Consider the following 576,716-nt stretch of genomic DNA (forward strand, 5'->3'; position numbering starts at 1 on the left):
TGCTGAGGCTGTGTCCTGGATGGCGGATCATTCCCACAATGGTGAAAATGCCACCCCCACTTTCTTCTGTTTGAGTTTTCTGTGACATTTCATTATTACATACCCTGCACAAAGTAGGTATTCCTCTATATGCTTTTTAAAAGATTGTCATGTTGGAAAAGATTTGGGATAACCTGAATTTCGAAGACTCACGTAGCCTGTCTTTCATTACATCCCACCCAGACTCACACAGTTTCATAGGGAAAAAAATGACATAGTAGAGATAGTGTGTAGGATACATGTATAAGGTCAGTTATATTTATTCTATCCCGTATTCATACCCAAACTCCCATATGTGCACTCTCTTTTTATTAATACTGAGAAAAGAGTATTGACTCTGAGTTTTAAGATTAAAAACACAAAAAATCCATTAAAATATAATCCAGTTTATGGAAATTCTGCTAAGGTGGTAACATTACTGTGCACTTTGTACAGATTGTCCAGAGGGCTATACAGAGGACAGCCTCCGATCTGCTCTATGAGAACCCTAATTCCTGACATGTGCTGCGGAGGTGTTTTAAAGGAAGCACCTGAAACAAAAGTGACTGCCTGTTGAGAACCAGTGTGTCAGTGTCCTTCAAACATGGCTCCCAGAACAAAAGGCCAGTTCCTGTGTGAACTGATCGGTTCCAGGTGTGTGTCGGGGGTCATGCCATTGTCTGCCCATCTTCCTTCATGGTGGGCATGAGGATGACATCAGCGTTTTCAGCAGCTGTGAGCTGCCCATCCACCCAAGGCGCCCATCCATCCAAGCTGCCCATCCATCCAAGCTGCCTATCCACCCAAGGCACCCATCCAAGGTGCCCATCCACCTAAGGTGCCCATCCATCCAAGCTGCCTATCCACCCAAGGCACCCATCCAAGGTGCCCATCCACCTAAGGTGCCCATCCATCCAAGCTGCCCATCCACCCAAGGCACCCATCCAAGGTGCCCATCCACCTAAGGTGCCCATCCATCCAAGCTGCCCATCCACCCAAGGCACCCATCCAAGGTGCCCATCCACCTAAGGTGCCCATCCATCCAAGCTGCCCATCCACCCAAGGCACCTATCCAAGTTGCCCATCCATGTAAGATGCCCATCCACCCAAGATGCCCATCCATCCAAGCTGCCCATGCACCCAAGCTACCCATCCACCCAAGGCACCCATCCAAGTTGCCCATCCATGTAAGATGCCCAAGATGCCCATCCATCCAAGGTGCCCATCTACCCAAGGCACCCATCCAAGCTGCCCATCCTTGGCTCCTCTGCTGCAGCACCTGTCACAGAGCCTGGCCCTGGGGTTAATGCTCTACAAATATTTGTTGAATGGATCAAAAACATTTTCACCCAAATGCTCCACATGCTTCTCCCAAGAGCTACTGTTTGGGAGACTGGGCTCCCCTTGAATCTTTTTTTTTTTTTTTTTAGATTCAACTATAGTACTTTCTTCTCTAAACAGATTGTGTTAGTTTATCCCAGGGTTTTAACCTGTTAAGGGCTTTACAAACTGTTAATTCTGTATTTCAGCATATCCCACCTCCCTGTCTCTGACTTAGCCATGGTCCTCACGATGTGCCAGGCATGTCTTCATTCTTCCACCGTAAACCTGCGTTTTCCATGTGCACTTCTCCAGCTTGGTGACAGGGTGTGCTTGCAAGCGCCTCACTGAAATGAGGAACATATATGTCTACTCCCCACATCTATCGGGGCCTTTTTCATAGACAGGAAGTGCTTTTCCTTAGGGAAACGGGGCTGCCTGTGAATGCTTCCTGCTGCTTTTTTAGCGTGTGTGCACGGACTCCATTCATAACTTCGGGAGGCACCTGGATGCATGGATAAGGACAGCCTTAGAGATGGCAGGCACAGGCTCAAATCTGAAAACCCGCTTTTCCTGCTTTGCTGAGAACTTTCTCCCAGATTTCTCACCTGATGCCCACAATGAGGTTGTGAGGGGGTGGGGAACAGGGATTGCGACTTTTTCTCTTCCATATATGAGCAAAAGAGTCAAACATGGGCCGGGTGTGGTGGCTCAAGCCTGTAATCCTAACACTTTGGGAGGCTGAGATGGGCAGATCACGAGGTCAGGAAATCGAGACCATCCTGGCTAACACGGTGAAACCCCGTCTCTATTAAAAAATACAAAAAACTAGCCGGGCGAGGTGGCGGGCGTCTGTAGTCCCAGCTACTCGGGAGGCTGAGGCAGGAGAATGGTGTGAACCCGGGAGGTGGACCTTGCAGTGAGCTGAGATCTGGCCACTGCACCCCAGCCTGGGCGACAGAGCGAGACTCTGTCTCAAAAAAAAAAAAAAAAAAAAGTCAAACATGGTACATTCTTCACACGGGTTTAAACTTGCTTGTGGTCACCTCAGAAAGGATAGAGTTCTCCCAACTCCTAAGCCAACAGTCTTCCAAGCCTCGGCTCCTCTGCTTTTGACAGCCTGTGTGCTGACAACAGTATTTACAAGGCAGGTTGGAAACCTGCGGGGGTTGTGGGTGTTGGGGGAGGGGTTATGTACTCTCCACCTGTCTATCTCTTGTCCCAAACACTGAAAGGAGCAAACAGAACATGGAAATGTTCTCCATCTTGTATCTGTTTTGAAAAACCCCGCCCTAACTTTTATCTGTCTGAAAGGACAACAATCAAATGGTCCCTCCACCAGCAAGGGCAGAGCAGGATTCATGGTTGTACATTTATGAGAGGCTATCAGAGGAGCTGAACATCAGTTCCCATGAACTATGGGCCCGGAGGGGTAAACTAGCTTTCCGGCTGACTGCCGGGATTCCTCTGGCACTGCTGTGATACGCGGGGAGTCCTGGAGGAAGAAACAGTCAAGAAACACATGAAAATAGGCTGAGAATGCAAACAGCAGGTCCTGGGCAGTATCAGTGACTGGACGATTGTTAGAAGGCATTTGCTGACTGGTGTCTCATATTCAAACACACAGAGTTCAACTAAACACTGAAAGTAAGATTTGGAGAAACTTGTTTATATGCTGAGAATGTTTTATTTTCTTCTGTAGTGAAATTCATTTAGTTAGATATTTTATCCTTTGATAACTAAAATGTTCTTGGAATTCACTGAAATTCAGACCATAAAATGAGAAAAATAAAGTTCACGTGAGTCATTTAAAAATATGATTCCTAATGTTCAAAACCACTTGCTGTCTCATTCTCAATAAAACTGGACCTCACTGTAACTGTCTTCTGTCACAACCCACCACTAGGTTAATTTCTTTTTTTTTTTTTTTTGAGACGGAGTCTCGCTCTGTTGCCCGGGCTGGAGTGCAGTGGCCGGATCGATCTCAGCTCACTGCAAGCTCCGCCTCCTGGGTTTACGCCATTCTCCTGCCTCAGCCTCCCGAGTAGCTGGGACTACAGGCGCCGCCACCTCGCCCAGCTAGTTTTTTGTATTTTTTAGTAGAGACGGGGTTTCACCGTGTTAGCCAGGATGGTCTCGATCTCCTGACCTCGTGATCCGCCCGTCTCGGCCTCCCAAAGCACTAGGTTAATTTCTATCTCTTTTTTCCACGGAGCCTATCCTTCTGCAGAATAATCTCTGGGCTTTGCAAATCCAGTTCCGCTCTTGAAAAATCTGTTTGCACCCAGTGGCTGGAGACTCTAACTTTGAGCTGTAATTGTGTCTCACCTGATCTTTTCTAAAGGTTTCTCTGCTTTTCGTCCTGCCAGAGTTCACTCATTTCTCCTGGCTCAGCGTTGTGAAAACCCCGTGTGCTCTGTATGAGCAAAGCCTGCATTCAAGACACACATCTGAGTGAAAGACATACTTGGTGCATGGTTCTCCATAAAAAAAAAAAAAAAAAGACATGATGTTTGTAATTTCATTTCCTTGCCTTTTGGGATTCTGAGCATTTTCCAGTCCTCCTTCTAAAAGACGTAAAGAAAACTTCCGGATGAATATTCATAGAGCAACATCACCAATGAGAATTATCTGCTCAGAATAATATCCTGTCAAATGCCCACATATTGGGAATTAAATCAGATTCACAAACGTTTTCTGTTTTTGGTGTTCACACGGGATATGGAAAGCACAGACGTGGAGCAGAAGGAAAACGGATCCACGTTTGCAAGATAACGGCTACTGTTTTCCAAGGAGGGGCAAAGACAAAATCGGCCCCCCAGGAGCACTTCCCAGGCGGGTGTGGCTGCTGTGGGTTCGGAGGGTCCCCTGCTTAGTGAGGGAGGTGGGCCCTGTGGTGTGAGGACTCCCGGGTGGGTGGCAGGAGGCCTGGGCTCCTGGCCAGCTCCAGGGCTACAGACACCTTGCTGGGCCCCTTGACTCTCTGCTTCTGTACCTGGAAATGGGAGCCGAAGGCTGGAGCCTGCACCCTAGGAGTGGCGGTGAGCTGGTGACTTCTCAGTAGATGTTAGCTGTGGAGATCTACAGGTGACCCCATTACCTTTTGATTAAAACCCAAAGCTAAGGAGATCTTAGAATAAACTACGTGTCTCAAATAAAAATAAAACAATTTCCGGCCCCGGGCCCCACTTTGTAAGGGCCTGGTGGGAGGAGATACTGAGGGTCTCGGTTTCAAAGGGGTGTGATCATGAACGGATTCCTCCCCTATGGGCCAGGTGCCCTCAATCATGAGGGGGCCACTGCCCCCATGGGCCAGGTGCCGTCAATCATGAGGGGCCACCGCCCCCATGGGCCAGGTGCCGTCAATCATGGGGGCCACCTCCCCCATGGGCCAGGTGCCCTCAATCATGAGGGGGCCACTGCCCCCATGGGCCAGGTGCCGTCAATCATGAGGGGCCACCGCCCCCATGGGCCAGGTGCCGTCCATCATGAGGAGCCACCTCCCCCATGGGCCAGGTGCCGTCAATGATGAAGGACTGTCTGCCCCATGGACCAGGTGCCATCATGACGGGCTGCTGCCCTGACACACTGCCAGGATGAAGGAGGCTGGTGCCCGGCCTGTGGCCTCACTGCCCAGCCTGGGCATCTCTACAGCCTTGTACGTGGCCACCCACAGGGATCCAGTTGATGTGAAGAGGAAGGCCTGTGGGAATGGGGTCATTTGTCTCATTTTTACAAAAAAAATACTTTTACTGTTTTTAAATTTTAAAAAATAGTGCATTTTTGCGAAAGAATTGTATATCTATACAAATATAAAAATAAACTTTAGTATCAAATCTTCCTGGGAAAATCTTAGTTTTTTCATTATTATATAGTAAAGGTTAATTTTTAGAATTATTTTTTACAAAAACAAAAATCTTCCCAGCTTCTTCCCTCCGTGGTGCAGAAGAACACGTTCTATTTTTGGGTGGGTTTAGGCTTTTTGGCGAAAGGGAAGAAAATGAGCATCTGTTCATTTTGCAGATCAAAATATCCACATGGAAGGGAAACTGGTGAAAGGAAAATTTCTACCTTTACCTTTTTGGGTTTTATATATTTTGTAAAATTCTGACTCCTATTGCTATTAACAGGAAGTTTGAGTTAAAGCCAGAGAATGAACACTGAGACCGAAAAATACTGTCTGATGCCCCATGAATCACATTCACGGGGCAGAATATTACTTTAAATTCATTTGAAATACTCTGCTCCTTGCTGGAGTCTTCCACAGAAGCCATCAAAATGTCCATAGTACACGCAATATTTATTATATAGAGATGTACATCTTCTAAAAAGAATATACTTTCAAGCACATAAAACTATTGGTTGTAAATATTTGGTATATTAAAATATTTCCCTCTTCCTAATGTCAGACAGACAAGGGGTGGGTGTAATGTGGGGAGCTGTGGATTTTTGCTGAGATCTTCATCACCTCATGAAATGGAAATATGGAATCTTTCTTTAGCATCTGTACTCTCTCTCTCTCTCTCTTTTTTTTTTTTTTTTTTTGTGAGACGGAGTCTTGTTCTGTTGCCCAGGCTGGAGTGCAGTGACACAGTCTCGGCTCAGTGCAACATCCACCCCTCAGGTACAAGCGATTCTTCTGCCTCAGCCTCCTGAGTAGCTGGGATTACAGGCGTCTGCCACCGTGCCCAGTTAATATTTGTATTCTTAGTACAGACAGGGTTTTGCCATATTGGCCAGGCTAGTCTTGAACTCCTGACCTCAAGTGATCTACCCACTTCAACTTCCCAAAGTGCTAGGATTACATGCATGAGCCACCACACCTGGCCCACATTTTCTTTTCAACAGAACTGCAGAAGCAGGCATCTATTTATTTTCTTACTTTCCTATACTTTGTAGATTGATGGTTTTATGTTCGTCCTTTATTTGAAGGCTGACAAGCAAGTGCCTAATCCTTATTTTTCCACCTAGAGTCCTATCTCTAAAAAAAAAATTCAAGTAACTCTAGTCAATTGCCATTAATAACAAAAATACAAAGTATCCCTACTTAGAAGTCATAAACAAATGAGAAACACGGAAACTAAACTGCATGCTATATTTGATGAATTAGGGAAACAATTAAAATTCCCATTTATATATGTTATTCAATGTATGATACATTTATAAGCATGAAGATTGATATGTAATAAGATTATAATATTAAGGAATTAAAGTTGATTTCCTTTCCCCACATATTTTGACCAATGCCTGTTTCTCAAATAATCCTGTCACTCTGATCCCCACTGGAGGAGAAGGGAAGTGACAGCCCCACTGCAAAGAAGGCCCTTTCCTTCCTGAGGAGAAACGTGGTACCTGCTCAGAATTTGTGATGACATATTTTATGAAAATAAATCTGGGTTTTGCCAACTTGGGAAGTGGCGTGTGCAATGCCCACACGGTTCTCATGCTGCTGGGACACGGGCTAGGGGTGTGAACTGCATCAGGTGGACTGGAGTTTGAGCCACAGACTTGTGTGGGGGATGCTGGGGCTCCTCGTTGAGGGGAGACTCGTGGGAAGAGGGGACCAGGCATCCCCCATGTCAGATTTAACAAGGAGGACCCATCTTTGGAAACTAGTGACATGTTTTATTGGTATCACAACTATAGGCTCATTATAAAACAACACAAAGTTGCAATATTATGCAGGAAAGAATCATTTCTTACGAAAATAATTTAATTTTTCAGCACTCAACAGAAACAACCTTTAGCTGCTGTACATGTATTTGGTGGCAAGACTCTGACAGTCCATGAAGCCGGGGTCCACGGAGGCCACCTTGGCTGCTATGAAGGAGTGGATGCAGTGCAGGACAGCCGTCAGGTCCTGGAACTCGAGTTCCTGGAGGAGAACATCAGATCAAGTGTTTATTACAATTGTTGGAAGAACACGTTACAAAAATATTTAACAAAGTTTGGACCTTGTGAACTCCAAGAAAGTCCCTCCAAGAGAGTAACAATACACAGGAAATACATATGGTTTAAAGTAAAAGGCAGAGTAATATGATCCAAATTGGTTACAAACATGAATATACGGTATTTTTTATTACAACGCTGAGATTGTAACTTACTTGTTTTCTTGCACCTAATGGGAGCTAATACTCACTTCCTTTATTTTGCATCCTCATTGATCAGTGATGGGTCTTGATTAAGTCACACCTGGTAATCCGGGCCAGGACTCAGTCTTCCCCACCTGCCCAGCGCCTCTGGTGATTTTGTGATGTGGATCCCGTCGCGGCAGACCCCTGTGCTGTGTGAGTTGGCGGAACTAGCCATTGTGTCCCAGGCCTGCGCGCCTTCCGTATGGGTGCGTGTGGGCTTCATGCCAAGGCCGCGCTTGGGAGGAACAGCGCCTGCTGTGTGGTGCAGAATAGGCGGTGGGCACAGCATGGCGGGGAGCGAGGAGGGGCCTTGTTCACCCACCCTGTCCCCATGGCTTCGGGAGAGCAGGCAAGGGTGCCCCAGGGAGAGTTTCCCAGAGAGACGGTTATGCCCGTTTCCCCGCCCCATACCCAATAAAAAAACTAAAACAAACTGCTGGATCCTCACCTCGGCACGTTAAACACACCAAATGTCATGTAAAAGCAAAAATGACCCAGAAAAGCTTCCTCTTCTCTCCACAAACTGCCCCACATAACGTCCTCGTGTCAAATAAACAGAAAGGTCCACGCTGAACCCCAAAGCTGACACAGAAGTTAAAGAAACTGTTTTTAGAAGTTATTCAGTTACTGGGGAAAAAATCATCTTCCTGTTTTTGATGGTAAAATATGAATCTCGCCGTCCCGCCACCCCATTCCATCGGTAGAAAAGAAGGTCTAAGTGCATTCTTCTAATGTTGTCTCTCTTCTTTGTTCACATAACAAAATTCAATAAGATGAAGAACAACAAAATTTCTTTTAAGGTGACTGCTAATTGATTGACATCCTATTTGCTAAATCTCACCAAAATTCTAGCATATTTTAAACTGCCTAGATGACACCAGAAAGAAAGGGAAATCATTTTCAAGAACAGCAACACAAACTAAGGTCCGTCAGTCCCACAGAGGTGCTCCCTTAAGCTCTCAAAAGGCAGGATCTCGGTCATTTTCATTCCATGGCAGAATGAGCGGGTGGAGAATGGGGCCCCAGGCAGGGGTGGAGGTCACACATCACCGGGTAAAGCCCTCCCTCCCCAGTAATATCCATCTCAGCTTTTCTGAACTGCTTTTCTTTATAACTCAATGACGTGACATCTCAAAAATGACTTCGAACTTCCCTGACAGCATGAAGTCCCCTCGGCCTCTTGCTGGTCCTCTCTGCACGCCTTTCTTTTAGAAACCGCTCCTCTCTTGCGACAGGTATAGGACCCAGGGGGACCAGGCAGAGCCCAGGGGCAGCTTGGTATAGACGACAGGGAGAGGGAGGCCAAGATGCCTACTTTGGTGTGACCAGCTGTGAGAAGTGAATACCTGAAGCTTGTTCTAACACCACTATCGCCAAGTGGAGGGCCAGCGAGCCGGCCTGTCGGAAGAGGAATTCAGCACAGAGGAACACCCCACGCAGGGACACACAAAGACATGGGGGGACACTGGGTACCAACACGCTGGGAGCTGCCCCCAACCTCCTACTGACTGCAACCGAAGACTTCGCCTTTCCTTCATTCCAATTTGAATTAAGTTCCTTCCTTTGCATGTGAAGGAATCTTAACACTGACAGCTACAACACTAATTATTTTGATCATTTCAAGTAGTGATGAGCAAAATGTTCAAGATGTTGAGGAATACTCTCCTGCCACAGCTTCATAGTCTTTAGGTAGTTTCATAAAGGGTCATTACACTTGGAAACCAGCATCCCTCACTCTGGTCGTGAGTGGAACCCAGGGCCTGCCTAGCCCTTGTGTTAAACTTTAACTCAAGCTGGATTCACCAGTCATACCCAAAGCGTGAGACTGTACTTAAAATCTTTTATTCATTTTAACTTATCCCTGTTAGAGGAAAAAAACCAAGTAGCTTTCTAGAAGAAACACAAGGTTCTTGCAAACTTAGCGCATATTGTAATTTAATGTATGTATGTGTTTCCAAATAGTAATTACTGAACTTTTGAAGGGACTTTTGGAGAAAAAGAGCCATAATGACCATATCACTCATGCTTCAGGGTTTTGGGTTTATTTTATTTTTTTCGAGACAGAATCTCTGTTGCCCAGGCTGGAGTACAGTGGCACAATGTGGGCTCACTGCAAGCTCCACCTCCCGGGTTCACTCCATTCTCCCGTCTCAGCCTCCTGAGTAGCTGGGACTACAGGCGCCTGCCACCATGCCTGGCTAATTTTTTTTTTTGTATTTTTAGTAGAGATGGGGTTTCACCGTGTTAGCCAGGATGGTCTCGGCCTCCTAAAGTGCTGGGATTACAGGCGTGAGCCACCGCGCCCGGCCAGGGTTTTGGTTTTATACATACAAATTAAAAATTGCTTTACAAGTTCCCAAGATGTATCCAGTAATAGCACAATGCACAGAAATAAGAAGCCAAACAGCTACCAGTAATAATGCAGGCATTCAAAACAACATCAATAATTTTTGGTATCATAAGTTGAAGTTACACTCCATAATCTTTGAAAGTACTAGCAGTGGCCAGGCATGGTGGAATGGTGGATCACGCCCGTAATCCCAGCACTTTGGGAGGCCGAGGTGGATGGATCACTTGAGGTCAGGAGTTTGACACCAGCCTGGCCAACATGGTGAAATGCTGTCCCTACCAAAAAAAAAACCAAAACATTAGCCAGCCATGGTGGCAGGTGCCTGGTGCCTGTAATCACAGCTACTCAGGAGGCTGAGGCACAAGAATCACTTGAACCCAGGAGGTGGAGGTTACAGTGAGCCGAGATTGTAACACCGCACTCCAGCCTGGGCAACAAGAGTGAAAGTCTGTCTCAAAAGAAAAGAAAAGAAAGTACTAGCTAGCAGTGAAATCAGTCATGCCACTAAATTCCACACTAAAACTCAATGAGTAGTATTGAAAGCCAGGAATGAAATTAAAGCTTCTGAAACAATACTCAGTCCATTCTGTCGTGATCCAGATACTGAATAAACAGGCATCCTGTGGGCATTTCACTGAACATCTTCAATTCAATGATATCTCTGGTCTGGTTAATTTTCTAACCAAGTATTACCAGCAAGGCTATCTTGAATTATAGATTTGTGGCCGGTCGCAGTGGCTCAAGCCTGTAATCCCAGCACTTTGGGAGGCCGAGACGGGCGGATCACGAGGTCAGGAGATCGAGACCATCCTGGCTAACACAGTGAAACCCCGTCTCTACTAAAAAATACAAAAAACTAGCCGGGCGAGGTGGCGGGCGCCTGTAGTCCCAGCTACTCGGGAGGCTGAGGCAGGAGAATGGCGTAAACCCGGGAGGTGGAGCTTGCAGTGAGCTGAGATCCGGCCACAGCACTCCAGCCTGGGCGACAGAGCGAGACTCCGTCTCAAAAAAAAAAAAAAAAAAAAAAAGAATTATAGATTTGTAACTAGAGCTGATCAAAATCACATTTTGATATTTTGTTTGAATAAAATACCTGTGTTGAGTTTCTAAGCCTGAGACGCCCTGTATGGATCCCTCCGTGTGCTCCTCACCCGTGTTCCTGCGTAGGTCATGGGCTGACGCGTTTCCGCCTGCAGAGGAGGGGGTGTCTGCTGGCTCTCTGTGCTGGAAACAGTGTGGAACGAACAGTCTGATACGTTGGGTGAGGGAGTGTCAGCCTCATACAATGGCAGAGACAGGCTCTCCCAAAGTTTATCTGGGACTCTGTAGGCGATTGCAAGCTGGGACATAGGTGCTATAAGAAATGACAGGGCTATCCAGAGAGGCTGGGATTCAGGGAAGCTTAAAGGCAAAGTGAGGAGGGTCACAGAAGTTGTTTCAAAACCGTTACCCTTGGTTACAGGGATCAGTAGCAAGGGGGGCTTGTGTCCTCGTAGAGGACATGAAGAAATCGAGGCCACAGAAGCCTGAAGTCAAACCGATGTTGTGTGACACAGGAAGAACTTCCGCCCAGCTCTTAGACCCCGTTGCCTGTGAAACGTCTACCCAGAGATATTTGCCAACCCTGAAAAAAATAAGATTTTAATCTGCTGTAAAGTCCCAAAGTATTCTCTTCTCACGTGTCACCCCAGCCCATCACATTCGCAATGTGTGACATCCTTCAGGTGGAAACGTATCCACTTTACAGATGAGAAAGCAGAGGCTCGGGGAACTCGGGCAGCCGGCTCTGCCACGGAACACCCAGTCCCTGAGCTCCAGCCCGACGTTCTTCCACTTCCCCCACACCCAACTCCTACAGCCCCATCATTTTCCTCTGCAATGTATCTGTCCTAACGCCCTAGATTTTTATAAAGTCTTTTAATATTTAATGGTGGCTGAAACAATGATTTTAAATATGACCCACATCTTGGCACAGTTTTCAACAGTTGAGTGCTTTAACACCCTGAATTTTTCCTTAATTAGGTAAAACTTTTAGGACGCCATGAGGCTCTATCCTGTGCTTGTCAAAATGTGAACGATGAGGTCACCCATCATTGGAGAAAATGCTTTTTCTTTCCCTCTTTATGCGCAGGCATGCCCCATCTATCACCAGAGTGACACTTTCAATCAACATATAAATGCTAATATTACCCCATGTCCTCAATCAATCTCCTCCAGTGGAAATCACGCCTCCTCACTGCACGGTCCATTTATCCGTCTCAGTGCACAAACTGTTGGACATTTGTCACAAAGTGCCTGTGAGATGACTGGCCCTCCGATGAGCAGCCATCCTGGGTTCTTAGTTTTCCCAATCGTTACCTAATGGCCCTATGGGAAAGGGGGCAAAGGTGAAGTCAATCAGCACTGAAGAAAACCATTTCCACTGGGCCACAGCAATCCAAACACAGGCTGCCATTCACCGCAGGCCACTCCTCTGCCACCGACGGACCCATGAATTCAAGGAGGTGGTTATGGGGACTTGGCTCTCAAAGCAAGACTTGAAAGAGATGGTTGTTCAATGCATGAATGAATACCTGGAATAAGTGAGAATGCTTTGTAGTTTGCCTTAGAAAAAGCCCAAGAAGTATAGGATGAAACACAACAATAACGAGGAACAGTCACACCCCGGCACTCAATGCCACACTTGCAGTGCTGCAGAGAGCCCAAGCCAGGGCCCCAGGCACTTCCTTACGTTTACACCATGAGGCTGGAGCCCTCACATGTGAACACACTCTGGAGCTCAGGTCGTGCTCCTTCTCCCCACTGATTCTGTGGGCGGAGGTGGTGTGCAGGCGACCTGGCTGTCCCGGGGCTGGAGGGGGCCTGATGTGCAGCCTCTCTCACTGCTGAAGTGTATGTGCTCCCGCCACAGCCAGTTTCAAGCTCCCAGGGGTTTTGTATATGGCTGGAAATTTTCTGAAAAGGCACCATGTGGATTTTTGGGTGGTCATGAGCCAGACGCAGCACAGGAGCACTGGGTGGTTGTGAGCCAGATGCAGCACAGGAGCACGCTGGGCAACTGTGCAGCTCGGAGGTGACGTCTTTGTGAGGCAGGACCCCACTGCGCCCCCAGAACTGCTGTGGTGACTGAATGAGGTGGCTGATGAGAAGGGTAAGGTTTCCGGTACAGCATCAATGCTCAACAGACATTGCCATTTTCATCAAACCATCTTTGTCAAATGAATAAGGCATCTTTAGCCTCAAAGCTAAGGTAAAATAAAACAAAATGTAGGTGACACAGTCCTCATTTTTCAAATGAGAAAACAGAGATTTAAATAACCCGTGCAAGGTGACAAGGCCAATGTGTTGCAAGATTGGCACCTGAAGTAGAATCTGATTCTTAGCCCAATGGGACCTGATGTTTCACTCATGGAAGATTTCAGAACCTTGACACTACGAGGTCGCCGTATTACAAAACGCCCAAGAATAAACTCATAAGCTTTACGGGGAGTGGTCCTGCAGAGACAGCATTTCCTGGGAGTCTGTTGGACAGGCAGAATCTCAGGCTCCACCCTGACCTACTGAGTTTACACTCGCAGGGTTGCTGGACTGTGTGCTCAACCCTGACTAGGAGGGGTTGCTAGGAGGAGGCCTGCACAGGCCCAGCCTCACCATGCCCAGGAGCTCAGCGGGCAGAGGGGCCTGCATCCCAGTCCAAAGGAGCTCAGGGGGCAGAGGGGCCTGCAGCCCAGTCCAAAGGAGCTCAGGAGGCAAAAGGGTCCACATCCCAGCCCAGGAGCTCAGCGGGCAGAGGGGCCTGCATCCCAGTCCAAAGGAGCTCAGGGGGCAGAGGGGCCCACATCCCAGTCCAAAGAAGCTCAGGAGGCAGAGGGGCCTGCATCCCAGCACAGGAGCTCAGGGGGCAAAGGGGCCCGCATCCCAGACCAAAGGAGCTCAGGGGGCAGAGGGGCTGGCATCCCAGTTGAAAGGAGGAGAGGGGAGGAGAGGAGAGGCTGGCACCCCAAACACAGTCGGGAAGCTAAAGGTGCCAGGAGGATTGAACAGAAGACGGCTTTGGTTGTAACTTGTCATTTTCATTGTACCCTGGGGGAATGAATGATTTTTACAGCTGGGCATGGTGTGGGTGGATGAGGTTCCAGAAGAAGGCAGGAACCGAGGCACGAGTGTGGTGAATTAGAAAGTGATGGTTGCCCTGTGGGGCTGTGCAGGGACTGTCAGAGAGGGGACTCTGCCGGTACTCCTCTGCAGGGCCAGGGACCTCCCAGTCGACTGGGAGACACCGAATCATGTCTGTGGGGTGAGGACAGCTGTCCATCATGAGACAGGAGGGAAAGACTGAGGACAGGACTTTCCCTCAGGAGGGGCTGCAGGTGTCCAGGAAGGGTGAGGGCATGTCAGAGGGCAGGTCAGTGAGGAGGAAAGCGCCTCGTGGACTGGCAGAGAGGGTGGGGCGAGCATTCCACCATGGGAGCTGGCGTTCCTAGAACAACCATGTCAGAGACACTTCAGAGCAGTGGGATGAAGGCTTCAACAGTAAATGAGGCAGGTGCTTTTCCCCAGAATGGCAGAAACAGCTGGTGAGAGAGAAACAAATCCAGGCTGTTGAGCCCGGCTGGATGTGGCCGAGTCGGCGGATGAGCACAGAGGGCTCCATTCACACCCCGTGCGCCTCCAATCTTGTTTGGAAGTTGTTGTGTCAAGTGCCCTCTTTCTTCTACCCGTTCAGATTCATCGGGTTAGATTCAAAGATCTACCTTCCTTGGCAGTGTTCCCTGTCATCGTGACAGGGTACCCCGTGATTTGCCTCCTGGGATGCTTTCCTTGGTGTTTCTTTGATTCAGGTTTTTAAACCACCTTTTCCCCTTCAGCAAATAATGGAATCACATCTTCATAAATGCTATTTATACCCTCAGTATTATTATCTTGCCAGAAGGCTAAAAAACATCTGACTTCTGCAAACAACTCTGAATCTATCACTCATGCCTCTTTCCTGTGCCTACAGAGACATATTTTAAAGATGAATCCCTGGCTCTTTGGAAAGCTGTTTTCACAAAGCGTAGTCCTTGCAATTTACTGTAGCTCCGGAGTCAGGCAGACAGAGGGAAAGCAAGGAAATTAAGAGAACGGTGGGGCTGCTTTCTTCTGCTTGTGTAAATATTTTATTTGGAAATTTCCAAGTTCTGACAAAGATAAAGAGCTCTTACACTTACTGGCCGAACAAGGTCAATTTTGTGAGGAGATAGTATAGAATTTTACCCATTCCAAACTTGATATTGAGAGTAAAAGTAGTAATAAACATATTAAGGAATTGGGAAGACATTTTCTGATAATTTTGTCTTACAAATAATGAATAAAAACATGAAAATCAGGCACCAATTCAAGTCAATCATGTCCCTATTCACTCAAAATATCATTTGCTTTCGTAAGGCTAGTCATTAGAGCCCGATTGGCTTTTCTTTCTTTTTCTTTTCCAATAATGACAGCTAAAAAAACTTCATGTATCTTTTTTGGAAGCACGTTGGCATTTATACTTCTATTTTCTCATTCAATAAAATACAGTTGTTACAATCACTGTTCCCTTTCCATCACCAACATTCATCATGTTTCTCTGAGCCAAAACCTTAGCCTTCACTCAAGTCATCAGTGCCAGCAAATGACAGCGTGCTTATATTTCTAGGCATATGTGCAGAAACAGCATCTGGCTGTCCTTGCTGGAAAAATCTGTGATTTATAAATTGCCAAACTCCTGCAAGAAGCACCACACAGATCACTACAATGGATAATCATAAATAAATGGGCAATCTGGTAGCTTTTCTAAGAGGCAGAGAACACATTTGCACGTGTATTGGGGCCAGCTGTGTTGCAGGGCGACCTCCTTCCAGACCTCCATTCACACTGTAACACTTTCCCTCCTCTTTCAAAGGCTTGAAATTAATTCAGCCAAAGCCCAGCAGGAACTAATGTGGTTACATCCAAGTTCCGCCTTCCAGGAAGAACCACCTTCTCCCTCTGCAGAGTCTGCTCCCCTGACCGTTTTCTGAGGAATCGCCACATATTAAAAACCGTAATTATCCTAATAGGCATTGTGGGGAGGGCAATGCAATGTCTGAAATGTAGAAGGCACTGGGGGGTGACAGCAAGGCCAGGAGACTGAGGTCATCCCATTTCCTAAATGGGCACACTTCTTTTGTTGTTGTTGTTTATAAAATTTTAATTTAAAAACATTAAATTTTTAAACAGACATTATAAGTTGTTATCCCCTCCAAAAGGCTTATAATTCATTATTTTAGAAATAATCATTTCCAAATATTGACAAGACCAGAGTCTGGGCAGGCTGTGAATCTTAGATGACTTAAGCTTAACTTTGATTCTATGTTTAATAATTCTTTTACCCTAAGCAAGATATTTACACTCATCCCCAGGTTCACGATGAACAAACCAAGGATAATTACACTGTGTCCCGGGGCTTGGTGGTGATTAATGCAATCATGCATAAACACTACCCAGTACAGTCCCTGGCATCTGGATGGCACTTAATATACAAGAGAGATTGAAACTGCCTTTGTGAAACTTATGAAGGCGAGAAAAGTAGCGTAAGTGACCCCACCTTGCTTCTAACCTCACAAGCTGATGGCCTTGTTCATGGCTGGACACAGGCCCAGTTCAGAACACAGGAATTTAGCTTCTAGTTTAACCTTAAAGCAAGGATGATAACAGCCCCTTCCCAAAGCTACCCCGTTCTTGTTCGAGGACCAAAACTGCCTTTGTATAGCTAATGAAGGGCCACAAGTTTAGAATTATGGCAGGAACCTGAATTCTGCTAAAAGCTCTGCATAGGTCAATCATAACTAGTTATTGTTTCTTAACTTGTTTACTGCTTAAGTGTCATGTAGCTGGTGTTCACAAGACTTGTAACTTCCCTAATTGCCTCCGTAGATAACATCACTATTGTAAAGACTAAGACTGGTGTCTGAGATATTTTTTCAGACCTTATATTTTAGTGGAACAACTGATGCTGCCTAGACCAGTGACGCCAACCAGGAAGCGATGCAGTGCACAAAGACAGTTTGGACATCCCGTCATTTCATCCCCAACCCAGCCAGTCAGCGTTTCCCATTGTCTAGCCCTTTGCTGGAAGACTATCCTATAAAATCCTAGCCTTTGAATTCTTCATAAGGAAGATTTGAGAAGTACCTCCTGTCTCCTCTCGCTCAGCTGCCTTGCAATAATTAAACTCTTTCTCTGCTGTAACACGTGCTGTCTCATTGTATTGGGTTTTTTGTGCATCAGGCAAGAAGAACCCATTAGGCTGTAACAAGATTATTTTTAAAGAAAATAATTTGTTAGAAATGCACCAAGTAAGAAAGCTAGATGCACAAGTATTAGTTTAAGCTGATTTCTGTTCAACTGCACAACAATTTGTTAATGAAAAGAGTCAAACTCTGTAAAATATTTGAAGAGATTTATTCTCAAATATGAGTGGCCACGGCCTGTGACATCACCCTCAGGAGGTCCTGGGAACATGTTCCCAAGGTGGTTAGGGCACAGCTTGATTTTATACATTTTAGGAAGACATGAGACTTCAATCAAATACATTTAAGAAATACATTGTTTTGGTTCAGAAAGGTGGGACAACTACAAGTAGGGACTTCCAGCTTAGAGGTAGATTGAAAAATTTTCTGATTGACAATTGATTGAGTGTATGTAAAGACCTGGGATCAATGGAAAGGAATGTCTGGGTTAAGATAAAGGATTGTGGAGACCACAGTTCTTATTTGCAGAGGAAGCTTTAAGGTAGTAGGCTTTACAGAAAGAATAGGTTGTAAAATATTTCTTTTCAGACTTAAAGAATATGTTGATATTCATGCCGGAGAGGCATCATGAGGCACACCCAACCGTTATTTCCCGTCATGGCCTGAACCAGTCTTTCAGGTTAAATTTTAAGAAATCCCTGGCTGAGAAGGAAGTCCATTCAGATGGCTGGGGGGCCTTAGAATTTTATTTTTGGTTTACAAATTATTCATGCACCCTTGCGTTTAGCATAAAACATATAAAGGGCATGCTGTGCTCCAGGCAGGGTCCGGTGGCTGTTGCCATAGGGATGTCAACCTAAAGCAAGAAGCTGAGGCTAAATTAATACATGTGGAGACTTTCTTTGAGCTAAGCTTGAGAGCTGCAACCTGGGTACACAGATTTAAATTGCCCTGAATATACACTCCAAAAAGCTGCAGTTATAAATGGACCTTTAAAAAAAAGTGGCAGTTTCTGAGTTGTTTGCCCAAAATCTAAATTAAATACCATAAGCTACTGATTGATTGGCCATGCTTTGTTCTTTGTATCACAAATTCCAGGAACATGAAGACGATAGGTGAGGCAGCAGGGCAGGGCCCAATGCCTTTAAACAGCTGCCCCAGGCAAGGATGCACGTGTGGGACTGCAGGACTGCAGGACTGCAGCCCCAAACTCACGTCTCCCTGGGACTGATAAATTCCGCAAACCTCATGTAGCTGACTCCTCTGAGCTAATTTTCTCTTCCCAGGGATGGGTGAGATCCAGCCATTCAGACCCCTTAATGCTGAACTCACAAGGCCTTGGCCAAGGAGCGAAAGGAGTGAAAGACGGGTTCACACATACAGTGATGGGAGCCAGACAGGGGCCTGACAGGACGGAGACGGGGACTTCAGAGTGACAGAGAGGAACAGGCAGTGAGAGATGATGTTGTGGTCTTTAAGAAGAGCCCGTGGTTATAAACCAGTGCTTTCAAAACCAATTCTGTCCTGGTTTGATGATGGTCTGAGTCTCTGGGTAGGGCTGGTGAGGGTCAGCTGGGGTGTGGCTTGCCTGAGGGCTCCTTGGTTTTCATGGGCTGAGCCTTAACACCAGGAAGACCCACAGGCTGGTCAGGAGGCTACTGGACCCTGCCCTACAGGAGTCCTGGCTGGAGCTCTAAGCCCTCTCAAGTCCTGACCTTCTTACTCAAGGGCCCAAAGCCCCTGCCTGTTATGGTGGTGCCTGGTAGGGTTAGCACTGGGACCAGAAGGGCTTTACCTTCCTGTTCCCTGATGACTGAGCTCTGACTATTTTTTTCCTCTTTACCAAATTCCTTTCTAAAGGGCCCGGGGAGTTGTGCCCTATAAACCATAAAATCCCCTGGAACAGATTCTTTTTTTTCTTATTAATCCATGTGATATGGTTGACTTTCCAGCCTGACTTTGGTACAGCATGACATGGTGGATGCAGATGCCCTCATCTTAACTTCAGTGTTACTTCACACTGAACTTGAGACAAAGCTTAGCTCTTTCAACCAACTGCCAGCTAAAGAATCCCCAAAACCCACCTATGACTTGTAAGCCCCCACTTGGAGATGCCCACCTTTCCAGGCTGAACCAGTGCACACCCTCCATGCACTGACTTCTGATTTCACCTGAGATTCCGTCACCCTGAAATGTATGAAAGCAAATTGCAACCCGGCTGCTCAGGTGCACCTGCACCTTCTTGGGACCTCAGGAGGCTGTGTGTCCCCAGGTCACAGTCACTCTGTTGGCTCAGAATAAACCTTTAAGTATTTTGGCAGCATTCGATTTTCTGTTGCCATCCTCTTTATCTTCCTCTAGTTGTGAATGCTGAAGCCCGCATTGCAGGGAGCTTGCCCCTCTGGTTCATGTCCTGGCTGCCCCTGGAACTTGGCACTGGAGAGGCTGGGTGAGATGTGTGGAGCAAACAGGACTTCCTGCTCAAGCAAGTCTGGACATCAGAGCTGGACATGGGGACTGAGACCACAATCAGCTGTGGTCGGGGCAAGCCTGCCCTCTGCCCTCCCTGGGACGGGGGCTTCCTGCCTCCAGAGACATCCTTGGATGTGGGCGGCTCTCAGGAGTCCCAGTGCCGGGCAGGGTGGAGGGGTGGTCCTATCGGCAGGGCTGCTGGGCCAGGTGTGCCCAGAACAGGGCGAAGAGTGAGACTCCACTCTTCCTATGCACGTCCTGCTTCCCAAATTCACAATCCCAGTAAGAGGAAGCTGCTGCTGTCCTAGAGAGCAGGTGCTGTTTGAAATGCAGGACACTCAAGAGACAAATGTAATTTATAACACAACTCACAACAAGCCGGGAGCAAGAAACCGGCCTCGTCTAAGGAGTGAGCTCCCTGCCCCGAGGTCTTCACAGAGGACTTGCTAGGGAGGCTCTGATTTGCATTGATTAGGTCCTCAAGAAGGTTTTAAATATTAAAGGAAAATATCTTTTCCAGACTCTGAACTACCTAAGTCCCAGGCTACAGCATGTTGTTCATTAAAATAAAACAGGCTGGGTGAGGTGGTGCACGGCTGTAATCCCAGTGCTTTGGGAGGCTGAGGCAGGCGGACGGCCTGAGCCCAGGAGTCTGAGCCTGCAGGGAGCTATGACTGTGCCACTGCACTCCAGCCTGGGCAACAGAGTAAGACCCTATCTCCAAAAAAACACAAACACAAACAAAAAGCAAAAAACAAGATAAAAACTAGAAAACAGAGCATTGTTGGGTCTCAGCAGGTGGCGCCCTGAAGCCTGGCACATGGATGTGCTGAGGGCCCCAGAAGCTGCCTCGGAATCAAGGTCCCTCCAGCCTTGTCTTGTTTCTCTCCCAAGGGCGGGGAGAAGCTCTCTGGAGTCTCCTTACTTGACTGAGAAAGCTTCTTTCAAAGGAATGCAACTGTCTTAAGACCGCCTCTCCAGAGATCTCATTAAACAGCCGGGAAAGATCCACCACCAGAGAAGAGAAGAGACTGGAGGCGGCCACCAGGCCCAGACTTTCCCCCTCTTCTGAGGGCAGCTCCCAGAGGTGACCTGGGAGACTTGGTCTGCAGCCGAGACAACCTTCACTCCTACGCACCCTCCCTGGAGCACGGGCCTGAGCATCTCCACTCCTCTCTGTAAGGAGGGCATTTGGGCCTCAGCCACCTGGACCCTCTGAGTTCACATGTCCCATGACCTCCATGAACACATGTGAGTGTAATAACTGTTCTCTGCTTCTCTCTCGTTAACGTGTGTCTCTGCTGTAAGGGTGGCAGCTGTGGCCCTTTTTGATGGGGAACAAAGGGATCGTCCTGAGCTTCCTGATGGACACAGAAAGCACAGCGTTCAAGTGGGGGAAGATCTGGACGATCACAGGTGAATCCGGTCACCTGGAAACTCCTGTGAGCATCTCCAATAGCAGAGACACGCGGACTCCTGCAAACCCAGCTCAGCTGCCGTCCTCCCGTGGCAGCCAAAGGTCTCAGAAAGGCATGTCTCTAAAACTTGGTTTTCTCACCTATAAATTGGGGCAAACCCCAGTCTGTGTGTATTGGGAGAATTAAGTGAGATACTGAATGTAAACTTTGGCACAATTTAACCATCAAAAATGGCAGCTATAACTTAGGCTAATAACTTCTTTCTTTGAGCCAGGTGTCTTGCCTGTAAAATGGGGATCTTTTGTTATAAAAAAATTAGGAAGAAAATAAACTGTAATTGGCGAAACATCCCAAATTAATTCAAGGATTATTAATAACAAAAGATGGAAAAATTATTTTCCCATTTAGGAAAAAATGTGAAGTAATAGCAAAACTAGGATGCTTTTATAATTAATGCAAGTAATAATAAAATGTCACTATTTTACCATTCAATTTTAGAAAGACAAATCACACTATGTCAAATATTTTATTTTTGTACTGGATCACTTTTATGAATATATGCACTTACATTAGAGATATTTCATGTTAGAATCTTTTTTGGTTGAAAGAATAGAGGTGATCATCTCTTTTTGAAGAGATGCCATTTCAACAATATTTTGTTATTTGGTATTTATTAATTCCTAGCAGGAGCCAGCTCTATAGAACCTGGAAAAGAAAAATGACCCACTTTGCAAAAGAATTTCTCCTTCGATTAGTATGAAATGTTTGCCCTTTCTATCCTGGAAAGGATAAATAACGGTGTATTATAAACGGGCTGTTGCATGATGATCTCATTTATTCAAATGCCAAGTCCACCCTCTGTCTGCATAGACTCCTCTTCCCACCCCTTCTTCCAGGGTAATAACAACCGGCATCTCGGTTCTTTAAGTAACTTCTCCAAATTCACAATCTCTGAGGTCTGCAGGTTTTGTTACCTAAATCAGTAAATTTAGACAGAGGTGAGGATTTGCTTTAGTTGTTAGCTCCGGTTTTTTTTTTTTTTTTTTTTTTTTTTTTTTTTTTTTTTTTTTGTGGGGAGGAGAAAGAAGACCTTGGGAACACACAGAAAATTGACAGAGGCCATGGAGAGGGAGGCGAGTGCCTCGGTGCCTCTTCTGTGCCTCCAGAGCCTCCACCCTCTGGGAGCTCCCGGAAGCAGCCTGTGCTGCATCCCAGCTTGATTCCGGTTCGATGTGGCCGGTGTACGGATGGTGCAAAGCCTTAAGCAGTTTCTAGTCTGCAGATCAGGGAGTGATGCAGCAGCCAATACTCTCATTTGGCCATTAGCATGGGGGCAGGGGGTGCTGCCCTTTCCCCCACCTGACCATCTTGTCTCCAGCCTGTATGCAGGTGCCAGCGCATAGCTCTTGGGCTGCAGTGGAATGTGTTTGTTTCTGTGGGTTAAGCAGTTACGGCTTCCTCTACTGTGGTGTGGCAGAAGGGTTTACATTTTCCTCTTGATATTCATCAGCTTAAGATTCACACATCAGAGAAATAACCAGCCCTCACAATGAGCAAATCTTTTTACTGATGAGGTGTGACAAGCCTTCCACTCAACTTGAGGGAAAACTGGCAGGAAGCCCTCCTCCTGGAGTCTGGAAAAATATAAAAACAGCTACAAACCATTCCTTATATCAATGTGAGAACTGAAGTGGGAATTCAAGGTGGCTCCAGCCCCAACTAGCACATGTTAGATAACTCTGGTAAGTGACTGTCTTGTATCACGCATTAGGGAGTTTAAAACACTGCTGCCAAACAGCAAAAGAGAAAAGAGATGAAAGTGGACTTGATCAAAATAAAAAACTTTTGTGCATCGAAGGACATTTTCAAGAGAGTGAGAAAAGATGAACTATAGAATGGAAGAAAATATTTATACATCATGTATCTTAGAAGAATTTAATATCCATAATATGTCAAGAACTCCTACACATCAACAACAACAAAAAAACCAAATAATCCACTTTAAAAATGGGCAGAGGACTTAAGTTTCTCCAAAGGAGACACACAGATGACCCCTTAACACAGGGTAAGATGCATCACATCATCAATCACTGGGGAAATGCAAACAAACAAACAAAACCCTCAAAATGAGATACCACTTCACACCTACTACAATGGCTGTAATATTTGAAAAAGGAGAAAAGAAAAACATTGGTGAGGATGTGGAGAAACTGGAACCTTCATTGATGGTTGGAATGTAAACAAGTATAGGTGCTGTGGAAAACAGATGAGCAATTCCTTAAGAAAGTTAAACAGAGTTATGATATGGCCTAGCACATTCACTCCTAATGGGTATTCCAAAAAATAAAAAAGGGACTCGAACAGATATGTGCATGTAAATGTGCATTGCATCATTATTCACAATAGCCAAAAGGTGAAATAACCAGAGTGCTCATCAACAAATATTGAATAAAATATGATGTATCCATAAAATGGAATATAACTCAGCTCTAAAAAAGAATGTTCTGATACTTATTCCAACATGGATGGACCTTGAAGACATTAAGCTCTAAGCAAAAGAAGCCAGACAGAAAAGGTCGTCTATTCTATGATTGCACTTCTATGAGACACCTAGAAAAAGCAAGTTCATAGAGACAGACAATAGAATAGAGGTTACCCAGAGCTAGAGGTTGGGAGAAGGGGAAAATAAATTTTGCTCCTATCCCCTTATAATGAATAATCTGAAAAAGAAATCATAGAAACAATCCCATTTACAATAGGATGAAAAAATAAAATGCTAAGGAATGAACTTAACCATGGATGCAAAGGTCTTGTAGAATGAAAACTAAAATAAATTGTTAAAAGAAAGTAATGAAGACACCAATAAATGGAAAGGCATCCCATATTTATGGGTTGGAAGGCATAATATTATTAAGATGTTAATATTACCAGAAGTGAACCTCAGATTCAACACATTCTCCATCCAAATTCCAAAGTTATTTTTTAATAGAAAAATGCATCTGTAATCTTAAAGGATCCTGACTAGCCAAAACAATCTTGAAAACAAATAAACAAAGTCTGAGGTCTCATAGTTCCTGATTTTAAAGCTTATGGCAAAGCCACAGTAATCAAAACACTGTTACTGGTATAAAGAGAGACACACAGATGAATGAATGAATAATGAATGATGAATGAATACACCAGAGAGCACAGAAGTAAAACCTGGCCTATGTGGTGCCATATAAGTCTGCCACTCAATCGGAAATGTCCGTGCTACGGGCAATAGGCAGTTTTTAAATTAACTGGTGCTGGGAAAATTAGATATCCACTTGCAACACAATGAATTTAGGCTCTTACCTTATACCATATATAAAAATTAACCCCAAATGAATCAAGGACCTAAACATAAGAGCTAAAACTTTAAAAAGTTTAGACAAAAACATAGAGAAACACTTCATGACATTGGGTTTGGCAATAATTTCTTGGATATGACACAAATAGCAAAGGCAATCAAATAAAGCATAGATAAATTAAAAGAGATAATTAGATTGCACCAATATTAATAACTTTTGTGCATCAAAGGACACTGTAAACAAAGAATAAAGAGAAACTCCCAGAATGAGAGAAGACATCTGCAAATCACACACTTGATAAGGAGCTAATATCTAGAATATTTAAGAACTCTTACAAACAAGCAACAACAACAACAAAAAAAACTTGATTAGAAAATGGGCAAAAAATCTGAATATTTATCTAGAGAAGATATACAAGTGTCCAACAAGCACATGAAAAGATGTTCAACATCAATAATCATTAGAAGATAATAAAACCCCAGTGAGATAACATTTAACATCCATTAGGATAGCCAGTACTCTCCTAGGAAAATCAGAAGTGTTGTTGAGGATGTGGAGAAACTGGAACCCTTGTGCATTCCAATTTCCTTTGTTGGTGGAAATAAAACAGTGCAGCTGCTACAGGAAAGAGTACAGGAGTTCCTCAAAAAATTAAAAATAGAATTACCACATGATCCAGCAATTCTACTTTTGTTCAATACCCAAATAATTTAAAACAGGGACTCAAGCAGATATTTGAACACCTGTGTTCACAGTAGCAATATTCACAAGAGCCAAAGGATGGAAGCAGCCTAACTGTTTTCCCATGAATGAAAGGATTAAAAATTGGGTATATGCATATAATGGAATATTATTCAACCTAAAATAGAAAAGAAACAGTAGCCAAAGCAATCTACAGATTCAATTGCAATCCCTATCAAAATTCCAATGACATGTTTGACTGAAACAGAAAAAAATTCTAAAATTCATATTGAACTACAAAAGACCTTGAATAGCAAAAGCATTGTTGGGCAAATAGAACAAAGCTAGGGGCATTGCACTACCCAGCTTCAAAATATACTACAAAGCTGTAACAACCAAAACAGCATGGTACTAGTGCTAAAACAGAAATATAGACAAAAACAGAATTGAGACCCCAAAGATAAATCCATGCTTTTACCATCAATTGCTCCTTTACAAGGGTGGCAAGAACACATAATGGGGAAAAGATAGTCTCTTCAATAAATGATGTGGGGAAAACTGGATATTCACATGCAGAAGAATGAAATCAGATCTTTAGCTCACACCATATACAAAAATCAATTCAAAATGGATTAAAGATTTAAATGTAAGACCAAAAACTATAAAACTACTAGGATAAAACATAGGACAAAATATTTTTGGCATTGGTCTGGGCAATGATGTTTTGGATATCACTCCAAAGGCACAAGCGATGAAAGCAAACAGACAAATTAAAGTCCATTGAACTAAAGAGTGTCTGCACAGCAATAAAAACAATAAACCAAATGAAGTAACTACCTAAAGAATGGAGGAAATATTTACAAGCCATGCATCTGATAAGGAGTTAATATCCAAAATATATAAGGAAGTCAAAGAACTCAAAAGCAAGAAAACAACCTGATTTTAAAATGGGCAAAAAACTTGGACAGTCTTTTCTCAAAAGAAGACAGACGGATGGCCAACAAGTCTATGAAACAAATGTTCAGCATCACTAAGCACAGAGAGAGTGGGGAGAATGGGAAACTGATGCCTCCAAACTGGTAGGTATTATTGTGTCTAGTACTTTTCTCTTTGAAAATCTGCATCAAAAGAGGCATAATTTGGATTTCTCTCTTTACCAATGCCTTTGAGTTGAAATATTATAGCATTTTAATTTCAAGACTAATATTATTTTGACTTCCAAAATATAGACCCTAATGGGGATGGTCCCTTCCAAATAAAAAAGATAGGAAAACAAAGCAATGAGAATATGATTTGTCTGATCTGGTGACGTAAACCATGACTGTGATGTACCTGAAAGAAAAGTAAAACACACCAGCCTCTCTCTAAGGTCACCCAGCGGACGGGTTTGAAGGCTGCATTTCTATCTTAGAAGCTGGAGTGTTTACCAGGGACAGTTCTCCCAGTGTGAACATCCATCTTATATTTTGTCAAACCCAATCACAAGCGAGTTATTTAAGCTCATTGGACAGAACCTGAGTGTGCGTCATGTGGTTTCTCGGTGTTCAATCCAGACCCACACGGGCTGAAGCACATGTCTAGATTTAGTGTAATGATACTTGGAAAACGGAATTCACCTGTAGGACTCCAGTCTAACATAAATTTATCTTAGAAGCCCTGATGGTTGAAAATAAAATGATTAGAAATTTTCTTGGTTTTCCCTGGGCCCAGACTGGCTTTACTTACCTACGTGGCCATTGTTTTAATGCTCTAACTTCCTCACCCACCTGTGAATCCCCAAAGCCAAGGTCAGAGAGGAGCATGAGTCCTTCCCTCTCAAACAGAAGCTATAGCCCCGGTTCACCTTTCCTGGACCAGCAGGCAGCGTGGTTGGCTGCTGACGGCTCAGGTCTCTGCTGGGCTTCTCTCAACACTGAGAGAGCCAGGAAGTACGTTAGGACCCATTCTGTCACGTCTCCCAAAAATTAGCTTATATGTTGATAAAGTTTCTCAAAGCATGGTTACTTGCAGGAAACATTTATGAAGCATCTGTCACATGGAAAGCCAGCAGCTGATGCAGTGCAGGCACGGGGATACATTCAGAGTCCTCTACGCAAGGAGCACAGGCTCAGTGCGCTTTAGTGTCAACAGTGGCTGGGCCCCAAGTTGAGAGACAAAACACATGAATCTCTCCATGAAAAAGGGAATTACTGGGATAGGGTTATAATCAGGAAGAAAGAACATAGCTATTTAAGAAACAATTCACTTTTCTGTATTCTTTGAGTACTTTGTCCATGCACGTTTTGAATATTCATTTTCATTTTTATTTCAATAGTTTTTGGGGAATGGGGGTTTTTGTTTACATGGTTAAGTTATTTAGTAGTGATTTCTGACATTTTGGTGCACCTGTCATCCGTGCAGTGTACACTATACCCGGTGTGAAGTCTTTTATTCCTCAGTCCCCTCCCATCCTTCCCCCACCAATTCCCCAAAGTCCACTGTATCATTTGTATGCCTTTGCGTCCTCATCGCTTAGCTCCCATTTATGAATGAAAACATATGATACTTGGTTTTCCATTCCTGAGTTACTTCACTTAGAATAATGGCTTCCAGCTCCATCCAAGTTGCTGCAAAAGACATTATTTTGTTCCTTTTTATGGTTGAGTAACATTCCATGGAGTATATGTACCATGCTTTCTTTATCTACTCATTGGTTGATGGGCACTTAGGTTGGTTCCATGTCTCTGAAATTGCTAATTGTGCTGCTATAAACATTTGTGTGCATGGTGTCTTTTTCATATGACTTTTTTTTTTTCCTTTGGGTAGATATCCAATAGTGGGATTGCTGGATCAAATGGCAGTCCTACTTTTAGTTCTTCAAGGAATCTCCACACTGTTTTCCATAGTGGTTGTGCTAGTTTACTTTCCCACCAGCAGTGTAAAAGTGTTCCCTTTTTACCACATTCACACCAACATCTATTGTTTTTTTAACTTTTTGATTATGGCCATTCTTGCAGGAGTAAGGTAGCTTATATGTTGTGGTTTTAATTTGCATTTCCCTGCAAATTAGTGATGTTGAACATTTTTTCATAGGTTTGTTGGCTGTTTGTATATTTTCTTTTGAGAACTGCCTATTCATGTCCTTTGCCCACTTTTTGATGAGATTATTTGTTTTTTTCTTTCCGGTTTGTTTGAGTTCCTTGCAGAGTCTGGATATTAGTCCTGTATCGAATATATAGATTGCAAAGATTTTCTTCCTTTCTGTGGGTTGTCTGTTCACTCTGCTGATCATTTCTTTTGCTGTGCAGAAGCTTTTTAGTTTAATTAGGTCCCATTTATTTGTTTTTGCTTTTTGTTACATTTGCTTTTGGGTTCTTCGTCATGAACTCTCATTGGCCTAAGACAATGTCTAGAAGAGTTTTTCTGATGTTATCTTCCAGAATTTTTATAGTTTCAGGTCTTAGATTTAAGTCTTTGATCCATCCTCAGTTGATTTTTGTATAAGGTGAGAGATGAGGATCCAGTTTCATTCTTCTGCATGTGGCTTGTCAATTATCCCAGCCCCATATATTGAATAGAGTGCCCTTTCCCCAATTTATGTTTTGGTATGCTTTGCCAAGATCAGTTGGCTGTAAGTATTTGGCTTTATTTCTGGGTTCTCTATTCTGTTCCATTGGTCTATGTCTGTTTTTGTACTAGTACCATGCTGGTTTGGTGACTATAGCCTTCTATTATGGTTTGAAGTTGGGTAATATGATACCTCCAAATTTGTTTTTTCTTAGTTTTGCTTTGGCTATGTGGGCTCCTTTTTGGTTCCATATAAATTTTAGGTTTGTCTTTTCTAGTTCTGTGAAGAATGATGATATTTTGACGGGGACTGAATTTGTAGATTGCGTTCAGCAGTATAGTCATTTTCACAATATTGATCCTACCCATTCATAAGCATGGGATGTGTTTCCATTTGTTTGTGTCATCTATGAGTTCTTTCAGCAGTGTTTCGTAGTTTCCCTTGTAGGAATTTTTCACCTCCTTGGTTAGGTATATTTTTAAGTATTTTATTTATTTTTTGCAGCTGTTGTAAAAGGGATTGAGTTCTTGATTTAATTCTAAGCTTGGTAATTATTGGTGTATAGCAGTGCTACTCATTTGTGTACATTGCTTTTGTATTCTGAGACTTTACATAATTCATTTATCAGATCTAGGAGCTTTTTGAACGAGTCCTTACAGTTTCTAAGTACAATCATATCAGCAAACAGCAATAGTTTGACCTCCTCTTTAAAATGTTGGATGTCATTGATTTCTTTTTCTTGTCTGATTGCTCTGGCTAGGACTTCAGCACTATGGTGAATAGAAGTGGTGAGAGTGGGCGTCCTTGTCTTCTTCCAGTTCTCAGGAGAAATGCTTTCAACTTTTTCCCATGCAGTATGATGTTGGTTGTGGGTCTGTCATACATGGCTTTTATGACCTAAAGTCATGTCCCTTCTATGCTGATTTTGTTGAGGGTTTTAATCATAAAGAGATGCTATATTTTGTCAAATGCTTTACCTGCATCTATTGAGATGATAATATGGTTTTTGTTTTTAATTTTATGTGATGTACCATGTTTACTGACTTGCGTATGTTAAACCATGTGGATTTTCCCTCCGAGGGCCCTAAATATTCCCATGTCTCTGGCTTTGGGGGAGTTAGCTGCTGACACTCCAGGTTTGCTTCGGGAGAACCGTCTTCACTCCGACTTGGCCCTGCTGCAGGGGGAATTTTGTGACTGAATGTTGTAACTTCAATTCACCATTCTGAACACGTTAGTTACTGAATGATAATATACTTGCTTGTTGCCACTGCTTAGAAAAGAGATTTGATTCAACTATATTTTTGTGTTCATTTGAATATTGTGTTTCTGGACTCAGCCATTGAGAGACTTACAACCAAAACAAAGATGTTGTGTTCAAACATCCTAAAAGTAGCCAATTCATTTTTCTGGAATGAATAAATTGTCCAGCCTTCTATCAAAGGTTATTATTTAAGAAATGGAAAGAGAAGAGAAGGAAGGGAGGGAAAGAAGGAAGGAAGGAAGGAGAGAAGGAAGGAAGGAAGGAGAGAAGGAAGGAAGGAAGGAGGGAGGGAGTGAGGGAGGGAGGGAAGGAAGGAGGAAAGAAGGAAGAAGGAAGGCTTTGCTTTTGTTTTCATTTTCTTGAGACGAGATTTTAAAAAATAATTTCGGATCTGTATTTGGGAAGGGGGCGTTGCGCTTCACGAGTATCATATTAATTGTTTATGCTCTTCCTTTTGATATCCATCTGCATGAGAACATTTAGAAGCCCCTGATTTACAGACAGGGAGATGGGAAATTCTCTGTTGGGTGACATTTTGCTGGGGCTGGCCCTCCCTCCTGGCACCATCTGGCTTCCTGAAATAGTTTTCTCAGCACCCTCGATTCAGTCTTTTCAGTGATAAATGCTGTGGGCATCAATCGGCGCTCCTGCCGAGAAAACTCAGCAGCCAGGCCTCAGTTTCAGAAACACCCCAAATTCCTTCTGGTCTGCCAACCCCTCAGTGGTCCTAAACACGGAGGGCTTGGCTGTGGCTGGCACACTCAGCTGACTCACTGATGGCAGAGGCATAATTTTCAGTGGGGTTTACTCTCACAGATCATTATAGAGTGAAAAATACACAGTAGTGTTTCTCCCAGAGACATGATTCTGCAGTAAATTGTGCCTTGCTTTCAAGGCACAGCCTCTGCTTCATGGATATATATGTGGGAACATCAGAAACTTCTGTAGGTATCTGTATGGAGTCATTAAAATGTATCTCATTTTAATGATAGTAGGAACAGTTTTCTCCTTAGAACTGATGAAACTCCTGTGAGTACATTTGGCAGTTTCTTTAATACTAATTTGCTCCTTCTTCGTTAATTTATTCATTTAAAACATTTATCAAGTGTACATATGTGCTGAACCTCATGATGAATATAAAAAAGCTAAATTAAAGTTGCCCTTTGGAAGCTCAGCCTAGAGGCAGAAATGGACTTATAAAGAAATATGCAAAATACAAGCAATATGCACAGAAACATGGCAGGGTCTCACTGGGTCTCTTTTGTGGGAATTAGGAAAGGGCAGCTTCCCCTGTGCAGTGCGTGTCAAGCTATGTCTGAATAATCTGACATAATTTGCATGAATAACACAATTAAACAGCACAAGATGGAAATTCTTCATTCAATAACATTTGCTTCCTCTCCACTCTTCTTTTTTTTAAAGGAAAAAACAGTCAAAGAGGAAGAAAAATATTTTATTTAAAAACTACTGCAACCTCAAATTTCCAGCCATTGGAATCCTTGTGAAATCATCCCACAGTCTTGAATTCTACGTGATTTTTAAATTTCTTCTATTACTTTTTTTTTTGAGATGGAGCCTGATTCTGTCACCCAGGCTGGAGTGCAGTGGTGTGATCTCGGCTCACTGCAAGCTCCGCCTCCTGGGTTCACACCATTCTCCTGCCTCAGCCTCCCGAGTAGCTGGGACTACGGGTGTCCATCACCACGCCTGGCTAATTTTTTTGTATTTTTAGTAGAGACGGGGTTTCACCGTGTTAGCCAGGATGGTCTCCTGACCTCGTGATTCACCTGCCTCGGCCTCCCAAAGTGCTGAGATTACAGGCGTGAGCCACCATGCCCAGCCAATTCTATGTAACTTTTGCAAATAATGGATGGTAGGAATTAACATTTCACTCTGCTCCCCAAGCCCCACAACTCCTCCTTCAGATTTCAGGAGAAACTCAAGTGTTCTCATCATGCACTAATTACTAAGGCAGTGTCCTGGTAGAATATTCCAGAAATATTTTCAACAACTACTAAAAGGAAACTTGTTTCATTGTTACCACTCATTTTACTAGAAAATCAACTTACTAGGAATACTGTTTTCTCTGACACTCCTGGTTAATTGATGTAATGAGGTAATAAAAGGTTCCTATTTCTTAAGACGACATATTGCTAACATCCAAGATTTGCAAGAGCTTTGAGTCTCACTCAGAATTCATTCCCGTGGACTCCTTATGTCCTGCATTAGCTTCTATAGTTTTCATTTCCCAGCCGCCGTGTTCTAACTTTCCATATATCTCATATATTGACAACTGCAGAACCTCAGTGTGTGGAGGTGACTTCTGAAAATGCCCACGGCCACCCACGCACTAAGTCTTTGCAGTCATCCACATGTCTGTTTCCTATTCTGTGGGATAAGGTGGGAAATGCTGTCATCCTCGTCTGTGTCCCCTCTTCTTCCTGTGTAAGCTGTGAGGCCCTCGACTGCACAGAGCCCAGGGAGCTGGGGGGCGCGAGCGACATGCCCAGGGCCTTTGGGTCACTGCTCTTGTGAGGTCCCTGCCTCTCTCTACCCAAGTTCCTCCCTCTCGCCCCAGGGGTGCCACGGAGGGGCCTTGGGTGGCTCTGAGATCCGGTGTGGGGAAATGGAGGTGGAGGGTTTTTTAGTTTGGGTTTGTAGGGACATATTAATGTGCCCCACACTCATTTCTAAGTGTAGCTAGGTTGCTGTATTTGCAGTTTTACTTTTTTTTTCCATAAAAAATTCCCATGAATTATTTAAGCTTCAAGCCCTACGAATCTGGCATCTATCCCTGTGGCCTCTGGAACTCCCTGGGGCGTTCTCCTTTCCACCCACCCACGATGGAAATACGTAGGATCCAAACACAGCAGCACAAGGCAGCCATGCCTGTCACAAAGCCTCTGTCCCACGCGAATCTAACATATTTCAAGCCCCTCTGTCTTAGGTGACCTGATACTGATGCTCCTTTTATTAACAGATAATCAAGAGCTGACTGATCATTAACAAATAAAACACAAATGCATTTAACCTTAACAGACACTGTTAAAAGGGTGTTTCAGATGCCATGGAAGCTGCTGGAGGTCCTGAAGCCTGTGCCCCGGGGATGAGAGGGGCTCAGAAAGCCACAGGGACACCGCGGGCATGAAACCCTCATGGCCACCGGAGACCTCGCGCCCTCACAGTACGAGACTCAGAGCTCCACAAGATTAAAGCAGCAAAAGGTTATGGTGCTCCTCCCCCGCCAGGGGGCCCAAGGCAAACAGCTGCATAAATAAACAAACCAGAGGAAGAACGTTCTATTTTCATCCCTGATCCATTCACATCCATGCCAGTGAAATACCAGATGGAAATTGATGTCAAGCCTCTCTCTCCACATTCCCAGCTTGCTGGCGGCTGACGACCCCGGGATGCGGCTCAGGGCAGCCTGCTGAGAGGTCAGCTCAGGGCCCTGCGGTCAGCACGAGTGCTGCTGCCTCATCACTGTCCCCCACCCCAGGAGCCACAGCCTCTGTACCATCTGCAATCAGGTTTTACTTTTGTCAATTTCCAAAACATAAAAATGTCAAACAATCACATACAATTTCCGTTGTACTTTAAGTACAGCTATAAATTGTCATTTCATTGAGATCAATGAAGAGAGGTTCAAAGTTGACCTAAACTTTCATATATAAAAATGCCACATGTGACGTGTTGCTCAGATTAATTCCATCAGAGAAAAAAATGTCTGCAAAGTATTGACAATCTGTTTCCACACAATATGTGTTCATGAGTCTCGTATTTTTTAAAATTTATTTTTCAGTTTAGTAAATTTAATCTTGTCTTACTAAGTTTATATAAAAACTGGCTTGTAGGCAACACATTTATACATAAAATATGGTAAAAGCCAACACCTGTCAATAGTACAATGTCACCTCCAGGCAATGAATTTAAAAGGTCTAAGGTCTTTTAATTAACAAAGAAGTTTGTTCTCAATATTATGGTCAATTCATCACATACAGGGTGCAAACAAAATACAGTTTTAAAACCCTTCCTTTAAATTTTGACTTCTGGTATATTTTAAAATATTGATTTCCTGCTAATATTTACTAAGATGCTTGTACATTTTAGTCAAACCAAATACTTTGTTTCAACAGTCACTATTTTAGGATATAAACGTCTCTCTAATAGGAAACATCCTGTACAGCTTGAGCCTCCCAAATCTGAAAATCCAAACACTGAAATGCCCCAGAATCCCAACCTTGAGTGCTGACCTGATGCTAAATGCCCCAGAATCCCAACCTTCTTGAATGCTGGCCTGACACTAAATGTTCCAGAATCCCAACCTTCTTGAATGCTGCCATGATGCTCAAAGGAAATGTTTATTTGAACATTTTGTATTCTGGATTTTTGGATTTCAGATGCTCAATCAGTACCTAATCCACAAACATTCCAAAATCTGAAATCCCAAACACTTTTGGTCCCAAGCATTTCAGATAAGGGACATTTGACCTGGACAGGCTCTTTCGATGTATCTATTGTCTAATTTTTAAGAAGGACTCGTGCTTCGGGACCTATTGGTTTATGTATGTGTGCATGGGAAGGATGGAGGCTTTTACCAGCGGACCATCTGAGCTGTACTTTATGTGTGGGTGGGTGGCAGAATAACCCATACCCCATACCTTCGTCTCAATCTGTTTGGTGTCCAGATTCTGAAACAGCAGCTTTACTCGAGTTTTCCCATCATCTGAAGATCCCTTAAGCTGAGAGAATTTAAATCTCCAGAGCACATTCTGTAAAGGAATAAAATTAATTAGTGATTTATAAACAAGAGTTCATTTATTTAATTAGCATCTCTTACTACATTAAACAGCCTTGTTACATCAACAGACATTCACATAATGTTTAAATCGATATTTAGCATGTAATGATTTGTCAGTCTCTACTTTCTCACTCTTCAATCTTTGCAAACTGGCTTCCTCCAGCCCACCCAGCTCTCCTGCCCCACGGTCCAGCCTCCAGCCCACCCAGCTCTCCTGCCCCACGGTCCAGCCTCCAGCCCACCCAGCTCTCCTGCCCCACGGTCCAGCCTCCAGCCCACCCAGCTCTCCTGCCCCACGGTCCAGCCTCCAGCCCACCCAGCTCTCCTGCCCCACGGTCCAGCCTCCAGCCCACCCAGCTCTCCTGCCCCACGGTCCAGCCTCCAGTAGCTGCTCCGCATGTCTTGAGGATGCATCAGCATCCACCGTCCTCAGTCCCTTGTCGCCCGCAGTGGCCCCCTCTGGACTTCCCTTGCGTTTTCCTGTACACAGCCTTAAAACATCTTATGAGCATTGCTCCTTTTTCTGCTTGGAGAACTTCAGAAAAATTCACTAAAAGTTCCAGTTCTTCCTATATTATATAAGACATAGTCAAGAGTGCAGAAAAAATGAAAACCTTTAATCCTGACTGATACCACCCCATCTATGGCTATATGTGAACCACTAAACCTTAGTTTTTCATGAACCAATTTGAGAAATGTAAAATTAAAAATTAAAAATATTGCCTTTTAATACTACTGCAAAAATTACTCAATGTTTGCTAAGGTACTTTAAAGATGAAATGTACTCTACACACTCTTACTCCCATAAATAAAAAAGGCTGCAGCAAAGAAAGACTTAATGGATGTCTTCTATAAAAGGTAGTTTTTAATTATACATACTTCATTATAATAAATCTTTATCTTCCCAGAAAAATTCCACCAGGGAACAGTAATTTTTTTTTAGCAAGCCATAGGTCGAATTTCCATTAAAAGCTTTTATTTTTAAACAAAGAACATATTTTCCTCTAAGTGTCAGGAGAGGGAAAGGGGCTGCAGAAAACAGGGAAAAACTTTCAAGAACACTTTTATCCCATCTGACCATTGACGGGTTTATTTCCTGCCCACATGCTAACCTCAAGATTCTTGGCCACATCTTTTCTTTTATATTAAATCAAGGAGCTAAATAGAATCTCCGCATTTTATGCCAAAGTGTCAAAGCACACGTTTCCCGTAGGTTTTGGGAAAATTAGAACTTCATAAGATCTTAGGGAACAGTTTCTCTGTCTCTTCCATGTTCACAGTGAGGAAACTGAGCCCATATCCACCTGGACAGACTTGAGCATCAGGATCCTTTTAGAATTGGAATTGCCAGACACTGTGCAGAAACAGAATATTCCAAAGTCATGCCTCAGTCACTGCTTCCCATGTGATATGGTTTGCCTGTGTCCCCACCCAAATCTCATCTTGAATTTTAGCTCCCATAATTCTCACGTGTCGTGGGAGGGACACAGTGGGACGTAACTGAATCACGGGGGCAGATCTTTCCCATGCTGTTCTTGTGACAGTGACTAAGTCTCACATGATCTGATGGTTTTATAAAGGGCAGTTCCCCTGCACAATCTCCCTTGCCTGCCGCCATGTAAGACATGCCTTTGCTCTTCCTTTGCTTTCTGCCGTGATTGTGAGATCTCCCCAGCCATGTGGAACTGTGAGTCCATTAAACCTCTTTTTCTTTATAAATTACCCAGTCTTGGGTATTTCTTCTTAGCAGTATGAGAATGGACTAATACCCTATGGTCATCAATTCCAGAAGTGAAACATGTGTATCCATTCTTGTCGTGAGCAGAAGAGAGTGTGATGTGAGCAACGGGGCACTGACGCAAGCCCCGGAAGCAGATGGCAGCCACAGCCGGCCTGGAGGACCTGTCCCAGTGAGCGAGCTGCCCGAGCCACTCCTGCCCTGCTCCACCCACTGCACCTGCCTCCGGAGAGCCTCTTCCCACACTCCACACCCATTCCACCTCTCTGCAAGCTGTTAAGTGAAGGCTGTGACTTCAGCCTCTTACATTGAGGTAAGTCTCATCTGCCTTTAAAAGAACCTATTATCCATCATTTGTAGGAGGGACCTGATCATAGGTATGTGCTCATCCATCAGGAAAAGCCGGGCAGTCTTGGCTATTGAGGTTTTGCCTAATTTCTCACAAAATAAGCAATACTCAAACGACTCAGTGAGCAGCAGTAAGAGGCTTTGGCTCAAATTTGATTTTGAAGAAAGAAAGCTCAGTAGTGGTCTACCCCTATTAGGATAGGGTCTTGGAAATAACCTAAATTAATATTTTGCATGGTATCATAAACTGCTATTAAAACATTATATACAAAAAGTGCAAAAATATCTATATAAAAGTCCTGTTTATTGTTTAAAGGCTTCGAAATGGTCCTCACAGTGAAGTGACTTAGGTATATGATTATTGTCTTTTTGGTCCATTGATATTGCACCGTAACTGTACTCAACACTGGCAGATTTGAGAATAACGTTTCCTCACGAGGCATACACATCCAGTATATATGCTTAAAATTGTGTCCCAATTTTACCATCTAGCTCTTGTTGGGGTAATGGAGGACAAGGATCTCGTCAGCTTCTCTGGTTTGGGACAGGCTGCAACGTGGTCCAGGCACAAGTCGGGGCTCTGTGGGTGCAGGTGTGGCTCTCTTTCTGCCCTTCTCAGAGCGTGTGGTGGGGACGTGGTGGCTCCTCTCGTAATCATCCCTTCCAAATCACCCCGGTGGCCTCTTTTAACTCTTTCACAGCTTTTCTCTTATGCATCTCATAATAGCAATGTTTCTGTAAAAATGGAACTCGTTTTTCCATTATGGATGGCATTTCTGCACACTTTATTTAAAAGTGGTCTGGGTAACAGTTTAATTTCACAACTCTAAGCCCTTCTCCAAAGCGCGATCGGACCTTCTAGATCGGAATGTGGCATGTGCTCCACTCACAGCTCCAGAGACGCTGTTGGCAGCCAGTCACAACAGAGCCATTTTTATTTGTTCCACAGCCTGGGGGATAAACTCGGGTGGACCCATCCTCCCGTGGCACAGATAAAAGCTTGAGGGAAGCCAGATTTCTAGTTCTCCCTCTTGGAAGACAGAAAATATTTTTCCGTAGTTTTAGTAATTAAAGAGCAGCTTTGCAGTTGAGTGCACGTTACATGAAACATGCTAATGTTTACATATTACTGTGATGGTTTCAGGTTGTTAAAGATGATAATCACATCTCACTTCCTTTGTAACATGGTCTGATTGTTAACATAACTGACAGTGGAAGGTAAAACTTCCCCTGTAATGCAGTCCGATTGTTAACACACCGACAATGGAAGGTAATCCTTGAATCCTTCATGGTGGAGGTGCCATGGATAGTACCAGGCAACTCCATGACACCAGGGACTTTGAGATACTCTCAGTTCAAACTTGATTCATTTCTTGGTGTTTTCCAGAGAGTTGTAGAGACACTTGCTGCTCCTCCTCATCAGGCCAAAGCCAAGTCTGCACTTTGTCTCCCACAACAAACAATTCCTTTTCAGCTTTTAAAAACAGATCTTTTTGTTCCTCTCCATCAACCTTAACTCAGCCCCACAGGTATCCTGTTCCTAACTAAGGACCAGGCCCCATGGGGGCCAGGGCAGCCCCAGGACACTCTTGTGAGGGTCTGCACTGATCACCCTGAATACAGAATCATAATTTGCTGCGGTGTGGGGAGTGACCTGGTGGTACAGTTAGAATAGAAGTTGCCATTTAGAGACAAGTATAGCTTTTCATTGTGCCCCCAAGAGCAAGTAAATCCTGTGATGGTTCTACCTCTCTAGCAGCTCTCAGTCCTACATGTGCAACTGGGCCCCATCCTGAGCCCTGTGGAGGCTGAGGGCTCAGGCAGGACCCCTCCCGGACCCAGGTTGTTGCCAGGTTGGTGCCTGGTGCGCACCCGGGGTCAGTCTCCGCTTCTCTCACACCACTGCGGGTTCTATTCTTGTTGATATTCTCTCCCACTTCTGATTAGTTACATGGAACAGGAGGGAAGTCAGTGCTAATCCAGAGAGCAAGAGGATGTGGACGTCACCCAGAGGCCCCACTGGCCTGGAGTGCGCTTGGACAGGGCAGGTGACCTGCCTGCACGGGGCAGGGACGCCCTCCATCTCTAGCAGCTAGGAGGGTGTTCTAGTTTATCCTCTTTAATTAAAAAAAATACTTTCCATCTAGAGATTTAGGCCATATAGATTAGATAATGGTCTTCTCATTTATTTTGTAAGTGCAGAAAATATTTTCATGGTCAAACACATTTTTTGTTTTCCTGCTTAACTCTTTTCTCAACGTTGAAAATAGATAGTTGATGGTTAATGGATTCAGGCTTGGAAATAATTGCTTGTCTTTCTCTGGCAAGCAGAGGTGGGCAATCAAGAAATTTGACTATACACAGGCTTCGAACCAGGATGTCCCAGCAGATGACTTGGGTTGGCCTCCCAAGTCCAGAACCTCTTTCCTTGCAAGAGTTTGGTGAATAGGCATTGCTGCCATGTCATGGTCTAGTTTTGACCCAGAAAAAATACACAAATGTCCTGAGTTAACAGTATAGTGTGGCGTAAAAGTGCTAATTGTCTTGTGAATATAAGCATGGTAACTCCCAAACAAAATATTTGTAGCCACATAATCTAGTTGATTTTTTTTCTAATAACTAATACAGAGGGCACATGGGCACTGGAGAAAACATTTTAAATAATTATTTAGAAGCATTTCATATTCAATGATATTTATTTTCATAATTGTTTCATATCATTCATCATATTGATGCTCTTATCAATATACAAATAATTGGAAGCCTATTGATGCCAGACTTACAAATGTCCTCCAACATTGACATGAGTGACAAGATGCCAAATAAAGCAAAATTATCAACATTTTATGAATTTACAACTCATTGGTTTATCCTTCATAGTTAAGGTGGGAAAGCTTTCCTTCAAAAAATATTAATTCAAATATTGTAAATTCTATAATAAACCCAAGTAAACTACAAGGAACGATTGTTTATGTTGTCATGCACTATTTTCATGTTGAGTTGCTGTCTGAGTGGACTCAGCAAACCAGTGTTAGGCCAGAACTCCTTGAAATAAAGAAATAATCCCAAGAAAAATGTGAGGTCAAGTGCTCTCCTTCAAAGGAAAACAGGTCAACAGGTCAGGGCCTCTGAGCCTCAGATTCAGACCACAAAAACACATCGTCATTGAATCTTTACACAAAGCTGACCTAGAGTGGAGAGGACAGCGAGCAGAAGAGACCCACAGCTGAGGAGGGGAAAAGTTCCTCGCTGGAAGGTGAGCGGGAGGAGGGCTGGAGCCGGCCAGGCCACCTGCCCAGCACGCGGCAAAGAGGCCCCCGGACCGCCTGCATGCTTACTCTAGCATTGCCCAGGTCATTTTGGGTGAGGGATACCCACGCTGTCAAACAGAAAGAGGCACGAAAGGCTGTAGACAAATGGGCTTTGATTATAGGAGCTCAGCTGAGTTGGACGGTCTGGTTACCAGGAGTTTAAAACACTGCTGCTTTACCAAAGGGCTCACAACTGCATTTTGCACAGCATTAAGAAACAAATTACAGCTATTTTAAAAGTTGACTGCATTAATTTTAGGGCTGACTCTGGAGATAGTTCTGTCTGAAACGATAGGAAGTGCCCTGTGAGGCCCCAAGCCCAGCTCTGCCTGACTGTGCCTGGCATCATTGATCACACCAGGGAAATGGAAGAGGCTCCAGGAAAGGCCCTTGAGGAGGAAAGGCACAGGGCAGCCCAGGAAGAAAGGAAACTCACTGGGGAAATGAAGGTAGGAAATGTGTCAACACGTTGAGCAATGGCCTGGAAACTCACAAACATCGCTCCCACCCAGAGAGCCCCGTGGCCACTCCAGGTGAAAATCAGCCCCTGCAGGTACGAGGCTCAGGGCTTGGCTAAACGTGGTGATGGATGTTCTTTTCATTTTTGCAGACTCAGTTGGATCTTCCTATGGTGAGACCTTCTGGCAGAATCACGACAGGGAGACTCATGACCTCTGGACACTGTGCTGAGCCCCGGGCATGGGTGAGAGGTGCTGGCTGGGAAGGGCCTGTAAGTACATTACCCACAGCAACACAGGCACAGATAGACGCCCCTGGTGAATGCTGACCCAGGCAATGGGGACGGTGGGCCAGTGTTTCTCTCCTGGAAAGGAGGAGCTCACAGGCTCCTTCCAGAAGAGAGACACACAGGACCCCAGGGGCTGCAGTGAGGGGGCTATGCAAACCTGCTCTAAAGCAGACTTTGGAGTCTCCCTTCAGATCACCTGGAATACTTCATTACTTCAAACACAGAGCAAGAAGTAGAAGTTACAAATCAGGTGTCCTATTTAAGAAGCTGTATGGAGAGTTTGTCCTTACGCTTGAATAGTTGCTTCATGACCTCCCTTATCTCAGAAGGACATGCACGGTGAAGTTATACAGATCTGGCTTCCAAATAATATTCAGAGCAAGTCACTTAGCCTGGAACCGGCAGGTCCATACGGCAGACCAGGGACAGTGGGAAAAACACCTAAGCGGAACCGGGAAGCTACTTCCCACTCTGTGACTTTAGGGTCCACAGAATTATGGACCTGGATACTGGACGGCAGATGTGAAATCCCTTCTTCTTATTCAGCGCTTATGCAAATATGTGCTATTGTCCTTACAAACATGGTATGTGCCCTTGGAGGGGAACAATGACCCCATTAAATTTTCTGGCCCTGGAATTCCGTAAAGGAAATAGCCTATGGCCCTAGCCGGGGTTTCTCAACTTCCACACTATTGCCCAGTAGGCCCTGAAGATGCCCTGTGCAGGGCCCTGTGCCCTGAGCAGCATCCCTGGGCTCCACCCTCCAGGTGCCCTGGATATCAGCAGAAACCCCCACCAAGTCCTGACAATAGAAAATGTCTCCAGGCATGTCCAAGTGTCCCTCGGGGGCAAAACCACCAGTTTGAGAGACCCAGCCCAGGAAGGGGTTTTTGTCTTGCTTTTTGTGGAGAGGCCACGCAGTGAGGGTGGCTTCTCAGAAAGAAGGCGCAGTTCCCAGTGCTCATTAACCTACAGATTCAATGACCAATTCACTGCAGAGAGCACCCAAAGGTTCCTGAACACAGAAGTCAGGAAATGACGATGAGAAAACGAACGGGGCTCTATTTTGTAAAGGGGATGCTGCCTGATTTGAGATTGCTAATAAAAGACAACTAGGTCTTTCAACTCGATTTGTTGAAAAAAATTTTTAACCACCATATTTATCCTACCAACGCTTTCCATTTCATTCATTCTTAATTAACACAGAGAGTAGGTTTTGAAAAATATTACATGACAAAACAGTGGATTGTCCTCGCAAAGCATTTCCTTAACACTTATGTAGTTAGGAGAATACTCAGATGCGGGTGGAAATGGGTCTCGCTCCCTTCCTAACAGCAGTTGTATATTCCTGGCATGCGCCCTCCATAAATTCCCCCAGGCACAGGTGCTGTTCACGGTTACCACGAATGTTCAGGTAGAAGGCAGGCAATGAGGAGTGTTTTTTTCAAAGCATTTACTCAAGTGTTGTGGGTCCCTCCTTAGCAGCGGCATCTTCAACTTCCCTGTCCACCCAACTGACCCTGCTGTGAATCCTACTGGCCAGACACACTCAGGGCTTGTGGAAATCCTGGGTCCCTGAGCTATCAGAAAAAAAGGAGACAGTCTATGAAAGCATGGCCTCTGCACAACACACAATCCAGCAGGGGTGGTGGCTTCTGTCAGACAGGCCTGAGTGTTAAAGTCCATGGAATGTAACCAAGCACATGGCAACGGGGGGCATGGATGCCTGCTCGGCCTCTTACCTTTGTCTTACTCTCAAAACAGGTAAATCCCATCGCGAAATCCACCGTGAAACACAGCATCTCTCCTTGCCAGCTGCACATGTATGTTCTGGACTAGAAAAAAGTATTAATTTTGAGAAAACATTCTTTAATAAAGCTGTTTAACTTTAATTATGTAGGTGCAATATCAACCCGTCTTTGGTCAAAAATTATAAAATGCTCTAACATGAAAGTTACAGGGAACAAAACAGGAGGAAGCAGGGTCCCGGGATACCCGCAGGAACAACTGCGTCCAGGGAGTTCTTTCTTGCTTTTCGTCGAGAGGCCACTATTTCCAGCTCTGTGAGGGGGGAGTGTTTGCCGGCACTGCTCTAACTCCGAACAAATGCACAGAGCCCAGCCAATCTCTATTCTCCAACGCGTGTTTGAAAACACAGTAAACCACTGAATTTTCCTCCTGCTAGCTCATTATACCTAGTGGGTAATACGCTCACTTTTCTTTGCACGAGGCGCACGGCATGTTACGGCAGGAGCTAGACGTGGCATTTCATGAGAAAATTCTGAAGAGCAGTACAATTTACAACATCATCAAGTAGCAGAGCAGGACAGCAGGGATACCGCCAAAACCACACAAAAATGACATCGGTCACACAGTGCGAGAAGTCCCGCAGTCTGCAGCACATCCCACGGCCATGGATGGTTTGTGTGGAGGGCGGCCTGGACCAGCACGTGACGCTTCTGAGGGGAAACCCGGGCTCTGCTCACCCCGGGGCGGGTGGTTTGTGTGGAGGGCGGCCTGGACCAGCACGTGGTGCTTCTGAGGGGAAACTCGGGCTCTCTGCTCACCCCGGGGCGGGTGGTTTGTGTGGAGGGCGGCCTGGACCAGCACGTGGTGCTTCTGAGGGGAAACCCGGGCTCTCGGCCCCGGTCTCTGCCCCGAAGGTCTCTGGGCTTCAGGCTGCGGAGCCCGTGAACACCTGCCAATGCACTCGCAGCCATGTTGGGTGAAAGCGAGGTTTGTGCTTTAAATGTTTTCATGCGACTCAAGACAAAAGAAGCAGGAACCCTAATAACTTGGTAAAAGTTATTTTTAACAATCTCTGTAATAAATCTGCAGGTAAAATGTTCCCATTTAGAAGAGAATTGGAGCCATCGATTTGAGTTGGATAAATAGAGCCGTGGGTTCTGGGCCTGTCTCTGAGCCAGGGTGTGCACGGCCCTTTGGCATCCAAACACGTTACTCTTATGGGAAAGGGGTGCTTGATGCCTACACTCTCTCTCTTTCCCTCCTTTTCTCTCTCTTTTGCATACACGCATACACACACACACAAAATACATGGCACATACACCACACACGCAGTCACAGTGCACGGCTAATACCATATATACACACATACACACAGAGTGCAAGGTTTATACACCACACACAATACATGGCTTGCACACCACAAACACACATACACACACAATGCATGGCTCGCACACACACAGTGCACAGTTCACATACCACACACATACACAATGCACGGCTCACCCACCACAGACACAGACACACACACAGACACACAATGCATGGCTCACATCCCCCCCACACCCAGAGCACATGGCTCACACACCACACGCACAGAGTGCATGGTTCACACACACACAAACACCACCCCCCCCACAGAGGCCATGGCTCACACACCACACACACACAGCACATGACATGCACCACACAGTGCACGACTCTCACACCACACACACACACCCACAATGTGTGGCTCACACCCACACAGCCTACAGGTCTCACACAGCATGTGGCTTACACACGCACACAGTTCAGGGCACACACACAGCACACAGCTCTCTGACACATGGTGCATGGCATACACACGTGCACACACACAGTTTGGCTCACAGTGCACTGCTCTGACACACACAGCATGTGGCTCACACACACACAGCGCATGACTCACAGCACATGGCTGACACACACAGTGTGGCTCTCACACACAGTGCACGGCTGACAGTGCATGGCTTACACACTCACACATACCCTGACCGAGGCGGGCTGGAGTCAGTCAGGTCTCAGATCTCAGGTCTCATTCCTGCCACAGCTCCACTCCATGGGCTGCCCACGCTGCCTGACAAGACCACACTGCCCCCCGCGCCCGCCGTGCTCGGCCTTGTGGCTGTATAGCTTGGGAGGTTCTTCCTCACTTCTCTCTTGTTCTGCTATTGTCCTCTTCCTGAATAGCTGACTGCGTGCCTTCAATATCTTCACGCCTGTCAACCTTTCCTTAGAGATTGTCACAGAGTAGCTCAAGTCCCTGCCCCTCCCCTCGTAGGGGAGAGCAGGTGGTGGGGGTGGGGTGGCAGGGATGGGGGGAGGGGGGCAAAAGGCTGGAAGGACCCATCTGTCTTGGGCTTCACACAGCTCCTGACCCTTCCAGGATAACTGGGGGTCCAGCCAACACCACACACACAGCCGGCGGTCACGAATACTCTACACACCGTTGGCTTTGCGATGAGAATACGAGAGCAGATCGCAATGAGTGGTGGCTGAAAAGCACAGTCCCAGCCAGCTCCCCCTGCTCACCTTCCATGAATCTGACCCAGAGTGTGAGGAGGATTGAGGTTCTACGTGAAAGTTCACAGGAGGTGACATTCTCACAGCTCAGATTTGAAAGCTACTCAAGCTCTAGAATTTAAATCTAGTGATTATAAAATAGGAAATGAAAGTATTCCAATATTTTATGTAGACTAAGTAGCTATCATCATAGGATCTGTAGAAATTGCTATATTTTATGTAGACTAAGTAGCTATCATCATAGGATCTGTAGAAATTGTAAACATCAGTGGCTACCGCTGAATGGCAATGCACACACATTCAGTAATTATAGCCCATCTTTACGGCACAGGCCAAAGTTACTCCAGATGGCTACATAAGCACACAACACATTTGCATAATCTCCAAAGGGGCTTAGGATGGAGGAAGAAAAGAAAGCTTTCGTCTAAGGAACCTCTGGCTACACAAAATCTCATTTTCAGAATTAATCAATCAATATCCTCCCAGACACATAGAGTGTCTCATCATTTGCATTTTTAGAACTTGAAGGAATTTTTAAAAAAATCTGTTTCCTCACTACTGCTGTACATACAACTCCCACAAAACAGTCTTATCATAGAACTTTGCAAACACAATTCTTTCAACCTAGTGAATGAATGACATGTGGGATTATTTCCAGGCTTCCTCTATGTTTGCAATTTTCCCTTGACGCCTTGGAAGAAACTCTAATTGGCACACATGCCCCAAATCCTGAATGAAGGGTTGCCTCATGGCCCACTTCCCACATCAGAGGGAGTCTGGGAATGTTTATTTTTGTGTACCGGCTTCTTGAAAGACATCCTCATAGACTGCCCAGCGCATTTTGATAAAATTAGTAATTTAAACATTTTCATGTAACTCAGGGAGAGAATGTCCACATAATGCATTTGGTGTAGTCATTTGGAATTCTCCAAGATGTCGAGGCCAAGGAAAAACTTACTAGGATAACATTTGATCTACTGATGAAATTACGGAGAAAAGGTATATGCATAACACTTCATGGTTTGGCTGAAGATGGGACTGAACTTTATCTCCAGCACATTATATGGTGACCCATAGAAAAATGGCCAACTGTAGACCACAGCTCTGGGCTTACAGCAAAGCTTCTGAATCAATTAATGAGTTCAAGAAAAAAAAAAAAAAGTTCTAAGTACCTCCTTCCACAACTGACCGAAATGTAAAATAGATAGTTTCAGAACTTTTTATATGAAAATATCAAAAGTGGTCTTATTAATGAAAGCTTAAAGTAAATGGTTTTGTAGTTCAGCTTTTGGAATAAAATAAATCAAGAGCAATAGCACAGAGCAATCAATATTTACAGAAACTATCAAAAATATAAAGCACAGAATTACCTGAAGAGTTAAAAAAAGAAAAAACACTAATACCAGAGATAAAACCATATATATATTTATATATGTATACATATATATTTATATGTGTGTGTGTGCATATATATATATATATATTTTTTTTTTTTTTTTTTTGAGACAGAGTTTCACTCTTATTGCCCAGACTGGAGTGCAGTGGCGTGATCTCGGCTCACTGCAACCTCCACCTCCCAGGTTCAAGTGATTCTCCTGCCTCAGCCTCCCGAGTAGCTGGGATTACAGGCATCCCCTACCACGCTCGCCTAATTTTTGTATTTTTAGTAGAGATGGGATTTTACCATTCTGACCAGGCTGCTCTCAAACTTCTGAACTCAGTGATACACCTGCCTAGGCCTCCCAAAGTGCTGGGATTACAGGCGTGAACCACCACACCTGGCCAAGACAAGAAAGTGCTGGGATTACAGGAGTGAGCCACCGTGCTGGCCAAGACAAGAAAGTGCTGGGATTACAGGAGTGAGCCACCGCGCCCGGCCACACCCGGCTAATTTTTTGTATTTTTAGTATAGATGAGGTTTTGCTATGTTGGCTAGGCTGGTCTTGAACCCCTGAGCTCAAGCGACCAAAGTGCTGGGATTACAGGCGTGAACCACCACACCTGGCCAAGACAAGAAAGTGCTGGGATTACAGGAGTGAGCCACCGTGCTGGCCAAGACAAGATTTCTTTTCTGTGTTCTGAACACCAAGAACAAGATGCCACAGTTGGGCTGCTCAGGTGAGATGCTGTAACTTCAGGAGATGACAGGCAACTTGCCCCCTTTGATTTGCTCGTTTCCATTAAGGAAAATGCTCTCCCAATAGTGGGCAGTAAAGCAAGCAGCCTGGAAAAGGAACTGGAGTCAGACAGAAGAGAGATAACAGCAGGTGTGCATCTGCCAAGCGTAGGTCATCTAGTGTTTTCTTGAAGACTTCGTGTCTGTATTCATGGAGAATATTGGTCTGCAGTTTATTTCCTGGAGTGTTTTTGACTGCTTTTGGTATAAGGGTAATGCTTGCTTCAAAAACTTGTGTTTCCTCCTTTTTTCTTCTAGAAGATATTATAGAGAAGATATTGGTGTTCGCTTTGACATTTGATAGAATTCTCCAGTGAAGTCATCTGAACTAAACATTTCATTTTGAAAGTTTTTAAGCCACAAATACAGTTTTCCTAGTAATGATAAGGCTCCCAAGACTATAGTGATGGAATTGTGGCTGTTCGTGGTTTACGAGGAAACAGTCTTTTCGGTTTAAGTTGCAAGATTTACATGTGTAGAGTTATTCATTGTATTTTCATTATCCTGTCGAAGCTTACAGTCTGTAGTGATACCCCATTCCATTTATTATATTCTCAATTTTTGTCTTCTCTTTTTCTCCTCTTTTTTTGTCTGTCTTCTAAACATTTGCCAAATTTAATGATATCTTCAAAGAAACAGCTCTTTGTTTCACTGTTTCACTGGTTTCCTCTGTTTTTTTGTTTTCGATTTTACTGATACCTGCTCTTCCCTGGGGTTTATTTTGCTCTTCTGTTTCTAGTTTATTGAGGCAGAAGCCTACGGTTTTTAGACATTTCCTCTTCTCTAATGAATGCATGCTGTTAATGCTGTAAATTTCCTGCGCAGCCCTGATTCAGCTGTGTCTCACAAACTTTGATATATTACAGGGTTCTCATTTTCATATCCTCATTATTTCTTTATTTGCCTTGAAACTGCATGTTTGACACATTGCTTATTTATAAGTGTGCAGTATCTAAGTGTTTGGAGAATTTCCTATTATCTTTCTGTTGTTGATTTCAAATTTGTTTCCATTTTAATTAGATAACATTCTTTGTATGTTTTCAGTTCTTACAAATTGGTTGATGCTTGTTTATGCCCCCAGATATGGCTGATCCTGCTAAAAGTTGCATGGACACTTGAAAATAATGTTTATTATCCTATAGTATGTAGTGGGGGGATTCCATAAATATTTACTAGATTCTTTTAGTTGATGGTACTGTTGAATTCTTCTATATATTTGCTGATATTTTACTTAGTTGTCTGTCAACTGTTGAGAAGGAGCGTTGAGGCCTTTCACCGTAATTGTAGATTTTTCTGTTATTTTTCAATTCTCAGTTTTTGCTTCCCATATTTTGCAGCCCCGTTGTTTTGTGAATACTCACTCAGGATGGCTGGGTCTTCTCGGTGGACTGAGCCTTTTATCATTCTATAACGCCACTCTCTCTGCATCTAGTAATTTTATTTTCTCTGAAGTCTCCTTTATCTGATAATAGGGCTACTCCTGCTTTCCTTTGATCAAAGTTACATGATTTATCTCTTTTTACTCATTTACTTTCAAACCATCTACATGGTTATCTTTGAAGTAAGTTTCTTCATTAGAGCTTGGTCATCTTGTTAATCTACTCTGCCAATCTCTGTTTCTTACTTGGTGCATTTACACCATTTTCACTTCATGTAATTATTGATATCTTAGGGCTTAAAACTGATATTTTATTTTTTGTTTCCTGTCTTTGATTTCTCTGCTTTTTTTTCCTGCCTAACTGTAAGTTACTTAAACTTCTTCTTTTTTATTTTTTTTTCTGCATTCCAATTTATCTGTATTTTTTGAGTGTCTCTTTGGATGGCCTTTTTAGAGGTTGCTCTGGTTCTCTATACACAGTTGTATACACATTCTATATACACAATGGTCACCCCTACATCAGTTTCATTGAAGTACAGAAAACTCACTCCCCTTCAACTTCATTTTCCCTCCCCTATTTATAGTATATATATTTCAAATAGTTTCTTCATATACATTTATAATCACATCAGACAGTGGTATTATTTTTGACCATAAAACATAATTTAGTAAACTCAGCCGGGTGAAGTGGCTCACGCCTGTAATCCCAGCACTTTGGAAGGCTGAGGTGGGAGGATCACGAGGTCAGGAGATCGAGACCAGCCTGGCTAACATGATGAAACCCTGTCTCTACTAAATACAAAATATTAGCTGGGCATGGTGGCGCATGCCTGCAGTCTCAGCCACTCGGGAGGCTGAGGCAGGAGAATCTCTTGAACCCGGGAGGCGGAGGCTGCAGTGAGCTGAGATCACACCACTGCACTCCAGCCTGGGCGACAGAGTGAGACTCTGCCTAAAAAAAAAAAAAAAATAAGAAAACTCAGTAAGACAAGAAATGTCTGTGGTGTCACCTGCACTCTTGCTCACCATGGCCTTTCTTCCCTCCTGATGTTCCCAGATTCCTTCTTTCATCTTTTGATTTCTGTTTAGAGAACTTCCTTTATTCTTTTTGAGTAGATCTGCTGATACTAAACTCTCTTAATCTTTTCTTTTTTATCAGAAAATGTTTACATTCTTTTTAATTCCTGAAATATATTTTCAAGCGAATAAAGGTTTCTGGTGCCAATTCTTTTCTTTCAGCACTTAAAACAATATTGGGACATTTCTTCTGGCCTCTGTAGTTTCTGATGAGAAAGACACTGTAGTTTGAATCATTTTTCCTCCCTAAGTGCTGTATTATTTTTCTCAGGCTGCTTTCAAGATTAGTTTTCTTTTTCTTTAGTTTTCATGAGCTTAATTGTAAAGATCTGGGTATAGAATTCTCTGGTCTTATTCTGTTTAGTTTGTTCAACTTTTGGAATATGTAGGTTTATGTCTCTAGCCAATTTGGGGAAGTTTGAGGCTGTAATATTTTTTGAATACTTCTCAGTACTTCTTTTCTCCTGGACTCCAGTGATACAGGTGTTATGCCTTAGTTACATCCTGCAGGTCCCCCTGGAGGACAGCACGGCACAGCTGTAGACAGCAGCCAGGCCTCAGCAGGGCACAGGGTGGGCAGCGGGAACCACAGTAAGTATGTGGACTCTGTGTGACTCTCCCTCAAACTGAGTAAGGTGCCATCCACTAACTCCATGCATGTCACCTCTGGGGGATGCTGAGGCTTGAGCTGAGTGCTGTGAGCGCCCAGTGGGTCTAAAGTCATCCCGTCTTGGCTTCAGGCTGTTGGTGGAGAATTTCCTCTCACACACAGTCAGCTTAATGACTCATCAAATTTTCTAGGGCTCTTGAGAAGCACAATCAGAGTTCCCTTAAATACCTTTGACTTAATTTTTGGACACCACTACAGAAAATGACATGTGCTGCAGGGGCGAAAAATCCAGATAATAAATATTAAAATAGCTTTTTATAGGACAATAGCTAGTAAACTTCATTAGGATGTGATAAAACAAAACATGGTATTAAATAGCACATTCAAGTTCATTTTCAAATATGTTAAAAATTCATGCTCTCAACAAAAGCATTAAGATTAGCCTTTTAAGTATCATAGACAACAGGCACAAATGAAGGACTGGAATTAATGAAGAAGTTAAAGAAGCGATTCTGTTCATTAACAAAACCGGACACATGGAGCTGTCGGAAGCAACATCAGGATGGGGTGTGGGAAGGGAGAGAAATCACATGGGCACAGGCAGCTCTGCTGGGATAGACCGAGAGCCACCTTACAAGCAGGGGCTGGCACGGCCCAGGTGAGTTTCTGGTCAATGTGCACACTGGGGCCACAGCTTGTGTCCGGGGGAAACGCTGACCCACCCTGGGGTGTTGAGGGATCTTTCTGTTTCTATCGTGGGGTCAGTGAGCCCTGGGAGACCAATGCTTTCTTCAATCTAAAGCAGACTGGATTGTGGAAGGAGACCTGCAGAAAACGCTTTAGCTAACGAAGAGCATCAGCCATGAGTGAACGGACTTTGAAAGGATTTTCGACAGCACTTCAGAGCGGTGATGGTAACAGTGCCCTCATTTAAGGCACCCTTCTTGCATACCTGGAACTAGGCTAAATGCCTTACATTGAGTTCTCATGGTAAACTCACGAGATGGTGCTTCCATCCTCATTTTACAGATGACAGTGGGGTTTGGGCAGGCACACAGCTTGCCATATGCACAGAGGATGGGCCAGTCTCTCTGTCCCTGAGTCCTGGCTCCTCATTTATCGCTTCCAACACCACAGCTCAGCATTGCAGTTTGCTCCACATTTCCTGTGGGTTGGTGCACAGGGATGACTTGTGTCCCCCCAAAAGTCATGCTGGAGTCTTAGCCCCAGTATCTTATTTGGAAGTAGGCTCTTTGCAGAAGAGACCAAGGTGAGGCTGTGCTGGAGCACATGGGGCTCGAATCCCATGACCAGTGATCTTCTGGGAAAAGGAGACAGAGACCCAGGGAGGAGAGCCAGGTGTGGAGACAAGGGTGGAAGCGGGGGTGAGGAGCTGCAGATCGAGGAATGCCAGGGACTGCAGGAGCCACCCAAAGCGGGAAGAGGTGGGAAGGAGCCACCCAAAGCGGGAAGAGGTGGGAAGGAGCCACCCAAAGCGGGAAGAGGCGGGAAGGAGCCACCCAAAGCGGGAAGAGGTGGGAAGGATTCTCCTGAACCTGAGAGAGTTCAGCCCTGCCAACCCTTTGATCTCGGAAATGAGAGGACAAATTTCTGTTGTTTTAAGCCACTCAGTTTGCGGATGTTCCTTAGGGCAGTCCTGGGAAACGTGCGCAGGGCTAGGCCAGCAGGGCCAGGACTGGTGATGGATATGGGTATCTCCACCGCTCAGAAAGCAGCAGTGCGGGGCGTGTTCCTGCCTCCGACTCTTGGCTCCCGGTGTTGTGCCTTACTGGATAAAAGTATCTTATATTAGTCAGGGTTCTATAGAGAGGCAGAAGTAATGGGATAGATATATATCAAGGGGAGTTTATTAAATATTAACTTATACAATCACAGGGTCCCACAATAGGCCGTCTGCAAGTTTGAGGAGCAACAAGAGCCAGTCTAAATCTGGAAACTGAAGAACTTGGAGTCCGATGTTCGAGGGCAGGAAGAATGTGGAGTCTGAAGTGTCTGGCACGGGAGAAAGATGTAGGCTGGGAGGCTAGGCCCATCTCCCTTTTCACATTTTTCTGCCTGCTTTATGTTCACTGGCAGCTGCTTAGATGGTGCCCACCCAATTAAGGGTGCATTTGCCTACCCCAGTCCACTGATTCAAATGTTAATCTCTGTTGGCAACCCCACACAGACACACTCAGGATCAATACTTTGTATCCCTCAAACCAATCAAGTTGACACTCAGTACTAACCATCATTTCTGGAGTGGCACAGGATGGTAACAAGGAATTTAGAGAGGTGGAGGAGGCAGAGGCAGAGGAAGAAGGGACGCAGGGAAGGCGAGTGGGGAAAGCAGACCTGGTGTTCACCCAGGGGAACCGTCCAGGACCGGGGGAGGGCAGGGTCTCTACCAATGCTTACTGGTGTAATTCTGCTTCTCTGTTTAAGAATGTTTGCCACTTCAGCCTGCCTTCTGTTTACATATTTCTTATTTTAAATTAAATGTGTAGGCCGGGTGTGGTGGCTCTCACCTACAATCCCAGCACTTTGGGAGGCCAAGGTGGGTAGGTTGCTTTAGCCCAGGAGTGAGACCAGCCTGGGCAACATAGCAAAACCCCACCTCTACCAAAAATACAAAAAATTATCTGGGTTTGGTGGTGGGCATCTGTAATTCCAGCTACTCGGGAGGCTGAGACATGAGAATCTCTTGAGCCTGGGAGGCAGAGGTTGCAGTGAGCCGAGATCATGCCGTTGCACTCCAGCCTGGGTGACAGAGGTAGACTCCGTCTCTAAAAAACGAAACTACAAATAAATAAATGAATGAAATAAAATACACTATGCTGACATGCTAATAGATTGAAATGCCCTCTGCCCCTGCTCACCATCAGAGAAATGCAAATCAAAACCACAATGAGATACCATCTCACACCAGTTAGAATGGCAATCAATAAAAAATCAGGAAACAACAGGTGCTGGAGAGGATGTGGAGAAATAGGAACGCTTTAACACTGTTGGTGGGATTGTAAACTAGTTCAACCATTGTGGAAAACAGTGTGGCGATTCCTCAAGGATCTAGAACTAGAAATACCATATGACCCAGCCATCCCATTACTGGGGATATACCCAAAGGATTATAAGTCATGCTGGTATAAAGACACATGCACACATATGTTTATTGCGGCCTGCCTTCCTTCCTTCCTTCCCTCCCTCCCTCTCATCATCTTCTCTCTCCTCCCTCCCTCCCTCCCTCTCTCTCTCTCTCTCTCTCTCTCTCTCTTTCTTTCTTTCCTTCAGAGTCTAACACTGTTGCCCAGGCTGAAGTGCAGTGGTGCGATCTTGGCTCACTGCAAGCTCCACCTCCCGGGTTCACGCCATTCTCCTGCCTCAGCCTCCCGAGTAGCTGGGACTACAGGCGCCGCCACCATGCCTAGCTAATTTTTTGTATTTTTAGTAGTGACAGGGTTTCACCATATTAGCCAGGATGGTCTTGATCTCCTGACCTTGTGATCCGCCTGCCTCGGCCTCCCAAAGTGCTGGGATTACAGGCTTGAGCCACTGCACCCGGCCCAGTCTTTTCAATAAATGGTGCTGGGAAAACTCGATATCCATTTGCAAAAATGAAGTGGAACCCTTATCTTACATCATATCCCAAAATTAAATGAAAATAGATTAAAACGCTAAATGTTACAGCTAAAAATAGGGGGAATACTGCATGACACTGGACTTGGCAATGATTTTTTAGACATGACACCAAAAACACAGGCAACCAAAAAAGCAGACAAATGGAATAATACCAAAATTAAAACTTTTGTGTATCAGAGGACACCACCAAAGAATGGAAATCCAACCCAGAGAATGTGCAAGTTTGTAAATCATATATCTATTAAGGGGTTGATGTCTAGAATACATAAGAACTCCTACAACCGAACCAGAAGTAAACAAGCAAACAACCCAATTAAGAGATGGGCAAAAGACTTGAACAGACATTACTCCAAGAAGATATATCAATGATCCCTCGGCATGTGGAAAGATGCCAACATCACCAGTGATTAGGGAAACAAAAATCAAACCTCAGTGAGATGCCACCTCACACCCGCTAGGATGGCTATGATAAAATACAGACAAGCAAATAAAACAGAAAATAACAAGTGGTGATGAGGCTATGAAGAAATTAGAACCCTTGTGTACTATTGCTAGGAATGTAAAATTTTGCAATGTTATGGAAAACAGCACAGTAACTCCTTATAATTTAAAAACTGAACTGCCACATGATCCAACAATCCTACTTCTGTGTATACACCCAAGGTAACTGATAGCAGAGACATTACAAGATAATTTGTATGCCCATTGATATGGTTTGGCTCTGTGCCCACACCAGAATCTCATGCATTGCAATTCCCAGTGTTGGAGTTGGGGCCTGGTGGGTGACTGGATCATGGGGGTGGTTTCCAGTGGTTTAGCACCATCCTCCCAGTGCTGTCTTGTGAGAGAGTTCTCACGAGATCTGGTTGTTTAAAGGTGTGCAGTACTCGGCCAGGTGCGGTGGCTCACACCTGTAATCCCAGCACTTTGGGAGGCCAAGGTGGGTGGACTCCTTGAGGTCAGGAGCTCGAGATCAGTCTGGACAACATGGCAAAAACCCCGTCTCTACTAAAACTACATAAATTAGCTGTGTGTGGTGGTGCGTGTCTGTAATCCCAGCTACTCAGGAGGCTGAGGTGGAAGAATTGCTGGAACCTGGGAGGCGGAGGTTGCAGTAAGCCAAGATCATGCCACTGCAGTCCAGCTTGGGTGACAGAGTGAAAGTCCATCTAAAAAAAAAGGGTGTAGAACTTCCCCTTCACGCTCTCTCTGTCCCTCTCCACCATGTGAAGACAACTTGCTTCCCTTTCGCCTTCTGCCACGATTGTAAGTTTCCCGAGGCCTCCCCAGCCGTGCCTCCTGTACAGCCTGCGGAACTGTGAGTCAATTAAACCACTTTTCTTCATAAATAACCCAGCCTCAGGTAGTTCTTTATATCAGCGTGAGACGGACTAATACACCGTTTTTATAGCAGCATTATTCCCAACAGCCAAAAGGCAGAAACCACTCAAGTGTCCATCAATGGATGAACGGACAAACCAAATGTTACATCCATGCAATGGAATATTACTCACCTCTGAAAGGAAGGAAATTCTGACATGCTACAACAGGGATGACCTTGAGAACATTATGCTAAGTTAAATAAGTCAGACACAAACAGACCGACACTGCACGAGTCTGCTCATATGAAATATCTGCAGTCCTCAGATTCATAGAGACGGGAAGTGGAATAGTGGGTGCCATGGGCTGGGGTTGGAGCATGGGGAGCTGGTGTTTAATGGCAATGGAGCTCCGGCTTTGCAAGATGACAGGGTTCTGCTGCTGGTGGTGACAGCTGGACACCACTGTGAATGCCCTCAATGACTGTGCACCGTATACTTTAAAGTGTTACATTTTATGTGATGTATATTTTACCACATTTTTAAAACAAGGGCCCTACTCCAAAGACGGCTACAGGTTTGACTATGGCCCACGCTGATTTTCTGTGCAAATAGGCACGAGTTCACGCAAAGTCAACACGGACGTCAGTGTTTGCTAAGTGCTGCCCACAGTGCACAAAGTGTGTCATGGGCTTCCAGGGTACGATCTGCCAAGCGATCGACACAAAGCAGGTGGCAGGAGTAAGGCGGGGGGAAGGGGCAGTCAGAGAAATTGTTGGGGAGAAACATGCCGGCAGTGAGTGGACTGAGCAGGCTCCACTTGAGTGCACGTGGCACCCAGTGCCCCAGGAAAGATGAGGGAAGGACGGCAGCAGAAGAAGCCATTTTGAAGGTGAGAACAGGACCCCAGTCACCTGGGGATGTGGACCTGAGGTTCCAGAATGAGCTGCAGATAAGTAAAGATTGGCATCATTGCTAGTTTGGAATATCTAAGGGTGTGAGATTGATTAGGATCTCTGAAGATAATGCTAGTGGCAGGGAGTGAAGATGCTGGGGGTGATGCCAACACTTGGGCTTTCAAGCCAAGTAGAGATGATGGCGGAGAGCAGAAGACAGCCATGAGAAAGTCAGAAAATGATCAAGATGATCATGGAAAAGAAGCTAATGAAGGAGATGTAATCAACAACGTCAAAGGCCAAGGCTGAAAGGAATCATGCGTAAGAGTAGACCAGGAGTCTGAAGTCAGATCTGTGTGGCTAGGGATGACCTGCAAATGCAGGGGCTGGGGGAGATGGAAGAGTAGGCTGGGGAAAGGCTGCATGTGTATGCGTAGGTGTAAGTGTGTACACAGAAGTGGTTGTGGCCTGAGCATGTGTGAATACATGCATGCATGCATGAATGTGCATGAGTGTGCATGTGTGCAAGTGTGTGAGGTTGTCATGTTTACACACATTTTTATGGGTGTGCATGTGTGTGGGCATGCATGTAAGTGCATATGCATAACTGTGAATGTGCACAAAAATGTATGTATGTCTCTTCATGTGTGTGCTGTACCCATGTGCATGTATACTTGTGTGTGTGGTATGTGGGTGTGTGCGTGTGTGTGCAGTATGGTACACATGCATGCATGGGCCTGTGTGCACATGTGAATGCATATGTATGTCGTGTGTGCACATGTCCATGTATGTGCCTGTGTGTGTGAATGCGTGGGTGTGGGGTGTTTGTAGCCTGTTGGTGAGCTTGGGAAGGGGGTCATCTTGGAGCATAGCTGAGCACCATTAACTTAGTTAAATTTATGTTCTTGGTGACACAAATTTCTTCCTCGGACCTTCAGAGATTTACATGGTGTTTGCTGGGTCTCAGACCTTGTGCCTGATGACAAGTAGCAGAAATGAGACAACCAGGAACACATTGCCCTATGTGAGCTCTGCTCTGAGTGGTCTAGATATGACGTCAGGTCTCCACACAGAGATTAGTCTGTTTTGTTCACTGCAGGTTCTCCAAGGCCTAGAACATAAGTGCCACCCAGAAAACACTTGCTGAGTAAGCAAAACTAGCCAACTTGGATAGCATTTGCCATGTGCCAGGCACCACTGTAAGCCGTATAAATACCAATCACTCATAAATATCAAAACAACTGTAGGGGATTAATTCTATTATCCTGGTTTCTACAGAAGAAAACTGAGGCAAAGGCCTTTTAAAAAACTTGCCCAAGGTTCCAGGTGGTCAGGGTGGAAGCTGGGCTCACCCCAGGTGCTCTGCCCCGGGGCCAGGCTGTCCATCACGATGCTGTGCGGAATGCATGAGTGAGGTGGTCAGTCTCAGGTCTTAAAGTCAACACCTGGGAAGGCTTCTCTTTCCATTAATGTATCCACAAAACCATGGATGGAAAAGGACGCACCTTATTTTTCATGTGGAAATGCCGCTTGGGCCCTTTTTATGATGGCAGACTCTTCAGTGGTGGCCAGAGGGTGAAAACAACAGGTCACGCTGTTAGCGGGTGAAGCTGCTCCGTGGCCCCGGCCCTCCGATGAGAACGGTGAGTGCTCACTGTCTGGCACGTGCTACTCAGGGTTTGCTCGTTCAGCGTCACCATCAGGAGCATGTTCCACCGTCACTCTGCCACCTGCACTGAGCACTCTGGACCCTTCCTGCTGCTGTTCTCCACCCCTGCTCAACCAGATGCAGCACCAAGCAATGTGTGGGCTGGGGCTCATTCCTCGAATAAAGGGGCATGTTCATAGTTCAGCTTCTCTATGAACAAGACACGTGGTGAACATGTTTAGAAACCGTCTGTCTGGTCAGAGCAGCACAGAGGTGAGGTGAGAAGGAAAAGCTGCCGGACTCGCCTCACCTCCAACTTCACTCAAGGTCGGCTCAGACAAAGGAGCATCTGCTGCATCCACAGAGGCCCTGGTGCCTCCTGCTGGACTATTTCTATTTCCAGTTATCAGCCTTTCTCTAAAGAAATTAAATTGTTCAAAAGTTTTTAAGTCTTTCCAACATTCCTTAAATGTGGATAACAATTACTCATTGTTTAGACAGAAGGAAGGAATGAGGAACAAGGGGCAGGTGACTCAGCTGTGACTCCTCGGCGGGAAAAGCACAGAGTGAGCAAAGATGTTCTCCTCCCCAACCCAGAGCTCCTTCCAAACACGCCTGCCCTTCTGGGAGCTTTGTCTGTGAGCTGTGTCCACCTGGAGGACACACCTTCACCAGCCCCCTCGTTCTGAAAGAGTGAAGAGGCCACCGGGGAAGTGCCCGGGAATGTGCCTGCCTCCTTCAGTGAGCAAGTCATGACAATCACAGCGACACTCAGGTAACCTGTTGATGTTCTTCAGAGCAGGTGTGATGGTTAACAGAGTGTGAATTCAACCAGATTGAAGGGTGCAAAGTGTGGATCCTGGGTGTGTCTGTACAATTTGCCAGCAGCAGAGACCAACACTGAGCCCTCGATATGGCACCATTCCTCGGAGTGACCAGCCAGCTCCCCGGTGGCAGGCTGATTATATTGAACCTCTTCCATCATGGAAAGGGCAGAGGTTTGTCTTCACTGGAATAGACACTTACTCTAAACATGGGTTTGCCTATCCTGCACGCAATGCATCTGCCAAGACTACCATCCGTGGACTTGCGGAATGTCTTATCCACCGTCAGGTATGCCACACAGCGTTGCCTCTGACCAAGGCACTCACTTTATGGCTGACAAAGTGCGGCAGTGGGATCATGCTCATGGAATTCACTGGTCTTACCATGTTCCCCATCATCCTGAATCAGCTGGATTGACAGAACGGTGGAATGGTCTTTTGAAGTCACAGTTACAACACCAACTAGGTGACAATACTTTGCAGGGCTGGGGCAAAGTTCTCCAGAAGGCCATGTATGCTCTGAATCAGCGTCCGATATATGGTCCTGTTTCTCCCATAGCCAGGATTCACAGGTCCAAGAGTCAAGGGGTAGAAGAGGAAGTGGCACCACTCACCATCACCCCTAGTGATCCACTAGCAAAATTTCTGTTTCCAGTTCCCTCGACATTATGTTCTGCTGTCCTAGAGGTCTTAGTTACAGGGGGAGGAATGCTGCCACCAGGACACACAAGGGCAATTCCCTTAAACTGGAAGTTAAGATTGCCACCTGGACGCTTTGGGCTCCTCCTACCTTTAAGTCAACAGGCTAAGAAGGGAGTTACAGTGTTGGCTGGGATGATTGACCCAGACTAGGATGAAATCAGTCTACTACTCCACAACGGAGGTGAGGAAGAGTATGCAAGGATTACAGGAGCTCCATTAGGGCATTTCTTAGTATTAGCACGCCCTGTGATTAAGATCAATGGGAAACTACAACAGCCCAATCCAGGCAGGACTACAAATGGGCCAGACCCTTCAGCGATGAAGGCTTGGGTCACTCTACCAGGAAAAAAAAAAAAAAACACGACCTGCTGAGGTGCTTGCTGAAGGCAAAGGGAATACAGAATGGGTAGTAGAAGAAGGAAGTCATCAATACCAGCTACCACCATGGGACCAGCTGCAGAAATGGGGATGGTAATTGTCATGAGCATTTCTTCCTTCTTTTGTTAAAAACACGCTTGTGCATGTATACACTTGTACTAAGAAAGTATCTTCATTTCTTTTTTCCTTTATCATGTGACATAAGATTTATTGACTTCATATAAGCATTTAAGTATTGTTAACTTTGTGTAATAGTATTTGGGTTGGGGATTGGTGCGTTTCCAGTCGTACCAAGGATAGTTGTATTATATTAGGTGTAATTATGAAATGATTGTCTGTATTTGAAGATTATATATAATCTCAGGAGATGTGTATGCGTTCAAGTCGACAAGGGTGGACTTATGATGGTTAATACTGAGTGTTAACTTGGTTGGATTGAAGGATGCAAAATATTGATCCTGAATGTTGCTATGAGGGTGTTGGTAAAGCAGATGAACATCTGAGTCAGTGGGCTGGGAAAGGCAGACCCGCCCTTATTCTGGGTGAGCCCCATCTCATCAGCTGCCAGAATATAAAGCAGGCAGAAAAACGTGAAAAGTCTAGATTGGCCCAGCCTCCCAGCCCACATCTTTCTCCTGTGCTGGATGCTTCCTGCCCTCAAACGTCGGACTTCATGCTCCTCAGCTTTGGGACTCGGACTGGCTTCCTTGCTCCTCAGCGTGCAGATGGCCTGCTGTGGGATCTTGTGATCGTGTGAGTTAGTAATACTTAATAAACTCCCATATATACATATACATATCATATTTATATATTTATATTTATAGAGAGAGTTATAAAACTAATATGAGATATATATATATAATCTCCTATTAATTCTGTCTCTGTAGAGAACCCTGACTAATACAGTAAGTATAAGGTTTCCTACAACCTGACACACAGTCAATGTGCAATAAATGTTTGAGTTTATGATTAATAAGCAAAACTGAATATTTTAGTTACAAACACAAATGTCTATTTTAGAAATGTAATATGGTTCCAGTATTTAGAATTGGTGATTTAGTTGACATCAGCTTCAATTTTCTACTTGTTTTGTATAAACATATGTTTAAGTGAAATTTTAAAAGGTAAGGCCAATTTAATCTTGCCTTACTCAGAGAAAACATGACACGCTTTTCCAGGGCCCCATACGCCAACTGAGAACACAGCTGGTTTGGAGTCTACATCGAAGGGAAATAGATGGTGAGAAATGTATTCTCTTTTTAGGTGGTTTTGTAAGTTTTTTGAGGGGTGCCTGACTGTGATAACGTTGGAGACTCTGGGGTTCCAAAGAAAAACAAGAGAGATTCTCCGTGCCATCACTGAGCTCACATCCCAGAAAAATGCTGGGCTTAGGGTTCTCACACTTTGCCAGGTTCAGTTGGCTGCTGCCTTCCTATCAGCACCCGTCAGAATCAGAACAGCTAAAAGTTGGAGAGAGAGGGAACGTTACAATGTGAACAATTAACAAAAGCTAATTTGCTCTTCCCAGGATGGGAGTGTTAACTGAAGGATTAGATTAGCCCTGAAATAAATGACAGAGCAGAAATAGAAACATTACCACCAGCGCTCTTAGTTCCCATCTAATTAAATTAAGCCATAACGGCTTTTAGAGAAATAAACTGCCAGCTGCAGCCCGCTCCCTACTCCAGCATCTTTCTGGGGGAGATTCACAGGAGCTGACAGGCACCAAGAGCAATACTCAGCATCATTCTTCACGACGGCAGGTCGGTGGCTCACTGCAGAGGCTTTCAAATATGTACCATGAGGTCCTCCGTTTAAAGCTGTCAAACAAAATTCCCAGCCAGAGCACAGCGCCAATGTTCTAGCCCTGTTTCTCTCAGCAGCTCTATTTTATATTCCGATGGGAAAAGAAGACAGACGGCTCTTTAACTGTGTATTCCCCTAATAGTTATCCATGCCCAAGACTCGCTTTAATTCAGGAAACGCCGCCTCCACAGTCGCTGAGCTTCTGCAGGCACAGGATACGAATGATCGGGCACGCCTGCTGTGTGATGGTCCTGACGACGCCCCATGCGAGAGGGAGGTCCACAGAGAACTGTGGAAGACACAGAGAAGCCAGGGCCACACACAGGCTGTGGCGAGGAGAGGGCATCCAGGCTGGGGCACAGGGTGTGGGACAGAAAGCCCCAGAGACAGACAGGGTGAACGGTGTCCTGGGCACAGTCGGTCCTCAGACAAGCCTGGCAGGTCTGGGAAGGAGGGTCGGTGGGCCCTGTCCAGGCAGCTCTGGATGCCCTGCAGGTGCACAGCAGCTCTGAAGACTAATTTGTAACTGGACAGTGGACAAGAGACACCTTACAGCCGAGGGACTGTCAATGCCGATGAGCGCAAGGGCCATGGGGCTGAGGAGCCTCCATGTTGGCCAAAGGGAGGCAAAGGGGTGGGCACCCCGGCCCCAAGGAGCCCCATCAGCAGGGGTCTGGGTGTGCACAGGCCCAGCAGGGTCAGGCCCGGAAGATTAGTGAGCGGAGACTTTGGAGCGTGACCACCAGCCCGGTGCAGGGATGCGGCTGAGGAGTTAGGGTGTGGGCGGCAGCAGTGAGCAGGAGACCACCGACCACCCGCCTTTCCCAGAAGGAGCAGGCCACGGTGGCTTTGTCCATGGCTGCAGCCAGGCTCTGCGAGCCCTGGAGAAGGGATTTTTCCTTCTGGGTGTGGGCGGTGCCTGGAAGACTGAAAATCCAGAGACTGGGATCCTCTGAGTTTAGCTACCGACCTTCTGTGGCCACTTCTGTCTTGATATCTGTATTTTGTGCCTTTTGACTATTTTTAACCTTAATTTAGAAAACAGATGTGCAGGATCTCTGTAGTAAACGGCATCTGTGTGAGCAAAGGGAGCTCATCTGTCTTTCACAGGCCGATGTGTTGGGACCATCAGGAAATGCCGGCGCTCTACTTTGAAGTGGTCGATTGTATCAGTCATGAAAGAAAGTCATGAGGCAGGGACTGAACCTGGTCTTGGAGAGCACCCAGCTCACTGACGCGGGGGCGGGGGAGTTCCTGGAGGGACGCGCTAGTGGGGGAGGCAGCGTTATTGTGAGTGATGCTTGGCAGGACTTTGCAGGTACAGCCTCTGGATTCCTGTTTGGTGGAATTTTGGGGATTATGATTAAAAAGCATCCAGCACAGATGCCATTCAGCCCAGCTTGAAGCTGGGCCTTCTAAATGTGTTGGGTGCATTTCTGACTTCCAAAGCATGCAGTCGCATTTCTTTGATCAACAATGTTTTCAGCTGAAAGAGTTTAGGTACGTGTATGAGTAATAAATGCAAAATAAATTCCAAAAGGAAGACATTAACTTCATCTAAAGGGCTCACAAGACAATGGTAGATATAGAATTTATATTGTGCTCCTAGTATCGAATGAAAATGGGCTTTTTTCTTTGGAGTAACTTGGCGGTGCACGTAAACTACTCCCCAACTAGTGCCATTCACTTCGCCGCAGAAGAGAATCCCACACTCATTCCAGGTGTCTGGAAAAAGAGCCACGGGAAGGACGTTATTATAGTCATACCAAAGCCAATAAGTAAGGCGGGCACACATTTAAAAACACATCCATATGATATTAGTATTTATTCTGGTTTTGATAATGCAAGACTGACAGCTCCAGGCAGGCTGTGAGGCTGGATGTCTACGTGCAAGCCAGATTCCCAGAGTCAGGAGATTTTCCTATAGAAACAATGCTAGAATGGCAGCAAGGTCACAAGGCTCAGCCGTGAGCCCACCCACCTCTTCACAGGCTTGAGGAGACACGGATGGGGGTGCAGTGGCAACTTTACCTCACTACATGTCCACAGGCACAGCAGCAGAGCGTAACGCTACCTCGCTACGTGTCCACAGGCACAGCAGCAGAGCGTAACGCTACCTCTCTACGCATCCATGTGCACAGCAGCAGAGTATAACTTCACTTGTGAATATCTGAGTTTGAATATGCAAACTAGTAGTTATCAGATTTGACAAACTTTATACAAAGTTTCTATAATGACACAACACACTTAACAAAAGCAAAGCACTAGCAGTAGAAAAATTGGCCTCAGATAGCTACTTTCAGAAAGTTTGTAAATGAATGCATGGAATAACTTTAATATGAGGTCACTTGTGAATTTGTTGAAATTCGTAATTTGCTTCAGTGGTTAAGAATACACTACAGAGAGGATTTAAGCAAATGAATAACAATTTTAAGGAAAAGCTGAATTTTAACATAGATGTGGATGAGGCTCCAGAATGGTGAGGAGTCCCAGGAGCCTCTGACCTTGGCGCTTCCCCTGAGAGGGGCTGGAGAAGCTCAAGAGGAATCAAGGTCCCACCAAGGCCAGTCCCTTTCCAGACCATTTGTGCAACTGCTGTGTATTTAAGGAAAACAAAACATTTAAGAGTCATTGACAGAAGCCACACAATTATATTGGCAGTTTTAACTTAAAATAAAGCTGGCTGCCAAACCAGCTCTGAAAGTGATGAGGTAAATTAGAACTGCAATAAGGTTCATGTACATAATGAAGATAATCTAAAACTTAATTGAGTAATTAAACTGGAGGTTCTGGTAACAAATAATTATCTTTTAATGACCCCATAAATCTATTCTAATCCAATGTTATTCAGTATTTCATCTGACTTTCTCTTAGGTTCTCTTGATTTATTTTTTTCAGGAGAAACAAAAATACATTTGTAGTATTATTCTATATCATATTTCAAAATCTCATTAATAATAGTGGTTTGTTAAATAATTCAAGAAAGAGTTTTTGAAAATTTATCTAGAAAATTAATTTAAGCATATAAGAAAATTATGTTTTGCATATTTCCATGTGAAGTACTTTATAAACCTCAATTAATTAAATTTTATAATATTATGCAAAGATAAAATAATCTTGTTAGGAATAAGTACACGAATTCTTAGGAAGGTTCAGTGACTTATTCAAAACTATCTTCCAGCCACTTATGAATTTAAAAAAGGCAGCATGTGCATCTGTCTGTCTCATATACAATGAATCTAGCCATGGTGCTCAGAAAAGGTTTTGCATCACTGCTGGATGTTATCTGCAATGCCCAGAAATAGCGGCCCTGGAACCCTGTACTCCAGCTGCCAGTGCAGTGAGAGGGTCACCCTGGGCTAGGTGGACGCCTGACTGACCGCTGGAGAAAAGCACGTACCCCGACCAGCTTCCCATCTGAAAACATCGCAAAAAGCACGGAGCACATCAGAGATGCTGTGCAGACACAATGAAAGAAAACTTTTCTGGTTACAAAAAACAGCACAAACCACATGAGAAATGATATAAGCAAAAGGCTTCAGAAGGACCAAACAGCTCACACACGAACACACGAAAGCTTAATTCCTGTACAGGAGCCCCTGCTCCTCCAGGACGGTTACATTCCGAGACCCTTAAGGAATGGCTGAAAGCATGGCGGTAAGGAACCCTATCTACGCTGTATACTGTGTTTCCTCCTACATACATACATACATACCTGCAACAAAGTTTAACTTGTGAATTAGGTGCAGTAAGAGATTAGTAACAAAAACTAATAATAAAGCAATTATTACTGTATACCAGCATCTCTACTCTTGCACCTCAGTCACCCTTATGTGACATGACTACATCTGATAAGAGTGACCTGAATACAAGCACTGTGATGCTGTAAGAGTCGATCTGATCACCGAGATGGACGCTAAGTGACTAATGGGTGGTGTTCAGCCTGGATGCATGGACAGAGGGGTGATCCGCGCACGGACAGAGGGGTGATCCGCTCACCGATAGAGGGGTGATCCGCGCACGGACAGAGGGGTGATCCGCGCACGGACAGAGGGGTGATTTGAGCACTGGGGGGATGCAGCACGGTGGCATGAGATTCATTACAGTACTCAGAAGATGTGCAATTTAAAACTTAGGAATTATTCATTTATGGAACTTTTCATTTAATGTCTTTGGAACACATTTGACCACGGGTCACTGAAGCCTCAGAAAGCAAAACGGAATCGAAGGGAGACTACTGTGTGTCACACTTACATAAAGGGGCTGACATCTTCACTTGGGTTTTCTTTGCTCTTGGTTTTGAAAGAAGAGAAAGAAGCATTAGTATTTGTTTTCTTGGCTACCACTGCACTAGAAATGGCCATGAAGTTTGGAGGGAGGCCTACTACAGGAAGCAGCAAGAAAAACAGAATTAATGCTTGTAGGACAAGTAAGGAATCTAAAACTGAACCTAGCAGATGGCCAGGTAACAACATACCTCACCAGCACCTGGTGCCCTCCATAAACAGCAACATTGTACAGTAACTGACATGGTAAGGTAACAACATACCTCATTAGTACTCCCTACCCTCCATAAACAGCAACCTGGTACAATAACTGACATGGTCAGATAACAACATATCTCACTAGTGCCTCGGACCATCCATGAACAGCAACGCAGTGCAGTAACTGACATGGTCAGGTAACAACATACCTCACTAGCACCTGGTGCCCTCTGTAAACAACAATACATTGCATTAACTGACATGGCTGCTTACTTAGGTGAGTTGCCCCAAAATGAGGTTACTTGTGCACTGTGATTAAGCAGGTGAAGTGCATATGATATTGTGAAACTTAGTCACTAAAAAGTCGTTCCAGATTTGCTTGGAACCGAAAGAGATGTCCCAGTTATCTGAAAATTTTGCAGATTGACTGATGACATTTGATAAATGAAATAATCACCATTTTAGTAATGTGGTGAAGTTAACACTCAGCACTAAGTATCAGAGAGAATGTTACTCATTGGAAAACCAGAGAAGCATGATCTTCCCCTCCTTTCCAGTGGGGATGGAAACCCCACTGACATGGAGACCCTGGAGCGGTGCCGGACACTTCCGGCGGGATCTCCGTGGAGCTTGCGTGAGGCCGTGCCCTTGCCGCCCTCTGAGAAGCCACCGGGCTGCCTTCCCTCCCCCCCTGCATCGCCCTGCACGAAAACCTCTTGGAGGTGCCTGGTTTGCGTGTCCCCAGCTGCCTCTTCCCTGGCGTCACGTGGAAAAGCCTGACTCCCTGCTATGGTTTGGATGTGGGGTTTGTCCCAACCAAAACTCATGTTGAAATTCACAGGCTGACTTCAGAGATATCCAGGTTTGGTTCTAGACCACTGCAATACAGCAAATGTCACAATAAAGCAAGTCCTACTAATTTTTTGGCTTCTGGGTGCATATAAAAGTTACACTTATATTATACTGTAAAGTGTGCAAAGCGTTATGTCTACAAAGCAATACACAAACCTTAATTTAAACACACTTTATTGTTAAAATAACCTAGTGGTCATCTGAGCCTTCAGTGAGTCTTCCTTTGTTAGCAGAGAGAGGACCTTGCCTGGATGTTGGCTGCTGACTGATGCGGATGGTGGTTGCTGAAGCTTGGAGTGGCTGTGGCAATTTCTTAAAATAAGACAACAATGAAGTTTGCCTCATCGATTTACTCTTTTCATGAAAGGTTTCTCTGTAGCATGTGATGCTGTTTGATAGAATTTTACCCATGGTAGAACTTCTTTCAAAATTGAAGCCAATTCTCTCAAACCTTGCTGCTACTTTAGCAGCTAAGTTTATGGAATATTCTAAATGTTTTGTTGTCATTTCAGCAATGTTAATATCATCTTTACCAGGAGTAGATTCCATCTCAAGAAACCATTTTCTTTGCTTATCTGTAAGAGTAATGCCTCATCTGTCCTAAGTTTATCCTGAGATTGCAGCAATTCAGTCATCTTCAGGCTTCACTTTTATTCTTGTCCTGTTGCTATTCCCATCGCATTTGCAGTGACTTCCTCCACTGAAGTCTTGAATCCCTCGGTCATCCATGACGTTTGGAATCAACTTCTTCCAAACTCCTGCTAATGCTGATACTCTGACGTCCTCCGATGAGTCACAAGTGTTTCTAATGAGATCTAGGGTGGTGAATCTTTTCCAGAAGGTTTTCAATTTACTTGTTCATCGGAGGGTTCACTGTCCATGGCAGCTATAACCTTATGAGACATATTTCTTAAACAATAAAACTCCAAAGTCAAAATTACTCCTTGACTTGTGACCTGTAGAGTGGATGTTGTGTTATCAGGCATGAAAACAACATTAATCTTGGATATCTCCACAAGAGCTCCTGAGTGACCAACTGCATTGTCAATGAGTAGCAATATTTTGAAAGGAATCTTTTTTTCTGAGCAGTAGGTCTCAACAGTGGGCTTAAAATATTTACTAAACCATGCTGTCAACAAATGTGCTGCCATCCAGGCTTCGTGGTTTTGTTTCTAGAGCACAGGTGGAGTAGATTTAGCATCATTCTTTAGGGCCCTAGGCTTTTCAGAATAGTGAATGAACCTTGGTTCAACTTAAAGTCTCCATATCCATTGACCCCTAATAAGAGAGTCAGCCAGTCAGCCTGTCCTTTGGTGCTTTGAAGTCAGGCAATGACGTTTGTCCAGCTCTGAAAGTCCTGGATGGCATCTTCTTCCAATAGAATGCTGTTTCATCTACATGGAAAATCTATTGTTTAGTGTCGCTTCCTTTATCAGTGCTGTTAGCTGGATCTTCTGGAGAAATTGCTGCAGCTTCTTCGTCAGCACTTTCTGCTTCACTTTGCACTTTCAGGTTCTGGAGACAGATTCTTTCCTTTAACTTCATGAACCCACCTCTGCTAGCTTCCAATTTTTCTTCTGCAGCTTCCTCCCTTCTCTAAGCCTTCATAGGATTGAAGAGAGCTAGGGTCTTGTTCTGGATTAGGCTTTGGCTTAAAGGAGTATTGTGGCTGGTTTGTTGTTGTTCAGCACGTTGATCTTGTTCAGAACTTCCTTCACAGCAGCAGTATGGCTGTTTTGCTTTCTTATTATTCATGAGTTCACTGGAGTAGCACTTTTAATTTCCTTCAAGAGCTTTTCCTTTACATTCACAATTTGGCTCTTTGGCACAAGAAGGTTTTGACCTGTCCTGGCTTTTGACATGCGTTCCTCACAAAGCTTAATCATTTCTAGCTTTTGATTTAAAGTGAGAGACATGTGACTCTTCCTTTCACTTGAATACTTCCAGGCCATTCCAGGGTTGTTAACTGGCCTAATTTCAATATTGTTGTGCCTCGTGGAATGAGGAGGCCCAAGGAGAAGAAGAGAGATGGGGAAATGACTGGTCAGTGGAGCAATCAGAACACACATAGCAGTGACTGATTAAGTTTGTCATGTTATATGAGCAAGATTGGTGGTGCCCGAAACCAATTACAACAGTAACAACAAAAACTGATCACAGATCACAGTGACAGATGTAGTAATAAGGAAAACATTGGAAATACTGCAAGAATTCCCACAATGTGACAGAAGCATGGAGACATAACAGAGCACATGCTCCTGGAAAAATGGCAGTGAGATTTGCTTACTGCAGGGTTGCCTTAAATCTCCAATTAAAAATAAATAATAAAAAGAGTATCTGCAGAGCTTAACAAAGCAAAGCACAATAAACCAAGTGGAGTTTGTAGTTGCCAAGGTAAGGATGTTGGGAGGTGGAGCCTTTCACAGGTGGGGACTAATGCTGGGCGTTCAGGTCACGATGGCTCCGCCCTGGTGGGTGGTTTGATGCCATTCTCCAGGTGGTGAGAGAGTTCTCCCTCTCAGGAGACTGGATGAGTTTTTTCAGGAGTGAATTAGTTTTTACAAGGATAGGCTGTCGTAAAGCCAGGGCACACTTCCTATTTGGCCCCTTTGCACATGTCGGCTTCCTCTTTGATCTACTGCATGTGAAGACTCAGCAGAAAAGCCCTGGTCAGAAGCCAGTGCCTTGCCCTTGAACTTCCCAGCCTGCAGAACTATGAGCAAAATAAGCCCCTTTTCCTTTATAAATTACCTAGCCTCAGCTATTCTGTTACAGCAACACTAAATAAACTAAGACTCTCCCACTGAGCCTTTGTGCAGGGGTCCACCAGCCAGGCGGATCCCCCTTCCATCTACCTTGGCACACACACCAGTGACAAATGTGAATGTGCAATGGTCATGCTCCTAGATCAAAATCCAGGCAGAATCATCTGATCGAGGGCAGAATGGTGAGTTCTCAGAACAAAATCCAGGCAGAATCATCCTGATCGAGGGCAGAATGGTGAGTTCTCAGAACAAAATCCAGGCAGAATCATCCTGATCGAGGGCAGAATGGTGAGTCCTTAGATGTGACACCAAAAACACAATCCATAAAAGAAAAACTCAATGAAGCGGACCTCATTAAAATGAAACTATTGCTCTGGAAATTAGACAAAATGTACTCTTGTTGCTTTGGGAGTCTTCCATATCATTGCCTGTGCCAGTAGCTCATTCTTTCTGTTGATGAATTCCATTCCTTTATATAGATACACACGTTTTTGATTGATTCCTACGTCAGTGACCATTTGGGTTGTTTTTAATTATTGGTGTTTACAAATGAAGCTGTTATGAGCATTTTTTGCTACACCAGGGAAACTTTCTGGATCTTATGGTGAGTTTGTCTTTACATTTAAGACACTGTCAAGTTGGGTATGTCATTTTCCACAGCTGCCAACAGTGAATGAGACTTCCAGTTCCTTCCTTTCTCCATCAACACTTGGCATCATCAGTCTTTTAAAATTTACTCATTTGAGTATGTGTGCTGTGAGATTTCACTGTTTTAGTTTGCACTTCCCTACATGCTAATGATTTTGAGCATATTTTAACATACCTATTTCCCATCTAGAAATCTTTTTTGAAGTGTTTATTCAGCCTTTTCCCAAATTTCTTATTTTCTTGTCATTGAGCTTTGAGATCTTTTTATACATTATAGATAGAAGTCCTTTATCAGTTACATGCCTTGCAAATATTTTCTCCCAGTTTTCATATCTTCTCTTCGTTATCTTAGCAGTGTTTTTCAAATAATAGATGCTTTTAATTTCAAGTCTAAATTATCAATTTTCTTTCATGATTTGTGCTTCTGGTTTTGTATCTGAGAAATATTTGCATAACTGGAGGTCACACAGACTTTACTCTGTTTACTCTTCTAAAAGTTTCATAGTTTTGCACTTAGTTCTATATTCATTGAGTTTATACTTTATATATAATATTTATGTATATAACAAATCAAAGTTTTTTTTGTATATGGGCATCCAATTATTCCAGCACAATTTGTTCAGAAGCCTTTCCCTTCTCCACTGAGTTACCTTTGCACGTCTGCCATACACAGAAGCTGTTTTTGGCTGTGCTTGTCTTTAAGGTACAGTAGGGGTGGTAAAGGCATCAGTGAATCACGGAGCCATCTTGATTTGCTTAAAATTCTGTTGCACATCACACCAAGCAGCAACTAATGCCAGAATATTAACCTGTGTGTGAACAAGAACAGTCTCCAGAGAATCTTTATACACAAAAAGGAGAAATTATGAGAAAAACTTCCAAAACTTGGAAACAGGCAGAAGAGAAGATTGGTGTTCAGTGAGAGCAGCTCAGACCCTGAGTTTCTGTTGACTGGGTAAGTTTCAGCTCAACAGAGGCAAACATCAACTGGTAGTTAATGCTTGTAGTTTCTATCTGGTGGCATAAACTCAGAGACGCCAGTTTACGAGCCTGCTGGATTTTAAGGAGTGAGTTTTCTATCTAAGCTAGCGATCATACACTAATAGATCTTCATTCAGTTGCACATGGACAGTGAGTTTCTCACATGCTCTTTGGACTCCTTAAACGCCCCACTGCTTTCTTCATTAATAAAGAAGCAAAATAAAAACTCTGAGCACGTGTTCATTTTGCATTTTCCTGAGAGCTATGACGTCATCTTTTGAAGTTCTTTTTAAAATCTAGAGTCGTAGCTATTCCAGGTTAAGAAACTGGTGAAACCAGCAGCTAGAAGGCACGTTCATCGGTCTGTTCTGAGGGTGTTTTGCGGACGGCAGGTGGGATTGCTGCGTGTTGCTGCTTAATCTGGTCAAATTGAGTTCAGCGCGTGTCCTGGCCAAATAACTAGCTCCATTATCCCAGCTTTAGTGGCTACATTTCTGAACCTCAGTTTACCTAAAAATTATGACTAAAATATCAAAATTCCCCACAGTACCATGTAGCATGTATTGATGGGACATAAAAAAGAAAAGAAAGAAAAAAATGGAAAACTTAGAATGAAAATACTTATGTCCAAGACCCATCACCACACTTGGGGGCTGCGTGGCCCAGGGCACAGGACCAGAGCCCCGGCATCTTCCTGTGGACCTCAGGCCGGGGCTGCAGGGCTTGAGTCTCAGTGTCTTCCTGTGGACCTCAGGCCGGGGCTGCAGGACTCGAGTCCCGGCATCTTCCTGTGGACCTCAGGCCCGGCCCGCAGGACCCCAGTCCCGGCTCGGGTAACAGGGATGCTGCTCAGGAACCAGGCTCCTGCCACCCCGACATTGTGAACACACGCGAAGACGGTTTGCTAACTGTAGCAGAACACACTCATATGTGTTACTACCATGTAACTGAAGACATTTTGTGAAGTTAAAATGCTTAAACATGAAGGTCGCACCCTTGATGTAATATCTGGTATGATAACAGTTTACAACCTTGTAAGTTTCCTCAGTCCATTCAGAATATCTACCACAGACCACTACGTTTACATCTTTCTTTCTTTCTTTTGTATTCTTTCTTCATTACAATGGATAAGGCTTAGAAAGTACCTGAATAATTAATTTGCATCTTTGAAAAATGAAAATGCATATTATTCAAATGATCTGAATCCATTCAGGGAGGCAATGAGGCAAAAACTGGATGAGATTCGGGCAACAGAAAAGACCTGGGTTAAAGAGACCCCATCTCAGTCCCAACACCAACATTCCCAAGTATCCATACAGATCCGCTGTCCCAGGCCCGGCAAGCAGGTGGACGTGGGAAAGGAAAGACAGCTGCAGGGGAGGGCAGTGTAGTAGGAATCTCATCACCCAGACTGATCCCGAAGACTCAGGCAAGGATGCGACACCTGGGAACCAGGGCAGGCCTCAGACACAAAATCCCAGCTGCTGCCTGGTTAAACCACTGTGGGACCCTCCTGCGTGTGCCTGACATTTTATGACAATGCCAAGAGGCACTGAGAGAGCATCCTTCCTAATTTTTTGTTTCTTGTCAGGAAATCCTTGCTCATAATAAAGTCACAGAAGCAGCAGGCCAACTTCTAAGACTGGTGTAGGTCACCTGCCTAATGAAGGCCTTCCTTATTTTATCATTATTAAATTACAGGGCTGGTGGGGACAGCAGAGTTTAAGGCAGGTGGTGCAGTAAATGGAAAACCAAAGGGCAGTTAGGAAGGCAGATGGTGAGGAAATGCAGGCTCCCGTCCCGGCACTGCGTCCAAGCGGCTGTGTGGTCTTGGGAAGTCCCCTTCGCCTCTCTGGGTTTCAGGGTGGATGAACCAGGCTCCCGGTTTCCATGTTTGCCATCAGTCCATGGAGAAGCAGGAGGGAGCCCATCCACCCAGACAGTGGGGAATAAAGCCACACACAGGCCAAGGCCCTGCGGCTGGTGCTGTGCCCGTGTCTGGTGAAGACGGCCCCACACACACGTGCTGACGGGCTCGTTATGGAGAGGCTCTCTGTGGGGCTCACGTTACAGAAACAGGTGAAACACGGAGCTGGTGTGAAGAAACCAATACCTGAAGCGGGAAGACGGACACAAAGCTGGGTGTGCTCAGAGGGGCGGGTTTCGTGCAGGGCAGGCGGTCCTGGGCCAGCAGGAGCCAGCCGGGCACCGGGCACAGGGAGGGGGTCAGCGGTATGGACAGCCGGACTGAGGCCAGCAGTGCACACAGGGGAGCCGGGGTGGCGAGGCTGGGAGGGGACCCACTGCTGGACCCAGTGCCCATCCCACTGGTTTATCAGAAGCAACACTTTTTAATACACACTGAGTGTGTGCTGTGTTTAATTTTCCTTCAAACTTGGAAGCCCGTGATTTCTATTCCTCAGGTTGAATTCTGAAGTGCTTCATCTAAGGAAAGCGCTGATTCCATGAATAAAGATGGTAAACGTTACCACCAAATTCAGCTTTCTACTTTGCGAGACAGTTTCATGAGATCACGTTTCTGAAGTTTCCCTAGGTCTGTGTGTGCTATATGGATGCGCACTGTCACCAGCACTGCGCAGCGGCTCTCCTGTTAGCGGGGTCGGTCGGGCACAGTGCTCCGTGGATTTTCCTCTGCAGAGTCCTGACCAGCACGCCCCTGCCTGTCCACCTCGGGGGACGGGACCTCACGGCTGCACACCAGGCCATCCTCCTTCCACACATGCTACTGTGCTGGGGGGAGGAAGGTGAACCTTCACAGACAACGGTTGCCCTCCCTGTACATGATGCTGGCTACAGAGATTTATCCCATTTCTATTTCATGTGGGACCAGTGAAAATGGCCCTATAGGCACTGTGCCATCGGGATGGTGATGCCTCTGAGCGTACTATAAACCAACCCTAATCCACAGTAATAATCAGGAGACATGATGGAGGTGGGTGGAAGTGGACAGGTGCTTGGTTTCTTTCCTAGTTAATTCCCTTTGAATCCAGTTATGTCATCAAATCAGCACTTAAAAGCATGAGAGGGCCTTCCTGATGAGACATGAGGACAATGGTTTAAAAAGACTGCCTTGCTGAGCCTCCAGCCTCATTCTCAGCCTCATTTCTTCCCACTTAGGGCTAAAGTCTCAATAGTCTAGTAGGTCCTAGTTTACCTCTGAACACTCAGCAATCAAAAAGAAACATGTACTAGGCCTGAGTCCTTTCTTATCCTCTCAGAAAATAAAGCATGGAGGAAAACTTATCTAGCCGTGAGAAGGTTCTGAGGCTGTGATGTTTTGTCCAGCCATGAGTCCTTGGGAAGGTTCTACACTGCTTTAAAGCAGGGCTCCCAAGCCCGGCTACACACCGGCATCCACAGGCCTTAGGCTGATGCCTGACCCAGCCAGCATGCTTGGGAGTGGGTTCCCCTGATTCAAACGTGCAGCCAGGCACGAGCACCGCTGTCAGACCAGCCTTTCCTGTCTGAGTCTCTGCCGTGTGCTGGTCCATGTTCAACAGGGTCACTGAGCAGTGCATCTAAGCATTTTCTTAATGAAACACTGAAGGAACAAGAGAAACACCTGGGAGCTCTGTCGAAATTGAAACATAAAACTATATTTTAGTCATTGGATCCAATGATGACACGTTTTACTAGTTTATGGGAACACAGCAAATCTCCATTTATTCAGGTCATCTTCTGCATCCTTCTGGCAGTTTCCTATTGATTACTTTTTGTTCACCCACCGCAGGAGACACTGTTGTCCACAAGTTCTGCACCTGCTGCCTGGGATGTCCTTTCTACACCTGCTTCCTGGGGTGTCCTTTCTACACCTGCTGCCTGGGGTGTCCTTTCTACACCTGCTGCCTGGGGTGTCCTTTCTACCCGTTCCCTGGGGTGTCCTTTCTGCACCCGTTCCCTGGGGTGTCCTTTCTGCACCTGCTCCCTGGGATGTCCTTTCTGCACCTGCTCCCTGGGATGTCCTTTCTACACCTCTTCCCTGGAGTGTCCTTTCTACACCTGCTTCCTGGGGTGTCCTTTCTACACCTGTTTCCTGGGGTGTCCTTTCTACACCTGTTCTCTGGGGTGTCCTTTCTACACCTGCTCCCTGGGATGTCCTTTCTACACCTCTTCCCTGGGGTGTCCTTTCTACACCTGCTCCCTGGGGTGTCCTTTCTAATAGAATACCTTTTTTTTTTTTTTTTTTTTTTTTTTAGCCAGTACCAGTCTATGGCCTGTTAGGAACTGGGCCTCACAGCAGCAGGTGTGTTAGTGAGCATTTTACCACCTGACCTCTGCCTCCTGTCAGATGAGCAGAAGTATTAGATTCTCCTAGGAGCAGGAACCCTATTGTGAACTGCACTTGTGAGGGATCTGGGTTGCACACTCCTTATGAGAACCTAATGCCTGAGGATCTCTCACTGTCTCCCATCCCCCCAGACGGGACCGTCTAGCTGCAGGAAAACAAACTCAGGGACCTCACTGATTCTGCTTGGTGGGTTGTATAATTATTTCATTATAGATTGCAATGTAATAATAATAGAAATAAAGTGCACAATAAATGTAACGTGCTTGAACCATCCCCAAACCATCCCCCTGACCCTGTCCGTGGAAAAACTGTCATCCACAAAATCCAGTCCCTGGTACCACAAAGGTTGGGACCGTTGCCGTAGGGGATGCTGACCTCATTTCCAGTCCTCAGAGTGGGTGCTGGTTTGCAAAAGCCAATCAGCCAATGGCGTTCCCTTGACGAGCAGCCAATCAGCCAATGGCGTTCCCTTGACGAGGAGCCAATCAGCCAATGGCGTTCCCTTGATGAGAAGCCAATCAGCCAATGGCGTTCCCTTGATGAGGAGCCAATCAGCCAATGACGTTCCCTTGATGAGTATTTTGCTCTGATGGGCTCATGACCTAGACTGGCACAGCCAGGCTGACGGGGACATCCTCAGTGGGTTATGGAGGCCATTTTCTGCCTCCCCTGAACACCAACATGAAGGCTTGTTGCTTCCGCAGGCATCTTATGACCGGGAGGGGAGCCACGCCAAGGCACAATCTAGACCTCAAAGCTCAGCAAGGTGGAGTATGGAAATCTTGTTATGGAAAATAATAGCAAAATTCGGTATTGTTTATGGTTGGGTGAGTCAAGAACTTTCTCTTACTTGTAGCCAAAGGCATCCTATCTGATAGATATTTTATACTTTGTGTTTTTGTGTTGCTATTAGGAAAGATATACATTTTTTATTTTAAATTCTAACAGGACATTGCTGGTATAAACACAAATTTAGATAAATCGACATAAAATGTACAAAAGTCTTGTAAACTGCAGAACAACATGCATATGTGATGACTTTCGAATAAAAAGGAAAAAAATACTCGAATATGTGTGAAAACAGTTTGAAGATTATATAACATAATATTGGCATTTGTACCTCAGCTTGGGAGGCAGGGATGGGGAGGTTGGAACATGGAAGGGCTGTTATTCTCTTACACATGTGTGTGACACTGAATTCTGGAAAACTTGGAACAATATTTGTAATGTAGATATTATTTAAGAGAGTAACAATGTTGTTACGGCAGTCAAGGACATGCACCAAGCTACTACCCTGATGATGGAGAACTTTTCTGTAAAATGTACTGACCTCACATAGGCACATTCAGAAACGACTGTGAAGAAATGTCATGAGTTTAGATTCAGAGCCTGTGAAGGGTGCAGGGCTTTCCTTTCAGAAATCCTTTTAGGGAAGGAATGAACACGCAGACCGATGCGGGAAAAGTGTTACAATTAGTAAAGAAAAATCAACGCAATCAACACTGTACATATGTAATTCTTCTGGGGATTTAAAATTGAGAGCTGGGTTGGAATACAATCAAAGTCAGGAAATAGTAGAAAAAACTAGCAAAGCAAGGGACACAGAGATAGAAGGTGGAGAAAAGAAATCCATCAGTGCTACTGAATCAAGAAGAACACATTTACAGAGTCTGAAATATGCCAGGTACTGTTCTAGGCACCTTCACACTATTTCGTCTCTGTCACACGCAAGGCTGAGTGTTTCAGCAGAAAGAACGCGACTCTCAAGACAGCAGTTCTTGAAATCTTGCATAGATTCTGCCACTGTGGTTTAGTCTCTAGGTGACTGTGAAAAAGTCACATAGCCCTTCTGAACTTTCATTTACCATTTGTAAAATAAAAGGGAAAAGAAAAGAACTGCATCTTAGACAAGTTGAAAAAGTTAAATGATGTACACGCAATGCATCCAGCCTAGTATAGAGTATTAGGCATTTGACTTAATTCATTCACAGATATTACTAAATGTAATATAATTTTATAAGTACTCCACGATGAGTTATAATACTTAATTTACAGTTTATGTAATGGAGTTTGGGAGAACTATTTTCTCTAATTCACGAAGAGTGAGCAGGTCCATCTGACTAATTTCGAAATGCTTTGTCCTTCCTCTGCAGGACACCATGGGCAGATGTGATAGGAGTCAGGTCACTATGTGGGGTGGAGCCCAAGAAATGCCTGCAGGGGGAATTCCTAAAACAGGGGTCCTGAGTGAGGGGTAAACTGGGAATCCAATGCCCTCAGAGGTCCTGCATGACCTTGCCACCCTACACAAGGAAGCATCCCCCCCGGGTTTCTTTGGGGGCATCCACTTTGCTGAGCTGTGAAGATCCAGCAAGTCAGTCATAGGCAGCATGGCACGGCCCCAGCAGTGCTTCCCAGCAGTGGTCATCACAGTCCCCACAGCCCCCCGTACCCAGTCCTGCAGAAACGTGGATGGATGTCCATGCCCACTTACAGTCTCTGCAGGTGTGCCTGCTTGTTAACACCCTCATGGCCTCCATCCCCCACAAAAAGTCTTCATTATCTCAATCCTGATGATTGAAAATGTTTCCTCTAAAATCCACCTGGGCACACTGCTGCCTGCTGAGTCCTAGCCCGAATCTTAGATTTTTCATTCTGCCAAATTGAGCATTAGCCTAATTTTTCAATGCTCCCCATTGGGAATGCCTTCTCTTCTCCACCTGTCCAAGATACCAATGATTTTTAAAAGACACTAACCACTTCCTCTAGGAAAGATGTCCTGACTATTAAAGTCCAACCCCAGCTCTGACCTCACTCCCACCCTATACCACACCTTTTTTTTTTGAGACAGGGTCTCACTCCATGGCCCAGGCTGGAGTGCAGTGGTGCCATCATAGCTCACTGCAGCCTCGAACTCTTGGACTCAAGAGATCCTCCCCACTCAGCCTCCTGAGTAGCTGGAACTGCAGGCACGAGCTACCATGCCTGGCTAATATTTTATTATTATTTTTTTAAGAGACAGGGCTTCTAGGTTTCTTGGGCTTGGTTGCCCAGACTGGTCTCTAATTCTGAGGCTCAAGGGATCCTCTTGCCTTAGCCTCCTGAAGGACTAGGATTACAGGCATGAACCACCGTGCCCAGCCTTCACCCCCTTTAGTGGAATAAGGACAGTACTGAACATAAGGAAGGACTATTCATAAAGAAGTTCTATTTTTTAGGAATCCTAAGTAAACTTTCACCTTCTAGAATGCTTCAGACATTCATTTCACAACATCTAGGTACTAGATGAAATTACTAACCTTTCACCCTTCCTCCAACACTGTAATTCTATGATTGTTCTTATTCAGGATATCTTCTCCTGTAACCTGTCACCTTCCCATAGATGAGTCTGAATGGCCACCATGACTCTGCTCGGCCAGGTACAGGCCCTGGGGCACTAGAGGGCGTGGGGCAGTCCCTGCACACACATGCGAATGGAGAATTCTCTCTATTTCTCTGGTATTTACGTTGAAAGCAAAATGATTACTGCTATCATCTAAAGAAAACAAGCAGAAAGTTCACCTTGTCCCAGAAATGCTCTTTCACTTTGCCTTTTAATGACTTGAACCTTCAATACTGATGGTTTCTAAGTGGTTAAATGCCACTATACATTTGAGTAAGTCCCTGAGATGAGGGATCCTATGGTTAGTAATTTTCTTTCCAGTATATAATGTTCTATAATGGTTAATGAATTGGATGCTTCAAATATAAAGGTTATTTTAAGCATCAGGAATCAACCATAATTCCAATTTAGGATGCCCAATTTGAGGGGAAAATCACAGTGGCCTGGGATAAATGAGAATAAATGTTGGTATCGGTTTCTGTGAACATCTGGGTGTGACTTCATTCTGTGAACGAACAGATCTCAGTGTGCATTAGTACAGGGATGCTTTGTGCTCTGTGATGGCACGCCAAGGAGCCTTGATACATTTTGACACCCTGAATGAAAGATAAATAACACAGAATATTTTCACGTTCAAAGTATATATATATATATATATATATATGTGTATGTATATTTAAATGAAGTAGCCATCTTTAGTTACTAAGTTCACACTCAGCATTCTCCGCGCTCAGCCAGGCGGGAGCCCTGGACCTTGGAGTGAAGTCAGAGCTCCTCTGTGATGCATTGCCTCATTTATCTCCTGTTCCTGTCACTCTTCATTCCTGCAGCTTGCATCCTCCCTGAAGGTTCATCCCACTACTTAGGATAATGAGGATCATAATGCATTCTTCCTTATCCCTTCACATGATATACATTCAAATTTGTGATTGATGTATTTGCTGTTGTCAGGAAGAGAAAAGCAATTCAGACACACAACCTATTTTATATGCACCTTTGGACCATTAAGTTTGAGAGGAAGAACCATTAAAGTGCCTTAAAATATTACAAACATCCAAGTAACAGCACGACATATTACACTCATTTGTAAGGTAGGTGTTGTCTCCTGGAGCACAGGCTAAAGTGTCATCACTCATCAGGAATTTGGGCACCATGTCAGTGAGTCCCTGCCTGGAAAGGAATGCACCACCTTTCCTCACATTCAATGTAGACACACAGACACAAAATCCTCTCCTTCCCGTCCCTTTCACCTTCCACTACCACTCATGTTATCCACGGAGCGCATGACTCCGTGTGAACGATCATTTCCACACAGTGGCTCAGGTGAAAAATTCCCACCTTCTGAAGATTCCTCTTTTCCCCCAATAAATTACTACGTATACCGCAATGCTATGTCTCAGACATCTGAGCAGGTGTAGGTGAGAAGACTGTGAGTTGCTCACTTACCCCGCTTCTCTGAACTTCCATGAATGTGGCTCTTTGGAAGGACTTCTCCCACACGGCCAGCTCGCTGCCAAGCTCCACGTTGAAAACATGGCTCTTCCCGTGGCCGGCCATGACGCTGAAGCAATAGGGCCTCTGGTCCTCAAAGTCAAAATCTTGAAGACCCAGATACAAGTTTGCTTGCAACCAGCAGTCCTCTGCGAGCCAGAACTGAAAAACAGAGCATGGATTGGAAACGTGCGGCGCTGGAAGGCCATTCCCGGGCTGAGGGCCCTGGCGAGGGGAGAAGGCAGCGTCTGCTGGGAAACGGTCTCCTGGGTGCAGACAAGGAGGCAAATTTGGAGCAACGAGCCTCTCATGCACAGCTGGTCCACAGACAAGCATCTGTAAATAAATTATGTCAAACGCCTGATTCTCTGTAAATGCCTTTCCCTTAAAATACTGGTCACCACACACTTCCCTGTTTTACTGTGAAGAGAAAGATGAGGCTGGGTGTGGCGGCTCACGCCTGTAATCGCAGCACTTTGGGAGACTGAGGTGGGTGCATTGCTTGAGCCCAGGAGTCTGAGACCAGCCTGGGCAACATGGCAAGACCTTGTCTTTACAAAAATAAATGAATCAATAAAATACAACAGATTAGCCAGGTGTGGCAGCACACGCTTGTAGTTCTAGCTATTTGGGAGGCTGAGGTGGTGGGACTGCTTGAGCCCAGAAGCCTGAGGTTACAGAAAGCCAATATCACGCCACTGAACTCCAGCCTGGGTGACAGAGGGAAACTCTGTCTCAAAAAAAAAAAAAAGATAAAGATGAAAGTCTTGAGACATTGATGCTTGTATTTGTCATAAAACCAAAAAACACTGGAACCACCACCACCACTCTAACTAAGCGCGTCTCCTGCGCCTCCGAGTCTCTACAGAATTACTGGCTCCTCCTCTCCCCGCGGGTTCATTGTCCTGAAATTAAGGACCGAGTGCCCAGAACGCCCCTGAAGCACAACCAGGCACCCGACCACCCAGGAGCTCATTCCGCCAACCCAAAGGCCTGACAAAGGGAATGATGTTGTTCCATTTCTGGTCAATCATTTAACTGGAGATGTAAGTTACTTACAGCACGTCTATTAATCACAGGTTTGACTCTGTGGCCACCAAGGCGACTCCGAGGCTGCCAGCCTGTGCTGCACGGAGCCGCCTGGAGCGCTCCCCACTTCTTTCCCCCATCTGCACGGTTGTACTCCACTTCGAGATTCATTTTCTCAAGGGCAGGAGAGAAAGACTGGGGGTCCCAGTTGTCACAGTTACTAGGTCAACAGCATGGAGGTGCGTGGTGAACGCATACTCAATACTTGGTTGGCACCTCTCTGTCTCTGTCTGTCTGTCTCTCTTTCTGTCTCCATTTCTCTCTGTGTCTCTCTTTGGTCTTTCTCTCTCTCCATTTCTGTCTTTCTGTTATCTCTTTCTATTTTATGTCTGTTTCTCTGTCTCTCTCTATCCCTCTCTCTGTCTCTGTCTGTCTATCTTTGGACCCATCTCAGTCTCAGCTCACCCATTCATTTACTGGCCATCAGATCCACCCTGAAGAACCCCCATCAGAGACCTTCCTGGGACGCTGCACCCCAACATCAACTTCGCTGCACCAGTCTCTCCCCAGTGAAGGGAACAAGGGGAGACACCTGGGCTGGGGTTTCCAAAGTCCTGAATGAGAATGTGGTGTTTACCCACAGCCCTGCATATGGCAGCAGAAAGGAAGGGGAGCTGCCCACCTGCTGGGTCTTCCCATCATGATTCTGAGATATCTCCATTCACTTGTGCCAACCAGCTAAGCTGGACACTCCCCACTCACACTTATGCTCAAGGTCCAGTCCCAAAATCCACATGAACTCAGCAGTTGGCCAAATAGCTTTACTTCAGATATGCTGACACATGCACTCCAGGCACAGGTTTGAGGTAAAAGCTATAACTGGTGTGTCTCAGGTGGGCCTCCTGTCCTCTCCGGGGGGATGCCCTGGCTCTCCTGGCCCCTCAGACAGCTCTGCAGGATGACCCGGTGGTCATGGAGAGCATTGCACATTTATCCCTGTGCATCATCCAGACACCAAATGCCTGTGGTACATGCATGTGAGAACATGTGTGCATGTATGTGTGCACATGAGAATGTGTGTATGCAAACACAAACGTGTAGTGTGGAAATGTATGTGCACATGAATGTGTGTGTACGTGAATGGGTGTGGTATGCATACGTTGCTAACCCTAAATGAGCCTTGAGTACAGAAACTGCACTTTAATTCCGGGGCCCCCTGGATCCTCTCCTTCAGCTGGGATACCTGGAACCTATAGGGTTACACGTCACAAACCAAGAACACCATGTTCATCATTGACCTTATGGTGCAGAACGTATCTCTTTATCCACTGAACTTAAATGTCAAAAAACTGATAAAGAAAAACTGTTGGAAGATATTTATGTGGGAACGCACATTCCCCACTGAATGGCTCATGACAGTTGGGCCTTGAACAATCCAGGAGTTAGGGGCGCCAACTCTCACGCAGTTGAAGATTCACACATAACTTTTGACTCCTCTAAAACTTAGCTACTAGTAGTCTATTGTTGATCAGGAGCTTTACTAGTAACATGAACAGTCAATTAACACATATTCTGCATGTTATACGTATAATACACTATGTTCTTAGAATAAAATATATTGTTGATCAGGAGCTTCACTACTAACATGAACAGTCAATTAACACATATTCTGCATGTTATATGAATAATATACTCTGTTCTTAGAATAAAATATATTGTTGATCAGGAGCTTTACTAGTAACATGAACAGTCTATTAACACATAGTCTGCATGTTATACGAATAATATACTATGTTCTTAGAATAAAATAAGTGAAGCCAGGCACAGAGGCTTACACCTGTAATCACAACTGATTGGGAGGCTGAGGCGGGGGCGTCACGGGAGCCCAGGAATTTGAGACCAGCCTGGATGACATAGCAAGATCCTATCTCTAAATAAATAAATGAATTAAGCAAGTCAGCTAGAGAATAGAGGATGTTATTGAGAAAATCACAGGGAAGAGAAGATATACTTAGAGCACTGCACTGTATTTATTGACACCGTAAGTTTACATCATCTGTTTATAAGATGAATGGTCTGAAATGGTGGCAACCACAGCTGCAGACCTCAATCTGTGGTGCACAGCAAAAATCTGGTAATGCTGTGACATTCCTGCTTCTTGGAGGCACTTGCACCATCCCTCGTGGCACTTGTGTGGGTCCTGGGGTGTTATTCAAGGTTTACGTTACTGGACTCAACACGAAGGAGGGAAGGTACACAAGAACCCTGAGAGATCACTCGTTACCATGCTCTGCAATTTACTGGAGAGAGAAATTGCTTCCACAGGGATGATTAAGACATTTTACTCAGAAACCCAACACTTGAGCTCACTGCAACAGCAGCAGGAGGTGGCTACAAAAATTATCATCACAGTACGCTATGTGCTACAGTTAACCACGGGCAGGAAAGATTTAACGCTGCATCTTTACCTTTGTCTACGTTCCTCTCCACTCAGATGGTGCCAAATAGATCGCTTTATATTTTACAGGAGTAAATGATAAAACAGACTAGTATCTACATATATTGTATGAATTCACGACATCTCTAACTTTTTCTTAATGTTTTGATATTTCTAAGCTGCATAGTTTGTCTTAAGAGGTTTTAAAAATTGTTAAATTGTTTTCAAAAAATTTTCCAGCATACTTATAGAAAACAATTGGCATCTAAGTGAGCCCATGCAGTTGAAGCTCATGTTGTTCAAAGGTCACTTGTGTTTCTTTCCTATCACTTGCTATATTTGGGCAGCTGTGTATCATAATAGAAGAACATCAGGTTTTGGAGTCAGATAAGATTTGAGGCCTTTCTTTGCCCAGTATTAGCTGTTTGACCTTGAGCGGTTCACTCTCTCAGAGCCTCCACTTTTGAGCTGTGAAATGGAATCATGATAAAAATGTTGTCATAACTTCACATGACAGAGCGGCCGGCATGCAGGCTCACATCCCGGATTCACATGAGTTCACTATCTGTTTTCATAAAGAAACACGTCCTAAGGCAATGCCAAGCCAGGCCATACATGTCGATTTGATGTCTGCTTTCCAGCTACCTGGCCTCCTGGCAGGGTCAGCTCGGGCGATATACAGAACAGCATTTCCAGCCACCCCCACGACTGAAGAAAGCCCACCCCCCACCTAGGACTGCATGACATCATCTTATTATGTTCCCTTTCCTGAAGAAACAAAAAGGGTTGTATTTTAAAATTACATATTTTTTTCTATTTATATTTATTATGAAACAATTATAGCAACAATAAAGGGAATTTAAAACAAATTTATTACTGTGTTTTGTCATCTGATTTTTAAAAATATGTCAATAATTACTAATATGCCCTTAATAATAGGACAATAATTATTAATATTCTTTCATACAATGTGAATTTGTATATATAATTGTATAAATTTATAATACAATTACTTAAAATATGTTATAAGATTTTAAAATATTTTTCAATGGCCTTTTGATGATTATTCAAATATCATTAATTTAAGGAATATCCTTAAATGTTCTCATGCATACAGCTCTTTGATTCCTCTGAACTCAGTATGGTAATGGACTCTTCTTTAGATTCAATTCTGAGGAGTAAGACTGCTTGATCAAGCAAGGGATTGTTTTTCCACTGTTCAGCCTCACAAAGAATGTGTTGTAAGTTCTACATAAGGAAAATTAATGACTCATATATAGCTCATTTCCCCAGATAGTTCCTGTAGCTCCTTTAAAAACAATCACTCAGCCCTTGTGGATTGCAGTGTGTTGATATGACTGGAAACCCTGAGCACTGAAGTCCAAGGTCAGCGGCTTGCCGTCAACAGTCAGTCAGCGACTGGCCAGGCCATCAGGTTTCCTCGCCTGGACTGAGCCTCCGGGTTTCCTCGCCTGGACTGAGCCTCCGGGTTTCCTCGCCTGGACTGAGCCTCCGGGTTTCCTCGCCTGGACTGAGCCTTTGGGTTACCTCGTCTAGACTGACACTTCCAGTTACCTATTCTGGACTGAGCCTTTGGGTTACCTCATCTGGACTGAGCCTTCTGGTTACCTTGTCTGGACGGAACCTTTGGGTTTCCTCGTCTGGACTGAGCCTTGGCCAGGCTTCTTCCTGCCTCTGGGACCTGGAACTCCCTATCCTTAGAGCATTTGCTTTAGAAAATGTATTATTGTATGTTCTTTCTCTGCCATTTGATACCTAAATCTTTCTAAAAGTCTCTTGCTGGCTGTACAACCCAGGACTGTCTTTCTCAAGGAGCTGAGAGCTGTCCCTTCAAAATGTGATCACTGGGAAGATGGCGTCATCTCCCGTCCCTGTGGAAGGATGGAGCCCGGCCTTGGTGGGTGCCTGGCTCTAAGCTGTGCAACCATCTCCTATCATGAAGATGGGAGCAGCTCTCTGTTTCTTTGCAGGAAGCCAATTAACAGACACTGATGGCCCCGATCTCCTTTCTAGCCCAACTTGTAGAAACCCTCTCATCCTTTGTTTCAGTGGAGTTGGGTTTAATCTCTCTCTCCTAGCATAATATACTTGAATAAGGCCTTCTTGCCTTCTTCGCCTTTAACTTCGGTGCAATTTTGTCCTGACATGGCTTTAGGAATTCTTCCTTTCAGTGTTGATATTATCCAAACAGGACTACCCTGAAGATCCCTGGAGAACACGTTCTAGAACTCTTAATGCCCACTCGCGACAGACTCCCGGAACACCACTGCTTCTAGCACGTGGAATAGAGAGGGATTCAGGATGAGCTTTGTAGCCAGGTGAGTCTGGTCCCCATCCCTGCCTCTGCTTGGCTTCTGGAAGATCCTCGTCCACTTCCTGCTTCTGAGTTCTTAGCTACAAAACAGAGTTCTCCTTAGGTGGGGAGAGAATTAACTCAGGGACATAGCCAAGTGCTTAGCAAGGCTACTAGGGAAGCACTCAATAAAGACAGCTGTCATTACTAAGATCCTCTGCCAAGCAGATGACAACATGGACTTTTCCTGAAAATTTTAATGGGGTATCTTTAGGTTGAGAGGACGGACCCATGCATTTCACACAGGACGCTCCATAGCGTGCACAGTGCTTTTCTGCCATGCTGCACGAAAGCTGTTTATCATTTCGCTCACGACTGCAATCAAGGCTGATTGGTGCAATTTTCTCATCTATTTCATGATGAGTGTTGAAATATAGAATATATAATTTTAAGAGCTGGGAAAAGTAATTTTTAGAGTGGAGAAGGTATCAGAGAAAAAACACAATCACAACTTCAGAATTTGATTTCTGGTCTAAATATTAATGAGTATACTTTGAAATGGTAATTATATTTAAAGAATCTACATGAAAAAGTATTAGTTCTTATGATACTCACATATTTATTTACATTTCTGAAAATGAATTGAATGCGTTTACTTTTAAATTTATGTATGCTAAACGATAAACATCCGCAATTGAATGTGTGTAAAAGCAGGCAATACGATTTTGTAAGATTGCTATTTTAACACTTCCAAATAGGACATTCAATTCATATAATTTAATCTCTTTTTTAAAAATATTGAATGCTATAGATTATTATTATTTACCCCATTTTTAGTTTAATACCTTTGCTATAGCCATTCTACTGGCTAATTTTCATGATTTCATAAACACTTCATATAATATTTATTGGTTAATTTTTTTTACAATCTTCCTGGGAAAATGAGATGGCTCTATAGCTTACTAATGAACCACATATATAAGATACAATAATCTCTCAAAGACACCCCAGGACCTAAAGAACATCTCAGGTGCACGGAAGGGGAATCCTCTGAAACAAGAGGGGGAGGAAGTGAAAACGTGTCCATGCAAAGGAAACAAAAAGGCCAAGAATCCTTCTACGAATTCCTCTGTGGAACTCTGATCAATAAACGACCTGCGTGTCATCTACGACCAAGAGGCTCACGTTAACACAAGGCTTCCTTTTTATCATTTTCAAAATGATGCATTCCTGTCACAGATAACTTAGAAAACAAAATAATTTTTAAAATGAAAGCAACAATAGCTAGAAAAGCCATCACTGAGAGAAAACCACAGTTAATATTTTATTCTATTTTCTTCCATTTTTTAATGAATATGCCTAGCACAGAAACGTTCACTTTCTGATCAGTGATTGTTTATTACAACCTGCAATTAGGAGTCTTAATTTAAATACATCCAGCCCTTTCCTTCATCTCCTTCATTACCATATTCAACAAAAATAGGAACAATGCAGAAAAATGTTGCCCAAATAAATTTTTCAAAAATGGGAAATAAATGTATTTATCATTTGATAATATTATTATGGAAATGTATTTCCCTTTTACATGTTTCCATTAAAGGCAGTCTGAAATTCCAGATTTAAATTTAAAAAAAGCAACTACAGATAGAGAATATTATTTTTGAGGACATTTTCAATTTAAGAAAACAAATCAAACTTTGAAAGACAAATCTTTATTCAAAGCTTCTAACTTTAGACTGATAACTCTTTAAGGCCAAATTCTCACTGAGTCACATACTAGGACACGGTGGCACCCGGCCACGGTGAGCACATCGCCGCCTGGCTGTGGAGACACCTCTGCGGTCAGGTGGGTGGGGCCCGGGTAGGGCCCTGCTGCACCTCCAGGCTCCGGGCAGCACCACCAGTGAGGTGTGTCTCCCGGAGGACGGTTCAGTCCCTACCTACCCTAGGAACCATGAGCAGCAAACTGGCCAGACCCTGGGGCAAATTTGTATCTGACTTGTTGAAAACAATTTCAATAGCAGCAGCAGCAACAGAATCTAAAGTTCTTGGAACAAATTATTGTAAGTGGACGTCCTAAAACACATCTCTCCCCCACAACACACACAAACACCACATACCACATACACACAGACACACCGTCACCCATTCATCCTGCCTGGATGAGCAACAGGGTGACAGCTAGAACCCACGTACCGGGTGGGAATGGGGGATGGGTCCCGACCGTCCATTCCAATTTTGCTATTTCAATGGACCATGCGGAACAAACAGTCCTCTCATTCTGCAAGCTCAAAGGGCATCTTACTGTATGAAAGCATCTAAAGTGCAAAAGATCCCTACCTTGTGAACTTTAAACAGCACCTCACAGAGGTGGTAGGTCCTTTCTGCTCGCACCCAGTCGAATGTGCTCACCTGCAAGAAACAGAAAACGTTCCATGAAAAGCAGCATGCTACTTTTAGTTGAAAATTTTAAAAATTTACAATAGTGTGACTGCATGTGTGTCTACCTCAATTAAATCCTAAGTCCCCATTAGTATAAATTGGTCACAATAAACTTTATGTACTGCTGAGTTTTGATGAGTCGCCACGTCCTCATCTCTGTCAGTTTGTGGCAAATATAATAGCTCCATTACTGACAGGAAAATGTCTATCTCCTTTATCTTATCTTAGATAGATAAGATTGATATCTATGATATCTTGTCTATCACACACAATTGGGCATAATTTTTGAAAATCATTTTGGATTCCTTTTAAATTAGGAATTTCAGGTAACATTTAATGCACGTGAAAGTGAATGAGTTTATATATTTACTGGCGCAGAAAAACGGACAGAAAATATTGGGTAGATGGTCTTTTGCTTTTTAGAAATAAACTTAGTTCTATTTCAGAAGTGAATGAAAAACTTACTAACCAATTTAATCAAATACATTTTTCATTGGTCTGACCTGTTGTAGTTCACAACTATTTTAATAATAATGACTAAACTAATCTCACTTTTGAATAATGCCCTACAGTTTACAATTCAAGTTCAGATATATAATCTCGAAGTTAAATTATTTCATGCAGAAAAATTTAAGATATTCAAGAGTGAGTGTAACAAATTTGATGTTTTTTATTGTTGACCCTGCACTTTTTCCTTCAGCCAGCAAAAATAATCCAAAGTGCACTGAATTATGTCTTTGAAACTCTGAAATTGTCTTGGCTTCAATTAATTGGTGACTTTCTGGTAATCCTTGCACCAAACAAAATTCTCAAGACATTTTTAAAGTCATCACAAGTGAAATGTGAAAAATTACACAAATAGTTTGCCATTTAATATTTAATTGCCCTAGAGTCAGCTCATTGCAATTGTGATTTCGGCAATAAAACGGTAAGTAAAGGGAACAATTTGAAAGTGAGAATGGCCAATTAGAATACGAACTTTAAAGTTCCTTTTGGATCTAGTATTCAGGTCATAAGAGCTACATCTTGAATTTGCTAGAGAGAGTTTCAGGTGCTTATTTCAGAGTTTAAAAGCCAGAAACTCCAGCACCTCTTCTCTTGAGAGCTGGGGAGCCATGCTGATGGATGCCTGAAATAAAACATCACCCTGAATTCCACAGCAGTGCCCACTGGTTCCTCAACACTGCACCTGCCTCTCCCTTCCCTCTCCTGTTCCCACCCTGGCCAGTGTTTTATGCTACTGCCTAATGTCACAGCTCAGGTGCTGGTTCTATAACTGGAAAATACAGAATTATGGATCCACCATTTTTAACTTTCCCAGCTAGGACAATGCTGCTTATTTTTGGAGGCTGTAAATATAAAGAGGAAAAAAACCCACTAAACACCCTATTCAGAGACATCTTCCCAAGCTTACTTGTTGCTGTAAATATACCTTATACATATTCATGGTTCTATACTTTTCAAAATATACTTTGTAATATCAGCATTTTCCCATGTCATTAAATGTTATTCAGAAATACAACTGTAACTACTGCTTAGAATTTCCGCTTGGAGTTACGGTTTTCATAAGCTTTATCTTTGTGACGGACATTGTAGATTGCTTTTAGGTTTCACCATTGTCACAGTGCTGTGATTAATATATGTGGTCACTGTATTAGATTATGTCACATTGAATATATTTTCCATACTAGTCTGTTATCAACATGTGGCAGAACAGCAGGGATCTGAGTCCTGTTCTAAGACAAAGCTTGGAGGAGGCTGTGCTCTTTGCTGTCCGCAGAAGGCAGGTCTAGTCTCTCCCTCCTTCTGCCGCATCCATCATCCATTTATTAAGCCCCTTTCTGTTCCTCCCTGTGGCGTCTGCTGTTCTTGCCGTAGTCCTGCCTTCCTCCTACTCTTTTACTCCTCCTGCCAGTGGCCGTGTCTCCCCCGGGGAACCCTTCTCCGCTCCCAGAGCTATGACCTTGCCCCAGCCCAGGGAGGCGAGGCGCAGTCCACACACAGTTCAGGCCAGAATTCTCACCGTCTTCGCCATCATGATTGATTCGGGGAAGAGAATGTGCCTTGATTGGAGACACAGGTAAGAAGGTGTTTGGGCTTCCGATGGAACCATTTCTATTGTGGACTTGAAGAAAATGCTGCCACCCTGAGAGCCGTGGGAAGTCCCCTTGAGCCACGTGGATGTTATGCGTGTGGAAGTATCTACACTAGCTCCTGGCTGTGATAACGCACCACAGGACAAAAGTGTTAGGAACAGGGGAGGTGGGGGAGGTGAGGGGCACAGGCTACTCTTCACCTTCCACTCAGTTTTCTGTAAATCTAAAATCGTCCACAAAACAAGTCTATTGATTAAAAAAAAAAAAAAAAAAAAGCAGGTCTTTCTCATCATTGTTCCTTCCCTGCCTACCTGAACCTCATGGCTTCTCGAGGACTCAGCTCAGACCCAGCCCTGAGGCTTTCCTGACAGCCCTGGCAGGTCTCCCTCCCCTCTTCCAAGTCCCAGCGGCCCTGCCATCCGCTCCGCCCTGCTGACCCGCAGCCGAGGTGACTTCACGTGTGGGATCCTTTCTGCAGGGCACCCTCAGCCCGGCTCCAGCCTGCCACAGATATCCTTCCTCTCCCTACGTGGCTGTGACGTGAACACTTCCCTAATTCAGTGAAAGTGCAGGCATCAGGTTCCTCTGAGTTTCCGCCAGAAAAAAATTATCACCAAAAAATTCATCATGTCCTTTAGGGCTCTTCTCACTTTTTATTTCACTAGTTATAGCTCTAGAAAATATCTAGGCTACAACAATTCAATGCTGAACATGACCATGTAACAGAAGGGGATTATTTAAGATAAAACTATTTCTAAGGTATCCAGAAGAGCATCTCGTGCGTTGGTTAAGGTTCTGCGCAGCTTGTAGTTCAGATAGGAGGTAGGCTGCTGCAACAGACGTGAAAAAACTTGGCTAAATTGAGCTTAATGTTAGGAAAGCTAGTAAAAGCCCTCTCTGTACACGTATACAAATGTGTGTGTGTGCGTGTGTATACAGTCATGCACACATCACAACACTTCAGTCAACAATGGACTGCATAGACCACAGTGGCCCCATAGGTTCTAATGGAGCATATACAGAAACCCGGTGGATGGAACTTGATACTGGCCTTGCAGATCGACTAGAGGAAGGGAGTCATAGTCAGTAATGGTGCTGGAGCATTTGGTTTTCTATATGTAAATACACATAAATAAAAATATACAGATCATCCAGGTTTCTGTAAGTACACCCTATGATGTTTGCACAATGACAAAATTGCCTAACTCTGCATTTTCTGGAATATATACCTGTCCTTAAGCAATGCGTGGCTATACACACATATGTGTATTAATACATGTGTGTGTATATATATAGCTTTGTGTGTGTATATACACACACACACATATAATTAGAAGATTAATGTAAAGCTCAAAATTCAAGGTGTGCATAGCCCACGATGCAGTGACGATATTGGAAGCCTGGAGTACTGTTCTGAAGCAGGGCATGCCTAGTGTGTTTGTGCCATGCCTGAGTGTGGCCAGGCGTCACCTGCCGATGCAGATTCCTGCACCCCATCTGAGCGGTTCAGATTTAGCAAGTTTGGAGTGAGGCTCAGAGACCCTGACTTTTTATTTTTAAGCAATTTACTGTTGATGTATTCATCATGACTCCCAAAGTGCAGCATGGCCAGCAACAGCCTCGGCATCTCTGGGTCCCTGTTGGTGATGTCAAGTCTCAGGTCCGCACCAGACCTGCCATATCAGAGCCTGTGGTTTTAGGAAGCATTCCCAGGTGATTCGTAGGAACATTGGTGTTCTTGATGTTTTATTGGGGGAGTCTGACGTGGTGGTCTTGTGGGAAAACAACCTGAGGATAAGAAGCCTGACACCTTTTAAAAGGGAAGGAGGCCGAGGGTGGGATGGAAGCAGCTGCTGTGAATTGCAAAGCAGAGGCATGTTCAATCACCGCTCATCGGAAAAACGAATTCCTGACTTGGTGAACGACTGGCTGGCTCCACGCCACGGCTTCCTGAAGTCCAGGGCTCCCTACCGCAGTCACCGCGGCTTATTTTACACAGTTTTCCGGGACCGCGCCTCTTCTGTTGGAAGAGGGGAACCCTCTGCTGAGAGGAACCCTGGCAGCGTGGGCGTCTCTGAGGCTGTTTATCAGCCGATTTTCTCTGGGGAGTGAGTTTGCATGTCGGGGGAGAGATCCACTGGCTCTACCATCGCGCTTCTTGCTCAGAGCAGGGACTTAACACTGGGGCGAGGAAACACGAGGTATGCGGATGCCTGGATTTCTCCAGACTCGCACGGAACAAGAGACATAACCAAGCTTTGTGAGACAGTAGACAAGGTGGCTGGTTTTGTAACTGCATATCATCACTACGTTTTTCCAAATAATGGCAATTGATAGTTTTCTAAGTATCTGGCCACATTTGGCTTCAAATGGAGCAGAAATTGTAGATTACACAATGCTATATCTTGGTACCTTTGACTATTATTGTAGAACAATGAATATGTGTCCCCAGAACAATAGTTTGCTCCATTTACAAATCTTCATTTGAATTATTTTTTCCAAGTAATATTTTTAATGATAGAATATACCTATGTAATATTCTTAAAATTGTGAATATTTCTTGCATATGGATAGGCAGTTGCTATATCATTGATATATTAATTCCATACAATTCTGTAAAATTGACTTTAAACTTAATTTAACGCATTTTAATGTTTGAAAACAGGAATAACTGAAACATCTTTCAGATTCCAATGTACAAATCAGAAATAAATACTCTGGCTAACAAAGGACAGTAGGGTGTGTGAGAAAGAGTCGAGAGTCCCGGCTTTAATCCTAGCTCTTCCAGCATCTCCTGGTGCATGGGAAAGACAGAGATTAGGGACCCACCAGAGTGGGCTGGGCCCTCCTTACGGAACAACTGAGCTCTGAAACATGGATCTGCTTTTTCCACTCCAATTCCTCCTTTCCATTCTTCTATCCCGTTTCCCTTCTGCTACGGTTGGAGTCTGTGACTCCGCCCAAATCTCATATCAAATTATCATCCTCACTGTTGGAGGTGGAGCCTGGTGGGAGATGATTGGATCATGGGGGTGGATTTGGTCTTTGGTGCTGTTCTCATAATAGAGTTCTCATGAGATCTGACTGTTGAAAAGTGTGTGGTGGCATCTTCTCCCTTCCTCTCTTCCTCCTCCTCTGGCTATGGTGCTGTTCTCGTGACAGAGTTCTCATGAGATCTGATTGTTTAAAAGTGTGGCATCTCCTCCTGCTCCCTTCCTCCTTCTCTGGCCATGTAAGACATACCTACTTCCCCTGTGCCTTCTGCCACGATTGTAAGTTTCCTGAGGCCTCCCCAGACATGCTTCCTGTACAGCCTGTGGAACTGTGGGTCAGTTAAACCTCTTTTCTTTATAAACTACCCAGTGTCAGGCATTTCTTTAGAGCAATGTGAATGCAGACTAATACACTTTCTTTTCTCTTTTCTCCTTCAATGTTCTTCCTCTTCCTCATCTTGAACGAGCTCAAAAGCCATCGTTTAAAGAAGGACTTTATCTTTTAGTTTTCCCCAAGTTGTCATGATAGTCTTTGGGTCCTTGTAAGATTCACTGAAATTTTCTGACGTAGACTGCTAAGATTTGAGGCTCCGTGAATATTTCTACATTATTGCATAGCTCGTGAGGGCCTTGGAATGAAGGGATGGTGCAGTGACCTGGTCATGGGAGTTGGCAATAGTGAGTCATTCAGGGACGTTTCACACGGATGGCCCCTGAAGCCTTTGATTTATATTCCAAAGTGTGACAGAAGAGAGATGGCGTTAGTAAGCAGGAGTCTCTCCTTCTGTGGGGAGGAGGGTGGGTGGGTGGTGAGCATCCTATCCAGGCTCTGAGAGTCACAGCCCTGGGTGCTTCTCCCGTGGCTGACACCTCTGCACGCACAGAACTCAGGCGGGGACAGGGAACCAGCATTGAGACGTTCTGTGAGTAATTAACAACCTGTCTCTGATCCAAAAACCTCATGTTTCATGTCAGGATAAAATAAATTCATAATATTGATATTAAAACCTTAACATAAGGTTGTTTTAGATTTGGCCAAAGTAAGACTGCTACTGGCAAACTGCCACCAGTGCCAGGATATAAAGTGTCAGGCCAGAAAAAATATTAATACATTATAAATATTTAGATGTAAATTCATTCACCATATTGTGTGTATTGATTTTGCAATGAGAAGTTGCTGAATATTAATAGATAATTTTGTCTGTTAGATTCAAATGCTTTTAGAGCTTTTTTTTTTTTTGAAATGGAGTTTCATTCTTGTTCCCCAGGCTGGAGTGCAAATATGAAGGGTTGATTTCTCCTTGATAGTCGCATTAGAGAGGATTTGATGACCTCTGCAAAACACTCAGCCCACCACCAAGCATTAACAGGCCCCAGTACTTATTTTATAGATTATTCAACCAGTAACCAGGCAGCATCTTCTCTATGTCAGAGGCGATGCTGGACATGGTGCAGGCAGCAGGAGCCCAGCACGGGCAGCTCCCAGGCCCATGGAAGCCAAATCGCGTTCCCAGTGTTTTGTCAAGAGAGAAAACTTCCACACCAGCCATCCTTTGTATGATATTTATAATGTATTAATCATCCTTTCTTAATCTCCCTAAAACCCTCTCAGGCAGGCATTTACAGTCCTCATTCTCATCTTACAGGTGACATTTAGTACTGACAGTTGGAGGCCACCGGAAATTTGTAAACTATAGGAAGTCATCAGGAAGTATACAGATGAAACAAGTCACGTCGATCTAACTTTGGATGGAATATTCATAAAAACCTGCACCTTTTTCTCTCTCCAGTGCATTACTGGTAGTAACTACCACTGAAAAAACACAACTTATCCAGATCCGGAAGAAATGAGTGGTTTCTTTAGCGTGGATCATCAAGGATCCAGTTGGATGAACTCAAGGGTCCTGCGGCCTCACAGCATCGGGAGCTCTCTGCGTCCTGGGTGCCTCCAAAGTTTCTATGGCTACCCAGTTCTTGTCTCTGAACTCAAGACTGGTGGGTCTAACTCTACTCAAAAACCTCCCTTTGGAAATCTTTAAATGTTTCAAACTTACAAAGATCCAGCACTGGCCAATGAGTGCATCCCACAGCTCCCATCTCAGCGAACGGCAGCATCACTGCCGGCTGGAGTCCCTCCTCTCACATCCACACGCCATGGTCTGGGGGTGTGTGCATGGTGTGCATGTGTGGTGTGTGCATGAGTGGTGTGCAGATGTGGTGCGTGCGTGTGTGGTATGTGCGTATGTGGTGTGCACATGTGGTGTGTGGTGTGTGCCTATGGGGTGTGTGTCTATTTGTGTGGTGTGTGCATGTGGTGTGTGTGTGGTATGTGCATGTGTGTGGTATGTGCATGTGTGGTGTGTGTGGTGTGTGCATGTGTGTGTGGGGGGTTTGTGTGGTGTGTGTGCAGTGTGTGCATGTGGTGTGCATGTGGTGTGTGCATGAGTGGTGTCTGTGGTGTGTGTGTGGTGTGTGATGTGTGTGTGTGGTCTGCATGTGTGTGGTGTGTGCATGTGTGTGGGGGTTTGTGTGGTGTGTGTGCGGTGTGTGCATGTGGTGTGTTTGTGGTGTGTGCATGTGGTGTGCGTGTGGTGTGTGCATGAGTGGTGTGTGTGTGTGGTACGTGTGGTGTGTGTGTGTGTGGTGTGTGTGTGTGGTGTGTGTGTGTGTGTGTGGTATGTGTGGTGTGTGCATGGGGTGTGCGTGTGGTGTGTCTATGGTGTGTGCATGAGTGGTGTCTGTGGTGTGTGTGGTGTGTCTGTGTGTGGTGTGCACGTGTGTGTGTCTATGTGCACTTCCTAAGCACTACTAGACTCAAAAGCTTCCCAGACTGTGCAGTCTATCTTGGTGTAATTAACAGTTACATATTTACACTTAAAAATTTAAATTATGAAACTATGCTTACTTGAGGATAACAAAATTTATATATTTCAGAGATCTGGGCAGCTAACCTGCCAATGACCAGTTTGGATGGATGCATACAGTTTAGAGTAATATCTGGCTTCCTTAAATTGCAGCCTAATGGTAAATCTGTCTGGGGCTAATTCAACTTCACAGGTTTACTGAATCTTGAGAAGGACTCTCTAGGCTCATCTGGGTCCTCGCTGACCCTTGATAAGGAACAGTGAGGCCTTCAGAACCACAATGATGGAAAGAAGCCCTGCTGATGGCTCTGAAGAGAGAATGGAGATGGTGCCAAGTCATCTTCTGTAGAAATTATTAGAAATTTGCTGTGCAGAAGCTCTTTAGTTTAATGAGATCCCATTTGTCAATTTTGGCTTTTGCTGCCGTTGCTTTTGGTGTTTTAGACATGAAGTCTTTGCCCATGCCTATGTCCTGAATGGTACTACCTAGGTTTTCCTCTAGGATTTTTATGGTATTAGGTCTAACATTTAAGTCTCTAATCCATCTTGAATTAATTTTCACACGTATGTTTATTGCGGCACTATTCACAATAGCAAAGACTTGGAATCAACCCAAATGTCCATCAGTGACAGATTGGATTAAGAAAATGTGGCACATATACACCATGGAATACTATGCAGCCATCAAAAAGGATGAGTTTGTGTCCTTTGTAGGAACATGGATGCAGCTGGAAACCATCATTCTTAGCAAACTATCACAAGAACAGAAAACCAAACACCGTATGTTCTCACTATAGGTGGGAACTGAACAATGAGATCACTTGGACTCAGGAAGGGGAACATCACACACCGGGGCCTATCATGGGGAGGGGGGAGGGGGGAGGGATTGCATTGGGAGTTATACCTGATGTAAAGGACGAGTTGATGGTTGCAGCACACCAACATGGCACAAGTATACATATGTAACAAACCTGCACGTTATGCACATGTACCCTACAACTTAAAGTATAATAATAATAATAAATAAATTTAAAAAAAAAGAAATTATTAGAAATTAGAAGTTAATGAAAAGAATCGAGTTCTAGGAATGTTCAGGAGTGTATGCAGAAGGAGAAAGATATGACATATAACTTTTACAGGAAAAGACAAGAAAGGGGTCATGAATACAAGATAAGGTACAGGTTCCCACACCAAAGATAAAACTGTCTCTGAGGGACTGGAAAGCAAATAAAGGAAGAGACCTCGAGAAGAGCAAAGAGTGGGCAGAGGAGAGACAGAGAGAAAGACAGAGATAGATGATTCAGACAGAGGGAGAGACACAGATAGAGAGAGACAGATGGAGAAAGAGAGAGGGAGAGATAGAAAGAGATAGTGACAGAGACAGGGAGAGACAGAGACAGGGAGAGATATGGAGGGAGGAGCCGCAGCATCTGGAATGGAAAAAGCGATGTTGCCCGTGGAAACAGGGTTTGTCTGTTAGTTTTTTATTGTTTTCAAATAGTTTAAATGCCCAAGAAAGAAACCCTAACAAACCACGGCAAAGCCAGGTGGCGGAGAGCACAGTCTCTGTGGGCCAGAGGAAGGGCAGGAGGCGGGCAGCCCTGGGGAAGGGAAGCCCCAACCCAGCAGGCTAAGGTGTGGGCACTTCCTCTACGTGGATGAGGAGTTTGCGATTTCCACTTCCTTCCTGGACACATGGAAACGTGACTTTGGCTTCCCGGCACACATAGCTGCTCCTGTGGCTTTGGGCAAGGCAGATTCCTGCCCCTCACCCCAGTGCCATGCGCCCTCCTCAGCCCTCACTCCCCACAACCATATTCTGGTTTCAGATCCCCAGGAAATGATTCTCTGCCCCTTGCAAATGCACTGCCCAGCCAGTGTGAGCGGCAGCGACCTCAGGACCCTGAGGGAAGACTCACCTACATTTTAACAAAACGAAACTGCATTTAAAATAAGAAACGAACTCTCTAACCACAGCAGGTATGAAGAAAAAGAAGCACAGCTTAAAATTTAGATACATTAGGATTTCTTTAAAAGAATTATTTCAAAATCAAACGTAGTTAAGGACTCATAATTTATAGCTAAGCAGAATACAAATGAATACTGAAGGGAAGCTGCTTATTTGTATTTATTACTTTTTTTCAGGCTAAGTAAACCAGTTTAAAACCAATTATGACAGCAAGTATCAAGAAGAATAATGACAGGCCAAATACTTTAAGGCATAACTTCTGAGTTCCGGAAGATGGAGCTGCAGGTGCCTGCAGGGCAGCAAGCGTGTGGATCGGGGTCTAGATGTGGATCGGGGTCTAGATGTGGGTCTACATGTCAATGGCCCAAAGGCTCTTGGTCTGCGAGGGAGGTTCCATCATTTCACAAATGTCAATGACTTCAGAGACAACCTGCAACGCTCACAGAGCCATGTGAGAACAGAGACTCTGGGAAACTGGGTTTCTAGCTCGAGTCAGCCTTGTTCAAGACGAGATCTGCCAATGGCATCTGTCCTGGCCTCTCCAGTCACTGTTCCCACCAGAATGAAAGGGCTGGAGGTTCCCACTGGGGAAGAAGACCAGAGAGGATACTGCCTGCACTCTGGATTTTCAGTACATTGTAAGACTATTCTGGCATTAAATGCAGTTAATACAACCCACAGTCTCTTAAGAGAGGATTTTAAATAAATTATCCAAAGCAATCCTCAGTCAAATACATTTGTTTACTATTTTATTTACACATGACCTTCATCTGTAAAAGCAAGACTCAAATGAGAAAACAAAAGCAAGTGAATGTGGCTGTTCAATGTGTTGCTGAAATGAAAATACCTATTTTTAGTTATCAGTTATGTTATAACAGGTCTCCATGATAAAACAGTTACGATGTATCAAGACGGAGCTCTGACACTGTGTGCTCTTGGCACTCATCAATAAAATGAGGAGCCTTCAGTTGTCTCAAGAATCAAATTATATAATGGACAGACGTGCACTAGAAGCTACAAAGGAGTTTACCCACGTTAGCGATTCCAGGGACACTTTGTGACGCTGCAATCAATTTACCAGCCAGGCCTTGCTGAGATGAGTTGGATGCTACGAGCACCTTGGAGTGTCCCAAGGCGGGACATAACTTCCGTGAAGACATATGGCAAAGAAACTTCTCTAACTGTTTTAAACCCTTGTTATTCAATGATTATTGAATTAGGGTCTGCCTATTAGGGTTCGAAGAATCCCTAAGTTCCATAAAAGGCCAACTGGTAAACAGGCTGCGCTGGCAACACGTGCAGTGATATGGGTCCATGGCAGGCCTCCGACACCTCAGCCCGTTCCTGTGTCTCCAGTGTCAGTGGTAAGTGGTCCAGGCTGGCACATGCCGTGCCAGCCACCTCCTCCGAGTCAGCACCTCTGAGATGAGCTGGCATGAATATCTCAGCTCTGCTCAAAACCAAAATCAGCCCAGTCAATCAGATGTTTAACTCTGGGACTTGAATTTGAAAATATGGAGCAAATTAGCAGCAAATGTTAAAGGACATGGTTACACTTGTTTTGAGGAGAATTCAATCATTATTCATGCAAACATTTAGATGAAGTAAGCACAAAGTGCTGGTTTATTTTAAAACCTTGCAACTAAAGACAATGCAGAAAAAGTGCATTAGTAGAAAAACTGCAGTTCGGCTGGAGGGCGAAGTGTGGTTAGTATTGCTGCACCGTCGTCAAATGGTTTGCCAGATGCTCCATGGCCACGTTAGTCAGGTGCATCAGGGGAGTTGAGTGGAGGTAGATGGGGCTCTCTGCACTGAATGTGCAGCTTTTCCATAAATCTAAAATTATTCTCAGGTAAAACATTTACTTAAAAAGCCATCCTTATCAATGAAAAGACAGGCAGGGTAATACTGTCTTGATGTCTGGAGGTGAACTTGGTTTTATCTTTTCATTTCCTTTTAATGGAAGAAAGTCCCGTCAACACTGCACGTGACATGCATCCAACATGTGTAGGTACCTGAAGCCATCAGGTTTTTAGTTTGCTTGCAGTTCTGATGGTCAGACTCTCAAAAGTAAAGCTGTTTAAATCGATAAACTTCTAGACATTACACATTACATTTGGTCAGTTTGGGGAGAATGGTACTGGTGGGAATTGGAAAATGAAATTGCAGAACTATAGCATTCAGCCATAAATTTATATTATGGACCCCACTAAAGCAGGCTGCTTATTTTTAAAATAAAACTTGGGAGACATCAGGGAAAAAAAAGCTTTTAAAATTTAGAAATTAGAAACGTCTAAAAAGAAGGTTATATTTTGTTTGCTTCTTGGCTTCTTCAACTACATAATTTATCCTCTAAGACACAGAGCCTCTGCATCCCACCTCCAAACCAGCTGGCATTTGAGGAAGAAATAAGCTCTACAATATCTTAATGGCTATTTGAACTAAACAAAGAAGTGGGTTAATGTATAAATTTGGAGCAATAAATAAGCAATCTACAAGCAGAATCCTTTCCAACCATGTAGAAACAGCAAACGGCAGGACCAAGCACTGTCTTTGTCCTCCTCCAAACACGAGATGAAGCTTCCCCCTCCTACAGGAACAGCCCTCCCGGCAGCCCCCTCTTCCAAACACCAGATGTAGCGTCCCCCTCCTACAGGAACAGCCTTCCCAGCAGCCCCCTCTTCCAAACACCAGATGTAGCTTCCCCCTCCTACAGGATCAACCCTCCCGGCAGCCCCCTCTTCCAAACACCAGATGTAGCTTCCCCCACCTACAGCAACAGCCCTCCCAGCAGCCCCCTCTTCCAAACACCAGATGTAGCTTTCCCCTCCTACAGGATCAACCCTCCCGGCAGCCCCCTCTTCCAAACACCAGATGTAGCTTCCCCCTCCTACAGGAACAGCCTTCCCAGCAGCCCCCTCTTCCAAACACCAGACGCAGCTTTCCCCCACCCGGCAGCCCCTCCCTGCGGAGTGTCAAAGGCATCCTTACCGGAGGAGTGCTGAAAACATAGAAGGACGGGCCCTTCAGCGCTAGGAACTTGGGTCTGAAGGTTTGAGAGGAGTCGGCTCCTTGGAGTTTCTCATTTACCCACCCCATATGCACCACCTGCAAAGGGAAACCTTTGAAAATTACAAACCAAGCCTTAATGAGGGCATAATGTCACAGGAGCAGAGTTAAGCACATGAGCAAGCCGTGCTCCCACCAGGTCAACACACCCAGAATCAGGAGATGGGAGAAACGTGGAGATGTCCAATTTTCCAAATCAAGTTCACACAATAGGAATGAATCACATCTTGAATTAAAAATTCAGTTTTGCATTGAACCAGGTTTTACATATGAGCACTTTCAGTTTTGGCAAATGGGTTTCTCAGCTGCCTTAGAGTTGTTGGTTTCATTTATCTTTTAAAAAGGCTGTATTGAATTATATTCTATTAGAAGGTAGTATTTCAGATTTTTCTATGAGGTAGTAAAAACAGCTAATTATATTTTTCATTCCTAGAGTGAACATAGTAGTTGGCATATATGGAAAAATAACCGTTTCCCTTTATGGTTCAACTTCTTAACAACAATGAAATAACGCAAAAATACTAGATTCTTACAATGAGCAGTGAATATTTTTAGCCATATAAAATCCAAACTATAAAAATCAGAATATGATTCAAAAACATTTAAATAGTAATCCAATTTAATAATTCAGTGCATGAATTCAAACTATTATTGAAGAAAAATTCATGTTATCTAAAATTTTAATGTGACACATATTTTGTAGTGAGTACTAGGAGCAATTTCATTATAATTCTTTCATTTTCTCACTCTGCTATTTCAAGGAAAACCAATGAACATATGCTTAGCAGTAAACACTTAGAAAAATAAAAATAAGTTATCACAGAGATCCCGACCACTTTACCAAACGACACTGACCGATGAGCTATGACAAGCTGAGAACCAGCTGGGACCTGACACCCGTCCAGCGTGCAAGCCCCACACACCACGAAGCGCCCTCTGCTGGACCGCCTGGGTAAGTCCCGTCACAGCCAGCACGGGATCCACCGAGGGCAAGTCCTGCTTCTGTTATTTGCTTGATAAACCGCTGACGGTCTTCACTCTTAAGCTGGATGAGACTTCCCGGGACGTCGAGAGGCTGGACGACAGAATCAGAGTTCTACGAACGGTATTTCTAGCAATGGGAAAGAAAATTACCAGCACTGTTCTGCAGGGCGGGGCGCGTAGCCGAACAGCTAACATCATCGTGGTTTTTCAGTGTTGAATACGAATCACCGAATGCGTTAAACGTTTTAATGTTGTCTTTCTTGACTGTTCTGGATTTACAAGGCTTTTAAAAGTAACCCAAATATTTCACTGGATCATGAACTTCCAAGTTCCTAATGGGTTATCCTTACGTCCCATGGAGGCTCAGGAACCACATCGATGTGGTGTTAATATGATGATAACAGAGGACGACTTTATCTCCCCAGAGACCCTCCCCAGCAAAGCACATTTAACATTGCCAAGGCTCTCTTTTTCCATCATGAAATGGGATAGAATTATAGATCTCACGTGAGAACTGTGGGAATTTCACAGGGTACCACAGGAAGCCCCTCGTAAGGCACTAGCTGGGGGCAAAGGCCGAGGACATTCATACCTGGAAAAGCCACTAATGTGTAATTTACTCCTCCAGTGTCTGAATTTGAAGCCAAATACACAGATTATTTAAAAATATCTAATAGATTTTTTTTTCCTTTTTTGTCTGGTTGGGTCACATATTTTTGTTGGTTATAACACTTGCATTTATACTCTGTAAATCACAAAAAGCTCCATTTAAAAATGCATTTTTTCTAGCAAATTTAGCAGATGCTCGATGTTTCCATAATTAATGTGAATTCAATGAGTGATTAATTCCAACTCGCTACTGCACGAGTGCAGGGATTTGTACAGTTTAAGATAGGATTCATTGAAGCACAGTTACTATAAAAACAATTATAGGATTCATTGAAGCACAGTTACCAAAAACAACTAATTGCAAACACGGAGGCTTCCACACGGTCATGAAAAGAATATTACGTGGGCAGTTTGTTCAGCAAGAAAAGAGTTCACATTCCAGGAGGACCAGGCACACGGCCCTGAGCAGCTGCCTGGGTCATCTTACGTGCACTTGAGTGCATTGCTGAAGCCTTGAGGAGACCGTATTAGGCCAGGTTTCACAAGCAATGATGACCATATCTTCAAATCCAAATCTTCAGGAGCCTCTGGCCACCGGATAATTGCAGCAGGCAAAAACAAGTTCACCGTATTTGTCAGGATGGCTGAGTGGAAGACCTTTCTCTTATTGATTAGCATTGAAGTGTGGAACCAGAATTTCTAGAAAATGTAGGAAGTTGCTTGAGTCCTAAATTATTGCAAACTTTTAAGAATCAGCAACAAGCACAAAAAGTCTGGTTTGACCCCATATTTATTACGAGGAGTCACACCAAGATCCTCGTCAAATCACAGAGTTAGTATGAAGGAGGGGTAGAGAATAATCACATCCAGAAAAATCAGCAAAATAAAAAACGAGGGAATGGTGAACACATTCCCTCTGCAGGTCCCTGGCAACGTGGTCTGAGATTCTTTAACATTCATAAAACAAATATTTCCTCTGATGAGAAATTCTAAGGGTCAAAGCCTGATTAGATTCATACGGGGTAGAGAGATTTAAAGTGATATTTTGCTTTTGCCTGTAGGGCAGACAAACTCTGATGGTTTTACTTCCTTCATTTCCCCAGCCCTCCCCATCACCACCCTGGCCCCAGGCCGGAGTCTTGCTCTGTCGCCCAGGCTGGAGTGCAGTGGCACGCTCTCGGCTCACTGCAACCTCTGCCTCCAGGGTTGAAGCAATTCTCCTGCCTCAGCCTCCCAGGTAGCTGGGATTATAGGCGTGTGCCACCACGCCCGGCTAATTTTTGTATTTTTGGTAGAGATGGGGTTTCACCATGTTGGCCACTCTGGTCTTGAACTCCTGGCCTCGTGATCTGCCCGCCTCAGCTCCCTCATTTTTTAAGTCATGTGTTCACATACTGTTGAGTTTCCCTGATCTTACTCTTTCTGTTCACGAAACACTTAATCATACACTGCAATTTAGATTTCACAAGGGATGAACTGTGAACAGGAAACTGAAGTGCAGGAACTTAATCTATGACAGGGCTGTAACACTCAGGAATATCTAAATACAGAGGACAGATGGGTGAGAGATTGATTTACATTACAGGTAGATCAAGGGAGAGTAAGTTGGAAGTATGCATTCTTGAATTCTTGGCGAAAATAGAGAACTTGGGATTGTTTTTCTAGCATGGCAGCAGCAAGCCTTCTTTTAGGAGGACTGCTTGATCACGCGGTGGAATTACCATCTAATTCAGATTCAGTAGAGTTACTCTCTTTCTGAGGAGCTCCAGGTACCAGCTGGAATCTGAGCACCCAGACCTGGGAGGCCCCATGAGCTGCACACCCACCTCCCTGCCCCAGGGCTGCTCTTTCTTCCCCCTGGGCTGGGACAGTGTTGGGCTCTTCTTCTTTTCTGTATCTGGTTGACACAGTGTTTGGCACAAAGTTCAAGGAGAGTTATGTATCAAGGAGTGAATAAAGAGCTACTGTAAGCCCAAAATGGCAATAACAGACTGCCAGTAATCTGAAATATGTTAGTTGGATGTGAGCTTAATTAAATCACATATGTAATTGAATTATGCTAGATTTAGTGAAGAAATACGTTATAGCTTTGCTATTGTTGGAAACATCGGATGCTTTCTGAATCTTTCTTGGGTATATGCAGTTCATAAATAATTTTAAGCAAAGCTAATTTTATCTTCTACATTATGAATTTTGTAATTACACGTTCCAAGAAGTGTGTATTACACTTTTAGACACATGTCCCTGATTGTACCACCTTAATAAAATTAAGATGTCATAACCATTATAATAAATATATTTTTTAACTTTTCTGATACCATTTCTATAAGAAAGTCATTTTCTTTTCACCTGATCAGTCAAGATAATCAAACGTCCACCAGATGATAACATGCAGCTGGTCTTTTCCTTTAGCTAGAAAAAGCCAGAATTACTTGTGTTATTCAGGGTTTTCTGCAGGGGGTCGGGGTGATTTGGCGATTAAAGCATCAATATCTACGTAAATTAAATTTCAGGTTATTCAAAAATAAGTTTAATTTGGAAAGAAATAGGGCTGCTTGCTGTTTGGTGGGGTGGGCATATGTGTGTCTGCAGTGTTTGGTGGGTGGGCATGTGTGTGCTGTGTTTGGTGGGGTGGGCATGTGTGTGTCTGCTGTGTTTGGTGGGGTGGGCATGTGTGTGTCTGCAGTGTTTGGTGGGTGGGCATGTGTGTGTCTGCAGTGTTTGGTGGGGTGGGCATGTGTGTGCTGTGTTTGGTGGGGTGGGCATGTGTGTGTCTGCAGTGTTTGGTGGGTGGGCATGTGTGTGTCTGCAGTGTTTGGTGGGTGGGCATGTGTGTGTCTGCTGTGTTTGGTGGGGTGGGCATGTGTGTGTCTGCAGTGTTTGGTGGGGTGGGCATGTGTGTGTCTGCAGTGTTTGGTGGGTGGGCATGTGTGTGTCTGCAGTGTTTGGTGGGTGGGCATGTGTGTGTCTGCAGTGTTTGGTGGGTGGGCATGTGTGTGTCTGCAGTGTTTGGTGGGGTGGGCATGTGTGTGTCTGCAGTGTTTGGTGGGGTGGGCATGTGTGTGTCTGCTGTGTTTGGTGGGGTGGGCATGTGTGTGTCTGCAGTGTTTGGTGGGGTGGGCATGTGTGTGTCTGCAGTGTTTGGTGGGGTGGGCATATGTGTGTCTGTAGTTATGTTGGTGTTGTTTGGTGGTGGTGTTTGGTGGTGTTGTTTGGTGGTGGTGTTTGGTGGGTGGTCATGTGTGTGTCTGCAGTGTTTGGTGGGTGGGTGTGTGTGTGTCTGCTGTGTTTGGTGGTGTTGTTTGGTGGTGGTGTTTGGTGGTGGTGTTTGGTGGGTGGGCGTGTGTGTGTCTGCAGTTATCTTGGTATTGTTTTCAGGTTAGTCTTTGTCCCAGACAAAAGTGCTCTGGTTTGTGTGATAAATTATTTGGTTATTTTTTATACCAGATACGAGAGTCTAAAAATGCATACATTATGCTTTTTGTAGATTCTCCTAATTCTGTTTTTCATGTGTTTTTGTTTGCCAATTTCACTGGTTGTTAAATACTTTTATTTATCTTTTCACAAAAATTTTTTTCACATAAAATTCACATTTTTCACATTAACAATTATCTCACAATTATTTATTAAATACCAAAATCAAGAATGAATTGTTCAGAGTGAGAAGAAATTTTCTTTCTGTTTTAAAGGGCCTAACGTCTTAAATGCAAACTCCTAACATTTGTACAACACACACCACTTTTGGAGAAAACGTGAAACCATCCTCCACCAAAAGCGCATCCGGATCTAGCAGGGCTAGTTCTTCATCATCCTACATAGTGAAGCTCAGTTCTAAGATTAATTTCCAAATAAGCTACTCCAAGCCGCTAAGTAAATTCAAAGTTGTATAGAACATTTAAGGTTGTAAAAAGGACCTTAAATTACCCAGTACAACTTTCTTGTATTACAGATAAAGAAATTAAACCTCTGGAGTGAATTTGTTAAAATTACACCACCAGATAAGGGTCTGGTCAGGGTTATTAGGTCCACGGTTTGCCTTTGGCTTTTTGCTTTGTCAAACAAGGCCACCCAGATGGATGTGAAACACACAACGTTTAACATGTGGTAGAATTTCACCAAGATGAAGCAAAAACAAGGCCACCCACTGCCTCTGAGGTCTCCGGAAGACAGACGGTCCTTCAACGTGCTCCGTACCAGGAGATGTGCTCCCTACAGGTTTTTATGTTTCTCTGAACTATTATTTCATCATCTCTTGTGAGTCGATGATAAGGAGGATTAAATTCCAAAGTAAAAAGAAAATGCCTTCCTCTCCGGAGCAGTGCTCTTTCCAACATGAGAAGTAATTCCAGAACAGCTACGAAAGTCAGCATGTTCTCTGAAGCACATAAAGGCCAAGTCCGTAAACGCTGCCCATTCCCACGCACGCTCTCCACCTGTGGGCATCGCCGTTTAGCATCAAGGATCTGTCTGCAAGGTGACAAGCCCTCTGGGGGCCGGGAGAGGATGGCTGTCCTCGTGGCAAACAAACTGAGAAACAGAGAAGCAGCAGCCAACACTGAGAAACACCAGAAGCTGCGGCTCCTCCCAAGATCTCGGAAGAGTCTCAGGTTTGCCATAACGAGGATCTCAGGAGACATTCTGCTAATTTGAGTGTGTGAATAAGACACAATATCAAATGGTGAATAAGACACAATATCAAATGGTGAATTATTCATAGAGACTATGGCAAAACTTTGGCCCACCGTCCCACCAGCCTTGATAAAAAGGTGGAGATAAAGTGTTTCCTGTGTGAACCATAGAGAGATATGCACTTTGTGGAAAAGCTTCAGAACTTCTGTTACAAAAACACATAGTAGGGAAATTATGCATAAGAATATGAAACGAATCCTATATTAATTTGAAGAATTTATAGAAATAATCATTAAATAGCTATGCAAACAAAAATAGTTGATGGTAAATTTAGAATACTATTAAGAGATAAAAGATTTAGAAGAACTATTTATTCTGTTTCTTTTCTAATGTAGAAATGTTGACTAGAGAGGTTTAATTTAAAACACAGCCCTATTTTCCCATTCTTTTAGTAAATATTTGATAGGCAGGAGACCTCTTCTAAAGTCCTCCATCGTGAATTCAAATATTCTTGCTAAGCACTATTTTGTGCGCTATTTAAAGCAAATTGAACACGTTTTTCTCAGTTTTCTTGAGGCTATGATGCATGTTTCTTTAAGCCCATAAGAGATATAACCAAAAATGAATGAACTGTAAGTAACATACTCCCTTACATTACAAGTTAAACCGTAAGTTTATTATAAAGGAAACAGAAGAATAACACAGTGGCTTAAAAGCTGATTTGCCTGATATTCAAACAGCTTGATTACAATAGAGTTTTCCTAAGTACTCACAGACCTGGGAAGTGAGCAGAAAATCAGGCCTGAGGGTGGCTACAAAGGTAGCCATCGTGAATCCAGGACAACGTTAAGGGCATTGGGCTCCAGGTGAACAAACTGCCTGGATCTGGGGATGGCAGGATCCTATCCACCGGCAATAACACCCATTGGGTCAAAGCCCTCCTGAGAGTGAAGCTTTCCTAGTAAGGATTTTATTTAAGAAAATAATATAATGCTTAAAATTTCAAATTGCACAGGTGTGTCATTACAAAGCCCTTCTCAGTTTAAACAAACATATCTAAATCATCATTTAAATCATGATTTCTTACAAAAAAACATAACTGCCAATGGAGAAATCATCCATACACAGGAGATCAGAATGACCTATGCTATTCCCATAGACAGAGCATTTTTACAGAATTAACAGGGAGGGCAGAGACCACAAAATGCAGTCTGAAATGTGCTAACGTTTTCCTATCAACATTTCCAAATTAAATTTCAAACAACCAAAGAGACTGCTTTTTGAGATGTGTTTCATCATGAAGCAGAAAATACAAACCCTACCTGGTCGGAAGGAGAGCAGCATTTGTTCGCCATCTTCATCTGTGGAGAAAAGGCAGAGAGTCAGCGCCACAGCCACCAACACCAGGACGGCTCACCTGAGTGACAGCTGGAAGTCATCAGCCACACTCTGTCCTGGGAAACAGGCTTCTTTAATGACACATTTCCTATCTGAAAACCTAGCCAGAGTCAATACAAGCATGGCAGCAGTAGAAAAAACTTTACTAGCAGACTTCAATTCCTCTTTTTCAAATATCAGCATTTATGTAGGTGAAGTTACGGGAGAGCAGGTGCTTAAATTCCAATATCTGAGAAAAGTGAGGAAATGATTTCTGCTCTACATAACCTTCTGACAGTCAGTATTACTGTGATGGTAATTACGGTTATCACAGTTGATAATCTTTCTTTTATTTAGTTCACCCAATGACCTATGGAGGTAGATGTTGTTTTCCAAAATTTCATTAACGAGGAAGTGGAGGTGCAGAATCATAACACTCCCACAGCCCACAGCCACACAGCCCACAGCCCACAGCCCACAGCCACAGAGCCCACAGCCACACACACAGCCACACAGCCCACAGTCACACAGCCACACAGCCCACAGCCCACAGCCACAGAGCCCACAGCCACACAGCCACACAGCCACACAGCCCACAGCCCACAGCCACACAGCCCACAGCCCACAGCCACACAGCCCACAGCCCACAGCCCACAGCCACAGAGCCCACAGCCACACACACAGCCACACAGCCCACAGCCCACAGCCCACAGCCACAGAGCCCACAGCCACACAGCAGCGAGGTGGCTCGGAGTCCACATTTCCATTCTGAAGTGTTGGGGTGTCTGACTTCTCTGCCCTGCTTATGAGGGGTGATGTGTGAAATGATACAGAACTGAAGGGCGTTCCTTGTCACAAGCATTTCTGCAAATATGAGTCAAGCACCATCCTTTCTTCCCTTTCTATTTGTTCAGATAACTTTGGAATTTAAAGTGTCACATCTGAAAATTACGATGTTAGGAAGGTCCTGGTACTTCCTTCTATGGTTGCAGAAAGGAAGCCCCTGAGGTCTTTACAGGAGAAATCTCACACATTGCTGCTTCCCCCAGTGACAGGTTAACTTCTGTTTAGCAGCCACAGGAAGCAGCAAGGTTGCAAAGGAGATGTGGGGTGCTGGGCAGGGAAAGGCAGGGCAGGGGCAGGGCGGGTGCCTCTGCAGGGCTGCAGGGTGGGCCGTGCCTGGCCGGTCTGCAAGCTGGACCCAGTCTCTGCAGCCTCCAGGCTACGCCGGAACAGAGCAGGGATCGAAGTGCAATTACAAGGCAAGTCAGCTGGGAGGGAGCAAGGACAGTAAGGTCAGTCCAGGGCCCCCTCCAGGCAGGGCCAGTCCTGCCACAGTCTCCAGGCCTGCGGCCACGGCTCCATGTCCGTATCCAGACACCCACTACTCCAGGCAACTCCCACATCATCAAGTCTTTGCTCCCACCCCATCTCTTTTCATTTATCTTTAAAATGTCCTGCTGACTTTTATTATCAAACACATCACTGAAAGATACAATGTTTTTTCTTTTCTGGGGGACTGCAGCACAAATTTGAGAAGTAATGTTTTTGCTCAGTTATGCCTTTTTCTAAATCTTCATAACGTTTGGGGGAATTATACTTTTAACCCAATTGGGTTTCCCCAACTCAAAATGTCACATTGTATCAATGCATTTGGGTAAAATATAAAATTATGACGCATAACTATTTCTGTAAATGTATGTGGAGAGAAAGAGAGAGGAAGGGAGGGAGAGAGACAGAGGCAGACAGAGGGGAGGAGGAAGATAAAACCAGGTGGGAAATTCCCGGCTGTCAGACGTAGTCACACTCTTTGATTTGGAAACATTCTGATGGCTTGATTTTTAATGGTTATAGTCAGAGATTTGACACATTGAAACAAGTACATGATTTTGTTTAGGGTTAATCATCAATCATCAAAAATCTGATGTCTCAATTATTTTTCATGCACAAACGAACATCAGCAGAGACTCAGAAACAACGTGTGCTCACGTTCTGAAGGGTCAGCTCCCTGATGTTGGCTGAGACCGCCCGCAGCCAGTCGGCGCCATCCTGGGCCGTGTAAAACCGGAGGATCCCAGAGCTGACTCCATCCAGGGCGAGCACCTCGAACGCATTCCACCTGGAGGAGGGGAGAGAGCTGTCCAGGAGGCCCCGCAGCGAGGGGCGCACGCCTGCCTCCGTGAGCTTCAAGGCTGATGCAGGGCTCTACCCTGGACCCAGGACATGGGGCAAGTGCACCCCTTCCTCAGGCACCTCAGTACGGTCAGCAGGCTCGCTGAGACCAAGGCCAAACCCCGAATTCCCCTGGTAACAGGAGCTACTTCTAATTCGATGAAACATGAAAAGCAACTGCCAGGGGAAGAACAGTGCTCCGGAAATTTTGGAGTTACTGTCTGCAAGATTCTTACTGGTTATTCTTTCAAAGACCCTTTGGATGGAGCACTTAAAGCTCCTGATGGGGTGAGGCTGGAGCAGCCCAGGCACCCTCCGCACTCAGCATCCACCCTTCTCTAGAACCACGTGTGCGCTTCTGATTGACAGGGGAGCTTTGGGAGAAGCTGGGTCCCCTTCCATTGCTCCATGACACTCCACTTGCTGAGAACCCAATCATGGCCAAGTATTAACAACAACAAACCAACTGTCTCAAATTCAGTAGTTCATCCCTGTCATGCAACATCTTTTAAAAACATACATTACATATACCTATTTGCAAAAGAGAAATGTCATGTACACTTTTGTAGACTTTTTCTTAAGAAAATAGTGCATATTGGCTGGGCGCAGTGGCTCACGCCTATAATCATAGGACTTTGGAAGACTGAGGTGGGAGGATCCCTTGAGGTCAGGAGTTCGAGATCAGCCTGGCCAAGATGGTGAAATCCCATCTTTACCAAAAATACAAAAATTAGCCGGGCATGGTGGCACACACCTGTCGTCCCAGCTACTTGGGAGGCTGAGGCAGGAGAATCTCCTGAACCCGGGAGGCAGAGCTTGCAGTGAGCCGAGATCATGCCACTGCACCCCAGCATGGGCAACAGAGTGAGACCCTATCTTAAAAAAAGAAAGAAAAAGAAGAAAACAATGCATATTAATTTATATGACCCATAACACCTCCATGGTCTCAAGCCACTAACTGAAGATAAAATACAGAACAAAACAAACATATTTTGTTAAAAAAACAAGTCTTCACTGAGTTATGCTTTAATAATCTTTCAGATGTGAGTGTCATTGCTGCTTTCTTAGGCAGGGAGGGGTAGGAAACAGAGATGGTATAACACAGTTCTGCATATTTTTGAGCCAAATCTATCAGACCAGAGTTTGCTATTTTAAAAATCATTCTTTTTAAAAGCAGACATCCCTGTCTAGGGGACATTCTCATCTTAATTAGTGTTTCTTGAATCAGAATGTGAGGTTTATCTACTTGTAGCTGATATTCTGCCTGATGGCGATGAACAAGATACTCCTGACTTTGCAGGAGGACAGAGGTGAAGGTGGAGGTGACTGAGTGGAGCTGGAGAGGGGAAGAAGCCGGAGAAAGCAGGTCCCCTGCGTGGGGAGGGCAGGCAGCTCCGCCTCCACCTTTGCTCAGCCCTTTCTGATCTCCTTTCCTGGTCTTCCTGGTGAGCACCCGTCCCTCAGGGTCCATCGCTTCCCGTGGGGCCTTTGATCCTGGGTGTCTGCTATAACAAATTAATCTTTACACTTTAAAATGCTGGGAGACTATTTTAGGCACATCATGTAATATTCCACATGAATTAGGTGCTTATTAAATATTGAGAGACTTATATCCATACTTTTGTCCAAGTGTCCATTAATTCTTATTAAATAAGTGCTGACTAAAAATGGGCTCATCGCCATCATTTCTCATTTGTTCACGTTAACCGGTGTGATATACACAAAGCAAGGCTGACCTTCATCTAGTGGTAAACAAACAGCTGGGTCAAGCAGATTACTGAGGACAACAGCCAAGTTCCCTGGCTCCCCACATGAAGAGGGCAGAGACTGCTATTTTTAGGCACATTTTACATCGAGCTACAGCACGCACACACACACACACACACACACACACGCACACACAACTCACCAGTGAACACCTCCATAAACAGTCACGTATTCAATACTCTTGGCCAACCAACCCTCAGACCAAAAACAGACTTTAGAAGAATCTTCAAAAGTTCTCTGTGTCCCACCCTCCAATTATCCCCATCTCAGAGCTCTACGCTTTTATTCTTTCAGGAGAGCCTGTTTTTCTCCAAAGGCCTGAGGAGGAACAGGAGGTGGTGCCAGTGTGGGCCAGGGGCAGCTTTGCCTGGAGCTAGCTGGACTGGGGTGGGGCCTGCAGGGATCCCGGGGCAGCGTGGGGGTAGGGGCGCCCCCCTCTCATGAATCAGGGACGCCTGGTGGAGCGTGTGAAGGACACTCGTGGTCACCGCTTGGCTCCAGCTCACATGTGCTAACAACAGTGTCTTCTCGGGGAGTTGGCATTTCCTGATTCTCAGGGTTGGTGACGTATGCACCAAATGCATGGAGGACTGAACACCGAGCGCTCTCAACAGGGTCAGTACTGTGGTCATCCCCGTAAAGTCAGTGGTGAGAAGGAATCTGAGTCCTGAGTCCTAATTCGGCCTTCGGATGTTTACACCATCATTCATGTAGCGGGAATAAGACGTGAGGTAGAGACGGTGGGCCCAGGCTCCATGAAGGACCCTTTATCGATGCTGTGGTCTTGAGAAAGATCATCAGCTTTGCCCCCTGAGGCACTGAACACACGTAGAGCCCCAGAGGCTCACAGCCTCGCACGAGGGGCAGACGGCTGTGACCTGCAATGAAAAGGGAGGCGTCTGCACCCAGGCACGTTTATGCCGTAGCTACATGAGGCAGGCTGGACATCTCACTCTGAGCTGGGCTTTCCTTGTCCTTACGATGGGCTTCAAATGCCAACTCTACCATAAAATAGAAATACTGAGAGAAACAAATGGAATAACCTAAACAAAGTTATTTGTAAGCCCATGAGTACCACATAAGCATTATTAGTCTGTAATTTGTCAAAGAAAGCAATAAAAATTACATATCAAATGAACAGAAGCTGTGAAAGTTGTTAACAATAATGCTGATGGCAGATACTAACATGTTAACAAAACAGGGAAAGGAAGGTCACAGCTTGGCTTATCACTGGTTCACTGTTTGGTTTATTGTTATAGAAGCCGGGTAACTAGTGTAAGTTACACAATCTGCTTTCAGGCAAGTCTGGATGCGAGATCAGCAGCCGCTTCTTCCAGGGCATTTCTGGGCCTTTGCTTCCTCCGAGTTTCATAGTTTCCTCCAAGTTTTCTCCGTGGCTCACGGATGGAACCTGGCTTCTCTACCCACCTTGCAGTGGCCGCTCAGGCCTTTCAGGATGGTGTTCGTGTGGTCAAGGTCATTGTCAGAGCTGAAATCCACAGAGCGTCTGCTCAGGAGCTAACATGCTCCTTGACGGCCATGCGTGAGATTGTAGGAAGCTGCCGTAAGCAAAGCCACACCAAGCAAAGGCAGAGTGCTTGGTGCCCCGGGGTTCCCCAAGAAGAAACCAAGACAGCTCCGACATTCACTGACCGCGTTGGCACTTTTGAAAAGTCTACCCTCGTCCCAGGGTTTCCTCATGCCCTTAGAGAATTTCTGAATTCCAAAGAGAAAACTGAAAATAGAGTTTTATGCTCTAGGAAGTGAACTGAATCACAGTTTTTGGCTAAGAGAAATAAATTTATTCCAATAAAGTTCAAAGCACACGTCTTCATGTATTAGGGCATTACGGAACTGAAGTTACGTGCTCGGGTCTGCACCTCCCGTGGAGGACATCCAGTGTCTTTGGGCCACTCTTCCTGCGTTCCTGACTGTGGGCTCGGTGCCAGCCTCAACGCCAACCCTGCGGCTCCTGCCGGGAAAAGCCCCACAGCCCAGCTCTCACGCGTCCGGCCACACTGCCCGCCTTCGCTGTAGTCTTCAGGTCCACATCCAGAAAGGCCTCTGAATCCTGCCCAACCGCTGGGAATCTTCCTGTCACAAAACACACCTCAACAGATTCGACCCTTTTCCAAATCATCTGCTTCAGCGGAAACCAATCATAGAGCATTATCAGTTATTATTAAAGCCCCGAACCGAGACCCCTGCTACGTCTGCTACCAACGACCACTCTTCCAACCTCCTGCTCCACTTGTGCTGTGGGATTCCAGTAACTATAAAATTTGACCCTAAAAACTGAGAATTCTTAATTGCCTGTCAAAGCTTCAGTGTTGGAGAAAGGAAGTCAAAATGTGTAAATCACCTTTTTAACAAGCTGTCCGGTTTTTAAAGAATAAATATGTTGGACTTTACAAAATGTAACCAAGGACACTTTCATCCATAAATGATGGCTGGTGGCCCTCATTACCACCACAGCCTGTCACTCCCCATCGACTCTGGCCACCACCTCCCTCTGTGCCTGCGGTAACAGGGAGGAAAGGTGTGTATCGCACACACGCCTGTTTACTTAACTTTAAGCCTTCATGCTTTGGAAAATAAGGAGAGTGTGCATGTGTGTGTGTGTATTTTAGCTCATGACTGAAAATTATGAGTATTCATGAGACAGAAAGATAACGTGTATGTTTCAGAATTTGAAAAATCTTGAAATTTCATTCACATATTTTATTTGAAAACTGTCTCTGTAATATATTATTTTTTAGTACAATTTAGAAAAATATATTTTTTCTACTTCCCTGTCATGTAGTGGCGTTTCTAAATATTCCATATTAAATATTAATAAAGAGGGCTAATTTAAGTTCAGGAACGTCTGAACTTAATGGAGTAACTTGTTCATTAAAAAGTCATTGTGGGCTGAGCGCGGTGGCTTATGTCTGTAATCCCAGCACTTTGAGAGGCCGAGGCAGAGGATCACCTGAGGTCAGGAGTTGGAGACCAGCCAGGCCAATGTGGTGAAACCCCATCTCTATTAAAAATACAAAAAAAAAAAAAATAGCTGGGCGTTGTGGTGCATGCCTGTAATCCCAGCTACTTGGGAGACTGAGGCAGGAGAATCCCTTGAACCCAGGAGGCGGAGGCTGGAGTGAGCGGAGATCACATCATTGCACTCCGGCCTGGGCAACTAAGACTCTGTCTCAGGGCGGGGGAAAAAAAAGGCATTGTTACCAGAAATTCAGGCCACAAATAAAGTGTTCACTCGAGACAAAGAAAAGGTCAATAGGTCCAAGAAAGAGAATTTCCCCCGTGTGGTGTCTCACAGGGCACCTCCTCACCCTTCTCTGTCACTTCCCATTGCCTCGTGAGAACAGGGCTTGGGTCTTCTGAGCCCCTCACTTCCCCGGGCAGTGCTGCTGAAGCAGGAGAGGCAGGAGGCCCCATCCATGCAGGCCATGCCCAGGTCAGTGAGTGGGGCACTGGAGTGCAATGTCCAGGGACTCCCTGAAGGCCTCCCTGTGGATGGGAAGGACAGGAGGCGGCCTGCAGGGATGTCGCGCATGTCCACGCGTCTTGCTGTGGGGCCATCACAAGCCTGTGCGTTTGCTGCAGGCCTCAGCAGAGTGGGCGTCCTGCGCTTTGTTCTTTCCACCAGGGCCAGCACTAAGAGCCCTGGCACTCAGTAGGCACACATGCGTGTTTGCTTTGTGAGTAAATGTTTGAGAAGACCCAGCAGGATTCCAGCACCTGGCTTTGTCACGGGAAGGTGGTGTCTACACTCTCCTCTGCCTGCTGCCTCCCCTCTGCCTGCTGCCTGCTGGTAGGACTGACTCCACCCGATCTCAGCCACGTTGTGGGGGGTCCCTCATCTGACAATGGGCTCACACCACTGGGCTGTGAGAAGGAAATGGAGGAGGGAGGTGAAGGGAGGAGCTCATGCCTGGCATATGCACATTTAGCGCGTCCTCATGATCACTTTCCTCTCCACCGGGGACCATCTGGAGCGAGGCACGGTGCTGCACTGAATGGCTTGTGCTTCTTTTCACACCCGCACTGCCGGGCATGTCACCTGATTGTAAGAACTGGTCGTATACGATAGTGGCAGCAGTAGCTGTAACAACAACAGAGAACTAAATAAAGGCCATCACTCATTACGAGCTGGCTTTACCCTCGCAGTGACCCTATGGAAGAGCCACTGTCATTTCAACTGCCCAGGGTGCAGGACGGAGGCGGGGGCTTGTGACACAGGCTGGGCTGAACGGCTGAGTGTGGGGCCTGGGCCCAAGCTTGGGAACCTCTGGCCCCCACGCTGTCGACCAGGGCACTGTGCTCTCCGTAAGGAGGGATCCGTGGACACGGGCGCTGCGCTGCCCACAAGGTGGAATCGTTATCTGCGTTTACTCCAGGGAAGCTCAACCAGCATCCCGGGGCTCAGTGCTGCTTCTCGGTTATCTGAGATCCAACGAGACCAACTAATTGGCCTCGACCACCCAGGTGGGCACCCCCAGCAGCGGGCAGGACAGAGGGTGACCTGTGATCACAACGGGACTTCGCTTTTCATCCAGGTGAAGGTGTCACTCACAGAACTGTCCCCTAATCCTCTCAGCTTCAGCGTTGGCCTTTTCTTCTCTGTAAACTGCTCCTGAGTCCCGGCCCCCAGACATCCAAGTTTCCAGTGCCCGTCCCTCTGAGCCTGGCTGCCCTGCTGTCTGTTTATAAAACTGTGTCTGATACACCGGGCAGGTCATCCTAGCACTACAGCCTGCCTGAGTTTACTCACTCATCTTCGTTTTCTTTTTCCATTTCAAAGGATAAAACCTCATCATTAAACAGAATGCCTGTATCCTGGTAGCCTGCATGAACCCAGAGTGAAGATTATCTGGACTATCGAATGGAACACGGGTGGAGGCTGCACACCTGCCAATGAATGGAGCAGCAGAAGCCGCGGCCGCGTGCTTTTACCCAACACCAAAGTGGGCTCCTGTCCCCTTAGGCCACAGCTTCCTAAAACCAGGTGGCTCAGGGCCCGGGACACAGCAGCAATTCCTGGGTAACGTGAGAAAATGCAGAGATTTGTTGATAAAAGGAAGCCCAGAGCAGGCCCCCAGGTGGGCAAGAGCCTGGGCATGCAGGCATGGACCATGGGAGTGGAGGTGAGGGTCTCCCAGGGGCTGCACAGCTGGGCTGAAGCAGGCCTGGGTGAGAGAGAGGCGCTCCCCACACAGCAGGGACCCGCAGCCGGGGACTGGAAGGATCAGGGCCAGAGCAGGCCTTGCAGTCCATGTTCTCTAATCCTAAGAGAACCATATTTTATAAATGTCAAGGCCACATTTTAAGCACACATGTGAACATGGGTAACTCAGTCCATGACCACGAGGACCCCCCATCATCTCTAAAGTGTAGACGTGAGTGGAGCTTCGTCCCATGCTGGGAGGTCACAGGGCTGAGTGTGCACAGGAATGACAGAAGCCCTAGCTCAGATGTGAGACACGGTACAGCACTCAGCCCACACAGCGCAGCACTCAGACCCCAGCCATGAGACGCAGAAATGCCTGGACGCTGCAGGCGCTGTGTCATCCCCTGCACGGGGCGGGAGGCTGCCAGCCTCTCAGGCTGTCTTCCTCGTTTTTAGAACGGAGATCGACCTGCCCAGCAGAGCTGTGTTTGGAGCCACAGAATGCAGCAAAGTGACCTCACTTAGACCCAGCAGAACTTTAAGAGCGGCACCAGTACGAGCAGAATAATCACCAGAGAACTTGTTTATATTTTACACAAGTTTACTGTGAAATGAAATCATGTCTCAGAGGAATTAATTAATTCCACCAGATGGCAGACACAAGGCTGATTGCAACATGCCAGTGCCACCTTCCAGCCCAAACTTCAGTGGAGACCGAAGCTCAGCTTCCCCAGCTGTGGCTGCACAGACCCACACTCAAACAGGCCTGAGGAGCTGCTGTGGAAGCTGCAGGACTCCAGGGTGGATAAGGCAGGGAAACGGATTCGCACTTGAGCGGAGGCGCTCGAAGGCTGTCTGCCGTGACTCTCCTTCCCACACCAACGTGCTGCGGATTAGAGTCACACGGGCGGCTCCTCCGCTTCAGGAGAGAACACCCACCTGCAGCAGCAGACGCTGGACACCAGCGAGGGGCCGACTGTCCTCCACCCATCCGTGGCCTCAGCACAGCAGCCATCAGCTGGACAGGCTGTTACTCCTGTGAGAATCCTTCCTACCTTGGAAAGTGCACACAGTAGGTGCTCAATTCCTGCTTGGAAATAAATGCATTTTTTTGTTTGCTTTTGTTCAAGAGCTATTTCATCATCACTAGAAGAGATTTTGTATGTTTTGTTTGGTTTTGTTGTTAAGGGCAAACGCAGAATTAACTTAGGAAAAAACAAAGAACCTCTTTCAGTGATGATAAAATAACTCTTTATAAAAATGTACACACTGATTTAAAATACATAGTTGGGGGTGCTGAATGTACAAGGACATTTACACATCGCGCCCCTCTCTTCGGGCAGACGGGAGGCAGGACACCCGCTTTCCGTCCAGGGAAGGAACGCAGCTGCCTGTTACAGGTGCTGTAACGTGTGTTAATGAGCTTGATTATGGGCTCGAATTCCTCATGTTTGAAAAAACAAACACATTTTAAAAGTTCACTTTACATAATGAGTGAAGTTACTGTGAAAAATTCAAAATACAATCAATTTGAAACAGAGATAGATTTATTGTCTATAAAAGCAGAACAGTCTAAAAGATTCTTAGAGGCTAAATTTACTGGGACTAAGTCCTAACCTGAGACTTCTACCTCTCAAAATTTAGTTTTCTATAACTATTTTGCATAAGAGAACTTGCGGTTTTGCCTGTGGCTGAGGAAAATGAACATAAGAAGCCGGCTCGGTCTCCACCTTTTGTGTCAGTTCAGTCTAAGAGCGCCCTCTACACGCTGGGTCCCAGGTTTCTCTCGGTGTGAGCCTCGATGTATCACAGGCTTCCGTGCCCAGGAGGTCACTGCTATGGCCTCGAAGCCCTCCACCTCCATCTAGCAGAGCTTTAGTCCCTGGGCCTCTGCGTGTCTTTCCACACTGATGGGGTGACTCCAGTGGAAATGCCGCCTGTGTTCCCAGTTGGTGCTGGGGACGGAGCGTGGCGCGGCCCCACCCACTGCTGCCTACGCTTCTGATTTAACCTCTGCGAAGCTGGGTGACTGGCAGAAAGGGCGCCGTGTACATAAAGAACATTCTGAGTGATCATCCCGTTTTTGAGAAGCACACATTGTGTTCAGCAGTCCTCCAGGTCCTCTTCCAGGGATCAACCTTCATTTTAACATCCAAATCCAACTTTCTAATGACATAGCCACTCAGGTTTCCTCTGAATTGACAATAACCTAATAGGCTCTCTCAAAGCCCGTGCAGTCAAAATCAATGGTTACAAACCAGTAGAGTTTGGTGTTGGTCAACAGAATGCCTTAGTTTCAAACTTTAATACACTTTTGAAAGTTATCATTTAATCACATGTTCCATAGCAAGATTTTTTTTTTGTCTTCTTTCCACTGTAGCAAGTGGTATTAAATGGTGGTCAAGAAATGTTTCCTGCAAAAAATCTGATCACCGAATACACGGCTGGTGTTAATGGGCCTCCGTGTGCCCACAAACTGTGCCCTGCCCGGGTGTGCTAACCGGCACGCACCGTGGGGCTGCACTCCTGAGCCAAAGACGAGAAAGACCTGGTGTCACTCGAGAGCGAGCAGGACGAACCGTCTCCGAGTGTCTGCACTTTTCTACTTCATTCACATCCTTGGCAGTGAACGTATCTGCAATGATTTCTTAGTCCAGACGGTGCTTACGTTCCACCCCAAAGCGCAGATGTGAGTGGAGCTTCGTCCCACACTGGGAGGTCACAGGACTGAGTGTGCACAGGAGTGACGGAAGCGCTGGCTCAGGGAGCCACTCGTCAATGTTTCCTGCCGACCATAAGTGACGGACTTCATGGAAGCCCAAAAGCAGTAAAAACCGACTCTCAAGAGAGCAGCGGACACAACGATGCACGATTCCCCACCCGTCTCCTCCTGTCTCTGCTTTTCTGCTGCTTATTTTACAACCAGTCAATGATGTGCAAAGAATTCTTAGGCTCCTTTCACAAAAGCATCCTGATTCTTTTCATACTCCGACATATGTCTTTAAAGTTAAATATTTAATACTTTTGGGAGAAATGAAGAAGGAAAATAGATAGATTACTAACAATTGCATTTATATGGAGGATAAAAAGAACCAGCTGGCATTTATTCACACCTTGTAATAAACACTGTGTAAATACTTTATATGCTGCAGTGGTTTTAGCCCTCACAATCATCCTATGAAGAAAGTCCTGTGGTTATCATGTTAAAGATGATGAAATCGAGGCTGATGTAGATAAACCAATTTTCCCAAGGTGACTCATAAGGCCAGAAGTGGTAAAGGCAGGGACACACACACACACACAAGTGAGCTTTATAAGGAACTCAGTCTCCGATTCACAACCTCAGTTCTTAACTAACAAACAGCCTCTTCTGTACCTTAAAGCCACGTGAATGGCCGTGGCTTACACAGCTCAATGTTTTCCTGCCTAACACTGCACTTTTCCTATATATTTGTTGAGGTGTTAAACACAACTGCACCTGCTGGAGGGGATCCGTGAACTCCAGGAACGTAACCATTCCTGCCACCTGAGTTATCACGGCTTCCATTCTTTTTCCTGGGATAGAAACGTTGCATCTGAAATGAGCCGTGGAGCGAGGGGAGCTGCTCACTCGGAACACCCGGCCAGGGCTTGGAGACTGGACCCAGTCTAGGTAAACATAAAGATCTCTATGCCAGGAAACTCTTCAGCCAGGAGAATATTTTTGCTTTCCCAGATAAGGCTGAGTATGAGGTGAGGGGAACATGGAATGCGTTCTGCACATGCCGCTGAGGGTTCCGTCTGTACCTCCTCCTCCCACGCTGGGCACGTAGCATCACAGGGGCCCTGGAACACTCCAGGTGAGGGGTCTGGGAGGCAGAGCATAGGCAAGTTTGGTCTCTGAGGTAAGCACAGAGCAGGTAACAGGAGGGGAGAGGAGCAAAGGAGGTGAGAGGGGGATGAGGAGGCTGGGAAGCCAGGTCAAAGGTCAAGGGTCAGGTGGAATCCCCAGGACTGTGCTCCAGGCAGAGGCACAGATAGAAGAAAAACTGAAATTAAATCCAGTTTTTGAAGAGTGTGACTTCCATAGTAACGGAAAAGTTTGGCCTAATTCCTAAAAGTGGGGTATCCCTAGCAACTCCCATCCCCAAGTCTGGGTCAAATTCCCAGTGGATTGAATGTGGCTCCCCAAGTGTTCAGTGTTGAAATCCTAGCCCCCAAGGCCACCCATCTGTGGAACTGGGCTATGGCCTCCAGAGCTCGAGGGACGCATGCCTGCTGCGTAAGGCCACCCACCTGCGTGCTGCGTAAGGCCACCGATCTGTGGAACTGGGCTACGGCCGCCCACACTGACTAAAACGAGGCCTTCAGAGCAAGGTTAGTGTGCTGAGGTCACGGACACCCTGAAGATCTCGTGCCTCTAAAACCTCCATCCACTCTGCCAGACACAGCTGGTTCCTCCTGCTTGGGGATTAATACGAATGATGCCACTGACAGTTCTCCCCTTTCAGCAGCAGGAAAACTCAGGGACTTCGGCTCATGTTTAGTTGTAATGGGGAGGGTGCTGGGAAATCGAGGTGAGGGGTTCATGGTAAAACGACTGGCCACAGCTGTGGTGTGGTCGTGGGGCTAGGAGCACAGGCATCCCAGGAGGCGCCGAGGAACCGGACACAGTTGGCAGAGACAAAAGATCGGCGCCGGGGCAGCAGGCAGGGCAGGCAGACGCCCTCCGTCACCGCACTGCTTTCATCTGCGGCGACTCAGCACCTCCAGCTTAAAAAGCCCTTCCTGTTCATTTTCATCACAGACCCTGAGAGCCTATTAAATCTCCACACACAAAGGAAAGAAAAATCAAATTAATGTTTAAAGCGGACAACTTGTTATGAATTTATCCTGCTTAGATACGAAGAAAAGATCTTAACGTCCCCAAGCGGAGACTTCGCAGCATCTTTTCATAGACAGGGCACTAATCCCTTACAGTCAAAATGAAAATAAAACGGATAATCCTCGGAAATGAAAAGATACTCGACTGAGAGACTGCAGAGGGAGAAAAAGAGAGACAGAAAGACAGAGACAGGCAAAGACAGAGAAAGACAGAGACAGGCAAAGACAGAGAAAGAGACAGCGAGAAACAGAGACAGAGACAGAGAGAGACAGAGAGACAGAGACAGAGAGAGACAGAGACAAAAACAGAGACCAAGAGGGACAGACAGAGGTAGAGACAGAGACAGACAGAGACAGAGAGAGGGACAAAGAGAGGCAGAGACAAAAAAGGCAGAGACAGAGAGGGACAGAGGGAGGGGCAGAGAGACAGAGAGAGGCACAGACAGAGACAGGCAGTGACAGAGAGACAGAGACAGGGAGAGACAGAGACAGGGAGAGACAGAGACAGGGAGAGACAGAGACAGGGAGAGACAGAGACAGGGAGAGACAGAGAGAGAGACAGAAACAGAGAGGGACAAAGAGAGACAGAGATGGAGAGAGGCGGAGGCAGAGAGAGGGGCAGAGACAGAGACACAGAGACAGAGGAGCACCCAGGGCATCTCGGAAGCAGCGTCACACAGTGCGGTGGGGACCACCCCCCCCGAGGAAGCGTAACGGAGCCTTGAAAAGTGAGCCGGGATAATGACGCAGATGCAGAATGATTTCTCAAGAATGATTCTGAATTCCCAGGAAAGAAGGAGCGGATGCAGTTCCACCCAGAGAAGGCAGCTCAGAGCTGCTCCAGCATCTGTTGGATGGGGAGGGGTGTCAGGGCGCCTCCGTAAATCAGCAGCCCTTGTTCTCTATCAGAGCAAACTCAGGAAAGCTCTATTATGTAGTCATTGATCCGCTCAGCAGCGGGTTCACGGGTGCCTTGGAGCAGCTCTCCGTGATGCTCACAGGACACCCTGATTCACCTGTGTGCCCATGGAGGGGGCGGCCCAGGGCTGGGCACCACGGAAGACACCCCCGCCAGAACTGCCAGGTGTTGAAGGCAGCACTGGCTTCTGAGAAGACTTAGAGACCTCCAGATCTTAAACATGAGGCCTGTGCCCTTATCACATGCCAGAGAGTAGGACACATGCCAGAGAACTGGGCGTCTGTAGAGATGTAAGTAGAATGGGATTATTCTCTTTCCATCAACATGAACACTCTAACCTTCTGTCGTCAAAAGAAAGTTTTCAGAAAATTTAAAGATGGCGTAATGAGAAACAAACAGCAGCTCTGGCACCTGCTAGCAGTCAGCAGGGCTGTGGGGCTCCTCTGAAAAACAGGGTCCCACACGTCATCAACCTCAGACCGGGGCTCTCCAGGGACATGAGGGAGCAAGGCAGAGCAGGAGCAGGGGACACGTGAGATGCCGTCCAGTCACAAAGGCCCCACAGGTCCCTGGCGGGCTGCTGGTCTGAGGGAGCGGCTGCTGCCCCCACAAGCCTGGCCTGGCTCTGGCCCCTTCCTGTCTCATGCTCCTGGATAGAAATTAAGCCAGACGCTGCTGACACAGCCCACACTCTGATGGCACCCAGTGCAGGGCCAGCCCTCATCTCCTGGCCCTTCCCAGAACCTCCCAACACATTCCCAAATCCCATCACAAGCCCCCCTTTCCTGAGGTGCCACAGCCACCAGGATGCTGTCTCCCTGGAAGCCCAGGTAAGGAGCCCCGTGTGTGTGGGACATGTGAGCTCAGAGCATCTAGTGCTGTGCTCTCGGGATGGATGAACTCCAGAAAATTCACCAAAGGATTCTTTTTGGTGTGACTATTTAAACATGATAATCTCCTTTGCAAAACAAATTACAGTATTTAACAGTATAATTCTGACTTGTAGTATCACTTTTCAAAATCTGCTTATCTGCAGTAGGTCTGTTTCCATTATGACTACTACAGAGCCCATCTGCCTTCTTCTTCTGAAATAAGGTGAGTGGCCTACAAAGCACATGAAATTTTATTGAACTCACAAAACATAATTTAATTCTGTTTTTTAAAAAACATGGTAGATGTGGGGCAAAAAGATCCCTAAGTTGTGGGTTTTCCCTCTTCCTACCTTACTACTTAACTCCCTCCCTTTCCCTCTCCCTCTCCACCTCCCCTCCCCTCCCCTCCCATCCCCTCTCTTCCCTTTCTTTCCTTTTATGTTTTAGAAAAAAAAAAAAAAGTCAATTACTTTTAATCAATTTGAGGCCTACCTAAAATGAGAGGCATGGACAGGGCTCCTGTGAGCAGGTAAATAAAAAGTAGTTCCTCCTGTAAAGAGTTGCAAAGTGATACACAGTAATTCTGTGGGACAGAGATTCTGGAGCTGTTTAATTGCTCTTATTTGGGGATAATCACTCAAATCTGAATTTCCTTCCTTCTGTTCAGTCCTTCCCTATTCCACAAACAATTTGTATTAGTCCATTCTCACACGGCCATAGAGAAATATGCAAGACTGGATAATTTATAAGGAAAAGAGGCTTCCTTGGCTCATGGTGGCACAGGCTGTACGGGAAATATGGCGGCATCTGCTAGGATTCTGGGGAGGCCTCAGGAAACTTACAATCATGGCGGCAGGCAAAGGGGGAGCCAGCACTCGACATGGGCGTGGCAGGAGTTGGAAGGAAAGAGGGCAGGTGCCACACACTTTTAAACAGCTGGTGCTCATGAGAACTCGCTTACTATCATGAAAACAGTACCGAGGGGGTGGTGCTAAACCACTCATGAGAAATCTGCCCCGTGATCCAGTCACCTCCCACCAGGACCCACCTCCAGCACTGGGGATTATATTTCAACATGAGATCTGGGTGGAAACGCAGACCCCAACTGCATCACAATTAAAAATCACTGAACTCCTGCTGCTTCAAAGCTCCTTTAAACGTACAGTTTTATTTTTTGTTACCTTCATAAACTATCTTAGAAAGCGGTAAAGTATTAATATCATCTCCCACCCTACTTGGTTAAACGGGCAAAGAAGCCATCACAAGAGCCCGCATGAGTTATCCAGGTCATGGCCCCAAGAGGGTGAAGCGGGATTAGAAATCTCTTAGTTCTGAACCCTGTACTATTCCTTCATACCACCTGCTTCCTCAGGGGCACATGCCAGAGACACCACAGCTTTCTCTCTTTTCTGAGCCTCTCGTAAAGCTTCCTCACTGGTAAAATGATTGTGGATATTTTTCAAGCATAGACATTTCTCTTGTTCTTAAGTATTTCTTCTCTCTCTATTTTCTGAAACACACAGGCTATGGGCAGCAGCCTGGCTCAAATCCAGCTTTGTCCAATGGCACCATGTGGAAGAACAGCCAACCGTCATCCAAGGCCACTTTTGTTTTAAAAGGATGAATTTCTAAAAAGCGTGGACATGCTATGGGCTTTCCAGAGTGAAACAGAGGTTGAGACACTAGAGCAGGCAGAGTTCTAAGGCAGCCCCCAGTTCTCAGCCCTTGGTGGAAACATCTGCTCCAGTTATTCAATCAACAGAAACTAGGTGTTTGTGTGAAGGGATTCTGCAAATGCAATCAACGTCTCAACTCAGCAGACCTTCAGTTAGGGAGATTTATGCAGGGGCACAGCCTGAACACATGGCCATTTATGTCCGGGTCTAGAGGTCAGAATGAAGGAAGTCATAGATTTTAGGCTCATGGAGTTACCTGTTACCTGCTGTTGGCTTGAGGGCAGAGGCTGACCATGTCAATGAACATGGTGGTCTCTGGTGGTGGAGAGCAGCCCTTGGCTGAAAAAGGTGGGGAACTGAGTCCTATAAAGTCAAGGGACTGAATTCTGCCAGAAACCCTGAGTGAGCCTTGAAGATGGGAACACAGCCTATCCGACACCTTGATTTTAGCCTGGTGAGATCCCAAGCAGAGGACTGGCCGGGCACTGCTGGACTCCTGACCCATGAGAACTGTGAGATAATAAACAGTCCTGTGTTACCTGCTAAGTTTGCACTGATTTGTTACATGGCAATAGAAAATTGATATGGTAAAGACAGGCAAAACTCTAGCATCTCCACCACCACGGCCACCCCATCAATAATGCTTTTCTGCACCTGATGTCAGAGAAATGTCTAGATAACTAAGCCAGTAGTCAGGATCGCATGGTTATGCTAAGTCATCTGTGATGGAGTGAAATTGAAAGAGCCCCTTATAAAACCATCAGATCTCATGATAATTCACTCACTATCATGAGAACAGCATGGGGGAGCTACCCCCATGATTCAATCATCTCCCATCAGTTATCTCCCTAGGCACGTGGGATCATGAAGATTACAATTCAAGATGAAATTTGGGTGGAGACACAAATGATGAAATTTGTGCTGATGACACAAAGCCTAATCACATTACTACTGTTCACATAAGGACCCAGAGGGACTCGCCTGTCTGTGCCTCCAACAGGCTTGCGGGTTCCTATGCCACTGCAGATGCTGAATGGGACCTGGACAATTATATGTCAACAGATTAGATAACCTGAGGAAATGAATAAATTCCTAGAAACATACAATCATCATGATGGAATTAAGAGGAAATAGATCATCTAAATAAACTAATAACAGGTAAAGAGATGGAATCAGTAATAATTAACAATAATAATAAATCTTTCATCAAAGAAAAGCTGAAGACCAGATGTCTTCACTGCTAAATTCTACCAAATAAACAGTGAAAAACTTACACCAATTCTTCTCAAATTATTCACAAAAAATTGAAGAGTAGGGAACACTTCCAAACTCACCTTTATGAGACCAGCATTATCCTAATACCAAAGCCAGATAAGAACCTTATAAGAAACAAAAATTACAGGCCAATATCCTTGATGAACATATGTGCAAAAATCCTCATCAAAATACTAGTTACCTGAATTCAATAGCACATTAAAAAGATCAGTCACTGTGATCAAGTTGGATTCATTCCGTGGATGCAAGGATGGTTCAACACATGCAAATCAATAAATATAATTCACCATATTAACAAAATGAAAGACAAAAACCATAACATTGTCTCAATAAATGCAGAAAAACATTTGACAAAATTCAATATCCTTTCATGATAAAGCTCTCAACAAATTAGGTATGAAAGGAATGTACTTTGACACAATAAAGACCATGTGTGACAAGCCCACATCTAAAATTGTACTCAATGATGAAAAGCTGAAAGGTTTTCCTTTAAAATCCAGAACAAGATAAATATGTGCACTCTCACTACTTCTATACAACATAGAACTGGAAGTGCTAACAAGAACAATTAGGAAAAAGAAATAATAAGGCATCTAAATAGAAAAGGAAGAAGTGAAATTGTCTCTGTCTGCTGATGACATAAGCTTATATATAGAAAACTCTAAAGACTCAAAAATACTGTTAGACTTAATAAAGGAATTTAGAAAATTTGCAGGATACAAAACAACATTCCGAAATCAGTAGTATTTTGTACACTAACAATGAACTACACAAAAAAAGAAATTAAGAAAACAATTCCATTTATAGTAGTATAAAAATACAAAATACCTAGGAGTAAATTTAATGAAAAAGATGAAAGATCTGTACAATGAAAAATATACAACATTGATAAAGGAAATTATAGATGACACACAAAAAATGGAAAGATATCCTGCATTCATGGATTGGAAGAGTTAATGTTGTTATGATACCATACTAATTAAAGTGATATACAAGTTCTATGATGTCTCTATCAAATCCCAATGATATTTTTTCACAGAAATAGAAAACACAATCCTCAAATGTATATGGAACCATAAAAGACTCTGAATATCCAATCTATCTTGAGCATAAAAAGCAAAGATGGAGGCATTACACTACCTAATTTCAAAACATACTACAAAGCTATAATAATCAAAACAGCAAGGTACAAGCATAAACACAGATACATTGGCCAATGGAATAGAATATAAAGCCAGAAATAAACCCACAGATCTATGGTCAACTGATTTCAACAAAAGTGCCAGGAACATATTATGGGGAAATGACAGTCTCTTCCACATATGGTGTTCAGAGAATTGAATATCCACGTGTGGAAGAATGAAACTAGACCCTTATCTCACACCATATGCAAAAATCAACTCAAAATGGATTAAGAACTTAAATGTAAGACCGGAAACTATAAAACCACTAAAAGAAAATATAGGGAAAAGCTCCACGACTTTGATTTGGTTAATGATTTCTAGAATGTGACCCAAAAGCACAGGTGACAGAAGAAACAATAATATCTTCGTGAGGTTTGCATATTTGCTCTGTGTCTGCATGGGTTTTTCTAAGCACTGTGGTTTCCTCCCCACAAAGACGTGCAGGTAAGGTTAATTGCTGTGTCCAAATGGTCCCAGGCTAAGTGACTGTGGGCATGTGTGAGCTGTCCTGCAGTGGGATGGCATTCTGTCCAGGGTTGTTGCCCAGCTTGAGCCCTGAGCTTCGAGCACAGACTCCAGTCTCCCCAACCCTGAATGAAATAATTGGGCAAATACTTATCTTACTTGTTTTTATTAATCTTTCTTAAATGTATGCATAGCTTATATTTATTTAACTATTTAATAGTTGAAGTGTTTTGGTCTTTATTTATAAGTTTGGTGATGTTTTGTGACCAGAAATATGCTGTAGGAATCTAACTCTTATTTATAGCTATTAGCCTATGGGAAAATTGGTTTCTTTATACATCTTTTCACTCAAGTTGCAGTTTCTGAGGACCAATCAATGATGTTAAGTGAGTATGTACTGTATTGTATATTTCAAAATTGCTAAAAGAGTAAATTTTAAATATTTTCACCACAAAAATGCTGCTAAGGATGTGATGTTATTGATATGCCAAGTAGCTTGATTTAATTATTCCATGATGTAAACATGTATTGAAACATAACTTTGTACCTTAATTATATATGATTTTATTTGTCAATTTTTAGAAAGCACCCAGAAGGTGGTGGTTATAGATTGAGGTCCTATACCTGGACAAGCACAGAGTCAGAGGGGACACACAAGATGCTGGCTTCCAACCTCTTCATCCTATTTATGTTTCTATTATATGATATCTAAAGGTTCCTCCTGGGCTACAGCTTACAGCTTTTGTTTTAAGGTTCTAAAACCTGTTTGATTTAGAATTGACAATTTCTAAACTTGTTCCTTACCCTCAATAGACTGAGGAGCCCTTAGGAGAAGATACACAGAAATTTTAGAATTCCATCTACTGGGATCAGCACATCCAAGTCTCTTCTCTTTTTCATCCATTTTAAAATGAGACCTGAGGAGCTTACAGGTAAGATGGAGCTAAGAACAGCATCTCAGCCTCTAAATGGGACTTTAACACAAATACGTTTCAGAACAAACAGGTTTTATAAAATTCATAGCTTGAGCCCTTACGTATTTTATGATTTGCCCTTTCCTGCCCATACTAAGTCTTGCTTAAAATCATAAAAAAGTCAACAAAGCTAGTAAGATATATTTGCCTTTATAAAACAAAATAATCTTGTCTTATGAAAAATTATAAACCTTTCAGTTTGCTGTTACAGTGTGTATTAGTCCGTTCTTGCACTGCTATAAAGAAGTACCTGAGACTGGCTAATTTATAAAGAAAAGAGGCTTAACTGTCTCACAGTTCTGCAGGCTACACAGGAAGCATGGCGGCTTCTGCTTCTAGGGAAGCCTCAGGAAACTTCCAATCATGGTGGAAGGCAGAGGGTGAGCGAGACACCTTACAAGGCAGGAACAGGAGCAAGAGAGAGAGTGAGGAGGTGCCACACAGCTTTAAATGACCAGATCTCAGGAGAACCCGCTCACTGTCAGAAGCACAGCACCAAGGGGGATTTTGCTAACCCATTCATGAGAATCCACTCCACGACTGAATCCCACCAGGCCCCACCTCCAACATGGGGGAATACGTTTCCACATGAGGTTTGGGTGGAGACACAGATCCAAACCAAATCAGTGTGTGATAGCTTTTATAACAGAAAAAGAATCTGAGGCTCAGGCAGTCAGTTGATTTCTTGAGTTCCTTTTCATTCTCCTGGATGTCATGTATTTATCCCAATGATTATGGTATGAACGGCTTAGTGGGTCAAAGTATTTTGTCACCAAGAAAAACACATGTGTTTCTACATGTTCTCAAGCTGCGGGAATGGGTGGTCAAGTCTGCATTTAGTTAAGAATTACTAGTGATATGGTTTGGCTGTATCCCTGCCCAAATCTCATCTTGAATTGTAGCTCCCATAATTCCTACATGTCATGGGAGGGACCTGGTGGGAGGTAATTGAATCATGGGGGTAGGTTTTTTTCCATGCTGTTCTCATGACAGTGAATAAGAATCACAAGATCTGATGGTTTATAAAGGGTAGTTTCCCGGCACACACGCTCTTCCCTGCCACCATGTAAGACATGCCTTTGCTCCTCCTTCACCTTCCAACATGATTGTGAGGCCTCCCCAGTCATGTAGAACTGAGTCCATTAAACCTCTTTTCCTTTATAAATTACCCAGTCTTGGGTTTTTCTTCATAACAGTATGAAAATGGACTAATACAACTAGAGAACCTATCCTGTCCTCAGAGTAGGAGACATTTCATCTTACGACCTGAATTCATCCTTAAACCAAAGCTAGAATGGCTAATCTTCATCACATTCAATGGTAGATGGGCTAGGAAGTGTTTATGAAGTTGAGTGGCTCTATTTTTCTAAAAACCCATTTAATTCAAATTCGTTAATAGACAAAGGTCATTTCATGCACTATTTCCCTCTTTGTCAAGACAGATACATGCCCAGATCTCTACTTGGTTCCCAAACTAACCCCAAACCAAAGAAACATGTTGTAAGAAAGCCACATGCACACATTTTAAAAGGAATTCACAGTGACAGCACGAACTGTTAAAACATTTTGCTATATTGTACAAATGACTATTTACCTATCCATCTATTTGTATCTCTGTAATCTATCTATATTTCAGCCCCTGTATCACTGCAATAATTCATCTATATATCTACAGTCATATTTAATGACAGGGATACATTCTGAGACATGTGTCATTAGGCGATTTTGTCATTGTGTTTACACCGTAGGGTGCACTTACAGAAACCTAGATGATACAGGCTACTACACACCTAGGCTATATGATATAGCTTATTGGTCCTAGGCTACAAACCTGTACAGCATGTGACCGTGCTGAATACTTACACAACTGTTACACAATCATATTTGTGTATCTAAATACACAAAAGCAAGTATCTGTGTATGTAAGCACATCTAAACTTAGAAAAGTGAAAGTAAAAATAGGGTATAAAAGTTAAAAAATGACACACCTGTGCAGGACACTCACCATGAATAGAGCCTTCAGGGCTGGAAGTTGTTTGGGGTGAAGCCATGAGTGAGGAGTGAGTGAATGTGAAGGTCCAGGACATTACTGCTTCCTTTTATATGATTGGCAGTGCAGTAGGTTTGTCTATGTCAGCATCACCATAAACATGTGCATCATGTCTTTCACTGTGAGGTTATGATGTTTGATGTCACCAGGCAATAGGGATTTTCAGCTCCATTACAATATAATGGGACCACCATGGCATATGTGGTCTGTCCTTGACCAAAACATTATTATGCAGAACACTATCTATCTATCTATCTATCTATCTATCTATCTATCTATCTATCTATCTGTCTGTCTGTCTGTCTGTCTGTCTGTCTGTCTGTCTGTCTGTCTATCTATCCACCCATCCACTTTATCTATCATCTCTATCTATCCACCTATATTTACCTACCTGTCTTTCTACTTCTCTAGGAATACACACATCTACTAGGTTTGTCTCCCTTTACCAAAGGTGGGCACAAATCTGAAAATCAAGCTTACTATCCCTGTTCCTGCAATGGGATCATAGACATCCTTCCACAAACATGAACATCCTTTGTGAGAGGCTGTACAGTTAATACCAATTCATAGAGAAAACCTAATTTTAACCCTTCATGAAAAGCAACATTTGCTGGACTTTTACCTTCCATTTCAGGACCAGTAAAGGGAATTTCAGGTTGTACTGTCTGCCCACCACAGACCCTATAGCCACAAACATTCACACAGATGCACACACATTTTGGGAAGTACAGTGCTCAATTAAAAAAAAAATTCCTTTGCTGACAGAAAGTTTGCTATTTCTACACATCTGTCTTAAGAATAGAAAGAGGAAATTCACCAACTCATTACTTGTGGGCCTTTCCACAGTGATTAAACAGCACAATTAGCCAACCATACATTTTTCTACTCAAAAAGCTATGGAAACATAAACTTTTATAGTTACATCTTTGAAATTATTTAATTAACCAAGCTCACAAACTAGTTAGCATTTATTTAACATAGCTGCTGGTCTAACCTTCTCATTTTATTACTGAAGAAAAAGAGGCCCACAGAGTTTAACTGGCATTTCTAGAAATATCTGAGACTTGGACAAGAAGTCAGTCTTTACTTCCAGTCTAATTCTGTTAGCATTTAAAACTAAAAATAGAATTTATTTTACTAATGACTGTTTCACGAGAAGCAACCATGCCACCTTGCCCTAGGTAGAACTAGTCTTAGTAATAAATTCACCGTTCTGATACCTGACTTCTCATTTTCTCGTGATCTTTAACTTGTTTATTCCAAATGCTAAATCTACCAGAAGACAGCACGCCCACTTGCTGATGTCACAGTCAAGCGCTTTGGAGTAACCAGTGGCCTGTAGGAACTGGCAAAAGTGCACGGGGTTCATCAACTTTTCCCATCTCAGGCAACGGTCACACACCTTAATTTTTCCGCTCCGGCTTTGTACCTTGAGATGCGAGCCATGGACAGAGGCACGGACAAGGTGTCCAGCCAGCGCTTCTCATACCTCGGGTCCTTAGCTATGGGCGAGGAAGGTGACGATGGAGCCTGTGCAGAAGAAAGGAGAACGAAGCGTCACAGAGGCAGAGGAGGCTGCATGCAGGGAGAGGTGTCTGTGTGCCTGGAACACAGAACTCAAGTCCAACACATTTTAACTGATAAAAAGCAAGTGAGATCGTTTCTGAAAGATCGGGAAAGAAAGAAGCGCTCTTCTACCCGGATTTAAGACATCTTCTCCCTCTATTTTCTAACTGCAAATTGCATGAGAGGAAGGAAGCTGAAAGGAAGGAGAAGGAGAACAGGGGCCTAAATTTGGAGGGAAAGTTGCAGACACAGTACTGGGCTCGGTGCATAGAGACCATGAGAAAGACGCAAAACCAAAACAACCTGAAATGTCCACTCAGCGAGTTTCGGTCGAGAGACACATAATAGAATGGCTGATGACATTCTGTCCAGGTCATGGGTCTGCTTTATTATTAGTGGCAACGACCCTGCCTGTGCAGTAGTAGGAGCTGGGCCCAGATGGAAAAGTGAGGAGGCCTCGGAGCCATGCAACCACCGCAGCACCACGCAACAGCCCCACGAGTGTCCAACAACAAAAGGGTCAGAACACGTAACAGCCCCGCGAGCGTCCAACAACGAAAGGGTCAGAGGTGGGTTCTAGCCACAGGATACAATCGTATAATATTCCACATTCTCAAAGAGGAGCCTGAGCTGCCTGAGCCATCTTGACCTCAGAGCCCGGCTCGCTATGAATGAACCAGGCGCTGCCGCCCCAGTCACCGGCATGGACACACCTCACGGGTGTGCCCCACACTAACAAGTGTGCCCCACACTCACAGGCGTGCCTCACACTGACAGGTGTGCCCCACACTCACAAGACATTTCTGTTGATTTAATTTAATTCAGTGTCCACCGGAAACACCAGCCCTGAGCTCTGGGCTCTGTGGACCTTGGGGTTCAGGGACTGCTGCACCTGGAATCTGAGCATCTGTCTGCAAGAAGACTTTCTGTAAGAAGGGGGGCCACGAGAAAACAGACCTGGGCTTTCCGGAGGCTCAGAGGGTGGCATGAAGTGTCTTTCATACTTGCTTGTTCATAAGTATTAATCGGCTACATGTCCACTATGTATCAGAATGTTATTTGAGACCACATACCTCATTCCTTATAAATGTACAACCTTATACATTGGTTAATCCGCCACTTAAACAGCAAACCCTGTCCACCTCAAGTCTCCTCTGCAGTCAGCTTTACCTGCCAAAAAATAACATCCCTAACAGTTCTGTGCCGCTGAACTGGCTCTGGTTGGTTTGTGGTGAGAGGAGATGGGGGGCCGTTCCCCAGGGCTTCACATGAGATCCCTGGAATCTTGGAGGCTTCGCTTCCATGTGGATGAGGTTTCCATACGACACTCTACACACTGCTCACACTTAACAGAAAGAGTGTGATGATTTATTTTCATCTTTGCTGATATACAAGCCCCTTTCTCATTCTCCTCCACCTCAAATCATCTTTGCATCCCTGCCCTAGGATTCTAGATGAAAGGCCTCTCACCCAGTGCAGGTGGGACGGGGAATGGACGCTGAGGGAGGGTTGGAGCGTCATACAGAACAGGCGGCCTCGCCATCTACAGATGTATCAGCAGAACAAAAGCTCACACCGCCAGAGGCTGGGTTTGGGTTATCATCCTAACATTGTTTCTCTATATTTATTAATTCCATGGCCAATAGCTCAATAGCAAAAGTGGCAATATTGGAACATTTGAACTCTGAGCTGAATTTTACAGATATTCATTCATTGTTACCCTTTTCTGTTGGGCTCTAACATCTGGTAAGAGATTCACCTTTGGTGCATGCATGAGAACGGCACTGAAATACCTTCAGATCACCTGCTATGTATTTCATATTCGCTTTGCTGAAATACCATTTGTCTACACAGACTGCTGCAAGCTGTGTAGGAACTCATTATAAATGATTGCATACTGTGGCACGGTTTTAGTTATCACTGTTCATTGAATTTTAACTGTGGTATTTGCATGCACAATAATCCATCTGTGCCATGGGAGTTCATCCTAGTAATGGTGCTGTGTGTTTAGCCACATAATCTATACCTCTTGTTGCTGATTCAAAGGTTTGCTACAGTGTGCTGTTTTCAGAGTAACTAGAATCATATTGCAAAACCACTACTTAAAATTGCATAGAGGATTCTACTATACAATACACAATATTAAAATAAACAAAATAGTATGCATCCTTTCACAAAATCAGTTGAAGATTACTTTTCAAAGGTGTAGGATCAAAAGCAATTCCCCACTAAGAAAACCCATTTTTTCTTTATAAAATCAGGCTGCATGCAGAGTTTGTCGGCGCAGCTTTGCCTCCAGACTGTGGACTTTTATAGGATGCTTTTCACTCGGAGGCCCCTGATAAACCCTGAATTTCATGTCCCATTGAATGTACTTTCCTCTGGAAAAGTATTTTGCACAATCTGGAGAAAATATTTTCTATAACTAGCAGCTAGGGGAGAAGTCAGATCTCTGTGAGCTAATGCTTAGCTCAGCAGGGTCAAATGCTCCCATTTACTGAGGGCAAAGGAGAAGGAACATGCCAGCGTTACCTGCTCCACAGCTCCTTTCTCTCCAGCTGCCCCAGTGCACCCAGCTCTTTGCTCTCTGCAGTCACAAGCTGGGCACTGATGGAGGAAATGCCTCCAGCTTCCTCTCCTTAGGAGAAGAGCATGTGCAGGGTACCCAGAAAGGCCTTCTGGTCCTGTGCCCGCCTCCCACACTGGCATGTCCAAAGTTGGCTCAAGGAAGGTGCTGCTCATTTGAGCAAACCCCACTGTGAGGGAGTTCATGTCCTGCAGAAAGCAGAGCCTCGTGATCCTCATCGTGGTCCCAAATCTTACATCAACTCAATAGCTTGCAGATATCATGAGGCATGTTCCTACCAGTTGATCACAAATCCTATAGCTTGTACCTGTCAGCTTTTTGTAATCTTGCTGCCTACGACAGGAATGCAGAGCTCAGCATCTCCAGGGCTGCGAAAGCATCTACATCTATCCATGGCAGTGGAAACCAATTTCAGATGAGGAACAAAACAGAACATGTTTTCCTCTATTTAATCGACGATGCAGTCAAAAGTTGCAGTCGAAAGGACTGACCCCCAAAAGCCATCCTGTAGCATTTACATGTGACTGACCAACCAACTCACAGGGCATTTACTACGAGATGCCACAGTTATTGCAAGATTGTCAATCATACATCACATACCGGGGCCTGTTGTGGGGTGGAGGGATGGGGGAGAGATAGCATTAGGAGATATACCTAACGTAAATGATAAGTTAATGGGTGCAGCACACCAACATGGCACATGTATACATATGTAACAAACCTGCACATTGTGCACATGTACCCTAGAACTTAAAGTATATAAAAATAAAAAGATTGTCAATCAAAAAAATTAGAGAAAAATATCTCCCAATACATTGAATGTACACAAGAATCAGCAGAAAGGATTGTAACCAAAGACGCAAGCCACACGTGTTTCGAAGAGTGGAGGGTGAGGGGAGCCTCTACTGGTGGAGATGTTCATGTGAACTGCCTGGAGACAGAGGCCATCAGGTTCAGAGATCAAAGCAAGAACTGGTATCAGGTCACTGGGCAGGTGCTCTTTCTAAAGCATTGTATTCAAACTGCTGCAGTCCCCAAGAAGGAACTTGTGCGGTTTAGTTTTCAACGCAGTCTTCATCTCAGACATGCAAGCACGAGCTCCCCCACTCTGCATTCTCCCAGCTCTGATTCTTTGGGGCTGACAAAAAGTGATGTCATCCTGGCATCTGCCACACGCACAGGATGAACATTCTGAATGGAGGCGGATCTCTAGAGGGCACTGTGCCTAGATGGATGCATTTTGAAAAGTCAAGTAAAATGGAGTACTTTTAACATACTCTTTATAAAGTTACTGGAAATGAATAAAAATAGATGAAAGCAAAAGCCTCCAAATATTTCAACTACTTTCACGGTTCCCAATTTCAACTACTTACACGGTTCCCAGTTTAACATAAACTGCATATCATCCCAGCATTTTTGCCTCCTCAAGGCATGTATGTATGGACACAAAGTAGTGTTAAGAGCATACTCTTAAGTCTACATTCTCTGATTATCATAGAAATACAACTACATTCTAGAAAAGATGGGAAATATAAAAAGGTTAAAAAAAACCTTATCACCCATTTTGTATATTTCTCATGATCTTTTTCTATTTGGTTTTTAAAAGTTAAGATCATACTGTCCAAGATGGCCAAATACGAACAGCTCCAATCTATAGCTCCCAGCGTGAGCGACACAGAAGATGGGTGATTTCTGCATTTCCAACTGAGGTACCAGGTTCATTTCACTGTGGCTTGTCGGACAGTGGGGGCAGGAGAGTGGATGCAGCCCACTGAGCGTGAGCCGAAGCAAGGCAAGCCATCGCCTTACCTGGGAAGTGCAAGGGGTCAGGGAATTCCCTTTCCTAGCCAAGGGAAGCTGTGACAGACAGTATCTGGAAAATCGGGTCACTCTCACCCTAATACTGCACTTTTCCAACAGTCTTAGCAAACGGCACACCAGGAGATTATATCCTGTGCCTGGCTTGGAGGGTCCCACGCCCATGGAGCCTTGCTCATTGCTAGCACAGCAGTCTGAGATAGAACTGCAAGGCGGCAGCAAGGCTGGGGGAGGGGCACCCGCCATTGCTGAGACTTGAGTAGGTAAACTAAGTGGCCAGGAAGCTCGAACTGGGTGGAGCCCACCACAGCTCAAGGAGGCCTACCTGCCTCTGTACACTCCACCTCTGGGGGCAGGGCACAGCCAAACAAAAGGCAGCAGAAACCTCTGCAGACTTAAATGTCCCTGTCTGACAGCTTTGAAGAGATCAGTGGTTCTCCAAGCACAGAGTTTGAAATCTGAGAACGGACAGACTGACTCCTCAAGTGGGTCCCTGACCCCTGAGTAGCCTAACTGGGAGGCATCCCCCAGTAGGGGCAGACTAACACCTCACATGGCTGGGTACCCCTCTGAGACAAAGCTTCCAGAGGAAGGATCAGGCAGCAACATTTGCTGCTCAGCAATATTCGCTGTTCTGCAGCCTCTGCTGCTGATACCCAGGCAAACAGGGTCTGGAGTGGACCTCCAGCAAACTCCAACAGACCTTTAGCTGAGGGTCCTGACTGTTAGAACGAAAACTAACAAACAGAAAGGACATCCACACCAAAACCCCATCTGTAGGTCACCATCATCAAAGACCAAAGGTAGATAAAACCACAAAGATGGGGGAAAAAACAGAGCAGAAAAGCTGAAAATTCTAAAAATCAGAGCGCTTCTCCCCCTCCAAAGGAATGCAGCTCCTCACCAGCAACGGAACAAAGCTGGATGGAGAATGACTTTGACAAGTTGAGAGAAGCAGCCTTCAGATGATCAAACTTCTCCGAGCTAAAGGAGGAAGTTCGAACCCATTGCAAAGAAGCTAAAATCCTTGAAAAAAGATTAGACGAATGGCTAACTAGAATAACCAGTGTAGAGGAGTCCTTAAATGACCTGATGGAGCTGAAAACCATGGCACGAGAACTACATACATAACAAATGCTTCAGTAGCCGATTTGATCAACTGGAAGAAAGGGTATCAGTGATTGAAGATCAAATGAATGAAATGAAGCGAGAAGTTTAGAGAATAAACAGTAAAAAGAAACGAACAAAGCCTCCAAGAAATATGGGACTATGTGAAAAGACATCTAATTGGTGTACGTGAAAGTGACAGGGAGAATGGAACCAAGCTGGAAAACACTCTGCAGGATATTATCCAGGAGAACTTCCCCAACCTAGCAAGGCAGGCCAACATTCAAACTCAGGAAATACAGAGAACGCCACACAGATACTCCTCGAGAAGAGCAACTCCAAGACATAATTGTCAGATTCACCAAAGTTGAAATGAAGGAAAAAATGTTAAGTGCAGCCAGAGAGAAACGTCGGGTTACCCACAAAGGGAAGCCCACCAGACTAACAGCGGAACTCTTGGCGGAAACCACAAGCCAGAAGAGAGTGGGGGCCAATATTCGACATTCTTAAAGAAAAGAATTTTCAACCCAGAATTTCATATCCAGCCAAACTAAGCTTCATAAGTGAAGGAGAAAAAAAATCCTTTACATACAAGCAACTGCTGAGAGATTTTGTCACCACCAGGCCTGCCCTACAAGAGATCCTGAAGGAAGCACTAAACATGGAAAGGAACAACCGGTACCAGCCACTGCAAAAACATGCCGAATTGTAAAGACTATCAATGCTAGGAAGAAACTGCATCAACTAACGAGCAAAATAACCAGCTAACATCATAATGACAGAATCAAATTCACGCATAACAATATTAACCTTAAATGTAAATGGACTAAATGGTCCAATTAAAATACACAGACTGGCAAATTGGACAAAGAGTCAACACACATCAGTGTGCTGTATTCAGGAGACCCATCTCACACGCAGAGACACACACAGGCTCAAAATAAAGGGATGGAGGAAGATCTACCAAGCAAATGGAAAACAAAAAAATGCAGGATTTGCAATCCTAGTCTCTGATAAAACAGACTTTAAAACAACAAAGATCAAAAGAGACAAAGAAGGCCGTTACATAATGGTAAAGGGATCAATTCAACAAGAAGAGCTAACTATCCTAAATATTTATGCACCCAATACAGGAGCACCCAGATTCATAAAGCAAGTCCTTAGAGACCTACAAAGCGACTTAGATTCCCACACATTAATAATGTGAGACTTTAATACCCCACTGTCAATATTAGACAGATCAACGAGATAGAAAGTTAACAAGGATATCCAGGAATTGAACTCAGCTCTGCACCAAGTGAACTTAATAGACATCTACAGAACTCTCCACCCCAAATCAACAGAATATACATTCTTCTCAGCACTACATCGCACTCCAAAATTGACCACATAGTTGGAAGTAAAGCACTCCCCAGCAAATGTAAAAGAACAGAAATTGTAACAAACTGTCTCTGAGACCACAGTGCAATCAAACTAGAACTCAGGATTAAGAGGCTCACTCAAAACCACTCAACTACATGGAAACTGAATAACCTGCTCCTGAATGACTACTCAGTACATAGCGAAATAAAGGCAGAAATAAAGATGTTCTTTGAAACCAATGAGAACAAAGGCACAACATAGCAGAATCTCTGGGACACATTTAAAGTAGTATGTAGAGGGAAATTTATAGCACTAAATGCCCATGAGAGAAAGCAGGAAAGAGCTAAAATTGACACCCTAACATCACAATTAAAAGAACTAGAGAAGCAACAGCAACCACATTTAAAAATTAGCAGAAGGCAAGAAATAACTAAGATCAGAGCAGAACTGAAGGAGACAGAGACACAAAAAACCCTTCAAAAAAATCAATGAATCCAGAAGCTGGTTTTCTGAAAAGATCAACAAAATTGATAGACCACTAGCAAGACTAGTAAAGAAGGAAAGAGAGAAGAATCAAATAGATGCAGTAAAAAATGATAAAGGGGATATCACCACCGATCCCACAGAAATACAAACTACCATTGGAGAATACTACAAACACCTCTACGCAAATAAACTAGAAAATCTAGAAGAAACAGATAAATTCCTGGACACATACACCCTCCCAAGACTAAACCAGGAAGAAGTTGAATCCCTGAAAAGACCAATAACAGGCTCTGAAATTGAGGCAATAATTAATAGTTTACCAACCAAAAAAAGGCCAGGACAAGTCAGATTCACAGCCGAATTCTACCAGAGGTACAATGAGGAGCTGGTACCATTATTTCAGTCAACAGAAAAAGAGAGAATCCTCCCTAACTCATTTTATGAGGCCAACATCATCCTGATACCAAAGCCTGGCAGAGACACAACAAAAAAAGAGAATTTTAGACTAATATCCCTGATGAACATCCATGCAAAAATCCTCAGTAAAATACTGGCAAACAGAATCCAACAGCACATAAAAAAGTTTATCCACCATGATCAAGTGGACTTCATCCCTGGGATGCAAGGCTGGTTCAACATACACAAATCAATAAACGTAATCCAGCATATAAACAGAACCAAAGATGAAAACCACATGATTATCTCAATAGATGCAGAAAAGGCCTTTGACAAAATTCAACAGCCCTTCATGCTAAAAACTCTCAATAAACTAGGTATTGATGGGACATATCTATCTCAAAATAATAACTATCTATGACAAACCCACAGCCAATATCATACTGAACGGGCAAAAACTGGAAGCATTCCCTTTGAAAACTGGCACAAGACAGGGATGCCCTCTCTTACCACTCCTATTCAACATAGTGTTGGAAGTTCTGGCCAGGGCAATCAGGCAGGAGAAAGAAACAAAGGCTATTCAATTAGGAAAAGAGGAAGTCAAATTGTCCCTGTTTGCAGATGACATGATTGTATATTTAGAAAACCCCATCATCTCAGCCCAAAATCTCCTTAAGCTGCTAAGCAACTTCAGCAAAGTCTCAGGATACAAAATCAATGTGCAAAAATCACAAGCACATTCCTATACACCAATAAAAGACAAACAGCCAAATCATGAGTGAACTCCCATTCACAACTGCTTCAAAGAGAATAAAATACCTAGGAATCCAACTTACAAGGGATGTAAAGGACCTCTTCAAGGAGAACTATAAACCACTGCTCAATGAAATAAAAGAGGACACAAACAAATGGAAGAACATTCCATGCTTATGGATAGGAGGAATCAATATCGTGAAAATGGCCATACTGCCTAAGGTAATTTATAGATTCAATGCCATCCACCAAGCTACCAATGACTTTCTTCACAGAACTGGAAAAAAACTACTTTAAAGTTCATATGGAACCAAAAAAGAGCCCACATTGCCAAGACAATCCTAAGCAAAAAGAACAAAGCGGGAGGCATCACGCTACCTGACTTCAAACTATACTACAAGGCTACAGTAACCAAAACAGCATGGTACTGGTACCAAAACAGATATATAGACAAATGGAACAAAACAGAGCCCTCAGAAATAATACCACACATCTACAACCATCTGATCTTTCACAAACCTGACAAAAACAAATGGGAAAAGGATTCCCTATTTAATAAATTGTGCTGGGAAAACAGGCTAGCCATATGTAGAAAGCTGAAACTGGATCCCTTCCTTACACCTTATCCAAAAATTAATTCAAGATGGATTAAAGACTTAAACGTTAGATCCAAAACCATAAAAGCCCTAGAAGAAAACCTAGGCAATACCATTCAGGACACAGGCATGGGCAAGGACTTCATGTCTGAAACACCAAAAGCAATGGCAACAAAAACCAAAATTGACAAATGGGATCTAATTAAACTAAAGAGCTTCTGCACAGCAAAAGAAACTACCATCAGAGTGAACAGGCAACCTACAGAATGGGAGAAAATTTTTGCAATCTACTTATCTGACAAAGGGCTAATATCCAGAACCTACAAAGAACTCAAACAAATTTACAAGAAAAAAAAACCACCATAAAAATGTGGGAGAAGGACATGAACAGAGACTTCTCAAGGAAGACATTTATGCAGCCAACAAACACATGAAAAAATGCTCATCATCACTGGCCATCAGACAAATGCAAATCAAAACCACAATGAGATACCATCTCACACCAGTTAGAATGGTGATCATCAAAAAGTCAGGAAACAGCAGGTGCTGGAGAGGATATGGAGAAATAGGAAGGCTTTTACACTGTTGGTGGGACTGTAAACTAGTTCAACCATTGTGGAAGACAGTGTGGTGATTCCTCAAGGATCTAGAACTAGAAATACCATTTGACCCAGCCATTCCCTTACTGGGTATATACCCAAAGAATTATAAATCATGCTGCAATAAAGACACATGCACATGTATATTTATTGCGGCACTATTCACAATAGCAAAGACTTGGAACCAACCCAAATGTCCATCAATGATAGACTGGATTAAGAAAATGTGGCACATATACACCATGGAATACTATACAGCCATAAAAAAGGATGAGTTCATGTCCTTTGTAGGGACATGGATGCAGCTGGAAACCATCATTCTCAGCAAACTATCGCAAGAACAGAAAACCAAACACCACATGTTCTCACTCATAGGTGGGAATTGAACAATGAGATCACCTGGACACAAGAAGGGGAACATCACACACCGGGGTCTGTCATGGGGTGGGGGGAAGGGGGAGGGATAGCATTAGGAGATATAGCTACTATAAATGACGGGTTAATGGGTGCAGCACACCAACATGGCACATGTATACATATGTAACAAACCCGCACATTGTGTACATGTACCCTAGAACTTAAAGTATAAAAAAAAGAACGTAGTGCACATAATTTTTAAAGACACACAAGAAAATAATATTTTTAGATTGTAGACAATAAAAAGTGGAATCTCAAGATAAATCTTTGCTCTCAGGAGGGTTCTGAGCCTTTCTGCTTTAATAATAACCATTTCTTGAATTTAAAAAAGACTCCCAGTGAATGCCTGAAAACTGTGGATAGTACCAAACCATATAGATACATACTATGCCTTTTTCCTAAACAAACATAATAAAGTTTAATTTATAAATTAAGCCCAGTAAGAGATTAACAACAACTGCTAATACGATAGAGGAATTATATCACTATTCTGTAAAGAACATGATGAGAATGTGATCTCTCTATAAACATCTTATTTACTGTACTCCTCCCCTCCTCCTCCTTATGATGAGGGGATGGAGCAGTGTGTGCACAAGGTTTCATCAACTACTCAGAATGTGCACAATTTAAAACTTATGATTGTTTATCTCTGGAATTTTCCATGTAATATTTCAGAATGTGGTTGATTGTAGGTAACTGAAACTGAAGAAAGCAAAACTACAGATAAGAGAGGCATCACCATACACTTGGTGTTTTAATACTTTGTGTTTAAAACACAAATACTATTTAATACTTTGTGTTTAAATACTTTGTGTTTAAATAAGAGGTCTGAAGCCAAATTTTTAGGTGTTGCTATATTTTCTACAGTGAATCACTGAAAATCTTTGCACTTTTTAAATTTGTAACTGAACTATATTGAGGCATAAAAGGCATACAATAACATGTGCAGATTTTAAGTGCACAGTTTGATGAGTTTTGTCAAATATATACAGTCTATGCAGCCCGAATCCAAATTATGAAACAGAGTATTTCTATCTTATCCGCACAACACCCACAGATACTTCCTCTGTGCCTGTTTGCAGGCAATCCCCTCCAGCCCAAGGTAGTCACTGATCTGGTTTCTGCTGTTATAGACTAGTTTTGCTGCTTTAGAACTTGATATTAATCAAATGATGCACTATCACTTGTGTGTAAGCCTTTCTTCTCTCAGAATAAAGCCTGTGAGATGCATCCATGTTAATGTGTGTGTCAGCAGATTGTTCATTTTTATCAATTCATTTTTATCATTTTTATCAATTTTTATCAAGCACTGTATTACTTGCATATACCAACATTTATTCATCCATTCAGCTGTCGAAAGAGATCTGAGTTGGTTCTTGTTTCAGAATATTATAAATAACGTTGCTATGCTGTCGTCTAAATTTGGATTTTGAATGTTGTATGAAGCTTGCATTCCTGAAATAAACCCCATTTTTTCATGATACATGATCCGTCTTTTGATTTGTTAATATGTTTTTGAAGAATTTCTGCATCTACATTCATAAGGGCTATTGGTCTTTTTTTTTTTTTTTTTTTTTTTGAGACAGGGTCTCACTCTATTGCACAGACTGGAGTGCAACGGTGTGATATTGGCTCGCTGCAACCCCCGCAAACAATTCTCATGCCCCAGCCTCCTGAGAAGCTGGGATTACAGATACGCACCACCACACCTGGCTTTTTTTTTTTTTTTTTTTTTAAGTAGAGATGGATTTTCATCATGTTGGCCAGTCTGGTCTCGAACTCCTGGCCTCAAGTGACCCTCCCTCCCCTGCCTCCCAAAGTGCTGGGATTACAGGTGTGAGCCACTGTGCCTGGCCTGTGTAACATTTGTCACTCTCAATCTCAGTGGAAGGTTTTGGTATCAGTGTTACCCCAGTTTCATAGTTATCTGGGATTCATTTCAAACTTCTCTATTTTCTGAAAGAGTTAGAAAAGTATACATATTACTCCTTTGAAAGAATTCACCAATTGCAGGATACTTGAGTTTTGTATAAACCTTTTTAGTCCTAAGTAGGCGATCATGACCCAGCATTTGATCTACCTTGTTGAATGTTCCATGCTCAACTGAAAAGAAAGTGCACTCTGCAGACTTTGGATCCAGGACTCTATAAATGTCAGTGAGGTCCCAGTTGATTCATAAGGTAGTGTAGTTCTTCTACATCTTTACTAATGTTTTCTTCTATTTGTCCTATCAACACTGAGCATAAAATATTTAAATCTCCCATTTTGATTGTGGATTTCTCTGTATTTTTCCCATCTCTATCAGTTTTTGGTTTGTATTCAGAAGCTCTTTTATAAGGTATATACCATATTTACAATTATTATGTTTTCCTGATGAACAGATTTTTAAATCATAATAAAATGTTCCTCTTGGGAACATAGCTTATTTTGAAGAGCACTCATCAAATATTAATAGACTCATATTTTTATGGTTATTGTTTATGAAATACGTGCTCTCCATTCTTCTAATTCCCACCTGTGGGTATCTTTATATTTAAATTATATTTTCTATATACACCATACAATTGGATGTTGCTTTTTTAAAAATCCAGTCTGACAACTTCTACCTTTTAATTAAAATGGTTAGTCCATTTATATTTAATGTGATTCTCATACTGCTGGGCTTAAATAAACATTGCTATTGGTCTTTTTGTTCCCCAGGATTTCTTCTACTCTGCTGAACAAATTCTTCTTTTTAGAGGGTAAATCATTTTTTTTTCATGATCCTCTTTTATCTCCTCATTGACTGTATGGTTCATAATATGCATTCTTAATATATCACTGTTTCTTTAGAGTCAATATTGTATCACTTGAAACTTCATATTGACACAACAATCTTCCTATACCTCACTTTACAAATATAAAAATCTCAAAATAGAACAATTTAACTGCGTCCTTGGTTCTATTTTTGCTGTATCTCTTACTTCTACATACATTATCAAGTCCACTTTACTATGTCATAATCTTGTCCTTTATTATTTATCTGAAAGAAAACTGAGAAAAGAAACAGTGGATATTTTATATACATACCCACCTATTTGCCATTCATAGTGCTCATCACGTCTTCCTATGTATCCAAGTTTCCACGTGGTTTAATGTCCTTCCAGCTTGAAAAGCATGTATTATTATTTCTTGTAGTGTAGGTCTACTGGCAACATTTTCTCTCAACTTGAATTTATTTTTTAAAAGAGTTCTATATCTCATCATTTTTGAAGGATGTTTTTCTCTGGATAGAGAACTTTGAATAAATATTTGTTTGTATCATTGTTCCTAAGATGCCCTTTTATCATCTGTCTGCTTCCTAAACCTTCTCTTACTCCTTGGTTTTCAACAGTTTGTGTTATGCCTACATAGTTTTCTTTGTGTCCATCTTGCTTCATGTTCACTCCTATTCTTTGCATTCTTATTCTCATTCTGGGACTCCATGACATGTAACTCAGACCACTGGAGGTGTCTTACAAGTCTCTGATTCTCAGTTCATTTACTTTTATTTTTTGCCCATTTTTATTAACACATAATATTTTCACACATTTTTGGGGTGTATGTGATATTCTGATACATGCATACGATGCATAATGAGCAAAACAAGGTATTAAAAATCCATCGCCTCAAACATTTATCATTTCATTGTGTTGGGAACATTCCAGATATTTTCTTCTAGGTATTTTGAAATACACATTTCAAATGCATATTCCTCCCTAAGTCATATAGCATTTGAAGTGTGCATTTCAAAATACCTAGAAGAAAATATTTGAAATATCCCCAACACAATAGATTTATATTAACTATGTTAACAATAGAACTTATCCCTTCTAATTGTATGTTTTTACCCATTAACCAACCTCTCTTCACCAACCCCCACACCCTTTCCAGCCTCTGATAACCATCCTTCTACCCTCTACTTCATGAAATCAACTTTTTTAGCTCTTACTATATGAGTGAGAACATGTGATATTTGTCTTTCGGTGCCTGGATTATTTCACTTAGTATAATGACCTCCAGTTCCACCCATGTTGCTGCGGATGACAGGAGTTTATTATTTTATGGCTGAATAGCATTCCATTGTGTATATATACCATATTTTTCTTATCTATTCATCTAATAATGGACACTTAGGTTGACACCATATCTTACTCTTGTGGATAATGCTGCAATAAACATGGCGACACAGGTATCCCTTTGATATACTGATTTCCTTTCCTTTGAATAAATACCCACTAGTGGGACTGCTGAATCATATGGTAGCTCTATTTTTAGTTTTTTGAGGTGCTTCCATACTGCTTTCCAGAGTGGCTGTACTAATGTACATTTCTAAAAACAGTGTATAAGACTTCTATTTTCTCCTCATCCTTCCAGAAGCTGTAATTTTTAAATCTTTTTTATAATAACCATTCTAACTGGGGTAAGATAATATTTCATCATGATTTTGATTTTCATTTCTCTGATGATTAGTAATACTAAGCATTTTTTTCACATGTCTGTTCATTGGCCATTTGTTGGCCTATAGGCCATATGTCTTCTTTTGAGAATTTTCTATTCAGATACTTTGCCCAGTTTTAATAGGATTAGTTTGTTTTTCTTATCGTTTTTGCTGTTGAGTCTCTTGTATATTCTGGATATTAGTCTCTTGTCGAATGAATAATTTGCAAATATTTTTCTCATTAAATACATTGTTGCTTCACTCTGTTGATTACTCCTTTGTTGTGTAGAAGCCTTTTAGTTTAATACAATTCAATTTGCCTATTGTTTTTTTAAAAATTGTTGTCTGTGCTTTAGAGGTCTTAGTCATAAAATCTTTGCTTAAACCAGTGTCCTGAAGTGTTTCTACTATGTTTACTTCTAGTAGTTCTATAATTTTGGATCTCAGGTTTAAGCTTTTAATCCACTTTGAGTTGATTTTTTAATGTTGTGAGAAATAGGGGTCCAGCTTTATTTTTCCACAGATGAATATCTGGTTTTCCCAGAAGCATATATTGAAAAGAGTATCCTTTCACCAATGTATGTTCTTGGTACCTTTGTCAAAAATTAGTTGGCTGCCAATATATGTATTTATTTCTAGATTTTCTGTTATATTTTATTGGTCTCTGTGTCTGTTTTTATACCAGTATCAGGCTATTGTCATTACTATAGCTCTGTAGTATATTTCAAAGTCGCTCTGCTCTTTTTGCTTAAGTTCTGTTCTTTTTGCTTAAGATTGCTTTGGCTATTCATGCGCTTTTGTGGTTCGATACAAATTAATACAATTCTATCTTGTATTTCTGTAAAGAATTGTATTGGTATTTTTATAGGGATTGCATTAAATCTGTAAAATGCTTTAGGAAATATGGTCATTTTAACTATATTAATTCTTTTGATCCATGAGTATGAGATGTCTTTCCATTAGTTCATGTTCTCTTCAATTTCTTTCAACAATGTTTTGTAGTTTTTCTTGTAGAGGTCATTGACCTCTTTGGTTAAACTTATTCCTAAGTATTTTTTCATAGCTATTGTGAAAGGGATTGGTGTCTTGATTTCTTTTTCAGCTGGTTTGTTATTGGTATTCAGAAATGCTACTGGTTTTTGTGCATTGATTCTTTATCCTGCAACTTTCCTGAATTATTTTATTAGTATTAAGAGTTTTTTGGTGAAGTCTTTAGGTTTTACTCTATATAAGATCACGTCATCTGCAAAGAGGGACAATTTAACTTCCTATTTTTCAATGTGAATGCCTTTTGTTTCTTTTTCCTGCTTCATTGTTCTGTCTAGGACTTCCAGTACTACGCTGAATAGGAGTGATAAAAGTGGGCATCTCTGTCTTGTTACAATTTTTGGAGGAAAGCCTTTCAGTTTTTCCCCATTCACTACAATACTAGTCATGGGCCTGTCATATGTGACCTTATGTTGAAGTTTATCCCTTCTCTGACTAATTTTAGTACTTTTGTCATAAAGCATTGTTGAATTCTATCAAATGCTTTTTCTGCTTCTACTGAGATGGTCAAATGGTTTTTGCTCTTTATGTTGATGTGATGTGTCACATTTATTGATTTGCATATATTTAACTATCCTCGCATCTCTGGGATGAATCTTGCTTGATCTTGGTGTGTTACCTTTTTGATGTGTTGTTGGATTAGGTTTGCTAGTTTTTTTATGGAGGGCTTTTGTGTCCACATTCATCAGAAATATTGGCCTGTAGTTTCCTTTCTTTGTTGTGTCCTTTTCAGGTTTTTGCATTAGGTAATTCTGGCATTGTAGAATTAGTTATGAAAAAAAAAAATCCCTCCTCTTCAATTTTTGAAGTGGTTTAAGAAGTATGCCTGTTAGTTCTTCTTTGTAAGTTTGAAAGAATTCAGAAGTAAAACCATCCAGTCCTGGGCTTTCTGTTTTGGGAGATTTTACCGATCCAACCTTGTTACTTGTTATTGGTCTGTTCAGGTTTTAGACTTTTTTTTTTCATGGTTCAATCTTGGTAGGTTGTGTATTTCTAGGAATTTATCTATTTTCTCTGTTTTCAAATTTGTTGGTATACAGTGGTTAATAATAGTCTCTAATCCTCCTTTGTATATCTTTGGAATCTGCTTCAAAATCTTCTTTTTTGTTTCTAATTTTATTTATTTGGACCTTCTTTTTTTTGTTAGTCCAGCTAGCAGTTTATCAATTTTATCTTACTAAAAAACTTTATTAATCTTTGTACTTTTTTAGTCTCTATTTAATTCTGCTCTGATCTTTGTATTATTTTTCCTTTCTGCTAATTTTGGCTTTAGTTTGTTCATGTTTTCTCCTTCTTTAGGCTAACCATAAGGTTTCTTATTCGATTTTTTTTTTTTTTTACGTTTTTCAATGTATGTCTCTTATTTGTCATATACTTTCCACTTAGTCCTGTGTTTGCTATGTCCTATAGGTTTTGGTATATTGTATGTCAGATATACTTTCTGCTTAGTATTGTTTTTGCTATATCCTACAGATTTTGGAATATTGTGTTTCACTTTTCATTTGCTTCAATAATGCTTTTTACTTCCTTCTTAAATTCTTTATTGACCCAATGGTTGTGCAGGGGCATGTAGTTTAATTTTCATGTATTTATATAGGTATAGTTTCTAAGGCTCTTCTTATTTTTTCTAGTTTATTCCATTGTGTTCTGAGAAGATATTTGATATAGTTTTCATTCTCATAAATTTGTTGCCACTTTTTTTTGTGGCCTAATGTATGATCTATCCCAGCAAATGTTCTATGTGCCGATGAGAACAATGTGTATTCTGCAGCAATTTAAAAAAGTTCTGTAAATATCTGTTAGATTTATTTAGTCTAAAGTACAAGTTAAACTCAGTGTTTCCCTATTGATTTTCTGTCTAGATAATCTGCCTAATGCTGAGAAAGCAGTGTTGAAATCTCCAATTATTTTCACATTGGAGTTTATTTCATTATTTAGAACTAATAGATAGTTGCTTTATATTTCTGGGTGCTCTGGGTCAGGCATGTTGGCTCATGCCTGTAATCCAGCACTTTGGGAGGCTGAGACAGGTGGATCACTTGAGCCCAGGAGTTTGACACCATCCTGGGCAACATGGCAACACTTCATCTCTACCAAAGTACAAAAATTAGCTGGGCATTATGGTGCATGCCTGTAATTCCAGATACTTGGGAGGAGGTGGGAGGATCACCGAGCCCAGGAAGGTTGAAGCTGCAGTAAGCCATGATTGTGCCACTGCACCCCAGACTGACGGTGAGACCCTGTATCAAATATATATATATATACATACACACACACACATACATACACACACACACATACACACACACACATACACACACACACACACATACATACTCTGGATATTGGGTACATGTGTATTTAGAATTGTTATAGACTTTTGATGAATTGATCCTTTTATCATTTTATAATGATCTTTGTGATTTTTTTTTGTTTTTGAGTTAAAGTCTACTTTATCTGATACAATTATAGTTGATTCTGTTCATTTTTGGTTTCCATTTGTATAGAATAGCTTTTTCTATTCCTTCACTTTCAGGTAATAAACGTATTTACAAGTGGAGTGAGTTTCTGGTGGGCAACATATAATTGGGGCATTTCATTGTTGTTGTTGTACCTATTAATCCAGTCTATATATTTTAAGTGGGAAATTTAATTCATTTACATTTAAGGTAGTTATTGATAGGTGAGGACTTATTCCTGTCATTTTGTTAATTGTTTTCTGGTTGTTGGGTATATCATTTTTTCCTTTCTTTCTCTCTCATTGTTTATCATTGCAGTTTGGTGGTTTTCTGTAATGGTTAACACTTGAGTCTTTTCTCTTTTTCATTTACGTGTCTGCTATACCAATGAGTTTTAAACTTTCATGTGTTTTCATGATGGTAGATGTGGTCTTTCACTTCCAGATGTAGGGCTCCCTTAATCATTTTTTGTAGAACCAGTCTAATGGTGATTAATTTTAAGTTTCTGCTTGTATGAGAAGACTTCATTTCTCTTTCATTTTTGAAGAACAGATTTTCTAGGTACACTATTCTTGGCTACAAGTTTTTTTTCTTTCATTACTTTGAATGTATCATCTCATTTTCTCCCAGCCTGTATGGTTTTTGCTGATAAATCAACTCATGCCTTGATGGAGGTTCTCCCTTATATGTGACTTGCTACTTTTCTCTTGCTGTTTTTAGAATTCTCTTTTTATCTTTTACTTTTGACAATTTGACCAAACTGTACCACGGAGAAGACCTTTTGGGTTGATTCTATTTGGTGATTGTTAAGGTTTCTATATCGAAATGTCTAAATCTTTTGCCAGACTTGAGAAGCTTTCAGCTCTTATTTTATTAAATAGGTTTTCTATGCCTTTGCTCATGTCTTCTACGTCTGGAACACATGAAATTCAAATATTTAATCATTTTATTATGTTCCATATGTCATATAGGCTTTCTTCATTCTTTTTTATTTTTTCTTTTGTTTGTCTGACTGGGTTATTTCAGAAGACCTGTCTTCAAGTTCAGAAATTCATTATTTTGCTTGATCTACTTCATTGCTGAAGTTCTCGTCTGTATTTTTATATCATCCATTGAGTTATTGAGTTCTAAGATTTCTGTTTGTTTCCTTGTTTTTATAATATCTATCTCTTTGGTAAATTTGGGGGTATTATCAAAAGTCTTTGATATTGAATATTCTGACCTAACATGGAGTCTGAAACTATAAAGCAGTTACTTACTGGAGATTAAGAAGAAGGTGATATGCAAAGTTTGAGTTATGCATGACACACAAAAGAAGATTCCAAACCCAAACTTTTATTATATACTGTAGGCCTTTAGAGTTAACTTCTTCATGGTATGCTGTAATATCATGATGTTATTTTTAGATTATCCCAAAAATGTGAGTTTAATTTTTTTCCTGATCAATAAAGATAATCACTAAACCCAGGAAAAGAGTTAATCTTTAATAACATAATATCCACAACTTCATGTACAATTAAAAATAATTATGCCGTGGGCAAAGACTTCATGACTAAAACACCAAAAGCAATGGCAACAAAAGCCAAAATAGACAAATGGGATCTGATTAAACTAAAGAGCTTCTGCACAGCAAAAGAAACTATCATCAGAGTGAACAGGCAGCCTACAGAATGGGAGAAAATTTTTGCAATCTATTCATCTGACAAAGGGCTAATATCCAGAATCTACAAATAACTTAAACAGATTTACAAGAAAAAAAAAATAACCCCATCAAACAGTGGGCGACAGATATGAACAGACACTTCTCAAAAGAAGACATTTATGCAGCCAACAGCCATATGAAAAAAAGCTTATCATCACCAGTAATTAGAGAAATGCAAATCAAAACCACAATGTGATACCATCTCACGTCAGTTGGAATGGCAATCATTAAAAAGGAAACAACAGATGCTGGAGAGGATGTGGAGAAATAGGGACGCTTTTACACTGTTGGTCAGAGTGTAGATTAGTTCAACCATTGTGGAAGACAGTGTGGCAACTCCTCAAGGATCTAGAACTAGAAATACCATTTGACCCAGCAATCCCATTACTGGGTATATGCCCAAAGGATTATAAATCATTCTACTATAAAGACATATGCACACATATGTTTACTTTGGCACTGTTCACAATAGCAAAGACTTGGAACCAACTCAAATGCCCATCAAAGACAGACGGGATAAAGAAAATGTGGCACATATATACCATGGAATACTATAAATACTATACAGCCATGAAAAAGGATGAGTTCATGTCTTTTGCAGGGACATGGATGATGCTGGAAACCAATCATTCTCTGCAAATTAACGCAAGAACAGAAAACAAAACACCACGTGTTCTCACTCGTAAGTGGGAGTTGAACAATGAGAACACATGGACATAGGGAGGGGAACATCATACACTGGGGCCTGTTGTGGGGTGGGAGGTTAGGGGAGGGATAGCATTAGGAGAAATACCTAACGTAGATGGCGGGTTGACAGTGTAGCAAACCACTACGGCAAGTGTATACCTATGTAACAAAACTGCACGTTCTGCACATTTACCCCCGAACTTAAAGTATGATAAATAAATAAGCCTGATCAGCGGACAAAATATGCCTCTGGGTCACACGTTCATAATTTTCACCTTTATAAAACCTACCGGAGGCCAGTTTTAGTATAATTTTAGAGTATAATCATCACAAACATAATGGGGAAAGAATTTAACTATTGTAGGCAGCAACACAATATCACTAAGAAATCTTAGCTGAAAGTGGCCAAAACTGTAAAATATTGGCCAGGATGAATCAACCAATGTGGTACCTACAGGGCCTTTAGTCCTTTGAGGAAATTTGAAATCTTTAAGTGCCTAAGAAGTTCTAAGAAAGAAGGATTCCTACACTCCTATACTTTAAATTTGTAAAATATGTGTGATTTTCACAGCTGTACGTGGTCACAAGGTGAAACTGCCTGAGGCCTTTGCTGGGAGTTTGTAAACACCTGGAAAACCCGGCATCCAGCAGGATACAGAGAAAGACAACACTCCGGACTGCATCACCAGTGCTTCTCCCCGATCCTGACCATGCTTCTTTCCTTGTGCAGGGCTCACCCTGCTTCCTCCTACTTCTAACTCTCTGGGAGATGCAGCTTCTTGTAAAGAGAGGATCATGGGTGGTATAAAATGAGAAGTGGAAACAACGCTCTTGCTACTTCCAACAATAACCACTAATGTGGCAGAGGAAAGGCTGCCAGGACTCCTGCCCTGCGCACACGTGGTCCAGTGCATATCTCATCTGCACACTCTGGGCCTGGGGATGGGAGACAGACTGGCTGGAGGGAGATGAGGGTCCGACAGAGCTAAGTGTGCCCACACTGTGGCCTGCAGCCAAAGCTCCCCTCAGAAAGTCAGAATAGACCAACTACAAATCAAGGTCTTAATAACAGTGAGAAGTTGTTTTGTTTGGTTTTCATGTGTTCAGAGTTATTCAGGTGGGTGTAAAGTGTGGTCAGGAATCTAAAGTGTAAACCATGTTCACCTAGAAACATGCAGTAGATGGTGAATTCTTGCAGTCTTTATAAAAATAAATTTACTTCTACCCTTTGCTGTCAGGCGAGAGTCTAACAAAGCCTAGAAATGCTCAGGACTATCTTCTTTATGGCTGAAAAGAAACTGGAAACCCATGTCCAAAATGTAACACATACAAATGTTTCTTTTTTCTTCTTTATGCAGGGGAGATATATTCTGCAATCCTGAGGCAGGTCCATCACTGTGGCCATTAGCAATGAGTGTTTTAAATGATTTACTTTTCAATACAGCAATGGACTTCTAAAATATGTGTTGCTTATTTAGTATCTCAGAAAAATAGACAAGCGAAGAATCAAACAAAAGCAGGTCCTCGGGTATCAGTGATGAAGCCTGGGCGACGCCTTCCAGTCCTTTTCATCAGGGGTGAGCAGTTGTCTGCAGAGCCTCCAGGAGGGACGGCTTTCCCCAGTTGTGCCAAGAACCTCCCCAGTTGTCCACCTGCCACCTGAGAAAATTCAGGAGGTTCTGGGAGTTCCCCTCAGCTTGGCAGGAGTCACCCATTCCAGTTTCAGAGCCACCTATATTAAACAGCAACTTTGAAACAGAACAAAGAGTTCTGAATTTGGGATAGAATGGTGAAGCTATTACAACAAGGAGGAATTTGGGGGGTCTGCTGTAGACTGTGTAATGGGGCCCTAGCCCCTGCCCTGTCTCCCTGCCATGCGGCAGGCATCCTCTGCAGCCCCTTCCTCCCTGAGTCCCTCGTAGAGGGGTCTCCAGTATGGCCTCTGAGCCTTTCACATGGACCAGCTGAACACGGAGGCTGACCTGCAGGTGTCTGGCTGCTCTCTTCCGCCCACTACCCACAGAGGACAGGGCACCTTCTGATTAACAGGACAAATTGTGTGGAAACATTCCTTTATCTGCCATAAATCTGACAGTGAATGTACACATTTTATCATCACAAAACCTCTAGAACAGGACGCCCAAATTCTGCTCCATGAAATGCAACTTTTGCTGGTCTATTCCACTAGGGGAGGGTGTAGGAGGGAGGGTGTGGTCAGAGGAGTCTGAGAAGTCCCCTTAGCACATTTTCCCTTGGAGCAACACGACTGATTAACGCAGGCTCGAGATGTCCTGCATGAAGGAAGCCAGTCTCACATTGTTCCAACCAGATGATGATGATTATTGAGACAGAGCCTTGCTTTAATTCTAGAAAACATCCATGTGTTTGCTAAATTTAAAAAATTAGTTTACCAAGAATTTTTAATTTTAATTCTTGGTAATTAAAAATTCTTGGTAAATTCCACTTGAAAATACTGACAAATTTCATCACACGACAGTGTCACCACATAGTTATTTTCATATTCTTGGAAATTAGATTAAATCCACTTTTCTTATCACAGCACTGGCTGGGGAACACCCCTTGTAATAAATCCCAGGGTGTGGATTCTATGGTGAAGACACAAGCATCCATAATGATCTTCGCACCGGCTGCAGAGAACTCTCCAGAAACGCTGCTTCCTGAACTCAGACATTTCTAAGTCACCTAAATAGAAAACACAGCCGTAAACCAGAACCTTGTGTGGAAACCACGTTCCCAACTCCCTCTGCCCCACATCATCTGGCTCTGACTCCTGGGATTTCCATGCCTCCCGAGCCCAAATCTTCTATCTCCTCAGAGTCCATGTGTGGTTCTTAACAGAACTGCTGTTTATATACAACCACTTCGTTTTTATCTAAAAAATACGTTAATGTATAGGGAAGGAAACAATTTACTCTCTTCTGCCAAGCAACCCTTTCCGATTTGAAGATCCTAAGTTATTTATTTAAATGTCTATAATCTTTTCTATCAGCTACGTTTTAAATGCGAATGTTTGAAACTTCCTAGAGACTTGTTAAGTTGTTGTGACCAAAATGCTGATAGTGAACGAAGTCCGGGCTTAGGTGGTCTCAGATGGAAATGAGCAACTTATTAGAAACTACAGTAAAGGTAATCACTTTTGTTACACTTTAGCAAAGAGGTTGGAGGCATTGTGCTCCTGCTCTAGGGATCTGTGGAACGTTGAACTTGAGAGTTATGATACGGGGTATCTGGTGGAAGAAATTTCTGAGCAGCAAAGAATTCAAGATGGGGCCTGGCTGCTTCCAGCAACCTATGTTCATATTTGTTTGCAAAAAAAAGATGTAAAAGTAGAACTTATGTAAGAGGAAAGCAGAATGTAAAAGTTTGGAAAATGTGCAGCCTGTCGATGTTGTAGAAAAGAAAAACCCATTTTCAGGGGATGAATTCCAGCCGGTTGCAGAAATTTACATAAGTAAAGAGGAGCCAAATGTTAATAGCCAAAACAACAAGGAAAATGCCTTGAAGACATTTCAGAGACCTTCTTGGCAGTCCATCCCATCATAGACCTAGAGGCCTTGGAGGGAAGAATTATTCCCAGGGCCCTGCTGCCCTGTGCAATCTTGGGACACTGCCCCCTGCCTCCCAGTCACTCCAGCTCCCACCATGGTTATAAGGGTCCCAGATATGTCTCAGGCCTCTGCTCCAGAGAGTGCAAGTTGTAAGCCTTGGTGGTTTCCACGTGGTGTTAAGCCTGTAGGTGCACAGAGGGCAAGAATCAAGGTTTGGAAGCCTCTGCCTAGATTTCAGAGGATGTATGTAAATTCCTGCATGTCCCAGCAGAAGTCTGCTGCAGGGGAGAAGCCCTCATGGAGAACCTCTGCTAGGGCAGTGCAGAGGGGAAATGTGGGGTTGGAGCTCCCACACAGAGTCTCCACTAGGACACTGACTACTGGAACTGTGAGAAGAAGGCTACCATCCTCCAGACCCCAGAATGGTACATCTACTGATAGTTTGCACCATGTTCCTGGAAGACCCGCAGGCACTCAATGCCAGTCTTTGAGAGCAGTCATGAGAGCTGAGCCTTGAAGAGCCACAGCAGTGGGACTGCCCAAGGCCTTGAGAACCCACCCCTTGCATCAGAGTGGCCTGGATGTGAGACATGGAGTCAAAATAGATTATTTTGGAGCTTTAAGATTTAATGACTGCCTTTTTGGATTTCAGACTTGCATGGGGCCTGCAGCTCTTTCGTTTGGGCTGATTTCTCCCATTTAAAATGGGCGTATTTACCCAATGCCTGTATCCCCATTGTATCTTGGAAGTAACTAACTTTTTTTTTTATTATTTTACATGCTCATAGGTGGAAGGGACTTGCTTTGTCTTAGGTGAGACTTTGAACAATGGACTTTTGAGTTAATGCTGAAATGAGTTAAAACTTGGGGGACTGTTGAGAAGGAATGATTGCAATCGGCAATGTGAGAAGGACATGAGACTTGGCAGGGGTCAAGGGTGGAATGATATATTTTGAATTTGTGTCTCTGCCCAAATCTCATGTTGAATTGTAATCCCCAATGTTGGAAGAAGGGCCTGATGGGAGGTGAGTGAATCATGGGGGTAGATTTTCCCTTGCTATTCTTATAATAGTGAATGAGTTCGCATGAGATCTGGTTGTTTAAAACTATGTAGCACTTCCCGCTCCTTGCTCTTCCTCCTGCTCTGGCCATGTGAAGGCATGCCTGCTCCTGCTTCACTTTCCACCATGATTGTAAGTTTCCTGAGGCCTCCCCAGCCATATTTCCTGCACAGCCTATGGAAACATGAGCCAATTAAACCTCTTTTCTTTATGAATTTCCCAGTTTCGGGTATTTCTTTATAGCAGTGTGATAATTGGCTAAGACAGTAATCATAGTTATTTTATATTCAATGTCTGAAAATCTATATGTTTTAGTTGCCTGAGTCTATTGTTTTTATTTTTTTATTTTTTGCTCACTCATCTATGTAGTATTTTCCCTTATATGTTTGATAAAATGTGTTGATGTTCCCATATTTGGTTGAACTTAATTTATGGATAACTTTGGGGCCTAAATTAAATGCGTTTTCAGTTACTTGTACTGTGGGCTGGAATCAACTTAGCCATGTTCCTGAATTCCTGGATTAATGTAGAATTCTCCAATTCTGACCCCTTCCTTCTACTGCTGACCCAGGCTTAGTCTCCTAATGGACTGGGGGTCTATAGAAGTATTAGGACCCAGGGTGGCCCCCACAATCCTTGAGGGCTTGTAACTCAACACTCCACATTCAGTTCATCTCCATTCAACTCTCTGAAATTCTGCAAGTCAAGCAATAACTATTTTATATTTTTTGTAGGAAATAGGGTTTTGTCATGGGACAGTCCCTTTCTAACAGCTATTCTAAGACACTACCAGAAGTAGAAAGCACCTTTCCTTATATTTGTTTGAGAAAAAAATGGAAATACATGGAAAAACTCGTTTTTTAATGCTAACTTCTTTCCTCTTTTGAATAACTATATGTTCTAGGTTTCCTTAATTTTTCCTTCAGCAAGAATAAATTCCTTTTGCATTTGAGCTTTTTGAAAAAGAAAAACTTCATGAACTGAGAGTGTGTAAATAGCTTTTGAAAATATTTTAAGTTGTTTTATATGTGTATACACATACATAAATATATACAATAAAAATAAAATGCCCTGATTGAATCATAAAGTTGCTAATTCCCATCAATTTTTTGAACTTGCTGTTGTGCCATTTTGTTGATGATGTTAAAGAAATACTATTCTCTATCTGTCCAGTCTTACTGGTGAAGGTATATGACACGACATGATGCAAGAATGTGCAACTGGAATTCTCACACTTCACCCTGCTGGTGGTCAGTTGGTACAACCCGTTTGAAAAAACTGCCAAGCAGGATCTGCTAAAGGTAAGTACATACACATATCATATCACCCTGCAACTGCACTCCTGAGTATACACCCAAAAGAAAATGAATACTATGTCCCCTAAAAGACATGTCCACAAATGATCATAACAGTTTTATATGTAATAGGCCCCAATCAGAAAACTCCAATGCCTACCATCATTAGATTAGATGGAAATATGTTATGAGCATACAGTGGAACACTGGATAGCAATGAAAAATAAAAAAGTATACTGCTGCATATAATGTCATAATATTGAGCAAACAAATGTCACAATATTGAGCAAACAAAGTCAAACACAAGAGTATGACTCTCATTCATGTGAAATTCAAAAACAGGCAAAAGGAATCTATGGTTATAGAGGTCAAAACAGTGATTAGGCTAGGTGCCATGGCACATGCCTGTAATTCCAGCACTTTAGGGGGCTGAGGAGGGAGGATTGCTTGACCCCAGGAGTTCAAGACCAGCCTGGGCACCATGGTGAAACTCCATGAAAAAAGATACAAAAATCATCTAGGCATGGTGGCACACATCTATTGTCCCAGCTACTGGGGAGGCTGAGTTGGGGGGATTACTTGAGACCAGGAACTTGAGGTTGCAGTGAGCCCAGATCCCATCATTGCACTCCAGCCTGGGAAACAGTGGGAGACCCTGTCTCAAACAAGCAAACAAACAAACAAAAATAGTGATTACTTCTGGGAGGAATACTTCTAGATTCTGGAGACATGCTATATCTTGACAAAGATGCTGTGAAGTAAGTTGTCATTTCAGAGACACCTACTTCACTGCAGACACCTTGTACATCAATTAAATGTACAAGGCCATTCGCTATCTCTGCCTGGGAGGCAATCTTTCCTCTCAGATTGCAGATTCAATACTTTATTATTTTTATTATTATAGCTGCCTTTTCTTTTTTGTGACTACTAATAACAAGTTTCTCATCTGTTCTCTTATACCTTCTGTAATTTTTGTTTTGAGGCTTTTTTCCTATACCCTTCTTGATTCATTCATTTAATTACAATGACCAGAGTCTTTTTGATTAGTCTTTTTTTTTTTTTTGAAATTTTTAAGTTAGAAAAGCAGGGATTTACTATCAGAAATATTTTGTTCTCTGTAACTCCTTATTCATTTTTGGTAAAGGTTTCTTACAAAGGAAAATTAGTGAGTCCCACGTTAGACTTGCACAGGCACAGCTAAAGCAGAAGCCATAGGTGAGCATTTTAAGTCCTCTCAAAGGATCTGGTCGGCAATCCAAGAACCCAGAACACTGAGTGAAAGCACCAACTCCCAAGGCGAGGAAAAGCATTTTTGCACATGCACGCAATCAGGGAGGCAGCCCTCTGTGCACCCTTTGAAGGAAAGCTGCACACCAACCAATTAACAAGCCAGTCAGGACAGAATTTGCAGAAGATGGAAAGAAGCAGCAATGGATTCAGCAATGGGTGAGAGAGCAATGGATTCTGTACTTTCAAATCTAAACGCATGACATTAATGTGAGTGGGAGTTTTCCTTCATTATAAATGTTTAGTAAGGATTCTTGAGACAAAAATGGCATAGTATAAATCAGGAACTTAGAATCTTAAACTATGTGAGCCATACTCAGGTGCTGGGAGAGGATATGTGGCAACTAGAAGCAAAGGCTCTCCGCAAGCTTCAACTTTTAGAAGGCAGAAGAGAAAGAAATGAGAAATGTGACTTCTGGGAAAGCAGGTAGTTAGTAATTTAGCTTCAAATAATAACATGGAAAAATTGCCAAATATATAAGGTAGCTCAGGGAATTACTTCGGCTGTCAGGACAGAGAGGGAACGTGACACACCACCTATCCCGCCTCCAGAGGAAGAGGTTGCTAATGCAGCAGGGGTCAGAGGTTTCCAATTGTAAAGATGGAAACCATTCCTCCAGGTTTCTTGTGATTACAAGGTTTCTCTGAACATGACAAACTTTGCTTTTTGCTCCATCAGGCCTGTTCCTGGGAGGATGAAAGTGAAGCTGGTAAGTCTGAAAATGCAGCCATCAAAGCAGCTTAAATCCTTTGAGTCTAGAAAGTTTCCAACTCACCTCTTTCAAGAAAGAAATTGTGCCGTCTGTTTTATTCTCCAGTCCATAGACACTATCAGTGCTAGTATTACCACTTTGCTATGTACTATAAAACATACTCTTGAGTGTGAAGAATAATCACAATGCTTTAAATCATCTCCACAAGAGAGGGCCCAATGGTCAACTAACTACACAGAAAATTGGCTTTCAGATTATTAAAGTACCATCCAGAAAACCAATTAGAATGTCTCTAAAATTCTCACAGGATTTTGAGACTTTTAAAACATTTTCATTTATGTTTTTTTCCTTGATATTATACCAGGAGTGTTTATCATATAATTAAATATTTTAATGAACAACAACAAAATAAGTGTTTATCGTCCCAAATTCCAACAATATAGTAGTATGGTTAATATAAAAATTATCTCATATTTAACAATACATGCAATCACTGCTAAGCTTTTGTGACAAATTTACATAAATGAAATTATTTAAATGTTGTTTTCATTCAGCAGTGTGCCAATAACCTTTTATCCCATCAGGAAGTGCATGTCAACTTGAAGGGCTATGTGGGTATGCTTAGTTTCCTTTTCAAAAAAAATACAATAAAATGAAAGTGCTGATCTACTGGAAACAATTATCTCTTTTTTGTCAGAAAATATTGTATTTGTTTCTTCACTTTTGAAGCATGTTTGCTGGGTATAGAATTTTAAACAGGAATTAATTTCTTTTTCATACTTTAAAGCTGTCATTTCATTTTCTCTAGCTTCTCTTGTTTTTGTTGAGAAAGAAGTTGTCAATTTTACTATTATTTTCTTTTTAACTTCTGGCTCCTTCTAAAGTTTTTTTTTTTTTTTTAATTTTTAAGTTCCAGGGTACATGTGCAGGATGTGCACGTTTGTTACATTGGTAAACGTGTGCCATGATGGTTTGCTGCACCTATCAACCCATCTCCTAGGTATTAAGCCCATCATCCATTAGCTACTTTCTCCTGATGCTCTCCCTCCCGCTGTGGGCCCCCACCTCTTGCCAGGCCCCAGTGTGTGTTGTTCCTCTCCCTGTGTCCATGTGTTCTCATAGTTCAGTTCCCACTTATAAGTGAGGACATGTAGTGTTTGCTTTTCGGTTCCTGCCTTATTCTGATGAGGATAATGGCTTCAGCTCCATCCATGTCCCTGCAAAGGACATATTCTTGTTCTTCTTTATGGCTGCATAGTATTCCATGGTGTATCTCTATGACATTTTCTTTATCCAGTCTATCATTGATGGGCATTTGGGTTGATTCCATGTGTTTACAATTGTGATTAGTTCTGCAATTAACATACACATGCATGTATTGTTGCAACAGAATAATTTACATTCCTTTTGGTATATACCCAGTAATGGGACTGCTGAGTCAAATGCTATTTCTGGTTCTAGACCTTTGAGGATCACCACACCATCTTCCACAATGGTTGAATGAATTTACATTCCCACCAACAGTGAAAAAATGTTCCTATTTCTCTGCAACCTCGACATCATCTGACTTTTTAATGATCACCATCCTGACTGGCCTGAGATGGTATCTCATTGTGGTTTTGATTTGCATTTCTCTGAGGATAAGTAATGATGAGCCTTTTTCCTCTGTTTGTTGGCCACATGAATGTCTTCTTTTGCGATGTATCTGTTCATGTCCTTTGCCTACATTTAATGTCTTTTTTTTCTTGTAAATTTGTTTAAGTCTCTTGTAGATTCTGGATATTAGACCTTTGTCAGACAGATAGATTGCAAAAATTTTCTCCCACTTTGTAACTTGCCTGTTCAATCTGATGATAGTTGCTTTTGCTGTGCAGAAGCTCTTTAGTTTAATTAGATTCCATTTGCCAATTTTTAAGTTTTTCTTTAAAAAAAAAACTTTATTTTAGGTTCAGGGGTGCATGTACAGGTTTGTTATATAGGTAAATTTGTGTCATGGGGGCTTGTTACACAGGTTATTTCTTTACCCAGGTATTAATCCTAATACCAAATAGTTATTTTTTCTGATCCTCTTCCTCCTCCCACCCTTCACCCTCAGATAGGTCTCAATATCGAGTCTTGATAGCCTTCTAAAAAGAACATATTAAAACTATTTTAAAACTCTGCAATTCACATTCTCTGTAATGAGTTTAAATAACCTGACGATGCTTTATTCTGGAGCTGAGATAACCATATGAATAACTACAAAGACTTTTAAGTTCAGCACTTTTCTCTTTCTCTTGCTGATAAGGAGGAGGAGGATGTCTGAAGATGACATATTCTAAGCATTAGGCTGGTCACTTTACCCATGTCCCTTCCATAATTCCTCAATTACTCGTTGACAGGAGGATCATATCCACCAAAGCCTGAAGAACTAGGAGAGTCGGGAGAACTGGGAGAACTGGGAGAACCAGGCTAAACCAGGCAGCCTCCCTTCAATGTTGCTCTCATGTTACTTTTCCATTGCGCTTACCAGAGCCACACACTGTCTGACCTTTCCTGGAATGACACCGAATCATGCCTCATGCTCTGTGTCTCCTTCCAGGAAGAGTTTAGAGTCCACTCAAAAAGTTACAGCCACACAGTGGGAGAGAAACGCTGAGGACACTGCACAGAAAGGGTAGGAGGACAGTTTCCCCCTGCTGGATGGTGCTGGCTTGGGGGACGGGGTGTTGCAGACAAATGGAATTGTATAATCCTCTTGTAAAATTAATTTTAAAAAGACTCTGTAGGAAAATATTAAAGAATATGGAAAGAAATGAAGCAGTATTAATTCAAAGATAGCACAAATAAATATGCTTTCCATAAGCAGGAAAGGTGAATCAGAAAGGTTTGATTCTTCCCAGTAAATCTGGTGATTACAGTCAAAATCCCAACACTGTTTTTTTGTAGAATTGGATCAAGAGCTATTGAAATTCACAAGAAAAAACAAAGAAAGAGAGAAGACGGAAAAAATAGAGTGAGTTAGGAGGTGGCAAGAGGGCAAGGCCTACAGATGACACAAATTGATTATAAATACCTAGTAATTACATAGTGTGATATTGCCGTTGATATTGACCATCAGAATACAACAGAGGTCTCAGCAGCACACGCCTGTGCTCACGGCGCTGGTTACATGTGAGCCATGGCATTGCAGATCACCCAGAAACAGTGTTGAGACAACTGGTTATCCACAGAAACGCACCTGGAACTCTACCTTGCATAGGTTTCACAAAAATAGATCTCATGGAATTTAGAGACCTAATGTGAAAAGCAAACATTAACAATATTTAGAGGAAAATATAAGGAAATATATTTATGAACTTAGGATAGGAAAGATTTCTTGAACAAGATCCTAAAACCACAAGACCACAAAAGATAGCACAAACAAAATGAAAAAGACAAGTTATCAGCTGTAGGAAGAGATTTTTAACCCATTACCACCAAAATATTATTACCAAGTATATATTAAACATTTCAACGGATTTGTAAGAAAAAAGATCACCTTCATGGTAAATGTGCCAAAGAGATGAATAGCATTTCACAGAAGGGGAAAAGCCAAAGGAAAATACAAATAGGAAAAGTAAATAAAACTCATTAGTAATGATGGAAATGAAATAGAGTCCCAGAGAGAGAACAATTTTACAGCTACTGTACTTTGAATATTAAGTCAAAAATTACCTAGCACTGGAGAGGCTGTGGCTCAACTGGAATTCCCTAGAGCTGTAGGAATATAAACTGCACAGCCACTTTTGTAGAAAACTTGCTGTTATTTTGAAAATAGAACATCCTAGCATAATCTAGCACTCAGAAATTCTACCTTATAGAATAGCCAAGAGACATTTATAAGTATCTTTATGGCTGTGCTGGTTTTAATGATGATAAACTAGGAAAACAAACATAAAACAAAAGCCAAGTGTCCATGGGCAACTGACAATGGATAAATAAACTGTAGTGAAATATCATACAGCAAAAAACCTCATAGAAACAAACAGTAAGTAAACATGCAAATCTCAGAAGACTATGGCAGAATAATATTTTATAAGCCTTGCAATAAAATGAAATTATATATTTACAGATAAAACATTTTTTAATCAAGAGAATGATAAACACAAAATTCAGGATGCCTTATATCTCTGGGCAGGCCAGAAAATGGGGTATGGAAGAGTACACAGATGAAAAGCTAGGGACAATACTCTAATTATTGATGAGAACTGCAATTTCATGGGCATTTGCTTTATTTTGCTTCATAACTGACACAGAGTCTAAATGCAATTTTTAATTATCAAAAGCTCAATTAATTGGTTAGAAATGGAGTAGTCAGACATCTTAAACACAGATTGTACAAACATGAATATTTTTCTCTCTGTTCTCCCTGTGTATGAAGTATCTGGTCATTTTGATGATGTGACTGGAATGATTTACAATAAAACATTTTTTCAAACTGCTTACAGGATTCTACATTTCTCGTGCACTAATGCCTCTGTGGATGATGAATTCCCCAAGGGGTGCAGCTCACAGGTCACCCTGTGGGAGTCAGAGTTCAGGCTTCTGAGGGAGGAGGGCATGAGCCCTGTGCCCCAGGGAGCTGCAGGTTCTCTGACAGCCCAGGCTTCTGAGGGAGGAGGGTGGGAGTCCCATGCCCCGGGGAGCTGCAGGTTCTCCTTTTGCTTGAGTCTGGTTTCCTTGGGAGGGTGGATATTTGGAATGTGATTAAAACTCACTGCATTATACAGTGTTCATGCCTCCTTAGGTATTTTCTGTTCAGAAATTAATGGGAGTCTCACAGAAGTTTCCTAAAAATAACCTGAATCCTTCCTACAGTCACAGTGATATGTAAATCAGAGGCAGGACTCAAAGTATTCTTGCCTGCTCACTGAGATGCTGTGAATTATGAGCTTAAAATATCCTATAATGCAATCATGAGGTGTCCCACGTGGGAGTAAATGTCAACAGAACAGCACCTTGAATCTGTGTTCTAAGTATTTCCTCTCAAACCATCACAATTATCTTCACTGGGCAGTACAGCATCTTTTTAATTCTGTCTAGAGATTATCTCTGGGCTACTGATACTTCTGTTAAAATAAAATTTAATGAGAATCTATATGCTTACTGTGTTACTGGAGTTTCCATTCAGATGCAAACCGCTGTCAAAGAGGGGAGAGGAGGCCCCACTGCTGTGGTCGCTGGATGGCCCTGGGGACCCTGCAGCAAAACAAGAGAAATTCCTTCCAATTGGTGCCTCGACAAAGCACACTGTGACCATGGAGTGACTTCAGTTCTACCTCTGCATGGGAAGTCACCAGCGCCAAAATGCCTGGTCACCCTCAGAGAAGCTGATGCCCAGTTATGAGCTGGGTCATCCCCAATGGCCTCTCACCTTCCTGCCGTGATACAGTTTCCTCACCAAGATCTGACCTCTGAAGGGAGGGACCACTGCCGGCTCCTGTGAGGGCTCCCCAGGGTGGAGGGACAGCATCGGGAAGGTGTGCCCCTGGCAGCCCAGGCCCTCCCTGTCAACATGCCCCCCTGGAGTGGTCAGCACAAGGCGCCTTCTGTGATCTTGGTGTTCTCTTTTGAAAGGAGATGATCGTACCAGGCCACTCAAAGGGTTTTTTTTTTTTTTTTCCAGAGACAATATTGAAAAGCTCACACTCAAAGCACTTAGCACATTACAGGTAAAACAGGTGCTCATAACATAATTTCCCTGGAAATAAGGCTCGTGCAACCAGAGTTTACATCTGCTAAACAGAAGCAAGCCAGTTCATAGATCTTCACGTTGCATGGATTACCCAGGGGACGCAGAGCGCTTTCATGCCATTTCCAAGGTCCTGGGAACAGCTCAGGGAGAAAGGCTGTATTTGTTCCTTTATTGTCCCTTCCCACCAATATCTTCAGGCTGGACTATAAGAGTGGGCTGCTCCCATGTGGCTTAGTGTTTCACCCAGCATTTCTGTGGTATTGCCACGTAAAGAGAGATCCGTGAACACAGTAGCCTGACCGTGCTAGATTCCCAGCCAGGTGGAACAGAGGCCTCCCAACACTGAGAAAGGAGCCTTTGATGCATCCATGAGTGGAGACCAGGCCCTGTTGTTAGATCACCTGAGTGCCTGGAAAGAGGAAAGAAGCACTGAGAACAGCACTAGCAGGAGGACCTGTCACCAGCCAGCCATCAGTCATCACAACCATGTGGTGCTGTTGCAGAATGGAGGCTTGAACTGGCACACTGGCCTCTTGCAGGAAAGACCCCTGTGAAGCTGAAGAAAGCCTGGTGGACACAGCTCTGTGCATTTGTATTTGGAATGCCCTGTTGTGCCGTCTGTTTCCTGGGATTAAAGTGAAGATCAATCGGCATCACATATGGAAAGTCATAATGTGACCACCAGCCTCGCTTGGTGCAGACAGGAACGCGATACGGCTCGGAGGCTCAAGACCCTCTAACCTCCAATCTGCCTCTGCAAATGTGACGTGCAATGTTCAGCGAGTTAACATGGCTCGCTGTTACCCTTTGTCCAGCTGTATGATATCTACAAAGACTCATGTTTTCAGAAAACACTTCATACCATATTCCTTCGTGAAAATTAAGATATTGAGAAACCTGGAGTACTCTGGGGGAAATAAGAGCTGCTTAACTTTGTGTAAAGGGTAGTTGTCAATTTTACTAGATGAGGAACTTTCCTTTTTCACTGGCCACTGTTTACTGTCTGGTGAAGACTCTGCTGTGGACCAGCCTTCGGCTCCACACAGCACCCAGGGCGTTTCACGGGGTCGTTGCTGAGACAGCGCCTGAATCTGCCCTTTAGCGTTCAGAAGCACATTTCACTGTTATTTATTTGAAACTCTTTCCCAATGCCTGTTATTTTATATCCATAATCACTGTATCAGTAATTTGAGAGGAAAATCAAAATATTTTTAATGACTGCAATCTTCTAAAATCCCAAAGTCCATGCTGTAGACCAAGGAGACACATGGCTAATGGCAGCAGATCCAAGCTGCCATTGACTGAATGAGCAAACAGGTAAATAGTCAATAAATTTACATTTGACAGTCACACTTACAATCTAAATTTCTATAAATTTATTTCTGATGAATGGGTATCTTGTCATCCATATCCCAGAACAGAAATGTGAATAGTTATATCTTTCTTCTATCACAAATAAAAGTCCATTATTTTTTAAAAACCCAATATCAGGAATTCTCAATAAAAATTGACTTAGTTGGTGTTAAAAATAAATAATCATATTAGAAAACATATAGTATATAATCAATGTTTATTAAAGCACCTAATCTTAGAAAAAACTAACCCCAACCTATCAAAACTGCTTCGGTTACCCTCAGGCAATGCTGGTTGGAATGTAAAATGGTGTGGCTGCTGTGGAAAATACTTTGGCAGCCATTCAAAAAGTTGAGCCTAGAATCACCAGAGGACTCAGCAATTCCAGTCCGCGGCATCCACTCGGTGGCAAGGAAAGCATCTCCGAAGAAAAACGCATTCACAGATGCTCATGGCGCTATAATTCACAATATCCCCCAAACAGAAGCAAGACAAACGCCCACCAGCTGATGAAAGGGTATGCACGTGGGTCCATAAACACAGATAAAGTCCCTGTGAGAGATGCTGTTCAGCTGGAAGAAGGCAGCACCGATGCCGGGACACTGGGGGCTGACTCCGAAACTACACTGAGGGAGGACGTCAGACACAAAGGCTCCCCAGAGCGGGATTCCATTCACAGAAAACGTCCAGAGCAGGCACATCCACAGACAGGAAGGAGATGCCCGGCCGCCGCGGGCTGGGGTGGGGAGAATCGGGACTGACTGCTAATTGGGACACGGTTTATTTTTGGGATGATGGAAATGTTTTGGAATTAGATAGCAGCAAGGCCTCTACAACGTAGTGAAATACTTAAAATTGCTGACGTGTTACTTTAAAACGGTGAATTTTGTGTCTTTATAAAAAGACCAAGAGCCTGACTTGTGAAAAATAAAAGCCTACTTTGACTCAGTCTCAAACAGCTATTTGTTTTCTCTTTGATAAACGTTTTACAATGTGGAAGCTGGACATTTTCCGCACAGATCTGCTGTGGTACTCCCTTTCCCCACTCACTGGGGCTGCTCTGCAGTCAGAAAGTGAAGCCTGCTCGGGCACCGCAATTTTTTTTTTTTTTTTTTTATTTTGAGACGGAGTCTCGCTCTGCCGCCCAGGCTGGGGTGCAGTGGCCGGATCTCAGCTCACTGCAAGCTCCGCCTCCCGGGTTCCCGCCATTCTCCGGCCTCAGCCTCCCGAGTAGCTGGGACCACAGGCGCCGCCACCACGCCCGGCTAGTTTTTTGTATTTTTTTTAGTAGAGACGGGGTTTCACCGTGTTAGGATGGTCTCGATCTCCTGACCTCGTGATCCACCCGTCTCGGCCTCCCAAAGTGCTGGGATTACAGGCTTGAGCCACCGCGCCCGGCCTGGGCACCGCAATTTTACCTTCACGGTGTGAATTCAGCAGAGGACGTTTCACCTGAATTTATGGAGAGATTACGGCTGCCGTGCTTAAATTGTTATGGATACTAAGATGTTAACATTTTTTATTGTAAAGAATGAAATAAAAAGGAGAATAGACACTTACTGAATTAACGGGGACGCAGCACCCCTGGCCTCCGTGATCTGCGCCCCAGGCTGCCCTTTCCTGCATGTGCCTGGTGACCTGTGGGGTGGTCGGTGCAGCTGGGCCCGTTCAGGCAGAGCAGTTAGAGTCAGCACAGCCCTGCTCAGGGCGCGGGCAGCAACGCTCACAGAAGTCACTAGGTCACCGGCAACTGACCCCGGAGCCTGCGGGTTTCAGCGGAGCCCACAGACAGAAGTCAGGATGTGAATCTCAACAGAGACAGCCTCTGCCCCGCGGGCTCAGGCACCAGAATTGCAAGAGCTGCCCATCCTCAGAGTGAAACACAGGCTCCGTACTATCTCTAGGCAGGAGCGCTCGGTGGAAACCTCTGCCTGGGGCACTTCCTCTGTGATCTGCTGTTGCAATGTTGCTGCTGCTGTTGCTTAAATTCTGCTGTTTCAACAGCAGCTGGGGAAGCTGGCTCAGACGCAGCACCCATCTCACTCTGCCTGTGAAGTCACCTTGCCCAAGAGAGAAGTCAGGAACGGCCCCAGAGTGAGTGTCCTCTGGCTCCCACTCCCACTCCCACTTCGCAACACCAGAAAGCAACCCCTGCTTTCCATCTGTCTCCTCCTTTATCTGTGCCACCTCCGCCTGTCCAAGTCACTATCTTCTTTTTTTTTCTTTCTGGCAAAAATCTACGAAATGTCTTAGTTTCTTCCTTGGTGAGCCTGTATGGTCACAGCTGCTGCAGAATCCTCAGACACTCAGGCTGCCCCCTCGCAAGTGAGTCCTCCTCCCCCATCTGAGCCCACTGCTGGGCCTCGTGATGTGTCTGACACCTGAGCCTCCCTGCTGGCTCCAAGAACTTCTGTGCAGCTCTCATCACGTCCACCCCCTTCCTGACTCACAGCAAAGTTTCTCAAAACCCCAGGGGGTGCACCACTGTGCCGCGTGTGACATTTCACTCCCTCGAACTTTTGTCCGATTGCTAACATGTTCTGCCTCTACCGCCCTGGGAATATTCGCCTTTCTCATGCACGGCCTCTCAGCACCCCTTACTCTTTTCCTCAAGAACCCTCCAGGTCCTCATCCATGCTCCTGTGGCTCCATCTAGCAGAGGGAGTGGTCTCTGTGGATGGCAGGGCATGCAGTGAATCTTACTGATCCATGTTTAGTACAACGGCAGTAAGATCGATTTTCCTAAGATTGTGAATAGCACAGTTATCCTGCTGTGATCGATGGGAAACATGGAGTTGCTGAAATTGATTTGTTCCTGGTTGCTGAGGAAGATGAAAGCAGAAGTCACACTATGAGTCTAATGATGCTTTTGATCAAACGCTGACACAGGAAAAGTTCACGTGTCCCCCTTGCAGGGCTTGTGATGGCAGAGTGCTCGCTTCTTCCGTGCCCTGCTGCTCACACCTGTGGCGGGGGTGCCATAGAGATGGGCAGGCTTTGGGGCTCGGACCCCAGGGCAGCACGTACGGGTGGATGTTTCCAGCTCCTGAAGCCCCACTGGGAGTGTGTGTTCCAGGGTGTTCTTTCAGTTCTGCCGTCTGCAGGCGGCTTCCAGGCTTTACTTCTGCTGTCTATAGGCGGCTTGTGGGCTTCACTTCCGCCGTCTGCAGGTGGCTTCCAGGCTTTACTTCTGCTGTCTATAGGTGGCTTGTGGGCTTCACTTCTGCCGTCTGCAGGCGGCTTCCAGGCTTTACTTCTGCCGTCTGGAGGCGGCTTGTGTTAATAAGCTCAATTAGACCCTCTGCCTTATCACGAGGGCAGAGGGCTTTCTATATCCCGGGGTTCTTGCCTTAGCGTACCTGAAGAATCGGATCCCACGTGGGCTTGGAGGGTTGGCACAAGGTTTTATGGAGTGGTGGTAGCTCTCAGAAAGTGGATGGAGAGCCAGAAGGGGCATGGAGTGGCAAGGTGGTTTTCTCCTAGAGTCTCTTCCAACCACCCCAGCCAAACTCCACATCATTCTGCCAGTCGATAGCCTGCCAGTGTCTGCTGGTGCCTGTCAGCATGCTCTTCCACTCCTCCGTTCTTCTCAACATCCAGCCAGTTGTGTCTCTGCCCACTAGAGTCTTGGGGTTGTTTTAGGCACAGGATGGGGGTGTGGTGGGCCAGGGTGGTATTGGAAAATGCAACATTTGGGTGCAAGAACAGGAGTGCCTGTCCTTACTTAGGTCCATGGGCCCAGGCCTGGGGGTGGAGCCCTCACCGAGGACCTGCCCTTCTCCTCCCAGCACTTCCCTGCCCCTCTCCTGTATCAGTGAAAAACCCAATGCATGATCAGAACTCAACAACTCACGTGCCTGAGAGCTGCAGCCGGGCCACTCGGGGCAGGAGAAAGGAAGGCATTGACAAAGGGGACATCAATGGAAGAGGGAGAGAAAGTAAAACAGCCAATACGAACCCCCAGGGAGGGACGCCGTTCCTTCCCATGAGACAGTGGCAGGAAGGACAGGCCATCAGCCCCCATGAGAAGGAACCCGACTGTCAGCTCGTCGGGAGGTCCTCATTCCGTGTTGGATGCCATGGGGTTTGAGCCACCAGCAGATGTTGACTTCAGGGGAGCCTGGGCCTTGCCTTTAAGGCCTTTCCTGATTACCCACAAAGAGAGGGCAGCGACGCCCTCTGCTAAACCAAAGGAACGGTGGTGACTCCAACCTTTATAAAGCCACAACAGATGAATGACATTAGAAAAAGTTACAACTATCTTCACTAAAACATTTTTCTAGATTTGGGGTTCATCACTTTCATACTGGGTCACAATTCAAGTATAATAGAGGATTACAAACTTTGTGCCAAAATATGTCAGGGACTTCAGAGCATAAATTTACCATTATTTCCATTTTTTGCACTGAAAATTTCTCAGGTCAACATAGGTATTTCAAATGTAAACTTTGCTTGTATGTTAACATATAGATAAATACAATCATGGTGAGTTTGCACGAAGGAAGAACCATGTAGTTACGTGACGAGAAGCATATGGTCTGATAACACTTCCTTTAAAAAAGCCCATGGATGTGTTAAAACATATGTCATGGGAATATGTAACGCCACGGTGCCTGCCTATACTTTTCTTCTCTCTGAATGTATACTCAGGAAATGATAAATATCCCAGTCCACGCGGTAGCATTTAGATAAATAATGTGGCCAAAAAGGAATTTCTCCAGCACCCTGCAATTTCTCCTCTTCCCACTTACCTAACGGGAGCTTCAGAAACGCCGGCGCTTCCCTGAGATACTCAACGGTGATGGTAACTTCATTGCCAGCATTTCTCAGAAGATGCACCTGTCAATATGACAAAAATAGCCACTTTACCACCACAAAAGAACCAGACACAGAATTAAAAAATAAAATCTCTCTGCCTCCTGTTTCCCAAGAATTCAAAGTTCATAGCTACCTCGGAAACACGGAAAACTTTGTGGGCTTCAGCTGGAGTAAAGAAAGAGCGGCTATCACCTCTGAGGCCACCTGCCTCCCACATTCTATCTGCGTAAACAAGTGCATGAGTGAACAGGGGTCTGCCCATATCATCCACAACACCAGGCTCTCTGCATCCCTATGAACGCAATCTACCAGAAAATAATACCCTTGGAGAAATCAGTGTGTTACTACAAACACCCAGTGTTCAGTCACTGGCAAAACACGGATTAACTGTGGCACAACAAACCACAAATACGAATTTAAAGATTTAAATGACGCTTTAGTTGTCAGGAAATTAGTGGCTATCATTTCAAAAGGATGGAACTTAGTTCTGTGATGAAACTTCAAATTATACTCACTGTTTTAGTCACCTCACATACAATCCTGTATGTTTCAACACAGCATCTAAAATCAGCTTTTTGTGCACAATGTATTTGCCATTGTTTAAATCTGACTGAGACACTAAAAGTCTAGATGCTGCAAAGCTGTGTGTGTCAGAATTCACTGCACCTGCACCTGCACCTGTGTCTTCCCATAATGCATAACCCTGCTCTGCCATGTCCTTCTCCTCTGAGGCCAGGCATAGCCCACCCTGCCCTCTCCTCTACACAGGGCCTGTCAACAGTTTGGGCAGATTCCTAACACACTTCATCCTCCTAGGCCAGGTGTATCCCACCTCATCCTTTCCTCTACATGGAGCCTGTCCACAGTTTGAGCAGGTTCCTGCCCTACTTCATCCTCCTAGGCCAGGCATAGCCCACCCCGCCCTCTCCTCTACACAGAGCCTGCCAACAATTTGGGCAGGTTCCTACCTCACTTTGTCCTCCTAGGCCAGGCATATCCCACCTCACCCTCTCCTCTACATGGAGCCTGTCCAAAGTTTGAGCAGGTTCCTGCCCTACTTCATCCTCCTAGGGCAGGCGTATCCCACTTCGCCCTCTCCTCCACACAGAGCCTGCCCACAGTGGGCAGGTTCCTACCTCACTTCATCCTCGTAGGCCAGGCGTAACCCACCTTGCTCTCTCCTCTACATAAAGCCTATCCACAGTTTGGGCAGGTTCCTGCCCTACTTCATCACTCCCTCTGACCATTCCTCCTCATTTCTTCAGTCACTTTCCATGCCCGTCACTGTCTACCTGGAGGACTACAGTTCTGCATAGCTCCCTAAGACCCTTGGTGCAGCTTGGGTGGGTTTTGAAGACTGGATTTAGAAAGTTTGAAAGTTCCCATGGCCTGAGATCCAACATAAACGTCTTCCTATTTCACCCGAGGACATTTCCATCCGGCATGGCTGGTCCACCTCTTCCACCAGTGCTCCCTCCTGGCCCTCCAAGCCACCCCACCTCAGCCATGCCTGTGGACAACCTTACATATGTCGGTGCTTTCACATAGATCTTGACCTCATAGGACAGCCTCGTCCCTTTTACCTCATGAAATCCCACTGAAAACTCCAGACTGGAAACAGCAGAACTGCAGAAACGCTCCCCTAATGCCACTGAGCATTTTCAACATCCTTTCTTCTCCCTCCCCTCATCCACTCCCATGTGGCTGGTGACCCTGTGCTGACGGCTTCCAGGTCGCAGGTGCTGTTGGCAGGCTTCACACGCCGCCCACTGCCTGTTGGGAGGCCTCACACGCCCACTTCCTGTTGGGAGACCTCACACACTCACTTCCAGTTGGGAGGCTTCCCATGCCCACTTACTGTTGGGAGGCTTCACAGGCCCACTTCCTGTTGGGAGGCTTCACACACCCACTTCCTGTTGGGAGGCCTCATATGCCCACCTCCTGTTGGGAGGCTTCACACACTCACTTCCTGTTGGGAGGCTTCACAGGCCTGCTTCCTGTTGGGATGCTTCCCACACCCACTTCCTGTTGGGTCCCTCACAAGCCCACTTCCAGTTGGGAGGCTTCACATGCCCACTTCCTGTGATCCTGCATCACTGCCTTCCTGTCATGCTCCACAGGCTGGGCCCCCCATAGGGCTAAGCCAGGCCTCTCCCGCCGGCTGTCTCCAAGGCGTCTTTCCTCCCCTGCTGTTCAGTACAGGTGCACCCTTGTGAGATGCCTGTCTCCAGCGTCCACACCCTGTCTTCATACAGGCTGCTGCAGTGCAAAGTGACTGTGAAATAGAAGCTCTCCTCTGACCAACTCCCAGAAAGTATCAAAGCTTAACCACTAGCATATTTGTCTGACTCTATCCTTCCTCCTGCACGAGATCCTGGAGAAAACTACCAAATCTGAATTTTCTTCTCCTCTTTGGTGAAAAGAAGTAGAACCGAGGCTCTCCTTTGACTAACGGGGTTCATGATGGCGACGACACCCTTCCTTTCTACATGGAAGGGCTGGAATCTCGCAAGGCCCCGGAAGTCCTCATCCCTGGAGGTGCAGAGTGTGCAGCGTGGGAGGGGAGATCACACAGACCTCCGCTGTCCACTGTCCAGCCACTTCCCAGCAAGTGACGGCCACTGTAATACCATAGTTGTCCCGGGAGCTCAGTGCAGTGTAATTTTAAAAGAGTAAAATGTCACCAGGACAAGAACAGTTTGAGATTCATAAAACTCACCGTGCCCCATCCTTAAACAGGCTGCCCTCCTCCCAAAGGACCAGGCCATGCATAGCTCCCCTATGTGAGTCTGTCCCCCAGCCAGTGTGCCTGAAGTCCTTATTGGAAATCATCGAGGTGTGCGTGGACACCTCCCTGCCCACCTCCATACCTGAGGTAAGTGAGTCTATTCAGTGACTTTCACCAGTTTTTCTGGAGAATGACTGTGGACTGAAGCAGGAAAATCTGCCATCCCTTGCTTACAGGAATCTATACTTATCACAATGGACAATTTTGTCAGAAGTAACAGAACCAATCAATAGAGAGAGGCAGAGTAGCCTGAAAACGTTGAGCACTTTTAATTAAAGATTGGACTTAGCTTCAATTTATTATTAATTTTTAATCCCAAATGTTTACCTTGCCTTGATCTTTTTGTGACTTTAAAATACCCGAACAAGACTAAGGCATTCAATTTGTTATCAGTCTTATCTTTTATTTAGTTTGAAGCATATTTGTGGTGTATGAACAAAATAATTGAATGTTGACCATTGATGCTACTAAATTCAACCAATGCCTTCAAAGATTTCTCCCTCCTGGAATCACAGCCCTAAGCCTGATGGCACCAGGAGAGACCCTGGCCCACACCCGCCCAGAGAGCAGCCTCCTTCTGCCCACAGCAGCAGTCACTGCTTTTTGCAGCAAATTAACACCAGTAGCCATGGCCTGGAGGCTTTCCCCTTTTCTCTCTCTCTCTCTTTCTCTTTCTCTCTCTCTTTCAACACAGCATCTAAACTCAGCTTTTTGTGCACAATGTATTTGCCATTGTTTAAATTTGATTGACACACTAAAAGTCTAGATGCTCTCCCTTTTTTTTTTTTTTTTTTGTTTTTTTTGACTGGGTCTTGCCCTGTCACTCAGGCTGGAAGGCAGTGGTGCAGTCATAGCTCACTGCAGCCTCGACCTTCTGGACTCAGGTGATCCTCCCACCTTGGCCCCGTAGGATTACAAGTGTGAGCCATCATGCCTGGCCTCCTCCCACCTCCACCTGCAGCCCCCATTCCAGTGCACACCTGCTTCACGCTGACAAAGTCAGGGTAGGAGGATGCGTTCCAACCTCCAATTCACCAGCATGTCAAGTTCTGACAGGTAAGCCAAGTCCATTTCTTCCTTAGAAAGGAGGCAGCTATGAAATGAAATCTCCCCACCCTTGTGAAATGACTCTGAAGCCATTGGATTCCCTGCGGTGTTTGAGTCAGCTCAGCCATGCCTGGTGGCTTCCCAGGAGCAGAGGTTCCTTCCTCGGAATTCCGGAGGCTCAGAGTCCGTGATCAGGGCCAGCATAGGGTTCCTGGTGAGGGCCTGGCCCTCTGGCTGTGTCCTTGTGTGGTGGAGAGGGGAAGTGCGCTCCAGAGGGCCTCTTCTTACAGGGCACTGATCCCGTCACCAGGATGCCATCTTCATCACCTTGTCTCACCCTAGTCACTTCCAGAGGCCCTGTCTCTGTCTCCTGACACCCTCATTTAGGGGTTAGGGCTTCAACATGTGAATCTGGGGGGACACAAAGTCCAGTCCGAAACAGGGGCTGGTGAGTAGCCCAGGACACAAAGTTGGTGACATCAGTGCAGTTTCTCTGTGGAGTCACAAACTCGACCTGTTGATGGAGGCTTCCAGGTCAGCAGATAAGAGCATGCCACATGGTTCTACACACAGCAGCCTCAGGTTAACGCAGTTTGAATTTTAATTAGAAATATAACACATTTGATAGTTTAGATATGAAATAATACAACATATGCAATGAAAGAGTCTGATTTTTATACACATGAGATCCCTAGTTTGACCCCTCAGAGACAACTGATGCTGGGATATTGTGGGTGTTCTGGAAATTCTATGCCTTTGTAAGAATGTTTTCTCGTTTGAGGGCAGTTTGATCATATTGATCAGATATACAATGTATGTGCATTTTAATCCAGCAACCACATGTGTAGATGCATGAGTATGTGGGAATAAAGAGGTCAGTACAAGAATTTTCATATACAATGTGCACTATATATCCCATTTATTTGCCCCATTTTCACTTAAACAGGCCCTGAACTCTGTTAGACATGATTCTTTATCTAACACATCTTGCAGCTTACCCCGTACTATTCATGTACTTCTAGGCTTTCCCATGGATGCAGTGTTCCATTTTACGAATGTTCTGTAACTTCTTCAATGAATCCTCAATCCTCAAATTCCTGTTTAGTTTCTTAGTCCCTCCCCTTTCATCCCTAATCTTACTTTAATTAATATTTCTTCATCAGTCTTTTCAGAGGCCTCTGCATCTTGCGTTATTACAAACCCATCTTGGGAGACACAGTTTTGTTATTATTTTCTCTGACTTGTCCTCTATGTTTTCTCTTCTACAAATTTGCATCTTCATTTTTATTATTTCTTTCTCCTTTGCTCCTGCAGGCTTCTCTGCTGCTCTTGCTTCAGATTCTTAGGTGACAACATGGCTCTTTTTTTCTTTGCTTTCTTGTTTTCTAATAAACGTATTTACAAATTACCAGTCTTCCCTTAAGCCCTACTTAATTGTGTTCCACAAATTTTGATACAAAGTTCTTCAATATTTTTCATGTTAGTATTGTGTATTTTTTCCTTTATGTTTTCTTTTTACACCAGTATAGCTATTTTTGAAGTTTCCAGAAGTGTCGATATTTTTAAAAGCATTTGTCATTTTGTTTACTAGATATCATCTGTGTTGCATTTCTTCTTGGGTTCCTTGTGGCCTAAATAACTGTGAATGCCCCACATGCTCTGGGAAAAAATGTAAGTTTATGTTGAACAAAGACCCATGAGAACAAACACAGTCACACACATACACACCTTCCCCACATACACACACCTGCACACACACCTGCACACACACACATACACACACCACACTCCCACATGAACACTCATGCACTCACATTCAGATGTAATTCCACACACACACTCATGCACTCATACACATTCAGACGTAATTCCACACACACACTCACACACACACATGCACACCCATGCATACACACGGACACACATGAACACAGGCACACACATGCACATACACACACACGTGCACACACAGGTACACCTGTGGACACATACATGCACACATAGGCACACACGGGGACATACACACACGGACACACCCACATGCTGACGTCCTCTCCTCTGTGACCTGCCATCCACCCCACTTTAGTAACACACTCCAAGGCCTTGTATTAGATCTTGCTGTTATCAACATCTGCAAGGGTTCTTACTTTAAACCAAGCACCCAACTACCATGTCTGTCTTCCGGTGTGCTCCCTAGAGCCCTCCTGCACACACGACACTGCAGTCCTTCGGAGACTTAGCATGATTGGCAACAGCAGCTCTCTCTCTTGTTCTTACTATGCCACAGCCTTACGTTCCCCTTTATTTAGGCTAAATTCCAAGATCCACCCCTGTAGCCTTTCCCTGCACACACCTTTAATTCCCTCACCCCTCTGGCCATACTGTGCCTGTCTGCCCCAAATCCCAACCATGGTGAAATGCAACTCCCCAGAAAATACACTTTGGCATGCTTACACATAGGTCACTTGAAATATGATTAGGAAATGTGCACTGATGTGTTACTCAATTGTCATGAATACTCTTCTTTCTTTCTCACTTCTTCTCTTTTATAGAAGCTAAGCACAGGGGCAAGGCACCTGGTGCCACGCTAAACACATGAGTCTCCTCTGCATTCTTCCCCCACCAGAAATGGAGTGTGGTCCGTGTGGACAGTCACATCCCATTAAATCATCCTCTTTCCTTGAACCACTTACCATAGTGTACTCAGATGCAGATAAATTTTAGAAAATAATAATTTTCCACTTTTCTATGTACACTTTTAAATCCTTCCTTCACATGAACTTGGGCGAGTAAAGGGAAGGTTTAGTTCATTAATAAGTCCCCTAAATTAGTTTTAAAACCAGGACACTTTTATTATATTTTATTAGAAATGATTCAAGTATCCCTACATACTGCCATAGTCAGCAGCACATCATTTAACACAAAAAAAACAGCAGTTTATGCAACTGGGCCCTTTGAGCATGACGCTGACTCTACTGATCGCCATGAGCCCCTACCTGAGTGTGCGCTGCCAGGAATGTCTACACGATGGGCCATACCAAACCTGCTGCCGGCCAAGGTAACTTTGAAACGCTAACGTTTGCGCCTAGAGCAATTAGACTTTTAAAGAAAACTGCCTAAGGCAAACTCCTTCTCCCTTATTAACTGATGCATAAAATATCTATCTATAGCTTTAGCATCCTTCAAAAACCTCCCAGAGCATTGCAGGGCTGGGCTCATGTCACCCGCGGGGCAGGCTGAGCACATGCATACAGCACATCTCTAGTCTGCGCACACCAGAAGCCGAGTTATTTCCAGAGTCTGAAAAAATCTCTGTGACCTCAACAGAGAAAAACTCCACTGTAGTTCTCCATGGACAATGACTTAACTCATTTCTGCTTAAATACACTGTGTTAATAAGGAAACAGATCTCAGCCTATGAAACTCTTCATTTTTTTTTTTTTTTTTTTTTTTTTTTGAGACAGAGTCTCGCTCTGTCGCCCAGGCTGGAGTGCAGTGGCCGGATCTCAGCTCACTGCAAGCTCCGCCTCCCAGGTTTACGCCATTCTCCTGCCTCAGCCTCCCGAGTAGGTGGGACTACAGGCACCCGCCACCTCACCCGGCTAGTTTTTTGTATTTTTTTAGTAGAGAAGGGGTTTCACCGTGCTAGCCAGGATGGTCTCGATCTCCTGACCTCGTGATCCGCCCGTCTCGGCCTCCCGAAACTCTTCATTCTTAATGAGTTTGCATTCTCGTTGCCAGTATCCTTTCAACATTTAAACCCAGTCTGTTACACATAAGGAACCTACTTACGGATGTGAGGGGCATGCATAGCCCTGGACTTTTTCTAAGTGTGAAGGCTTCTTCGTGGACACTTCCCCTCCCGTCTGGCTTCCTTGTGCACATGGGAGTGTCTGGGCCGGTTTTACTGAGTATGCAGGAGCCGCAGTGCCCGGTGCATTTCAGCTGCACCTCTGGGTCCTGCAGGGGTCAGGGGTAGAGCCAGGGCAGGACTCAACGTTTCCTGCCAAACTTACCAAGTCACCAGTGACACATCCAGTGGATCAGCACTGTGGCCACTGCAGGGTGCTGGGAGCGAAGGGATGGAGGGGAAAGGAAGGTGAGGAAAGGAAGGAGCTGAGTCAGGAAGAAGCCAAGTTTGACTATTTCTGCCAAATCGTAGTGTGTGGGATTGAACTGCGCATGGGGTATGCTGAGTGTATCCACGCAGGGACCTGCAGCTTCCCGGAGCCAACGACTTTTCCTGTCTGCGTTCCCCACGGACTCACGTTTCTATGGATAACCAGGGAAGGAGTTTAAGATGCCCAGATTGGCCCCCAAGGGTCTCACTATCCACGTTCCTCAGCCACACTCCCAATCACCGTGAAAACATCTGTTTCGCCAGGAGCTGCCACCCTGCGCTGGAATCTTTATTCTGAGCATCTTGGGTCCTCTTTCACTGCAGGCCCGTTCATTTCCTACCGCCATGAAGGCAGGGCTCAGCCACCCATGTCTCAGATGACTGTCTCTAGCCTGGGCCTCATTGCCTCCTCCTCAAACCAAACCCCATGGCCCCTTGTCCTTCTGCCCTCACCTGTCATGGTCACTGGTTCAGAAACAAGGGACTCAACTCCAGGTCTCCTTCTGCTCTGCGGCTGGAGAAAAACGTAACTGCTGGCTGGTTAATCTCTAAATTCATGACTCTTCACTCAGGGGACTCGAGTCAGGGCAGGACACGTCCCGACCTGTTCTCCCTCCCTATCCCAAGATGGATGTTTCCTTCCTTCTCTTCACTGAAGCCTCCACCTGTTCAGCTGCTGATCACAGCTCTCAGTTCAACGTGCAGATAAAGTGAACATCTCCGTGTGCTCCTGCTCTGCCGACCCGAGGCCTGTTCTGCCTCCACATCCCCCTGCAACAAAAGAGCTGGCCTCGATCTATCTAGAGCCGCAGGAATCTCTCCCTTCGAGCCTCTGTCCCGTGCATTCGCCTTGTCCTACATCACAATGTTTCCTTTATCCGGCTTCCTTCCCTTCAGAGCAGTCCCTGCCATGGAACATGTTTCCTTTATCTGGCTTCCTTCCCTTCAGAGCAGTCCCTGCCATGGAACATGTTTCCTTTATCCAGCTTCCTTCCCTTCAGAGCAGTCCCTGTCTTGGAACCTTCTACCATGAAACCCTTCCTTAGTGCAACACTCATGTGTGGCCCTGTGCCATTTCTCCATTCCTTCCCACAGCAAAATGCTTTTAAAAACTTGTTTGTGCTCCATCTACCCCTTGGTCTCCTGCTGTTGGCTCCTCAGTGGGGTTTCTTTGTCTGCAGTGTCCTGTCCTGGCTGTCCTTCTGGGCGTCCCCTGTCTGTTGGCCCTGCTCTGCTTCCTGAGCTCTGAACGCTGGGGTCCTTGAGGAGCAGTGCTTGCACTCCTGCCACTCTGGGTGGCCATCACCCCTACACTCACTTCCAGCCCAGGGCTCCCAAGTCCACGTGTGCCTGCACCCCCTCCCACGTTGGATCTTCAGCCTGTGCCGCCCATCTCAAAAGCTGGCACCTCTGTGAAGCTCTTTTCTCAGTCCCAAGCTTGGGGGTGACTGGGAAACCTTCTCAGAGCCCTGCTTGGCCCAGCAGCAGGTCCCCCAAGCAATGGGAGAGGCACCTGCAGGTGGCCATCTCTCTGTCACCCACCACAGCCGGAGCTGACATCCAGATTCTTGCACACAGGGCCCCAGGGGCTCTGAGCTCAGCCCTGAAATTTGGACTTGCACTGAAACTGTTGCCTCTCCTTTCTGTATTAACCTTCTGAATTTACTGGTTGAAGTATTTCTCTGGTAGACAGAATATGCTTGTGTCTGTGTGTGTGTACACGTGTGATGCAGGGCATGTATGTGTGGTGTGTACACGTGTGATGTGGGGCATGTCTGTGTGGTGTGCATATGTGTATATGCATGTGGTGTGAATGTGTGTGTACATGTGGGTATGTGTGTGTGGTGTGGGTATGTCCATATATATTTGCATGCTGTTTGTGTGTGTGGTGTGTGTGTGGTCTATGTGTGTGTGTGTGTGTGTATGAGGTGTGTCTATGTGTGCGTGTTTGTATGTATAAGTGGGTGTTAGGTGTGTATGTTTAGTGTGTGTGTTATGTGTGTGATTTGTGTTTGTGTGTGGTGTGTATGTATGGTATGTGTGGCATATGTCTATATGTTGTTTGTGTGTGTATATATGTGTGGTGTATGTGGTGTCTTTGTGTGTGGTGTGTGTTTATGTGTGTGGTGTGTATGTTTTTGTGTTGTGTGTATGTGGTGTGTTTGTGTGTGGTGTGTGCATGTCTATGTGTTGTGTGCATGTCTGTGTTGTGTGCATGTATATGTGTGGTGTATGTGGTGTGTGTGGGATGTGTGTGTTGGAGGTAGAAGGAAGGTGGGCTCTGAGTTTCAAAGCCATTAGGAGAGTCCATTTTCCTTAAATAGGGAGAATTAATCTCGTTTACACTTACTGCTACAATATTTTAATTTATGGAGCTTGCTGATCCATTAGACATGCAGTGGTATTTGATGAGAATTTCAGTAAACTTCCAGAATAATTCAATGATAAGTTGTCACTGTCACGATGCTGGAGGTGCTCCGTCCCTCACTTTTTCTCTTCTTATGCCCTTTTGCTGTTCATTTTATCCGACCTACATTGTCTCTGTCACACTTGCTCCTTAACCCAACATTCTCATCATTTTTCAACATATATGTAGAACTTTCTATTTTATAAATTGTTAACTTTTAAGTTTTCATTCATAAGCTCAATCTTATTAAACATAATTCGATAGAAAGCCGTGTGTTCTGCGGTCCTGTCCCGCTTACCTTAAAATTGGAAGGACAGGTGGTACAACTGGACCCCACGGGAAGACGCCATCTCCAGGCCCGTGCCAGCGCCTCAGCCGCAAGTGAGGGCAGCTGCAGCCAATGTCTCTGGTGGTCCCCAGTATCAGCCTCTGTGGGGCTGGGCCCTCCCCCCACACGCCCATGCTCCTCCTGCCTCTCCCCGCGCCCTTTCCCTATGCCCCCATCAAGCCCCCTGTTGGCTCCCTGCCCTCTTCCTCATTGGCTCAAGACACTTTGCATCTGCTAAGGTTTTCTGCAACTTTTAAGATTTCCTGTTTTTTGCTTACATAAGTAGAATTCCGTTTTTAAAAAAATCATTGCAAGAGATTTCTGTTCGACTTTTGTATTTCATAGATGGTTCCTGGAAATCCTCTTGTTGGATCTTAAATACACACCTCCACCCAGAAGCCACATCTGCCCTCTGGCACAGCGAAGTCCCTATTTTAGCAGTTGCCAACCTCAGGCCAGCTCTCATGGGCATTGTGCCCAAGCTGATGCACTTTGATTTTTGTTCAAAGTTAGGAAAACGTATTTAGTCTTCAATCACCCGCACTGAGAAATAGCTAACATTTTCAGCATCAATAATGTTTTATTTTCTTAAATAACTTGCATTTTACTGCTCTGTGAAATTAGTTATTATCCACTTGTCTTTGGAGAGATTATTTGTAAAACATGAACAAGTTATTGCCAGGGAATAATTAAATTCACAGAATTTAAGTCACTCTATGCACTTGGACAAGTGCATTTAAGCTTTTCTGTGAGGCTTTCCCTTTGTGGAGCCACCATCCCTGGGCGTGAGATGACTGTGTATGCACTTTTTAGACATTTCACTGATATTCCTAATTGTATACTATTTTCTTTATAATTCAGAGGCAGATCCTTTTGATGTGTCATTCAAACAGCGATAATGCAATCTTTTAAAATGTGGGTCTTTTCCTGCACATATTTTTAAATAACCGTCATGTAACAAGATGTCACGGTTTCTTACTGGCTATAACTGTTAGTTTCCTGTGGTCAACTTGGCTGGGCAGTGCCCAGTTATCCAACCAAACACCAGTCGAGGTGCTGTTGTGAAGGCATTTTTTTTTTTTTTTGAGACGGAGTTCAGCTCTTGTCGCCCAGGCTGGAGTGTAGTGGTGCGATCTCGACTCACTGCAACCTCCGCCTCCCGGGTTCAAGCAATTCTCCCACCTCAGCCTCCTGAGTAGCTGGAATTACAGGCGTCCGCCACCACACTTGGCTAATTTTTGTATTTTTAGTAGAGACGGGGTTTCACCATGTAGGCGAGGCTGGTCTCGAACTCCTGACCTCAGGTGATCCGCCTGCTTCGGCCTCCCAAAGTGCTGGGATTACAGGAATAAGTCACCATGCCTGGCCTTGTGAAGGTATTTTATAGATGTGGTTAACATCTATGATCAGTTAACTTTAAATGAAATTATCCTCAATAATGTAAGTTGGGTCCTTAAGATCAAAACATGAGATTTCTCTGAGGAAGAAGAAAATCCACCTGCTGGATAAAGGCTCAGATCCTCTCGGGAGTTTGCAGACTGAGGTGCTGAACTACAAATGTTACACATAGACACACACAGATGCATACACGTGCACACACACTACACACATATGTGTGCACACATGAATACTACACATGCACACACACGGAATATACACATCCACACACATGCAGACATAAACACATACTGCACATGCCCCTGGATATGCACACATATATGCAGTACACACATGTACACGTGTATATGCACTCCAGCATGCAGCCTCACACGTACATGCGTGTGCACAAACATGTATACACATGTTTATCCAATATCTTTCCTACTCGCTCTGCTTCTCTGGTAGAGCCCTAACGAATCCTCTATCAGCTATCATCAAATAACACTTGAAATAAGAGTGGTAGATTGTCCATAATTTGAACTGAAGGTTAATTGCTCTACCCTACATCTTCACACAATTCGAAAGTGGATGCCATGATTGACTGATTGCCTGGCCTGTAACCATCTAATTAGGAGTCAACACACTGATGATCTCTAATATAAGCCCTTTATAAATTCAGATACATAATGTCAAAATTATACATGATGTGTAAAACAAAACAAACCAAAATTCTATTATGTGGTTAGCAAATGAAGGACAGTAAATGTTTACATACTTAGTATTTGAATAATTGTTCTCTAGATATGTTTGAGAATTTAGTAAATTGAGTATATTATAGTAGAAATGACTTAGAATTGAGCAAATCTGTTTTCAGTTCTGAGTTCTGATGCTTAGTGCTCTTGAAAACCCGAATTACACCCCTTATACATGAGGGCTGGTCACCCATTTTCTCCAGCCGCTATGAGGATTAGGTAAAATCGTGTAAGTAGGTGCCCCGCAGCGTGTGAGCAGGTGCCCTGCAGCGTGTGAGCAGCTGTGCTCATCTGCATCATCACCAGGTTCATGAAAGTGACAAAGTGATGAGAAGTGCGGCACGAACGGGTAAAGGGCGAGCAGCAAATCCAGGACACAAAGGCGCTCAGAGCAGCCTAAAGAATAATACGAGTCATAAAAATCTAAATATAAGCAGGAAAGCATTGAGGATGCCTAGAACGGAAGAAACACGCAGAGGTCACAGGGAAGGGGCGCACGTGGGCATCGCGCTTCAGTCTAGAGGGAAAGCTGCGGTCTGGTGTCTGGTGTTCCTGCAGAAAGAGCGAGGCGGGGTGTGGAAACAGGTGGAAGGGTCTCAACATTTGTTATCAGAAGGTAGCACCCGGAAAACGAAACATTAGGAAAAGTTTGAGCCAAACAAGCAGCAAACAACAAAGCAACAACAAACGGCAAAGCCCTCTGCTGCGCAGAGGTGTGGGGCACCCGCAGCCCTCAGGTGTGCACAGGTGTGGGGCACCCCCAGCCCTCAGGTGTGCACAGGTGTGGGGCACCCCCAGCCCTCAGGTGTGCACAGGTGTGGGGCACCCCCAGCCCTCAGGTGTGCACAGGTGTGGGGCACCCCCAGCCCTCAGGTGTGGGACACCCCTGGAGACAGCCTGCAGCACCAGGGTCCTGTGCACACCTTGACCCCAGAGCTGGTACAGACGGGACCACAGCCTGATTGCAGCCTGCACATGCCTTCCATTGGGGCTGAAGACAGCTCATTTCCACAGCATGAGAACAACTGAAGGAACAGTAACTGTGCCGTTAAGGCTGGTTTCTTCCAAAATCATGCACTTTCACCGATATTTTCCACTGTATGTTGTAGCACATATTCTATACTTTTCTACCTCAGAGGTAACTGGAGGTTTTGACAAAACCACTCCCAAATTTGACAAATGAAATGCATCACCCAGAGAGTGGCAGTCACTGAGTCCAAACCACAACCCGCCAGGGATAGCACAGGTGAGAATGAGGCTCTGTGGGGTTCAGGCTCGGGGCTCGGTTCAGCAGCCATGGGGCTGTGCTGGGCACACGGAGGGAGCCCAGCTCCAGGCAGTCCCTGGGACAGAGCCGACCCCGGCCACCTCCACACAGGGCTATTCATGAGAGGTCTGGTCTTCCCTCGACAATTTCTGTTCCACAACTAGAAAAGGCTGAGGCCTCTCAGGCATAGATACTGACCCTCCAAATTCTGACCTTTACACGCTAACACGACATTTGCCGCTGAGTGGATCATACTTAAAAAGCATGACATCCATCTCTCCATGTCCTTAAGTAAACTTCACAGGATGTCCCTTTACTTTTATCAGCTGAATTCCATAAGCACATTTTGCTCCCTCGCAACAGAAAAATATCTCCTCCCCGTTCATCTTGGCCCTGACCCACCCTGCTGTGTCCTCCCGGTCACACATCAGGAGGCGCACACCAAGCCCCCAGGGAAGACCCTCTGGGCTGCACGTCACCCACCAATTAGAGCCAATGAAATGTCTTATGGAGATGTGTGCCCAGGCCTGACCACTGGTGCTGTGGCAGGGAAAACCAGCGACGCGGGCTGCAAATGGCAAATTTGCTTTTATACACGTCACTCACTGTGAGTGACAGACAGCCTTTTTGCTCCCCAATAGATACAAAGTAAGATGCTTGTTAGCACTGCCCGCAGATCTCTAGGAGGCAAGTGGAGATGACAGATACATTTGCTTGTTAGAACACTAGAACCATGAGAATGGGAGATTTCACACAGACCTCTACCAGGGGTTTCCTTCCCTGAGATCCCTGCATTTAAAAACATCCTCTCAAAATAGTTCCCTAAACCTTCAAATGCTTGCTGTTACATTAAGTCACTATTCACTAAGAGATTTGTGATTGTGAAATATTTAAAGAACATTATTTCATCCGTGAATGCAATTTTAATAATGGAGAAGTGTCAAATAAAAAGCTAACCAGCTTCATCGATCTGTTGAGGGTGGGCAGGGGTAATGTCGCCACCTGAACCTAGAAAAGACATGGTGGATAGGTTTTTCCAAACCACTGCTGCTCATAGATTCTTGCCGGGAAAAGCACATTAGGACTTGACTTTACAGATTAACCCACAGAGGTCTTGGTAATTGTGTAATGTGCTCATGGACAAAAATCAGTGGCAAAGCCCTGAGTAGAGTTTTAATCTTCTGATGCTGTTGCTTCCTTTCTCCTGTGTGTATTCACAACTGTCCTTTTTTCTAATCCTATTCACAATCCTTGGCCACTTCCAACATCTCTTCCTTCGTACAACGAAAAGACAAACTTAGCTCAGCTACGGGGCAATTCCCAGAACTGCAACGTCCACACAACCTCATTGACAAACTCTCACCCTCCTCACCCAGCTAAGCCTCACTGCTCCCCATCACTCACACTCACACACACACACAAACCACACATGTCCGACAAGAAGAACATGTATGTTTTAATTTCAATCTAACTGTCAACTTGCCCAGTGACCCCTGGTGTATGAACCATGGAACCCATAATAATAATTTACTTTGCTTTCCAAATTCATGTTCGTTTTAAATACCTTCCAGGGAATGGCACCATGAAATACCTTCATGGTGTACCCCCCTCCATGGTGCCTGACAACAGTCACTGTTTGTTATTTGTAGGGAAAGGGGCAATGCCCAGAAGCCTCGAGCAGCCGTGAGACCTCGAGACGCCTGTCCCTTTCATCTGCAGAGGGTGCACCTGCCAGGCTGTGACACCAGGGCAGGAGGCACCTGCAGAGGGTGGGCTCAGCAGGAAGGCCCCTTCCTCCCTTCCCTCCACCTTCACCTTCTCCCCCCACTTCCTTGTTTCCACTCCTTCACTCCTGAAAGCCCCTCTGTGTGGGCCCGGCTCGGAAAAACATCCAAAGGGTCTCAAGAGAGCAGCCCCTCCACGTGTTCACTCTCATCTCATGCTGGCTTCATCATCTGGGTGATCACGCAAGGAACGGGGGGAACCCTCTCCAAACCACAGGTGCATCTCGCCCTGGGAGCTCAGGCTTAGTGTCAGGTAACATACAGGTCAGTAGTGAGGGCCGTAGCAAGCTGGCATCTTCAGCATGAAGAGCTCATAGGCAGGTCCTTAGCTGACTCCTGCTCAGCCTGGTGCTGGGCCTAACACAAAACACACACAGCAGCCCCGCAGCCTCCCCAGCTCCGGGTTCCCACTTCTGTGAAGCACGCACCTGGGCTGCCCCAGGAACACAAGGTGATGTTGCCTTCACGTCCTTGCAAACATGAAGGGCTGTCAGGCCCTCTCTTCCCCATGTGGGAACCAAGGAGTTGGACCAACCAGGAAATCACTAAGGTCATTCCATATTTTGCAATTGTCCAACACTTTCATTTTGAATGGCACCGCCTCACAATGTTTCTGCTCTCACTCATCTGACCCTCCTGCAGGGCCCCCTGTAATTGCACCACCTCCTGGGATTGGTTTTCCAGCAGCGAGCAGTGCTCCATCTAGAGGAAGCTGACAAGGAGCCAGAAAAATGCAACCACCAGCTCATTCATTCCAGCACCCTTTTTTCTAGATGAGGTTACTACTTCGGTCCTTACAATGCAAAAACAGATGAATTCTTCAAGTGATTGGTTCTCTTCTTTTAAAATCACATTCAGACCTCTATTGCTTCAATTGCCTCTGAAAATTTCACATACTTAAAATTAATGGTTATTAGCAGCAATGTTTTCAGAATAATATTTGTGAAGATAATTACTTTCACATGGAACAATCATGTCTGGGCAATACCGCATTTCATGCCATGCAATTGCAGTTAATCATTATTTTTGTGTTAGCCTCACTCTGTTGACCATCAAAGATTTCCTTCCCTGTGTGGAACAATTTACATCATTATCTGCAGGTTTTCTTGGTGACTCTTACCCCTCATACTTGGGTATTCGTCAGGGTTCTCTAGAGAGACAGAACTAATAGGACAGATGTACATAGTAAGGGGAGTATATTAAGGAGTATTAACTCACACCATCACAAGGACCCACAATAGGCTGTCCGCACGCCGAGGAGCAAGGAAGCCAGTCTGAGTTTCAAAGCTGAAGAACCTGAAGTCTGATGTTCGAGGGCAGGAAGCATCTAGTGTGGGAGAAAGACGTAAGCTGGGAGGCTGGGCCAATCTAGCCTTTTCACATTTTTCTGCCTGCTTTATATTCTGGCCGTGCTGGCTGCTGATGAAATGGTGCTCACCCAGATTAAGGGTGGGTCTGCCTTTCCCAGCCCACTGACTCAAATGTTCATCTCCTTTGGCAACACTCACACAGATACAATGAGGATCAACAATTTGCATCCTTCAGTCCAATCAGGTTGACACTCAGTATTAACCATCACGAGCCCACCCCTTGTCAACCTGAATCCATATACATCTCCTGAGATAAAAAATAATCCTCCAATATAGGCAATAATGAGATTATAATTACACCTAACATAATACAACTATCCTTGGTACAACTGGAAATGCACCAATCCCCAACCCAAATGCTGTTATATAAAGTTAACAATACTTAAATGCTGGTACGAAGTCAATAAATCTTATGTCACATGATAAAGGAGAAAGGAAATACAGTGAAGATATTTTCTTAGTACAAGTGCATACATGCACAAACATGTTTTTAACAAAAGGAGGAGAAAATACTCATGACAATTACAGTCCTCATTTCTGCAGCTGGTCCCGTGGTGGTAGCTGGTGTTGATGACTAACTTCTTCTCCTGCCCATTCTGTATTCCCTTTGCCTTCAGCAAGCACCTCAGCAGGTCGTGTTTCTTTTTTTCCTGGTGGAGTGACCAAAGCCTTCATTGCTGAAGGGTCTGGCCCATTTGTAGTCCTGCCTGGATTGGGCTGTTGCAGTTTCCCATTGATCTGAATCACAGGGCGTGGTAATACTAAGAAATGCCCTAATGGAGCTCCTGTATTCCATGCCTACTCTTTCTTACCTCCGTTGTGGAGTAGTAGACTGATTTCATCTTGACAGTCCAGGTCAATCATCCCAGCCAACACTGTGACTCCCTTCTTAGCCTGTTGATTTAAAGGTAGGAGGAGCCCAAAGTGTCCAGGTGGCAATCTTAACTTCCAGTTTAATGCAATTGTCCTTGTGTTTTCTGGTGGCAGCATTCCTCCTCCTGGAAATCAGACCTCTAGGCCAGCAGAATGTAATGTCCTGGAAACTGAAAGCAAAAATTTTGCTAGAGGATCATGAGGGGTGATGGTGAGTGGTGCCACTTCCACTTCCACCCCTTGATTCCTCGACCCGTGAATCCTGGCTATGGGAGAAACAGGATATATTGGACACTGATTTAGAGCATACACAGCCTTCTGGAGAACTTGGCCAGCCCCAGCCCTGCACAGTATTGTCATCCAGTTGGTGCTGTAATTGTGACTTCAAAAGGCCATTCCACCATTCTATCAATCAGCTGATTCAGGATGATGGGGAACACGGTAAGACCAGTGAATTCCATGAGCATGATCCCTCTGCCGCACTTTGTCAGCCATTAAGTGCGTGCCTTGGTCAGAGGCAATGCTGTGTGGAATACTTGACGGTGGATAAGACATTCTGCGAGTTCACGGATGGTAGTCTTGGCAGCAGCACTGCAAGCAGGGTAGGCAAACCCGTATCTGAGGTAAGTGTCCATTCCAGTGAGGACAAACCTCTGCCCATTCCACGATGGAAGAGATTCAATATAATCAACCTGCCACCAGGGAGCTGGCTGATCACCCCCAGGAATGGTGCCATATTGAGGGCTCAGTGTTGGTCTCTGATGCTGGCAAATTGGGCACTCAGCAGTGGCCATAGCCAGGTCAGCCGTGGTAAGTGGAAGTCCATGTTGCTGAGCCCATGTGTACCCTCTATCCCAGCCACCAGGCCCACTTTGTTCATGGGCCCATTGGGTGATGACAGGGGTAGCTGGGGAAAGAGGCTGAGTGGTGTCCACAGAATAGGTCATCCTATCCACTTGATTATTAAAATCCTCCTCTGCTGAGGTTACCTGTTGGTGAGCACTCACACGAGATGCAAATATCTTCACAGTTTTTATCACTCAGAGAGGTCCATCCACATCCCTCTTCCCCAACTTTCTTTGTCAACAATTTCCCAATCATGCTTCTTCCAAGTCCTTGACCATCCAGCCAAACCATTGACTACAGCCCATGAGCCAGTATATAAACCGGCATCTGGCCATTTCTCCTTCCAGGCAAAGTGCACAACCAGGTGCCCTGCTCGAAGTTCTGCCCACTGGGAAGATTTCCCTTCACTGCTGTCCTTGAGGGATGTCCTAGAAAGGGGCTCTAGTGCTGCAGCTGTCCACTTTTGGGTGGTGCCTGCATATCGTGCAGAACCATCTGTGAACCAGGCCCTAGTCTTCTCTTCCTCTGTCAGCTGCTCATAGGGAACCCCCCATGAGGCCATCAGTGTGGGCTGGGGAGAGATGGCAGGTGGCAGGAGTGGAGACCATGGGTATTTGAGCCACTTCCTCATGTAACTTACTTGTGCCTTCAGGACCTGCTTAAGCCCAATCACGTATATACAACTTCCGTTTGATGATGGAATGCTGCTGTACATGACCCACTTTATGGCAAGATGGGTCACAAAGCACCCAGTTAATGATAGTTCAGATTGCATGGTGACTTGATGACCCAGAGTCAAATGTTCAGCTTCCACCAAAGCCCAGTAACAGGCCAAGAGCTGTCTCTCAAATGGAGAGTAGTTATCTGCAGAAGATGGCATGGACTTGCTCCAAAATCCTAGAAGTCTCTGCTGTGATTCACCTATGGGGGTCTGCCAGAGGCTCCAAACAGCATCCCGATCTGCTACTGAGACCTCAAGCACCATTGGATCTGCTGGGTCATATGGCCCTAGTGGCAAAGCAGCTAGCAGAGCAGCCTGGACCTGTTGCAGAGCCTTCTCCTGTTCTGGACCCCACTCAAAACTGGCAGCCTTTTGGGTCACTCCATAAATGGGCCAGAGTAGCACACTCAATTGAGGAATGTGTTGCCTCCAAAATCCAAATAGGCACACTAGGCATTGTTCCTCTTTCTTGGTTGTAGGAGGTGCCAAATGCAGCAACTTATCCTTCACCTTAGAAAGAATATTTTGACAGACCCCACACCACTGAACCTCAATAAATTTTACTGCGGTAGAAAGTTTCTGAATTTTAGCTGGAATTATCTTCTGGCAGGTGAATATCTCACCAATAAGTCCAGTGTTTGCTACTTCTTGCTCACTAGATACATAATGTCATCAATGTAATGGACAAATGTGCTATCTTGTGGAAGTGATCAAGGTCTCTCTGAATAAGATTCTGACACAAAGCCGGGGAGTTGATACACCCCTGAGGTAGGACAGTAAAGGTATATTGCTTGCCTTGCCAGCTGAAGGAAAATTGCCTCTGGTGGGCCTCATGGACAGGAATGGAGAGAAAGACATTTGCCAAGTCAATGGCTGCACACCAGGTCCCAGGAGATGAGTTAATTTGCTCAAGCAATGAAACCACATCTGGTGCAGCAGCTACAGTTGGAGTCACCACTCTGTTAAGCTTACGATAATCTACTGTCCTTCTCCAAGATCCATCTGTCTTCTGCCAGGCCAAATAGGAGAGTTAAATGGAGATGAGGTGGGGATCACCCCCTACATCTTTCAAGTCCTTGATGGTGGCACCAATCTCCACAATCCCTCCAGAGATGCGATATTGTTTTTGATTTACTATTTTTCTAAGTAGAGGCAGCTCTAATGGCTTCCACTTGGCCTTTCCCACCATAACATCCCTCACCCTGCCAGTCAGGGAGCCAATTTGGGGTTTCCGCCAGCTGCCAAGGATGTTTTTGCCAATTATGGATTCTGGCTCTGAAGGAATGACTGCAGGATGAGTCCAGGGACCCACTGGACCCACTGTAAGTCAGATCTGAGCTATAACTCCATTAATTACCTGACCTCCATAAGCCCCTACTTTAACTGGAGGACCAAATGACATTTTGGGTCCCCTGGAATCAACGTCAGCTCAGAGCCAGTGTCCAGTGGTTCCCAAAATGTCTGATCATTTCCCTTTCCCCAGTGCACAGTTACTCTGGTAAAAGGCCGGAGGTCTCCTTGGGGAAGGGTGGGAGAAAGATTCACTGCATAAATTGTCAGTAGTGTGATGGGTCCTTCCTCAAGGGGATGGAGCCTCCCTTCTTTCAAGGGGTCCTGGGTCTGTAAACTGGCTCAGGTCTGGAAATTGATTGAGGGGCCATGATTCTCTGTTGTTATAATTGAAATTAGTCCTTTGTCCCTTCGACCTGGAAGTTTTCTGCTTACATAAATTAAATAGAAATGTAGTAGGCTTCCTATAAATTTCATTTCTAGGAAAACCGTGATTAGCCAAGGCCAGAGCTCTCAGACTATTCTGATTACTCCTTTGCCTCTACTGTCCATTACGATAGCTATGCCCACCTTGCCTTTGATGCGTTGAGTGCCGCTACTTGGCTCCTGCCACCTCAGGATCCAATTATTTCTATTGTATTTAAAGTTTGTAGTTGAGTGACTGCAGCTCCCACTGTTAGATGTGGCATACAGAGAAGAGCAGTTACAGGGCTCTTCAAAGATGCAGGTGCTGCCCTCACAAATCTATTTTGTAAGGCATTAGTCAAGGGTATAAATTCTGGACCCTCCCAGCTGGGATGAGTTGGTCTAAAGTGCCTAAGCCACTTCACCATCCCAATCTCCCTAAGCCTTTGCATCCCTTCCTCTATATTAAACCAAGGGAGATCAGGCATTTCCAGCTTATTCACGGTGGGCCATCTTTTAATCCATGTTTCAGCTAACAAAGCAAATAAACTATTACAACCTTTTTTAACATCCTGAGCTACAACATTAAATGCAGAATCCCACTTGGTGGGTCCAAATCAATAAATTCATCTTCATCCCACTCTATGTTCCTTCCACCATCGTCCCACACCCTTAATATCCATTATGAATAGGCCTGTTCTCCATATTTCTACTTATATAAATTAGAAAAGCAGTCCTTTACGAGTGTAGCACACCTCCCCATGGCTCACACCCTGAACCTCACCTTTAGGGGCCTGCCAGGACTTTAGTCTAGTGATAGGTCTAGAAGCAAACCGGGGTGTTGGGGGTGGCTTCTGAGGAGAATCAACATGATCTTGCCTGGCAACTGCCTCGGGGGAGGCCATCACTGTTGCCTCAGGCAGCACAGGGTTTATCTCCTTCGGCAAAAGTGGAAAGGCTGATGGCAGCGTGGGTCAGGGAGTGGGGATGTTGCCACTATTGGGGATGGGGAAGCTGTTTCTTCTGGCAAGAAAGGCTCATCAGAGTTTATAAGCTCAGTGTCCTCAGCTTCATCAGGGTCCTCCCACATGTCCCCATTCCAAGTTACAGGGCCCCCTTCTTTTCCAATCAGTGCTCTCACTTTTAACATGAGACACCTGGAGAGGCTGTGCATGCACCTTTCATTGCAGGTCAGCCACTCACATGATAAGACCTTGTGTCTAATTTTCCAAAATTTCAGCTCTCTTTCTACAGGAGATAAGACTGTCACTCAGGGCACAAAGCTGGGGAGTTGATATCTTAGCAGATTTGAGGCTCAGTATCTGCTTCTGAAGAGGGGAGTTAGAATCCCTGAATTCATCATTTGCTTTTATCACTTTGTCCAGTGAACTTAGGAGCAAGACCAGCTTCATTATGTTCCTTGGTTCTCCACATATGGTCAAAGGTATTATGTATAGAGTCACTAAACTCCTTACCTCTCACGAGCAGTGAATCAGGAGTGTCAAATGCATTTATTTTGCATAAATCTCTAAACAGTTCAAGCCAAGGGCTATGAGTGTTCTCCAAACTATTAGAAGTATAGTTCTTAACATTTTGGGCTCTAATCATTTTAAGCATCCAACTCCAGAAACCCTAACACCAGTGAAAAAAACGCCAACCTCAATATTCTGTTTCTCTAGAATCACTCCCAGTACCAAAATCTGTATTAGTCAGGGTTCTCTAGAGGGAGAGAACTAATAGGATACATATATCCTATTTAATACTCCTTAATAAACTCCTTTTCATATATATGTATATAAAGGGTGTGTGTGTATCTATGTGTGTGTTTGTGTGTTTTCTCTTGCAAAGGCCTTTTTGATAAGGACTTATCTTAGGGGGAATCAAGAACTTACTGAAAAGAACAGAATTCAAGGAAATAAATTTCTAAGAAACAAAAAGAAAGCACCTTCTTTTCTGTTCAGCATCTCTGCCAGCAAAGCTGAGGAGGCAGAAGCAAAGTATGGGGAGGTCCAGGGTCCTCACAGCTGGGTCTGTGGTTTGCTGGGGGGTGTGGGAAGATCTGGGGTCCTCACAGCTAAGTTTGGGGTTTGATTCCATGGTATGATAACTTCACAGCCTGCTGTGAGTCATTCACTATTCCTGAGACTTGATTTTCTGATTTTTAAGAAAAGGCTGATGACAAATAAAGCCTCCATCAGAGGAAGGCAGAGCCACACAGGACGATCCACTGAAAGGTCCTCTTTAGGATAAAACACATTAGAGGTGTTTGCAAAATGTCTGGGAGCCAAACTGAGCATTAACACATAGATAATGAAAACCCTAGTCCAGAAAGGCCGGTGGCACAGACAGGAACTCACAGGCTCAGCCCCAGGGCTGACTCTGGACCTCCTGACATCTCCTTGTCCCTTTACCAACATATTTTCATTTCTTCCCCTTCTCAGATGACTTAGGTCTGGGGATTACCAACCACAGAGCCTGCCAGTTCCTTCCAGAGCACAGATGCAAACACACACAAACACACCCATGGACACAAAGTGATACATACACAAGCATACATAAACATGCCATACACTCATGAGTACACACGTGTTCACATAAACACATACATCTGACAACCATTTAATTAAATATCTTAAGTCACCACATTCTCCATTTTTCCCTAATGGCTTACTCAATTGTCCTTTTTTTTTTTTTTAACAACAAAAAAAAGGACTTTATATGTTTACAGCAGTTTTAGGTTCACCACAAAATTGAGCAGAAGGTACAGAGATTTCCCACAAACCCTTCCCACACACACACATAGCCCCATCCACTACCAGTATCTCCACCAGAGGGAACATTTCTTACAATCCGTGAACTACATTGACACATTATTGTCACCCAAAGTCCGTAGTTGACATTAGGGTTTGCTCTTGATGTTGTACATTCTATGGATTTGGACAAATTTTTAATGAGACATGTTCACCACTGAATTATCATACAGAATAGTTTCACTGCTCTAGAAATTCTTTCTATTCTGCCCAGTCATGCCTCCCTCCTCCCAATCCCTGGCAACCACTAACCTCTTTCTTGTCTCCATAGTTGTTTTTTTTTTTTTTTTAGGATGTCATCTATGTGTAATAATACATCATGTACGCTTTTTGGCTTCTTTCACTTGGGAATAATGTTCATTTAAGGTACCTCTAAGCCTTTGCATAGCTTCATAGCTCATTTCTTTTTAGTGCAGATCATATGCCTTTGTCTGGGTGAATCACAATTTACTTATCCATTGACCTACTGAAGGACATCTTGGTTGCTTCCAAGTTTTGGAAACTGTGAATAAAGCTGCTATAATCATCTGCATGCATGTTTTTGTGTGAAATTAAGTTTTCAACTCATTTAGGTAAATATAAAAGAGCATAATTGCTGGATCATATGGTAAAAGTATATTTAACTTTCTCAGAAACTGCCAAACTGTCTTCCAAAGTGGCCAAACCATTTTGCACTCTCACCAGCAATGAGTGAGAGTTCCTGTTGCTCCACATCCTCACCTACAACAGTTGTCCTACTGTTGTGATAATTTACATTCCCTGATGACAGATGATGTGAAGTATCTTTTCCTATACTTCACATCTGCCTATCTTCTTAGGTGAGGTATCTGTTAAGGTCTTTGTACAATTTTTATAATTGGTTTGTTTCTTTTCTTATTGTTGAGTTTTAATAGTTCTTTCTATAACTTGGATAACAGTATTTTATCAGACATATATTTTGCAAATATTTTATCCCAGTCTGTGACTTGTCTTTTCATTCGCCTGGCAGTATCTTTTGCAGAGAAAAACATATTTAATTTAATTTTTTTTTTTTTTTCGAGACGGAGTCTCGCTCTGTCACCCAGGCTGGAATGCAGTGGCTGGATCTCAGCTCACTGCAAGCTCCGCCTCCCGGGTTTACGCCATTCTCCTGCCTCAGCCTCCTGAGTAGCTGGGACTACAGGTGCCCGCCACCTCGTCTGGCTAGTTTTTTGTAATTTTTAGTAGAGACGGGGTTTCACCGGGTTAGCCAGGATGGTCTCGATCTCCTGACCTCGTGATCCACCCATCTCGGCCTCCCAAAGTGCTGGGATTACAGGCTTGAGCCACCGCGCCTGGCCCATATCTAATTTTAATGAAGTCCATCTTATAAATTATTTCTTTCATGGACTGCGGCTTTGGTGTTTTATCTAGAAAGTCATTGCCCAACCCAAGGTTATACAGATTTTCCTCTGTTATCTTCCAGGAGTTTTATTGTTTTGCATTTTACATTTAAATCTATGATTCACTTTGAGTTATTTTTATGGCGGGTGTAAGGTCTATGTCTAGATTCATTTTTGTACACGCAGATGTCCATTTGTTGAAGACTGCCTTTTCCCCATTATAATGTTTTTGCACTTCCATGAAGGAGAAGTTGACTATATTTATGTGGTTCTATTTCTGGGCTATTACATTCCATTAATCTATTTGTCTATTCTTGCAGCAATACCACATTGTCTTGATTAAATTAGCTTTATAGTTAAGTCTTAAAATCAGGAAGTGTCAAGCCTCCAACTTTGTTCTACTTCAATATTGCATTGGCTATTCTAGCCTTTCCATCTCCATATAAACTTTAGAATCAATTTGTCAATATCCACAAAACTGTTTGCTAGAATTTTGGTTGATATTGTATTGAATCTATAGATCAAGTTGGAGAGAACTAAAATCTTAACAATATTGAGTCTCCCTATTCATGAACATAGACTATCTTCTTCATTTATTTTTTTCTATGATTTCTTTCATCTGAGTTTTGCAGTTCACCTCATTTAGACATTATACACATTTTGTTATATTTACATCTAAGTATTTTATTTCTTTTAGTGCTAATGTAAATGGTATTGTGCTTTTTAAATTTCAAAGCCCACTTTTACTTTTTCATTTCTGGTACATAGGAAGGCAATTAAATTGTGTATAATAAATAACCTTGCATTCCACAGCCAAGAGCTTTCAGTATGATGTTGAAAAGAAATGATGAGAAGGGACATCCTTATATTGTTCCTGATCTTGGTGGGAAATCATCTAGTTTCTCTCCATTATCTATGTTGTTAGCTGTGGGATTTTTTTGTAGCTAATCTTTATCAAGTTAAGGACGTCCTTCTCTACTGTTAGCTTACTAAGAGTTTATATCACAAAATGAATGTTGGGTTTTGTGGAATGCTTTTCCTGCATCCATTTTTATGATCATTAGGGTTTTCTTCTTTAGTTTGTTAATGTGATGAATTACATTAATTTCCAAATGCTGAACTAGCCTTGCATAGCTGCAAAAAACTCCACTTGGTTGTGGTGTGTAATTCTTTTTATACATTGTTGAATTCCATTTGCTAATATTTTGTTGAGGATTTTTTGCATCTATGTTCATGAGAGATACTGGTCTATAATTTTCTTTTCTCATAATGTCTTCATCTGGTTTTGGTATCGTGATAAATCTGGCCTCATAGAATGCACTAGGAAGTATTCCTTCTGTTTCTGTTCTCTGAAAGTGATTGTAGACAATTGGTATAATTTCTGCTGTACTGTTTGGTAGAACCAGGGAACCTGTCTGGCCTGGCATTTTCTGTTTGAAAAAGTTATTAACTATTGATTTAATTCATTTAATAGACGTAGGCCAATCTAGACTGTCTGTATTTTATTGCGTAAGTTTTGGCAGATTGTGCTTTTTAAGGAATTGGTGCATTTCATCTAGGTTATCAAATTCGTCAGCACAGAGGTGTACGCAATCTCGATAGAATCTATAGTAATATCCTCTCTTTGATTTCTAATAATATTAACTTGTGTTCTCTTTCTGCGTATGTAGCCTGGCTATTGGCTTATAAGTTTGTTTATATTTTCAAAGAAATAGTTTTTTTTTCTATCTTGATTTCCTGTCTTCAGTCCCTGATTTCTTCTGTAATTTTCATCATTTATTGTCCTCTGTTTACATTGGGTTTAAATTACTTCTCTTTTTCTAGTTTCCTAAGGTGAAAGCTTAGATGATTAATTTTTGACATTTCTTCTAATATGTGCTTTCAATTCTATATATTTCTCTCTAAGCACTGCTTTTACTGCATGCCACAAATTTTGATAAGTTGTATGATTATTTTGTTTTAGTTGAAAATATTTTTAAGATTTCTATTGAGATTCATTCTTTGACCAGTGTGTTATTTATAAGTGTACTGTTTACTCTCCAAACATTTTGTGACTTCCCAGCAATCTGTTATTGAACCCTAGTTTAATTCCATTGTAGTTTAAGAGCAGACACTGTACAATATCTGATACGGATTGGCTGTGTCCCCACCCAAATCTCATCTTGGATTATAGCTCCCATAATTCCCATGTGTTACGGGAGGGATCTAGTGGGAGGTAATTGAATCACGGGGGCAGTTTTTTCCATATTGTTCTCGTGGTAGTGAATAAGTCTCATGAGATCTGATAGTTTTATAAGGGGAAACCCCTTTTTCTTGTTTCTCATTCTTTTTTGTCTGCCACCATGTAAGATGTGCCTTTCACCTTCCACCATGATTCTAAGGCCTCCCCAGCCACATAGAACTGTGAGTCTATTAAGCCTCTTTTTCTTTATAAATTACCTAGTCTCAGGTCTGTCTTCATCAGCAGTGTGAGAACAAACTAATACAATATCTGTTCTTTTAAATTTGTAAAAGTGTGTTTTTATGGCCCAGCATGTGGTCTGTCTTGGTGAATTCTTCATGTAATCTTCAAAAGAATGCTATTCTGCTGTTGTTGGGTGAAGTAGTCTGTAGATGTCCATTACATGCAGTGGATTGATGATGCTGCTGAAATTTGCTATGTCCTTTCTTATTTCTGCCAGGCGGGTCTATCCATTTCTGACCAGTTGCACTCTTATGGCTGCTTGGGTTATCTGTTGTCAACTCAGCAACCCTCCATTTCCCTTCTCAAAGCAGAAAGAGAAACCAGGTTCCATGTTTCTCCAGATCCTTTCCCATATGTCTCAGGCTGAGAGTTTGCTGAAAGAAACTCATTAAAGACCTGGGAGGGTAAAGAGGAGATGCCAACCGTTTTTGAAGTCAGATAAGCACACCCTTGGGCAGATGCATCCGTGGGGCTACCCATTGTGTCCTGAAAGCCACAGCTTCAACACTGTCGACTGTGGGAGATGTTCCAGAGTTTTCATGAGAATCGCAATTTTTATTTTTCTTAAGAACTGACAATTTTATGGTTTTTGAATATATTATTTTATTTTTTCTGGGGGGAGGTGTTTGTTGTTTGAGACAGAGTCTCGCTCTGTCGCCCAGGCTGGAGTGCAGTGGCACGATCTCTGCTCACTGCAGCCTCTGCCTCCTGGTTTCAAACGATTCTCCTGCCTCAGATTCCCGAGTAGCTGGGATTACAGGCACCCGCCACCATGCCCAGCTAATTATTATTATTATTATTATTATTATTATTATTATTATCTTTTTTTTAGTAGAGACAGTGTTTCACCATGTTAACCAGGCTGGCCTCGAACTCCTGACCTTAAGTAATCCAAAGTTGCTGGGATTACAGGAGTGAGCCACTGACACCGGCCAAATATCACATTTTCGACGGCAGATTCTCTGCCCTTTGCATTCCAGCAATTCCAACTTGGTGAGAACCCGTTTCTCCCTATCTTCAAACTGTTACAGCTGGAATTCCTGGAGCTGCTCCCATTTTCCTGACCAAATCCTAGTGGGTAGAGTTCAGGTGTTGGGTTGTTGGGTAAGGGCAGCGGTTGCTTAAAGCTGCAGTGGAGAACATGGAGAAAGACAATGACAAGGCTCAGTGACTCATATTTCCATTTTAAGCCATGAGTGCAGTGCTACAGAGCTTTGGGATTCCCCTGAAATTATTCCTTATTTCTTGTAACTACAGAATTAAGACTTCTGAAAACTCAGGCCAATTTGCAGGTGGCTGACTAATTCTATCAGGCAGTGAGTCTCTCTACAGTTAGGGCATTGATGGGTAAAGAGTGGGAATGAGAACAGATCTCAGCATGTCTGTGTCCCTTTTGCACGTTCATATCCTACTGACTTTCCTTCACCTTCCTCCCCTACTGGCAGTCACTTTTGCCCAAAGATCCTCAAATTATGTTTTCTGAGGCAACAATCTGGCAGGACAATGCTGATTTTCCTCAATATGCAGCTGGTCACTCCCCATATTTCTAGTCTCATAGCTAGCCCCAAATCTTATTATGAAGCCTAATTTCAGAAGAGCTAGCCCATGATGCAATGGTCATGACAATGGCAGAAATGTGCGTGGAAATATGTGTTTAAGGCTGTAGAATCCTCTGTTGGATTAGACCAACTGTATTGATATGGGTGCAATGACTAGAGATTCTGGATTGAATGACTAGAGATTCTGGATTGAATTTGTTTAATTACTTGAGAGAGACTCTATTGGTTTCTTTGGTTAGTTGACTCACAGTGGCCATACTAAGTGAGGTTGAGTTGCCATAGCTTCCTTGGTGTGCGGTCCCAGAAGAAATTCAAAGGTTTATGGAAGTAGGGTGCCTACTCCCATACCTGTTCTCTTGCTGCATCTACATTCACTTCTTTGCCAAAAGACTGAAAAACTCCTAAGTGAGGAAGGCACCAGCATCCCAGAAACTCTGCTGAGGCACTTTCCTGCTGAGCAGGCATGGTACTGGGTTATGCCACCATTGAAGGTGGCTCCTGGAATCCAAAGAGATGGTGGACCCTGGACGGGATGGCAGAGCCCAGCAGCAGCACTGAACCTTCAGACCAGGTGGGTTGGTTCCTTTCATGGGCAGCAGGGCTGATGGTGTGACCTGCAGATCTATCTAGCTATGGCTAACTGATCACGGAGTTCTTAGGACTGAAATAGAGGGGGAATACATTGCAGTTGTAATTGATTTGCGTAGGTGAAAAATCTCCAAGTGGATAGAGACTGGACTTACCACAGTAAAGAGACCTGAGCTCTCAATCCATTTCAGGGAGTCAGTTCCCAGAACCTGCAGCCCTGAATGAAGGGAAGTCCAAGTCCGTTTGAGGAAAGACTGCCAAGCCGTCGTACTGCAGATCTCCCTTTTAGCCTCTGTAAAGCACTTGCAGAGACTGGCAGCTATGAGTGGTGGACAAAGGGCTCCCGGACCCTGGCTCTGGGCCGATGCCAAGTCGTTGGAGTCCCAGTGCCCGCCACGGCCCCTGTCACAATGTGTGGATAATGTGGGTCGGGGGACAGCTGCCTTTGTCTTGGACTCATCCCACACTTGTCTCAGGGCCCCAAACACACCTTGGGGCTCTTTATCTCCCCTCTGAGTACAGAGCTGAACAGATACGTGTCCTACTGGTGGAACCTCCATGTTGGTGTCTGGACCCCTGCATTCAGGCCCATTATGGTTGGGTGACTGGACATCCTAGAATGGCTTTTCCTTTGGAAAATGGAAAACCAAAAGCCACACTGTAGAAAAGACTTGAAAGATGTGGAGGAGGAAATTTTTATTACATTTCTTTCGATTGCCTCTTGGCTCAGGCAGAAAGCAAATAAATTATTAGCAATGGGAGTGCTCTACTATAAATATCAACAGATGGAACTCCAGTTCCAGCTCTTGTCCCAGATGTGCCCTGTATCCCAGAGCAAATCAAAAACATCCCTGATACCTGGCAAACAGCTACGAAACTGGCCAGTGGTTATTTCTCCTGCAGTTTCTAGCTGTCAGCACACATCGCCAGAAGTAGACTGCCTCCAAATGGAAATAGTATACCTTTGTGTTCCGGCACCGAGGCCAGAACATACTCATTCTTGAGGAAAAAGGCCTTGCTTACACAGGATGGAACGTCCTGTTTCAGTATTAAGCATAACACATGTTGGTAAATGGACAACCTGGCGTAACAGGAAAGAAAGCTTCAGCTCTGTGTTAGGAATCCCTTATTCTGCTAACATGGAATGAAGTCCCCATGGTCTGCTGAGTAAATGGTCAGAGCCAATTTCTGTGAATGGGACTTCCCGCCCTGAGCTGCTGTTCAAAGTAGATGATCTGGAAGGTTCCTTTCTACTCAGAGTGTCCACACCAGTTTTCTCAACATAAGATGTCAACTTTATTTCTAACAGTTAAGTTCAAAATCACCTCCAGGCAGGATCTGCCATGAGTTCTTAATCATAGTAAAAGCTACTATAGGTGACTGAAACATGTAAAAGGACTAATTTAAATTTAAAAAGGAAGCTCTGTGAAAGGTGTTAGTGACTTTTTTTCCAATTAGGGCAATTTTCATCAATGGTTTTCATAGCACTTAAGAACTTAAGACTGTAACTTAGACTAGAAGTAATTTTCTATTACAACATCTTACTTTCACCTTTGAGACGTCTTTTTAAAATTTCCCAATGAACAGTAGAAAAATGACATTCTGTAAAGCTTCTTGTTCTGAGATGCCCTGGGGTGATTAAAGGCGGAACACACCAGCCTTGCTGCGGCCCTGCCAGGCTGTTGTTCTGTGCCCTGCCTGTGGGGGCGCTGGAGAGCAGCCCACCTCCCCGAGCTCCTCACTCTGGATCAGTGGTGGCATCACAGACCAGGCAGAGGGACAGAGGAACCTGCAGCTCCTGCTGCCCGCCCCCCAGACATCCCAATCTGTGTCTGCGCAGGGATGTCACACTGAGTGACAGCCGTCGCCGATCTCCCTTTTCTCCTGAGAGAGACATGTCTCAGAATTTGCCCAGTGAACATACGGGCAGCTTACTCTGCTGTAGCCGCTACAGTATTACGTGCCAATGTGGATGAAAATGCACCGATGTATTAAAAAGGGGAAACTATATGTTACTGTATATGCATTTATGTGTATTAAGATGTTTTAACAACCTAGAGTAGTAAAATTTTCCAAAGCAGTAGAGTGAGTAAGATTCACTTTGTGGAGGTAAATCTAATTTTTAGATTAAAAAGGATTCTTTGCATTGAGTAGAACTGACATTTTTTTTTTACAATTAATCGAAGCCAGAATTTACTCTGAAAAATGAGGAAGTGAAACCATATGATTTATAAGTCTTGTAGAATTTTAACATTTTAATGAACTTCATGCATCTGAAAAATTGAGATTATACGTCTCATTAGCATTTCTCTAATAATTTATTTTGCATCACATAAGAATGTAGACATATGATATGATCAGTTTGGTTCAAAAAGTATATTTGTATAAGTCCAATATTGTAATAGCTCCATTTATAAGATTTACATATAATTTACTAGATTTTTTTTTGAGATGAAGTCTCATTCTATTGCCCAGACCGCAGTGTAGGGGCCATAATAGCCCATTGCAGCCTCAAACTCCTTGGTTCAAGTGGTCCTCCCACCTCAGCCTCCTGAGTAGCTGGGACTACAGGTATGCACCACCACGCCTGACTAGATTTTATTTTTATTTTTTGTAGAGACAGGTCTTGCTATGTTGCCCAGGCTGGACTTGAACCTCTGGCCTCAAGTGATCCTCCTGTCTAGGCCTCCCAAAGTGCTTGGATTATAGTTGTGAGCAATTAGTGCAAAAAATTGTTGTGGCCGAGCGTGATGGCTCACACCTGTAACCCCAGCACTTTGAGAGGTCAGGGTGGGCAGATCACCTGAGGTCAGGAGTTCAAGACCAGCCTGGCCAACATGGTGAAACCCCATCTCTACTTAAAAAAAAAAATACAAAAATTAACCAGGCATGGTGGTGAGCGTCTATAATCCCAGCTCCTCGGGAGGCTGAGGCAGGGAGAATTGCTTGAACCCGGGAGGTGGAGGTCACAGTGAGCTGAGATCTCACCACTGCACTCCAGACTGGGCAACAGAGTGCGACTCTGTCTCAAAAACAAAACAACAACAACAACAACCACAAAAAAAAAACTGTTGCTCACAAGCATTTTACTCTCTCTGGGCTAGGATAGAAGTCATGAAGGCATGTCTTGCCTCTCTTTCAATTGTGATGTGTTTTCCCATAATAAGCAAAAGGGTAACAGCACTTCATCTACTCGAGACTTTCAGGTCTTGGAGGCCAAGAATATGCTGATCCTTGTTGCTGTGACTCTTTCCTCTGCCCAGCGCATAGTAGAGGTCGATAACTACACATCTTGAAGAAGACACAGATGAATTTGGAGTGAGCGTGTAGGAAGCGATTCCCTGTTTAGTTACAGACGGCTGCATGTGCCTGCCTTGGGTTCACGGAAATTTACTGCTATGCAGATGGGGTGACTTTCGGGTACTAGGGCTGTTGGCCCTTCCTTGGAACTAAAATTTGGCTAATTGAAAAGATAAACACTGAAGAAGAAATGAGCGCATGCCTGTTACTCTTCATGGGACAAGTTAAATTACCAGCCTGCTTGCCTTTTGCTGCAACTCACAGAATTAACCTCCCGTGAGGGCTCTGCTGGCTGCCTGGGGCCCCAGACGTGCGTCCTGGACTCAGCTTCGCTACCTCTCTCCTTGACCCTGTGTCCCCCAGCTCACTTATCGGCAGAGGGATGCTCTGCCAGGCATCTCACCCGCTTTGTCCTCCACCTCATCTCTCAGCTGTAATACCGTCTCCACCTCTGCCCCCACCCTGCAGGCACCGGACTGACCATGTGTCCCTACCACATGCTTCCTGGCATCAGCCCCATGGTGAGGCTGCACTTGGCTTCTCTCTTCCCAACAGCCAGAATGAGTACCTCGGGGACAGACGTCTGTTTCATCCGCCTTTTAAGCTGACGTGACACTGGAGAAAGCTCATCTCCATGGAAGGCATCCTGCACTGAATGCGCCCTGACCCCCACCATCTTATGTGATCCTCAGAGGTCTCACCTGACATCCTCCACGGCACACATTCTAATGCATGCGTGCTGCTGCCAGCCAATGGGGAGCAAAGGTGTGAAGGCCCTGCAGGTTCCAGTGCCCGGGCGGTACGGGGAGACCCTGCAAAGCCCTGACACCTCCTGTGCTCTGCACGATGACGACCCTTCAGGAATCCTGGGTGAGTCACCTCCTCCCTGAGTTCCAGTGCCCTTGTGATCAACATGGGCTTCATCAAGTGTACTTTACAGCATTTGTGAGGATCCCTGACGGGAACGCTTGTGAAGTGACCCAGTCAGCATGCAACGGTCGACAGTGGGCACTTTGTTAAGGTCCTTTCGTAACACAAGTTACTAAACCTTTTAAGCTTCCTTTCCAATTCTAAGACTGCATCTATGGATAGACTCAGTTAAACACAAATTACAGAGACAAATAATTCAAATACAAGAATAATAAACAGAACAAATATAAAATGTAATTCACTTACCACTTCTTCATGAGTTGCATTTTCTACATTTATGCCATTAACCTGAACAGATGACAAAGTAAGAATGTTGAGAATAATAATTAATACAAGTTAAAAATAAAAATGCAATCAAGTTAAGGATTAACGTGTACAATACTGACCTGGAGAACAGCATCGCCTACGAACAACATCCCTGTCTGGTCCGCTGCAGGGTGGCAAAAGTGGCAACAGTGTTAAGAGAAATCTCAGCGACATTATGCTTTGTTATGACAGTCATTTAAGCACAGTGCTTGCAGCAGCTGAAGTGGCCACGTGTGTGTGTGTGTGTGTGTGTGCGCGCGCACCCGTGTCCACGTGAGTAGATGTGTGTTTGTGTGTGCAGGTGCAGATGGGTGTGCATGCGTGGGTGTGGGTGGCATGCATGGGTACTTGTGAGTCTGAGTCTGTGAATCTGTTATGTGTGTGCCTGTGTGTACACATGGATGTGTGTGTGCATGTGTCCATAGGGGTGTGGGAAATGTCAACACATAGCAACAGGCGGCCGCTTCATAAGGAAAGCTAGATTGATTCACGTGCATTAAAAGAGTTGCTTTCCAGTCACAGAAGACTTGTTTAATGTGGAAAACAAATGTCACTTCCTCCTAATAAAGGGTTTCATTACAGGATATGGAAAGTCTGATGCACATTTTTCATTAAATGTGCAACAAACAAGAAATTCCCAAAGTCACTTAGCATTTTCCCTCATTCCCACAAACAAACATACACAGACGGCTCTAATCAAAATGACTATACCTAGAATATTAAACGCAACAAATTGAAAAACTTTGTATGAGAAAGTTTGGCTATAATCTATGCAGCATGTTTTCACTTAACCTTTCCATCGTCAGAGAGGCAGAGAGAGCCCCATTAAATAAGATCGAACAAATCTGCACAAAAGCTAAGGCTTTTTGCCCCAGTTTTTGCCTTCATATAGGTTTGTTTCAATTTTAAGTCTTTGTTTAAATAGTGGAAAACAAGCAGTAACCTGTTCTTCGAAAGTGGGAACGCTCTTGACAAACTATATACAGATTAAATGTCAATTCTAAATATTACTTCTAGTGTTTAGCAAATATCAAATCGTGTGGAAACTATAGTTTTCAGATCACTGTACGTAATGGTACCGATTCTGTACAGCAATGGTACTGATGCTAAGTGATCCAAATAAAGTTCTCATTTGCACCAAAACTGTCCAAGGCAAAGCTGCCGTGGACCATGCAGTGGTGGCCGCTCTTCTCCCCTGCGCCGTCTCCCTGTGTTCAAACTGCCCCTCTCTGTCTCTCACTGTCTCTGTGTCTCTGTCTCTGTCTCTCCGCCTTCGCATGCTGCTCTTCCCCTCTCTAGCCACACCAGGGTGGGTTGCATCCTGAAAACATTTATTGATTATCTGAAATAACGGACTCTGGGCTGGGGCCTCAGAAGCATTACAACCCTAAAATTTAAGGGAATCAAAGATTAACATAAAAAAGTACACACAGAATATGTGGATTCCATGTGAAATTACACATGTGGTAGTGATTATATAGATCATATAATATGGATGCTATAAAAGTGCAGAAAATTGCATATGATAAAAAACAAGGTCCAAATCAATTAATCATCATAATTCTCAATGTTTAGTTTAAGAAGCACCAACTTTATTAAACACCTGCCTGGCGCATCAGAAACTTAGCTTCAGCTTGTCTAACAGGATAGAGATAAGGTTGTTCTTATCAGAGTATTTTACCCCATGGTCTGAATGGACCTACAGAAAATAAAAATCTCTGTGCATTTAGATGCATTGATTTTTCAAAACAAACTTTAGCTACTTATGGAAAGTGTCGTCATCGAACAAGTCCAGTGCAGGAGATAATGTGTTTTTTTGTTTTGTTTTGTTTTGTTTTGTTTTGAGATGGAGTCTCGCTCTTGTCGCCCAGTCTGGAGTGCAATGGCACGATCCTGGCTCACTGCGACCTCTGCCTCCTGGGTTCGAGTGATTCTTTTGCCTCAGCCTCCCGAGTAGCTGGGATTACAGATGTGCACCACCACACCCTGCTAATTTTTTTGTATTTTTAGTAGAGACAGGGTTTTGCCATGTTGGCCAGGCTGGTCTTGAATTCCTAACCTCAGGTGATCTGCCCACCTCGGCCTCCCAGAGTGCTGGGATTACAGGTGTGAGCCACCGCGTCCGGCCGAGGTAATGTGTTTTTAAAATGATATGCATGGTAATCCCTCACAGTAAATGACTTAATCTCTTTGTTTGATGAAGGTCAGTGAAGACGCATCTGACTCTTCTAAACTAAAGCAGAGAGCAGCATTTTGTTTTGTCAACAAGCCACATGTGTGTCTGAGATCCCACAGAACAGCAGACAAAAATGACTGTCCAGATCCAGGCACCAAAATGCATAACCAAATTCCCTGAAAATAGTGGTATCTAGAGTTTTCAGAATGGAACTGCCATTTCCTGTCTGGAACGAATGCAGTGAGGTCTATTTTGCTCTAGAATTGGTCAGAAGCCGCCTCCAGATGGCAGAAAAACTCACATGGGACAGTGCTGAGCCCGTGGGTCAGCAGCCTCCCTGGACTCGGGCTTTTCTGCAGGACCTGGGGTTTAATGAGATGACGATGAATTGCAGCCCAGCGTCTGTCTGCGTGCCAGGCCTCCTCACCCAGCACGCCCACGGGGAGCATAGCAGTGCTTACTTGGAGGGAAGTCCGCCTCATTAAAACATTTCACAGACCCCGAAGAGCATCCTGGACACCTGAGTCAATACGTCTTCCGTTTTGATTTGAGCTCTGAAGCCACCCAGGGACCTCCATCTGGGAAAAGCAGGGATCCCAGGGCTCGCTGCTTCTTACTTGCCTCTGACTGGGAGAGCTCCAGGCTCTGCAGGTCCCCGCAAGTTTGGAGGCCTGTGGGCACTGAGGCAGTGGAGACAGTGAGGCCCTAAGGAACTGGCACATAATTTTTGTGTGTGCAAACATATAATGTTATAAATTCTCAAGTAATGAAATTAAAATGCCAGCAGCAGTCTAGATAAATAGCAAACATCGGCATACACTTTCTGCAGTTTTTGCTGAAAATTAAAGGATCAAATTAAAATCCTTAAAGGAGATACGGAAATCCTTCCTTAACTAAAACTTAGGAGTTTAAACAGCAGGAAAACAATAATTTTAATGTGGTGAGACATGCTTGTTGGTTTATTCTTCATTTTCTTGCCTCCACTTTCTCCCTCCTCTTGCTGTGGGTAACAATTAGGTTCCCTCAGTTCTGGAGCCAACACTTGGGTTAAGCATTTGATGGCCAGACAAAGGGAAGTCCAGCCTTTCCTCACGCCCCACCAGAGTCCTTCAGGTAGAAAAACATTGTGTGAAATCGCTGTTTCTTTGTTCATTGGTTTCCTAGATTTTGTTTCCTCTTTCCTCTGTTTGTGGCAATAACCTGGGTCATTAAAACTACTGATAACTGAATTTATAGTAAACCATAATTTCATTATTTCCAGAATGCTCAAGGTTCTTAAATATACTGACTTGAAATGGCTTTAAGCTAACTTAGTTCAAGCGTTATCAAAACTTTCACGGAATTTTAAGTCATCATTGTGCTTCGGTCCTAAATGTAGCTTAAGAAACAAAGAGAGCAGAGAAAGAGCACATCATGGAGCTCCGTGTAGTTATTAACAGCTAAAGTTTACAAACAACATTACAAAAGCGTGAACCCTGTGAAATGTTGGCTTAAAACCAACCTTCTTAAGCAATTTTGGTTCAGTGAAAGGGAGGAGGAAGGAGAGTCATTCCCAGTTATTAAATGAAAGGTAATTACAAATACTTTCCAGCTAAATCTGTGAAATGTTTTTCACCTGACGGACACTTTTAGCCTTAAAAAAATTAAAAAGTGGTAAAATAGGTGATAAAATAAAATCATGAAAGTTCGATTTTAATTCAAAAATTTAACGCCCCTAAATAAAATGAATTTGGTCAGATTAGGCAAGGTTTGTTGATTTTAGCTGAAAAGTGATTCTAGTTAATCCCTATGGTAATACAGCCACTGCCTCATGTTTTATGAGTGTCTAATACAGACACTCATAAAATTCATATGCTAAATGAAATATAGCATAATGCATTTTAATCCATATAAATATTCAAACTCCTACAAAATGTTATAATGAGGTGATATTTTGTTTCATTATATTTGCTTTTTCAAGATAAAGTAATTATAGGGTTATCTGAGGTCATGTAAAGGTAATGTAATCAAGGTTTGGAACACAACTGTGTTATCATGAACATAATTGTGTTTTCTTGAAAATTAATTAGAATTTGTAAAGTTAAGATATTTGTTAAATATTTATTCACATATGCATGTGGATAGTGTTATATAATGATAATATATGTTACCAAGTCTTAATATTGAGTTAGATTTTATTATTTATTTGAATTAATAATGACTAAAATTACTGAGCATTTCTTACAGGTCAGACAACCTTCATAGTCCTTATGGACTTATTTAAACCACATCACAACCCCATGTGTAAGGCATAATCATCACCCCACAGGTGAAAATTCTGGACCTCAGGGTCAAAATTCAGACCACGTGCCACGTCAACACCTGTGCATGTCTGACTAGACACTGAGCAGAGAATGTAAGGCAAAGAAGACATATGGTATGATTTTAATTACTGTGAAGTTCAAAACCAAGCAAAACTAAACAATGTGATGTTTGGGGACACATATGTGGCTGAACTGTAGAGAAAAGCAAAAGCATGGTTCTCACTGAACTCAGGAGAGAAGGGGCAGGCACGGGGCATGGGGCTCTGGGCGGTATTTAGCTCTGAAACTGGAGGGAAGGTGAGTGGGCGTTTGCTCTAGTGTGGTTTAGAGGATGGTATCATGTACACTCAGCCAACACACGTCTCAGCTTCTTCCACAGCTTACACTCGGCTTCCACAGTGGAGGATGGCTAACCCGCCTAACAGTGCAGACCCGCAGCCGACCCCACAACTCTGCTCAGTCACTCCCTCAGTCCCCACTCACTGCCTCACTGCCTCCGGAACAGGCAACCTAGAAACAGAATCGAGGTTTGCTTACCACCACGATGACACATGATCTTTTGACACATGATCAAAAGATAACGGGACAAAACTTAAGGGAAAAATTGCCTACATCAAGAGAGAATTTTTTCTTTTCAGGTAGTTTGCATGGTGTCGAAACAACAGCAGCTGGGTGATCTGAAATCATGCCTTCCGCAAACTCAATTCCAGGCATCCGGAAAGGAGTGCTGCTTTTACTCAACTTCCCCGTGGCTCTGACTGTATTTGTGTACTTGGTGTTACAGATTAAATGCATGCTGTCAAACCTATCAACTTGTGTATGTATGTATGTTGTGTATATTTATCTATATATACACACACACACACACACACATACATATACAGGTTATATATATATAGAGAGAGAGAGATTATCTGATTAAATAAGCTCTAATTTTATTTTATTTTTAAAACAAAAGGTTTCTGAAACTTTAAGTTTACAGTTCAACTTACTGTTTTGTAAAACAATGTAGCAGAGACTATATTAAAATCTATACGAGAATGTGTATTTGATAGTTTAGAGAAAAGCTGTTAGCCTAGGACATGGGTGAAAGTAAATGTAAACATTTTCCCATTAGGTGAAGAGCTCAAAAGGAAAAGGATCTGCCAGTGGGTTAAACGGGCCCCTCATAAAGGTGTGAACTAGAAGAACAGGAGAGTTTCTGCATTTTCTCTGGAACTTTAAACTGAGGGAAATGAATAGTGTGTCCCACGTTTGTGCTCATTTTCAAAAAGAGCTCACTTTAACGATCCGTGGACTCCAACGGTATCACTAAAATACATAATCTGAGAGATGTAAGTCAAATGGATTCGCCAAAACAACTCGAAGCTTGCGCACCGCAGGCCAGGGTGTAGCTGAATCCATCCCGAGTGTGACTCTGGAACTTAAATGGCCTTTTTACATCCTGATAAGCAAGAGCAGCGCTCCAGCACCTAAACGCTTTTACCAAGAGCAGCGCTCCGGCACCTAAACGTCTCTACCAAGAGCAGCGCTCCGGCACCTAAACGTTTCTACCAAGAAAGAAATGCCAGCCGAACATAGACACCAAGAACTGCCAGTCAAAACACATCTTCTGATTAAAACTAACGTCAGCAAATTAACTCAGGAATAAATCAGACAGCGCTTATATAATCTTAACAGACCAGAATGTCTTACAATTGGAAACCTGCATCAATCCCACAGAGAGCTGACTGCATCTCAGTAGCAAAGCACATTACGGTTTGGCCCGAGGCTGTGTCTTGTCTGGGGCTCCTGTTGACTGTATAAATCCTATAATCATTGTTTGAATTTACATTGTGTTACCTGATAAAAACAAAGGTCATTAAATTTGTTTTTATTACCATTTAGTCAAAACTATAGAAAAACTACTATAGTATTGATGACAGGCTGCAGGATTTAGCTATCTGTGGCAAATAAAACTCTAAATTGGCAGTGTCAATGTAAACGCCTAAGTTTTCAATAGACTTTCTTCACCTCTGCAGAGTACCCAGTGATGATAGACTCATGAAGGGCTATGAAAAATGCTTCTCTACACAGAGATTTTAATCTCCAACACTGTACTCCAGCAAATGAATCAAGCTTCTTGTCAAGAAACACATGCTTTATGACTTGGGCACAAGACTTTCTCAGGTTACTCCAAAAATATGGGCCTGGAACATTCTTTTAAATTGTTTCCAGGAGTTTTTGGGGAGGGGCAACAAATGTTGAAAGGATGGACAAGCCATCTAGATGGAGTTTTCACCAGCCTAACTGTGATGATGTATCAAAAAGAAAACTTTAATTGTCATTTCTTAAAATAATTTCAGCAGTGTTACAGTTCTTTTTGAACTTTTCTAGCTGGAAAAATTGTAATGCAAAAAAAGATCTTATTATGTAAAATATTATTAATCTGAAAGGAAAAATGAAAATTTATCTTCTTTATCATATATAAGAGTTAGTTTTATTCAACTGAGAAAACCATATTGCTATTTTTAAACTCTGAGTTTATTCTCAGAGTTTGCTAGAAAAAATTATGCAAAAAATTATGTTGTCACTTCACCAAATGGCTCCAAAGAATGTCATCCATGAATTTGGGATGTCCATGTCCATGATAAGTGACAGCCTATTTACTCAGGGGAAGCAGTCAAGGAAGCCGGAGATTCACAGACTCAGAAGTACTTTCATTGCTCATATTCTGTAAAATAAGCACGAAAAATAAGACAGGCACATATGGCTTTTAAGTTTTTTGGCCAAGAATTTAAGATGAATGAGTTCTTTTGCCTGTAACTCTTATTATCAGGAACTCTACAATCAATAAGAAGTAGACTTGCTCCCTACAAATGTTAAGTGGATGTATGGCCTGCAAGAATTTTTATTACAACCTTGTGAACACCACCTTCAAATATTTTATATGTTAAATTACATGAAGATAACGTTATAAAATATTAAAGAGGTATTTAAAGGCATTCTCTTGATGATAATGAGAGGTCACATTAACTTGGCAATGATGTATTATTGACTGCAGAGTCTACTGCACAGCTCATCAGAAATCCTCCAAGCCCTACTCAACACCAGGACAACCAGAAGTGGTTGAGGTTTCCAGTTTCACCTCAAAAGAACTAAAGGTGAAATGTCATAAGTTATATGCATATTATAATTGCTAAATTTAACACATGGAACATTAAGGACTACTTAGAATGACAAATATTACATACAAAGTTAAATTAAGGCAGTCACAAACTTGACCTTCATATTTGGCTTTACGGTTTGGCGCTACAGTTTGCCTCAGATGACAGATGACCATGATGAAATTATTAATTTCCAATGCCAAATTTATCCAAAATTGTATATTTGTGTCTATTTACCAGAAGAGACACATTTCCGTGGGAAGGAATTCTCAAATCATGATGTAGACCTTTATACAAAAGAAACAAGGTACCATAATGGACACTGAGTTCAAAAGCACGTTTGCAGGACATGCAGATACAAACTTCACCTTGTCATTTATCATAAAGGCTTCTGGTAAAGGCCAATGACTTTCAAAATCAGCGTAGAGAAGGATGCTCTGAGAACCTACAAAGAACTCAAACAAATTTACAAGAAAAAACAAACAACCCCATCAAAAAGTGGGCAAAGGATATGAACAGACATTTCTCAAAAGAAGACATGCATACAGCCAACAGACACATGAAAAAATGCTCGTCATCACTGGCCATCAGAGAAATGCAGATCAAAACCACAATGAGATACCATCTCACACCAGTTAGAATGGCGATCATTAAAAAGTCAGGAAACAACAAGTGCTGGAAAGGATGTGGAGAAACAGGAACACTTTTACACTGTTGGTGGGACTGTAAACTAGTTCAACCATTGTGGAAAACAGTATGGCGATTCCTCAAGGATCTAGAACAAGAAGCACCATATGACCCAGCCATCCCATTACTGGGTATATACCCAAAGGATTATAAATCATGCTGCTATAAGGACACATGCACACGTATGTTCATTGTGGCACTATTCACAATAGCAAAGACTTGGAATCAACCCAAATGTCCATCAGTGACAGACTGGATTAAGAAAATGTGGCACATATACACCATGGAATACTATGCAGTCATAAAAAAGGATGAGTTTGTGTCCTTTGTAGGGACATGGATGCAGCTGGAAACCATCATTCTCAGCAAACTATCACAAGAACAGAAAACCAAACACCGCATGTTTTCACTCATAGGTGGGAACTGAACAATGAGATCACTTGGACTCGGGAAGGGGAACATCACACACGGGGGCCTATTATGGGGAGCGGGGAGGGGGGAGGGATGGCATTGGGAGTTATACCTGATGTAAATGACGAGTTGATGGGTGCAGCATAATTATCATATTATTTTATAATAATAATAATAAAAGAAGGATGCTCTGCAGAGGAACTAAGTAGTGAGAACCACACAGAGTTTTCTTGGGAAATCATTCGTTAGAAGATTTAGAAAAATGAATGAACGAATAGCAAATCCTTTAGCTTATCTCAAGAATCAACTGTCTCATCTCACTTTTGGTACTTTCTGAAAATGTCCTGCATAAAAGGTATATGTCGTTTATTCAAGGCTGATTCCCTGCTGTATAGCATTTGCTCTGACGATGGAAAGGCTAGACACTTCTCCTAGGTGTATGTCGTTTATTCAAGGCCGATTCCCTGCTGTATAGCATTTGCTCTGAAGATGGAAAGGCTAGACACTTCTCCTAGGTGTATGTCGTTTATTCAAGGCCGATTCCCTGCTGTATAGCATTTGCTCTGATGATGGAAAGGCTAGACACTTCTCCTAGGTGTATGTCGTTTATTCAAGGCCGATTCCCTGCTGTATAGCATTTGCTCTGACGATGGAAAGGCTAGACACTTCTCCTAGGTGTATGTCGTTTATTCAAGGCCGATTCCCTGCTGTATAGCATTTGCTCTGAAGATGGAAAGGCTAGACACTTCTCCTAGGTGTATGTCGTTTATTCAAGGCCGATTCCCTGCTGTATAGCATTTGCTCTGATGATGGAAAGGCTAGACACTTCTCCTAGGTGTATGTCGTTTATTCAAGGCCGATTCCCTGCTGTATAGCATTTGCTCTGACGATGGAAAGGCTAGACACTTCTCCTAGGTGTATGTCGTTTATTCAAGGCCGATTCCCTGCTGTATAGCATTTGCTCTGAAGATGGAAAGGCTAGACACTTCTCCTAGGTGTATGTCGTTTATTCAAGGCCGATTCCCTGCTGTATAGCATTTGCTCTGACGATGGAAAGGCTAGACACTTCTCCTAGGTGTATGTCGTTTATTCGAGGCCGATTCCCTGCTGTATAGCATTTGCTCTGACGATGGAAAGGCTAGACACTTCTCCTAGGTGTATGGATCTCCCCTTCAGCACTGGAAGTAGATGAGTAATCGTTTCCTAAAATCATAAACCGAATCGTTTTCCAACAGTTTCCAAGTCGAAAATGCAGATTTCATTTTTAAAAAAAGTCAACTGGAATATCAGAAAGTCACATTAAGTGGCTGTGAAAAGACAAACTGAGCATTTCCTGTGCACTCTCATCCTGGCTGATGGCTATCAGCCTTGGACAAGAAGATTTCCAATGTCTATTAGTCCAGTGCAGAAGTAAAACCCCAAGCAGAAGTCCTAGTTTCTAACACAGTTTTCACCCTCCACCATATCATGGCAATATATAAACAATATTGAAAGTTGGCACGGGAAACTCAGATTACACTGTGAGGGTCTGAGAGAAGCAGGGAGACCAGAGCTTGTATTCATTTATCAAACACTATTTCTGTACTGTACATTTTGTGTTGATGGAGGCATCACTTAAATGAAAGAGAAAAAATGAAACGGTTATGAATAAATCTCTAAAGCAGATATTCATTATGTTACAAAGCCTGTTGAAAGACGAAAACTTCCATAACAACACAAAAATAAATTCAAATCCATGGAATCCATTTTTCAGATTATTGTATGTATTCATATGCATAATAAAAATGTATACAATTATTTTGCTCATTTTAAAAAAGCAATTTTTTTCATACAGCCCCAAATGGTGAAATGAGTAGACTCTAGATATAATCACGATTCCATTATTCACAGTATGCAAAAATAAATAAATTACATTCCTTACAGAATGGCAAATTAAAAACCATATGATCATCTAAATAGATTCAGAAAAAAAGCATTTAATAAAATTTAACACTTCTTCACGACAAAAACTCTCAGTGAATAGGTATAGAAGAAAAGTACTTCAAAACAATAAAGGCCACATATAACAAACCTGCAGCTAACACTATGCTGAATGGAAAAGCTGAAAACCGGAACAAAACAAGGATGCCCACTCTCACCACTCTTAATCAACATGGTCCTGGAAGTCCTAGCTAGAGCACTCAGGCAAGAGAAATAAGGGACATCCAAATTGAAAAAGAGGAAGTCAAATTGTCCCTTTTTGCAGATGACATGATCTTGCATAGAAAAACCTAAAGGCTTTACCAAAAAACTCTTAGAACTGATAAATGAATTCAGTAAAGTTACCGAATACAAAATCAACATACAGAAATCAATAGTGTTTCTAAATACGAACAATGAACTTGCTGAAAAAAATCAGTACACCAATTCCATTTACAACAGCCACACACATACACACACACATACACACCTTAGAATAAATTTAACCAAGGATATGAAAGATCCCTACACGGAAAACCATAAAAAATTGGTAGAAAAAATTGACGATGACACAATGGAATGACATAACATGTTCATGGACTGGAAAAATCAAAACCGTTCATATGACCATACTCCCCAAAGTGATTTAAAAATTAAATGCAAACCCTATCAAAATACCAATGACATTCTTCACAGAAATAAAAAAGAAAATCCTAAAATTTGCACAGAACCACATGAGGCCCGCACAGAACCACATGAGGCCCCAAGTAGCCAAAGCAATCCTGAGAAACAAGAATAAACTTGAAGGTATTACACTTCCTGATTTAAAATTATATTACAAAGTTATAGTAACCAAAATGACATGGTACAGGCAAAAAATAGATAGACTAATCAAACAAGATAAGTATCCCAGAAATTAATCCATGTATCTATAGACAACATACTTTTTTTTTTTTTTTTTTTTTACAAAGGGCACCAAGAACATATATTGAGAACATTTTCTCTTCAATAAATGGTGCTGGGAGAACTGGCTATTCACTTGCAGAAGAAGGAAACTGGACCCATCTCTCACTTTGTATAAAAATTCAACTCAAAATGGATCAAAGATCTAAATGTAAGACCCAAAACTATAAAACTACTAGATGATAAAAATAGAGGAAATGGTTCTGGACACTGGTCTGAGAAAAAATTGTAAAAATAAGACCTCAAAAACACAGATAACAAAAGCAAAAATAAACAAATGGGATATATCAAACTAAAAAGGTTCTGCACAGCAAAGGAAACAACAGAGTGAAGAGACAAGCCACAGAATGGGAGAAAATATTTTCAAAGTATTCATTTGACAAAGGATTAATATCAGTATATACAAGGAACTCAAATCTCTCAACAGCAAAAAAAAAAAAAAAAAAAAAAATCGTACTGAAAAATAGGCATATGATCTGAACAGACATTTCTCAAAAGACAAACGACTAAAGATATGAAAAAATGCTTAAAATCACTAATCATGAGGCAATGCAAATAAAACCCACAGTAAGATGTTATCTTATCCCAGTGAGAATGGTTATTACCAAATAGACCAAAACTGACAAATGTTGGTGAAGGTGGAGAGGAAAGGAAACTCACACTGTTGGTGGTAATGTAACCTGGTACAGCCACCATGGAAAACAGTATGGAGTTTTCTCAAAAAACTAAAAATAGAACTACCATATGATTCTGGCAAACCCGCCACTAGCATTTCTCCAAAGGAGAGAAAATCAGTTATGTCAAAGATATATCTGCACCCCATGTTAATTGTAGCAATATTTGCAATAGCCAAGATACGGAACAAAGCTAAGTGTCCCACAACAGGTGAATGAATAAAGACAATGTGGTGTATACACACAGTGGAGCACTATTCAGCCACACACAGAATGAAACACTCCCATTTGTGGCAGAGTGGTGAACCTGTAGGACATTACTTTAAGTGAAGTCAGCCAGGCCCAGGAAGTTAAACACTGCATGTTCTCACTCATGTGGAAGCTGATCTCATGGAACTAAGGAGTAGAATAGTGGTTACTAGAGGCTGGGAAGGGGAAAGGGTAAAAGAGATGTGGAGAGACTTTTTTAAGGATACAAAATTACAGCTACATAGGAGGAATACTTCTAGTGTTCTATAGCACTGTAGAACGATGATAGTTAGCAATAATATATTGCATATTTTCAAATAGCTAGAAGAGAGTATATTGAATGTTCCTAACACAAAGAAATAATAAATGTTGGAGATGATGAATATAATTACCCTGATCTGAGCACTATATATTGTATGCATTGAAGCATCATCATGTACCCCATAAATACGCACAATTATGTGTTAAGTAAAAAAAAACACAGCTTCACCCTATCCCTGTACACCACACCCTACTGTCTACTTCTGTCATTTATTCTATCATCATATCCTGTTCCGAAATTTACTATCTGATCTAATGTGTTACTTTTTGCCACAAGAGAAAAAGTTTCTCCATTGAGATTAAGCAAAACACACATTAATATTAAAACAGCTGACATTTATTTACTGTAAATCTGCAAGAAAAGAAAGGTAGCATGTCCATCTCAAGTATGCCAGATGAGTCTTTCCTTCTGTGATTTGTATTTACAATAACTCACCTTAGAAAACAATTCTGGTTTGGAGGTATGGTAGGTTATTAAGGGTTTTGAATGACTAACACCAAGATATTAGAGGAAAGCAGCAAACTTCAAACCTAAGGATACAAATAAAAATATGCGCAAATGCATGGGTGCTTTGAAGGTGAAGGGAGGGAGAGGGAAGAAGCAAGAGGAGGACAGGAGGAAGGGAGAGAGGAGAGGAAAGCTCAGCTTCCTATCACACACTCTTGACTTAAAAAAGGACAAAAACTCTACTTTGATAATAAAGTTCATGAATGAAGAAATGAAGTTTTAATATTATGAAATAAATATGCTATGCAAGAAATCTCTCGAGTAGTCAGACTTTAGTAACTTAATATTTAGCATATTAAAATGAAGACTTTTAAATAAAAAGTTTTATTTAACATAATTTGAAGGTTAATGCTGCTGTTGATTCAAATTGTGAATGTCCTGTGGATGTCCAGTAGATTTTTGTTACTATTTTTTAATAATAATAGTATGTTTAAGGCATACAAAAGGATGTTATACATAGCAAAATGGTTACTATAGTGAAGCAAATTAACATATCCATCATTTCACCTGATTACCCATATTTTTGTTTTGTTTGTTGTGTGTGTGTGTGTGTGTGTGTGTGTGTGTGTGTGTCAAGAGCAACTAAAACGTAGCAGGAATCTCCAACATAGTATGATTGTGTGACCTTTAGTCCTCATGAGGGGCACTGGACCTCTAGACTCACTCATCCACTTGTGCACTGCTTTGCATCCTCTAACCTACAGCTCCTCATTCCTCCCCACCGCCATCTCCTCACTTCTGGTGGCCACTGTTTGATTCTCCTTCTCTGTATGTTTGACCTTTTCCTCAGGTTCCACCCATAAGTGAGGTTATGTGGTATTTCCCTTTAATGTCTGGCTTCTTTCCCCTGGCATAGCATCCTCCAGGTTCAACCCTGTTGTGACAAAGGGCAGGACCTCCTCCTTCTTCAAGACTGAGTAATATTCCATCCTATATATTTTCAAATGGTAATTGACAATTTACAATTATATAAACTTATAGGGCAAAAATAATGTTACGATTTATGAATGCAATATGAGATAATGAAACCAAGCTGGTTAACATATCTATGACCTCAAATACTTCATGGTTTTATAACGAAAACATTTAAGATAATATTCTTAGCAATTCTGAAATGTACAATAATCTATTAAAAAGCTATCTTTGCCACACTGTGCAAGAGAACTTAAAAAAAAATCCCACTGCATAACTGAGAGTCTGTGCCCTCTGACCATCATCTCCCCATTCTCCAATCCCCAGCCTCTGTAAGCACCACCCTACTCTCTGCTTCCATGAGTTCAATTGCTTTAGATACCACATATAAGTGAGAGCATGTGGCACTTGTCTTTCTGTATCTGCCTTGCCAGTTTTTAATTGGGTTACTTGTTCTTCTCCGATTAACTTGAATGAATTCTTCATAAATTTTGAATATTAGCCTCTTATCAGATACATGTTTTGCAAATATACTTTCCCCATCCACAGGCTGCTGCTGCTGGTCTTGTTTTCTCTGCTGTGCAGAAACTTTTCAGTTTGATGTAGTCCAATTTATCCATTTTGCTTTTGTAGTCTGAGCTTGTGGTGTGACAGCCAAGAAATTATCGCCAAGGCCAATATCGAGGAGCTCGTCTCCTACGTTCTCTTCTAGGAGTTTTATGGCTTCTGATCTTACAGTTAAGACTTTCATCCATTTTTGGTAGATTTCCTAAATGGTTAAGCTAAAGGCCCAATTTCACTCTATCACATGTGGAAGTCCAGTTTTCCCAGTAACATTTATTGAAAAGAATATACATTCTCCATTGTATCCTCTTGATGCCCTTGTCCAAAATTAGTTGAATACATTTGCTTAGACTTATTTCCGGGCTCTGTATTCTGCTCCACTGGTGTATGTGTCTGCTTTTTATATCAACATCATACTGTTTTGATTACTACAGTAATATAATCTTAAATCAGAAATTGTGATGCCTTCAACCTTCTTTTTCTTAGAACTGTTTGGCCATTCAAGGTCTTTTGTGATTCCATATGAACATTTGAATTTTTTTCTGTTTCTGTGAAAAATGTCATTGAGATTTTGATAGGGATTACGTGGACTCCTATATATCACTTTGGCTCATAGATGTTTTAGCAATGTTAATAACCATGAGCCCAGACACGAGCCCAAAATGACTTTCCATTTATTTCTATCTTCTTCAATGTTTTGAATTGTCTTCATCAATGTTTTATAGTTTTCATTGTATAGGTCTTTTATCTCCTTGGTTATACTTATTGCTAAATATTTTATTTTTTTCTGGTGCTTGCATTAATAAATGGGATTTTCTTGATTTTTCAGCTAAGTTATTATTTGTGTATAACAATGCTATTAATTTTTGCATATTAACTTCATATCCTGACACTTTACTGAATTTAATTATGGGTTCTAACAGTTTTTCTGTGAAATCTTTGGGGTTTTTACATAGAGAATCATGCCATCTGCAAACAGATAACTTCTTCCTTTGTGATTCGGATAACTTTTATTTATTTATTTTTTGTCTGATTGCTCATGCAAGTACTTCCAGTGTCATGTGGAATAAAAGTGATGAGACTGGCCATCCTTGCCTCGTGGAGGATCTCAATGTTAAAGCGTTTGTTTTTTCATATTGATCATAATGCTAGCTAGGAATTTTTCACAAATGGCTTTATTGTGAACATGCTTTCTATACCTGAACTGCTGAGATTTTTTATCATAGATACTGGGCTTTGTCAAATGATTTTTCTGCATCAGTCTGTTAATGTGATGTGTCACATTGGTGAATCTGAAAACGTTAAACTGGCCTCACATGCCATGGAAGACTCCTACTTGGTCATTGCATGTAATCTTTCTGATGTGCTGTTGGACTTGGCTTGCTAAAGTCATTACGAGAATGTCTGCATAATTTGTTTATCAGAAAAATTGGCCTGTAGTTTTCATTGTTAGTGACATCTTTGTTCAGCTTAGGTGCCACGGTGATGGTGGCTTTTAAAAATGCGTATGTAATTATTCCCTCTAGATTTATTTGTTGAAAGAGTTGGAGAAGTATTGATATTATTTCTTCTCTGAATATTTGGTATAATTCAACCATGAAGCCATCTCGCCCTATGCTTTCTTTTGTTGAAAGGATTTGATTACTTCTTCTATGTCCCAATTTGGTTTTGGTCAGTTCAGTCTTTCTATTTTTTCCTGACTCAAACTTGGCAGGTTGTATTTTTCCACAAATTTATCTATTTCCTCTAGGTAGTCCAATTTTCTGGCATATAATCGTTCATAATAGTCCCTTATGATCCTTTCATTTCTGAGGTATCCATGGTAATGCCTTCACTTCTTTTTCTATTTGAAACTTCTTTTTCTTAGATTATAATATGGTTTGGCTTTGTATCCCCACCCAAATCTCATCCTGAATTATAATCCCCACAATCACCATGATCCCCACGTGTCAAGGGAGAGAACAAGTGGAGGTGATTGGATCATGGGGGCAGTTTCCCCCATGCTGTTCTCATGATACTGAGTGGGTTCTCACAAGGTCTGATGGTTCTACAAGTGGTAGGTAGTTCCTCCTGCCTTAATTCTGTTCCCTGCCACCTTATGAAGAAGGTGCCTTGCTTCCCCTTCACCTTCCACTATGATTGTAAGTCTCCTGAGGCCTCCCCAGCCATGCGGAACTGTGAGTCAAACTCTTTCCTTTATGTAAATTACCCAGTCTCGACAGTTCTTCATAGCAGTGTTAGAATGGACTAGTACAGACAAAGAGTTTGCCAATTTTATTATATTTTAAAAAACAACTCTTAGTTTTACTAATTCTTTTTCTTGTTTACTGTTGTCTGTTTGACTTATTTCTGTTCTGATCTTCTTTCCTTCCTTCTGTAAACTTTTGGTTTACTTTGCTGTTCTTTATCTCATTTCTTGAGGCTTAATGTTAGACTATTCATTTGGGATCTTTCTTTTGTTTTAATGTAGGTATTTATCACTATCAATTTCCTTCTCACAACTGTTTTTGCTGCATCCCAGAAGTTCTGGTATGTTGTATTTCCATTGTTGTTTGTCTCAAGACAGATAGTTTTCAAACTTCACTTTTGACTCCGTAACCCATTGATTGTTCAGGACAATACTGTTTAATTTCTACCTATTTATGAATTTTCCAAGATTCCTCCTGTTATTGATTTTTAGTTTCCTTCCATGTGGTCAGAGATGATACTAGATAGAATTGCAATACAAAATTTGTTAAGACTTGTTTTATGGCCTAACATATGGTCTATCCATGTGTATGTTCCATGTGTGCTAGAGAAAAATGTGTATTTTGCTGCTGTTGCATGGAAAGTTCTTTATATATCTAATAAGTCATTTTGGCCCAAAGTACAATTCAAGTCCTGTATTTTCTTATTGATTTTCTGTGTAGTTGATCTATCTATTGTTGAAAGTGGAGTGCTTAAGTCCCATATTATTATTGTATTGCTATGTATTTATCCCTTTACGTTCATTCATATTTGCTTTATGTATTTAAGTACTCCAATGTTGGATGCATATATGTTTATGATTGTCATGTCCTCCTGATAAATTAGCACCTTTTCACTAGATAATGGCCTTTTGTCTCTTGTGACCGGTTTGGTTTAAAGTCTGTTTTATCAGATGTAAGTTTAACCACCCCTTCTCTCTTTTGGCTACCATTTGCATGGAATATTGTTTCCCTATCTTCAGTTTCAATATATGTGTGTCCTTAAAGATAAAGTGGGCCTCTTATAGCCAGTATATAGTTGAGATCATCTCTTTTTCGGTCCACTTCACCACTATATGTCTTTTGATGGGAGAATGTAGTCAATTTATATTTAAGGTGATTACTGATACATAAGGAATGACTAATGTAGTTCTTTCATTTTCTTGTTGTTGGTAAGGTGATTGATAGATAAGGAATGACCAATGCCGTTCTCTTATTTTCTTGTTTGTAATATTCAAGGTGAGTATTGATAAATAAGGAAGGACCAATATCATTTTCTTTTCTTGTTGTTTTGTAATATTCAAGGCGATTATTGATGATAAGGAATGACCAATGCCATTTCCTTATTTTCTTGTTGTTTGGAATATCCAAGGTAACTACTGATAGAGAAGGAATGATCAATGCTATTTTCTCATTTTCTTGTTGTTTGTAATATTCAAGGTGATCATTGATAGATAAGGAATTACCAATGCCATTCTCTTATTTTCTTGTTTGTAATATTCAAGGAGATTATTGACGCGTAAGAAATGAGCAATGCCATTCTCTTTTTTTGTTGTTGTTTGTAGATCCTCTGTTCCTTTCCTCCCCTCGTCTGCCTTTATAATGTGATAATTTTCTGTCGTGCTCAGCTTTGATTCCTTTATTTTTACCCTTTGTATATCTGCTATCATTTTGTTGCTGTTGTTGTTTTGTGGATATTATGAAGCTTATGTAAAATATCTTATAATCTACAATTTTAAGTTGCTGACAACTTACTTTTTTTGTATACAAAAAAATCGAGCCTTTAACTTCTTCTCCACAGTTTATGTTTTTGATGTCACAATTTGCATCTTTTGACATTGTGAATACCTTAAAAAGTTATTGTGGCCTTAATTTTACTGTTTTGACTTTTTACCTTCATACTGGAGATATGTATGGGTTACACACCACCATGATGACACTGGAGTATGCTGAATTTGACTATGCACTTACTTCTACCAGTGAGTTTGGTAACTTCAGGTGTATTTGTGATAATGATTACCCTTTTCTAGCTGCTTGAAGTACTCCCGTAAGCATTTTAGATACAGCAAGTATACTGATAATGAAATCCTTTTTTTTTTTTTTTTTTTAAATCTAGGAAAGACTGACTTTCTCCATTTCTGAAGGGCAGCTTTGCTGAGCACAGAATTCTTGGCTAACGGTTTTTGTGTGTTTGTTTGTTTTCCTTGTAGGTATCATACTATTCTTTCCTGGCTTTCAAGTTTTCTGCTGAGAAATCCATTGACAAACTAATGGAGGTTCCCTTACATGCGACTTAATACTTTTGCTTCATTTAAAAGTATCCTGTTTTGCCTTTGACTTTTGACACTTTGATTAAAACGTTCCTTGGTGAAGAACTCTTTGGGTTGAATATGTTTGGGGATCTTTGAGCTTCAAGAAATCGGATGTCCATATCTCTCCCAAGACTGAAAACTTCCAAGTTTACAATAATTATTTTATTAAATAAGCTTTCTGTCCTTTTTTTCTGTTTTTGCTCCTTCTGAGTCCCATAATGCAGAACTTTTTTCATCTGATTGCTTCCTGTGAGTGCCTTAGGCTTTCTTCACTATTTTTATTGTTTTCTATTCAACTCTCCGAATGAGTCATTCCAAAAGACCTATCTTCAAGTTCACAGATTTTTTTTTTTCTGCTGCTTAATCTAGGTCTGCTATTGAAGTCCTCTATTTTTTTTTTATTATTATTTCATTGAGTTATTCAGCTTTGAGATTTCCGTCTGGTTCCTTTTTATGCTACCTGATTCTTATCTCTTCTAATCTTTAAGTAGTGCCTTTTGTAGGGGAAGATTTTCACATATAGATGGGCCTGAGGGTGCCAGCTGGGCAGGGTGCAGGGGTATAGTCTCTGTGCAGGTTCTTCAGTTGTAATGAATGTCAGTAATGACTGTGTGTCTAAGTGGTATAGGCTGCAGGAATTCAGGACAATGATGGTGGCAGCATAAGTCCAGGATCCCTGGTGGCAATGGCTTTACATATCCTACTGCTTTTGTCTTCTCTGTAGAGGGGAGTCTCAGCTGAGAGAATCTTTCTTAGCACAGGGTCTGACACAGCCCACAGGCAGCTGCAGTGGCACTGAGATCCAGGGCACAGGTGCACAGGGCAGCTGTGGAGCCAGGGCCCTGGGCTCTGGGTGATGTGAAGCCATTGTGGCACCCATTGCTCAAGGTGCAGATTCACTCTCTGGGGCTCAGGTGGCTTCAGATTGTCCACGAAGCTGGGATCTGTTGTTCTGAGGCAGACTCTGGCAGCTCAGACCTGGGGGGCCAGGTTTTAGCTCTAGTTCTGACCCGGGGGAGCTGGACACAGCACTGTCATGGCCCTGGGAGATAAGAGGTTCTCCAGAAGCTCAGCTCTTGGGACACAGGGCACAGCTGCAATCCTGGACCCAAAACCAACAGGGCACAGCAGCAACTAGAGCCAGGAGATGAGGTGCCACACAGTGGTAGCTCGGGGATGGTGGGACATGGCAGTGGCCCAGGCCCTGTGAGGCCAGTGCAGCAGCAGTAAGGACCCAGGAATGGCAAGACGCCAGTGCAGCCTGGGACCCACAAGGTGTGGAGCAGTGCAGTGGGGACTCCATGCCCTGGGGAGGCAGGAACCTCTGCAGCTTGAACTCTGGGGAGCTCGTCCAGTTTCAGGGAGGCACGGAGCTGCTGCTGTTCACCCTGGAGGCTGGGGTGGCACAACTCTGCCTGGGGTCTGATTCCTGAGGAACTGAGCTACCTCATCTGCTCAGCCTCAGAAAGCACAGCCACACACAGGACTCTGTGAGGGCTCCAGCTCCCCAGGGGCAGAAGGCTGTGCCTGCCCTGCATGATGCCACCTTATATTTTAATTGATTTCATCTGTTTTGCTGAATTTGATGTTAAGTCTTCATTTCAAGGAGAAGGAGAAAGAAAAAAAGGAAAGATCATAGTAAAAGTTGTTTCTATTAAAATTAAATGATACACTGCAGTGTATTAATATCAGGAACTTGTTTAAAATTACAGTCACCTCAGACACCTTCTGTGGTTTATATTCTGCAATGACTTCTCTATATTAAACAATCCAAGGCTCTCTGAAACCTTAAAGTGCCTTTGGAATTATTAGAAAAAGACTCAATCATCTTGAGTGATGCTCTTACCTAACTTTCTTAAAATAAACCTGCACATCAGAGCATCCACACGTCAGAGCACCCACATACCAGGGCACCCACATACCAGGGCACCCACACATCAGAGCATCCATACAGCAGGGCATCCATACACCACGGCACCCGCACACCAGGGCACACGCACACCAGGGCACCCGCACACCAGGGCACCCGCACACCAGGGCACACGCACACCAGGGCACCTGTATACCAGAGCACCCCAAATTCTGGAGAGTTCTGCATGAACCAGGGCCACGTGTGAGCAGCTACAGCCTTGCCTGTGTAACTGGAGCTATTTTCACACCTGCTTCCCTGGCAGCTTTTGTTTCCTTTCCATTCCAATGTTGTCAGGCTGATAGTGTTCCAGTGAATAACAGAAAACTATTACAGACTCACACAATCTTTTAAATTAGGTAGCACTCACTAGCTCTGCTTCTCAGAAAGAAAGCCCTAAAACCCGTGACCACCAAGCTCACTTAACTCACAAGCATCCTAAGCTCTGAAGATGCCACATCCAGCCACCTACGATTCCATCCCCGTTGTCTATGTGAACTGCATAAACATAAGATGCTTCCGTCATAAATTCAATCATGATCTTCACTCACTAGTGTGTCGGTCATAAGGAAACTGATACTGTTCCCACCAGAGTCTATTAGAAGAGGGACCCGTTGGCCCCACCCTCTGCCAAGGTCCTGGAGGCCAGGCCCTGGACTGTCTCAGAGCGACTCAAAAGGGCACCATGGGGTTTGAACATTGACCTGAATTCATTTCCAAAATCCTGCTCTTTTAAAATTTCTAGACTTCCCCAAACTTCAGTGACTGTCCCTGCACAAGGGACACTCTTCTTATCCTCCTCAAAGGACTCTAAGAGTTAAACTTCAGTACATGCGATTCTTCTCACAGAGTCTCTCTAAGTGGCCCTGAGAGATTATTTATCATTGATAACAGGGAAGTCTAAATTCTTGAAGTAATTGGAAGGACACTAGACATTTTGAAATATTATGTATATTTAAATTAAAAAGTACTTTTGATCTTCCAGGAAGGTCCCCAGTGGTAGACACTGACACTTGCCATAGTACTGGCTGAACTTGAGGAGCAATGGCAAAGCAGGTCTCACAACAGCATCTTTGGGGCCAGAAGGATTTGTATCTCAGGCAATTTCTAAAGCAAAAACAACTGGATTATTTGCCGCACCCCCACACACCAGAGCACCTAAAGAAAGCTTTAGGGTTTTCTTTCTGAGAAGCAGAGCTAGTGAGTGCTACCTAATTTAAAAGATTGTGTGAGTCTGTAACAGTTTTCTCTTATTCACTAGAACACTATCAGCCTGACAACATTGGAATGGAAAGGAAACAAAAGCTGCCAGGGAAGCAGGTGTGAAAATAGCTCTAGTTACACAGGCAAGGCTGTAGCTGCTCACACGTGGCCCTGGTTCACAGAGAACTCTCCAGAATTGGGGGTGCTCTGGTATACAGGTGCTCTGATGTGGGTGCCCTGGTGTGTGTCCTGGTATGTGGGTGCCCTGGTATGTGGGTGCCCTGGTATGTGGGTGCCCTGGTATGTGGGTGTCCTGATGTACAGGTGCTCTGGCATGAGGGTGCCCCGGGGTGCGGGTACCCTGGTGTGTGGGTGCTCTTACCTGCAAAGGTAAGAGTGGCCCGGCAGCATGCTGACTCCCCTTCCTGCTTCCAGCCGCTCCTCAGGACGAAGGCTCTTCCTACTCAGAATTTAAATTCGACCTGCAGTGCACAGCACACGCACCTCAGGGCTTCTGATGTATCTTGCGATTCTTTTTGAGGTTTCAACATTTCTCATTTAGCTACAAAGTCCATTTTATATTATCCTTGTCAAGTTCTATTTACTTTGATAGCTTTAAAAGCATGTCTTTCATTGATTCATTAGCAATAAAGCAGTAACACTGGAATACTCTTCATTCAATCTGCTGTACTTCTGTCTAGATCTTGGGATTGGAAAATGGGACTCCCTTCATTCTTACGGAAAGCTAACTTGAGACAAAAAGCAGATTTCAGCTTGTGATAGAAAGCCTGGTAAGGAAAGTTAGACTTGAAAGTTCCAAACTGAATTCCACATCCACCCACCCCAAGGTGACAAAAGGTTTCTGACGATCCATTTCTATACACATTTAGCCAGATCCAGGTTCAACCATCTAAAATAGAAGGACTCTATCAAATATTCACAGACCTCCAGAAGAAAAAACAGATCGTAGCTGACTTATTTATTAGTGCAGCCACATTGGCCTGAGTAGTTGTATCACATTTTCAATTTCAAAAGCCATTTTTTACAGCCTAGAAAGGAAGATATGGCAGCACAGCAGACACGATGAACGTCAAAGGCAAAGGCCCAGCGGTGTGAGGAGTGGATGCCAGAGAGGCAGTGCTGTGGATTCCAGTTCTGGGAAGAGGCATCCCAGCTGCTCCAGTCTCTGCTTTCTGAGGAACACTGGGGACATTCATCATGGGTTTTTTTAGAGTGTGTGAAGGGCAGGACCTTACTTTAACATAAAGACATCTAAGTCAATATTTACATGGGAAGGGAGGGAAGCAGAGGAGAAATATAAGTATTAGGGGAGAAAGGCTTCACAGCACATTCAGCAGAACAGGTGAAATAAATTAAACACAGAAAGAAATCAATCACAGATCTGGCATAATGAAGGCATGTGCATGGCAGTAAGACACCAACAACAGGTGAAAATTCTAGAGAACAATAAAATACAGGTGGAGGCCCATGTCATGGTGATCCTATCACACAAAGCTCAAAAGTCTCTGTGACTCTGGTATGAAAAGGGTGATTCTTCCTGTGTTCACAGGTGTCCAGGCTGTGACTTTAGACAATGATAGGATCCAGACAAAACCCCGCCACAGCCGCTGTGCCACAGAGACCTGAATGGGGAGCTTTGGGACCTGGGTTTTATGTTCCCTTTCCTTCCCCACCAAGTGTAGTATATATATTTGGTTATAGAAATAGTCGTTCTGTGTAAGTGTGTCAATATCTTTATGAGTAATGGTGAGCCTCGTGTCCAACCTGACATTCCCACTATAGTGCAGGTGGCCTCTGTGTAAGAGCCCACCCTTCAGCTGAGGATACCTCCTGGCACTGAACAATGAATGTTCCACATAAGAATGACTGAAGGGTTCTCGTTCGTCTTGCCTTTCTTTCTGAGACAAAACACCCCTTCCTTTCTGTGCAATTTTCTGAGTATTTTCTAATTGTCCCATCTGTCTCCCGAATATACACATCAAATTAGCTACAGGGCCCAGGCCTATCCAAAGTCTTACAGAAACATTATTATTTATCAAATTATTTATTACCGTTTAAGTGGAATTAAATTGTGGTTGTGAATGAATTTTATTTGTACTTAATGAGATGATATGCTATAGTAGGAAGAAGCGGATTTTGAGGGAAAAATCTAAGTGTATAAGTATATGACTCTTCACCAGCCCTTGTGAGCTGAGTAAAACTGGGCAACTCAGGATTCCTCTGTTTATCTGCTGCCCTATGAAATGTGAATGATCATGCATCCCTTGTCTATTTCATACTTTTTATGAAGATCCAATGAAAATAGAAGTTATTTTCCTATGACAAAATATTAGTGTCAGGAAATCCTATGCAGATGGAACCCTCTAACTTTCATGTCCTTTTTCACGTGGTTTTCATCATCCATTCTCTGTGTGTTATATGCAGTCTGACTTGGGTTTCGAAGGTTTTGCCATGCTGGAAATACCACATGTAAATTCCATCCAATCATAGAGGCGTACTTCATTCTTCTTCATTGCATTAAGTATGAACAGGGTGATCACCGAGAACAAGCCTCTGTGAGCGGGAATAAAAGCAGCTTAGGGGACTTTGCAAGCCACTTTTGATTTCCAAAAGCATGACATGTTATGATGCAGACGTGCATCCAGCTCTCCGTACCACGCACCCGAAAGACAGCGTGCGTCCACTACTACCAAGGAGCTCTCCATACCTTGCACCCCAATGACAGCGTACATCCACTATTACCAAGGAGCATGGTGAGAAGCCTCAGGGTCGGGAACCAGGTGAGCATCCTGACGCCGCTGTGACATGCGGGGGAGGCCAAGCTTCCAGGTGAGGGTGGAGACTTGGGGTGGAAGGAGCATGGTGAGAAGCCTCAGGGTCGGGCACCAGGTGAGCATCCTGACCCCACTGTGACACGCAGGGGAGGCCAAGCTTCCAGGTGAGGGTGGAGACTTGGGGTGGGCATCGTGTGCCACACATCGGAGCAGGGAGGAGACGAACATGGCTGCGGGACCCAGGATGCAGAGGTGAGCTGGAAAGCCCAGCCTGCACATTGGCTCTTCTGTAAGCAATGGAGTCATGGATGATTTCTGGGCCAGGGGCAGCAGGGTCCTGAGGAAGAACCTCATTGGAGGGAGGGTGAGCAGGAGCTCAGCATCCTCACTACTGAACCACGCTCAGAGCAATTCAATCCTCATAAAATCTATGTATAGAACAGTGTCAAATCCAATTGCCCATGGTGATTTTAGGTATTAAAACAGATTTTTTTGGTGACCGGCTGCTGAGTAGGCTGGCAGGCCGCCTTAAGGAGCACGCATGTGGTTCCTGATTTGTGAGCCTTGGCGGGTGTACACACCTCTCTGAAGCAGTGAATGAAAGTGTGAAGGACACCATATCTAAGAATTTAAATGTCTAAGCAGCTAAGGTGGACCTCATGCAGAACCTCATATGGCAACCACCCTTATCTAAGTTGTAAGCCCTGCAGCAGATGCCTGAAACCATGGACATGGACAGAAACAAATCCCAGGCAAGGCCTCTGCGTGGCACAGCTGGCAGTGACAATATGTAAGTGGGGCCACCCCACACTCACCCCGCCCCCACCAAACCCTCCCAGCCTCGTGGCAGAGCCCGGCCTGCTCCCACGGTTCAGCAGAGGGCAGAGTGTGTTGCTCTCAGGGAAAGGAACCCCTAAATTCCCCTAACTCAGGGGGTGGCAAAAAGTTGTCAAACAACTCATGAAGAACTGGCTCCCTCAGCATTTCTGAGGGCGAACTTCAAACAACTCACCAAGAACTGGCTCCCTCAGCCTTTCTGAGGGTGAACTTCAAACAGCTCGCGAAGAATTGGCTCCCTCAGCCTTTCTGAGGGCGAACTTCAAACAGCTCGCGAAGAATTGGCTCCCTCAGCCTTTCCGAGGGCGAACTTCAAACAGCTTGCGAAGAATTGGCTCCCTCAGCCTTTCCGAGGGCAAACTTCAAACAACTCATGAAGAACTGGCTCCCTCAGCCTTTCTGAGGGCGAACTTCAAACAACTCATGAAGAACTGGCTCCCTCAGCCTTTCTGAGGGCGAACTTCAAACAGCTCACCAAGAACTGGCTCCCTCAGCCTTTCTGAGGGCGAACTTCAAACAGCTCACGAAGAATTGGCTCCCTCAGCCTTTCTGAGGGCGAACTTCAAACAGCTCACGAAGAACTGGCTCCCTCAGCCTTTCTGAGGGTGAACTTCAAACAACTCACCAAGAACTGGCTCCCTCAGCCTTTCTGAGGGCGAACTTCAAACAGCTCACGAAGAACTGGCTCCCTCAGCCTTTCTGAGGGTGAACTTCAAACAGCTCGCGAAGAACTGGCTCCCTCAGGCTTTCGGAGGATGAACTTCAAACAGCTCACGAAGAACTAGCTCCCTCAGCCTTTCCGAGGGCGAACTTCAAACAACTCACCAAGAACTGGCTCCCTCAGCCTTTCGGAGGGTGAACTTCAAACAGCTCACCAAGAACTGGCTCCCTCAGCCTTTCCAAGGGCGAACTTCAAATAGCTCGCGAAGAATTGGCTCCCTCAGCCTTTCTGAGGGCGAACTTCAAACAGCTCACCAAGAACTGCCTCCCTCAGCCTTTCCGAGGGCAAACTTCAAACAGCTCACGAAGAATTGGTTCCCTCAGCCTTTCTGAGGGCGAACTTCAAACAGCTCACCAAGAACTGGCTCCCTCAGCCTTTCTGAGGGCAAACTTCAAACAGCTCACCAAGAACTGGCTCCCTCAGCCTTTCTGAGGGCAAACTTCAAACAGCTCATCAAGAACTGGCTCCCTCAGCCTTTCCGAGGGCAAACTTCAAACAGCTCATCAAGAACTGGCTCCCTCAGCCTTTCTGAGGGTGAACTTCAAGCAACTCATCAAGAACTGGCTCCCTCAGCCTTTCTGAAGGCAAACTTCAAACAGCTCACCAAGAACTGGCTCCCTCAGCCTTTCGGAGGATGAACTTCAAACAGCTCGCGAAGAACTGGCTCCCTCAGCCTTTCTGAGGGCGAACTTCAAGCAACTCACCAAGAACTAGCTCCTTCAGCCTTTCTGAGGGCGAACTTCAAACAGCTCATGAAGAATTGGCTCCCTCAGCCTTTCTGAGGGCGAACTTCAAACAGCTCACCAAGAACTGGCTCCCTCAGCCTTTCGGAGGATGAACTTCAAACAGCTCGCGAAGAACTGGCTCCCTCAGCCTTTCTGAGGGCGAACTTCAAGCAACTCACCAAGAACTAGCTCCTTCAGCCTTTCTGAGGGCGAACTTAAAACAGCTCGCGAATAATTGGCTCCCTCAGCCTTTCTGAGGGCGAACTTCAAACAGCTCACCAAGAACTGGCTCCCTCAGCCTTTCTGAGGGCGAACTTCAAACAGCTCACGAAGAATTGGCTCCCTCAGCCTTTTTGAGGGTGAACTTCAAACAGCTCACGAAGAACTGGCTCCTTCAGCCTTTCTGAGGGTGAACTTCAAACAACTCACCAAGAACTGGCTCCCTCAGGCTTTCGGAGGATGAACCTCAAACAGCTCACGAAGAACTGGCTCCCTCAGCCTTTCCGAGGGCGAACTTCAAACAGCTCACCAAGAACTGGCTCCCTCAGCCTTTCGGAGGGCGAACTTCAAACAGCTCACCAAGAACTGGCTCCCTCAGCTTTTCCGAGGGCGAATTTCAAACAGCTCACGAAGAATTGGCTCCCTCAGCCTTTCTGAGGGCGAACTTCAAACAGCTCACCAAGAACTGGCTCCCTCAGGCTTTCTGAGGGCGAACTTCAAACAGCTCGCGAAGAACTGGCTCCCTCAGCCTTTCCGAGGGCGAACTTCAAACAGCTCATCAAGAACTGGCTCCCTCAGCCTTTCTGAGGGCGAACTTCAAGCAACTCATCAAGAACTGGCTCCCTCAGCCTTTCTGAAGGCGAACTTCAAACAGCTCACCAAGAACTGGCTCCCTAAGTCTTTCTGAGGGCGAACTTCAAACAGCTCGTGAAGAACTGGCTCCCTCAGCCTTTCTGAGGGCGAACTTCAAGCAACTCACCAAGAACTAGCTCCTTCAGCCTTTCTGAGGGCGAACTTCAAACAGCTCGCGAAGAACTCGCTCCCTCAGCCTTTCCGAGGGCGAACTTTAAACAGCTCATCAAGAACTGGCTCCCTCAGCCTTTCTGAGGGCGAACTTCAAACAGCTCACGAAGAATTGGCTCCCTCAGCCTTTCTGAGGGCGAACTTTAAACAGCTCATCAAGAACTGGCTCCCTCAGCCTTTCTGAAGACGAACTTCAAACAGCTCACCAAGAACTGCCTCCCTCAACCTTTCCGAGGGCAAACTTCAAACAGCTCATCAAGAACTGGCTCTCTCAGCCTTTCTGAGGGTGAACTTCAGTCCCGTTCCAGTGGGTGGGATGGAAATGAAGGAACACCGTGGAGGCTTTTTCCTTCCTGGAGATGGATGCACGGCACAAGCCAAGGATGGTGCCGTGGGAGGACAGAAAGATACTGGGAGGAAACCACAGCACACAACCAGATTTCTTGTTCAGTGAAAAGAGCAAGCCATATTCACTCAAACCACCATAAGCTGAGAGGATTTCACAGCACACACGGCCCTTCCTGGGTGGAGTCCCCAGGTTTTCACAATGCCAACACCCTAGGGCCACACACACTGACAAAATGACACACGGCAAGTCTCAGGCCAGGTCGACAAGTGAGTTTTTCCTTTCTCCATTTGTCTTTTCCCTGAGGTACATACATGCAGAAACCTAAAACTTAGATAAATATGTGCACATTAGAAGTCTATTGACTTAACAAAAGAAGTTCAACTACAAAAAGAAAGCTCAATACAAAGTGTTTATTTTTAAATTATCTTGAGAGAATTAATCAAATCTCATATCAATAATCAATAAACCATGCATCAAACAGCAGACCGTGTCACTCAGCTGGTCCGAAAAGGCACTGCTTTTTCCTTTTCTGGTTTAATAATTTCACCATTACTACACTAGGAAGTTATCAAAATAACATTACTCAACCCTAGGCAACACCAACATAGAGCAATAACCCAAGGAATGTACAAAAATAAAGAATAAATGAAGAAATGTCGTAACCACATTGCACTGGTTCTTTCCAAATGTTTGAAAGACAGACAGCACCGGATGATGACCCAGAAATGGGTCTTGGGGGTCACTCCCCGGCTCTGCTATTTACACGTGTGTCCTTGTGCAAACTCTTTAACATATCTTTGCCTCAGTGTCCTCATCTATAAAATGGGAATGAAAATCCCAGTCATCATCTCATAGGGTAGTTAAAGGTCATACCATGAATGCCTGAAAGTATTAGCAAAAATGTAGCTATATTTTTCTTAGTCTTATCCATACATGACATAATTTCATTTATATTTTTGCTTATTATCTTCTCCCGCTATAATGCACACTCTCTGAAAGCAAGAACTCAGTCTATTTTTCGCTTCTCTCAGCACAGAGGGCAGTGCTTAGCACTCAGGAGTCTACAACATTTGTTAACCGAACGACGGAATCGATGAGTGTGCGCCTGCAATCACAGCATGCGCAGAGGCTTTGTCTAGTGTTTATGAAGTTTAATATCATCAAATGGATCATTTGTAGAAATTTATAATCATGGTCAGGCACAGTGGCTCACGCCTGTAATCCCAGCACTTTGAGAGGCCAAAGCAGGCGGATCACGATGTCAAGGGTTGAGACCATCCTGGAAAACATGGTGAAACCCCATCTCTACTAAAAATACAAAAATTAGCTGGGCATAATGGCTGGCGCCTGTAATCCCAGCTACTCAGGAGGCTGAGGGAAGAGAATTGCTTGAACCCGGGAGGCGGAGCTTGTAGTGAGCCGAGATCGCGCCACGGCACTCCAGCCTAGGTGACAGAGCAAGACTCTATCTCAAAAAAAAAAGAAAAAAAGAAAAAGAAATTTATATTCATTATTTGAAAGGTTAATGAATTGAAGGAATTAAAATTGGTGATTGACATTTAATGCTGAAGAAAAATTATACTTAAGTTTTCAGATGTAATATTAACAAATTTCCCATTAAACACAATGAAAATAATTATATATCTCCCTGAAAATATACAATCTCACCAGGTATTCAACAATGTCTAGACATATGTGCTTAACCCTATATCTGCACTGAGGAGAGTCTCAGACCTATCTCCACCTCTCAGCCTCTCCATACCCATGACGTGGACCTGTGGATCCCAAGTCCCCTGTGATGAGTGTGAGGTCTGAAGGTCTCCACATCAGAGGGACCAGGGGGCAGGGGCTCCAGGGCGTGGAATCCTGCACGCAGGCCGCACCTCAACGGTACAATCAGAGCCTCTCTCTGTCAGGCTCTGCACAGCTGCTCAGGCAATTCAGATGCTCAAGAGTCACTTCGCGAAGAATTCAAGGCACAAGTGAACTGAGCCGGGCTGCCTGGCTCCACTCTGACATCAGGCAACCGTCCAACCTCGGGATGTCCACACTCCTAACTCAGGCCTCAGGAGCCTTCTCCACTCCACCTACAGTAAGTCTCTGGGGAACCACCTCAGTGCCATTCATTTAATTTAAATGCCTCTCTTTAAAAAGTGTCTTACCCTGATATTGTCCTCTGAGCCTCACAGGTACACTCCGCTGGCCAGCAAATCAGCCCTGAAACGCAGCACGGATCCCCAGCTGTCCACGCTCTGCTTCCGACATTCACTCAACACCCCAGGACCTGTGCGGGCCATTTCACTAAACGCACCATCGGCCCACCTGGTGCTGAGGCTAAAAGGAAACCTCAACCTGGCCTGAGTCCTCCTTGCTCTCAGACACACAGCCCACCCTTCAGCAGCATGTGGCATGGAGCCTCCGAGGACATCCAGCTTCTGGCCACTTATCTACAGATTCACCAAAATCCCAGAAGGGCAGGGATGGCGGCCCCTCCTACACCCTGCACTGGCTCTCCACCTTCCTCCCTGCTTCCTGGAGCAGCTTCCTCACAACAGCCAGGGGGACTTTTCTTAAATGAGAAGCTACCCTAATCACTCTATTTTAAACAAACTTCAGCTGACTCTCTCTTACTCACAGGATAAAATCATTAACCACATTACAAAAAACAGCGCCCTCTACCCGTCTCCTCCGTACCACTCCACAGGAGTTTCGCTCACTCCACAGGAGCCGTCATTTCTGCAAATGTATCGCACATGTGTTCACTGCCAGCCTTCTCCAGTTGTCTACAAGCTCTGCAACGGCGAGAATTCTGCCTTGGTCTCTGCTGATGGCCCGAGAAGTGTCTTATCAAACAACTTATCCATAGAAGTTGTTTATTAAATAGGATTGGATAAATTCATGGATAAACAAGCAAACTAATAATTTTATATTTTGTGCTGATCTAACATCTCACAACTGCCTCATTCTTAAAAATGAGCGAGGTGAAGCCTCGGGCTACCTGGCTGCTCTGGCGTCCCTGGAGAATGAGAGCTGGAGAGCCTTCCCACCTGTCCTGGCCTTTCATCACCTGGGGATAACTGCATACCTGCTCATCCAGAAGAGGATCTAAAACGTGGAGGAATGCAGACAGTTTCTCTTAGCATCCGTAGGGATTCCTAGTTCTAACTAATCACCCCGTGTTTGGTCTGTCTGCCTCCCGACCTATCTGGCGACTCCATGCTCTGTGGGGTAGAGGGTATGTGCTCCTGGGCTCTGCTCTGTGGGGTAGAGGGTATGTGCTCCTGGGCTCTGCTCTGTGGGGTAGAGGGTATGTGCTCCTGGGCTCTGCTCTGTGGGGTAGAGGGTATGTGCTCCTGGGCTCTGCTCTGTGGGGTAGAGGGTATGTGCTCCTGGGCTCTGCTCTGTGGGGTAGAAGTATGCGCTCCTGGGCTCAGCTCTGTGGGGTAGAGGTATGCACTCCTGGGCTCTGCTCTGTGGGATAGAGGTATGCGCTCCTGGGCTCTGCTCTGTGGGGTAGAGGTATGTGCTCCTGGGCTCTGGGCTCAGCTCTGTGGGGTAGAGGGTATGCGCTCCTGGGCTCTGGGCTCTGCTCTGTGGGGTAGAGGTATGTGCTCCTGGGCTCTGCTCTGTGGGGTAGAGGGTATGCGCTCCTGGGCTCCAGCACCAAAGTCCACAGAGCCTCCTGCACTCCCTTCATCCTGAGGCCAGACTCCTGTGTCAGTTTAATACAAGATATTCAGGACAACCCAGGGGCTCTGCTCGCCTGTAAAACACTCGTTCTGTGGTTTACACGGAAGACATAAAATGAGACAAAGCCCCTGATCCCTTAAACTCACAATTCATTGCCAGGACTTTCTGTTACTGACTGCATACAATGAGGATATAAATGTGTCTCCAAAACATGAACTCTGGCACAGCGGATGAAATGGATCCTGGTGGGGAGAGGCAGGTGCAGCCTGGAGGAACCATGTAAGTTCATCTCCAAGTGCTGCTGAGGTCGCGGGCCTGGGCCTGGAGGGGTGGTGAGGATGGAGACAGGCGAGCTGGCAGGACGAGGGGGCAGCAGGGATGGGCAGGCAAGGCTCTGGGTGAGAAATCTGCAGCGGGTACGGAACACAAGCCTGGAAGCAGGCCCGGGAGAAGCGTGGGGACCTCCCACTGGGGCTTCCCACTGGAGTTACTTGTGAAGCTTCCAATGTCAGAAGAGAAGTGCATCAGCATGGTCTGCGGACTGGTAACATGGGATCTCCCGGGTCCCAGTTTCTCCTGACCACACCCACAAGCCTTGGTTGCTTGAGGCAGGGATGCTGGCTTGGGAGGGCACACGGGCTACAACCCCAGGGTCGCACGCACACTCTAGGGAGTGTGGCCTTCTTGACCTGTTTCTCCCCCTACAGGAAAAATAGATTTTCTTTCTGAATTAACCATAAACATCCTTTACTGAATGCTACCTGTTGACCAACCTTACTGTCTTATTCTCTTTTCTGGGATTTTCATCATATCCACCAATTAAAAAGTAAAACCCCACTAATGAAAATAACTAAAAATGTTCACAAAGATGAGAGGAACAGAGCTGCATCAGGCCATGCCTTCTTTCCACTATCCACCAGTCAGCCAGATGGCTTCAGGGGTGCAGCAGGAACCAACCACACCCGACACAGCAACGGTGGACCCACGGCTCCGTGTGGAATCACACTTCATACGCGCCAAAGCACTGAGCTCTGCAAAGCTGGTCAACACAATGATAACACTTGATGTAATACATGCAACAAAATACTACAGTTCAAATGAATCATCATGTTTCTTTTGAAATGCTCTGAAAACCTCAAAAAGAGGCCAGGTGCAGTGACTCATGCCTGTAATCCCAGCACTTTGGGAGGCCGAGGCGGGCAGATCACCTGAGGTCAGGAGTTCGAGACCAGCTTGGCCAACATGGTGAGACCCCACTTCTACTAAAAATACAAAAATTAGCCAGGCGTGGTGGCGGACACCTGTAATCCCAGCTACTTGGGAGGCTGGGGCAGGAGAATCGCTTGAACCTGGGAGGTGGAGGTTGCAGTGAGCCGAGATCACGCCATTGCATTCCAGCCTGGGCATCTCAGTGAGATGCCATCTAGGGGTGGGGAGGGTGGGGGAACAAACCAAAAAAAAAAAAAAAAATCCTCAAAAAGAATTATCCTTTCATTCAGAGGTCTGCAAAGCCTTCTCACTTTTCCTGCCATCTTGGTTATAACTAACACTGTATTTTTTATAACACTGAAATTCCTAGGTTTCTTTCCGAACAGCCCCTGCTGCCTCTGAGGCCAAGGCTGCCGCTGGGTTTTGGGGGTTGCTGGCCCCTAATTCCGGATTAAATGGAAAGCCATCTGCTGCGAGTTTGAAGGCAGGTTTGTAAGCTTTTGCTCCGAAGGAGAAAACTGTGCTGCTGACCTGACTCCTACATGTCCTTCTGGTGAAAAAGAATCTTTACCCGGATGCAGACTTCATGGCGAATCATTCTGTGGAAACCTCTCTTCCCTGAGAACAGGTTCAGAGCTGCCGTGGGGAATTCACATCCCACTGAGACAATCTCCGCAGCAGAACATGATCTCCTGCACCACACATCGCTGTCCTGACCATCGTGCCCTCACCACACCACCTTCAGAGGACCTGACCATCGCTGCCCTCACCGCACCCACCTTCAGAGGACCTGACCATCGCTGCGCTCACCGCACCACCTTCAGAGGACCTGACCATCGCTGTCCTGACCATCGTGCCCTCACCGCGCCACCTTCAGAGGACCTGACCATCGCTGCCCTCACCGCACCCACCTTCAGAGGACCTGACCATCGCTGTCCTGACCATCGTGCCCTCACCGCGCCACCTTCAGAGGACCTGACCATCGCTGCCCTCACCGCGCCACCTTCAGAGGACCTGACCATCGCTGCCCTCACCGAACCCACCTTCAGAGGACCTGACCATCGCTGCCCTCACCGAACCCACCTTCAGAGGACCTGACCATCGCTGCCCTCACCGAACCCACCTTCAGAGGACCTGACCATCGCTGCCCTCACCGAACCCACCTTCAGAGGACCTGACCATCACTGCCACACCCACCTTCAGACGACCTGACCATCACTGCCACACCCACCTTCAGATGACCTGACTCTCGCTGCCCTCACCGCACCCACCTTCAGAGGGCTGGTGGTTAAGGCTTCCCCAGCCTGGGACCTCCATCCTCTTCAGGGCACTCTACCTGCATACTGGGCTTACGGTTTGGGTAAAATTGGATGAAATGAGTAAGAATGTTTTGAGAAAAAGTATGAGCTTATTCTGCGCTTTTCACCCAAAACCTCCACATTTCTGGTAGAGCGTGGAGAGAAGCATGTCCCCTCCAGGGACACAGCCAGCGGTCCCCTGCAGTGGCTGTGCTTTCCGGTGTGAGGCACATGAGGTCATAAGGCCACCTCGCCTCACCCACTCTGTCTTACTTCCTGTTCCCCTGCAGGCCTCAAGGACTTAAGCTAATCTCCCCCCACACAGCCCATGTCCAAGTGCCCCTTGCTCTGGAGAACAGGGGAGGAGCAGCCTGAGGCTGCACACCCAGGAGCTGCTGGACCAGGTGGGAGGAGGCCAGCTGTGGGGATGCAAAATCCTCCTGACAAGGAGACAGATGCATGCAGTTTAATGTAGGGGGGTCATTATGTCCAAAATCGAATTGTATGAGAAACAATCTGCACAATAGCGGAATGTGTGGCCGGAAGTCCCACCCTCACTTTTCGATTGCATACAGGGTGATCTCTCCCTATGAATGTCAGTGATTCTTGTGATTATTCCCATAGCCAGTGCTTCATTTCATGGACTGAGGTAGCAGTTAGTGCAGTGCCGCCAGCTGCCAAGTGCAGAATGGACGGGTTTCAGCCCCACCTGGTGCGGTCAGCTAGTCCTGCAACAGGCAAGTTATGTTCTTACGCTTGGAGACTTGTGTCAGATACTTCAATGACCACCATGGACTTCTCCATCTGTATTTAATTCTCCTCAATTTTTAACATACCTTAAACTCCATGTTCAAACCCCTGCATCATCAGTATCTTTAGAGGATAACCTGATACATCAGAGAATTACTGTCTGTCTTAAGGGCCAGAGGGATCAGCAGAGGTTAAAAAGGGCAGCCTCAGATCAGGGCATAAGAAGCATCCTTTGAGAAAGACACAGCTACGAAAATAAAACGGAAGTTTAGGTAATCGAGCAAAATACACATCTGCTAATTTTTATCATTTTCAGTACTTTGTTATCTTACAAATGGCTGCGATGCATACACAGGTCATTTTTGACTGTTTTTACCTGCTTGGTCTTTGAATATTTTTGATATGACGACGGGGACGTTGTGCTCAGAACCTCCCTGAAAGACAAAGCCATCAGAAAGAAGCACAGTTATCATGATTCACACTAAAAAGTTCTTCAAAAATAAAAAGCAGGAATAAAGAAAACCATTTCCCATACCTTTATACTCAGGCCCAAGCCGCCAACTGCCTGTCTGCGAAGTGTAACAGTTCTGTGCTTTAAAAAAGTTTAGAAAACAAACCAAGTTTAGGTTAAAATGCACCATCGGAAAGTAAATTCAAAAGAAATTCTTCATTTAAACTCAAATACTTGTTAAATTACATTTCCAAAGCAACCTTGGCTAAATATGACAGTAATGACACTATTTCAAACCTTTAATGTGTGGTATTGCACGTATGAAAACAAAGACGGTGATAAAGAATAGGCCCCGTGAAATGCAGGGAGAGTCTCTGCACAGCTGCCATCCCATCTGCAATCTGCTTGTGAGGAACGGAGCTCCGTGAAGAAATGAGGGGCCCACCTTCTCCAAGGTGGTGAAAGGGAAGTGGGGCGGGGCACTCAGTCCTGTTTTAAATCTGGACTCTTCCCGCCAACCCCAGGACGGGCTCCCTCTTCACTGTGCATCTCTGCTGAAGTCAGCCGTGTTTAGGACAATCTTCAACCAATATTAATTTAAGAATGATCAATTTTTTCATGTCCTCTGACCACAGGTGCCTGGGATGTTTAAGGGTAGGTTGTGATAAAAAGCTAAAAGCACAATAGGCCCTTAACTGGCTAGTGAAATGGTAAAAATCTCCAAATCTCTTGCGCATTAAGCCATGCACCTGTGTTTGCTAATCTGATGAATGCGACTGTTGCCAACTTCAGGTGGACACGGGTGACTGGTGCGCTCTGAGGGGTGCACGAGGTGGCCTGGAGCAGATGGACAGTGGCCAAAGGGTGCCTTTACCTCAAAAAGACACTACAGGAAAAACAGAAGTGACAGACATTCTTTGAGTTCTAGGTGGAAACATGAGCATGTTCAGGCTGAATGGCTCTGAAAGGAATCTGTTGTGCAAAGCAAGGACGAAGAAGTAAGACGGTGGCAGAGCTCATGCCGAAGGGGGGACCTGGGAGCTCCCGCCCTGGACAGCGGTGCAGGTGCAGATGCAGGAAGGCTGCTGTGAGGACTTCCACAGCCTGAGACATCCCAGGAATGTCCTTCTTAGGGGGAATACTTTATAAACTCAAAGGAAAGAAACCACAAATTAGAGCAAATATACCTGCGTTAAAATTTTTTGTGCATATATTTTTAACTGACAAAAATAATTTTACACACAGAAAAAGAGCTATATTTCAGGGATCTTGCTACAGAGTGATCATGTTGACTTTTTCTTGGTCTTAGGCTGCGTTCCAGATGCTGTGAACAGCAAAGTCAGAGCCACCCTGGGATGTCCATACCGTGGGCTCTTATCACATCCGCATTCTCAGTATTTACCTGAAACGCCACAGATGCTTCCCAGCCACACTGCACCCATGGACAGAGTAACAGACGGGCTCTTAAATCCCATCAGAGCATTACTGACAACAGCCAAGATACGGATACAACCCAAGTGTCCACCAGCAGATGCGAGAACAAAGAAAACGCAGTGGATCCACCGAATGGAGCATCCTTCAGCCATAAAGAGGGAAGTCCTGCCATCTGGAACAACGCTGATGAGCCTGGAGGTCACTGGGCTGAGTGGAATCAGCCAGGCACAGAAAGACACATAACACACGGTCTCTCCTGCACATGGAATCTAAGAATGTTGAACGCAGAGGCAGAGAGTAGAGCCGTGGTTACCAGGGGTTTCGGGGTGGGGGGGCGGCGCGGAGATGCAGGCCAAAGGGTGCAACGTTTCAGCTGTAAGGTGAACAAGTTCTGCGGCTCCAATGGAAAGCATGGTGACTATGGTTAGTAATACCGTATTTCCTTGAAATCTGCTAAGAGAATAAACCTTATGTGTCCTCACCACAAAAAACAAAGGTAACCGTAAGAGGTGATATATGTGTTAATTAGCTTGCTTGTAGTGTGCATTTCATTATATGCCCATGAGAACATACCCTGCACACCTTAAGCATGTATAATTTTTATTAGTTACAGCTCAATAAAGCTGAATAAATAAATGCCATTGTGTGGACAGTGCGTTTCCAAGGGTATCCTCTACAGAGGAGGGACAGGGAGTTACTCCTGCATGTGGGAAGCACACGGTTTTCCTCTTCAACACGAGGACCGTTGACTTTGCAGGCCAGAATGCATCTCACGGTGAGTGTGAACTGCAGAACACAGCAGGGGTTCATTCCCTCCCTCAGTAGACGGTAAATTCTGCAGTGTTCATGGTCCAGTGAGGGAGTGGGGAGAAAGGCGTCTGTCCACCTACTAGCTGTTCCTCTGTGTGACACAGCAAATAGCCTCATGCTTCTAAGAACTTTTCTGTGCTACGGAAGATGAGCACATTGAATTATCTATGTCATAGTAACTGGAGGCCTCTCTGTATGGAATTTCTGAAAATGCTCTACAACATTTTAAAATTTTAGCTGTTAATGTAAGCATTTGAAACTCATGCAAGCAAGCAAGTACAAAATGAGAGAAAACACATTTTGAGAAGAAACAAGTTAGTTTCTGCCTCGATAGACTGCCAAAGAATGACATTTTAAAGCTGTCATTTGACTCACTTATACATGTCAGGAAGATATCCTGAAATATCCTAAAATATCCTTGATATTTCAAAGGAAACATCAAGAAACTGATCACCTGTGGTAAAATCTGGACTAATAACAAGATAGGCAAGAAAAAATTACAACTTGAACAACCAACATAAACATTTGTTTACTAGAACTTGAGGAGCTTGTTCTTTATGATTTTAGCTAAGCCGAAATAATATTCATTTCATATCAGCTTTGTGCAGTCTCCTGAAATGTTCCTTTCTGTGTACGTTTGAACCAGCCATTTAGGTATTTAGGTCTCTAAATCTCTCTAAAATCAAGTTTCTGCATCTGGAAAGTGAGAGCTGTACTGTGAGCCCTAACAGGAAGTGCTGGGAATGGGACCATGTCCCCCTAAAATCCATGTTGAAGTCCTGACCCCCAGTGTGACTGCACTGGAGGTAGAGCCTGTAGGAAGTAACTAAGGTCAGATGAGGTCATTCCAGGGGGCCCTATCTGATAGGGTTGGTGTCCTTAAAGGAACAGGAAAAGACAGCAGATACAGCGCTCTCTCTCTCTTTTTCCTCTTTTTCTCTCTCTCTCTTGTTCTTTCTCTCCCCACCCCCACCTCACTGTCTCTACCACGTGAGGACACACCTATAAGGCTGCCACCTGCAAACCAGGAAGCCGGCCCTTGCCAGTAACTGTACCATGTGAGGACACACACATAAGGCCTTTGCCTGCAGTCTAGGAAGCCGGCCCTTGCCAGTAACTCTGTCATGTGAAGACACGCATATAAGGCCTTCACCTGCAGTCCAGGAAGCCAGCCCTTGCCAGTAACCAAACCCACAGCACCTTGGTGTTGGACTTCCACCTCCCAGAACAGTGAGAAGGGAGTCCCTGCTGCCCAAGTCAGCCCACCTGTGGTTCCTTGTTACCGTGGAGTCCAAGCTGCCTCGACAGCAGTCAAGGACGATCACTGTGGAAAGCACCTTATAGACCATCAGGTTTAGCAAAACTACCAAGGTGGTTAGTTCTCTCCATGAAAAATTGTTGTTTTAAAACCACCTCATGGCCAGGCGCGGTGGCTCAAGCCTGTAATCCCAGCACTTTGGGAGGCCGAGACGGGAGGATCACGAGGTCAGGAGATCGAGACCATCCTGGCTAACACGGTGAAAGCCCGTCTCTACTAAAAAATACAAAAAAACTAGCCAGGCGAGGTGGTGGGCGCCTGTAGTCCCAGCTACTCGGGAGGCTGAGGCAGGAGAATGGCGTAAACCCAGGAGGCGGAGCTTGCAGTGAGCTGAGATCTGGCCCCTGCACTCCAGCCTGGGTGACAGAGCGAGACTCCGTCTCAAAACAAAACAAAACAAAACAAACAAACAAAAAAAACACCTCATTCAAACACCAAGGACTTCAGTGTGCTAAAGTTGAGAGAAAAGGCTCAGCCAATTTGTGCTTCCACACTTTTATAAATGACCATTATATAATTATGAAGCCCCTAACATCTTAACATTAGCATATATAGGAACTTTAATTTTCAAACCAAGATTTATAAAACTTACTGGATGATAAAAAGTAAATGGGAAAACTTCTGCAGCTTCTAATGGAACTTTTCACACAGCAGCCTGGCTGAACTTATTCTGCCTCCTGCGTCCTAATTATTTTATGACCCCAGAGTCAATCCAGAGCTGATCACTTTAATTTAAGGTTCTGGGTAGCATTTTCATAGTGCTCTGTTAACTGATATCTAGACAAACTAATGCCATCAAAAAGCATTTCTAATGCAACCAAAACAGTCCGCTGTTTCATTCCTCTCCTAATACATACCCCTTAAAGTCAAGGACCCACAAGCAGGTATGGATCGTAAGCTGCCCCAAGGCTCATTATAAATATAATTTATGGCCTGACTCCCCTATTCCATGCATTCGCCCATAATCACGGCCTCCTCACTTCCCACATTCAGGGACTGCAGGGACTCACCAAAGGAACAAATTCTGAATAGAATCAAATGTATCATAAAACCTCTACAGAACTGAGGTTGAAATCTAAGGTAATTGTTCAATAAATTATTTTCCAATTCAATCCTGCTTTTCTTTTCACAAACATATCAGATAAAAGCTTTCATAAAATACTATTCTTCATTTTCTCATTTAATCTCAAACTATGTTATGACATTTAATTTATGTTCACATCTTGGTAGCAGCATCATTATATCAATAATAGGACATAGCTATCTCCACATTATCTTCTGACCACATATTTTAAGAAGGAGCAGTTTTCTATGATACAGATTAACTTATCAATTATACATTTCTCATCAAAAAAATGGTTTGGGGGTATGTAAGATCAGATTTCTCATTCTGGTCTTCTAAAACATTGTTCTTCAAGTTATTACTGAATTACATGTATGAATGGGCCTCACAATTCTACTACAGATATTTAAACTGTGGACTTAACACTAAATTTAAATTTGTTATGGCTGCAAACTCATGTTCAGATGTGAATACTGCAATTTCCAGAAATATTTCAATCATTTCTACAAGTAAAACGCTGTATTGTGGTCACCAGCCAGGGTCCTACCCCCAGGTTTGTTCAGCTCAAAACCCTTTTGTGGCGAGGACAGGATGACCTGGGGCGTTAATCCCCCTGCTCTCTCCCCAGGTCCTCGTCAATCCCCTTCCCTTCCCTGGTGGTCTTACTCCTCACACAGGCCTGGCCTCACTCTTGTAAGAAGAGAATGGAGATGTGGGAAAGGCCACGGACCTAGAAAATAAGTTTTTTTTTTTTTTTTTTCTCTATAATTGAAGGGTTTGAAAGTTAAACTTTAAAAATTAGAAATTTACAGAAAAACAATTCTGAAGTATTCTATTTCACACCCACACATGAAAGATACTTTCAAAAATACTCAGTTTTCAGAAAACAATGTGCTAACAGACTTCACCCTGAGGCTATGTGATAGGGTGTTGAGTCACGAGGCATTGTTTCTTCCACAGAGTTGGACATTCCCTTTGCTTTAGGAAACGCTCTGTAAGGCATCCTTCAGAATGGGGTATTGAATCTCTCTCTACTTTTTAAAAATAATTCACTCAAATAAAATTTCCTAAATAGACTGCGGGAGCCTGCATTTGCCATCTGAAGTAAGTAAACTATTTCTCAGTGTCTGGATGCAATGATTTCAAACTAAGAAGAGTTATTTGAAAACTCTTGTGCATATTTGCCTAATTTGGATGTTAAATCCTTATTAGAAGGATTTCAATATCCTGGGATTAGAGTTTTGAAAAGTGCATGATAACTCCTAAATTTTAAAAATCCAGTGATTCCATAGTAATCCACCTTCTTGAGGAGTTGGATCTGGCTTCTCACACCTAAAGCTCTGAGTATGAGTTTCATCAGGTCTGAGCACAGGCCAGGAATGACAAAGGCTGTCCTTGGCGGGCGTCATGGGGGAGCAGCCCCCCCAGCCCCGACCTGATGCCAGGACAATACACTGGGGTCTCTGGGAGCCACAGACAGGAACCAGGCTCCCGGCCACCATGACCTTATGACGTTTGCATACTGGCCTTGGAGTCTCTGGTCCATCCGGAGCCTCTGCCTCAATCCCTGACGGGGTACAGGAGGAACCTGAAGACGCTCTTCTCCTCTGAATTAGCTTCCAGGGCTTTTCCATCCTTAGCTCTCCTCCCCCAGCCCCTGTGCTGATGGGCCTGGCCCTCCAGGGGAGCTCTCCCAAGTGGTCCAGGGAACTGGGGCTGGCAGCTTTCCTGGTCAGCCTGGCCTGCACTATCAGGGCAGGTGATGAGGAGCAGGGGTGTCCGTCCATGTCAGCTGCCTCTCACCCGCCAGCTTCACACCTGGCAGCACTGCTCCTGCCAGTCAACTGGGCACCCACCACGATTAGTCATGGATGCAGATGGGCCTGTCATTGCCCTTCGACTTCGCTCTTCACAACCATAACACAGAGCAGACACGAGCAGGGCTCTTCACAACCTCACAACCGTAACACAGAGCAGACACGAGCAGGGCAGGAGACGGGCCCCAGCCCCAGGACATCAGGCGACCAGCAGGTGGTGGTCGGGTGGTTGTTATACTTTCTCTCTAAAATGATAACTGGGCACAGCCAGTACCAGGAAAAGGCAGTCTCCAGGTAGATAGAAAATACCGAAAGCTGGTGATCAGCAGCTTCCCAATAAGATCTCAGGAGCTGGGCAGTGGCCTCAAGCACAAGCGCTTCAAGACAAAAGGGTGGTATTTAACTGGTCTATGACTTTCCTCTGGGTGGACTCAATTGGTGAGGGAAAAACACCTCAAGTGAACATGTGCACAGCCCCAGGAAACACACGGTGCATGCAGCCCCCTCAAATGCTGGCCGGCCCTGCACATGCAGACAGCCCACCCCCAAGGAAGAACAGGGGAAGGGGGCTGCAAACCTTGGAACCATGTCAATGGAGAAAACCCAAGTCAAGGGCTGGACGGGGCTCTTGGTCTCTCAAGTCACCCACTGGCTGTCTTACAAGTGTCCTTCACTTCCTTTCATTCCTGCTCTAAAACTTTTTAATAAACGTTCACCCCTGCTCTAAAACTGGCCTCAGTCTGCCTTAAACCTCTTTCTGCCTTAAACCTCCCTCTGCCTTAAACCTCTTTCTGCCCCTCAACCCAATTCTTTCCTCCAAGGAAGCAAGAATCGAGTTTGCTGCAGACCCTTGTGGATTCACAGCTGGTAACAAGAACTCACCACATATGAGCCCCAAATAACTTCTAGAGAATGTACACATCATTGCAAAGTTAGGCTTATTAAAATAAATATGTTGGCAATATTGAAAATCTAAATTTTTCTTGCAGGGACTTACACCCAACTAAGAATGTGCAGAAAACTTATCAATCAACTTTGGACAGTTCATGCAACAACTCACAGTCCTTAGAGGGATGGACTAAGCAGATCTACATGCAGCAGGTTTTATCTTCATGCATTGTAGATCCGTTTAAAAAGCATGTTTGCAAAATGAGCACCTAATGGCATTCCATTTATCTACAATTGAAAAACACACAAAAAATATGTTGTCTGTGGAAAAATGCGTATGAAGGAAGAATTTAAAAATGTAAATGGAACAGTCGGTAGGAGCATCAGTAGCGAAGGGCCGGTGAAGAGGCAGTCAGGCTCCAGCTGTGGAGGAGTACTTCACTCTTTAAAACATAGACAGAGCCAAAGCAATCTAGTGCTATGTCGGCATATAATAAATATTAATAATAATTGCACGGGGTTCTGTTTGCTCACTTCAAATTTTTTAGGTTTAAAAAATTATATACTTAAAAAAATGTTTGGCAGATTATACAACTGTCTTTGCTGTTAGATTTTAGTTATATTGAAAGTTCTATTTGAGTGACGCACTTTCTATTTGATTTCTTTATAAAGTGTGCTGCTGCATGCACACACCCTCATACACAAACATATGTAAACTATTTTTTTTTTTTGAGACAGAGTTTGACTCTGTCGCCCAGGCTGGAGTGCAATGGTGCAATCTTGGCTCATGGCAACCTCTACCTCTTGGGTTCAAGCGATTCTCCTGCCTCAGCCTCTTGAGTAGCTGAGACTACAGGGACCTGCCACCACGTCCAACTAATTTTTGTATTTTTAGTAGAGATGGGGTTTCACCATGTTGGTCAAGCTAGTCTCAAACTCCTGACCTCGTGATCTTCCCACCTCAGCCTCCCAAAGTGTAAACTATTATTTTTAACTAAACCTTGGTGTAAACTTTTATAATGAATATGGCCAAACTGTTCATTATTTTAAGGTTTTCATATTCTTTAAACCAGAACTTTCCTTATTGAAGTGAACTGTATTCTGGGTACCATTAAATAACATTTTAACGAGCTAACTCAATAGTTTTGAAAACTAAGGTGAATATTGCAAGAGTCAGCCACTATCCAAGTGATGACAGATAAATTCTAGATGTTTTGCTGACGACTGCATTTTGTTAATTGTTTCGGAAGCCTTTTCAGCAAGACTGTCCACTTTTCTCCTGAAGGTATGAATTTCAAAGTCCTGGTTCATCCTTGCAGCCTTCGGCCCCGTACCTGTGAAATTTCACAAATCGCTTGCTTCCAAATTTACCTGCACTTTTCCCGGCACTTTGTGTCTTACAGTTTGTTTATGTTCCAGTCATACTGCCTCGCCATGCCATCCTCCTCTGTGGAGACAAATCTTTTGGAAATAAATTCATCGAAGAAAAAGGCCGGGGCCATTTTAAACACAAGAGAAATCAATTTCAAACAAGAATGGATGCCTTGTAGAAGTTAGTGATTTTCGTAAGAAGGATATCCTCCCACTTAAAGCCAGCCAGGCAATCAGCAAGGACATCTGATTTACCCTGGGATAGAACATAATGAGAGAATAATTCATATTGCAGTTTGACTATGGACACACTCTAATGAGCTTATACGATTCTTCCACCGGTGGGCAAGTCACCGACAAATGAAAGCTCCGAATGCAGTTGTTTTACTTTCTGTTTTCCAGTTTCTAGGAACAGTAGCCAATTCTTCTTATGCAGTATTCCATTTGTAAACATGCATGTTTGCCCTACGCTGATGAGCTCTGTGGAGGACAGGCCGAGGCGTCCAGCAGACCTTCCCCTAATGGACTAATGAGAGCTCACAGGCCCTGAGCAGGACCTGGTGCCAGGCGGAGTGGGATCTGAGCCAACCAAGAGGACCGGTGAGGCGATGCACACAGGCGTCAGAGCTGACTCAGAATGAAGCAGCTCACAGAGACTGGTTTTCAGAAACTGTAAAGAAACACATTTTGTGTTGGGATCTGAGAAAAATGGAAGAGTTAACAAACTAATAAATGTTTGTCAATAAAGTTATCAACAGAAAAAATATATAATGCTGATAAAGTGTCAGATTAGCTTAAAAGGATTGATACTAAATTACTTGTATTTTGGCTGAATTATAAAATATTGTAAGGGGAATTGGTCATTTGTCTAAATTTAAGGACATAAAATAATAAAGATTAAGGTTAGAATAAAAAAAAAGTAAAACGGAAGTGATGTCTACTCCTGATTTTGCACCCAAAGAGTAAGAAGCAACTTGGGAAATACAGATATAAATTTAGATAAATTAAAGTAGTCATGAAATATTGACTTTATGAGAAACAAGTGTAGAATTTTCTATATTGTATATAGAATTTATCATAAAGTCCTACATGTTTGCAAGTGTCACGATCCATTCAACAATCTGAGAGACTTTAAATTCTTCATTCCAAATTAAAATCACAGTTCTAAAATCACAGTTGAGAACTGTGATTTTAAATGTCACCCAACACTGTTTGTGTTGGCGCTGCTTGTGGTTGCTGGTTTCTTGTGCAGTCTTCACTAATTTATCAGAGCGCATCCCTTAGATTGTAAATGAGCAGAGTTGTGCCCAGTGCTGTCTTAACTCTGTGGGTAACTTTGTAATATTAGAACCACACCTCCTTCTTCCTGAATCTTAATTTCCTGCATAGTAAAATGAAGAAGTAAAATTTTCTAAAATACTTTCCAACTGTGAATCTACCATGACCTAACGTACCAAGTTTAATATACAGCGTCCCACCACATTAATTAAAAGTACCACCATAGACGTATCAATTAAAAGAACATCTAATGCACAATGACAATTATAGAAAAATAAAGCAATCTAAATGGGAATTCTGAAAGGGAAGAGGAAGCCGGCTCTCCCCTCCTGAAAGCCCACACTGTCTCTGGGAGACGGAATCCTGAGACTCTTGGGCATCCACACTTCACGTCAATATAAAGGAACAGGAAGTAAAATAATACAGCGATTCAGATTCCGTGCTGCAGGATACATGGGCAGAGCTGTTGGCTTTGTTAAAGGTGAAGCTAGTTTTGCTCTTTTCCTTCTATGGTAATCTATCACTAATGGATAATGTGGTTCTATTTTCAGCAGGATCAAGAAAACAAAACACACATCTACCCATTAATTTTGTCTTCTCCAATGTTCAGGTGGGAACACAAATGTAACCAGAGGTTTGGAGTTCAGTGGGAATGTTGGGGTAGGCTTCAGGAGACCCAAACTCCTTCCAAGCCCGTCTGCAGAGCAGGTGCTGGAGTGAGAGTGAACCTCCCACTGAAGACGGGGCTCAGAGCGTATAAATTAACTATTAGTATTAGTTGCTATAAAGAAAAAAACAATCTGAAAATTAAAATGCCAGTCGGAACTGTACGTGCGACTTCAGTGAGGACATTCAAAGTAACATGCAGACTCAGCAGGCGTCTTCTCCAGGACGCGGAGTCAGTGGCAGACACACCAGCAATCCTAGGGGCCGAATGAGCAAGGTACCAACCTCAGGGTCCCTTCAGGGTAAGAGCCTCAGCCTTAGGCTAAGTCATTGTACCAGGGGGCCTGTAGGGGTGTCTACTGCATCAGGATGTGGAGGTTTTAAGTGAATTATAATATGAAATATGCTTAGAAAAGTAATGGCATGTGGTAATAAAATAATTCATATTTGTAACTATTTTTACTAGTAATATTATCTAGGGTTTCGGATACGCTTGACTTTAATACCTATCTTGTGTACTCAATAAATCTATGCTGAGCTGAATCTGATGATGAATTTTTCATCTCCTGGGTTCCACGCAGGGACTCCATAGTCCATGAGATAAAAATCCCCCACTTAGGTTTTTCTGTGAATCAATTGTGCAATGATTAGGTCTTCCAGTTCTGCTCTTCAAAATTTTTTTAAACAGAAAACAACCGTTCTCAGTCAGGTTCGCTGGGGGCCAACGCGGGAAACCCTCCCTGATGTGGACGAAAGGGTTGTCACCGGGCTCTGAGGCCCCCCGGGGTGCTCTGCTTCTAATTCTAGAAACAGCTGTGACCTTTGTTAAAAGCAGGCCTTCCCAATCTCCAAACACCTGATAACTTCTCATGGTAAAATGGCTTTATTTTCATAATCAACGGAAGGTGCAGGATTTCAGTTATCCCTCAAACTAACGGGGTTGATCCCAATATGATTTTCTGCCTGGGACCTGAAACCCTGAAATTTTGTACCTAAAAGAAATCTGAGAGTCGCCTGAGCCCGGGAGGCAGACGTTACGGTGAGCCAAGGTCGAGCCACTGCACTCCAGCCTGGGTGACAGAGCGAGACCCCATCTCAAAAAGCAAGAAGAAAAAAAATCTGACCTCAATTTCTGGGGTTATACTTTTCCCATAAACCCTTTCCCCTCAATTTTCCAGCCCAGGTATTTCCCCTCAATTATCCAGCCCAGGTGCGCATGTGTTTTCACAAACGTGTTCGCTTCATCTCTAAGGAGGAGGGTGTCATGTGGAAGCAGCAAAGATCACTGAGAAATGGACCAGGCACCTGAGTGTTCTGATGGCCCCACTTCTCATAGAGCAGGGATCTTAACATTAGATCAACGGGCTTTTTAGGTGTCAAGAATTCACCTAAAATTGTATAAAACTGTATGCGTAAGTCTACATGTACGAGCATACGCCTGTTTTTCTTAAGCAGTCTTTCATGTTCACCAATAACCTAACTTTTGGTAGAGAATCTGATGCTATAGACTTTTAAAATGTAATTTATTTTTTTCTAGCCAATACAGCATAAACACATTTAGTGTTTTTACTTTGAGATTTTCTATAAAAATATCTACTAATCAGGGTAAGTTTAAAATGATTACAAAACCTTCCTACCTTCCTTGATTTTTTTCTTTGCTCAAGCCCACTCTTATTAGGTATTTAGAACAAGTGGAGGAAAACACATAATGGTTAGTGATTAGACTACATAAAGGCAGACAGGAGATTTATCTACACTTTGGGAAGAAAAAAGCCTCATAATTGTGGGAATCTTGCATGAGCCTGTGAAGACCGACCATGGCTTCTGGAACGCAGAGGCCAGGGTTAGAATGTCTGTCTCCTCCAAAGCTCACGTGGAAACTTACTACCCAGTGCAGTGGTGCTGGGGTGTGGGCTGTGGGAGGTGACCGAGCCATGAGGGCTGTGAGCTCATGAATGGGGTCAGGTGCCTTCACACAAAAGCTTGGCTGAAAAATCTCACCCCTTCCGCCTCCTGCCACACAAGGACACAGTGATTGTCCTCTCTGGAAGATGCAGCGTTCAAGGCGCTGTCTGGAAAGAGAGCAGACCCTCACCAGACCGCCCAATCTGCGGGCACCTTGATCCTGTGCTCTGAGCCTCCAGAACTGTGAGCAATGCATTTCTGTTCTTTGTAAATTACCCAGCTCAGGTATTTTGTTACAGTAACTCAAACGGACAAAGACAGATGCAGTCCTGGAGGCAGTATGAAGAGGGTATATGTTGGGATGTGCTGCTGGGGCTGGGGTTCCAGGGAAGAGCAACCGAAAGGGGGACCCTGCCCCCCATCCCAGAACCTTCGCCTCCTTGAGCCACAGGGGACATGTGGGGGAGTGGGAGGGTGGACTGGGTGCCAGCCACAGAAGGAGGGGCTCCAAACAGAAGGTGTGGGCCAGGATGCTCACAGGAGCACTTGTACACGATACACATCTACACCAGAACGGTTTACGGTGGGATCTTTGTGGACCTTCTTGGGAAACCCGTCACACTTTGCTAACATCTGCACCTCTTCAGAAACGCTGATCACAGGATTGTGAGTCGGGGGGGACATGCCCGCCTCATTTTATTTCCAAGGTAAAGGACAGGAGGACTGAGAAAACCAAATAAACACAGGGTCTCCTAAGCCTGTGCCCCCAGAAAGGGCCAGCCTAGAACATAGGAATGGAAATGGTTTGGGGAATATTTTCAAGAACACACTGAAAAGAACCTCTTTTCAACTACATGATTCTTGAACATCAGTTTTTGCAGCTAATGGATGTATTTAAAGGAGAGCAACGAAAGGTTTCTGACTAAAGATGACACTACATATATCTAAAATTATTTACCCCTACTAGAAGGAAAATTAGGAACTGACAAAATGATTGCAGTTTCAATGCAGTATGTTTGATTTGCAGTAGTCCTCTTTCAAATAAAAGTTGCAAAAACAAAACAAAACAAAATCCCCAATAGTCACTATTCTGCCGCATCTGATAAATACATTTCTTACCCTTAAGGAAATTTCATCTGTCAGTTGGGAATATAATTGCAGCCAAGAAGGACCTTGTTTTAGCATCAAAATTCACATTTCCATCCACAGATGCACGGCGACCAAGGTGGCCCCAAATGCCGGAACACCCACCGCCTTGCCTTTCACGGCCATTGCAGACGGAAACCCTGGGGCTTCTGTGCTTTCAGCAAGCACACCAGTCACCCTGTGGCTCCCTTCCGGTTTCCAGGGAGAACATTCCACATCTCACATGGGGGCATTCGGGGCTTTTTTTTTTTTAGACGGAGTCTCGCTCTGTCACCCAGGCTGAAGTGCCGTGGCAGGATCTCGGCTCACGGAAACCTCCGCCTCCCGGATTCAAGCAATTCTGCCTCAGCCTTCTGAAGAGCTGGGATTACAGGTACGCGCCAGGATTGGGGATATTTTTTACATAAGCTTTACATGGAAAATGTATTAGCAAATAAGAAAGTCAGGGAGAGAGTAAGTAATACAACCTTAAAAACTGTATTTTATTTTGTGACACAGTCAAAGCCAGTAGTTGTGGATATTTAAATAACAGGCAACAGCTTTTGCTCAGCAATCATTCCTGAACCACACTTTTCAAAGACCCTTCATGGGGCTCCTCTGAAACACTCCGAGACTTCCCTGAAGTGGCGGCACTTACATTCCTGCCCTGGTGGCTTCCACCCACACAGATGACGTCTTGCTTCTGAATTGTCAGCACCTCTTTCGTCAGCTTCAGCCGGACGTCATAGGCATTTTCGGACTCTTCATCGTACAACAGAGCAACAGCGGTTTTCGTCTGTAGGGACAAAGTGGAAACACAAAGAATGGTGTGAGGGCAGGAGCCAGGGGTGGGGACGGGTGACGCAAGCCTCCTGCTCAAGACTCTTCCTAAAACGCACGTGTAGCGCTCACGTGTGCACAGGAGATCTGTGCTCGACCGATAAGGATTTGATTCATTTATGCAAAAAATAATAAAGTGTTGAATAACTGTTCCTAGGCAGTTTTTGTGGGATTTATATAAGGCGTGTTTTTAAAAGAAAATTAGCCCGGCATTTTTTTTTTTTTTAACTTGAAAGGTTTTATAGTATTTTAATCAATTTTTCCCACTTCCAAAAATATACATATTTTTTAGTTTAACTAAAGTTATTTGAATAAAAATGATAGTTTTTAAGATTCACAAAATATCTGTATGAAGGTTTGTTGGCCGGGAGTAGGAAAGGAACACACTGGGAATAACCACAGCCCAGGAGGAAGCAGCCTTCTGAGAAGTGGGCAGGTGGGCGTGGCCCAAGCTCCTGCAGGGGCTGCCGCTGTGTTCTGGGAGCTGGTGAATGGGCCAGGCCTGTTGTTCCCGGACAGCAAGCAACACAGTGTGGAATTGCTGGGAAGTATTGATCAGGAGGGACGTGTAATTAGTCATAGAAGATAATAAACCTATCAGCTCTGTTAGCAGATGAAGGAGGCACAGTTCAGAAAGACACCTTTGGGTCATTAGAAACGTTGCCTCCTCCTCAGGGAGAGTCAGGGAAAGCTACCCTGGGGAATCCAGAGCAGACCACTGGCCAGGTACAGGGCTTGGGCATCCCACAGGATAGCAGTTATGCCCAGCCGCATGCCCAGTGCCTTGTCAGGACCCAGCCTCCGGAGTGCAGGAGCAGGGGCGAGAGCCAGGGCACTTAGTCCTCACGCCACGTGGCAGGGGAGCGGGACAGGCACATCTGGAGGCCAGTGGCCCAGCAAGGAGGGCTGAGACCCCACCATCCTCACTGCCTAGAGCCCCGGTGCTGATCAACCCTCATATTCAGAGCCACACACGAGGGCAGAGCCTGGCCCATGGACAGGGAGGTCCCCGCGGGTGAAGGATGAGGCCGTGGCCACATAGAACCCTGCAGCTCCACAACTCAGCTGCCGTGAGAACCAAACAGGGGGTCCAAGGAGCCCCAGCGCCTGCGTCTGCCCCAGAGATCTGGAGTTCACCAGGTGAGACCCAGGTTGAGCAAAAGGATTTTTAAAAACGAACTCATCAAACGCCTCTATTAAGTAGCACGGATGGGTAGGAAGGGTTTGCTGGGCTTGTTTCCACAGTGGAGGCCTCCTCAGGACTCACAGGAAACACAGACCCTCGCCAAGGGAAGCTGCCAACCAAGCCAGAATCTGCTCCTCCCAACATCCTCAGCTGATCCCCACGCGCAGGAGAGTTTCAGGAGGGTTCCGAGTGGTTTCCTCTTGCTTTCAATCAACACAGCACAAAAAAGAGTGTGTGCCCCACTGCATTGCATCTGTTAATTTAACAACCACACATGCAGGACTGTGCTCGCACACACTGTCACACGTGACCATCCGGCCGGCAGCCCAGGGACCGGCCACTACAATCCACACCTCACCCAGCATAAGTAAAACTGCAACCAGTGGAAACTCTAATGGTTTCTTCCCATCCCTGTGGGCGCTGTGTGGCTCCCACCCACTTCGCCAACCCCAGGGGGCTGTACATGGATGAGACTGCCAGACCAGGTGGGCGCTGGAACTAGGAGTGCTGCTGTGGCTCTGGGAGCTCACGGGCCATCTGGGGATCCACTAGGTCTCTGTAAGGGGCAGTGCCTGTGGAGGCACCAAGGGCAGCTGGGAAGGAAGCCCAGTTATGGTTGGACCCAGGCCCCCTGGCCCTTTGCAGCTTGACCCCTAGGCTTGCCTGACCGCAGGCTGAGCTCACTGGAGAGATGAAGAAATGCAGACGTGTCCCTAAGGGCAGGAAGACCCTCCTCAGTATTTTCCCCATGAGCGTGTGTAACGTGTAACTCTTATAAGTGAACACCGATTGGGAAAACAGAATTCTAGCTAACCAGCGTGAAACAGGATGAAATGTAAGTGCCTGCAGCTCCCTGCCTGACTTTGATGTGTGTTCTCACCACACCTGCGAGGATATCTCACCATTGCCTCCTGCACTTACTCTCACACATGGGTGCCTGATGACAGGTGGGCATCCCCCACTCCGCTGCACACAGAGGGAAGCAGGGCCAGCTCTGCCACAGGGCAGCAAGCACTGAGCCCCGAGCCCAGGCGTGTGGGCTTGACAATGGGAGGAGCTGAGCGATGAGGCTTCCTCAGGACATCGCAGCCCGTGGAAGCCAGAAAGTGGTCCTGCTTGCCTGGCTTGGGAGAGGCCCCAGGTCCCAGCCTCTCTCCTTGCTTCTCCTGGGGCCATGGTTCTCACCCTCCCTGCCAGTCACTATGACTGACAGCTCTCAGGCTCAAAGATAAGGAAGGGCCACCAGGGTTCTCGGTAATGATTCCTGCAGGATGGAGCTCAGAGGCATTTCTTTAATTGTTGACCGAGGCCACCCCAAAACACAAATGCCTACTGCTCTTATAGGGTCCAGACCTTTCTCATGCCACCCAGGAAGCAGCCGTGCCTCTTCCGCCTTCCCTTCTCTCTGTGTGAGAGTAAATGCAGGAGGCAATGGTGAGATATCCTCACAGGTGTGGTAAGAACACACATCAAAGTCAGGCAGGGAGCTGCCAGCACTTACGTTCCCTTCCCACATCCTAGAAACCACCTGCACACACACCCCCATGCAACACACCTGGCCCGCATGCATGCCTCCACACACGCACACAAAAAGTCATGCACACACACACAGGGATGCATGTACACACACACACAGACACAAACACACACACTCCCATGCCACGCACATGGCCCACATGCATGCCTCCACACCTGCACACAAAAACTCCTGAAAACTCATGCACACACATACAGGGATGCATGCATACACACAGACACAAACACAGGCATACAGACACACACACACCCATACAACACACATGGCTCATATGCATGCCTCCACACATGTGCACAAAAACTCATGCACACATGCATGCTTCCACACATGTGCACAAAAACTCATGCACACACATACAGGGATGCATGCACACACACACAAACACAGACACACACAGACACACACAAATGCATGCACACACAGACACATAGGCACATACACACCACGGCAGAGCACATGTATCAATATGCTGAGGTCAGGACAGGAATAAAAGTTTTAGCTGATATAGACCAAGCCTGGAGTTGTAAAGTTGGAACCCAAAACTCAAAGTAAAAGTCAAATTCCTATAAAAATAAGTCACAGGCAGTGTTTGGAAGGAGGCTCTCACTCTGAGTCACAGGCAGTGTTTGGAAGGAGGCTCTCACTCTGAGTCACAGGCAGTGTTTGGAAGGAGGCTCTCACTCCGAGTCACAGGCAGTGTTTGGAAGGAGGCTCTCACTCCGAGTCACAGGCAGTGTTTGGAAGGAGGCTCTCACTCCGAGTCACAGGCAGTGTTTGGAAGGAGGCTCTCACTCCGAGTCACAGGCAGTGTTTGGAAGGAGGCTCTCACTCCGAGTCACAGGCAGTGTTTGGAAGGAGGCTCTCACTCCGAGTCACAGGCAGTGTTTGGAAGGAGGCTCTCACTCCGAGTCACAGGCAGTGTTTGGAAGGAGGCTCTCACTCCGAGTCACAGGCAGTGTTTGGAAGGAGGCTCTCACTCCGAGTCACAGGCAGTGTTTGGAAGGAGGCTCTCACTCTGAGTCACAGGCAGTGTTTGGAAGGAGGCTCTCACTCCGAGTCACAGGCAGTGTTTGGAAGGAGGCTCTCACTCCGAGTCACAGGCAGTGTTTGGAAGGAGGCTCTCACTCCGAGTCACAGGCAGTGTTTGGAAGGAGACTCTCACTCCGAGTGCAGAAAAAGGCCGTATCATCCTGCTAAACAGGCTTTCTCCACGATGGCCTAGGAATCTCCCTGGCAACGGGAGCTCTGGCTAGCCTGGCTTCTCCAGATCCCCCAGCGACCGACGTATCTGAGCACATTCTTGCTGCAGACTTTCACTGAGCCATCGCGTGTCCCCCAGCCACACCATTGCCCAGGACAGGCCCCCTCGCCACCGCCAGGGGGGACCTGCGGGGCTCTTGGGGAGGACCTCAGGGGCGGCACTAATAAGCAGCAGGACCCGGAACGGGGTGCAGAGACCCCGAGCGGCAGATGCGTGGTAAGGAGCGGCCACAGTGAGCAGTGGGCCATCCCCAGAGAAGCTGAGGCAGTGCAGCCGCCTTTGGAGGAAGGGCTTGCTCTGCTCGTTATTCAGGACGAGAACAGTTTTTAGTTTGTATCAAAACGATGCGATGTTGGTCGATGTTATATCTGGATGTAAAGTCCACACTCACATAGAATATTAATTTCCAACTAATCATCACGCTGACCGCTCACCATTGCTACTGGTTAACTGTCCTGGTGAGGACACTGCCTGCAACCCAGGGACTCTAGTAATGGAAAACACTGAACTTAGTGTCCACAGAGAACAGTTTCCACAACAGAGGCCAAGTGAAGGGTGTGCCGAGCTTTAACAAACAAAACAGAATATTTTAAATACATAAAATTTTAAATGCTAGCTAAGGAAAGCAAATAAGATTCAACAAAGACCTCTAATGAATCATCTGTTGCTCTGTGACGCCGTCTGAACCAGATGATGCTATCTGAAATAAACCTAACTTCTGCTCAAAATGTTAAAGTCAGGAACACAACCAAATTAGAGGTAATTAGGCATTCCAAATCACAGTTGCAATTTATGCTAATCACTTTCTTCTATAACAACACACGTTCTGTCAAATTGGCCTTAGTTTGCCAGAGAGAATTATTTGCAGTAATGTGCGGTAATATGCCCTCCAAGCACTGCTTTCTGTGCCCCTTCCTGTGCCCTAGAGACATGACCTGTAGCCCTCCAGGGAAACCTCTGTGAACAGCTGAGCACGGAGTTGCTGAGATAAGGGCAGGTCACTCAGCAGGAGGAATAAAGGCAGAGGGAGGGGACGCGGGTTCCACTGGGTCCTGCCCTCTCCAAGGCCCACATTTCCCATTGCTTAAGGAATTCTGGGTATTTAATGAGCTAATTGAATGCATCTCCGTGACACATTTCTTGGAAATAAAATAGTTATTCCAACTCAACTTCTTCAAAAGTAAACTTTCAGTCTTTCCCATTCAAAACAAATAAAAATATTTAAAAACTAACAAAAGTAAAACCCCTTCTCATCCAATGATCCCCCCACCCCAGTGGGTGGCAATGGCATCACCCCGGTGTCTCAGTTGAAGCCCCTCAGTTCCGTGACCTTCCTCCCTCCTGACCCTCGGTGTCCAACTCGCCAGCAAATCCCCTGAAATGTCTCCCCTTCTGCCCGGGGTCACAGGGTTCAGCCACCTTCAAAGCTGCTTCACTGACATCATAAAATACCTATCTGTTTCCAGCCTTGCCCCAGTTCAGTGTATTCTTAAAGTTACAGCCGGGCGGCCCTGATAAAATATCGTTCAGGTAACATCATTTCTCTGAACAAAATCTCCCCAAAGTTTGCCATTTCTCAAAGGAAAAGCCAGTGTCCAGCGATGCCCTGTGAGGCCGGCATCTGCAGTCTCTCCCTGTCCCTGGCCCAGCTATCCTGCAACCCCGTTGTGTCTGCCCGGGATCCGTCCACCTGCCCTGCCCAGCTATCCTGCAACCCCGTTGTGTCTGCCCGGGATCCGTCCACCTGCCCTGCCCAGCTGTCCTGCAACTCCATTGTGTCTGCCCGGGATCCGTCCACCTGCCCTGCCCAGCTGTCCTGCAACCCCGTTGTGTCTGCCCGGGATCCGTCCACCTGCCCTGCCCAGCTGTCCTGCAACTCCATTGTGTCTGCCCGGGATCCGTCCACCTGCCCTGCCCAGCTATCCTGCAACCCCATTGTGTCTGCCCGGGATCCGTCCACCTGCCCTGCCCAGCTGTCCTGCAACTCCATTGTGTCTGCCCGGGATCCGTCCACCTGACCTGCCCAGCTATCCTGCAACTCCGCCATGCCTGCCTGGGGTCCATCCGCCTGCCCTGCCCAGCTGTCCTGCAACCCCGTCATGCCTGCCTGGGGTCCATCCGCCTGCCCTGCCCAGCTGTCCTGCAACCCCGTCATGCCTGCCTGGGATTTGTCCACCCACCCCACCCACTCCTCTCCCCAGCATCCTCATCTCCTGGGGTCTGGGCTGAGAGCCCCCACCTCGGCAGCTTCCCTAACCGGCCAGTTAAAATCAGAACTCCGCCATCCCCCATTGCTCTTCATACCTCTTCCCAGCTTTATCTTTCTCCCTAGCACTTTTCAGAACCTGTGTGCTGCTTGACAACAGAACATGAGTTCCATGATGGAAGGGTCGTCTCTACCTTCTCCACTTCAGGAGGACCAGTTCCTACAGTGCAGCCTGGCATATCCTAGGGGCACAAGACAGTTCTCAAACGGAATGCAACAGGAAGCCTGCTTTCACCTTATAACTTTATCCATGCAATTCCAATAAAAACCCAATCCAGACAACTTTGAAATGTAGCCTTACAATTCTAACAATATGTTTAATGAAATAAAGACAGCTGTAGAGAAGAGGACCCGCTACACAGAAACATGAAAACATAAAATCCACTGTGATGTCACAGCAGCCACCAAACAGTGAGGGCCGTGAACCCGCGTCAGCACCGGGAGGTCTCAGGTACATGTGGGGTGTATGACATCCCTGGAGAGAAAAAAAAAAAAGTTCCTGCAAAGAAAGATCTTTATTGCTTAACGTAGTAATGCTTCCATAATTGTAAATATGGGTCTCATATGCCTCATTTCACAAAGTAGTTCCAGAGAGATCAACAGTCATAAGGATGTAGAAAAACAAAATAAAAACCTGTGAAGGAAATATCAGTATGTGTGTTTGTGTGCGGGGATGTGTGCAAGCATATTGGGTTAGAGTGACTCAAAAGCCAGAACTTCTTGAGTAAAGGATTCATTATATAGACATAAAAAACCTTTCTATAACAAAAATACCATATTCAAAAATAAATGCATGCTGTAGACACTAGTTTCATAGAGCCTCACAAATAAAGATGGAAACATGAGCATCCTGTTAAAATTGAGCAAGGAATATAAAAATAATTCCCAAAAGAAGGAATAAAAGAAACTGAATTATAAATGTGAAAATACATGCAACCTCACTAGTCATAAAAAAATCACAGTCACTACAACATTGATTTCAGATTTTTAAACTACCAGGCAGGTAAATGTGTAAAAGGGATAGCAACACCTCGCATCAGTGAAGATGTGCAGACATGGACGTCCGTATGGTGTTGGCAGGTGTGTGAGTGCACAGCATGTTCCCAGAAAATGCTCAGAAACAGATGTAAACATTGACTAGGACTAGGTTTTAATGTAGCATTTTTACTTCTAAGAATTCATCCTAAAATAAACAATCAGACTTGGCGCTGAGAGTGGTGGGCACGGTGTTCATTTCACACCTTTCACTTTTAAAGTGCATTATGATTTATAGGTGACACTGAGAAGCTGCTAAAAATAATTTATTTCAGCATCTGTTGATAAGCAAGAGTTCAGAAATAACAAGCATGTGTGAAAAGCAGAAGAGTATGATAGTAACTCTTAAGAATTATGCACATACATAGATGTAAATATAGCATGGAGAAGACTTAGAAGAACAGGGTTTCAAAACATTAATATTTTATGCAAATGCTTATAATTTTAAAATTATGAAAATGCATCATTTATTATTGATTACTTAAATCTATGAAGGTCAATTTTTTATTAAGTCCTGACTTTTGTTGCTAAAGTTGATTTACCTCCATAAAATTCAAGGTGAGTCTCTTAATAATTTAGAAAAACCATAAATACTAAATTTAGCTATTTTACTGCTTTTTAATTTATTTATGCAGCCGAGTGCATCTCTGCTGAGATCATTCATGAATGTCTTTGTTGGAAGCACAGCACACTGACACCTTCTCGCAGATTAAAACAGAGAAGGCTATTCTAAAATAGAACATACTTGATATAAAGTACCACACAGCATAACACTCATCAAATAATTATTGCTATCTATAGATTCAAAGTGTGATAAAAACGTATACAAGTTGTTGTAAAGCATTGCCCCTTGGTTATCCAGAAGTATATTTCCTTCCCTGAGTTGTTGACATTAAGATAATTAGCAAATGCATATCAGCTGCTGAAAAAAGCGTAAAAAGCCATGAAGAGTCACAGGGGAAGAGACACTAACCACATAAGTTACTGGGCCATACGGGGCGGCAGGAAGCAACAGACTTCCAATTTAGCCCAGTTTTTAGAAGCTGACAGCTAAGGGAGCTGTCAGAAGTGCTTGGTTATCAAGAATTCTAAAGTTCTAATACTGTGCCTTTTGACTTGGTCAACTGGGTCTACCAAAGATTAAAGATTATGTGGATATACATCCATATACTGGTGGTATAACTGGCATTGAAGATGTTTGTGTCACCAATGACTTTGGTCATATGTAGAACATGAGCCCCTGGAGGAGGTGGAGCGAGCCACAGACGTGTCCGACGACGTCTGCCACATGCTCCCTACACACAGGTGCACAATCTGCCTCACTGCTCTGAGCCTCTGCTTCGTGATCTTTAATGAAATAAAGACAGCTGCAGAGAAGAGGACCTGCTACACAGAAACATGAAAACATAAAATCCACTGTGATGTCACAGCAGCCACCAAACAGTGAGGGCTGTGAACCCGCGTCACTGTAAAAGCAGATAATTGCAGCTTTACTCAGACACATGAATGGGGAAATGAGACGGTATTTGTGAACGCTCCTAACAGAGAATCTGTCAGAGAACAGCAGTGGTCCACTATAATTCAGTCTTTTTCTGGAAGGTTATCTTTATGGATATTTTCATGTCAGTAAAAATGAAACCATTTTTGGCACAAGAAAGAAAAATAAACTCTGTCAATCCAGCAGCATATCAAACAAACCGAAAAAATGAAGACATCAGCGAGTAATCTATCACAAACATTATTTGAATAAGGAAAATCCACACTCCTAGTTTTAGATATAAACCAAAACAATTCAGATAAGAAGAAAAACGAACACCAATCAGCCAGTGTCCCACTAAAATCTACACGGAAACAACTACTGCTGCCCTTGGAAGGTTAAATGAAAGCAGAAACCTAAACACTCATTTTCTACCAATGAACGATGACACTTTCCATTGGAAAAATGGATAATATTCTGCCCATCAAAGTTAGAGTTTGAAGTTTAGGACATGAAATGAAGTCCCCATAAAAGCAGGGTCTTTGGCTGAGACTTGCTGGTGGCCACAGCTCAGTTCTGCAATGTGTGGCAGCTGCAAAGGACATAGGAGCTGCCACTTAGGTTATCCCCACTCACTTTGCACCCCAAGAGAACAACAGTGCCTAGGACAGGCTGGGGACTCAGTGAACACTTCTCAACTTACAAACATGCACACATGCGTCTAATTATGCTCCAACGCTCATCTGATCCATCCTTCTTAGTTATGTGACTTTGGCTAGGTTATTACTCTTTTATGTGCATTATTCTTGGCACCTATAACGATGAGAATATTGGATCTCTATGGTCCATTCTGTATAGTCATATATGATTCCATGATTATTTTATTGATTTTTTTTTTACTTAAAATGATAAAATCTGATTCTTGGACCAACATAGCAATGAAATAATAATTAAATTAGATTACACACACAAAACTGATCCAAAAACTTCACAGTGCCATATGAATCAAATGGATACATTTCTAAAAACTACGGTTTCTCTTAGGATAGTGTTACTCAACATAGACTTGTCTAAAAAATAACTCGAGTCTATCATAATCATTACATTTTTTTAGGTTCTGCTAATTCAACATTTGATAATTTCCCTTGAGTTGCTTTGTAATTTAATACTTTACTCCTAGGGAACCAGTTCCTGAGAAAGTTATAAGGTGTATAAATTGTAAGAGGTATGTTTAATGTCAGATACAGAGTAAGCTTTGAATCTTAGGGTTGAATGAATTAAATTCATCAGGTAAAATGCAACAAATTACAAAATAGTCTTATCTTTTCATTTTATAGAATTGAAATGCTGATTACTTAACAATACCTTTATCAAATTTCTTAAAACTTAGGAAAATTCTCCCTCAATGTAAAGACCACTGTTTATTCTACCTGTTTTAATTAAGATTTTGTATTCCTGAAAACTGTGCACTCAACCACATCACTTCCTTCCTTCCAGTTTTCCAGGAGTGTGCTCCCTTTAGCAGGCGTACCTTAGTATATTTAGGTCAAAAAAAATGTCAGGGGAGAAACGCATCATGTCAGCTAAGAGTGAGTGAAAGACAGAGTCAGGTGGGGTCTCCGGTGGGCTCAGGGCAATTCCCGCCCCGCTCTCCCGTCCTCTTGGCCCCCCACCCCTCAGACCGACTGGCAGAAATTGCCAACATCGCTTCACTGGCACTGATGGTCTCGCAAAAAGCTCCAAGGTGGCGACTGGCTTTACTCCACCCCTCTGCACACTGACGTCACTGCAGACACACGCGGGGGCCGGGAGCTCTGAAATGACCTGGAGGGAGAGACAGTGGCTGTGGGAATGAGTGTCCAGGGAACCAGGGCGGTGAGGAGCGGGCGTCCCGAGACCCCTGGGTGAGGTGCTGAAGGGGCCGGGCTTCCCAGGGACATCTTTTGAGCTGAGTTATCAATTAGACAGCTCTCTAGGGTTGTTTGTGGTGTTTTTTGTTTGTTTTTTTTTTTTTGAGACGGAGTCTCGCTGTGTCCCCCAGGCTGGAGTGAGCGGCGCCATCTTGGCTCCCTGCAAGCTCCGCCCCCCGGGTTCCCGCCGTTCTCCTGCCTCAGCCTCCCGAGTAGCTGGGACCACAGGCGCCGCCACCACGCCCGGCTAGTTTTTTGTATTTTTTAGTAGAGACGAGGTTTCACCGTGTTAGCCAGGATGGTCTCAATCTCCGGATCTCGATCCGCCTGCCTCGGTCTCCCAAAGTGCTGAGATTACAGGCGTGAGCCACTGCACCCGGCTTGTTTTTTTTGTTTTTTTCCCCTAGCCTCAGTGGATATTTTCTTTCCCTGCTCCATAATCCACGTGCATTGCTTTAGACCAGAATTTTAATGAGAATATTGCTCAGTTTCACGTACAGGTTACACTAGTTTCAGAACGTAAATCAGAAGACGAGGTTTTTTGTGTTTTTTTTTTCCATGTATATAAGAATTTTCTTCATTTATGTAAGAGAGGCCTGGGCTATTTTAATGCCCCATTTCATATATTTTGGCATATTTGCCTGAGTTCAGCTTAGAACAAAGCAGCACAGCACATCCTACAAGGATGAATCTTTAAGACATTACTTTTGTGTTAAGGTGCTTAGCATCTTATAAAATATCAGAGATAAGTTCAAAAAATAGACTTGTGGTTTATGACTCGGGATAATAAACACCTTCCATCATAAACCATGTACAGCACATTCCTCACTGTGACTGGAAACAGATACAATGACACTGACATGTGTTTGAGAGATGTTATTACAAATTCCGTCTTTCAAATGCACATTTTTACTCAGCCTTTTAACTAGAAGCTTTGTTCTAAGCAGCATCGAGGCAAAAACTGCCATTTCCAGTGGATGAGTATGGTTCTGCCATGGCAAAGACACAGTGACAAACTGCTGGCACATAAGTGACATTTATCTGAATGATTAGAAAGTAAGCTGAATGTCCTTTTTAATTACTGTAAACATAGTACGTCACAAGCCAATTAGAGAAGACTGATCATTGCTATCCTTATGCCATTCTGAATATATAAAACAAAATCATGAAAGTTCTGTGCTGTGTGTTCCATCAGTGCTTTCAGCATACGAATTTAAGATGAAATGTAATGGATTTTTAAGCAACTGTGAAAAGAGCTTTTGTTATTAATATTGAAGCTAAAATCCAACAATAGATGACAGTACAAAATATCAAATGGCTATAAAAATGAGAACATCTGTCTAATTGCATTTTAATGTATTTCTGATTTTCTTAAGCATTTTATCACTCATATTTTTAAGAATATGCCTGTAGGGAAAAATCATGCCGTGAAGGATGCAAGGCCAGCAGCAGCAATAACAGATCATAGCCCCTGGTTACTGGGCTCTGCCATTCCAGTTACCATCTCGACTGTGGAAACCGTGTTAATTTGCTTCATGTTTCTACAACCTATTGAATGCCTGATATTTGGAGAAAACGCAAGGGAACCGAGGAATATTTTATTCCATCTATATCTACCTGAACCTCAACTTTCAGGAAAATTTTTAAAAATAAGGCCTGCCGACACAGCTACGGGTGCCCTGCTATGTGAGGATCTGTGGGAAAGTGACTCTCCCTTCCTGTTTTATTGGGTTACCCACTAGCTACTGCATACCTGGTGCCTGACCACTCTTGAAAAAGATACGGGCAAAATAATTTTTAGTTGAAAGCAAGGCAATAGGACCTCTTAGCAGAAATGAGGATGAGCTCAGGTTGACACAGCAGACTGAACCTGGGGAATGCCTGCTGATTCCTGAAGGACCGACTCAATCAGAGGCTACTTCTGTCCTCACCATGCAGAGGATCGGAGGGTCACCCCAAAGCTCCAGCTGCACTCCCGAGGTCTGGGAGTCCAAGGACTACGGGACCCATAAGCCTGCACTTCCTCCCGGGAAAGTGAAGAACTGTCCCTGGGGTTTGCGTAGAGAAGCCTGTGTTGCACCCAGGCGTGATTTACGGGTGGGGTAATTTGATCTGCTATATAACCTCACTCGAATTTCCTTAGCCTCGGTTTCTGCATCTGAAAAATAAACAGGTGCCCTTCCATAGTTGGATAACTTAGTTCCAGTGCTAAAATTTTACCTCTTTGATTCTATACTGAGATGGGTGCTGCTCCAAGAAAAGAGAATGTTGACAGACTACGTCATGCGTCATCTTGCTCTCTTTGAGCCCAACCTTCACAAACTCATTCTCTGACTCCCTTTAGAAACATCAAGGAGATTAAAAAACAGGCTTCAGAACATCGAAGGAAAAAGATATTAGGTTTCCCTAAAATGTTAACTGATTTTAGAAAAAATTTGTATTTTATCCTTTCCATGATTGTGAATGCTTAGTTCCACAGAACCATAAGTGATCCATGAAAACCAGCTCCTCCCAAATAAAAAGTATAAACATATTATTTTTGCAATGTATGGTGTATAGAATATGTCAAGTATTAATTATGGCACAGTGATAAACTGGTGATGTTATAAACATTAAACAGAAGCAATTTTATCTCATTATCCATTATTGCAAAAGTAATAACAGTTTTTGCATTGTTGGAATTTGCCATTTGATATTGGAATACATTCTTAAGTAAATGTGGTTACATTACACATCATTTTCATGCACATTCCTCGCAATTTTTTTGCTAGTGACTTACTACTTGCTGTTTGTTTTATATTTATTTTAGACTATGGAAATGATGTGAGACAAAAAGCAAATTCGAGCGATTTTCTTGGGTTCAAAATGGGTCATAAAGGAGAGTAGACAACTTGCAACATCAACAATGCATTTGGCCCAGGAACAGTTAGCAAACATACAGCGCAGTGCTGGGTCAAGAAGTTTTGCAGAGGAGATGAGAGCTTTGAAGATGAGAAGCGTAGCGACTGGCCACTGGAAGTTGACAACGACAAACAGAGAGCAATCATGGAAGCCAATCCTCTTACAACCACACGAGAAGCTGCCGAAGAACTCAAAGATGACCATTCTACGGTCGTTCAGCATTTGAAGCAAACTGGAAAGGTGAGAAAGCTAGATAAGTGGGTGTCCCAGGAGCTGAGTGAAAATCAAAAACATCATCGTTTTGAAGCATCATCTTCTCTATTCTACGCAACAATGAAGCACTTCTCAATCAGATTGTGATGTGCGACAAAAAGTGGATTTTATATGACAACCAGTGATGACCAGCTCAGTGGGTGGATCAAGAAGAAGCTCCAAAGCGCTTCCCAAAGCCAAACTTGCACCGAGAAAAGGTCCTGGTCGCTGTCTGGGGGTCCGTGCCGGTCTGATCCACTACAGCTTTCTGAATCCCTGCAAAATCATCCCATCTCAGAAGTGGGCTTGGCAAGTCGATGAGACGCACCGAGGACCCAACGCCGGCAGCCAGCACTGATCAACAGGAAGGGTCCAGTTCTTCTTCACAACAACACGTGACTGCACACTGCACAACCAATGCTTCAAAAGTTGAATGAACTGGGCTGTGAAGTTTTGCCTCATTTGCCATATTCACCTGACCTCTCGCCAACCAACTCCTTCTTCAAGCATCTTGACAACGTTTTGCAGGGAAAACACTTCCACACCCAGCAGGATGCAGAAAATGCTTTTTCCGAGAGTTCATCGAATCCTGAAGCGTGGATTTTTATGCCACAGGAATAAACAAACTTATTTCTCATTGGCAAAAATGTGTTGCTTGTAATAGTTCCTATTTTGATCAATAAAAATATGTGTGAGCCTAGTTATGACTTGAATTTCACGGTCTGAAACCACAATTTCTTTTGCACCAACCTAATAATGAAATCATTATGGCTACAGTTTTATAAGTGACTGCTATACAAAGCCTTTCAGATAATCTCATTTGATTATTTTTGTAACCTGTAAGTTATCTTCATTTGGAAATGAAAGCCACCAAAGTCAAAAGAAGGTGAGCTTCTCACCAAAATCCAAACATCTTGTCAGTGGCTCTGCAGAGGCCAAAATCTACATGGAATTCAAAGCCACCAATCCCACAACACAAGACTCTTTCCAGAACATCTATTTAATATGGCCATTTAGCTGAAAGACATATAAAAAAATAACTGCAAATTTCAAATATATAAAGCTGAGCAGAGTATCATAAAACAGTATTAGGAATAAAGTTCATGATTTGCAACGCATTGCTAAATACAATTTTTTAACAAAAACAAAAATGCCTCCTTTGAAAATAATCTGAACATTTAAACTGTAAACATATATAACAAACATTATCTCGTAATACAATGTGTGCTACGTAAGATAAGCAGTAAGCAAACATCTAGTTGGTAATATTTGGGAAATTTACTCGTTTGACCACATTCAAAACACTCTCAGAGGGTGTGCTGGGGTAGGTGAGGGGGATGCCACCTTTCAGTTGCCAGGGGCGATTCCAATTATGCCCCTTATCTCAATGTAATCATAAATATGCTCCTTGTGCTATTCATGGTTTAGACAATTAACTATATGGCCACCCAGCTAGAACAGAGGGCAGTCACTATGTCAGATGCCTTGTGGTGGAGGGTCTGAATACAGGCATTCTGGGAAAGAGGTGGCCACAGAGCACAGTGCCCGGTAAGTCAGTGGGCAGGGGCCTCAGATCTCCATGAAGACTGCCTGTTCCTCAAGCTCATGCTGGACTGACACCCCCACATCCCACATGGCTGTGTGCCTCCAGCTACGCAGTTCCAGGTGATGTGTAACCAATGGACTGAGTGAAAACAAGCTGGCGATTTTCACATTTTTCTCATAAAATCTCCTTCCCACAATCCACCATGTCTGATACGAAACTGCCCCACAATGTTGCTGATGCTTAGTATTGACACAGAATATCTTCCCCAAACCCTTTCACTCTGTCTTTTTGTTAAACGTGTTTCTTGCAAACAGCATGAAGTTGGGTCTTGTCATTGACGGCCACTTTTTAATTGAAGTCCTTGTTCCTTTAACCTGTGAGGTAAGTTTTGATGTGGTTTCATTTGATTTCACCATGTTTGCCGTTTGTGTTCTGTTTGGATACTGTATTCTTTGTTCTTCTTTTCTGTCTTCTTTGAATGAATCAAATATTTCTTAGTATCCCATTGCATCACTTTTAATGCTTTTTTTTTTAACATGTAGATTCTTAAAATTTCCTAACAGTTTCTCTAGCTGAGAATAAAAATTTTTCCATATCACCAACTACCATCAAATATAGTATCACTTCATGAACAATGTAAGAATCTTCAAAGAATTTAATTTTAGAAACTCCTCCCATCCTCTATAGTCACGCTGTCATGATTTCCATAGCTATAAGCCCCCAAATGTAGTACTTTATTTATATATATAAACTTAAATTTATATTTCAGTATATATACATATATATAATTAAGTATAAATGCATTAAAACATACATAAATTACATATGTGGATATGTGCTTTTTATATTTAATTTCAGGTGCTTTATATTTCACCCTGCAGTTCACATTTCTATCTGCTTTCATTTCCTTTCAGTCTGAAGTACATCTTTTAACATTTTTTGCAGTGTAAGGCTGTTGAAGGGTTTAATCTTTTTATTTTACTTCTGATTGAATGAGTCTTTAATACATGCTCATTGTTGAAGAATACTTTCACAGATACAGAATTCTAGGTTCATTATTTTTTCATTTTAGCACTGTGAAGATATGGTTCTATTTTATTCTGGCCCCTGTTGTTTCTAAGAAGTTGGCTGTCTTTTAAAATTATTTCTACGTAAGTATTTTATCTTTTTAATCTTCTGTTTTTAAGATTTTTCTATTTACTCTCACTTTCAGCAGTTTGATTATTGTACGCTTTTAAAAATGATTTTCTTTTAATTTTATGCTGTTTGGGGTCCAGTGAACTTTTCAGGACATGTATTGATAACTCTCACTGATTTCATAAATTCTTGGTCATTGTATGTTCAAATATCCCTTCTGTTCCATTCTTCTGGGAATCTACTTAAGTTAGACTCTGCTATTCTCTCATAAATGTGGATGATTTTTGTTTAATACACCTTTAATTCAATGCCTTTTCCCCCATGTGTTTCAGTTGAATTATGTGATTGATCTTCAATTTCAGTATTTTGTTATGTCCACTCTTCAGTTAAGCCCAATGATATAATTATTCATTTCTGACATGTTTTTCATTAATAACCTTTCTGCTTGAATTGTTTGTACTTTCTGTTTGCGAAATCACACATGTGATTCATAGTTATTTTCCACTCCCTTCAGGAGCACTCCGACATCAGGGTCATCCCTGGGTCTCCTACTCTCACATCGCATTTTGCTGTCCTGCTGAAAGCTTTCCTTTCTGGTGCTTTTAGGGAGAGTCAGCTGTGCCTGAGAGGGAACTCTTCTCTCGGCCCTGCTGCCCCACTCCCAGGCTTCCGCAAATGCCTCCTGCTTCTTTGAAGGGCTGGTGGGCAAATGCTCCTTGGTTGCAACTCCTGGGAAGTCTGTGCACCCCACCCAGCTAAATGCAGCTTTTCAAAGTTTTGTGGAACGTCCAGTTGGTTTCTCCTTAGCTCATCTGTGAGGAGGCCGGCAGCATCACCGGTGGGTATCTGCTCCTCTGGAAGGGCTTATACTTTACGAATTTTAAAAAAATGTATGTTTCTTTTTTAGAAAGCTCTTGCATAGATTGTCAGGTGTCAATGATCAGTTTTCTGAACTTCGTCCTTGGAATGGAGCAATACAAAAATATTCCATTATTCTTGGGTATTACTTGGTAGTATTTAAGAGCAGAGATAAAAAAAACAATTACCAAAGAAAAAAATGAATGTATACTATAAATCTATAACAAATATGTATCACAATAAAAACGCAAGTGATACATCAGAAAAATGGAATCAGACATAAGAGGCCTTTCACAGAAGTAACTGAGAGATTTTAAAGATATGAGAGTTTATCTATGTGTAGTCATGGTTTACAGTGGATACTACAGTCTCCTGCTACTTTCCACATCTAAACACAAAGTGTGAGGACAACTAAGATTTTTACAGTTATTTCATATCAACTAACAGTAGAAATATCTATTTGGTATGTACAATGTGGTAGATCTTTTGCTAAGCAAAGAAACAAAAATATGCATTGTCACCAAGCTGTGTATGTATGTATATGTGTGTATATATGTGTATGTATATGTGTTTGTGAGTGTGTATGCACACATTTTTTTCCATTTTATATAATAAATCACTTACTAATACACCATGAAGTGTAGGTTGACATTTATTAAGCCTAATTTTCAAGCTCAATGTCATCACATTTCCTTTTAAGGGGAAGTATTCTATAACTCACAAAAATCAAGGGAAAATTTGTACATGCAAAAATCAACTTAAAATCATGCTTAACTCAACATTTTATGTACCACAGAAGAGTCATAAGGTAGAGCTGGTGCCCAATATGTTTTCTTATTTGAAGAATGACCATTAATTTTGTTATACTTTGGAGATACAATATTACATCTCTTATTTTTCTTTTCTTTTTCTGCTGGATTAACCATGCCCTTCATTTTTGGCACTTTCTGATCATTAATCCATGTGTAGCTTTTTATTTAGTCAGTTATTTGACTACATTTCTTTATTATTGTCATACCCAAAACCATGAGAAAAAATCTAATTCTAATAATATAGCCCCCACTTCATTCCTCTGCTCCCATCCACCCAAGGTTGCCAGGATTCTGAATCCTATCTTTTATCATTTCTTGCTTTTATTTCTATGTCTCCATCTAGACAACCACAAAAGTATATCCTTGGTGCATGGCTGAGAGTGGGCTTGATCATGGTCAAATTCAGGAGATAATGACAAACATGGCCATCGGAGTTATTGCAGAGCCGTTTATATTCCTACCAGCAACTTACAATAATTCCAGTGAATGCACACTCCTTCTAATAAAGCTTTTTATTTTCAGTCAAATGGTTTTGCCTTTATTACACTCATGTTTGTGATTAACAAGTTACTTCTGTGAAACGCCTCTTATGTCTGATTCCATTTTTCTGATGTATCACTTGCATTTTTATTGATACATATTTGTTATAGATTTATAGTATACATTCATTTTTTTCTTTAGTAATTGTTTTCTTTATCTCTGCTCTTAAATACTACCAAGTAATACCCAAGAATAATGGAATATTTTTGTATTGCTCCATTCCAAGGATGAAGTTCAGAAAACTGATCATTGACACCTGACAAGAACTATGAGGGTTTTAAGATTTTACCTAAGTTCAAGCTAACCCGTTATCCAGCAACAGCGCATGGATGCTGGCAGAAGACATGAGACGCCTGGCTTGGAGACAAAGGACTAAAGGGCTTTGTTACTCAGAAACAAGTAGGACACAGAACACTCACAATTTCCTTTATGATTTCTTGAGCCTGATATCCCATGAAGCACCAAGAGGGCCAGATGATTGGCAGTTGTATACCCAGTGGGTTGCGTTACCGAAGAGAAGCCCTGAACATAGGAAACTGAAACTTTAACTATGTTCAATAAGCATGCCTGCCCTTTTATCAGAGGCAAAACACTACCTCAACCTCGGAAAGCTATTTACTGTACAAACATCCTTGAAAAGGTTGTCTGGAACAAAGGCAATCAGCACTTCTGCACACAAGTTGTGCAGAAATGTGACCCCATTGATCATGATCTCACAATACCTTTCTAATATCTGATACACATACTCCATTTTTGTTAATTGCCTTAACAATGTCTATTATCATTCTTTCCACTCCAGCATCCAACCCAGGACCACACAGCTCTATGTTGTCACGTCTCTTTTACCTTTTCACCCTTTGTTTACCTTTCTTGATCTTGACTTTTTTTTCTTTTTTTGGAAACATGGGTCAGTTATTTTGTGGAATGTTCCTCAACTGAAGTTTGTGTGATTGTGTGAGGGTTAAACAGGTTCAGGATGCGCCTTTTTTGCAGGAATACCACAAGTTTACATTTCTATCACTGTTGTCCTTCTCATTTGTGGTGTTAATTTTGATCACTTGGTTAAGTTGTGGACCCACAAGTTTCTCCACTCTACTGTTACCATTTTTTCCTTTGTAATTTCTAAGTAATTCATGGGAGGACACATCAGGACAGTGAACATATCTTGCTCCTGGTCTGACTTCACCCACTGGGTTTAAATCCATTGACAGCTTTTATTATAACTTCAGCATTTGTTCTTGATTTATTAGTTGGCATCTAACTACAAGTATACCTTTTTCTTCTTTTCCATTTATTTACTCATTTATTTCAGTATAAACCCACTATTTCTTATTTCATTCAAATACTTGTAATTTGTTAGTATCATTTTTAGGTTCATATTTGAATTATTCCAGGCTTGGCCCATGGGACACTTTCAAGCTGACTTTTCTGCCCTTCACACCTGTCACTCTTTCAGATGAACCTTATACTTAACCCAGTGCTGGAGCCAGACTGTCCTCAGGGGCCCTGGTTCCCTTTAGTGAAGAAGAAGGGCATTTAGAATCTTAAGCCAGGAGCTGGGATTCTCATGCTAGAGGGTGTCTTTGGTTTCAGGACTGCTCAGTGCTCCACGGCAGGACACTTCTATCTCCGTATCTATGCAACTCTCTCTCTCCAAACACACACACAGTACACACATACACAAGTGTATTAATACCTACATATCCATTAGATAGTTATCAATATTAAACAACTGAGTTCACACTGGTATCTTTCATTTCTTGAAAATGAACCTTTGGTTTCTTCTGTGTAATTTTCAGTTTGTAACTTTTTACTTACTTTAATTCAAATGTTTTATTTTACTGTAATTACATTTATCAAATATTTCATTTATCCCTAAAGTATTTTAGTCTTGGCATTAAACATCTTTCCTACACTAAGGCCTGCAGATAAGAGTACATTCCAGTCTGTATTATTTTTTGACATGATGTAAAGTAGGGATAAAATGTAATCCTACTTCATGTGGCTAACCATTCTTTCCATCTCTTTATATAAAATATTTTATTTCCACAGTGATCAGCCATGCCACTTTTGTTATGTATCTCCTATTTCTGAGCCCTATATTTGATTCAATTGAACTTTTGTACCCCTGAACCAGTATGACTCTGTCTTAGTTTATATAGATTCATGGTATGTTTGTAGTAATTAAATGGAAAAATCTAGCTTCCCAGCACTATTTCAGAAATGTCTCAGCTTGTTTTGCATCTTTAAGCTTTAGCATATTTTAGATTGTTTTTTAAAATGGTCTCTAAGCAAATAAAATTTTAACAACTTTTGTCTAAGATTATTCATGTTATGCCCTCTGAGAAAGAGGGTTGAGGGAGTTTTACATTTCCATTGTCACGGTTTTCCTTACACTTCAAAATTCTACAAAAGAGAAATTTATAAAATAAAAAAGTTATTTAAATGAAATAGTAAAGATTACAAATTATATATCCAAAAGATTAAAGTTCCAAAAAATATTCAAATCCAATTGTGACTCCAAGTTTCCATTAGAATCTCAGAACACACTTGTATTTATAAAACCTGCAGAATCCTTCTAGTAAACTTCACATTGTATAAGCTTCATCATCTTCCAAATGTTTACATAGATATCTTGACTGATTCTTCTTATTATTATTTTTGCCCTTTTGCAGCTGAAAACTCTTAGTCCAGGAGAAGAAGGACTTGTGTTATTTGGCTTTCCCAGGAAACTCCTACATTCCTACTCAAGATTAAATCTAAAAACAGGTTTGTAGAATATTCACTCTAAGAGATGGCAGAAGGCGCCAGGAGTCCATTGCCAGGAACGCACTTTCCTCAGTCTCGCAGATGAACTTGCAGACGGCAAAGCTAAGCAAAGGGCAGTGCAAGAGGTAAGGCAGTTCAAAGACGAAGGGGAAAGATGCATTTGTTTTCTGGTTTTTCTGAAAGCAACTGAGACAAGGAAGGAAATGCTGCCCAAAAGTGAGCCCAGCTAGAAGACAAACAGCGACATTTAAAGACGGAACGCAGGTGTGGTCCCATGGCTGCCATCCTGCTCTCCCTCCTGGGGAGACAGTTGTACAGTAGCCCATCTCGGAGAGGGCACCGGACCAGTGACAGTGATAAGAGCCTTCAAGAAGGGCTGTGGCACATGGAAGCTCAGTTCATCTGACTTTCATTAGGGACCACAGGCTTGTGTGGCACAAACAGGTGCCATTAGTTAGGTACAACCAGATGCTTTTGATGGTGCTTGAGATGAACCACGAGCATCTACAGAGACAAGTTGGTAACTTCTGACAAAAACTCCACCCATAGCCAAGGATGATGCTATTCCCATGCAGGTCCCCAATGCAGGGGACACTGTAAATAGCAACCAGGGTTCACCCTGTGCTCAACCAAACTTTAATCAGACAAAAGCATCAGTGTGAACAGCAGCTGAGGAGACATGAGGATTTTTGCATCTATGAGGTAACAGGTATTGTGGAATTATATGGAAAGCAATGTATTTATCCATAATCCAACATGGAGCAAATTAAAATACTGCCAATAAACCCACTAAAACCAACATTATGTAAAATGAAAACAGGGAGAATTTCAAAGAAATAATGTCACATAACTTCCAGTGTCCTTTATTCATTTAACACTACTGGTGTGTTGCTTGCTTTTTTTAAAAAAATATCCAATGCCTACTCTGCCTGTACTTTCACCACATGCTGTGGACACAAAGTCAGAGACAAGACAGAAACACTACCCTATTGAGAAGACATTCATCTCCCCATTCATTCTTTTTTTTTTTTTTAATCCTGTACTCTAAATTTACATGTTAGTAGAAGAATATTAATTTTTGACACATAATCCTATCTCTCAGTCAGCAACAATAGATGATGAACAAGGAAAATAACAGCAGAAAAGAATGCCGATACAAATGTAAGTTATTTATATTGATTCAAATATAATTTTTCAAAGTTTTTAAATTTTTGTCTTTTTGAGATAGTGTCTCCCTCTGTCACCCAAGCTGGAGTGCAGTGGTGCCATCCCAGCTCACTGCAGCCTCGACCCCCAGGGCTTAAACGATTCTCCTGTCCCAATCTCCTGAATAGCTGGGACTACAGGTGTGCGCCAATTTTATTTTTTTTAATTTTTTGTAGAGATGGGGTCTCACCATGTTGTCCAGCTGGAAGATTTTTTTGATAATGCAAATTTATGGTAATTGTTTAAATATAGAAAGATCCTGTGCACATTCAGAGGTATTTATATTTTGCCACTTGCGATGGTTAATACTGAGTGTCAACTTGACTGAACTGAAGGATGCAAAGTATTGATCCTGGGCGTGTCTGTGAGGGTGTTGCCAAAGGAGACTAACATTTGAGTCAGTGGACTGGGAAAAACAGACCCACCCTTAATCTCAGTGGGCACCATCTAATCAGCTGCCAGCATAGCCAGAATATAACGGCTAGAATGGCTTAGTATCTTCCTCCCGCGCTGGATGCTTCCTGCCCTCGCACAGTTCTAGCCCCAAAGACTCCAGCTTGGGGCTAGAACTGGCTTCCTTGCCCCTCAGCTTGCAGACGGCCTATTGTGAGAATCTGCGATCGTGTGAGTTACTGCTACTTAATATGCTCCCCTTTACATTTACGTATCTATCCTATTAATTCTGTCCCTCTAGAGAACCCTGACTAATACACCAACTCTCCTTTCAGGCACACAGAAGAGAATCAGGAAGATGAAACACAGCCAGAATAGAGATCAAAAAGAAGTTGATGAGGTATAATTACAGACAGTACAGTGCAAATATTAACACAGTCTTTTATGAATAGTGCCAGGTTAGTCCTCAGAATAAATAAATTACAGCTGTAATTCACAGCTTCCAGCAGAAATAGGCCAGCTGCTTGCAGGACAGGCCTGGCCCCAGCTCGCATGCTCAGAAGGCCCCGTCCAACCCTGCACTCCCAGGTCCTGGAGGAAGCGGCACGTATCGCTCCCGCAGCACAGCGCTCTCCCTCCCTCCCCACAGCGAGGCGTCGTGCACTCCCTCCCTCCCTCCCTCCCCGCAGCGCGGCGCTCTCCCCTGCTCCCTACAGCCCTGGGCGGTGCCCTCCCTCCCTCCCCACAGCACGGCACAGCGCTCTCCCTCCCTCCCTCCCCACAGCCCTGCGCGGTGCCCTCCCTCCCTCCCCACAGCGCGGCGCTCTCCCCCGCTCCCTCCACACAGCCCTGCGCGGTGCCCTCCCTCCCTCCCCACAGCGCGGCGCTCTCCCTCCCTCCCTACAGCCCTGCGCGGTGCCCTCCCTCCCTCCCCACAGCACGGCACAGCGCACTCCCTCCCTCCCTCCCCACAGCCCTGCGCGGTGCCCTCCCTCCCTCCCCACAGCGCGGCGCTCTCCCCCGCTCCCTCCCCACAGCCCTGCGCGGTGCCCTCCCTCCCTCCCCACAGCGCGGCGCTCTCCCCCGCTCCCTACAGCCCTGCGCGGTGCCCTCCTCCCTCCCCACAGCACGGCACAGCGCACTCCCTCTCTCCCTCCCTACAGCCCTGCGCGGTGCCCTCCCTCCCTCCCCACAGCACGGCACAGCGCTCTCCCTCCCTCCCCCATGCACTCTCCCTCTTAACCACTTCGCTTAACTTATTCAACTCCTTCCTTCAGAAGCAAGCTGGAGTCCATCCTCAGGGAGTCCTCCCTGTGTTCATGGTGGTGTGCACCAGCTTCCCACCAACGTGGGAGCCAGCGCAGCCCTGGGTCCCAGCTGCCTCGCCCCTCCTCCCTGTGTCCACCAGGAAACAGTGGGGACAGGGAGCTGTCTGAGAGATGAAGCTGCAGCCCCCGGGACCCACTGCGTGTCCGGGACAGATCAGACCCTCTAGGAAATACCTCTGATGAGATGAGACTGTCTCCTGTCTAGGCAAGGGTTAATTTGCATTCAGCAGGTAACACGGAGCATGGAGGACTCCTGCTGACCCCACCCAGCTCTGTGGCGTCCTGCCCCAGCCTCACTCCTAAAGACACCTGGTCATTCCGCACAGCAACGGAGGGCTGGTGCTGCAACCGAATGGAAATTACAATTCAGAGCCGTCTAAATAAAGGCACCGTCACCTTAGAAAACGGAAGTGTTCGCACTGTTAAATCAAATCCTTCATGGTAACCCGAGGAGAATGGATAAGATCAATTATTGTTCCGGGTTTCCTCCAAATCTGAATTTCTGCAACATGGTTTGATCTCTATGAATGACTAACATTTTCATATTAAAACTGGTCAATAGTTGTACCTGCTACTTGATAAAAACATTTCTGGCATTGAAAATCTGAAGATCACACTGACTCAAAATTAGTATTTTTGTCTCTGACGGGCATTTCAGCACACTGATCTAGTGACATCCATGAAAAATCCTGACCCACACAAGGCAGGTCGTGAGCCTCCACAGTGGGTGGAAATGCATTCTTTCCGTGTGGGCTCATCTAGGCAACAGCACTGGAAAGAGTCACCTACGCAAAATGAAAAACTTACAGAAAGAAGCTCCAAGTGGAACGGCCCCAAGCCATGAAGTGCACAGCCAGGCACACATGCAGGCAGACGGCCGGGGCCGTGGCAGAGCTCACATTCACACTCCTCTCGCACAGCCCGTCTCCTGCCAACATGAAGCCACACTCTTCTGTCTTGGCTCCCTGCGGTCAGGGCCATGTCTACAATGTAAGTGCAGAGTGACAGCATTTATAGCATCACACAACATACCTGACGTGGGCTGCACAGAGGAGGTAACAGCATTTACAGCACCACACGGCAGTACCTGACGCAGGCTGGATAGAGGAGGTGAGAACATTTATATTATCACACGACAGTACCTGATGCAGGCTGGACCAAGGAGGTGAGAGGCAATTGTTTTCTGAATGAAATAAAGACCAAAGGAATCAGTAGGGGAAAGAAAAAACAAAAACAAACAAACAAAAAATCACCCTGGCAATATTTTTAACTTCTAACATGGCCAATTTTCATCTCATATATTACAAGTGTAATGGTAGACCCTAATTACAATTACATCATTCTGTTTTACTTTTTTCATTTTCCTAATTTAGATTTTTCGTTTGAAAATGTACCTCTTTGAAAATCCAAAAATACATCAACATAACTTCAGATAATATAAAAAGTGATATTCTGATCTACGGTCTGGGGAAAAGACTTAATTAGCATGGGGCTTAATTATGCTATTGCTGTGTACCCTGGGGTGTCTCAGGAATGTGTTACCTCCAGGGGCTCCCAGAATCACCAGGGCGGCTCTGTGGGGTTCACAGGGATATTACTGAGACCTTCTCTAACATCTCTAGCCATGTAGGACTGCGTCCTAAACCTGCTAGGAAGAGTGACAAAACCACTGTAGGAGCCTGGGATTTCCTTTCAGGAATCCTTCAAACTCAGTCAAAATGAGAGCCATACTGAAAATCTGCGAAGTCCTCTAAGTAAACCCCTTATTAGAGTTAGATAATTAAAAATGCTGGACCATAGAAGAATTAACCAATTCCTTGGCATGAAGAAGAATGAACTCCTAGTCCCCTGAAGATGCTCCAGCCACAGCCCAGGTGTGGGCAGCCTCTCTCCTTGGGTGGGAACAACTGAGGCCTGATGCTTAGGGATGCAGGAGAAAGGGCCAATTTCCACCACCTGACAAGGTGGCAGGGCACCCCCGAGCCGCACCACAGGAAACAACCAAAGGTTCAGGCTCATCTGAATCAGGGTGGCAAGGGCACAGGTCTGCAGTGCCCCAGCAGACATGTGCAGGTGGCAGGTGCAGTGCCTCTCATGCTGGTGCAGCACTTAGAGGGCTGTACAAACAAGAAGGGCAAGACATGCAGGTTAAATCCCTGTAATCCTGCACCTCACAGGGCCTGCAGAGGGAGAAGGGAACACGAGGTCTCCCACTCCCACTCATATGGAAGCAAGAGGGGGCAGGAGGAAGGAGGGAGGGAGGAGAGGAGGAGACAAAGGGAGGGAGGAAGGGAGAAGAGGAGGTGAGAAGGAGGGACCATGGAAACAGAATTACCTGAAAGGAAGTCATCAGCTCAGAAAAGAATGGAGAAAAAGGCTAAGGAAGGTGAATGCGGGTTAAAGTAATCAGAACCAAAGCCACAACAAAATGCAATACAATCAAATGAAAACAATCAAGAACCAGAGTCACCACATGCAGGCCTAAGTGCATCACACAAATGAGGTGGGAAATGGTGATATGGAGAGGACAGAGGACGACAGAGATGTACGCCAAGTGAACACGACCTGGACACCTAGCATGTAACTCATGTTTCCAAAGTGGAAAAAAATAAAAAGGCATAGAAATAATACTCCTGTAAACAACTGCATTTCCGTGAAACTGACATCTGCCATCAGGGGGACACAACTTAGCTGCAAAGGGCTGGGGGGTGGCGGGGATGGAGTGATACTGATCAACAGTCAACACCAGAACACATCTTCCTGGAGTAGCTGGATCTTAAGAATAAAGGAACAATAAAATTATATGATTTTAAAGTTTACAGTAATTATGTAAAATTGATATTTCTGCCAAAATAATTTTCATCTTCAATAAAAACAACTTTTAATGCATTTCTAGAATCATAGCATATAATGAAAAATTCGGGAATCTAGGTAAGCCTGCTTACCTAGATTTCAGAAGCATGAACAGATCAACACTGATCTGAACAGCACAGCGAAGGGACGGAAGCTGACTGATGTCTGTTGAACCCTGTGCTCACCAACAGCAGAGCACTTTCCTTCCTACGTGGACAAAACGCAGGGTCATAAAGAAAACCTCAAAAATCTCAAAGGACTGAAGTCAGAGTATGTTATTTTCACATATGTGGCAATGGAAAACTACCAGAAAAAGATCACAGAAAATCTCCTCTCCTGAAAAGTTCAGCAACATACTCACAAATCACCATAGATCCAGGAGGGGACTCGCAGTGGAAATTGGAACATGTTTTGAACAGATGATGAACTTACGACTTTCAAAACATGTGAAGTGCAGCTGCAACTGAATAATTTGCAGCTGGAATGCATGCAGAAACTAAGGGTGAAAATCAGTGACCTCATCCCAGAGTAGGCCGCCCAGCATTCAGGTCCACCACCTGTGTCTGTCAATAAAGTTTTATTGGAACGCAGCCACAGCCCTTCACCTGCTTCCATGCAAGGATGGCAGAGTTGAGTGTCTGTCTGTAAAGGACGACATGGCCAGTGAGCCTAAGACACCATGTGGCTTTCAAAACACTTTGGAGACCTCTGATTTCAGTTTCCAAAAACAAAGCAAGAAAAAGGAAAGAGAATAAAGGAAATAAGAGCAGAAATACCTGAAACAGAAGACAAATCAACTAATTGAACAAAGCCAAAGAACAGTTCTCTGGAAGAAATGAGAAACAAGGAGAGAACACACAGTAGCAGCAAGATGAGGAAAGGAAGGGGGAAGCCACTATGAGTCTCGCAGATATGAAAAGTACACAAGAAAATAGCAAGAATGTTTTACCATACAGTTTGTGATTTGTGTACAAAGGATGAACTCTTTAAAACACGCAATTTACTAAAACAGATATATTAAATAAAAATATAAAATATTCCTGTATGTAACTTAAAAGTTGAATTTAGTATTAAAATTATTTCACAAAGTAAACTCTGGGTCCAGTGAATTCCTCTAAATATTTCATAAGTAACATGGATACTATACAAACTTTTCCAAAGAATAGAAAAACAATGACTCCCAGTAAACTCATTTATACAACCAACCTAAGCTGCAGACCAGAACCTAACAAGAAGGTTATAATAAAGTAAAATTACATATCAATTACCCTCATGAATATAAATGAAAAAATCCTAAATAAAATATTCTGAAATCTAATCCAAAAATACAAAAAGCAAAATACTTCTAAAGCAACTACAATAAAAAATGTAAGGGTAGTTTACCATTTGAAAATCGGTGTAATTCATAACATGGAACAGTTCTCTAATGTTGTATAATAAAATATCCAACAACCAACAGCCTCTGACTGCCAGGATTCTGGGAGAGCCCAGCTGAGTGCTTCTGGCTCCAGGTCCTGCAGAGGCTGCAGCCCAGTTGCTGGGGGTGCTGCCGTCTTTGAAGGCTCAAGTGTGGCCGGCAGATCTGCTTCCAGATCTCGCCTGTGGTGGCTCCTGGAGGCCTTAGTGTTTTGCCACATGGGCCTCTCCAATGGGTAGTTCACAACATGGCATATACTAGAAAGAATGATCCAGGAGGAAAAATGCTTGCCCCCAGCACAGAAGCTGCTGACTTTATAGCCCACTATCAGGAATGGCACATCATCAGATATGTGATACACCATGACACAGAGGCCACCCCGAGTACAACAGATGGGTTACACAGGGGCGTGAATACCAGGTGCCTTCCTCCAGGCTGGCAACCATACCATATGAACAAATAACTTATATGATCATTGATTAATCTCAAAAACAGTGTTGACAAATGTTGTCACCTAAAGCCTTTTAATAAGAGAACTTCCACAGCTGGTTAGAGACGTCTACAAAAGACTTACAGCACATGTCACACTCAGGGTGAAGCCTTGAAAATTCCTAAGAAAAGGAATGAGGAAAGGGTGCTCAACAGCACCACTTCAATATGGCATGGTACTGCAGCTCCCAGTCAATACAATAATAAAGCAAACAGGAAGGAAGGAAGGAAGGAAGGAAGGAAGGGAGGAAGGGAGGAAGGGAGGAAGGGAGGAAGGGAGGAAGGCAGGAAGGCAGGAAGGGATGGAGGGAAGCAGGGAGGTAGGGAGGTAGGGAGGTAGGGAGGAAGGAAGGGGGAGAGCGAGGGGGGAAGGAAATGTGTAAACATTGGAAAGAAAAAATTAAACTAGCATTTTTCATAGATGATATTATTGAGCATGGAGATAATCTGAAAGTATCTACGCATATGGTATGAAAATAGATAAGCAATTAACCTTTGAAATTAATAAAAATATCAGTTTATTATGTCAATATTTTTAAAGTATGTCTCAACATATCAGCAACAAATAATAGTTGAAATAAAAACATGCAATTTGCAGTAGCATTAAACATACCTAGAAATAAATCTAATGAAAGATGTGCAAAATTTCTATGATAAAAACTATAAAACATTATTGGGAGGAATTTAAGAAGACCTAAATGAATTACAGACTAGATCCTGTTTATGGATTTGATGAATTATTTTCAAGTTGTCACTTCTCCCCTAAGTAATCTACATATTCAAAACAATAATTGTTATTGAAAGCTGTTTAATAATAATCCTAGAATGAGTCATAGAAATTGATAAAGGGGCTCTAAATTTTAGACAGAAATGCAAAGGGCCAACTATAATCAAGGAAATCCTGGAAGAAAACAAGTTTAAGATTCATATTGCCAAATATCAGGAACTATTATAAACTTAGAGCAATTCAATCAATAGAAAATTTGCTCAAGGAAACTAGCCCAATGGAGTACAGAGAATACAAAGTCCAAAAAAAAAAAAAAAAAAAAAAAAAATCCACACACACAACTCCACATTTGTGATAAATGTGGTACTACAGTCAAGTTTGGAAAGAATAATCTCTACAATAAATAGGAAGAAAACTAAACTTTGAACCCTAATTCAGAGCATACAGAAGAAAAACTCTAGCTGGAATTTTGATCTAAATTTAAAAGGTAAATCAATAAAGTGTTTAAAAGAAAACAAATGAAACTAATTTCATGACTCTGGAGTAAAGATTTCTTGAAAAGAAGGGGAAAAGTTGTCACTGTAAATTAGCAACTGATAAACTAAGTGTACATTAAAAGGAAAAAAATTCTTTTCAATGAGTATTACCAAGAGAGTAAAAGGGAATCCATAGAGTGAAAGATGTTTGTGTCTCATACGTTTGATAAAGACTCATAACATGTAAAGAACTCCTAAATCAGTAAAAATAAAAACAAAAAACAACCCAGAAGAAACACTGGCAAGGACCCAAGTATGCAATTGAAAAAAAGAGAATAACACAATCCAGTTTCAAAGTGTGCAAAGATCTGAATAGATTTCTCATCAAATGATTCGTAAAGATGGCAGATAGGCATATGAGAAGATACTCAATAACATATGTCACTGGGGAACTGCCAATTAAAACAGCAATGGGATTCTAGCACACACCAATTAGAAGGGCTGGAATTCAAAACACTGACAACACCAAATGCTGGTGAAGATGAAGAGCAACAGGAACTCTCATTCATTGCTGGTGAGAATGCAAAATGGTGCGGCCATGTTGGAAGACAGTGTGGCAGCCTCTCACAAACCTAAACACAGTTTCACCATATCATCCAGCAGCCATGCTTTTTGCTATTTACCCAAAGGAGCTGAAAACATGTCCACACAAAAGCCTGCACAGGAATGTTTATAGCAGCTTTATTCACAATTGCAAAAACTTGGAATCAACCAATATGAAGGTGAATGAAGAAACAATCAGTGATTTATCCAGACAATATGATTTAGCATTAAAACAGAAGGAGAGCAAGCCACATAAAGACACGAACAAAGCTTAAATTCACGTTAGTAAGTGAAAGAGCCAGTCTGTAAAGGCTCCATATTGTGTGAGTCCAACTGTCTGACCTGGAAAAGGCACACTATGGAGATAGTTAAGAGATCAGTGGCTGTCGGGGCAGGTGGAGCACAGAAATTTTAGGGCAGTGAAGTGACTCTGTATGAAACTATAATGGTGGATACCCGCTTGTCATTACAGGTTTGTCCAGACTCACAGATTGTACAATACCAAGAGTGCACCCTCGTTTGAACTCCAGACTTGGGTGACAATGACTTGTCAATGGAGGTTCATTGATTATAACAAAAGAAGCTTCTGGTGTGAGATGCTGATAGTGTGGGAGGCTGTGTGGGGAAGGCGAACTGGGAGTACATAGGAAATCTCTATATTTTATGTCCCATTTTGCTGTAAACCTAAAACTCTATAAAAAATAAAGTGTATTAAAATGTATAATACTCGAAATAAAAAGGCTACGTGAATGACTGATGACAAATGGAAAGGTGCTCAGCATGATTTAATCAGCAGAGAATGCAAACCAGATCCACAATAAAACATTACCTCACAAAAGAATGAACAAAATCAAAGAGGGTGAATGAATATCAAAGTTTACAGAAGGTGTGGTACAGTCACAATTCTCATTTACAGTTTCTGGGTTTATGATGGTGCAACCACTTTGGAAAACTGCTTGTCAGTTTCTACAAAAGCTGAACATGTGCATACTCAAGCTGCAATTCCACTCTCAGGTTTTCACCCAACAGAGCTGCACAAACACGTCCATCTAAAGACATGTGAAAGGATGCTTAAAATGTCATCTACTAGAACTGAGACCACATAACAGCACCAGTATCCAGCAACAAGTAGAACAGACCAGTGTTGGCATCCTCACACAGTGAATACAATATACAAAGTGCAACTACAAGCAAAGTGTGGATAAACACCATGAAATATTATGTGATATATATATGTGTGTGTGTGTATCTATCTATCTACGGAGAGAGTTTGGAATCAGGGAAAATTATCATAGTGAAGTTAGAAGTCATTCACTAATTCACTCTTGACTGGTAGTGACTGACCAGACATTGGGGTGTGAGTGCTGGACGTCAGGGTATGAGTGCTGGCCACATGAGGTCTTAGTGAAAATTCATTGAGCTATTCATACGATTTGGACACTTTTCCCTTTGCATATTGTGTATCAGTAAAACATTGATTAAATAATGCATGTGTATACAAAAAGTAGGCATTTTGTAGAAATATATCAATAGAAAGAGACAAAGTGAATGATTATGAGGTGAAGGAAATAATCGAAGTAGGGATGAAGATTATAAGGAATAAATTTATACACTAAAATAAAGAACATTAAAATGTTCAGAAGTAAAAAAAATTAAAAATCTAAATATATGGAGAAATAATTATGATAAAAATTTCCTTGCAAAGTAGGGATAGGAATTTCCTATATATGTCGAAGAGCACCTGGTTAAAACCCCTGCAATAAACATTACTCTAAGTGGTGACACTTTAAAATCTCTGCTTTTATGCTGGCATTCAGCATTTTTTGTGTGTGTACCTTAGTCTACCATAAGATTTAAAAAAAAAGTGTCAAGCTGAGATACGCAGCCAGCACGTGAATGGGAGAGGAGCCCCTGCACTCAGATCACTGAAAGGGAGAGGGCTGCAAACCTGAGGGAATGAAGAGGAACCACCAAGCGGCTGAGCAAGAACCCACCAATCAGCAACGACACTTAATCGCCACCTACTGGACTGAAGCCCAAACTGCAACACCAAAATACTTGGTGAATTTACTCCCATGTGAAACAAAAGGCAAGAGGTCAGCTACAAATGAAGACCCTGCACTAAGCCTTGGCCCTCTGAAAACATCCAGAAACGAAGCCAACTGACTATACTCAAATTACACCACACAGTTGTAGTCAGCACACATCTCACCACATGGATGAGAAAGAACCAGCACAAGAACTCTGGCAACTCTAAAAGCCAAAGTGTATTCTTGCCTCTAAAGCCCCACACGAGATTTCTCAGCAATGGTTCTTAACCAGAATGAAATGGCTGAAATGACAGAAGTAGAATTCAGAATCTGGATGGCAAGGAAGATCATCAGGATTCAGGAGAAAGTTGAAGCCCAAGCCAAAGAATTTATGGAATCCAGTAAAACTATCCAAGAGATTAGAGGTGAAATACCCATTTTAAAAAAGAACCAAACTGATCTGATCGAGCTGAAAAACTCACTACAAGAATTTCACAACACAATCCGGGGTATTAACAGCAGAATATACCAAGCTGGGGAACAAATCCCAGACCTTGAAGACCAATTCTTTGAATTAACACAGTGAGACCAAAATAAAGAAAAAAACTGAAGAACATCTCCAAGGAATATGAGACTATGTAAAGAGACAAAACCTATGAATGGCTGGCATTCCTGAAAGAGAAGAAAAGACAACAAGCAACTCTGAAAACATATTGAAGGAAAATAACAACAAAAATTTCCCCATTCTTGCTGGAAGGGTCAACATTCAAATTTAGGAAATTCAGACAACCCCTGAGAGATACTATAAAAGATCACTAACTCCAAAGACATATAGTCATCAGATTCTCCAAGGTCAATACAAAAGAAAAAATGTTAAATGCAGAGAGAGAGAAGGGGAAGATCCCCTACGAAGGGAATCTCATCAGGCTAACAGCAGACCTTTCAGCAGAAACCCTACAAGTAAGAAGACATTGGGGACCTATATTCAACATCATTAGAAAAAATAAATTACAACTAAAAATTTCATATCCAGCAAAACTAAGCTTCATAAGTGAAGGGGAAATAAAATCCTTTTCAGAAAAGCAAATGCTAAGGGAATTTGTTACCACCAGACCTACTTTACAAGAGGTCCTTAAAAAAGTACAAAACATGGAAACAAAAGCTTGTTACTGGCCACCACAAAAACACACTGAAATACATAGACCACTGAACTATAAAGCAACTATTCAATAAAATCTACATAACAACTACCTAATAACACGATGACAGGATCAAACCAGCACATATCAATATCAAACCTCAATGTAAACAGGCTAATGTCCCATTAAAAATGCACAGAGTGGCAAGTTGGATAAAAGCAACACCCAAACAAATGCAGTCTTCAAGAAACCCATCTCACATTCAAGGACATCCAGAGGCTCAGAGTAAATGAATATAGAAAGATCTATGAAGCAAGCAGAAAACTTCAGGGTTTTCTATTCTTATTTCAGACAAAGCAGACTTTAAAATAACAATGATCGAAAAGTTATAAGAAGGGCATTACATAATAATGAATGGTTCAATTCAGTAAGATGACTTAACTACCTAAAAAAATATATATATATGTACCCAATATTCAAGGACCCAGATTCATAAAATAAGTTCTTAGAGTCTCACAGAGAGGCTCAGATAACTACAGAGTAATAGTGGGATATTTTCAACACCCCACTGACAGTATTAGATCAATGAGGCAGAATACTAACAAATATATTCAGGATTAAACTCAACACTTGACCAAATAGACATCTACAAAACACTTCACACAACAAAAATACACTCTCCTCATATGGACATGGCACAGACTCTAAAATTAACCACATGCTCAGCCTTAAGGCAATTCTCAACAAATTCAAAAAACCTGAATCATACCATCCACACTCTCATACTACAGCACAATAAAAGTAGAAATCAATATAAACAAGATGTCTCAAAATCATACACTTACACTGAAATTAAAAAATCTGCCCCGAATGGCTTTTGGGCAAATAATGAAATTAAGTCAGAAATCAAGAAATTCCTTGAAACTAATGAAAACTAAGATATAACATACTAGAATCAGGCACAAACCTAAAGCAGTGTGAAGACAAAAGCTTATGGTGCTAAACACCCAAATCAAAAAGTTAGAAAGATCTCACAGTAAGAACATACCTAGAAAAACAAAAAAAAGAAAGAGCAAACAAGCCCCAAAGCTAGCAGGAAGAAAGAAGCAAAATCAGAGCTGAACTGAATGAAACTGAGATGTGAAAATCCATAGGAGATCAATGGAACCAAAAGTTGTTTTTATAAATAAATAAAGTTGTTAGACCACTAGATAGACTAATAAAGAAGTAAGAGAGAAGACCCAAACAAACACAATCAGAAATGACTAAGGGGACATTACCACTATCTCCACAGAAATACAAAAAACCCTTCAAAACTGCTACGAACACCTCTATGCACACAAACTAGAAAACCCTGAAGAAATTAATACATTCCTGGAAACATGCAACCTATCAAGACTGAACCAGGAAGAAACTGAAACCCTGAACAGACCAATATTAGGTTCCAAAATTGGATTCGTATTAATAATTAAGAAAAAAAAAAAAACACTGACCAGAAAAAGCACTGGATAAGAAATATTCACAGCCTACTTGTAACAGATGTATAAATAAGAGCTGGTACCAATCCTATGGAAACTATTCCAAAAAATTGAGGAGGAGGGATTCCTAACTCATATTGTGAAGCCAACATCATACCAAAACCTCTCAGTGACACAACGACAAAAAAAAGAAAACGTCATGCCAATATCCCTGATGAACACAGATGAAAAAATCCCCAACAAAATACTAGCAAACTAAATCCAGCAGCACATTAAAAAAGTAATACACCACTATCAAGTAGTCTTTATCCCTGGGATGCAAGGCTGGTTCAACATGTGCAAATAAATCGACATAATTCATCACATGAAGATAACTGAAAACAAAAGGCATATAATCATCTCAATAAACAAATAAAAAGCTTTCAATAAAATTCAACATCTTTGCATGTTAAAAACCCTCAACAAACTAGGCATTGAAGGAAATTGTCCCAGAATATAAGAACCATCTATGACAAAACCACAGCCAACAACACACTGAATGAGCAAAAGCCAGAAGCATTTCCCTTGAGAAGTAGAACAAGTCAAGGACGCCCCTCTCACCACTCCTTTCAACACGGTACTAGAAGTCCTAGCCAAAGCAAACAGGCAAGAGAAAGAAATAGAAGGCTTCCAAGAGTCAACCTATTTTCACAGATGATATGATTTTATATCTAGAAAATCTCATTGTGTCTGCCCAAAGGCTCCTAGATCTGAGAAACAACTTCAGCCAAGTTTCAGAATACAAAATCAATGCGCAAAATTAGTAGCATTTCTATACAGCATTGTATGTCCAAGCTGAGAACCAAATTCACACCAACCACAAAAACAATAAAATACCTAGGAATACAGCTAACCAGGGGGATGAAAGCTCCCTACAATAAGAATTACAAAACACTGCTGAAGGAAATGAGAGATGACACAAACAAATAAAAAAGGATTCCATACTCATGGATAAGAAGGATCAATATTGTTAAAATGTGCATACTGCCCAAAGCAATCTACAGATTCAGTGTTATTCTCATCAAACTACCAATGATATTTTTCACAGAATTAGAAAAACCAATTATAAAATTCATAGGAAACCAAATACAGCCTAAATAGCCAAAGCAATTGTAAGCAAGAAGAACAAACCTGGGGGCATCACATGACCTGACTTCTAACTATCCTACAAGGTGATAGTAACTAAAATAGCAAAGTACTGTTACAAAAACAGACACACAGACCAATGGGACAAATTAGAGAACCCAGAAATAAAGCCATCAACCTATAAGCATCTGATCTTCAACAAAGTCAACAATAACAAGCAATGGGGAAAGAACTTCCTATTCAGTAAATGGTGCTGGGATAACTGACTAGCCATATGCAGAAGATTGAAACTGGACCTCTTCCTTTCACCACATACAAAAATCAACTCAAGATGGATTAAAGACTTAAATGTAAAACCTAAAACTATAAAAATCCTAGAAGAAACATGGAAACAGTATTCTGGACATAGGGCCTAGCAAAGGCTTCACTACAAAAACTCCAAATGCAATTGCAACAGAAACAAAATTTGACACATGGGACCTAATTAAGCTAAAGAGTGTCTGCAGGGCAAAAGAAACTGTCAACAGAGTAAACAGACAACCTATAGAATGGGATAAAATATTTGCAAACTATGTATCCAATGAGGGTAGAATATCCAGAATCCACAGGAAACTTCGACAAACCTAACAAAAGAAACAACCCCATTAAAAATGGGCAAAGGACATGAACAGACACTTCTCAATAAAAGATGTATATGTGGCCAACAAGCATGTGAAACAATGGGCAGCATCACTAATCATTAGAGAAATGCAAATCAAAACCACAGCAAGATACCATCTCACAGCTGTCAGAATGGCTATTATGAAAAAGGTACAAAACAATAGATGCTAGCAAAGTTGCAGAGCAAAGGGTACAGGTACACACTGCTGGTGGGAATCCAAATTAGTTCAGTAACTGTGGAAAGTAGTCTGTAGATTTCTCAAGTAACCAAAATCACATTGCCATTCAACCCAGCAATCCCATTATCAGGTATATACACAAGGGAAGGGAAATCATTCCACCATAAAGACACATGCATGTCTATACTTAGCCCAGCACTATACACAATGGCAAAGACGTGAAATTAGCCTAGGTGCCCATCAACAGTGGAGCAGATAATGTGGTCCATATACACCATGGAATACTATGCAGTCATGAAAATGATGAAATCCTGTGATGAAGCCACATGGATGGAGCTGGAGGCCATTATCCTAAGTGAATTAACACAGGAACAGAAAATCAAACACTGGATATTCTCATTTGCAAGTGGGAGCTAATTACTGAGTACATATGGACACAAAGAAGGGAACAATAGGCATGGGTCTTACTTGAGGGTGGAGTGCGAGAAAGGTAAGAATCAAAGCCTACCTACCGAGTACTATTATTACCTGGGTGACACAACAAACTGCACACCAAACCCCCATGACACAAAACCTACCCCTCCAACACACCTGCACACGTAGCCCCGAACCTAAAATAAAAGTTGGGAAGAAAAGAAAGAAGATCATTAAAGAAATACTAGTTAAACTGAGAAATATTTGTGAATAAGACGATGCAATAAAATGATGGCAAATGTCCCAAAACTGATCGATACAATGTAATTACAATCAAAGTATGAATTAATTTGAAACTTGACAAAAAAGGTGCTAAAATTTAAGGAAATATAAAGTCCCATGAGGAGCTAATCCACCATTTTAAAAAAGAAAATTTGATATCTGTCATTAGTTCTAATATGTATTCATAATTCAGCATCTGTGAAATCAAGTTCTATCTTATAACAGATGTTTCAAATTTCATTTGTAGCCTTAGTTCTTTGTAGTGTTACATAAAATAATGGTGTATGAAAATGTAAATGGCATCTTAGAACTGAAGAAATATGGTATTATTAAGTCATAATAACTGGAACTCTGGAAAAAAGATGGTGCAGGCTTAGAAAATCAACCAAAAGAACAGAACAGAGGGCCCCGAATCAGCCCCACAATTCCAGGGAGACTCGACCTTGACAGGTACTGCTGACGGCTAGTGTGTTAGGCTGTTCTTGCCTTGCTATAAAGAAATACCTGAGAGTGGGTAGTTTATGAGGAAAAGAAGTTAACCGGCCCACAGCTCTGCAGGCTGTGCTTGGTGCCGGGCTTCTGGGGAGGCCTCAGGGAGCTCTGACTCACAGCAGAAGGTGAAGGCAGAGCAGGAGCAAGAGAGAGGCAGTGGGAGGGGAGGTGCTGCTCACGTTTACCCAACCAGATCTCGCGAGAACTCACTCACTCCCAGGAGGACAGCACCAAGCCACGAAGAATCTGTGCCCTGTGCCCGTGACCCAAACACCTGTCACCGGGCTCCTCCTCCAACACTGCGGATCACAATTCAACTTGAGATGCGGCGGGGACCAATATCCAACTATATCGGCTAGGAATAACAATGATCTGTACTGGGGTACTTGATTATACACATGAAACAACAACAACAACAAAAACCAGTAAATTGGATCCTTACTGAAGTCTAGACATATTAAAGACTTTAAGTTGAAAGTTTTTAAAATAAATATCTTCCTGACTGTTGGGGCTTAGCAAAGTTTCCTTGCAGGCAGAAAAAGCAAACACCATGTGGTAAAGGCTGACAAATCCAACTACGGTTAACTGTACTTTACACTAAGCACCGCGCTGAGAGCAACACAAACGAAACTGCAGTGCAGTTTAAAATCACACTGTCTGCAGCGCACACAGTCAGCGAGAATTCGCCTTAGAAAGTACAGGACACGTAACATGCTGCGGGACGGATGCAGAGAGGCCACTTCCCTCCGAAGAGGAATCACACCGTAGCATGTGCCTGACAAAAGGTATTCCCTTTTCTCTGCCAGTCCCGGAATTTAACATTAGCCTCCACCGAAAAGCCGTCGGATTCACTGGACTGAGGGCTTCACTGCTTTCACTGGACAGAAAAAGCAAACTGAACACAAAGCAAACTCAGAAATCAAACGGCTGCTCTGATGGCACAGCCGGGCTCCGTCACACAGGCATATTTTTGAAGCATAATTAACATCAAACCTCAAGGGTGGCAGGACAAGGAGGATTTAGTTATTCTGCTACCTACGCTGTCAGTGTGCGTTTTAGCCTCTTCAGAAATGATGTTTCTTCATCACGTCTTTTGAAATGCTTCATACCATCAGGTATGTTAAGGATGTTAAGGAAAAATATCTAAATTGGTTTTTGTTTGAGGCATGAAAAAGAGAAATTCCTATTCCAGGAAGCAAAGTTATTCTGTTATCAACAGGTTAATGTGTTTGGTAGATCAATGTGGATTTCAGCAATGGCTGGCAGGAACTCCACCCAGAAGGACCCCTGAACCTTACTGACTTTCCCTGGAGGCCAGGAACACAGAGCCTTAGAGCCAGTCAGTGCAAAGGTGGGGCTGGGGAGGGCAAAGTGCTGAAAGCAATGGGGGCGGGAAGGGGAAAGCTGGGGAAAGACAGGAGGAGAGAGGGCCATGGGAGCTGGAATCCAAGGAGAGGTTTAGGCCACAGGGAGGCGAGCAGGTGAGGACCAGAGAAGGGTTCTCAAACTGGGGTCCCCAGTGGAATGGCCTGGGAAGCTTCAAAACGCCCCATGCCTGGGTCCCGCCCACAGGGACTCTGGTGTCACTGGAGTGGGGTGCAGGAATGTACACTGCCTGCAGGTGGTTCTGCGGGACAGGGAAATTGACAACAATTGATGGTAAGAGAATGATGCAGGCGTAAGTGGCAGCCACCACGAGGGTGCCTGGAAAGGAGCTACAGGTGAGAACAGAGGCCTGAATGCTCATGTGACCTGTACGGGCCAACCCTGCAACGCAGATCTGGGGTAAGAATAAGGAATGCCTGACCCCAAAGACCTTCTCTTTCAACTACTGAAGCCCTCTAACAGCCAACTCAATCCCAGAGTGTCCCATCGGCTCAGGGCCAAAAGGAGCCCAGAGGTTCACAGAGTGTGCCCAGGACAGCCGCCAGCCTCCTGTCTGCAGAAAGATGAAGAAGGTTAAACAGGTCCCCCGCAACCCTCCAGAGCAGAGCTGACAGCCCTGAAGTGAGGCTGTGCACACAGCTTCCCAGGGTGTTATTAGGAGCAGCACTTATATTTTTCCATAATCCAGAAAAAAAGTCAATAAATAGGTCTTTTATGATGTGGCTTTAAAATTTGTAGAGAGCCAAACATCAGTCATGACCACACAGTACCATATCAGTGTCTGATAAAAAGAGATTGATTCTGCCATCCCCCCAAAATTGATGGCCCGAAACAAGGAAGACCAGTCAATAATGACCTACTTAGGGAGCATTTTCAAAGCAAAATAACGGTAGCACTTCATGCCGTTGAACGATTTCCATTTTTGTAAAAATGGAATGCTGAAATAAGTCACAAAGATCAAAAGACTTTTCAACAAAATAGCATAACATTTGAATAACTTGAATCTGACACACAGAAAGCATTTCGATGTTATTTAAAATAGACATCTACCTGCTTAAACTGTATTTAAAATGCAGTCTAACTGTGAGAAAAAATGGGAGGGAAGGCTTGTACACATATTTCAGAGTCACAAAATGCATTCAAACTATCACAACAAAATAAATGAATTGCTATTTATCATTTTACTAAAAATCAACTGTCAGTAACTCAGACAACTCCTGTTGAAGTTGTCAAAACATTTCTTTATATACCTTAACTGGCAATTTTTATCATTGATTTCAAAACGCAGAATTAAAGACAAACCCTAATTACTGTATAATAGATACCATCACCTTCAGAAATGAGTCTGTGGGAGCTTTATGCACACTCTGCATGAACTTACAGGTTTGCAAAGTGGAATATATGGCAAGATGCATGTTTCTGAATAAAGATCTTGTTCTTATAAAAAAGGTAGGAGCAGAAGAATATGAGCTCATTTGGGAAGAATAAACTGCAGGTGGAAAAGGATGAAAAACAGTCAATGTATCTAAATCTTCCAAATGTGCCACATATTTCATTAGATGCCACGTTTGACTGTGAAATTAAATTAGGACTAGGCTTCTAACTTTCCTTTAAATAATAAAAACTTTGGTTACTTGATTTACCAGGTTTTTCACACTCACTCGAACCATCTGCAAAACTGTTACAAAGGTGAACCTGAACTTGAGTTCCACGAGTCAAAACAATCATACAGTTAATATTCTACAAGCAAGTTCTTTAGAAGATAAATCCTCTCGAATAATAGCTAAGATCAATCTTATCCATGTTGAATTTCTTTGAATTTTAACTTACTTAAAAGGAAAATGGCAGAAGAGGTTAATCTGGATGCTGCCAAACATGAACAAAAGGCAAAGAGAACTGTGGGAGGGGCTATGACTTCAAGGAAGACAGAGCTTCCTCGGGTCCATGACACAATACTTTGAGAAGTCGCTGTTTATTTCATATACAAGTTTAGATATTCCAGGATGACATTTTCCCTCACAATTAGCTGTGGGCTTTATTTTTGCCAATCTGAAAGTAGAAACTCCCAGGTTCATTCTAAGAGAATGTGGTTACAGAAAATGAATCTTGCCCAAAATGTATTATGGGAATAAAGAATACACAGATATCTTCCCTATTGAATACTGACGGCAGTTCAGCTTTAAAAGAAAACCAAGTATGAAATTGGTCATGACGCCGTGAATTTTATTTGTAAAGATGGATCAAGTGGAACTAAAGCAAACACCTCTGACCAAAAACAGGGCCAGGTTTTGACAACTGATACATAATTGCTGTGACATGTGAGAACCTTCATACACCACTGGGATGTACCACAGTTGTTCTGGAAAACAGTCTGAAAACTCTTCCACAGATGAGAAGCAGAGTGACCATGCGACATAGCAAGCCCACCTGAGTCCATACCCAAGAGAAGCAAAAACTCATGTCCACACCAAAGCTTGAACACCACCGTCCACTGCCTCAGGATTCACAATGGCCACGCTTAAAGATGACCAGAAAGTCCATCCCTGATGAGTGGATAAATAACATGTTGTAGCCATAAAATGGAATATTATTCAGCAATCAAAGGAAATGAAGAACTGATTCATGCAAACAACAAAAATGAACCCCAAAAACGATACAAAGTAGAAGAACCCAAACACAAAAGACCAGACGTCTTATGATTCTGTGTACATAAAGCACCAGACGTCCTTGGATTCTGTGTATATAAAGCATCAGAAGTCGCAAATCCAGAGAGGCAAAAAGCAGGTCCCTGGTGGCCAGGGACTGGGGCAGGGAGCATGCAAAATGGGTGTAAATGGCTTCTTTCTGGGGTGATGAAAATGATCTAAAACCTATTGTGCCAAAGGCTGCACAACTCTGTGAATATAATAAAAACACTGAATCACACCTTTTAAATCCATGTCTGGCTCAGAACTGGGGGCCAGGGCTATGGCAGCATAGCCTGGGGATGTGGACTCCTCCTTCAGAGGATGGGCAGGGAGGCGTGGGGCGAGGAGTAGCCTCGGGTGTTAGCCCTCACTGCCTTGCTGTCCCAAAGGACCCAGATATGGTTCAGCTGACTCTGGGTCAGGTTTTGACCTGTCATGGGTTCCACGTCACAGAGAGAAGCAGAATGCAGATGGAGAGACCTGAGTGCTGGTGGAACGTCCCCACCTGGCCACAGAAATGGCAGTGTGCAGCTGCGAGCCACTCTGACTTGGCGGGTTTCTATTTTGCTTGTGCTCCATGGACCAGGGAACTTCAGGCAGGCACCTGCAAGGCATGGGTGCCCCTGGGAGCTGAGTCCACCCACACTGCCCTCACCTCCAGGTCTGGTAGTACATGATGTGGGCACAACCCAGGCTCCTGAGTCTCTCACATGGTGACAGACACTATAAGATGAATGCCCTGTTCTCACCAAGCTAATAAGACGCAGAGAGAGAAACACGGTATCTCTGAAAGAACTAAGCCCAAGACAAACGCTAGGCAAGGTCTCGTTTACCTCTGATAAGCGGAATACTGCAGACAGTGAGATTTACATCAGTGCATATTTTAACAGCATAATTAGCACAACTGGGGGATCAGCTGGAAAAATCACACAACAGTTATAACAAATAAAAACCATTATTAAAAATACTTTATTACATTTCTAATTTAATGTTGTAACACCACGTAAGGAAATGTCACTTCTATACACCCAGGCAGAAAGGAATATGGGTAAAATAATCTGCCACAGAAACATAGAGTCAAATTAAAAACCACAGTGGGGAGTGTGACTAGCTATGTACAATTTTAATTAAAGTGTCAATTTTCTTTGAAAAATTAAATTATCAAAACTTAAGTAGGTTTTGAAACAATATGAGATCTTAGAAATTTATCAGAGTCATTTTTAGACTCAAGGCGAAGACTGATTATAGATGAGTTATTTGAAACATTTGAGAAAAAAATACTATGCCTTGTAAAGAATATCAGAGTACAGATAAGAGGAAGGGATTCCTGCTACATTTGAAAAAATAATAAAGAAAAATGTGACAAATATGGAAAATAAATAAATGAAGAACAAATCTCCCTTTTTAATATAAGTAGAATATCTCTTTCTCTCCAAGAAAATATAATTTAGAAGTACAATGAAAGAATAACACCAAATATATGAGGAGTTGTCAGCAGAAGCTGATGCTAATAAACCGTAAGTTAAAAATCACATAGGAAAACCAAGAGACAAAAATCTTATGAGCCTATTAACAATAGCAAAAAGTTTAAACATATTTCCACCATCATCACTACCATTTAACATGGTTACGGAAAAATCCCAGTCAAACTAATAAGGTAGGAAATAGAATTATGATGTTTAATGATTTGTAAAGAAGGGAAAATAATTATCATTATTGGCAGACAATGTAATTGTTTATTGTGGAAAAAAACAGATTTCCCATGTGGACAAATACTCATGTTCTACCTCCATCCCCTTCAGATAAGATGTGCAGACAAAATAAAGACAAAAACACACTAAAGATAAATGCAAATATACAACAGTTGAAAATAAAAGACTTTAGATATATAAAGTAGGCAAATATGAACCCCAAAAGGAGGATCGTGCCCATTTAAAACTGTTTAAATAGATTTTCCAGCAACAAGAACAAAACCCATGAGAACAACTAAACACGTTAAATGAACAATAAATCAAGATGATATGGCAATCGACACCATATGCAAACCCAGCAAGTATTTCAAATAAAAAACCGGCCGCTGAAGTACACAATGAGCATCTTTAGAATTGCAGTGGAGAGTTGGTTCCAGTCCCTTTTCATCCATCTCTTGACAGAACAAATGGAGGGAAGTAAGTAGAGGTGCTGAAGATTCAGATAACAAGATGAAGGATCTTGAAAGTAACCCTCAATACATTTTATGATACTCATTCTAGAGCACCACAGAGCACTGCCAGGATCAGTTACAGACTCTGCCTGCCTGTCACGGGGCAACAGAATTCCACTCCTTGATGAGAGAATAGCCTTAGACACTCAGCAAATACAATACTGAATGTTCCTTGACTTGGAGGAACAATAAGAAGGAAGCTATGCACTGAATGAAAATAAAGGATTGTTGTATCTTTGTTCTCATTAGTTTCAAAGAACTTCTTCTTTTCTGTCTTAATTTCATTATTTACCCAAAAGTCATTCAGGATTAGTTTGTTTAATTTCCACGTAATTGCCTGGCTTTGAGTGATGTTTTAAGTCTTGGCTCCCGTTTTTATTGCATTGTGGTTGAGAAAGCGATTGGTGTGATTTCAGTTGTTTAGCATTTGCTGAGGATTGTTTTATGTCCGATTGTGTGGTCAGTTTTAGAGTATGTACCATGTGGTGATGAGAAGAATATTCTGCTGTGGTTGGGTGGAAAGTTGTTTAGAGGTCCATCAGATCCATTTGGTCCAGTACTAAATTCAGGTCCTTCATGTCTTTGTTAATTTTCTGCCTCAATGATCTAATACTGTCAGTGGAGTAATAAAGTCTCCTATTATTATTGTGTGGGAATCTAACTCTCTTTGCACGTTTCTAATGAAAAAATGCTCAAGATTGCTGATCATCAGAGAAATGCAAATCAAAATCACAATGAGTATCATCTCACACCAGTCAGAATGGCTACTATTAAAAACTCACAAAATAACAGATGCTGGTGAGGTTGCAGAGAAAAGGGAACACTTATACCCTGTTAGTGGAAGTGTAAATTAGTTCAACCATTGTGGAAGGCAGTGTGGTGATTCCTCAAAGATCGAAAAACAGAACTACCATTTGACCCAGCCATTGCATTACTGGATATATACCCAAAGAAATATAAATCATTCTATTATAAAGACCCTTGCATGCATATGTTCAACGCAGCACTATTCACAATGGCAAAGACATGGAATCAACCAAATACCCATCAATGGTAGACTGGATAAAGAAAATGTTGTACATATACATCATGGAATACTATGCAGCCATAAAAAAGAATGAGATCAAGTTTTTTTGTAGGAATATGGATGGAGCTAGAGGCCATTATTCCAAGCAAACTAACCCAAGAACAGAAGGCCACTTATAAGTGGGAGCTAAATGATGAGAACACATGAACACAAAGACATTGGGCTCACTTGAAGGTGGAGGGTAAGAGAAGGGAGAATATCAGAAAAAAAATAGCTATTGGGTACTGGGTTTAATACCTGGGTGACAAAAATCTGTACAACAAACTCCTGTGACACGAGTTTACCTATATACAATCCTACATGTGTACCTCTAAACATAAAAGTTAAAAATATATTTTTTATAAAGAAAGAGAAATAAAAAACAAGAAAGAAGAAAATAATATTTCAAGTTTTATAAAATCACTATACTTAGCATATTCATTAAAAAAAAATCAATTTCTGGTGGGGTTAGGAAGAAACTGGAAACACTCATGTGTTACTGCAGGGAGCACAGGCCGGACCAGTAACTAAGCCGAACAATCTTGAGTTCATTTGTGAAAATGCCTGAGCGTTTCCTACAACACAGGAATCTCAGTCTTGGGTATGAGAAGCCTGTCCACAGGTCCACAGGAACTTCTACTCCAAAGTCAATCCAGACCTCCACAAAAGCAAGACAGCAGATTGGCAAAAATTGTTAACCACAACTTTTTCAGGACTCCAAAAGTTGATCAAAGGCTAGCAGTGATCAGAAGAGATTTTATCAAGCAACATATCTGAACGCTGGGAAGAAGAGTAAGCTCTGTGGTATTTTAACATACCCTGTTTCTATCCCAGTCTCCACAGCTCTGTAGCAGCCTTCAACACCAGCAGCCTCACAGCTGTCCTAACTGCCACAGGCAACGTAGCAGCCCTTAAAGAAGGGACAGGCATTTGTGGAGTTTCTCCAAAAGTCCCATCTCCAAAAAACTGTCAGAACTGGATCTGTCCAGCAGCTCCCTGGAAGGCTCCACTCTCTGGACTTGTCTTTGTTGACCTGACTCAGAGCTTCCCCCGCAGGACAACACCGGCCCAGGGCATCTGTCAGAAGCAGTCAGTGGCCACTGTTCAGCATCACAACTGTCTGAGGCTACAGTACCAACTGGGATGCTGTTTGCTCCAAATCTCATGTTGAGGTGTAAGCTCCAGTGTTGGAGATGGAACCTGGCCGAGGCAATTGGATCATGGGTGTATATTTCTCGTAAATGGTTTAGTGCCATCCTCTTGGTGCTGTTGTTGCAATAGTGAGTGAGTCTTCTCAAGATCTGACTGTTTAAAAGTGTGTGAGGTCTCTCCGCCCCCCATTCCCATTCCCACCATGTGATATCGCTCCCCTCTCACTCCCATTCCCACCACGTGTGACATCACTCCCCTCTCACTCCCATTCCTACCATGTGACATCATTCCCCTCTCACTCCCACTCCCACCATGTGTGACATCTCTCCCCTCTCACTCCCATTCCCACCATGTGACATCGCTCCCCTGTCACTCCCATTCCCACCATGTGACATCTCTCCCCTCTCACTCCCATTCCCACCATGTGACATCGCTCCCCTCTCACTCCCATTCCCACCACGTGTGACATCTCTCCCCTCCCACTCCCATTCCCACCATGTGACATCGCTCCCCTCTCACTCCCATTCCCACCATGTGACATCGCTCCCCTCTCACTCCCATTCCCACCATGTGACATCTCTCCCCTCTCACTCCCATTCCCACCACGTGTGACATCGCTCCCCTCTCACTCCCATTCCCACCATGTGACATCTCTCCCCTCCCACTCCCATTCCCACCATGTGACATCGCTCCCCTCTCACTCCCATTCCCACCATGTGACATCGCTCCCCTCTCACTCCCATTCCCACCATGTGTGACATCTCTCCCCTCTCACTCCCATTCCCACCATGTGACATCTCTCCCCTCCCATTCCCATTCCCACCATGTGACATCTCTCCCCTCCCACTCCCATTCCCACCATGTGACATCTCTCCCCTCTCACTCCCATTCCCACCATGTGACATCGCTCCCCTCTCACTCCCATTCCCACCATGTGTGACATCTCTCCCCTCCCACTCCCATTCCCACCATGTGACATCTCTCCCCTCCCATTCCCATTCCCACCATGTGACATCTCTCCCCTCTCACTCCCATTCCCACCATGTGACATCGCTCCCCTCTCACTCCCATTCCCACCATGTGACATCGCTCCCCTCTCACTCCCATTCCCACCATGTGACATCGCTCCCCTCTCACTCCCATTCCCACCATGTGACATCGCTCCCCTCTCACTCCCATTCCCACCATGTGACATCTCTCCCCTCCCACTCCCATTCCCACCATGTGACATCGCTTCCCTCTCACTCCCATTCCCACCATGTGACATCTCTCCCCTCTCACTCCCATTCCCACCATGTGACATCTCTCCCCTCCCACTCCCATTCCCACCATGTGACATCGCTCCCCTCTCACTCCCATTCCCACCATGTGACATCGCTCCCCTCTCACTCCCATTCCCACCACGTGTGACATCTCTCCCCTCTCACTCCCATTCCCACCATGTGACATCGCTCCCCTCTCACTCCCATTCCCACCATGTGACATCGCTCCCCTCACTCCCATTCCCACCATGTGTGACATCTCTCCCCTCCCACTCCCATTCCCACCATGTGACATCGCTCCCCTCTCACTCCCATTCCCACCATGTGACATCGCTCCCCTCTCACTCCCATTCCCACCATGTGACATCGCTCCCCTCTCACTCCCATTCCCACCACGTGTGACATCTCTCCCCTCTCACTCCCATTCCCACCACGTGTGACATCTCTCCCCTCTCACTCCCATTCCCACCACGTGTGACATCTCTCCCCTCCCACTCCCATTCCCATCATGTGACATCGCTCCCCTCTCACTTCCATTCCCACCACGTGACATCTCTCCCCTCCCACTCCCATTCCCACCACGTGTGACATCTCTCCCCTCCCACTCCCATTCCCACCACGTGTGACATCTCTCCCCTCTCACTTCCATTCCCATCATGTGACATCTCTCCCCTCTCACTTCCATTCCCACCACGTGACATCTCTCCCCTCCCACTCCCATTCCCACCACGTGTGACATCTCTCCCCTCCCACTCCCACTCCCACCACGTGTGACATCTCTCCCCTCTCACTCCCATTCCCACCACGTGTGACATCGCTCCCCTCTCACTCCCATTCCCACCATGTGACATCTCTCCCCTCTCACTCCCATTCCCACCACGTGACATCTCTCCCCTCCCACTCCCATTCCCACCACGTGTGACATCTCTCCCCTCCCACTCCCATTCCCACCACGTGTGACATCTCTCCCCTCTCACTTCCATTCCCATCATGTGACATCTCTCCCCTCTCACTTCCATTCCCACCACGTGACATCTCTCCCCTCCCACTCCCATTCCCACCACGTGTGACATCTCTCCCCTCCCACTCCCACTCCCACCACGTGTGACATCTCTCCCCTCTCACTCCCATTCCCACCACGTGTGACATCTCTCCCCTCTCACTTCCATTCCCATCATGTGACATCTCTCCCCTCTCACTTCCATTCCCACCACGTGACATCTCTCCCCTCCCACTCCCATTCCCACCACGTGTGACATCTCTCCCCTCCCACTCCCACTCCCACCACGTGTGACATCTCTCCCCTCTCACTCCCATTCCCACCACGTGTGACATCGCTCCCCTCTCACTCCCATTCCCACCATGTGACGTCTCTCCCCTCTCACTCCCATTCCCACCATGTGACATCTCTCCCCTCCCACTCCCATTCCCACCACGTGTGACATCTCTCCCCTCCCACTCCCATTCCCACCACGTGACGTCTCTCCCCTCTCACTCCCATTCCCACCATGTGACGTCTCTCCCCTCTCACTTCCATTCCCACCACGTGACATCTCTCCCCCTCTCACTTCCATTCCCACCACGTGTGACATCTCTCCCCTCCCACTCCCATTCCCACCACGTGTGACATCTCTCCCCTCCCACTCCCATTCCCACCACGTGACGTCTCTCCCCTCTCACTCCCATTCCCACCATGTGACGTCTCTCCCCTCTCACTTCCATTCCCACCACGTGTGACATCTCTCCCCTCCCACTCCCATTCCCACCACGTGTGACATCTCTCCCCTCCCACTCCCATTCCCACCATGTGACATCTCTCCCCTCACTCCCATTCCCACCATGTGACGTCTCTCCCCTCTCACTCCCATTCCCACCACGTGTGACATCGCTCCCCTCTCACTCCCATTCCCACCATGTGACATCTCTCCCCTCCCACTCCCATTCCCACCACGTGTGACATCTCTCCCCTCCCACTCCCATTCCCACCATGTGACGTCTCTCCCCTCTCACTCCCATTCCCACCACGTGTGACATCTCTCCCCTCTCACTTCCATTCCCACCACGTGTGACATCTCTCCCCTCTCACTTCCATTCCCACCATGTGACATCGCTCCCCTCTCACTTCCATTCCCACCACGTGTGACATCTCTCCCCCTCTCACTCCCATTCCCACCACGTGTGACGTCTCTCCCCTCTCTTCCATTCCCACCACGTGACGACTGCCCCCGTTTTGCATTCCACCATGAATGGAAGATTCCTGAGCCTTCCCCAGAATCTAGGCAGATGTCAGTGCCATGTTCGCACAACCTGTAGAACTGTGAGCCAAATAAACCTCTTTTCTCAGATGTTTCTTTATAGCAACACATGAATGACCTAATACAATGACCAAGGGTAGATATACCAAGGATGTATCTACCAATGAGGTAGATACAAAGTAACTACCTCAAACTGTTTAAGAGCATTTGCAAACAACCCACAGATAATATACTTTATGGTGAAAACTACATGTTGTCCTTCTTAATTCAGAAACATGAGGAAACTGGCCAATTCTTGGCATGATTCTTATGTGACTTTTGCAGACATCTTGGGCATAAAGGATATCTTATCATTATGTGAATTTAAATGTATCAAATAAGTTAGGGAAGAATTGAAAGTGTCCTAATTACCCATTACCTGAGTTCCCTTGCCTATACCTGTTTATATTTTTGGACCATCTAAAATTTGGGCTTATTCATTTATCTTGTAGATTTGCTACAGATTCCTGGGGGGGGGGGGTGTGTGTGATTTCATTATTTTTAGACTTTAGGAACATCTTGTAATCTGTCATTTCTCTGTTACATTTATTCATTGTGTGTTTCACTGTACAGTATAACCTGGCCTACTTGTCTTTTGCTGTTTTGCTTAAGAAGTTCTTAGTCATATCAAAATCACGAGATGCTGTGCTCCTGTGTCCCAGCCCGTGGTCCTGCTGCAGCGTCATTAGGACCCTGCCTGCCCTTGTTTCACTTTGGTGTTGATGGCGCTTCATTTCAGATAACCCTTTCACCCATCACAAGCAATGCTGTCAGTGGCTACTTCTACTAACAATGACTTTAATTATATATAATTCATGTACTATGCAGCCCACCATTTTTAAATTTAAAATACAGATTTTTACTATATTCACAGTGTTATGCAACCATCACTGCTAATTTTAGAACATTTCCATTACCCCAGAAAGAAACCCTGTGTGCATTGGCAGTCAGTCCCAATTTCCCATCGCTAGGAAATGCAAATCTACTTTCAGTCTCTGTGGATTGGCCTATGCGGGATATTCCACATGAATGGGATCACACAACATGAGGTCTTTCCATCTGGCTTCTCTCTCTTGAATATTTTCAAGGTTCATCTGTATCGTAGCTTGTATCAGTACTTCATTACTATATAGAAATGTAAAACAAATTAGCTGGGTGTGGTGGCGGGCACCTTTAGTCCCCTCCCCATTACTCAGGAGGCTGAGGAGGCAGGAGAATCGCTTGAACCTGGGAGGCGGACATGACGCCACTGCACTCCAGCCTGGGCACCGGAGTGAGACTTTGTCTCAAAAAAAAAGAAAGAAAGAAATATAAAGCATTGAACTATATATACAAAGAGCCAAACACATAAAATTTCAAAACTGCGGAGTGAAAACCATGAGAAAACACATGAGACTATAAGACAAGTCTACTCATGTCAATTAAAATAAAGCACATCGTACAGCAATGGGTTACTGGAAGGAAGCTACAATTAGAGAGTGCCCATCAGACACTCTGAGGACTGTTCCCTGAGAGGGGAGGAAATAGGAGTAGGAATAGAAAACACCAGAGAGGAACCCTGCACAGGCCAGCAACAGACCTGTCTCCAACCGTGTAACTCAACAACTCAACCCTCTGCATGTAAAGTCCACTCAACAAAAACAAAACCAAGGATCTCCAGAAGTCAGGTGGCCGCCTTTACATTTGTTACCTAACGTACACATGTCAAAATTTATTAAATTTCACAGTTTCAAGCAATATTGGAGGCTGCAAATTCACTAATTTGGGATTCCTCTCAGAACCTCTTTGCTTTCATAGACTCTGCCATACAAGACTGGAACAGAAGTAGTTACTGGTGTTTTGACTTAAGAACCTGTCTAAACTAACTAGCTAACTACCACTTGCTCAAAGAATAACCTTTACAACACGTTGGTGTCTTTGAATTTCACAACTGCAGCTTAAAAGAGTTCATAAAAGTGGAAATCAGTGAATCTGGGGTCACACGAATAGTCAGCGGTGCATGTGGCTCTTCTGCAGCAGAACCATGGATTTCTTCCTTTGTCAACGGGGAAAAAAGGAAATCAATATGTGCACAATTTATGGCACACTTGAGAACGTTCCAGAAGGTGCCTACAATGTAATACACATAACATGTTGCCAACATATTTGTACTTATTTTGAAATAATTGTAGATTTTTTAGAAGTTGGAAAAGCAGTGTACAGCAGTGCTCAGCAGCCTTCACCAGGCCCCTGACAGGTACACCTGACCTATTATAGGTGTGTGACTGAGAAAAGGCCATGACTGACATGGCCAAAGTATAATGCTGACCATCAATGCTCACTGGTGCACGTGTGGACAGCTCGGTGTAACGCTGACCATCAGTGCTCACTGGTGCACGTGTGGACAGCTTGGTTTCGTTTTGTCACAGCTACACGTGTGAGCAGCCTCCACTAAGTATATCTTGTTGTGCGTTTGTACCATCCATGCATCACAGGCAAAGTGTCTGTGTGTGTCCCTGGCCCTTTTTTTAACTGAATTGTGTCTGAGCAAAGCAACATTTGAAATTAAGATCATGTGGCCCAGGGATCAAGTGGCTCCCACAGTTTCCTCTGAAACCCTCCTTTCTAAGCATGAGGCACATCTCCACCACACGCACTGCACCGGGCACAGCGGAAGGCAGCATGACTGCACTGCTCAAGAAGTTCAGCATCGAATACAGCCAGTGACAAGAAAAACACAAACAGCTAAAGCAACAATCAGTGCATGCGATGAGAGCTACAAATTATTTATTATCAATGTACAAAAGAAGGAGAGGTCACTTCCAAAGCGGCAAGGAAGCATCCCTAAGCCAACCTGCAGCCACTCAACGTTTAGATAGACGAGATGAAGCAGCAGCATGCCGGGGAAAGGGAACGGCTGCTGAGTCACTCTGCATCCACAGCTTCTATTTTGCGAGAGTGTAAAACCCTGGAAATGATACAGGAACATAAGATGTGAAAGGTAAGATGAAGCCTAACAGGGGAAAGTCCAAGTACTTCACTAGAAAGAGGTCAGGTGTGAGTCACTTAGGAGGCTATTGTAGGTTTATGACTGAGAAAAGGTCATCACTGAGGGTTCTGGAAAGGCGACTCTTGCCAGCGACTTGCATCAAGGCCTCAGAAGACTCAGGGCTGACTTAGCAGAGGATGAGATGGCACAGGGGCACTGAGGGGGCACCGGAATGAGTGCACCTCGGCAGTGACAGCAGCTTAAGTCTGGAAGGAATGAGACGGGACCAGAACGTGTAAGGTCATGCTGTCACGCACGGTCTCAGGGTGAAACGCCAGAACTATGAAGGTCTCACGTGTCAACTGATCAGGACGACACTGCTGACTAGTGGAAACATCTACAATGACCAAATTCCGTTTCTTAATTTCTTTAAAAAAGGAATTATTCAAGCGTAACCAAGCAGCATAACCAAGGGGGTCTTATTATTCTTAGATACTATTATTCAATAATGCAATAAATCAAAACCTGACACTGAGAATTTATTCAGACATGTTATAGCTTGTTTAATCAAGTGTCAAGTATATTTCTTGTACCATTGCAATATATTTTCCTGACCTCCCTCCCCTGCAAAGAAAATCAGTCTATTTTGTGTTAATTGCCAGCTCCTCTTAGTCATTTAAAAATTGTAAATCAAACTAGCCTCCTATAGTTGGCTGAGACTTTTGGTAATGTACCAATTCTAAGTTGAAACACAAAAGTAGAAATAAATTGATTTCTATAAACTGGGGTTTTTGATATGTGCTTTGGGGAGATAAAGGTAAGTAGGCTGGGGTGGCTGGAAAGCCCAGAAACGTGGCGGCCTGCTGTCCAGGCCACCTGAGCCCCTCCTGATCCTGCCTGAAGCCACACTCCAGCCTGGACAGAAGGTGCTTCCCTCCACATTTCCCAAGAGCCTGGGGCAGGGCCTTTGCTCTTAGAGATGAACATGGACACCATATTACTAAAAACTCCAGACTCTAGAACTGGTCTGGTCCTATTAAAAAGTAGATACGAATTCATCATAAAAGCGTGTAATATGGCACAAAAATGCACACAAAGGGAACAGTACACATCCTGCTTAGAAGCTCAGGGTGAGAAGAATCCCTGGCTTTTATGCAAATGTGATTATTTAAAAACAAAACAAAACAAAACAAAAAAACAAAAAGGAGGTTGCCTAGAAAAGAGACGCAGAGGTGGAGAGGACCAGGAACAGGGTGGAGTTCTAACTCCTCAGTGTTGTAAGACCCAGAGTCTCTTTGAGTAAGGCATGAGGAAAGACAGATCCACATGAAGGGACAACAGAGGGTTTCTGGACCTTTCAAGGAAGAGGAAGCTGAGAAGGTTTGGACATTTTATGTGACTGACACCAGGTCTCATGTCTAGATGGAAATGAGGCCGACCTGAGGAAGGAAGCTTCTCAGCCAGCATTCGGAACCAGCTGTGGGGATTTTAAACACCATATATGTCCATTCAGGCTCTACCCTATCAGGGTATCTGCAGTCAGTGAATACCCAAGTATTTTTAAAGGTTCAGTAAGCGTCTGATGTGCAGCCAGAGCTTAGTGTCTGTGGGTCAGACGTACCTTCAATAATTCACCTGCTTATCTCTTCACTCAACGGAGATGCATGAGGAAGTTGCTGGGACTAGAAAGCACTGTGGGCCCAGGAGCATCACCAGGAAACAAGCAGATGAGATCCCTGGTCTCTCCAGGGTACAGGCAATGAGCAGATGGAGGGGAGAGCTGTTTCTAGGGTGTGCAAGAAGCACATGGAAGACAGTCATGGGACGCAGGAGAACTAAGTGCAGCAGCAAGAGGGGTCAGGATGCAGGGAGGGGCTCCCAGCATCACACAAGGGAGCCAGGATAGCATGATGGAGGCTAAGCCAAGTTACTGTAGAAGAACCACTCTGTCTGCTGTGCAGTCACTAAGCTAAGGAGTGTAGACAGTAAATCAGCAAGGCTGCTGTGCAGACACTAAGTCAGGAGAGAAGGAGGCCACGGGCAGGGGGAGGCCACAGGTAAAAGGAGGAGGCCACGAGCAGGAGGAGGAAGGGCAGGCCAAAAGGCAGGAGGGGGCTCCTGCATTCACCCAGTGAGAGAGGATGGCACTCGGACCATTTGCCATGGGAGACAGGTGGAATCGGGGTGTTTTTAAAAGGCAGAGCAAGTAGGTTATTCCAAGGGTTGTTTCCCGAGCTCCATTCTATGCACAAGGTTACTCGGGAGAATGAGACCGCCGGGTGAGTGCAGGGTTGTCAACAATTTCATGCCTAGGAAAACACGAAGAGCCACCCTTGAATACTTAATCTCAAAATTCTGGCCCATACAATGATACCTCCCTCCCTGTTTCTCCTGGCAGTTTTATTTATTTGTGTTTTTGGATGTTGGCAAAAGACATCTTATAATTTCCTAAAAGTATTGTCAGAGGGCTAAGTCCCTGTACTGATAACTCTAATGATTTCTTCGTGCATTGAATAGCAGATTTTGAATTAATGCCAAAAACTGCATAAAATTTGGAAGGAGGTGAACAAGTCCTCTCCGCTGCGTGTTCTTCAGTGTTCACGCTAAGTGCTGGAGAGGAACACCAACTGGGAGTCTGATTAATAATCCTGAATTACCACAAAACAATGCTAGAGTCGGGTTCAATTAAAAGCCATGTGTCTGCATCTGGTGTTGAAGCACTGGGAAAAACAACCACAAAAAAAACTTTTCAAAATTAACTATCCAGTAATGAACAAGGCTGCTTGCTTTTCCAGAAACTGATTAACAGTTCATATTCAAATTACTCATTACATTTGGACTGGTTTTAAAGAATACATTTTAACTTCTATAAACATGTAACAAAACAAAATGCCAAATTAGTTTGTAATGCTGACTTAAAAGCCAAAACTCCTGGGCTTAACAACTAGTTTTAGCAAGTCAATTATACCTGCAGAGTCCAAATTTTCAAATCCCTCAAATGCGGTTGACAAGTCTCAGGGTCGAATGAATGAATGAATGATGCTGTCTATGTTAGGCAAAGGTCCCCACAAAAATATCCACATCTGCAGAGCCTGTGAATGTCACACAGCAGGGGGACTTTGTAGATGCGACTCAGGCTTGTGAGATGGGGGTCGTCCCGGATGACCCAGAGGACCCCATATCATCACAGGGGCCTCCATAAGGCAGAGGGGGGGCAGGAGGACCAGGGTCACAGTGAGATTTGGAGATGCTGCACTGCTGGCTGTGAAGACGGTGTGAAGACGGAGGACTTAGCCAGGAGCCAAGGCGCGCAGGCAGTCTCTAGAATCCAGAGGAAACAGATCGTCCTTCAGAATTTCCAGAAAGAACGCAGTCCTGCTGATACCTTGATTTTAGCCTAGTGCAACCCATTTTAGACTTTCTACCTCCAGAACTATAAAATATTAAACTTGTGCTCTGCAGTAAAAACCAGCAGCCATGGGAAGCGAATTCCCCATGCTCTTCTCATCATGGGAATTCTAGAAGAGCCACACAGTTCCACAGCCACCTCCTGCATGCCAAAGTGCCCGTGTGGCTGCCCTGCCTGGATTCCACGCACTCATATCCCCTGCCACCCTCACCCCGTCGTGGGCTAACTGGGCCCTTGTTCTATTCCATGAGTCTCTTCGAGTTGCTCCCAGCTGGGATGGCTGCTTCTTCCTGCTCAAGCACTGCTTAGACCCCACATTACTCCTCATCCCTAGGGGAAAACACTGAGCCGAGAACTTGGATCTACTCTATTAAGCTCTGCAACACCCCTTCAGTGTTCTGGGGGGGACATAGTTTGATTTTGGCAGGGTGAGTGGGGGCGTTTCATATTTTGATCATTTAGATAAGTTCTCTAATCCATGTAGAGTGTATGTAGCAGACCTTGACAATATTTCAAAATAACTAACATTATATCCTGCCATGTATTTCATTATCCCATAGATTGCACTAACAAGTAATCATATTGTATTAGTTTCTGCTTTCTTTTTATTTCTTGGTAGAGTACACAATGTGGACCTGTATTACCTATTTCACCTCAGTGCCACCTTGCTTGACAATGTTTTGACATTTGCTAGCGCAAGTCACTGCTTTATTACTTTATTCTTCAAAGACGCCTTGGGTATTAATTCTCATCTTTTCATTACTGCAGCTAAATTTCAGAATCAATATTTTCATTAAAAACATTCTTGGGTAGGCATGGTGGCTCATGCCTCTAATCCCAGCATTGTGGAGGATGAGAATCGCTTGAGCCCAGGAGTTGAAGAACAACCTGAGCAACATAATGAGACCACATCTCTATAAACAATTTTAAAAAATAATTGTCCAAGTGTGGTGGCATGAGCCTATGGTCCCAGCTACTCAGGAAGCTGAAGCGGGAGGACCACTTGAGCCCAGACGGTCAAGGCTGCAGTGAGCCATGATCATGCCACTGCACTCCAGTCTGAGCAACAGATGGAGACCCTTTCTAAAAAAACTTAGTCTTCATGTTTTTATTAGAATATATTTAAAGTGTAACTTCACTTATAGAAAAGATAAGTACATAATAACCTTCTATCACATCATGTTATGATATGACTTAGTCAAGGTTTTATATTTATTTAAATATTTGTTTTCTTCATATTGGTCCCTCACTTTACAATTGTAAAAATTGTATTACAATTTTTCAAGTAAACATCTTCTGCTTTGTTTTCAATCTGTGGCCCATGGACTGAATCTAGGAGGCCCCTGTGGTGTCAGGAAGTTTCCCTGGCAGGCACCACCCACTCCATACCCATGTCTACCGCAGCCACTTCCCCCACACAAGAGCAGGACTGTTGTTGCCACAGAATCACAAATAAATATTCACCATCTCACACTGCACAGAAAAGTTTGCCAACCCCTGTTCCAGATAAGTTATTATTGGTGTGAAGCACACACTAGTTTTTCCACACTGTCAATGGATACTCCATGTAACGTTCCTCATCCGTGGAAAGCTTTCGGTTGTGCTGCCTTCAGTCCCAGTCAAGGGCAAGGAGGTCCAAGAGCAGCCTGCAGCCTGACCTAGTGGAAGTGGACGTCAGTGGCACACACGCAGCTCTCCTTGCAGACTGCCAAGGTTCTGGATCCACTTGTCCCTGCTGCAGATGAGCCTAAAGCTGCCTAAATGTTCCCAGGCTACGCAGGTTGCAGATGTGCTGAGAGAGGCACAGGGACGGAGCCAGGGCTGGCAACGCGAGTGCCCTTGCAAGGGCTGACCAGGCAGGTCTGAGTGGGCCCACAAGGGCAAGAATTGACACTGTCCACAATATAAAAATGTCCGATGATGAAACCGTCAATAAAAATAACAACCTATTACCCATTTAAGTGTAAAACTTACGTTCTTCCACTTTAACAAAATAAGTCAGGCCTTTTATCTCTGTGATGGAAAATAAAGACAACATCAACTATCTGCACATTCTGACTGCAGAAAATTTCTTTAAAAATAGATTTACCACCATCCAGTCTCCAACAGAGCATCAATTCAGCCCAATGTGATGGCCACTCACCTCACACTACAGGAGAAAATACAATCTTGGAGCCACATCCTTCTACTGCTGCCAAGAGAAGGAGAAGGCCCAAGAGTATAGTGACAAGTGACCGTCCAGGCCAGGCTGGGGGGTGATTACTCAAATCTCTCATTTCAAACAGGATAAATAACATGGACCCAGACTAATTCTCTCCTCAAGACACGGGCCAGAAAATAAAATTTAAAAACAAACAAACAAATAAACAACTTATGTGAATATCTACTGATAGTGGGTTAAATGTAAAGTCAAAACGGAATTATTTTTGAACCACATTAAAAAATCCTCTTTTCTGGTTTCTCCCACTTGTAGCAGCTCCGAGGCTTGTGTGCCTGGGAGGCTCATTTGCTGCCAGTCTCACATCCTCCTACCCTGGCCAACTGACTGAAGCCATTATCTCCTTTATCTTTTCTTGTCTTCTTAAAGCAAATCTTAACTCGCCAGATGACAATCCCTAGGCCTTGTTTCTCAAGGTCCATGGATTTATATTCGCTATCAAGATGCTACAATGTTAGCTGCAGTTTCTCAGCTACACAAGGGAGATTCTCATAGAAAGAGGGAAAGAAGAAATGACAAAGGGAAAATTCACTATTTAGCACTGACCCATTTTGATTATCACCAATCCCAGTGCAATACCTTATTAATAAAAAATGTACCTGAGCACTTGCCATGTACTAGGCAAGTATGCACAAAAACTCGGGGATTCACAAGGATGCAGGAATACTCGAGGATACAGGGATTCAGAGGAACACAGGGAATCAGAAACTCAGGGAATCACAGGAACTCAGGGACTCGCGGGAGCTCAGGGACTCACGGGAACTCAGGGACTCACGGGAACTCAGGGACTCACGGGAACGCAAGACTCACAGGAACTCAGGCAATCATGGGAACTCGGGGATTCACGGCAATGCAGGGGCTCACGAGAACGCAGAGGCTCCTGAGAACACAGGGCCTCACGGGAATGCAGGGATTCACAGGAACGCAGGGGTTCATGGGAATACAGGGGGTTCACGTGAGCACAAGGATTCATGGGAACACAGGGGCTCACAAAAACAAAGGAATTTATAGAAACAAAGGGATTCATGGGAACGCAGGGACTAACAGGAAATCAGGGACTTGCAGGAACCTAGGGATTCACCAGAATGCAAGATTTCCTTTTCTTCGGATAAATGCCCCGTGATGGGAATGCTGGGTCAATTCATAGTTTTCAGTTCACCTCTGTGTTCTATTCATAATTTTATGAGGAACCTCCATATTCTTCTCCACAGTGGCTACACTAGTTCACATGTAACTAGTATATTAAAATTTTGAAAATGTATCATGTACACATAGAATAATTTAGCATGATAGGGTTATTACTACCTTGTGTTTTCACTAAATTAAAAAAAAGCACATAAAACAAAATTCAAGCCAGGTATGATGGCTCACACTTTTAATCCCTGCACTTTGGGAGGCCAAGGCAGGAGGATGACTTGAGGCCAGGAGTTTGAGACCAGCCTGAGCATCAGAGTGAGACCCCCATCTTTACAAATAATAATAATAATAATAATAAATCCGGCCATGGTGGTGCATTCCTATAGTCCCAGCTACTCAGGAGGCTGGCGTGGGAGGATTGCTTGAGCCAGGAGGTGTCAGGAGGTGGAGGCTGCAGTGAATTATGATCATGCCACTGCACTTAAGTCTGGATGACACAGACAGACTCTGGCCCTAAAGCAAAAGGAAAAAAAAAAAAAAGAAAGAAAATTCCTAGATGTCAAGGCAAAAAATAAGTTATATCAAATTTGAGTAAAATATTAAAAAATATATTTAAACAAAATTTTAAAATATATTTGCTTGATGTGTCCAGAAAATGTACCTGCAAGCTTTTGGTTTCCAAATATCCTATTAAAACGATGGATTTTAAAAAGCAATTCTATCTCCTTGGAAAATGGGGCATGTCATTCCTGAATTCAGCAAAGTTATTATGAGAGTGTGCCTGAGATATTTTTTATTATCAAACAAAAGGAGCTACTGATCAACAGACTTTTATGGGTGCAGGTCAACAAGATACAGAAACCAGCTTGAACTTCCTACTATTTGGGTCTATTTAACTGTCAAAGATAGTAGTTACTGTAACTGACTGTAGTGCACGTGTATATGTAATAATACTCAAAAAATTATAGAGAAAGCACGTGAGAGGAAGAGACAAACATGCCTTGATTGCCCCACTGGAAGAGATCAAAACACGATTCCTTACTGTGAAAATTGGCAATTCAAGAGAGAATTAATCATTGACCTTTCATTTTAAGAGGAACTGCAGTGTCTCTATAGTTGATGAGGAAAAGCTATTCTTATTAGGAGAAAGGTCATTAAAAATGTAATAGAAAAATCACCATTTTTCCAGGTTCAATGAAATAATTGACTCAGAAGGATTATCATTAAATGCTAAAGCTATTAAGTAAAAATTGTTGGTAGTGTATTTTCATGCTGTCCAACAGTTAACTATTGGCAAAAATATATGTATACATATGGTTAAAAACAGGGAAGTCTGTGAGTTACTCTCTTAAGTGAAAAACTCAGCTCATGAATAATGGGACTGCCCGATGTGGCAGACAGTTTGACATGTTTGAGATTAAAATTCATGAATTTTGCAAATGATTTTTAATGATCAGCAAAAACAAAAAGAAAATTTATTAAAACATTAGTAATTGAATATGGATGAGGAGTATATTATTAGACTATTCTTCCAACTTTTCTGTGTTTTAAAAAATATTCATTGCTACAAATTTGGAGAAGTGCAGGAATTAGTACACAGACCCAGCACAATCAGATCCCATTTGGACAGTGCAAATGATGAGTGGGTTTTCGGAACAGCTCTTTGGTAAAAATAAGTCCTTCTGCAGATGTCCCTCTGAGGCTCCACCGTGGCCTGCCTGCTGATGGTTATAAGTGGTTCCCTCACTCACCATCTGGCCAGTCCAGGGGCCAGAAGTGGGAGGAAAAGCACTCACGCTGGAGCCAGGGGAGCTGGGCCCAAGCCCAGATGCCTGGGCCCTTGGGAAGTGGCCCTGCCATTCACCCACTGGGCATCACCCTGGAGTCCTCCACCATCCACTCCACATCTATGAAAGCTGGAAGAGCACACACGTGTATGTAAAATGGGACTTTATTCATCACCAGCTCGTGTATTTGAAATGCACCATTGTTAATATTAGAAGATTCACGCCTGAATGGCTATTGGGAATAACTGTCAGTGGCCTGTGGTGTTTCTGTTGTTGTTTTTCTTTGAGATGGAGTCTCACTCTGTCCCCCAAGTTGGAGTGCAGTGGTGCGATCTCAGCTCACTGCAACCTCTGCCTCCCGAGTTCAAGTGATTTTCCTACCTCAGCCTCCCAAGTAGCTGGGATTACAGACCTCTGTGTTGATGTTAACACCAAGTCGCCCACCTCCCATGAGCCTCCTAGCACTGTGGTTAAACCTCAGCTAAAACGGCCTAATCCTGCAGCATAATTACCAGTGGAACTATCATTAACTTAGAGAATGCCTGAACAGTTTCAGCAGCCTGTTGTGACATTATAGTTTTTCAGTGAATTTCCATTTCCTTTCTTTCCAGAAGAGTGCAATCTCCAAAGCTTGGAGCCACTTTGACCCCACCCTCCTTGCCATTTCTTCCCTTGGATACCACACCTGGTCACCCCCTCCACATTTCCAGCACACTGTGGCCTGTTCCCACAACACTCACTCAGACTCACAAAGCCATCTTCTAAACAGCTCCAGTTTGTCCCCTTCCCACTCAACCCTGCACAACATTGCCACGCAAATCAGGAAACACCAGTTTAGAATCACTAGTCCCTCCCTTGCTCCAAACACACTCATTGATGGATTAAAATGAAAACTTCATAGCACGTTCTCCAAGACCCTCCAAGACTCACAGACATGATGTCTGGCCTGTCTGATTTCAACTTCATCACCCATCACATGAAATTGAGCCAAAGGGGGTTGTTTGATGCACAATACACACCACGACGTCCCTCCATCAGTGCTCTGCAGCCCAGCTCAGAATGCCTGTCCACAACTCACACCCTCCACAGCTGCAACCCTAACAGCACCTGCTTGAAGAGCTGATGCCAGGTCCTTCTAGTAAAACATGCAGCGCTGTCAGCACTGTAGAGCTCTGCATGCTGTATTCTCCTCAAGTGGGAAACCTGTCAGGACAGGAGGAGGACGATGGGCGTCTCTTCACACCCTGGAAACTACCAGCATCCCACGCCCGGCAGCGCTCAGCAAACACCTCTAAGAGCAAACGGGGGCTGTAACGTGATGGCCCATTAAGTGAAAGCATGTTGTGCTCAGGCCTTTGCCAACATTTTACAAAACATCATGCAATATTTTAATTTAATTTAATTTTATTATTATTATTTTTTGCCAGCCACTTGAGCATGCATTGGCTCTGTTCATCATTCATGCTGTGAATACTTCCCTGCAGAGCACACGCTGACCCAGGTGAGAAGTTCACGCCCTGGGTCTAAACAGCTCTCATTTCTGCTCCTTCCTCCTCTTCCAAGCTTTCTCACTGATGCTTCTCCAGGTCTGATGGTTGCCCCAACCCTGCCCACCACGCACTCTCCCCTCCCTGACTGCACAGCCTCCGCCTACCCAGTCAGCTCTGGGCACCAAGGCCCAATCTTTGGCCATAAGTGAACATTAAAGCAGGGATTCCTGGGGAGTCCACTATGGTCTCAGGAGTGGGGACCAGATTTCGAGGGCACCTTTCAGAAGCAGTAGCTCATGCGGATTGTGGCCAGTAAATGAAGACATGCTCCGACCACCAGCAACGCGCCTTCAGCTCCTCGGGGCTGCTTGTCTCCTCACTACTTTCTGCAAGACAGCGTTTCCCTTGCTTTGATGCACCGAACAGAACGTAAGAGCTACTTCAGAAATCAGCCAGCCTTAATGGGATTTTTAAAAGAACTGTGAATTAATCATTTTCAAATTTTATCCCTACCAGTAAGAAGTGGGAGTCAACAGAAGCTCGTTAGCATACTGCAACATAGATATTTTGCTAACTAACTCCATGACCAACAAGTATCTTTGCATTTCTTATGTATGGATGCCAGATACATGCACAAAATTATGAAAGGGCCTGGAGGAAAAGGGATGGACAAAACCCAACTGGAGTTGGTGTGAGGCACTTTCTGAAGCGGAAGAGCCTAAAGAAAAATATGGAAGTATGAGCTGACCAGACACGACACGTCACCTCCTCACACCATCCCCATTTGTAGAACGCCCACTGTGTGCTCTGAACCTGACAGTTATTGATGCATACCACATCTAATACTGCCCTCACGACAACCCTTTAACATTCACCTGACAGAGTCACAGAACTGTCTAGCAATGCTTATCTGTGATCAGAAACCAAGTAAATTATATAAGATATTGTAACTCTTCTTTTAAAAACTTATTTTATGTACACGTGAGCTCTTAAGCAAAATTTAACACTATGGTGTGCATCTGTATATTCAATGCCAGCTTTATCCAATTTTAACCTACACCATAAATACATGTACATACATGTATGTGTGCATGTGTGTATATGTGTGTGTATCCATGCATGTGTGGATATGCACATATTCTGGGTGTACATGTGCATATATGTGTCTCTGCATGTGTGCATGTGCATTTGTTTGCATGTTTGTATATGCACATTGCACGTGTCTGCATGCCTGCATGTGTATGTGTATATACATGTGTCTGCATGTGTGTATATAATTTTAAAAAGATATACTTGATACCTTTTATTACATACCTTTTGCTTTACTGAGTCAATTTCATTTTCTAATGAAGTTTTTCGACTTATGACACATTTACAGAATAATACTAGATGGTACAGCAGTAAAATAGAGATCATAAGACTGACAGAGTGGATTCTTTGAGGCAATAAGGCACCAATTTACAAACAGGACCTAAGGCCGTGCCAGGCAAGTGAATGTGTCCCCGTGTGGGAGGCCAGTGGTGAGCAGAACGCGGCACAGTCTCTGCCCCCTTAGAACCTACAGCTGGGTGGGTGGGCAGCGAAACCTGCAGGCTTAATCAACAGTCACACTGAAAAGGGACAGCAGTGCCTGGGGGGTCTGGAGAGGGATTTATTTATAAGGGCAGAGAGAAGCGTGATCTGGAAAGGGATTTGTAAGGACGGAGAGAAGTGTGGTCTGGAAAGGGATTTATAGGGGCAGAGAGAGAAGGGGGGTCTGGAAAGGGATATATAAGGGCAGAGAAGTTGGCTCTAGCAGCTGAGAAAGTGCTCAGATGCAAGTGTGCTGCCTGCTGAGGCCCCGCCCTGCTCCCACCTGGCCCTCAGCCACCCCACGCCACATTAGAGATTAGATCAGAATGAGGGTTTCTTAGGACTTCAGACACTGTGAGGCAGACTGAGCTCACACTTGCTGATTATGTTTTTATAACTAAATCTGTCTCCCCTTCAATAAACCAAAAGAAAACCTATCAGAGCACTGAGAAAGGCCTCCAAGATGGAACATTTCCACGAACACACCATTGCATCTTGCTGTAAAGTTAACTCAGTTCCGCTTTTCCATTTTCTGTCCAGAGTCGAAAGACTCTAGGCCGGGACAGTAAGTGCTTCCCTTTCTGCGTTCTAGCCTGAAGTGCTCTGGACTCAGCCTGGGAGGGAGCCCCTCCCCTGGGCCCTGCCTGGGGTCACGGCATTGAGCACAGCTGTCATTCATAGCCCTGTCAGCAAGGGCTCCGGGAGCAGCAGAGACAGAGGTGAAGAGCCCTGCGAATAGGGAGTTGGCCAGGCTTTTAGTCATGTTCTAACAATCCTTTCTTCCACAACCAAGCACTATCGGAAAAAAAGTGTGACTGTTCACTCTTCCAACGAAGAGACTTTGTCTCTTGCAACGTGTGTTTTGCAAGCATTCAATTTTTCCTGTGGCATCCTGTTGGCCATATTTCAACTTCTCTAATTATAGTCTGGCTCGGATGCCTACAAGCAAAATGCTCAGATAAATGCTTGAGTGATTTTGACCAGAGGGACAGATTCATTCACAATCCCACACACCACGCTCATGAGGCTGATTGTCAGGGTGTCCTCTCCCTTTATTTATAACAGCCACTCCTCTGCATGTGTGGTTCACACCAGCTAGACCAGGTCCAGTCTTGGCATATACAACTGATTTATGTTATCTATTCCTTCAGGACATGCAAGTAGGTTGACTTCCACTGTATAAGCTTCACTCTCTATCCTTCACCTTTGCAGCCTGAGTTCTGGGTCCCATCTTTAGTGAGCCCCTGAGTGCTCACGCCTCATTCTACTCACTCCATGGACGTCCCATTACCTCTCCTTCTGACATCTCATAAGCTCCATTTAGTGTGTTCATACCACTTGGAACCACATATTACAAAGATCTCATTATCAGAGGTGAATAGAGCATGTTCTGATAATGTCTCACCTGTTAACACAAATGTAAATGATACCAGCAAAAGTACTGCTCCTTCCCCCAGTGACTGAAATTGATCAGGCACATCAGGAGCACACGCAGAGAATCCTGTGTAGGGCATCTCTTCCACAAGTCAGGACTTCTGATTTGTTTAAAAATGAAAGGATGACAAGAGAGATGGGGGCGATAGGAACGTAGGGGAGGGAAGATCTCATTCCCTATCATAAAGCTGAGATCAGGCGAGGGAAAATGAGGAGAGAATTCACGTGGTTCCACATGGTTGGGAGATGCATTAGTATCAGAACCAGCCTGTCTTCCTGGGGGCACAGGTGTGGCTGCCACACACACGACCCAGGACCAGACGTGACTGCCTTTAGAGCCAGCTGCCCACTTAGCTTTAGAGAGTTTGACACCAGGAGTTTCTCTGTAAAAAATGTTTTCCCAGGTACTCTAAAAAAAGGCATATTTTCTTTCTAATGGGCTGTAATTTGAAAGGCAATTATGTTCATGCAATTTCAGGTTGCCATACAGTTCTTTCTTGCCATACCAAAGTTCAGTAATTTGAAAGAGCACTTGCTGTCAAATGCAAAATTAGGTAACCTAGGGCCTGTCAGAAAAAAATGAAATGAAAATTGAGTACACAACTTGGAAAACCTGAATTCAATAACAATTGAAAATATATGTAACTTATAAACTTGTATTTATTTTTACAGAAATGCAAAAATACTAATTACTATCCAAATCTACACCAAACCAGATGCCCTTTTACATTACTGTATTTTTTTCCAAAATCAAAACTATAACTAGAACATCAAATAAAGATTTATATCATCTATCACCAGTTCTATGACATTCCAAGTTTCCGTAGTGTTAATAAATATAAATAAATAAAAACTGATGATGTAGATAAACAGGCATTTAGTCTGAAATTCATGCATTTTTTAATGCAGTAGACTTGGTTTTTTAAGTGGAAAATGTTCACAGTAGGAGGGCCAAATACTGTATGTGATGATCGTTATGTGATGGTTACCTGAACATCCATTTCTTGCATATCTCAAAAAAAAGTGATAAAGCAATTATAGAAATGACTATAATTTTTGTGAAGCACTAAAAATAATCAAGAATGGAGACAAATAATACTGGTTTGCTCATGTGAAACAAAATAGATGTAAAATTACTGGAATCTGCTTATAAATGGTGAGTGTTATAAACACACATTCTAAATGTTCCCTAACTAAAGAGAACTGTTTGTTTACAAAAACACAGATCAGTCAACTGTTTTCAGAGAAAGATATAGAACAGAAAAGTAGAAAACAAGCACTATTTGTGTGTAAAACAGTGTCTTCAATATAAGTTATTATCAAGCCTTTTACATAAATACAAAGATCAGTAAGGCCAAGAAATAACATGCTCCCCACTCAACAAAATAAAAAATAAAAAAAGTAACCTGGCCTGGTGTAGTGGCTCAGGTCTGTAATTCCAGCACTTTGGGAGGCCAAGGCAGGTGGATCATGAGGTCAGGAGTTCAATACCAGCCTGGTCAAGATAGTGAAACCCTATCTCTACTAAAAATAAAATTAGCCAGGTGCAGTGGCAGGTGCCTGTAATTCCAACTACTCGGGAAGCTGAGGCAGGAGAATCACTTGAACCCACGGGGTGGAGGATGCAGCGAGCCGAGATCGCACCACTGCACTCCAGCCTGGGTGACAGAGTGAGACTCTGTCTCAAACAAAAACAAAAACAAACAAACAAACAAAAAATCTTCTAAGGTATATTGTCTATTGAGTTTATAACTCAATACTAGGGATGCGCATCTTTTTCTATAGAGGTGAATGCTTACTGAGTGCTTTCACACATAGTACATCATTTTATGATGATTTTTAGGAAATCATTTAAAAGAAGCAGCCTTAGAAGGTAATGCTGCGTTTACTCAGAAAAGTCATTGCCCACCTTGTCTACTATGCCTTGTGGTGGGTGATTTGAAGACATCATCTTCAATCTTCACAACAATGTGTAACACATATGATTAATGCCATTTTTGCTGTAGAAACTGAGGCTCGGAGAAGTTTTGTTTCCTGCCCAACATCCTCAGCTGGAAAGGACAAGTCAGGTCTAAATGCGAGTCCATCTAACACCAAAACCTTTGCTACTTCTCTTGGCAACACTCAGGTGTCTCCATTGATGAGGTAACAAGTTTAGAGATGTGATTTATGATGACCTAAGATCGTGTAGGTCAGGAATTGGCCAAAACACAGAACACAGGTCTCCTGTCTAATGTCCTTCTCATCAGGGTGTGTGTGAGAGTCATGTAGCATCCTTTGGGATCTGTAGATTCCAGGACCTCCTCAGATACCCAAACCCACACATGCTCAAGCCCCTGTTATAAAATGGTGCAGTCTTTGCAAAAAACCCAGGTACCTCCTCTGCCATACTTTCTTTCTTTTCTTTTCTTTCTTTCTTTCTCTCTCTCTCTCTCTCTGTCTCTATCTCTCTCTTTCTTTCTTTGAGACGGAGACTCACTCTGTCGCCAAGGCTGGGGTGCAGTGGCACAATCTCGGCTCACTGAAACTTTCCCCTCCCAGGTTCAAGTGATTCTTCTGCCTCAGCCTCCCTAGTAGCAGCTGGGATTACAGGCACGCATCACCATGCCCGGCTAATTTTGTACTTTTAGTAGAAAGGGTGTTTCACCATGATGGTCAGGCTGTCTCGAACTCCTGACCTCAGGTGATCCACCCGTCTCAGCCTCCCAAACTGCTGACATTACAGGTGTGAGCCACCGCACCTGGGCCTCCCTCATACTTTTTTTTTTTTTTTTTTTTTTTTGAGACGGAGTCTCGCTCTGTCGCCCAGGCTGGAGTGCAGTGGCCTGATCTCAGCTCACTGCAAGCTCCGCCTCCCGGGTTCCCGCCATTCTCCTGCCTCAGCCTCCCAAGTAGCTGGGACTACAGGCGCCCGCCACCTCGCCCGGCTAGTTTTTTGTAGTTTTTTAGTAGAGACGGGGTTTCACTGTGTTAACCAGGATGGTCTCGATCTCCTGACCTCGTGATCCACCCGTCTCGGCCTCCCAAAGTGCTGGGATTACAGGCTTGAGCCACCGCGCCCGGCCCTCCCTCATACTTTAAATCATCTCCAGATTACTTCTATCTAACACAATGTAAATGCCATAACAACACTGTTACAATATATTATTTAGGGAATAATGACAAGGAAAAGGTCTATACATAAGTACAGACACATTTTTTATTCAAATGTATTCCATCCACAGTTGGTTGCACCCATGGATGTGGAGGGCCAAGTCTATACAGAAAAGTATAACTAAAAGTAGACAACAGTAAATTCTCTAAGTAAATAACAATATTGAGGTCCGCTCAAAAAAGAAAGAATTTTTCACCAAAACACAAGATTAGCCATCCAAATATGTTTTAACAGAATTTTCTTCCAGAGTTTTCAAATATTCTGCTCATATGTTCCTGAAGAATATATTGCTAATTATTTATCTTGGCTTCCTCCACATAATTCAGTTGGCATGTAAAATTTTTCATCCAATGTTTAAATAATATAAAAATAAAGTCTCAAGAGCAATGTCAATGTTAATATATGTATTTTTGAGATGGAGTCTTGCTCTGTTGCCCAGGCTGGAGTGCAGAGGTGCAATCTCAGCTCACTGCAACCTCCACCTCCCAGCTTCAAGCGATTCCCCTGCCTCAGCCTCCTGAGTAGCTGGCACTACAGGCATGTGTCACCACACCTGGCTAATTTTTCTACTGTTAGTAGAGACGAGGTTTCTCCATGTTGGTCAGGCTGCTCTTGAACTCCTGACCTCAGGCAATCCACCCGCCTCAGCCTCCCAAAGTGCTGGGATTACAGGCGTGAGCCACCACGCCTGGCTCCAACGTTAATATTTTAAAATAGATTTCATTCTTAGAGGGGTTTTAGATTCACAGAGAAACTGAGAGGGCAGTACAGAGAATTCACGTATGCCCACTGCCCCCACATGTGCACAGTCCCTTCATTATCAACACGCCCCAGGCGGCACATCTATTATCACTGGTGAACCCACGCGGACGTGTCCTCGTCACCCAGAGTCGTGGTTTACAACAAGGTTCACTCCGGGTGTTGTACCTGCTGTGGAGTTGGACAGACAGACAACGACACCTGTCCACCGCTACAGGATCACACAACTCAGTTTCACCGCCCTGACATCCTCGTCTGTGGGGTTGGACAGACAGACAACGACACCTGTCCACCGCTACAGGATCACACAACTCAAGTTTCACCGCCCTGACATCCTCGTCTGTGGGGTTGGACAGACAGACAACGACACCTGTCCACCACTACAGGATCATACAACTCCGTTTCACCACCCTGACATCCTCGTCTCTGGAGTTGGACAGACAATGAACCTGTCCACCACTACAGGATCATATAACTCAGTTCCACCGCCCTGACATCCTCAGCACTCCACCTGTTCACCCTTCCCGCCCCACAGTCCATGATCTCTTTACTGTCTCCAGAGTTCTGCCTTTTCCAGCGTGACATACAGTCTGCAGCCTTTTCAGATTGACTTTTTACTTAGTAATTTGCATGTAAATTTCCTCCATGTTTTCGTGGCTTGATGGTTCATTTCTTTTTACTGCTGAATAACATTACAGTGACTGGATGAACCACAGTTTATTTCTCCACGTTCTGAAGGACATCTTGGTTGCTTCCAGTTTTTGGCAATTATATATAATTATAAAATAAACAAATAAATAATGCTTTCGTAAACATCTCTGCATGTTTTTTGTGTGGGTACATAAGTTTTCGAACCATTTGGGTAAAGTCCAGAGAGCACAACTGCTAGACTGTGTGTTAAGAATATGTTTAGCGTCGTAAGAAACGAGCAAACTGTCTTCCAAAGTGACTTCACCGTATTTGCATTTGCACCCACAATGATGGACAGTCCCCATCGCTCTAATCCTTGCCAGCATCTGGTGCTGTCAGCGTTTTGGATTTTAGCCATCTAACAGCAGTGTAGGGTTGTCTCATTGTTGCTTTAGTTTGCGATTCCCTGACATCTGACATTAAGCATCCTCATATGCTTATCTGCCATCTGCAGATCTACACGGGTGAGGTGTCTGTTCAAGTGTTTTGCCCAAGTTTTAATGGTTTCTTCAAGGCTTTGTAGTTGACTTTTATTTCTTTGTATATCCTGTATACAAGCCATTTATCAGAGATTATTTTTTAAATACTTTCTACAAGTCTTTGGCTTGTCTTTTCATTATCTTAACAATGTCTTTTGCAGAGCAGAACTTTTCAATTTTAAGTTAGCAGTTATTTCTTTCATGGATTGTACTTTTGATGTCATATCAAAAGTCATCATCATATCCAACATAATCTAGGCTTTTCCTGTGTTATCTTGTAAGAGTTTTATGAATATAGACTTCCTGTTACAGGGACTAATGATTTAGTTTTTGTCACAGGACAGTCATGTCAGGCACTATCATTAAGAATAAAATATGGTATAACTTTTTTATAGAATTAAAACTAAGTAGGTCACACAGTTTAGGGGATTCTGCATAGGTATAAATATTCGGCAAATTCTCTTTTCTAACACAGCTGCTTTGTAATAGCTCTCTTCCCAAACGAAGCAATTCAAGTTACGACAGGTATAAATTAAGCATTCAGTTTGCATTGGGATTTCAGAAGCCCCAGAATGCAGTCCATATTAAGGAATAAATAAAGGGGAGAAGCCTAGCAAATTACAATTACTTCTTTGAGAAATAATAAAAAGTTTATGTACAAAAAAAATATGTTTCGACAATGTTACATAAGTGTAATCTGAAGTAATAAAGATTTCAAAATGAAATAATAGCAAGTAGCTATAGAGTGATGCTTCAAAGTGCATTTACATTAGGGAACATCTATTAATAGATCGTCACAGCAGCTCCTTTCAAAACTCACAGCTGCTTAGGACATCATTGGAACAGCTTCTGACAGAAACACTTGGCCTAATCACTGTCACCTGCCAGGCAAATGCGCCCAAGGTAAGACAGAAGGAAGGAAGCCTGTCCAAATGTGTACAGAAATCCTGGGCCTCTCTCTAGACTCCAACACAACAGAATACAATAGAAATCATAATGGCATATGTAATGAAGTCTAAACATGACGAATGCTTGGTTAATATGTTTGATGTTCCTTCTTAATTATAGAAGCCTCCAACTGGGTCCAGAGTTTGGGGGCTGACACCACTGATGCCTGAGCTGATGCCACCGGCTTGTGTCACCCAGACTTGCACTCCGCAAACCTCCATCCCTCACCTCACCCAACTCCAGGCCACACTCTTGACTATCCACTGTCATCCTCCCATAATCGATTCACATACTCATGCAAATCCATTATTTTTTTCTTTTTGAATTATAGATTTAGGGGGTACATGTGTAGTTTTGCTACATGGATATACCATGTAGTGGTGCATGCAGGCTTTTAGTGTAACCATCAGCCAGATAGTTTCCATTGTGCCCATGAGGTAATTTCTCATCTCTTGCCACCCTCCCCACTTTCTGAGTCTCCAGGTCTATTATTCTACAGTTATGTGTACACTTTATTCAGCTCTCACTTGGAAGTGGAAACATGCAGGGACACGCAGGATTTGGTTGTTTTTGAATTAATTCATTTAAGATAATGACCTCCACTTCCATCCATGTTGCTGAAAAAGACAAGACTGTATTCTTTTTTATGGGTGACTATATAAATATATATATATATATATAAAAACATTTTCTTTATCTAGTCATTCATTCGTTGAAGAACACATTGATTCCAGATATTTGCTATTGTGAATAGTGCCACAGTAAATTGATATAACTTTTTTCCCTGTGGGTATATATCCTTTATTGGGATTGCTGGATTGAATGGGAGTTTTATTTTTTAGTTTTTTTCTAGAAATATCCATACCCTTTTTCATAGAGGTTGTACTATTTATATTTCAACCAACGAGGTGTTTTCTTTTCTTCACATCTTCACACACATCTGCTTTTTAAAATGTTTAATAATAGCCATTCTGACTGGTACAAGGCAGTATCTCATTGTGGTTTTAAGTTGCATTTCTTTGATGATCAGTGTTGTTCAGCATTAATTCATACGCTTGTAAACATTTGTTTGTCTTTTGGAAAATGTCTGTTCATGTCTTTTGCCTACTTTTAAGTGTGGTTGTTTTTGCTGTTATTGAGTTTTTTGCATTCCTTGTGTAGATTCTGGGTATTAGTTATTCACTAAATGCAGTTTGCAAATATCTTCCCCCATTCTATAAGTTACCTGTTCACTGTCGATTTTGTCTTTCACTGTGCAGAAGCATTTTAGTTCAATTTGTCTATTTTTGGGATGTTTTCCATTTGCTTTTGAGGACTTAGTAATACATTATTGGATCATGGCAATATCCAGAAGAGATTTTCCCAGATTTTCTTCTGGATTTTTTATAGTTTCAGGTGTTATATTTATGTTTTTAACTTATTTTAACTTTTTTATATGGTGAGAGCTATGGGTCCAGTTGAATTCTTCTGCATATGGCTATCCAATTTTCCCAGCACCATTTTTGGATAGGGTATCCTTACATTAGTGTGTGTTTTCATCGACTTTGTAAAAGATCAGTTGCCTGTAGGTATGTGGATTTATTTCTGGGTTCTCTATTTCTGTTCCTATTTTTATATCAGGACCATGCTCTTTTTGTTACTATAGTCTTGTAGTACAATTTGAAGTCAGGTAACGTGATACCTCCAGTTTTGTTCTTTTTACATAGAACCGCTTGGCCCTTCAGCCTCTTTTTTTAGTTCCATATGGATTTTAGAACTTTTTTCTAATATTTTAAAAAATGATATTAATGTTTGGTGAGAATTGAACTGAATCTCTAGATTGCTTTGGGTAGTATGGTTATTTTAATAATACTGATTTTTTTCAATCCATGAGCAAGGGAAGTTTTTCCATTTGTTTGTTTCATCTAAGACTTCTTTCATTAGTGCTTCATAGTTTTCCTTATAGAATTCTTTTACCTCCTTGGTTAAATATAATCCTAGGTATTTTACTTTTTGCAGCTATTGTACATGAAATTGACTTCCCGATTTGGTTCTCAGCTTGATCGTTATTGTTGTATAAAAATGCTGATTGTTGTACATTGATTTCTATCTTGCAACTTTATTGACTGAATTCATTTCTCAAATATAGAAGTCTTTTGAAAGAGTCTTAAGGATTTTCTAGGTATAAGATCATATCACCAGCAAAGAGAGATAATTTGACATCCTCTTTTCCAATTTGGATGCCTTTTATATCTTTCTCTTGCCTGACTGACCTGGCTAAAACTTTCAATACTATGTTGAATAGGAGAGGTGAGGTGAGACTGAACATCCTTCAGTATGATGTTGACTGTGCATTTCTCATATATGGCTATTATTTTTATGTATGTGCCTTCAATACCTAGTTTGTTGAGGGTTTTATTATAAAGGGATGTTGGAATTTACTGAATGCTTTTTCTGCATCTATTGAGATGATTATATGGTTTTGGTTCTTGCTTTTTGTTTACGTGGTGAATCACATTTATTGACTTGCATATCTTGAACTATCATTGTATTTCTGGAGTTAAAACTCATCTGATCATGATAAATTTTTTATCACATTTTTGACATGCTGCTGGACTTTATTTGCTAGTACTTTCTTGAGGATTTTGCACTTATGTTCATCTAGGATATTTGCCCGTAGCTTTCTTTGTTGTGTTCTTGCCAGGTTTTGTTATCATGTTGATACTGGTTTCATAGAATGAGTGAGAAATGAATCCTTCCTCCTCATTTTTTAAAATCATTTCAGTAAGATTGGTACCAGTTCTTCTTTGTACATCTGGTATAATTTATCTGTGAAGCCGTCTGATCCTGGGCTTGTTTTGGTTACAATTTTAAATCATTTATTCAATTTAATAAGTTGTTATTTGGTTGTTCAGGATTTCTATTTCTTCCTGGTTCAGTATTGACAGGTTGCATATTTCCAGGAATTTATATTTTTCCTCTAGGTTTCCTAGTCTGTGTGAACAGAAATGTTCACAGTAGTCTTTGAGGATCTTTTGTATTTCTGTGGTATCAGTTGTAGTGTCATATTTATCATTTCTGATTGTTTAAATCTTCTCCTTTTTTTCTTGGTCAATATAGCTAGTGGTCTATCAATTTCGTTTATCCTTTCAAAGAAACAACTTTTTGTTTTGTTGATCCTTTGTATGATTTTTTTTGGTCTCAATTTTATTTGGTTCTGCTTTTATCTTTATTTTCTTCTGTTAGCTTTGGGTTGTTCTTCTTTTTCTGGTTCTTTAACGTGCAATGTTAGGTTGTTAATTTGTAATATTTCTATTTTTTCATGCAGGAATTTAATGCTATAAAGTTTCATTTCAGCACTTATTTTTCTGTATCCCAGATGTTTTGGTATGCCATAGCTCCACTTTCATTCAGGTAAAGAAAATTTTAAAATTTTCCATCTTAGTATCATTTTTCACCCCAAGATCATTTCAGGACCAGATTGTTTTATTTCCATACGTGTTATAGTCTGGGGAGTTTCTCTTGGAATTGTTTTCTAGTTTTATTCCACTATGGTTTGAGAAAGTAAAGTACTTTATATAATTTTGATTTTTGAAAATTTACTGAGATTTGTTTTGTGTCCTTACATGTTGTCTGTCTTGGAGAATGTTCTAGGCACTGAAGAGAAGAGTATATAATCTGCAGTTGTTGAGTAGAATGCAATGTGTTTGTTAGGTCCATCTGGTCCACAGTCAAATTTTAGTCCACTAATTTTTAGTTGATTTTCGATCTCAGTGATTTGTCTAGTTCTCTCAGTAGGGTATTGAAGTCCCCCAATATTACTGTATTGCTATTTTCTTAGTGCTAGTACTATTTGTTTTATGAATCTAGGTGCTCCAATGTTAGATGCATATATATTTATGATTGTTACAGCTTCTTGTGGAATTGATACCTTTAACATTATATAATGAACTTCCTTGGCATTTTATGTTTCTATATTTAAAGCCTGTTTTATCTGATATTAGTGTAACTACTCATGATTGCTTTTGGTGTCCTTTGCATGGAACATCTTTTTCTACATTTTTACCTTGAGCCTACTAATGCCTTACCAGTCAGGTGGGTTTCTTGTAAGCAGCATATGGTTAAACAATGTTGTTGTTTTAAATTAATTTAGCCAATCTGTATCATTTAAGTGAAACATTTAATCCATTTATATTCAAAGTTAATATTGATATGTGAGGTGTTGTTTCTGTCATGTTAATTGTTCCCTAGTTGCTTTGTGGTCTCATTTGGGTAATTGTTTTATGAGACCTGTGAATTTTCTGCTTTGTATGCTTTTATTATGGTGAGCATCAACATTTTGTTTCCACGTTTAGAACTCCTGGCAGCATTTGTTGCAGGGCCAGTCTCTTGGTGAAAATTAGTGTTTTCTTGTCTGGGAAATACTATACTTCTCCCTCATTTATGAAGCTTAGTTTAGCAAGATATAAAATTTGTGGTTGACAGTTTTTATCATTAAGAAGTCTGAAAGTAGAACTTGAGTCTCTTCTGGTTTGTGAAGTTTCTCTTTGTAAGTCCACTGATGGGCTTAGAAATTTGATGGACTTTCCTTTACAGGTAATCAGATGCTTCTGTCTTGATGATTCAAAGTTTTTTCTTCACAGTCTTTGGATAGTGTGATAATTATAGGTCTTGTTGAAGCCTATTTTGCATTGTATCTTTCTAGAGTTCTCTGAGCCTCTTATATCTGGAGGTCTAAATCTCTAGCAAAACTAAGGAATTTTTTTTTCAATTATTTCCTCAGATATGTTTTCCAAACTTTTTTACTTTTTCTTCTTCCTCAGGAATACCTATGACTTGTAGGTATGGATATTTTACATAACCCCATACTCTTTAAAGGCTTTGTTTAAAATTTTTTTTTCTTTTATGTTTGTCTGAGTTAATTTGAAAGACAGGTCTTCAAACTCTTGAGATTCTTTTTTATGCTTGATCTAGTCTATCGTTAATGCCTTCAACAGTATTTTGTAATTCCTTCAATGAAGTTTTCATTCTTAGAAGTTCCGTTTATTTGTTTAATATCTATCTCTTTGGTAAACTTTTCCTTAATGTCCTAATTCGATTTCTTTCTGATTTCCTTCTGTTTTCCATTTTCTCTTGAATCTCAACAAGCTTCTCTAAAATCAGTATTTTGTATTCTCTATCTGTATTTCCATGTTTTCATTTTGGTTAGGATATACTGCTAGAGAATTAGTGTGATATTTGGGGGCTGTTGTAATACTCTGTTCATACTTTCAGAATTTCTGGTTCCGTCTCATCTAGATAAACTATGTCTCCTTATTTTTGAATTTACTTTCATTTGGATGAATTTTTTCACCCTTGAGGATATGACTATAATGTGTGTTGTGTAGGGTCATTTGGCTTTTGTTTTAGGTGCTTTCAATGGCAAAGATTCTGTATGAATTCCTTAGCTATAGATAGCCTTTGTATGATGGCTTTCTCAAGTGCTGGGTGTAGGAGTGATGTACTGGTTAGGTGAGTAGGCTAACAGCCTCTTGCAGAGACAGAGTGGCGGAGGTCTCAAGAATCTCATCATGTTTCTTTGTGCTGTTCACTTGTGTCAACAGGTTTTGTAATGGGTTGTGTAGTTCCATCTCCAGGGTAGTGGGTGGTATATGCAGGTAAGAGCCGGTTGTGGTGGTAGCACAAGGGTTTATGTTTAACCTTTGTTTACCAAGAGAAGCTCTCTGGTGCTTCAGGCAATGGGCTGGTCTCTGGAATGCCTGGTGGCCTGGGCTCCCCACTCAGCCCCAGAGGGGGGTCTGTTTGGCTAGAAAGGGTAGGCCTGCCAGACCCCACTAAGTAGAAATGCAAGAACTGCTGAGGTGAGTGATGGAAGAGGTCTCAATCCAGTCATGGCCACCTCATCTGCGCTCCTGCCACAGATCCCATCCTCACATTCTGTGGCCCACGGCACAGTCAGACTGAAGTCTTTAATGAAGATCAGATCATGCTACTTTCCTGCTGAAAACCTGGTTGCTCTCACCACAGACAGAATGAAATTCAAATCCATTGCCAATATCTGCATGATCCTACATCTCTCACTTCATTTCCTGCATCTCGAGTCACTGTCAACAGGCTGGAAATCATGGTCCATTCTCAGCCCTGATACGTGTTCACCATGTCCTTCCCTACAGGTCCTCACGGATGGCTCATGGCTGACATCCAGGCTTCCGTTAAGAAGCCACGTGCTTAGAGAAGGTGCCCAGCTTAACCTAGTGCTTGTCACACCCCCAGTACACGTTCTCAAATCCTTCTGCTCTATATCCTACATACCCCTTAACATTTTAATAAAATTATTCTGTTTATTTGTGTAATTGCTTATTTCTTTGCCTTCTTCCGATTCCACCAAAAAAGTAAGGTACAGTGAGTATGAGACCTTGTGTACCCGTAGAGTGGTATCCAGAACAGTGCCTGCTACAAGGCGGACACAAAACAAAGTGCTGCTGAGTTGATGGCCAGACACACATAGAGTATTGGTACTGGCAAAACAGAAAAAAAAAAAAGTCTCACTTGACAACCTTAGGCATCTTATCCAGTAGTTTTGGCTTTGTTGACATTTTACATTATTAATATAATATTAAATAAACGATGAAACAGAAGGAATCAGACATTTTCAAACTTTGTTCCTTTTGTTCATTCACTGCTACAGAGCAACCCTCATGTTAATAGAAGAAAATTTTAGGTACTGCAGCATCTCCAAAATGTCTTTCTTGTGTTGCTTTCATCAATACCTAGTGGTAGTAAAAAAAAAAAAAAAACTGGGTAACTCAAATACAAGCAATATAAATCAGCAAAGATAACTAGTTTCCACCAACATATACACACACACACATATATGTAGATACAGATACACATATATGTATGTTTATATGTAGATATATAGATACACACAATGTTTGTGGCAGCATAAGCCTATATATACATTTTACTTTCCCACTTTTGATTTAGATGAAGTCACAAGAAATGTTTATATTTATTCCTCAACCCATTTTTCTACAAGGTCTATGCAACACAACAGTAAACAGTAGGCTCAGGAATAAGCACAATCAGAAATCCTGGGAATTCTGTTGAATTAGAAATTGAAGGTATAATCTAAGAGGAAAGAAGCTGCTCACTTCTGAGCTGATTTCTGGCAGTCGAAGCTGCCAGAAAGGCAAGTACTTGAAAAGTTCTCTTGGTTTTTAAGTGAAAACTACCTAATTGTCAAATATTTAAATTAATCTATTTTAACCCAGTATGGACCAGAAAACTACAATCAAAACACCTCCATGACACTCAGGCCACCTGTGTGCAATCACAAGTTGAGAGTATGTTTGCTTATGGTCAGTCACACCTATCTAGCCATAACTAGAGGTTAAGAAAGACAATAAAAATGTTTCCTCATAACAAGGCAAACAACAAAAAATAACTTCCACTAAATAATGACTTTTGGGACCTGCTCAGGTCATATGTTAAAATTTTAAAACCAGAAACTCTATTTTTCCATGTCTTTTTGGAGCAAAAGTTGGAGCTGTTTGCCAACTAATTCTATCTCTCCTCCTGATTGTGTTCCTTTTCTACATACTATGGGGAGGTTGTGCTGCTCTTCAAAGAGAGGAAGGAAGTAATATAAGTCAAAGAAAGTGTGGTGTGAAAGAGTTTTGGGAAAATTACATAACTTAAATGAAACTGACACATTCCTAGAAAAGCATAAACAAAGTTGAATGAAAAAATACATAATCTGAATGCATATCCAGCAAACACGGGCAACGAAATAGTAGTTTCTAGTGAATTCTGCCAAATATTTAAATAATAATGAATACAAATTATTCACAAACTCTTCTAAAAACATCAAGAGGATATAATTTCCAACTTATTCTATGGGACAAGTATTACCCTAACACAGACCAGACATCAACTACAAGATAACAATCCTCACGAACATAGATGCAAAATGCTAAACAGAATACAAGCCAATCAAATCCATCAACATTTCTAAAAGATTATACATCATGTCTATGTGGGATTTATACCAGAAATGCAAGGTTGGTTTAACATCTAAAAGGAATTTATCCAATACCCCATATGAAGTAAATAAAAGACAAAATCATATGATCACCTCAAGAGATGCAGAAAAAGCATTAGATAAAATCCAACAGCCTTTCATGGTAAAAATGTCCATCAAACTAGGTATAAAACAGAACTTCCTCAATCTGATAAAGTTATCTGTGGAAAATCCATAGTAAATAATATACACAGGAAGAAAGTCTGAGTGTCTTTCTGCTAAAATAAAGAATGGGACAAATATGTTTATTCTTGCCACTTCAATTTAACATTTTACTGGGTGTGCCTATCAAAGGAGTATGAGGAAGAAAAAAGAACTAAAACTCATCTAGATAGGAAATTAAGAAGCAAAATTACTCTATTTGCAGATAACATGATCCTGTACTTAGAAAATTTTAAGAAATCTGTTCGAAATTATTTGAACTAATAAATGAGTTTAGCAATGTGTCAGGATACAAGATCAATAAGCAAAAGTCAATTGTATTTATATATGTTTGCAATTAACATTCTAAAAAATAAAATTAAGGAAATAATTCTATTTATAGGAGTTAAACTGAAGAATAAAAACCCTAAGAATAATTTCATTAAGAGAAATGCAAAACTCTGAAACCTATATATCATTATTAATGAAAATGAAAGAACTAAATAAATGGAAGAACTAAATAAATAGAAAGACATTCCATGTTAATGGATTGAAGACAATATGGTTAACATTTAATAAAGTCTTAATATTGTGAAGATGGATAATTCTGATTGATGTACAGATTCAATACAATGTCTATCAAAATCCCAGCTGACTTATTTGCAGAAATTGACAAGGTAATTCTAAAATTTTATGGAAGTTCCAGGAACCCAGGATTGTCAGAAACAATCCTAACAAAGAAGAACAAAGTTGGAGGGTTCACATTTCCTAATTTCAAAACTAACTACCAAGGAACAATAATCAAGGTAGTATGGTGCTGGCATAAGCATGAAAATATTAATATAGCTTTATAAAAATAAAGATTTAGATCAATGGAATGGGAACGAGTATCCAGAAACAAACCCTCACATGTATTATATAATTTGATTTTCAACAGGATTTCCAGGACAATTCAAAGGGGAGAAGAAAAGACTTCTGAAAATATGCTGGGATCTCTGGGTATCCGCATTTTAAAAATAAATACGTTTATATTTGTTCTTCACACAATACACAAAAATATAAAAATATGCTCAGAACAGACCCTTTACCTAATAGTAAGAAATAAAATTATAAAAGTCCAAAGGAAAACACAGGCGTATATCTTTATCATCCTGGGTCAGACAATTGTTTGCTAGATAAAATAATAAAACAAACATATGGCAAAAGTAAAAATAGATCAACTGAATTTCATCAAAATATAAAACTTTCCATGATAAATGATACTTTGAAGAAAATGAAAAGGTAACCCACAAAATGAGAGTAAATATTTGTAAATCATATGCCTACATGTATCCAGAACATAAAGTTATTTTTTAAAACACTCACAACTGAAAAAGATAACTAATCCAATTAAAAATGGAAACACTGGAAAATATACAAATGGCAAATAATCATACGTGAAGATACTTAACATTACTAATCATTAGGGAAATGCAAATCAAAGCCACCAGCTCACACTCACTAGAGTGATTTTAATAAAAAAACAGACACAAAGTTTTAGCAGTAATATGCAGAAACTGGAATCTTCATACACGGCTGGTGGGGATGTCAAGTGGTACAATTTTCTTCATCCAGTATTATCACATCAGAGACACCACTGATTTCAGGAGTTTCGAAAATAATGAAATAGAATTGGAAACAGTGTGGCCAGTAATTCCACTCATAGTTTTATACTTAAGAGAACTGAAAACCAGGTCCATTCAAAATCTCATAAATATTTACAGCATCATTATTTATATTAGTCAAATAGCAGAACAACCCAAAGTCTATCAACTGATGAATGGATAAACAAAATGTGCTACAATGGAATATATCTGGTAGTAACAAGAAAACAGTCTGATACTATAATGTGGATGGAACTTGAAATCATTATGCTAAGCAAAAGAAGTCGCAAAAGACCAACTGTATGACCAACACTATGTAAAATGTCCACAGAAGGCAAATCTTTAGAGACATAAAGTAGATTTTGGTGTTGCCAGGTTTTGGGGAGGGGGTAATGGGGTTCTATATTAAGGGTGCTCAAGAGTTCTTAAATTGGACTATAGGGATGGCTGCACAGCTCTGTGAATACACTACAAATCACCCAACTGTAGACTTTGGGTGAACAGTATGGTGTGTGAACTGTATCTTAATACATCTATAAAAGAATAAGACAGCTTTGGGAATAAAGATTTGGACAGGCCACTGTGTGATGGCCTCAGAGACAATATGTTGGCAGCCGCTTTTCAACATGAACTTAATTAAGTGTCATAAAACGACCCCCTGCACCACCACGTATGAAATGCAACGTGGAAGGGGAGCGAATTCCTGGTCCTAATCTCATTCTTGTAAATTGGGAAGATATTCCAAAGTTATTCAGAAATGAAGTCTGAGAGAAGGTAGACTTGCGTCAGCCGATGGTAATCTATTCCATTCATTCATTCATTCATTCACTCATTCATCTTGTATTGCAAAGATTCTTGAAGTCTTTTATTAAATATTTATTTTTGAAATTCTTGGCAATAGTGTATCCCTGAGGGTGCCAAAAATAAATACTAAATACTGTATCAAGAAAGTTTTGTAGTTGTAATTTGATTATCATGTCTGTTTCATTTAATTTCTTCAGTAGGAATATTTATCATGTGTTTTGTCCTCTGTATCTATTATCCACTTTCTCATATTTTTACTTTTATTTTGTTTTCTTAGCGTAATTTTCTCCACATCACTAACTCAATTTCCCCAATATCTCTTTTCTGCTTCCTATTCTGTGAATGTACTTTTGCTTTACAAAATAATCAAATGTGTGCTTTTCAGTTCCATAGTCAGTATTGATAATTTATATAAAATGTTTCTTTCAAAAGAAAATCCTATTTGAGGTTATTTCCTTCATCTGCTTCGCATGCCTGATGCTGCAGGTGCATGCTGGCTCACGGTGTGTTATTTCCTTTATCTGCATCACATGCCTGATACTATAGGAGCATGCTGGGTCGTGGTGGAGTCAGCGTTTCTGTCACTTTTGTTTCTTGACTTGGGTAACAGGTGAGCACGGCGTCACTTACAAGTGCTCCCTGCCAGTCTGCTTCAGAACAAAATTAATTTCTCTCCTAGATATAGACTTAAGGGCAACAATCTCTCATGAAATTTCTTATCATTTATTGACAAATATAATGAACTGAGAATGAATTTGCTGTCACCACTGCTGCCTGGTCTCAGGATGACGTGCAGGGAACTCACTCCTGGGAAACCTGAACCAGCTGTGCCTTCCCTGTGCCGGGAAAATGCTTGTCCGGCGATCAACCCTAGATGCTATCCCTGCGGACAGTGTTGTCTTCGCCATTTTCCAAGCAGCCACATGCCCCCATCTAGGGCCGATGCCCTGAGTGCTACCTGGAGTGAAAAACATGCCTCACATTCCAACTCATGAGTATTACGGCAAAACGATAACAGGATTATGGAAAACAGAATAAGCCAGGATAATTAGTCAGGTATTAACTATAAATATTCTAACTGATAAGGTTTGTGTGTATAAATCATTATAGCCTGCCTTGTCATTCTAGAATTAAAGTCACAATTGTGTGTGTGTGTGTAATATTACATAACTTATAAGCTCCTTCTCTATAACTTCAATTTAATGTACTGACTATTTTAACAATGAGGCAAGACTTAGGAAATTGAATCATTCTTTGAGGTCGTGGCATTCATCCTTGAAATCCATTAGACATTAATACATAGACTTTCAGGAAGAGCTAGCTATAATCCCTACAGTTATGGAACAACACAACTGCCATCTGGTTTTCTCTGTCTCTGGTACTAAATCCTCTCATTACCAGCAGAAACAGGCAAATTAAGAGAAAGTTTTCTCTGTAGCGTGACCAGACATATACCATGAGCATATCTTAAGGTTTTTACTGGTCTCAGGATGGTAAGTACTTAATGAGTAAATGGGAGATTGAAAGAAAGGTCAGTAAATCATGACTAAAAAAAGAAAAGCATATAGATTTCCCTTTTAAAATAATACAATATACTCCTTCCAACCTGCAAAAATAAAGAGTTAATGACTTCATTTTAAAAGGTAAATTTTCTAATTCTTTTTTTTTTCTAAAAAAAGGGTGCCAACTTTTCCCTGTGACTTAGGATGGCATTTCCAGAATTAGGAATGATATAAAAAGAGTTACTATATACCAATTTTATTGGATTTATTTTAATAATGTGCTTTTTCTCCAAGTTCAATAAAAATGTGCACATCAAAATTGACAATGCATAGAACTGACCAAAAAATTACGTTCACAATTTATAATTGAGATAAGTGTTGTTATGGACTGAATATCTGTGTCCTCCCAAAATTCCTAGGTGATGTTGAAGCTCTAATCTGCAAAGTGATGGTGTCAGGAGGTGGGGCCTTTGAGAGATTATTAGGTCATGGGGGTAGATCCCACTCATGTGATCTGTGCCCCCGTAATAGGAGAAAGAGGCAGGAGAGCTCCCCCACTACGTGAGGACACAGTGAGAAGGGGCCGTCCGTGAACCCAGAAGCAGGCCCTCATCAGACACTGAAGCTACCAACTCCCAACACCTTCATCTTGAATTTCTAGCCTCCAGAATCTGTTGAAGCCACCAGGTCTGTGGGATTTGGTCGCAGAGGCTTGAGCTGACTGAGACGCCTCTGGTGGAGCCCCTCCTCCGATTCGCACCTGCAAAGTACAGAGCAAGGCCTCTCTGAGCCAGCTCCAGAGCAGAGGCTCCAGGCAAACAGAGGAACTGAATGGCCATGGATGTCCAGCCCCTCTGAGGGCAGTGAGAACCCATGAGCTATATGCCTTTAGTAAAGAATAGAAGGAAAATATGGCAGCAATAAAAGTAGATTTTTAAAAGAAAGGTGAAAGGCTAGCAAAGGCATAAAGCTGTGTGTTGAGTCAGAATAACCACAAAGGGGTCAGCAGCTGCTCCCTAGCTCCCGGAGGTGCTCAGGGCAGGACACAGAGTGGAGCCGTGATTGGATGCCACCCCTGTCCTGGACCATGCAGCAGGGTCCCCTTGGCTTCCTGTATGCAATAAACTACATAACTTAGATTAAAACAACAAGGGCATTGACAGAGTCCAATAGCCAAAGTTCACTTGAGAAGATACAGATAACCTGAATTGCCCTAAATCTAATAGAAGAATTGCATTATTTCCACAAAGAAGGGTCTAGTCTTAAGTTGCTTTACTGCTAGGTTATTTCAAAATGTTCTAAAATATAGTAGGAAAGGGAACAAGTCCCAACTCATTTTATAATGCCAGAATTACCCTACTATCAAAAGTAAATATATTATGAGAGAAAATTGGGGATTATATGCCTCATAAAGTTAACTGCAAGTATCTAACAAAATGAAGTCAATCATTTTCAGCAGTGGATTAAAAGAAAAATACATAATCCCTATTGATAGTTATACCAGTATTGCAAGTTTGCATAAACATTTGAAAATCAATGTGATACACCATATCAGACTACAAAACTAAAACCATATGAACATCACAATAGATGCAAAGCAAGTTTTCCACTAAATTCAACACATTTAGGATAAAAACTCTCAGCAAACTAGGAATGGAAAGGGGGACCTTCTCAAACCGACAATCTACTGAGTGTAACAATTAATGGAGAAAAAGGGACTATTTATCCCTGAAATCAGGACCACCACTAGGATACTTCCCTAATAAAATGTCTTTTTAACATTTCATTAGAGATCCTAGCCAATGCAAGATGGAAGGAAAAAATAAAAAAAGAAGTCTTATGTCAGGGAGAAAGAAGTAAAACTGTCTTTATCCCAGATAACATGATTGCCTACATAGAAAATGTTGAATAATCTAAAAATAAAGCCACCAAAACTAGTAAACAAGTTTGACAGTCACAAGACACAAAGAAAGTAAACAAAAAGTTGAATTTACGTATGGTAACAGGAAATATTTGAAAACTGAACTTAAAAAAATACAATAAAATAAAGTATATGACCATTTAGTCATAAACTTAACAAAATATGTGCAAGACATATACAATGAAAATTGTAAAACGTGGCTGGCAGATTTTGACAGAGATCTAAATAAGAAATATATTACGTTCATAGATTGAAAAATTCAGTATTTTTAACATGTTTCACAAATTGAGCTATATACACATAAAATCACAATTAAAACAGCACCAGGTGTTTTTGTAGAAATGGAGAAAGTGATTTTACATTTACATAAAAATGCAAAAAAAATTCCTATAAAACTGCAAATATACTTCTTATAAGGACCAGCAGGCACACTCCCAGGAGCTTAACCCAAGAGCAATGGAAATCCGTGTCTATAGAGTCCACATATGAACGTCCACAGCCACTTTATTCATAACTGCCTAAACCTGGAAGCAATCAAAGTGCTGTCCACAGCAGAAGGCTGAGCAGACTGTGGCACCTCAACCCAGTATAACACCCTATTGACCCCGCATCCTCACAGGTGAGTTTCGGAAGCACTGTGATAAACCAAAGAAGCCTGAAAAAAGAAGCCAAAAAAATCAAAACTCCATATAGTAAGATTCTACTTATTTGACATCTGGAAAAGGCACAACTCTAGGGACACAGAACAGGCCAGTATGGCCAGGAGGGGTGGGATGGGATTAACTGCAATGGACTCACAGCTTCTGGGGTCATGAGTGTCTAATCTTGATCATAGTTGTGGCTCCATGATTACATCTGAGCATGGGCCTCAGGTGGCCCAGGGTCTCCCCACCTGGGTGTCCACGCCTCCGTCTCCCATGTCTTTGCTGTGACCTCTTGATGATGTCCCAAGAAAGCCTTGTTTCCTCTCAATGTTACAGGCTGGGAAAGATGCATAGATGCGTATTTCTTTTTTTGTTTCTTTTTCTTTTTTTTGGGGGGGGGGGACGGAGTCTTGCTCAGTCGCCCAGGCTGGAGTACAGTGGCGCGATCTACTGGCGCGATCTCGGCTCACTACAAGCTCCGCCCCCCGGGTTCACGCCATTCTCCTGCCTCAGCCTCCCGAGTAGCTGGGACTACAGGCGCCCGCCACCTCGCCCAATTTTTTGTATTTTTAGTAGAGACGGGGCTTCACCGTGTTAGCCAGAGTGGTCTCGATCTTCTGACCTCGTGATCCACCCACCTCGGCCTCCCGAAGTGCTGGGATTACAGGCATGGCCCATGACCCACCGCGCCCGGCCAAGATGCGTACTTCTCAAAGGAACTGATAGTCAGTATGTGCCTGCGTTCTGCCAAAGGGGCGGGAGGCTCCGCATGAGGTGATGAGGGGGAAGGTGCGGGCTGTGGCGGGCAGGGCAGGGCGAGGCTGAGCGCGGGAAGAAGCTGCATCTGGGCGGCCGAGAGGCCTGGAGAGGCCCAGTCGGGCGTCATCCTGAGTGCAGACCTGAGGCAGGAACTGGTGGGCGGAAACGGAGCGGAGAGCGCTGGTGACGGGCAAGGCTGCGCCCTTCCACATCTCCAGAACCTTCTCCTCAGTCTTCTCAGTACCCCTGTCCTTGCCTAGGAGGCCTCCCTTCATCTCCGGAGGTCCCATCCACCCGCCCGTCCTCCAGGCCTCTCTCCACAGCCTCCCCATGGTTTCCCAGAGCTGCTGTGACAAAGGACCACACACGCAGTGGCTGAAAGACGCAGACACATCCTCTCTCTGGAACTCAGAATCCTGGAATCGACGCGCCAGAGGGGCTGCTCGCCTTTGAGAGTTCGCGGGACAATCCTCCGTTGCTTCCTCCAGCCGCTAGAGGCGCTCGAGTCCCCTGGCTCCGGGCACTTAGCGCGAACCTCTCCTTCCACCCTCATCTCTCCTCGGACGCTGACAAAACCTGCCCCTACTGTAAAGGCCCCCGTGACACACTGGGCCACCGGATCATCCCAGGTCTCCACCCCAGGAGCCTTCACTGAGCCACCTCTGCAGAAGCTCTTGCTGCCTAAGGTCCAGTGTCCACAGTTCAGGATCGGGAGGCGGACATCCTTGGGGACCATCTCTGCCCACCACACCTGCAGTGTGCCATTCTCTGGCTGGCTTTAACCCAGCACAGTCTAGCCTCTCCTCCCCTTCTCAGTCATGGCACAACCATCCCAGGCTCCAAAAGCGCCATCTCCTCTCAGCCCCTACAGCGCTTCCGGGACCTAACTGCATTCCGCCTTTTATCACCTCCTGCCACTTCAGGGATGTTTTCCTGCCCAGGCAGATGACAACCACCTGGAGGACAGAGGTTGTGTGTTCTAGAACTTCTGCATTTTCCAAAGCACCCAGCACATGGTAAGGACATGATCAACACTTCAAAAACACGTGTCTAAAAAGTATTTGTAAAAACATATATAACAATAATCGAATGTGTTACTCATTTATAAAACAGCTGCAAGTATTCCGATTTTAATCTGAAAAGCACTGAGAATACTCAATAAAATTTAGTCCCTAGTTATATACTCAAAATTGCTAAGTGTTCACTGGTTTTTCTAATATGTTCTATTTTTCTGTATTGCCAAGGACATTTTCTTTAAACAACACAATCTGTGCTTTAATTAGAACACTGCTACATTTTGTCTTTTCCACTAAAAGAACAAATCCTCTACTTAAGGAAGAAAAAAAAAATGTTCCACTTGCTAAGAAAGCAATTTTGCCTGGACATTTCACAGAACCTCTGATAGTCTTTAAGGAGGCAGAGGCTATTAAACATGATGTGAGCATCAGGCTCTGCCCCTGGTATGCCAATCCTTATTAGGGGATCCTGAGCTGTCCAGAAGGTTCCAAATGTGTCTTATCTGAAATCTTCCCCTTTTAACTAACCATGACAACCTCATTCACAACGTCTGTCCATTCCTACATGGGAAGTCCTATTTATGTAAATCCGCATTATCTGTTAGTCTAGTTCAACTCATGTCAAGGGGCATTTTTTGATATGTTAAAAATGAAAACAGAAACCTGATTCCAGGTGAGATTCTCTCTTCTCTAAAGGGTAAAGTTACCCTTGTCATTCCATCCCAAACAACCCTGGTAGAGTATGTGAGAAGGTCTGGGAGCCACCCCTCCCCCACCCAGGGACCACAACTGTACTCAGGCCATGAGGGTACAGAGGTCATCCCGGCCATGTTCCCAAATGAGCTGCCTGTCCTCAGTGCTTCCCCAGCACCCCATGCAAGACTGTGTGAAGGGAAAATTGATACTCAGCACATGGGAAATCCTCTGATTTTCTCTCGCTCTCTGTATTATTTGCAGGGAATGTATTTTTCGCTGTAAATAATAAAAATAAATAAATAAAATATAAATCCCTCTCCCCTCTTTTCTGAGCTTTGCTTCTCAGAAAAATAAAATAAAAATAGGTTGGGTCTCCAGACACAGTACTTTCTTCCACATATTGTCTCTTTCTTGTCTATGAAACTGTGATAACACGTGACTGTCTCAATATTAATCATTGTTGCAAGAAAATTATGAGGATTCACGATATAGGAGAAACATTTATGCCAGTTGAAAGAGTAGCTCGGATAAAAAGCCAAGCAGCGTGGGCTTCCTTTAGGTGAAACTGCTCTCAGATGGTCCTATCAGAAGACAGGTTAATTACCAACTTGTGTAGGCAGAATTACCAAAAATCAACCACAGAGAATGCTAGATTTCTGACTGAAGGTCTGAGATATCAGTTTACCAGCATCTGTTTCTCTCTGAAAATTATCCTGTGCCTATCCCCCGAAGTTAAAAAGCAAAATGGCCTTAGTTTGAGGATTGGATCCTCCCAGGGTGTCTCTGCCTGGCCCAGCACAGGGGGAGCTGGGGAGCTGGGAAGCTGCAGGCCCTCTTATTCCTAGCAGGTCCTACAGCTCAAGTTGAGGTTCTGGTTTTTCCACTTCCTAGAAAAGAAGAGACACATCCTTGAACTCACACAAACCCTTCTATTTTAGAGGAAGAAAATACCTTAATTACAGAAGTTGCTCTAGCATGAAATGTTTCCTCACCAGTTTCTAAATTTGCCAAAAAAAAAACAAAACTTGTCTTTCTGTTTAATGGCTGCAGGCACCTGCGTTTCCATTGCTTTTCTTTGATGGATCCTGATATAAATTCAGCAGGAAAAGCTCTTCCTGGAGGGGAGTCCGTGCTGTTTTCTTTAGAAGGGAGTGGTGTGTGGTCTGCAGAAGCCACATTATGTCTAAGAATGAGAGTGATATATATTTGCTTTTCAGGCAACACTTGATGATTGGATTTTCTGTCTTCACAAATTGAGGTGATTGTTTTTGGGGAAAAAAATGGACATATAATATGCTTCTGCACAGAAAAACTCCCCCAGCAAATTGTGTAGCCTAGAACATCTCTTTTCTAGTGTTATTGAAGAAAACTGTGTAAAAGAAACAAATAGGTTCATGTCAAACCTTGTTAAATTCTGATTGATAATAAAACTTCTACTGTGTTCCAATAAAATAAGCATTAGACTTGAAGACCTAAGGTCTGGGTTCAGGAACTGAGAAGTGGGTGCTTCCTTCCCTGTGGAGCTGACGCAGCACCTGGACATGTTACCCTTGCCTTCCCCTCTGAGAATACACTGACTTCTTCAGCACTGTCCTGAGTCATGGGGCTCAGGCAGTGCCCTCATGGAGGCAGTTTATGATGGCAGGATACGCCAAGTGAAGGAGCAATTTGAGGACGGCAGGGCCACAGCTGACCTCATGGTGCTGTGGGGCCTCAGAATGGGGAACCAGGACCAGTCAAAGTGGACCAAAGGGACCGGAGAGGTCAAGAGCGGATGGGAGAGGGTGGATGACATTTATCAGAGAGCAAAGAAGCACCGAGTATCTTCTACCCAGCAAATGGCACAACGCTCCTGCTTGGACTGTGGAGAAATTAGTGAAATGAAAAAGCCTCATGCTGGAAGATTTGAGCCTCCCTTCCCTTAGTAGAAGAAACACGCACTTCCCATTTCCATCAACAATCAGAGAGGAGGTTTTGCCCTTTGTTTTTATTTTATCTGAATTAACTGCATGAACGTGTGCTATTAAAAAAAAAAAAAAAGCTTCGTTTCTTTTGGGTAAAAGTGGGAAGACTGTTAGAAATAAGTGAGGCTTCTTACTTTTCTTCTCCAAAAGTGCATCTGGTTTGTACAAGAATCCCAGGATAAAGTATGATTCAATAGCTTCACCTCTCCAATGTCAAGGAGCCGAGGGAGGTGTGGCTCACAGAGCTCCTGCCACCTGGCCACTCAGCAATGGAGCAGCTTGGTGCCACAGCCCCTCCATGAAGCCCTCCAACAAGGGAGTGTGCCCACAGCTCTTCCAGACACAGTCTGGCTGCCTCCTGACACTGACCCTCAGGGACACAGGGACACAAGACACCTCAGAGGCCATGCTGTGTGGAGCCCGACTTCTCCCAAGTGGCAACGGCCAGGTGACTTCTGTACTCACCCCTGCTCTCTGAACACCCTCATCCCTCCTCCCCTTCCTCCGTGATTCTCCAGGCTCCACGGTGGAGGGTGCCCACAAGTGAGAAGTATGTCTTGATCTTTTAATCTCCCTCTACTCAATATATTCTGGACCAATTTCTAAGAAAACTGGTACCTATGACACTTTAAATCCAACTAGGGACATGAATCAGGACTGCAGGTCAGCGCACACTTAGGAGCTCAGAGTTCATCCTGGGGCAACGGGAGCCACTGAGTGCAGTGCAGAAGGGCAGGTGGGGTGGAGGCTGCAAACACGATTCCGGCCCCGGGGCGGGGTGGCGAGTGACTGTTTCAGAGGGTGAGATCAGGGACACAGGGATGCCTGCTTTGCGGCCCCACTGAAAATCACGCAAGAGGCACCAAGTTGGGCAGGAAGGGTGGGAGGCAGCACCTGATTAAACCATAGTGTGGTGATGGATGGGGCAGCCGGACCACCACCTCTGCAGCTTCTCCTTCCTGACGCCACCTCTGCAACCTCTGCTAAAGACAGCCTCTGCTTCATTCTGACCACCCCCTCCACAGCTTCTGCAGAAGAGAGCCTCTGCAACTTCTTCATCTGACCACCACCTCCGCAGCTTCTGCTAAAGACACCTTCTGTTTCATCCTGACACCACCTCTGCAACTTCTTCATCTGACCACCACCTCCGCAGCTTCTGCTAAAGACACCTTCTGTTTCATCCTGACACCACCTCTGCAACTTCTTCATCTGACCACCACCTCCGCAGCTTCTGCTAAAGACACCTTCTGTTTCATCCTGACACCACCTCTGCAACTTCTTCATCCTGACCACCACCTCCGCAGCTTCTGCAGAAGAAAGCCTCTGCTTCATCCCAGTCTCCACCTCTGCAACTTCTTCATCTGACCACCACCTCTGCAGCTTCTGCTTCATCCTGACCACCACCTCCGCAGCTTCTATGGAAGAGAGCTCTGCTTCATCCTGACCATTTGTTGCAGAGATTCCCTCTCCTTAGGATGGGGTTTTAGTGTCTCACAGCTTCCTCCAGGCACAGTCTCTGCACCTTAGGACTTCCATTCTAGGCGAGGCTCAGTTACAAAGTGACCAAGTCCACAATCAGTGTTGAATCAGGGCCATGGTCAATGCTAACCCAAGGTGCTGAGTGAGCACAAGAGAAGAGAAAGCTGCCCAGGCACAGTGGCAGGGGCCCTGCCCACAGGAGTCCTCTCCACGCTGCTTCTTTCAGAAACCCACTGCATGCACACTGACTTTAATGTGAACGGTGTTCAGGGTATGAAGATGTTTTTGATTGGAATCACATTTCATATTTTACATTAGTGCATTACTAGCTACTCAACTTTACTCACAACCAGGAGGGAACAGGCACAGAAAAAACCTAGAAAAGGAAGCTGCAGAGTCTCTGGTGTTTTCACCCCTGCAGTGGGGCTAGAGGAGATGAGGCTGGGACACCCCTGTGTCCTCTGTGTACCAACGGGGTGTGCAGGGAGCATCCAGATTAATAGGGCACATCTTTGAAACACCAATTATTCTCAAAGAATAAGTGGGGAAGGTGAATTCCTCTAACTGCTAACTGTAAGGCTTATTTTATATTAAAACAATGCATACACTGTGAAGGAGACTACAAGTTTTTGCATCATTAAAAAAAATAAAACTCAAGAAAACAAGGAGAGCAGGATTCTAATTAGGGCTTTGCCAATACAGGTGAGTGACTTTAAAGTTATGGAAAGACCAAGATTCAGGTTGAAGATGGTTGTTAAATGAGGAGATTAGCAGCCAAAGAAAAAGCCTGGAGATGCATGTGTGTGGGTGTGGGCATGTGTGTGCACAAGTGCATGTGAGTGTGCACCTGTGTGCCTCTGTGTGGACATGTGTGTTCACGTGCATGTGAGTGTGCACCTGTATGCATCTGTGTGGGCATGTGTGTGCACAAGTGCATGTGAGTGTGCATCTGTGTGGGTGTGTGGACATGCGTGTTCACATCCATGCATCGGCATTTGTGTGTGCACAGTTTCATGTGCATGATATACATGTCTGCTTGCAAGTGTGGGGGCATGTGTGTACTCATGTTCCTGTAGGGACACATTAATGTGCATGTGTGTATGACTTGTTTGCACGTGCATGTGTATATGTGTGCACTTGCATGTATGCAGGTCTGTGTGTTCGTGTGCATGTATGATCACACGTGTGCACCTGTATGTGCATATGTGTGGGCCCAGGCATGTCCTTGAATGTGTATGATATGGATGTGTGTGCTCATGAGTTTGGAACGTGTGTGCTTGCATGTGTAGGACACGTGTGCATTCATGCACATGTGTAAGCATGTATACATATGCATGTGTATGTTATGCATGTGTGTGCACATGTGCTTTGTGTGTATGCACATGTGTTTGTATACCTTTGTGTGTACATGCATGTGTGTGCATGCCTGGAAATAGCAACATTATAGACTACAACAATGGAAAGCATATTTCATGTGAATCAACATGGTCCAGCCTGGAAATCACCCAAACGATCGTCATTTGCTTCATGAAGCTGCTGAGCCTTGAGAACAGGCAGCTACTTGTTCACATATTTTGTCCCTTGCTCAAAGTCACACTCCCCAGTTAGACACAAACACCTGGATCATGAAAAACAAAGCTACAGTAGAATGAGTCTGAACAGCAGTAAAAATGGTACCTGAGAAGCATTCTGGAGGGTGACTGATATTTCAAATTCAGGACACAGTCTGCCAGGATTCAAATTTCAGTCCTGAACACTGCCAGCTCTAACCTTGGGCTACTCATTTAACTTCTTATTGACTAACTTTCCCCACAAGTAAAATAAGAAAAATAACAGGGCTAGGAAGTTGGGCTGTCATGATGATTAAGAAGTCAGTATTTATGATGTCCTGGGTATCTAGAACGTAATACAGACAGCATGGATGGGGAAAAGAAGCTACTATCGTTTATTATGTAATCCATTAATGTCTTTCAAGGAAAATGAAAAATATTTCTTTTTTGTTATGTCAAATATTAAAACAAGGTTTCATTACATCCCTTTTTAAAAGAACTTATATAAATGTGTGTGTGTGCACATGTGTCTAAAAACACTAGGCCTATCCACTTATAATAATATACTTACACATACTGGATGGCTCATATGAAGCTAAAATTTCAGATAAGCATCAGGTAGTAAAATATGAGCTTTGTAGAAATCACTATATTCTTGGTAAAATAAGTGATAAACCAAAAGTTCACTTTCCCTTAAATTTAAAATGTAACAGGATGAAAATGTGAGTATCGTTATCCAAAATGTATTGTTTTCTGAATTCCTGGCAGAGTCCCAATGACTTAGAAACACCATATTTCCTTATAGTACTACCTTCCACACAGATCCATAGGAAACAGAATCGTTGCATGAATTATTCATCATCAGCTGTCTTTAGTTTACTCAAGAAGGCTTATTCTTTCTGGTATTTACTAGGAAACTCTCTTCTCCCACCTGCTCACCTTTAAAGAGGAGGCCCAGGACCGAGTTGTAACTGAGCACTGGATCCTAACACGTAACTGTAACATGCAGCTGTACCTGGACCCTAACATGAATACACAGCCGTTGTTTAGATGGCTGTGTGATGAAGAATTAACTATAAGGAGGATGCTGATTTGGAATTCCGTATTTGAGATCAGTTTGAATTCAAACAAAGAAGTCACATGGAAGTCACAGATGCTCTTTGGCATAAGATTTTATATAAAATAACCTATCTTCTAAAAGATTTCATGCATTAAAAATTATGAATAAAACTTTACTTCTTTTTTGTGTTTGTTTTTATAAATTATTAGCAAAATGTGGCACAATTATTTCATAATGTATTTAACAAAATTTAAATCAAATTATAATCTCTAAATTTTGCCAATAACTTTGCTACAAGGTGTTAGTTCTCTGTGGACATTCAATGTATTAGAAAGTTGCAAATATACCATTAAGAGTTAAAAGATCTTAAAATGGAAAATCACTCCACTGTAGCAGCTGTTTGAAAGAACCCACACATTTGCATAAGTAGGACTGATTTGTTCCCTATCTTGAGAAAAGCAAATGTCTTTTTAAAGGAGAGAAGAAGAAGACCAGAGACAATGAAGCAACTTTCCTAAAACCACTTTTGGGGAGCATATTCCTTAGCAACAAAGCCACAGGGTGAGTTTAGGACACCTCCCAGCTTCCCAAAAGGCAAGAGGACAGGTCACCGAGAGGATCTGTCTGGTAAAAACCACAAAGATATATGGCAACCAACACAGCCAGCAAAGCTGGGCACAGCCCAGCGGGCAAGCTCCTGTTCATCCCTCAAACCCCACCCTGCCTCCCGGGGATGCCTATGAGGCCGTTTGTGCAGCATTTGTACCTTCTTACTGAATCAGTTATCCCACTGAATTCTTCATTGCACCAGCATGGGAGAGCAGACTGTTAAATACTGGGGAATGCTGCAAACTGGTAATGAAACCATTGATACCTTAAACAGCCACTACGGACGTATTTATACCACAGAAATCAGCTGTCACCACAAACCAGGTCAATACCCGCCCCCAACCCAAAAGCCAGTGTACCAGCTGTCCACTGAGGTCATGGTAATATTTTCATTTCAATTTCCATTCAATTTTCCTTTGATTTCTAGTTCAATTTGATTTCCATTTTCCTTTCATTGAAGTTGAATTTAATATCACTTCAATGTTCCCTAGGAGATTATGATTAAGAAGAGCAGGGCCTTGGTTTACACACATCCAATCCTCAATGCAGAGAGCCTACAACACACCAAGTGCTCATTTTTTAAAATACATAATATTCAGCAATCTGACTTAAAATTATCATCAGGTTCATCCTTATAAATGACTTTATGGATGAGGACATTCTAGCCCAAATAAGCTAAGGGACTTTCCCAGGTTCATACACTTGATTAATGAGAGCATGAGACTAAGACGCGACCACCTTCCCACTGCGAGACTTATCTGTACTTGGAATTTCAGAACTCCCTTTGTGCACAAGACATCCACTTATTGCACACATTAAAATATCCTCATAGGTCAGAAAATACATATTTTAAAAGTCATTTCTAACAGCTTTCAGCCCTGGCTAGCAAACTGTACAGGCGGCTACCGTGAATCACAGGGCAGAAGGCTTCAGGAAACGAGGGGGAAAATGCCACCTGAAAGGTTGAATCTTATTACTTGGTAAGTGGAAAATTAAACAAACGACGGGGAAAATGTATACCTCCTTAAGTTTATGGCATCCCCCCAAATTCCTCTTTTTATTTAATTTTTGAGACATGTTCCTTATTGGATAATAATTAAAGTTTTGGATTTGGTCTCTGAAAAATATCAGATGACATTTACCAACTAAATTTGAATGAAAAGTAATAATTTCAAATTCTGGTAAAAAGAACTTTGAATAATGCCTGAATCACTTTTACTAATGTACTTTTCTCCACTATTTTCCACGTATTCTTAGCATGATAAAGAGTGGGAATAGACACCCCAACTCCCTGTCACCCCCACATCATCCTAAACCACGAGCTGCATCTCACAGCTCAGTAAGGGCCCTCCAGGCCCCTCACTGTGACCTCTGTCCCCTCTCACCTTCACTGGCCATGGGCAATCACTCATCAAGTTGGGTGGATTTGCCCCTGTTGGGTATGTCTCCATCCCATGCTTCAGTGGGGTCACACACAATAAACAAGGAAACAAGTATGAATAAATACACAAGAGAAGTACTGATGTTGATAACCTTCATGAAATCAATACATAGGCTGATGTTATAGATAATAACAGCGATTTTACATGAGGTCTTCCAAGAAGGCCATTCTCAGAAACCAGTGAGCTGAGATGAAAGAGTTGGGAAGATCAGTTGCTTGAAGAGGGATCAGTGGCACAAGGCAGGAAGGCTCTGCCATCCTCAGAAAACAGAGCAGAGATTGTGGAGGGTGGAAATGAGGTTGAGGAAGAACCACATGGCCATGACATTGGGAACGCAGGCAGGTCCTGATCTCAGTAAGGTCTAAAGTGAGGCACGGTGAGGCTCTGATCCCATCCTAGAAGCAATGGGTAGCTTTCGACGAGTTTAAACCACCAAGGGTATGAGACCTGACTTAACGACTCACAGGCAAGATGGACCATTGAGTGGCAGAGATGGCAAAGGTTCCTGAGTAGGAGGGAAGCTGTCGGTTATTTTATTAAACAGTGTAAGTGCAGGGTACTGGTGCCTTAAAACAGGCTGGAGGCGGCGGGACAGGGGAAGGTGAGGCAGAGGATTGGGTGGTAAAGACGGAGCTTAAGAGAGAAGGGGCAATCAGTTAAATCCAGCGAACCATCCCACAGCAGACTCTGAGCAGGCTGTGGGCACAGGGGTCTCCTGGCACCATTTGCGCTGCTCTCTGGACCACCTTCATGGACATTACCAGGCAGGCACCTTTACTAAACGTGCTACGAAAATCTTCCAACACAGGGCAGATAAGCCACAACAAGAAAAGTACAATGGTTTCTTACATAATATTGCACATAAAATAAAACCAGGACAATCCGTTGTCTCTGGATTATATATAATTACAGCATGTATTGCCTGTCAGTGATAGGAACAGGCTCTCCCACAACTGCTCTTTTCTTCAGAGAAGAGAAACCTGTGGCTTCCTGGATCACCTACATTAGCAGTGAATGGTGGCAGGAAGAAGCTAGGAAGGCTGTGCAGACAGCAGGCGTCTATGATGGTGTCTGCCAGGCAGGGCTGCCACCTCCAATCCTTGAGAAATCCCACAAGACGCTCGGCCTTCCCCACCAGCAGACCAGCAGCCTGGTGCTCCCCAGGGCCCCCACTCGCCTTGGCTGAGGCTGCCTCTGGAGAGCTACTGGGTAAACTGAGCAAATCTGGAAGATGGGTGGGGCAGGAGAGAAAGGAGTCAGGCAGGGAGGGAGATGGATGGGGGTTCTTGAGTGGGGGTTGCACAGACCTGCTCATCTGCTCAGAAGAGGAGCTCAGAGGGGCAGAGGACAGGGCTGGGGAGTGGACAGCAGGTGCCACCATGATTTCAGGGATGACATTACTGAACAATGCTCATCACTGATGTGTTCTGAAATGGGTGATAGGAGACCGGTTCAGGCTGATGAAGGAGGAAAGAAGAAACGAGGACAGCGAGGTGGGGACAGAGCAGGGGAAGCAAGAACAATCGCTGGCTTCCGCATTTACTAACAAGGCCTTGGACTCCACCTCCCAACCATTCCAAACACGATGTGCACATAGAGAACCGCTTAAAAGCTCACACAACATCGATATGTCACAGCATGCAAGCTCATGTTTCTCTTCCTCCCCCAGCTTCAAACCTTCATAACTCAAAACACCACTCAAAAACAAATGTTATTTCATGATAAATATTTTACAGAATTGATAGAACTTTCCACTTCAAAAGGTCCATACTTTTCCTATTTACCCTGAATATGAATTGCTTCTAATTATTCTGTTGATAAGCACACCACAAACACCAGATTCATCGCCTTGTATCCTTCAAATACATTTCATCCAACTCTTCAAATACATTCTCAGCCACAGGTTCCTTTTGTCTGAAGAAAAGAGCAGTTGTGGGAGAGCCTGTTCCTATCACTGGCAGACAGTACTCACCAGAGTATGTAACCCAGAGACAACAGATTGTCCTGATTTTGTTTTATGCACAATGTTATCTAAGAAGCCACTGTACTTTTCTTGTTACGGCTTATTTGTCTGGTATCAGAAGATTTTCGTAACACGTTAATAAAGGTTACTGCCTGGTAAAGTAACATCTTGAAGAAGATCTTGGGGGAATAAACACAATAATAATAGCTATATGGACATATACCAACAGCTTTTGTTATCAACACATTTATTTTAAAAGTTATACAGCTAAACTCACGATTTACTACATATATTCAGGATGAACACACAATTAATTCCAGTCTTTGATTATGCTTAGATTTTTTTTTTTTGTTTAAAACACAGTAGGACCGGGCACGGTGGCTCACGCCTGTAATCCCAGCACTTTGGGAGGCTGAGGCGGGCGGATCACGAGGTCAGAAGATCGAGACCATCCTGGCTAACACAGTGAAACCCCGTCTCTATTAAAAATACAAAAAATCAGCCGGGCGTGGTGGCTGGCGCCTGTAGTCCCAGCTACTCGGGAGGCTGAGGCAGGAGAATGGCGTGAACCCGGGAGGCGGAGCTTGCAGTGAGCCGAGTTCGCGCCACTCACTCCAGCCTGGGCAACAGAGCAAGACTCCGTCTAAAAAACAAACAAACAACAAAAAAACCACAGTAGGAATTTTTTGTCAAATGTTAAGATGTATGTGGTGTAGACAGATGGGGGGGCAGGTGTGCAGAGGGTTCTGTTTTGGGTTTGTATTTTCTTGGCTTGTTCCTTAATTGATTAATCTTTAGGGCTTATTGTATATTAAACATCAATGTATTCAATACTCCTAGCCCCAGAGACTTTTTCCTGCAAATTTCCTAAGGGTCACAGGGCAACTGGTGCTGTTTGCTCACAAGTGTGAGTGCAAGTACGTGGTGTTTGCTCACAAGTGTGAGTGCAAGTACGTGGTGTTTGCTTGCAAGTGTGCATGGAAGGGTGTGGTGTTATCTGCTCACAGGTGTGAGTGCAAGCATGTGCTGTGGTTTGTTCACGGGTGTGAGTGGGTGCAAGCACGTGTGTTTGCTCACAGGTGTGAGTGCAAATGTGTGGTGCTTGCTCACAGGTGAGTGCAAGCGTGTGGTGTGTTTTGTTCATGGGTGTGAGTTTGTGCAAGCGTGTGGTGTGTTTTGTTCACGGGTGTTTGTGCAAGCGTGTGGTGTGGTTTGTTCATGGGTGTGAGTGGGTGCAAGCACGGGGTGTTTGCTCCTCGGTGTGAGTGAGAGCAAGTGCATGTTTGATGTGCATGTGTATGTTTCACCTTCTTCACGCACTCTCTGTTTCAAATGACCTAACGTGCAGAATTAATAAAATACAAGGGCAGAAAATTAGGATAAATGAGATTTTATTTTTTGTTTAGTTTGGGATATGTATGTAGAATACACAAAGCCATGACAAGGCACAGCGTCCACCCTAACCACACAGAAGGTCAGAGAGTGTAAAAGCACAAATTAACTTGAGCCCACCAGAACTATGGCTTCAAGGCAACAAAGTGAACTACATTCCAGAGAGCAAAAAGCCCCTCTGAACGGAGACAGGACTGAAAGACTTCACGATTGGCAGAGCTCCAGAGAAGGAAATGCTGCCAAAAAACAGGTTGGGAGGAAGCCAGCAACATTTTAGAAACTTCAGCTGACAAGACACCTTTGAAAACCTAGAGCTTCACGAATGATTCTGAAAATCTCCCTCCCTCACCAGCAGCCTTGACAGGTCCAGCAAAGACTGAGGCAGGGAGGACACCCAAGGGAGCCAGTGTCCAGCTCTTGCATGCAGGGGCTGCTGATGCATTGATGCCCTAAAGCTCACCCCAGGGTCAAACTGAGGGCTGCCTGGAAAAGAGGTAGGATCAGGAAAACCAAGCAGTGCCTTACCATGGCCAGGTAACGGGTGCAGCTCCCTGTGGAGGAACACTCGTGGGGAGCCCCTGTCCTTCTGCCCCCAGGCTTGGGGTCCTGCTACATCATGTGGAACATGAACATGGGGCAAAGCTCTCTGGCACCACAGCCCATGAGCCCACAGGACAAGCAGCCCACCTCAGAGGATGTGAGGCTTGTGGTCTCTGAAGGTAACTTCTAAGGGGATGATAGCAACAAAGATCAACCACCCAGCTCAACTCAACACTCTCAGTAACATCCAGCCAAAGAAGAGGCCACCACTTCCTTCTTTCTTAGTTTTATGAGCTTTAAAAAAAAAAAAAAAAAGCATAAATAAATAAATAAATCCATTTTCAGGAAATGAAGCCACCACAGAGACAGGCCCAGGGATAACGCTGGTCCTGAGATACCAGACAGAAACTTCAAAATGACTGAGATTTGGATGTTCGAGTGTGTGAGAGACGAGATTAATGAAACACATGGACGGATGGAAAATCTGAGCAAAAAAAGCTGAAACCCTAGACATTTAAAAGACAAAACTAAATGAATGAGAGCAATACAGAAAGTCAGCATGAATCCCTTCCATGGGGCTTGTTAGACAACTGGACACAGGGGAGGAAAGAATAAAGATACCTGAGGACAAATCAAAATGAGGTACAAAAACTGAAACACAACAAAAATGAAAAAGAACGGAAAGAACATACCAGAGTTGTGGGAAAATAGGAAACTCAGTAACAGGCAGTTACAGTTCTAAAAAGAGAGGAAAAAATAAAAAGGCAGAGGCATGTTCAAAGAGTTAATAATAAAGAGTTCCAAAATTAGTAAAAAACAACAATATCCAAGTAAAAACAATATCCAAGAAGCCCAGAGAATCCCAAACAGGTTAATATGTCCATCCCTCAATGGCAAAACTCAACAAAACAAAACAAAACAAAGCCTCAACCTTTTAAAATCAACTCCAGAAAGCCAAAGGTAAAGAAAACTCCCTGAAAGTAGTTAAAACAAAAAACACTGAAAAAACTTTCAATCCAGAAATCCATACTCAGCAAAAATATCTTTTATAAATGTAGGGAAATTTACCTGAATATGCCTTCAGAACAACAAAAGCTGGGAGAATTCATTGGCAACAGACCAGCATCACAAGAAATGCTAAAGGATGTTCTCCAGGAAAAACTGTGACGTCAGACAGAATTGCGGATTACATAAAGGGATAAAGGACAGCATGTTGAAAAGAGGATTGTTTTTAATTTGCTATAAGAATTACTGCTCGCTGAAATCAAACAAAGAAACAATGTACTAGAGGTTCCTAAAAATATGGAAGCAAAATATATGCTAACTAGAGTAAAATATGAGAGGTAAGAAATATATGTAAATGTTACAAGACACTAAAATGGTATACTGTCACATAGTAGTAGATACTTGTATTAGGCTGTTCTCACATTGCTATAAAGAAATACCTGAGACTGAGTAATTTATAAAGAAAAGAGGTTTAATTGGCTCACAGTTCTGCAGGCTGTACAGGAAGCATAGCGGCTTCTGCTTCTGGGGAGGCCTCATGGAGCTTCCAATCACGGTAGAAGACAAAGCGGGAGCAAGAGGTCATATATGATGGGAGTAGGAGCAAAGAGGTGGGGGTGCTACACACTTTTACACAACCAGATCTCATGAGAACTCACTCACTATCAAGAGGACGGTACTAAGAGGATGGTGCTAAATCATCCATGAGAAATCCACCCCCACAATCCAATCACTTACCACCAGGCTCCACCTACAATATTATGATGATGATTCAACATAAGATTTCGGTGGGGACATAGATCCAAACCATATCAATAGTGTCAAGTGGAAGATGTATATCATAACACGTCATCTGTAACTCCTGCTTTTTTTTTCTGTTTGCTTGTTAGATGCGCAAAAAAAAAAAAAAAAAAAAAAAAAAAAAAAAAAAAAAAAGCAGGAGTTACTACTCTAATTTCGGATAAAATAGAATTTAAATCAATGACAATCAAAGAAGACAAAGAAGGGCCTCACATAACGGTAAAGGGTTCACAACAAAGAGACCTGATAATGCTAAATGTGTATGGACTCAACACAGGAGCACCCAGATTCATAAAGCATGTACTTAGAAACCTGTGAGGATACTTAGATACGGTAAGGGTGGGAGACTTTAACACCACACTGGTAGTATTAGGAAGAGCATGGAGACAGAAAACTAGAAAGACATTTGGGACCAGAACTCAGTATTTGACCAAATGGACCTAATAGATATCTCCAGAGCTCTACACCCCAAAACAACAGAATATACATTATTCTCATCTGTACATGTTAGAAACTCTAAAATCAACCACACAATAGACCATAAAACAATTCTCAGCAAATCAAAAAAGAATATCAACCACATTCTTTGACCACAATAAAAATAGATATCAATAACAAGAAAATCACTCAAAACTATACATAGAAATTAAACAACCTGCTCCTGAATGTCTTCTGGGTAAACAAAGAAAGTAAGGCAGAAATAAAAAATTATTTAAAACTAATAAGAACAAAGATACAACATATCAGAATCTCTGGAACACACCTAAAGAAGTGTTAAGATGAAAGTTTATAGTGCTGAACCCCCATATCAAAAAGTTTAAAAGATCTCCAATTAACAACCTAACATCATATCTTAAGGAATAAGGAAAAAAAAGGAGCAAACTAACAGAGGCTAGCAGAAGAAAAGAAATAAAATTAGAGTTGAGTTGCAACGGAAACACACATGAAAAAACATACAAAAGATTAGCAAAACCAGAATTTTGTTCTTTAAAAAAAAAAAATAAGATGGATATACTGCTAGCCAGCCTAATAAAAAAAGAGAAAAGATCTAAATAAAAACAATCAGAAATTACAAAAAAGACATTACCACTGACCCCACAGAAATACAAAAAAAAACTATTATGAACACCTCTATGCACACAAACTAAGAAACCTAAAAGAAATGAATGAATTCATAAAAACATACAACTTTCTAAGGCAGAACTAGTAAGAAATTAAAATGCTGAACAGACCAGTAACATAACAAGTTCCAAAAGTAAATTAGTGATTTAAAAAAAAAAAAAAAAAAAAAAAAGCCTATCAACCAGAAAAACCCCAGGACCAGACAGATTCACAACCAAATTCCCAAACAAGTCAAGAAAAGCTGGTATCATTCCTAATGAAACTATTCCAAAATACTGAAGGGGAAGGATTCCTCCACAACTCATTCTAGGAAGCCAGCATCATTCTGATACCAAAACCTGGCAGAGATATAACCAAAAAAAGGATATCCTCAACCAAATATTAACCAACTGAATCCAGCAGCATATCAAAAAGCTTATCCACACAATTATGTAGGCTTTATCCCTGGGATGAAAGGTTGGTTCAACATACAAAACAAAAAAATGTAATTCATCACATAACTAAAAACCAAAACCACATGATCATCTCAATAGATGCAGAAAAGGCTTTTGATAAAATTCCACATCCCTTCATGTTAAAAACCCTCCACAAACTAGGTAATGAAGGTATATTCCTCAAAATAGTAAGAGCCGTCTATGACAAACACACAGTCAATATCATACTGAATGGACAAAATCTGGAAGCATTACCCTGGAGAACCACAAGCAGACAGGGATGCCCACTCTCACCACTCCTATTCAACATAGTATTGGAAATTCCTAGCCAGAGCAATTAGGCAAGAGACAGAATTAAAAGGCATACAAATAGGAAGAGCGAAAGTCGAATTATCTCTGTTTGCAGACAATATTATTCTACACCTAGAAAACCTCACAGTCTCTGCCCAAAAGCTCCCAGATCTGATAAACAACTTCAGCAAAGTTTCAGGATATAAAATGAATATACAAAACTCAGTAGCATTTCTAAACACCAATAACTTCCAAGGCAAGTGCCAAATCAAGAATGCAACCCCATTCACCATAATCACACACAAAAATAAAATACCTAGGAGCACAGCTAAGCAGGGAGGTGAAATATCTCTATAACAAGAACTATATAACAAGATAACAAGAACTAGATAACACTGTTGGAAGAAATCAGAGATGACACAAACAAACAGAAAAACATTCCATGTTCATGGATAAGAAGAATCAATAGTGTTGAAATGGCCATAGTGTCCAAAGTAATTTACAGATTCAATGCTATTTCTTTTAAACAACCAAATATATTCTTCAAAGAATTAGAAAAAAAAAACTATTATAAAATTCATATGGGACAAAAAAAGAGCTTGAATAGCCAAGGCAATCTTCAGCAAAAGGGACAAAGCTGGAGGCACAACATTACCCAACTTCAAACTATACCACAAAGCTACAGTGATCAAAACAGCATGGTATAGTTACAAAAACAGACACAGGCCAATGGAACAGAGTAGCGAGCCCAGAAATAAAGCCACACACCTAAAATTATCTAATCTTCAACAAAGTCAACAAAAACCATCAATGTAGGAAGGACCCCCAATTCAATAAACGGAGCTGGTGATAACTGACTTGCCATATGGAGAAGATTGAAACTGGACCCTTCCTTTCACCATTCACTAAAATCAACTCAAAATGCATTAAAGACTTAGATGTAAAACCTAAAACTACAAAAACTCTAGAAGGAAACCTAAGACATTCTGGACACAGGAACTGGCAAAGACTTCATAACAAAGACTCCAAAAGCAATTGGAACAAAACCAAACACAGACAAATAGGATTGAATTACAATAAAGAGTATCTGCACAGCAAAATAAACCTATCAACAGAGTAAAAAGACAACATACAGAATGTCTAATATCTAATACCAGAATCCATAAGTAACTTCAATAATCAAAAAAGATCAATAATCAAAAAAGAAATAATCCCATTAAAAAATGGGTAAAGGACATGAACAGACACTTCTAAAAAGAAGACATAAGAACTTATGGGAAGGGGTTAAAGCACCACTCCATAGGTAATACATGGTGGTAAACACTGGCAACAGAAGGCAAGAAATACCCCAGATCAGAAACTTAAGACTGCACCTTAAGAATCAGGAAAAACATAACCAAAATAAGTCCAAAAGCAAGCACTGAGAAAATAATAAGCACAAAAATCAATGAACTTCAAAACCAAAATAAAAAAATGAGATTTAAAACGTATCCTTTGAAAAGAACACTAAAATTGATAATTAAGTAGGGAGACTGATTTATTTTTAAAAAACAGAAAAGACCTAAATTAACAGTATTACAAATGGAAAAGGGGGGCATCACCACAGAACCCATGGACTTTAAACACATGAGAAATATTGCAAACAACTTTTTATCAATGGATTTCATTACTTAGATAAAAAGGACAAAGTTCCTGAAAGACAGAAACTATCAAAATTCATTCAAGAATGAATAATATGAATAACCCATTATCACAGAAGCTGAATTTATAGTTTAAAAAACCCTCAAAATAAAATTCCAGGCTCAAATGCATTATGCATGAATTTACCAAAAAAATAATGCAAATACTACAGGAAATCTGTGGAACTATAAAAAGACACTTTTTCTTTCTTTTTTTTTTTTTTTAATTTTGCGACAGACTCTCACTCTGTTGCCCAAGCTGGATTGCAGTGGCACAATCTCAGTTCACTGCAACCTCCAACTCCTGGGTTCCAGCAATTCTCCTGCCTCTCCTGAGTAACTGCGATTACAGGTGCCTGTCACTATGCCTGGCTAATTTTCGTATTTTTAGTAGAGATAGGGTTTCACCATGTTGGCCAGGCTGGTCTCAATCTCCTGACCTCAGGTTATCTGTCTGCTTTGGCCTCCCAAAGTGCTGGGATTACAAGCGTGAGTCACCGTGCCTGGCACAAAAAGACACTTTCTAATTCATATTGACAGGCCAGGATTATACCAATACCCTGATGCCAAAACAGGCAAAGGCACAACATGAACAGAAACAAACCAATATCCAACGTGAACGTAGAAGCAAATGTCCACAGATGAAATACAGCAAACTGAATCTAGTAATACATAAAAAGATGATACACTGTGACCAAAGAGGATTTATCTCTAGAATGTAAGGTTATTTCAAATTACAGAATCAATGTGTAATTTACCATAAAAACAGACTAAAAATAAAACACTATTACCACAATAGATGAGAAACAAGTTTCGCCATATTCAACATCTACTCCCAATAAAAATCTCATTAAACTAAGAGAAGGGAACTTCATCAAACCAAAAAAAGCATCTCTAAAGCACATACAGTGACATTTTACTTAATGATGAACGCTGAATGTTTTCCCTTTAAAATAGTAAATAAGGCAAGGTGTCCATTCTTCCCATTTCTACTAAATAGCATATTTGTGGTTTTACCCATTACGATACGTCAACAGAAAAAAAGAAAAAGAGTACAAGCTGCTAAAAGAGAAGTAAGAGAAACACACACACAGTCTGTACTCCCGTCCCTGTTATGCCTGAACAGGGTGCACATTTTCTCATATATATTTTTGACTAGTGACAATTCTTTCTGTTTTAAGGTAAATTTATATTCTTTGTCCATTTTCCTTTTGGACTTTTTAAGTTTCTCATTTCAGAAGCTTTTCAACATTAAAAATATAGCCATTCAACTATTATTTGTTTTGGAAATAATTTTCTATTTCATTGTTTTGCATTCATTTTACAACTTATCTACATTTTGTTTTGTCCTACATGATTTTGAAAAAATTCCTTATAGTCAGAATTATTGTTCTCTTATGAATTATGCATTATAAAAGCCTTTACAAATCTCAAAAATCTTACAGATAAAGATGAAAGGAACATATTCCTTAAAGAATTCTCACCATCAGAGTTCAAATGAACACAATGAGAAATTATCCAAAACACAATAAGCAATTTCCCCCAAGGTTAAAAAAGACAAAAGTAACAAATTGCAGAATGAGGCAAAGATTGCAGATATTTAAATTTTTAAGAAAAAAAAAGTAAAATAAGTACTCTTAATAAATATAAATACCCAGAAGAAGTTATTGTAAGCATAACAACAAACATTTTTAAAATATCAAAACTGTTTTGATGACCCTGAAGTAACTGAAGACCCCACACAGAATGCACAGAGAAGGGAGGTGGGACAAGGTGGGTTCTGGTCCAGGCCCCACAAATGTGGCACAGAGAAGGGAGGTGGGACAAAGTGGTTCTGGTCCAGGCCCCGCAAGAGCAGATGCCAGGGCAGGCCTCGCTGCGCAGCAGGTTCCACGAGGAATCCTGGGCATGCATGGGGGCGAGAGAAACAGCAAGGCCATGGTAGGGAGGGGTCCGACACTCACAGGACGAAAGAAGCAGGGACTAAGTGGGAGCAGCCGGGAGGAGCTGGGCCCAGCTCTTTAGCCAATTTTTACCGGGCAGCTAGTATGTGCCAGGCACTATTTCAGCCCATCAAAAACTATGGAAAAGAAAAAATCAAGGCTCAAATTTTAGTGAAGTTAAAAACTGGCATATTAAATATATTTCTATTGTTAAAGGTGTAAATATTAGGAGTTGGTCCCAAGGCATACCGTATTTCAATAATAACATTATTATTTCGTGTACACGAATACCAAATATAGATGGTAACCCTGGTCACGCCATTTACTACGTAAAGGTGTGCAAAGCATGAAAACGGACTTGCTCACCTTCCTAATACTTTTCCCAGAGGAACTAATGTTTAGAGAATTGTATATCATATAAAGAGTTAACTTTTTTGAGCATGCTGCCTTTCTTATCTGTTTGAAGCACATTTTTCTATTTAATGCAATTTTGAATTTTTGGGGTCATTCCATTTCAATTTTTACATAGCATATTTTCATTTTCAAAAGTGCTTATTTTGTGATGCTGCTGGAAAAATAGGTTTTAAATTCATTATGTTAATGTTAATGTTAATCATTTTCAAATAATGAAGTATTTTTTTTAAAAAAAGTTCAAACCATAGTCTGATGATTAATGAAGGATAAATTAAGAAAAACTGCAGTTAGTTTTTGAATAGTATCACACAAAGCAGGCACTCAAACCAGCTTTAGAATACAGGAGCAGCATGAGAAATCATGTTACCACGCCAAAAACCATCCATATTCACCTTTTTTGGTTTGAACTATTTGCAGTACCTCCAAATCCCCCATTAGTGGAAGGATCTGTGAACGTGGGATTAGCACAACATTTTATCTTGCTGAATGGGCACACTCATTCTCTGATTGAAGGGATGACACTTATCTTTTGTTTTAACGAACTGTTTGTTTTGTTTCATTTTTTCGATTTATGTGCCTCTCCTCAGTCAAATTAGAAGCCAGGACACAGCTCACCACATCTCCTTTGCAAAGGTATTTGTAATTTTCTTTATTTGGCTTCATTACTTAACATCACGAGGTTGAATAAAGCATATTTGATTTATTATTTTTTCTATTTAATTCAAAGATACAGTGAAAACTCAGCATAACCTACTTATTCAAAGACAGGCATAATCAAGAAATATGTTGATTCTATTTGTACCATGGATAAATGTCTTACTTCATCTAATTATTTTTCTGCATTGCAGAGGCTAGTATGGTTTCAAACAACGCAGCTACTCCAGTAGCTGGATACAGCCAAGGACACAAATGAAGAAGCTGAGAGTGATGTGGTTAAAGAGAAGACACAAGGCAGATCAGGGTCCAGAACCTTCACCACGAAACTCATGCTTTCTTGCATGGTAAGAAACTTGTCTTGGGGGCGGGCATGATGGCTCACACCTAAAATCTCAGCGCTTTGGGAGGCCAAGGCAGGAGGGTCGCTTAAGACCAGGAGTTCAAGATCAGCCTGGGCAACATAGTGAGACCCCATCTGTACAAAAAGTTAAAACGTTAGCCGGGGTAGTGGCATGTGCCTGTGGTTCCAGCTACTCGGGAGGCTGGGCAGGGGCATTGCTTGAGCTGGGCTGTTTGGGGAGCTCAAGGCTGCAGTGAGCTACGATCATGCCACTGCACTCCAGCCAAAAAACTAAAACTAAAATAAGAAATGTATCTTAAGTTACCAGTATTTTCACATTTCACTGAAGAACCAAGGAATCTAGGTTGAATGGTACAACTCCATCCTTCTCAATGGAAATTGTAAAATGTGATTTTTCCATCTGCTCACCTGGGAAGAAGTACTGCTGTTCTAAAAAGTAAATTACCCTCAGCAGCTTCACATGGAAGCAGCTTCACATGGAAGTGTGTGTTTTCTATAAACCCAGCCTGGCTAAAAGCGCTTCCTTTCTCTGAGCAAGCTCCGCTGCCATGATCGGTTCAACACAGAGCCAAACAGGCTGTCACTCTCTTAGACCCACTCACTGGGAACGTACTCACATGTCAGAATAGGGGGAAAAATGAACTCAAAATGACATGAGAGATCTCAGGAAACAAAACAACAGACACAACATATGCCTAAAAATTAAGAAAAAGAATAAAATGCTCAATTAAAAGACATTGCAGAAAACCCAATAATTGAGAAATTTGACTGGCTAATCCTACCACTCTGAGAAAGAAAATGAAAATGTAACATTTCCTGGGCACACAGTGGTGTGTTAACTCCCAGCGCGGTACTAACGCAGACGCTACGTGACAGAAAAGTTCACAGACGTGGTTCATCTCCACGGGTGCGGTGGCTCACGCCTATAATCCTACCACTTTGGGAGCCTGGCCAACATGGTGAAACCCCAGCTCTACTAAAAATACAAAAAAAAAAAGTTAGCCGGAAATCGCTTGAACCCCAGAGGCAGAGGTTGCAGCGAGCCAATATTGTGCCACTGCACTCCAGCCTGGGCAACAGAGCAAGACACCATCTCAAAAATAAAAAATAAAATAAAATCTAACAGTAGTTTCAAACCAACAGCCTCCCGGGGTGATAGCTTAACATATAAAACAAAATAAAGTTGGCTTTATTTACCATGATCATTTCTCATTTACTAGAAACTCTGGCAATATCAGTGAGATAAAGTTTTATATCAACAGAAAATGGCGATAAAATCAGAAATCATAAATTATTGTGATCAGCACTATCTACAGTAGCTGGCAGCATTCGTGGGAGCTGCCCATCTGGGCGGGAAGTGACGGGAACAGACAAACCAGGGGCTGTGCCCTGGAGTGGCAGGGAGCAGGCGGGCAGGTGAGCGGTTCCAGGACCATGAGCAGGCAGTACGAGCAGCCCTCTTCAGAACCAACAGCCGTGCCCGGGAACCCTCAGAGCTCTCCATGCTCCCAGCTCCTCCATGAGGCCAGAGTCCTGTCTGCATCCAGCTGAACCCTGAGTTCCAGGGCTCACCTGGGAGACAACAGGAATCCAATCTCACCAACGAGAAAATAAGGCACACATGACCCTACCCTGAAAAGCCCCGTGCACTGAAGCATTCCCAAGAAAGGAGAGCAGGCAGCCTGAGCTCTCAGAACTGCGGGGCCCAGAAGCCCAGCATTCCCCGCTGTGGGACTCTACCAGGGAGCAGGTGTAGCTATCAGCTGGGATTCCCAAGCAATGCTGTCACCCTAGTCACAGATGCCAGCGGAGCAAGGACGTGTGCTAGGACAGGTGCTGCTTTCCAGACAGAAGAGCAAAGGACCAAAGGACTGTGTCATTAACAGAGGCTCCTCCTGTGGGAACACCTGCCCAAGGCCTCTCCACTGATACAGAAGAACCTAAAGCAGGGGGTTGACAGTAATTCATGGATATTTCTTAGCAAATTATGAAAATTATCATTTTATAATGAGAATTCTAAAAAGCAGGATAGAAAATTCTATCTCAAGGATGAGTTTGATTTACAGAATAAACACTAGAAAAAGCCAGAAGGAGATCTATGAGCTGCTAGTCAGGTATAGACCAGGTCACAGGAACTTTCCTTCCTTGTACTTTTCCATCTCATATGCACTTTCAGTACGGATACCATGCCACTATTCATACAAACATCAAAGGAATAAAGGAAATATATTTACTCCAAAGAAGGTGACAGATTCGAATCGTATCCCTGAACGTTCCCTCCAGCTGCACAGCGGCACCCGAAACGCAAACTCCAGCCCCGGGTCAGCAAGGTAGGGCCTGCAGGATGCAATTCTGTGACCCTGGCCTGCTCCGTTCACTTTCTCCATTTGGCCCGAGGCCAGTAAAGCAAAAGCCGCCCTGAGACTTTGCACAGCCCACTGTGGTAACACCACACCCCAGGCAGCGCCCTGCACCAGGTGACCCTAGCGCAGCTAAACCCTGGACCTCCCTCCGACTCCAGGCCTGTGTGTGCGGACCCCTCCCCATCCCATTCTCCCTTCCTCCTGCCAACATGGAAATTACAAATCTAAAAGCATTCCGATTCCACCCTGATAAAAACAAGAATCTGTAGGTCACGACAAAATTTGTTAAAGCTTTGGAAGAAAATAATTGTGATACATAAAGCTCATAGCATTTTCATAGATCTGTGCTGCTCCTCTCCTCAATTCAATAAAGAAGAGTTACATAGGAGAATGTTTACATCCCATCACTTACAAAGCTCGTAATTCACATATGCAGCTGTTTCCTAGTGGGTTTGTATCTTGCTCTGATAGGAAAGCTTTCAGTTTACCTCCTTTTTTTCAGCTACTAGCTTTTCCTCTTTATTCGATTATTAAATTTACAATATTATTCAACATAGAAATTAATTTTTTTAATATAACTAAATCTTATATACGGGTTATACATTACAAAGTATATTATGATTTGATCTATTTAATTTTTGTTGCTACAAAGAACAAATGTTTTTTACATACAGAGAAAGAGTGGTCTTATCTGTGTGTGTCATTATCCTTTATTATCTTTTGTTATTAGCAGTTTCAGAGTTTGGTTCTAATTTCTTAACTCTTAGCCAAGCATCATTGTTTTAGATACCGTACTATTCCAAAATTTCGACTGTCATAAGGCATGTTTGATACTACAACTCCTAACATCAAAATATTAAAACACGTAAGAAATAGTACATTTTACTGCACTACATCTAGAAACCTAAAACAGAAAATAATTTGGAAGTCCACATGATTTTTTTCATCTCTCTCTGGATTTCAAATGAACCACTTTTTAAAAAAAGATGCCATTTATTTAGATTATAATGTATTTTAGTTACAAATTCATGTTCTCAATACCTTTCAAATTCTTAACACCAATTTAGATAATGGTGACTTCAGAGGTTTTCTTTGTTTTCCTTTTTAAAGCAATTACAGTATAGGTAATTGACAAAACTTCTGCTAGTTCAGCTTCAATAAATTTAATGTCATATCTTTGCAGAGTTTTTGTTTACAAAAAATCCATCTTGAAGCACCAAATCTGGAGAATATCACATAGTACTCTGCACGATCTCAACATCGTTTTACTGCTGTCTGTGGGGAGGGGCTGCATCAGCCGTTGCCATCTACTCGACTTATGAACCTGTTCCCATTTTGAACTACAACCTCAATTACAATAAAACAGTTGTATATTCCTCCTGATTCTGATTTCCTAATTCCTGTTATCTTTTTGTCTCACAAGAAATGACCACTTAAAGGAAATGCGTTTGGGGCCATTTCTCAGCCTTTGCACGTGGGATAGAGACGTCTCTCTCAAAATCACACCCTCAGGGGCTGCAGCCACCAGGGGGACCACCGCTCACCTGCCTTCTCTACAGTCTTCTGTGTAAGTGGGGAGCATCAGCAGTACCCCGGGGTGTTAAAGGAATGAAGCCCTCCAAAGAGCTCTTAGTACCTAGTAGAGGTTAGCAATTAGGTAAGTACTTCTAGGGGTTCTGGGCTCAAATTCCCTATGTTTCTAAGAAGACATTCCGTAAAAGCTGTATTATTTACCTAAAAAGACCGATTAGCTTCCCACGGCTGCTATGACAACATTTCCTCAAACTTAGTGGCTTAAAACAATGCACATTTATCTTCTCACAGTTCTGGAAGCCAGAAGTCCAGTATCAAATTCCTCCAGAGGCTCCAGGGAGCCTCCTTCCTGCCTCCTCTGGCTCTGGTGGCTGCAGGTGCCCCTGGCCTGTGAAAGCGTCTCCCCCGTCTCAGTCTCAGTACCAGCCTCGCCTTCCGTGTGCGGGTCTCCAAACTCCATCTCCTCTCGCTTATAAGGACACGTGGACTTGTATTTAGGGGTCACTCAAATAATGTAAGGATCCTTCACCTAAGATCCTTAACTTAAAGACACACGTTGCACGACCTCATCTATAGAAGAGGGAACCCACGTTTTAGCTGCCCTATGCTGTTTCGTGGCTGCTTCTCTAGAATTTGCCTCTCAGGTAGTCAGGGCCCCACCGGCCTGGTCTGAGAGGTGTTCTACTCTATTTTTATCTTTAGCTTCCAGCTCAGTGTGTGGCAATTAATAGGTGCTTAATCATTCTTCTCTAAAATCTGGGTGCCTGCGTCTGCACGCACGCAAGGTGCATCATCATAAAGCACTTCTCCAAACAGCACTTAATCGTCGCCATCTTTCGAAAGGAGGCCTGAGACGCAGAGCTACTTCCCACCACCGTTCCCCATCCCTCACTCCCCCTCAAGCACGGAGATCGTAAAATCTCTAGTGTTTCCGAGGAGGTAATACAAAGGCTGGAATTTCTCTACCTGGCTACAGACCATGATCATTTTAGGAATAAAACCAGACTTGGATTTCTTTCAAGACCATATGACCTATGCTAACTACGACCAAGTCAGCACATGTTTCTAAAAACACTGCAACTACCTCATCGTGTCTAAAAACACTGCATCTAACTCATCGGGTTCTGGATGTCCCCAGGTTTAAGGTATAAGAAGTAATTCCATATTCCTCAGTACATAATGAAAACTTAATAATGTAAAAAGGCAAACTGATAGAGCCATTTGGTAAAATACAATTATCTGCAGAGAAATCATTAAGGATAATCTTGAGCAGGATACAGCTAAGAAACAGAATAAATTATATTTACCATTAAACTTATGCTGATGTGAAAAATTAAAATCAAAACACAGCTATTCGAAAAATACGAAAGCACAATTTTACTTAAATCCAAATAAACTGATCATAAATACAAAATACATTCTCAGTTCAAAAACCAGAAACGGAACTTTCTCTCTTGTTCATAGAAACACATACATCCAATTCAGATATATAGTTATTGACTCAACTGACTCATGGGTCAGCACCACGCAGCTGGGCAGAACCGAGTTCCCCGGGCTATGTCCTTCCAAAAGCGGCCCCTTCCACCGGCTCACAGCAGCATGGACCCCGGTCCCACTTCCCTTCTAGACGCCCGACCGAGATGGACCTGGGGGAGCGGGTCCTCTACAGGAAGGGGTGTAGGTCGGGGGGCAGGTGCTGCGCCAGGTGAGATGCAGCCTCCAGGAGAGGCAGCTGAGCAAAGGCCCTGGGCCGAGGCAGGCAGCGCTCCACACGCCCAACCGAAGTGTGCGAAGGCCCCAAGGGAGGAAGGATGCACCCGCGGGGCCCGTGGTTATGCTCCGGCGTGGGAAGGACAGAACGCAACCCTGTTCCAGCCTGAGCTGCAGAGAGGAGTTTTGGAAAGGAGCACGCAGAATACCCAGCAGGGGCAGGGTAGGGGCAGGGCAGTGGCAAGGGCAGGGGTAGGTGCAGGGCAGGGGTAGGTTCAGGGCAGGGGCGGGGGGTGGTGGGTGCAGGGCATGGACAGGGTAGGGGCAGGTGCAGAGTGTTTGGCGCAGGTCAGGGGCAGGAGTAGGGGTGGGGGCAGGGCAGGGGTAGGTGCAGGGACAGGGATAGGCATGGGGCAGGGGTAGGGGCAGGGGCTGGCATAGTTGCAGGCCCAGGGGGTGGGGCCAGGGCAGATGCAGGGGCAGGCGCAGGGAAGGCTCTGAGGCAGGGCTGGGGACAGTGGCAGATGCGGGGCCCTTGGCCTCCCGGGCACCAGATTCTTAAAAGGAGGGTAGCTGGGACCCCAGACTACTAGAGGCCTCCCTGTTCGGAGTGAGAGGACTACTGGAGGCCTCCCCATTCGGAGTGAGAGGACTTGCTGCCAAATCCAGAATAAGTGATGATTTTGCTCAGAATAACTGGCAGCTGTATCCCACTTCACAAATGCACAAACACAGATTATTTTCTAAACACCAGCTCAACCAACAGAAATGTTCTCCCATGGAATCTGAGTGTGTCCCCGTGGCTGTGCCCTTACCTATAATAATTATTAACTACACAATAAGACATCTGCAACTATAAGCATTCTTTACAGAAGTGGAATGTAATTCTTGCACAGGATTTGTCATTTAAACTATTTTGATGAAGGTAGGCGTAATCACAGCGATTTCCTGGTCAGTCCATACCTAGAGGCCACTGCCACTGGCTGGATACAAGAAGAAAGTTTGCCTTCTGGAGCTGGGGTCCAAATAAAAACAAGAGGAAAAGTAAATTTATAAAATGGAGGCTAAAAAGCACATGATATTGAGGACACTTGATTCTAATGTTCTATGTGATTGTTTTTATAATAACTCAATTCGGTGCTGTCATCAAATGATGTTCACCCAAATGTCGAGTGAATGCTGGTGCCTCCCAAAGTTGACACTCAGAATCTTGACAGTGGGGGGGCACCTCTTTCATTAACAGTAATGCGGGTTGTTGCAAAATAACAGGCCACGCAGTGATCTAGGTTTCAAGTCAAGAGAAGTGAATGACATACGGTTTCTTTACAAAGGGTAACAGATAAAACAGGTTTAAAACTCACCAGTTTAGGAGTTAGCAGCCTCTGAAGTTTAATACTTTATGCACTAAAAATATAACTTTACATTTTATAAATGTTTAGAACACTATCCCCTAAATAAGAAGCATATTCACTTTCTTAAATCCAAAGTCTTTGCTAACTTAAAATGTTAGTTTATAATAATATTTATAAGATGTAAAAATGTAGACTCCTTAAAAAGCAAACTATTTTACCATGTAATTCTAATTGCAAAATCGCATCCTCATATTCACAGCACTGTTAATAGTATTTATTAAAATGTGCAAGGGGGGAAAACAGGAAGGTTCAGGCTGATGGGGTGAAGAAGCAACATGGTCCCTGGAAGGCAGTCAGAAATGGGTGAGCTTTTGGGGGGCCTTCTTGTTTAGAGGGGCAGAGGATGAAGAGCCAGAGGCTGGGGTCAGTCCTTAGGTGAGGGATTATGCCCACATAGGGGAGCTTAGCATTTAATACAGAAATAGAAAAGATAACCTCGGCTTCCTGAGTTTTACATCGAACTTTAGTATGGACTGGGGGAAAGTGACATCTAGTGTTAGCTGAAAATAATCCAAAGTCGACTATTCAAAACTACAATCATGACAACATGCAGTAACCAGTTGGACAACAGTAACAAGTACACACCAGTTCAAGGTACATTTTCCATGAAATCCTGAGTGCATTTTTCCTCCAAAAGCATGTTTTTAACCTTCCTTGTTGTGTCTCACTCAACAAAAATACCTCTAGAATCTAATTGAAGAGCGAGTTTCTGAGGGATCTGGAATCAGATGCAAAGTGACCTTCAGAACCCAAGCACATAGTCCACAGGTGAGAAGCCAGAGCCAGAGAGGATGGCCGTTCCCGAGGTGGGGGTTATCTGAGCTCCCTGGAACCCTGATCTCCCTCCTTCCCTCTCCATTTCCACAAGCACCTGCCTGTGCCTGCCCCTTGCCCAGCACTGCAGGAGCTAGGGGTGTGCAGCAGAACCTGAGAGCAGCTCCTCTTTGGGGTCCCTCGTGCGCCTGTTGTCACATGCTACATGAGCTAACAGGAAAGCCAGAAAATCACACTGCTAAGTAAGTCTATCCTGAATGTACCCATTTAGTAAATAGAGGGCCTGCGGTGCAAACACATCCTCTCTCACTGAGAATTGCAATGCCAGCCCCTCCGCCAACTCGCTCAGAGCCTCATGGGGTATCTTGAGAAGGAGATCTAAATTAAAACTGAAGCTTAAATGCCTTGTCTACAGTCATCAGCCATAAAGATATCCAGAGACAAGAAGTTGCTGCTCTACATACACCATTCAGAAAACAAGGCAATTTTAACATCCCATTGGGGAGAGGGGGAGGCACACTTTTCTTAATTGCCTCGTTTAAATATTTATTGGGGAACATGTCTCCATGTCTCCTGGTAAAATCAGGTAATTGCCTGCTTTATAATGCATGAGTTTTGCTTATGATGTCATAGACATCAACAGAAATTCTACAATTGAAATTAAAGATGAGTCAGCAAGGATGAGAAACATACCCAAAGCATAGAAGGAATGGGTAACCTTCTTAGGAGGTCAGAGGCTTCATTCATCTCATGCAGCAATTCCTATCTGTAAACAGATGATTAAGTGGTGCCCTTAGCAAATGCACTTTTAAAATGACCTAATGTGCCCCTTTCAGTGGGCAAGCTCATCGTATAAACGGGCACGTTCCTAGCTCATGTCAAGGATTCTTCCCGTGCCCCAGACAGAAGTAGTGCTGTCATTTAAAAGCAGCAAATATGCTGTAAACATCAACCAATAGTAGTCTTTGAAGCTACAAGCAAGACACACTTAGCACATTGTACTGAGGGTTGTCTGTCCGTGGGATTTTATCACGGACAGACAAAATCCAGGTATGGTCAGAGACAGAGCTCCATGAACTGACTTAACTTAGAAAAAGACATCGAGAACAGGCACGAGAAAGGGGACACAAGACAGTTTTGCTACTGAACAGGAGACCTTCAAATGTGGCCAAATTCCATGATTCAGACAAGGAGTCATGATAAAGAATGTGTACGGTTTCAACTCCAGATAGAAAAAAAAATGACTAGAAAGGTAAGATTTAGAAAAGACTTTCACCTTTTTCCAGTTAAAAGCACCAAGTTCTCTTCACTGAAATGATGAAATAATTACACAAGTTGAATAATATTATGCAGTTATGGTAAGAAAATAATTCTGCGCAGTTGTCTCTGCCATTAAGCAAGGATGACATTGTATGCTAAGAACATTCAAGACAAACCTGCCAACACCGATACTTAACAGATTCGTTTTAAATAAATAAGAATCTGAGCTAACACGACCGTGTCTAATGTCTAAGGTAGGCTAAGGTGTCTAAGGTAGGCTCAGCACCTACCTAATTACTTATGACTGCAAAGTTAGGAGTCGTGGTCTTAAAACGCTCCGTCTTATTGTAATAATTGGCTTCCAACGCTGAAAAAAAAGTTTCTTTCAACACAATTCAGATAGGCTGTTTCAAATAATCAAGGTCCTTATTACAAAGAAAGCACCAATCACATCTTGTAGCAAACAGGTGAGCAGAGGCCACCCTTGACTGGAAAACATCAAATTCAGCCCCTTAATTAACACTGAGCACAAATGAGAACATTTACTAGAATACGCGCAGTTGCTGTATTTGTTGACGTTATTGCCAATAACTCATCAAGTGGGTCAATTATGAAGTATGATGAATCCACTTCAAAGCTTCTGCTATAATTACAATGATTAAAAGCAAGACTTGCTGCAAGAATGTCTCGAGAAAAACGCACAATTCCTAACCATGGGAGGGCATCATTTTAAAGCTGAAGGCGGTGACCAGAGGGAAAGCTGTGATTCCAGAGCGCCTGCAGTTTTTACTGCAGTTTATTTCCAGGTAATCCCCGCGTACTTTCTCGGGTTTGATTACCATGGGCAACAGCGGGATGGCTATTCATGTTACAAATACGTCAAGAAATAAACACCCACATTTTACATGAAATTTAATTTTCATATTTTGTAGTAAAAGCCCAGAAAGGTACGACTTGAATGAAGATGCATCTATCTCCATAATTTTTAACATCACACAGTAGCTACAACCACTGTCCTAGTTTAGAATCGTTATTATGACAATAGGAATGTGTAGCAGCCCTCAGCCTGTGGCCTTCTGAACCGTCTCTCAGCTGTCCTATTCCTGGTGGCTCCGGGGACTGGGAGCTCCTGGGGAAGGAATCCTAAAGGAGTGGTTGTCAATGCATTTTCCTGAACAGCCGCGCTCCCAGGCAGCTTCCTAGGGCTGGGGTGGCCACGTGCTCCCTTAAACTGCTTTCACAACTTGGGGCTGTGCTGTGGGTGGCAACTTGAAGGTTTCCAAGAACTTTTCGTTTTTCTTTGAACTAATACTTGTTTTCTGTCAATCAATAGTTTAGTTATTTAAAAGTAAGAAGGTAGAGAGGGAGTTATTTCGGGTAAGAACTAGAATAGACTTCAAAAAAGAAACCGTATTACCCAGTTGGCGTCCCAGCGGCTCCCCGAATGGCCAAGAGCCCCCAGCACCTGCCGAGGCCGCGCCACGCACCTGGCCAGGCTCACTCCAGCCAGCTCAGACCCGGCCTGGGCGCCAGAAGGCTGCAGGGGGGACGCTCCGGTCCGCACCACCGCCTGGACCCAAAGGAGCCGCTCCTGGGAAGGAATGTGGGGCCGATCTCAAATTCCAAATTCTGGAAAGCGTTACCTCCCACGCAGTTTAGGGAAGCCCGTGCACCCCAAAACCAAGCCTTGCAAGACACTCGAAGAGCAAAGCCTGCAAGTTTCCAGTAAGACACCGCGCTGGAGGGAGCAGAGCGGCCAGGGGGCGGGTGCCCATTGCGTCCCGGGGCTCCGGCGTCCACCCTCCGACCAGCCGCCCGCGGAGACAGGGAAGGGGTCGCGGGGAACGAGGTGGGCGTGGAGGGAGACGGGCGCGAAGGAGAAGGAAGCGGGCCGGGGGTGCAGGGGCGCAGAGGGGCCGCACTCACCCGCGCAGGCACCAGCAGGCAGCCCGGACGTCCGCGGGGGGCGGCCGGGGGCGGGGGTCCCTCGGTGCTCATCGCTACCCCTGCGGCTGGGTCCGCGCTCCGGGCCGGCCGAGCTCAACGCCAGGACCCCGCCCTGGAGCCAGGAGCCTGGCGTCCGCGCCCCTCGGCCGGCTCCGGCTCCGGCTCCAGCTCAGGCTACAGCGGGGCGCGGAGCTGGGGAACCCGAGCTCCGCCCGCCGCCCGGGAGCGCCGCCCACGCAGACCCGCCCCGGGTGAAGGAGGGGCCGGGCGCGCACCCGCGGGGAGGGCGGCGAGCGCGGATCCGCGGGAGTCGGGAGAGGGGCGCTCCCACGGGTCGGGAAACCGGCGCGCGACTCCGGGGAAAGTGCCAGGATTGGGGGACAGGGGCGCTCCCGCGGGGGTGGAGGGGGCACCATCGCGGGGCCGGCGGGGCAGGGGCCGGCGCACGAGGCTGGAGGCGGGGAGCGCGCGCTTCTACCCGGGCTGGGTCGCCGAGGTCCGCGGCGCGCGGCGGCGGCGGGTGGGTGGATGGGAGGGGGGCACCCCCGCTCCTTTGGGGCGCAGACGGGCGCGCTGTGGACCGGCTTGACGACCTCTCCCGGCCGCCCCACCTCCCTGGCCAAAGGTTCTCAGCTTCTCATCAGGGGCATTTCCAGTCCACAGCCTCGAGGCCCATGGGTCCTCCCGGGCCCTCTGAAGCCCCCACACCTGTGCGCGCCGGCCGCATCCTCAGACCTTTCCCCACGGCGTCTCCCCAGCCCTTGGAGAAACAGCGCAGGGCCCGAGGATGTCCTGACCCAGAGAAAAGATACAGAAGCCCCAACTTCCCCCAACCCCGCTCCCCTCCTCCTCCTCCCACCCTCCCTTCCCGCCCCCAAAGCTCGGGCCCCCCATCCCGCCTCCGGTCCGCGGAGTCTCCCGGACCCTGCGAGGACCCGGCGCTCGGCGGTGCCTTCCTGGGGCTCATGGGGCGGGGGCTGGAGCGGGGAGACCGGGTGGGGAGGGGACCCCAGATCTCAGGCGCCCGCGGAGGCGGCGGTTCCCGCTGTTCATTCAGGTTTGTGCCAAAAGGAGCCTCACAGATGCGGTATTGGGTTTGGTAGACTCAAACCGTCCCGTTTTAATGTAAATGAAAGTAAGTTTAGGATAGATTCCAGTGCGGCGGGGGAGTGAGGGGGCATACAAGGCTACCCACTTTTTTTTTTTTTTTTTTTTTTTTTTTTTTTTAAGACGGAGTCTCGCTCTGTCGCCCGGGCTGGAGTGCAGTGGCCGGACCTCAGCTCACTGCAAGCTCCGCCTCCCGGGTTCCCGCCATTCTCCTGCCTCAGCCTCCCGAGTAGCTGGGACCACAGGTGCCGCCACCTCGCCCGGCTAGTTTTTTGTATTTTTAGTAGAGACGGGGTTTCACCGTGTTAGCCAGGATGGTCTCGATCTCCTGACCTCGTGATCCACCCGTCTCGGCCTCCCAAAGTGCTGGGATTACAGGCGTGAGCCAAGGGCTACCCACTTTTTTAAAAATGTGGATATTTTCCTCCCTTTCCAAATCCTCCGGCCCAGGAACGAGCGCGCATCGCCGAGGCCGGGATGCCGATTTCATTCCCGCTCCATGGCGAGGAAAAGCAGCGAAATCGGAGGTCTTCAGAGGTTAACCCTATCTAGGAACAGAATGTGACGCATTGTAAACAAATAAATATTGAAAAATCGATGTTAAACACTTTACTTTTTCTGACTCCGACTTGCTTGACCGCTGAGCTGACCTGGGTTTCGAACACAGACGCCTTCCCCATTTCTCTGTTCTCTGTATTCCTGTTGAGCCTGCAGGGCAGTCGGCCAGCACTTCTTAGCACTCGGTTTACCAGAGGACGAGCTCTTGAATCGCAAAAATCAGGTCTTTCTATACCTGGTTCAGTGCCTCTTACAAAGTATGCTTCTTGGGTGAATTGGTAAGAAATATTGTACTACATTTTATTTGTAGAAAAAACTTAGAATAAGAAAGGAAAAGCACAAGAGATTATTGTTTGCCTTCAAGTTGCATTTTTAAAAGAGCGTGCATATAATCTCTGAGAAATTAAATGTCTCCAAATACACAAAGATATTGTCTCATTAACTCGAAAAGGGACATTCTATTCCAGGACCTGAAGAAGGAAAAACAGCATGTTGCATGCATGAATGTTGACTTTGAGAGACAAGTGTTTGTTAAAATTTTATCATTAATGAATAAACACATATATTTTTGTTTTCAGACCAAAGGTATTGTTAATTCATTTATAAAATAATGTAGTTTTGGCTGACAATCCCTGGAATCCTTTCTATAATAAAATGTTGTGATTCCAGGACATCTTAGGCGCTCTGGGGCTACTTTTGAAAGGCTGATTAATGCAAGTTTTAACTGCATATCTGCTTTTATGCATCTGTGTTAGGACTGCACATAAGAGTTATTTTGCTTTATCTTAAATACTAGGGTTCTACTGCAATAACAATAACAATAAAAAGTAAAACACTGACTATCCTGAAACTCGGCGAGGGAATGTCCCCCATGAGGTTACCAAAATTCAACTTTCTGGTTTTTGTGATGAGTATAGCTTTGATTCTGAGATGTGTCTAAAATGAGTTGCAGTTAGTGTCTCTTTATTAACTTTTAACTTTGAAATAATTCTGAATTTACAGAAACTTTGTAAATGTAGTACAAAAAACTACAGTAACCCCTCATCCTCAGGGATATGTTCCAAGACCCCCAATGGCTGCCTGTTACCGTGGATAGTACTGTGTGTATATATATGTGTATATATAATATGTATATACATAATATATGTGTATGTTATATATGTAGATATATATGTATATATGTGTATATATTATATATGTATATTATATGTGTACATGTGTATATATTATATGTGCATATATGTGCATATATATGTATATAGTATATATGTATATATTGTATATGTTATATATTATATGCATATATAACATATAATATATACCATATATAGTATTTATTATATATTGTATATATTATATACACATAATATATAATATATACTATACATGTAATATATCATATACACATATATGTATATATTATATATTTATATATTATGTTTATTCCTTGCATACATACTGGTAATACAGTTCAATTTATAAATTAGGCACAGTAAGAGATTAAAGCAATAAATAAGTAGAACAATTATAACAATACACTGTGAGAAGAGCTATGTGAATGCCTAATCTCTCTCTCTCAAATACCTTACACTGCACTGTACTCACCCTTTTTTGGATGATGTGAAATGATAGGATGCCTCCTGCGGGCTGAGAGAAAGTGAGGTGCGTGGCGCAGACATTGTGAAGGCATTAGGATGCTACCGAATGTCCAAAGAGCTCAAAAGGAGATCATCTGCTCCCTGTGATCCTAGATCATCCAACCAGGATGATATTGATGTTTGGGGATCGTGGATAGTTGAAAATTTTTCCAAAATCTTGGGAAAGAACAGTGTAATTAGGAGGTGTCTCTCATTTTAACTCATGAGAGGAGAGACCCTCTCATGTTGTTTTATATTGTTTTATACGCAGAAAAGGAAAGAGAAGCGAAACCAAAGGCAGGTAGCCCGGCACCTAGGAACCAGATCCGAAACCAAGGCCTGGGCCTGCCTGACCTAAGCTTAGTAGTTAAAATTTGACCCCTGACCTAGCAACTGATGTTATCTGTAGATTCCGGGCATTGTATGGAAGGACATTGTGAAACCTCCCGTTCCGTTCTGTTTCACTCTGACCACTGGTGCTTGCAGCCCATGTCAGGTACCCCCTGCTTGCTCAATCGATCACGACCCTCTCACACAGAACCCCTTAGAGTTGTGAGCCCTTAAAAGGGACAGAAGTTGAGCACCTGAAGAGCTTGGATTTTAAGACGCTAGCCTGTGGATCCTCCCTGCTGATTAAAGCCACTTCCTTCACTGTCTCAGTGTCTGAGGGGTTTTGTCCGCTACATTCCTTGGTTCCCTGACTGGGAAGTGAGGTGATTAACAAATGGTGGAGGCAGCTCCTTAGGCGGCTTTAGACTGCCCTGTGGAACATCCCTGCGAGGGACTCTAACCAGCCAGAGTGACACGGATCCTGAGAGCGCTCCCGGGTAGGCATTTGCTCCAGTGGGATGCCTCGCCAGAGCAGCGTGTGGCAGGCCCCCTTGGAGGATCAACGCAGTGGCTGAACTTCGGGAAGGAACTGGCACTTGGAGTCTGGACATCTAAAACTTGGTAAGACTAGTCTTTGGAACTTGCCCACTCCATTTGAGTGGAATCGTGGCCTGATCACCCACGGTGTGCCTTTATCAGCACTTTGGTTTTGGTTTTGACTTGGTTTGAATTGCTTGACGGGATTGGTCTTGGGTATTTACCTACTCCATTTGAGTGGAAGTATGGCCTGATCACCCACAGCGTGCCTTTATCGGCACTTTGGTTTTGGTTTTGGTTTTGACTTTGACTTTGACTTGGTTTGAATTGCTTGACAGGATTGGTCTTGGGTATTTGCCTACTTCATTTGAGTGGAAGTGTGGCCTGATCACCCATGACGTGCCTGTACTGGCACTTTGGTTTTTGTTTTTGACTTGGCTTGGATTTCTTGATACTTTGGTTTTGGTTTTGACCTGGCTTGGATTTCTTGATTCTCTGATTTTGATATTGATTCTGGTTTGGCATAAACTGTAAACGTGTGTGTGTGTGCCCTTTTCACCCGTTCTTTGTTTTGTGGTATGCATGTGGTGTGAGTGTGGTGTTTTGTCTCGAGGAGACATGGGTCAGGCACAAAGTAAGCCCACCCCACTAGGAACTATGTTGAAAATTTTCAAGAAAGGATTTAAGGGAGATTACGGTGTAACTATGACACCAGGAAAACTTAGAACTTTGTGTGAAATAGACTGGCCAGCATTAGAGGTGGGTTGGCCATCAGAAGGAAGCCTAGACAGGTCCCTTGTTTCAGAGGCATGGCCCAAGGTATCCTGTAAGCCAGGGTACCCAGACCAGTTCCCGTACAACAGCTGGTTTTAGACCTCCTTCCCCACAACAGTAGTTAAGAGAACAGCAGCATAAGTGGCTGGCAGAGGCAAGGAAAGACCAGCAGAGAGAAAGAGAGGAAAGAGACAGAGAGAAAAAGAGGCAAAGAATGAGAGGAAAAGACAGAGAGGAAGAGGCAAAGAGACAAAGGAGGAGTCAAGAAAAGAGAGAGAGAGAAAGAGAGAGGCAGAAAGAGAGTAAGAGACAGAGGCAAAAGAAAAGTCAGAGAGAGAGACAGAAAGTCAAAGAGAAAAAGAAAAAGAGAAAGAGAAATATTCAAGTAGTTAAGAATAAAACAGTATACCCTATTCCTTTAAAAGCCAAGGTAAATTTAAAACCTGTAATTGATAATTAAAGGTATTCTCAGTAACCCTGTAACACTCTAATATCACTTTGTTGTCAGTGTAAACAAGGGCGTATCCCGAAAGCACTGAGGCCTTCCTATCAAAAATCCTTAACCCAGTAACCCGCAAATGGCCCAGATGCATTCAATCTGTAGTGGTAGCTGGTTTGCTAACAGAAAAAAGGAAAAAAAAAGGCGGGGGGGGGCGTGGGGAGGCAGAATGTATGTAAAAAGAGTGTTATATGCTAAATTCTTGTCCTGAAATAAATTAAGTGGTTGTTTAAAGAAAGAAATGTTTGTAATAAGTCAGAAAGTTGAGACATGTCAAAGAATTGTCTGCAAAATTCGTGAAAGAAAAAATGTTATAAAAAAATTTATGCAAAAAATGTTATATAGTTTAAAAGTAATAAGGCCTCCTGAGTACTACTGAAGAAACAGTTTATGTGTAAGGTGTGTAAGGAAAGTAAAATATACCTTTGGTAAAAGGCTTATGAGGAGGCATAAGAGTGTGGATTTTTACCTACATTAAAAGGTTAAAAAAATTATTGTTTTGAAAGCTTAAGCAAGTTTTAAAGCGTTAATTATAAAGAAAATTCTGTGTGTAAACATATTAGCTAAAGTTAAAAAGGTATCATCCAGTTTTTCTATGAACTGGACATTGAAGTAAAAATGCAACAGTTTTTTCTTAAAGCACCAACCTGCTCTTTAACAAAAATTATAAAAGGTTAAAGAGAGTGTATAAAATCTTACCTTATGGTCAAATATTAAAAATTAGATAAATAGGTCTACAAGATTTTATTAAAATTAACATTAATAACACACTAATATAAAGGTAAAATTTATCTTCTCTAGTATAAAAATGATACAAAAAGCATTGTTAAATGTAAAATGGTATTTGGCTGTCTTTGGTTTAAAAACCAATAAAAACAGGTGCTAAAAAAACATTCATTTTACTAGAAGATCATAAAAGTTAAAAACTTAAAACAAATTTTGGCAACTAAGACAGCATACCAAGATGCAAATGCCTGGTTGGAATGGATCAAATATTCTATCTGCACGTTAAACAAAAGCAATTGTTATGCTTGTGCATATGGCAGGCCAGAGGCCCTGACTGTCCCCCTTCCACTAAGGTGGTCCTCCAGTCGACCAGGCATGGGCTGCATGGTAGCTCTTTTCCAGGATTCTACAGGCTGGAGTAACAAGTCTCGCCGAGCTCTCTCTCTGCTATATCTCGAAGTCCAGCACCCTGTGGGTCAGCCCCGGAGAGTCATCCAGCCTCCGTCTCCCAACACTAAGTTCACTTTGTGTCTCTCACAACAGGGAAGACATTTAGCATTCCTTGGAGACCCGAAGGAATGCGATGAACTTGAGCATTTTCAAGAGCCTATCTATCAGTCAGCCCTTGTTCATCCCCGAGCGGATGTGTGGTGGCGTTTTGGTGGACCTTACTAGTCACTCTGCCGAATAACTGGAGTGGCACTTGTACTTTAGTCCAGTTGACTATCCCTTTCACCCTGGCATTTCATCAACCAGAGGGAGGAAAAATAAGACATCGTAAAGTGAGAGAAGCCCCTTATAGGTCTTTCGACTCTCACGTCCATTTAGAAGCAATTGGAGTCCTGCGAGGAATACCGGATCAATTGAAAGCTTGAAATCAAATAGCTGCAGGATTTAAGTCAGTATTTTAGTAAGTGACAGTTAATAAAAATGTAAATTAGATAAACTACATCTATTACAACCAACAGCAACAAGGTTTTCATGAGTTAAAGAAAAATTCAGGTCAGCCCCAGCCCTGGGACTACCTGACCTGACAAAACTCTTTACACTCTATGTGTCAAAAAGAAAAAAAAAATGGCAGTTGAAGTTTTAACCCAGATTGTAGGGCCCTGGCCAAGGCCAGTGGCCTATCTCTCAAAACAACTAGACAGGGTTTCCAAAGGCTGGCCCCCATGTCTAAGGGCCCTGGCAGCAACAGCCCTGTTAGCACAAGAAGCAGATAAGCTAACTCTTGGGCAAAACCTAAACATAAAGTCCCCCCATGCTGTGGTGACTTTAATAAATACCAAAGGACATCATTAGCTAATGAATGCTAGACTAACTAGATACCAAAGCTTGCTCCGTGAAAATCCCCACATAACCATTGAAGTTTACAACACCCTAAACCCCGCCACCTTACTCCTGGTATCAGAGAGCCCAGTTAAACCTAACTGTGTAGAGGTATTGGACTCAGTTTATTCTCCAAGACCTCCGAGACCTCCTTAAACATCAGTAGACTGGGAGCTGTACGTGGATGGGAGCAGCCTCACCAACCCCTGCAAAGTGACTCTGAAGAAGACGACGAGCCCTGCTCCACTGGTCCACGCACGGCCGAAGCGTGAGGAAACTCATCGTGGGACTCATTTTCCTTAAAATTTGGACTTGTACAATGAGGGCTTCAACTGACCTTCCTCAGACTGAGGACTGTTCCCAGTATATACATCAAGTCACTGAGGTAGGACAAAAGATTGCTACAGTCCTGTTATTTTATGGTTATTATACATGTACTGGGACTCTAAAAGAAACTTGTTTGTATAATGCTATTCTATCCAAGGTATGTAGCCCAGTCTCTAAATGTTATATTTGTGGAAAAACTGTAATAGATCAATGGCCATAAGAAGCCCAAGAATTAGTGCCTACAGACCCAGTTCCTGATGAATTCCCAGCCCTAAAGAATCACCCTGATCATTTCTAGGTTCCAAACGTCTCAATTATTGGACAATATTGCATAGCTAGAAAAAGGAAAGAATTCACTCATTCTGTAGGATGACTTAGTTGCCTAAGACAAAAACCGTATAATAGTACCACAAAAACAGTTACATGGTGGAGTTCAAACCACACAGATAAAAATCCATTCAGTCAATTTCCGAAGTTTCAGACCATTTAAGCCCACCCAGAATCCCACCGGGACTGGATGGCCCCCACTGGACTATACTGGATATGTGGACATAGAGCCTACGCTAAGCTGCCTGACCAGTGTGCAGGTAGTTGTGTTATTGGCACTATTAAACCATCTTTCTTCCTACTGCCCATAAAAACAGGCGAACTCCTGGGCTTCCCTGTCTATGCTTCCTGCAGAAAGAATAGCTATAAAAAAATTGAAAAATAATGAATAGCCCCCTAAGAGAATCATACAATATTATAGGCCTGCTACTTAGGCACAAGACGGCTCATGGGGATACCAGACCCCCATTTACATGCTCAAACCGAATCATATGGTTGCAAGCTGTTTTAGAAATCATCACTAATAAAATCGGTCAAACCTTGACTGTTCTAGTCCGCCAAGAAACTTAGGTGAGGAATGCTATCTATCAAAATAGACTGGCTCTCGACTACTTGCTAACAACTGAAGGAAGGGTTCGTAGAAAATTTAACCTTACTAATTGTTGTCTACACATAGATGATCAGGGGCAAGTAGTTGAAGACATAAAGATGTAGCAAAACTGGCACGTGTGCCCATGCAAGTGTGGCATGGGTTTGATCCTAAGGCCATGTTTAGAAATTGGTTCCCAGCACTAGGAAGATTTAAAACTCTTATAAGTTGTAATGTAATAGGAACCTGCTTACTGCTCCCTTGTTTGCTGCCTGTACTCCTTCAAATGATAAAAAGCCTTATTGCTTCCTTAGTTCACCAGAATGCTTCAGCACCAGTGTACTATATGAATCACTATCAACCTATTGCACAAGAAGACATAAATAGTGAAAATAAGAGTGAGAACTCCCACTAATAAAAAGTGAGAGTCTCAAAGGCAGGGAAATGAGAGAAGAGAGAGACCCTCTCATATTGTTTTATACTCAGAAAAGGAAAGAGAAGCGAAACTAAAGGCAGGTAGCCTGGCACCTAGGAACCAGACCCCAAACCAGGCCTGGGTCTGCCTGACCTAAGCCTGGTAGTTAAAATTTGACCCCTGACCTAGCAACTGATGTTATCTATATATTCCACACATTGTATGGAAGGACACTGTGAAACCTCCCGTTCTGTTCTGTTTCACTCTGACCACTAGTGCTCGCAGCCCCTGTCACGAACCCCCTGGCTTGCTCAATCAATCACGACACTCTCACGCGGACCCCCTTAGAGTTGTGAGCCCTTAAAAGGGACAGAAGTTAAGCACCTGAAGAGCTCAGATTTTAAGACTCTAGCCTGTGGATGCTCCCTGCTGATTCAAGCCACTCCCTTCACTACCTCAGTGTCTGAGGGGTTTTGTCCATGGCTCGTCCTGCTACAATCAAAGTGGTACTGCATAGGTTCTAATCCTTTGGTGACTATAAGGGTGACTTTAATGCTGCGTGCAATTCAAGGATTGTATTCCATAATTTTGCCCTCTACCCTTTGTGCAATTGGAAACACTTGAGCAAATGTCAGTCATGTCCACATTGCTGGTTCTGCTTCAGTTTCTTCTTCTTCACTTTCATCTTCTTCTGTAGGTGACTCAGCGAGTTCTTTCAGCTCCTCATTTGTTACCATTTCTCGGTGGCCTTCATTTCTCAATGGTTCTAACATTTCTTCGTCAAGCATGTTGGCAAATCTTTCAACAACTTGTCTTGCTGTGTAAAGGATTTTCCCAAATTCTTCATCATCCTCTGGTTATTCTTTAAAATCATTCATGACTTCATTCCATAAGTTCTTCCAGCTGGCATTCAGTGTTTCTGGTTTTATTTCATTTATTACGGTTTTGATTAATGTTATTGTGTCACCAGCAGTGACTGATTTTCAGCGCTGCATGATGTCTAGATTAGGGTCTGCATCAATTGCTGACCAAATTGATGTATGCAGCCTACACAAACTGGACGATGCCCTGGTCAAAAGGCGGGAGCAATGAGGTTGTACTTGAAGGTAAAAATACAACCCTGGGGCCGGGCGCGGTGCTTCACACCTGTAAACTCAGCATTTGGGAGGCTGAGGTAGGTAGATTGCTTTGAGCTCAGGCATTTGAGACCAGCCTGGGCAACATGGCAAAACCCCATCTCCACAAAAAAATATAAAAATTAGCCGGGCATGGTGGCATGCATCTGTGGTCCCAGCTACTAGGGAGGCTGAGGCTGGAGAATCCCTTGAACCCTGGAGGCAGAGGTTGCATTGAGCCAAGATCATGCCACTGCACTCCAGCCTGGGTGACAGAGTGAGACCCTGTCTCAAAAAAAAAAAAAAAAAAAAAAAAAAATACAACATTGGCCTTGTCATTTGTATAGTAAACACATTCAGCATGGCCAGGTACATGGTCTGGTATTAATGAGACTTTATATTCCAACCTTTCCCGTACCAAGGCTTTGGGAGGAAGTACTGGTGGAACCCCTCCATAAACATGGTGGTTACCACCTGTGCTTGCTGGTTGTGTTGCCCGGACACAAGCAGGTAATGTTTGTTTTTTGAGCCTAAGGTTTCCTCTCTCTGTGCACCACACCTGGCTTGGCCACACGTCCTACAGCAGCACACGGCACGGGGTAAATCAGCCCTTCAGTGTTTTACGCCCTGGGGCTTCTTTGTACTTTGAAGAACATAGGTCTGGTGGGGATCTTCTTCCAGAAAACCCTGGTCTCACTGCAGTTGAAGACTTGTTTTGGATGGCATCCTTCCTCCTTTATCACCTTCAACTCTGCCGGAAATATGGCAGCAGCTTCTTCACTGGCAAACACAGCCTCTCCAGTTTTTGTTTGTTTGTTTGTTTCACGACAAGCCCACTCCTAAATCAGCGTAGCTATGCCTCCCTTGCCATGAATGGCCCAGTGTCACTCACTTCAGGGGACTCACTGCTGAAGTCTTCCCATGGGATTGTGCTTTCTGTGCTGGCGTGCCCTCGGTGGGAACACCTTTCCGCTCATGTCTGCCACCTACAAGTTCAGCGTCTTTTTCATCTTAACTAAGCGCTTATCACTCACTGCGGCCATAACGTTTGCAGTTTGAAATGTGACAGCAAAACTAGCGTGAATTTCCTTTTTATTTTTATTTATTATTTATTTATTTATTTTGAGACAGAGTCTCACTCTTGTCGCCCAGGGAGGAGTGCAGTGGCACGATCTCGGCTCACTGCAAGCTCCGCTTCGCTGGTTGAAACAATTCTCCTGCCTCAGCCTTCTGAGTGGCTGTGATTACAGGTGCCCACTACCACATCAGGCTGATTTTTTTGTATTTTTAGTAGAGATGGGGTTTCATCATGTTGGCCAGGCTGGTCTCAAACTCCAGACCTCAGGTGATCCACCTGCCTCGGCCTCCCAAAGTGCTGGGATTACAGGCGTGTGCCACCGCGCCTCGCTGGGTTTCATTTTCTACTTAGCTTAAAATACCTTCTGGACTGACAGCCTTATGGGGACATCCTTTATATTGCTTGATTTGCTAACTGACCCTATTCTCCCTCCAGGCGTAGTGTTAGTTCTGCAACAAGACCTATTACCTTCCTGTTTCACACTTGGTTACCATTTTATAACTAGTTTTTCTGCCCGGAGAGGTTTCATTCTTACCACACTGGGAATCTTAGCAATTTCAGCATACATTTTTTTCCTTTCCTTATTAAAGTGAGAACTTTCACTTTTTCACTTAAGGAAGCACTTTACGGCTTCTCTTTGGGATTTCTCTATGGCCAGCATCCTTAGTCTTGTGTTTGGGGCCAATATTGAATAAAATAAGCAAGACTTGAACAGAAGCACTGTGCTTCCTGGACAGTCAATTTATAACCCCGACAGCTACTAAGTGTCAGGATGTGTGGCACACAGTGAATTCACGGGACAGAGAAGGCGTGAGGATTCTCCATGCTTCTCAGAACAGGGCACAACTTCACTCTTATGACCTGAGATGGGCCATTTACATCCTGAGAGGGACAGAGGTGTCAGCGTTAGGATTTGCCATGCTTGTCAGACACGGTACAACTTCGCTCTTATGAACTGTTTATTTCAGGAAATTTTTATTTAATATTTTCAGACTGCAGTTGACCACAGGCACCTGGGACCACAGAAAGTGAAACCGCACAGAGCTAGGGCTGCTGTGCCCTTGATCTTTCACTCAATCCCAAGTAATACTCTGCTTCTCTCTATTTATATGCAGATAACTTTCCATGAAACCTGTTCAGAGTAATTTGCAGAAATAATGTGCCATTTCCATTAAGTACTTAACAAATGTTTCCTAAAAAATCAAAAGCACTGTCACGCATGCATAGAGTATACTCATCACTTCTCTTCTGTACTGGAAGTCCTAGCCTAGCAATTAGGCAAAAGAAGGAAAAAAAGGGCAACCACATTGCAAAGGAAGAATTCAGATTGTCCTTGCTTGCAGAGGAGTTGGTATTACATATAGAAAACCCTAAAGACTCCTTCAAAAAGCTGTTAGAACTAATTAATAAGCACATTCAGTGAAGTTGCAGAACACAAAGTCAACACACAAGTATCTGTGGAGTTTCTATACATGAATAGTGACTAATCTGAAAAAGAAATCAAGAAAACAAGCCCATTTATAGTAACTCCAAAAAAAGATACTTAGGCATAAATTTAACCAAGGAAGTGAAAGATCTCTGTGCTGAAAACTATAAAATGTTGATGAAAGAAATTGAAGAGGACACAAATAAACGAAAAGATATCTTGTATTTGTGGATTGGAAGAATTAATATTGTTAAAAAGTCCATATGACCCAAAGTGATCTACAGACTCAATGCAATTCCTGTCAAAATACCAATGACATTCTTCCCAGAAATAGAAAAAAAAATCTAAAATTCCTATGGAACAAAAAAAGCCTAATAGCCAAAGCAATCTTGAGGAAAACAAAAGCCCACACTGAAATAAGAATTCAGCGGGACTTGTTTCCCAAGACAACAGGTCACATGACTCCACTGATAAGACCAGAAGAAACTAGCTAAAGCCAGCTAGAACCAAGATGGCAACAGAAATGACCTTTGGTCGTACTCACTGCTTATTATTTCTCTGCATTAGCATGTGATAGACATGCCCACCAGCACCATGGCAGTTTACAGATGCCATGGCAATGCCCGGAAGTTACCCTGTAAGAGGGAGGGAGAGAAACCCCAGTTCCAGGAGCTCCCCACACCTTTCCCTGAAAACTCATGAATAACTCACCACTTGTCTAACATATAATCAAGAAATCACACTAAGACAGCCAGCTAGCAGCAACCCTGGAACTACTCTTCCTATAGGGTTGCCTGCTCTGCCTGTGGAGTGGCTCCTTTTGTTCCTTTGTTTCCTTAATGAACTTGCTCTTGCTTTTCTCTGCCACCTCACTCTTGAGTTCTTTCCTGTGCTAAAGCAAGAACCCACTTGGCCTCCTAGGCTGAGCCCCAGTTTTGGAGATCACCCTGTGACACCACCACTTGACTTCAAAATATACCACAAAACTCTAATAACTAAAACAGCATAGTATTGGTATAAAAACAAACACGCAGACCAAAGAAACAGAATAGAAAGCCCAGAAATAAATCCACACATCTACAATCAAGTGATTTTTGACACCAAGAACACACAGTGGGGAAAGGACCGCCTTTATAAATGGTGCTGAGGAAACTGGATAGCCACATGCAAAAGAATAAAACTGGACCCTTATCTATCACCACTTAAAAGCAACTCAAAATGGATTAAATACTTGAATGTGAGATGCTCAAACTATGAAACTACTGGATTAAATATTTGAATGTGATACCCCCAAACTATGAAAATACTAGAAGAAAACATAGGGTGAACACTTCATGACCTTGGAGTGAGCAAGGACTTTTGGATTAGTCCTCGAAAGCATAATCAACAAAAACAGTACACACAGATGATATTCCAAAAGCTAAGAAGCTCTTGCACAGCAAAAGAAACAATCAACGAAATGAAGGAAAAACTGCCTGAATGGAAGAAAATATGTGCAAATTCTACATCTGGCAAAGGTATATTATCCAGGATATATAAGGAACTCAAACAATAGCAAAAATCTAAGTAATCTGATTAAAAAACAAGACAAAAACCTTCTTAGACATGTCTCAAGAGAAGACATACAATTGGCCAACGGGTATATAAAATTGTGGTCAATATCAGTATCACTAATGATCAGGGAAATGTGAATCAAATCATGATGATATATCACCTCACACCTGTTAGAATGGCTTTTATCAAAGAGACGAAAGATAAGTGCTGGAGTGGCTGTGGTGAGAAGAGAACACTTGTCCGCTGTTGGCAAGGATGTAAAGCACTACTACCGCTACAGAAAACAGTATCGAATTTTCCCAAAAATTTTAAAAATAGAACCACCATATTACCCTGCAATCCTATTACTGGATCTATATCCAAATGATAGGAAATGATAGGAAATGTGTATGTTGAAGAAATATCTGAACTCCCATAATTATTGCAGTACTATTCACAATAGCTGAGATGTAGAGCTACGTAACTGTCCAACAGTAGATGAATGAATAAAGAAAATGGGGGTTGTATATGTGAACTCCAAAAATCCAAGGCAGGTCTCAGTTAAATTAGAAGGTAATATTTTGCAAAGGTTGAGGATGCACACCCATGACACAGCCTCAGGAGGTCCTCACAACATGTGCCCGAGGTGGTCAGAGCACAGTTTGATTTTATACATTTTAGGGAGAAATGAGACATCAGTCAACATATGTAAGATGAACATTGGTTCGACCTGAAAACAAGGGACAACTCCAAGCAAAAGCAGGAAGCCTCGAAGCAGGGGAGGGGCTTCCGGATCACAGATGGATAAGAAGCAGATGGTTGCATTCTTCTGAGTTTCTGAGTAGCCTCTCCAAAGGAGGATATCAGATATGCATTTATCTCAGTGAGCAGAGGGGTGACTTTGAATAGAACGGGAGGCAAGTTGGCCCTAGGCAGTTCCCAGCTTGACTTTTCCCTTTAGCCTCGTGACTCTGGGGCCCCAAGATTTATTTTCCTTTCATATATACACAATGAGATCCTATTTAGCCATAAAAAAAAAGAAGTCCAATCATTCGCAACATGGATGAACCTGGAGGACATTATGTTAAGTGAAATAGGCCAGGCACAGAAAGACAATTATCACAGGCTCTTACTCATGCATGGAAGCTTAAAAAGTTAATTCGATGGAGGTAGCAAGTAGAACAGTGGTTACCAGAGACTGGGGCAGGGAGGAAAAAGCAGGGAATGGGGAGAGCTTGGTTAACAGGTACAAAGTTACAATCACAAAGGAAGAAAGTTCTGCTGGCCTATTGCATAGTAGGGTGACTACAGTCAACAATAAGGTATTGTGTCTCTCAAAATAGCTAGAAGAGAATGTTTTGAGTCTTCCCACCATTAAGAAATGATACCGTTCGAGGTGATAGATATGCTGTGTATGCTGATCACATTATGCAATGTGTACATGTACTGAAACATCACATCCTGCACAATAAATATTTACAATTGTGTGTCAAACATAAAAACAATTTTAAAATCAGGAAATTATCATTAATACAGTAAAGACAAACTGCCTTCAAGCTACACCAATTTTTCTAATAATATCTTTTTGTAGCAATAATAAACACATACAATTAACTAGCTTTTCCTTTTCTCTACTTTCTCTTCGGGTTCAAGATCCAATTCGGGATCACGTTCTGCCTGTGGTTGTCTGTTCCTTTGATCTTCTTCAGTCTCAATCTTGATACTTTTGAAGAGTATAGGATTTCTTTCCATTTGGTTTGTTTAAACTTTCCTCATGACTGTATTCATTTGTACATTTTTTGACAGGAATATTACAGACGTGTCCTGGTATTCACAGTGCATCACTCCAGAAGGCCCATTGTTAACCTGTCCCGATTCTGGTGATATTAACGTGATCATCTGGTTTAGTGAGTATCTGCCAGACTTCTTTACTATAAAATCATAAATATTTGAACTTATGGATTAGTAAATAACTGGCTGATAAATACATTAAGTGATTACTGCAAATATGTTTCGGGTTGTTTAATCCTGTACAACAAATCACCCTAAAAGGCAATGGCTTAAAGCCGTATCATGATTTACTGTCTCACACAGTTTCTGTGGATCAGAAACTCAAGGTTGGCTATCCGATGTGGTTCTGGCTTGGGGGTCTGCGGAGATTACCACTGGGTGTCAGCTGGTACTGAAGTCATAGGAAGGCTGGACAGAGCCTCCAACACTGGGATTCGCAGCAGCCTCACCAGGCTGGAAAGTGAGCATGGGCACCATTCTTGGGTCTCAGTGCTTCACCCCATGGTCCTCTCCACGGGGCTACCGAGCATCCTTACAGAAAGGCCGCAGCTTCCCTTAGAGCAAGGAGTTAAAGAGGTGGGGCTTCTGTGCCTTGGCCTGGCCTCAGAAGGCACCTACTATTACTGCCACCCATGGACACTGTGGGTCATGCTGGCCACCCAAGTCCCTGGGAGACACAAGTACATGGACACCAGGAGGCACAGGTCTTCCCAGGTCCTATGAGGGGCCGGCCTGCTGTGCAAGTCGCAAGTGGGCACTCAAGTAATCCTTTGGTGGTTCTTCCTTGTATCAGTTACTGTAATGATGGTTGTCAAATGATGACTTTATAATCTTGTCTTTCAACATTCATTCTTTGGCATTCTATACCAATGTTCATTCATTCACTGACATCAACATGGACATGTGGATTTCTTTTCTTCAATGGGGTATACTCCATTATTATATTCAGGCTCCAATTGTGCCAGATTTGGCCAATAAGATCCTCTTGGAGCCGAGGCCTGTGTCCTCTGACAAATTCTCTTCATTCTATGAGGACTTTCTCACTTTCTCTTCCAGGCTCATCTCATCCTTTTCTACCCAATTCCCAGTCTTCTTTCCAAGGAATCTTCTACCCAGCCCTCTTTCCAAGGAGCTCTGATTCTTTTTGTGAAGATTGGCATTTAGAAGTTGAAAGCTAGATGCTGTATGGCCCATTGCTACTGAGCCACCTGACTTCTAGCTCCTCCTAGCAGATAGGGCAGTGAATATATATGTATATTATATATATTACATATATTATATATATATAAATGTATTAGGGTTCTATAGAGGGACAGAACTAATAGGATAGATACATATAAAGGGGAGTTTATTAAGTAGTAACTCACATGATCACAAGGTCCAACAATAGGCCGTCTGCAAGCTGAGGAGCAGGGGACACAGTCCGAGTTCCAAAACTGAAGAACTTGGAGTCTGATGTCCAAGGGCAGGAAGCGTCCAGCATGGGAGAAAGATGTAGGCTGGGAGGCTAGGTCAGTCCCTCTTTTCACATCTTTCTGCCTGCTTGATATTCTAATCAAGCTGGCATCTGATTAGATTGTGCCCACCCAGATTAAGGTGGGCCTTTGCCTTTCCCAGTCCACTGACTCAAATATTAACCTCCTTGGCCACGCCCTCACAGACACACCCAGGATCAATACTTTGCATCCTTCAAGTTGACCCCTGGTATTAACCATCACTATATATATATACACATATATATGTAATTATTTATATTAATATATACTTTTATTACATCTAATTTTGTATGTAACCTATATTATTAAATAAATATATTTATATTTATATATTATGTATAATATGTTATATTTATATTAATATACTACATAAGATATATATAAACAGGCATTTGTGTGTGTATGTGTTTATATATGAAAGATGGATATGTGTGTGTATCAAGAGTTCATACTTATTTCTTCATTTCCAGACCATGACTGCAGTTTGTTCCAGCCATCCCTTCCCCGTAGCTTGATCTCTTTTCTCTTGAAGGCTCCGATTATCCTCAAGTTTATTTACTTCTTTACTCCAGCCTCCATATCTAACCAAGCCCTCAGAATGGTGAGTCCTCTGCAGGCCTCAGGTCTGCTGGCTCCAGACACAGAAGTCCCTCTCATTCCCAGCTCACCATACACAGTCAGCTCCAGCCAGGTCTGGCCTGGCCTCCCCTCTGTGCTGGCCATGCCTTCCCAGCCACACCACCCAACTGGTGGTTTGCAGACAAGGTGTGGATGCTGCACCAGACTTTATCACCTCTGTCTTTGCTCTTCTGCAGGCTCAACATCTCCTTTCCAGCTTCATCAGAATGAGGGAGTGCTCCAGGCATGGCTTCCTTCCACTGTCCCTTCTGCATGGCTGCACCTGACCAGCTGAGCCCAGTGTTACCCCTCAGCCCTCCCTCGCTGGCTCCAGCATCTGTGTGACCTGCGGTGGTGCTCCCTGCACTGGGGAACTGTGTCTGCTCTCCTACCTTTGTCTTGAGCAGATCCGTTGGTGGTGTTTAAATTGTGTGGGTTTTATCAGAACTCCAACTTGTGGCTTAATTGATAATCTCAAAAATGCTTTTGTTTTCTGTTTATTAATGTTATTATTTCCTTCCACTTTTTACAGGTTTGTAATTTTTTCAATTATTGGAAGTGGTACTCAGAGCATTCATTCTAACCCGTTTACTTTTCTAAGAGATCCTTTCAATGCTATAATTTTCCTTTCAAGCTCAGTTTTTATAGGTTTTATAATGTTAACATTTTAATGGTTTTATATTTTTAGGTGACAAAACTCATATTAACATTTTTTATTCTTTTAACATTTTCAATTCGAAAGGTATTATAATTTTCATTTTGATATGACAATTAAGTCAAATATGCCAGTCACATTTTTCCTATTAGCCTAAAGACTAGCGATTTTTACCTGCTTATCATATCATTCACTGAATTAGAGAAAAAACAATCCTAAGAAATACAGTTGTCAATTTTTATCGTTATGACGTGATAAAAGACATGCCATGTTTTTGAAAACCCTAAATTAAAAGATCTAGTGACGGGTCTCATCACTAACTTCACGTCGGAACTCATGAGCGTGAAGGACATTCCCAGGCACAGACCCTCTGCCGTGTGGCCCGATAGTCCCTCTAATTTCCACTGGAGACAATGTTATGCTAAGGTGCATGTTACTGTGGTTTGCTGCCCACATTTCCAACTGAAAGAAATGCTAAATTTCAATTCGAATTTAACGACTAAAAGATATTTTATTTTTTTCACGTAAGTTGACAGATACCCTGCATGCTTAACTGGACATTCAAAACTGCTAATTTATTTGGTTAAGTATTTGCATTTCATTTTACGTTAGAGAAGAATTTCTGTTTTGTCTAAAAACATCTTTACTCTGTCTTCATATTTGAAGGGTTTTTTCTGGGATTAGAATCTAGGTAGGTAGTGGGTTCCCTGGTTTTCCTGTAGCACTTTAAAGCCGTATCCGCTTCGCCTTCTGGTTCCCGTGTCTGTTGGGAAGGCAGCTCACAGTCGCACTGGGCTTCCTGGAGATGCCAGCCTCATTTTGCACAGGGGCTTTCTATTAGGACGTGCTGAGGTGAGGTTTCCTTTGCCTTTATGCTTCTTGTGGATTGCTGGCCTTCCTGAGCCTGCGCCCTGCTAGTGTTAGTTCTGAAAAAATCTGATGAGTTATTTCTTCCAACACTGTTTCGGTCCCTCAGTCTCTCCTCCTCTCCTGGAATTTCATGTGTGTGTCTGTGGACTTCTCACCATGGGGTGAGTCCCTTTTGCTTTCTTCTGTTTTTGCAGTTTTCTTCTCTGTGCTTGGGTCTGGATATTAGATTCTGGCTCGCCAATCCTTCCCTCTCATGTTCAGTCTGGAATTAAATCGTTTGCGTTAGAATTCTCCGGAGGGACAGAACTAGCAGGGTAGATGTAAATGTGAAAGAGAGTTTATTAAGGAGAAGTGACTCACACGATCACAAGGAGAAGCCCCACGATAGCCGTCTGCGCGTTGAGGTGTGAGGAAGCCAGTGGTGGATCAGTCTGAGTCCCAAAGCCTCAAAAGTAGGGAAGCCCCTTCTGTGGCCTTCAGTCTGTGGCCAAAGGCCCAGGAGCCCCTGGCAGGTCACCAGTGTAAGTCCCAGAGTCCAAAAGCTGAAGAACGTGGAGTCTGATGTTGGAGGGCAGGAAGCATCCAGCATGGGAGAAAGATGAGACCGGAGGGCTCAGCCAGTCGTCTCCTCCCACCTTCTTCTGCCTGTTTTATATCCTAGCCGCACTGGCAGCCGATTAGATGGTGCCCACCCAGACTGGGGGTGGGTCTGCCTCTCCCCGTGCCCTGACTCAAATGTTCATCCCCTTCGGCAACACCCTCACAGACACACCAGGAACAACGCTTTACCAGCTAGCTAGGTGTCCTTCAGTCCAATCAAGTTGACACTCAATATTACCCGTCACACCTTTACACCGAATTCTTTATTTTTATTACACAATTCTCAGATCTTCAAACTCCTTTTAGTTCCTAAAATTTCTATCTTGTCATCTATTTTCAAAAGTTTAATTCAGCTATTTTAAAGTTGATTTCTGACAACGCCTGTATCTAGGTCTGTTTCTTTTGTCTTTTTATTTTATTGCACTTGGTTCTGTCTCCTGTCAGCCTTGGTATATATATTTTTTTTCTTTCAATTGAATGTTAAGCTTTGCTAAGAAAATTAAGACTCAGGCAGTGACTTTCTCCTAAGAACCTTCCTTTCCTCCTGGCAGGAGTTAGTGCAGAGCCAGGCCACCTCCATTCCAGCAAATGCCAGAGTGATTTGAGGTCAGATTTCATTCTTTGAGAGTCACTTCCCCTGCTGCCTGCTCTGAGGCTTGGGGCATAGCCCGGGACAGGGGGTTGCACCCCGTCTTGGTCCCCACGGCAAGACTGCGCTGCGTCCTGCTCACCTGTACACGGCCCCGCTGACACCCGCTCACCTCCGCCACGGCCCCGCTGACACCTTCTGCTTCACTTCAGGGGTCCTTGCCTGGAGCCTGGAAGGAATCGGAAAATGCCTTGAGGACAAAAGTGCTCTGAAAGTCACAGGGACTCCCGTGTGGCCTCACTTCCCTGGGGCATCCGTCCCTCGAGTCCTGGCTGCCTTGGCAGCTCTGAGCACCTGTTGTTTTTCCCCAGGTCTGTGGGTAGAAAGCTCAGTTCTGGCTCCACATTGCTGGTCGATGAGCGGATCCGCTGATCAGAGAGGCAGAGAGCAGAAGGTGCGTCTCCGAATTCCTCCCTTCTCCCCAGGGCGTGTACCCTGCAAAACATCTCCTGATGTTGGTTTCTTTCCCATGCTTTCACAACACAGAGTGTGTTGTGTTCTATAAGCTGTGCTAGTATTAAATGGCTTTGAGGCCTCAGGGAACTGCACCACAGCCCAGTGCAAAGGCTTTAACTCAGGGCCCAAGGGTGGGTTTTAGGGGGCTCATCAGTGAATTTCTAAGACGATAGGTAAAGATTTACATCATTTACTGCTTTGCACTTTTCCATAGTTTTTTTCCAATCATCTGATTTACACCTGCAGCATCTATTGACTGGTTTCTGGCCATGTTCCAGAAGCTTCGGTAGGCTCCAGGGCTGCAACGATCAATAGAAGTGTGGCCTGGCCCTTGTGGGGCATGAAGCCTGGTGAATTACTCACACAAAATCACTGCCTCCTCTATTATACAGATTGCAGACATCTCATTACCCAGGCAATAAAAAGGGGTCATACGTTTGTGTATTAACCTATATAGGTTAAATATTCTTGATAAGAAATTAATGAATGAACTCTTGACTGATAGTGACTATATTCTTAACTGCATGAGAATATGTTGGGAAGATATCCAGCAGGCAACAGAATATTCAAATATGCACCTGAATTTTTAGAATGGACTTCAAATAGAAATAAACCATGAATACATTTGGGCTGGACTCTTCATCAAGTCCCCAAAGCTTGTTTTCTTTTCTTTTTTTTCCTTTTTTTTTTTTTGAGATGGAGTCTCACTTTGTTGCCCAGGCTGGAGTGCAGTGGCACAATCTCGGCTCACTGCAAGCTCTGCCTCCCGGGTTCACACCATTCTCCTGCCTCAGCCTCCCAAGTAGCTGGTATTACAGGCACCCACCACCACACCAAGCTAATCTTTTGTACTTTTAGTAGAGACGGGGTTTCACCATGTTAGCCAGGATGGTCTCAATCTCCTGACCTCGTGATCCACCCACCTGGGCCTCCCGAAGTGCTGGAATACAGGCGCGAGCCACCACACCCGGCCAAAGCTTGTTTTCTTAGTTGAGAAATGTACAGAGACTCTGAGTTGAGAATTAGTTTCTGAGTACAAAGTTACTTAGACTTCCATAGGCTTAAGAAGGATGAATAGAAATGTTTGAGCAATATTATATGATTCTCCCCAACTTGAGCTGTAATAAAAATAGAAGATTATCCTTTCATTGGATTATTTCCTTGTCTTGTTAAGTACATTAAAAATGTGTAAGTATATGAATTTTGAGATGTTTGAGTTTCAGATTTTTTCTTATTGAATATTATGTGTATTTCAGACTTTGTTTTTGGCCCAGACGCTTACTGATGGGAAAGTGCTTTCGTAGAAAACCCCACTGCATCCGAGGCACAGGGAGGTTCCTTTGCTTCATAAGTTAATCAGGCAGCCATTCATGAATCCCTTTAATTAATTATTTATTCAACAACATGTGCTAACCTCAGGATACCCTTCAGGCTCTGTGCGGCCACGTTCCGGCCTGACAGCTGCCTGGCCTTCAGCTCTGCCCGTCCTCACTCTGGCCTCTGTCTCCCCAGACAAGTGGGCCAGGCACCATTTCACCTCCAACACACGCCTCCTTCCAGCCCCTTCCTTCCAGAGCTGCCAGGCGGGCCCTGGGGCATCCCACTCTGCGCTCTGGTGTTTTCACCACCGGCCATCGACCGCACCCTCAAAAGGCCTCCATTTCCTTCCTGATTCTGCTTGAGTATAAGGTGCATGACTAATCATTCTCTTGCAAACATTAACTGCCTGCTGCACTTTGCCTCTGCCATACTTATCTAGGAAGACGGTAGCCTTGGTTAAGCTCAACCATCCATCATCTCCATCATCTTCGCAAGCACCTGAACCCTGTGAGAGGGAAAGAAAAGCTTTGCTGACCTGGCTCAGTTTCCACTTAGGATCACATTGCAAACAAGCACTCAGACCCTCCTGCTGCTCTGACTGTCAGAGGCACTGGAACCGGGGTAACCCCGTCTTGAGTAGGGGATGGGTAAAATGAGGCTGAATCCTACAGGGCTGCATTCCCAGGTGGTTAGGCATGCTAATTTATGGGATGAGATAGGAGGTCAGCACAAGATAAGGTCATAAAGACCTTGCTGATAAAACCGGTTACAGTAAAGCAGCTGGTCGAATCCCATCAAAACCAAGGTGGCCACAAGAGTGACCTCTGGTCGTCCTCACTGCTACACTCCCACCAGCACCATGACAGTTTTCAAATGCCATGGCAACGTCAGGAAGTTACCTTATATGGTCTAAAAAGGGGAGGCATGAATAATCCGCTCCTTATTTAGCATATCATCAAGAAATAACTATAAAAATGGCCAGTCAACAGCCCTCAGGGCTGCTCTGTCTTTATTTCTCTACTTTAATAAACTTGCTTTCACTTTATGGACTGGCCCTGATTTCTTTCTTGTGAGAGATCCAACAACCCTCTCTTGGCGTCTGGATTTGGACCCGTTTCCTGCAACACACCCTACGTGTTTGAGTCTCCAGCCTCAAAAACTACTACCCTCCCTCCCTGCTTTCCTTCCTCCCTCCCTCCCTTCCTTCCTTTCTTCCTTCCTTCCTTCTTTCCTTCCTTCCTTCTTTCCTTCCTTCCTTTCTTCCTTCCTTCCTTCTTACCATCCTTCCTTCCTTCCTTCTTTCCTTCCTTCTTTCCTTCCTTCCTTCTTTCCTTCCTTCCTTTCTTCCTTCCTTCCTTCTTTCCTTCCGTCCTTCTTTCCTTCCTCCCTCCTTCCTTCCCTCCTCTTTCTTCTCCTCCTCTCTCTCTCCCACTCCCTCTATCTTCCCCGACTCCCGTTTAATCTGCTGCAGATCTTTCTCCCTAAATAAAATACAAATTAGGAACAATTGCATGGGGCTTTCCTCACCTGTCTGTCGCCGAATCTGCCTCCTCATCTGTTTCTCGCTGGACATTCCCCGCTCCCCTTCTTCTTGAGGAATCCTCCCCAGTGACTATGGAACGCACCACATTTCCCTTTTCCTGCAATGATCCCCTTTTCTCCCTGTTCGGCATTTTTATACAATACTAGATTACTCTCGGTCCCTTGTGGATATAGCCTATTACCTCCTGTATTGAAAGGAATAAACCATCTCTTCCTTTCATCCTCGGGAGCATCACCCCGTTTCCCTATCAGAATCAGGGTTTTGGAAGACCAGGCCCCGACTGTTACCTCCACCTGTTCTTTATCTCACATTCTCTCTGTCATCTGTTCCAGCTAAGCATTTATCTCGCTGCCCCACGAGGAAGCTCATTTAGGCCTTAAATAAAACCCCTGTTACCGGATATTAAAATCCTCACAGCAGAGTCCTCCACATACAAGGCCAATGCTAAGTGATTATGAAGCAGAATAATTAATGAAAAATAAGTAAGGCCTTTGTCCTTTGTGGGAGGCCCAGTTGGAAACTCATCTTCAGAAAATTACAACCCTAATTATTTTTCCTGTAACATTCAAGAAAGGGCCCAATGTCCACTTAGTAGTAACCCAGACAGAAGTAAAAATCTCGATTCAGTTCTGTGGATCTTAAACCCCGAGCTGTGGCTCCCTGTTCCTTCTTGAAGATAAAAACGTGCCCTTTGAGTCTTCAGAAAGGAGCAGTTGAGAGAAGGTGACCTGTCAGGGTTCTCCAGAGAAATGAAACAGGTGGGATGGGCTCAAATATGCAGCTCCATCAGTAAGGAGGTGGCTTGCGAGGAATTCGCTCATGAGATGGACACGTCCACTGTCCTCATGTGGGTCAGCAGGCTCCAGACCCAGGAGGAGCAGATGTTTCAGCCACGGTCCGAAGGCAGGAGAGAGCCAGTTTCTTAGTTCCAAGTCAGCCAACCAGAAGGAATTCCCTCTTATTCTGAGGGAGGGTCTGCCTTTTCATTCTCTTCGGGTTCCAACTGAAGAGAATGGACGAGGGTCACTGACCCTGGGGACAGCGATCTGTTTGACTCATTCTACCCGTTAATCTCATCCACAAACACCCTCCCAGAAACACCCCCAATGACGTTTTGTCAAACATCTGTCCATCTGGTGGCTCAGCCAGGGGGGCACAGAATCCATACTCCACGCAGCCTCAACATCTGCCCTCACAAGACGGCTCCAGAGGACAGTGAGCTGTTCCCTTATTCAGTCAGCTCAGCAGCTTTTTAACACTGACGTCAGATTCTCAATGGGAAAAAAAGGAAAATAGATCCTAAGAGGCTAATCTGTAAATTTTTTTGATTCAGCAATACCACATATAAGAATTTACCATAAATGATTAAAATAATAGTGCAACTTTATTAAAAACATATTCAAGGATGCTCATTACAGCCTTATTAATAACAGCAAAAATATTGGAAACATCATCTACCTATAGAGAAAGGGATTAAGTAAAATGCTTATGCAGATGTAACCAAGAATGAGGTAAATTTACATTTATACATATGAGACAAGGTCTATAATACATGGAGAGAAAACAATACAGGTGTGAACTGTGCATATTAAATGGTATCTTTTCTGAACACGTGAAATGTGTGTAGAAGTGAGGTGTGTTCTCAGACAGGCTTGTGAGGGCCATTCATTCACATCTGTTTCCAGCTTGACAGTGAGGTAATGTAACATTGGGAGCTTGATATGGCCATGATCAGAATATTTACACACGAGAAATTGTCAAACAGTAAAAATTGGAACTTTAGAAAAAAAAAAAAACAGAGGAATTTGATAAGATCCCAAAACATACACTGTATATGTATACATGTTTGCCTTTCTGTATCATAAAATGTCAATTATGGTTATCTTAGAAGTAGATGTAACTATGAAAAGTACTTTTATTTCACTTTAATAAAATTTGTAATTTTATTTTTTAAAGAAATAATATCTATATTATCAATATGGTTTTATATATTATCAATACCCTAAAATATATACACTGTGAGGGCCTATGTATACAATATATTTATTGTCAATACTATTTATGTATTTTTTCTTCAAAAAGGCATATACCCTACTTATATTTAACTGAACGCTACTGCAAATTTCAAAAACTGATCTAGTCCATGGAATTGTTTCACCAGGAAATACTACTTACAATTCCCTGTGAAGTTTTATGTAAAATACAGATTTTTACTTCAATTATTTTCCTTTAATTTTTACTAAAATATCATTATTTGGTAAGTTATTATAAGGGATATCTATATATAGTATATGAAACACATTTTAAGCTTGTAACAAATTATGATGTTTTTGCATGGAGAGTGTTTGAATATCAAGTGGATTTTTTTTCAAAAATGAAGATTTTGGAGCCTGCCAGGGACACTTCAAACTGCTGATCTGCAGAGACTGCACTCAGTGTCTACATCTGTTCATCTCCTGCGACTCTCTGGAGGCTACGTGACCCTGAAATCCATCCAACTGAATAAATATGTGTGAGACTCTTGTAGACAAAATATCGTATTAATTATCACAGAAGTAAAATAGTCCCCCAACCTCAACGTGGATGGAAAATACTTCCATGGTATTGACCCACCGATGCCTGTGGCCCTGTGGGTGGTGACTGAGGCCTGTGGGTGGTGACTGAAGCCTGTGGGTGGTGACTGAGGCCTGTGGCCCTGTGGGAGGTCACTGAGGCCTGTGGGTGGTGACTGAGGCCTGTGGGTGGTGACTGAGGCCTGGGGCCCTGTGGGAGGTCACTGAGGCCTGTGGGTGGTGACTGAAGCCTGTGGGTGGTGACTGAGGCCTGGGGCCCTGTGGGAGGTCACTGAGGCCTGTGGGTGGTGACTGAGGCCTGTGGGAGGTGACTGAAGCCTGTGGGTGGTGACTGAGGCCTGGGGCCCTGTGGGAGGTCACTGAGGCCTGTGGGTGGTGACTGAGGCCTGTGGGTGGTGACTGAGGCCTGGGGCCCTGTGGGAGGTCACTGAGGCCTGTGGGTGGTGACTGAGGCCTGTGGGAGGTGACTGAGGCCTGGGGCCCTGTGGGAGGTCACTGAGGCCTGTGGGTGGTGACTGAGGCCTGTGGGTGGTGACTGAGGCCTGGGGCCCTGTGGGAGGTCACTGAGGCCTGTGGGTGGTGACTGAGGCCTGTGGGTGGTGACTGAGGCCTGTGGGTGGTGACTGAGGCCTGTGGGAGGTCACTGCCACTGTCCCCACCTCACTACTAAAGGGACTGAGAGACAGGAGTGAGGGGGTGGCTCCAGGCCCCCTGTCACCAGTCCCCTTGGTGTGCCCAATCCAGGCCAGGGACTTCAAACACTGTATTGAGAGGTTCAAGAGAGGTAAGTCCTGCCCCTCATCCTTTTTTTGTTAACAATGATGATATTTATTTTTCTTTTAAGTGCCCTGTTTGATAAAAATAAAATGATACTGATTTTAATTTACTATCATAAAATGTCTGTCCAAAGCACACCAAATGCAAGTGCTCAGTGATTTTGCTCTCCCATAAAACCCTCATGCGAGCGGCTTCTTCTCCACTTGAAACCCTTTAATTCTCATCAGCATTTTCCAGCAGGATCTCACCGTTTTGTGAGATAAGAATTTGAACTTTCGGCCGGGCGCGGTGGCTCAAGCCTGTAATCCCAGCACTTTGGGAGGCCGAGATGGGTGGATCACGAGGTCAGGAGATCGAGACTATCCTGGCTAACACGGTGAAACCCCGTCTCTACTAAAAAATACAAAAAACTAGCCGGGCGAGGTGGCGGGCGCCTGTAGTCCCAGCTACTCGGGAGGCTGAGGCAGGAGAATGGCGTGAACCCGGGAGGCGGAGCTTGCAGTGAGCTGAGATCCGGCCACTGCACTCCAGCCTGGGTGACAGAGCGAGACTCCATCTCAAAAAAAAAAAAAAAAAAAAAAGAATTTGAACTTTCTTTAAGTTCTAGGGTACATGTGCATAACGTGCAGGTTTGTTACATATGTATACTTGTGCCATGTTGCTGTGCTGCACCCATCAACTCGTCAGCACCCATCAACTCGTCATTTACATCAGGTATAACTCCCAATGCAATCCCTCCCCCCTCCCCCCTCCCCCCTCCCCATGATAGGCCCCGGTGTGTGATGTTCCCCTTTCTGAGTCCAAGTGATCTCATTGTTCAGTTCCCACCTATGAGTGAGAACATGCAGTGTTTGGTTTTCTGTTCTTGTGATAGTTTGCTAAGAATGATGGTTTCCAGCTGCATCCATGTCCCTACAAAGGACACAAACTCTTAAAGTATAATAATAATAAAAAAAGAAAAAAGAAAAAAAAAAAAGAGTAGTAACAAGTAGTGTCCATAGTAGTAACTATACTGGTATGAAAGTCAAAAAACTTAAAGCTCCATTTCTTCAGGACTTGTAAGACTTCTAAGGAGAATAATTATAGAGTAAGTTATCATATAACTAATTGATATTTTAACTAATGTAAATAAATAGGTTTTTAAATACCAATATATTTGCTCTTGTTCACATTATTCACAGGATATTTATAACTTTCATTAGTATATTAAATTTCCAGAAAGTTCTGTTTAATCATGTTATTTTATTTTTGTCATCCATATTAAACGAATAAATTTGTGTCGTCTTCAAAAAAAAAAAAAAAGAATTTGAACTTTCCCATGCTTTACTCCTCTCTACCCACCTTCCTCTTACCTTGCAACTCCAATCAGCTATTTGTTTTGTTTTGTTTTTATTTTTACATAGTTAAGGTTGGTGACACAATCCGATGAGTCTTTAATGCTTTCTCCATATGTTAATTTCAAATCACAACTTGAAACCAGCGTTGACCACCCTCTGGTTAATTCTGTAACGGCTTCTGTTCCTGGGGGTTGCTGGCATCATCACAGTCCCCGCTCTGATTCATGCCACGATCAGCCACTGAGGGGCTTCCATCTCCAGCAGCAGCCATGATGGAATCTGGGCATTATTTTGCAACAATGACTCTTCCATAAGTTTTCTTCCCTGGAATGTATTGTTACTGTTCATTTTTTTCCTGCTTTTATTCACCTGTATCTAGTTCCTATAATTGCTTCGCCAGGGAATTATATTTTCCTCTGAACTTGTCTTCCTTTGACTTGGAGTCCTCTTCCTTCACGCACTTTCTGAATCCAAAGTATTTTAATATCTCTTCCTTCTGTCTTATTCCTACATGCTAATTTAGATGACTATGGAAGTCTCAGAAAAATCTTTTTTCCTCAAAAGTTTAAACATACCAGTGGTTGTCTCTGAGCCTGATGTGCCAAGGAGGAATCTGTTGTCCAGAGGTTTTCATTTCTTTGCAGGCGCCTGTGTTCCACTGTCCTGGAGCCCTTGGAGTTTTTGTTTCACCTTTGAGCTCTGCGAGATCTGAATTACACATCAGGCTCTGAGTTTCTCTGATTAGTTGTGCTGGACATACCATCTGGACTTCTGTGAGCGTGCAAGCGCAAGTCCCCTACCTTTAGAAGTAAGATTTTTTTTTTTCCATTATCTACTGTTTATGTTACAAACTTTTTCTTCCTGAAAATCTTGTTACTTAGATCAGATAGTGTTCCTTTCATATTTTTCTTCTTTGTCTGTTTTGCATTCTGGGAGGTTTACTGGCCTTAGTTTATTGATATGGGTGTCATTATATTTTCATTATTTATACAATAATATTTTTCCTCTATTCTACTTATGATTTTATTTCAATGGGGTTTCCAAAGGGATGGAAAATTAGAGTGAGTGATTAGACTGGCATATTTTCTAGCATTCTTTTTATTCTTTAAAAGTCTTGTTTGACAAGATTGAGCTGGTAATGTTCAATTCACGTTGCATAATCATCATTAGTTTCTTTATTTTATTTTACAGTAATCCCCTTCTTCTCCCAACTTCATACCCATCCACTATCCTATATCCATATTTAATTATACACCTGCATCCTTGGACATATATGGAGTCATTTTTGTTCTGCATGGATGGAATTTTGCGGCAGAGGTCATTCTATTTCTAACATTCCCCACCTTACTATGCTTTTGAGATCTATTGTAATATGACACATAAACGTAATGCATTACTTCAGCTGCTTCATAGACTTTCATCATTTTACTCATCTATTTTCCAAAGGATAAATCTGTAACTTATCTCCAGCTTTTTGCTGCTGTGAGCAATAGAACAATGAAAATCCTTTTTAGTCCATCTCCTGTGAATGTAGGTGAGAGTGTCTTTGAAATACATTAATAACCTAATGTTACAAGGCACACAATAAGTCCTGGATACAATTCATGATTATTGTTTATCCTTCCTGGTTATTGTGACCATTTTAAAAACTGCTGCCATTCTTCCAAATTACCACACTTCAGAATTTCACTTCATGGAAATTTTGATCATTCAGTGAGTTGGCTCAACGTATAAAAAACAATGAAAAAATCTTTGCAAATAAATTTCTGGAAGGAGGATGTGGATATTGAATTTGGAGAGTTAGCTCCAGCTTTTTGGCAAAAGCCTTCAGAAAGTTGATTTGGATGAAAAAAAGAATCGGATGTTGCACTGTTCCTATAGAACTTTGTAGCGTGTGACATGAGGGTTTGGTCTGATGGCTGATCAGTGCCTGGTAGAGAGGCCGAAACAAGAGACGCATAGACCGGACCTCGCCCCTGCCGGGGCCAGCTCTGCTTACAGCAGCAGCAGGGCAGCAGCCTTGCCCGAGGCTGCAGGGCGAGGCCAGGAGCCTGGGGCGCTGCACGGGTCATCCCATTCTCTCCGCTCCCTGACCTGTGAGCCCAGGGTTCACATCCCATCCTACAGATGCAGAAACGGAGGTCTGGTCTGAGCTCAGTCGCCGAGCTCCTGAGGGTGGATCTGAGTGAAGTTCAAGTTCTGCTCCCTGTGTGGGTAACTGAGGCACAGCAAGTTACTTCATTCACTGAGTTTCGATTTCAAAGTCAAAATAAGAATGCCTTCCTTGAAAAGTCCTCATCATGACTCAATCGTAAAATGCCTGAGGTTTTCCAACATACGAAAGAAAATCAACACAAGTCGTTATTAACTATAAGTAACTAAAAATGGTATCAGTTACTCCCACAATTAGTTAGATTATAGATTTGACATTCTAGATGAACTTAAACACTTCTGACATGACTCAGAGACATTATAACTTTCACACTCCTCCCCCCCACAGAAATAACTGCTTCTTCCATTAAAACTGTGCTGTCGATTTAAAAAGAAATAAATCTACAGTGTTGCTCATGATTCTACTTCGCCTTTTATGCCTATTCATTCCATTCTATAATATGATAACCATGCTAATTTGCACTTTGGTAAAATATAATATAAAAACTCAATAGAAAAGATGTATTTTGCTTCAGTACAAGTTAGCCTCTGGCACACAACTAGACATAAGAAAACATCCATTTGGCCTGAGATTCACAAGCAGCTTTTCTAATTGGAAATTCTAGGACTCCAGCAGCGCCACCTCCACGTGCCCAGCGCAGTCCTGACTCCCAGCAGGGGTCATTCTCCTGCCTCTTGTGCTACGACTGTCCTTCCCAAATGCAGCCTGTTCATAGACTTCATAACTGTAAACAGAATATCCCCATAAGACCTCGACAGTTGGGAGGTCTTTAATGGTTTCTGACTGCCTGATACTAATTTTGACCCTGTTAGATGTATATCCTTTTATAAAATCATTTTTTCCCAGTTTCCTCGGTTTTGATTGTGGAAACATAGAATAAACTGAGCTTTGTATTTCTTGTATCAGGCTTGCCAAACAGCTTGATTTCTCTGAAGCTGGGTTCTCCGAAGCACAATGATTTCTGAACACGATCTGCACGTGTGGAGTTGGAGAGGGATCAGGGAAGCGAGTTCGGCTTTCCTGAATTTTCGTTTGTTTCATTTTATTTGTTTGTTTTGTTTCATTTTGTTTGTTTTGTTTGTTTCATTTTGAGTTTTCTTTTTTTTAAAAAAATAGTGGCCTGAGCCTAGCTGAAAGAGTACAAAATATGTATTGCAAATTAAACGATTTCCTATAGGCAAGCACTGCCCAAACTACAAATAAGTGAGAAAAAGAGAACTTTTACCTGGAAAAAAAATACATAAACATAAGATGTCCCATCCATTACTTGTGTAAATTGAGAATAGAAAGTGTAAGATAAATTGACGCTACTTTCAAGAAATTTTCCTTCCCAGATAATTGCAGTTCTCATTCTCCTTTAGTTTTTAGTCTCCTGTCAACACTTTAACCAAGTGCTTTCTATTTTTTTGGAGGATTGGGACGGGGTGTAGTCTCGCTCTGTCGCCCAGGTGGTATTTGGAGCTCTTACTCCTGAGGGGTCCAGGGACTGTGGACTCGGCTGAGTACAGATCCCAGCGGTGCCTGTGGCCCTGGCAGAGCTGGCACAGGCTCAGATCCCAGGCTCAGTTCCCAAGCTCTCAGGGCAGAGGCTGTGCTGGAGAAGCATGTTGCTAGACCCACAGACCAGTGCTCCCAGAGTGCCTGGGACCTTTCTTAGGATATCTGAGGTTTCTGAAGCCTGTAGATGACTGGTGAGCCACCCGAAAAAGCCAACTTCCCTGGAGGAATTGCTCTCTTTCCCAGTGATTTCACCTCTGCTCACTGTGACACTGATGTGTGCCAGGTTCCCTGATGCAGAGTTACAAGCAGTCAGTAGCCAGTGTGCAATTCAGACCCGAGAAGACAGGCGGCAGAGCCCACCTTTGTTTTCTTAGAAAAGTGTAGACGTCAGTCTGGGCAGGAGCCCTGTGGTTCCTGTGTCTGCGTGTGCCTATGAAGGTGTGAGGCAGAAACACTGTGCCTACTGTCCAGGCAAAGCAAACCACTGCCAAAATCCTGCTCCAGCCTGGGCAACATGGCAAGACCCCATCTCTACAAAAAATAAATTTTAAAAAATTAGCCAGGCACATTGGTGCACACTTGTAGTCTCAGCTACTGGGGAGGCTGAGGGGGGAGGTTTGCTCGAGCCTAGAAAGTCAAGGCTGCCATGGGCTATGGTTGTACAAACACCGCCCTCCAGCTTGGGTTCCCAGTGAGCACCTCCTGCAGGAGTCAGGAGAGAGGGGCCACTTGGCAGTGATGCCAGGAAGCCTCCTGAAATTCTGTTGGGATTCCTGTGGGCGCTGCCCTGGGTGAGGCGGAGCCTCCGTTGCCCAGAGGTATTCCCTGGCAGATGCTCCTTTTTGGCTGTTCCCTGTGACCATCGGCTCTGGGAGATTCTGTGTTTCTGGTGGAGAGCTGCCCTCCTGGGGCTCTGCTGGACACTGGGGGCCCAGGGCCTTGGGCGTTCTTCAGCATCCACGACGTCCTGTTTCCAGGCTCCCAGTTTCCCTTGAGTGTAATGATTTTCAGCATCTGGTAGGCTCCTTATTTGTTGGGCTCTCTGCTGGAGTCCGTCCATGCTCCTGCGTCCTTCTGAGGTGTTTTTCCTTCTCTCCAGTTAATTCCAGATGCCTTCAGCCCATTGGACAGACAAGCAAGAACGCCATTTAAAGCTTGCTCTATCACCAGGCCTGTGCAGTGGAGAGGGCGTCCTGGGTACTCTCTGAACCCAGGGGGTTTCACGCCCACCCTCTACCATGGCTGCGAATGCCAGACGCAGCACTCAGCCCTGGCCGCAGTGATGCGCTGTTGCTGCTAATAACAGGACGTCCACGTGTGTGCGTTACCTGAGGGCAGCTGCCTCTTCTCCAAATGTCCCTGCTCCTCTGGGCTGCGCGTCCCTTCATTCCCGAGTGTAGACGTGACTTTCTCCAGGCTCACTTCTCTCTCGTGCCGTCTTATGAAACTGGGCATGGAGTTTCCTGCTTTAGCTGCTGACCGGGTGCTTTTGTTTCAGTTGCTGGTGGCACCTCCCATTTTCTACGTCACAGGCGTTGGTCAGTGATGGTTTCATCACGTTTTGGCCACCGTGTGACACAGGTCGCCATAGGGGTTCCTCCTGCCGCTGTCACCAATTACCGCAAACCCGGTGGCTTTCAAACAACACAAATTGTCTTTCAGTTCTGGAGGGCGGGTGTGCGAGTGGGTTTTACTGGGCTAGAGTCAAGCTGTGAGTGGGGCCGCTTCCCCTGGAGGCTCCAGGACAGTCCGTTTTCCTGCCTGCTCCAGGCCGTAGACGCACGGTCCTTCCTCCACCAGGGCCAGCGGCCCTCACTGCCTGGTCCGTGCTGAGCAGTGGGGGCCCCACCTGCAGCCTCAACTCCCTTTCGCCGTGTTTCCTGAGGCATCCACAGACTTTGGTGAGTAGGATATGGCCATGTTTGGGGTCCCTAATTCGGCCTAATTCAGCCTTTTAATCCTTCATGGTTTTGTTTGTTTGTTTGTTTGTTTAATGTATTTCCTTGTAACCTCTGCCTCCTGGTTTCAGGTGAGTCTCCTGTCTCAACTTCAGATTCAAGTGATTCTGCTGCCTCAGCCTCCTGAGTAGCTGGGACTAACAGCGCCCACTACCATGCCCAGCTTTTTTTTTTTTTTTTTTTTTTTTTTTGTATTTTTAGTAGTGATGGGGTTTCACCATGTTGGCCAGGCTGGTCTCGAACTCCTGACCTCAGGTGATCCACCCACCTCAACCTCCCAAACTGCTGGGATTATAGGTATGAGCCACCGCGCCCAGCCCAACCTCCCCTGTTACATACCATTTTGCATTCCATTCAGGAAAAGCCTACTGTATTGAGGACAGCACCGAAAGCTCCGTGACTTACAGAAGTTCCAATTCCTGGTCTCACTACACCTGCATTCCTGAGTGAGAGGGGGTCCTGCAGACAGAAGCCACTCCAGAGGATACAGAGCATCTCCACTGCCTTCCACAGCGATGGGCACTCAGCGAGAGAGACCGTTAATCTGCCTGTGGCCAGAGCTGGTCATGAGGCCTCCGTCCCACGGGGGCTGGGGAGACCAGGACGGTGGTGTTGGCAGTAACAACAACATACCTGAAACTTGTTTTCACCATGAAAATATCTGGCATTCTGAAAGTCACCTTTAAAACTGTCATTCTGTTCTTGTTACAGATTATATTGCCACTTTAGGCAATCTTAATTCTTTCTTTTTCATAATATTTTTGTTAATATATCTATCTCACTAATCCTTAAATTTCTTTTTCTGTTTTCTTTCAGATTTTGTCCTTCTCAATTTAAAATTTCTCAATCCATGTTTTTTGTGTCTAATTCTGTTCACTCTTCTCATTTTAATTTTATGTTGCTTATTAATACTTTATTTAATTATGATATTGTAAATTTTACATATTGGATTTCTAGATTTTTTCCTTGGACTACATTTGTTTTTGGTCTCATTAGTCTGAACTATTAGCCTTTATTGAGCTCTTAATTCTCTTATTTTAAAATTATAGTAATTTTTCTCTTGAGATTTTGTTAAATTACTCTTTGTTTTAGTGTTCTCTAGATAATAGACCTTCTTGTTGGTATTTTTTTTAATTTTCCATTTTAATTTATACATCTTTTTCATTTTATAATTTGGTGCTAATAATTGACCAGCAAGAAGCTCACATTGAGTGCCTAGGCTGAAAAGAGCGAAGCCTTGAGTACCAAGGGGTACCTGTGTGTGTAGGAATTCCACATAGTCCCACATAGATACACCAAGGGGTGCCTGTGTGTAGGAATTCCACATAGTCCCACATAGATACACCAAGGGGTGCCTGTGTGTAGGAATTCCAACACAGTCCCACATAGATACACCAAGGGGTGCCTGTGTGTGAAGGAATTCCAACATAGTCCCACATAGATACACCAAGGGGTGCCTGTGTGTGCATAGGAATTCCTATATAGTCCCACATAGATACACCAAGGGGTGCCTGTTTGAAGAAATTCCAGCATAGTCCCACATAGATATACCCAAGGGTGTCTGTGTGTGTGTAGGAATTCCAACATAGTCCAACATAGATATATGTTGGCCTGAAGTTCCCTGCCCGCCACAGGGGCCCTCGGTTTCCTCACACGGAAAATGTGGAACCATTTCTCTTCCTCCGAAGTCTGTTTTGAAGATTCAGTGAGATGACATGAAAAGTGCTTAGTCCATGCTGTGCTTCTGGTAAGTATTTGATAAATAGCAGCTAGCGATATTAAAATAGACGCTGCAGTTAGACACCATGCACATCCGGTGACGTGATTTACTTGCATTAAGTTCCCCACGGGAGCAAATGAAGGAGTCATGAGAGCTGTTAACTGGGTGGATATAGTTTCCAAATATTAAAATGTTAATCATGTATGTTAAAGATACAATATTAAACAGAACAACTTGTCTTAAATTATGTAATGTGCAAGCAGAGATATTTAAACAGAAATTAGGCTGCAATGATGGAAAGCAGTTTATTAGTCTTCTCATTTAGTTTAAATTTATTTTAATTCTCTGAAATATACTTTTATCTTGTGATTAGGGTTGAATTTAAACACCCTACATTTAAGAGGTTTAAGTACTAGTTATGTGTGCATTCATAACTAAAAATATTTCAGTAGTATTTTACAAAAGTTTTTGAAGTTAACAATTTTTATAAGAAATGCCATTTCAAACCTAACATTTTCTCAAGAGTCAATTGACGAAAGCTGTGTGTGCCTACGACAGCCCGCACCCCGTCCTGATTAATTATAATATGTGGGGTTATTGGGAGGGAATGCATACGGACAGTCGTCAGCCCGACAGCAGGATGCCTTTCATCACCCCACGGTGTTCTGTGGGTGTTTCCAAAGCAGGAGACTTCAGGGAAAGTACCGATAAGAGAATACACCTGAAACCCGTGAAATAATGAGAACGAAGCCTGTGTTCTGAGTGCGTCCCAGGGGAGACGCGTTAGTGTGTGTGTGCTGTCAGAAGCAGACACTGAGATAAGAATCGGGGTGCTTTGCTTTACTAAAGAGGTGACCTGAGGAACCCCTGCTGTGGGGAGAGCCCAGGCTGGATGCCCCTGTTGTGGGCAGCTGTAGACAGCAGACTTCCCGGGAACTCCGATTCCAGAGAACCGCATCTCAGAGGGTGCAGCCGTCAGCTCTGGCTGCCACAACAGAAGACCACAGCCTGGGGGATAAACAGCAGATGCTTCTTCTCTCACAAGTCTGGATGCTACAAACCCGGGGTTCAGGTGCCAGCAGCGTGGTTTCTTCTGAGGCCTCTGTCCGTGGCTGTGGACGTGGTGGACGGTGCCTTCTCCATATGTCCACACATGGCTTCTTCACTGTGCTCCGTGGCTGTGGACGTGGTGGACGGTGCCTTCTCCATATGTCCACACATGGCTTCTTCACTGTGCTCCGTGGCTGTGGACATGGTGGACGGCGCCTTCTCCGTATGTCCACACATGGCTTCTTCACTGTGCTCTCATGGGGAGGCAGACAGAGAGAGACAGAGAGAGAGACAGAGAGAGAGAGAGATGGGGGGAAAGAGAGGGCAGGGGAGAGAGAGACAGAGACCGAGAGAGATGGGGAGAGAGACACAGAGAGAAAGATAAAGAGAGAGGAGAAAAGAGAGAGACAGAGAGAGATGGGAGAAAGGGAAGGCAAGGGAGAGAGAGGCAGAGACTGAGAGAGATGAGAGAGACACAGAGAGACAGAGAGAGATGGGGGAGAGAGGAGAAAAGAGAGAGGCAGAGAGAGACAGGGAGACAGAGACAGAGAGACAGGGAGACAGAGACAGAGAGACAGGGAGACAGAGACAGAGAGACAGGGAGACAGAGACAGAGAGACGGGGAGACAGAGACAGAGAGAGAGGGAGACAGAGACAGAGAGACGGGGAGACAGAGACAGAGAGAGAGGGAGACAGAGACAGAGAGAGATGGGAGAAAGAGAGAAGTAGGGGAGAGAGAGACAGGGAGAGACAGAGAGAAGGGGGAATGGGGGTCTTGGCGTTGCCTCCTCTCCTTGGGAGCCCATGACTCCTGTCAGATCAAGGCCCGTGGTTCTGACCTTATCTAACCTTAGTTACCTCCTAAAAGCCCAATCTCCACGCGCAGTCACATTGGAGGTTATGCCTTCAACTTATGCATTTGGGGGACACAGTTCAGCCCACAGCACTGTGTCAGACACACAGACACCAGGGCTTACACCGCTCCCCAGTCCTCAGCCTGTGGAGATCTGCATTTGGGAAACCTGACTTCAGGGCACTTCTGGCTTGCCCTGGGCAGGGCTGAGCCTTTCCAGGGGCAGAAGATTGAGTCTCAGTGAGGCGGAGAGCATCCTCCCCGAGGCTTCGGTGTGTGAGATGAGACACGGGACCGGGGACGCTGAGGATGAAGCTGCCCTGGTCACCAGTGTGCGTCCCGGGACCGGAGGTCACCTGTGCCCCTGCGTGCTCACAGGAAAGGGGGCTGGTCCGCAGAGCAGGGGCGGGAGCTTAACTCCGACACAGATCGCTGTGCACACAGCCTTCCCGGATCTGGGCTGGCAGGCCCAGGCTGTCCCTTTCTGGGTCTGGAATCTGCTCTTGGCTGAGCTTCTGAGACCCTCCACACCCACAGGTCCTGCTGTCCACACGGTCCTGAGTGCAGATCGTTCACTCTGGGTCCTCACAGCCCAGCAGCCCGACACCCGGGTGGGAGAGGCTGCACTCGATTCCTGCCTGAAAAACTGGCTGTGGGATCTCATACTTAGAGTACAAAATTTAAATACATCAAAATAATCATTTAAATATGTCAAAGAAGGAGGTGGGATTGCCTTGTCGCTCTCATTTATTTGTGAATGTGACGTAGAGAAGACAAGCATTGCTTCACCTGTATTCACAGTTACACGCGAGTGCTCTTCGAGATCCTGAAACCTCAGGATGCCACGTTGTGCAAAAAGGCACATTCGAGAAGCTGGAGAGTGGACACTTTCACTCCAGAGAGGACGCTGGCTTCGGCCACGTGCCCACACTCATGCACATCACAGGGAGGGCCCAGGGGCATGGCTGTGCCTGCAGAAGAGGACGGACAGGGAGGTCCAGGGACATGGCTGTGCCCGCAGAGGAGGATGGCTGCAGGGACCAGTGGAGTGAGCAGCCTGCCGAGTGTGGATGAGCAAGTGGCCGTCTGGTCAGGGCCACACCCCACCATGCCAGCTGTGTTCTTACCGTGTGATGTGGTTTGAATGTGTGTCCCTCCACGTTTCATGTTGAAATGTGAATCCCAGTGTCAGAGTTGTTGGTGGGAGGTGTTAGAGTCATGGGGGTGGATTGTTGGTGGGAGGTCGAGTTGTTGGCGGGAGGAGGAGTTGTGGGTGGGAGGTGGAGTTGGTCTTCTGGGCTCGGAGGGTGATGGAAGTGGTGGGGCCATCTGATGTGGCTGCTGCCATCATGCTGGCCATTGCAGGGAGGGCCTGGGGAGGAGGTGAACAGCCCCCCACTGCAGCCTGCCCCTGTGGAGGCCACCATGATGGGGCCGAGTCAGGCCACTGGGAGAGGGAGGACTCCGGGTCAGCCCCGGGTGCTGGGGCCACAGAGGGAGTTCTCTGCAAAGTTGCCCCTGCCCCGATGCCAGCCCAAGCCCAGCGAGGACCTGGAGTCCCCACCCCAGGCTGCAAGGGGGCATGGCTAGGTGCCATTCTCTGTCGTGCCAGTGGTAACTGGGGACAAGCGGGTAGTGTCCCTTTCCAAATTGGCAAGGCAGGAGCTTCTCAACCTGTAGCTGCAACCTGGTACCTCTGTGCTCCTGGGGGCAGGAGCAGGCAGGAGCCCCACTCTCCAGGCACAGCTGCAGCTGCCCAAGCCAGGCCTGCAGACCCAGGCGTCCGTGCACTCTTGGGAGCCTGGGAAGGGTCCCTTTGCCCTTGCAGGCTCTAATGTGCCTGCTCTCACTGCCTGGCCTCTCCCTGCTCTCAGCGCCCGTATGTTCTCAGAGCAGAGTTGGGGCCAAGTCTGGTGCTGTTACAGCGTGGCCAGCTGTGCGCATGCTCGGGGCAGTGCTGCTAACCCCCTACATCCTCGGCCCGCTGTGGACTGTGGTCACAGAGGAGTGTGGGAGGGGAAGCTGGGGGGATGGCTGAGGGCGGCTGGGCACTGGCCTTCAGGTGCCTCTGGGTGCCAGCAGTCTAGGTACCATGAACAGCCACAGGAAGCAGACTGGCTCATGGGCAGAAAGGGGTGGGTCCCCAGTGAAGCCCCACCTTCAGGCCTGGGCAGGCCTAAAGTCCGGGGGGCCTGGGCTGCCATTCCTGCAGACTAGAGGGGGAACTCATGGAGCTTTTTCCTGGGCTGCCCATGGCTGTCCACAGTCCAATCAGCATGCAACCCTCCACCAAGGCCCATAACAGCCCCAGACTCAGCCAGAGCAGGGCAGAGGACAGAGAGATGGCAGGGTGACCAGCTGCAGAGAAGAGCCACCCTCTCTGCTGAGAGCTTCAGAGAGACGACAGGATGAACCACTGCAGAGAGGAGTCACCCTCCAGGGCCTTCTCTCTGCTGAGAGCTGAACACTCCATGAGACGACCTTCCTGCAGAGAGGGGCTGCCCCCTGTGGGTCTCCTCTGAGCTGTTCTAACACTCAGTAAAGCTCCTCTTCATCTTGCTCACCTTCCACTTGTCCGTGTGCCTCATTCTTCTGTACAGAGGACGAGAACTTAGGCAAAGGCACCACCAGCCACAGAGGTTTCCAGCCAGAAAATCAACACCCCAGAGATCCCATAACAACAGCAGGAGGAGCACGGTGAGCCTGTACCCAACTTTATGACTCCTAATGGTCTCACTGGTACTACAAACACAGGGACATTTGGGACACAGAAAGGCCGTATGGCCCACAGGGGAGAGAGTCCCTCAACCGTGACGTCATCTTCTCAAGCCCTCAAGCCAGGAGTGAGGGGAGTCCTAAAATGCTGGTAGCGTGGCCTTGCCCACTAAGGTGCGTGAAGTTTCTTCCTCTACCTCATAGATGAGGACAGTCAACATCCTGGAGAAGAAATGCGTGTCCTTCCCTGGCAACAATCCCAAGTCCAGGTGACAACAGCCATGCACCTCACCCTGGTGTTAGGTTCTGTTTAAAATCAGCGTTACTCAGTGGTTCCACGGAAATCTCCGCCTGTCCATCCTCCGAGTAGAAGCTCATCTCTGAAATTCTGAGACGTTCCACTGGGGCCGTGGGCTCAGCCTGCGCTGCCCTTGAACAGCTTTATTGATTAGGACGTGCAATGAGCACAGATTGCCAAACGCAGGGATGGCTTTTCCAGTTCAGCGCTCACAGTTTTCCAAATGGTTGAATTTGGAGTTGAATTGACTCAGAACTGACAACAACCTTAAGGCCTTTTGATTAACAGTTGACCTTCCCAATTTGGAAACATGTTTTCTGTTTTTGGAAGGAATAATTGAGTGCTGATTTACTTTATGATGCTTGGCAGGAACAGAACACGCTGAAGTGCTGTGCTTTTCTGTTTGTTATTCCTCAAATCAGCATTTCAGACGTGTGGAACAGGTTTTCATTTTCCTTGTTTGTGGGAAGACCATGTTCTGCTTCCTTTGTTCACCTGGAGCGAGTTAAAGAAAAGTCTTCACTTTGCTCTTAAAACCTTTGTGTGATGTCACTGAAGTTAATTCCACGCAGTGGAAAATGTCCCCAACCCCTTGTTTATTTGCCTGTTAGTCTAATACACGTTCATTGTTTGTATCATGACGACAATTTTGGCTTCATCATGTTTCGACATCACCTGTTTTATTTTAACAGAACATTCCCAAGCCTTTGGTGTCAGCAGTTATAGCCAGATTCTTCATGGTCCTTCCCATGGTAACAAGGAAAGTGTTTCAGAGAAATTATTTTGTTTATGTTTTACTGCTCTAGAATGTGGAGTCAAATTTTAGAAAAATATTCCCAAAACCAAAAGGTGTTTTGCAAGTTGTAGCCAACTGATGTTAAATGTATTTGGCTTTATTGAAATCTAAACAATCTTCCATTCGGAAAATCTTATGAAACAAGGTTTAGCTCACTACTAGGTGTGACTTTACTACAAATAATTTGTACAGTTTTATTTGAAAATCACCAACATAGAGGAATCTGTGTGAATTTTTCACTTCAACTTAATGCAACGACAAATAAAAAATACAAATATTAAATTTGGACTATTTGAAACTGTTGACCTTATAAACATGCACATCCAAACCATGTCCTATGCATGACCTCATCACGTATTTTCAACAGCTTTTGAGAAAGGTAGAAGAAGCAAACAGAAAGCACGTAACATGTTGAAAACACAAAAGCCCTCAGGGACGAGCAAGAAACGCGATGCTGACGACTTTCTGGAGTTCCGCCTCCCGCCCTGCCGCCCTTTCCTTCCCTGGTGTCTCCTGCTTTGCTGGGAGCAGGTGCTTGGGAAGATGCCGGGGAGAGGGCATATCTGGTAGCAGCAGCTGAGGGCAGTGGCGGTTCTGCAGGGAAGGGGGAGGACCCACGGAGACACCACGTGCCAGGCTTTCTGCGGGCAGGAGTCTGCTCCATGCCAGGCGTGCCAGTGCTTCCCTCCAGGGCCTTGGGTGCAGGCAGGGAGCCATTTTGGCTCCGTACGTGCACAATTTCTTAAGGAACTTGAGGACCGAGTAGCAGATTTCGGATTTCGTTTGTGCTGTAACTGTTCATTTGCACATTGATTTCCTCAGGAAACCCCGTCTGTGGGGTCCTATGACCCATGTACTCATCTTTCTGGCCTTATTAATCAGCACACGATGAGCACAGAAAAAAATTCACAGTGAATGTTTGCTAAGTAAACACATGGGGTTTCTTTCCATGCTTTTAAAGGCTGATGGCTAAGTATTGTTAAACTACAAGAATTGAAATAAGAGTAGAAGAACAATTTTAGAAAAATTCAGAACTTAAATGGCAATATTAAAAATACATTAATTCAAAAATTACCTGGACATGTTGACATGCACCTGTAGTCCCAGCTACTTGGGAGGCTGAGGCAGGAGAATCACTTGAACTCAGAAGGCAGAGGTTGCAGTGAGCTGAGATCACACAACTGCACTCCAGCCTGGCGACAGAGTGAGACGCTGTCTCAAAAAATTCATCAGATACTTTTGAAGAAACCACGGTGTGCTGGCAGCTGTGTTAGACGGTACGGATCCGGTGGGAGCAGGATTGATGTGTCTTCCTGTGCTTAGGGAGACTCCGTGAGGCTGCGGGGCTGTGTCAGTGGCATGTTTTATCTTTACCAGATGGAGGGGACATCAGCACTGTGAAATGGACAATACATTATCTGCACCCTCTTAGTGCCTTGAAGATTCTGCAAATCTCCACTAAGATATCTTTGTAAAACATCTGGATGCTCAATAGGTGTTTGGGATGCATTTTCTCAAAAATAACACAGGAAAAGTTACTAGGGTTGCATAGAGACGTAAACACAGAAAACATATGAAGACCTGTTTGGGGAAGATGCCTCCAGGACACAGCTGACCTTCGCGTCTGGACAAAGCTCTTCTAGGCTCTGCATTCATTCCAGCTTTCTCACCAACTGCAGCATTTCAGAATTCCAGGCCCTCCTCATTGTTATCTGTACTCTCAGATTTTCATGGAGTCTGATGCCAGTGGGTTATTCTGAAAATGTCCTGTCCCTTCACACCCATGGATGGGGTTGGCCTGCCTTTAATCACAGTGCTATGGGCTGAATAGGGGTCCCCCAGATTTCATATGTTGAAGCCCCTCTCCCCAGTGTAATGGTATTTGGAGATGGGGCCTTTGGGTGGTGATGAGGTTAGATGAGGTCGTGGAAGTGGGGCCCTCGTGATGGGATCGGTGCCCTACAAGAAGAGACCCCGGGAAGCATGCTTCCTCTGACCACCACGTGCGGACACAGTGAGAAGGTGGCCGGGAAGCGGTCCTCACCAGGACACAGCCACGCAGGCACCCTGACCTCATGCTGCAGCCTCCAGGCCTGTGGGGTCATCATTTTTGTTTGAGCCACAAGCCCATGCTGTTTTTTATTCCAGCCTGGGTTAAGTTACATCATTATCCAAAGTTGGGTAACTTCTTCACTTTTTGATTTATTAAACAGCCCTTACTGAGAGAATACATTTGGATTCATTTGTAAGTTATGTCAGTCTTCACACAAAGCTTGCTGCTATTGATGACAAATTCATCTTACATTTTTTTTTTCTTTCTAGATAATATATTGGAAGAAAAATGAGAAAATGCAGATACTCAAAAACACAGAGAAACATTACCCAAAATTCTATTACATAGCTCTGGACATTGGTTGTGTAAATTATCTTAAACATTGCTCCTTTAGTGTGTGTGAGTATATTACTTTGTGTAAATATGGTGTCTCTTGTTACATTACAGGAGTGGTATGACACACTGTTGTCTGCTTTCCATTATCCCTCCTCAGTCAAAGTATATGTCAACGTTTATTTACACAATTGTATCTCTATGCCATTTTAATTGCTACTATAAGGTCCCGTTTTGGGGATATTACATATTTAACTGATTTTATATTGTTTGTAGTGTCATAACTAATTTTATATGTTGGCCTGACAGGGCCATGAGGTTCCCAGATATTTGGCTGAACACTATTCTGTGTGTCTGTGAGGGTGTTTGAATTTGACCCCTGAGTAAAGCTGAAGGAGCTCCCCGGTGTGCGTGGGCCCTGTCCAATCTGTTGAATCCTGAGTAGAACACAAAGGCCAGCTCTCCCCAGGTCAGAGAGAATTCTTTCTGCCTGCTGCCGCTGGCTGCTGCCTTCAGACAAGAACTGACCACTGAGCCATCGGCTCCCTGGGTCCCTCGCTTGCAGACCCCCTCACAGGGGAGTTTGGGACTCATCAGCCTCTAGAATCATGTGGGCCAAACGCTTAAAATCTCTCTCTGTTTTTCTCTAGATAGAGAGAGTGTGGGGAATTCCTAAAATAGATTCCTAAAATCTATCTATCTATCTGTCTATCTCCCTATCTATCTATCTATCTATCTATCTATCTATCTATCTAGACAGAGAGTAGATAGATAGATAGGTTCTGTTTCTCTGGAAACCTTGACTAATACAGATACTTAAGATACTCTCAGCTTTTTCCAATTAAAAAAATTATAAAGAGAATCTCCATGCCTCCAGTTTTGAACATTACTGGTTTATGGTTTTAGGTGAAGTTTCCAACAGCAGCTCTGCTGGGAGAATGGGGGAGTGCTTTTCCAGGGCTGTGATGGAGGGTCCAGGCCTGGGTGAGGAAGGCTGTGTGACGGCCGCTCCAGCTGAGTCTGGATGTGTGATTCCTGACAACCTTGACTTTGGGCTTTGGGAGTCACCTTAATGTGTCCAACTAACAGGAACATGTTGCATTTCATTTTTATTTAATTTAAAATGTCTTAATTTCTAGTGAAGTTGAAAATATTTCCATTTGTTAATTGTTCCTTACCTCTGTTCACATATAGAGACATAATCTGTGCACACATCTACCTTTTAGGTATGGGGTACCATGTTCATGATGTTTAATAAGCCCATTCCCATTGGAATGTCCTTCCTGAATTTCTCCACGCATGTCAAGAAGCTGCTCATACTTCAGATCGCTCTTCAGGACATTTTATCCAGAGAGAGATTTTATCAGCCTTTATTCAAGTTGATCCCTTTTTCTCCGAATTCATTTATCTATTTGTGTCTGGTCTGATCATTATTTACATATGTATAACTATATTGCACAAACCTGAAAAAACATTCCCCAAACTTTCATCAATGACAGCATTAAATAGGATGACCTGCACACAGTAGGTGCTTAATTAATGAATGTTGGATGGATGAGCAAGTCCTCTAAATTCAAGGAAGGTGACTGTATCCATACTACTGGAGATAATCAAAAAGTTACTTATTTTTGAAAAGATAACTCTAGAGGTATGACTGCATTTTGAAATGGATTATTTAAGTCACATTGAATACATTCACCCTTGACAGAACCGTGGCTTATTTGCTACTCATTTGAGGTAACTTGTGAACCAAAAATATAGCTCCCAAGAGGCTTATATACAAAATATCAATTGTAGGCACCAGGGAGAAATTTCCAATATCTCTTTCCTGCTGTGACTTCTACATTGCTGCGGTAAAGCTAAAATAGCAAAGTTTTATTTATCATGAATTTCGTTCGTTTGTTTCTTGTTATAATTTGTTTTCCCTTAGATAATAGCTGCTATGACACATGAACGATGTTTATTTGCCAAATTGGTGTTTCTCAATCAATGCTACCTTAATCTAGGGGTCTTTTACTCTAAGAACTCTGAGCATTACATTACCAGATGAATTTTGAAAAGGACCAGAACGGCAGGCAGAATTGGATGAACCCCACCACAGAAGCTAAAACATAGTCTTATTATTGTACGTGAATTTCAGAAACATTTCCTTTCTTTGTGACTCCGGGTAGATCCGTCCCAAGGATCACTAGGCACCAAGTCTCAGGGAAGAATCACTTCCTGGGAGGAGTTTTTCCGTGTTCTTCGTTTGTCTTCCTATTGACTTTTTGTGGGGTCACCGCTAATTTTGCCTTTGGCTGCGTCTTGACCCTGTCACTTTGCTCTTCTCACGAAAGCTTCTGCTGTTCACCCTCTCTGCTGATTGAAACCAGTGAGTACACCTGAGTCTTGCTGCAGAATTGAAAGCCATAGAATTGTTGTGCATAGTGAATGAAGTTTTAGTCATTGGAAAATAGGCCATATATATGTGTGTGGGGTGTGTGTGTGTGTGTGTGTGTGTGTGTGTTTAAAACATCCCCACCCCATATATATATATATTTCAGGGAGTTGGGGTTATAGGGAGATTTTTCCAGAATTCTGGGTGGTCCTTCACCAGGGCTCTGACTAGATGATTGGAAATCTCAGTGTGAATAAGAGAAAAGCCTCCCCCAGGAATTTCCTCCTTCCACAGAAGGCACAAGTATTAGTCAGAGTTCTCCAGACAGACAGAACCAACTGCATGAAAGGGATTGATGAGGGGCAATCAGCTCACAGAGTCACAGGGCCAGAGAAGTTCCAGGATAGGCTGTTGCAAGCAGCAGAACCAGAGATGCTGGAGAACCAGAGAAAATGGAGAACCTGAGATGCTGGAGAACCAGAGGAGCTAGAGAACCAGAGACACAGCAGGGCCAGAGACACAGCAGGACCAGAGACACAGCAGGACCAGAGACACAGCAGGACCAGAGACACAGCAGAACCAGAGGTGCAGCAAAACCAGAGACATAGCAGGACCAGAGACACAGCAGGACCAGAGACACAGCAGGACCAGAGGTGCAGCAGAACCAGAGACACAGCAGGACCAGAGACACAGCAGGGCCAGAGACACAGCAGGGCCAGAGACACAGCAGGACCAGAGACACAGCAGGACCAGAGACACAGCAGAGCCAGAGACACAGCAGGACCAGAGACACAGCAGAACCAGAGACACAGCAGGACCAGAGACACAGCAGAACCAGAGGTGCAGCAAAACCAGAGACACAGCAGGACCAGAGACACAGCAGGACCAGAGACACAGCAGGACCAGAGGTGCAGCAGAACCAGAGACATAGCAGGACCAGAGACACAGCAGGACCAGAGACACAGCAGAACCAGAGACACAGCAGGACCAGAGGTGCAGCAGAACCAGAGACACAGCAGGACCAGAGACACAGCAGAACCAGAGACACAGCAGGACCAGAGACACAGCAGGACCAGAGGTGCAGCAGAACCAGAGACATAGCAGGACCAGAGACACAGCAGGACCAGAGACACAGCAGAACCAGAGACACAGCAGGACCAGAGGTGCAGCAGAACCAGAGACACAGCAGGACCAGAGACACAGCAGAACCAGAGACACAGCAGGACCAGAAACACAGCAGAGCCAGAGACACAGCAGGACCAGGGGTGCAGCAAAACCAGAGACATAGCAGGACCAGAGACACAGCAGAACCAGAGACACAGCAGGACCAGGGGTGCAGCAAAACCAGAGACATAGCAGGACCAGAGACACAGCAGGACCAGAGGTGCAGCAGAACCAGAGACACAGCAGGACCAGGGGAACTGAAGAACTGGAGGAGCTGGAGAAGCAGGAGAGCCAGCAGCCTGGCTCAGTCCAAGTCTGGAAGTTTCAGAACTGGGGAAATGGACAGTACAGCCCCCAGTCTGAGGCCAAAGCCAGAGAGCCTTAGAGAGTCCAAAAGCTGAAGAACCTGGAGTCTGATGTCTAAGGACAAGAGGAAGAAGGAGGCCTTGCCCTGGAAGGAGAGAGAGAGAGCAGAGAGAGAGAGAGAGAGAGAGAGAGAGAGTGCAAATTCTTCTTCTTCTCTCTGTTTTGTCCAACTGGGCCCCCAGGTGCCACACACATGGAGGGCTGGTCTTCCTGTCTCAGACCACTGAATTTCAGCCAGTTTCTTCTGGAATCACCTCACAGATACACTCAAAAGCAACACATGGCCAACCACCTGGCCTCCACAATCCAGTCGGGCCGACGGCTCCTATTAATCACCACAGCTATTGTCCCTTGGACTTAGCCCGTCTGGGGCTTGGGACCAAGGAGCAGATCAGGTATTTCAGACAAAACAGATGCAACTCTGTGAGGCCCTGTTGTTCAATCCAAAGAGCATTTGGTTGATTCAGTGTACACATGAGCACACATATGCACACAGGTACACACAGGCATATGTACATACACATGCATGTGCTCACACATGCACACACATAGGAACACATGCTAACCACCACAGCAATATACCCATGCACGCATGTACATATGGACACACGTGCTCACACATATGCATATTGACATGCGCATGCACACACAACACACACATCTGCACATGCACATGTGCACACATATGCACACAGGTACCCACATGTACATGTATGTGAACACAGGCACACGTGCACATATACACACATTCACAAATGGATATATTTACTTTTTCTATGTGACTGTGCTAGAAATTGCAGACACAGCAATAAACATTGCAGGCAGAGCCCTGCCCTTTACTGGTGTTTTTTAACTAGAAAGGGAGAGAGAGAGAGAGAAATAGAAATAAAGACACATCACACAACCATGCCACACGTAGGAAAAGCCAAGGACCTGCAGGGTATCTTAGGAAACTCCTGGCACCCAGGCTTTGGGAATGTGGGGGAAGTTTCCAGAAGGAAGTAAATTTCAGTGGTTTGCAATTTCAGGGGGGTTAATGTGGGGAAAAGAAACAGAGATCACACTGTTACTGTGTCTATATAGAAAGAAGTAGACATAAGAGACTCCATTTTGTTTTGTATTTGAGATGCTGTTAATCTGTGACCCTACCCCCAACCTTGTCCTTGCAAGAGACATGTGCTGTGGTGACTCAAGGTTTAACGGATTTTGGGTTGTGCAGGGTGTGCTTTGTTAAACAAGTGCCTGAAGGCAGTATGCTTGTGAAAGGTCATCACCATTCTCTTAATCTCAAGTATCCAGGGACACTGCCAAAGGTCGCAGGGACCTCTGCCTAGGAAAGCTAGGTATTGTCTAAGGTTTCTCCCCATGTGATAGTCTGAAATATGGCCTCGTGGGAAGGAAAAGACCTGATGGTCCCCCAGCCTGACACCCGTGAAGGGTCTGTGCTGAGGAGGACTAGTATAGAGGAAAGAAGGCCTCTTGGCAGTTGAGATAGAGAAAAGCATGTCTCCTGCCCGTCCCTGGGCAATGGAACATCTTGGTGTAAAACCCGATTGTATGTTCTGTTTACTGAGAAAGGAGAAAATCGCCTTAGGGCTGAAGGTGGGCCGTGCTAGGGCAATGCTGCTCTTTATGCACTAAAAAGGTTTATGGAGATGTTTGCATATGCACATCAAGGCACAGCACATTTCCTTAAACTTATTCATGTCACAGAGATCTTTATTCCTATGTCTTGCTGCTGACCTTCTCCCTATGATGATCCTATTATCCTGCCACTTCCCTTTTTCTAAGATGGTAAAGATAATGATCAATAAATACTGAGGGAACTCAGAGACAGGTGCCGGCGCCGGTCCTCTGTATGCTGAGCGCCGGTCCCCTGGGCCCCCTTTTTATTTCTCTATACTTTGTCTCTGTGTCTGATTTCTTTTCTCAAGTCTCTCATTCCACCTAACGAGAAACGCCCACAGGTGTGGAGGGGCAAGCCACCCCTTCACTGACTATGGAAGGGCGTGGGTGTGTGGGTGGCATGATGTGCTGTGGTATCTGGGGACGGGGTTGTACCCTGTATCTGCATCCAAATCAAGCCCAGCAGGAGGAGAGCTCAGAGTCCGAGGGAGGCAGGAGAGGAGCTCAAGTTTCACACAGGCAGCCCTGCCCTCAGCTGCAAGTGTGGACACTGGAGAGCTCCATCTCTTGGCCTCTTGGGGTCTGCGCTGCCACAAGGCCTCATGAGGCCGCCTCCTGCCCTGTGAAGCAGGAGTTTGGCCTGAGCTGGCGGGGTTCTTGTTCTGTCCTCCAGATTCTGCTGGGTCCTGGTTCGCACAGGGTGGCGTGAGTCCTGCCCGCACACCTTGCTTCTTCATACTCTCTTATACTCTCTTCACACCTGTTCTCTTCACTCTGGGTAAGGGAGAGAGTGGGAATCAGTTCTTAAAGGGACCTCACCCTCAAAGTCCACTCTGATAACTAGGAGGCTGTGAAAGGAACAATGTTTCCTAGGAATAAAAGGACACCTTTTCGCTAGTGAACCTGTGTTCCTTTTCACAGACAACAGTACAGGTTTCTCCCTGAAGTCCGAGGGGCGTTTACGTGCAGGGTCTCTGTCACATATAATTCTCTTTAATTTTAAATGCCGTTTTCACTGCCGTTTAAAAATGTAAAATTCCGGCCGGGCGCGGTGGCTCAAGCCTGTAATCCCAGCACTTTGGGAGGCCGAGACGGGCGGATCACGAGGTCGGGAGATCGAGACCATCCTGGCGAACACAGTGAAACCCCGTCTCTACTAAAAAAATACAAAAAATCAGCCGGGTGTGGTGGCGGCGCCTGTAGTCCCAGCTACTCGGGAGGCTGAGGCAGGAGAATGGCGGGAACCCGGGAGGCGGAGCTTGCAGTGAGCCGAAATCCGGTCACAGCACTCTAGCCCGGGCGACAGAGGGAGACTCCGTCTCAAAAAAAAAAAAAAAAAAAAAGTAAAATTCTGTGGCTCAGAGACTCCAAGGCAACCCCTAATGACCCCGACCTCCCAGAGCTCGTGCCCCTGCAGAATCCTCTCCCTGATCGGGGTGGCTCCTGTGACTCTCGCCTGACTCAGAGAAGATGCCAGGGTGACGGCGGCAGGGATGCGGGTCTCCTGAAGCCCACTCGGTCCTGCCGGCTGTGAAGACGTCGCGGCTGCGATGTGGCTCCGCTGTGGGGCTGTGGGCAGGACTGACGGCTCAGGGCCAGCGGGGACAGCAAGCGGCCAGCACTGAGGCCGAGCTGTGTAGCACGGAGGGAGTAGGCTCTGCGAGCAGCCAGGCCTCGGGGAGGCCGGCCCTTCCCTGTGGAGCCTGCTGATGAAATCAGCCCCATGGACCCCTCAAGGGCCTCTACGACCATGAGCAGAGGACCCGGCTGAGCCAGGCCTGGACTCCTGACCCCCAGAAACTGTGAGGTAATAAATGGGTGCTGTTCTAAGCCTCAGTGTGGCATAGCAATGGATTATGCATTGATAGGGCTTGGCTATGTCCCCACCCAAATCTCATCTCGTCACCCGTAATTCCCGCGTGTTTTGGGAGGGACCCTGTGGTAGACATATGAATCACGGGGCGGTTTCCCCGATACTGTTCTCGTGATGGTGAATAAATCTCACGAGATCTGATGGTTTTGTGAGGGGCTTCCACCTCTCATGCTAGTGAATAAGTCTCGCGAGATCTGATGGTTTTATAAGCGGTTTCCAGCTTCACTTGGCTTTCATTCTCTCTTGCTGCCACCACGGAAGACGGGTTCCGCCTTCACCTTCCACCGTAATTGTGAGGCCTCTCAAGCCACGTGGATCTGTGAGTCCATTAAACCTCTTTTATATTTATAGATTACCCAGTCGTGGGTATGGCTTTATCAGCAGCATGAAAAAAGATGCATACGTACATCAAAGATTACTAATATCAAACGTTCTTAACTGAGAATCACACAGGAAAGTCCACAGGCCTGATTTAGCCTCTGGTTGTATTTATAGATCCCAACCTAGGAGAAAGTGGGTGTTGAGTAAATATTTGATAATAAATATCCAAAATATAATGAAATATTTCTACCATACAATCCCAGCACTTTAGGAGGCCGAGGCGGGTGGATCACCCGAGGTCAGGATTTCAAGATCATCCTGGCCAACATGGCGGAACCCCGTCTCTACTAAAAATACAAAAATTAGCCGGGCGTGTTGGCAGGCGCCTGAGGTAGGAGAATTGGCTGGAACCCATGCGGCGGAGGTTGCAGTGAGCCAAGATAGCGCCACTGCACTCCAGGCCAGGCAGCAACAGCAAGACTCTGTCTCAAAAAAAAAAAAAAAAAGAAAAAAAAAAGGAGCTAACTTATTATTATTAATGTTCTGGTATCAAATCAATTGAACCATATGCTTGTCTTATTTATGAAGAAGAAATTGTGTCCTCAGCTGTGGTCTTCCTCCCTAAATCTGGTAAAAGATACCGTCAGTCCTTTAAAACCGCATACATGGGTTAATTAATCTAAAAAGTAAAGCCTTTCTGAGACTCTTTCGATCTTGAGCATGGTGTGTTTGGCAACAAATCTAATTTACAAACTAAAATATTGGCTGCGCGTCACCCCCAGGGACTGCTCTCCTTCCTGCCACACAGATTGTGAAACCGTGGATTAGAGCAAGCAGAGAGTGGAATTTTAGGACCTTGTGGACAGTCTTATTTGCTAAGATAAAAGTGTTAGTTTTAATAAAAGACAAATAGAATTTAAGGACATTTGTTACAGTGAGATTGTGTCAGGGTTACGTGCAGGGGACACACCCCACTATTTGACGTGGGTGTGTTGACGTGCATAGAAGCTAAAGCATTTATCTTAGGAAGCGCTGGGAATATGGACCTCTGGGGAACACTAGAGGAAGGGTCCACAGCCAGGTTGCAGGATCAGAACAAGGGCCAGCCTGGGAAGCATCGGTAATTGCCAGGGGTTTCTGAGTGTGGCTGGTGGCCCAGGCAACAGGGCCCCTGAGCCAGCAGCTTCAGGGAGCAGCAAAGCTGCCTCTTCAAGCTGTGAATGGCCAAGAACCAGGCCCTGCCAGGGTTGGGGATGCCCCTCTCCACTCTGCAAAGTCCTGGAGGTGCATAGCAGATGGAGACCCTTTAATGAGAGCTGAGACGGAGCCCGTGGGCTGTATCCCCTGAGCAGGCGATCCCTGAGCCAGTAGGTGTTGTTCCTAATTTTAATGTGATTCTAACGGAACTTTCTCATTCCTGAATTCTTGGGAGTAGACACTGAATACGCAGAGTAAACCCTGATTTTTTTTTTTTTCTTTGAGACGGAGTCTCACTCTGTCCCCAGGCTGGAGTGCAGTGGTGTGATCTTGGCTCACTGCAACCTCCGCCTCCCAGGTTCAAGTGATTCTCCTGCCTCAGCCTCTGGAGTAGCTGGAATTACAGGCATTTGCCACCACGCCCAGATAATTTTTTGTATTTTTAGTAGAGATGGGGTTTCACCATATTGCCAGGCTGATCTCAAACTGTTGACCTCAAGTGATTCACCTGCCTTGGCCTCCCAAAGTGCTGGGATTACAGGCGTGAGCCACCGCACCTGCCCCTTTTTAAATTTTTTAATGAAAGGACTCACCTGAAGCACCACTTTGCTGAGCAGACCTTGTCCTCTTTATATTTGGTCTGTGCTAGTTGCTTTTCGTGTTTCTGCCCGTAGCATCTGTCGGGCAGTGCACAGGGAATTTATTTATCAATTAGCGCCGTGTGGCACATGGGAGGGATATGAAACACAGAAATCAGAAGGAAACCCCTTCCCTGGGTCAGCATTTTCTCTAGGTGAGGGTGATTTGAAGAAACCGAGCTTTTACAATGCGGAAAATTCCAGATAGAAGCATGCTTGGGCCCCTCCCAAGTCCCAGAGCCCCGCAGCACTGCCTGGGAATTGTCTGCGGAGGCCCATGCAGGTCTGCACTGAAGGCACTTCTCACAGCTGAGACTGTAAATGTGGCTGCTTTGAGCCGGAGCCTGCGGCTTCATTAAGACACTTTAGCATCCTGTCAAATGGCCTAAAGAACCTTAATGAAGACAAGGCATTGCTAAGCGTGAAATTAAGTCCTTGTAAAAATTTGTTCAGAAAAGTAGTTTTCCCTGCTTCAGAGAAAGAGGGGAAATATCTCTTTGAGTGTTGCCGGCAACATTTGAATAGATAATGTAACCAGATTTGCACAACAAAGATCACATTTACAAGTCTTCATGTTTTCCTGTAATTTCTAAGAGCCATGATTTGGTGATCCTATTCTGAGGATATGATTGTCTGCAGTGTGGAGGCTGTGTGGAGGCTGTGTGGAGTCTCTGGCAATGTGATCGATGTGGTCAGGGAGGGCTTCCTTCAGAAGGAGGGGGCACTCTTCCCTCACTGCCAGCATTCATGCCCAGGCCTCTGCCTCCACAATGGCCCGCAGGGGCTGCCTTCAGCATCCCTGCCCAGGCCTCTGCCTCCACAGTGCCTCCCAGGGGCGGCCTTCAGCATCGGTGCCCAGGCCTCTGTCTCCACAATTGCCCTCAGGGGCGGCCCTTCAGACACTTCTCGATAGAGTGCTCAGAACCGTCACCTGACTCCAAATATCATCATAACTGATACTTAAACTCACATAGGACTTGAGAATTCCAAAACTATTATAGGTTATCCAGCTTTAAGCTTTACTTTATTTGATCTTTGTGACTCTACAAAGCAGAGAGGAACAATTATCACTTTCAGAAAGATAAGAAAGCTGAGATTCAGACATCCTAGGTCATTTGTCCCAGTTGACTCACCTTAACGATTGGACTGGGACAAAAACCTGTGTCCCCATTAGTATACCCTGGTCTTCCTCCTAAACCCAAACAGGTCTGGCACATCGTTTGAGAGTAGAGATAGCGGTCCACTTCCAAATGCTTGACTTTTCTCCTGGTGAGCTTTCATGGATAATTTCCAACTTGAAGAAAGAGCTGAACAGTCCATGTTCAATGCTTTTGAATTTCCATTTTTGTATTTAACTTTTCTTAATCTCTGTTAGTCAAGATGATATATAAGTTGAATCCACTGAACTTTGGACTTTTGGACAATTCTTAGCATAGGGTCACATTAAAATGCTTATTGCTTCGTGGATGGATGGGTGAAGGAAATGATCCTTGTTTTCACTTCTTTGTGTGCCTGTCTGGCTTACATGAGAACTAAGAAATCATAAAATGTATATTCAGTCTGCAGCTATGAATTTTTTTATCAGTTTGATACAGCGTATGGTAGAAGAAGGAATTACTTGCTTGATTCTCAGAAAGGGCAGTGTTTACTTGATGTCTCAAAGGTGGAGAGTTTTATGTCGTGATATAAAGTGGCATTTGACCGGAGAACCTGGGATGGCCTGTCCCCACCCCACGAAAATGCTGCCTCTTTTCTAAGCGAAACGAACAGATAACACACCAGGAGGAGAAACCAGAGTTCCTCTTGGGACAGCTGAATCCATGCGCAGGGTCTGATGTGGCCAGAGCTGAGGTGGTGCAGGGCCTGTGGCTCATGGTCCCAGCCTGCCTGTGGCCCTCCATGGACAGCTGCAAGTCAATGGCTCTGCACATGCCTGAAATTCAACTTAGGCGAACTTTACCCTGCTTTTAAATTCCAATACAGGCATGAAGATCTAGAATAAAGTATTCTGCTTGGATAAATTAGGGTCCTAAATATTCAGTGCCCACATCTTTCTCCTTATTTCTCTCACTCTGCTGGGCCAGCCGGAGGATACTGACCTCGGGTAGTGTCCGGTTCCTGTCTGGCTCCCTCCCGCCAGGCTGAGGTGGCGCCCTGTTTAGTGCTGTCTCCAAAGAGAAGGATGGACACACTGTTCTCCCCTTCACTCCCGGGGTCCTGTCTGACTCCCTCCTGCCGGGTTGAGGTGGCACCTTGTTTAGTGCTCTCTCCAAAGAGAAGGATGGATGCAACATTCTCCTCCCGTTCACTCCCGGGGTCCTGCATGGGGATAAGTCTTACAGGGGGAATTGTTCAGCTGTGTGCACTTCCTGACGCTCAGAGGTGGGGGTGGTGTAGGATGGCACGAGCAGCGGGACATACAGCGAGCTCATCACAGTGTGTGTGTGGCAGCCATGGGGTGTGGGCCATCTGCCACCAGCTTGGGACCCAGGAAAGACCAACACCCTGCAACTCAAGCCTTCGGCATCCAGACGCTTAGCTTCCATGAGGCCGAAGTTCCTCGTTTCTTGTCTGTAGGGGCATCTACCTTTGCCTTTTCACTAAGGAGGCATAAATGTCGATCAACCGCAGACTTCAAATTGTTCTCATTGTGCTTAGGTCAAAGAGAAAACTCCACGGCACTGGCTGTTTCATCATCTGAAAAGGAACATTTTTCCAAAAGGAATCTCAGCATCCTGGAGAATTCAACTCCTGTCTTGTACGGAAATAAAATAACTACTTCCAAAGAAGTCCACATGATTTTTCAGGACTGATTTCTAAGCCAAGTGAGGACAGGAACGAGCATCAGAGCCCCAGGCTTATACCACGGGACGGAGAAACAAGGAGACTCTTCACTTGCCCCAGCACACGGTTCAAGCACGGTGCTCTCATTTGAGTGCAGCTGTTTCAACTGAAAACCACCTTGCTTTTGTCAATAATTTGTGTAAAATTTGGGCAAATCAGGTCAAAAATAATAGGAGAGAGCAGATAACATTACAGCCTCAGCCTAGATGGTTCTCAGCAGACCCTTCCCAGAGTCGGGGAGAAGGCAGCTGGCTTCCCCATGCCCATCAGGCAAATCCCAGAGCCAGGGAACAGGCAGCCGGCTTCCAGGAGCCCATCAGACATCACAGAGTGGGGGAACAGGCAGCCGGTTTCCAGGAGCCCATCAGGCATAGCCCAGAGTCGGGGAGCAGGCAGCCGGCTTCCGGGAGCCCATCAGACATCACAGAGCGGGGGAACAGGCAGCCGGCTTCCTGGAGCCCATCACGCATATCTGTGGTGGGGTTTACATCTCTTTGCTGGGGCTTGCTTTTCCCAGGATGGAGAGAATATGCTCATCCTGTCCCTGAATGCTGCCACCATGGTCTCTGGGCAGCCGGCTGCTCTGGAGGCAGAGACTTTACTACCTTCTGTGGAGAGAGAGCCATGTGGCAAGTTATCAGCAAGAAACCCGTAGAACCTTTATTTTCCTGCAGCTGCGCTCTCTTTCTTCTGTTCTATGAGAAGGTGGAGAGAGGAAGTCTGCTGTGGACAGCAGACCCCAGGCCACCTCCCTCACCTGTGGATCCCGAGACCTGACCCACTTGACATCAGCAGAGGGGAATCCTGTACCCAGGTCACCCCCTGTTGTGACGACATGGGTTTCTCTTGCATGAGCTTTTTCTTATTTTTAGAATTATCCTGTTCTGCTCTCATAGATACTGATATTTGCTCTATCAGTCTACCTTCTTTCATTTTGTTTCTTGTTATGTTCAGGCCTGTGGATCTGTTTTCCTCATGTATTTTCATACATAGGTTTCTCCAGAACATTGCACCTCAGACCTTACCTTGCATTGGAATCACAGGGGTGCTTGTTGCCACAGATCCCGGGTCCTGCCCGCATTGGAATCACGGGGGTGCTTGTTGCTCACAGATCCTGGGTCCTACCTGCATTGGAATCACAGGGGTGCTTGTTGCCCACAGATCCTGGGGTCCTGCCTGCAATGGAATCACAGGGGTGCTTGTTGCCCACAGATCCTGGGGTCCTGCCCGCATTGGAATCACAGGGGTGCTTATTGCCCATAGATCCCGGGTCCTGCCTGCATTGGAATCACGGGGGCGCTTGTTACCCACAGATCCTGGGGTCCTGCCTGCAGAGTTTTGGATCCCATGGGTCTGGGTGGGATTTTCAAAGAAGGCCTCAAGGCCTCAGCTGCCTCTGCTGCTGCTGCTGTTTCAGTGACTTCACTTTGCAAAGCTCTGCTTTAGAAGGAAAGAACCAAGGGACCCCCGTGGGAGATAGCCCGTCCTTGTGAGGGTGTGGGCAGTAGGTTCATAGCTCCAAGGAATTTCTCACAGGCTCCTTTACATGTCTTACTGCTCAACCTTACACTAAAATAAGTAATTTACTTCAAAGAAGTTCTTAAAATGAACATTTCCAGACTTTTACAATTTGTACTTTCAGAAAATTTGACTTTATGAGTCATCTAAATCCTCCTTGCCTTTACGTTCTGAAATCTAAATTATTAGCAAAATTGATTTTGAATGTGGGTATAAAACTTTTATAGGTCAACAACCTATGTGAGATTAGGTAGGCTGAACAATAATTAATCTCAAAACTAAGTAGGATCTGAGCAGTGCAGCCCTAGGTCCACGTGCGGGACTCTCAGACATGCCAGCTCTCAGAACCGACCTTGATCAGGCCCCCTACTCCGGCCTCCCTGCTGAGGTCCCTCCTTTTGACGTTGTCTCTGCAACACAGCCGTGCTCCTACGAGGCTGACGTGACTCCTTCCCGGTTCTGTGGCCCTGTACCCGGGCACTCTCAGGATGATGCATCTAGGTTCTTTTTCTTAGACTGACCTTGTAGCTTGGCATTGACTTACACTGGATATTTTTGGCATTCTTTTCTATCCTGCTGTGCTACTGAGATGGGGACCAGACAGATACCACTGCAGAGAAGGTGGTAGAAATAAGGTCTTCTGAGTAGCAGTGAGGAGGTATCTGCAGCAATTGATCACGTCATAAAATCATGCCAGGAAGGGACGGAGAGCTTGGGAAAATGTGTTCTAGTTTTCATTAAATTGATTAGAGGTGACCTGCATGCAGAGGCATTGGGAGGCCAGGATGTTCTGGGTAGAGACTGTGAAAGCTGACCTCAATATTCCAGACATAGGCCAGGTTCAGTGACAAGAGATGTGGGGAGGAGCCTGAGAATGAATAACTGCCACTTTGGCTGAAGGAGGAGAGCCCCTTGTCCAAGTCCCGATGTCCTGGGAGACGCTGAGAGACACCAAGCCCTGAGAGGAAGAGCCGGGCGTCCTCATTCCTGTTCGTGCTCCTGACCTCCAGGCTGCGGTCCAGCCCCCACTTCACCAAAACTCCCCTTCTGTCCTTTTCACACTGAACTGGATCCCAGGACACCAACCCCAGGAGGTACTCTCGGATTCATCTGTCTCTTCCCAAGGCCATCCAATACCTTTGGCCTGGCTGTCCTTTTTGAAACACATTTTCCCTGATTTCCAAGAGAACAGTAGGTTGTCCCCCTGGCTTCTGAGCAGCCCCGGTGTCCCTCCTCAGATGGAAGATTTCTACCCAGCCCTAAACAGGAGAAACCCAGAGAGTCCAGCCACTCTCCCTCCCAGGCTTCTCATGACATCTTCCATCCCCCAGGCATCACCTGCTGTAGCTTCCCTGAAAGGTCAGGTTCACACCTGGTGCTCGCATTTCTCTTCTGAGCCCAGGCTGCCTGCCTGACCCCAGCCCTTGGCTGTCCCAAAGATGAGTCTGTTCCAATCTGGACTCTACCTGCCCACACCCCTCTCTTCCCAGCTCAACCAGCGGCAGCACCTCTCAAGGTGCCATGCAGCCAGGACAGAGGCCTCATCACAGAGGAATGTGAAATGCAGAAATGTTAAAATTTCAAGTTATACCTGTAATGAGTGCCTGATGCCTTGTGCTTTGTGAAGTGCTTTATGCAGTGTTTTCACCCATTCCTCTCTTTAATTGTTTTGCCAAAAATTCCCCTGACCAGTGCTGACTATTACTGCCTTGTGGACTCTTCTCTCTTATTTGCCACTGTTATGGCCTAAGACGGGTGAATTGTCCGATCCTTTTCAAGCCACAGCATTGTTTATTCCTGTTAATCCCAATCACATGGAAAAAAATAAAACCCACAAATACCTTTCAGTGAAAAGACAATTTAACCAATTTTCCTCATTCTGTTATTCTGGATTTTTTTTTTAATGTAAATGTGGGAGTTTGCATTTGCCCTTCTGTTATTTCATTCCCTTCCCTCTGCCTCGTGGCTCTGATCTGCCACCTGCTCATGACGGATGACTGCCATTTAATGTCTTAACTAGGATTCTTGGCTTCGTGTGTACTGAAAACTGATAAATGTGCTGTCCACGTCTTAAAATGAAATTATTCACAGAAGTGAGGGAACAAGCTTTATGGAACTCTCCAAAGGAACTTCAGAAGTTATTTTAATTCCAAACAAGAATCTCTGGGGAAGTTGCTGAGACAAATATAAATTAACCAAATTGTATTATTACTAAACTGAAATGAAAAAAACAAAACACAGATATGTTAGTACAGGGATATGTCAAAAAGAGTAAATCAGTTCTTAGAGTTCTGTGACTTGAAACCATTTATGGATGTGAGATTATGTAGGTAAATATGTAACTAAGCAAATAGAGCAGAAACATGTCAAAACTCCAAACACAAATTTCATCCTCACTGGTTCTGCAGCTACTTAATGCAATAACATTAGAATGTCACGTGGAAGGACAGGAGCTGAGGTCACCTGGTTTTCTGGTATCTGGGAAGAAAACAGTGATACTGACCACTGGGCAGACAGGGACTGGAGAAGAAAGCTGTGGGGAGAGGGGGGTTTCCAGCAGGAAAACCTCAAACAGAGGCGAACTGGAATCGCTGATTTGCAGACAATTGGTAGGGCAGAATATTTTTAAAGATCATGGAGTTGAACCCTTCATTTCACAAACATAGAAACTGAATTATGAAGATTTGGGGTGACAGAGACCCAGTCTCTTAAAAAAAAAAAAAAAAAAAAGCCAGCACGGTGCCTCACACCTGTAATCCCAACACTTTGGGAGGCTGAAGTCAGAGGGTCACGTGAGGCCAGGAGTTCAAGGCCTGCCCTGGCAACATAGTGATATCTGGTCTCTACAAAATTAAAAACAATAAAAAAAGATGGGCATGGTGGTGCACACCTATAGTCCCAGCTACTCAGGAGGCTGAGGCACAAGAATCACTTGAACCCAGGAGGCAGAGGCTGCAGTGAGCCGAGATCATGCCACTGCACTCCAGCCTGGGCCACAGAGTGAGATCGTATGTACAAAAAAAAAAAAAAGCTTAATAATGAGGTCCCCAAATTGAGACTTTTGTAGTGTGGAGAATAAGACATGCATCAAATAACTACAAGCAGAGTGTGACAAATATTGTAAACATTATGTAAAAGTAAAGAAATAACTAAAGGATGCAGCTGTGACTTCTAGTTTGAGACATGGGGTTGAAGAGGGTGTTGGGCTGATGTGCGGGTCGCTGAACAGAAAGGAGGAGGAAGGAGCATTGCCTGTGGAAGGAAGAGCCCTGGTCGACACTCAGGAGCCCTCGTCAAGGGTCCTTGGGGACTCTCAGGACATACAGGGGAACAGTTTGCAGCCTGTGAGCTCAATACTGAGACTTTATTCTCTTGCTAGTGGGGTGCACTGACCTAGAAATCTAGGCTTCCTTCTCTGGATCGCGGGGAGGCTTTGGGAATCCCTGAGCAGGGTGTTGGGCCGGCTGTCTTCAGCATTCCCACACTGCAGGCACTAACTTTTGACTAACATGAACTGTCTGAATTTTGGAGATTATGGACTTGCTATGAACTTGATCAATGATCTAAGCTACAGCAGGAATTTCTGAGTGACCCATATTTTTTCCCTTTTGAAAGTAAAAGGAAGCATTATGTCTAACTCATCCTCACTAAAGATCCAGACATCGTCTATTAAAAGAGGTGCATGTTCTCCTTTTTTCCAGGTCACATGTGAGGGTTTGCTCCTAATGAGATTTCCTCTCACAGAGCTCAGGGTTGGAAGGCCCTTCTCCCGGCCGAAATTCCTCCCTGCTTTGAGCCCAGCAATCTCTGTGGGGCAGGGGAGGCTTCCCCAAAGGGACAGGGAGAGAGACGGCCTGTCCAGAGGCTCCCAGTCCAGGCCCACTAGCTCCCAAGGGCAGCCCATTGGGGCAGGGACAGCTCTAGCAGTGGAATCAGCAGCCGTGCAGGCAGGTGGCTGAGCACTTGAGCACCACGCCCTGCAATGCATCTCAGGGTGTCTGCGGGGACCCTGGGCACTCACTCCTCTGCCGGCCCACCTCCATTCTCCACCCTGAGTCCAGGCCAGCTAGATCCCATGGTTTTCCTCCACACCAGCCCGGAAGCACCTTCTGGAGGCCAGCCCTGTCCCTCCCCTCACTGGACGCTAGCGGCCTTTCCCTGTGCCTGCAGGCCTGTGCTCTGCTCACACCCACCTTTTCCTTTGGGACGCTCTGTCTCTGCTCTCACCTGAGAAGCCCAGCTGGTGTCCTCCCCAAAGGCCTCCTTGTGTCAAAATCCTCTCAACACCCTGCTAAGCACAGCCATGGGCCAGGTTGTGCAGTGCCTCAGGATGGAGATACTGACTATCACTAGGTTAAGGTGAGGGCATTTAGGGTGGGCTCTAATCCAAGATCACTGGTGTCCTTATGACAAGGGGAATTTCAACACAGAGACAGACAGAGGGAAGACACAGGAGGAGGCCCATAGACAAGCCAACAGCCAGTCTCAAAGCCTTGCAGTGAACCCACTCTGTAGGCCCCTGGGTCCGGGACTTCTGGCCTCAAGAACTATGAGACAATTTGTTTTTAAATCCTGTTGTTTAAACCCAAGAATGGAACTTTGTTTCATCTGCCATGGGAAGCTTGCTCACCCCCTTTCCTACATTCCCTGCCCCAAATGTCAGCCTTGAGGTCTATGCATATGACTTTACATAAGGAACTCTTCTCTGCCCACAAGACAACAAGAAATACAATATTGGGGGCAGCAGGTGGTCCCATGTGCTCCTCCCATGAGCCCCACAGCAGAGAGGCAGTGGTGGGAGGGCACAGATACAGGGAAGGGGTCCGAGGGCCAAGGTCCCTGCTGCAATTCCTGCCCTCCTCCCACACCCAGCGTCCTTCAAAGACAAATGAGCAAGTGGCGTGGCGAGGTCTCCTCTGAGGAGACTCGGGGAGAGTTGGGGGCTGGGTGGTACCTCCCTTTTCTCGTCCCCATCGAACCCACACTCAGCATTTCTAGACTAAAGCCCAACACAAGGAAAGGAGCCAATAATTAGCGGGAAATTCGGATCCAGGCCTGCATTTGGCCCCCTGTAGATGTTTTATCCTGGTGGATGAGATAGCGTCAATGGGGAAAACAGCCCAGGATCTATCCGGTGGTCACCAGTATCAGAAGCGTAGCATACAGGAGCGGATTGTGTGCATGGCCGTGATGACGGAGTGGGAGGGAGGCTTCGCCCTGGGATCCCGGCTCAGTTCCGCATTGGGTAGCATGTTCACCTTCCACACAAATGCAGGATTCTCTTCCTCAGGGCAGAGTCTAAACAGAGCATCCTTATTTGGGTCAGCATAGACAGAAGATGAACTGAACCACACACTGACTTCTGGCCCAAAATACTATGCAAGTATCTGTGGGTTGGTCATAAAAAAGCTATGGCTCTGAGTCCAGGTTCTTGGAACAACTGAGGTTGATGGAAATAGAAGAGAAGTGATCCAGTGGCCCCAGGCAGATGACGCCTGCTCCTCCCAGGACTCCCAGTGCCACCCCAGAGGCCAGACACACATGTGTGTGAAGGCAGATGGGCCACCGGCCTCAGGCACAGCAATTTAACAAATGCAGAAAAGATGGCTGACGGCCTGGGATGCACTTGCATGCGGGGACCCTGTGGCTCACTTTGCCTGGAGGTCCCTGCTGTCCCTCACCCATGGGTGTCCTTGCTTGTTGAATTGAAGAGAATGAGAATATACTGATGGGGTTACCTTGCATAATTAAAAAAAATAGCATTGCATAAGCAACTTCAGCAAGGTCTCAGGATACAAAATCATGTGCAGAAATCACAGGCATTCCTATACACCAATAACAGACAAACAGAGAGCCAAATCATGAGTGAAGTCCCATTCACAATTACTTCAAAGAGAATAAAATACCCAGGAATCCAACTTACAAGAGATGTGAAGGACCTCTTCAAGGAGAACTACAAACCACTGCTCAGCGAAATAAAAGAGGACACAAACAAATGGAAGAACATTCCATGCTCATGGATAGGAAGAATCAATATTGTGAAAATGGCCATACTGTCCAAGGTAATTTAAAGATTCAATGCCATCTCCCTCAAGCTACCAATGACTTTCTTCACAGAATTGGAAAAAACTACTTTAAAGTTCATATGGAACCAAGAAAGAGCCCTCATTGCCAAGACAATCCTAAGCAAAAAGAACAAAGCTGGAGGCATCATGCTACCTGACTTCAAACTATATTACAAGGCTACAGTAACCAAAACAGCATGGTACTGGTACCAAAACAGAGCTATAGACCAATGGAACAGAATAGAGCCCTCGGAAATAATACCATACATCTACAACCATCTGATCTTTGACAAACCTGACACAAACAAGAAATGAAATGGGGAAAGGATTCCCTATTTAATAAATGGTGCTGGGAAAACTGGCTAGCCATATGTAGAAAGCTGAAACTGGATCCCTTCCTTACACCTCATACAAAAATCAGTACAAGATGGAGTAAAGACTTAAATGTTAGACCTAAAACCATAAAAACCCTAGAAGAAAACCTAGGCAATACCATTCAGGCCATAGGCATGGGCCAGGACTTCATGACTAAAACACCAAAAGCAATGGCAACAAAAGCCAAAATTGACAAATGGATCTAATTAAACTGAAGAGCTTCTGCACAGCAAAATAAACTACCATCAGAGTGAACAGGCAAACTACAGAATGGGAGAACATTTTTACAATCTACTCATCTGACAAAGGGCTAATATCCAGAATCTACAAAGAACTTAAACAAATTTACAAGAAAAGATCAAAGAACCCCATCAAAAAGTGGATAAAGGACATGAACAGACACTTCTCAAGAGAAGACATTTATGTAGCCAACAGGCACATGAAAAAATGCTCATCATCACTGGCCATCAGAGAAATGCAAATTAAAACCACAATGAGATGCCATCTCACACCAGTTAGAATGGTGATTATTGAAAAGTCAGGAAACAACAGGTGCTGGAGAGGATATGGAGAAATAGGAAGGCTTTTACACTGTTGATGGGACTGTAAACTAGTTCAACCATTGTGGAAGACAGTGTGGAGATTCCTCAAGGATCTAGAACTAGAAATACCATTTGACCCAGCCCATTACTGGGCATATGCCCAAAGGATTATAAATCATGCTACTATAAAGACATATGCACACGTATGTTTACTGTGGCACTATTCACAATAGCAAAGACTTGGAACCAACCCAAATGTCCACCAGTGATAGACTGGATTAAGAAAATGAGGCACATATACACCATGGAATACTATGCAGCCATAAAAAAGATGAGTTCATGTCCTTTGTAGGGACATGGATGAAGCTGGAAACCATCATTCTGAGAAAACTATTGCAAGAACAGAAAACCAAACACCACATGTTCTCACTCATAGGTGGGAATTGAACAATAAGAACACTTGGACACAGGGCAGGGAACATCACACAACGGGATCTGTCATAGGGTGGAGGGAGAGGGGAGGGATAGCATTAGGAGATATACCTAATGTAAATGACGAGTTAACAGGTGCAGCACACCAACATGGCACACATATACATATGTGACAAACCTGCACATTGTGCACATGTACCCTAGAACTTAATTAAAAAAAAAAAGAGCCTGACATCCCCCCCTCAAAAAAAAAATATAGCATTGCAAGAAAGGGAGATAGGAGGGAGAAAAATGGGTAAGAAGGAGGAAAAAGGAAGGGGAAGAGGAGAGTGAGTAAGGAAGAGGGAGAGGTGGCAGGAGGAACAGGGGAGCCAGAGGGAGGGTGTTGAATCCCAGGAAATGAAGATTGAGACGGAGTGGAAACAGGAGGGCGGGGAGGATGAGAGGATCCTGCCCGAGCCCCAGAACCCTGCACAGCAGTTTTTAGACTGGGAATGGAATTCAGAGTTGGGAGGCCTGAGCTTCCATCTCAGTGAGATATGAGAATGCTGACCAGCGCACAGAACTGTTTATACTTCAGACACAACATCTCTAGGGTGGCAGTATGTCCCAGTCCACGTCTGCTCTAGGTGTGGCATGTCCCAGTCCACGTCTGCTCATGCCTATGCACCTGCCTCTGTTTGCCTGTCTCCATCTATCATTGATCTATCTACCCATCTCTGATTCTTTAGGGTGGCAGCATGTCCCAGTCCACTTCTGCTCATGCCTATGCACCTGCCTCTGTTTGCCTGTCTCCATCTATCATTGATCTATCTACCCATCTCTGATTATCTATCTATCTATCTCTCTCTCTCTCTCTCTCTGTCTCTCTATTATCTATCTGTTTATCGTCTATCACCTATCTATCGATCTATAATCCATCTGTCTATCAACCAATCATCTCTCTCTCCGTCTATCTGTCATTTATCATCTAGATATCTATCTATCATCTATCATTATCTATCATCTATTGATCTCTCATCTCTCATCTATCATTATATATCATCTATCTGTCTATGATCTATCTACCTACCTACCTATCATTTATCTATTATCTATCATCTATTTATTGATCTGTCATCTATGATCTAACATCTATCTACTATCTATCATTATCTATAACCTGTCACCTATAGCTATCTACCTACCTATCATCTATCATTATCTATCATCTAATATCTATCATTTATTATCTATTGTCTATCATCTATCTATCATCTAGATATCATCTATCATCTATCATCTATGTATCATCTATCACCTATCATCTATCTATCCTCTATCATCTGTCTGTCATCTATCTATGTATCATGTATCTATTATCTGTCTATCATCTGATTGTCTTATCCCTCTAATTCTATGATCTCTCATCTGTTTGTCTACCATCTATCTATATGACTATCCATTATCTATCTACGTATCTATCTGAAAGTGCTTTGCAATCAGCATAGCATATACGTGTGTTTAGACAGATGGTCTTTCGGGGATCTGACAGATCTGAATGGTGATACAGACAGTGTGATTCAGACACTTGAGTTTCCCTCTGTCAGGAGCCACGATATCTCCTTGGCCAGTGACAACTTCAGCGGAAACTCTAGACGACTCCAGATTGTGGAGGACAAAGGCTGCTTACCCATCACACCTTGTCCTGCAACCATTGCGCATGAATGTTTGGCCTCCCTGCAGGGACTGTGTGTCAATCCTCCCACAGGGATGGAGGCAGGCTGCATCCTCACGCCTCTGACAGGCCTGCTGCACACATAGAACACTTTTGATTAGTGACTCGTGTAAAATGCACCAAGCAGTCCAACTGTAGGAAAAGCGTTCACAACCACAGAGCCTCAAATAATGTTGCATCTCTACCAAGACTATCTTTTTAATATCAGAAAATATTTTCCTTCACGGGTGGAAAAAGCATTACATTTCGTGGTCATTTTTGCACGAGTCTAACAAATCTCACCCCAGTGCCATGAAGGACATGTCCCAGGTTTTGTCCTGACAGAGGTAGATTAGGTAACTATGAGCAACCGGCATGGGGCGCTTCCCAGATCCTCTGCCGTGGGAAGAGGACGCAAGTTCAGTCTCGTCTCATTGGCTGATGATGCAGTTTGTTTTTGTCCACATTAGAAGGAGCTTTTCACTTTAGCAGTGGCTCTTCTGAAGACACTTGGAAGCACTGTTTAGGTCAAAAGGGGAGATGTCTTTAGGTTCTTTCTGCCACAAGGGTACCTTTTTTTTTTTTTTTTTGGTGAAAGCCCTTCCAAAATTAAGATTCCAGCTACCGGCATTCTCTACTAAAGTGGCTGTAATCTTGCCATCTGAGGCATATGTTGCCAACTGATTCACTTGTTTAATCTCCAAAGATAAATGCCATGCCACACTAATGGAGAAAGAGATTATTCATATTCACAAGGCATTTTCCAGAGAGAAAGAACTTTTAAAAGGCTTTCAAGAGCCATACTGAATTTACTATATGTTTCTGTGGGTAGAAATTATAGCCAGAAATAGACATTCACTGATTGATTGCCTGTTTTCCATGAAATATGGCTGGTTCATAGGACAAAAGAAGCTCAAGAGTCTATTTAGAAATGTGCATCTTCCACAGTTAGAAATAAATTTCAAGGTTAATCATATTGATTTTTCATGAGAAATTGATAGAATAAAGCATCTTCTGGGTGGTTTCAGGGAAGGTTAATCTCGTGATTGCCAAACTCTATGCATTTCAGCATAGTGTGAGCATTATTTAGAATAACTTAAAGGCCACTTCCAGCCAGATCAACAGAAGTTTCAGCAATTTAATTCCTAAGCTCCTGCAATCCTGCTTGTGTTTCATAATCAGATGACACACTCCAGTGACTGTGAGGAATTCCTTTTTTTTTTTGTGAAAGTCCTTCCACAATTAAATAAGCTCATCACAAGTTGGATTAAGAAAGAAAGCCACTCAGCAGTGCTCACTGAAGAATCGATGATCTCTTATATGCTTTTCCTTCCATAAGGATGTCATAGAATCTTCTTGTGAGATAATTTTTTGAGTAATATTTCTTTATGCATAAATCCTTTGTGGCCCAACACACTTGCCTACAAATAAGGGAATCAACTCCTGGAGCCTTGTGAAGGGGCGTATGTGATCAGTAATGCACACTGTGAAGTGGAAAGACTTTAGTATTCATGTATGTGAAGAGGAAGGACCTTAGTATTCTTGTATGTGAAGGGGAAGGGCCTTAGTATTCATGTATGTGAAGGGGAAGGACCTTAGTATTCATGTATGTGAAGGGGAAGGGCCTCAGTATTCATGTATGTGAGGTGCAAGGACCTTAGTATTCATGTATGTGAGGGGAAGGACCTTACTATTCATGTATGTGAAGAGGAAGGACCTTAATATTCATGTATGTGAAGGGGAAGGGCCTCAGTATTCATTTATGTGAGGGGAAGAACCTTAGTATTCATGTATGTGAAGGGGAAGGACCTTAGTATTCATGTATGTGAAGTGGAAGGACCTTAGTATTCTTGTATGTGAAGGGGAAAGACCTTAGTATTCATGTATGTGAGGGGAAGGACCTTAGTATTCATGTATGTGAGGGGAAGGACCTTAGTATTCCTGTATGTGAGGGGAAGGACCTTAGTATTCATGTATGTGAGGGGAAGGACCTTAGTATTCTTGTATGTGAAGAGGAAGGACCTTAGTATTCTTGAATGTGAAGGGGAAGGGCCTCAGGATTCATGTATGTGAGGTGGAAGGACCTTAGTATTCATGTATGTGAAGAGGAAGGACCTTAGTATTCTTGTATGTGAAGGGGAAGGGCCTCAGTATTCATATATGTGAGGTGGAAGGACCTCAGTATTCATGTATGTGAGGTGGAAGGACCTTAGATTTCATGAATGTGAGGGTAAGGACCTTAGTATTCATGTATTGGTTATGGTTTCACAACTAAATTACATTGGACAAGTTATTCGAATGCTCTAAAACTCAGTATGCTAAATTCATAACACAGGAGTAATATCAATATCTACGTCATAAGTTAGCATTAAGAGGAAATATAGGTAAAGTGCCTAGAATATGGGAAGCTTGCAGAAAATGTTGGCTAATTCAGTGATCACTGTCATTCTCTTCCTCGTCATCACCGTCATCATTTGATGTGTATTTTGGAGACAACATTAGTAATCAAATCCCATAAATGTCAGCACTTAGATTCCACAAGAAACACTGGAAACATTACAAAAGGCATTGAAGAGCTGGGTGTTCCTCTCATTCTACAAGTTAACAAACTTCAACGCTGTGTGTGGAATGGCAAACCAGATGCATGTGTGTGATCCTTCAGAGGGAAAATAAAGCTGTTCATGGCAGACTTACATACACATGTATTCAAAACACAGTATGTGTGTTTCCACACTCAAAAATCTTTTATGTGGAAATTATTTCGAGTAAAAGTGTGACGGAGACTAACTGTCAGTTCCCCAAATCACCTTCCTTCTTCTCCCGATCACAGCGATAATCTCCATCTAACCTCCACCCAATCTTCAAAGTCAGGTATGGCCATGAGTTGAGTCCCAGTCGATGGAATCATCGACTCATCCATTCCACGGATGAGTGGAAATCATCCGTGCGACTCCCAGACCTGGCTTCTGAATGCCCCTGCACAGTGTGGTACCTGCAGGGATGCTGGTGCTGACCGTGTTTTCTAAGGATCTTTTCCTTTTCATCCTATTTCCCCACAGGCTGCCAGAGTTACATTTCTAAAGCACAGACCTCCCTCTTATGTTCCTCTGCCAGCCTTCCTATTGCATATGAGACACATCCCTAAATTCACATGGTGATAGCCAAGGCCCTTCACCATCTGGACAGCACCTGGCAGCCCCCACCTGACCACCGTGCTTAGTAGTCCCGGCTTCACCAGAGCCTCTGAACATTTGCAGAGCTCTGTCCTCGCTCCACAGCGTCTCCTGCAGGGTGTCCTTTCAGGGTCCTGCACCCACAGACGCTTAATCATTCTTCAAGACACAGGTCCGATGTTGAAGTTGTGTTTCCTAAGTTGCCTACACTGCTGTCTCTTCTTGGAGCACTGTCACCCCCTCTGCTAATATTTCACTCCTTAGTGCATATTTTGTGCAGTTTTCACAACACTATCACTTTCCAGTAGAACGTGAGCTCTGGGGTGCAGAGGCTGTGGGGTCATCCTCATCTCCCTAGTGCTGAACTTGGTTTCTGACTTGCTGGGGGCCCTCAGGAATGTCTGTGGAAGTAAACTGACTTGAATTCACTAAATAAACCAACTCAGCTTATGAGAAGGCAGAGTGTCAAGATGTGGGGTCACAGCACACAAAGGGCATGGCAGAGGCACAGCAACTCCCCTGGTGACCCAGTGCAGGCGAGGACGCCGGGAGGAAATGAAACCCCAGCGAAATTTCTGGATTTGGTGAGAAGCCTCTGGTGTCTGGTTAGTCCTTAAACAAGTGCTGACTTTGGGTTTGCCTGCATTGGTCAGTTAGACTTTCTTGGTTCTGTGGCTTGGAACTGGGAAGCGGCCTGGGGTTTCTTGACGTCAACTCATATGTATGGCAAATTCAATAATCTATTTTCTGGAATTAAATGTCTGTCCAGTTTAGACTCAATTTAAGGAAAGGAATAAATTTAGCAATACACGTAGGTACGTTGATCATATGCAACGTGAACTGGGGGATTAGCTTACTGCTTAGAGATTTCCTTAGTGATTCCTCATCAATAAAATGAAATGCTACTTTTAAGATGCTGATGGAAGTAAATACTTTTTGAACAAGGCAGATACAGATGCAATTACACAGAAACTTTGCCATAAATGTGCATGATCGAAGGGGTTAGAGGAGATATCTATATGGGAGAAGGCAATCTGGATGCCAAAAGCCCCAGCAGGCTGTGGAAGAAGGAGCGAAACTCATGGAGAGTTAGCAAGGGAAGCCTCAGAGGCTAAGAGTTGTTTGAAGTTGGCCATAAAGAACAGATAGCAATTTGACTACAATGAAATAAGAAACTGTAGTTACTATTTTAGCACTTGCTTTCATGGGCACATGACAGCTTTTTATTTTTTCTGATAAATGTGCAGGTTTCCTATATATTTTTAATGTCTCCAGTTCTTTTACTTCCTTTAGCAAATGACGTTTTACCTTGTGTCTTAGTCCACTAAGCCTGCTACAGCAGAATCACACAGGCTGGGTGGATTCTAAACCACAGAGACTTGTCTCACAGCTCCGGAGGTTGGAAGTCTAAGACCACGGTGCTGTCCCATGCGGTGTCTGCAGGGTCCTGTTCCCTCCCAGACAACACCCTCTGGCTCTGTCCTCACGTGGGCGAAGGGGCAGGGCAGTTCTTGGGGCCTCTTCTGTGGGAGAACTCATCCTACTCAGGAGGGTTTCACCCTCATGCCTTCCCAAAGACCCCACCTCCCAACACCGTCACCCTGGGGTTAGCATTTCAACATTTCAGATCTGAGGGGACACACATTCAGTCCACTGCACCTTGCATTTGGGGACTCTGTGTCCATAAAGACTCCAAATTGTCCAAACTGAATTTAACGTTCAAGTCATGATCATCAGAATAACTCCAGCTAGTTCTGACCCTGAAGGGAAGAGATATTATTTGTTCAAAGTCACACTTCTTTACTATCCTTTTCTAACGTAATCTACTGTTTAAATAGAATTATAAAATTATGTATTAAGTTTATCCTAGTGGAAGGATAATGATGCTTATTGAGGTGTGGCAATCACATTTTAAAATACTTATCACTTTATAAGCTTACATTGAAAAGACAAGTAAGTATTTTCTTTTCAGGTGTACTGATGAATAAAAAAATAACAGTGAAAATGATCTAATATCTATGTGCATCAACCATGGGCCATTGTTTTAGGGCGCTAGAGAGGACAGGGGTGCAAACAGGATCAGGGCATTGTCCTGGCCAGGCAAAGAGCTCAGCATTAATGGGGCAAATATCTACAAGAGTTCTTGCGATCTACAGAAAACAGCAGTAAGGATATGATTAGCAAAACCAAAGTATCAAGGAAGAAGAATAAAGGGAGGAACTCAGTGTAAGCAGATATGCTGCGTGGAGTAAATGCCACCTGACCTGACATTTCAGGAGGTGACGTCACCAGGTGGAAAAGAAAGATGTATGTCCCTGGATGCAAAAGCTTGAGAGAGCCTTGCTGGTGACCAAGAGCCTGGGCGCCAAGGCTTGAGGGGAGCAGTGGCTGGATCTGGTCCGAGAATTGCAAGCGGTGTGCTGTGGCCTACAGATGAGTCCAGAAGCTTTGACCTCTGTGAACTCTTTTTTATCCCATTCTACTTGGAACAACAATACAGTATCAGTCTTCCTCCGCTGTCCCGGGTGTGCTTCTCCCAGCCAGCAACCTTCCAGAGATTGCCACCAATTACAGGAAAAAAATCTGTACTCCTCCAGCAGGAGTTTAAAGCCTCCTCCTTTCTCTGTCCCGCACCTCTGTGGTCTGACTTCCACTCCTCTCCAGCAGACATGCGCTCGATCCACGCATGCCTCCCTTATGCCGCTTACAACATTGTTCCTGCCAGGAAACGTTTCCCAAATTCACCCCGATTAAAGGGAGGGGAGGCAGGAGGCCAAGGGTTCTGCATTCATCCAACAAAGAGAAAATGAATCTCTTAATTAGACAGTGACAGTTGGCAAGGATCGGCATCTGTATATTTTTGACAAAGAACCAATCATAGGCTTTAGAGTAGCAAGAGGCTTCAGAGGTGATCTCATTGAGGGACTGTGGCATTTGAGTCTTCCTCATGAAAAAGTAAGCAGACCTCTGCTCTACTGTAATTTTAACCCCCTTCTAGGGAATTTGTTGCCTTGCACGGCAGTGTGTCTACTTGCTACATAGTTTTCAAATCAATAAAGGACTCCACTATAAACATTTGCAAAGTTTGTACAGTCTCATAATAGTAAAATAAAATAGTAAAATTTATGTGATTTATTTATTTCTGAATTTCTGATCACATAACTGTATCTTAAAACAGGGCCAGCTTACCACTATCATACATCAATGAATTTCAATGTAGGCAAATTGCTGTAAATAGACCTGACGTATTTGAAGTGGACAGATTAAGGTTGGAGCAGGGCTATGACATTTTCTGTCTTATGAGGTAGTCAGCTCTTTTGACTGTTGTTTGAATCAGTGATTTAGAAAGGATTTCACCATTTCCTGTGACTTACTTTAATAATGTGCACTATGTGCATTTGTTCTAATTAACATAGATCATTAATAATTTTACTAATTACTAATTAATAATTCTTTCTTATTCAGAAGTTCATTTCCAGAAGGACCTAGTGGGCATTGAAAGTGGGCCAGATGAGTATTAAACTTGACCTGCTTTGGAGACTTTGATAAGTCTGTGCTTTAATTAACTGGTAAATTTGAGGTTATGAAGCTCAGGTAATTAAAAATGTATTTTTACTTAAATTGGAATATATGGGACTTTACTTAATGATCTATTCAGGAAATTATGAAGTATATATAATATTTGGAACGTGATTCAAGATGCTTTAGCTTGTAAAGTACTAATAAGATTTCATGGTAATCTCAAATATAGACTAGATAAATTCCTGTTTTAGATAAGATACAGAAGAGTGCATTCTTAAGCAGGTCCACACTAGTTAGAAAGAATGTGGCTGAAAAAAACATTTTCTGTATGGCTGTTATAGGAAAGATTCTCCTGTTCCCACTAAGAACATAGCAAAATTAACTCCAGATACATGGGCTCTGTTAATAAAAATTGATGAGTTATGGAAATGCAGCTTAACCAACACTGTTTAGTTAAAATCCGCTCCTGGAAACATTCCTGCGATTCTTATCTCTTGCTCTTGGAGCCCCTCAGACCTCTGGGCCGATCTCCTCTGCACCAGCCCTGCCCTGAGAGTAGGAGAAGCAAAGGACCCCCAGCTCCCAGATCCACGCACCCTGCACTTAGAGGGCTCCACCGATCATTTTATCTGATTAGAACATGTTTTTGTCTTGCCCTCCATCCAGAGGCTACTTCAGCTCCTGAGAGGGGGATCCTGGCTAACAGCTAAGAGGGAAGGAGCTCTGCTGGCCTGGGTCCCCTGACGGCTTCTTCACAATGTCAGTGACATGCAGAGGTCACCTGCACCAGATACACGCCAGGTAACTCCTCAGGTTACTCCCCAGGAGCGACAGCTTGTGCCAGCACAGAAGCGAGCAGAGCCTGTGGCATCACACCCAGATGGTGAGTGTAGATGAGACAGACCAGTCACCCCAGCCCACAGATGTAGAGAGACAGACCAGTCAGACCCCAAGCCGGCATATGTGGACTGGACAGTCATCACCTCCGGCTGACAGGTGCAGAAGAGACAGGTCGTAACCCTCAGCCAGCAGGTGCAGAAGGGACAGGTCATAATCCCCAGCCAGCAGGTGCAGAAGGGACAGGCATCACCCCCGGCCTGGCAGGTACAGAAAGCACAGGTCATAATCCATGGCTGGCAGGTGCAGAAGGGACAGGCATCACCTCCGCCAGCAGGTGCAGAGGTGCCCTTGCAGTAGTTGGATGTGAGACCAAGAAGCAGAAGCTAAGGGAGGGGGGCTGGGACATTCCTGGAGATCAGAAACCAAGGCCCCAGGGCTGACGCTGCACATATCCCAGGCATTGGGGACTGAGGGCAGCCGATGGGGCCCTTAGCAGGACTTGCCTCTTCCAGACTTGACCAGAGAACCCAAGCATGCTAAGTGTGACTTACGGACGCCATCAGGTTGCGGCAATTCCACAGGAAATGGACCATCAGCTCTTCTTCGGCCCTTGGACTCTCCCCCCCGCCCCCACTGTGGGTGAACACTGCCTGTTTCCTGTGCTCTTGGGGGAAGGGTCTGGCCTCGGGGGTCACCCCTGCTCGTGTCAGACTGCGGTGTGCTCCCTTAGTGCTCCCTCTGTGCTCCCCTCTGGGCTACCATGCCTCGTGCTTCCCCTGTTCTTCTCATGCTCTCCTCAGTCCTCCCTTTGTGTTTCCTCCATGCCCCTTTCTATGCTCCCTCTCATGCTCCCCTCCATCCTCCCCTCTTGTACTCCCTCTTGTGCTCCCCTCCCCTTCTCCCTCCATGTTCCCCGCCCTCCACACGTGGCTCCCTCTCTGCTCTGCAGTCTGAGCTGTGAGGGCCCAGGTGCTGCTCAGCTGCCAGGCCCCTGCCCCCCCCATCCTTTTCCTAACCCTCCTCTACTCCTTCCTGGGAGCCCCCACACCAGGGCTGCCAGGGAGGCCTAGACAGCCATGCCTGCCGTCGCACATTCATACTGGCCCAGAAACACAAAAATTTATGCTTCCACCTTTCTGCGCTTCCTTGTTTTTATGAGAATGATGCACCATCATTCCAGGTTTAGGAAGCAGCGAAATACGTCTCAGCTGTGCGAGGCTCATGTAAATCACCTTTAAGAAGTGAATGAAAATGTTACACTAAAGCTTTGTGAGACAGCCAGGACCTGTTTCCCCCATAAAGACGTTTACACCTGACTTGTATGTGAGAATAGCGCCAGGCAGTTGAGCTTCCTGCTGAGGGTGCGAAGGACTGAGGAAAAATAGAGAAAAAGAGAAGGGGAGTGTGTGCAAGAGAGAACAGACCGAGGGCAGAAACCAAATCAGCTGCCTGGTATAAAAATGTACTTTAAAATAAGATAAATTACGGGATTTCGTGTTTTTCTAGGATAATGTACATGAGGGATAAAATCTACTTCGTTATTAACTGATTTCATTTAGTTTGCTTTAATTAGAAAAACTATTACAAATAACTATAAATGCAAAATTAACAGGTTGATGAGTGGCAACAAAATAATGAGTCCCATGGTGATAATTATGTAAAATATGTAAAATCCATTTTCTAATCATTGATTTACATTAAATAAAAACATTAATTTGACTTTGGGTTGGCTGAAGATATCGGCAGCCACTTGAATCTAAATCTCTCCAAACATCTCCAAGATGAGCATGAAGAACTACTTGACGTAGAACTCTTCCCTCGGCAAGCCTGGGAGAGAGAGAGACACGGTGTGTTTCAACCGCCTGCAGGTGAAATAATAAACAACATACAACAGCAGATCGATTACCTCTGATCCCAGTGAACACAGTGGTGGACAGTGAGGAAAGTCCAGGGACGTGGACGGGAGGGACATGGAGAAAAACTGCAGAGAAGCCTCCCAGGGGCTGGCGGCTCCAGGGAAAGGACACATGCATCTCCAGGACCTACATGGCATGCCCAGAGCTGCTTTGCCTCTGAAGAAGAGGATAAATAGAAGGAAGAGGCACCCTTAGGAAGCAGAGGGGTGAAGAAATAAAGAGAAGCAAGAGAGGAAAATGTGGGGTTCTGCAAGACCAAAGAGGAGCAGAAACCAGAGGACACACCACCTCCCCTGGGACAGCAACAGGAAGCGGAATGCTGCTGCACTGACGGGAGAGAGAGCTCCTGAACAAGGAATCCCATCCACTGCCTCTACGGCCAGCTGCACAGAAGAAATAAGCAAACAAAAGCAGCCCAGTGTTATAAAAAGCTATTTGTAGAAGAAAACACAAAATGAGAATCAAGCCATTTCAGGTGATAAAAATGCACTGCCACAAAACAGCTGTGAAGGAGAAGGGACCTGAGCACAATACTGCACCTTCAATTAAATATCCTCACCAAGTGGCTGGTTGTACAAGGAAAAGGACCTTGTAGCAGGAAATATAAAAATGACTAAAACCAAGAATGACTGGATCGAGTGACAATTTGAGACATTCAAGAAAGGCAAGAAAACAAAAATTAAAATAAAAATGATTTATGAGTATTCTCCAGTGAAACAGAACCCCTGGAATGAAGAGTGAGCTCGTGTAATTATGGGGCTGGCAAGTCCACAGTTTGCAGGTTGGGCTGGCGGCTGGAGACCCAGGAGGGCCAACGCTCCAGCTGGAGTCTGAAGCAGGTGGGCTGCACAGTTCTCTCAGAGCCAGGGAGGGGGGTCTTTAGGCCTTCAGGGGTGCAAGGCCTGGTGCAACCCCGATGTTATGGAATCTGCTTTTTACTTAAAGTCCACCAAAGTAAATTAATCTCATGCACTGACACCCTCACGAAAACACCCAGAATAATGTTTGACCAAAAACCTGGGCACCCCATAGCCCAGGCAAGTTGACACATAAAATGAACTATCAAAATGAGTTACATAAAAAAAAGGGTCAGAGTGACATTGGTGACATGCAAGAGAGCCAACAACAGCCAGCATACATGTAACTGGAGTCCCATACAAACCCAGGGCCAGAGCTAGAGAAACTAGACTTAGATAACTTTTCCAGAAACAAAAGAAGCATTGAAGCTACATGTTAGGAGGGCCTATGAGACCTGCAGGAATTGGCCTGGTATATTTAACTGAGACATAGCCAAATAAAACTATTAAACTTTAAAGATAATGAAACACAATCCTAAGGGCCTGAAGATAAAATATCACATTCCTCATCCAGGCCAAAGAACAAAGTAGGCATCTGACTTCTCAAGAGTGACCTGCAGAGTGAGGCCACAATGGGGCTGCATCCCAGAAACCCCCTAATGGAGGTGTGAGCACAGGATCCTATGCCAAGCCAAACTGTCTTTCCAGCATCAAGGCTATAGAAAAATAGTCTTAAGCATGCTAAAAACTCAGGAAACGTACCTATAAGCACTTCTTGAGGGATTTACTCCTGCAAAAGTGTCTGGAGCAATTGTAGGTATCACTGTATTGATCTTTTTAGGAGAATACATCGACCTATAGACCACCTGGTCTCCAACATCTGAAAACAGTCGTTTCTTGTCTTCTGCCCAATTTTGTAGTTGTTTATATCAGAACGTTAAGCCTGCCTCAGTTACTTAATCATGGCTGGAAAGATAATCAACATCTACTGCTTTTTTTAAATTAGAAAAACACAAAACAAAATTTTAGCATCTTCTAATAAAATAATTGTTTTAGTCAAATTTTAATTGAACAAATGAATGAATGAACAATCAGGCCCTTCCTTTTTTGTTTTTGTTTTTTGAGACAGAGTCTTGCTGTGTCGCCCAGGCTAGAGTACAGTGGCAGGATCTCGACTCACTGCAACCTCCACCTCCCTAGGTTCAAGCAGTTCTCCTGCCTCAGCCTCCTGAGGAGTCTTAAGCATGCTAAAGGGATTACAGATGCCCGCCACCGCACCCAGCTAATTTTTGCATTTTTAGTAGAGATGGGGTTTCACCATCTTGGCCAGGTTGGTCTTGAACTCCTGACCTCGTGATCGACCCACCTCGGCCTGCCAAAGTGCAGGGATTACAGGCATGAGCCACCGCGCCAGGCCAGGCCCTTCCTTTTATAATAATATATACAACTCCTGGGTTTTAAACCTTTCACTTTAGTCACAGATGGACTCTGAGAGAGAAAATAGCACCCCTGTCCAAACGTCACATGCCTGGCGGTGGGACGCAGCCTGGCCTGTGCATCTGAATGTTGGAGAGTGCACCTTCCTCTCCTTATTTTGCTTTATTTCCAGGGAAAGGGAAAGGAAGACATGCAGGTAATTTATCAACTAAATTATAGGCTGACTGATAATAAAGCCCCACATCCCCCAAAAAAAGGAAATGATTGTGGAGTTTTAGTGGGTTTTCAATTGTTCTTTCTTTTCTCTCCACAATGAAAATCTATCATTAAAATATTTTATTTGGTTTTTTGTTTTAAAAGTTTAGATAATTCTATCAGTAAAAATGAACTTTCTAAAATTTGCACATAATTTGTCACTGGTTAGAAATGCAGAAATCTACCGACTTCTCATTGATCTTAGTTTTTATTTTATGACTTCCTTGTGCTGCCTACCAGAATTTCTTGCAGCCAGTGGGTAACTCAAGTCATACAATGTTAGAATAATAAAGGATGTTAGACTTTTTCTAAAATCTTCAGTTGTATATTTTCATCACCAAATAAAGCGCAGTATCCAAAGCAAAATTAAAGTAACAGATTTCTTATATTCTATCTGCAGTCAGTTCATATGGACTTCATTTATTGGATCACTGAATATGTTTTCTTTAAATATCAAGAAGCAATAACATCACAACTATTAACCTACCTATATAATTTACATTCTAAATGAAATGTCAGGTTATGTATGTGAATAGAGACATATGAAGATAAATATTCTGTCATTTAGACTTTTAATAATGAATTGCAAAAGCATTTCTACTATGAATCATAGAAATATTTATTGCATGATAATAAAAGATCTGTATCTAAATACAATTTCATCAGAAAAGCAATGTAAAGATATTTTTGACTCAAATTTTCACTTCAGGCTTAAATAAAATGCATGTATCATGATATTATAAATTTTATATAAATATTTTGATGATGATATTTGGCTTTCAAAGAAAGGTTGGACACGTGAACAAAGTTCAGCCAGTGATGTAATATAAAAACAGGAATATTAGTTATTATGTAGTTAAGTACCATTATAAAGAATTTTAGTGTATCAAACAAAATATTAAAACTGCTGCTAGAATCTATTATAAAATTTTCCTTTAAGAATTCAGATGTTTTGGATAATTCTGTTTGTGCATTAAAATTATTTCTATAATTTTTATTAATGTTCCAACACTAATCTGCTTCAAGAAACACCCCTTTGCTTTCCTTTTTCATCTCATTGAAGTCCTAGGGTCACTTTACCCCGCACTTGGATTTATGGACAATCAGATGTCTTCCTTCTCATGCTGGCCAAGACATCAAACACCAGAGTGGGCTTACTTGGCTCCAGTGCTGGTGATGGGCACTTCTGGGTAATTGGAATCTGGGGTGTACATGTACTAGTGAATTTGCTAGTTCTTAGTGCAGGATCATTTGAAAAAGTATTATTCAGCCAAATTGATCAAATCACTTTGAACAATTTATGCATGTACTTCATTACACAATAGTTTCCATTTCTCCACATTCTTATACCTATTAATTTCTGCAAATACTATTGCCATAATGTAATATCACATTGTTATTTTGATTTATGTTTAACTGAATTCAAGTAATTTTATACTGGTGTTCAGAAGATTGACTTTAGGTTTTCTTACTTGTAAATTACCTTTTCGTGTGTGTTGCCCATGTTTTAATGGGTTGACCTTTTTTATTGATGTTACTATGGACTGAACTGCATCCCTGCCAGATTCATATGTTGAAGCTCGAGCTCCCAGTACCTCACAATGGGACCGCATTTGGAGATAGGGCCTTTAAATAGGTAGTTAAGTGAAAATGAGGTCATTAGGGTGGGCCCTGGTCCAATATGGTTAGTGTCCTTATAAGAAGAGGAAATGAGGACACAGACACACACACAGGAATGACTGCACGAGGACACAGGAAGAGGCCCCATCTGCAAGCCAAAGAGAGCCTTGGGAGGGTCCAGGAGTGACTAAATTGTCATCTCAGACTTCTAGCTTCCAGCACTGTGAGAAAATAAGTTTCTGTTTTTCCATTAAAAATTCTGATTATTATTGTTGAAAATAAGCACAATGGCTCTTTTTTTAAATGTTGGTATTCTATCTGACCATCTCAGTGAAACCTCTTATTAGTGCTAGAGTTTTTTCAGATTTCTTTGAATTTTCTGTATAAAAATATTGTCAATAATACAAAATATATTATCTTTTCCCATACAGTTCTGAATTCTCTTTATTATTTTTTATCTTAATGTGGCTAATAGAAAATAAAGTACAATGTTTTTAAGTGGGGAGATAACTTCCTCCTTGTCTGATTACTAAACTTAGTAGAATGTTAGCATGTTTGTTTCAAAAATTTAGAAGATAATCTTTATCTATTTAGTGTTTCTGAAATGTAATGCTTTTCTCATTTTAAATTTTCTAGTACTGTCTATTATATAGGTATGAGTATTGTATATTAAACTGATCTTATGTTACATTAAAAAAATCATAAAATATTTTCAATAATTTACTAGCTTTGATGATCTAAAATGATTGTCTCTCAATTCAGGTTTTCTAGTTCCTCCATAATGGTTTCTCCAGTATCACATTCTGAATGAAAACATATCTAGTGATTTCCCAGTAAATATGATGCTGGCTTTAGGAGAAATATAATTATGTTAAACATATTTGCATATATTACATTACATATATTTATGTATTTATATTTACTATATATGGTTTTACATATTTATAGATAACTATATAACTATATATAGTTGTACATATTTATATGTGCATATATCATACATACGAATTGATAAATACTTGCTTAGCCTAAAATGTATAAAACATTTACGTATTACAAGAAAAAGATATCTATAATACAATGAAATATAAAACATTATTACATTTTAATGTTAAAGAAATATCCGTCAATTTATATTTTATAGAATGTTTGTATTAGAATGGTTAGATTTTGCCAAAAACATTTTTAATGTCTGTAAATCTGAGACGGGAAACCAGCAGGACTTGTTTTCTGAGCAGTGGACAGGACTGCAGCATGACCCTGCTGGCCAGAACAGGATGGGGTGGAAATGGTGCAGTGAAACTGCCAAGCCAGCAGGTGGAGATGGCAGCAGCCTTAACGTCCCTCAGTACTAATTTGCATAAAGACCCCTCCACTGGTGCCACGTTTCATGTTTCATTTGCATAAAAACCCCTCCACAGTTTACAAATGCCATGGCAACAACATGGAAGTTACCTTACATGGTTCTGGAAACTCTCTGCTCCTTTTCCAGACATTTTTTCAAAACAGCTGGCTCACAGCTCACAGGTGCAAACTCTGGGTGCACTGTCCATGGGGTATCCCTGCTCCACAAGGGGCAGCACTACTTCAGTAAAAGTTGCTTTCTGTCACCACCAGCTCACCCTTGAAATCTTTCCTGGATGAAGCAAGAACCCTCCTGGGATAAATCCCAATTCTGGGACTCACTTGATGTATTAGTCCATTCTCACATTGCTATAAAGATATACCAGAGACTGGGTAATTTATAAAGAGAAGAGGTCTAACTGGCTCATAGCTTTACAGGCTGTACAGGAAGCATGGCAGCATCTGCTTCTGGGGAGGCCTCAGGGAACTTTGACTTATGGCAGAAAGTGACATAGGAAGAGATGTCTTACATAGCAGGAGCAGGACCAAGAGAGGAGGGAGGTGCCACACACTTTTAAACAACCAGACCTCACAATAACTTACCATCATGAGAGCATCACCAAGAGGATGGTGCTAAACCATTCATGAAGGATTTACCCTCATGATCCAATCACCTCCCACCAGACTCCACCTCTAACACTGAGGATTACAATTCATGTGAGATTTGGGTGGGGACACAGATCCAAACCATATATTCCACCCCCGGCCCCTCCCCAATGTCATGTCCCTCTTACATTGGAAAATCCAATCATGCCCTCGCAACAGTCCTCCTAACTCATTGCAGCATTAACTCGAAATTGAAACTTGAAAGTCACACCTGAGACAAGGCAAGTTCCTTTTATCTATGAGCCTATAAAATAAAAAACAAGTTAGTTGCTTCCAAGATACAATGGAGGTGTAGGCGTTGGATGAATCCTCCCATCCCCAAAGGGAGAAATTGACAAAAAGAAAGGTGCTATAGGCGCCACACAAGTCCAGAATCAAGCAGGGGGGTCGTTAAATTTTAAAGCTCTCAAATAATCTCCTTTGACTCCATGTTTCACATCCAGAGCATTCTTGTGCAAGGGGTGGGCTCCCAAAGCCTTGGGCAGCTCCAGCCCTGTGACTTTGCAGGGGTCACCCCATAGCTACTCTCACTGGCTGAGTTGAATACTTGTGGCTTTTCCAGGTGCAGGGTGCAAGCTGCCAGTGGCTCTACCATTTTGGGGTCTGGAGGATGGTTGCCTTCTTACCAGAGCTGCACTGGGCAGTGCCCCATTGGGAACTCTGTGTGGGGGCTTCAACTCCACATTCCCCCTCCACACAGCCCTGTAGGGGTTCTCCATGAAGGGTCTGCCCCTGTAGCAGATTTCTGCTTGGATGTCCAGGCTTTTCTATATATCCTCTGAAGTCTAGATGGAGCCTTCCAAGTGTCAGTTCTTTTACTCTGTATACCTGCAAGCTTAACACCATGTGGAAGGCATCACAGCTTATGGGGTGGAAGCCATCACCCTCTGAAGCAGTGGCCCAAGCTGTACATTGGCCTGCTTGAGCCATAGCTGGAGCTGAAGTGGCTGGGATGCAGGCAGCAGTGTCCCCAGACTGTGCAGGGTTGGGGAGGGCCTTGGCCTGGCCCATGAAACCATTCTTCCCTCCTAGGCCTCTGGGCTGTAATAGGATAGGCTGCCACAGAGGTTACTGAAATGTCTCCAAGGCCCTTTCCCCATTTTCTTGGCTATCAGCATTTTCCTTCCTTTTGGTGATTCAAATTTCTGCAACTTGCTTGAATTCCTCCCCTGAAAATGGGGCTTTTCTTTTCTATTGCATGGGCAGGCTGCAAATTTTCCAAACTTGTAGGCTCTGCTTCCCTTTTAAATATAAGTTCCAGTTTCAGATCATTTCATTGCTCCCACATATAAGCTAAGCTGTTAGAAGCAGCCAGGTCACATTGTGAATGCTTTACTGTTTAGAAATTTATTCTGCCTGATACCCTAAATCATCACTCTCAAGTTCAAAGTTTCACAGATTCCCTAGATGAGGGGCACAGTGCCTCTGAGTCCTTTGCCAAAGCATAACAAAAGCGACCTTGCTTTCAGTTCGCAATAAATTCCTCATTTCCGTCTGACATCTCCTCTGCCTGGATTTTATTGTCTATATTATTATCAGAATTTTGGCCACAACAATTTAACAAGTCTCTAGGAAGTGCCAAACTTTCCCTCTTCTTCATATCTTCTTCTGAGCTCTCTATACTCTTCCAACCTCTGCCTATTACCCAATTCCAAAGCCACTTCTCCATTTTCAGGTCTCTATACAAAGCCGAAATCCTCAGTGCCAATTTTCCATATTAGTCTGTTCTCACATTGCAATAAAGAAATACCCAAGATTGGGTAATTTATAAAGAAAAGTTTAATTGCCTTACTGTTCCACAGGCTGTACAAGAAGTATGTCAGTGTTTGGTTCTGAGGAGACCTCAGGGAGCTTTTACTCATGGCAGAAGGCAAAGTGAAAGTAGGTGTCTTCCATGGCAGGAGCAGAACTCAGAGAGAGAGGAAGGAAATGCCCCACACTTTCAAACAACCAAACCTCGTAAGAACTCCCTCACTTTCATCATGAAAGCATCATCACCAAGGGAATGGTGCCAAGCCATTCATGAAGGATCCACCCCCACGATCCAATCACCTCCCACCAAGCTCCACCTTCAACACTGAGGATTACAATTCAACGTGAGATTTGGGTGGGGACACAGATCCAAACCATATCACCTGCCCTGCATCAAATGTAATGCTATTAATTTTTCTCTTTAAAGGGATTGCTACGTCATGTTGCTGACTTCCTTCATATTGGACTGACCCTGAGTTCATGAAATAGACCCCAGGTAACCACTCTTTGCTAATAGTTAATATTTTTGCATCAACATTTATCACTGATAGTAGTTTATGTTTTTTTCTTGGTACTATATTAGGTTTAAGTACAAATGATATTCTTGTTTCATAACTAGAATTTGGTAGTTTTCTTTCACTTTCTATTATTTCAGATAATTTGTGTAATATTTAGAATATCCTATGTTTAATATGTGTTAAAATTGTTTCTTATATTCTTATGAGGACGTGATTTTTTGGTGAGGTAATTCTTTATTCTATTAAGATTAAACTTTATATTAAATCTGAAGCTAACTTTTATAAACTGTGTTTCTTCCATTTCTCCTATGTTTTCAAATTTATTTTTATAGGATTGATAAATTATAGTAACTTCTACCTTGTAAAAGTTTCCTGTTTCATTGTTATTTTGCTCTTTCAGTTTCTTTATTGTATGTATTTAAGGTATAAAACATGGTGCTTTGATACACATGAACATAGTGATGTGATGGGATTACTATAGCCAAGCAAGTTAACATGTCTGTCATTTCAAATAGTTATCCTTTTTTTCTGTTAAGTGCATCTAAAATCTACTCTCTTAGCAAAGGTCCAGTATATAATATCACTAACTATAGCCCTCATGCTGCCCGTTCCATCTTTAGCTTTATTCATCCTGCACGACTGCAACTTCCTACCCTTTCATCAACTTCTCCCAACCCGCTTCCCTGCCTCTGGAAACCACCACTCTACTCTCTGCTTCTGTGCATCCAAGTTAAAAACATTAAGATTCCATATATGAGAGATCTTGTATATTTGTCATATTTATCTTTTTTGCTTGGTTAAATTTTCTAGTTATTTGTCTATTTGGTAAGTTTTTCAAAGAACTAGGATTTACATTATTGATTATATCTACCATTTTATTATTCTCTATCTTTTGGTTGAAAATATTTATGTATTTTTTTGTTTCCTGTACTTCCTATTTGTTGACTTCATTGCTCTTCATCTAGCCATTTCAATTGGTAATAAAATTTATTCTCATGCTTTGGTTTTTATTGATCTGAGTATTGAGGGATCTGATTTCTGATCCTGCCAAGATTTGAAATGCCTAATAGTGTTTTAACTTTTCGTTTTGAAATTACACTTCTCAGAAAAACTGCAAAAATAATAAATAATGCAGATTGTTTTTATAACACTCTTCATGAGCTTCCTCTAATTCTAACCTCTTGCATGAACTTGGAACTTTTTTTTTTCTTTTTTTTTTTTGAGATGGAGTCTCACTCTGTCGCCTAGACTGGAGTGCAGTAGCATGATCTCGGCTCACTGCAACCTCTGCTTCCTGGGTTCAAGTGATTCTCCTGCCTTAGCCTCCCAAGTAGCTGGGACTACAGGCATGCACCACCATGCATGACTAATTTTTGTATTTTTAGTAGGGACGGGGTTTCACCATGCAGTCCAGGCTGGTCTCGAACTCCTGACCTTATAATCTCCCTGCCTCGGCCTCCCAAAGTGCTGGGGTTGCAGGCGTGAGCCACTGCACCTGGCCGGGACATTTTATAAAGCCGTGATATTAGCCTTGGTGCAACACTGTTAGTTACAGACTTAATCTGGGTTTCACTGGTTTTCTCACAGACGTCCTTTACCCCTCAGCATCTGATCCGTGGTATCACCCTGCACTTAGCCGTCTCATTCCCCCACTTCCCTCTGAACGGAGTGGGTTCTCCAGTCATAAACACAAATTCTACACGTGGGTTTGTGACCTTGATACATTGAAAGAGAACTGGTCAATAAGCTTGCTGGGTGACCTTGCATCAGGGTTTGTCTGATGTTTCTTCATGATTAGTTTGAGGCTACAATTATTATCCTTTAAGGGATAGCATGGAGAAAATGTGTCTTCCCCGTGTGCCCTGTCAGGAGTGCACTGGGTTGGCGCCTCTTCTGCCTGGAATGTCAGCCTAAACTGATTGGTTAAGGGGTGTGTCTGACTGGTTTCTCCAGCATAGGGTAACCATTTCTCCCTTTGTCATTAATAAATGTCTTGAGGAAGAGCGAACCTAGAGCACCAGAGAAGGACAAGTCCTGCAGCAGCCTGGGGTGGGAGGAGCCGAGGGGTGGAGAAGGTGCATTTGCAGGGCCTGACCTTGGAGGAGGTTGTGTCCTGCTGTTTGCTGGCCACACCAGGTGGAGTCTGCAGCCTATGGCCAGGGACATGGCCCATCACCCTCAAGGGCATGGACGCACTGGACTCCTCCCTGCACCTCACCCTGTGCATCTCCTCCACCCAGCTGTCTGTCTATACTCTTTGTCAGATTATAAATACACAGGTTCTTTGAGCTGATCTAGCAAATTAGTTGACCCCAAGGAGGGGCCATGGGAACCCCGATGTATGACTGGTTAGTCCGAGACACAGGTCAAAACCTGGGGCTGGTGACTGGTGTCTGAAGTGGGGGCCATCATGGGAACTGAGTCTCAGTCTGTGGGCTCCGATGCTGTCTCTAGGTGAGTGGCGTTAGGAACGAACTGAACTGGGGACACCTGGCTGGTGCCTGTTGGACAATCTGCTCCCAAATCGGTGGTTGGTGGGAACAAACCCTCACGCATCTGAGGCCACGGAGGTGTACTATGCTGTCAGAATATTGTCGGAGAAACTGTTCTGTATCCCCATTTGAACTATTCTAATCTAACAATATTTGCCATCTTCAACACTGATAGATATTATTTTCTGTCATTTTCCTTCTGATCTGTTTGCTTTTACCCGTTTCATTTGTGCCATTTCATCTTTAGCTTTTCAAGTCAGCTTTCTCTGTTGTCATTATTTTATCTCTTCTTTGAAACATCACCTTTATTTAATATTAGCGGGAGCACAGAAAGCATTGTTGCCTAACATTAATTTCTATCACTATAGTAAAAAGTCTCAGAATTAGCAAAATAATGGGATGTGGCTCTTTGACATCAAGCCGTGTGAATTTTTCTAAATTTAAATCCAGGTAATTTATTTTCCTTTGTGTGGCTGTAAATTAGACCAATGGTATCTGAATTTACTCACAGCAGCAAGAAAACATGTTTTATCCTCAATCGTGTGTCAATGGTTCATTCCTGTTTAAGCTATGCACAGCATTCAATGTGCTAATATCACTATTACTAGCAATGTGTTGTTTGAATATTTAAGTGGTTTGCTTTTGGTTCATTCCTTGTTGTTATAGCTATATTTGGAGGGATTACTTTGTGTGAGACAGGATTCTAAGTGTTTATAAATTGATTAGTTTAATTCTGATGTCAACTCTGTGAGATAGATAGATTTAGTATCTGCGTTTTGGGATGAGAAAGCTAATGTCGAGAGACTAGGTAATTTGCCAAAATTAACTCAGCTAACTATAAGAGAAGAGATTTGTACACAGGCATTTTGAGAGGAAAGCCTGTCAGTCTACCTCATACATTTTAAGATGGATTTATTTGTGAGACACAGTTAGCAAATGTAAAATAAAAAAAATAGGGTAAACAAATATGGCAAAAAAGAAATAAAAATGACCATAAATATTTTATTATTGACAAGTGTTTTAAAAAAATGTTTCTTGGATTTAATAGTGAAGTGAAATTTCACTATTCAAAGAGTAATAGAAAGGAGTATATTGTTTTATACTAACTGTTCATTCACAGAAGTTTACACAATTGGCTCATTAATCTACATGCCTATACAATGCTAGAATTCTTTCACATAAAAATAAAGTACTAAGTAAAAACAAAATCAGTGTCTTTCTTTACAAGTAGAGATAATACAAACCTTTAACAATACTATTTGGTATGTTTTATGATACAAACTGCTCTTTTCAGGAACTCAGTGTTGTCATGTTTGAGCAATCTCATGAATAATTGTTTTGTGGTGTTTACCATGTGCTAAACCTTTTGTGTGGATTTTCCATCAGTTTTCAATTAAAAAAATCAAAGCTTGGAAATTCTGAGTCAGAGCACCAAGGTCACACAGCCGTGAGTTATGGAACGGGCATTGAACCCAGGCTGTCAGCGCTTGTGCCCTGGGCCAGCCCTGCTTTCCACGCGTGGTCAGTTCCAGAAAAATCCAAGGCAGGGCCGTCAACAGCCGTCTGTGGAGGGGCTGCTTTGGATGAGTGATGATGATTCTTGAGATGGGCTCCTGAGACCTGGCCATACACACTGGACCGGGCTCTTTCGGGGTAAATCCAGGTGTTTCTCCCAGGAGGAGACAATATTTATGTGCAAGCTTAGAATGGTGGTACTACTGAGAAGAGTAATGTTTTCACTTCTTGATGTTCTCTTAAGGACTTTAAATAAGCACAAATAATTCTAGAGAAGAATGGCTAGACACAACGGCTCATTCATGTTCGACTGCGGTGGAAAGAACAATGGCCAGAGAATCAGAACAGGGTCAGCTCTGAGGGTGGAGCTCCTGGCAGAGGGCTGCAGTGTGAGCTCCAGTCCTGGGGCGGATTAGCCAGAGAATCAGAAAAGGGTCAGCTCTGAGGGTGGAGCTCCCCGCAGAGGGCTGCAGTGTGAGCTCCAGTCCTGGGGCAGATGCGTCTGCGATGCCCTACACGCTGGTGCCTTGAGGAGGAATTACTTGGAGCTGAGGGAGGCTGAGCCTCTCGGCTCAGGGACTGGGGAGCTTCTGAGAGGAATGGATAGGTGTTGGGTGGTGCTTAGGCTATTAATGTAAGTGCTCATTACGTTAGAAAGTATTATTTCAGTAAAAGATGCATATGTGTGTGCTGTCAAACTAGTGAGAATCTGAGAAGCATATGATGAAAATAGAAAAAGAGTTTTACTGCAAAATAGTGAGTGAAGAGAGCTGATAAAATTAAAGGCAAACCTGAACTTCGGGTCTCCCAGCAGACACTGGGAAAGCCGGATGGCTCATGTACTTTTGTTTCACCTAGCCTGTACTACTTTCCCTCACACAGAACAGCCTAGTTTATCTGTAGAGAGAAACGTTCTCTTAAAATAGAGATATTTTTGTAATAAGTTGAAACACAAAGTTAAAATAACATTAAGATCTATAATTAATAAAGATGCTGTGAGCTGATTTTCCGTAAAGACGTTGTCTCTACTTGTAGCCTATAAATGAGAAGGCCAGAATCTTTCCATGAATTAAACTTCAAGAAAGGAATCTGACATTGGGAGTAGATATTTTGGAATTGTTCATATCACCCAGATGTTTACCACTTTCATTTGCCACTGAGAAATTAGCCTGTCAGGTATGATTACTGAGGAAACAGACCAGTTTCACCTCCTTCCATTTGAGAGCTCCTTCCAGCAAGCAGGGTGTGGGAAGTATTCAGAGGCAGTGTTTCTGAGGTTCCTGCAAGCTGGGGTTGTGTGTCAAGCCATGAAGCTTTTCATATACATCTTCTCAAATATTTCTTACCCTCTAAACTGCTGGGCTGTTCTTTGAACTGGCGTAATTAGCATGTAAAGGGCGCATTTTCATTTAGAGGCAGTCGATGCATCTCAGACTTGAAGTCTCCTGGAAATGACCTCGTGTCTGAGGTGCCTCAGAGTCTTTGCTGGAGATGGCTCTGTTCTTGAGAGTAAGGTGAGGCATTGTTCAGATGCAGAGTGGACCCTCACGCCAGCCCTGGCCTGAACAATTCATGAGTGTGTCTTTAAGTCCCGGTCGCTGGGAGCGCCGACATGGAAGAACACGGTGCTACGTCCCAGCACTTCTCTTGTTTTGCTGCACTGGTCAGCCAAACCCCAAATAATTACCTTAAAACGATGGGATGGAATGGTTCTCCTCTCAGTGTTCGATCACAGATGCTCACTTTCACCTTCATCACCCAGTGGGAACTGCAGCGTCGCAGACCCTTGTGGATCTGAGCGCCCCTGGAGGCTCGGGCCCTCGTCTGCCGGCTGTGACTGGGGCCCTTCCTGGTCATCCCTCGGGCTCCGGGGGTTGTGGACACTAACAACCTGCACCTGACTCTGGGGTTGCTGTGAGGTTTAAAGAGTTCATGTATGAAAAGGGCCTGGACTCGTGCCTGCCTCAAGGCTGCAGCCCTGAGTGGACGCTCCTCGTGTTTAAGCAGCTGTGGGACCTTCTGGAAGCGCCTTAACCCTGAATCTCCACATCCACTCCATGCAGAGACTTGGACACCGAGGTCCTTCCCAGCTAGAAAAACAGAAGAGCAGCAAAAACGTATGACCATGGGCTCCGTGTTTACAAAAATCTGAGGTTCATTTTTCCTCTTTTCTGTCCCAGTTCAGGCTGTTTCCAATCACAGGTGACTCACCGCCCTGCCAGGCAGGCACACAGCCGAGGCTGGCCGGCTCTCACATCCAGTGGGAAGGGTGCTGACTTGGATGAGGTGTCTTTGGCTGTACTCCCCCAGCCCTCATGAGCAGTGATACCGGTAACTCTGGAGGCCATGGATTCATAGGGGGCTCTGGGTCATGGCCTCCCGGCGTCTCATGCGCTCGGATTCCACTAGCCTCAGTGCTTCTTTCCGAGTGAGGAATCCCCTAGGTCAGGACTGGGCAGTGGCGGCTCCTGGGGTTGGTAAACATGGGGGCCAGGTTACTACTGCACATATCAGGCCTCTTAACTGCTGCACAAGCCACTTCGGTTGTTAACATCGGTGTTTCACACTTGTTCCACCATGAGCCCTCGTCATGATTTCAGATACAGGCCTGGGCCAGGGCACACTGTAAGCCCGTCTAGTCCTCGCTGCTCCCTTGAGATAAGCAGATGGAACAAAACAAGAACAGGAAAAGCAACAACAAAGCCTTATCTTGTGGAATTTATACGCACGGAATTATTCTCAACATCATGACTGAGTTTCTGTTGGATCACAGAGAGGGCAGTTGGGGTCTCTTCCGATCCAATGTAGCCTTGGCCTCACCAGGTACTTATGTAAATGGACATGGTACATTGTTACATTGTTTTAGAGTGTGCTAGAACACAGTAGAAGCAGCTTTAAAATATTCCACGATGCACCGTCCTGTGGTAGTAAACACTGAATCCTGAAATACAGCCACACCCCGAGCACATGTTGGATTGACCTCACTCAGCATTGCTGAGTGCAAGGTGGAGAGCCATCAAGGGATCTGGCTTCAGAGTCCACACCTGCTGCTCACTGGGTGGGTGGTCCTGCTTGTTTTTGAGTTGTGTTTCCTTCTGTGAAAGGGAGGACAGCAGGACACTTGATCTCCGGCCTCCCACCCGGAACTTCGAGAAATAAATTCTTGTTATTTGAGCTGTCCCGTCTGTGTCCTCCATCAGGGCAGCCCTGCAGGATGAAGACGGACTTGCCTGTGTTCGTCTCATCTCAGGGATGTGGCAGGATCCAATGTCTGTAGCCCACCCAGCCACACAGGTGCAGGTGACAGCTTCTCCTCCAACGCTTTCTGTCTCTTTGGTGCTGAATCTGGCTGTGTCAAGACGAGGAGGGGGGCTCTGTACCGTGTTGAGGGGAGTGGGTGTGAAGGGTCTGCAGGGTGCTCGTGGGAGAGGCAGACCCTGACTCTCCACTCCGGCCCCTTCCTCTGCATCGACCACTGTCACTCAGAAAACTGAACGAGAGTAACTTCTGACTGTATTTTTGATAACACGCTGACACAGACTTCACACTATAAACCACTTTCAGGATTTAATATTTCTTTATTTTACTAGAAGAAGTTGATCTTCTTTATTAAATATACATTTCATGCTGGTTTTTGAAGAGTCGAAAATATTACATACGAGAATTCTTTTGCAACAGAGTCATTTATTTTCAGGAAAAGGCAATGTGGCTTTTGATGAGTATCCGGGGTTCAGGGCCCCCACTGTGTATTTAACCACTCCGCAGAGGCCAAGAGGAAAGTCATTTTCATCTGTTTAATTGTTGGCTTCACCAAGGACAGTTATGCCCTCAACAGGTTCTCTGCTACTGACAGTGCTAATTTACTGCATGGGTTGGCATTGAAATTATTTAAGACCAACAGGTGTTACAAAGATAATTCCTCAGTAACTGAGCTGTGTGTGTGGCCCCACCCTGGCCAAGGGAAAGTTGGTCTCAGGAGAATCCGGACTTTGACGGGACAAGAGCTGCTTCGTGTGGAGTGGTGGCGAGGGTGTGGTGTGTGCGCTGGCACGGGGGAGGCATCCCCTCCCACCCCGCGGTGGAGCAGATTCCTCATGACGGACCCTGCGGCCTCCCTCTGTGGCTTGTCAAATGAGACCCAGAAAACTGCTGCCTCTGGAAGGGCCTCTTGCCATCGGGGCACCCTTGGCTCCTGACGACGGGGTCTCCATGCATCAAAGGGGAAGGCGGAGTGTTCTGTCACTGTGTTTCCATCAAAAATAGGTTCTCTGTCACTTCAAAGAAACATGAAGCCAGCATAAAATATGGCCTTAGCAAAACCAAGGCCATTCACTGGGCTAGACATGGATGGACGGGAAGCTCTGACGGACTCGGCCTCCTTGTTGTCTCATTGTGCGCTCTGTTCCAGCTCAGGGAGCATCAGTTTAGGGAATTCAGGAATGTACGGATTCCTGTCACTCGTGTGCATTCGTGTGCACATGGAAGCCATCAGGTTGGAGGAACAGTCCCTGCGGGGAGGGGTCACCAAGGCTGCATCATTGAGAATTCATGAGCGCTGGCCTCTGTCCACGTCAGTCCCAGGCCAGCTCTTGTGCTTGGAGGAATCTGTCGTGAGAGGACTCACCTTCGTGTGGAGATTCGTGCTGCCAACAGCATCTGCCGCGTTGAGAGCACTGAACAAGGGCCCGGAAAGGTTTGAATTTACTTCCCTGTGGGATGAGATGTGTCACCACTGTTCATTTCTGGTCTCCGGTCAGATGTCGGCCAGGACAAAGCCATCAGGGACTGTAACCAGGAGGATGGGGTTCTGGGGCCTCCACGGGCTCTGCAGAGCCCCTGATCCTGCTTGTGCTCTGCCTTCTGGAGGGCAGCCCTGGGCGGCTGGACCCCAGCAGGTCTGAGAGCCGGCCTGAGTCTGGGGCTCCTTCAGGATCAGCCATGCCCGTCTCTGCCCCAGCAGTGGTGTCGGTGCCTCCACGGCTGCAGCCTTGTGGGACCTCTTCCTCTTCAGCTCGCCCATGTACCCCCAGGCCTCCTAATCCCCCACATCCTTCTGGCTTCCACACAGGTCCCCCTCAGCTTTGGCCAGGAACTCCCACACCCCCAGTCCACTCCCTCGAGCCCCCCAGTCCCCCTCCAAGCCCGTCCTCCTCAGTCTTCCCCTGAGCCCCCCAGTCCCTCCTGAGCCCCCCAGTCCTTCCCACCCTCGTTTCCCTGGGCTCTGGTGGTTCCAGCATTGGGGACCCTGCCCTGTGCTAACCTTGCCTGTTTCTGCGCATAGAAAACCCTCCAGGTGCGTCTGATGGCACCGGGCAGGGCTGACCATGGGCTTGGCGTTCCCAGGCTCCGTGCCCTGGGGCTGCACCACCCTGCATCTGCTTCCTGCCTCCCGAAGGGGTCCAGTGCTCACAGGGGAGGGCATCGTGAGGGCCCAGACACCCCTAGCTTGCCACAGAGGTCAGGTGAGGGCCCAGACACTCGTAGCTCGACGCAGAGGTCAGGTGCAGTGAGACACTAAGATCACTTCACTTTCTTTCTCCGGGAAGATTTCTAATGTTCCTAGAACTTGAAAAACAGGAAAAAAAGACAAACTGTTTTTCTTCTGCTACACTCATAACACGTTCCACACGTAAGTCCTGACACCAGATGTGGGGCTTCATGCAGGCTGACCCGCTCTCCCTCGCCAGCTGGGGTAAGATTTGTTTCCTCATTTCTGGCTTTCAAACATTTGGCTATTGTGCATTTGAACATGAATTTCTTAGGTTTTATCCTAATTGGGAGAGGACATTTGCTTTCTTAAATCTGTAGATTTATGTCTTCCACCAAGCCTGGGAAGCAGTTACTCATTTGTTTTAATTTCCAGCTTTTTGCATCCTGCGTTCTTTTTTCCCTGTTGTAGTTGCGGATGGGATGATATGCGGAGCCTTTGTTGAGCCCCTTAGGACTCTGAGGCACATTCATTTGGTTCCCAGTCTATTTTATTTCTGCTGCTGCTGTTTGTTTCAGATTATTGATGTTATTATTCAGATGATTGATGTTCCTGAAGTTGGCTGATTTTGTCCTTGCTGGTGTTCATTCTCCTACTGGGCCTGTGCACTGAAGTGTTCTTGTTGGTTTTGTGTGTGGGTGTGTGTTATGTTTGATGATTGTACTTTTCAATTTTAAAATTACCATTTGGTACACAACTACATATAGTTTTTTTTTCTTTTTGCAGAGATGTTTTATATTTCCATTGGCTTCAAGAGTGTTCTCAACTGCTCATTGTAGCATTTTTAACATGGCTGCTTTAAAATCCTTGTCTAGCTCCTATTAAAATCTTCTATGTAAGACTCTGGTTTTTTAGTTTGGCACGTGTCAGCCGATTCAAGTTTGAATGCACATCCTGGCTCAATTTTGCTGTCAGTGGTCCAATGCCATTGTCAATAGACCCCCTGCAGTGCTATTTTGGTCCGTGCCACTGTCTTCTCTAGAAGGTGTGACTTTGCCCCCAGTGTCCCTGTCCTGGGTGGGAAGAGGGGAGGCCCCTGCCTGTGCCTGCTGAGCAGGGCAAGGAGGCAGCTTCCACGCAGATCCTCCTCAGGACCCTTCTCATAGCCCGAGGGGTAGGGAGATCAGGTTTCTCCGTTCGAGGTGGGGGCAGGTGCAGTTACTGCAGCCCACTCTGTTGGGCTTCACTGCTTCAGATCCCGTGGCTGGAGAGGGCCGCCTCTGTGGGGCTCCTGTGTGTCTGTACCCGTGGCTGTTTTTGGGCTCCTGTCCCATCCAGGCTAGAGTATAAAGGAGACTGGAAACCCCCAAGAGCTCACTGCTGGGTCATTTTCAGGGTTCCAGGGTTCCTAGTTTGCCTGCCTTTTCCTCGGTTTCAGAACCCTCTGGAATGTGGCTTAGTATTTTGATTTTGTGCAGGTTTTGTGCTGTGAGCAGCTAGAGGAGTGAATCAGGTGGAATAGATTATAGCTCATCCAGAATGGGAGCCTCTGCCCTTCCACGGTCTCCCGGGGTGACCTTCAGCAAGGGACCTGACTTCTTTGGGGCTCCAGACTGGCGTGTGAGGTTGGGATGCAGGCACTCCCTGAAGGATTCTGGTGAGAACGAGGCAGGATAACGTGTGTGTGGCACCCGTGGGCTGCTGGGCGGCCGCCACCTTCTTCTTTCCGTATTTCCCTCCCGCCCAAGCCTCAGGCTCCTCCCCTCAGGCTCCTCCCCTCAGGCTCCTCCCCTCAGGCTGCTCCCCTCAGGCTGCTCCCCTCAGGCTGCTCTGGTGACAGGAGGGCTTCCCTTTTCCTCGGAACACAACTGCTTCTGTTCCTGGACTGGTCTGAATTATGAGGAATGTCACATTATTTGCAATTAATTTGTGCCTGTCTTATCTCCTAACCTATACAGACAACATTTAAAGTGTAGAATTCTACTGTTGTGCACTTAATGTGGTTAACATTCCATTTGATAGGGGAGGAATCTGAGGCCGGGGAAGGAAGGCGGCCTGCCCCGTTCCTGGGTTGACGGCACCACGGATGTGGCAGACACGGTCTAAGATGTACTTCTGTGTCTTGTCTCTGCCCATGTGGGCCCAGCCCCCCGAGGTGCGTGAACATCCTGGCTGTCCTGGATTCACTTGAGATTCCCCCCGAGCAGCAGGTGTCTGGGCATGTCGGGTGGTTTCCTGCATCACAGACCCTGCAGTGCGTGACGGGCTGTGGGGGTCCCATGAAGAGGGCACGGATTCCCAGTGTGCAGCTGGGAGCTCATGTCCCCGTGGGAAGCAGCCCACAGTCCACTCCAGAGTGGAATATAATCACAGAAAGATGGAGACAAAATTCCACTCACTAAGCAGGGTCTGAAGCCCACTCACCACAGCTCTGGCCAGGGCCCCTGTCCAGGGACGTTCCCGGCTCAGAGGACCTGCCTGGTGAACAAGAGTGCACGCTTGGACGGGGGAGAGGCTGCAGGAGGGCACTGGTGTTAAACCCGCTGGCATCATTAAGGGAAATGTGCTTGAGTGTGGAGTGCGGAGGCCCCACTGAGGACGTGCAGGTGTCCTGGGTTCCACTTGGAGCCGAGCCTGCCCGGGACAGGGCCGCGTGCTCTGCCGTTCACAGCCCGGCGGGAAACCGGCCTTGCAGCGTCTCCCAAACAGACAAGGCAAACTTCAGGCCGTTCTCAGATTCTCTCCCGGGAAAAGGAGGAACTTTGTTTTTCAGGTCTTTATGTATTTACTTTACTCATTCATTGCCTTTCTACTTCACATAAAAAGATTACCAAGTTCCTTGGGGCTCCTTTCACAGAATGCAAAGCTATTCCACCTCTCAAAATAAAATGAAGAGAGAATAAAATGAATTCAAAATAAAATGAATGAAGAATAAGAAGCTGCAGAGAAATGAAAGAAATGTGGCCAGTTACCCAAAACAGGGATTCCGCAAAGCGTTCCTCTGATCTTTGACTGAACGGCCCACGGCGGAGGACAGAAGGCAGCTGCGCAGGAGGGCGGGTGGCGACGGAGAGGTCGTCAATACGGTCGATATTCACGGCGATGGGAGAGTCCAGGGACGTCCTTCCCAACTTTCCTTTAAAACTGCAATTCCTTTAGAAGTCCTGTCCCGAGGTCACCCAGACACGCTGGCATCTTCCTCCACTGACTGTGGGGGCGCCAATGGGCCATGTGCAGAGACTGACAGTGTGAAGTACAGGACAGGTCTGTGCTGTGACTGTTCACAGAGAAATCTCCAAAGTAACCTGGAAATAGTAAAATTTATTGAGCACAGAGTGTGGGTCAGGCACAGACATGCATCGTGTAACTCAGTCCTACAAAGAACCCACCTACTCCTTAGAACCTATGGGAACATACCAAACCCTCTGCCTCTTATTCTTACTCTAAGACTGTGGGCTGTCCCCGCCACAGAGAGAGGAGTCCGTGCGCCATGGGGCTTTTGAGAGTTCAGTGAGATGAAACCTTTAGTTAGGTTGTCCTGGTTGTTGCTGGCTTGGGCATGAGAACGCCGGGGCAGGGGCTCTGCAGGTGACGGCAGCTGGGAAACGCTTCAGCTTCAGGGCAAGGAGGGAGAGGTCGGATGCTTCATCCTCAGACCACAACCAGAATCAACCGTGACTTTCCAAAGCCTGACCACAATGAGGCCATGTTTAGTTGTTAACCCCTTGACCACCTGCCTTGAAGGCTGTCTGGCTGTCCTCCAGCACCTGGGTCTGTGACCTTCCCTCTCTGAAGGAAGGTGTGTGTGTACCTGTGTCTGTTCATGCGTGTGTGTAGGGGTGAGAGGGTTTGGTGTGTGTGTGCGTGTGTGTGGGTGCACGTGTGTGTGTGTAGGGGGCAAGAGAGTTTGGGAGGAGTGTGCATGTGTGTGTGTATGCGTGAATGTGTGTGTGTAGGAACGAAAGGGTTTGGTGTGTGTGCGTGTGCATGTGTGTGTGTAGGGGCAAGGGATTTGGGAGGTGTGTGCATGTGTGTGTGCATGTGTGCGTGTGTGTAGAGGTGAGAGGGTTTGGAGTGTGTGTGTGCGTGTGTGTGTAGGAGCGAGAGGGATCGGGGTGTGTGTGTGTGTGTGTGTGTGTGTGTAGGAGGCGTGTGGGGCGTGAAGGGGCTGATGGCTCGGGAAACTCTGGGAGGGACTTGAGCACTCGAGTGGCACAATTCAAACCACGCTTCACATTCACTCAGCTGGGTTCCTGCGCACATGTGTGTAGGAAACAGAGCCCCTCAGGGAGGCTCACTCTGGTCCAGGTAGCTGTGAGGAGGGTGCCCTGGGCTGGTGGAGCCATGAGGCAGGCTGGATGGGGGATTGTTTGGATGAAGCGGTCAACGGCACCTGCAGGTGGGGTGTGCAGGGAAAGACGGAAAGTCGTATTTGTTTGTTTGCTTGTTTGTGTGTTTTTTTGTTTTGTTTTTTGTTTTTGTTTTGTTTTTTGCGCCTGAGCAATCGGTCCGATGCTGGCGCCATTTGGAGAAGCTTTTCCCAGGTAGGAGTGAGGTTTTTTGAATTACATGTGACGATTCAGGCTCCCCAGTGTTCTGAGTGTGGAGGCAGCAGCACAAAGGTGCTGGTTTCTTTTACGTGTGCGCGTTAATTTCCATCGTTCAGGTTCGTCGTTACTTCTGTCTCGAGAGCGCGGGAATGCACAGACATTCCTGTAAATGTTTGGACATAAATCTTTAAACAACTAATTTTGAGGGAGAATTTGCACAAAAACCTCACCAATCTGAAATTTAATGGGGGAAGGGTTGAAAACTCTCTAATTGCATCTGAAATTTTGCCATATAAGTGATTATTATGTGACCTGAGTAACAAAAAGGGAAGTGAAAGCCTGTAATCCCAGCACTTTGGGAGGCCGAGACGGGCGGATCATAAGGTCAGGAGATCGAGACCATCCTGGCTAACACCGTGAAACCCCGTCTCTACTAAAAATACAAAAAACTAGCCGGGCGAGGTGGCGGGCGCCTGTAGTCCCAGCTACTCCGGAGGCTGAGGCAGGAGAATGGCCTAAACCCGGGAGGCGGAGCTTGCAGTGAGCTGAGATCTGGCCACTGCACTCCAGCCTGGGCTACAGAGCAAGACTCTGTCTCAAAAAAAAAAAAGGAAGTGAAAAACCATGTTCTCATTTCTGCCCTGAGGAGTAAGGTGGGGGCTGAGGAGTAAGGTGGGGGGCTGAGGAGTAAGGTGGGGGCTGAGGAGTAAGGTGGAGGGCTGGGGAGTAAGGTGGGGGCTGAGGAATAAGGCGGGGGCTGAGGAGTAAGGTGGGGGGCTGGGGAATAAGGTGGGGGCTGAGGAGTAAGGTGGGGGGCTGAGGAATAAGGTGGGGGCTGAGGAGTAAGGTGAGGGCTGAGGAGTAAGGTGGGGGCTCCAGAAACTGATGATGGGACTCTCAGAACCCCCATGTGACCCCTTTTGGGGAAGTGTTTTTAATGGAATCTCAGGACTGTTGAAGTTTCTTGGGCTTCCCATAACAGGTAAGGAAACAAATCCCTAAGGGATGGGCACTCCGCAGGTGCCTGGGGACGCCTGGGGACGCCTAGGAGCGCTGTGCATCAGACGTGGTCAGCGGTCCCTGGACATCAATGAACAATCGTGCTCCTGCCCCGGAGCCAAGGGCTGGTGTGGAGGGGGCAGATGAGCAGGGGACCTCGATGGCCCGAGGAACTGTCCAGCACCACGGAGGGGAGAGGGCGGAGGATGTGGGTGGGGGTCCAGGGGAGAAGGGGAGAGGGCGGAGGGTGTGGTTGGGGGGTCCAGGGGAAGAGGGGAGAGGGCGGAGGGTCCAGGGAGGGGAGAGGGTGGAGGGTGTGGGTGGGGGTCCCGGGAGGGGAGAGGGTGGAGGGTGTGGCTGGGGGTCCCGGGAGGGGAGAGGGCGGAGGGTGTGGCTGGGGGTCCAGGGGAGAGGGCGGGTGGAGGCTGCAAAGGTGCAGTGCTGTGAAGGAGAGGTTTCTGGCAGAGGCAGGCACTGGGGAGGAGGCCAGCATCAGGGTGCAGCATGGAGGCAGCTCCTCTGGCAGCACCTCAGGTGCTGGGGGCACAACACGAGGCCAGGGACCCCGGGGACCTGTCATCAGCATCTTCAGCAGGTATCAAGGGCCTGACACAAGACCTTGGCAGCATCCTCAGAGGCCTGGGGCCTCCTGCACGGCCGAGCTCTTACACAGCGGGCCCAACACAGGACTTACTTTGTGCTCTTGAAGAGGGGGCTTCAGCAGACTGAGCACCCGGAGGGTGAGAGCCCACACACCCTCGTCTTAGCTGATAGCCAGTGCAGGACACACACAGGATCTTAGTGAAAACTTGCTGAGCAAATGAAGGGGCTGCTGTGGAGACTTAAGTAAGAGGTGCTGGGTTTCTCCCGTGGAGGCGCCTCTACCTTGCTGGGTGCACTGTGTGTTTTAGGGAGTGGAGGCTGAAGACAAGGAGCTCTTGAAGCCCTAATGTGGCTGGGATGAGAGGATGGAGAATAAAAGGCGGCCGCAGGATGGAGCATCGGGCTGGGGTCTGAGTCACAGCCAGGCTGGCCAGGGCCCTGCATCCACCCCAGCGGGCCCCCGAGGGTCCTGGCAGCTTGTGCTGACCCGACAGAGGGCTGCAGGCTCGGGGTGAAACCACAGATACTGATTTCTCAACCTGAATTCTGGGAGTTCGAGACTGCAGTGCAGAGTCGAGTTGATGTGAACACTCGGGACGCGGTAGAAGGAGTTCTGACATTAGGGAGGGCAACCAAGACCCCTGGCTTCCCAGCCAGGCGACCCCCAAAGTTCTGGGAGGAGGACGCCTTTCTAAAGGGGCAGCTCCTGGAACTTCACTTTGTACAAATGTTCGGTCAGTTCTGATGTCGAGGTTTTGGACTGCGAGATCTTCCAATGTTTCTCAACATTTAGATTCGTATTTTTTTTTCTTTGTAGCAAGATTCTCATCTTATAAATTTTTCCCATTGATTTTGAAAACCCTCAACTATTTAGTCTGTTAGAACAGACCTCAGGATTCCGTTACTCAGAGCTTCATTCCGGCAGCATTTTGAAAGAACATTCACGACAAAAGCAACGGGTCAATACCTTTTTACTGTTTTGGGGAACGTGTTCCTTCACGAAAGTCCACGGTTCTCTCAGGATCCGGTAACAGTGGCGTTTTGGGCGATTCTTCCTCTTGCCGGCACATTTCTAAGCCAGAGCGGCTGGAGGCAGCACAGTCCTTCCGGCTCCTGACTCAGGTGGAGGCCACGGGGCAGTGAATCACAGCCAGTGTAGACGGTGAGCTTAAAGATGTTACGTTCGCTGTGTGTGTGCTGCGAACATTGGACTTTTAAATCCAGATAAAATTGAGATTTTTTTTCCCTCCCAAATGTGTGGGAATTCAATCCGACTTGCAGTGGCAATGGAAGGATGTTTTTTCAAATGCTTCTGTCTGTTTCATGGGAAGATATTTGAGTGGGAGATGACAGGCTCGTGGGAGATTTGAGATCTACACATTCTCCCACTTGGTGTTGTTGAGATAATCCCTTGATAGCGGAGAAATATGCAAACATCTTCCTTTCTGTTTGGCAGACTTTGATAAGTCTAAAAACTGCACGTATGTTAATTATTTTTAAAAGATAAATATACATCAACCACTTTAAAAATTAACGCTTTATTCAGTGTATTTGCCTTTGTGCTAAAATTGAGTTTAATATAAATACACATATATGCAAAGGAGGAAGATAAATAATGAATTTTAGCTTTTGGTGAATATATTCAGCATTAATGTCATCCCTTTTTTTTTTGGTCTGTTTGAGAAAACTGTATTGCAAAATAGTAAACCGTACCATACCTGCCAAGCTGCTGGTCTTTCTGTTCCACGCTTTCCACCATTGGTTCTAAATAAGTCCATTTCCAGAAGGAATGAGCCAGTAATACTAGCAGAGGGGACCAGAAATTACACTTCTGTGTATAAAATATCTGTGTTAAGAATGATAGAGCACTTTGGCTTGAGTTTTAACTATTTAGTGGCAGCTGTTACTTAGCTGTACTGTTCCTGTGTTTGAAGCAATAAACGCAGATATCACAGCGTAGGGCCTGTGGTGAGGCACGTTTTAGGAAACAGATTCTCAGCCTTCATCTAAAAGCCAGAGTCCTGCAGGGCGAATCGTATCCCCAAATCCATAGGCTGAAGTCCTAATCCCTAGTGTCTCAGAATGGGGCTGGAGTTAGGGACAGGGCCTAGAAAGGGGGGATTAAGGTCAAAGGAGGTTAGGAGGGTGGGCCCCAATCCCACAGGATGGTATCCTTATGAGAAGAGGAGATCGGGACACAGACACACACAGAGGGAGGACCCTGTGAGGACCTGGGGGATGTTGGCGTCTGCCAGCTGAGGAGGGAGGCCTCAGGACATGAGGAACCGGTGGATGCCGGTATCTACAGGCCGAGGAGGGAGGCCTCAGGAGGAAGCAGCCCCGCCTGCACCTGGATCTGGGACTTCCAGCCCTGGGATGTGAGAGGATGAATTTCTGAGGTGCTTTGTCATGGCAGCCTTCACACACACACACACACAAACACACACACACACACACACAGCTGCAAATCACAAGCTGCATATCTTGGCAAAATTTTCCCTTAAGAAAGGACAACCACATCTCAAACCCCTCGACAGCAGGGAGAACACACTGGATTTCTGGAAGGAGGTAAGGAAAGTATAGCCTCAGGGGGAGACCCAGAGTCTTATGATGACAGTGCCATAAATGACATAGGGCATACATTTAAAACTGAATTTTCAACCTATTCAGCCTGAATACGTGGTCTCAATGCTGGCAGCAAAGTAAAATGTCACTTTCGGGACCTGGTTTGTCTCCCTAAACATCAGCTGCAAGGGAATGTTTTACTTCACGCATTAGTGTTAAATACAATTTACAGGGGGCCATTGTTTTGTACTGAGTTCCTGTACTAGGCCCCTCCTGGGCAGACTAGGCAGATTGAAGTCACCTCTGCCAGGTGCCAGATCACTAAACTGAGCTTAAAAACAGGCCAGCTTTCCAAAAACAGGAGATTCGCAGTCACCTGTCAGGAGGGGCCCAGCCACCTGAGCTGGCAGGGTAAGAGCATCCCTGGGCTTTAGTCCACAAGAGGAAAGGAACATTGTATTAGTCTGTCCTGCTGCTAATAAAGACACACCCAAGGCTGAGTAATTTAAAAAGGAAAAGGTTTAAAGGACTCACAGCTCTGCATGGCTGGGGAGGCCTCACAATCATGGTGGAAGAGGAAGGAAGGGCAGAGGCATGTCTTACATGGCGGTGGGCAAGAGTGTGTGCAGGAGAACTGCCCTTTATAAAACCATCAGATCATTTGAGACTTACTACCATAAGTCCAGTGGCAGGGAATTCTGCATTCATGATTCCATCACCTCCTACCAGGTCCCTCACAACATGTGGCGATTTTTACAGTTCGAGGTGAGATTTGGGTGGGACACAGCCAAGCCATGTCAAACATGAATGCTACTGATGTGATCTGCTGTGGTCTGAATGTGCCCCCCACATCCGCGTGTTGAAACTTAAGCACCAATGTGATGGCATCACGGGGGCCCTTCATAGGGGATCAAGTCCTGCCGGTGGGTGAAGCCCTTGTGAATGGGATTAGTGATTTCATAGGAGAGACTGAAGCCAGCGCCCCTGGCCCTTCCTGCCTTCCTCTGTGTGAGACACAGCTCCAGGTGCCCTCCTGAAAACAGAACCCCGGCCCTCCTCAGACATGGACCCTGCAGGTGCATCGATCTTGGGCTTCACAGCCTCGGAACTGGGAGAGATCAATCTCTTGTTGGTGATGGTCCATCCTTGGCGTTTGTTACAGCAGCACAAATGGATGAACCTGATATCCTGCCAGCTTGCAGAATGTCACCTCCTCCTTCCCACCCAAATTGCCTGCAGAAGCAGACCATGGGCATCACCTAGGGAAACCCTATGTGTGCTATGGATGGTACACTATGGGTGGTATGCTGTAGATGGTACGCTGTGGATGGTAGGCTGTGGGTGGTATGCTGTGGATGGTATGCTGTGGATGGTACGCTGTGGGGGGTACGCTGTGGATGGTATGCTGTGGGGGCTATGCTGTGGATGGTACACTGTGGGTGGTATGCTGTGGTTGGTATGCTGTGGGTGGCATGCTGTGGATGGTACACTGTGGGTGGTACGCTGTGGGGGGTACGCTGTGGATGGTACGCTGTGGGGGGTTCGCTGTGGGTGGTACATTGTGGATGGTATGCTGTGGGTGGTATGCTGTGGATGGTTCGCTGTGGGGGGGTACGCTGTGGGTGGTATGCTGTGGGTGGGTGGTATGCTGTGGATGGTACGCTGTGGGGGGTATGCTGTGGGTGGTATGTTGTGGGTGGTATGCTGTGGGGGTACACTGTGGGTGGTATGGATGGCATGCTGTGGGTGGTACGCTGTGGGTGGTACAGATGGTATGCTGTGGGTGGTACGCTGTGGGTGGTACGGATGGTATGCTGTGGGTGGTACAGATGGTACACTGTAGGTGGTACGCTGTGGGTGGTACAGATGGTATGCTGTGGGTGGTGTGCTGTGGGTGGTACACTGTGGGTGGTATGTTGTAGATGACAGATGGTACACTGTAAGTGGTACACTGTGGGTGGTACAGATGGCATGCTGTGGGTGGTATGCTGTGGGTGGTACAGATGGTATGCTGTGGGTGGTACGCTGTGGGTGGTACAGATGGTATGCTGTGGGTGGTATACTGTGGGTGGTACAGATGGTACACTGTGGGTGGTATGCTGTGGGTGGTACAGATGGTATGCTGTGGGTGGTACGCTGTGGGTGGTACGGATGGTATGCTGTGGGTGGTACGCTGTGGGTGGTACACTGTGGGTGGTATGTTGTAGATGACAGATGGTACACTGTAAGTGGTACGCTGTGGGTGGTACAGATGGTATGCTGTGGGTGGTACGCTGTGGGTGGTACAGATGGTATGCTGTGGGTGGTACACTGTGGGTGGTACAGATGGTATGCTGTGGGTGGTACGCTGTGGGTGGTACACTGTGGGTGGTATGTTGTAGATGACAGATGGTACACTGTAAGTGGTACGCTGTGGGTGGTACAGATGGTATACTGTGGGTGGTATGCTGTGGGTGGTATGCTGTGGGTGGTATACTGTGGGTGGTACAGATGGTATACTGTGGGTGGTATGCTGTGGGTGGTACAGATGGTATGCTGTGGGTGGTACGCTGTGGGTGGTACAGATGGTATGCTGTGGGTGGTACGCTGTGGGTGGTATGGATGGTATGCTGTGAATGTTACACTTGGATGGTTTGTTGCTTGTCCATGCATCATGAATAGCAGCCAATTAGTCTTCAAAACTCAATTTTTTGAAATTTTGTTCTTGGACAAGAGTCCTTAACTCTCCTCAGGCCAGAGGGAGGTCCTGCTGCTCCTCTGAGGCCCAAGGACGAGGTGGTGGTGAGGGCTGTGTCCACAGGGCCATACCGCATACAGTATGTGCTACGTGTGAGCCTCTGCAGAGAGAAACACAAGCATGCTGAACTTAGACTTGCCTGAGCATTCCTTCTTTTGCTTGACCTGTTAGCTTTTGTAGGAGAGAAAATTTGTTTTAATTCAACAAATCTAGTAAATTTTAGCCCAAGGATAGGATAGAAGAGCAAAGCTCAAAGGAAATCAGTGTCAGAGAGAAGAGAAGTGTCTGGGGCCCCAGGGTGAGGGGTGCGGAGCTGGGCAGGGAGGAGAGCAGGAAGTTCCCAGGGGAGAAGAAATGCAGCCTTATCTGGGTGCAATTCGACAGTGATTTTAAAAGTTGTATATTAGAATGCTAAAAAGCTAAGAGCTATTATAAAATGTATATATTTAACTTAGGAAAAAAGCAACAGCTTTATTGCTGAGACGCTTAAACTATTAATTTAAATTGCTTAAATGCACTTCTCATGTGTTAGTTATAAAGCTAGACTAAATTGCAGTCTTTAATTTTTTGCTGATGTTTTTATTGCTTGGTGATATATGGAAAATTACGTACCTTCAAGAGTTTTAATTCATCTTTTTTCTTTGTCAGCCACTGGAGACAGGAAGCAAAAAGGAGCAATAAAATGAGATTCTGTCAGCATGTTATGATGATAAACCCAAAGCTTACCGCTAGCTCATTTACAGTTTTGCAGCAAGCTTACAAAAAAAGAATTAAAAATTTTACGTCAATTTGTGATAGACTATATATTCGTTGATATTTCTGAAGTGTTCTATCTATCCTAAGCACCTGCAAGACAAGTTTAGAATAGTTTAAATTTACAGAAAAGTTGCACAGATTGTAAAGCGTTTCCACGTCCCACACCCAGATTCTCCTGTTGACACCCGACGTTAGTGTATTGCTTGCGTAACACAGCTGATGATCCAGTTCGGAGCCAAGTTGGACAGACATGGGGGTAACCAGGGACCCTGATCCCTGGGAGTGGCATCTGAAGAGGGGCAGCCTTGTGTGGCTGAGTCCTTAGCCCAGGGGCCTGGACTAACCCCAGGCAGAAAGTGTCAGACTTGAATTAAGTTGTAGGGCACCCAGCTGGTATTTAGGGAGATGGAGAGTGGTTGGTGTGGAAACCCCTCAGCCCCCATCCTGACCTGGGGTCCCACGTGAAGTTCTGAGAGGAGCCGGATAGTCAGGGAAAACCGTTTTCCTCCTTCTGTGACCAAAGGACCAAAGGAAGACACTGTATCACACGAAATAGTTAACCATGTTTCCATTCATTGATCTAGTGAAGAAAGTATATTTTGTGCGATTGCAAAACAAAACCCAAGTGTACGTTCCGCACAGGAAATCCTCAGGAAATGAGACCCAGGAAGTGAACACACAAGGTGGAGTGACACGATACAAGGCAGACGGAAGAAGGCAAGTATGTGACTCAACATAAGGACCCCAGGCACAAAGGAGGAATGATGATAGAAAATTGCCAGGGATCAATTACAAAATAAATAGCAATCAATATTCCTAAACAGGGAATGCAGCGTGGCGAGGTATGAAGACGATTCCTTTGTTTCTTGTCTGGCCTTTACCATTTCCTTCTTTCTGCTAACGGGGGCTTCGTGCGTTCTGGCTTCCCTGGTTTCGTGAGGTGTAACATGAGGCTGTTTATCTGGTGTCTTTCTTCTTTTTTGATGTGGGTGTTTATTGCTCAAAACTTCCTTCTTAGAACTGCTTTGCTGTGCCCCATAGATTTTAATATGTTGTGTTTCCATTTTCATTTGTCTCAAGATGTATTTAAATGTCCCTTATAATGTTTTCATGGACCCACTGGTGTTTCAGGAGTAAGGTGTTTAATTTCCCCGCCTTTGCGGATCTTCTGAAATTCCTCCCGCTATTGATTCTAGCTTCATACCACTGTGGCTGGGAACGGTATTGATGTAATTTTGGTCTCTTTAAATCAGGCTGGAAATTGTTTTGTGCGTCAGTGCACTGTCTGTCCTGGAGAATGCTCTGGCGCACTCGAGAAGAGCATGTCTGGTTGCTGCTGGATGGGATGGTCTCAGTGTGCCTGTGAGCCCAGGTGCCTAACACGTAGTTTAAGGTCAATCCTTCTTCATTGATTTTCTGCCTGGATGGTCTATCCCCTGCTGAGGGTGGGACCCTGAGGCCCCTTAACATTATTACTTAATTATCTTGGTGTCTGTGTCTCCCTTCAGATTTACTGACATTTGCTTGTATACTTAGGTGCTCTGACGCTGGTAAAGATGTATTTACAATTGTTACATTCTCTTGATGAAGTCACTCCTTCAACCTCACATAATGACTCTCTTGGTCTCTTTTTACAGTTTTGACTTAACGTCCATTTAATCTGACATGAATATGGCCACCATTGCTTCCATTTGCTTTCGTTTCCAGGGAATGTATTTTTTCATCCTTTCTCTTCCAGCCTCTGTGTGTCCTTATGGGCTCTCCCTGGCTTGGTTTTCTCATCTGTGAAACAAAACTGCACTTTCCTGAGAGGACTGAATAAAACCGTGTGCTCAGTTGTGATGCCGGCTTCATGAGAAGTGGGCTGTCAGGCAGTGCCAGTTCTGTTTGAGAAGAGCCTCTGGTGTCCTTTGCAAAATAAATAAAATTCTAAGTCCTTCAACCGACTGAATGGACCCCCTCTTTGCCAAGGGATTCCCCCTGCCAAAAAAAAATTTTAAAAACTGGTTCAGCTCATGATGGCAGGAAGTGGGATTGGACAGGCCACATTGTACCCTCCTCCCTTTGGAGTTCAGGACCAGCTGACCAGCGTTAGCACCAAAGCAGACATCAAAGCATTACCCAAACAGACTCCTTGTAGTAATAAGATTCCCCGCTCCAACCTGGCCCTGGCATAGCCTCACGTGAAAAACAGCAGGTCCTGAAGGAAATCAAAATATATTAACCCCAAATATATCTCCCTTACATATTCTGAAATGTCCTGCAAAGGCTTCTTTTGCCAGGAACATCTGCATTCTGTGGAAAATCCCTTACTAGGCCCTTTTCTGATCTGGGAGAGATTTAACTAAGGCCTGACATCTTTTAAGGTCCTGTAGGAGACATTTGCCATCAATTCTCTCTGAAGCTGCTGCCTGAAGGCTTCATCTTCATACCATGAACCTTGGCTTCCACAACCCCCTCAGCTTTCTGCTGGAGCATTTCTTTCTGCTGCCTTCACTCTTCAGGCAAAGCTGAAGTCTGTCAACCAATCGTCACTCCGAAAATCTTTGAATCCACCTGTGGCCCCTGAGTCCTCGCTTTGAGATGTCCACCTTGCTGGGCTGAACCGATGTAAACCTGTAACTCCTGCCTCCCTAAAATGTATACGACCAAGCTGTAGCCCAACCGCCTTGAGCACAGGATCTGAGGACATCTCAGTGCTGCATCATGGGCCATGACCACTCATGTTTGGCTAAGAATAAACCTCTGTGACAATTTTATTGTTTGGCTTTGATCATCAACACCTTCCAGGCAACAGCCACTGTGGTCCCCACGGCCACCCTCACCTGGGCCTCCCGCCACCTTGAACTTTCTTAGTTGAGCTGAATTAAGAATGAGCGAGGAATAGATTAGTCACTGGAACCTGGTACAATAGATTGTTTTCACCCCTTACCAAGAGGTGTTAGGTGAATGTCTAACACATTAGCCACCGGCCTCTGCCCGGGGCCCCAGGCTGGCAGCTGGGCTGGATGTTTTTGACCTCTTGTCTGGAGGTTCAGGTGCACCTCCAGCAGCAGGGTGTGTCCTCCACGGGCCTGGCACCATGCCTGCCACATCCGTGGTGCCATCGACCCATGAACTGGGCAGGCCGCCCCTACACACACACACGCACACACATGCACACACATGCACACATGCACATGTACATTCCTCCCAAACCCCCTCGCCCCTACACACACTCACACACATGCACACACACCTGTATATACATACTTATAATTAGTATATTAATATATGACTCAAGTGTGTAATAAACCATGAGGCTTAGGAGCCAAAAAGTAATTGATGCTTCTTTCCTAGAGAAGTCACGTTGGAAAAGGCTGATCAGGAGAGAGGCGTCTGAGCTGTGCATTGACAGATCTTTGGGGATGTCAGACAGACATTTGGGAGACTCTCCAGGCAAAGGAGAGATGCAGGAGCACATTAAGGATGTCCCTACTGTGGTCAGTGGGGGAGAACGTAGAGTCCTCGTTGGTAGGCAGGGTGAATGAGGGTGCCCATGTTCAGAAACGGCATGAGGGCAGAGCCTGGGCGGGGTGAAGCTGGAGAGGCTGGACGATGCCCAGTGTGAGACCTGGCCCGTGTGAGACACACCCTGCTGCTGTAGGTGCACCTGCACCTTCAGACAAGAGGTCACAGTTGGACCTCTTGAACCGGTATTCTCAAATATGGTAGACCTGCCCAGACACTGTGGCCCAGTGTGCATCCTCCTCCAGGCAGCACAACTCAGGGGCACTGGCTGCATGGCAGGCAGGGGGCTTACATCTGACCCTTCACCCCTCACACTGGCCCCCACCCCTTACGGAGGGATGACCACCTGAGGACACAGAATGCAGCAGCTGCAGGCCAAGGAGAGAGGCCTCAGGAGGAACCAGCCCTGCCCACACCTTGGTCTTAGGCTTCTGGCCTCCAGAACTGGGAGAGGATAAATCCGTGTCATATAAGTCACCTCGTCTGTGGGTTTCTGTTATGGAAGCCTCAGCCAGCTATTCCAAGGAATATTTGTTGAGTCAGCCAATGAGTCTTCATAGCAGGCAGGATCTAGACAGAAAGCAGCCCTCACAAGCCCGGGCGAGCTGCACTAAAATGTCCTAGCTGCTCACAGTGTGTTCAGTAAAGTCAGAAAATCACCTGGATCTCGGGGATCCTGTGCTCTCTAGCAGGCACCCCATTTATTTCCTGGAGACGCCTCTCAGCCATCCAGCAGCTTCTGCAGTCATAGCCTGTGGATACTTCTCCACACTGACAACACCCAGTCTGTTCAGGAAAGTTTGTCCACCTCGGCTGGAATTAGGTGACCCATGGAAACATCCCACTACCCATGCTTCTGTGCACCTGTGACCACTCGTGGGCAATGCCCCACGGCCTGTGTTTTTATTCCCCTTGTGAACACTCGTGGGAAATGCCCCACGGCCTGTGTTTTTATTCCCCTTGTGAACACTCGTGGGAAATGCCCCACGGCCTGTGTTTTTATTCCCCTTGTGAACACTCGTGGGAAATGCCCCACGGCCTGTGTTTTTATTCCCCTTGTGACCACTCGTGGGCAATGCCCCACGGCCTGTGTTTTTATTCCCCTTGTGACCACTCGTGGGCAATGCCCCACGGCCTGTGTTTTTATTCCCCTTGTGACCACTCGTGGGCAATGCCCCACGGCCTGTGTTTTTATTCCCCTTGTGAACACTCGTGGGAAATGCCCCATGGCCTAGGTTTTTATTCCCCTTGTGAACACTCGTGGGAAATGCCCCACGGCCTGTGTTTTTATTCCCCTTGTGAACACTCGTGGGAAATGCCCCATGGCCTAGGTTTTTATTCCCCTTGTGAACACTCGTGGGAAATGCCCCATGGCCTGTGTTTTTATTCCCCTTGTGAATGCTCGTGGGAAATGCCCCATGGCCTAGGTTTTTATTCCCCTTGGGAACACTCGTGGGAAATGCCCCACGGCCCGTGCTTCTGTGCACCTGCGGACACTTGTGGGAAATGCCCCACAGCCTGTGTTTCTCTGCACCTGCAGACACTTGTGGGAAATGCCCCACAGCCTGTGTTTCTCTGCACCTGCAGACACTCATCAAACACCAGGCTGTCATTGTGGGCAGGGTGAGCTCTGGCTGTTGGTGCAGCATGGTGGGAAGAGCGCCAGGTCCTGGACTCTGGTGATTTGTATTAGACCCTAATTCCGAGCTGTGGTCTTGGCTATGCCTTGGGTGCTGTGTTATCTAATGTATGGGGATGGGGCTTACCTCAGAATGTGGACAGACAATTACTTAAAATAATCTGTGTGAACTTCCCGGTGCTGGAAACACAGTAGAGACCGTAAATGACCAATGTTTTATTTATTATTGTCTCAGAATTGTTTAGAGCTAAAGAATAATTCAGTATGTGATTTCCTAGAAAACTCATGGAAGGAGACAGGACTTGCTTTTCCTGGAAATTGTCACTTGAACAAAACATAAACAACGGCCACCTACCACTGAGGCTGTGGCCTTAGGACACGCTGCTGTGTCCTTCAACACCATCGGGCAAAAGCCGTTGGGGCAAGAGGGAAGCAGAAGGCCAGTGCACAGAGGCCAGCGTGGGCTCACAAAACCTCTCAGAGCTTCAGTGGAGTCAGATTTTGGCCAGACCCAGGGCCTGATTCTTAGCTTATTAATTCCAGTGATTTCTACTTTTAAGCCATTATACATCTAATGTCTGTTTAATAAAAAACAGATGAGGTAGACTATTAAATTACCAGATGGTGCTGTAAGATAGATATATAATAACTGTGTAACAAAAGAACACTACTTTAATATAACATTAAGCAAAACAATACTATTTTTATTGATACTAATGCTTTTAGAGGTAATTAAATGAAATATGACATGCAACAAATTAATGTAATTCAAACATGATTACTGTTTTCCTTTAAAAAAACTTCAATTATTTTTTACTTAGATGGTTTCTCTAAAAATATGCTATTTTTGAGAGTTTTCAAAATAAATACAGTCACGCACTGAATAAGGATGTTTTGGTCAATAACAGACCCCGTATGCAGTGGTGGTCCCATGAGATAATCATGGAGCCGAAATTCCGCAGTGCCTGGTGACACAGCAGTCCTCACGCCAGCGTGCCGCACATTGCTCACATGTTTGTGGGGTGCTGTATAAACAAGGCTGCGATGTGCCAACTGTGTCAACGTCCAGCACGTACAACGACACACTGTACACAATACTAGATAATGATAATAAACGGCTATGTTGCTGGTTTATGTATTTGCTACACTTTTTATCCTTATTTTAGAGTGTACTCCTTCCACTTATATTTTAAAAGGTTAACTGTAAAACAGCCTCTGGTAGGTTCTTCAGGAGGTGTTCCAGAAGAAGCCATGTAGATACACAAATGCTCACCATTGTGTTACAGTCACCTGCAACGTTCGGTGCAGTCCCGGGCTGCACAGGTGTGTAGCCCCAGAGCAACAGCCTGTGCCCCAGAGCCCCAGAGCCTCTGTGTGCAGTAGGCTGAGGTGTCCTTTCCTTCTAGTTTCAGATGTTCCACCTGCTCGCCACACAGCAGCCCTGGCATGGGGCCACTGCTGGGGGATGGGAAAACAACGCGTTGCACAAACCTGTGGTCTGGACCTCCAGGGTTGCTCCAGGGGCCTCCAGGGTGCACCGGGGTAGACTCTCAGGGCATTTGTCAAACTATCACAGGGAGAGGATAGGCTACAGAACTAAGTCCAACCTCAGAAAAGCAGGGAGTAAGATTATCAGTGAAAACCCTAGTCATGGAGAGAAAAAGAGATGGATGGAGTTTGACCAAAACTGCAGCCCCGTCTCCACCCAGCACTGCCCTGATGAAGTGAGGGCCATTGATGTCCTGCTGTGTTTTCAGAGCAGAGCAAAGGGTGGGCCTTTGCTGGGTGAACCAGTCTTCTGGTACCTCTATGCTTTTTTTCATACATAATGTTATCAGTGTATCAAAAATTACTAGTCACACCAGGACACAGGATGCAAGACTTATTATTTGATGAATTATAAGAGAAGCATAGATAGCAGAAGCTGCCATGCAGATGGGGCTTGTCAGATTCAGGAAATAAAAACAATGGACAGCCAGCGAGATTTATTTCTGTCTATGCATGTATGCATTGAGACAACAGATGAGATTGCAAGTCATTCATCTGTGATAATTTAAAGCATAGAAGTTTCACGTATCTTTTTATAATGATATTTCTCAATAATTTGGTTTGCTTAACAGTTTTTTGTGTTGCAGAATTTGCTTCTAAAATTCATTGCCATGATAGTCTGTGTTGCCTTTATCTTGGAACATACCTGCTATAGTAGCCACACACAATATGTTTTGCTCGTTGGCCCATGGAACCCTCATTACAGAGAAAACACGGTCAGCATCAGCATGTGAGCCAGTGTGCAGAAGATGAACTGGGATGAAGCCCACCAGGCTGAGAACCGCTCCTCAAACCCAGTGTGCTGAAGCACACGGTACCACCTTTCATGGCATCGTATTTCTCTCTTTCTTTTTTCAGGGTTATATATGTCTTTTGATCAAAAACATAAAAAGAATACACTGACAAAAAGGATAAATGTTATCAATTTTTATTTCCTCCTTCTTCAGCATTTCACATGTTGGGTTTTACTCAAGGCCATACTGGTAGCAGGGCTGGTGACATCTTTGTGAAGGAATTCGATTATTTAAGCGTGAAATTCATCCCAAAAATCTATCCGGAAAGACAGTCCTGGCCATTCCATAGTAGTCACCCACCTCAAGTCAGAATTTCATTTCCTGTTGGTAAATTATGTCATTGCATGTAAGAACAGCCTTGATGCCTAAAGGAATGCATTTCCCGTTGGTTATTTCCTCGACGCATTCAGCAAGGTCCTTCCAGCAGCGGAGAACTTCAGCAGCACTGCTGGCTTCCTTCCTTCAACTTGCATAATCTGATTACTCAAGCAATGATGAAAAATATGAAGAAAAAGCAAGTAGGCTTCACTCAAAGGATTATTTTAAAAGTCAACAAGAATATCTTGGGGCTATTGTTCAGAATTAACATGATTTTAGTGCTGCAGATAAACTGAAGATGCTCTCAGCTGCACTCTTTAAGGAGAGTCATTGGGTTTTTCAATGCAGAAGAATTGAAGAACACTGAATGCCAAAAATTCTGTAACAATCCATTAATCACTCAGTTCAGATCGTGTCAAAGCTGCGATAAGAAGACAGTTGCTTCTGCGTCTGTAGCAAAGGCATCGGCTGTTGCTTTCACAGCGTCGTGGTCTTTGGGCCGGGGAGCCCCACTTCCCACAGCATCTGTGCTTCGCTTCAACCTTGAATAAACGTCATCTGCACCTTTACGCGTGCATCCATCAAAATCTGTATTTGTGTTATTTCTGCTAAAAGCAATATAACTGTTCTCATTGCCTCCTAATTCATCAGTAGAGAATCTCTGAGAAAATTGTGATTGTTTCTGAAGTCTCATCTGGAAGAAATGTTACTCTCAATCCTCTTGTAAACAAGCCTTTTTCATGAGAGGAATGTTATGCCTATGAAGGAAAATCCTGTGTGCATTGTGGGTTTTGAGCGAGGACACTCCTGGCAGGAACCTGTGTGTGCAGTGGCTGGAGCTGAAAGGCTGGTCATGACATAGTGTGGATGGCACCTTAACTCCTGCTGCAATTAAGATCCCTTCATCTGAACTCCTCATGATAAGAAATAGTTATTTTATCACTCTTCCTGACACTAGTTGAAGAAATAATACTTTTCTTACACTTAGTGGCTATTATGTGCTGGTACACATGGACTTTCACCATTTCACCATTTCTTTGCTATTAAATGAACAATTGTGTGCTGAACAACAATGATGACAAAATACAGAATTTCAAAAGAGATTTGAAATCCATAAAATAGTATAAAATGGACATTGTAGAAGTGCAGATTAGATCTAAGATGAAGAACTCAATGGTTGGCCTTAACAACTTGTTGAACACAGAAAGGGACAGGATTAATAAGCTGGAAGACAGATCAACAGAAGATATTCAAGTTGAAGCATAGAGAGGAATTTGGAGAAAAACGCACACATTCCATGAAAAACACAAGTTGCCAAAGCTGACAAAATAATACTGAAAAAATACAAATAGCTTGATTCATAGTAGAACCTGACATGGATACACAGCGTGAAAGTATAGCACAATCACATCTATGAACATGCCTGAAAACTTCCTAAACACTAGCTCATCAAATCCACCGGGGCAGGTAATACACCAATATGGCGTGTTTATTCCATAAATGCAAAATTCCAAGAATTCAAAGGGCCCTTGAAGAGCCAATCAGGGCAAATCCCCATAGTATTAATAACATAGTTGTATAATCTTATCCATAGATCCAAAATAGCCTTTGATTATTCATAAAACTCCAGTGAGGTTGTAGAAAACTCCAGAAAGGTTGTAGAAGTTTCTTAATCTGAAAAATAGGCTCTGCAGTAACCCCCACAGCACTCATGGTAGTTCCTGGGGGACTGGGGGACACCACCCATTTCCCCAGCAGCTTCCTTCGGAGCAGCCGGTCCCTGGGGACTGTGGATGAAAAGGGCGCAGGGACAAGCGCCGCCTGGGGGTGTTTCCCGCCTCGTGAACAGATTTGCAAAGGAATTTGAGGGTCGGATAGGGAAAACATTATTTTCACCAGTGTTTAATGCAAAACAAATTTTATAATAGAAATGCTTCATAAAATATATAAATATTCAAATATTTCCATGTGCATATCATAGACATCTGATGAAGATTTAAACTTAGCAACTTGTTTTTAAAAAAATAAATGTCCCAAAGGTCTGAAATATTCATACCTTTAAATTCAGTAATTCTACTTCTAAAAATTACCATAAAATCTACACAAGTACAAATATTAATATACCAAGATCTTTAAACCATGTTATTCTTTGAATACTAAAATACTGGGAAAAATACATTAAATATACATTAAAAATACATTAAATATAAATTATGGCATGGTGAAATGTTGATCTATGGTTGTCAAATAAAAGACAAATCCTGCCTTAGGTAAGGCGAGACTTCGTTTGAGAAGAGCACGGCAGCGAGACGGGAAGCCACCGCCGTGGAGAAAGCTTCCACCCCAGGAACTGGGACCTCTCCGAGGCCGGGCGGCGAAGGCTGTTCTTGTCCGGGGAGGTGTGAACAGGGCTGGGAGCGCCGAGGGAGTGGAGGAAAAGCGCCTGGTGTTTCCGGAGCGGCCCTCTCCTCCTGCCAATGGCTGAAGCTCAGTCCTCACTGTCTGTCTCTCTCCCTTTCTTTCCCTTCCCATTTCTGCCACAGTGTGGGTGCTTGAAAGGCAGGCATGATCATTTAATCAGAAAGATTGGACGTCCTGCACAGCTGGACCCCAAAAGCGGGGTCAAGGGCAAGAAGCCCTGCCAGGCTTCTTGAGCCCGGGTCCCCTGTGCCCCTGCAGGAGCAGCATGCTCCCGACCACGGCCCTGCTGAGGGTTCTGCAGGACGCACACAGGGAGGACAGGCTGTGTGCACCCAGGTGTGCCAGCTTCTCAGAGGCAAGGAGCATCTGACGGAAGCCACAGATCCCGCGTCTGCTCTCCCAACGTTTCATCAGCGTGTGCGAATGTTATTTGGAAAGTTCATTGAATACATGTGACTGAAGCAGATTTCACCAATTAAACTACTTTCTTATGCATTCAATTTTACTGAACGTTTACAATTAACTTACTCTTATTTTAATCAATTTTATTTAATTATTTGAAATAAAAACTATAAGCAGAAAATAGCCCAAAATTAGTTTCATATATAAATGACAAAAATACACAAATTTTAACATACAAATTTCATTTTAGCCTTAAAATACTTTTTAAAATTAAAACTGTGACTTTCATTGATTTCATTTTATGTGTGTGTGGTCAATTAGCACCAAGCCACAGGAACAGTGAAATCAAAGATGTTTTAGTTCTTAAGAACTAATACAATTGCAATCACTATGAATATCATTATCCTTTTTCATATTAACAACTCATGGAATTGCTCATGGTATGTTGAGTGTGGCTCGCCATGTTCCATGTTTTTGTCTAAAATGAAAACTAATGTAGTTCAATAAAGATATTTTGCATTTAATGGTAGGGATTATGGCAAGGAGAAATATGATGTTGAATTACTTCCCTTTCTATGCCATGCCACTGCATAAAACATATACATTAATTTTCTTCTCTATTAGTTGTTATAATTTATTTTGAATTTAAAAATAAGACAGTTTCATAAGCATTAAAAATATATGTAAATACCTGCTTACAGGTAGAATAGTTGGAGTGTTCATAAAAGGGAGATTTTCATATCCTTTGATTTGGAATGGAAAGTTATCATGAAGTATTGGAAAAATTACCCCAGACTCTGAAAGGTAGAATTAAAAAAAAATAATTCAACATGTATTTATTTTTGGCATTGGTTCAGCAATATTTAATAATAAAAATCTAGCAGGGTAGGGGCCGTACACATGTTGACCACTATTCATTCATGTCCTCCCAGTGAGATGACATCATTCTAATAGACAGAGGCAGAAATTCTTTGGGAAAATCAAAGGGCGAGTAGTGGATAGATGAATACTTACTCTCCCTACACCAACGTGCCCTTTGCTCTTCTGACCTCCCTCGTTCACTGACTTCGTGGGGAACCTCTTGGGGATTTGGAACAGGACATGGAGCATCCCCAGCCACCGCCCTGCATGGCTTTTCCCACCTGCAGGTCGTGGGAAGGGACCCGCAGCTTCTTGGGCTATTCTCATCTACCACAGGCTCTGTGCCAACCCTGGATTTCTACGTCACCTCTTGACAATCCTGTGGGATAGAGGAGCAAAGACAGAGGAGAATGAGGGAAACAGGCAGATATGAAGGAGCAGGTTTGTGAATCATGTCAGGATGACCACACTGGGGTGTGTGCACCCCCCGTGGCATGCAAGATGATCTTTCAGAATGTCAGATTGATACACTGCACCTTTATCTGTATTTATTTCAGCTTGTTAAATAGGAAATGAAGTTTATTCAAATTTGATAAATACATTTACAGATTTTTTTTTTTTTAAGTTCCAGGATACATGTGCAGAAAGTGCAGGTTTGTTACATGGGTACACATGTTCCATGGTGGTCTGCTGCACCTATTGACTCATCCTCTAAGTTCCCTCCCCTTGCCTCCCACCCTCCAACAGGACCCTCCCTGTGTCCATGTGTTCTCATTGTTCAACTCCCACTTATGAGTGAGAACATGCGGTGCTTGGTTTTCTGTTCCTGTGTTAGTTTGCTGAGGATGATGGCTTCCAGCTTCATCCATGTCCCTGCAAAGAACATGATCTCCTTTCTTTTTATGGCTGCATAGTATTCCGTGGTGTATATGTACCACATTTTCTTTATCCAGTCTATCACGATGGGCATTTGGGTTGGTTCCATGACTTCGCTATTGTGAACAGTGCTGCAATAAACATACATGTGCATGTGTCTTTATAGTAGAATGATTTATAATCCTTTGGGTATATGCCCAGTAATGGGATTGCTGGGTGAAATGGTATTTCTAGTTCTAGATCCTTGAGGAATGACCATACTGTCTTCTACAATGGTTGAACTAATTTACATTCCCACCAACAGTGTAAAAGCCTTCCTATCTCTCCACAGCCTCACCAGCATCTGTTGTTTCTTGACTTTTTAATAGTTGCCATTCTGACTGGCATGAGACGGTATCTCTTTGTGGTTTTGATTTGCATTTCTCTAATGATCAGTGATGTTGAGCATTTTTCTCAGATGTTTTTTGGTCACATAATGCCTTCTTTTGAGAAGTGTCTGTTCATATATATCATTTGCCCACTTTTTGATGGGGTTGTTTTTTTTGTTGTTGTTGTACATTTGTTAAAGTCCTTGCGAATTGTGGATATTAGAACTTTGTCAAATGGGTAGATTGCAAAAATTGTCTCCCATTCTGTAGGTTGTCTGTTCACTCTGATGATAGTTTCTTTTGCTGTGCAGAAGCTCTTTAGTTTAATTAGATCCCATTTATCAATTTTGGCTTTTGTTGCCATTACTTTTGGCATTTTTGTCATGAAGTCTTTGCCCATGCCTATGTCCTGAATGGTATTATATAGGTGTTTTTCCAGGGTTTTTATGGCTTTGGGTTTTACATTTAAGTTTATAATTCATCTTAATTTTTGTATAAGGTGTAAGGAAGGAGTCCAGTCTCAGTTTTCTGCATATGGCTAGCCAGCTCTCCCAGCACCGTTTATTGAATAGGGGATCCTTTCTCCATTGCTGTTTTTGTCAGATTTGTTGAAGATCAGATGGTTGTAGATGTGTAGTGTTATTTCTGAGGCCTCTGTTCTATTCCATTGGTCTATCTGTCTATTTTGGTACAAGTACTATGCTATTTTGGTTACTGTAGCCTTGTAGTATAGTTTGAAGTTAGGTAGCATGATTTCTTCAGCTTTGTTTTTTTTGTTTAGAATTGTCTTGGCTATATGGTCTCTTTGGTTCCATATGAAATTTAAAGTAGTTTTTTCTAATTCTGTGAAGAATGTCAATGGTAGTTTGATGGGGATAGCATTGAATCTATAAATTACTTTGGGCAGTATGGCCATTTTCACAATATTGATTCCTCCTATCCAGGAGGATGGAATGTTTTTCCATTTGTTTGTGTCATCTCTTGTTTCTTTGAGCTGTGGTTTATAGTTCTTCTTGAAGAGGTCCTTCACACCCTTGTTAGCTGTATTCTTTCGTATTTTATTCTCTTTGTAGAAATTGTGAATGGGAGTCCATTTATAATTTGGCTCTCTGCTTGTCTATTGTTAGTGTAAAGGAATGCTTGTGATTTTTCACCTTGATTTTGTATCCTGAGACTGCTGATGTTGCTTATCAGGTTAAGGGCTAAGATGATGGGGTTTTCTAATGATAGATTCATGTCATCAGCAAACAGAGGCAATTTAACTTCCTCTCTTCATATTCAAATACCCTTTATTTCTTTCTCTTGCCTGATTTCCCTGGCCAGAACTTCCAATACTATGTTGAATAGGAGTGGTGAGAGAGGGTATCCTTGTCTTGCACTAGTTTTCAAAGGGAATGCTTCCAGCTCTTGCCCATTCGATATGATATTGGCTGTGGGTTTGTCATAAATAACTGTTATTATTTTGAGATATATTCTGTCAATTAATACCTAGTTTATTGAGAGTTTTTGCCATGAAGACATGTTGAATCTTATTAAAGGTCTTTTCTACATCTATTGAGATAATTATATGGTTTTTGTTTTTGGTTCTATTTATGTAATGGATTACATTTATTGATTTTACATATGTTGAACTAGCCTTGCATCCAGGGATGAAGCCAACTTGATCGTGGTGGATTAGATTTTTGATGTGCTGCTGGATTCAGTTTGCCAGTATTCTAATGAGGATTTTCACATCGATGTTCATCAAGATATTGGCCTGAAGTTTCCTTTTTTTGTTGTGTCTCTTGCCAGTTTTGGTATCACGATGATGCCGGCTTCATAAAATGAGTTAGGGAGGACTCCCTCCTTTTCAATTATTTGGAATAGTTTCAGAAGGAAGGTACCAGCTCTTCTTTGTACCTCTGGTAGAATACAGCTGTGAATTCATCTGGCCCTGGGCTTTTTTTGGTTGGTAGGCTATTAATTACTGCCTCAATTTCAGAACTTGTTATTGGTCTATTCAGGGATTTGACTTCTTCTTGGTTTAGTCTTGAGAGTGTGTATGTGTCCAAGAATTTATTCATTTCTTGTAGATTTTCTAGTTTATTTGCATAGAGGTGTTTGTAGTATTCTCTGATGGTAGTTTGTATTTCTGTGGGGTCCGTGGTGATATCTGCCTTATCATTTTTTATTGTGTACAGACTATTTTTTATTAACCTCTGAAGCAAAGAGGTAATGCCTTAGCTGGGAAAAAAATGTCCTCAATAGAAAATGACTTTTTTAATAAGGATGATGCATTATGGGAACTGTGTAAGAAGGACCCTGGTCTAATGGGCTGTTTTGATTGGAATATATATATATACACACACACACACACACACACACACAACATGTGAATTTGAAATACAGCATCTTTCATAGGCAAGCTATTGTAGCAAAAACATGTAAGAAACAGATAAAAATTTTATGGAAGGTGACAGCATTATAGAGGTAATATGTTTTATATTTCTAAAAAGACTTCTAAGTGATGATAGCATCCTGTAGCCCTTTACAATAACAAAGCATCTACCATGAGAGTCTTCTGCATCTCACACTGGTTCACAGTCATCTTGTGGCAAAATAATTAGATTACTGAAACTAAAGATGACTGAGACTTTTATTGCTGTTAAAATTTAGTATGTAAGCTATCAAGTATTTTTAAATAAACAATCTGCCCCTCCGAATAAAAGTGACATTCTGAAAAATGGAGAAAAGAGTGAATGTGTTCTAAGTAGGTTTAAACTCTGGAGGGAGCTTATTAAAAGTGAATATTTCTAAGGTTCCAATAATTTTATTGCTAGAAACAATCATGTATGGCCTTGATAAAACTTCTGTGTCTGCATCATAAATCATTGAAACTAAATTTTCTCATCCAGTGAGAATCTTTCAAAAAAAAGTTGTTGGATAGATTTTGAATTCACTCACCAAAATATGACATAAAAATATAAAATATTTCAAAATGTGGTTTATTTGCATAAAAGTGGACTGATACAAGGAAAGATAGAAACAATGTTAAATTTCAACAAAAACCAGAATTGGTAGTTGATATTAAAAAGTAAATATCTTAGTTTAGAAAGTACATCACAGACAGCTTCATGTGGCTTTACACAATTTGAAACTGTATATATGCTTTAACATAACTGCCACAAAGCCAATAACAGAAACCTGAACATAGAATTAGCACTGACTCATTCTCTCACACCACAAGTTCACAAGTTTTGAGCCAAGAGCTATCAAATAATTCATCATATTCACTCACTTTTCTCTCATCAAAAGCACCAGCTCTACCAACATTTCAGTAAGAACAAAAAAGCCTTCTGCAACAGTCACAAATATAACTAAATAAAGTATCTTAAACCTACTGTTTATTTCAGTTCTATCTCATACTTTCAAAGCTCTGTTTTTGTGTGTGTGTTATTATGTAGCTGTTGTTTTAGGTGGCAGGTACAGCCCAGAACACACAGGCTTGTATTTGTAACATCCCTCGTGCCTTACCCGTGAATATAAACACAGCCCTTCAGTTCTAACCTTGTGTGAAATGAACGTTCTCCTTTTCTAAGGTATCAGAAGTTGAAATTGTGGCCATGTAGCTCTCTGGGGGAGCCTGAGGCTGCTGTCACATCACAGATCGGTGCGCAGGGCGTCCAGTGTGGAAAGAAGAGGGGACTGGCATCCTTTTCTCCCCTCAACCTGCTCCCCACACAAGGCTGCATCGTCTAGTTGGCCTTTGGGAAGGAACAGCTGGGCTTTCTGGGTGACAGAATTTGTAGAACATTAGAAATCTTGCGGACAACTGTTAACCTTTTAACTCACTTCAGCAACTCTTGCAATGCATTTTTTCCAAGGACAGATAACACAGGCTGGAGATGCTCCTTGAAGTCACAGGGCATGGCTTTATTGCTGATGTGACCTAATGCTTTTATCAACCAATACAAAGATTGTTTTCTAGACATTTATTTGTTATTTTCCTGGAAGAGAAGCAATGGGCATGGAGATTGGAGTGTTTGCACCCCAGCTGTTCATAGGCACTTGGCATTGCGGTTTCTGAAAAGAACTCACCGAGATTAAATTCCTGAACCAAAATAGCCTCCAAATTTGGATTCCAAATTTCCCTTCCTCCCTCTGCCCATAACCATGCTTGGAAAGCTTCTGTCTAAAAAGAATTCCGTCCCTTCTGGATGGGTGCTTCCGTATAATAACATAATTGTTTTATATCAATGAAAAGAACTCGGCGGTAACATCACACTTAATGGATGAACCAAAAATATTTTACTATGGAATGATTCACAGGTGTTAATTTTTACTGCAGTAAAGTTGTACATTTCCTTTTAAGGAAATTGACCTAACACACTCCTTAATGAAAGAATTCCGGGATGATTCTGGCTGTTCCTGCACAGACACTCATTGTGTTATCTCAGGTAACACATCCCACATGCGTTGTGTATTAGAATTTGTCATTCTCAGATGACTCTGGGAGTTGTTTGTATTATTGCGGGGGCAAAAGAACAGAATTAGAAACAATGAGAACAGAATTAGAAACGATGTCAGAGATTCTGGCGATTGAAGGGAGGTTCACTTAACTTCCTGACTTCTGTATTTCTAAGCAGTTATTTTGCAGTCCTGAATGTTTCGTATGGTCAGGAAGCTACTGCAGGGCTGAAGGGACTTGCTGTGTGTGTTCTGGGGAAGAGCAGCGAGGCCAGGGGAGACCTGCAGCCAAGACCCTTGAGTGTCTCCTAAACACTCCCCGGCTCCCCCAGAATAAGTGGGTGAAATAATGCACGCAGCAATAAACAGGTAACACAGACTTGCTCTGGTTTGACCACTATGAGTTTAGATCATGAATGGGAACTGCAAAAACTGTAGAAACAGGCAGCCTGGCTGTCTTGGGAACGTGTATTTATCAAACCTGTTCAGAACTCATATGGAAACTTTGAGATTCCTCAAGACCACAGGTAAATCAAACTCTTTTTGAAATATTACAGGTAGAGCTGCAGAAGATTGGATCTATATTTCTGTAAGGCTGCTTTGCCAGGAAGGCTGTGGGTGGGATGCACGACCTCCCCAGCTGTGGGTGTGAGGGAGGATGTCCTCGCCTGTCGGCCAGCACGTCCGCACTGCTCGCGTTTGGTCCGCAGCTCCTATAAGGACACAAAGGCTGTGATGGCTTCCTCACGAGACACAGACACAGTTAAAATGCAGGTCCCCAGGAGAGGAGTCAGCCCAGCATAAATGTTATTCTGAGAGTTCCCTGAAGGAGGAAGTTGTTAAGGAAAGAGAGAACATGAGGGAACGGGGCTGAAGGCAAGGGTAGGGGACTTCAGGATTGTAGAAGCGCGGCTGAGGCAGCTCCTGGAACAGTTGCTGTAGGGCTGGGGTTCCCACCCCCTGCTGGTGTTTCGCCCTGTCCTACATCAGCTCTGGTCTTCACCAACCACCCTTCTCCCTTCTCCCTGTTCTACCCACTCCTCTCTCTTGAGATCCCCCCTCCCGTGGCGTCCTCTTTCTTTCCTAGAATTTCCTGATGGTGGCGTCCCTGGAGGAGGCTCTGCGTCCCCCTGAGGCCGTGTTTTCTTTGGAATAAAATGCGTCTGTCCTGGGGTGACAATTCAAACAGCTGGTTAGGACAGCTTTCAAGTCTTCACACACAACATGCTTAAGTACTTTGGACATAAAATGAGAGCCATTCCATCTACTAACCACCAAGATGCTTTGAAAGGAAAGAGGCCGGGCATGGTGGCTCATGCCTGTAATCCTAGCACTTTTGGAGGCCGAGGCGGGTGGATCACCTGAGGTCAGGAGTTCCAGACCAGCCTGGCCAACATGGTGAAACCACATCTCAACTAAAAATACAAAAACAATTAGCTGTATATGGTGGCAGCCATCTGTAAACCCAGCTACTTTGGGAGGCTGAAGCAGGAGAATCGCTTGAACCTGGGAGGTGGAGGTTGTAGTGAGCTGAGATTGCACCACTGCACTCCACCTTGGGTGACAGAGTGAGACTCCGTCAAAAAAAAAAAAAAAAAAAAAAGGAAAAGCCAGTGAGGACGAAAAATGCTTACGAACAAAAAATCTTATAATTTAGTACAGGAGATAAGGGCAACAAGGAGACCTTTGAGAGCTAAACCTACTTGGAGGTTTGAGAGAAGCTCTGGGTTATAAGCTGAGTGAAGAATCTACAAAATGAGAAACAGCTCAGAGAGACCAGCCTTAAATGCCAGACAGCAAAACAAAGTGGTGAGACCTGTCCCGTCGTTCTTCCTTCAGGGCCTTCACGGTTCTGTTCCCCATCACTCTTTGAACCACAGGCCTTCCCCACAAGAAGTCAAAGTTACTAGTTTAACCACGAACATGTAAAAGCGTTCTGTGCTTACAGATTGGTAGTCATGGTTGTGTTGCATTAGGTAGACTTGAAAGAAGTAGACAAGAGTTTTTGGCTCTGTGTATGAAAAGCACAGAGACAAGACATGAGAATTTGGAATCCAGACTAGACATGGTCAGCGGATCTCCCCTCTACAACAAAAAAGAAATAGGAGGGAGATGCTGTGGATGACTCAATGCAAAACCATAATCATGATGAGTCCTGGTCTCCAGTGAGTTGTCTTCTGGGTTTGCATTTCTTCCTTATGAACCAAAACTAAATCACAAATTGGCTTATTAGTCCATTTCCATACTGCTATAAAGAACTACCTGAGACTGGGTAATTTATAAAGGAAATAAGTTTAATTGACCCACAGTTCAGCATGACTTGGGAGGCCTCAGGAAACTTAACAGTCCTGGGGGAAAACGAAGGGGAAGCAGGCACCTTCTTCTCAGGGCGGCGGGAAGAAGTGCTGAGTGAAGGGGGAAGAGCCCCTTACAAAACCACCAGATCTCCTGAGCACTCACTCACTAGCATGAGAACAGCATGGAGGAAACCTCCCCCAGGATCCAGTTTCCTCCACCTGGTCTCTCCCCTTGACACGTGAGGATTATGGGGATTACAATTCAAGATTGAGATTTGGGTGGGGACACAAAGCCTAACCGTATCTGTTGGCTGACATTTAAAAAAATGACTGTAGAAGACAAACACATGAACTATAATGAGAAAGCAACAGCCGATCTCTACCTCGAAAGACAGGAAAACAGTATTTTGAAGAGTCCAAACACAATTAATGAGGTGGCATGTTAAAGAAAAAACTAAGAAAAAAGGTCCAATAAAGTATATAAGGAATGTTGGCCGCCTCAGTGGCTCGCAGCTGTATCCCAGCACTTTGGGAGGCCAAGGTGAACAGATCACTTGAGGTCAGGAGTTCAAGAACATCCTGGCCAACATGGGGACACCCCATTGGCTATAATAAAAGCCATGGTTGACAATAAAAGCTTGGGACCCTGTATCTACCAAAAATACAAAAAACAGCTGGGCATGGTGATGGTGATGCATGCCTGTAGTTCCAGCTACTCGGAGGGCTGAGGTGGAGGAATTGTGGGAGATGGAGGTTGCAGTGAGCCGAGATTGCTCCACTGCACTCCAGCCTTGGCGACAGAGTGGGACTCCATCTCACAAAAAAAAAAAAAAAGGAAAGAAAAGAAAAAAGCATATAAGTCATGCTTGTAAGAATTTTTGGCATCTATTTCAAGCACGTTTCGTAAGACTTTATTTTAAAAAGTCACAGTAAGAAGAATTTTAAAACAGAGCAGGGATCTCTCTATGACAAGTCAAAGGTACGTAATACATTTTCTAATGGATCATAAAGTAGATTGTTGCAGACATTTTACATTTATTTTTGATGAATTTCCATCTTCATTGGGTCAGAGAGATTCCGGTGATGAGGGTCAGAACAAGCTCGCCCTCTGGAAGGTTCTAGAGAGGGTGGTGGTCAGTGGAAGAACGTGGGTCTCGAGAAGTTCCTGTCGGCTCCTGTGCAGTGCTGTCTGCTGATCTAAAAATACTCTTGCCTGTGAATGGAAAAGTCGTTCTACAAAAGGGTTTTGTAAGTTTCCACTAAAATAAACACCCCATCTGTGATACGCCAACTTACTTTTATTCCCCTGTAGAATCATATCCATTTGTGTAACAAAGGTCAAGTGAAAGGACTTTATGGGGGCTCAGACGTCTGCAGTGCTAGGTATAAAAACGTCACAGTTAGAATTCACGCAGGTATTTGGAAAAGACGTTGAATGCGACCACAGGCGAAGCCCTGGGTTTGATCGTGGGGGGTGGTATGGAAGTCAGGTGAGCCTCCAATCTCACAGGCCCGGGGCAGGTGCCGGGGGGGTGCCCACCAGAGGATCAGTAACCCAGTGTAAGGTGGGCCGGACTGGACGTATGTGGGAGTCCCACACGAGGGAGAAGCCTGCTGTACAGCGAACGGCATGGGAAGGCCTCAGCAGGGGTCGTGAGGGTTGGGACAGGCAGGAGAGGACTGCTGGGACAGTGGGGAACAGAGGGTGAGGGTGGAGGTTGCAGCTTCCAGGTCCTTGCCAGCAAGAGAGGAGGGGTGTGGTCAGAGTGGGAAAGTGGACACCCGGGCTGCGCTGAGGAAATGAACTCCATTGGCAGGAGGAGGGACCACCCTGTGTGTCCACAACCGAGAAAGAGAACCATCCACCCTGGAAGGGTGAGGGCAGCATGTGGGGGGTCATGTGGGGAGACTGAGGCAAGGCTCGAGGGTTTGCCGTGGGCCAGATGACAAGGATTCAGGTAGGGCAACTTGGGATAATGGAAAGTGTTGAGAGAAGTCAGGGACCCTGAAAGGAGGGACCAGCTGAAGCCGCAGCAGAAGAACATAAATTGTGAAGATTTCATGGACGTTTATTAGTTCCCCAAATTAATATTTTTATAATTTCTTACACCTGTCTTTACTGTAATCTCTGAACATAAATTGTGAAGGTTTCATGGGCACTTACCACTTCCCCAATGAATATCCTTGTGATTTCCTATGCCTGTCTTTAATCTCTTAATCCCGTCATCTTCTTTGTAAACTGAGGAGGATGAATGTCGCCTCAGGACCCTGTGATTGTGTCAACTGCACAAATTGTTTGTAGAGCATGTGTGTTCGAATATGAAATCTGGGCATCTTAAAAAAAGAACAGGATAACAGCGATGTTCAGGGAACAAGAGAGGTAACTTGGAACTGGCCGCCGGTGAGCCGGACGGAACAGAGCTATATTCCTCCTCTTTCCAAAGCAAATAGGAGAAATATCGCTGAATTCTTCTTCTCAGCAAGGAACATCCCTGAGAAAGAGAATGTGCCCTGAAGGTAGGCCTATGAATGACCCTCTCAAAGCCTGCTGTCTTTTATGGTCAAAGCTGAAGGGATGAAATAAGCCCTGGTCTCCTGTAGCACTCCTAGGCTTATTAGGATGAGGAAATTTCCCGCCTAATAAATTGTGGTCAGACAGGTTGTCTGCTCTCAAACCCTGTTTCCTGATAAGATGTTATCAATGACAATGCGTGCCTGAAACTTCATTAGCAATTTTAATTTCACCCCATCCGGTGGTCCTGTGATCTCGCCTGCCTCCACTTGCTTTGTGATATTTTATTGCCTCGTGAAGTATGTGATCTCTGTGACCCACACCCTATTCGTGCACTCCCTCCCCTTTTGAAAATCGCTGAGAAAAACTTGCTGTTTTTATGGCTCGGGGAACATCATGGATCCTGCCGACATGTGATGTCTCCCCTGGACACCCAAGCTTTAAATTTCTCTCTCGTGTGCTCTTTCCCTTTATTTCTCAACCCAATCGAGACACTTAGGAAATAGAAAAGAACCCACATTAAACATTGGGAGCGGGTTCTCCTGACAGGAAAGGGCCCTGAAAGAATCAGCACAGTGGGGAAAGGAAGGGACTTTACAGATGTGAGTGCGTTCGTGGGACAGGGCGAAGGGGTCTTTCAGCCTTATCACAACCTTCTCAGCCTTCAGTGTTATCACAACCTTCTCAGCCCTGGGCAAAGGGGATCCCTCGGCGTTATTACAACTTTCTCGGCAGGCGCTCAGCCCTGGCACTTTTGTTGGGATGAAACCCTGTTTACTCGATCCTAATCTTTAAGTTGTTGTGTTTTCTTGTTAATGTTGAGTGATGCTTTGCAAGGTTTTTTCTCAGTATATAAGGTCTTTAAGGAATTTTTTTTAAATAGAAAAGGAATTACTCTCTTCAAATGCCAGACCGTAAAGGGGCCTGCTGTGATTTGTAGCATAGGCTTGTTAAAAATAGCAAGACAGAGTTTATTCCAGTTACTGCCTCAGGGCTGTGAGGCCAAAGTGCAGGCCTGGGCTCAGCCGAACACAGCAAGAACCTCCAGGGACGAAGTGCCAGGGATGCTGAGGGATCGGGGACATGGGTTTGACTCGGGGAGTCTTGCTAACCTGGGCTTAGCAGCTGAGAACTGGGCCATGGCAGGAGGAGGTGAGGAGGGGCCTGACTGCAGCTGGTGGAGAATGGAGTCCACGTCAGTGTTGGAGGCATTGTGTGTGTAAAGTGACCTCAAAGGAAGTAATCAGAATTTACCAATTTCAAACAGTGCAAATAAAAATAGACAGAAATATTGGTGGTAAAGTAATTTTCCTCTTCTCTCCATAGAAGACAAATGCATTTGATTATTGCGTTCACTCTGGCTAGGGCACCATGAAAGGAAACTAAAAGCTCAGGCCCACATTTACTCTGCCAAGGGGAAGGAATGAAGCTGGAAGACGAGTCATGCAAGCAGCTGCCTTTCCTTTTGTTCCTAAGCAGAGAGTGACAGATGAAGGTGACGCATCTCCACAAGCAGCGGCTCTGTGTCTACCTTGTCTTGTGTTAAGTGCAGAGCTGCTGAGCAGGAGATGGGTGCACATTTGACAGTTCTCCTGCCTGTCCTTTCCTCCTGCTGCATGTGGATGACCACACCCTTCCTCTTTCCCCTCCAGCTCCCATTTCCCCTTCAACTGTCGAAGCTGTTAGCATCATCTTTGGCTAAAGGCACACACCATAGACTGTTTTTGTGATTCTGTGGTGATATTTTTCCCCTGAGCGTGCGGTTAACATTGGCAAGACAAACTTCTACATTAATTGAGACCCATCTCAGATACGTTTTGATTTACAGCAGGAATTGGGGTGAAACCCACCACATTTGCACTATGCAGAGCTGGAAAAGGGAGGAAAGACGGAATCTCGCCTGGAGGCTTCAGTCCTGAAGGTTCAATTCTGGATGATCCTTTACAGGGAGATTTCAAGGGTAAAACAAAAGCATCAAAATGAATCCTTAAGAATAGTTATTTTTAAGCCTGAATCTTGGAGATAAAAATGTGATGTGTTCCTCAACAACACAGAGTCAGCAAGAAGAAAGATAATCATTGCTGTCCTGAGCTGGCACGTGACTTATGAGGGTTAGCCATGGTGAATCTGTACGAGTCTGCAGCAACCTCAGTTCTTGTCTCCTCAGAAGAAAGACTTTGATCGAGGGGCATAGGCAGAAGGAGAGACTGAGGCAAGTTTTAGTGGAGGAGAGAAAGTGTATTAAAAGCCTAGAGTGGGGACAAAAGAAAGTCCACTTGGAAGAAGACCAAATGGATGGCTTCAGCAAGTGAAATGTGTGGTTTGACCTTTGACTTGGCGGTGTATCCATTGGCATGCTTTCAGGGGGTTGTGTCCCTTCTCCCTTGATTCTTCCCATGGAGTGGGCTATCTGCATGCACAGTGGCCTGCCAGCCCTTGGGAAGGGCCACGTGCACAGTAGGTTTACTGAAGCTGTACGTCTGCTTGCTTGAGGCATTCCTCCCCTACTAGCTGAATATTCCTGGAAGGTCATATGCCAGTTAGACTCCACCATTCTGCCTTTTAGTGCCCATGCTTAAGCCTGCTCACCCAGCTCCTGAGATCTTATCGGGAAGCTGCTGATCCAGTTTCAGGTGTTTTCTGTCCATTGGGAAACTGCTGTTCCCTGGTGCCAGCTGTGACCAACTATTTTAGAGCCAGTTAACCACCTCCTGGCCATCACCTGATATTTGCCTGACATTCCTGGCCATGGGGGCTCTCACATCTGCCTGACTTCCTGCTGTGGCACTTCCCCATCAAGAGTCCAAGACCCCAATTTTGGGAGAAAATGGATTAAGGTCAGTCTTCTGTAACTGCTTCCTGTTGACAAATGGGCAGTGGTGGTGGTTCTGTGGGTCTTGGCCTCTTGCTGCTGTCAGGGAAGAAGGGTGACTCTTTGAGTTGGTGAAAGCAGTGTCTAGCCAGGTCTAAGGGAGATGGGGCAAGATTTCAACTCTGTTGCTTTATACTGATGGGCAGTTTAAGGGTCCTCTGTAGAAGGATGGCTCTAGAATCCTGAGAGGATGGCATCCCGCTGAGGGTCATCTGGAGCTTGATGGCCTGAAGGCAGGAGGAGACAAATCAGGTTACTAGATTTAGAAGACACGGACCACAAAGGAGCAGAAGTAGGAGACTAACAAGTGGTCCTCAAAGGGGAAAACCCAGGAGAACCATTTCTATGTTCCATTCCAGGTTCCTTCCCCAGGTTCCTTTATGAGAATAAGCAAGCCCTGAGAGGCTTGTTCCCATAAACAAGAAGCTCCATTTACAAGTTGTCTGATATTGTCTTGTACTTTTCCTGATTGATTTACCCAAAAGCAATATTTTTTATTTGAGGCTAAGGAAATTCCTCTCTGAGCTGCTGTGAACATTAGTTAACACCGGTCCTCCCTGTGGTGCTGTTCATGTTAGTCCTTAATGATTTGAAGGACTATGGCAGCTAAAGAGCGGATCTGCTCCTGCATGGTTGTTAAGCCTTTAGCGATGGAGTCAATGTTGTTGGCTATTTCCTTTGAGAGTGGGCTGTAGATTAAGGAGGCTTTTATGAATCTGGCAATTCCAGTTCCTGTATAGATTACAATGTCAAGTCCCATGAGAAGAGGAAATAATTGGATAGCCCTCTTCACCCTGGGCAACATGGAATGTCCATAGATTGGTACTGGAAGAGAGAGATTGACAGGGACGATGAAGATGTCTGTGGATACATAGCCTATGGTAAAAGTTCTAGTCCCGTTAGTGGGGAGGCATTGGTGAACTGATTGGCCACAAGTATAGAAGGCTTCTTGAGTTTTAAGACAAGTAGAAAAGTCAAAATGAAATAAGGGGGTGAGAACAGTTCCTAAAAATTCTGAGACTGCTGAGATACCCAGGTAGCTGGTGGCTAAGACTCTGGGGCATGGAGCTGCTGGCTGATTCCAATATATGCCCCAAATTAGAATATTGATCCAGATTTTTGCATTACCCATCCCTCTTGTTTCTTCTGAGCTGCAGCCAGACATCATGGTTGGTTGATAGGAGTGAGCAGGATCAGTCTGAATTGCATGAAAAAAAAAACACCTCATAAACAACTGATGAGACTGGAATCTAATAGCAGGTGTATTACAGTTCTTGAAACATAATTTTTATCTCTCTAGTCCTTGTTTTTATTAAAGTAAAATCATGCTAGGCCTGATTTGTTTGCAAAATAAGCTTTAGTCATATTACACTTGGCCGGATTATTTGCATAAAACATAGCAAGAATAATCACAGCCTCTTTCTAAAATTGGCTTTGATAGAACTTTGTTTCATAAGGAGTCTCAGAAAAGACTTTTTAAAGCCTTGAGCCCTGCCATGGACTTGTGCCATCAAATACCTGTATTAGATGTATAAATTCTTCTTCTCTTTAGGTCCCAAGATAACTTGGGTTCCTGGGCCTGTTAGAAAGTGACATTCTTTACTTACTACAGGTCAGGAACCCTGCACAGGGACTGGGTAGACAAGGTATTAGGCCAGTTTTCCCAACAGGCTTTTATTGGCTCTATAAGAAAACTTTGATTCCTTAAAATAGTCTGCTTGTATCTAAAAGCATGCTATTCTAGTCAAAGCCTTGGTGAAATAACCAGTGTCTGCAATTGTGCCCTACTACAAAAGAAAACAGATTATTATGCTTATGCAAATAACTATACTGCTGTAAGTTAAGAATATTCACAAATAATTTCCAAATTTTGGAGAAATCTGGTAGATAGAAATATGATTCAAATTTTGTTTATAGGAGTATACTTAACTGGTAAAGGTTATAAATAGCTTGAAAGAGAAGTATTTTTTATTTTGAAAACAAAACAAAGGATCCACAAGGTTTTAAGCCAAAAGTAAAAAAAAAAAAAAGATTACTTCAGCCTTTTATTAGCTCAGTTTATGCAGTTAATTCATGTTTTGCTCAATATTTATGAACACATTACTTTTCCTAGAGAGTCTTGGAAGTTCTTTTCTCTCCATTTTAATGTCACAATCTCTGAGTTATCAGAAACCTGCATTTAAGAACACCTGTTAGAGTTCTATAGCTGATTATGAAACCACATTTTAAAGAGAATTAGAATGAGACAATTGTCTGTGGGTAACAAAAAACCTTAGGGCAGCCATGGTCAAAGACACAATTGACAAGGAAATTTATCACTTCCGTGGCACACAATTATTTAAAATAATTTTAGTTATCATTAATAAGGCATACTAAGTCATATTACAATTACAGAAGTTTCACATTATTTTGGAATAGATACCAACAACACATTTATGCAAATACAGTTCAAAAAAAGCCAAATTTTACTTTTGCATTAGTGTCCTATTGATGTTAAATCCAATTCTTAATAAAACCTTATTGACAAATCTATTTAATATTAATCAGTTTGACCATAAGGAAAGATTTTCAGAAATCTTTTATAACCCTTTACAATTTTCGGTTAAAAACCAGAGCAATGCTCTAAGAAAACTGTGTTGTGCTTTCATTCCAATGTTCAATTTACAGAAAAACTGAATAATACCCCTTTAACTTTAGCAATGTGATCACACACACACACTATTTTATAAGACTACTTTTTCACAAACTTTCCACAACTTGCTCAAACTTTTAGCTTTATTCTATCTAACTTAGAAGAATCTTTTAACCCTCTAAACTGGGCAAAAAAAAACACTATTCCCATGACTTATTATACTCTTTTACCAAAAGCACATTTTACTTTCCTTATACGCCTGGCATGTAAAACTGTTTTTCCAGTAGTCTAAAATATATGTTACACTGTTAACTCTTACCAACTTTTACTTTTGGTGAAAAACTATTAAATCTTAAACAAATACATAGTATATTCTCCTGATCCCTTATCTCATTTTCATATAATTTATTTATATTCTTACTTTTGAATTTTTATTAATTATAAAATATTTTAAGCATTCAATAAAGACACTCATGCACTCATCATCCAGACGACATAAAAATTAACATTTTGATATCTTTTAAATTGTTTGACTGTCATGTTTTTGAGGGGATACAAAATCAGAGATACAAAAAAAATTCAACACGAAATTCCAGGAATAGTTATTTACCTTATTTATGGTCACCTGACTTGGGACTTTAATTCTGTCTGCAAATCTCCTTCAGGGTGGTGTTGAGATTAGTGTTGACCAGATCACCCAGGACTGGCTCTGCTGGGGCTGTGGTGTGGGGCATCTTTTAAATTTTGCCTCCTGCACTCCCTTCAATTCCAGATTTTTAAAGAGAGTTTTATAAAAACAAGCTTCAGTCCTCAGCTTCCTCCACTAAAAACACATATTGTCATCTCAATGCCGCTTTTCTACTTTACATCTCTGAGAACCAAGTCTATCTTCTCAGACCATAGCTGTTCTCCTGTGAAATGGGAATGCGATATGTTTTGGAGGGTTACCCACCACAAATTCATTATTTTACATAGATAAATATGAGAACATTTTGTTTGTATTACAAATTATAACACACATATAAAAAAGAACAAAATGCATAGTTTGGAAGCTTATGATCAATCAGACACTTTGGTCAAAAAGCAGAAGATTGAAAGTGATCTACAGTACTCCCTCACACCCCTCAGTCACTACCTCCTCCTTTTCCTGAAAAAGGAACAACCAGAGTGATCATTCGTACTTATTCTTTCCTCGCTTTTCTTTCTTTGTCCTTTCTACCACCTAGACATTCACCTTTGAATACTATGGTTTTACCTTGTTTGAAATTTATGAAAATGGAATTCTGTGATCTGTATTCTTGTATCTACCTGTTTTTATGCAATATTGCATTTGTGATATTTATCTACTTTACTGCACACATATCGCTTCAGTCCATTCATTTATATTGCTTTAAACAAGGTGTCAACAAACTACAGTCAGTGGGGGCCACATTCAGTCACTGTGGCCTGTTTTGGTCTGTAAAGTCTTACTGGACACAGCCATGCTCACTCCTTTACTTGTTGGTGAAGACTGCTGCTCCCTGCAGTGGCAGAGGCGAGCCCCTGATAGAGGCTGCATGGCCTGCGAGGCCTACGCCACTCACTGCCTGACGGTTACAGAAAAGGTTTGCAGATGCCCCTGCTGTGGATTCCTCCCCTGAAGGGCTGTGTCCACATCCTGCCCCTGCTGTGCATTGGCATCTTTCAGATCTTCAATTGTGTGAATATCCTTCCATGAGTCCTCCTGCACACAGCTCGCAGCCCTGCTCTGTGTCTAGTTAGGTGTGACGTTGGCAGGTCATAAATGAGTACCTTTATTATTGCTGGATAGTGGCAATATTGCTTCCTCGCTTCCCCATCCATGGTGTGGAGGTATCTAGTGTGGCTTTAAGTTTGCATTTTCCTCATTACAGAAAGTTGTTTGCAAATGAGGTCTAAGACATTTCATACGGATATTGGGCAGCTGGATATCCTCTTCTGTAAAGGACCCATTTGAGTCTTTTACCCATCTGTTTAATTAGGTCATTTGTGGTTTTGATCCTGATTTATGGCAGTTATTCTTCTGTGTCAGCTCCAAGCTCTCTGCCAGCTATGTGTTGCAAGGATGCTCTTGCACTGTGTGGCTTGCTTTTAACTTTTTATTGGTGTCTCTCTAGGAGCAAATATTCTTAATACAAATGCAATCCAATGTGTTGATTTATTCTTTTACGGTTGTTATTCCTTCTGTCTCTCTAAAGAAACAATTCCCTAATGAAAAATGTAGATACCCTGTTATTATTTATAATTTGTCTTACTCTATCTTTCACATTTAGATTTAAAATTCACCATGCATTTATTTTTGTGTGCAGTATAAAGTATATATCGTCTCATTATTTAGTTTTCATATTTATTTGACCCAATATTATCTATTGAAGTTAAAAAAAACAACAACACATCCCTCTGCTCTCTACTCCAAACTCAGCCATGAGCTAAGTGTCTATGTCTGTGAAGCTTTGATTCTCAGCTCCTGGTTCCATTCCATCCCTGACCGTCTCTGCGCCCGCGCCGCTGGTCACCGCTACTGGAGAAACCACCGGCCATGCGGCAGTTCCTGGGGCCTGCGTGTCTGTGTTGCCCTCAGCTCCTCATTTGTCTGCCTGTATTTTGTGGTTTTGAAATTATTTTTCATAGGGATGGGATCTCACTGTGTTGCCCCATCTGGTCTGGAATGCCTGGTCTCACAAAGTTTTCTGGCCTCAGCCTCCGAAAGCACTGGGATTACAGGCCATGCCTTGTCTCTGCCTCTATGTTAGACTCAGTTTGTCAATGTCCACAAAAGAAAAGGCCTGCAGGTATTGTCACTGAGATGACCCTGATTCTAGAGCGTATATACCTTTAGTGTGCTGAGTCTTCCAGAATCCAAACATTGCTTTTTTTTTAGTTCTTTAATTTCTTGGAAAAACATTTCATGACTTTGAGTATACTGGTCTTGCATAGATTCTGTTGCTTTTGTTCATGCCATTGTAAAACAAATCTTAAATACACACACAAAATTTATTGATTTTCAGCCTTTGTGATTTTCTAATATATGGATTTAAAACTGTACATTCTCTCCATACCATGTTTCATCACATGAATGTGTCTATTTTCTCTTGTTATTACATCAGTCTTTTGGAAAGCAGCTTGTTGAGCTATACTTCAAATACCGTACAATTTGCACGTTTAAACTGTACAATTCGATGGTTTTGAGTATATTCACAAATATGTGCAGCCATCCCCACCCTCAACTGGATCATTTGATCAGCTCTAGGAGAAAAAGAGGAGACCCCTGCCCTTCTCCTGTTGTCCCTCTGTCCCCCGTCCACAGCTCTCAGCAGCCACTAAGCTGCCTCCTGTCTGGACAGACACTCCTCTCCTAGACTTCAGGCAAACACAGAGAGTCAAAGGTCTTTTGCATCTGGCCTCTCTCATTAGGCACAATGTTTTCTAGATTATGGATGAATGATGTTCCTTTGCGTGGCTAAGCCGCATCTCATTTTTCCTTTTGTTCACTGATGGATATTTGGGTGGTTTCTTCCTGTTGGCACTTTGACCTTCTTCCCAATGACAGATCCTAGAGAATTTGAAGTGCGTTTATCTCCCACCCCATACGACTATTTCACAGGAACACCCTACCCTTGCAGCAGGAGGGGCTCATGGCATGGGGCGTGGGAAGCACACCCAGGAGGAAAGCAGGGTGTGGAGCGGCCCCTGCAGCACGGTGCCCTCTGACTCGGCAACCCCCACGCGGCACCCAAGGGCACGAAGAGCATCGCCAACATGTAGAGACCACAGCGTCTTCCATCTCTTATCCCGGGGTTCACACAGATCATTTCTTTATTATTACAATTAATGTAACGATTTCTAACTTAGGAAAATCACTGTTTCTTTACTCTCTGGATATAGTTGGATTACCTCTAAGTTTGACTTTTTCAAGGACCTTTGATTTCCTTTACTGGATGCTGCTACTGTTTTGGGTTGGGCACTCTGTCCCTCCTGTCTGTCTCGACAGCAGCCGAGACTCACTGTTGACCTCTGGGCAGTAGATCCCATGAGAAGAAGAGGGAAAGTCTGGAGTTTCCTGCACCGCTGGTAGAAGGAACCAGAGTTTTGAAAGCCTGCTCACCACCGCGGTTCCGAGGCAGTGGGACTCCCACCAGAACACTGGACAAGAGGCTTTCATGAGTTAATATGCTCAGTTCTGACCCAGAGTGAGGCACGCTGTCCTGCAAAAGCTTATATAGCTTTTCATTTTGATTAAAGAAAAAAATTACTCAAAATTATATTCACCACAAGCATTCTGTATTTGTTATATTATAAATTTAATTGTCTCCTGTGAACTTGTGGGGATAGAATTACAGTACTAATTCCCTGGGAAATTGTGTTATCGCTTCCAAACAACTACTCATCAATTAATAAGTCAACAGAGATTTACTGTGCAGCTTCCATGTGCCAGACATTAGCCTGGAGCTGGATGGTGAAGGGCGGGCGAGAGCTGAAGGCTTGAGTGTATGTTCTGTGGGTGAGAAGAACAGTCAGTCAGTAAACAGAAGAGGTCATAATTTAGAATAAGAATAGATGCTTTCCTGAACATAAATGATAGGTAGAGGATGTAGATAGCCAGGGGATGGTAAAAACGTGATAGATGACAAAATTCATCAAAGACTTGAAAGGAAACTCTTCGTTAAATAAGGAACCATGTGATGCAATGTTCACAATCACCTTTGCTTAGAAAGATGTTTTAGAAGGCTCTGGCACCCTGCATGAAGTGCTGCTTTTGGTCTAATCAACACTGGAGAGGCGGGGAGGGCACGAGGGCAGCGCCCGGGATGGAAGCTGGGGTCTGAGTGTTCCCAGGAAGCCACTGGGAGGACGTGCAGCTGGGTTGGTCCCAGCCCACCTGGCCATGCTGCTTTGTCTCCAGATGCCAATACCAGGGACTGCTCTGCAGCGAGTGTGTAGGTGGTCGGACCAGGGGAGGGTCCCAATCCCTGTCGAAGGACCAAGCCCAGCCTGCAGGCCTCTGAGCCGTAGCTACACGTGGGCACCTGGCGCTCCCGTCACCACGCTTACTCCACGGGTCCACCAGGCACCAGCTTTGGAGCCGTCTTGTCACAGAGCCACCTTTCCCACCCCGAGTGATGCCCGCTTTGCGGATCACCCGGAGCCCTCTTCACAGTTCTGTGACTGGTGAACAAGCTGAAGTCAACCTTTTCTATAACAAAAGAGAAGACATGGGCTGTCAATTGGCTGAAGCCAGTTATTAGCTGAAAGTACGAATTGACATGATTTTCAAAGCAAACACGCCTGTCTTTTCTTGTATTGTCTCTGTGTTTCAGAGGCGTGGCTGGCGTGTTTACAGGCTGTGTGTGGCAACGAATGCTTTCCATGAATGTATGGGAGAGGGCTTCTTCTCCTTCCTACTGAACTGCAGTCTGGCGCTGAAAACGCAGTGAGCTGAGGGCACACACAGCCTGAGAGTCGAACCCAGGCTTTGTCCTTCACTCCCTTTAAATTGTGTCTGGACTCCCGAAGCCTCAGTGCATCTCGTCAAGTGATGAGTATACCGTTTTCCAATAAGAGTCGTGGAGAGGATTAAATGAATTCCTGAATCTGAACGGCTCAGTGCAGAAGATGGGAGATGCTTGACGTTCGTCGTCTGTCTTTGCCTGGCTTGCAACACCTGCATAGGGACCTTCATCCATCGACATCAAACTTGATCCAGTTCACCGGCTTTCCGCATCTCTCCTCTGTGGTGCACCGGCCGGAGGCTCAAGACACCTGCACCGCCCCTTCCCTTTCAACATCTTCACAGCGTTCCCTGTTTGTGTTTGGAGGCCACAAAAGATTTTGTGCTTGCTCTAAGCCATCAGCTATTCTGATGACTTCGTGAAGAAGAGACAGGAATGGCCACAGCTGTGTTAGGGACCCGGGACTCCATATGCCCAACCTAACTGCAAGCACTTTATGACTGACATGTGCACCTCCCACATGAGGATTTTAGTGAGAAAACGTGTGCGTGAGTGCTCCACTTGGAATATTGAACGTGGCAGTGAAGGCCGACTGCAAAGATGTGGACGTGGCGCCGAAGGCCGAGCGCAGAGACGTGGATGTGGCACCAAAGGCCGAGTACAGAGACGTGGACGTGGCACTGAAGGCCGAGTGCAGAGACGGGGACGTGGCGCCGAAGGCCGAGTGCAGAGACGGGGACGTGGCACCGAAGTCTGAGTGCAGAGACGTGATAGTAAGGAATATATGCATTAAATTAATGTATCTGCAATGATTAATCATCACCAGAATATTGTGGAGGTGACTGCATTTCTGAGATGTAGGTTGGTGTGAGTTTCTGAGACCATGAAACACACCTGTGTAGGGTCTCACCCGACCCAGACAACCTTCCCTACCTACTCAGCGGGGTGGTGCCTGTGGACTTGCTTATGTGGCCTCTGTCATAGTCCAGGGCAATGGACCGGGGAAGGCCTCCATGGGCCCGTGACAATTTTACAGCTCCCCTTCCCAGTGAGGGTCAAACAGCAGCCACGAGAGCCTCGGACTCCTCCATCTCGAGGTCTGTTTTCTGCAAAGGAGAGTTTCTAACACGAGCTTGGAAAGCCACTGGAGTTTTGCTTTTTGTAATGATAGTCACATTCAAAGGATGATTCCACTCTAAGAAGCAAGGTGCCTAAAGGCAGCAGTTTCAAAGAGTTTGAAATTAATGAGACTTTTATAAAGGAGGCGGCTATGAATGGAGGGAAAGGCAGGAACTCTGACAGCAACAGGGCCACGAAGTACCCACTCCAGCCTACCAGCCGGACTCAGCTTCCCCTCCGTGAGCCTGATCTCCTCATCCACAGAACCCAAACATCAGAGAATGGCGCACGAGGCATCTCCACGGCCCTGATAAGCTCCTCCGTGACACACAAGATACCCCACAGCAGGGCCTGGAATGAGCATCAGAATGGCCTGTTCTGTCCTTCCCATATCTGAGGGTTGACTGCACCATGCGCTTATTCATTCAGCATTAATTGAGCACCTACTGTATGCCCAATATCCTCCTGAGTACAGGGCCTGCAGCAGTGAGATCCCTGGCTGTGCCCCTCATCTCAGGGGCTTCTGTGTAGATGAAGGGGATGCCCGGTGAGGACAAGGCCACCAACAACAGAAACAAGGACCCGGCAAGCCTGAAGCAGACGTTATGGCAGAGACGCATGAGGGGCGATTGGCGGCCACTGTGGGTTAGGGTGCGGGGCTCCTCTGAGCCTGCAGGTGGACATGGATGGAGAGCTGGCACCACATGAGTGACCGTCTCGGGGCTGCCTGTGAAGACCTTCCTGGGGGATGGAGCAGTCGATTCAGAAATCCCGGGCAGAGCATCTTTTCTCACAGTGTCCTCATCTGGCTTTGGGATCAGCATAATTCTGGCCTCACTAAATGAATTAGGAAGTATCCTCTCTCCTTCAGTTTTTTGAAAGCATTTGAGGACGATGGGTGTTACTTCCTTAACTGTCTGTAGGATTTATCAGTAAAGCCATTAGGCCCTTCCTTGGCTTTTCTTTGATGGAAAGTGTTTTGTTTTTTTTTTTCCTTTAATGAATCCAATCTTTGTACTATTTAGGTCTCTTCAGATGTTCTTTTTCTCATAATTCAGTCTTGCTAGGTTGTATGTGTCTCTGGATCTGTCCATTTCTTCGGGGCCATCCGGTTTGTTGCAGTTTAATTGCTTACACTGGTTGTGTGGCCCTTCGTATTTCCATGGGCCGTGTGGTTTGTTGCGGCACAGTTGTTCACACCGGCCATCTGACCCTTCGTATTTCTGTGGTGGTGGCTGTGAGGTCTCCTTCATTTCTGATTTTATTTATTTGAATCTTTCTTAGTTCGGGTAAAGTTTTGTTGACTGTTTATCTTCTCAAAATGTCAGCCAACTGTTCACATTGGTGGTGTATTTGTTTTTGTTTTAGTACCAGAAAGAAAAAAGACAAGAAAGGGGATCATGATATGAAACCAGGGAGGTGGACCTGGGCAAGGCTGGGATGCAGACAGGGCCAGATCATGGAGCTTTATAAATCAGCGAGAAGAATCCGGAGTCCAGTGGAAAACCAGTAAAGGTTTTAGTTGGGCCGGGCACGGTGGCTCACGCCTGTAATCCCAGCACTTTGGGAGGCCAAGGCAGGTGGATCACGAGGTCAGGAGATCGAGACCATCCTGGCTAACACGGTGAAACCCCGTCTCTACTAAAAAATACAAAAAATTAGCCATGCGTGGTGGCGGCGCCTGTGGTCCCAGCTACTCGGGAGGCTGAGGCAGGAGAATGACGTGAACCCGGGAGGCAGAGCTCGCAGTGAGCCAAGATCACGCCACTGCACTCCAGCCTGGGCGACAGAGCAAGACTCCGTCTCCAAAAAGAAAAAAAAAAGGTTTTAATTAAGACATGACATCTGATTTAGGTCTTGTAGAAAGATCATCTGGCTGCTCTGTGGAGACGGGACCACAAGGGGTGATGCCTGAGGGGAATCGCTGCAGTCCAGCCGGATGTGGCCTGGGTGGGTTGAGAGGTGCAGATGGAGAGAGATCACACGTCGGACTTTCAGACTCTTCTGAGCACGTGGCCTCTTGGTCCCCTGGCCCACTCTGGCGTCTCCGTCTCGTGTAGGCAGGAGAGAGGCACCCAAGTCTCTGCTCTCCAGAATCCCTGGAGGCCTCTGAACCGGGGCCATCAGACGTCTTCCACTGACAGTCTTTTGAATGGATTTTAAATCAGTTAAAACATTATGGGATTATTTTTAATGGTGAGAAACAAAAGGGAGTTGTACACCTATATGTATGTGTGTCCATGCATGCGTTAGTGTGTGTCCAGACATGAATTTCATCTTATGTGTGTCATGTATGTGTGTACACGTGTATCCTGTCTGTGTGCATGAATGTGCATCACATGTGCATGTGTGTGTCCTGCATGTGCATATACATGAATGTGCATTTTTGGGTATTTATGTGTGTGCGCAGGTGTGTGTTTGTGTGTCTTGCATGTGTGTGTATGCATGAATGAGCATCTGGAGTGCATGTGTGTCATGAAAGTGTGTGCACATGTGTGTCCTGCATGTACGTATGCTTGAATGTGCATCGTGTGAGTCTGTTATCATGAAAGATGAGGCTTCAGTCCCCACAAAACTTGTATCATCCCTCGGAAGTCTGCAGCCCACCCAGCAGACATTTCCTCTGGTGGCAGAGGGTACACAGTGCACAGGCCCTTGCCTGGGCTGCTTCCACGGTGGGGTTTCATCCTCCTGCTAATATTACAGTAACAAGAAAAGCCACATTTCAATTTGGGTAACAGTGTTTCAAGATGGAGCAGCGCACGGTCTGACTAATTCCAGGTGTGGGACTATCTGGGCGGAGTTCTGGCTGCATTTGTATCTGGGACAGGAGCAAGCACAGACACAGGTTGGATGCCATATGTTTGCCTCTGTACAAGTCCTCGTCTGTGCTAACAATCTGTCAAATAATCCTCTGCCTTGCCCACTATCCCTTCCTTATGCTGGGAAGGTCAACCTTGGTGCAGAATCCCCAGGCCCCTGGCATCTCTGCCCTGTGATATGGAGCTAAGTGAATTCTGTGGAAGGCAGCAGTTTGGAACAAGCTGTTGTGCAGGGCCCAGACCGGAGTGAGCTGCAGGTCCCACACCACCAAGGAGGAGCCGAGATCTTTATCTGACCTCTGGAGACATCAGGAGAAAGCGCACAGAAGCCAGATCTCCAAACAGGCTGGTCCTAGCCGGCATGGTAAGGAGGTTCCTCTGCTTCAGCCTTTACAAGAAAAGTAACCAGACCCCCTCCCCTCGCCCAGGGTCTTTTACCAGAGACGGTTGTCTGTCCCACGGCTCGGTCGTCTGTCCCACGGCTCTACTCTTTTCCACTGCTCTACTCTTGTAAAGGAGACAACTCCCTCGCGTTGTGTTTCCCGCTTGCTTCCTCTTCTGTCTATAAAATCACAGCCGCCTCTGCTTGGCTCACTGGGACGCGCACTCTCAATACCAATCAAGATCTTTATCTAAACTTGTTGTAATTTTGTCTTCTGGCTACGGGAGGCTCCGGACTGGCTTCATGGCCTCGTCCTTCTCTTCTCTGCTCCCCACTCTCCTAACTGTGCCTTAAGGGTTCTCTCAATTATGTGTGTGGACATCGGAGTCCAGTTCTCCATCCAGCCACCCCAGAGCAGCTGCCCTGGCCGGTCCCGCTCCCTGCGAGCACCAGGCTGGGCACACCTCTCCCTTCCTTGGTCCCCACTCACTTGAGAGCAGACCCAGAGTGACATGGACAGGCAGACAGGGTGCACCCCACACACCTGGGCCACATCCGTGGCTGACTGCACCCTCCTCCTCACCATGCAGGCTCAAGGGAGGGACTGCCGAGCCCTGACCCAGAGGCCGGGTTTCTGATCTGTCTTGGCCACAGGGAGGTCACACTCTTCTCTAAAGTTCAGCTTTCCCGCCTGAGGAGGAGGCAGCCAATCACTCTTTAGTTTCCTCTTGGCTCTTACAATCTATGATACCCACTAATTCGAGGACAGATCCCAGTAATTGTCTTCAACCAAAGAATTAAAACAATAGACAAAAATGAGACCTTGACTCATATAACTAAAGGTTATGTTCTGATTAGAACAGGAAAATTAACGTATGCATTAGAGTTTGAAGTCCAAGTTTTGGACCATATTGCCATGTGGAAATTAAGAGCAGGCCGATAAAGACAGTCCCAGCTTTGGGCATGAAGAATCCCTTTTGTTCCAGATCTGAACACCGCCTACATGAGTTGAATGAGTGATTTAGCCTTGAAGTCAATACTTGATATAGAAAATTGGTATTTCTTCTTTCCTCCAGTCAACTCTTTGCCAGAGGCACTACTGAGCCATGATGTGCTTCAAAGAGGGTCAGAATGAATAACAGGATGCATCTAGTTATAATAATTTACTCTTAATAATATACAATAAACAAAAGCTTGGAAATCTACATTAGAAATGAACAATTTTTAAACATAAAAAGCCAAATATGTTCATTATTTATTTGAAGAAACCATGTGCATAAATTTTTAATATTTAATCTCATCGCATTTGGTGTTTGAGAATTTACTCATCAATATCATTCACATTATAGGCTAAAATATTCTTTTAATTAGAAATAGTGATGGGAACCTATAAATGGTCACACACTTTGAACAAAAGCCTAGATTGTCTTACATAATAAAGAAAATAAATAAATTCAAATGAGAAGAGGAAAAAACCCTCAAGATTGTTAGAGTAAAGATGGTGTTTTCAGGATTGTCAGATACTGTGGATGCTTTTGATTCCGGGCCCGAGGACCTGCGTGTCCTGAGGACCGGACCATCCGGGGTGATCTTATAAGAATCCGCTCTACCATCCACACCACAGCATCCGATTCGCCGCTGATGCCCATGACGGAATGAAAACAACATTTTTGTCATCGCAGTTTGAGTGTTCCTGGCCGTCGGATACCCACTTTCTACTTGGAGGGAACTCCTGTGATTTTAGCCATTGGACAGCTTTTGGTTTTGATTTTTAATTACAAAGAAAAACCACACAACTATTTTAGAGTGCATCTCGTAGATGTTAGTTTCAGAGCAAATTTTGGGACAAAGTAATAAGTAACCACTGCAAATGATCTCAATTCAAAGCACAGCTCCCTCTGGTATTCATTCCATGGGTGGCATTTGTGAGCCAGGCCCACGTGCTCAGGAGTGATGGACCAGACACCCTCTGCAGTGCCCCCTCGTTCCCCAGGTCCCAGACCACACGGGACAGCAGTTTAGAGAATCACCAGGACTTGGCCTCTCTCCTTTGTGGAGACTGAGATAGGAAAATTCATTTGTCTGGCCACAGTCTAAGGGAGGGCCCTGTAACATCCCAAAACACTATGGGGAAAATCAACCCACTCAGTTGGCCACTCCCGTTCAGTGATCTCAGTGGACCCTCAGGGAGAGGAAGCCCAGTCTCCCTGCTCCAGACCGACTTTTCTCTCCGATCCCCCACTCCTGTGTCACCCTGGAATTTTCAGAGCAGGAACAGGCCTCTGGCCTAAGCGTAAGACTCACTCATTCCCTTGCTGCCTGTGATGTGTAAGCGCTTGATGTAAACATTCCCTGCAAACGGCCATATTTGATCTGCTAATCCACGTCCGTCTCTGGGCGTTGGAGCTACCGGCATTCCTGGTTTCCTTGCTCTTTGGTGTCTGTGTGTTCAGTTTGCTTTGCCCGCTTCTGGTCCACCTGCCCAGAACGGGGGTGACGCTGCATCCTCCCCTCTCCCCAGGAGTTCTATCCCAGTGATCTTAGTGCTTTGCGTTATTTTGATGACCCCCTTCCCAAATGCTACTAATTCCTAAAAATGTGTGTCCTGCTGGGTCCTCATCAGAGAGTTTGGGTCCCATGTGTGACTCTTTGAATGACATATCCACTGGGATGCCACAGAGAGTGTCAAAGCCAAACTCATAATCACCTCCTGCCTCTGGGCTCAAATTCCCTTTGTCCAAGTCCTCCTTTCTCAGCGTGCGACCAGGAAGTTCTCATTCCAGTTACTGTGGAATGTCTGGAGGAACACCAATACTTTGCCAAGACAACTAAAACATTTGGACAAAATCGGGGGGAACATCCACGTGTATGCAAGTTAGGCAGGTCTCATGGTTTCAGATCTTCAGAAAAAAAGACTCAGAAAAGTGATGGTCATATCAGTGTTGTCTTTCTATTGAGGCATTTAAAAAATGTGGAACCTCCGTGAATCAAGAAGCTAAGAAACCAAAGAGAACAAAGCTGCAAATCAGACTGGATTCTGGGTGGTGCTGGAGGTGGAAGCTGAGACCAGGATTTCTGAAGAGTGAGGGGCCCCAGGCATCCCCTAGGTTCCTTCAGGGTACCCTGGATGCCCCTGCCCTGAGGGGGGAGCGGAATAATCAGAGCCTCCTGCAAGCCACACACCAGCCTCCTGGTAACTGAAATCTCTACTTTATATGTAACACACAGCCCAGATATTGGCATTAACATTGGCCATTTAAATGGCAGCTTTATACACACATGAAATAGATAACACCACGGATAGTTTTACCACAACGATGGACTCTGTATAAAAGAAGCAAATAGAAACTCCAGAATCAAGGAGACAATTGCTGTAATGAAGAGCTCACTAGATGTAAATGCCAGAGTGGGCAGAGCAAAGGAGAATCAATGCCCTAGAAGTGACATCGTTAGAAAATATTGAAGCTGAAGAACAGAGAGCCAAAAACTGCAGTCATCGTATGAAAGGCATACTGGACATGATGAAATGTCTAACATGCATGCAATTGGATTGATAAAAACCAAAGGATGTCAGTAAACATCATTCTAATTCAAGCATAGCACAGAGGAAAAAAGTAAAATAAAAAAAGGAGCAACACCACGTCGACTGTGCCAGGGACAGAATCAAAAGCTGGAACTCATGGGCCATGTGAGCCCCAGAAGAAAATAAAAACACATCAAAATGGACGAAGCATTTGTAGAAAATGACTTGATCAGAAACAGTGATTCTCAGTTCCAGGAAGCACAGCAAGCTGTCAGAGGCCGGAGGCTGAAAGCTGAAGATAAGCTGGACTCTCAGGAGCCGCCTGATAAGAGAGATTTGTTACCCACTGGGGAACAGTGATACAGCTGAATAATGATGCTTTGTCGCAAAAATAATGGAATCCAGAAGAAAATGTCACCAAAAATAAAAAGACTTTCAACTGACAAACATATCTAGAAAAACTATCTTTCAAAGATGAAGGGTAAATGAAAACATTTTAAGATGAATTGAAGCTGGATGAGTGTGTTTCCAGCAGATCCATACTTAAAAAAACACTAAAGAAAATTCTTTAGGCTGAAGAGAAATTATACCAGATGAAAAATGGTGTCATAAAGTAATGAAGAATACTAGAGATAATAAATATGAAAATAAATAAAAACAATTATTTTCCTTGTTTGCTTAAATTCTTCAAAATTAATTGGTTATTTCAAACAAAAATAGAAAAGATAGTTTTATAACATCAAATTTAAATGTGGGGCATCACTTGCAGATAGCAGGGAAGACAAGTGGATTTATAGCAGCATGAGGTTGTTTTACTGTAGACGAAGTCACACAATATTACCTCAGAGTAGACCATACAAATAAAAATGGATATAATAACTTCAAGAGAAAACACTGAAAAAAAATGCAGTCAAAAAGTCAATAAAAGGACAAAATGCATAATAAAATTTTACTAATTTATGCCAAAATAAAACAGGAAAATAAAAGGACGAGAAAAGAGGACACACTGAAAAGGAATGTTTAGGTGGAGCCTCGATTCACAGGCAGAGCGTCGGTGAGGCTGTCGGTGACCCTTGGGACTCATGAAATTCTTCAAAATGAGGTTTATGTGGTGGACAGACCAGACCCTGGCAGGGTCCCATTTTCATGACTGTATAATCCCTTCCTCTGAGTGTGGGTGAGACCAGTCACTGGTGTCTAACCAACATGAAATGGCAGCAGTGACGGAGTCGCTCTCTTCGTTACGTTACCGTATTCACACAGAGCTCTGTCTCGCTCGCATTCACCGGAAAGACTCTTTCCACTTCTGCCTGGAAGAAGTGAGGTGCTGCATCATGAGAGGCCTCTGGGGGGCCAATGGCAAGGGACTGCGGGGGTCCCGTGTCTGAGGGGGACTGCGGGGGTCCCGTGTCTGAGGGAGCTGCGGGGGACCCGTGTCTGAGCGGAACTGCGGGGGTCCCGTGTCTGAGGGGGACTGCGGGGGGCCCGTGTCTGAGGGAGCTGCGGGGGGCCCGTGTCTGAGCGGAACTGCGGGGGACCCGTGTCTGAGGGGGACTGCAGGGGACCCGTGTCTGAGGGGACTGCGGGGGGCCCGTGTCTGCGGGGGGCCCGTGTCTGAAGGGACTGCGGGGGACCCGTGTCTGAGGGGAACTGCGGGGGGCCCGTGTCTGAGGGGGGCCGCGGGGGACCCGTGTCTGAGGGGGACCGCCGGGGACCCGTGTCTGAGGGAGCTGCGGGGGACCCGTGTCTGAGCGGAACTGTGGGGGACCCGCGTCTGAGGCGCGCTGCCGGGGACCTGTCTCTGAGGGGGGCTGCGGGTGACCCGTGTCTGAGGGGGGCTGCGAGGGACCCGTGTCTGAGGGGGGCCGCCGGGAACCCGTGTCTGAGGGGACTGCGGGGGACCCATGTCTGAGGGGCGCTGCGGGGGACCCGTGTCTGAGGGGCGCTGCGAGGGACCCGTGTCTGAGGGGCGCTGCGGGGGACCCGTGTCTGAGGGGGGCCGCCGGGAACCCGTGTCTGAGGGGGCGGCGGGGGACCCGTGTCTGAGGGGCGCGGCGGGGGACCCGTATCTGAGGGGAACTGCGGGGGACCCGTGTCTGAGGGGCGCTGCCGGGGACCTGTCTCTGAGGGGGGCTGCGAGGGACCCGTGTCTGAGGGGGGCTGCAAGGGACCCGTGTCTGAGGGGGGCTGCGAGGGACCCGTGTCTGAGGGGGGCCTCCGGGGACCCGTGTCTGAGGGGCGCTGCGGGGGACCCGTGTCTGAGGGGGCGGCGGGGGACCCGTGTCTGAGGGGAACTGCGGGGGACCCGTATCTGAGGGGAACTGCGGGGGACCCGTGTCTGAGGGGGGCTGCCGGGGACCTGTCTCTGAGGGGGATTGCGGGGGACCCGTGTCTGAGGGGGGCTGCGGGGGACCCGTGTCTGAGGGGGATTGCGGGGGACCCGTGTCTGAGGGGAACTGCGGGGGACCCGTGTCTGAGGGGGGCTGCAGGGGACCCGTGTCTGAGGGGGGCTGCGGGGGACCCGTGTCTGAGGGGGGCTGCGGGGGACCCGCGTCTGCCAGCTGAGAGGAGCCCCCAGCTGACATCCACAACAGAGCAGAACCTTAGTCCTCCAACTACAAGGAGATGAATTCAGCCAACAACACGAAGGAGCTTGGGAGCAGACCTCTCCCTTCCCAAGTGCAACCTCTGATGAGCCCGTAGCCTTGGCCAACACCTGGGTTGTAGCCTTTTGAGACCCCGAGCAGATGACACAGCTAAGCTGAACCCTGATTTTTCACCTACAAAAACTGTGAGATGATAAAAGAGTGTTGAGCTTTTAAGCTTTTGCTCATGTATCATGCAGCAATGAAAAAACTAGTATGTCCATTAAAAACAAATGAGGCTTGGCCGGGTATGGTGGCTCATGCCTGTAATCCCAGCACTTTAGGAGGCTGACGCGGACGGATTGCCTAAGGTCAGGAGTTTGAGACCAGCCTAGCTAACATGGTAAAACCATGTCTCTACTAAAAACACACAAAAAAATTAGCTGGGCGTGGTGGCACATGGCTGTAGTCCCAGATACTTGGGAGGCTGATGCAGGAGAATTGCTTGAACCCAGGAGGAGGTTGCAGTGAGCCGAGATCGTGCCATTGAACTCCAGCCTGGGCAACAGAGCAAGACTCCGTCCCACCTCCTCTTGCAAAAAAAAAAAAAAAAAAAAGACTTCACTAACCGCACGTGAAACATGCAGGAAGAACACAGTAAGTTGGTATGGAGGTGCCGGAGTGGCGGTTCCCCTTCAGTGTTCTTTCTCTTATCTTTCCAGTCATAGACTATAGATTGTTCCCTGAACATCTCAACACAGGATTTGCAGAGTTTTACTGACTGTCAAATATCTTCCCACATGTTCTGTCATCATGAGCTTGTGTCTAACAAGACCCACGCTGCCCAGGTCCACAGGTCCTCATCATGTGACAGTTTTGTCACTAGGCACAGGTGCACCCCACAGGGGCGTGGATCCCTGTCCTCAGATAAACAACCTGCAGCAGGCTTTTCCACTCTATGTACTGAAGGGGTCTAGAAATCAGAACTCACAGCCATCTGGATGGAGTTTTCTTTGTAGGAAGGTTTTAATTAACAAATTCATATTTCAGGCTATACTGATTTTATATCTTTTGTTCATCACCTTTGTTAATTATATTTTCAATGAATTTGATGATTTCATCTACATTGCTATTTATCACATTCCATATAATTTTAATATCTCTAGGATCTCTACTGGTGTCTCCTTTTATATAATGACTTATTTTTGGAAATTTGGATTTGTTAATCGATTTGCCTAAGGGCTTATCAATTTTCTAATCATTTTGAAGCACAAATTTTTGCACATAATGGTCAGATCTGCCCCAATGGCTCATCAAGCTTCTCAGAAAACAGTCTGTCCATTTCTTACTATTTGGATATGTAGGTTTCTTCTACTTTTCCACTCTGACAAATAATGCTGCAGTGAACATTCTGAATATATTTCCTTATATAAATACATTAGTGATACTCTAAGATATATTCTCAAAGCTGAAATTGCTATGTTATAGCAGATGCACACCGACATTTTAATGGACACTGTAAAATGGCTCTTCAACCTGGTTGTATAAATATCTACTCCAACACCTTGTTTATAAGAGTTTCCTTTTCTCTACATCCATGATAACTTGTTCATATCTGTTATTTTTTTAAAGCAAATAACTAAGAAATTATATCTTTGATGTCTGTATTCTTAATTAACAGTGATGCTGATTTTTTTTCATAAACTCATTAGCTGTTTGGTTATTTTCTCCTGGGTGAATTACCCATTCTTAGTCTGTTTCCTTTTCTTCTCATTTGTCTCCATGTATTTGATAAGTAGATGACCTTTATGTAATCCTTATACTAATGCTGTATTACACATTGCAAATAACTTCCCAAACTAAAATCTAGCTAGATATGCAATTTCTATAGTGTATTTTTAGCTTGTATTTTCTATGTAGAGAACCACTGTGTTCACAAATAATGAGTATTTCCCCCATATTCCCGTTGACTTGCTTCATTTCACTCTCTAACACCTGCAGTAAAAGTGTGAAATTTATGAAAATTTATAAAAAAGACATTTTTAATCTTGCCTTAAGTGGAAATGCAGGTAATTTTTCACTTTTAAAGGATTGATATAAGGTTGTGGTAGATACTTTTTAGAGAAAATCAAATTTGAGAAATCTCTTCTATTGTTTTGTAGATATTTGTATTGTAATTGATTGGTTGAATTGCATCAATTTTTTTCTCTGTTGAAATGGTTTTTATTTTTCACCCTTTCAATTTGTTAAGGTAATGAAGAAGGTAAGTGATAGGTTGTTTAGCTCTTGAATAATCTTTGTATTCCTGAGATAAGTGTTAATTACTCAAGATGGATTTATGTTTCTTTATACACAGCTACATATGACTTATTTATTTTATCTAAACTTTTTGTATCTATGTTCATAAATAATGTTGAACTATGATTACTGTTTTGTTTTGCCTTTAAAAAAACAAAATTTTCACACTTTTTTATAAAAAAAAATACTTCAGTTCAGCAACGTCATTTTGTTGCTGACTTTTCCTCACATTGCTTGTAGACACTGACCCTTTTCCTGGGGTCAAATTCTCTTCTAGTTGAAATGGTCTTTTAGATTTTTTCAGTTGTTTCAGATGAGAGATTAGAGCTCCTAATCCTTATTTGAATAAAATTATTTTATTCTTATACTTTTATATCACTCCTTGTTATGGAAAATTTCAAATACATACCTAGGGGAGATTATAGCATAATTAACTCTAATTTACCCATGACCTGTCTTGAGCGTTGATCAGCTCAGAGCCCGTCTCATTTCCTCTATTTCTCACTCTCTCCCCTTCCCCAAGATGACCTCATCTGATGCCTTGGGCTAGGTCTAGCCTTCTTTCTATCACTGCACCAATTCTTTTGTCCATTTTGTACTATCTGGATACTTATATTTTTTCCACCTTTTCACCTGATCAAATTATGTGCCAGTGAATATCCTTGTGTGTTTCCTTATTCCATTGTGCTAGTAATTCCAACGTATATTTCTGCACTTATTTCTAAATATTTCTATGTGTATCTTTAAAAGACACACCAACACCTTTAAACATAGTGACAATTTATTATCAAACTTGAAATTAATCCACAGTATTCTCTTAATATCATCAAATATTCAACCACTCCTCACATTTCTATAATCATTCTAATGAATTTAAAATACATTTTAAGGCCAGGTATGGTGGCTCACGCCTGTAATCCCAGCACTTTGGGAGGCTGATGTGGGCGGATCACAAGGTCAAGAGATCGAGACCATCCTGGCCAACGTGGCGAAACCCTGTCTCTACTAAAAATACAAAAATTAGCCGGGCGTGATGGCAGGCGCCTGTAGTCCCAGCTACTCGGGAGGCTGAGGCAGGAAAATCACTTGCACCTGGGAGGTGGAGGTTGCAGTGAGCTGAGATCACACCACTGCATTCCAGTCTGGGTGAGAGAGTGAGACTCTGTCTCAAAAAAAAAAAAAAAAAAAAAAAAAGTTTGTGCAGTTGAAACAATTCAAACACATTACATAAATTATTATTAATTAAAATACCCCTGAAGACTCTACTGCTCTAGGTATTCCTCCTTCATTTCTTTTTTTTTTTTTCAATTTTTATTTTTTACAATTTTTTTGCTGTTGTTGAAAAAACTAGATTTTTTGTTATGTAGACGTCCTATTAGCTACTTTAGGGATACAGTTCTCATGTTGTTTTTTTCTTTTTTAAGTTTTTGTTTTTCTTTTTCTGTTCTCCATACTTCCAGTAAATGGATAGATGAAGATGCTTAACTGAATTCATGGCTGATGTTTTTGGCAAGAGTATTTATTGTGATCTTGTGTGCAACTGTCAAGAAGGGCAGATGTGGAGGCTGAAGCAGCTCCACCTTGGATGACACCCACCGTGTTGACTTTTGATTAACTCCAATTCCAGGAAGTCCTCTAAGATTTCCAGTTTATCTTGAGACAGAGTAAAGGCAAGACTTGGTCCCCCTAGGAACGTGGCCCATTCCCACTGATGCGTCTTTCCGTGCACATCAGCTAAGCACCTGACCTTGCCGCACCACCCCCACTGGCTCCACAGACCCTGGAGAAACCAAGCTACCCAGGGTTCAGCTGGAAACCTCACTCAAGGGAGCCACCTCTGTCACTGCCGTGTGCACGAGACCAGAAGAATGGCTGAGCTTTACCTTTTGCCTCATTAAAAGGTTAAAATCCCCACCCAGGAGGGGCTTAGGTGTTATTTATCATGAACAATGTATGTATCAGACTGATTTTTCACTGTGCCGATGCACCCCCAGCTCCGTCCCACACACGTAATGATGTTCGCATGCCTCATGCTTATCCTTGACATCCTTCCTAACACACCAAAAAGACCTGCCCTCAGGGAGCCAGCCCGAGACCTCTCTCTCCAGTGCTGCCGCCTCGTATTTAAGCACAGACTCCTGACAAAGCCTCCTCTGGGGAACGCGCATGGCCTCGTGACCCCTCTGTTGCATGGGAGTGTAAGAACCCGTGGCCTTGTGACCCCTCTGTTGCATGGGAGTGTAAGAATCCGTGGCCTCGTGACCCCTCTGTTGCATGGGAGTGTAAGAACCCGTGGCCTCGTGACCCCTCTGTTGCATGGGAGTGTAAGAATCCGTGGCCTTGTGACCCCTCTGTTGCATGGGAGCATAGGAACCCATGGCTGGTAATAATCTTGTTCCTTGCGTGTGAGTAAGTATCTACTGTAAATCGTGCCTTTGGGTCCAGACAACCTTGATGTTGTTGCACTTCAGTTGTCCCACCCATGCTTTCTGACCAGCCCTTTGCCCTGGCTCATAGGCCCTGGGCCTGGGGTTTATGGGCAGGGATCCACCATCTTGTCTGGCTGCAGACACGGCTTCTGTCCCTAAATTCCTACTAAATGTTTCTTTCTGAGAAACCAGGTTTACTGGCCTCTTTCTCTGGCCTCTCAGCTTCCTTGGACTTTGAGGGCAGTTGTGCTGGGACCTCCCCACTGTGGAACAATGGAGTATCCAGTGTGTCTCATGCTTTAATGTAAACAGCCTTGATAATCACCACATAGGTACATTAATGCATGTGGGTAGCACATTTGTAGTATTTTAATGTTACCATGCTTTTCTTATTTATTAGCTGAAATATTTCCATGAAGAGAAACTTCCCCTTGTTGACTCTTTCCTTGCCCTGAGGTACAGTTTTTATACGAAAGGCAGGATCAATGCGTTTGCCTTCTTTCCATTTTCAAAATTATGAGGTTTTTTCTTCTGTTATCTCCCAAAAGTGATCACGGATTCCTTTGATTTTAGGTGTTGTTGAGAATTATTAATAATTCATGGGATTTAAACTATAGATGTGTTTAGAGTCCCTCAAGGTTATCTTCATTCTTGATGTTAAAACAGTCCCATTCTTTCCCAGGGGAAGCTGTTCAGGTTCTATCCTGCATGTTCTCGAGAAAGTTTTGATGAGAGAAAACATCACACAGAAAGGTGCACGCGTCACAAGTTTCCAGCTCCATGGATTTTTGCAAACCGAGCACATTTGTGGGCCAAGAGTGGGGCCCACAGCAAGAATACCCTTCCTGCCGCTTCTGCCGTCCATCCGGCAGCACAGCCACTACCCGGCCGTGGAACGACACAGGTTAGTTCTGCCTGTTTTGTTGTTTATGCAAATGGGACCATACAGTGTTCAGTCTTAAGTCTGGCTTCCCTGCTCAACTCATGCGTGTGAAATTAACCTGCACTGATGTGTGCAGTGTCTCACGTGTCATCCCTGCTGCTCCATCATCCATTGTGAGTATGGATAACACCGTTGTTCATTTTACTCTTTGTGGGACTTGCTAGTTTCCTCTTCTGCTGCTGTGACTATTCTTAGACACATCCCATGGCTTTGAAGAAGAGTTGTCTTTGAGGTTTTTCTTGTTTTGTGTTGTGTTGTTTTGTTGTTTTGCTTTTTCCTGGCATAACATGATGCCATGGCTCACTTTGTGCCTGTCTTCACCAGAAATAGAATCAGCCATTTTTTCCAAGGAGCAATGATCCTTTCCATGGAAAATGAGGGTTAGGGACCAAAGCATTTTAACTGTATTTTATTTTATTTTTAAAATTTTTACCTAAAACTTAGAAACAATCCTATCCAACTAAATAATTTATAAAAATTAGTAAATAGCAAAATAAATTCCTTTAGGTTTCAAAAGGTTTCTCTTTAATTATCAGTGCTTTATGCAGTTGAATAACACAAATGTTTGCATTGTGGGGACAAGAAAAATAAACCCTGGCCCTGAATACTTCAGAGTAGGAATTTCGAACTTAAAGAAAAAGCATGGTATTAATGAACCCTGTAATCTGCAGCAAAGAATATAGTTGTGGTTTTAACAAAAGGGTAGTTAAATCATTTTCTCACAGTTTATACCATAATAAACTATTTTTGAATCAAATATTTCAATGTAAAATTGAAAAGTATATAAGCACCAAAAAAACATGAAGATGTTTTCTTACGGTTTCAGCATGAGAAATGTTTCCAAGTATTAATATAAGTAGAACAATTAAAATTTATAATTGGATTAATATTTTAAAAGTGACATGGTTTCAAGGAAATGGACAAATCATGAAATTCGTTGCTATCATAAAGCACATATTTTAAATGGTTACATGGATTCTACAGTTCTGTAATAAAAATACCAATAATCCAACTGAAAAAATGGCCAAAAGATGAGACAATAAACAGAGTACAGATGCGCTAAAGGATGCTTAATTTAATTAAGAATAAGAAAACAATTGAAATCATGAATGATGACTTTTGATTTCTGCCTCTAGGATTAGGAATAATTGGATCGCTAAGAATGTGGAAAGACATGTGCTGTCTTCCACACTGCTGGCAGCATTGCAAACCAGCTTCACATTTATAAAAAGCAATTGAAAATTAGACACAAAAGATAAAACACTCATACTCTTTTGACCTGATAATTTAATGTCTTAAATTTTATTAGATATATGTTATCACATATGTATAAAGTGTATCCATTGATGTATTAAAAAATAAAATACTGAAATACCTTATGAGTAATTCAATAAGGCGTTGCTTAAATAAACAAGGCCATACCTACTCAATGGAAAATAACATTTCTTTTCAAAAGAATGATAAACTCTACACTAGTAAGGCATAATCTTCAAGATAATGGTTAAGCGATTAAAGAAACACCTGATTTTAGATTGTGTGCATCATATGTTTTTGTGTATATAAGGATTAAAGTTGGAAAACATTCACAGGATATAAATAATATGTTATAAGCAACATATCGTAGACAGTGCACCACCTAGGTCACGATGACACAGGAGGGGCAGGAAAGGGCGGGTGGAGAAGAGCAGGCTCACTGTGAGGGCTTCACCCTCGGGCCTGTGCCCACAGGCTGAAGTGAGAGCAGGCACTCCTGTTTTCCCACCTGAATGTTGCATTTCCAAGACCACTCTGGCCTGCCACACCCCCATCCTGTGCCCATATAAACCCGAGACCTTAGCGGGCAAACGCACAAACTGCTGAATGTCGAGAGGAGTGGAGAGGGGCAGAGAGCGGTGAAGAGCGGCGGAGAGTGGCAGAGAGTGGTGGAGAGCAGCAGAGAGCAACACTGTGGCCCGGCAGAGAAGGAGGGAAGAGGGGCCTGAACACCAAGAGGAGTTCGCTGACAACAGCCAGACCCCAGGGGAAGAGGATCTCCCCGACCCCTCCACCTTCCAGCTCCCCATCCATCTGCTGAGATCCACCTTCACCACTCAATAGAACCCCACACTCATCCTTGGAGTCCACTTGTGATTCGATTCTTCCAGGACGCTGGACAAGAGCTTGGGATACAAAAGGCTGTCACATTGGCTCTCTGCCCTTGTGATAAGGCAGAAGGCTCGTTGAGCTGGTTAACACTGAAGCCATCTGCAGGCAGCCAAACTGAGAGAGCTCTGTGACACGGGGTTGCACGCACGCACCTCTAGACACTACTGTAGGGCCAAGAGCCCAAAGTCCTTGCCCCAGCTTCTGCCCCTGCCCCTCTGCATGCTCCTGCTAGGGGTTTGAGCTGCAGGGCGGCCAAACAGGTGAGCCACACTCCTGTTGTACATCTTTCGAGGGGAATTCAGGGAATTCTCCAGTTTCAACAATACGCTGTATCACATAGTGTGTAGCATACAGTGTGTAACATACCACAGGTGTAATGCAGAACATGTAGCATGCACTGTGCACTGTGTGTGTGTAGGGGCACCTTCCTGTCTATAAACAGGGGAATATATATACACACACACACATATATACATGTAGTAGGCACTGTGCGCTGTGTGTGTGCAGGGGCACCTTCCTGTCTATAAACAGGGGAATATATATATACACACACACGTAGCATGCCCTGTGCACTGTGTGTGTGCAGAGGCACACGGAGGCTATTTGCTGTTATTTGTTGCATATGGCCAGACTGTTTCTGGGATCATCTAGAAGACACAGAAGAAGCAATGAACTTCAGACAGAGAGTTCTGTTGCTGGGTGAACAAGTGGACAAGTGGGATTTTACTTATTTATTTTTTATTTTAAATTTTGAACCAATGAAACACATTCAAATACACTCAAACATTAAAATAGTTGGATTTTGAGAATTACTTCATAGCTGGGCTCTGTAGGAACAGTCAAGGCCTCCCCCTCCCTCCAGGTCATAACTGGTCTGGATTTAATACCAACTCATCAGGTGAGAAGGAGCCAGAAACAGCTGGATGGGTGCAGGCAGCTGCAGGGGGCCTGCCTCACTCACCCAGGTTCACAACCTCAGGGGCTGTGTGGCGCTGTCACCTCGGCAACCAGTTTCCAGAGCCCCATTCTAGACGCGCCCCACCCAACTCACAGGTGAGCACAGCTTCCTGGGGGTGCAGCTGCCACTGTCAGCTGTGTAGAGCCTCAAGCTGCTTCCAAGGGGAACCCATGACCCTTGGTTCCTTTAAAAATAAAAAGGAATGGTTTATCTTATTCCAGACACCTCTTTCCTAACAATGGAGAAGAGCGAGTGCCGCTGCACTCAATCCTGGACAGAGTGGCATCCATGCCCACGTTCCACGCAACGTAGTATTGATTTACCAGACTGAAGTGCCCGCTATAGCAGCCGGCCCCTGCAGAGCTTTCAAGGAAGGTTGCTGGGGCTGGTGTTTCCCACAGCTGCTGGGCTGCTCGCTTCCTGGGGTGCCTGGGTAGAGGTAGGGATGCGTGGCTATTCAAAGTCATCCAGGCGGGAAGAGAGCAGCCAGGAGCCGGCAGCACAGTGCAGGATGCAGCCGCCAGGACTGCCTCGGAGTCAGGCCCAGTGAGGCAGCAGGGAGGGTGCCCAAGGCCTGTCCCTAAGGGCTTGGGGGAGTGGAGGCCCCTCTGCCCAGTGAGGGAGCAGGGAGGGTGCCCGAGGCCTGTCCCCAAGGGCTTGGGGGAGAAGGGGCCCTTCTCCTGGGTGTCAAATCAAGTGTGCCCTAAAGCTGCCTCTTTACATATATATTTTTTTTATTTATTATTATTATACTTTAAGTTGTAGGGTACATGTGCATAACGTGCAGGTTTGTTACATATGTATACTTGTGCCATGTTGCTGTGCTGCACCCATCAACTCGTCATTTACATCAGGTATAACTCCCAATACAATCCCTCCCCCCTCCCCCCTCCCCATGATAGGCCCCGGTGTGTAATGTTCCCCTTCCTGAGTCCGAGTGATCTCATTGTTCAGTTCCCACCTATGAGTGAGAACATGCGGTGTTTGGTTTTCTGTTCTTGTGATAGTTTGCTAAGAATGATGGATTCCAGCTGCATCCAAGTCCCTACAAAGGACTCAAACTCATCCTTTTTTATGGCTGCATAGTATTCCATGGTGTATATGTCTTTACATATTTTAAGTTCGGCGTGAGCTATAACCTAAGTGGAATTGTACACAGACTGTAGCCTGCACTTGCGTCAATCACGGAGATTTGGCCCCTCAGACAGAGCCAGTTGTTTGAACCTGTTAAAATAAGGCAAATGCAGGCTGTAAGCCATCCAGCCGTCTCTGTCCCTCACATCCGTTTCTGTGACTTTCCTTTCCCTGTGCATGAATCTTCCTCCCCCACGCGGCTGCGCGGGAGTCTCTGAGCCTCCTCTGGCTGGGAAGGCTGCCCGATCATTGCTCAGTTAAACTCTGTCCAACGTCATTTGCCTAAAGTTTTTCTTTCATCAAGGGCTTTCACTGTTCGGTCAGACTCCTCCAGACAGAGCCCTGGGGCCCGGCGGGACAGGCTGTTCGGGGTTAGGAACGAGCTGGTGACCCTGGCCCATCATTCCTGCCCGTGCCAGCTCCTCCCAGGGCCCCCAGGACAGGCTCTGTGGGTCATTCCTTGTAAAATCAGGTTCCGGGTCTACCCGCTGCAGCTCCTGACTCCACATGTCTGGGCCATGGAGGTCCTGGTGCCCCTATGGGTGCCTTTAGTGACAGTTGGTGAGCCCCCTGCTCCTCCACCTCCCCGGTCCACACCGAGTGTGTCCCTTGTGTGTGGAGCCTGCGTGTGCCGGGTGACCTGGTGCCCGGTCCCGCGTTCTCCAGGCCAGGCGGTGGCAAGCGTCAGGTGTGTTTTTTCCACACCCTTCTTCCTCCTGCTGTGAGTATCTCCACACATTCAGAGCCTCGCTGCAATTTGTCATAGGAGCTGCGGAGCTGTGAATCAGACACTTGAGCAAAGTACATTTTGTTTAACAGCATGTGGCCATCAGCACCGCAGACCATCCAGGGGCTTCCGGGGAGAAGCCCACGTCTGACTGTCGGGTCTATTCCTCTTCAGCAGCCGAGGAAAAGAGCTGTTTGCTCGCTGTGTTTCCTTTTCTTCTAGCTGCGAAAACTTGAACAACATGGAATCGACCCAAATAAAATGTCTCCTGCTGTGAAAAATCATAGAACGCCCACTTCAGATTTCCAGTCTCCAGGATAGCAAAGCTGTCTGAATTCTACGAGACAGCCGGTTCCCACTGGCAGCTGATCCATTTTGTCTAAAGCACCAACTTTTTTAAGCAATAAGCCGAAAACAAGGTTTTCCAGATGGTTCCCCTCCCACAAAGGCAAAATAATCGATGGGGCCTCATTTGACAGCTCCACACGTGGGCCCTGGGACAGGAACAGGTGGCCAGGCCTTTCCTTCCCTGTGGTTTGTTTCCTGCCTTTCCGGCCGCAGACCTCACTAGGTTCAGTACGTGCCAAAGGCCTGGCCTCAGCATCTGTCACACGTCTCAGAGCCCAGCCCCACTCAGCTTCCAAGTCGCCGGGCCTGCCTGGAGCACCAAGCCTCTCCACTGTCTCTTCCCTTGAGACAGCGTCTTTTTCACTAATCTGGAGGGCCGCACACCCCCCTTACACTTACTCACTTGCTCATTTGCAACTAGAAGCTCCACGTGTGTGATCAGCCAGAGATTTGATTCACCAGAATGTCTGCATTCTCTTACAGGCTTTGCAAATGCTAAATCTTCGAGTGTTTCCGCTTTTAAAGTTTAAATCCTCTCACTGGTAAGTGAGTAATTATTCTCAAAAGTAGACTCTTCTGAAAAGAAGGTCACAAAGAGGGTTATTTCCATTAAAAATACATTTGTGTTTCTTGAAATGTGTTAAGTGGCCTTTTTCAAGGTGTTTGTAATAGGAGAGTAGATAAAAATGAATTTCTCTGGAGATGCAGCATACACTAAAGATTTATCATTAGATAATTAGAAATACATAAATCATGCTAACATTTCCATATATAAATGGAGAACATTAACTCTCCTATTTAGCTATAAAATAACAAATTTTGTTATTATCCTATACTGAATTACACTATATTGAAAAAATACCAGTTGCTCACTTTTGAATTTGACAATGTATGTGATGAATTATAAATTTAATAACCTGTATCTTTTCTCTTGTATCAAGTTCTCAAAACTTAAACTTTTGTTACTGGAGTTAAAAGGTTGCTACTAAGATGGAAAAATACCAATTTAGAAAAAAATAATGTATATAATGGAAACATCTGTTAATTTAAATATATACATTATGCAAATAAGCATACTCTTTTGTACTTTCAGGTCAGAGAGGATAAAATATACAACGTGTGCTGTAATCGATTCACAACACTTTGTAATGTCAAAGAATTTAAAAGTTGTAAGATTGTCCAGCCCTTCCATTCATGGGACAAAAAATTAAAAATAACAAAAATTAAGCAATCAGTGAAAGACAACCACAGCTGGGCTCCTCCCTGTGACTCCCAGGCGAGCGCCATTTCTACAGCTTCTCCAACGTGCGGACGGACGGGGTCAGGGCCTAAACCAGAAGTCTTGACTAGCAGTGAAATAGCCCGACAAATGTTACCTATTTTCTACACTTTTTTTTTCAAATATAATGAAAGTTGTCAGAATGAAAGTGGAGTCGCTTGTGTTAAAACCTGGATGAGCTGAGCTGGGGAAGGCCTTGGAGGGAGGGCTCTGCTGCACGAACGCCTGACAACAAGAACTATCACCAAAGACTCTGCAAACACCACATCCATGCACCAAAGCCCCGAGGACCTCGCAAGGGCTCTGCTGCACGAATGCCTCGACAACAAGACCTAAAGACTCTGCGGACATGACATCCATGCACGAAAGCCCCAGCGGCCTCAGTCAGAAAGCACCTCTGGGAGGACGTCTGCTCAGCACCTGCCTGTCCAGCCTCACACAGGCACCACCCTTGCTATTGGCCCTTGTAGCCAAGGATAATTGTCTCCAAACAACTTATGTTTTCTTCAAAAACTCTTGTCTTCCTTGACCTCCCTGAATGTACTCACTGACTCCCATTGCAATGCACAATTCCCAAACAAATATTTTTTCTTTAGAGGGTCTTTCTTTCTGTCTCTTATTTAGGTTGGCAATAATAAAAGTCAAATTACAAAGAACTCAGAAGAAAGTTCAAACCTGTTTTCGGGGATGAATGGTCTCTCGACACTGTGTCTTCTTGGAGTAGTGCCTGGCTTCACCTCTGTGCTGGTATCGTCTTTCCTGCCATTATTTTTATTTCCTAAAATGTTTTCCATCCTCTTTTCTTCTATGTTCAGCCTGTGAGTGCAAAAGTAATTGCACTGTTTGCGTTGTTGGAATTTGCCGTTTGACATTTGAAAACATTTAAAAATACATGTGGTTATGCTATACATCATTTTAATGAGCATTTCTCACTTTATGTTTTTTTGTTAATGACATTACTTGCTGTTTATTTTATGTTTATTTTAGACTATGGAAATGATGTTAGGAAAAAAGCAAATTCAAGTAGTTTTCTTATTTAAAATGGATCATAAAGCAGCTGAGACAACTCGCAACAGCAACGATGCATTTGGCCCCGGAGCTGCCAATGAACCTACAGTGCAGTGGTGGTTCAAGAAGTTTTGCAAAAAGGATGAGAGCCTTGAAGATGAGGAGCGTAGTGGCCGGCCATCGGAAGTTGACAATGACCAATTGAGAGCAACTGATCCCCTTACAACGACACGAGAAGCTGCCGAAGAACTCAACGTTGGCCATTCTATGGTTGTTCGCCATTTGAAGCAAATCGTAAAGGTGAAAAGCTTGATAAGTGGGTGCCTCACGAGCTGAGTGAAAATTTTTTTTTAAATTGTCATTTTGAAGTGTCTTCTCATTCTGCACAACAACGAACCGTTTCTCAATCAGACTGTGACGTGCGATGAAAAGTGGATTTTATGTGACAACCCGTGATGACCAGCTCAGTGGCCGGACTGAGAAGAAGCTCCAAAGCACTTCCCAAAGCCAAACTTGCACCAACAAAAGGTCCTGGTCACTGTCTGGTGGTCTACTGCTGGTCTGATCCACCACGGTTCTGAGTCCGAGTGGAACCATTATACCTGAGACGTGCTCAGAAAATCAATGAGAGGCACCAGAAACTGTGATGCCTGCAGCTGGCATTGGTCAATAAAAAGGGTCCAGTTCTTCACCACCACAATGCCTGACCACACGTCTCACAACCAGCACTTCAAAAGTTGAATGAATTTGACTACAAATTTTGCCTCATCCGCCATATTCACCTGACCCCTTGCCAGCCGACTACCACTTCAAGCATCTTGACAACGTCTTGCAGGGAAAACACTTCCACACCCAACAGGATGCAGGAAATGCTTTCCGAGAGTTTGTCAAATCCCGAAGCATGGATTTTTATGCTGTGGGAATAAACAAACATTTCTCATTGGCAAAAATTGTGCTGACTGTAATGGTTCCTATTTTGATTCATGAGGATGTATTTGAACCTGTTATAATGATTTAAAATTCACAGGCCAAAACCACAATTACTTTTGCACCAACCTAGTATTTTCTGCTGTGTGTGCCTTCCAGTTGACTATTTCAATCACTTCTAATACCCACGTATTTAGTGCTTAGCTGCAATTATTTTATTTTCCAGTTATACAACTTCCATTTGTTGCATTTTTTGGAAAATATAGTTTATGTCTGATTGGCTTCTCCACCTCATGGCTGGTCTTCTTGGAGGACACCATCATCGTAATCTGCATCTCTTCACCACAGAGACTGGTGCTCCCTGATCAGCTTCTCTTGTCCTTTTCTTACAGGGTCTTTTGTGTGGCATTTTTGGTCCAGAAATCTCTGTGGCTGGTGGCACCTTTGCCTGAGTTGTGCTCAAGCCCACTGGGCTGGTTCTCCCCACTTGGCCTAGAAGGCTGTGTTCCACTCACACAACTAGCCTGGGTCCCATGCCTGCTAAGGGCAAGTTAGGCATGGAACGGCAAGGGGTGCATGAGCAAGTGTGGGGTCCAGCCAGTGTGCAGTCGACATGCCAGTTGCTGCAGCCGGGCAGGTAGCTCCAGGTGCCAGCATGGGTGCCAACTCTCTGCAAGGTTGTGGCTTGACTAGGCACACCACAAGCAGCTTCCATGGCCGGCACTGGGGAATGCAGTGGCACCTGGAGGCCTGAAGACACCAAGGACTGCAGGGCTTCAAAGAGGGAGTTACAGCCTTGGCTTGGGGAGCTCCAAGGTCTGGGCTCCCCATAGGGCTGCAGCTCTTCTCTCCTTCTCTTTGCCTGCAATGTGGTGAGCAAGGGGTGTATTTCAGCCCCTTTTGTATTACAGCTTTTTTAGGCATGCCACTCAGTAGGTCCCAAGTTCTTTTCCTGTGACCAGGAAGAATGAAGTATGCAGGCAAGTGGAGGGTGAGCAGGACGAAGGGGAGCTTTATTGAGTGATAGAACAGCTCAGAGAAGGGGATAGCTTCTTTCCACAGCCAGGGTGCCCCGATGAGTGTCCAGCTCCTAGCAGATGGTAGCTCCTCTCTGCAGCTGGTCATCCCATTGTCTGCAGCTCTTGGCACAGAGCAGGCCCCCTGGAGTGGGTAGCTCCTCTCTGCAGCAGGTCATCCCACCATCTCCCCAGCTCCTAGCAGAGAGGAGGCCCTGGAGTGGGTAGCTCCTCTCTCCAGCTGGTCATCCAGATGTCTGCTCAGCTCTGGTTGAGCCCAGAGCTTTTATGGGCCTCAGAGGGGAGGAAGTGAATGCCAAATGATCCATGGGCAGCCATGGGCAGGCCTAAAAAAGACACCACAAGTTTTCACTTTGGTTTGCAAGACCCCAACCTTCAGGGCCTCCCTGGTCTGAAGGTGAGGCCTCACCAGGGACCTGTCCCCTCTGCCCAGGAACCTGTCTGCCTCCTGCCATGCTTCATGGCACCCAGACTGTAGGTGCCAAGGATGCATGCAGGCCAGCCCTGAGCTGCCCTCAGCTTCCCCTCAGTTTCCCTCCTAAGCTCCTTGGTGCCCAAAGTCTGGAGGTGGGCTGAGGCAGCAGGGGGCTGGTGTGTCAGCACTGCCTGGAGCATGTACACACCCAGCCAGGCTGAGAAAGTGTCTGGGCTCGGCCCTAACTTTTCTCCAAGATTGGAGTTGGTGCCAACAGCAGTGAGAAGCCAGGCAGCAGAAGCAGGGACTTCTGAGCCTGTGAGGGCAGAGGGGGCACTCTTGGGCCCCCAAGAGTGCAGAGATGCCTGGGTCCACAGCCGTGGTTTGGGTGGCTGCAGCTGCACACATGGGGGTGGGGATCCTGCCTGCTCTGTGGAGCAGGAGGCCTGGATCTGCAGCCATGACATGGGTGTCCTGCCTGCTCCCACCCCATCAACTCGGAAGGGGCGGGGATCCCACCTGTCCCCAGCTCCCACTGGCTCCATGTGCAGCCTCTGCCGTGCCTCCCCTCTGCAGCCGCTTCTGGCTGCTCTAGATGGGCCTCCCCTGCCATTACTTCTCTCTCTACTCTCCTTTGATTTTTAGTTTGCCTTGTCCTCTCACTGGTTTGCTTGGTAATCTTTAACTGAATGCTGTGCTATGAATTGAATGGTGACCACCAGTTCATAACACCTGACCCTCAGTAATTGAGAACGTGACCTTATTTGAAGATGGGGCCTTTGAAAACATAATCAAGTGAAAATGAGGTCATTCAGGTGGGCTGATCCAGGATGATGGGGGTCTTGTGACTTCTTATGTCCAGGGGAAAGGAGGACACAGAGCCCCACACAGAGGGTGACCACGTGAGGACACAGCAGGAAGGCTGCTATCCACCCCCAAATGGAAGAGGCCGCAGGAGAACGCAATTCTGCCCCCACCTTCATCTCGAACATCTGTCCTCCCGAATCACTAGAGAACACAGTTCCGCTGCTTAAGGCACCCAGTGTGTGATATTTTGTTATGCAGCAACCCTAGCAAACAAATGCAGCCAGTTACAGTGTGTGATGCTGCAGAGAGTCCAGGCCGGAGCATGCTGACCCCCTTGGCTAAGCATTCCCTTTCTGGCTGCAGCCAGATACGATGTGTGAGTCTGCAGAGAGTCTAGGGCAGAGCGTGCTGACCCCCTTGGCTAAGCATGCACTTTCTGGCTTAGGCTGGATATGATGTGTGAGGCTGCAGAAAATCCAGGCTGGAGCACGCTGACTGCCTGGGCCAAGCGTTCATTTCCGTGTCCTGGCGGCAGTCGGGGAGGAGGCAGGTCCCACAGATCTGCTCTCGTTTCTGCTGGTCTGAAGTAGAGCTGAACTGCTGCTCATGGTCCCCAGCCTAGGGGCAGGCAAATGGGCTAGCCCCAGCCAAGGGGCTGTTTGGCGACCTCAACCACAGCTCTCCATGGTCTCTTGTTTTCCAGGCCTGAGCCACTTACAAACTGCAGACGTTTCATTCAGGGAGAAAGCTGCACATGCTCCGAGACCCACCTGAGAAAGCTCTATCCTCAGAATCTGGCTGCCATGTTGGTGATATGCTTTGGCTCCATGTCTCCACCCAGATCTCATCTTGAATTGTAATCCCCATGTGTCCAGGGAGGGACCTGGTGGGAGATGATTGGATCGTGGGGTTGGTTTCTCCCAGGCTGTTCTCAGGGTCGTGCGTGAGTTCTAAGAGCTGATGGCTGTAGTGTGGCACTTCCCCGCCGTTTCTTTCTCTCCTGCCACCTTGTGAGGAAGGTGCCAGCTTCCCTTTCACCTCCGCAATGATTGTAAGTTTCCTGAGGCCTCCGCAGCCATGTGGACCTGTAAGTCAATTAAACCTCTTGTTTATAAATTACCCAGGCTCAGGTAGTATCTTTATAGCAGTGTGAGTAAACCTGAATGCTCAGTTTTTTCTGGACGGTTGTGTTTGTCTGCTCAGAACTCAGCCTGCGGTTTGGCTGTCACCCATGTCTTTAAGGTCAGCTCTCTGAACTCTCCAACCCTAACTAACACCACACTAGCAAATGCCCGGGAAGGGAGAACCCCACAAAAAGCCAGGCCTGCCTCAACCTGCTTCCCCTCTGTCTAGAATGCAGCCCCACCTGGCGAGTCTGAGATAGCGCCTGGAAGACACCTTTTCTTTCGTCCAGTTCTCATTCCTGGTGGGAAGATTGGTCAGCAGGATGCCTGTGCCGAAATTGAAAGTGAAATTTTAAGAATACAGTTTTTAGGAAAATAGTTTGAATATTCCTCAAGGAGAATGGCAATAGCAAGAAAGAGAATTGATAATAGTTTCTGGAAGAAATACTGTGGTGAGATAAGAACTGATGAATCAGGAAGTTAGCAAAAGAGCTGGTCATTCATTTGATTCACCTTGGATTCATCTGCTCCCGCTCCTGTTTCCTTCTCTGTGGAGCTACTGCTCTTTCCCTGGGGGTCATGATGTAGTCACCTGTTTAAACTTTATGAGTTTTAAATTTTATGCTTTTGGGAGTCTTATTTAGGAAATCTACACTAGCCTTATACCATAAAGATGTTTGGGTACGTATTCTATGCACTTAATAGTTTTCCTCTAATTACATTTTTAAGCTTTAAAAGGTTACTTTTATGTGTGGTTTAAGTGAAGGATGGTGATTTATCATTCATCATACAATGAACCAGGTTTCTAACCATGCTAGTGCGTGTGAAACAGTATCTCATTGTAGTTTTAATTTGCATTTCCCTGAAGATGAATGATGCTGAGCATCTTTGCATGTGCTTATTAGCCATCCATAATATCTTCTTTGGTGAAGTGCGTATTCATATGTTTTGACAAATTTTTAATCTCACCTTTGAGAAAATCAATTGACAGTAAATGTTGGGATTTGTTCCTGGACTCTCGTCTGTTCCCTGGTCTCCACATGTTTCTTCACGCTGGTGCCACCTGTCCTGAGAGCTGTCACTTCCTAGTATGCTTCAAAATCAGGAAGTTAAAGTCCTTTTTCTCTTTTTTTCAAAATTGATTTGGTTATTCTTGGCATTTTTCATTTTCGTATAAATATTAGGATAAGATTGTCAATTTCTTTAAAAAGCCGTGTGGAATTCTGATGGAGAGGGCATTGGATCCATATCGATTTGGAGAGAATTATCTTCTTGATGAGCTTTCTATTGCTGATGTAAGAAATTACCACAAAATTAATAACTGAAAATAGCACACGTTTATTACCTCACAGCTCTGGAAGTCAGAAGTCCAAAGCTGGTCTCACCAGGCTAAAATGAATGTGCTGGCAGGGCTGTGCTCCTTCCATAGGCCCCAGAAGCAGGTCTTTTTCCTGGCATTTCCCATGTTCTAGAGGCACCTGACTTCCTCAGTCAGTGGCCCTTCCCTTTGCCTTCCTTCCTGTAGCTCTCCCACCTCCCTCTTTCTCCCATAGGGACCCACATGGTGACACTGGCCTGGCCTGGGCAGTCCTGGAGAATCTCACCACTCAAAATCCTTCAGTACACCTGCAACGCCAATTTTTGCCAAGTAACATATTCAAAGGTGTCTGGGATTCAAACATGTTATCTTGTGGGGTGGGGCGTTATTTTGTACATTAAATCAATGTTGAGTCTCACAATCCATGAACAGAAAATGTCTCTCCATATCTTTAAAGTCACTTTAATTCCTATCAGGAACATTTTCTAATTTATAGTGCATGTGATTTGCACTACTTTTGTTAAATTTATTCCCAAGTATTTTATAATTTTGGATGATGTGAATAAAATTGCATTCCTAATTTCCTTTTCAGGTTGTTCATTGCTTGCATATAGAAATACAATTGATTTCATATTAATTTGTATTCTGTCAACTTGCTGTGCTTTTAAAAATTAGTTTTAATAGTTGTCTGTGGATTCCTCAGGATTTTTTATGTACAGGACTCTGACATCTGCAAATACAAATAGTGTGTTTATTTCTTCCAATTCGGGTGCCTTTTTGCCCTGTTCGCACAGGCTGTACCACATTGGAAAGGAGATGAGAGGAGATGTCCTTGCCTTTTTCCTGAACTCAGAGGGACGTGGTTCGTCCCCCTCCATTTAGCAAGGTGTCAGCTTGGGGATTGTGTTTAGATTTTCTTTATCAGTTTTTGATTGATTAGATTCCTAGTTTGTGGAGGGCTTTTGCCATGAAAGTGCACTGCATTTTGTTCAGTGCTTTTTCTGCATCTATTGAAATGATCATGTGCTTTTTGTACAAATAGGATGCTTTACATTGAGTTTTGAATCTTAAACCAACCTCTTTTCTCTGGAACAAATCCCACTTGATCATAGTGTTTATTGTATAATGTGATGTGGCTTTAGTTTGCTAATATTTTGTCAAGAGCTTTTCCATTTATATACGAGAGATATTGGTCTGTAATTTTCTTTCTTGCTATGCCTTTGGCTTTTCTGTCAGGGTGATAGACAGGTAAACAGCACATACACTTTCATACACTTTCAGTCTCTTGCTAAAATTCTCAGTTGCAAGCAACAATGAGGATTTCCAAGCCTTTAATTTGATTTTAAAGCCTTGTATTACTTTTTAAAAAATGCAATGAATTCGTTCAGCAGTTATGTGTCTATCTGTCTTTTGTGAAAGGTGGGCCCAACACACACTCTCTTGTCTCATTGAATCATAGAATGAGTTGTTAATCATTCTTTTCTCCTCTATTTAATGGCAGAGTTTGTGAGATATTGATATTACATGTTTAAATATTTGATAAAAAATTACTATCTGGGTGAGACCATCTGAGCCTGAATTTTTCTTTGTCTGAAGATTTTTAATTCTTCATTCAACTTCTTTACTTGCCATACATTTATTCAGATTTTCTATTATATCTGGAGTCATTTTGCTAATTTGCTCCTTTCTGGGAATTTGACAACTACATCGATGTTGTAGAATTTATTCCCAAAATGTTGTTCAGAGAATATTTTTGTAACTTTTAATTTCAGAGGAGTCACTGGTAATGTCTCCTCTTACATTCATAAATGTCACTATCTGTGTCTTCTTTTCTCAGTCTTTTTTTTTTTTTTTACTTTTTTGACAGAGTCTTGCCCTGTCGCCCAGGTTGGAGCACAGTGGCACAATCTCGGCTTACTGCAACCTCTGCCTCCTGGGTTCAAGCGATTCTCCTGCCTTAGCCTCCTGAGTAGCTGGGATTACAGGTGCGCACCACCATGCCCAGCTAATTTTTTTGTATTTTTAGTAGAGACAGGGTTTCACCATGTTGGTCAGGCTGGTCTCGAACTCCTCACCTCAGGATCTGCCCGCCTCAGCCTCCCAAAGTGCTGGGATTACGGTCATGAGCTACCACGCCTGGCCTGTCTTATTTTTTTCTTCAAGCTAAAGGCTTATCAATGTTGTTGATCTTTTCAAAGTACGAACTTTTGGTTCCCTCAAATTTTCTCTATTTTTCTATTTCATTAATTCTCCTTTAATCTTTAGTGTTTCTTTTATTGACTTGCCTTCAGTTTAATTTGCTTTTCTTTGTCTAGATTTTCACTGCAGAAGCTTAGATTATTGACTTGAGATCTTCGTTATCTTTTCACAGAGGCATTTAAAGCTATAAATTTTCCTCTAGGTACTGCTTTAGCTTTGTCCCATAACTTTTGATGTTTTGATTTTATTGTCATTTAGAAAAGCATACTTTCTAATTTCCCTTGTAATTCCTCTTTTGGCTCATGAATTATTTAGAAATGTGTTGTTCAATTTATAAATACTTTTGGATTTCTCAAATTTCCTTCTGTTGTTAATTTCCAATTTAAATCCATTGTGGTCCAAGAGCATCATCTGCATGATATCAGCGCTTTCAAATGCATCCGTACTCGTTGCCATATTAAGTATAATATTTCATTTATTCTATTAGCCATTATTAGCCCTGAGATGTGATAGGTTCTTATTTGTGGTTATTTTGTTAACTTCTCTCAAGCAAGCCCAAAATGTAAATACCACATTATACTTTCAGTCTCTTGCTGAAAGTCTCAGTTGCAAGTGACAATGAGGGTTTTCAAACCTTCACTTTGATTTTAAAGCCCTGTATTATTTTTATAAAAATGGATTCTTCCATCAGTTATGTGTCCATTTATCTTTTGTGAAAGGTGGACTCAACACACACTCTCTTCCAAAGCGGTTTTGCCCTGCACAGTGACTAAGCACAGAAAAAAAGAACTTGAGGAAGGCAATATGTCCCCGTAGACTCATCTTCTCCGCCTCTGTAACGGTCAAAGATGGGACTTAAATTGCTTGCCTGTGACAGAATTCGTGTAAGCGACTAGAATATCAGGTAAGAAACGATTTGTTCTGGGAGTTCAGAGAACGGGTAGCAGCCAGGATTGCTGGATTTACCAAATAAAAATACAGGACACCCACCTAAATTTAAACTTCAGATAAACAGTCCTCCTTTTTAAGTAGGTACCATCCAGTTCTCAGCACCTATTTATACTAGAACAGAAGGTGCTGTCGACGTGACCTGAGAACTCAACCAGGTTCCCCTTTTGTACGTGTTGATCCCAGCAGCAAAGTGACTGGAAGGATGTGGCTGTAGGGTAGGGCAGCATCCACACTGTTCCCCCCTGGCTGCTTCCCGCCCACCGGCCTCCCTTCCAATGGGCCTGGGGTCCAGCAGCCAAGAAGCTAAGGTGGTGGGCCCCGGAGACCACCTCCCTGGGCCAGAGCATGGCAGAGGTGGATCCTGTCTGAGAAGAGACGGCCACACTCTGCAGAGAACGTGCCAGAGCTCACGCCCAGGCGTGGATTGATCATTGCTGGTCACTGCCTGGCCCGTCCCGCTCATTTCCAGGCAATTCCAAACAGCCTCCGAGGTGGCTGCATCATGCTGGCTCACCCACCTGGGCTGCCCCTCGCACCGTCTGTTCAACACTGCCTGGCATCGGCAGACCTTCCGGTGTTGCAGTGTTAGGTATAAAAGGCATCTCATCAAGGTTTTCATTTACAGTTTCTGATTCTTAATGATTCACGTGAATTTTGGTCTCTGGAGTGACAGTTTGCAATTCTTGCCCACTTTGCATCACTTTTTATTTCATCTTTTATTGATTTGTAGGTATTCTTTACACATTCTGAATTCAAATTTTTGTTAGTTTAAGAAGTTTCAGGTGTCTTCTCTTTTACGTTTATTTCACAGCTTGATGAAGCATATAGTTTGGAACTAAAGCAAGACTCCAAGGGCACTGGAAATGAGAGCTGTCTTGGTCACCGAAACAGTGCTGTGCTGAGCACCTTGCAAACTGACCATCTGGCTTTAAAACAAAATGGAGCTCTCTTAGGTACTTTGTACAGTTTCTCCCTAAACTCCCCTGTAAGTATTCCTGGATGAAGGTGCCCATGGCCCTCAAGGGGTTCCCAGGGGTATGAATTATGAGGTGAACTGCACTCAGGTGTCTAATAGGACCCCTGCCAAAAGCGACCTGCACCCTGTTCTTGAGTTCAGAGGCTCGCTGGGGATGAAGGCAGACACTGGGGCCTAGTGCAAGGGCGTCTGCACATGGCAGGTGTCAGGGAGGAAGCCAGGGTGGAGACGACACAGGGACGGCTTGGAGGGGGAGCACCTTCAGGCGTGGCCTAGAATCGTGCATGGGAATTTTAAAACTTGAAAGATGTGAGAGGGGGAAGACGTGAACAAATGCCAAACGCTTGAACATTCTGGTCACTGATAATGAAGGGCAAGAGTCAAAGTGTTTTCTGTGCAGAAAATTGAAAATATTCTTGGAAAATATGTCTTGAGGAACCTGTTTATAAATTGTGGAGGTCTTATTGGCCAGGGTATGAGGTTGGTTTTTGTTCTGCAGAAGAAGGAAGTTTTGTTTTGTTTAATGTATGGTACCTTTCAGAACTGTGCTTAGGAAAGCCGTGGGCGGTTCTGGTCAGCCCGTGGCGGGAGAAAGGCTGGTCTTAGGGGCCAGGCACAGACTGAGCATGGAGAGTGTGGCCTGAATGCAGTTCACGCAGGAGTGAAATGGGGAGGCTGGCTGAAAACGTTGCTGGAATTTTGTCTAACGAGATTCGCTAAGTGTTGGCTCTCACCGTGAGGGTTTCCTAGAGCCAGAGCAGCTTGGAAATGATGGTGACATTGAGTGACCAGAGTCTTTTTGTTGTTTGCTGTCTTGCATATAAGTTCTAGGAGGAGAGCAGTAGGTTTTGATTTCAGTTTATTTGAGTTTGCAGTGAAATTTACATATGCAGCGTATGCAGACCTGTCTAGCCAATGGTCATAAAAACTTGAGTCTTAAGCACAGGAGACATTGGAGCAGAAAGGTGAATTGGTGGCTCACCCTCCTTTGACTGTTTGCAATCAAACTGGTCCCGTTCCCCTGCTTCTCAGTGGTCACTTGTATAGGATTTCCTCAGACTGGCTTTGGCCTGTCTCTGTAAACCTTGACACTTCATCAAACTCTGTTCCATCTGGAAGCATTTAGGGCTTTAACTTACTGACCTAAACAATGACTTTCCTATCTGTCAGGCTTCATATTGTGACTTTTTCTTTTCTTTTTTTTTTTTGGTGGAGGAATGAACTCTCACTCTCTCCCAGGCTGGAGTACAGTGACACAATCATGGCTCACTGCAGCCTCGACCTCCTGGGCTCAAATGATCCTTCCACCTCAGCCCCCTGAATAGCTGGGACTACAAGTGTGCACCACCACACCCGGCTAATTGAAAACAAAAAAATTGTAAAGACAAAGTCTCACTATGTTGCCCAGGCTGGTGTTAGAACTCCTGGTCTTAAGTGATCCTCTTGCCTCAGCATCCCAAAGGGCTGAGATTACAGGTATGAACTACCAAGCCTGGCAATTGTGACTTTTTCAGTCTTGGCTTGGAATGTGGAGAATATTAACTTTCATGAAGAAATACAACATAGTTCATGTCAGCAAAGACATTGTTTTCAGGTTCTTCTATACAGAAATAAAATACAGAGGTGAAATAGGATGACTCTGTTGGGAAAAAGGTGACTAAGAAGTGAGAAGGAGCACCAGTCCAGTTGCTAAGCTTGAGGTGAGTATGAGTGTGTCTCCGTCCCTCCGTGCTGCTGTAACAAAATACCACAGACTGGGTAATTCACAAGTAATAGAAAGTAACTTATAAGCAATATAAATTTATTTTTCACAGTACTGAAGGCTGGGAGTCCAAGATCAAGGCGCTGGCAGGGTCAGTGTCTAGTGAAGGCTGCTGTCTATATCCAAGGTGGCCTTGGGACAGGTGCCTGGTCCTCATGGGGAGGGTGGGGGAGGGCCTGTGGCAGCCTTAACCGCCTTCTGCCAGCCCCTGCACAAGGCACTCATCCCTTCACTTCCCAAAGGCCCCATGTCCTCACACCACCACAGTGGGATTCAGTTTCAATGTGGACTTGAAGGGTCACACATTCAAACCACAGTAGACTCTCTGGTTTTAAATTTAGAACTGTGCACTGTTGCGTTTATGGTGATGACAACAGTGAGTGTCTCTCGCCTGGCTGCACTTGCTGGAGGCACTGGCTGCTCTGACCTCCTCGCTCCGGAGCATTCCCTGCTGAACAGCGACACCAGGGAAGGCCAAGGAGGGTGCACAAGACTCAGTCCTTCACCTGATGGCGACTTGGCCACGCTCATCTTTCCTTATTCTCAAAGACCTGTGTGGGGCTGGAGAGAGTTGGGGTTTCCAGTGGCCCAAAGTGTGGCTGAAAGCAGAGTGTTCCACTGGGAAAAAGAGAATTCTTCCAAAGAGAAGGATGAAGCCAGCAGCAGGGGTCCTGGCAGGACTGACCCCCACGGAGCTGATGAGGCCGAGTGTCAGGAAGCATGCACATTTTCCTTGAAAACAGACACAGGTCAACCTGCGTTACGGCGTCGGCGAGGCCATCAAATAACCCCATAGTGACTAATACTGTAACTACATGCCTGCCTAAAGTGACCTGACATACTGCAGGTGCACACAAGATTCTACGTAGTGAAAATACATATACAATTGTTGCTAAATTCAAATCCTAGAAAATCCACTGGATTGATACTTTAGAAGAGGATAATGGATAAAATCAATCGATAGGAAAATTCAAATATTTAGAAAATGCTAATTTCAATCTAGTGTAAAAATAACGTAAATTTGTACTGAATTATTTTTCCTTATTACAAAAATATTCAAGCAATAAAAATGTCAGATATTACTGTGGACTATGCTGTAATTACTTATCTGAAAATCACATTTATGTTGATATACAGGTACCCCTGACATTACCTTTTATGTCCCTTGGACACTGAGGGGTTGTGTAGGGTGTTTTTAATAATCAAGTTTTATTCCCGGAATCTCTGATACAGCATTTACTCCTTCATATAATGTGATCACAAAACAATAAGACTAGTTTTAGCAGGGGTTTCTGAACACGATTTGTATGATATGCATTATCTACACTACAACGAACTTATCCAGTCCTCCAGACAGACATAAGCACCTTTGGGCAAATTATATTAATTTAGTGTTCCCAAATTTCGTTAACATTTCCTGGAATAAGGAAAATGCAGCATTTATAATTGTCATAGGGGAGAGCACTAGATTCTTTCATATCTGTTACCTTGTAGCTACAATCAGATCAGAACATTTTTAATGCAATAGGTATATTGTTATTTTTCTTTTTGAAATACATACTGACAGTACAATAGTGGCAAAAGATTTTAGCCTTTTCCTTAAGGTTTAACAAGCAGAGGAGCTATAACCAAAGGGATAAAAGGGGAATTTCATCTTTTAAAAGAAAAAAAAAAAGATCAAATTACTGCCTGGGGTGGCATTATAATGAGACGTCTTGCAGGAAGCCGGGCACATCTCTGCCCACCTTCTAACCTCCATGGGACGGCACAGGCCACAGCCCAGCCATGAGCTCCAGCCCTGGAAAGAATCACTCGTGTGGACGAAGATAATTCAGGGAAAAGTGCCTGGGTGGAAAACTCATCTTCCAAATCTAATTAACACAGACTTATTTTTTATTAACAGGAAGACCAGAGGCAGAATGATGAGGACTTCAGTTTCTGTCCTTACATTCCTGGGGGTGGGGATGCGAAAAGATGGGTTGGAGGAGGAGGCTTTGCTCCCTCCCCTGTCGCTCATAACCAATGCCGATGTGAAGACTGTTTTTCTGAAGAGCTTACATTGGGATAAACAGACAGTGTGAGGTCGTGTCTATGATGACGTCCACAGGAAGGAAAACGGAAGCCCTGGAGTGCCCGGTGTCCCAGCCAGGAAGACGGCCGTCTCCAGGCTGCTTTCCAAGCAGGTCGGTGAATCAAACACTGGGTTCCAGGGGAAAAGGATGTTTTCCTGAAGCAGAAAGAGGAACTGGCCACGGGCCTGGGAGTGAGGGCAGGTGGGGTCCCTTCCACACCCCTCGGCTCTCCCCTGCTCAGGTTGTGGAAGAGAGCGAGTGTCTGCTGGCAAACACGGGGTCTACCGGATCTTGTCCTGTGATTCTGTTCTGTAACTGGACCGATGACGCCACTCCTGCTCTTGCTGGCCTCCCCTCACCTGCAGACGCGTTGTTGCCTGTCGCAGGACCAACTCACATCCACAGAGCCGTGCACAGGGACCTCGGTTGTTCTCAAAGTTGAGAAATTCTTCAAAAGTTGGTAATTCTGAAGTCTTCGTGCTGATGGAGCCAGTGGGCAGCCCTGCCAAGTTCCCCAAGGCCCGAGGAGGACACACGGGGCCTTTGGAGTCTTGTGGTCTCGGATACGGGAGGGCGGCAGCCTTCCACTGAGCCCAGCGTGTCATCGTGTTTACGTCTCTGCAGAGGAAACACAGCAGCTTTAGCAGGACCCTGGACCCTGGTGTGCACACTGCACTCGGGGTCACTTCTACCCTTTGTCAGGTGATTTGTGGATGCCCAGCTTCACCCAGGGCTGTCCTGTGGCTGCAGGCTGCCTGCCGTCCCCCTTAGCCTGTGGGGCCCAGGAGGTCGGAAGGTGCTGGCTGATGTATCTCTGTGATTGGGGCTCTGTGGGGAACCTCTGGGGGTCTCACCAGCCCCACACAAATTCGGCAAGCCCAGAGGCAGGGTTGCCTTTTGGGGCAGATGCCGCCTGTCCTGTGTCAGCCACCGTGACCCCCTGGGCCCCCTCAACCTCGATGCTGGCTGTAGGCTGTCTGGCGACCTACAGACTGAGCTGCGTGTGATGACCAGATGTGGTCTCATTCTCCAGGCCATGACGTGGGATGGATTAGGCAGGTGTCCTGATCCACTGTACAGGGAAGAGGGTGGAGCTGGCAGCCTCAGTTAGTTTAGGGACGGGAGCCACATCCACCTCTGCAGTTTTGCCGGCCGGCCAGGAGCTGAGTGAGGCTCCCTGCTCAGGAGGGGCTGGTGCCTGGTCCCTGGGAGGAGGGGGTGTTTGTCTAAGGGGTCTCACCCAAGGGAGCAGAGTGTGGAGGGGACAGTGGCAAGGTCATTTGGGGCCTCTTGATTTCCCTGATGCCAGAGCACACATAATATTGAACCTTAATCTTAGATCTTAGAAAACCGTGTGCCTGAAGCCTTGGGGGCTAGCTGACTTCTCCAGGGAATGGGTGGAGTTGGCCTGGGTGCAGCACAGATGTACACTGTGCAGGTCCCTTACACGCCTGTTTTCTACCCACTCCACCATCTCTGGAACAGCCAGACAGACCCCTTCCCCGCCGTCCTCCTCAGCCTGCTCAACATGAAGACGAGAATGAAGATCTTTATGATGGTCCACTCCACTTAATGGTGAATGCATTTTCTCTTCTTTATGATTTCCTGAATGTCATTTTCTTTTCTCCAACTTGCTTCCTTGGGAGAATACAGTAGGTAATGCATAGAACATATAAAATATGTGTTCATTAACTTTTTATGTTGTCAGTAAGACTTTGGTCAACAGTAGGCTATTTGCAGGTAAATTTTGGGGAAATAAAAAGTTGTATGTGGATTTTCAACTGTGTGAAGGCTCAGCTCCCCTAATTCCCAAGTTATTCAAGGGTCAACTGTACAGTTATCATTCCAAGAGTTTTTGAAAGTCCCACAAATTGAGCCTCCCTGGTGTCTGTGCAGCCCCTCTGTTCCAGACTGGAGCTCTAGAAATTGTAGGGGAGAAAGTGTGCTCTTTGTTATTTTATAAGAGGTTCTCAGAGAAGGTCTCATGCATAAGATGTTACTGGGGTTGAGACCTCAAAGAATGCTGGCGTGGATTCGGGGAGAGAGGGTGCCACGAAGAAGAAATGACAAGGGAGAGGGCCTGAGAAGGAAATGTGCCCGAGGAACAAAATGGGGGTGTTGCCATGGCACAGACTGGGAAGGGAAGCGTGGAGGCCACGAAGACCATGCTGGGGCCTTGGCTGTTACTCTGAGTCACACAGGAAGCCATGGGCCGGGACGTAAAAAAAGAGGCATCTTTATAAACCCTCACTTCTGTTTCTTTACTCGTCCTTAAAATATTTTATCTTTGCCTTTGAAAAGCCCTCTTTTGCTTGAAAGCCAAGCTAAAACCTCCCTTACAATCAAATTTTATATATTTATATATTTACTTACTGACTTAATTTATTGTTTGAAACAGGGTCTCGCTCTATTTTCCAGGCTGGCTGACTAGCTAATTCACTGCAGCCTTGAACTTCTGGGCCCAAAGAATCCTCTCCCTCAGCCTCCCGAGTAGCTGGGACCAAAAGCATGTGCCACCATGCCTGAGTAATTTTATTTGTTTATATTTTTTGTGGAGATACAGTCTCGCTTTATTGCCTAGGCTGGTCTTAACCTCCTGGGCTCAAGCTGTCCTCCTACTGGGCCTCTCAAAGTGCTGGGATTACAGGTGTGAGCCACTTCACCTGGCCTATAATCAAATTTTAGTATTTATATGACAAAAATAAAACTTCATAACATCTATAATACTTTGTGTTCTCTACTGTTTCATAGTCAATGTAATTTATCTTGGTGTGATCATTAAATACATGAAATTCTTCCCTAGAAGACCAAGAAAAGTCAACCTGCCTGGTGATAATGAAACAAGAGTGATGCAAAAGTTAGGATAAATAAATGAGATCATGAAAATCATAAATCATTACAAGTATTCAACTGTAAAGTTCTCCTATCAATCTCTAATACATAAAAGTCCTTTCTTTTAGTAATTATTGCTTTATTAGTGTGTTCTCATGCTGCTGATAAAGACACACCCAAGATAGGGTACTTTAGAAAGGAAAGAGGTTTAATTGACTCACAGTTCAGCATGGCTCAGGAGGGTCAGGAAACTTAACATCATGGCGGAAGGGGAAGCAACATGTCCTTCTTCACATGGCAGCAGGAGAGAGAAGTGCCGAGCCAAGGGGGAAAATCCCCATCTAAAATGATCACATCTTGTGAGAACTCACTATCATGAGAACAGCATGGGAGTAACTGCCCCCATGATTAAACTACCTCCCACTGGGTCCATCCCAAGACATATGGGGACTATGGGAACTACAATTCAAGATGAGATTTGGGTGGGGACACAGTCAACCATATCAATCACTGATACTACTAATCTTACCAGCACTAACTAGTAGTCACCACACCCATGTCTAGTGGAAGGTTCTTTCACACGATGGTTCTGGCTCCTGTACTTCTGTACTTCCCACCCCATTCTGTCCTTCCCCATCCTCTGAGATGTGACGGGTTCTGTGGGAGTCTGAACAGGACGGCATCTGAGAGTCTTTGGGTGTGGATTCACAATTTCATTTAAATACAAACCCCTGCTGTGTGGCAAATTATAACCAGGCTCATTATCGCAGCACTACAGTCATCAGAAAGCAATTATGAAGAGGCCAATAGGGTTTGTAGCGTTGGATGATGTCAAATATCCCTGGTGGAAATGCAAATTTTTGAATTTACTAACTGTCCATGAGACCCTGAGGTACTATTTTTTTTAAATGAAAAGAAGCATATAGTGTGGTCACTTGGCCCTAATTATCTAAGGGACTTGGTCTTATGAGAGTAAATGTTAATTCATGCCCAATTTTAACTTAAATATTCAATCACAATATAACATGAAATTTGCACCGTAGATTCATAACTCAATAATATCCATTAGAGTTTGACCCTATTAAGAAGAAAAAATGTGTTTAAGCCTAAGATTTACAGAGCTAAATAATGAATTTCTCTGCTACCCCAAGTGCATCATAAAAGGCAGATCTGTGGAAGCCAGCACAGTGTCCCAGGTATGAATCAGCCTTGGGGGCCTCTGTGGTTTCTGGCTATTAAGCCACAACATATGTTTTCAGTATTTGAAATCTGTTTTCCAAATTCAGTAAAGGTAACCAGCGAGTGAAGTTCCAGGACACATGACTCTGAAGTAAAAAGAGGCTTTGATTTCATTAGTATAATTTATATGAGGCTGGGAAACCATTTATCATTCTGTCACATGTCAAATTTAAGTTTAATTTATTGGGGAAAGTGGTAATGGATTGGAATACAACTCCATTTATCAAATCATCATTAAATTTAAACCCTAGGTTGGCTGTGGATCAAAGAATTCAGCAGAAATCAACAAAATCTTTTTGTGGGAATCAAGTAGCTTTGGCATTTCATTATTTAAATGTTTACAGTGTATTATTTGTGAATTGCCTGGAGGGGCTGCTTTGCGTCACCCACAGGATTTGGTTGGAACCATTAAACCTGCAAAGGCAAACTGCGGGGGTGGGAGGTGAGGCAACCAGAAGGCCCCTGCTGTGGTGGTTCCCACGGGGGCCAGCAGATGGGTATCATGTGGTGCAGGCGTGGGGACCTGCAGGACTCGGGTTCAGGCTCTGAATAGACTAGAAGTTGCTTCTAGTTAAACCACAGATGTTCTTGTATTTCTCAGGAGATGCTGAGCTAATGTTGCAGGAACAGTGCCAGAAATATTTAGGAAACTATAATAAAAATGTTCTGTAAGCCTGGATGTCTGAATAGGTTCACTGTTCGTATTTTCATTTCCTCTCCTTAAAATAAGTACATGAAATAGAAAACTTTTTGATTGTAACGATCTCCTTTACTCCCCATCCTTGCTGTTCTAACCATCATTACTAGGACCAGGACTCATTAATTCTTATTTTAGGATCTGACTTGCCTTTTTAAACCAAAGGCAATCTTTTTCCAGATCAAAACAAAATAAAAACCTCTCCGACCTGCCTCTGTCCTGCTGCCTTAGGTCTGTATCTTCCTTCGCAGATCCTGGGACCTTGGTCTTGTTTTTTGTTGTATTTTTTCTCTGTAACTCGGACCTTGCTTGGTTTTCCTACCCCACACCCAACCTCCTGCCCACTGGATCCTCTGTGGCTGTGGAAAGGCTATGTGTCCTCATGGTGGGCTCTCGTGGGCCCTGGGTGGGTGTCCCACACCCCAGGACTTGGTGTCCCTTGTGGGCAAGGAGGATCCTTGGTCCCCAGAAGGTTCTGAACCTTCCTGAGCCTCAGTGCCCTGCTCTGCAAAGACCCTGCCCACAGCGACCACCCACGTTCTTGTCTTGCTTGTATCTTTGGTGGTACATTTTACAGGTAACACATCTCTCTGATAAATGGTGGCACGTTCTCCCCTTGAACTGGTTGAAACCCTGGCTAAGGAAATATGTACCTTACTTTTGGCTTCTCCTGCTGGCTCACCTTCGGCCCTCAGTTCCTAGTAAGGAACTTCAGTTTTCCTCTCCTGCCTCTCTCAGCTGGTGTGGCCCTGGTGCTACTGTCTGAGTCCCGGTCAACCTGCCCCTGGTGAGGTCTGATTGTCACCCACCTACTCACTGGCCATCCCTGGGGCCCACTCCAGCCACAGGTGCTGGGCCTCAGACCAACCCCAGTGAGAGCTTAGTCCAGCTTCCTCGCCTCCCCCGAGGCCTACACCGGAGTCCTGTGGCCTGTGCTGACCTCTCCTCCATGGCCTGCTCCAGGGACGCAGACAGTGACGCATCCCCTTGAGAGGAAGCAGCTGAACCCAGACCTCAGACAGCCCCACCTCAGCCTGGAGCATTTTTCATTTCCACACTCTGGTTTCATGATGTTTAATCTCAGGTCATGAAATCACATGCAGTGTTTTCATTCTGTGTAGGAAGCACATCATTGTATTCCAAAGCAGATGATTGAGTCCAGTGAGCAGCAGTGAGAATCAGCCGCCCGCTGCCACCTCCCGCTTCAGACCTGCTCGTGGTGGACTCCATCCACTCAACAGACATTTCCCTCTTGTTGGAAGAGGTGACAGCTTGTCTTCATCAACAACACTGTTAGCCTATGGAGAGATTTTAGAGCCCGATACCAGCATTTCTGTCCCGTGGCTCTGGTGTTGGAAGCTTGGGGGATTGGCGATGAGTGCATGGGGGCTGCAGGCCTCTGACCTTGTCTGACTCTCCCAGCACCCGGCCGAGGGTGACTGTGGCATCCTGTTGCATAGGTGAGGGCACCGGGGTGCAGGGCAGTGAAACAGCTGTGGCAGCTCACGTCGTAGAGACACAGAGAGGCCCAGGGATCCACCCAGGCTTTCCTCTCAGCTGCTGAGACTGTAGGAATTTAGCAGAAGTAAAGGAAATGGATGAGGGTTAAATTAGTCAGAGGAGGCTATTGAATAGAGAAGAAATTAAATTTAGTCCCGGAAGAAAAACTAACTTGGGAAAGTGGGGGAGAAATGTCATTTCACAAGCGTGGGGGGCGGCGCCAGGTCACTGAACAGCCTTTGAGACCATCCCACAGGGGGTTCGTGTCAGAAATGGCGGATGGCCAGGAAACAGGCCGCGCACGAATGTCCTCACCACCACACAAAGTGCTGTCCACTGGATATTGTAGGAAAGACTAAGCCGTGAAAAGGTTGTGAAGAGAAGAGACGCTGGCAGGTGTGCTGCCTGAGTGAGTGGCCTCGTGGGATACCCGGGCTGGGCTTAGCCAGGCGTCTGTAACCCTGAGGGAAGGTGCAGCTGTCCTTATGGATGCGACAGCCTCCCGGGTCTGCACCACATGCTGGCTCCCTGGTGTGCCCTGGTGTGCCCTTGAGTTTCCCAACCCGGGGAGCACAAGACAGGGGCAGCTCCCTGCCTTTCCACACCACCAGTTGGCAAAGGATGGAGCTTACACTGCAGGCTCACAAATTATTTTAAATACAATTTATATTCAGAACACATCTCCGACGAGGAAATGAATACGTGGGAGCTGCAGTATCCTGAGACTCTGGCAATGAATTGCAAACTTAAGGACAAGAGAATGTTTTTGAAAACAATATGCTTATTTTACCACATGTGCAATTTTTTTTAAAGAAAATCCGAACATAATGCATCTTGTTTTCTAGCGTCCACAAAACATTCCTTTTCCTCCCTCTGAGGAGAATAAAAGGGAGCTCTCCCAAAACGAGTAACTTCTACTTGCAGAAAATTAGCAGCCTGTCATCGGTGTTATGTCCATTGTTATGTAATTACCGCCTTTACTGTGCTAAAATTGCTTCAAAGGAGTCTACTGTAGACCACGCGTCATGCACTGAACAGGGCCTGCCCTAGGGAATTCTTTTCAGCAAATCATGTGTCTGACAAAGACACAAATTCTATTCAGGACATCAAGACTTCGGTGGTGCGACGTGCTGTTCACCATATGTTATTTTAGTAGCTGTATTCTTGTTATTTTCTGCTCTCTGGGATGTGGATTTTAGCCTCACATGAAGCTGACACTTGATTGAATGCAAAGGTTAAAGAAAGCTGTTGCTCGAAGTCATTTTAAGGTTGGAAATAGCAAGCAATCTTTCCCTTTGCTGGGGTTAGAAATAATTCGTACTAAACGAACCGGGAGAACGTATCCTCACAGCAACATCAGCCCAGACAGACATGGAAGCTTCGGCTATGAATCAACTTAGCTGTTTTGTGTAGTTTTGGGGGAAGTGTGGTATTTTACTGATTTATGTTTCATTTGCAAATCTTGATCCTGCATGGACTCCACAGGGGACGATGCTGTGGGAACAGAGCAGTTACCGCCCTCTCAGCCCCTCTACGGCACAGGACGGTGCTCAGGGCCTGAACAGAGGGACCCCTCATCTCTCCCCCCGGCCCCGCCCCAGGCCTTTGCCTTCTCACACTGGGGGTTTTTCAGCAGCCTTTGACAAGCCATCCTGCCTTTGGCTGCCCTTGATCCAGGCGAACATCATCTCCCTGGGCCAACAGCCTTCTGGCCTGTGGGGCTTCTGTGTCTTCGGAGGCAAGTGGCTCGTCAGGGGCCGCAGGGCTGCGTCCCCTCCACCTGTGGCCTGGCGTGCACTCCAGCCACCCAGCAGCTTGTGATTCTTGCAGTGTGCCTTTTCACGGCTGTCCTTGCTCGGCCTCCCCCTTTTCCGGAGAAGCCTCTCCCCTGCTGTGGTGGCTGCGGAAAACCTGCTTTGCTTCTACCACTCAGAGGATGGATTCTTCCAACACACATTTTCTTCAGACACCCCAGAAGTCCCATGAGAAACAGAGCCCCAGGCCGAGAGCAGAGCTGGGCTCAGCCTGCGGGGAGGAATTGCCCCCAGGTGTGGACTCTCTGTGCTGAATCCTTAATAATAGTTACTTATATTTTCTATGATTACCATGAACAGAATCATCTGAGAGAAAACGTGAGTTCCAGATCCCCCACGTCTTTGGTGCCTTCCGTGGTGGCGGGACAGGGGACGGGGCGTTCTCCAGACCCTGTGTTTTGTTTTTCCGTTTTCTCTTTTCTCTTTTTCACTTGGAATAGTAAGAACCAACTGAAGCCTTTCCTGAGGGGTTTGTTCAGGAGATGGCCTGTGAAGTGCATGTAAATGCAAAGTGTCCTAGTGATGTTGATTAAAACTGTGATCAGTGCAGGAAAGAGCGACATTGTGGCTGAGGAAGCCGGCGGGCACCTGCGGGCAGTGGCAGGGGCTCCTCTCTTGTTCGCCGGCCTCTGTTGTGTGGCCTCTGCTCTCATCTCCAGGCCACAGATGACCAACCGTGGGTCCAAATGCTTAGGAACAAAGCGCTGGGCAGGAAGACTCACAGGTGATCCGAACCCCTGCCTTGATACGAAGGCTTCCACTGACAAAGTAAAAACTCCTGGAGGATGGTTTCTAAATGATTGAGAGTCAGCAACATGAAATCTGGGATGGAACCTCTCAAACATCCCTCTTAGGGGCTCCGCTAGCGTTTCGGCAATATTTGGATGAGTAATAAAGAGACTGACAACTCATGCATTATACTGTGTATTTATTCCATAAAATGTATTTTTCTTTTTTTTCTTTCAGCTGCATCACAGATTATGATGTTTTGCTTTTATATGAGAAAAAACAGGATTACCTCATTCAACACATTGTCTTCAAAGTGCTCAGAACTTTACCTATTTTACAGAAAATGCAAATTAAATGTAAAATATTCAAAAGTTATTTTAATATATTTTTAAAATTATTTTCTTATAAAACACTAAATCATGTATTAAAAAGAAAACAAAATTTAATTTGTTAATGTTAAAAATATAAAAAATATTACACAGAAATTTTATATTCTTTTTGGAAAATGTAATGAACTATTATTTAGTAATTTATACAAGTAATTCATAACTAGCTGTTTTCTTTCCATGAATGGAGGAATCTAACACAAATAGGAGTTTGTAAGCACACATTCTGGAGTTCCATGTCCACCATCTGCTGATATAAACAATTAGTGTCCTGCTCAGTGGAGTTCCCATGGATGTCTCCATACACAACAAACTCAAAAGCAACATGAGTTCTGAGATGTTCTTCTCAATTTCAACAAACAACTGTAGCAAATGACATATGAATTTATAGGCATATCAACAGCTATGGAATTGGAACACAAAGAAGCCGATCAAGGGCTGCTCCAGGGACTGAGGATTTATCCCGTATTAAGCTCTTGCAGGAATGAGTCTTCCTGCTGCATGGGAGGCCCAAGGGAACAACTGTCCATCCCTGGACTCGAGCATTGCTGAAGTCCAGACCTCCCGCGCTCCCGGCACTGCCCCCATCAACATGTCGTCTTTCCTTTGATGATGACATTATGATTTATTGACGATTTCTCCTGTAGACGAACTTTGGGGTTATTTCCATTTTGGGAGTAATTTCACCAAATGATTCTGTGAAGCGTCTTACACGTGTACGCAGGTGCTTCTGTGCCTCTGTGTAATTAACTCTTTAATTTGATTTAATTTTATTAAGTGATGCCATGCATTCACTAATATTATCCTGATGTCTTTCTGGATGCCTTAGGCCCAGCACTGTCCTGGCCCAGCTCTACCCTCCGGCACAGGGCGGGGTGGCTGTGATGGTTTTGGGTAATCATGTCTTCACTTGAGTGCGTATGAAACATCACAGCATTGTCTACTTCCTGGCCGCATTGCAGGTCTTAGTTACGAGTTTATTTACTCTCCTTGATTTGCACTGTTTTGGAGGATATGTAAACAGATTTTGATCTAGGTTGCTTCTGACAGGAATTGAGAAGTTAAGTAAAAATTAATACAAATTCTACCATCATTTAATACAATGAATTTAACACTTAGATACTCATTAGTGTAGTAAATAACATATTTTTTCCTTAGGCTTTCTTTTTTAGCTTTTGTTAATTTGCCATGCACAAATAGCTAATGAGGGGTATAAAAGGACAAATCTCATTTCTGACGATTTTTTAATTTTTCAATCAAGTCATCATCAGCTTCTCGGTGCACTGTTTGAGATGAATTCAGCTAAGGTTGGCTGGGTGCTGATTAGACACTAGATTCTGTCTTCTATGAAACAAAACAAAGCAAAACAAAGCCTACTCTCTAGGTCTTCTTCTACTTACGAAGGACAAGTTACAGGAAGTACTCTCCTCCCATTAAAAAAAAAATAGAAAACAGGATAAAACATGGGAAGCACACGTTTGCAGATAGAAACAGCTGATCATGGAGGCTCCGGAGAGAAGGGAGACAGACCCAGTGAGCCCTTGTTATGGACCCGCTCACCTCCTGGCACAGCCTCCACTCTGCAGCCCAGAGACCAGAAATGCAAAAGCAAACAGAACCGGGGCTGCTGGCTGGAGAGACTGCGCTGAAAACCCAGGGCAGCTGAGACGGTCACGCTGTGTGGGCAGCACCCTGGGAAGCAGAGGCCGCCCAGCAGAGACTCCCGTGACGTGCAGGGAGCCCTCATGAGTCCTCACCTGGGCCGTGGTCAGCATGCTGAGTGAAAAGCCCACAAGATCACTGAAAAAGACACCGAGAATCTTCAGGCTGAAACATCTCAGTGCTCACACAGGCCTGGAAAGGTTGCACTTCACCGCAAGAATGGAGAGGCCTCCTACTACACAGGTCATGAGTGGAGTTTTAGAAGGGCCAGACTAGTCCTAGACGGACGGGCCATCACAAGGCTGGAAAAAACCACACTGACCCACAAGTAATTCAACTGTGAGCCTGAAAAAGGCCTGAGTCTCCTAACAAATAAAATAAAATATGGCCGTCTCACATGGTATTCACAGTACCAAGTACGCAATAAAAACATTCCGTATCGTCTGAAAAATGGGGAAAATGCCCCCTTAGCAGAGAAAATGCAATGAAAAACACACCCAGCTGACAGAGATGATGGAATTAGCACATCATAACCTTAGTTATTATAAATATTATTAATAAGCTCAAGGCTCTAAAGGAAACAAACACAATAAAGAGAAAGAAAATATGAAAATGGGATCTCCTAGAGATGAAAAATGTAACATTTGCTGTGGGGAATACTGTGGATGGAATTAACAGGAGGTTAGACATGGCGGAAGGAAAGATCGGAGAACTGGAAGAAAGGGCAAAAGAAACTCTCAAGGCCAGGCGCAGTGGCTCACGCCTGTAATCCCAGCACTTTGGGAGGCCAAGGTGGGTGGATCACGAGGTCAGGAGATTGAGACCATCCTGGCTCACATGGAGAAACCCTGTCTCTACTAAAAATACAAAAAAATTAGCCCAGCGTGGTGGTGGGCACCTGTAGTCCCAGCTACTTGGGAGGCTGAGGCAGGAGAATGGCGTGAACCTGGGAGGCGGAGCTTGCAGTGAGCTGATTGCACCACTGCATGCCAGCCCGAGCAACAGAGCCATACTCTGTCTCAAAAAAAAAAAAAAGAAACTATCAAAAGTAAAACAGTGATTGAGAAAAACATCGACCTTAGTGCTAAGTCTTTAACTCTTATGAGGAACTAGTTCCTTAGTGCCATTTAGAACAACACTCAGAACAGTATATTAAATATAATGTACATGGAATTGTAGTAAAAGGGGAAAGTGATGAGGAAAAACAGACATAACAATGGCTTAGACATTTCCAAATTTGGTGATAATTACAAACCCAGGAGGCTAACTCGATATTCCCAGAGCAGCCACAGATGCATTTCCTGCACACCCTGCCATAGCTTCCACTCCCAACAGAGTGGAGGCTGTTTCCCTCCTGTCAGGCCCTGGGGACTGGGACTGGGGCACCCTCCCCAATCCACACAGCCTGCACCAACAGGGACGCTGCAAGGCCCCCAGGTGCCCTCCTTCAGGTCTGAGAGGAAGACAGGACTGTGTCACTTGTTCTCTCCTTGGGAGCAAGTGACTTGGAACCCCTGTGCCAGCATGGAGGGCGTCTGGCTGCTCTGAAGGTAGCATGCTGGGGAGCTCAGGTGGAGAGACGGCTTAGAGAGAAGCACCCCCAGGGCCCTGCAGGAGAGCTCAGGTGGAGAGACCACGTAAAGAGAAGAGTGCCCCCAGGGCTTTGTTCCAGCCCCTTGATGCTGGAGCCCCTGGTGGGAACACAGCAAGGAAGAGTGGGCAGACCTTTGGGTGATGCCAGTCCCAGTGCCAGTCAGGCCCGTGGATGCCAAGTGGGTCAGAGAGAAGCCACCTCCAACCTCCTAACCAACTTTCTGGTTTGTGAGCAAAATATATGTTGATGCTATTTGAAGATACTAAGTATTGGAGGAACCGAAACACCCTCAGAGCTACTAAGCCCCCAGTGCTCCCTGAGAGCAGTGCCTGAATTCCAGCCTCTGAGACACTAAACAGGGAACCCAGGTGAGCCGTCCCACATTCTGACCTACAGAATGAGGCAATAAAAGCTGCTAAATGTGTAGTAATTTGTTAAACAGCGACAGAAAACTACTGCAGGATCTTTGGTAAACAGTAGTGTCAACTATTGAGAGGAGAATTCTCTGCTGAAAGCCCTGCACACAAAGCACCAGGACAGCCGAGAGGTCACAGATGCACATGAGACTCTGGACAGCACCAGAAGAGCCAGGCAGTTCACACGGCTCCTGCAATCATACAGGTTTCCTACAGATGGGCTGGGACCCTTGCAACTTAAAAGGTTAATATCATAGTTTCCTTTGGGATGTTGAAAACACTGGTGTCATTTCTCTGAACATGCAGCTGTTCTGAAATGTGTGTCTTTTTAAAGTTGTGATCCCCACCTTGGTTGCATTTCTTAATCAGTCAGGAAGAGTTTAAAAGTATCTCCTACCAGATGCCAACCACATGCCTGTGACAGGGTCTGGGCATCAGCACTTTGAAAAGGTGTGTGGCCATCCTGAATAAATCCATCTTAAAGTAATCCTGCTCACACATCTATTTCAGAAAAAAATATTTAAAAATCACCTTGTTTTCCCTGAGCAGGGTGGTCTTTCTGAAAAAACAACAACAAAAATTCGGCTTTACAAATATGGATACTTCCTTGGAAAAAGTAGTTTTCCTTTATACATTTCTTCATTCACTAAACCATTCCTTTATTCACTCATTCACTTATTCCTTCCTTCACTCATCCATCCCTCATTCTCATCTATGCCATCATTCACTCATCCATTCCTTCATTCACTTGTTCATTCCTTCATTTACTCATCCATTCATTCCATCATTCTCTCATCCATTCCTTCATTCACTCATCTATTCCTTCATTCACTTGTTCATTCCTTCATTTGCTCATCCATTCCTTTCATCATTCTGTCATCCATTCCTTCATCTACTCATCCATTCCTTCATTCTTATCTATTCCATCATTCACTCATCCATTCTTTCATTCTCTCATCCATTCCTTCATTAACTCATCTATTTCTTCATACACTCATCCATTCTTTCATTCATCCATTCCTTCATTCTCATCTATTCTATCATTCACTCATCCATTCCCTCATTTACTCATCTACTCCTTCGTTCACTCATCCATTCTTTCATTCACTCATACATTCCTTCATTTACTCATTTATCCCTTTGTTCACTCATCCATTTCTTCATTCACTTGTCCATTCCTTCATTCACTCATTAATTCATTCCATTATACTCTTGTCCATTTCTTCATTTGCTCATCTATTCCTTCATTCACTCATTCATTCCTTCATTTATTCATCCCTTCCTTTATTCTCATCTATTACATGATTCACGCATAAATTCCTTCATTTATTCATCTATTTCTTCATTCACTTGTCCATTCCTTCATTCACTCATCCGTTAGTTTCATCATTCTCTTGTCCATTCTTTCATTCATCTATTTCTTTATTCACTCATCCATTCATTCTCTTATTCATTCAACTATTCTTTCATTCATTCCATCATTCATTCAACTATTCTTTCATTGATTTATGTATCTACTATTAATTTGTCCAAAGATAATAATTATCTACTATTTGATGGTCACTGTGCAATAAGGTTGTGATTTAGCTTCCTTTCCACTGCCAATGTAGGCCTTTCAACAGGAACATCTCTAACAGAAAAGTTATTTTCCCTCTTTTGCTCACCAGTAGATAAAATTGCTATAAAAGGGACTCTGACCATCTTTTAAATATCAAACATGGACCCATCTTGACTTTCTTTAAGTTGTTGCCTTCCTCAAACATTACTGAGTTTCACATTCTGAAAAAAATATCAAATACTCAAATTCTTATTTTTTTAATCAGTTGAAGTGCCTGGTCCTAAGATTTCAGGTAACAAATTAGTTCAGGGGACAACTTATTCTGAAAATGAGATGATGAAGGGATTTTCAAGACAAAAACTTTAAAAAAATTGTCCTTACTTTTTGAGAAATAGTTGCCTCAAGTTGCAAAAAGTCAGTATTAGGAAGTAGAATACAGACAGGCCTGTTTAAAAGAGAAATGAAGCCTTTCAGGCATGACCTGTGAATAAAAATGACAAAAAAAAAAAAAAAAAGCATAGAATTTCAAAGAGTGGGTACTTTTTTTTCCAAATCAAGTTTTTAAAAGACCAAGTCAACATCAGGGCTAGAACCAGCTAAACATTCACGAAGGCATGTTCTAATACTTCCTAACAATTTCTATCTTTCTGGCCCACAGTAGAAAGCACCAAGGCTCCCAAACATGGTACTTGCTACACTGTGTTAGAAAATGGCTCCAAGGTCTTTAGCAAATGGTGGAACCAGCACATCGGGAGGACCATCTGCTCAAAACCCTGACCACAAAGCAGCAAGATGGTGAAGAATACTGGCCCACGCACATGGATAAAAGTAGGATACACTGACCGGCAGAGACTAGACAGTTAAAGGCTCTGGAATGAGACAGAATCCAGGCCCGGCAGGATGTCTGAGGCGTGGGAGCTGCAGGCTTCTTCTGTCTCTGAAGCACGTCCATCTGGAACCCCTGTCTCATTGCCAGCTTCGCCAGGCGCCGACTCTGACTCTGTTACATTCCTCAGAACACCCAGGAGCCCTGAGTCACTCGCCTTAAAGCAGGACAGACCTGATAAATGCCATTCAGCTTCCCAGGAGCTGAAAATTGACCACAGCCTTGTTTATTGAAGACATGGTTCTCAAATGAAGTTTCTACACAGTCAAGAGAGCGTGGATTTTTGTAAGACTATTGAGTTTTCAAACATAACCTGGTTCTCATGAACTTACTATAGCTTTTTAACAGCCCAGGGAAGGAGGGACTCCAGAGTGAGTGAACTGGACAGTGCTGGACATTCTGATCATGCCCTGTGGGGGCCACGTCCTCCATACCCAAGGTCCTTCTGGGAAAACCCAGGGATGCAGTCTCTACGGCTGTGTCCGTGTTCCTGCTACAGGTGAGTGAGTGACCTATGCCTTCACCCCTGGGGTCAAGTGGTCAAAGCCATAGCCTGGGACCAATGAGACAGGCGTGGGGCTGCATGTGAGGACCTGCATAATTCTCAGGTTGGTTTGGAAAGCGAACTCTGGAGTTTCTTGAATCTGGTTCAGACTGTGGATCTGGCACTTACTGCAGCATTGGAAAAGGCCCCTAACCCCACCTTCACCTTCTCCCCTGCAAGGCGGCCCCAGAACCCAGGGCTACCCCTCCACCTTCACCTTCTCCCCTGCAAGGCGGCCCCAGAACCCAGGGCTGTCCGGAGATCCCCTGGTACAGTGCATAGAAAGTGCTTACCATCCCAGGTAGGCCAAGTAAACTCTGAAAAATGAAACCCATTATCGTCAATTAAATGTCCAGAAATTTAGAATTGAGGCACAGAAAGCCTCGTTGGGATGGCGTTTGGTGCTGGAGTGGAGATGTGAGGTGGGCTGCATGTTTGCGCTTCCATGAATGATGTGCAAAGACAGGCAGTGGGTGTCCTAAGTGGGACCTGGAGAATGGACTTCGCACATGGGAAAGGAGGTGGGAAGTGTGATCCCCGGGAATAAAGTTCCGAAGACCTGTCAGCTGCACAGGCTTCTGAGAGCCACTGCTCCCTCGATCTGCTTCATGGAACCCGAATTGGCTTCCTGCCCTGGGTTTCTCTGAGGACGTCCCAGTTCCTCATATTACTACCCCTTTTAGCACGTCAAGGCTTTATGACTTCCAAGTAGGTAATCTCTAAGTCAATCCAGTTTAAGTCACATGTGCTCATGAGGCTGAGAATAATTGTCGTCTGAAGCTACTGTCTGACATGTGCTTCCGTCAAGACTCAAACTGCTTCCTGCCAAGTTTAGATTGAAGTTGAATTGCCACTGAGAATTAACGTTTACCCTTCCTGGTTCACTGAGGATGAATTAGGTTCACATTTATCTTTTCAGCGTATTACTCTTCTAAATGTCAGGTACTTCCCCAAAAGGAGCGGACTAGGAGCCGGGCATGTGGCAGCTCTCACATTTTGGAGCAGGCCTGCTCTCCTCACTCTAGATTTCCCTGCACTCAGTGCCAGGAGGGAGGCTCTGGGGTGCACGGGGGTCTCCCCAGCTGGAGGTGGGGTCCGGGCACCTCTTGCAGGTGAGGGACACCCATGTGGGTCCAGGGCCTGGGCCCTCCTCTAGGACAGGTCAGTGGGCAGCCCAGACCTGAGCCAAGGAGAGCAGGGCATTCAGGGAACGGCCTGTCCCGTTACAGGAGTGAGAGCAGGGAGGCCGGCGGCAAGCCAGCATCTGGGATCAGGTTCTTCTCCATGCAAGAGAAGAATGGGGCCGGCCGCAGAGGCGTGAGGGGGCAGGTCAGACGCAGCGAGGGGCACAGGAATGACACCCTGGGCAGGTGTCTCAGGTAGGGGTTCCCTACTGCTACCGCTTATTGTGAGTGAGGAAAAGAGAGACCAGGGCTTCCTTTCCTGCCTGTCTCCCTCCTTCCTTCCCTCTCTCCCTATTTTCTTTCCTCTTTCCCTTCTTTCTTTTCTTCCTTCCTCCCTCTCAACGCAGGGGCTGCTGTAACTGTCTTTGAGCTTCCACTGTAGTCTTCTGAGGTTGCTATTTTGTACCCACTTTCAAAACTGAGGAAACAGGGCTTACAGCGAGTCTGGTGTCCCACTGGCTGCACTTATCTCCCTCGTGGCAGAGCGGCAAGGTTGCTCTAAGATGTGCAGCAAGGTCTGAGGCCAGCAAGCGTGGTGTGTTCATCCGTTCACACCGTGTTAGTGGGAGGAGGAGACAGGTACAGAGCTTGAGAGTCAGTGTTTTCAAATGTGCCGGCCTGAGGTTGGGCACTCTACCTCACGGACCTGGGAGAGCTCAGGTGCCGCCACCTCA

At 44.0% G+C, this 576,716-nt stretch overlaps 1 protein-coding gene and 2 long non-coding RNA genes across 27 annotated transcripts; 2 read left to right on the forward strand and 1 right to left on the reverse strand.

Annotated features, from left to right (window-relative positions):
• Positions 1-6,942: 6,942 nt before the first annotated feature.
• On the reverse strand, positions 6,943-381,992 carry SNTG2 (syntrophin gamma 2). 25 transcript variants are annotated; one of them, XM_074012489.1, is made up of 18 exons: positions 381,769-381,992; positions 381,260-381,433; positions 259,842-259,979; positions 245,593-245,644; positions 245,434-245,491; positions 209,219-209,262; positions 209,079-209,120; positions 174,376-174,463; positions 167,684-167,775; positions 133,992-134,119; positions 111,195-111,324; positions 109,151-109,189; positions 101,529-101,645; positions 88,514-88,585; positions 80,349-80,555; positions 42,478-42,570; positions 34,451-34,561; positions 6,943-7,213 (listed from the first exon to the last, which is right to left on the reverse strand). In XM_074012489.1, the coding sequence occupies exons 6-18, from the start codon at positions 209,246-209,248 to the stop codon at positions 7,082-7,084; spliced, it is 1,281 nt and encodes a 426-aa protein (XP_073868590.1). In that variant the 5' UTR covers positions 209,249-209,262; positions 245,434-245,491; positions 245,593-245,644; positions 259,842-259,979; positions 381,260-381,433; positions 381,769-381,992; the 3' UTR covers positions 6,943-7,081. The 25 variants fall into 25 exon arrangements, 20 of the variants coding, with proteins under 20 accessions (XP_073868590.1, XP_045225839.2, XP_073868588.1 ...); XM_045369904.2 differs by having other exon boundaries at positions 245,593-245,649; XM_045369906.3 differs by lacking the exon at positions 6,943-7,213 and adding an exon at positions 12,013-12,189 and having other exon boundaries at positions 245,593-245,649.
• Positions 381,993-385,715: 3,723 nt separating this feature from the next.
• Positions 385,716-404,432, forward strand: LOC135966713 (uncharacterized). The gene is made up of 4 exons (XR_010580258.2): positions 385,716-386,042; positions 397,903-398,003; positions 399,854-399,984; positions 400,199-404,432. It is a non-coding gene; the product is annotated as an uncharacterized lncRNA (long non-coding RNA).
• A 6,425-nt stretch (positions 404,433-410,857) lies between these two features.
• LOC135966714 (uncharacterized) lies at positions 410,858-417,468 on the forward strand. The gene is made up of 3 exons (XR_010580259.1): positions 410,858-411,589; positions 416,255-416,355; positions 416,771-417,468. It is a non-coding gene; the product is annotated as an uncharacterized lncRNA (long non-coding RNA).
• Positions 417,469-576,716: the final 159,248 nt, after the last annotated feature.

Source organism: Macaca fascicularis, chromosome 13 (genome assembly GCF_037993035.2).
Source record: "Macaca fascicularis isolate 582-1 chromosome 13, T2T-MFA8v1.1".
NCBI classification, from domain to species: Eukaryota; Metazoa; Chordata; class Mammalia; order Primates; family Cercopithecidae; genus Macaca; species Macaca fascicularis.

What these genes read in the sequence shown, in the direction of transcription:
- SNTG2 (XM_045369904.2), bottom strand. Translation starts at nt 381,840, where the DNA reads ATGAGCACCGAGGGACCCCCGCCCCCGGCCGCCCCCCGCGGACGTCCG. An exon ending in ATGTTTTCAGCACTCCTCCG is followed by an intron (nt 88,586 to 101,528) that starts GTAAGGATGCCT and finishes TGTTTCTTGCAG; the next exon opens with GTGAGCACATTCGACTGGGT. An exon ending in GTTTTGAGAGTAAGACAAAG is followed by an intron (nt 34,562 to 42,477) that starts GTAAGAGGCCGA and finishes ATTCCTTTACAG; the next exon opens with AATGTGCTCTGGAGATTTAA.